The sequence below is a fragment of the Pristiophorus japonicus genome, chromosome 1 (genome assembly GCF_044704955.1).
Source record: "Pristiophorus japonicus isolate sPriJap1 chromosome 1, sPriJap1.hap1, whole genome shotgun sequence".
NCBI lineage: Eukaryota > Metazoa > Chordata > Chondrichthyes > Pristiophoridae > Pristiophorus > Pristiophorus japonicus.
Window position 1 is genome coordinate 372030922 of NC_091977.1, and position 487587 is coordinate 372518508.

The following is a 487587-nucleotide window of genomic DNA, read 5'->3' on the forward strand; positions in this document are numbered from 1 at the left end:
TGTAGTTCGGGACCTGAAATATTTAGGTCCTTCATTGAAACACCTATGAACTAATCCCTTTTCGGCGTGGAAGCAAGTCATCCTTGATACGAGGGATTGCCTAAGAAGAGAAGAAGAAGAAATGGGATAGATTCAGACAGATCTGGCAGCTCAAAACTTGGCATCCATGAGGTGCTGTGGGCCATCAGCAGCAGCAGAAGAATTGCATTCCACCGCAATATATAACCTCATGGCCTGGCATATCCCTCACTCTACCATTGCCACTGAGCCAGGAGACCAATCCTGGTTCAATGAAGAGTGTAGAAGAGCATACCAGGAGCAGCACCAGGCCTACCTAAAAATGAGGTGCCAACCTGGGGAAGCTACAGCATAGGACCTCATAAATGCTAAACAGCAGAAGCAGCACACAAGAGACAGAGCTTAGCAATAACACAACCAATGGATCAGATCAAAGCTCTGCAATCCTGCCACATCCAGTCGGGAATGGTGGTGGACAATTAAACAACTAATGGGAAGAGAAGGCTCCATGAACATCCCCATCTTCAATGATGGCAGAGCCCAGCATGTGAGTGCAAAAGACAAGGTTGAAGCGTTTACAACTATCTTCAGCCAGAAGTGCTGAGTGGATGATTTTTCTCATCCTCCTCCTGAGGTCCCCACCATTACAGAAGCCAGTCTTCAGCCAATTCGATTCAATCAACGTGATATCAAGAAATGGCTGAGTGCACTGGATACACCAAAGGCTATGGGCCCCGACAACATCTGCCTGTCATGCTGTAGACTTGTGCTCCAGAACTGCAGCGTCCCCAGCCATGACAGCTACAACACTGGCATTGACTCAACAATGTGAAAAATTGCCCAGGTATGCCCTGTCCCCAAAAAGCAAGACAAATCCAATCCAGCCAATTACCGCCTGCCCCATCAGTCTATTTTCAATCATCAGCAAAGTAATGGAAGGTATCATTGACAGTGCTATCAAGTGCACTTACTCACCAATAACCTGCTCACAGATGCTCAGTTTAGGTTCTCTCAGCTCCAGACTTCATGACAGCTTTGGTCCAAACATGGACAAAAGAGCTGAATTCCAGAGATGAGGTATGAGTGACTGCCTCTTGAAATCAGATAGCATTTGACTGAATGTGGCATCAATGAGCCCTAGTAAAATTGAAGCTAATGAGAATCAGGAGGAAAACTCTCCACTGACTCGTACTTGGCACAAAGGAAGGTGGTTGTGTTTGTTGGAGGTCAATCATCCCAGCCCCAGTTCCTCAAGGCAGTGTCCTAGGCCCAACCAATTCAGCTGCTTCATCAATGACCTTCCCTCCATCATAAGGTTAGAAGTTGGGATGTTCGCTGATGATTGCAGTGTTCAGTTCCATTAGCAACTCCACAGAGAATGAAGCAGTCATGCCCACATGTAGCAAGACCTGGATGACATTCAGGCTTGGGCTGATAAATGGCAAGTAACATTTGCACCACACAAGTGCCAAGCAATGATTATCTCCAACAAGAGAGAGTCTAACAACTGCCCCTTGACATTCAAAGACATTACCATCACTGAATACCCCACCATCAACATCCTGGGGGTCACCATTGACCAGAAATTTATCTGGAGCAGCCACATAAATACTGTGGCTACAAGAGCAGGTCAGAATCTGGTTATTCTGCAGTGAGTGATTCACCTCCTGACTCCCCAAAGCCCTCACCACCTACAAGGCACAAGTCAGATGTGTGCTGAAATACTCTCCACTTGCCTGGCTGAGTGCAGCTCCAACAACAGTCAAGCAGCTCAATACCATCCAAGGCAAAGCAGCCCTCTTGATTGGCACTCCATCCAACACCTTAAATATTTACTTCTTCCACTGTGACTGTAGTGTGTACCATCTACAAGATCCACTGCAGCAACTTGCCCAGGCTTGTTCGACAGCACCTTCCAAACCCGCGACCTCTACCACCTAGAAGGAAGAGGGCAGCAGGCGCATTGGACCACCATCACCTCCAAGTTCCGCTCCAAGTCACACACCATCCTGAATTGGAAATATATCACCATTCCTTCACAGCTGATGGGTCAAAGTCCTGGAACTCCCTCCTTAACAGCACTGTGGGGGTAGCTTCACCACATAGACTGCAGTGGTTTAAGAAGTGGCTCACCACCAGCTGCTCAGGGGCAATTAGGGATGGGCAATAAATGTAGGCCTTGCCAGTGATGCCCACATCTCATGAACGCATAAATAAAACTTACTCAAATGCATAGACTAAAATTGTACAGTTCCACTGCTAGGATCATTCCTGCATCCCTGTACAATTAATTTGAGAACACTTCTACGTACTTTTCCTAAATGTGTAGTTCTAAAAGGATAGGGAATAAAAGACAAAAGAAAGAAAGCCAAGAGAAGAAAGAGAGTGGATGAAGGTCAAATTCAATTCAATCAGAAGGCATAGGGCTAGACTTTCCATTATTGTGCAGATCGCCCAAAAATGGCCGTTATTTCCAGATCGCTGGATTATCGCCAATTTTCAAAACCCCTAATTTCCATTTTATAAAATGGGCATTAGCGGGAGTGATGTGAAATAGGCTTCAGCGGTAATTTTTTTTCTTCTGCCGTAAAATGTCGGTGTCCATAGCAATGCCATAGCAATGCCATAGGGGTCATCGATACATGCGCAGAAGAGGAGAGAGAGAGAGAGAGAGAGCAGAGAGGAACAGAAAGCGTGCATGGGTTTCTTGTCTGGTCCTTTGTTGTTTGTTTGGCTGTTGTGGGAGGTAGTAAAGATTTTTGTGAGGAGTAAAAAGAAATTAGAGCACTATTTAGTTAAGTGACACAGATGTATTGGCAAAAAAAATAATAACATGGAAGGCATGGAGGAGGCGAGACAGCACGATGTGCAGGGGGAGGAGACTGGTGAGAGCAGTGAAGTTGGAGAGGGAGTGGAGTTGGGAGGACGAAGACGAGCTAGGAGATTCTCTGACGAGGCAAATGCTGCCCTTCTGCAGGAGGTGGAGTCACGTTGGAGAAGATTTGGACCGAGATAGCTGAGGTGGCGCACGAGGTGCGTGAGGGCAACCAGTGCCGCAAGCACTGGAATGACCCTGTCGACTCCGGCAGAGTAAATATTAAATTTTTTTACATTTACTTATATATTTATATAATTGGAATTGTAAGTGTAATGAGTGAATAAATTCAGATCTAACATATTGCAAATAGACCAGGAATGTTTTACTCAAAGCCTATGTTTACGGTGTACGTCTTTAGGTTAATAATGATAATAATAATCATAATAATAATTAGAACATCTGTTGGTTATGTGCTGTATCAGTATCTGTGACAGTACCTAGCGCTGATCTTACGCAATGACCTTATGCCATGTTGTGCTGTTGTTACCTTTTGCAGAAGAAGCTTTCGAAAAATAGTGCCAAGCAGTGGCGCAGGGGTGGCAGCCCACCAGTGATGTGTGAGCTGACCGACCTCGAGGAGCGGGTGCTGGCAGTAGTGGGGATCCACCCCAGGTCGGCCATGCATGCAGCAGCAGAACCAGATGTGATGCCGCATAAGTAAAGTATACACCATTGCGTGATGTAAATGCAATAGATGCCACACCCACTCGTATCCGAACAATATATGATAGATGATTGATGAAAGTGTTATCTAATTAATGATGGGCTCATGAAAATCATTGAAATGCAGAATTTGGTTATGTTCATTAAATGTGATGTCTGTGATTATTTTGATTGCGGTAGTGCTGTTCTCGTGCATATGCTGTGTGTTGCGTTTGAATCACCCTGTGACCCTAGCACCCCCTTCTCCTCTAATAACCTCATTTATGTTTTGTAGCTCAGCCAAGAGCGCAGTCACAGGCAACACCACCGAGGCAAGGTGCGGATCCGGCATTGGCATCAGCGGGGGATCGTCATTCTGGTGGTGAGGAGCCCCGAATCTCACCCGTGAAGCTGCAGGGTGCCCTCTCCACTGACAACAGTGCGGAGTTTGAGGAGCCTGCAGCGACAAGCTCCATCATGTCAACAACACCGATGACATTTAATGCTCCTGCGGCCATGTCCTCCTCCACCGTGGAGGTAGCGAGCCCAAGCACTTTGCCGCAGGGCACCCCAAGAGTCTCCATGCCGATGTCGACCCCATGGAGGTTGGTTCGATGCAGCAGGACTGCTCCATGAGTGGCAGATCTAAGCGGGGACATAGTTCATTTGTCCAGGAGGAGCGTTGCCATAGGTCAGCAGATCCTCCAGACAATGGGGGGCATATCCCAACAGCTGGCCACCATATCCGTGACCATGACAGAGTACATGTCACGGGTAGTGGTGGCCCTGGAGGTGATAGCCAGGAACACTGGTGCCACAGGGCTACCAGTGTTCCCGGAACGCGGCACTGAACCCCAAGGTGCTGCACCCCTATTGCCAACCACACATGTGAGCTCTTGCTTCTGGCTCAGAGGACGTTCCCTCCCTGGAACCGTCCTCTCCAGCATCCAGCCAACCAGTGGATCTGCCGACATCCCCCCCAATGAAGCAGTGCCTGAGGAGCAATGCGGCAAGGTGGCTTGGAGTCGGGAGGGAAAGGGGTAGAGTTGGGGAGAAGCAGGGGGGGGAAAGGAAAGTGAGGTGCGTGGCCGTTGTGAGAGAATTGATGTTGTTGTTGGTATTGAATAAATGTTGGGAGGTTTGGGGGAAGGAGGGAGGGGGAGGGGGGTACCTTGTTTTTTTGCATTTGTGTTCTCTGTTTGAAGTCTTGTTGGAAAAGTTAAAAATGTAATAGATGATATAAATGTTCTAATTTTGTTGTAGGATGGGGTTGGAGTAGGGTTGGGTTGTTTTGTTCGGTTATCTGTATGATTTTGTACACATATTATCATTAAATTTATTTTCTTTAACATAATATTGTTGTGCATTTTCTCAGATAAGACTGCTTCTCCCTGTAAGTGCGTCGGGTGTAAGTTCTCGTCCTCCTCCTCCTCAGTCCGCCACCTCTTTGGGCACATAATGCTGTTGAATATACCTTCTGCCATCTCTAGTCTGCAGCATGTGTACAATCAAGACAGGCTGAGAAATTACAGGCCCCATTACAATAACTATCAGTATTCACAAACAATAAATTTACCTACTAAAACAAATAAAATAAATTCAAATCATCCACAGTATGATAAGATGTTTGTTCAGATGTTCAAATCACCTTATAATAACTCCAGATTACTTCAAAAGTCCCCTGAAGTTGAAGCAGCCTTTATATGAAAAGTCCTCCAATTTGCAACATGGTGTCCATACCGCTGGGTTAAGTTCAGGTGAGAGCAACTTTTTCTCAGCGTTTGTTTCGGTGAGCGACATTTTCGGCGCTATGTGTGCTAGATGCCGAAAGTAAGGCTCGGCCATATTATAGGCGTTAGTTTCGGCTATTCTGACCTATACGGCAAAAAAAAATGGCCGGCCGGTATTATTAATTCTCGGTGTTAACTAAAATGCCAAAATTAACGCTGGCCGATAAGTGAACGATAAATGGGCGTTCGTTTCCAATTTTTTGCGAAATGGGCGATATCTGGGCAGTATACTTCATCCCAGCGTTAAAATGGACGTTAAGTGGGCGGTAGCGATGCAAAATTAATGGAAAGTTTAGCCCATAATCACTGTTCTCCTCAGAACCAGTTTTTGATCTTCATACCTGACCACAAGAATCCAAAATGGATTTGCAATTCATGCAGTTCATCTTTTGTCTGTTAGAATAGTCTATTATACCACCCATGCTTATCTACTATAATGATAGTACTGCTGCTTAACTGTTTTTCAGTCCTTCTTAGAAAAGCAAGTTTTCATTATATCCCTCACTCTTTCCTCCCTTCTGTAATCTATGGGCTTTTAAAGCTCAAGGTTAGCATCACTTAACCACTACTTCTTGATTTATTTTTTATTCTCTTCTCTTTTCAACCTTGGCAATGTCCTACACATGAGCCTTGGTCCTTCGTGTAGGATTTGAAAACATTTTTAAAAATTCTAGCTTCCAGGACACAAATATTAAGGGCACAGGGAAGAGAGAGATCCTGACAGGAAAATAAACTAGGTAAATCAAGCAGCAATATCCAGCAGGTAATTATTGCAAAGGATGAAGATTTGTTTTTCAGCGCCACAGTATTGTGCATTTATGCAAAACATCCTGAATTGGTGGAAAATCTCTATGATTCTGCATGGGTCCTATGCCAACACTTATTGTATTATTGCTCTCTGGAGAGTTATCCCACTATTATTTTTAAAGTGAAGATCCATTGCACAAACAAGTCTGGCCTAAACTTCAATGCAGTACTGAGGAAATGCTGCATTGTCAGATGTACTGTTGTTCAGATGAGAGATTAAAATGAGAACCTATCTCAATTTAGTTCCTAATGGGCATGGATTTAATTCAAAATGCTCTAATTTAGTCAAACTGATAATCTTAAACAGAAATATCAGAGGATGGCTGGTATGAGGAAATATTATACCGTGCAGATGCTCTTCTGGGCCCCAAGTTTCGTCCCGTGGCGAAAATGGCGCACCTCCGAGCTGGGCGCTGTTTTTTGCACCGAAAACTGCGCTTAAAAAAAACTCCCATATTCTCGAGCTCCTTGGAGCTCGATGTCTGCTTGGCGCAGCGCGCTCTTCGCAGCAAGGGGCGGAGCCTAACACTCGCGCCGATTTTCTAAGTAGCGGGGGCGGGTACAATTTAAATTAGCCTTCGTGATGCCGGCAACCTTGCGCATGCGCGTTGGAGCGTGCGCGCATGCGCAGTCTCACACAAACATTGGCACTCGGCCATTTTTAAAAGGACTGCAGAAAAAGTGAAGATTTGTTTCTTGGACCCCTGCAAAGGCTTGTAATTTAATTTTTTTTATATTTCTGTGTGTGAGGGAGTGCTTTTAGCAGCACTGCTGAATAAATCACCTGCTGAAATCAGTGAGTTCAGTTTTTCACTGCTAAACTTGCAGAACCGGTGCTGCATTGGTGCATGCAAATTAAGTACGTTCTGTTGACAATGCAGGACCCATTCTGCAAATTTAAAGATAAAACTGTCGATGTGGCTGCCTCTCCCTGTCCAAATGGCCTCAGTCCCCCTCACAGCTCGAAGGCTGCTGCAGTATCTTCGGCTGCCGTCAAGCCATTGACGCCGCCCCTAAAGCGTGGCCGAATGGCCTCAAGCACCATAAAGAGCTGCGTGTGTCAGGTGTTGATTCTTCGGCTGCTGGCCAGCCACTGACGCCGCTGATATCCTATGGCCGAATGGCCTCACGTCCGTCCGCTGCTGATACTTTGGCTGCCGGCCAGCCACTGACGCGGCCTCTAAAGTGTGGCCGAATGGCCTCAAGAACCTTAATGAGCTGCGTGTGTCCTGCATTGATTCTTCGGCTGCTGGCCAGCCACTGACGCCGCTGCTATCTCATGGCCGAATGGCCTCACGTCGATCCGCTGCTGATTCTTCGGCTGCCGGCCAGCACTGACGCCGCTGATATCTCATGGCCGAATGGCCTCGGGTCCGTCCGGTGTTGCTTCTTCACGGCCAGCCACGAAGAGAATGAAGGCCTGCCTCAAGCACCGCAGCTCAGCTCGAAGCTTGCTGCCACTGCCGTCGAGACACTGACGCCACACCCCTGCCTGTCTCCAACATGAAAGGCCTGCCTGAAGCACAGCAGCTCGAAGGCTGATGCTATTTCACACAGGTAGGAACATGGTTTACTTTGCTTATAAATTTTTATTCAGGTTGGATTTATTTGTATAATATTTGTATAAGTATAACTAAGGATTGATTGTAGAATTTAATGACTTCCCACCCCCCCACCTCCCCCTCCCACCTCGTCCCCTACGTCTAATTTGTAACCTACGCCTGATTTTCTAAAGTGTAGACAAGGTTTTTTCGAGCGTACAAAAATCTTCACTTACTCCATTCTAAGTTAGTTTGGAGTAAGTTTCCACTGCCGAAACTTTGAAAACACGCGTAAGTGGCCGGATACGCCCCCTTTTGAAAAAAAAATTCTGTTCCAAAGTGAAACTGTTCTAACTGACTAGAACTGGAGCAAACTAAATGGCGAGAATTCCGATTTCTAAGATACTCCGTTCTACACCAGTTGCTCCTAAAAATCAGGAGCAAATCATGTCGAAACTTGGGGCCCTGAGGTTGGGACTGAAGCATGTCTTGGGGGCTAAGAAGAGCAAGCTAATTGTTCTGCATCTGACTGTGCTATACCTGACACGAGAGAGCTTGATGCTGACAGTGGTTGCTTGAAATGGGAGAAATATCATTCCCCAGCATTGATATCCCTCACCTTGATGAAAATTAAAATTGTAGGAAGTAAAGAAAAAGGAAAACTTTTTAAAAAATCCTATGGCATTATTTGAAGAAAATCAGGGAACTTTCCTCTTGTCTTGGTCAATCTTGTAACCTCAACCAGCACAACCAAAAATTCATTAATTATGTATCCATCTAATTGTGTTTTGAGGGATCTTGCTTTGCACAAAATGGCCACCATATTTACCCATATAACAATAGTCACTGTACTTCAAAAAGTCACGCATTGTATGTGATGCGCTTTGAGATGTTTCTAACAAATATAATAATGTGCTATGTAAACACCATTGTTTCATTAAGTTTCCTACCTTCCCACCAACAAAGAGGCATTTGGAGAGCAGTTATTTTGATTTACCAAAATATTTTTTTCTGTTAACATCTTATCAACACTGCCACAGAAGAATTATTACCCATAAATGAGTAGCACCATAGCAAATGAAGCCTGAAATGTAGAGCTAGGAAAGCACATACAGTATTCCAGCCCAGAGTGTGGTGAATTAATTATTATGCTGATCCAAGAGGAACAAGAAAGGAAGGAGGGAGAAAGGACTAATTGAACAGAATAATTCTCAATCCTTCCAAACCCAAAAAGGTCAGCATTTTGTTTTTTTGTTTCTAAACTATAGTTTAGGTGTAGATTCACAAACGTTAATAACAGGTGAAATATTAATTAACCAAAAGAAATAGTGAAAACAACTTTATTATAAATACCTATCAAATATTACAACTGGAAAATAAATGTTTTTACTTTTTTTTGTTTTGTTTAATTTATTTATCATTATGAAGAAAGGAACAGGACTTGACTTAGACCATTCTATCATCTTGGGGCAAGAGTGAGGGGCTAAAAAAATGAAGTTTGTAGTGGTTATGGTAAGAGCAACTTAAAGGTTTTGAGTTCAAATCCATGGCATGGTATAAAACAGCCAATAAATCTGATAATTTGTGGGATGGCACAGAAAAAAATGACTATGAAAGTTGCAGGTAATTGTAAAAACCCAATTGGTTCACTAATAGCCTCAGGAAAATAAACTTGCCACCTCAACAACAACAACAGCTCTCATTTATATAACACATTTCATAGAATAGAATCAGAGAAATATTACGAAACAGAAGGAGACCATTCGGCCCATCGTGTCTGTGCCGGTCAAAAAAGAGCTACCCAGCCTAATCCTACCTTCCAGCACTAGGTCCGTAGCCCTGTAGGTTACTGTTCTTTAAGTGCACATCCAAGTATTTTTTAAATGTGGTAAGGGTGTCTGCCTCTACCCCCTTTCACGCAGTGAGTTCCAGACCCTTACCATCTTCTGGGTGAAATATTTTTTCCTCTCTCCCCTCTAATCCTTCTACCAACTATGTCCCCGAGCTTTAGACCCCTCTGCTAATGGAAATAGGTCCTTCCTAGCCACTCTATCTAGGCACTTCAAAATTTTATACACTTCAATTAAATCTCCACTCAGCCTCCTCTGTTCCAAAGAAAACAAACCCAGCCTATCCAATCTTTCCTCATGGCTAACATTTTCCAGTCCTGGCAACATCCTCGTACCCTCTCTAATGCAATCACATCTTTCTTGTTATGTGGTGACCTGAACTATATACAGTACTCAAGCTGTGGCCTAACTAATGTTGTATACAGTTCTAGCATAACTTTCCTGCTCTTATATTCTATGCCTCGGCAAATAAAGGAAAGCATTCCATATGTCTTTTTAACTAACTTATTGACCTGTCCTGCTATCTTTAAGGATCTGTAGACATACACTCTGTTATGTCTGTAATGCACTTATGAATGACTCCACGAGGCAATGTGTTGTACTCAAACTGTAGTGACCTTGGTCCTTTATTCATAACTCCAGAGTGAGGCACAAGCATGGTGGGCAGCCTTTTATACTGGGCCCTGCACACCTATGCAGGTGACCCGCAGGTTTCCCACCGCAGTGCCCTCTGGTGGACAGGGGCAGGAAACCTCGGTCTCCACCAGTTGCACCCTCTAGTGGTGCCAGCATAGTATATACACAGTGTAAACCTTATTGATAGTACATCAGGTAACAAGTCTCCATCTTATGCAACTATACAGTGACTACACAGAGAGTATATCTATAGTCTGCATATATAACACACTCCAAGTTCCCTCTGTTCCTCCACACCTCTCAATATCCTCCCATTTATTGTGTATTCCCTTGTCTTGTTGCACCTCCCCAAATGCATTACCTCACACTTCTCCGGATTGAATTACATTTTCCACTTTTCTCCTCAACTGACTAGTCCATCGATAACTTCCTGCAGTCTAAAGCTTTCCTCCTCACTGTCAAACACACGGCCAATTTTTGTATCATCTGCAAATTTCTTTATCGTGCCCCCTACATTTAAGTCTAAATCATTAATATATATTACAAAAAGCAAGGGACCAAGCACTGAGCTCTGTGGAACCCAACTAGAAACAGACTTCCAGTCACAAAAACATCCGTCAACCATTACCCTTTGCTTCCTGCCACTGAGCCAATTTTGGATCCAATTTGGTACTCTCCCTTGGATCCCCTGGGCTTTTACTTTTTTGATCAGCCTGCCATGTGGGACCTAGTCAGAAGCTTTGCTGAAATCCATGTAGACTATATCAAACGCACTGCCCTCATCGACCTTCCTTGTTACCTCCTCAAAGAATTCAATCAAGTTAGTCAGGCACGACCTTCCCTTAACAAATCCATGCTAACTGTCCTTGATTAATCTATATCTTTCTAAATGAAGGTTTATAGGGCCCAAGTTTCCACATGATTTGCGCCTGATTTTTAGGAGCAACTGGTGGAGGACGGACTATCTTAGAAATCGCAATTCTCCACATTTTTTTTTCTGCAGTTCTAGTCAGGTAGAACAGTTTCACTTTGGAACAGAATTTTTTCTTCAAAAGGGGGCGTGTCCGGCCACTGACGCCTGATTTCAAAGTTTCCACAGTGAAAATGTACTCCAAACTAAAATAGAATGGAGCAAGTGAAGATTTTTGTAGAACTGAAAAAACCTGTTCTACACATTAAAAAATCAGGCGCAGGTTACAAATTAGGCGTCCAGTACGAGGTGGGGGGGGGAAGGGAAGTCATTAAATTCTATAATAAATCCTTATTTATACTTATACAAATATTATACAAATAAATCCAACCTGAATAAACATTTATAAGCAAAGAAAAGATTAAATAAACCATCTTCCTACCTGTGTGAAGGCTGAACTGGCCGGCCCGAGACTTCAGGCAGGGCCCGTCCCCAGCACCAGATTTACAGGTAGGTGGCGTTGGGTTGGGTCGGGTTGGGTCGGTTCGGTTCGGGGGGGGGGCGGGCGGGGAGAGGGAGAGGGAGAGGGAGAGAGAGAGAGGGAAGGAGAGAGAGAGATGGAGGGAGAGAGAGAGAGAGGGGGAGGGAGGGAGAGAGGGGGGGAGGGAGAGAGAGAGGGAGGGGGGGAGGGAGAGAGAGAGGGAGGGGGGGAGGGAGAAAGAGAGAGAGGGGGGGAGGGAGAGAGAGAGAGGGGGGGAGGTCAGGTCGGATCCAGTCCGGGAGCGGGAGTCGGGTCGGGTCCAGTGGGGGGGGGGTCGGGTCGGGGGGCGGGAGCGCGGGTCGGGTTGGGTCCAGTTGGGGGGGCGAGGAGCGGGAACAGGAGCGCGGGTCGGTCGGATCAGTCGGGGGGGGGGCGCGGGTGTCGGGTCTGGTCCGGAGGCAGGGGGGGGCGGGGAGCGGGTGTCGGGTCTGGTCCGGAGGCGGGGGGGGCGGGGAGCGGGTGTCGGGTCTGGTCCGGATGCAGGGGGGGAGCGGGTGTCGGGTCTGGTCCGGAGGCGGGGGGGGGGGGGCGGGGAGCGAATGTCGGGTCTGGTCGGGGGGGGGGAGCAGGAGCTGGCCGTGGGAGGAGCCTTATTCACGCAGCCCCAGTGAGGCCATTCAGCCAGGGCTAGGGGCTGCGTGCTTCGGGCCCCTCCCACACAGTTCGGCACCTGGAGCTACTGCACCTACTGCACCTGGCTCCGCCCCCCCACAGCTCGTGCTGGCTGCGCCGAGGGCCAGAGGACCTGCAAGTAGGTGAAGAATACCAAGGATTTTTTTAGGTGCACTTTGTGGCGCGAAAAACGGGCGCCCAGCTCGGAGGGGCGCCCGTTTTTTTTCTTGTGGAAACTTGGGCCCATACTGTCCCTCAGAATTGATTCCAATAATTTACCCACCATCGAGATTAAACTAACTGGCCTGTAATTACTCGGTTTATTCCGTCCTCTTTTTTAAACAATGCTACAACATTAGCAATTCTCCAATCCTCTGGCACCATTCTTGTAGCCAGGGAGGATTGGAACATGATGATTAGAACCTCTGCAATTTCCTCCCTTGCTTCTTTCAATAGCCTAGGATATAGTACATCCGGTCCTGGCGATTTAACTGCTTTCAAAGATGCTAAACCCCTTAATACTTCCTCTCTTACTATGTTTAACCCATTCAATATTTCACTCTCTTCCTCCTTAACTTCAACATCAGCATTGTGCCCCTCTTTTGTGAAGACAGCCGCAAAGTATTCATTAAGTACCTTACCCACATCCCAGCCTCTACACATAGGCTACCATTTTTGTCCAAATACGCCCTACTCTTTCCTTAGTTATACTCTTGCTCTTTATATAATTATAAAAGCTCTTTGTTTTTTTTAAATTTTACTTGCCAGTATTTTTTCATGCCCTCTTTTTGCTTTCCTAATTTCCTTTTTAATTTCACCCCTACAATTTCTATACTCTTATAGGCTTTCTGCAGTATTGAGCTCTCGATGATGTCTGATGTAAGCTTCCCTTTTTTGCCTTATCTTACCCTGTATGCATCTTGTCATCCACAGTGCTCTAAATTTGGCAGGTCTACCCTTATTCTTTGTGGGAACATGTTTACCCTGAACCCCTTGTATCTCCCTCTTGAATGCTTCCCACTGCACTGACACCGATTTACCTTCAAGTAGCTGTTTCCAGTTCACTTTTGCTAAATCACTTCTCAACCTAGTAACATTGACCTTCCCCCAATCTAGAACCTTTACTCCTGTTTTATCTTTGTCCTTATCCATAACTATGCTAAAACTAACGGAATTATGATCACTACTACAAAAATGCTCTCCCACTGATACTCCTTCCATCTGCCCAGCTTCATTCCCGAAAACTAAATCCAGAATTGCCCCCGCCCCCCTGCCCCCACTCTTGTTGGGCTTGCTATGTATTGGCTAAAAAAGTTCTCCTGAATGCAATTTAGGAATTCTGTGCCCTCTATACATTTTACCCTGATTGTATCCCAGTTAATATAAGGCTAATTTAAATTCCCCACTATTACTGCCCTATTGTCAGAAATTTGCCTAATGTAGTAAAATATCTCAAGGTGCTTAACCTAGGCCAGACCTCAATTTACTCTGGCTTACATGTGACTCTAGTCCACACTTAATGTGAATCTTAATGCCCTTTGAAGTGGCCTAGCAAGCCGCTTAGATGTACAAAAAAATTGCTACAATTAATCATCACAAGCGCAGCATCAGTTCAAGAAGACCATCACCACCTTTCAGGGTGACTAGGGATGGGCAATAAATGTAGCCTCACTAGCATCACCTATATCCCAAATGAAAAAATCCAATTTTTCATTATCTTTTAAATCATTTAATGCGAACTTACATAGAAAAGCACAATGGAGGAACTCATGATATGCTGTAGTTACTTTCTAATAAGTTATGTAGGCCTTGTCACTCATGAGATATTTTTAGTGCTTAACTACACAATCTCAATTATTTTGATATTTACTGTCAAAATAGCTGCAGGTGCAGCAAGTTTCTCTCTGCCAGGTATAAAATGACAAAATGATAAATGATAGTACATAAATATATGACCACTTTATCTTAATCTCTATTAAAAATGTATTTATCATTAAAATGCCATAGATAATAAGCATTCCACTTCACCTTCGTGACCTACCCTGCCTGTAAAATGGAATCACCTGAGAAGCAACTTTATCTTCAGTTATCAATGCAGCTCACCTTTTACTGCCTCCTGTGTGTAAATCATACTACAAATACTTACTATAAATGCTAATGTGCTGACATTTGAATTCAGTTCCATTGAAGAAATAACTATAATAAAAAAATTGGCTCTAAAGCTTAGAAGGCTAAACATAAATTGACACCAAAATACAAAAAGAAAATTGCTCAGGAATTAAATATTTTAGAATATGAACCTTTAAATTATTCACTTGTATAAGATCCTCAGATATCATTACCATATGACAAACACTTCTTTGAAAGGAGTGCAGGTTTTTTTAATGGTAATTCTCTCCGAGCATTTCAGCTTTCAAAGTATTCAAATAGATAAATGATCTAACCATGATTCTTGACTTGTGACAGGAAGGTGAGGTGACAATTGAAGAGAATAGTTTTTCAGAGGCTTTTGAAGGCAATGAGGGAAGTAGTATGGCAAAGTCATTTTGGGAGTGAGTTCCAGAGACCATGGGTATGGTCGCTGAAGGACAGACCTCCCATGGTAAGGCACAGGGAGCACTGAACAAGCAGTAATCTGGAATCAGAAGAGTAGAGGATTTTGGCAGAGACCAGAGGAAATTGGGTGCAGCAAGGCAATGGGGAAAACTGAAAATTAGGATGAAGATATTGAAGATGTTAATCAAGGCTAGGTAAGGGTTCAGGCAAGGATAGGGTTTGGTGACTATGTGCAGGAGCTGACACAGCTCGTGGAGCTGTGAAAGGTGACAGCAGGGAGACATTTGTGAAATTGATACTCAAAGTGATGAATGTGAGGATTAGGGTTTGGGCACAAGTGAAGGAGAGGTAGGGCATAAATTAATAACGTTCTGGAATGGAAAAGGTGGTCTTAGAATTTGCTCTGATATGGAGTAAAATTTTTTTTAGCTTGGGGCACACAGGATGGCAAGGTTATACCATCATAATTAGCCTGAGAGGGCAATCTGAGAGCTTGATGAATACAGGTCCAAAGATATGTATATGCCGATGGGAAATGAAGAGGGTAACTTTGGCTGTGCCATTGTTCAGGTTGAGGAAGTTTCATCTTCTCAGGATTCATGTTTTACATGCAGTCGTAATCTATAATGACAGCCTTGGAGTCAATAGAGAGATAGATTCTATATTGTCACCTACCTGTGGAAGTTGAGTCCATGCTGCGGAAAGATGTTGTCTAGGGTCAGCATGTAAATGATGAACAGGAAGAAGCCAAAGTTGTAGCCCTAGAGCACACTAATGGTGTTCATACTAGCATAGGAGGATATAAATAGATTGGTTAATAAGTATTTAGCAGAGAGGTTAAGGAGGATGAACAAGAATCTGTGGTCACAGTTGGACTTTGACCAGGGTAGTCTTGATGCTGGGGTTCAAAATCAGATTGTAGGGATAAAAATTGAATCACGAGATAGGTAAGTATGTATTTGGTTGGAAATAATATGTTCAAGCAACTTGAAGAGATACGGTAGTTCGGAAAAAGTGTTGTAGTTTGAAAAATAAAGGGGTTGGAATGGGCTTATTTAGAATTGGAAGTGCTGAGGGTAGTTTTAAAATGGGTGGGGATGATGCTAAAAGGTAACTAAATGGTGATACCATTAATAAGAAGGTGAAGTTGGGTAGTCAGGATCTCGGTCATTAGAGGGATCACGAGATCAGATGGTGTGTTTCATGAAAGAGATGAATTTGATGAGGGCTGGGGAAGGATGAGCTACAGAGTGTAAAGGAGAGGGAGCTGTGTTGAAATGAGGAGTGAAGTATGAGGGTGTGAGGGAGCTGAGGAGTTAGAAGATGGAGGTTGAAAGGGATGAAGGTTAGAGGAAACAGCTTGTGGTGGAAAACAGAAATTTGGGGTTGAACTTCCTCTCTAGCATGACTGCCGATTAATAGAAGGCTTTGGTCAGAGAAGAAAGCAATGGCGTAGTTTGAAGTTTGTCAAGAAATGTCTGGCAGTGGATGGCTAGTATAAGAATGAATAATGGAAGATGAGAGACCATCTAGGATCTGGTGCTTAAGGTGCTATTGGAACACTATGGTCTAAACAGATTCCCAAAGAGGGACTCTCAAATAGAGACATGCAACCTCCATGTGCCACTGTCCACAATTTGCTGTCCACTCTTTTTGTAGGCCACTTAGAAGCATATTCGGAAGATCGAGACCCATTTAGCTGTCCAGAAAAGATGTCTGACCTAACAACATATTGCAAAACCCCAAACATTTTATGTCTATAATACTGTCAGAGCTCCAAAGGTCAGGTCATTTATATTTGCGAGGTTCTTTGACAGTGAGAGAACAAAATGTCTGCTGTCGATAAAATTCCCTAAAGTTAAAAGTGCTTTCAAACCAAAAATAGCTGACAAAAGTCAGTGGTATGCAACAAAAACAGTGGGTCCGACAGCATAGTAGAACATTTTATTTGCCAAACTTAATACATGGAGAGGTATTGGAGATGGCTTGTAAAAAGCGTCAATAAGCAACTTGCTTCGTGCAAAAGAACCTATGTGTGTTAGAGTATTTTTGTTGGTCCATCAGGCCAATCATATTCCCACTCTTGCTGGTCTGCTGCCAAGTGAACTGGTCCCTGACTAGTGAACCACTGTTAATTTGAAACCTTGGAACATTCTGTTTGCTAATGAAGTGAGTGGGAGGAGAGACCTTGTGAATTGCACAGTTGTACCTTTCTTGTACAATAACATGTAACTTGAAAATAAAAATGTTAGTTATGCTGCCAGAACTAAACTAAATTGAGTGAGATAAATAGTTATCACTCTCCAGTATAATATTAAAAATTATCCTTATATCATGGGTGGAATAATTTGTCCTTCTCCAATTATTGCTGTAAATCTGCCATGTAAAACTGCGCTCAGTTTTGGCCACCTTATTTAAGGAGGGATATACTTGCAGTTCAGAGAAGGTTCACGAGGTTGATTCCTGAGATGAAGGGGTTATCATATGAAAAGAGGTTGAGCAAGTTGGGCCTATACTCTTTGGAGTTTAGAAGAAGGAGAGGTGATCTTATTGAAACATATAAGATTCTGAGGGGGCTTGAGAGGTTGGATGCAGAGAGGATGTTTTCCCTCGTGGAGGAATCCAGAACTAGGGGGCATATTTTAAGAATAAGGGGTCGCCCATTTAAAACAGAAATGAGGAGGAATTTCTTCTCTCAGAGTGTAGTGAATCTTTGAAATTCTAGCCCCAGAGAGCTGTGGAGACTGGGTCTTTGATTATATTTAACGTAGAGAAAAATAGATTTTTTAATAATAAGGGAAAGGTTATGGGGAGTGGGCAGGGAAGTGGAGTTGAGGTCAGGATCAGATCAGCCATGATCTTATTGAATGGCGGAGCAGGATCGAGGGGCCAAATGGCCTACTCCTGCTCCTATTTCTTATGTTCTTATGTTCTGGTGTTTTGCAATGATGCGACAATATGTTAAGGCCTGTTGTAAGAACTGATGTGGAAATAGTGACATTTTTGATTGGATAATTGTCGAAGGTAAATTTGGCTGCATTTTGCAACATTTTGAATCTGGATGGAGTGACAGAGCTAAATATTCACATCGTCGATAACTCACTTTTCAAAGCAGTAATAGTTGGTGCCAAGAAGACCCAATGCATTTAGTATTACATCCCAAAAATAGGTACTTACAAGCTAATCATCAGACCCATCCAGGAATAGAGAAAGAAGAGATATGTTTAAAAATCCATGTTAAACAAAGGAAAAACAAGTCTATGTGCACATTAATTATTGCAAACACATTTATCCCACACCTGGGAATCAGAGGATACCCAGTTTATTCTCCTCATTCGGTATAAAAATAGGAACAGGAGTAGGCCATACGGCCCCTTGAGCCTGCTCCACCATTCAATAAGATCATGGCTGATCTGATCATGGACTCAGCTCCACTTCCTCTCCTGCTCTCCATAACCCCTTACCCCCTTATCATTTAATAAATTGTCTATTTCTGTTTTAAATTTATTCAATGTCCCAGCTTCCACAGCTCTCTGAGGCAGTGAATGCCACAGATTTACAACCCTCTGAGAGAAGAAATTTCTCCTCATCTCTGTATTAAATGGGCGGCCCCTTATTCTAAGTTCATGCCCTCTAGTTCTATTCTCCTCCATCAGTGAAAACATCCTCTCTGCATCCACCTTGTCAAGCCCCCTCATAATTGTATATGTTTCGATAAGATCATCTCTCATTCTTCTGAATTCCAATAAGTAGAGGCCCAGTCTACTCAACCTTTCCTCATAAGTCAACCCCCTCATCTCCAGAATCAACCTAGTGAACCTTCTCTGAACTGCCTCCAAAGCAAGTATATCCTTTCATAAATATGGAAACCAAAACTGCACACAGTATTCCAGGTGTGGCCTCACCAATACCCTGTATAGCTGCAGCAAGACTTCCCTGATTTTATACTCCATCCCCTTTGCAATAAATGCCAAGATTCCATTGGCCTTCCTGATCACTTGCTGTACCTGCATACTATCCTTTTGTGTTTCATGCACAAGTACCCCCAGGTTCTGCTGTACTGCAGCACTTTGCAATCTTTCTCCATTTGAATAATAGCTTGCTCTTTGATTTTTTTTCTGCCAAAGTGCATGACCTCACACTTTCCAACATTATACTCCATCTGCCAAATTTTTGCCCACTCACTTAACCTGTCGATGTCCTTTTGCAGATTTTTTGATCATCCTCGCAACTTATCATTACTCATTAGTTCTTACGACTTTCTCATTCGTAAAGTAAACTATTGTGTTCCTAACACAGATGAGACTGCACACAGGGAGGTTAAAGTAACAGTGACCTCAGTTTTTATTAAGACACTCCAGAGTGAGGAACAGGCCTGAGGGGTCGGCTTATAAACAGTGCTCCACTTCAGGGGATGCACTCCCTGGTGGTGGAACATGGGAGTGCATGCTTTACAGATACACAACATCACTCCCCGCCAAAGTCAAAGTGAAAACTATTTACAAGGTGAGGCGGTCGGGAGCCTTTCTTTCCCTGGTGGACCGCCTCGGTACAAATGTCTGTTCTGGTGTGTTGACTGTGCCCTCGCTGGGCTGGCGTGTTGTTGGCCCTGCAGGGCTGCTGGGTGAGTCTGGCCTTGCTGGGCTGTTGGGCATGATGGGTTCGATTTCCTGGTCCGGCGTAGTGTCGTTGATCCTTTGGGTGTGTGTTGTGGGCTCGAAAAAGGTGGTGCCTGCTGTGGGTTGTTCAGGGCAGTCTGTGAATCGCAGCCTCGTTTGGTCCAGGTGCCAGGTGCTTTCTGCAAATTTGTCCATTGTCTAGTTTGACTACAAACACCATACTCCCTTTTTTAGCTATCACCGTGCCCGTGATCCACTTGGGACCATGTCCATAGTTTAGCACATACACAGGGTCATTCAGATCAATTTCCCGTGACACAGTGGCGCGACCATCGTTTACATTTTGTTGCTGCCGCCTGCTCTCTACCTGATCATGCAGGTTGGGGTGAACCAGCGAGAGTCTGGTTTTAAGTGTCCTTTTCATGAGTAGCTCAGCCGGGGGCACCCCTGTGAGCGAGTGAGGTCTTGTGCGGTAGCTGAGCAGAACTCAGGACAGGTGGGTTGAAGCTCTGTATGATTGTTTGCACTGCCCGCTCTGCCTGCCCATTGGAGGCTAGTTTAAACGGGGCCGAGGTGAACTGTTTGATCCCATTGCGGGTCATGAATTCTTTAAATTCGGCACTGGTGAAACATGGCCCGTTGTCACTGACCAGTATGTCAGGCAGGCCGTGGATGGCAAAAATGGCCCTCAGGCTTTCAATGGTGGCGGTGGCGGTGCTTCCCAACATTATTTCACATTCAATCCATTTTGAAAAAGCATCCACCACCAACAGGAACATTTTACCGAGAAACGGGCCCGCATAGTCGACATGGATCCTCGACCATGGTCTGGAGGGCCAGGACCACAAACTTAGTGGTGCCTCTCTGGGTGCATTGCTCAACTGAGCACACACGCTGCATTGCCGTACACAGCACTCGAAGTCAGAGTTGATACCGGGCCACCACACGTGGGATCTGGCTATCGCTTTCATCATTACTACACCTGTTGTGTGCTGTGGAGATCCGAGATGAACATCTCCCTGCCCTTTTTGGGTAGCACTACGCGGTTACCCGACAACAGGCAGTCTGCCTGAATGGACAGCTCGTCCTTTCGCCGCTGGAACGGCTTGATTAGCTCTTGCATTTCAACTGGAATGCTGGCCCAGATCCCATGCAGTACACAGTTTTTTACTAGGGACAGCAGAGGATCTTGGCTGGTCCAGTTCCTAATCTGGCGGGCCATGACAGGTGATTTATCATTTTCAAATGCTTCCATGACCATCAACAAGTCTACGGGCTGTGCCACCATCAACAAGTTTTCAGGCTGCACCATTTCCACCCCCGTGGTGGGCAATGGTAGCCGACTGAGAGCATCCGCACAGTTCTCGGTGCCTGGCCTGTGGCTGATGGTATAGTTATACGCTGATAGCGCGAGTGCCCACCTTTGTATGCGGGCTGAGGCATTAGTATTTATCCCCTTGTTTTCAGCGAACAGGGATATGAGGGGCTTGGGATCGGTTTCCAGCTCAAATTTGAGGCCAAACAAGTACTGATGCATTTTCTTTACCCCGAACACACACACGCTAATGTCTCTTTCTCAATCATGCTGTAGGCCCTCTCGGTCTCAGACAAGCCCCTGGAGGCATGGCCACAGGTTGCAACTTCCCCTCAATGTTAGCTTGTTGTAATACACACCCGACTCCGTACGACGATGCATCATATGCTAGCACAAGTCTTTTACATGGGTTATACAACACAAGCAGCTTGTTGGAGCATAAAATGTTTCTGGCTGTCTGAAAAGCAATTACTTGTTTTTTTCCCCATACCCAGTTTTCACCTTTATGCAATAACACATGTAGGGACTCTTAAGACGGTGTTTAACCCCAGTAAGAAGTTACCAAAATAGTTGAGGAGTCCCAGGAATGACCGCAGCTCCGTGACATTCTGTGGCTTGGGCGCATTCCTGATAGCCTTTCTCTTGGCGTCTGTGGGCCGAATGCCGTCCGCCACGATCTTTCTCCCCAAAAACTCCACTTCTGTTGCCATGAAGACGCATTTCGACCTCTTCAGCGCAGCCCTACGCGATCCAGTCGTTGGAGGACCTCCTCCAGGTTTTGTAGGTGCTCGATGGTGTCCCGACCTGTGACCAATATGTCGTCCTGAAAAACCACCGTGCATGGTACCGACTTGAGTAGGCTCTCCATGTTTCTCTGGAAGATCGCTGCAGCCGACCGAATTCCAAGCGGACATCCGTTGTAGATGAACAGTCCCTTGTGCGTGTTGATGCAGGTGAGGCCCTTCGAAGACTCCTCCAGCTCCAGGCTGAAGTCAGGTCGAGCTTGGTGAATGTCTTGCCTCCTGCCAGTGTCGCAAATCGGTCATCTGCCTTCGGTAGCGGGTATTGGTCCTGTTGCAAGAAACAATTAATAGTTACTTTATAATCGCCGCAAATCCTGACCGTGCCATCACTTTTGAGTACTGGAACAATCGGGCTGTTCCATTCGCTGAATTCCACTGGGGAGATGATGCCCTCGCATTGCAGCCTTTCCTGCTCAATTTGCACTCTCTCCCTCATCACGTGAGGTACCGCTTGCGCCTTGTGGTGAATGCGTCATAGAAACATAGAAACATAGAAAATAGGTGCAGGAGTAGGCCATTCGGCCCTTCGAGCCTGCACCACCATTCAATGAGTTCATGGCTGAACATGCAACTTCAGTACCCCATTCCTGCTTTCTCGCCATACCCCTTGATCCCCCCAGTAGTAAGGACTACATCTAACTCCTTTTTGAATATATTTAGTGAATTGGCCTCAACAACTTTCTGTGGTAGAGAATTCCACAGGTTCACCACTCTCTGGGTGAAGAAGTTTCTCCTCATCTCAGTCCTAAATGGCTTACCCCTTATCCTCAGACTGTGACCCCTGGTTCTGGACTTCCACAACATTGGGAACATTCTTTCTGCTTCTAAACTGTCTAAACCCGTCAGAATTTTAAACGTTTCTATGAGATCCCCTCTCATTCTTCTAACTCCAGTGAATACAAGCCCAGTTGATCCAGTCTTTCTTGATATGTCAGTCCCGCCATCCCAGGAATCAGTCTGGTGAACCTTCGCTGCACTCCCTCAATAGCATGAATGTCATTCCTCAAGTTAGGAGACCAAAACTGTACACAATACTCCAGGTGTGGCCTCACCAATGCCCTGTACAACTGTAGTAACACCTCCCTGCCCCTGTACTCAAATCACCTCGCTATGAAGGCCAACATGCCATTTGCTTTCTTAACCGCCTGCTGTACCTGCATGCCAACCTTCAATGACTGATGTACCATGACACCCAGGTCTCGTTGCACCTCCCCTTTTCCTAATCTGTCACCATTCAGATAATAGTCTGTCTCTCTGTTTTTACTACCAAAGTGGATAACCTCACATTTATCCACATTATACTTCATCTGCCATGCATTTGCCCTCTCACCTAACCTATCCAAGTCACTCTGCAGCCTCATAGCATCTTCCTCGCAGCTCACACTGCCACCCAACTTAGTGTCATCCGCAAATTTGGAGATACTACATTTAATCCCCTCGTCTAAATCATTAATGTACAATGTAAACAGCTGGGGCCCCAGCACAGAACCTTGTGGTACCCCACTAGTCACTACCTGCCATTCTGAAAAGTACCCATTTACTCCTACTCTTTGCTTCCTGTCTGACAACCAGTTCTCAATCCATGTCAGCACACTACCCCCAATCCCATGTGCTTTAACTTTGCACATTAATCTCTTGTGTGGCACATTGTCGAAAGCCTTCTGAAAGTCCAAATATACCACATCAACTGGTTCTCCCTTGTCCACTCTACTGGAAACATCCTCAAAAAATTCCAGAAGATTTGTCAAGCATGATTTCCCTTTCACAAATCCATGCTGACTTGGACCTATCATGTCACCTCTTTCCAAATGCGCTGCTATGAAATCCTTAATAATTGATTCCATCATTTTACCCATTATTGATGTCAGGCTGACCGGTCTATAATTCCCTGTTTTCTCTCTCCCTCCTTTTTTAAAAAGTGGGTTACATTGGCTCCCCTCCACTCCATAGGAACTGATCCAGAGTCTATGGAATGTTGGAAAATGACTGTCAATGCATCCGCTATTTCCAAGGCCACCTCCTTAAGTACTCTGGGATGCAGTCCATCAGGCCCTGGGGATTTATCGGCCTTCAATCCCATCAATTTCCCCAACACAATTTCCTGACTAATAAGGATTTCCCTCAGTTCCCCCTTCTTACTCGACCCTCTGACCCCTTTTATATCCGGAAGGTTGCTTGTGTCCTCCTTAGTGAATACCGAACCAAAGTACTTGTTCAATTGGTCTGCCATTTCTTTGTTCCCCGTTTTGACTTCCCCTGATTCTAACTGCAGGGGACCTACGTTTGTCTTTACTAACCTTTTTCTCTTTACATATCTATAGAAACTTTTGCAGTCCGTCTTAAGTTCCCTGCAAGCTTCCTCTCGTACTCTATTTTCCCTGCCCGAATCAAACCCTTTGTCCTCCTCTGCTGAGTTCTAAATTTCTCCCCGTCCCCAGGTTCACTGCTATTTCTGGCCAATTTGTATGCCATTTCCTTGGCTTTAATACTATCCCTGATTTCCCTTGATAGCCACGGTTGAGCCACCTTCCCTTTTTTAATTTTACGCCAGACAGGGATGTACAATTGTTGTAGTTCATCCATGCGGTCTCTAAATGTCTGCCATTGCCCATCCACTGTCAACCCCTTAAATATCATTCACCAATCTATCCTAGCCAATTCACGCCTCATACCTTCAAAGTTACCCTTCTTTAAGTTCTAGACCATGGTCTCTGAATTAACTGTTTCATTCTCCATCCTAATGCAGAATTCCACCATATTATGGTCACTCTTCCCCAAGGAGCCTCGCACAACGAGATTGCTAATTAATCCTCTCTCATTACACAACACCCAGTCTAAGATGGCCTCCCCCCTAGTTGGTTCCTCGACATATTGGTCTAGAAAACCATCCCTTATGCACTCCAGGAAATCCTCCTCCACCATATTTCTTCCAGTTTGGTTAGCCCAATCTATATGCATATTAAAGTCACCCATGATAACTGCTGCACCTTTATTGCATGCACCCCTAATTTCCTGTTTGATGCCCTCCCCAACATCACTACTACTGTTTGGAGGTCTGTACACAACTCCCACTAACGGTTTTTGCCCTTTGGTGTTCTGCAGCTCTACCCATATAGATTCCACATCATCCAAGCTAATGTCCTTCCTAACTATTGCATTAATCTCCTCTTTAACCAGCAATGCCTCCTTTTCCTTTTATTCTATCCTTCCTGAATGTTGAATACCCATGGATGTTGAGTTCCCAGCCCTGATCATCCTGGAGCCACATCTCTGTAATCCCAATCACATCATATCTGTTAACATCTATTTGCACAGTTAATTCATCCACCTTATTACGATACTCCTTGCATTAAGACACAAAGCCTTCAGGCTTGTTTTTTTAACACCCTTTGTCCTTTTAGAATTATGATGTAGTGTGGCCCTTTTTGTTTCTTGCCTTTGTTTACTCGACCTTCCACTATTGCTTTTTACCTTTTTACCATCTGTTTCAGACTCCATATTAATTCGCCCTATCTCGCTGCATAGGTTCCCATCTCCCTGCCATATTAGTTTAAACACTCCCGAACTGCATTAGCAAATGTTACCCCTAGGACATCAGTTCCTCTGGGACCAAGTGAATCCGCACCTTCACCCCAGAAAAGTTTCCAATGCCTGGCTCAAAAAGGAAGGAAATTTGTTAAGAACCTGGGTACATGAGGCCTCATCGACATGTGATTGTGCTCGGATGTCATCCCAGTTCCAGTGGATTTTGCCCACACAGCTCCTTCCAAGCAGTGTAGGGCCATCGCCCGGGACAATCCAGAGTGGCAGTTCATGCACCATGCCCTCATAGGTGAGCTTGACTATGGCGCTGCCCAGGACAGCGATAAGCTCTTTGGTGTACGTTCTCAGTTTCGTGTGGATGGGGCTCAGGGCTGGTCTGAGTGCCTTGTTGCACCACAGTCTCTCAAACATCTTTTTACTCATGATGGATTAGCTAGTGCCAGTGTCCAGTTCCATGGCTACGGGTAAGCCATTTAATTTTACATTTAGCATTATAGGTGGACATTTCATCGAACATGTGTGCACCCCGTGTACTTCAGCATCTGCCTCCTCTCTCTGAGGCTCGAAATTGCTTTGATCCATCATAGACCGATCTTCCTCTGCCACGTGGTAGTTAGCAGATTTTGCAGAGCTTGCAGCTCATCTGCAAGCTCATTGGAGGTTCCACAGCTCTTGCAAACATACCCTTTGAAGCAGCATGAATAGGCTGAATGGAAGCCTCCACAACGCCAACAAGATGTGAATTGCCTTGCATTCATCCTTTGTTGCGGACTCTGAGTCATCTGGGTCACCTGAGGCCTGCTGGCAGTTGCAGACTCGTGGTTTCTGCCTTGTACATTTCTGCTTGCAAACACAGTTCCATTTAATTTATGAACATTGCGAGCACTTGTGTGCTGAGAGATTTGTTTGGTGGACATAAACGCCTGTGCTATCGCAATGGCCTTACTGAGGGTCGGTGTCTCTGCAGTCAAAAGTTTTCGTAGTGGTCTTGTGGCCAATGCCCAGTACAAAAAAAGTCTCTGAGCTTTTGCTCCAGGTAGCCATCAAACTCACATTGTCCTGCAAGTCGCCTTAGCTCGCCGATGTAGCTCGCCACTTCCTGACCTTCAGATCGCTGGCACATGTAGAACCAATACCTCGCCATCAGCACGCTCTCCCTCGGGTTGAGATGCTCCCGAACCAGTTTACACAGCTCCTCATATGACTTATCTGTGGGTTTCACTGGAGCCAGAAGGTTCTTCATGAGGCTGTAGGTCGGTGCCCCGCAGACCGTGAGGAGGACCGCTCTCCTTTTTGCAGCACTTCCTTCTCCATCCAGCTCATTGGCTACTGGTTAAAGTATTGGTCTAGCCGTTCGACATAGGCTTCCCAGTCCTCACCCTCCGAGAACTTCTCCAGGATGCCCACAGTTTGCTGCATCTTTGCGTTGGATTCGTATCCTCGTCGCCAGTTATTGTGTTCCTAACACAGATGAGACTGCACACAGAGAGGTTAAAGTAGCAGTGACCTCAGTCTTTATTACTACACTCCAGAGTGAGTAACAGGCCTTAGGGGCTGGCTTATATACAGTGCTCCCAAGGGATGCTGGGATCCCTTGGGACTTCAGGGGATGCGCTCCCTGGTGGCGGAACATGGGAGTGCATGCTTTACAGATACACAACATAATCTGATATTTCTTCCTGCATTGATCAGCTGATGGTGGCACCATGGAGGTTGTAGTGAGGGTCTCTGCCACCTCCCTCCTCGACACTATGCTCATTTCCCAAGGATCCCTCGCCCACTCAGTTCCCAGCAGCCGCTCACATCTCTCCACTTTATCCAGGAGGGTCCTCCTCTCCAAACCTCTGTCGCCATTTCTTACTTTTGTGTGGAAAAGTGTATATGCAAAACTGTTAATTACTTTTTACTGCATTGCAAAAATGTTTTTAAAAGATTTTTTATATGTTATTATGAAGGAGATATGATATTGGGCACACTATTCATGAGGTCCAAGATGTGTCATTGGCATTGCTGTGCCATTATCAGAATGACGGTCCAGAAATTTACAGTGCAAATACAGTGTGATGTCAATAGTGAACAACAAAGTCCAATTAACCCGCCATTGCAGCAATTTCTGGCCCAATATTCAGCTGATCCCCACTTGGTATCCTGTACGGTGCACACTCCCTTTTTCCCTTGATGTAGCAGCAATATAGTTATTCTTCCATTCTATACTTTATTCCTTTCCTTTCTCAATATGGAGGTTTACAGCAGAGAAAAAAAACATTCCACACTTATTTGCTAGAACAATCTAAAACGAATTCCACTGCTGTGCTCCTGTACCTTTCTTTGCTTCAAATGCTTTTCTTCCCTTAGTGTGTGCAGTGGTCTCTGCCTCAACTAACCATGGTGGAGTCCTGCTCTAACAACATTCTGTGTAAAGTAATTTCACTTTGTCTTTCTTCTCACTCTCTTAGTCCTCCACAGCATACCCCGTGAAGGGGCAAATGCATGGCAGATGCGGTATAATGTGGATAAATGTGAGGTTATCCACTTTGGTGGCAAAAATAGGAAGGCAGATTATTATCTGAATGGTGACAGATTAGTAAAAGGGGAGGTGCAATGAGACCTGGGTGTCATGGTACATCAGTCATTGAAGGTAGGCATGCAGGTACAGCAGGCAGTAAAGAAAGCACGTGGCATGCTGGCCTTCATAGCGAGGGGATTTGAGTATAGGAGCAGGGAGGTCCTACTGCAGTTGTACAGGGCCTTGGTGAGATAACACCTTGCATATTGTGTACAGTTTTGATCTCCTAATCTGAGGAAGGACGTGCTTGCTATTGAGGGAGTGCAGCGAAGGTCTCCTGACTGATTCCTGGGATGGCAGGACTGACATATGAGCAAAGACTGGATCAGCTAGGCTTATACTCACTGGAATTTAGAAGAATGAGAGGGGATCTCATAGAAACATATAAAATTCTGACGGGACTGGATAGGTTAGATGCAGGAAGAATGTTCCCGATGTTGGGAAAGTCCAGAACCAGGGGACACAATCTAAGGATAAGGGGTAAGCCATATAGGACCGAGATGAGGAGAAACTTTTTCACCCAGAGAATTGTGCATCTGTGGAATTCTCTGCCACAGAAAGTTGTTGAGTCCAGTTCGTTGGACATATTCAAAAGGTAGTTAGATGTGGCCCTTACGGCTAAAGGGATCGGGGGTATGAAGAGAAGGCTTGGGTGGGATACTGAGGTTGAATGATCAGCCATGATCATATTGAATGGCGATGCAGGCTCAAAGGGCCTGCACCTATTTTCTATGTTTCTATGTTTCTATGTTTTCATGTCCGTTGTACCCCGTAGCAGATGGAATCCACATTTTGACTCCGGGAGGAGCTCCTCAGCCACAGAGTGAAGATGGTTGAGGAGGATTCTAGCAATGACTTTCCCAGTGGCCGACAACTACATGGCAAGTGAGCCCCAGGTCGGTCGAAGAAACATTTCAAGGACACTCTCAAAGCCTCGTTGATAAAGTGCAACGTGTCCACCGACACCTGGGAATTCCTGGCCCAAGACCACTCTAACTGGAGAAAGAGCATCCGGAGGACGTTGAGCACCTCAAGTCTCGTCACCGAGAGCATGCAGGAAGCAAGCGCAGCTAGCAGAAGGAGCGTGCGGCAAACCAAACTCCCCACCCACCCTTTCCTTCAACGACTATCTATCCCATCTGTTACAGAGACTGTAATTCCCATATTGGACTATACAGTCACCTGAGAGCTCACTTTTAAAATCTTCCTCGATTTCGAGGGACTGCCTATGCTGATGACACTGTTCTCATCCAGATTTAGGTAGTTACTTGCTCCGCAGGCCCTCAAAATAGTCTGCTATATTTATATAGTGCCTTTTATGATCTCAGAACATCCCAAAGTGCTTTACAGCCAATTATGTACTTTTTGAAGTGTAGTCACTGTTGTAATGTAAGAAATGTGGCAGCCAAACTGTACACAGCAAGCTCCCGCAAACAGCAATGTGATAATGACCAAATAAATTGTTTTTAGCGAGTTTGGTTGACGGATAAATATTGGCTAGAACTTGCCTACTCTTCTTCAAAATAGTGCCGTGGAATCTTTTACGTCCACCTGAGTAGACAGTTTAACGTCTCATCCGAAAGACAGCACCTCTAACAGTGCAACACACCCGAAAGATAAAAAGGCAAAACGCAAATGCTGGAAATCTTGAAATAAAAACACACAGCCGGTCTAGACCGTTAGCATTGCTTGAGCTCTCAATGGAAACTTAGTGATATTTTCATCGCATTGCTTAATTTTATTGTGGCAAAAAATGCTCATATCACATTTTTATATCTATATATATATTAAAAACTGGATAAATACTTGAAGGGGAGAAAATTGCAGAGCTATGGGGAAAGAGTAGAGGAGTAGGACTAATTGGATAGCTCTTTCAAAGCGTTGGCACAGGCATGATGGGACGTATGGTCTCCTTTTGTGCTCTATCATTCTATGATTCTATGAAATCTTTGCCAGTGATTGAACTGACATATCAAATGCACGTAAGATGCATAAAAGTTTTTTTTAATCACATTTTGTGAATATAAAATATGAAAAAAATACTTTTATGCATCAAATGTTGGCTAGTAGGGGCTCACAGAATATAATAATATTCTGTGAACCCCTAATTGGAAAGAAAATAAGTTGCATGGAACTACTAAAAGCTCTGGAGGTCCTGATTGAAAATATATTTAAGCTATCTCAACAATGTCCAGTGGGAGTGAATAAAGCAAATCACATGTTGGGATGTATTAAAACAACAACAATAACTTGCATTTATATAGCACCTTTAACATAGTAAAACATCACAAGGAGCTTCAAAGGTGCATAATCAGACAAAATTTGACATCGAGCCAAAGAATAAGACATTAGAACAGGTGACTAAAAGTTTGTTCTAAGAGAGGTTTTAAGAAACATCTTAAAAGAGGAGAGAGAGGTGGACAGATTTAGGGAGTGAATTCCAAAACTTCGGGCCTAGATGGCAGAAGGCACAGCCGCCACTAGTGGGGCAAAGGAAGTGTTGGGATGAGCAAGAGGCTAGAGTTGGAGTAACGCAGTGTTCACAGAGGGTTGTAAGGCTGGAGGAGATTACAGAGCTATGGAGTGGTGAAGCCATGAAGCAATTTGAACATGAGGAAAAATGTTGTAAATTTGAGGCCTTGATAGATCAGGCTTCAATATAGGTCAGCGAGTGCAACTGTGATGGGTAAATGGGATTGTTGCAAGTTTGAATACAGGCAGTAGAGTTTTGGATAGCTCAAATTTATGGCGTGTGGAGGATGGCTGGTGAAGAGAACATTCGAATAGTTGAGTCTGGAGGTAACAAAAGCATAGATGAGGGTTCAGCAGCAAATGGGCTGAAGGTCAATATTGAGTCAAAATAGTGAGGTTTATAAATCATTAGCGCGACCACACTGTTCTGGTTGCCACAGTTCTAAAAGGATATTGCAATTATTAAAAGGATATAGAAGTGAGCATCCAGAATGGTTGAGGAGATGGAGAGATTGGATTATGAGTAATTATGTAAATTGGGCAGGTTTTCAATGGAAAAGAGAAGGTTGAAAGGTACAGGCAGCGCCTGAAACAGCGTAAATTCAAAACTTATTTACAGGGACATTGGCCCCGATATTGAAGGTGAGGCGGCGGGGATGGGGGAGGGCAGTTTTGCAGTTGGGAAACCCAGAAGAACACATTTCCCTTCAGTCCTACCAAATTTAATGGTAGTGATCTGATTACCATTTTTGGACTCTGTTTCCTGGCCGCAGCCCACCAGATTGAGAGGCTGTCTGTCTGTCTGTCGGACAGGTAGGCCTGCGTCACCCAGGTCGCAGCCGGGGAGAAGAGAGGAGGGAGGGAGAGATAGGAAGGTGGGGGGGCGGGAGGGGGTGGGCATTATAGGGGGCTGGAGAGATTGGGGATTGTGCGGACATCATTGGGGGGGCTGGAGAGATCGGGCAGTCGGGTGATTATTGATGGAGGCTGGAGAGATCGGGGGTGAGGGAGACATTGATTGGGGGGCCTGAGAGATATGGGGAGATGGGGTGAAGATTACAGAGGTCAGGAGAGATTGGGAGCCCATGGAGAACATGGGGGGCCGTGGAGGACATGGAGGATGCAGGAGCAAATCGTGGGCCATGGAAGACATGGGGGGAATCCAATCACTAGGAGGTTTACAGGTTTGCTTGGGGGCCCTGGAGAAACACTCCTGCTCCTCTTGGCCAAGCAGCAGTACTGGAAAAACACTTACCTGTTCCATGCAGCAGTCCTCGCCTCCCTTCAGCTGTTGGGTTTCCTGAAGCCCGGGAAACCTGAATGGCCAGCATTAAAGCTGGAACAGAAAAAATCTGTTGCACACAGCCTCATCAAGATATTTAAATGAGGCTGTCGCCTCCTGAGAATGGGTTGGTCACCCGCCCCCAGTCCCAACTCCGTTAAAGCCAAAAGTGGGCGGAGTCAAGGCAGGCTGGATTCGGGCTTGAGATTTTTACATTTTTACTTCCCACCCAACCCAAAACCACCCGTTTTGGGGCAGTTAAGATTCCCCCCATTATGTCAGTGACTGAGTCGTCAATCTATGGAACAGGCTCTCTAGGGAAATGTTGGAAGCAGATAGTATTGATACATTCAAATGCAAATTAGATAGATTTTTTTCAGAAAATAACATTTTGGGATACAGTATATGAGTAATTTGAGACATGACATATGGTAAGTGTAACATGCTTGGGAGGAACAGGTGACTTTGGACCTATGGTTTGTAAAGCTCTCCACCACTGGGGTTTTCCTCCCATCACGTCTGGGTCTGTTGTACACTAATTGATAGAGACTGATTGCTAATGGTTAGTCAACAACTCCGTTATTGTTATATCATGCAGCTACCAGGATGGTAGAAGGCAAACAAGATGGACTTTGGTCTTTTTTCACCCAGCAGTTTCTATGTTCCTACAACAATGAAGGCTCTTGCACAATTTGTGTTGGAATAGGAACTCAGGGGCCAATTTTGATGAACTTACCTCCCACTGCCGCCGACTGCTGCCCACTGCCGCTGACATTCCTCTGATCGAACCGTCCAGTGCCACTTTCGACATGGCCTGGGGCAGGCGGGAGGGGAGAGCCGCCAGGAAGCGTCCGCTGACGTCAGCGGACAGCCGATGCACGTAAATAGACTCCCGCCTGCCGAAATGCCAGATTGGTGCGGGCAGGAGTCGGCAGGAGTCGGCGGGCAGGACAGCGGTGGACCGCTGCGTGGAGGCTGGGCTGTCCTGAATGGTGAGTGTCAAGATCCTGTAAGAAAGGTAAGTGGAATATTTTTAAAATATTTCTTTACAGGTACTTACCTGGATGAGGTCTCCTGAGGGTCCTCAGATGACTTTTTTTGATCGTGATGATTTTTATTTTTAGCTCTTCGACCCTCCATCCTCGGTGGCACTTGGGTGGCAAGCGCCTCTGCCATCGAGAATGAGACCACCCGTGTGCTGCCGCCCAGATTGACGGCTTACGGTGCCCGCTGACCTTCGAGGGACCTCGACGATGAAAACCTCGCAGAAGGTACCATGTGGTACCTCGGCAGCCATTGGCAGCACTTTGGGCGGCACTTGGGCGGGCAGAGACCTTGACCAAATTCGGCCCCTCAGTGTATATTAAAGCAAGAATGACTGCCAGATCTATGTTGCATAATCTGCTCCTTTACTGCAGCACAAAACATGCTGAAATGTTCATTATTAACATCAGTAAGTACTGGCCCAGAATTTGCGGTTGTAAAGATGGCGAAACTGTCAGCGTTCACCATCATTACTCTGTAAAACTGGCAGCGACTTCTGACATCCGCACATGCACACTTAAACGCGGAAATCAAGAAGTTGCTGTCAGTGATAAATTTTTATTTTATTTTTTTCAGTTTGTTTATAATATTTCAGCTTCTCCTTTAATCCCATGTGAATGTCCCAATCCTTATTTTGTTTTCTGTACAATGATTAAAATGTGAATTATATTCCGTGCGTTTTACTTCCTGCTTAGCTGTCTGTGAGAATTCTTAAATCTGATTGGCTGATCAGTCTGCCTGCAGCTTGCCCTATTGCTGGATGGTACATGTTATGTATGAATAAACAGTCTGACCAGATACTGCGAGCTCAAAGTAAAGTGTGACCGTAGTCTTTTATTGCAGGTCTCCAGAGTGCCTCTCCAGCCTGTGAGGCCTCCTTAAGTACAGGTGCTCCCAAGGGATTGTGGGATCCCTTGGGACTCCAGGAGATGAGCCCTCTGGTGATTATACAAAGTATTTACAGGTTTACATATATAACAACACACCTCCCCCACCCGCCCCCAAAGTCTTTCCCTGGTTGATCATCTCGGTGCAAATGCTGGTTTTGATGAATTGTTTGTTGGGCCCTCGCTGGGCTGCTGTGCAGCTGGCCTTGCTGGGCTGCCTGGTGTGGTGAGTCCTGCTGGGCTGCTGCGGGTGATGGGTTCTGCTTCCTGGTCAACCGCGGTGTCGGTTGCCACTGGTGTGTGTTTTGGGGGGTCAAAGAAGGTAGGGTCCAATGTGGGCTGTTCTGGATAGTCCATGAATCTGAGTTTGGTTTGGTCCAATTGTTTCCTGTAGATGAGTCCATTTGAAAGTTTGACCCGAAACACCCTACTCCCCTCTTTGGCCACAACAGTGCTGAGAAGCCACTTGGGATCTTGTCCATAGTTCAACATAAATACAGGATTATTGATTTCAATTTTGCGTGACACATTTGCGCTATCATGATATGTACTTTGTTGAAGCCGCCTGCTCTCTCCCTGTTCATGTAACTCAGGATGGACTAACAAGAGCCTTGTCTTAAGTGCCCTTTTCATGAGCAGCTCAGTGGGTGGAATCCCAGTGAGTGAATGGGGTCTCGTGCGGCAGCTAAGCAGGACTCGGGATAGGCGAGTCTGCAGTGAGCCTTCAGTTACCCTCTTCAAGCTCTGCTTGATAGTTTGCACTGCTCTCCCTGCCTGACCGTTCAATGCTGGTTTGAACAGGGCAGATGTAACATGTTTGATCCCATTACGGGTCATGAACTCTTTGAACTCGGCATTGATGAAACATGGCCTGTTGTCGCTCACAAGGACATCAGGTAGGTCGTGCGTGGCAAACATGGCCCGCAGACTTTCAGTGGTGGCAGTGGATGTGCTTGCCGACATTATCTCACATTCAATCCATTTGGAGTATGCATCTACAACCACTAGGAACATTTTACCCATAGTTGACATGGACCCTAGACCAAGATTTGGGGGGCTAAGACCATAAACTTAGTGGCGCCTCCCTGGGTGCATTGTTTAACTGTGAGCATGTGTTACATTTGTGCACGCAGGACTCTAAGTCCGCATCGATAACGGGCCACCACATGTGGGATCTGGCTATCGCTTTCATCATTACAATGTCTGGGTGAGTACTGTGGAGATCACTGATGAAAGTGTCCCTGCCCTTCTTGGGGACCACTACCCGACGTCCCCACAGAAGGCAGTCTGCCTGTATAGACATTTCATCTTTTCGCCGCTGGTACGGCTTTATCTCTTCCTGCATTTCCAATGAGACACTAGACCAGCTCTCGTGAAGCACACAATTTTTTTACTAAGGACAATAAGGGGTCCTGGCTCGTCCAGATTCTAATCTGTCGGACTGTGAGAGGTGATTGCTCACTCTCGAATGCTTCCATTACCATGACTAAATCTGCGGGCTGTGCCATTTCCACCCCCGTGGTGGGTAATGCAGCCTACTGAGAACATCGGCACAGTTTTCTGTGCCTGGCCTGTGGCGGATGGCGAAGTTGCATGCAGACAACGTGAGCGCCCGTCTCTGGATGTGGGCCGATGCATTCGTATTTATCCCCTTACTTTCGGAAAAGAGGGATATCAGTAGCTTATGGTCAGTTTCCAATTCAAATTTGAGCCCAAACAGGTATTGATGCATTTTCTTTACCCCATGAACATATGCTAATGCTTCTTTCTCAATCATGCTGTAGGCCCTCTCAGCATTAGACAGACTTGTGGATGCATAAGCAACTGATTGCAATTTCTCAGACGCTTACATGGATCATACAACACAAGCAATTTGTTTGAGCTTAACAGTTTTCTAGCTTTTACAACGGTTTTATTGGCTTTTACCCCATACCCATTCGTCTCCTTTACGCAGTGGTCCTAGCAGTGTGCTGAGACACGGTAAGAAGTTACGGTAAGAAGTTAGTTCAAGAGTCCTAAAAATGACCGCAGCTCCATCAAGTTCTGTGACCTCAGTGCGTTCTCGATTGCCTCCGTCTTCGAAATGGTGGACCCGATGCCATCTGCCGCGATTCTCCTCCCCTTCGAGCATTTTAACCTGAGCCCCACGCAGTTGAGTCGACTAAGAATCTCCTCTAGGTTCTGCAGATGCTCGACTGTGTCCCGACCTTTAACCAAGATGTCATCCTGGAAGACCACTGTCTGCAGGACCGACTTCAGTAAGTTTTCCATGTTTCTCTGGAATATTGCCGCGGTTGATCGAATCCCAAACGGGCATCTGTTGTAAATGAAGAGACCTTTGTGCGTGAAAATGCAGGTGAGGCCCTTCGATGATTCCTCCAGCTCCTGCACCATGTAGACTGAGGTCAATCCAGCTTCGTGAACATTCTTCCTCCCGCCAGCATCGCAAAAAGATCGTCTGTTTTTGGTAGTGGGTATTGATCCTGCAGGGAGAAACGATTGATAGTTACTTTCTAATTACCACAGATTCTGACGGTGCCGTCTCCCTTGAGGACTGGAACAATCGGACTGGCCCACTCGTTGAATTCAATCGGCGAAATGATGCCCCCTTGTTGCAGCCGCTCCAGCTCAATCTCCACCCTCTCTCTCATCATGTACGGTACTGCTCTCGCCTTGTGATGGATGAGCCGAATTCGGTGGATCTGTACTTTTGCTCCTTGGAATTTCCCGATGCCTATTTCGAACAGCGAGTGGTACTTGTTTAAGACCTGGGCACACGAAGTGTCATCTACGGATGAGAGCGCTCGGACGTCATCCCAGTTCCAGCGTATCTTTCCCAGCCAGCTCCTGCCGAGCAGCATGGAACCATCGCCCGGTACCACCCAGAGTGGTAGCTTGTGCACCGCTCCATCATAGCAGACCTTTACAGTAGCACTGCTGATTACGGGAATCAGTTCCTTTGTGTAAGTTCTCAGTTTAGTGCAAATGGGAGTCAGGACCGGCCTTGAGATCTTGCTGCACCACAGTTTATCGAAAGTCTTTTTGCTGATTATGGATTGGCTCGTGCCCGTGTCCAGCTCCATTGACACCGTGAGTCCATTTAATTCAACCTTCAGCATTATTGGGGGACACTTTGTGGTAAATGTGTGCACCCCATATACCTCTGCCTCCTCGGTCTGAGGCTCTGGTTCGTCGTGATCCACCGTGGTTCTGTCCTCCTCTGCAACCTGGTGGTTTGCAGGATTAACAGGGTTTGCAGCTCGCCTGCACATACATTGGAAGTGTCCCATTGTTCCACAGCCCTTGCAAACGTATCCTTTGAAGCGGCATAAATGGAAATGATGACCCTCAGTGCCAACAAGGTGTTAATGGCCTTGCATTCATCACCCTTGATGGTGGACTCTGAGACATCTGCGGATGTGCAGCTGCAGGCATGTGAAGTCTGCCTTGTACATTGCGATTTGAAAACAACATCTCTTTGTTCACAGTACATGTAGCAGCACTCGTGTGCTAAGAGATTTGCTTGATATTGTCAGTGGTGGCAATGAACGCCTGGGCTATCACTTTGGCTTTACTCAAGGTTGGGGTCTCTACAGTCAAAAGTTTGTGAAGTATCACTTCATGGCCAATGCCAAGTACAAAGAAGTCCCTGAGCATGTGCTCCAAATGTCCTTCAAATTCGCAATGTCCTGCAAGGCGTCTTAGCTCGGCGACATAGCTCGCCACTTCCTGGCCTTCAGCCTTTTTGTAGGTGTAGAACCGGTACCTCGCCATCAGAACACTTTCCTTCGGGTTTAGATGCTCCTGGACCAGTGTGCACAAATCATCGTATGATTCCTCTGTAGGTTTCACTGGAGCAAGCAGATTTTTCATGAGGCCATACATTGGTGCCCCGCAAACGGTGAGGAAAATCGCCCTTTGTTTGGCAGCGTTTGCTTCTACTTCCAGTTCATTGGCCATGAAGTATTGGTCGAGTCACTCCATGAAGATTTCCCAATCATCTCCCTCCGAAAACTTCTCCAGAATGCCCACTGTTCTCTGCATCATTGCGTTCGTCATCTGTATCTCGTCACCAGTTGTTATGTATGACTAAAGCATCTGACCAGATACCTTGAGCTCAAAGTAAAGTGTGACCGTAGTCTTTTATTGCAGGTCTCCAGAGTGCCTCTCCAGCCTGTGAGGCGTCCTTAAATACAGGTGCTCCCAAGGGAGTGTGGGATCCCTTGGGACTCCAGTAGATGAGCCCTCTGGTTGTTATACAAGGTATTTATAGGTTTACATACATAACAGTACAGATGCCCTTTAAATGGTGCCAAATTCAAAGTGACATCAGAATGGTGGAAATTGATGCTCTGGAGTCCGCTAAAGCTTTGTGGACAGCTTTTTTTGAGATCAGTAGTGAGTGCCATCTTTCGCCGCTGACTGCAAAATCCAGGCTATTATATTAAATTGTGCCAGTTCTACTCTTTGTAAGACTGCAGGTCTTTACCACACATTATTAACAACATTATTGGATTTTTTAAAAGCTGAATCGGTTGATAGCCCAATGATTAATCCAAAAATGAATCTTCCAATGCATTAGACATTTATTCCAGATAGATTTTGGGTCTTGTACTGTTAGCTGAGGAAGTATTTGGAGTCTAATCTCAAGCTTATCCAATGTTCATGCACATGCATTTTCCAGCAAGGGTCACTGGATAGTGACTAGCAGCTGGAAGGTTACTGAGGTCAATTGTCATACCCCTGCCATCAACAGGTGGTGGATGGAGAAAACACAGGAGATACAACAGCTGGCCGACAACCATGATGTACGAGGGTTCTTCATCGCAGTCAAGGCCACCTACGGGCCAAACTCCCAAGGCCCCATCCCACTGCTGGCCAAGAACGGGGAAACACTCATCAAGGACACCGAGGCAGTCAGGGCCCACTGAAAGGAGCACTTTGAAGATCTCCTCAATCAAGACTTTGCCTTTGATTCGAGTGTTCTCGACTCTATCCTGCAGCATGCTACCTGCCACCATCTCAGTGAGACCCCAACACTGCACGAGGTAGAAAAGGCCATAAGACAGCTTAAAAACAACAAGGCTATGGGTGCGGATGGAATCCCTGCTAAGACATTGAAGTATGGCGGAGAGGCACTGCTGGCGAGAATACACGACCTCATCTCTCTCATCTGGAGGGAGGAGAGCATGCCGAGGGATCTCAGAGATGCAGTAATCATGACCATCTTTAAAAAAGGGGACAAGTCTGACTGTGGCAACTACAGAGGAATCTCCCTGCTATCAGCCACAGGGAAAGTCATCGCTAGAGCCTTCTTCCCGTGGCCGAGGAGCTCCTCCCGGGGTCACAGTGCAGATTTCGTCCCCTACGGTGCACAACGGACATGATTTTTGCAGCGTGACAGCTACAGGAAAATGCAGGGAACAGCGGCAGCCCTTATACATGGCCTTCTTTGACCTTACAAAGGCCTTTGACACTGTCAACCGCGAGGGTCTATGGAGTGTCCTCCTCCATTTCGGATGCCACCAAAAGTTCGTCACCATCCTCCGCCTGCTCCATGACGACATGCAGGCCGTGATCCTTACCAACGGATCCAGCACAGACCCAATCCACGTCCGGACCAGGGTCAAACATGGCTGCGTCATCACCCCAACCCTCTTCTCAATCTTTCTCGCCGCCATGCTCTACCTCACAGTCAACAAGCTCCCCGCTGGGATGGAACTAAACTACAGAACCAGTGGAAACCTGTTCAACCTGCGTCGTCTCCAGGCCAGATCCAAGACCACCCCAATCGAGCTACAGTATGCGGATGAAGCCTGCATCTGCGCACATACAGAGGCTGCACTCCAGAACATAGCCAACGTATTTACTGAGGCATACGAAAGCATGGACCTTACACTAAACATCCGTAAGACAAAGGTCCTCCACCAGCTGGCCATCCTAGACTGGGTGATGTGTAATGAGAAAGGACTAATTAGCAATCTTGTTATGCGAGGCCCTTTGGGGAAGAGTGGCCAGAATATGGTCGACTTCTTTATTAGGATGGAGAGTGACACAGTTAATTCAGAGACTAGGGTCCTGAACTTAAGGAAAGGTAACTTCGATGGTATGAGACGTGAATTGGCTAGAATAAACTGCCGAATGATACTTAAAGGGTTGACGGTGGATAGGCAATGGCAAACATTTAAAGATCACATGGATGAACTTCAATAATTGTACATCCCTGTCTGGAGTAAAAATAAAACGGAGAAGGTGGCTAACAAGGGAAATTACGGACAGTGTTAAATCCAAGGAAGAGGCATATAAATTGGCCAGAAAAGGCAGCAAACACGAGGACTGGGAGAAATTTAGAATTCAGCAGAGGAGGACAAATGGTATAATTAGGAGGGGAAAATAGAGTATGAGAGGAAGCTTGCTGGGAACATAAAAACTGACTGCAAAAGCTTCTATAGATATGTGAAGATAAGAAGATTAGTGAAGACAAACGTAAGTCTCTTGCAGTCAGATTCAGGTGAATTTATAATGGAGAACAAAGAAATGGTGGACCAGTTAAACAAATACTTTGGTTCTGTCTTCACGAAGGAAGACACAAATAACCTTCCGGAAATACGAGGGGACCGAGGGGCTAGTGAGAAGGAGGAACTGAAGGATATCCTTATTAGTCGGGAAATTGTGTTAGGGAAATTGATGGGATTGAAGGCCGATAAATCCCCAGGGCCTGATAGTCTGCATCCCAGAGTACTTAAGGAAGTGGCCCTTGATATAGTAGATGCATTGGTGATCATTTTCTAACAGTCTATCGCCTCTGGATCAGTTCCTATGGACTGGAGGGTAGCTAATGTAACACCACTTTTTAAAAAAGGAGGGAGGGAGAAAACAGTTAATTATAGACCGGTTAACCTGACATCAGTAGTGGGGAAAATGTTGGAATCAATTATTAAGGTTGAAATAGCAACGCATTTGGAAAGCAGTGACAGGATCGGTCCAAGTCAGCATGGATTTATAAAGGGAAATCATGCTTGACAAATCTTCTAGAATTTTTTGAGGATGTAACTAGTAGAGTGGACAAGGGAGAACCAGTGGGTGTGGTATATTTGGACTTTCAAAAGTCTTTTGACAAGGTCCCACACAAGAGATTGGTGTGCAAAATTAAAGCACATGGCATTGGGGGAATGTATTGACGTGGATAGAGAACTGGTTGGCAGACAGGAAGCAGAGCGTCAGGATAAATGGGTCCTTTTCAGAATGGTAGGCAGTGACTAGTGGGGTGCCGCAGGGCTCAGTGCTGGGACCCCAGCTATTTACAACATACATAATTGATTTAGATGAAGGAATTGAGTGTAATATCTCCAAGTTTGCAGATGACACTAAGCTGGGTGGCGGTGTGAGCTGTGAGGAGGATGCTAAGAGGCTGCAGAGTGACTTGGACGAGTTAGGTGAGTGGGCAAATGCATGGCAGATGCAGTATAATGTGGATAAATGTGAGGTTATCCATTTTTTGTGGCAAAAACACGAAGGCAGAATATTATCTGAATGGCGGCAGATTAGGAAAAGGGGAGATGCAAAGAGACCTGGGTGTCATGGTGCATCAGTCATTGAAAGTTGGCATGCATGTACAGCAGGCAGTGAAGAAGGCCTTCATAGCTAGGGGATTTGAGTATAGGAGCAGGGAGGTCTTACTGCAGTTATACAGGACCTTGGTGAGGCCTCACTTGGAATATTGTGTTCAGTTTTGATCTCCTAATCTGAGGAAGGAATTCTTGCTATTGAGGGAGTGCAGCGAAGGTTCACCAGACTGATTCCCGGGATGGCAGGACTGACATATGAGGAGAGACTCGATCGACTGGGCCTGTATTCACTGGAGTTTAGAAGGATGAGAGGGGATCTCATAGAAACATACACAATTGTGACGGGATTGGACAGGTTAGATGCAGGAAGAATGTTCCCGATGTTGGGGAAGTCCAGAACCAGGGGACTAAGGATAAGGGGTAAGCCATTTAGGACTGAGATGAGGAGAAACTTCTTCATTCAGAGAGTTGTTAACCTGTGGAATTGTCTACCGCAGAGGGTTGTTGATGCCAGTTCATTGGATATATTCAAGAAAGATTAAGATATGGCCCTTATGGCTAAAGAGATCAAGGGGTATGGAGAGAAAGCAGGAAAGTAGTACTGAGGTGAATGATCAGCCACGATCTTATTGAATGGTGGTGCAGGCTTGAAGGGCCGAATGGCTACTCCTGCACCTATTTTCTATGTTTCTAACATCCTCAGCATTGAAGCACTGACCACACTCGATCAGCTCCGCTGGGCAGGCCACATAGTTCACATGCCAGACACGAGACTCCCAAAGCAAGTGCTCTACTCAGAGCTCCCTCACGGCAAACAAGCCAAAGGTGGGCCACGGAAACGCTACAAGGACACCCTCAAAGCCCCCCTGATAAAATGCGACATCCCCACTGACACCTGGGAATCCCTGGCCAAAGACCGCCCTAAGTGGAGGAAGTGCATCCGAGAGGGCGCTGAGCGCCTCGAGTCTCAATGCCGAGAGTATGCAGAAATCAAGCGCAGAGAGCGGAAAGAGCATGCGGCAAACCAGTCCCACCCACCCTTTCCCTCAACGACTATCTGTCCCACCTGTGACAGAGTCTGTGGCTCTTGTATTGGACTGTTCAGCCACCAAAGAACTCACTTCAGGAGTGGAAGCAAGTCTTCCTTGATTCTGAGGGACTGCCCATGATGATGATGATGGCCATCAATCTAGATCAAATCATCCAACTGCCTAGAAATTTAGGACCTTCTGATCTGTGTGTTTGAGCTCCACTCTGCCTTTATCAACTGAGCCATCAGAGGAGCTCCACTGTCCACTTTATGGGCCCAACATTGGCCAAGCTGTTTTTTCAGCACACTGATCTGATGCATGCCGACTTTGCGCGCTGGAAAAGGGGCCAGAAAAAAGGGGCCCCATCCTGGCCGCTCTTCGGAGTCCCCGGAGTCGTGGCGTGCATTCTGAAGGAGAGGAGGCGGAGCAACAAGCCTGCGCAGAAAGCACTGCTGGCACCTGCGCACATGCTCAGTGAGGGCTACGCGCATGCTCCTATCCTCCCAGCGTGTCCTGTGGGCTGTGAGCAGGACCCGATGCTTGCAGCCCCTATCCCCGTCCGAAGGGATGCCCAATCTCGCCGCACCCTATCCCCGGCCGAGTGGCCTCCCGCACCGGCCAGCTGGCCCGCTGAGTTGAGGTAGGACTTCGGTTCTATTTTTTATTTAGTGGTTGTGTGTGCTTGAGAGTTTTGATTGGGCGGTGGGGGGAGGGTGGAGGGTGGAGGAGGAGAGTTTTGGTGGGGGGAAAGAGGAGAGTTTGAGAGTGGGCAAGGAGGAGAGTTTTGGGGGGGAGAAAGAAAGAGTATATGGGGGGAGAGAAAGAGTGTATTGGGGGGCGAGGAGGAGAGTTTTTGGAGTGGGGGAGAAAGACTTTTTTGGGGGGGAGAGAAAGTGTGTTTTGTATACCAGCATCTCTCTTCTCTCTCTCTATGGCTACCCCACTCTCCCCCCGCACCCCCCCCACCCCTCCGTGACATTGCAGCCAGCAGCTCGCATTTCTCCAGTAGGATTTACGTCATTTTTATTAGTATTTTAATTGTTTGAGCTTTTCCTTGCAATGTTTGGTGCTTGGTTGTTGAGGTCCTCTCCAGTTCCCTTCCTCTCCTATCCATATCCTAATGTCTGCCGAATGTGCGCTGCTTTTTCTTCACTGTCCGCAAGATTTTTCAGAGCTGGCTACAAACGCTGACCTAAGTCGATTTTGAGTAAGTTTTTGCTGGCCAAAGTGGCATAAATGGCCGAAACTGGCATAAGTGTCTATGAAAACTGGTATAAGTGTCTTTTGAAAAAAAAACTGACCTAAAAAAAATCGTACCTAACTGACTTACTCTGGACAAATTTTGGGGGGAAAATGGCACTTTTAACTTATGCCAGAAAAAACAACTTACTCCAAAAAAATTGATGCAAGTCATGTCCAAAATTGGGCCCTAGAGTTCAGACTGGTGTTGTAAAAATTAGTTTTTCATTGTTTAAACACCTGGCTTAAAAAGAGCTTCTTCAGCAAATGAGGCCCAGAAGTGTAACGATTGACATGATCGTACCTGATCAACTTTTGTTATGACTTTTACTGAGCTGACATATCATCAGTGGCATTCGAAGGGTAACTAGCAGAGGGATTATGGATGTCACTTCTCTAAGATTGACAACTGATTATCCCACAGAGGCGACTGATTTATGAGTTTCTACAACAAGCTAAAGAATCTCAATCGTTATTCGTCCTTATTGCTCAATTATTCGGTTGGGAATTTTGTGTTTCCTGTTTATCATTAGCTAATTTGAAATTATTAACTTACTATTAATTAAATATGTTTAAATGCCCCTAATTCTGATCTTCCACTTCATGTTATATTAAAATTGTTCCTTGAAAGGAAAAAGATAATCTTATAATACATTAAAAGGTGTAGCCTCTTCAGAATGTATTTTACTGTGTTTAAACACATTACAGATTCTTGAACTAAAATGGTTGAAATTTATCCACAGTTTCCATTTGTGAAGACTGATGCAAAAAATTAATTTAAGGCCTCTGCCATTTTTTGATCTTCCGTACCAGTTTTGCCCAAACTATCCCTTAAAGTATATACCTGGCCAGTTATCTTCCATCTATGAACATAGATCAAAGCACTCTGGATACCTCTTGCTGCTATTCACAATCTGTCTTTTTATTGCCTTCTTCTAATGATTATTTTAGTTACCCTCAAGTGGCATTTGCATCATTCCAGTCTTCACAATGTTTTGTTCCATATATATATATTTTAAATATCTCAGCTTGGTCTTTAAGTTATTCTTGATCTCCTAATTCAGCTGCTATGTTCTTTGTCTGCTCTGTTTCTCAGCTCATAAGGTTATACTTTTGTTCTTTTATTATGCTACTTTATTTTTGTTAATTCTACTTCTCCCTGGAGCTCATCCCATTCATCCAAAGTTTGCTTTCCAAGTTTCCCACAGAGGTATTGTTATTTTTGACCTTACTTTAATTACAATATGAAGTGGAATTATACAGTGATTCATTGAAGCCATGTGTTAAGCTGCTTCCAGGTTACCAACCAGTTCTGGTGAATTATTAATCATTAAATCTAATGCAACATTCATCCTAGTTTTCTGCTTCTTGTGTGGTTCAGAACTCACTCCAACTCATTAGTGCCAATATTATAGAACTATGGAGTCATCTTTATTGGAACTGGATTGAGATTGCACCATCACATCTAACTTCTGATCCTTAACATAAAAAATGTTTTTTTTAAATACATTTTTTGTTTACAGACTCACTCACTCTGTCTCATTTGGAAAATTACTGTTGTGTCTTTGACAGAGACTACAATCTCCATGAAATTTCACCTCTTAGCTGGATCAACTGCTAACGAACAGAGTGACCTTGGTACTTGTTACATTGTAGATAACAAGCATGGAAAGTCGTCACTGAACATGCACGTGTGTGACCTTGTGATGCTTACAGTTTGCAGCTTGCTGCTGTGCAAAGTTCTGATATCACTATTAAATTGCAAACAAAAAGTACATTGGAACTTCACCTCTTTTATTAGAAGACCCAATTAAAATGACCAAATGATGAGAGAGCTATGTTTTAAACTTTAGAATAAAAACTTGGCATTCCAGGCTTCTTAGACTATTCCAATGAAGTTGTGTGACTGTGTGACCTCTTCATCCATAGGGATCATCAGCGTTTTATTCAGGTCAAAAGTCTCCTAATCCATAGTGCAACTTACTTAGTCATGCATTTAATACTATAGGCATTAGTAAATGGTCTCAGTCAAATTATTTTTAGTAAATCATTTTCTCCCGTCTGTTCTATTAATTTTATTTTCCCACCAATTTTATTCCCCTTCTCTTGGGCAGCAATGGCTCAATTTGGCATACACCCTCTGCATGTCTCTTCCATGTGGTCATTCTTCATGTGTAAGCAGTGCATGCAGGTTAATCAAACATGGGAAGCATCACAGCCAAGCCTGATCCTGCTGTGCCGCAATCAGGAGTGGGAATCCAGCTGTTATTTTCCCTTCCTTAGTTGGGGACACTGAGGCCAATTGATTTTCAATAGAAGATGACTCAGTAGTCGCACTCTCATCTCCGAACCAGGAAGTCATGGGGCCGAAATTGCCCCTCTCCTTAAGGCTTGTTACCACCGCAAATCGGCGGCAATGCTACTGAGTGGAGTGGCCTTCCAAGGTTTCCCGGCAGTGCCCCGATCCCCCCCCTACCGCTCCACTACTACCGATGCGTGTTAAGTGCGTCATCACCATGCGCACCGCCGATCTAACCCCCCAATGGCGACATTCCGCTCTGAAAATCTTCAGCCCGCCCGGCAGTGCCAAAACCTGTTTTTCCCGGTGATACAGTGAGGCTGTGGCCTTCTGCAACGGTGGTGCGGCTTCCCTTAAAGAGTAGGATGAACTGCCGCTGCCGTCATGTTTTTTTTTGTCGGCCCGACAGTTACATAAGAACATAAGAAATAGGAGCAGGAGTTGGTCATACGGCCCCTCAAGCCTGCTCTGCCATTCAATAAGATCATGGCTGAACCAATCATGGAATCAGCTCCACTTCCCTGCCCGCTCCCCATAACCCCTTATCCCCTTATCATTTAAGAAACTGTCTATCTCTGTCTTAAATTTATTCAATGTCCCAGCTTCCACAGCTCTCTGAGGCAGCGAATTCCACAGATTTACAACCCTCTGAGAGAAGAAATTTCACCTCATCTCAGTTTTAAATGGGCAGCCCCTTATTATTCTAAGATCATGCCCTCTCGTTCTAGTTGCCCCCATCAGTGGAAACATCCTCTCTGCATCCACCTTGTCAAGCCCCCTCATAATCTTATACATTTCGATAAGATCATCTCTCATTCTTCTGAATTCCAATGAATATAGGCCTAACCTACTCAACCTTTCCTCATAAGTCAACCCCCTCATCTCTGGAATCAACCTAGTGAATCTTCTCTGAACTGCCTCCAAAGCAAGTATATCCTTTCGTAAATATGGAAACCAAAACTGGACACCCCCGGGTTCGGCTGGGCTGCCAACAGGCAGGCTGGCACCCCCTCTTAGGTGCTAGGCCGCTGGCCTGGCCGAAACCCTCCCTGTTGGTCCAGTGGGCCAAAGTTTTAAAATCATGAAGGCTCTCCCCTTTAAGTGAAGGTGTTGCCACTGCTGAGTACCTGCCCCTCTCGTGTAGTCATCGCCCCCATTAAGAGCGACTTCTAGATCTGAATTTTTAAAAAAACAACAAAGAGCAGAATTTCGCTCAAGAGGCGACCTCAACCACAGCTGCGGTTAAAAACCATTGTGCGCCCCATTTTGGGCAGGGGCAATTTCTACCCCCATGTGTTCAAGCCCAGCTCCAGAGATTTGAGTACATAATGTAGGCGGATAGTCAGTGCATCGTCAAATGCATTATACAAGAAAAGGCTGTGTTCGGTAAGCTCTCTCCAACCTCTGGCTTTTATCAATATTACTATAATCGGTGCTCCTCTCTTGTTCCTTTTAAGTTCCAAAGGAATTGTCTTACACACTCTTCTTCCTCTGCACATCTTGTGTCAAGATTCAGCACACAGACTTCAGCTCATTCTTGCTCAGGGTCTCAACTCTGCAGAACTTCTTACCTCTGTCAGATTTCCATACTTCTGACAATCTTTAGTCTTTGCTTTGTATCACTTAATGACTATTTCCTGATTTACCTAATCTTCTCTTTTATTCTTTTCAACCTTCGTGGTGCCTTGCGATATGGGCTTTAGCTCTTTATTTTTCGTCATCAAATAAGGAAAAAAGAGCCCCCCACTGCCACCGCAGATGAGATCAGCTAACCCAGCGCACACGAAGAATCAAATCTGGGGCCTTCCTGGTTTGTATAACTTGGTGCTACATCAGGTGGTGTACAAAGCAAGGGATCCACAACAGTAATCAATGTTGAATGGATTGATAGGACATGGCATTCAATTCCTCCTAAACACGAGGTTCCTAGTAGCAGCCATATGTAACAGCAAGGCATCATGTCATCCAGATGTGTGCTCACATTACTAATTGTGACCAGATCCCTTGTTGGCTCAAGATTGGTGCTTGGCTCAGGAAAACTTAAAGGAAGATGCTTACAATGAGAAAGAAAATGAAAACTTCACTCAAACATCTCGTAATGTTGAATCCATCTAATAGACCATTGTGTTATTAGTTAATTTATTCAAACTATTGCCCGGTTCATTAAGTGCATTAACTGCAGCTATTTATTTTCTTAAAGTAAGGGACTGATCATGATCAGAATTAAATGCAATATACAATAAATTAGAAAATAACATGCCTTAATCTTTCCATGGATTTCAAAGATACAAACACTATTTACCCTTGTGCAAATAGCATTTGTGGCATTAGCACTAGTTCCAAATGCCCCATTTCAGTACTATAAAACTAGTGTGGCATAGTCTCAGAATAAGGAGTCGCCCATGTAAAATGGAAATGAGGTAGAATTTCTTCTCTCAAAGGATCATGAATCTTTGGAATTTTCTACCCCAGAGAGCTGTGGAGGCTGGGTCATTGAATAATTTTAAGATTGAGATAGATAGATTTTTGAAGGATAAGGGAGTCAAGGGTTATGGGGAGAGGGCAGGGAAGTGGAGTTGAGGCTAAGATCAGATCAGATCAGCCATGATCTTATTGAATGACGGAGCAGGCTCAAGGGACCAGATGGCCGACTCCTGCTCCTATTTCTTATGTTCTTATAGTCACAGCTAGAAAGAGAAGGCAGTCTGATTGTCAAAATCAAGTGTCACTTTTTGTGCCCAACAAGGTCATTTATATCTTTTGAATTTTCACAAATGTTTTTAAATGATATACATTCAAGCTCATCTCGTCACCGAGAGCATGCAGAAAGCAAGCGCAGGCAGCAGAAGGAGCGTGCAGCAAACCAGTCTTCCCACCCACCCTTTCCTTCAATGACTGTCTGTCCCACCAGAGACAGAGACTGTAATTCCTGTATTGGACTGTTCAGTCACCTAAGAACTCACTTTTAGAGTGAAAGCAAGTCTTCCTCGATTTCGAGGGATTGCCTATAATAATGACGAATTAACTATACTAAAAATGCCAATTAGGACAATTATTGGAAGGGGCAAATCCAATTAGTTAAATTAACACTGCCGATTTCAAGTTAAGACAATTCCAGAACTATAAGCCACATCTGGATCAGATTTATTAATGTCAGTCCAATAATTTTTATGGTTTTACCTAAACCTAACAAAAATTGTAATATAAATTGATGACATTACTACTAATGACTTTGTTTTCAATTCTACTATATTATCTAAGGGTATATTTACTAGTTTTGCATCAGTGTGAAGCATGTTCTGCTTCCAGTGTAAATTCAAAGTCTGATCTAAATCTGGAGTACAGTAGAGTGAGACTGCTTCAGTTTGGCAGCGCATGGTGAGTTGCCAGGACTGGAGAATTTTAACTCTGAGGAAAGATTGGATTGGCTGAGGTTGTTTTCTTTGGAACAGAGAAGACTTAATTGGGGTGTATAAAATTATGAGGGGCCTAGATAGAGTAGATAGAAAGCACCTATTTCTCTTAGCAGAGAGGTCAATACCAGGGGGCATAGATTTAAAGTAATTGGTAGAAGGATTAGAGCGGAATTGAGGAGAATTTGTTTCACCCAGAGGATGGTGGGGGTCTGGAACGCACTGCCTGAAAAAGTGGTAGAGGCAGAAACCCTTATCATATTTAAAAGGTACTTGGATATGCACTTGAAGAGTCATGACTTGCAAGGCCACGGACCAAGAGCTGGAAAGTGGGATTGGCTGGATAGCTCTTTTTCGATCGGCGCAGACACAATGGGCTGAATGGCTTCCTTCTGTTCTGTAAATTTCTATGATTTATTCAGTGCATTTTCAAATTTAGTTTACAATGAGTTCATATTTAAATTAAGGTAGGCTTACAAAATACTCACGAGGTCCAACTCTGTAAAAGTATTACTCTCAATGGAGAACCAGTAAAAGTTTTAAGTTGCAATAATTTTGCATAGCAGATCATATATATTTCTTAAATGGTTCAGTTGATATATGCACCATAAAGAGCAGGAGAGTCTAAGATTCAATCCCAGGTCCGTGCTGAGCTCTCTAATATCAAACAATGCAGCAATGGGGATAGTACAATTGACCTTATTTATATTGAAAACTTGATATAAATATATCATGTTGTAATTACATCCTCCCACCAGCGGTGGTGCTGGAGTAATAAAAAATAAAATACTGAAAATGCTGGAAATCTGAAATAAAAAGTAGTACCTCAGTTATTCCACCCACAGCTCCTCAGCATATACTGCAAAAACATTATTATGTTCCAAACAATTCTATTTCTTTGCTTTCCAAATTGCCATAAGCTTTACTATTTAATTATAAATAGCAATATAATAGTGTTACATAAACATAAGGACAGAATATATTTTAAAATAGGAACTGGATTATGTCGACATACAATGATAACTTGCATTTATGTAGTGGCTTTAATGTAGTAAAACACCCCAAATCGCATCACAGCAGCCTTATCAGACAAAATTAGGCACCTAGGAGACATGACCACACTCGATCAGCTCAACTGGGCAGGCCACATTGTTCGCTTGCCAGACACGAGACTCCCAAAGCAAGTGCTCTACTCAGAACTCCTTCACGCCAAACGAGCCAAAGATGGGCAGAGGAAACGTTACAAGGACACCCTCAAAGCCTCCCTGATGAAGTGCAACATCCCCACTGACACCTGGGAGTCCCTGGCCAAAGACCGCCCTAAATGTAGGAAGTGCATCCGGGAGGGCGCTGAGCACCTCGAGTCTCATTGCTGAGAGCATGCAGAAATCAACCACAGATAGCGGAAAGAGCGTGCAGCAAACAAGTCCCACCCACCCTTTCTCTCAACGACTATCTGTCCCACCTGTTTCAGGGACTATGGTTCTCATATTGGACTGTTCAGCCACCAAAGGACTCATTTTAAGATTGGAAGCAAGTCTTCCTTGATTCCAAGGGACTGCCCATCTTGATGATGATGACCCTCTAACTCCACTTCACCTGAAGAGTATTCCATGTGTCAATTTGCGAGAGATCGCCTAGTGCACTATAAAAATATATATTTTTTACATTATAGTTTTAAATAAGTTGACACAGTCGACCATACTATCCTCCTCCAATACCTCTCCTCATTTGCCTGCTGCTGAAACCCTCATCCATGCCTTTGTCACCTCCAGACTGGATTATTCCAATGCTCTTCTGGCCAGCCTCTCACCCTCCTGCCTTAAATTCATCCCATCATAGGCAGTCCCTCGGAATCGAGGAATACTTCCTTCCCTTCCTGAAGTGAGTTCTTTGGTGGCTGAACAGTCCAATACGAGAGGCACAGACTGTCACAAGTGGGGCAGACAGTCGCCGAGGGAAGGGGTGGGTGGGACTGGTTTGTCGCACGCTCCTTCCACTGCCTGCGCTTGACCTCTTCACACTCTCGGCATTGAGACTCGAAGAGCTCAACGTCCTCCCAGATGCACTGAGGGCGGTCTTTGGCCAGAGATTCCCAGGTGTCAATGGTGATGTCGCACTTTATCAGGGAGATTTTGAGGGTGTCCTTATATCATTTCTGCTGCCCAGCTTTGGCTCGTTTGCCGTGAAGGAGCTCCGCACAGAGCACTTGCTTTGGGAGTCTCGTGTCTGACATGTGAACTATGTGGCCTGCCCAGTGAAACTGATCGAGTGTGGTCAGTGCTTCAATGCTGGCGATGTTAGCCTGGACGAGGACACTGATGTTGGTGCACCTGTCCTCCCAGGGGATTTGCAGGATCTTACGGAGACATCGTTGGTGATATATCTCCAGCGACTTGAGGTGTCTTCTGTACATCGTCCATGCCTCTGAGCCATACAGGAGGGCGGGTATTACTACAGCCCTGTAGACCATGAGCTTGGTGGTAGATTTGAGGACTTTGTCTTCGAACACTCTTTTCCTCAGGCTGTCGAAGGCTGCACTGGCGCACTGGAGGCGATGCTGAATCTTCGCATCAATGTCTGCTTTTGTTGATAAGAGGCTCCCGAGGCCTGGGAATGGTCCACTTGGCGAGGGCCGCGCCGTGGATCTTGACTGAGGGACAGTGCTGTGCGGCGAGTACAGGCTGGTGGAGGACCTTTGTCTTACGGATGTTTAGCGTGAGGCCTATGCTTTCATATGCCTCAGTAAATACATCGACTATTTCCTGGAGTTCAGTCTCAGAATGTGCGCAGATGCAGGTGTTGTCCGTTTACTGTAGCTCAACGACAGAGGTTGGAGTGATCTTGAACCTGGCCTGGAGGCAGTGTAGGTTAAACAGGTTCCCACTGGTTCTGTAGTTTAGTTCCACTCCAGTGGGGAGCTTGTTGACTGCAAGGTGGAGCATGGCAGCGAGGAAGATTGAGAAGAGGGTTGAAGCGATGACGCAGCTCTGTTTGACCCCGGTCCGTACATGGATTGGGTCTGTAATGGATCCTGCCTCAAATCCATCCAAACTTCTGCTATCTGTATCCTATCCTGTACCAAATCTTGCTCACCCATCACCCCTGTGTTCGCTGACCTACATTGGCTCCCGGTTTCCCAATGCCTCCAATTTAAAATTGTCATCATGTTCAAATCCTTCATGGCCTCACGCCTCCCTATCTCTGTAATCTCCTCCAGCCATACAACTCTCCAAAACTCTGCATTCCTCCAACTCTGGCCTCTTATACATCCCCCATTCCCTCAACCCACAATAGGCAGTCATACTGTCAGGCCTGGGATTTCCTCCCTAAATCTCTCCACCTCTATCTCCTCCTTTAAGACCTTCCTTAAAACTAACCTATTTGTCCAAGCTTTTGCCATCGTTCCTAATATCTCATTCTTTGACTCGGTGTCAATATTTGTCTGATAAATCTGATGTATTGGAAGACTTGTCTCTCAAATTTTGTTTGATAATGCTCCTGTGAAGCAACTTGGGACATTTCACTATGTTAAAGGTGCTAGATAAATGCAAGTTGTTGTTGTTCTGTGAAACACCTTGGGATGTTTTTCTGTGTTAAAGGTGCAATATAAATGTAAGTTGTGTTGAAGAGAGAATAGGAGGGAAAAAAAGACAAAGAAAGAACTACAGTCTTTAAAATTATTTACTTATATTTATGTTTATGTTTGTTGTTGCAGCATATATTCGATTGTGATTACCTTAGGGTGACCATACGTCCCGGTTTTGTGTCCCCGGGCAAATAATGTCTGTGGTAGAGTCCCAGTTCACAAAACCCATCCCTGAATGCCCGAACTTTTAATTTCTCATGTTGGAATATGGCGTACAACACACATACACTGTACTGGTCACCTGAACTTAATTACACGCCCCCTGTCAATCACGTCCTCCATCACGTCAGGAGGCCAGCCTTGAGGTGGTCTTGGCGATGTAAGGAGCTGATCTATTGGTTAGTGTCCACATCAATCGAGGGGCCGGCACACGCCGCCAGCAAGTTCAGCTGCTCTCCTGACCCAGCCTTGCTCCACAAACAAAACTCCACTTTTATTCTCCCCCCTCATCCTTCGCTGCAGGATGTACCAGTGTGAATTTCAGGCGGTCGCGATCTGATTGGTCAGCGGGCTTCCAATTTCATCATCTCCTTTCCCACCACCCTCTCGCCACCTCCACAATTTGAAATTGTCAAAATTCAGAAGCCGATTGGTCAGTCAGTGACGGTTACGCCCAATGATTCTGTTAATAGATGACGTATTTATTTTTGAAAAAAACAGTCAATGATGCTTGAGCACAACAGAGACAAAAGGACAGGTTTTCTGCAGCACTGTCAACAGTGGGTACAAAAAACTGATGTTCCTGAACAGTGTTGTTGTATTATTTATAAACGGTGTCTGAATGCCCTTCAATAGTGTGACATCACATCTGCAGTCATTACATGCACATTTGTTTTGCATTTGTAGTGTATATGTGCAACTGTTAAATTATAAGATGCTAAAAGTTTATGCTTCGCCACGTTGCGCAACCTACATTTTCCATCCTGGCTAATTTGCTGTCTTCCCAGCCTGTGTGTCCCTGGATTCGGTTTAGAAAATATGGTCGTCCTAGATTACCTTTATTGTACAAGAATACAGCTACTTCTGACATCTCAGTATGACAGCTAACTCTCCAGATTTGTCCTGAATTCTCCAGGAATTAAAGATTAATCTCCTGGCCACTGCTGCCAGCAAAACAAAAGAAAAATTATCGGGAATTAAAAAATATTGCGAGCTTTTTAAAATTTTCTTTGAACAATTTCATTTATTAGTTAGAAAAATATTGCAAATGGGGGAAAAACTTTGTTTGACTGGGCGGGATGTTTGGAGGCAGGAGGGCATGAGATGAAACCTCCAGGAATATATGCAACAGAGTTGGCAATTCTACCTCTTAGTCACATATTATTCCATTTCAGAGGGAGCTAAATGACTTTTAAAAACCCCAACCCAAGCTGCTCAAAATTCCCTGGAATTGTTACCAGTCTCAAGAGTTAACATGGCATGTTTTCAGCACCATGCTTTATAAAGGTAGTTAAATCAAAACAGTTACTGACACTCAAGTGCAGTACTGAGGAAACACTGTGATACATTCATAATAAAGGATGAAACTGAGTACTGTGTACAATGAGCAAGTGTGACCTTAGCTCCTTTAATAAGGCTCCTGAGTGCAGGTACCTCGTGAGTGGCCTCTTTATATACCGTGCTCCCAAGGGATGCTGGGATCCCTTGGGACTCCAACAGGTAAGCCCTCTGGTGGTAGTGTAATACAGGTTGCAAGGGGTTAAATACATAACATCACTCCCTCGTAAAGTTAATAGTACACTTATTTACAAGGTGAGATGATCTGGGGCTTTTCGCTCCCTTGTCGATCGTCTCGGTACAAATTCAGGTGTGGGTGAGTTAGTTGGTTCTTCACTGGGCCTTGCCGGGCTGCTGCGGATGTTAAGTTCTGCTTCGTGGTCAACCATGATGTCAGTAGCCACTTGTATATGTGTTGGAGGGTCAAAGTTGGTGGTGTCTTCTTTGGGTTGTTCATAGCTGTTGGTGAACTGCAATTTGATTTGGTCCAAATGTTTTCTGCACGTTAGTCCATTGGCCAATTTGACCTGAAACACCCTACTCCCCTCTTTGGCTATGACCATGCCAACGAGCCATTTGGGACCATGTCCATAATTGAGTACAAACACAGGATCATTGACCTCAATATCACGTGACAAATTTGCGCGGTCATGGTACACACTTTGTTGATGCCGCCTGCTGTGATCATGGCGATCAGGGTGGACAAGAGAGAGCCTTGTTTTGAGCGCCCTTTTCATGAACAGCTCGGCTGGGGGAACCCCGGTGAGTGAGTGGGGTCTGGTGCGGTAGCTGAGCAGCATTCAGGACAGGCGGGTCTGCAGGGAATCTTCCGACACGCATTTCAAGCTTTGCTTGATGGTCTGAACTGCCCGTTCTGCCTGGCTGTTGGATACGGGCTTGAACGGGGCAGATGTGACGTGCTTGATCCCATTGCGGGTCATGAATTCCTGGAATTCAGCACTGGTGAAACACGGCCCATTGTCGCTGACTAGGACATCAGGCAGCTGTGCGTGGCTCGTAGGCTTTCAATGGTGGCCGTGGACGTGCTTACAGACATTATTGCACATTCAATCCATTTTGAGTAAGCATCCATGACAACCAAGAACATTTTGCCTAGAAATGGGCCCGCATAGTCCACGTGGATCCTTGACCATGGTTTGGAGGGCCACAACCACAAACTTAGCGGTGCCTCTCTGGGTGCATTGCTCAGTTGAGAGCAAGTGTTGCACTGGTGCACGCATGACTCTAAATCTGAGTCGATGCCGGGCCACCACACATGGGATCTGGCTATGGCTTTCATCATTACAATGCCTGGGTGGGTACTGTGCAGTTCACAAATGAACGTATCTCTGCCTTTCTTGGGCAAGACCACGCGATTACCCCACAACAGACAATCCACCTGCAGGGACATTTTGTCTTTGCGCCTGTGGAACGGCTTAATTGCCTCCTGCAACTTCACTGGGACGCTGGGGTCCTGATCTGGTGGGCCGTAACGGGTGACTTTTCATTTTTGAATGCATCCATTACCATGAGCAAGTCCGCAGGCTGTGCCATTTCCACCCCAGTGGTGGGCAGTGGTAGCCAATTGAGAGCATCAACGCAGTTCTCTGTACCCAGTCTGTGGTGGATTACATAGTTGTATGCCGACAGCGTGAGCGTCCATCTTTGGATCCCTTTGCTCTCAGAGAACAGCGATATGAGCGGCTTGTGGTCAGTTTCAAGTTGAAACTTGAGGCCAAACGAGTATTGGTGCATTTTCTTTACCCCATAAATGCATGCCAGAGCCAGAGCCTCTTTTTCAATCCTGCTGTAGGCCCTTTCGGCCTTGGACAAATTCCTAGATATATAAGCAAAATCCCCGATTCGTTAGCCTGCTGTAACACACACCCGACCCCGTATGACAAATCATCTCAAGCTAGCACGAATCATTTACAAGGGTTATACAGGACAAGCAGTTTGTTTGAACACAACAGATTTCAGGCTTTCTCAAAGGCAGCTTCTTGTGAATTCCCCCATACCCAGTTGTCTCCCTTGCGCAGTAGTGCAAGTAGGGGTTCGAGCAGGGAGCTTACCCCAGGTAGGAAATTACCGAAATAGTTAAGGAGTCCCAGGAACGACCGCAGCTCCGTCATGTTCTGTGGCCTCGGAGCGTTTTTGATGGCTTCCGTCTTGGCGTCGGTGGATCTGATGCCGTCTGCTGCGATTCTTCTTCCCAAGAACTTGACCTCCGGCGCTAGGAAAACAAACTTCGAGCATTTCAACCTGAGTCCCACGCGATCTAACTGACTAAGAACCTTTTCCAGATTCTTCAAGTGCTTAATGGTGTTCCGACCTGTAACCAGTATGTCGTCCTGGAAAACCACGGTGCGAGGAACCGACTTTAGCAGGCTCTGCATCTTCCGTTGGAAGATTGCCACGGCCGACCAAATCCCGAACGGGCATCTGTTATAGATGAACAGACCTTTGAGCGTGTTGATGCAGGTGAGGCCTTTCGAACACTCCTCCAGTTCCTGCGTCATGTCGGCCGAGGTCAGGTCTAACTTGGTGAACGAGTTCCCTCCAGCCAAGGTCGCAAATAGGTCATCTGCCTTGGGTAGCGGGTACCAATCCTGCAGCGAGAAATGGTTAATCGTTACTTTATAGTCCCCGCAAATTCTGACCGCGCCGTCCTCTTTAAGTACCGGGACAATCGGACTGGCCCACTCGTTGAATTCCACCGGCGCGATGATGCCTTCTCGCTGCAGCCTGTCCAGCTCAATTTCCACTTTCTCACACATCATAGAAACATAGAAACACAGAAAATAGGTGCAGGAGTAGGCCATTCAGCCCGTCGAGCCTGCATCACCATCAATAAGATCATTCACCTCAGTACCCCTTTCCTGCTTTCTCTCCATACCACTTAATCCCTTTAGCCGTAAGGGCCATATATAACTCCCTCTTGAATATATCCAATGAACTGGCATCAACAGCTCTCTACGGTACAGAATTCCACAGGTTAACAACTTTCTGAGTGAAGAGGTATCGCCTCATCTCAGTCCTAAATGGCTTACCCCTTATCCTTAGCCCTGGTTCTGGACTTCCCCAACATCGGGAACATTCGTCCTGCATCTAACCTGTCCAGTCTTGTCAGAATTTTATATGCTTCTATGAGATGCCCTCTCATCCTTCTAAACTACAGTGAATACAGGCCCAGTCGATCCAATCTCTCCTCATATGTCAGTCCTGCCATCCCGGGAATCAGTCTGGTGAACCTTCGCTGCATTCCCTCAATACCAAGAATGTCCTTCCTCAGATTAGGAGACCAAAACTGAACTAAGGCTCTGTACAACTGCAGTAAGACCTCCCTGATCCTATACTCAAATCCCCTAGTTATGAAGGCCAACATGCCATTTGCCTTCTTCATCACTTGCTGCACCTGCATGCTAACTTTCAATGACTCATGTACCATGACACCCAGGTCTCCTTGTATCTCCCCTTTTCCTAATCTGCCGCCATTCAGATAATATTCTGCCTTCCTGTTTTTGCCCCCAAAGTGGATAACCTCACATTTATCCACATCATACTGCATCGCCATGCATTTGCCCACTCACCTAACCTGTCCAAGTCACCCTGCAGCCTCTTAGCATCCTCCTCACAGCTCACACCGCCACCCAGCTTAGTTTCATCTGCAAACTTGGAGATATTACACTCAATTCCTTTATCCAAATCATTGATGTATATTGTAAATAGCTGGGGTCCAAGCACTGAGCCCTGCAGCACCCCACTAGTCATTGCTTGCCATTCTAAAAAGGACCAGTTTATCCCGACTCTGCCTGTCTGCCAACGAGTTCTCTATCCACATCAGTAAATTAACCCCAATACCATGTGCTTTAATTTTACACACTAATCTCTTGTGTGGAACCTTGTCAAAAGCCTTTTGAAAATCCAAATACACCATATCCACTGGTTCTCCCTTGTCCACTCTACTAGTTACATCCTCAAAAAATTCTAGAAGATTTGTCAAGCATGATTTCCCTTTCATAAATCCATGCTGACTTGGACCGATACTGTCACTGCTTTCCAAATGCGCTGCTATTTCATCTTTAATAATTGATTCCAACATTTTCCCCACTACTGATGTCAGGCTAACCTGTTTTCTCTCTCCCTCCTTTTTTAAAAAGTGGTGTTACATTAGCTACCCTCCAGTCCATAGGAACTGATCCAGAGTCGATAGACTGTTGGAAAATGATCACCAAAGTATCCATTATTTCTAGGGCCACTTCCTTAAGTATTATGGGATGCAGACTCTCAGGCCCTGGTGATTTATCAGTCTTCAATCCCATCAATTTCCCCAACTGAATTTCCAGTCTAATAAGGATTTCCTTCAGTTCCTCCTTCTCACTAGCCCCTCGGTCCCCTGGTACTTCCGGAAGGTTATTTGTGTTTTCCTTCGTGAAGACAGAACCAAAGTATTTGTTCAACTGGTCTGCCATTTCTTTGTTCCCCATTATAAATTCGCCTGAATCTGACTGCAAAGGACCTACGTTTGTCTTCACTAATCTTTTTCTCTTCACATATCTATAGAAGCTTTTGCAGTCAGTTTTTAAGTTCCCAGCAAGCTTCCTCTCATACTCTACTATCCCTCTCCTAATTAAACACTTTGTCCTCCTCTGCTGGATTCTAAATTTCTCCTAGTCCTCAGATTTGTTGCTTTTTCTGGCCAATTTATATGCCTCTTCCTTGGATTTAACACTATCCTTAATTTCCCTTGTTAGCCACGGTTGAGCCACCTTCCCTGTTTTATTTTTACTCCAGACAGGGATGTACAATTATTGAAGTTCATCCATGTGATCTTTAAATGTTTGCCATTGCCTATCCACCATCAACCCTTTAGGTATCATTCGCCACTCTATTCTAGCCAATTCACGTCTCATACCATCAAGTTCAGGACCCTAGTCTCTGAATTAACTGTGTCACTCTCCATCTTAATAAAGAATTCTACCATATTATGGTCACTCTTCCCCAAGAGGCCTCGCACAACAAGATTGCTAATTAGTCCTTTCTCATTACACATCACCCAGTCTAGGATGGCCAGCTCTCTAGTTGGTTCCTCGACATATTGGTCTAGAAAACCATCCCTAATACACTCCAGGAAATCCTCCTCTATCGCATTGCTACCAGTTTGGTTAGCCCAATCTATATGTAGATTAAAGTCGCCTATGATAACTGCTGTACCTTTATTGCACGCATCCCTAATTTCTTGTTTGATGCTGTCCCCAACCTCACTACTACTGTTTGGTGGTCTGTACACAACTCCCACTAGTGTTTTCTGCCCTTTGGTATTCCGCAGCTCCACCCATACACTTTCCACATCATCCAAGCTAATGAACTTCCTTACTATTGCATTAATTTCCTCTTTAATCAGCAACGCTACACCACCTCCTTTTCCTGTCTGTCTATCCTTCCTGAATGTTGAATACCCCTGGATGTTGAGTTCCCAGCCTTGGTCACCCTGGAGCCATGTCTCCGTGATGCCAATTATATCATATTCGTTAATTGCTGACTGTGCAGTTAATTCGTCCACTTTATTACGAACACTCCTTACATTGAGGCACAAAGCCTTCAGGCTTGTCTTTTTAACATACTTTGCCCCTTTAGAATTTTGCTGTAATCTGGCCCTTTTTGATTTTTGCCTTGGGTTTCTCTGCCCTCCACTTTTACTTTTCTTCTTTTTATCTTTTGCTTCTGCACCCATTCTACTTCCCTCTGTCTCCCTGCATAGGTTCCCATCTCCCTAACATATTTGTTTAACTCCTCCCCAACATCATAAATGGAACCGCCCATGCCTTGAGGTGGATGGGTCACGTACCGGGAATCAAATGGATCTGCACTTTCGTGCCCGAGAAGCTTCCAATGCCTGGCTCGAACAACGATGGAAATCTACTCCGAACCTGGGCACATGAGGCGCCGTCGACGGATGAAAGCGCTCGGATGTCGTCCCAGTTCCAACGGATTTTTCCCAGCCAGCTTCTGCCTAACAATGTCGGGCCATCCCCTGGCACAATGCACAGTGGGAGTTCGTGTACTGCTTCATCATAGAAGACTTTGCTTTCTGCACTGCCAATTACAGGGTTCCTTGGTGTAAGTCCTTAGTTTGGTGAGAATGGGGCTGAACTTGGGCCTGTGTGCCTTGTTGCCCCACAGCCTGTCGAAGGCCTTTTTACTCATTATGGACTGACTCGCACCCATGTCCAATTCCATAGATACTGGAATTTCGTTCAGTTCAACTTTCAACATTATTGGTGGACATTTCGTGGTGAATGTGTGTACCCCGTACACTTCTGCCTCCTCGGTACGAGTCTCCAATTCAGCCTGATCCAGAGTGGATCGATCTTCCTCTGCAATGTGGTGGTTTGCAGGGTTTGCAGCTAACCTGCACATTCGCTGGAGGTGTCCCATTGTTCTGCAGCCGTTGCACGCATAGTGCTTGAAGCAGCATTGATGGGCCCGATGATCACCTCCACAACGCCAACAAGGTGTTAACTGCCTCACATTAACGATTGATGACGGACTCTGGGTCATCTGAGGTCGTGCAACAGCAGCCGTCATGTACATTCTGCCATGTATATTCCTGCTCGAAAACGACATTTCTTTGTGCACAGTACTGGCCAAAACCTCTTTACCCTGCGAAATCTGCTTGGTGTTGTCGTTGGTGGACATAAATGCCTGGGCTATCGTTATGGCTTTGCTTAGATTCGGAGTTTCAACAGTCAACAATTTGTGAAGGATTACCTCATGGCCAATGCCCAGTACAAAAAAGTCTGTTAGCATTTGTTCTAGGAATCCTTCAAATTCGCAATGTCCTGCGAGGCGCCTTAGTTCGGCGACATAGCTCGCCACTTCCTGGCCCTCCGACCATTGACACATGTAGAACCGATATCTTGCGATCAAAACGCTTTCCTTATGATTAGGTGCTCCGGACCAGCGTACACAATTCTTCATAGGATTTAGTTGTTGGTTTTACCGGAGCTAGAAGATTCTTCATGAGGCCATAGGTTGTTGCCCCACAGACAGTAAGGAGGATCGCCCTTCGTTTGGCAGTGTTCTCGTCCCATTCCAGCTCGTTGGCCACAAAGTATGGTCGAGTATCTCCACGAAGGCCTCCCAATCATCCCCTTCTGAGAACTTCTCCAGAATACCAACTGTTCTTTGCATTTTCGTGCAGTTGTTCGTTACCTCGTCGCCAATTGATACACTCATAATAAAGGATGAAACTGAGTACTGTGAACAATGAGCAAGTGTGACCTTAGCTCCTTAAATAAGACTCCAGAGTGCAGGTACCTCGTGGGTGGCCTCTTTATATACAGTGTTCCCAAAGGATGCTGGGATCCCTTGGGACTCCAACAGATGGGCCCTCTGGTGGTAGTGTAATACAGGTTGCAAGGGGTTAAATACATAACACACTGCATGGTTGGAGGTGCTGTCCTTTCAATGAGACAAAGCTACTCATTCATAGTCAATAGACAAAAAAAATCTAGCATTAAACAGAGATCCTATTAGCTTCTGCGCTAATTTCTACTTGGCTCAGTGTCAAATCTCACAATACTCCTGTGAAGTGTCTTGGGACATTTCACTACATTAAAGACGCTATATAAATGCAAGTTGTTGTTGTAATTCACGCAGATGTTATAGATTCCATGGCACTACTTGAAGAGTAAGGACTTGTCTTGGTGCCCTGGCCAACATTACCACTTCAAGCAAAAGTATCAAAAAATAACTGAGTAAATTGTCATTCATCTCACTGATGGTTTTTTTTTATATTGCTGGTCCGGTATGCTGTATTTGTCCACATAACAATCAATCACTACACTTCAAAAGTAATTTACTTTCTGAAATCCTTTGAGATGTCTCAACATGATAATAAGCTATATAAATTCCAATATTTCCTTCTATATTGGTTACATTTCTTCATTTTCATTTATTTGAGATAATATTGCATGATTACTGCATGCAGAAGAATCTTAAGCCCTGTGTTAAAATATGAAGTGTGGATGTGGTGTGAATTCGAGTGAAACCGGCATTAGGCAGTGAGTCTGGTGTCCCACTTACAGAGTAATCTATTGCTTCGGCAGAAGCTTTCAGGCCAGTGTGACTCCGGAGACACAGAAGTGTAAACAATTTCTAGAGTCTGTCCCGAAAGACGTCGCCATTACTTGGCGACATAGAATGCTAACAAGGTGACATCAACTGTGCTTGATGTCATCCTGCTGGTGTCTGTCCATCACCACACTGTTATCAACAATCCAAGGTACCCTGGTGAGTCTGCAGTGTAAACAGGGCAAGATCTGTTAATTATCTCTGTGATACCTGAATTGAACTTTACCCGAGTCATTCCAAGTGCTGGTATAAATGTGTTTTAACATGCTGCCACTTCTAACAGATAGCAGGAGCCTGCTTTTTAAAATTTGTACATAAATTTATAGGCCAAGTATATGCATGTGGTTCACATATAGTTAATGCATATAAAATATAAGGTGATGCTGCGGCACCTTCGAAATGCCAACTATCCCAGTCCCATAAGCCTGTAACATGTCCATTGCTGAAAATGGAAAGGCGAAGTAGCCAGGAAAATTCACTGCTTGGAATAAAATATATCTACTGATTAATTAATGTCTGCTACTGTCTCTGTTCATATACAGGACAGAGCCAATAATGTTATTTGCTACTATGAGTTTGAAAAGTCATGAGCCAAAAGATATGGTGGGAAAAATGAGAGATAATGAAAATATGAAGGTTTTTCTTATTTTATTCAAGTTATATTGGGCTCAATTTTCCCCAATGATTTGCGCCTTTTTTTGGCATGCGCTTCTTTTTCTGTCCTAAATTTAAAAATCCAAGTTTCCCCAATCTTTGTGTGCCAGTGTAACTTAATTAGTTACGATTTTTTTAGATTCGTTTTTTATGCGTCATAGGGAGCGTAACCTGATGTCTACGCCAGTTTTTCACAATTATGGAAGTTTGGCCAATTTGAATTTCTCCGAGGTGGCATATGTGACCACTCCCGAAAAACCTTCTGAGCACTTAAGAGAAATCAGCGGACATTAAAACGTCGGCGCATTAAGATGCCATTGTTTTTATGCAAAGTTTTGGAGGGAGACAAGAACACATAAATATCCATAATCAAGCTTACATTTTTTAAACTTAAAACACAGGAAATGGAAGTTTAATGGAATTCTTTAAGTTTTCATTTTTTTTAAACTGACACGCCACCACTGAACGTCTCCAAACCGGGCTCGAGGGTCAGAGTGTCGGCCGGCAGAATCGGTCTCTCGCCCCAACACAGGGGCTCAGGGATCGGCATGAAAAGAAGCCCGGGTTGGAAGGGGAGAGGGTGGGGAGGCTGTGGAAGGTGAAAGGAAGGCATGAGAAGCCTACACCATGCATCAAATGAAGCCCGGGTTGTGGGGTGGGGGGGGGGGGGGGTTCCCGATCAGTGCGCCTGCTCAGACCTGGGTGTGGTCCATACTAGGGCGTCGACCTTGAGGACAGAGTACAAAGAACCTTGTCCTGCCTGCCGTTTTGAGCTTCTTACAAAGGTAGAAGTTAATCATGGGGGTAATACTGACAATGTCATACCTTGCGCAAGCCTTCTGCATGATGGTGCTGCGGAGGAGACAATTGATTCAAAGTCATCGCATGAGGACCCTCAGAGCACGTAGGGTGATGGGCAAGAGGCCTTACCCACGTCGGGTATATCGAGACAGGCGTTCGTACCTGCACCTGAGTGATGCAGACTGTGTCAGAAGGCTGCGTTTCTGCAAAGAAGTTGTAACTGACATCTGTCAGTTGGTAAAAGCAGACCTGCAACCTAGAAGCGTCAGGAGAACTGCTTTGTCAGTTGAAGTGAAGGTCACAGCTGCACTTTCATTCTATGCATCTGGATCGTTCCAGGCTACAACTAGGGATGTGTGCCATTTCTCAACATGCAACACATATCTGCATTTGGCAGGTGACTGCTGCACTATATGCCTGGAGAAATGACGAGATAAAGTTCCCCATGACCGCCCAGGCAATGCGTGAAAGGACTGTGGGCTTCTCCAGGATTGTTGGCTTCCCAAAGGTATAGGGCTGCATTGATTGTACCCATATGGCCTTGTGAGCACCTTTGGAGGATTCCAAGATGTACAGCAATAGAAAGGGCTTCCACTCCATTAATGTGCAGCTCGTGTGTGATGACATGCATCATATCATGTCAGTCGATGCAAGATATCCTGGGAGCACTGAGTGAACCTTCTCTGAACAGCCTCCAATGCAAGTATATCCTTCTTTAAATACGGAGACCAAAACTGTATGCAGTACTCTAGGTGTGGCCTTACCAATACCCTGTACAGTTGTAGCAGGACTTCTCTGCTTTTATACTCTATCCCCCTTGCAATAAAGGCCAACATTCCATTTGCCTTCCTGATTACTTGCTGTACCTTCATACTAACATTTTGTGTTTTATGCACAAGGACCCCCAGGTCCCTCTGTACTGCAGCACTTTGCAATTTTTCTCCATTTAAATTATAATTTGCTTTTCTATTATTTCTGCCAAAGTGGATAACCTCACATTTTCCCACATTATACTCCATCTGCCAGAATTTTGCTCACTCACTTAGCCTGTCTATATCCCTCTGCAGATTTTTTGTGTCCTCCTCACAGTTTGCTTTCCCACCCATTTTTGTATCACCAACAAACTTGGCTACATTACACTCGGTCCCTTCATCCAAGTCATTAATATAAATTGCAAATAGGTGGGGACCCAGCATCGATCCCTGCGACACCCAGGTAGTCACTGTTTGCCAACCGGAAAATGACCCATTTATCCCGACTCTCTGTTTTCTGTTAGTTAACCAATCCTCTATCCATGCTAATATATTACCCCCAACCCCATGAACTTTTATCTTGTGCAGTAACCTTTTATGTGGCATCTTATCGAATGCCTTCTGGAAATCCAAATACACCACATCCACTGGTTACCCCTTATCCACCCTACTCATTACATCCTCAAAGAACTTCAGCAAATTTGTCAATAGACCCCTGAGATTGTTGGTCAGTTCACTGTTGTGTGCTGCATGCTGCGTAACTTAGCCATCATGAGTCAGCAGCAGCTGCTGTAGAAGAGCAACCTGAGGTGAGAGTGACTGATGATGATGCAGAAGATGATGATGATGAGGAGGAAGAGGAGGACGAGGACGAGGAAGTCATGCAACTACCTGAACCTGGAGCATGATTGCGGAGGAGGGTGGGCCGTCGTGCCCCTTTAACGATTACTCGAGCCTTGCGCCAGTAGCTCATCCATGAACGCTTTGCTGCCTGAGGGCTCAGCGGCAACTATTCCACATGGACCATGTTTACTGTTTGCACCTGTTCCGTAATGTTGTGTTGTGTTAAAGGGACAAATGATGGAAATTATTCTTGTTTACTTCAAAAAGTTGAGTTAATAATGGAACAAATAATGGAAATGATTTAGTTATAATTTAAAATATGTTTTATTCAAAAGTTTAACAAACATTTGTTTGTACTTAACTTTAATAAAAATATTCTTGTATCAAACTTTAACGTTTTCAGTTAAGATCACTTACAAATTTTAAGATCACTTACAAACATTAAGATCACTTACAAACTTTAAGATCACTTAAAAAATTCTACACTTTTGTAAATTTACATAACTTACAAAAAACTTTTAATTTGAGAACAGTTACAACAATAATAACAACAACAACAGCAGCAAAGAAAGGCTGCACCCATCTCTCCTCCACCTTATTCTAAGACTACCCGCTGCGCTTGGTCTTGGTGACTCCAACCCTGCCCGCAGGCGGTGGCACAGCTTTTTGCAGGTTGGCACCAAGCTTATTCTTTCTAACATCTCGGGTAATGAGCACTCCTTGATGGCGGGCGGAGGGGGGAGGGGTGGAGGGGGGGGGGTGGTAATGTGGAGGGCCCGGCTTGGGCCTCTTCCGAGGCTGGTCTGGGGATTGGAGTGGTAGTGGCAGTTGATTCTGTCAATGGGCGCGGGGTCTGTGCATGTTCCCTTATTGCAGCAGCTAACTCAAAAATTCCCTCCCTCATGTGCCCTTAAAGTGTGTCAACTACCTGCAACATTCCCTCCCTCATGTTAGAAACGTAGAAAATAGGTGCAGGAGTAGGCCATTCGGCCCTTCGAGCCTGCACCACCATTCAATGAGTTCATGGCTGAACATTCAATGAGTTCACTGACAGTGTTTGAACTACCTACGACATTCCCTCTCTCATATTCCCGGACGGTGTTCCCATTTCACATGAGAGTGTTGTTACTTCTCCCAACAGTCTCGATACCTCATCACCCACCCCACTGATGGTGTTCAGGAGTGATCGGGTGAGGTCAAAGCTTGCCACACTCATTGCCATCATCTGAACCACATCTGCTGGATTTTGCACCTCAGGAGAGTGCTGTTCAGGTCTCCTTCCCTTCCTCACCCTGGGTGTGGCCCACTGGGACCTGCAGCCTCGCACAGTAGTGCCCTGGGTATATCTTGCTGCATCCTGCTAGGACCCACAGCCTGGGACATTGGGGTCCTGGATGTGCCTCGCTGCACCCCACTACTGGGACCCGCAACCTCAGACGGTGGGGCCCTGGGTGTGCCTCGCTGCACCCCACTGGAACCCCCAGCCTCGGACTGTGGGAAACCATGGAATGTCCCACCAACACTCAAACCACTCAGGGAAGGGGCTGGCACCTCAATGGGCAGCACCTGCATCTCCTCCAGAGTGAGTACAACAGTGTGGGCTTCATCCATCACCTCCCCCTTCCCTTCACCCCCATGCACTTGGTCTGGAAGGTGGGATTGGAAGATGTTCTCCTCTTCAGGCTCGTCCGTGTCTGAATCTTCATCTGCATCGTCAGGGTTGGCCTCAAGTTCTGCAAAATATAACAGAACAGACAAATGGTTAGCAGCAGAGGAGGGGGCAGGGTGGGTGGCATGAGTAGGCTCACACAGTGCAGGCAGCAGGCTGATTTGAAGGACTACGATGAATGATAGCACATTGCATCAACCAAAGCGTAGCTGACGGAGACATCCCCATGAACCGAAGCATGGCTAGCCCGCGCAGTACTTAAAATTTAGCAAAGCCAGGCTGTGGAATTTGCAGGACTTAACCCTCTCCCTTGCATGTGGGCCCAGCTTGTGCAGTGGTGGTTGCTTTTCTCTAGGCAGGACCCATCAAAGTAGCGACCCTCTCTTCCAAGTGTGTCAGTGGGTGCAGATTTGCCGTGCCTCCTCCTGTTTGAGATCTTTCTCGTTTGTTGTGTGCCACTTTCATCTGCAAAGATGAAAACATAACTTTTTAGAGAGGGTGTCTTTCTGCTGGGTGGGACATGTACAGATGGTCACATTTACACTTGCAATTCCATTGAATAAATGAAAATATTACTTACACTAACTACTTGACCAAGGTCCTGCCACTTCTTTTTGCACTGGTCTCCAGACCTCGGGGTGGTCACCATTGCACAGTAATCTTCTGCAAGTTGATGCCAGTGTTTCTTCATTTCTTTTGGTGGAACTTTTATGTGACCTCTGCTGGTGTCCAGCTCATGCCATCTGCCCTCAATCACAGTAACCAATGGCTGCACTTCATCCTGTAAGAAATTCTTGGTCCTTGCGCCGCATTGCATCTTGTATTGCAGCTCCGATTTTTCCAATGAGAATTAAAGTTCTCACACAGAAGTGGCTCTTTAAAAATGGCTGAATGCAGATCGGGAGCTGTACTGGGCATGCGCGCCCATAGCAATCGTGTCAAAAACTTCCTTTCTTTTCCGCGCATGCGCAGAAGGGGCAACATCGTATTTTCGGCGCAAACATTAGGCTCCACCCCCCCCCCCCCGAGGCTACAGGACAGGCGGTGTGCCGCCAATTTCAAAAAATAGAATGGGGAAACTTGCTACTTTTTTGTGGGGAGTAGTTGGGGACAACAAAAGCAGGAATAACTCGGCAAGCTCCTCAGCTTCCTATATTGGAAGCACCCTCCCTGGCTGAAGGAAACTCAACATCCCTCTGTTGTAGGGTTGCTCGCTCACCAAAACTTTCCCGGAGTCTCTGGAATTAAAGATTAATCTCCTAGATAAACCCTGGAGAAAAAAAATTGGTGCATTAAAAAATGTGGCTTCTTTGAACACTTTTGTTTATTAGTGTTATAAAAATATTGGAGATGGGGGGGCGGGGGTGGGGGGGGGCAGTTTGACTGAGCGGGGTGATTGGAGGTAGGAGGTCATGTGATGAAATCTCCAGGATTTCCTCCCCCAGAGTTAGCAACCCTGTTTGGTATATGTTGTTTATTTTTTTTTAATCCAATTTCTGAGCTCCATTTTACCTTGACGAGAAGGAAAAACTCAATTGAAGCAAATCATGGTGTTTTTAGAGTAATGTTATTGAAAAGACATTCAAGATAGGCTCTCCAAACAGCAGTTTATTTTTGACTTCTAAAATGGCCCATACACATGAGAAACATCAGTGACACTGGCCCCAAGTTTCCACATGATTTGCTCCTGATTTTTAGGAGCAACTGGTGTAGAACGGAGTATCTTAGAAATCGGAATTCTCGATATTTAGTTTGCTCCAGTTCTAGTCAGTTAGAACAGTTTCACTTTGGAACAGAATTTTTTTTTCAAAAGGGGGCGTGTCCGGCCACTTACGCCTGTTTTCAAAGTTTCGTCAGTGAAAACTTACACCAAACTAACTTAGAATGGAGTAAGTGAAGATTTTTGTATGCTCGAAAAAACCTTGTCTACACTTTAGAAAATCAGGCGTAGGTTACAAATTAGGCATAGATTACAAATTAGGCGTAGGGAACGAGGTGGGGGGGGGGGGGAGGGGGGGGAGGGGGGGGAAGGGAAGTCATTAAATTCTACAATCAATCCTTAGTTATACTTATACAAATATTATACAAATAAATCCAACCTGAATAAAAATTTATAAGCAAAGAAAAGATTAAATAAACCATGTTCCTACCTGTGTGAAATAGCATCAGCCTTCGAGCTGCTGTGCTTCAGGCAGGCCTTTCATGTTGGAGACAGGCAGGGGTGTGGCGTCAGTGTCTCGACGGCAGCGGCAGCAAGCTTCGAGCTGAGCTGCGGTGCTTGAGGCAGGCCTTCATTCTCTTCGTGGCTGGCCGCGAAGAAGCAATACCGGACGGACCCGAGGCCATTCGGCCATGAGTCATCAGCGGCGTCAGTGGCTGGCCGGCAGCCGAAGAATCAGCAGCAGACCGACGTGAGGCCATTCGGCCATGAGATAGCAGCGGCGTCAGTGGCTGGCCGGCAGCCGAAGAATGAACGCAGGACACACGCAGCTCATTAAGGTTCTTGAGGCCATTCGGCCACACTTTACGGGCGGCGTCAGTGGCTGGCCGGCAGCCAAAGAATCAGCAGCGGACGGATGTGAGGCCATTCGGCCATAGGATATCAGCGGCGTCAGTGGCTGGCCGGCAGCCAAAGAATCAACACCTGACACACGCAGCTCTTTATGGTACTTGAGGCCATTCGGCCACGCTTTAGTGGCGGCGTCAGTGACTCAACGGCAGCCGAAGATACAGCAGCAGCCTTCGAGCTGTGAGGGGGACTGAGGCCATTTGGACAGGGAGAGGCAGCCACATCGACAGTTTTATATTTAAATTTGCAGAATGGGTCCTGCATTGTCAACACACGTACTTAATTTGCATGCACCAATGCAGCACCGGTTCTGCAAGTTTAGCAGTGAAAAGCTGAACTCACTGATTTCAGCAGGTGATTTATTCAGCAGTGCTGCTAAAAGCATTCCCTCACACACAGAAATATAAAAAAAAATTAAATTACAAGCCTTTGCAGGGGTCCAAGAAACAAATCTTCACTTTTTCTGCAGTCCTTTTAAAAATGGCCGAGTGCCAATGTTTGTGTGAGACTGCGCATGCGTGCATGCTCCAACGCGCACGCGCAGGGTTGCCGGCACCACGAAGGCTAATTTAAATTGTACCCGCCCCCTGCTACTTAGAAAATCGGCGCGAGTGTTAGGCTCCGCCCCCTGCTGCGAAGAGCGCGCCGCGCCAAGCAGACATCGAGCTCCAAGGAGCTCGAGAATATCGGATTTTTTTTAGATGCAGTTTTCGGTGCGAAAAACAGGCGCCCAGCTCGGAGGTGCGCCGTTTTCGCCGCGGGATGAAACTTGGGGCCACAAAGTCTGATTCGCAGGGAGGCTAAATGTAGTTCAGTTCCTCCCCGTCAAACCAGTACACACTCTAAATGCTCTGTTATCCATTATCAGCAAACTCTGTGCAAACTGATTAAAAGAATCACAAGGGGAGGGTGAGATGGTTATGATTTCAATGGAAATTAAAATAGGGAGAGATGTACAAATGGTGGTCGATCCACTCTCACCCGTTTTACACTTTTGCCCCAGGTCAAAATTACCCCTAATGTCTCTAAAAACTAAAATCCACATATATAAGCTAATCATTAGGCATTAGGTCAGATAGCACCATGGTGTAACACATCCTTCTTCAGTATGTTGTACCACAGAGTGATGGAATATGTATCCATTATTCTGCAAGGTTACCAATCTTAACCTTGCTATCATAAGGAGGCACAGAGCAGAGGCCAAGGACTTCCATGCCAAAAGGTTAGAATACCCTGTAGAAGAATCATTCATGGACTGTTCTTGTGCCCAGGAACTTGTTTAAACTGTTACAAATGTTGCCAAAATTATAATTTTCACAAACCTGGAATTTGCACTGAAGCAAATGCAATGTATTTTATATCACATAATCCATACTGCAGACACAACTAAGAGGAAGAAGCACCACAAGGATCTATAATGTGAGCTTTTTGGAGGTGTGGCCCATCAGTAATTGTACCATTCAAGACTGACCCAACTATCCTGCTGTGTTCGGCATCAGAGAACTCTTAAAAAAAGGTCTGACTGCTGAAATCCCTCAGTTGTGTGAGAAAAGACACCAGTTACAGATTAGCATGGCCAGATAAATGATAGAGCCAACGTGTCCAGCAACTTGCTGTAGGTGCTGTGAGAAAAATGAAATGTTCTTATCTCGCCTTAGCTTTGTATCTTTCCCTTCAACTCAGTCACATAGTGTAAGGCCCCGGACAGCTGCAAGCTCAATCCACCAGCCACAGGCATAACTGTTCCTGTCCCCTCCGAATTGTCTGGATCAGGAGCATTGGCAGTAGTGACACAGCTGGGACACCGAGGGGGGAGGTAAGAGGAAACTCATGTGTAGGCAATGCACTGGGGAGGAGTACCTTTTGGCTCCTTCCCTCCCCAATGGTGTCCCTGATCTGCTTTTCAAAAAATCACAGATTTTCAGGTCAGGTAGTTTAAAAAAGAAACTGCAAGCCGAATAATATTTCCAGTATAACTCAGTACAAATGTTGCGAGTGTTTTTCAGGTATTCCCACAGAGCTATAGGCTTGAGGAACCAAGTCACATGCAAACAAATGCCTACTGCATGGTTTCCTCAGTTATCTGTATGACTGGCAGTTACTTTTCAATATAGCTAGGGTGATATATGTTTTCTTGTATTTACTCTGTACAGCCACCAGAGGGCTCAATCCCTGGAGTCCCAAGGGATCCCATAATCCCTTGGAAGCACAGGTATTTAAGGAGGTTTCACAGGTTGCAGAGGTACTCTGGAGACCTGCAATAAAAGACTAAGGTCACACTTTTCTTTGAGCTCACAGTGTTCAGTCTGACGCTTTCTCCATACACAACAACTGGTAACAAGATACAGATAAGCGAACCCAAAGATGCAGAGAACAGTGGGCATCCTGGAGAAATTCTCGGAGGGAGATGATTGGGAAACTTTTGTGGAGCGACTCGACCAATACTTCGTGGCCAATGAGCTAGATGGGGAAGAGAGCGCTGTCAAATGAAGGGCGATTCTCCTCACCGTCTGTGGGGCACCAATGTATGGCCTCATGAAGAATCTGCTCACTCCAGCGAAACCCACGAGAAATCGTACGACGATTTGTGCACACTGGTCTGAGAGCATTTGAACCTGAAAGAAAGCGTTCTGATGGCAAGTTACCGGTTCTACAACTACAAAAGGTCTGAAGGCCAGGAAATGGCGAGTTATGTCGCCGAGCTAAGACGCCTTGCAGGACTTGCAAATTTGAAGGAAATTTGGAGCACATGCTCAGAGACTTTTTCGTATTTGGCATTGGCCACGAAACCATACTTCGCAAACTTTTGACTGTAGAGAACCCAACCTTGAGTAAGGCCATAGCGATAGCCCAGGCGTTCATTGCCACCAGTGACAATACGAAGCAAATCTCTCAGCACACAAGTGCTGCTACAAGTACTGTGAACAAAGTGATGTTGTTTTCGAATCGTACCATTCAGGGCAGGTCACGCATACCTGCAGCTACATGTCCACAGATGTCTCAGAGTCCACCATCAAGGGTGATGAATGCAAGGCCATTAACACCTGTTGGCGCTGCGGGGGTGATCATCGTTTCCATTCATGCCGATTCAAAGAGTACGTTTGCAAGGGCTGTGGAACAATGGGACACCTCCAACGAGTGTGCAGGCGAGCTGCAAAGCCTGTTAAACTTGCAAGCCACCATGTTGCAGAGGAGGACAGATCCATGGAGGATCACTACGAACCAGAGCCTCAGATAGAGGAGGCAGAGGTACATGGGGTGCACACATTCACCACGAATTGTCCCCCGATAATGCTGAATGTTGAACTAAATGGACTCCCAGTATCAATGGAGCTGGACACGGGCGCAAGCCAATCCATCTTGGGCAAAAAGACTTTCGAAAGGTTGTGGTGCAACAAGGCCTCAAGGCCAGTCTTAACTCCAGTTCGCACAAAACTAAGAACTTACACAAAAGAACTGATTCCTGTAATCGGCACTGCTACCGTAAAGGTCTCCTACGATGGAGCGGTGCACAAGCTACCACTCTGGGTGATACCGGGCGATGGTCCCACGCTGCTCAGCAGGAGCTGGCTGGGAAAGATACGCTGGAATTGGGAAGACATCCAAGCGCTATCGCCCGCTGACGACACTTCGTATGCCCAGATCTTAAACAAATTTCCTTCGCTGTTTGAACCAGGCATCAGGAAATTCCAAGGAACAAAAGTGCAGATCCACCTAATTCCGGGGGCGCGACCCATCCATCACAAGGCGAGAGCAGTATCGTACATGATGAGAGAAAGGGTAGAGTTCGAGCTGCAAAGAGAGGGTATCATTTCCCCGATCGAGTTCAACAAGTGGGCCAGTCCTATCATCCCAGTCCTCAAGGGAGACGGCAACATCAGAATCTGTGGCGATTACAAAGTAACTATCAATCAATTCTCCCTGCAGGACCAATACCCACTACCAAAGGCCGACGGCCTCTTTGCAACGCTGGCAGGAGGAAAGTGCATTTTACTGGCACCTGAAGTAGAGTTCCTGCGAAGGAGGATTGCGGCGGACGGCATCAGGCTCACCAATGCGAAGAGGGAGGCAATCGAGAATGCACCGAGGCCACAGAACGTGACAGAGCTGCGATCATTTCTGGGACTCCTGAACTACTTTGGTAACTTCTTACTGGGTCTCAGCACACTGTTAGAACCCCTGCATGTCTTACTACAAAAAGGGGCCGAATGAGTTTGGGGCAAAAGCCAAGAAAATGCCTTTGTAAAAACGAGAAAATTGTTATGCTCAAACAAATTGCTTGTGTTGTATGATCCATGTAAGCGTTTGGTACTAGCATGTGATGCGTCATCATATGGCGTTGGGTGTGTATTGCAACAAGCTATTGATTTCAGGAAACTGCAGCCGGTTGCTTATGCATCCAAGAGTCTGTCTAAGGCTGAGAGAGCCTACAGCATGATTGAGAAAGAAGCGTTAGCGTGTACTATGGGGTAAAGAAAATGCATCAATACCTGTTTGGGCTAAAATTCGAATTGGAAACTGACCATAAGCCACTTATATCCCTGTTCTCTGAAAGTAAAGGGATAAATACCAACGCATCGGCCCACATCCAGAGATGGGCGCTCACGTTGTCCGCATACAACTACGCCATCCGCCACAGGCCAGGCACAGAAAACTGCGCCGATGCTCTCAGTAGGCTGCCATTGCCCATCATGGGGGTGGAAATGGCGCAGCCCACAGATCTAGCCATGGTTATGGAAGCATTTGAGAGTGAGCAATCACCCGTCACTGCCCGGCAGATTAAAACCTGGACAAGCCAGGACCCCTTATTATCTCTAGTCAAAAGCTGTGTGCTTCACGGGAGCTGGTCCAGTGTCCCAGTGGAAATGCAGGAAGAGATAAAGCCACTCCAGCGGCGCAAAGATGAAATGTCTATACAGGCCTTCTGTAGGGCAATAGAGTAGTGGTCCCCAAGAAGGGCAGGCATCGTAATGATGAAAGCGATAGCTAGATCCCACGTGTGGTGGCTCGGAATCAATGCGGACTTAGAGTCCTGCGTGCATGGCTGTAATACATGCTCGCAGTTAAGCAATGTACCCAGGGAGGCACCACTAAGTTTATGGTTTTGGCCCTCCAAACCGTGGTCGAGGTACACGTCGACTATGCAGGCCCGTTCTTGGGTAAAATGTTCCTTGTGGTTGTAGACGCGTACTCCAAGTGGACTGAATGTGAGATAATGTCGGCTAGCACGGCCACTGCCATTACTGAAAGCCTGCGGGCCATGTTTGCCACACATGGCCTACCCGATGTCTTGGTGAGCGACAATGGGCCATGTTTTACCAGTGCTGAGTTCAAAGAATTCATGACCCGTAACGGGATCAAACATGTCACATCTGCCCCGTTTAAACCAGCGTCCAATGGTCAGGCAGAGAGAGCAGTGCAAACCATCAAGCAATGCTTGAAGAGGGTAACTGAAGGCACACTGCAGACTCGCCTATCCTGAGTCCTGCTTAGCTACCACACAAGACCACACTCACTCACTGGGATCCCACCTCCTGAACTGTTCATGAAAAGAGTACTTAAGACAAGGTTCTCGTTAGTTCACCCTGATCTACATGAACAGGTCGAGAGCAGGCGGCTTCAACAAAGTGCATACCATGACAGCGCAAATGTGTCACGCGAGATTGAAATCAATGATCCTGTATTTGTATTAACTTATGGACAAGGTCCCAAGTGGCTTCCCGGCAGTGTCGTGGTCAAAGAGGGGAGCAGGGTGTTTCGGGTCAAACTTTCAAATGGACTCAATTCACTGGAAACACTTGGACCAAATCAAACTCAGATTCACGGACTATCCTGATCCCCCAACACACACCAGTGGCAACCGGCACCACGGTTGACCACGAAGCAGAACCCATCATCCACAGCAGCCCAGCAGGGCCCAACACTCCAGGCAGCCCAGCAAGGCCAGCTGCACAGCAGCCCAGCGAGGGCCCAACAAATGATTCAACAACACCAGCTTTCACACCGAGACGATCAACCAGGGCAAGAAGGGCCCCGGATCGACTCACATTGTAAATAGTTACACTATTGACTTTGCCGTGGGAGTGTTGTTATATATGTGGACTTGTATTTACTCTGGAGTGGGGAAAATGCTTGAAGCTATCATTAAGAAAGAAATAGCGGGACATCTAGATAGGAATAGTGCAATCAAGCAGACGCAACATGGATTCATGAAGGGGAAATCATGTTTAACTAATTTCTGGAATTCTTTGAGGATACAACGAGCATGGTGGATAGAGGTGTACCGATAGATGTGGTGTATTTAGATTTCCAAAAGGCATTCGATAAGGTGACACACAAAAGGTTACTGCAGAAGATAAAGGTATGCGGAGTCAGAGGAAATGTATTAGCATGGATCGAGAATTGGCTGGCTAACAGAAAGCAGAGAGTCGGGATAAATGGGTTCTTTTCGGGTTGGAAATCAGTGGTTAGTGGTGTGCCACAGGGATCGGTGCTGGGACCACAACTGTTTACAATATACATAGATGACCTGGAAGAGGGGACAGAGTGTAGTGTAACAAAATTTGCAGATGACACAAAGATTAGTGGGAAAGTGGGTTGTGTAGAGGACACAGAGAGGTTGCAAAGAGATTTAGATAGGTTAAGCGAATGGGCTAAGGTTTGGCAGATGGAATACAATGTTGGAAAGTGTGAGGTCATCTACCTTGGGGAAAAAAACAGTAAAAGGAAATATTATTTGAATGGGGAGAAATTACAACATGCTGCAGTGCAGAGGAACTTGTGCATGAATCCCTAAAAGTTAGTTTGCAGGTGCAGCAGGTAATCAGGAAGGCGAATGGAATGTTGGCCTTCATTGCGAGAGGGATGGAGTACAAAAGCAGGGAGGTCCTGCTGCAACTGTACAGGGTATTGGTGAGGCCGCACCTGGAGTACTGCGTGCAGTTTTGGTCACCTTACTTAAGGAAGGATATACTGGCTTTGGAGGGGGTACAGAGACGATTCACTAGACTGATTCCGGAGATGAGGGGGTTACCTTATGATGATAGATTGAGTAGACTGGGTCTTTACTCGTTGGAGTTCAGAAGGATGAGGGGTGATCTTATAGAAACATTTAAAATAATGAAAGGGAAAGACAAGATAGAGGCAGAGAGGTTGTTTCCACTGGTCGGGGAGACTAGAACTAGGGGGCACAGCCTCAAAATACGGGGGAGCCAATTTAAAACCGAGTTGAGAAGGAATTTCTTCTCCCAGAGGGTTGTGAATCTGTGGAATTCTCTGCCTAAGGAAGCAGTTGAGGCTAGCTCATTGAATGTATTCAAATCACAGATAGATAGATTTTTAACCAATAAGAGAATTAAGGGTTATGGGAGGGGGCGGGTAAGTGGAGCTGAGTCCACGGCCAGATCAGCCATGATCTTGTTGAATGGCGGAGCAGGCTCGAGGGGCTAGATGGCCTACTCCTGTTCCTAATTCTTATGTTCTAATGTACAGCCACCAGAGAGCTCATACCCTGGAGTCCCAAGGGATCCCATAATCCCTTGGGAGCACAGGTATTTAAGGAAGCTTCACAGGTTGGAGAGGCACTCTGGAGGCCTGCAATAAAAGACTACGGTCACACTTTACTTTGAGCTCACAGTGTTCAGTCTGACTCTTTCTCCATACACAACACTTATTCAAATCCAGAAAGCCCTGACATGTGTTTTCAGGAGTACTTAGTGAGCTGAAGCTGTTCAACAAGCTGAGTTGAATTGAGTCGGTTGTAACATTCAGAGAATGGTATGTTTGATTACCAGCCTGTTACCAGCTAAATTGCCTCAACACTTGCAGACAGCACAAACTCGACCCATGACTTTAATATTCTAAATTAACTCAAATTTGGGAATTTGTGAAATCACATTTTTCAATTGTTACAAATAAATTAAAAAATAGCAGCTTGAGCTATAATCTACTCTAGGATATGCTTGGCTTTTATTTGCACCATCTGCATTATTTTTAACGATTTCTTCCTTTCTGATGATGATTAATATTATTAGTAGTAGCACACGTGTTGATTTCCTGTTTTTCCCCTCATCTTTGGGTCCAAAGTTCTCAATGGGGAGAACAGACAGACAACCTGAAAACACTCTAACAGCTCTGTAAAAAAGCGTTTTTAACCTTTCTCTCACCCAACGAGGAGGCACATAGATGATCCAATCCATGTCCTCCACACTGTCGGCTAAGATCATTCATTCAACTTGGTGGCACCTTGGGCTACTTTTTCAACAGAAGTAAAACTGCACTTTAGCTCATAGGACCAGAATTAGACTGATGTCCTTTTTACATAGCAAATATTTTACTCTGTAAAAACTCAGTTATTGTTACTGCTGAAAAACCTTGGTGAAATATGAAATTATCCACTTTGGTAGGAAAATCATATAGACAAAGTATTATTTAAATGGTGATGGCTTGGGAAATGTTGATGTACAGAGGGACACCAGTCATTGAAAGCAAAATGCAGGTGCAGCAAGCAGTTAGGAAGGCAAATGGTATGTTGGCCCTCATTGCAAGAGGATTTGAGTACAGGAGCAAAGGCCTTGATGAGACCACACTTGGAGTATTGTGTGCAGTTTTGGTCTCCTTACCTAAGAAAGGATATACTTGCCTTAGAGGGAGTGCAGCGAAGGTTCACCAGACTGATTGCTAGGATTGCAGGACAATCGTACGAGGAGAGACTGAGACGACTAGGCTTGTATTCACTAGAGTTTAGAAGAATGAGTGGGGATCCCATTGAAACATATAAAATTCTGACTGGGTTAGATAGACTGGATGCGGGGAGGATGTTTCCCCTGGCTGGGAAGTCTAGAACAAGGGGTCACAGTCTCAGGATATGAGGTAGGAAATTAGGACCGAGATGAGGAAACATTTTTTCACTCAGAGGGTTGTGAACTTGTGGCATTCTCTACCACAGAAGGCTGTTGAGGCCAAGTCACTGAATATATTTAAGAAGGAGATCGATAGATTTCTAGACACAAAAGACATCAAGGAGTTTGGGGAAAAAGTGGGAATATGGTGTTAAAATAGAGGATCAGCCATGATCATGTTGAATGGCGGTGCAGGCTCAAAGGGCCAAATGGCCTACTACTGCTCCTATTTTCTATGTTTCTATGGTTCTATGTAAATTCTCTCAATATCAGAGAGTTCAAGCAGCAATTATTTTCTGGGTAGACCTTTACCAAGATTTTTAATTGTGCCCATATTTCACTAAAATGGACAGACTTTTTAATAACTTATTCAGTAAACAGACACTGAAATTGTTTTAAACAGGTCCTGGAATGAAGTTCCATTTAAGTAAAGTTCTTTTACTCAAGGATTTTAGTAAAATGATTGCTCTGCGAATAATTGTCTTGTAGATAATTTATATTGAGCCTACTGTGACAGTCTTTACAATTAGTTACTAGTTTCCCATCTGTTTACATGGATGCCAGTTATACTGCAGGTACTGATGTGCATTGATGTGGGTCCAGCTGCCAGCTCCATGACACTTTCTGCCCAGAGAATGTATTCTTGCACAAATTTCCCAAACTTTGCTCACTTGCATCCAAATCATGAACTGTTAGCAGAGAGCTGACTGTCCTGTGGACTGTCGGCTGGTGTAAAAAAAGATTGTGCATGAAACACAAAAGGTTAGTATGCAGGTACAGCAAGTGATCAGGAAGGCCAATGGAATCTTGGCCTTTATCGCAAATGGGATGGAGTATAAAAGCAGGGAAGTCTTACTACAGCTATATAAGGTATTGGTGAGGCCACACCTGGAATACTTCGTGCAATTTTGGTTTCCATATTTAAGAAACGAAATATTTGCTTTGGAGGCAGTTCAGAGAAGGTTCACAAGGTTGATTCCGGAAATGAGCGGGTTGACTTATGAAGAAAGGTTGAGTAGGTTGGACCTCTACTCATTGGAATTCAGAAGAATGAGAGGTGATCTTATCGAAACGTATAAGATTATGAGGGGGCTTGACAAGGTGGATGCAGAGAGGATGTTTCCACTGATAGGGGAGACTAGAACTAGAGGGCATAATCTTAGAATAAGGGGCCGCCCATTTAAAACTGAGATGAGGAGCAATTTCTTCTCTCAGAGGGTTGTGGATCTGTGGAATTCACTGCCTCAGAGAGCTGTGGAAGCTGGGACATTGAATACATTTAAGACAGAAATAGACAATTTCTTAACTGATAAGGGGATAAGGGGTTATGGAGAGCGGGCAGGGAAGTGGATCTGAGTCCATGATCGGATCAGCCATGATCGTATTGAATGGCGGAGCAGGCTCGAGGGCCGTATGGCCTACTCCTGCTCCTATTTCTTATGTTCTTATTAGAAATGAAGCTTAAAGAATTCCGAACCACTGGAAGGGATCATCTGTGAACTGTTTAGAATATGTTGCATTGCCTGGAGCAGAATTGATACGAAATCAGCGTGAGACTACCTCCTGGAGGTGCCGTCACACCTCGTGCCTAAATTTTATTTGGCTGACTTCACAACCGAATTACAGAGATGGTGTGGAGCTGAAAATGCTTCGCACTGACACAGACTTGTAATGTGTTAGACTGGCTCAGCTGGCAGTACTATTGCCTTTAGGTGAAAAAGTTGTGGATTTTTGTTGTAGAACAGGATTTGAGCTCATGGGGCTAGAAATCTACAGCCTTTACAGCACAATTCCTCCATAACTCCGGTGGTAATGCACCAGAAAGGCCAGAAATGAAGCCTCGGATACATCAGGTCCCAATCCAGCAGGGGGATTTCTGCAGGGCTTTGTATGGAGTAGAGTCTCTGCCTACCCCTTACTGGTCTAATGACAGAAGAAGAGGCAGGACCTGCAATGGGGAGGCAGATTTTTATTATTAAGGGGACTGCTGGGGGAAATCTATTAAACTTTCTGAGGGAGGGTGGGACTTCAAACCACCACCACCACCACCAACCACCACACCCCCACCCCACCACCCCTCCACTCCTCCAATAAATGTTGGATCCTGACCTAGTGGCAAATAGGTCCACATCAGAATGGTGTGTGACTTGGAGGAGAATTTGGAGATGATGTTGTTCCCGTAATATTGCTGTTATTGTCCCGTCTCAGTGGTAGGGGTCACGGGCCTAGGAGGTGCTATTGAAGTTACCTTGTGAGCTGCTGCGGTACATTCTCTAGACAGTACATACTGCAGTCACAGTGCACGAGTGGCGGAGGGGTGGATATTAAGCCCAGTGGCAGAAGCCCTGCTCAAGTAGACTGCTCTCTCCTGGATGATTTTGAGCTTCCTAAGGGTTGTTGCAACTGTATCAAATCAGGTGAATGGTGAGTATTCCATCAGATACCTAGCTTGAGCCTTGTAGGTGGTGCAGAGGCTTTGAAGGGTCAGGAGCGATGTTCCCTTTAAGCTGTGTGGCCACCCAGCTCTCTGGACCTCTCACGCAGTTGGATCTTCAATACGAAAAACTGCACATGTGCTTTATTTTGAATCAGCCGCACAGCCCCTTAAAGGGGCTGCTCATCCCCCCCAAAAAAATTAACGGGATCATTGGTCAGGAGGTGAGCCATTCAATCAAGTGTACCCAGCCTCCGTTCTGGTCTTGTAGCTCTGGTTTTAATATGGCTGATCCAGTTCAGCTTCTGACCCCCAAGAAGTTGATGATAAAGGACTTAGAGATGGTTGTGCTGATGAACATCAGGATGATATGATTGAGCTCTTTCTTGTTGGAGATGGTCATTGCTCGGGACTTGTATAGTATAGATGTTACCATGTACACATTGTTGATCAGTGGAACTGTTTTAGCCAATTAATTTTAGAGGACTAAGAGCAACAGGAAAGATTTTACATAACTTTCCTTATGATGAAAAAATGGGATCGAACTCAGAGTTTATCTAATGTTCCCTTTTACTTTCTTCAAGCTTGATGTTGTCCTGATCTAAGACAATTGGTCCTTCATCTAGGTGTCTTAGTAAGAATTATTGATACAGCAGAAATCCTTTTTTCCTGCAAAATATTCTAAAATGTCTTTCAGGCATGAGTTAAGTTAAATTCACCATCCTGCTGCAGTGCTGCGAGACACACCTCCAACCCAAAAATGGAAGGGAATAAGGCACAATCTTGTTGAATTATTTCATTTTCATTTAAATGAGGCTTTGAAGTTAGCTATTCTTTGAAGTGAATTGGTAGCTTAAGAATATATTTATATCAAAGACTCAACAGTATCTCACCAGCAGTTGTCACATTGTAGAAACACTCTTCAAAAAGTTAATAGTTTTACATATTATTCCTTCTGGTTCCTTTTTATAAACAATTAAAAAAATTAAAGCACCCTACTGTTTGTTTTGATTAACTACAATAGACTATGAAACAGGGTAACAGCCAGTCCTTTCTCAGTATGATTGTACAAGCTTGTTTGTTGTTCTTTGTCACAGCATTTTACATTGTGTATGTTATTCGCCTGAACTGTCTCCTTTGCAGTGGCATTCATGAGAAAAATATCGAAACATGCTGCAGTAAAGGAATTCTGTGAAAACTATCAGATCTATTTATGAGCCTGAAAATGTCACAATTTGGGGTATTTTTTTAATATAATGCTTTCAGTGAATTACAACAATTCTATTTTTGACCCTGCTGTTATGCATTGCAACTTGCGCCTATCCAATCCTATTCTAGCAAGGTGGGAAGTTTGTGAATAGGCTATAAATTCCTTTAAGGTTATGTCTGAACTAGGCTATTGTATAAAATGGGCTGGAAAATTGCCTTACTATTCTGCATGTTTCAGGAGACTCACAATGGCCTAGTCACTTTTTTCATAATTGGTGTGCCAATAGTGCAGAAGCCAGCAAGCTCTGTGTTTAAAATGGGAAATGGATAGAAGAACATTCGAAAATATGGATTAAGAAAAAGGCCATTTGGCCCAGCAAGCTCACTACTTCTACAGGTCATCCACAATCTATCCTGCTTATTTACTGAGCATAAATTGCTTTTGCTGAGAGTAAGCTCCACATAACCATCAACATATGAGCAAGAAAGTTCTACTAATCTGTAACCTTGTTTCAAGCTTGTTAATTCAAAACCAGTTCAGCACAAGAAGGTCAGGTTAAATAGCTTAATTACATCTATTTTCCCTATGCCTCCGAGCATTTTATCTGATCATGTCCTACCTCAACCTTCTTTTCTCCAATAAACTTAGTTCAGCTCTTTGCGTCTCCTCCTCAAAACATCCAAGAGTTTGCATTTATATAGCAGCTTTAACATAGAAAGGTGTCCCAAGACACTTCTCAGATGTTTAATCAGAAATAAATGGATGTTGAGCCGAAGAATGAGATAATCGAAGGGGTGACTAGAACATTGGTCAAAGAGATGGGTTTTAAGGAGGGTCTTAAATGAGGAGAGGTAGGAGGAGAGGCAGTGGGGTTGAAGGAGGAAATCTATAGCATGAGGCCGAGGCAGTTGAAGGCATGGATTCTAATGGTGGGGCGAGGGAAGGTTAGCACAAAAGCCCACAGTCAGAGAAATAGAGTGTTCGGGAGGGTTGTTGAGCTGGAGGAGGTTTTAGAGCTAGGGAGGGGTGAGGACATGAAGCGATTTAAACACTAAGTTGCAAATTTAAAGAAAGAAAGAAGAAAGAAAGACTTGCCCCAGGAGTCCTGGAACCTTAGTTGGGAAAATTCCAATGCACTCCTTTTGGGGGCGGTAACACTTGCGAGGCGCGTTAATTTGCACCAGGCGCAGAATGCATTAGGATAAAACTAGACAGACTAGAGAGTAGTGCACTTTTATTATCGATATGTTATTGTTAGCATGAACATTTCAATTGAACTTAATCTGAATGTCAAATCTTTTAAGACAATGAAGCTTTCAGCTTGAAAAGCTATGCTTGCTGCAATGGATACTCCAACTGTAGCATCGTAGCCCTACAACTGAAATCTATTTCCATAGTGAGATAAACCCAATACAACAAGTTACATTCTGCTAGAAGTTTGCACTGGTTTGCATGTTCCCTTTCTGGTTTAGAATGTTTTACTTTAAAACAATGAATATCGATTATATTAAGAAAGCTTGATTGGAGAGGGTACTGAGGTTGATAGAGAGAGACAGAGCAATCATTAATTCAGCGGTTTCAGCAATCTTATCATTTCAGTGGTATGGTGCAGAATTTCCTGGAACACCTCAATCGGCAGCATACACCATAGCTTACACCATTGTGTGCTCTAATCTTACCGTTGCAAATTTACCTAGAGAAGTAATTTGAATACGTTGCAATGAACATAGTGATAAATCAGGGACGTCAGAAGCAGCACAGCCAATGGCGGGCCCAAAATCCCTTGTAAAAGGTTTTATGATGATATTTGTCACAATTTGGGATATTTTTTTAATATAATGCTTTCAATGAATTTCAACAATTCTATTTTTGCCCCTGCTGTTATGCATTGCAAAATGCGCCTATCCAATCCTATTCTAGCAAGGTGAGAAGTTTGTGAATAGACTATAAATTCCTTCAAGGCTATGTCTGAACTAGGCTATTGTATAAAATGGGCTGGAAAATTGCCTTAATATTCTGCATGTTTCAGGAGACTCACAATGGCCTAATCACTTTTTTCATAATTGGTGTGCCAATAGTGCAGAAGCCAGCAAGCTCTGTGTTTAAAATGGGAAATGGATAGAAGAACATTCGAAAATATAGATTAAGAAAAAGGCCATTTGGCCCAGCAAGCTCACTACTTCTACAGGTCATCCACAATCTATCCGATCACAGATCCCATCCTGCTTATTTACTGAGCATAAATTGCTTTTGCTGAGAGTAAGCTCCATATAACCATCAACATACGAGCAAAAAAGTTCTACTAATCTGTAATCTTGTTTGAAGCTTGTTAATTCAAAACATGTGCCCTCCAGTGCAGCACAAGAAGGTCAGATTAAATAGCTTAATTACATCTACTTTACCTATGCCTCCGAGCATTTTATCTGATCATGTCCCATCTCAACATTCTTTTCTCCAATAAACATAACATAGAAACATAGAAACATAGAAAATAGGTGCAGGAGTAGGCCATTCAGCCCTTCAAGCCTGCACCACCATTCAATAAGATCATAGCTGATCATTCCCTCAGTACCCCTTTCCTGCTTTCTCTCCATACCCCTTGATCCCTTTAGCCGCAAGGGCCATATCTAACTCCCTCTTGAATACATCCAATGAACTGCCATCAACAACTCTCTGCGATAAGGAATTCCACAGGTTAACAACTCTCTGAGTGAAGACATTTCTCCTCATCTCAGTCCTAAATGGCCTAACCATTATCCTAAGACTGTGTGCCCTGGCTCTGGACTTCCCCATCATCGGGAACATTCGTCCCGCATCTAACCTGTCCAGTCCCGTCAGAATCTTGTAAGTTTCTATGAGATGCCCTCTCATCCTTCTAAACTCCAGTGTATAAAGGCTCAGTTGATCCAGTCTCTCCTCATATGTCAGTCCCGCCATCCCGGGAATCAGTCTGGTGAACCTTCCTTGCACTCCCTCAATAGCAAGAATGTTCTTCCTCAGATTAGGACACCAAAACTGAACACAATATTCCAGGTGAGGCCTCACCAAGGCCCTGTACAACTGCAGTAAGACCTCCCTGCTCCTATACTCAAAACCCCTAGCTATGAAGGCCAACATGCCATTTGTCGCCTTCACCACCTGCTGTATCTGCATGCCACCTTTCAATGACTGATGAACCATGACTCGCAGGTCTTGTTGCACCTCACCTTTTCCTAATCTGCCGCCATTCAGATAATATTCTGGCTTCATGTTTTTGCCCCCAAAGTGGATAACCTCACATTTATTCACATGATACTGACCCGCCATGCATTTGCCCACTCACCTAACCTGTCCAAGTCACCCTGCAGCCTTTTAGCATCCTCCTCATAGCTCACTCCACCACCTAGCTTAGTGTCATCTGCAAACTTGGAGATATTACACTCAATTCCTTCATCCAAATCATTCATGTATATTGTAAAGAGCTGGGGTCCCAGGACTGAGCCCTGCAGTACTCCACTAGTCACTGCCTGCCATTCTGAAAAGGACCCTTTTATCCTGACTCTCTGCTTCCTGTCTGCCAACCAGTTCTCTATCCACATCAGTACATTACCCCCAATACCATGTGCTTTGATTTTGCACACCAATCTCTTGTGTGGGACCTTGTCAAAAGCCTTTTGAAAGTCCAAATACACCACATCCACTGGTTACTAGTTACATCCTCAAAAAATTCCAGAAGAGTTGTCAAGCATGATTTCCCTTTCATAGATCCACGCTGACTTGGACCGATCCAGTAACTGCTTTCTAAATGCGCTGCTATTTCATCTTTAATAATTGATTCCAACATTTTCCCCACTATTGATGTCAGGCTAACTGGTCTATAATTACCCATTTTCTCTCTCCCTCCTTTTTTAAACAGTGGTGTTACATTAGCTACCCTCCAGTCCATAAGAACTGATCCAGAGTCGATAGACTATTGGAAAATGATCACCAATGCACCCACTATTTCTATGGCCACTTCCTTAAATACTCTGGGATGCAGATTGTCAGGCCCCGGGGATTTATCAGCCTTCAATCCCATCAATTTCCCTAACACAATTTCCCGCTTTATAAGGATATCCTTCAGTTCCTCCTTCTCACTAGACCCTCGGTCCCCTAGTACTTCCAGAAGGCTATTTGTGTCTACCTTTGTGAAAACAGAACCAAAGTATTTGTTTAACTGGTCCGCCATTTCTTTGTTCCCCATTATAAATTCACCTGAATCTGACTGCAACCTTTGTTTTCACTAATCTTTTTCTCTTCACATAGCTATAGAAGCTTTTGCAGTCAATTTTTATGTTCCCAGCAAGCTTTCTCTCATATTCTATTTTCCCCCTCCTAATGAAACCCTTTGTCCTCCTCTGCTATATTACAAAATTCTCCTAGTCCTCAGGTTTGCTGCTTTTTCTGGTCAATTTACATGCCTCTTCCTTGGATTGAATACTATCCTTAATTTCCTTTGTTAGCCATGGTTGAGCCACCTTCCCCGTTTTATTTTTAGTCCAGACAGGGATGTACAATTATTGAAGTTCATCCATGTGATCTTTAAATGTTTGCCGTTGCCTATCCACCATCAACCTTTTAAATATCATTCGTCAGTCTATTCTAGCCAAGTCACGTCTCATACCATCGAAGTTCCCTTTCCCCAAGTTCAGGACCCTAGTCTCTGAATTAACGATGTCACTCTCCATCTTAATAAAGAATTCTACCATATTATGGTCACTCTTCCCCAAAGGGCCTTGCACAACAAGATTATTAATTAGTCCTTTCTCATTACACATCACCCAGTCTAGGATGGCCAACCCTGTAGTTGGTTCCTCGACATATTGGTCAAGAAAACCATCCCTAACACAATCCAGGAAATCCTCCTCCACCGCATTGCTACCAGTTTGGTTAGCCCAGTCAATATGTAGATTAAAGTCGCCCATGATAACTGTTGTACCTTTATTGCACGCATCCCTAATTTCTTGTTTGATGCTATCCACCTCCTCATTACTACTGTTTGGTGGTCTGTACACAACTCCCACTAGCGTTTTCTGCCCTTTGGTGTTCCGTAGCTCCACCCATACCGATTCCACATCATCCAAGCTAATGTCCTTCCTTACAATTGCATTAATTTCCTCTTTAACCAGCAATGCCACCCTGCCTCCTTTTCCTTTCTGTCTATCTTTCCTAAATGTTGAATACCCCTGGATGTTGAATTCCCAGCCTTGGTCACCCTGGAGCCATGTCTCCATGATGCCAATGACATCATAACTGCTATCTGCGCAGTTAATTCATCCACGTTATTCCGAATACTCCTCGCATTGAGGCACAGAGCCTTCAGGCTTGTCTTTTTAACACCCTTTGCCCCTTTAGGATTTTGCTGTATGTGGCCCTTTTTGCTTTTTGCCTTGGGTTTCTCTGCCCTCCACTTTTACTTTTCTTCTTTCTATCTTTTGCTTCTGTCCCCATTCTACTTCCCTCTTTCTCCCTGCATAGGTTCCCATCCCCCTGCCATATTAGTTTAACCCCTCCCCAACAGCACTGGCAAACACTCCCCCTCGGACATTGGTTCCGCCCAGGTGCAGAATGTCCGGTTTGTACTGGTCCCACCTCCCCCAGAATTGGTTCCAATGTCCAATCCTGCGATTCCTACTCTGACTAGCACGTGGCACTGGTAGCAATCCTGAGATTACTGCCTTTGAGATCCTACTTTTTAATTTAGCTGCTAGCTCCCTAAATTCGTCTCGTAGGACCTCATCCCATTTTTTACCTATATCGTTGGTACCACGACAACTGGCTATTTACCCTCCCCTTCAAAATATCCTGCACCCGCTCCGAGACATCCTTGACCCTTGCACCAGGGAGGCAACATACCATCCTGGAGTCTTGGTTGCGGCCACAGAAACGTCTATCTATTCCCCTTACAATTGAATCCCCTAGCACTATAGCTCTCCCACTCTTTTTCCTGCCCTCCTGTGCAGCAGAGCCACCCACGGTGCCATGGACTTGGCTGCTGCTGCCCTCTCCTGATGAATCATCCCCCTCAACAGTACCCAAAGTGATGTATCTGTTTTGCAGGGGAATGACCGCAGGGGACACCTGCACTACCTTCCTTCCACTGCTCTTGCTGTTCGCCACCCATCCCCTTTCTGGCTGTGTAACCGTTACCTGTGCTAAGACCAATTCACTAAACGTGCTATTCACATCATTCTCAGCTTCGTGGATGCTCCAGAGTGAATCCACCCGCAGCTCCAGTGCCGCAATGTGGTCTGTCAGGAGCTGCAGCCGGATACACTTCCCACATATTTAGTCGTCAGGGACACTTCCAGTGTCCCTGACTTCCCACATAGTACAGGAGGAGCATAACACGTGTCTGAGCTCTCCTGCCATGACTTAACCCCTCGATTAACTTAATTTGGTAACAATAATGCTAAAGGTTACTTACTGATAAAGAAAATAAAAATAAAAAAACACTCACCAATCACCAGCCAATCACTTACCCCTTTGGCTGTGACATCACCTCTCTATTTCTTTCTACTTTTTTGCCTTCTCTCCCTGCTACAACTGCACCAGCTGGCCTTTATAGGCCGCTCCAACATCCCAAAACCTCTTGCTGTGACATCACACTTCGTTTTCTTTTCCTCCCAGGCCGGGGAGTCAGCACTGGTGGGGAAAACAAGACAAAGCAACACCTCCCGCTCCCACATGCCCGAACTCTCCCACTTACCAAACTCTTACCTTTGCACTCTGACCTGCCGCTGCACACCAAGCAAGACTGCACCAAGCACCCTCTTTTTATACTGTTCCTGGCTGACTCACTGGCCTATTTAGGGAACCAGTTTTTATTAGCTGCCCAATTAACTAAGCTGGCGTACTTGTTTGTCTCTGCTTAAACCTACAAGCATCCTATCTGTTTAATATTGCAGTTTTACTTAAATTTGTAATCTTATTTTACCTTTAGATGCGACGAGATATCGTCACTAGTAATTTACACCAACCTTGAAGTGGCTTAAAAGGGATTAACCCTTAAAGTTCTCCCACTTATCAAACTCTTACCTTTGCACTCTGACCTGCTGCTGCACTCCCTTAGTTCAGCTCTTTGTATCTCCTCCTCAAAACATCCAAGAGTTTGCATTTATATAGCAGCTTTAACATAGAAAGGTGCCCCAAGACACTTCTCAGATGTTTAATCAGAAATAAATGGATGTTGAGCCGAAGAATGAGATAATCGAAGGGGTGACTAGAACATTGGTCAAAGAGGTGGGTTTTAAGGAGGGTCTTAAATGAGGAGAGGTAGGAGGAGAGGCAGTGGGGTTGAAGGAGGAAATCTATAGCATGAGGCCGAGGCAGTTGAAGGCATGGATGCTAATGGTGGGGCGAGGGAAGGTTAGTACAAAAGCCCACAGTCAGAGAAATAGAGTGTTCAGGAGGGTTGTTGAGCTGGAGGAGGTTATAGAGCTAGGGAGGGGTGAGGACATGAAGCGATTTAAACACTAAGATGCAAATTTAAAGAAAGAAAGAAGAAAGAAAGACTTGCCCCAGGAGTCCTGGAACCTTAGTTGGGAAAATTCCGATGTACCCCGTTTGGGGGCGGTAACACTTGCGAGGCGCGATAATTTGCACCAGGTGCAGAAGTCTCACCTCTCGCGAGAAATTGGGGTTAACGCCCCCAAAAGGAACTGCAAAGTAAAGCACTCCACTTCCTTTCTGGGGCGCAAGCGGGGTGAATGTGTCAGGTGTGGGGTGCAGTGCCAAGCACAAGGCCGCGCAATGCTACTACGTAGGAGGGGCTCTTCCCTTAATTAAAGGGATGATCCCAAGCTGCAAACTCTGCACTATAAAAATGTTCCTACTTGGACCACCATGGAACGGACGGGCTGTGCCAACTGCCCGGTGCTCTAGCACAGTGCTGGGCTGAACGATTACGGCACGGACCCCGTATTCAAAGCGCCAACGGGGTGAAGCACAAATCAGCCTTTTTTTTTTAAAAAGCACTGCACTTCCGCTTTAATTTTGCCCCGCGAGCGGCCAGCCACCTGGTTCACGGCCCCTGAAACCTTCGCTGTCAACACATGGCACAGCTTCAGGGGGCAATACCCAATTTAGGGAGGGGCAATAATGGGGCGCTGCGCATGGTTATTGCTGCCGCTAAACACCCGCAGAATTTAATGGGAGTTATTAGCAATGCTGCGCCTAGGCGAAAAGTCATTTGCGCCCGGAGACACAAACGTCCCGAATTTCTAGGCCCTAGAACCTTAACATGGAGCTCCAAGTCCAGTGATCACCAGTATTACTCTTCTTAAATTCCCTCTCCAATTCATTAAAGTCCTTTGGAAAGTTTAGGTGCCTAAAATTGGACATCATTCCAAGTATGGCCTTAAACATGATACAGACAAGGTTATATCCATCAAACCTCCTTGAGATGTATTGTAGTATTTGTTTAGCTTTGTTGATAAAAGTTTCCTATTGACTGTAAACCCTCAGTGAATGTTTAATAATTATAGCCAAGTCTTTTTCAACATTTATTAATGAACAGCCCTTCGCCATGTATATATTTGCTGTTTCCTGGTCCTTTATGCAATACTTTATATCTATCTTCATTAAAATCCTTTGCAACTTCTGAGGCCATTTGTTTAATTACTCCTATTTTTTCTAAACTTTATTTATTTCTCTTTCTTAGCTAATTAACAATAAATGTTGTAATGTTGAAACAAATTCTCTCCTCCACATCAAATTAAAACATAAGTTCATGGCTTTGAAATTCTGTCGTTGTTCTGGTGGAGCCCCATTGTAAGTGTCATGTATTCAACTGTCATTGTAATCCATGTATAAACTGACCTAAGTTGTACACCTTGAGAACACTGACCATTAGGTGGTGAACTTGTGGGAGACACTCCTAACGTGGACTTTCAGGTATAAAAGGGGAAGCTCCACCCACCTTCATCACTTCAGCGCTGGAATAAAGGTTACTGGTCACAGGATGACCTTCTCTCAAGTATGGGTCTCGTGTGCATTTGTATTGTCTAGTAAGAACATATCATTGGCGACGAGAAACTGGGATTTAAACGGGACACGCGAGCATGGCCACTAGCAACACAGACGAGAGGTACTGTGTTAATGATGATTGGGACGATTTTATTGAGAGATTACAGCAAAGTTTCATCACTCAGGAATGGCTGGGACAGGATTGGGCCGACAAACGTAGGGCTCATCTCCTGACGGTTTGTGGATCCAGGACCTACTCCCTGATGAAGGACCTTCTAGCGCCAGAGAAGCTGGCGGACAATAATTTTGAAGAGCTCAGTAAGTTGATCATGGAACACTTTAAACCGGCGAGCAGCATGCACATGGCGAGACACCGGTTTTACACGCACCGGTGGCGAGAAGGGCAAAGCATTCCAGACATCGTGGCAGACCTCCGGCGACTGGCGAGCCAGATGCATGCAGAGCAGAGATGCTGTGAGACTTTTTTATTGAGGGCATCGGGCACGCTGGGGTTCTCAGGAAACTGATTGAGACCAAAGACTTGACCCTGGAAACGGCAGCTTTGATGGCCCAGACATTCATCTCAGGGGAGGAAGAGACCAGAATTATGTTTAACAAAAATCTTGGTTTAAATGCAGCAAATGGACAGGGAGTCAACATTGTTAACGCGGCACACAGTTCTCCAGGCAGACAGGGGGAATCGGACATGCCCGAGCATGTAGTCGTACCCAAAGGGGGAATTCAACAGAGACAATGGCTAGCTGAATGGCGATTCATGCTATCGCAAGGGTCAATGCGGCCAGTAATGGGGCCATCAACACCTGTCAATGGTGCGTTTAAGGACAGTTACAGAGACAGTCAGAGCCGATCGACTGGTAATGGACCTTTTGTTTCCAACAACGGCTCATGTTGGAGGTGTGGAGGCAAACACACAGCCAGAGCTTGCAGGTATCAGCAATATACCGGCAGATATTGCAACGTCAGCGGTCACTTGGCGCATATGTGCAGGAAGTTGCAACCAGGTTGATGTACGAGGAGGACAGGCCCGATGTAAGCCCTATGAGGCCAAATGGACACTGGGGGAAATCGCTGGAAGCTGAGGTTCAGCGAGTTCATGTGGAGCACATATACAGTTCATACACCAGGACGCCACCGATAATGATGAAAGAGCTCCTCAATGGCATCCCAGTATCAATGGAGCGAGACACGGGGGCCAGCTAGTCCCTGATGAGTATCAAACAGTTCGACAAGTTGTGGGCGTACAAGGCCAGGAGGCCAAAATTATTGCCGATTGACGCACAGCTACATAGAAACATAGAAAATAGGTGCAGGAGTAGGCCATTCAGCCCTTCGAGCCTGCACCGCCATTCAATGAGTTCATGGCTGAACATGCAAATTTAGTACCCCATTCCTGCTTTCTCGCCATACCCCTTGATCCCCCTAGTAGTAAGGACTACATCTAACTCCTTTTTGAATATATTTAGTGAATTGGCCTCATCAACTTTCTGTGGTAGAGAATTCCACAGGTTCACCACTCTCTGGGTGAAGAAGTTTCTCCTCATCTCGGTCCTAAATGGCTTACCCCTTATCCTTAGACTGTGACCCCTGGTTCTGGGCTTCACCAACATTGGGAACATTCTTCCTGCATCTAACCTGTCTAACCCCATCAGAATTTTAAACGTTTCTATGAGATCCCCCTTTATTCTTCTGAACTCCAGTGAATACAAGCCCAGTTGATCCAGTCTTTCTTGATATGTCAGTCCTGCCATCCCGGGAATCAGTCTGGTGAACCTTCGCTGCACTCCCTCAATAGCAAGAACGTCCTTCCTCAAGTTAGGAGACCAGAAATGTACACAATACTCCAGGTGTGGCCTCACCAAGGCCCTGTACAACTGTAGTAACACCTCCCTGCCCCTGTTCTCAAATCCCCTCGCTATGAAGGCCAACATGCCATTTGCTTTCTTAACCGCCTGCTGTACCTGCATGCCAACCTTCAATGACTGATGATCCATGACACCCAGGTCTCGTTGCACCTCCCCTTTTCCTAATCTGTCACCATTCAGATAATAGTCTGTCTCTCTGTTTTTAACCACCAAAGTGGATAACCTCACATTTATCCACATTATACTTCATTTGCCATGCTATTGTCCTCTCACCTAACCTATCCAAGTCACTCTGCAGCCTCATAGCATCCTCCTCGCAGCTCACACTGCCACCCAACTTAGTGTTATCTGCAAATTTGGAGATACTACATTTAATCCCCTCGTCTAAATCATTAATGTATAATGTAAACAGCTGGGGCCCCAGCACAGAACTTTGCGGTACCCCACTAGTCACTGCCTGCCATTCTGAAAAGTACACATTTACTCCTACTCTTTGCTTCCTGTCTGACAACCAGTTCTCAATCCACGTCAGCACACTACCCCCAATCCCATGTGTTTTAACTTTGCACACTAATCTCTTGTGTGGGACCTTGTCGAAAGCCTTCTGAAAGTCCAAATATACCATATCAACTGGTTCTCCCTTGTCCACTCTACTGGAAATATCCTCAAAAAATTCCAGAAGATTTGTCAAGCATGATTTCCCTTTCACAAATCCATGCTGACTTAGATCTATCATGTCACCTCTTTCCAAATGCGCTGCTATGATATCCTTATGAATTGATTCCATCAATTTCCCCATTGTTGATGTCAGGCTGACCGGTCTATAATTCCCTGTTTTCTCTCTCCCTCCTTTTTTAAAAAGTGGGGTTACATTGGCTCCCCTCCACTCTATAGGAACTGATCCAGAGTCTATGGAATGTTGGAAAATGATTGTCAATGCATCAGCTATTTCCAAGGCCACCTCCTTAAGTACTCTGGGATGCAGTCCATCAGGCCCTGGGGATTTATCGGCCTTCAATCCCATCAATTTCCCCAACACAATTTCCCGACTAATAAGGATTTCCCTCAGTTCCTCCTTCTTACGAGACCCTCTGACCCCTTTTATATCCGGAAGGTTGTTTGTGTCCTCCTTAGTGAATACCGAACCAAAGTACTTGTTCAATTGGTCTGCCATTTCTTTGTTCCCCGTTATGACTTCCCCTGATTCTGACTGCAGGGGACCTATGTTTGTCTTTACTAACCTTTTTCTCTTTACATATCTATAGAAACTTATGCAGTCCATTTTAATGTTCCCTGCAAGCTTCCTCTCGTGCTCTATTTTCCCTGCCCTAATCAAACCCTTTGTCCTCCTTTGCTGAGTTCTAAATTTCTCCCAGTCCCCGGGTTCGCTGCTATTTCTGGCCAATTTGTATGCCACTTCCTTGGCTTTAATACTATCCCTGATTTCCCTTGATAGCCACGGTTGAGCCACCTTCCCTTTTTTATTTTTACGCCAGACAGAGATGTACAATTGTTGTAGTTCATCCATGCGGTCTCTAAATGTCTGCCATTGCCCATCCACTGTCAACCCCTTAAGTATCATTCGCCAATCTATCCTAGCCAATTCACGCCTCCTACCTTCAAAGTTACCCTTCTTTAAGTTCTGGACCATGGTCTCTGAATTAATTGTTTCATTCTCCATCCTAATGTAGAATTCCACCATATTATGGTCACTCTTCCCCGATGGACATATACAAAGGAAATCATTCCGGTGCTCGGCAGCGCCACTGTAGTCATGACCCACAAAGATTCGGAGAACAAGGTGCCACTCTGGATTGTCCCAGGGGACGGTCCAGCACTGCTGGGGAGAAATTGGCTTGCTGTCATGAACTGGAAATGGGGCGATGTCAATGCAATTTCTTCTGTGGAGCGAATATCATGCTCACAGGTCCTGGACAAATTTGACTCACTATTTCAATCCGGCATTGGCACTTTCATGGGGACCAAGGTGGTGATTCACATAAACCCGGACGCCAGGCCAGTACACCACAAGGCCAGAGCGGTGCCGTACGTGATGCGGGAAAAGATAGGAGGCGAATTGGACCGCCTGCTGAGGGAAGGCATCATCTCGCCAGTCAAATTCAGTGACTGGGCGAGCCCGATTGTGCCGGTGCTCAAGGCGGATGGGTCGGTCAGGATATGTGGTGATTACAAGGCCACCATCAATCGGGTGTCACTACAAGACCAGTACCTGCTACCGAGAGCGGAGGACCTCTTTGCGACGCTATCCGGTGGCAAGCTTTTTCCGAAATTTTTCAAAACCTCAGCTTACATGACCCAGGAGCTGGCGAGTGAGTCAAAGAAGGTGACCACCATCACGACACACAAAGGGTTGTTTGAGTACAACAGATGTCCTATCAGGATTCGTTCGGCCGACGCGATCTTTCAACGAAACATGGAAAGTCTCCTCAAGTCGATTCCAAGGACAGTGGTTTTTCAAGACGACATCCTCATCACGGGTTGCGATACTAAAGAACACCTCCACAACCTGGAGGAGGTGCTACACAGACTGGACCGGGTAGGTCTGCGACTGAAAAAGGCGAAGTGCGTCTTCCTAGCTCCAGAGGTAGAATTCCTGGGGATGAGGGTAGCAGCAGACGGGATCAGACCTACTGCGTCCAAAACAGAAGTGATCCAGAGAGCACCCAGACACCGTAACACGACGGAGCCACGTTCGTTCCTGGGGCTCCTGAACTATTTTGCTAACTTTCTTCCCAAATTGAGCATGCTGTTAGAGCCGATACATGTGCTCCTACGCAAAGGTCGTCAATGGGTCTGGGGGGACAGCCAGGAAAGGGCTTTTGTTATAGCACACAATTTGTTATGCTCCAACAATCTTTTAACGCTATATGATCCATGTAAGAAACTTGTTTTAACGTGCGATGCGTCGTCCTATGGGGTCGGGTGTGTGTTGCAGCATGTTAATGCCAAGGGTCAGTTACAGCTGGTAGCTTATGCCTCCAGAAATCTGTCCCAGGCAGAAAGGGGCTACGGGATGGTAGAAAAGGAAGCGCTTGCATGTGTATATGCAGTAAAAAAAAATGCACCAGTACCTGTTTGGCAGAAAATTTGAGCTGGAGACAGATCACAAACCCCTAACGTCCCTTTTGGCCGACAACAAGGCCATAAATGCAAATGCGTCGGCCCGCATACAGAGGTGGGCACTCACGTTAGCCGCCTATGATTACACAATTCGGGCACTGAAAACTGCGCCGATGCATTCAGCATGCTCCCACTTACCACCACCAAGGGGCTACCGAGCATGCTGCTGAGATGGTCATGGCTGTTGAAGCTTTCGAAAGCGAAGGCTCACCTGTGACAGCCCGTCAGATCAAAGTCTGGACTAATAGAGACCCGCTACTGTCTTTAGTCAAGAAATGTGTCCTGAATGGGGACTGGGCAGCCACGTACGGGGCATGCCCTGAGGAATTTAAACCTTTTCACAGGCGCAAGAATGAACTCTTAATTCTGGCTGATTGCCTACTATGGGGGAACCGAATAGTCATGCCCCAGATGGGCAGAGAGGCGTTCATCTGAGAACTCCACAATGAGCACCTGGGCATTGTCATGATGAAGGCAATTGCCAGGTCACATGTTTAGTGGCCAGGGATAGATGCAGACCTGGAACCTTGTGTTCGCAGGTTCCACACGTGTGCCCGTCTGGGCAATGCGCCCAGGGAAGCCCCCCTTAGCCGCTGGTCCTGGCCCGTCAAGCCATGGTCACGCATCCATGTGGACTATGCAGGTCCCTCCATGGGAAAAATGTTTTTGGTTGTAGTGACGCCTACTCCAAATGGATCGAGTGTGACATTCTCAATTCAAGCACATCCTCTGTCATGGTAGAAAGTCCTCGGGCAATGTTCGCCGCCCATGGTCTACCAGACGTCTTGGTCAGCGACAATGGCCCATGCTTTACAAGCATTGAGTTCCAGGACTTCAGAGCAGGAAATGGTATCAACCATGTCAGAACGGCACCATTCAAGCCGGCCTCAAACAGCCAGGCGGAACGAGCAGTGCAGATAATCAAACAGGGGATGTTCAGAATCCAAGGGGGTTCCCTACAAAGCCGCTTATCACACCTCCTGTTGGCCAATAGATCCCAACCACACTCACTCACAGGGGTTCCACCCGCAGAGCTGCTAATGAAAAGGACACTCAAAACCAGGTTATTCCTTATAAACCCCACCATGAAAGAAATTGTTGAGAGCAGGCGCCAGTCACAATGTGACTACCATGACGGGAATGCGAGGGCGCGATGTATTGAAGTCAACGACCCTGTCTTTGTCCTCAACTACGCTGCAGGGCCCAACTGGCTTGCAGGTACTGTGATTGCCAAAGAGGGGAATAGGATTTTGGTAGTTAAACTTACCAATGGACAAATCTGCCGCAAACACGTGGATCAAACAAAAAGGAGGTTCAGCAACCCCATAGAAGAAGCAGAGGAAGAACACGATGTAGAAACATAGAACATAGAAAATTGCAGGTGTAGGCCATTCGGCCCTTCGAGCCTGCACCGCCATTCAATGAGTTCATGGCTGAACATGCAACTTCAGTACCCCATCCCTGCTTTCTCGCCATACCCCATAAGGACTACATCTAACTCCTTTTTGAATATATTTAGTGAATTGGCCACAACAACTTTCTGTGGAAGAGAATTCCACAGGTTCACCACTCTCTGGGTGAAGAAGTTTCTCCTCATCTCGATCCTAAATGGCTTACCCCTTATCTTTCGACTGTGACCCCTGGTTCTGGGCTTCCCCAACATTGGGAACATTCTTCCTGCAACTAACCTGTCTAAACCCGTCAGAATTTTAAACGTTTCTATGCGATCCCCTTTTATTCTTCTGAACTCCAGTGAATACAAGCCCAGTTGATCCGGTCTTTCTTGATATGTCAGCCCTGCCATCCCGGGAATCAGTCTGGTGAACCTTCGCTGCACTCCCTCAATAGCATGAATGTCATTCCTCAAGTTAGGAGACCAAAACTGTACACAATACTCCAGGTGTGGCCTCACCAAGGCCCTGTACAACTGTAGTAACACCTCCCTGCCCCTGTTCTCAAATCCCCTCGCTATGAAGGCCAACATGCCATTTGCTTTCTTAACCGCCTGCTGTACCTGCATGCCAACCTTCAATGACTGATGTACCATGACACCCAGGTCTCATTGCCCCTCCCCTTTTCCTAATCTGTCACCATTCAGATAATAGTCTGTCTCTCTGTTTTTACTACCAAAGTGGATAACCTCACATTTATCCACATTATACTTCATCTGCCATGCATTTGCCCTCTCACCTAACCTATCCAAGTCACTCTGCAGCTTCATAGCATCCTCCTCGCAGCTCACACTGCCACCCAACTTAGTGTCATCCCCAAATTTGGAAATACTACATTTAATCCCCTTGTCTAAATCATTAATGTACAATGTAAACAGCTGGGGCCCCAGCACAGAACCTTGCGGTACCCCACTATTCACTGCCTGCCATTCTGAAAAGTACCCATTTACTCCTACTCTTTGCTTCCTGTCTGCCAACCAGTTCTCAATCCACGTCAGCACGCTCCACCACAGGTGACCGAACACCGGAACCAAGTGGAGGAGAACCCAGTCACTGTGGGCACTCCGAATAGGCCTGAGGCACCGCAAACAGCAGACACTCAGGCCAGTGCCCAACAACCGGAGCCCCAACTCAGGCGCTCTACAAGGGAGCGTAAACCACCAGAGAGACTTAACCTGTGATCCCAATAAGACTTTGGGGGAGAGGTGATGTCATGTATTCGACTGTCATTGTAATCCATGTAAAAACTGACATAAGTTGTACACCGTGAGAACACTGACCACTAGGTGGTGAACTTGTGGGAGACACTCTGAACCTGGACTTTCAGGTATAAAAGGGGAAGCTCCACCCACCTTCATCACTTCAGCGCTGGAATAAAGGTTACTGGTCACAGGGTGACCTTCTCTCAAGTATGGGCCGCGTGTGCATTTGTACTGTGTAGTAAGGACATATCGGTAAGTCTAGCGGGAGTCTGTGGGAACAGCTGGAAACTCAGCAACACTGGGTTCTGGCCTTAAGTCAGATGACCCAGTAGGGTGACCCAGAAGGAGTGAAGCCTTTGTCCATCACAATAAGCACATCAACAACAGGGGAAGGGGCTGGGCGTGGAGACTCCAGAAGTCCAGAGTTCCTGTACCCAGAGCCCCAGACAGGACCTGGATTACTGTTGGCAGATGTATACCTAGTGACGTTCCCAAACCCTCGCAGAAGATTGAAAGGTGATGTGATTGCTGTTTCAAAAAGTTTTAAAGCGACTGGATAATGTAGATCATGCCAAGTGTTTCATCTTGCTCACAACAGTTGAACTAGGGGACATGGCTTGCGTTTGAAGGGGGTGTAAATTCAAAATTAATCTGCAGAAACATTGGGCTGGATTTTAATGTGCAGGAGCGGTGGGTTTGGGAGTGGGTGGGGGTTAAAACTGATTAAATTGACAGCACATCGGGAAGCTGGCTCCAACCCACCGACTTCTGGGTTTCCCAGCAGCATGTTAGGCTGCGTGCGAGCAAATCCTTCGGGAGGGGCATGTTGCATATGTTAATCATTCAATTAGAGCAATATTAACACAGATTTGTCACTTTAACTTTAGGTCCACACATTTCCCGGGCTTCCTGGAACTCGCCAGTGAAAGCAAGACGAGAACACAACAGCAATTGAGGGGACAGATGCAATCTCAGGGAAATATGGCAATACTCACTACCCGCATCTGCTTTCTTACCTACTTGCGGGAAAGGGTTTGTTCACAGGAATTTTGCTGAGAGGTTACTTCACACACTTTGGGCGTTTTTTCAACATTTTGAGGTTTGGAGGTCTGTCTGCACTTTGGAGATCTGATCTATCAGATCAGGATGGGTGCCGCTTAAGCTGCCTTAGATTTGACCTCAGATGAGGACCAAGATGACCTGCAACAGTACCCACAACAGCCTGCTTGTTACAGACCTGTAGCTCCACAAAAGAGAAAGGAGTATCAGAGAGGGCGTCAGCAGAGAGTGCCTACAGGCAGAGGATAAGCTACCTCAACATGTCTGAACACCAGTATCTCATTAGAAGAATGAATGAGAGGTGATCTTGTGACTGTGAGGTTATCTACTTTGGTAGGAAAAACATAAGGACAAAGTATTATTTAAATGGAGATGACTTGAGAAGTGTTGATGTACAGAGGGACCTGGGTGCCCTTGCACACCAGTCATTGAAAGCAAACATGCAGGTGCAGCAAGCAGTTAGGAAGGCAAATGGTATGTTGGCCTTCATTGCAAGAGGATTTGAGTACAGGAGCAAGGATGTCTTACTTCAGTTAGACAGAGCCTTGGAGACCACACCTGGAGTATTGTGTGCAGTTTTGGTCTCCTTACCTAAGAAAGGATATACTTGCCATAGAGGGAGTGCAGCGAAGGTTCACCAAACTGATTTCTGGGATGGCAGGACTGTCGTATGAGGAGAGATTGGGTTGACTAGGCCTGTATTCACTAGAGTTTAGAAGAATGAGAGGGGATCTCATTGAAACGTATAAAATTCTGACTGGGTTGGACAGATTGGATGTGGGGAGGATGTTTCCCCTGGCTGGGAAGTCTAGAACAAGGGGTCACAGTCTCAGGATACGGGATAGGAAATTTAGGACTGAGATGAGGAGACATTTTTTTCACTCAGAGGGTGGTGAACCTGTGGAATTCTGTACCACAGAAGGCTGTGGAGGCCAAGTCACTGAATATACTTAAGAGGGAGATAGATTAGATTTCTAGAAACAAAAAGTATCAAGGGATATGGGGAAAAAGCAGGAATATGGTGTTGAGATAGAGGATTAGCCATGATCATGTTGAATGGCGGTGCAGGCTCGAGGGGCTGAACGGCCTATTACTGTTCCTATTTTCTATGTTTCTATGTTTCTTATTGAAATGTATAGGATTCTCAGGGAGTTTGACAGGGTAGATGCAAAGAGGATGTTTCCCCTTGTGGGGGAATGTAGAACTAGGGGGCATAGTTTCAGAATAAGGGGCCACCCATTTAAAATGAGGAGGAATTTCTTCTCTCAGAGAGTTGTGAATCTTTGGAATTTTCTACCCCAGAGAGCTGTGGAGGCTGGGTCATTGAATATATTTAAGGTGGAGATAGACAGATTTTTGAATGATAAGGGAGTCAAGGGTTATGAAGAGCGGGCAGGGAAGTGGAGTTGAGGCCAAGATCAGATCAGCCATTATCTTATTGAATGGCGGAGCAGGCTCGAGCGGGGCAAATGGTCTACCCCTGCTCCGATTTCTTATGTTCTTATGTCAGAGTGTCATGTCAAAGTGATGGCAGACATTTGCAGCCTGCTGGAACAAGACTCGCTGCCAGCCGAACGTGGTGGCCATGCTTTACCAGTGGCTGTCAAAGTCACCACCGCCTTCAAATATTTTGCCTCTGACTCCTTCCAGAGCTCTGCTATAGATATTTGCAGGATTTCCCAGTCGGTGGCATACAAATGAAGAAGACAAGTGACTGATGGTTTGTTTGCCAGGGCTGGCAATTATGTCAACTTTGCCTGCAATGATGCCAGTTAGAATGAGTGTGCGCTTTGGTTTACTGCTATGGCTAGCTTCCCACAGGTGCAGGGCATCATTGACTACATGCATTTGGCAATTAAGGCAATTTAGGTACCCATAGCACACTCAGGAATGTTTGTCAACTGCAAGGGATTCCACTCCATCAATCTTCAAGTGGTGTGCAACAAGAAAGAGATATTTATGCAGGTATGCACAGCTGCTATGATGCTTTCATCCTGCAGCAGTGCATCTTCCCAATTGTCTTTGCACCTGGAAGCAGAGTTACTGATGGCTGCTCAGAGACAAGGGTACACACTTAAAATGTGATGAATGTCACCTCGCAGAAACCCACGGAATGAGGCCCACGACCAATACAATGAATGCCATATCACCAGTACATATGTCATTGAACACGCCATCGGTATGCTGAAGAGGCACTTCTGATGCCTGGACAGATCTGGAGGCGCCCTTCAGTACGCACCAGACAGGGTCTCCAGAATGGTCGTGGTATGCTGTACTCTTGAAAACATTGCGCAGCAGTGAGGTTTGAACCTGCAGAAGGACCAAAACGCAGACTGTAGAACCTCTTCAGAGGATTCTGAGGAGGAAGTTAGAGAAGACGGAAGGTGATGAGGCCAAAGCACTACTAATAATGCATATTCCCTGACTATTGAGAAGTTCGTTTAGGCTCCACCCATGCATCCATCTCACGACCTCATGCAAAAACCACTTTTTGCTCCTGCCATATTCTCTGATTCTGCTCAATGATTGTAGAAACATAGAAACATAGAAAATAGGTGCAGGAGTAGGCCATTCGGCCATTTGAGCCTGCACCGCCATTCAATGAATTCATGGCACAACATGCAACTTCAGTACCCCATTCTTGCTTTCTCGCCATACCCCTTGATCCCCCTAGTAGTAAGGACTACATCTAACTCCTTTTTGAATATATTTAGTGAATTGGCCTCAACAACTTTCTGTGGTAGAGAATTCCACAGGTTCACCACTCTCCAGGTGAAGAAGTTTCTCCTTATCTCGGTCCTAAATGGCTTACCCCTTATCCTTAGACTGTGACCCCTGGTTCTGGACTTCCCCAACATTGGGAACATTCTTCCTGCATCTAACACTAAGTTGGGTGGCAGTGTGAGCTGCGAGGAGGATGCTATGAGGCTGCAGAGTGACTTGGATAGGTTAGGTGAGTGGGCAAATGCATGGCAGATGAAGTATAATGTGGATAAATGTGAGGTTATCCACTTTGGTGGTAAAAACAGAGAGACAGACTATTATCTGAATGGTGACAGATTAGGAAAAGAGGAGGTGCAACGAGACCTGGGTGTCATGGTACATCAGTCATTGAAGGTTGGCATGCAGGTACAGCAGGCGGTTAAGAAAGCAAATGGCATGTTGGCCTTCATAGCGAGGGGATTTGAGTACGGGGCAGGGAGGTGTTACTACAGTTGTACAGGGCCTTGGTGAGGCCACACCTGGAGTATTGTGTACAGTTTTGGTCTCCTAACTTGAGGAAGGACATTCTTGCTATTGAGGGAGCGCAGCGAAGGTTCACCAGACTGATTCCCGGGATGGCGAAACTGACATATCAAGAAAGACTGGATCAACTGGGCTTGTATTCACTGGAGTTCAGAAGAATGAGAGGGGATCTCATAGAAACATTTAAAATTCTGATGGGTTTAGACAGGTTAGATGCAGGAAGAATGTTCCCAATGTTGGGGAAGCCCAGAACCAGGAATCACAATCTAAGGATAAGGGGTAAGCCATTTAGGACCGAGATGAGGAGAAACTTCTTCGCCCAGAGAGTGGTGAACCTGTGGAATTCTCTACCACAGAAAGTTGTTGAGGCCAATTCACTAAATATATTCAAAAAGGAGTTAGATGTAGTCCTTACTACTAGGGGGATCAAGGGGTATGGCGAGAAAGCAGGAATGGGGTACTGAAGTTGCATGTCCAGCCATGAACTCATTGAACGGTGGTGCAGGCTCGAAGGGCCAAATGGCCGACTCCTGCACCTATTTTCTATGTCTATGTCTATGTCTAATCTGTCTAAACCCATCAGAATTTTAAACGTTTCTATGAGATCCCCTCTCATTCTTCTGAACTCCAGTGAATACAAGCCTAGTTGATCCAATCTTCTTCATTGATGGTTCCCGGGATACAGCATCTGTGTTCAGCTGAGCAGAGCTCGGGGAGGCTTGTGCCCTCTGACACGGACTCTCCACTGCTGTCCCTGACTCCACCATCCGCTGTTGCTCACTTGTGAAGTGCGAGTCACCAGGTGAAAACCCAACTATTTCTCTTACTAGTCCCACCAAATGGCGAGTATCTCAGCTTCTGCATGGTCAGCGCCCAGTACCTCAACCACCTCCTGCTTGTCAGCGGAAGGCCCTGTGGGAGATAAATGACATGAATAAGTACTGGTAAGATAAGAATGTTGGAAGTTATCATTATGAACATGATCATATTTCATGACTGAGCATTGTATGCCATGTTGTTGGCTGATTTTTTAATTCTGTCATCAGGTAGCTGGCAGGCCCCCATTTCCCCCAGCCAGGCACACACCGAGACTCCGCTGATGTCCAGTACCACCTCCTCTGCAGTTGTTAATTGCGAGATGGCTGGAGGGCCACTTCAGGTTCTCTGCCTCTCCCTCATGTTATGTGCTCTTTTCTGCTGCAAAGAAGGAAAGAGGAGACCTATGACTGAGAGCAATGGCATATGTTCACTTAATGGATGGAGTGCAATTGTTGAGGGTGACAATGAGGGACAGGCGAGACATTACATAAGGATGAGGGCGAGAGTCAGTGGTGGCTGGATAGATGGGGATCTGAGGAAGTCCATACACAGAAGGGGATGGGTGCACCTGCAAGGTAAGTTGGTGTGAGGAGTGATGTGCTGGAGTAGGCTTGAGAAGGCAAAGTGAGGGGGTTGATACACATATCAGGATGTAGGTGAATGTGCCACTACTTTCACCTTTCTTGCCTCCCTGGTTAGGTAGGGTGACCATATTTTCTAAACCGAATCCGGGTGCATACAGGCTAGGACCACAGCAAAATAGTCAGGATGGAAAATGTAGGCTGCACAGCATAGCGAGGTAAAACTTTGTAGCAGGCCAATCGGGTCGCGACTGCCTGTGATTCAAACTGGTACATCCTGCAGTGAAGGAAGACTGGGAAAATAAATTGGCGTTTGGTAGTCGAGCGAGACTGGGTCGGCAGAGCAGCCGAACTCGCTGGCGGCGCGTGCCCACCCCTTTGCGCTCAATTGACGTGGACGCTAACCAATAGACCAGCTCCTCACATCGCTAAGACCACCTCAAGGCTGGCCTCCTAACCAGTCGGCACTCACGGTGAGCGTGATTGACAGTGGGTGCCCGGGAAGGAAACGTGTCATCAAGTTAGTGTATGTTTGTTATGTCATATTCCAACATGAGAAATTAAAAGTTAAGGTATTTGGGGACAGGTTTTGTGAACTGGGGATGCTATTAGGGACATTGTTTGCCCGGGGACACAGTACCTCATCTGGGGACAGTCCCTGGAAAACCCAGATGTCACTGGAATTTAGAAGAATGAGAGGGAATCTCATAGAAACATATAAAATTCTGACGGGTTTAGACAGGTTAGATGCAGGAAGAATGTTCCCGATGTTGGGGAAGTCCAGAACCAGGGATCACACTCTAAGGATAAGGGGTAAGCCATTTGGGACTGAGATAAGGAGAAACTTCTTCACTCAGAGAATTGTGAACCTGTGGAATTCTCTACCACAGAAAGTTATTGAGGCCAGTTCATTAGATATATTCAAAAGGGAGTTAGATGTGGCCTTTACGGCTAAAGGAGTCAAGGGGTATGGAGAGAAAGCAGGAATGGGGTACTGAAGTTACATGATCAGCCATGATCATATTGAATGGTAGTGCAGGCTCGAAGGGCCGAATGGCCTACTCCTGCACCTATTTTCTATGTTTCTATGTGTGCTCGCCCTGTTTTAAGTAAGTGCAGAGCCAGGGAAAGCAGTTAGGGAAAGTACAAATGGGAAAGATTTGTGATATAGTGAAGGGCAAGAATGCTTCAATGACCAAAGTGATGATGGTGCAAGGCAAATAAATAGATGTATTCACTCAGATGTTCCAGGCAATGATATCATAAAGTGCTTGCTCGAGGGGTACTGAGTGTTTGCAGGCAGGCAAGAAATGAGCCTCGTAGTTGAAGGGTAACTACTGGAACTCTATATTTGACCTGTAACAACATTTCTTTAACTGAAGTGAGAAAATGTCATTGAACTATTCTCAAATTTTGATCTAGAGACTTAAATAAAAACAAAAATTGCACAACAGGTCAATTAGCACATGTAAATTTAATTTTTCAGGTATAAGCTGAGTTCTGGTGAAAGGCTAACGTTTTTGATGCAACATTCATTGGAGCTTAATAAGTTTCATTGCTTTTGTAAGTTTAATTGCAAGTTTTCACTGAATAAAAATGCTATTGTTTATTACGTTATCTTGCCCCTCGATCTTTAATTTCACAGGATCAAGCCACAACATAATTATTTCAGACTTCCTCATGCTGCTTGATTTACTGGGTTTGACATCGGGGGAGGATGGGTGATGAGGGTTGGGGGTGATCACTGGCTGAACATCTGTACCATCATCTGCTCTCTGGCCGCCCTGATGGCTGTCGGGTGGATTCCTCCAAGGGACCACCACCTGTGAGCTCGGGAACATGCATGCCAGGTTCCTCCAGCTCCATGGGCATTTTGTCTGCCAAATCCAGGCTGAGGCCTTCCAACAGTGCAAAATTGTACAGTGTGCAGGACACCTCTACAATCTTTGCCACTTTATCGGAGTGGACTGCAGCATTGCTCCAACCCCGCAACCTGTCGAGGCATCTGAAGTGAGCTTTCAGCACCCTATGGTTCTCTCCATTACCTGCTTCTGTGTGCAATTGTACCTTTCCTGCGCTGTATTATTGGTAATGCAGAAAGGTGTCATCTGCCACAGCTTCAGGGGGTAGGGTAGGCCTTGTCCCTTCCTGCTGAATAATTCATAGATGGTGGAGTGGCAAAGGGGAAAGGCATTGCGAGAGCTGCTAGATTCTCAGAGTTGGCATGCAGGATCCTTTGTTGGGCATCGCAGACAATTTGCACATTAATGAGTAGTACCCCTTGTTTGGAGCCTTCAGTAACACATAGCTCCCATCGACAACCCCCTGCACCCTGGGAAAGCCAGAAAGTTTGTGGAAGTTGATGAGCTCTTATCTCCTTGCTCTGCAGGAAACATATTGAATTTGATGGAATTGAATGCCCTGCAGAAGAGTGCATCTCTCACTTGTCGATTGCAGACGAATACATGGCCGATGCTGCAGGAATCTCCAGTGGATGACTGGAAAGAACCAGAACCAAAACAACTGAGGACCGTGACCACCTTAATTTTGACTGATAAGGTCCTGCGGAAAGTAGACCTCAGCCTCAGGTCTTCCTGCAGCATTTCAGAGACACCAATTGCTTCTTTTTAAGTCAGGGTTTTGGCCAAAGTTTCACTGCAAAGGACCCAGGAAAATATGATGAGGCGGAGCATGGCGTGAATAGTGATGTAATTCACATACGCCATAATTTCCTTAGACTTTTTGCATTGGTAAATGAACCCTATGATGTAGATAGATCATTCCAGGAGGAAAATTTCGAGGAAATTTCCGCTCTATGCGTTTTCTCTGCCATTTCATACTCCTGACCTCAGTAATTTCTTCAAGCTAGTTTCCTTCACATTATTGATGCTTAAATAAAACTCTTCCAAAAAGCATGTTAATCCTATTTCTTTGTAAACTGGATCTTTCTAAAGGGATTCCATGATGGCATTCATTCTAAAGCCTATAACCATTAGTACATCGTTTATTTTTTTAAATTTAGTTCAAAGAATGTCATGGTACAAGGTCTCTTTCAGATTACTTATGGTACTATTTTGGTAGTTAAATTAGAGTCAAAACAGAGAACTGTATCGGGGTTAATGACTGTCCATCAGCTAATCAGATAACATAATTCTATGTTTGCATCTACTCTTATAAAGCATTGTTTTCTGAACGGGCAAAAAGTTAATAATTGAACATACGAAAAACACCACAGATAATAGGTTTTCGATCGGCCCAATCAGGACACCGTAGAATTGGGGTAGCACTTCTGCTCCTCCTGGCTCCTCAGCAATGTTATTTCAGTTCCTGCTCAACCCTGTGATATCCAATTTCCCAGGGGGGACAAAAACAGGCATTAGACCGTTCTTTTACATATTGACAGGTATAATGCCTATTTTAGGCGGCCGCCAGGGATACCTGAAAAAATGGTCCAACCCAATTTCTCCCTAAACCATACACAAGGTCAAATTCCTACCACATAGGTCTAATTTAAAATGTACTGAAAAAAAACAAATTCCTACCTGTTTAACATTTTTTTGATTGAAGACTTTCTCCTGTGCGAAAGTAAGTTCATGTACCCCAAGATGTGGTATTTAACCATACAAGATAATGATATCCTAGATTAGATTCCTGTTCTGAGTAGTCTAGTCTCAGCTGAGGTAGCACAGGGTACCACAACTGGTTTCAGTATCCTGATAGTAGGGACGGGGAAAATTGGCCCGAATTCTAGATCCTGATTACTATTTAGCAGCCCTTACTAGAAGGTGATCATGTGATGATATCAGATGCAGACAGGATCAGACTCAGCAGGGATAACCCCATCAAGAAATAGCCAACTGACACTCTGTCTAATTTTAAGCAAGAAAATGCTTACCTCTGAAGTACTGAAGGATGGACAGCACCTGTGGAGCTGCACCCAGCAGTAGAAAGGATTAAAATGCAGCAATCCATCGGGATCATTTTTGTAACTAGTAGATCTCCTTGGCATTCCTCATGGTGAGTCGGAGTATTCAGTGTTTTATAATAATAGGGGTGTTTATGCCATGGAGGTCATAACATCGGGGTCATTGAATTACAGTGATTGAAGCACTTCAATTATATTCTTTTTAAATTTATTATACAATTTTTCACTGGTCGTTATTTTACAATGCTGCCCATTGTTCTGTGAAAGCAGTAAATAAGTGGCCTTTAAATTTTACGTATATTCATTTACCTATATCTTTCATTTTTAGCTATCTGGACCGTGAATAGCTACAGGGGTTTTCCCAATCTCGTTCCCTCTTCAAAAACTTCAGCAGGAGATTGTCGGCCTCCAGATAAACAGCGCAAATGGCCATTTTCCAACATTTGCACCATTTCTTTAAGGGTTCTCCTGATCGCCCACTGAAGTTATGCTGGAAGATCGCGGCAACCCCTGCAGAAATTCAGGGACCTGGGACTAGAATCTCCACTTTTGAGTTTATCGGCCAAAAATGGGCGTTATTTCCAGCTTGGGCGGTAAAAAGGGTTTTCAGATCGCCGGCTTCTCACCCATTCTCAAAAAACACCTAGTTTACATTTTGAAAATGGGCATTACCATGAGCATCAAGGGTCATCATGACATGCGCAGAAGAGGAGACAGAGAGAGAGGGAGCTCAGAGGGACTGAAGACATGTCTGGGTATGGTGTGGTTGCTTTTGTCATGTATCTTACATTATTATATATAACTGTATCCTAACATGCTATACATGACTGTAATAAGATATGGCCTGTAACCACCAGCATACCTTACCACCAGGGGTGCACTTGCAAGAGACAGGTATATAAGGAGAGGTCTCAGGCAAGTGCAGCATTCCAGAGCTGTGAAATAAAGGTGCAGGTCCAGAGTGACCTTGACTTCACTACATGCCTCATGTGAATCGGTACTGAGGGGACAGGACTTTACAGTGGCGACGAGTTACGGGATTACAGAATCCACAGAATGGCGAACAACCGATCAGATGAAAAGTACAATGCGGGAGACAATTGGGAAGACTTTATAGAAAGGCTCCAGCAAAGCTTTGTAACCAAAGACTGGTTAGGCGACGATAAGGCAGACAAGAGAAGAGCCCATCTCTTGACCAGCTGTGGCTTGAAAACATATGCTTTAATGAAGGATCTGTTGGCACCTGAGAAACCAGCAAGCAAGTTGTTTGAAGAATTGAGCACACTGGTAAGAGACCACCTGAAGCCAGCGAGCAGCCGACACATGGCCAGACACAGGTTCTACAACTACAGACGCTGTGTGGGCCAGAGCATACCCGACTTCGTGGCAGAACTTCAGTGGTTGGCTAGTTTATGTGAGTTCTCCGATTTACTGAGGAGAGAAATGCTGAGGGACTTTTTCATTGAAGGAATAGGCCACGCAGGCATATTCCAAAAGCTCATAGAGACCAAGAACCTGACCTTCGAGGCAGCAGCACTGGTTGCACAGACATTCTTGGTAGTGGAAGAAGAAACGAGGTTGATTTATAATGCAGGTACGACAACTAACAAAATATCGGAACAAGAAGTTCACAGCCCTAAACAAGCTGCTACCCCCACACACAGACAAAACCGGGAGAACAGGCTCTCGACAGCAGGCAGAAGCCATCAAGGGCCACAGGAACGGCCGCTCACACCTCATCAACCCACAATGTGAGCAATCAACTACAAACTGAGAGAAGCTCAAGAGAGATCAGCCAGACGCAGCTCATTCTTTGGGAACACTTTGAACAATGGAACAGGTCTGTGCTGGAGGTGTGGGGGTGGGCACTCGTCAAGGGGATGTCGATTTCAGCAGGCTGTTTGCAGAAATTGTGAAAATACAGGGCAGTTGGCCCGCATGTGCAAAAAAACGGCAGCTCGGCTGGTATACGAATCGGATGGGTCGGAAAGCGGACCAGAAGATGGTGGGGACAGTACCCGGGACACCGATGTACAGCGGGTCAACACGATCAATGGCCGCTGCTCCTACAACAGGATGCCTCCTATAATGATGAGGGTCCTACTCAATGGGATATCTGTCAACATGGAGCTGGATACGGGAGCGAGTCAATCTCTCATGGGCGCTCAACAATTTGAACAACTGTGGCCGCATAAAAGAGACAGACCAAAACTCACAAGGGTCAACACCAAACTAAGGACCTATACCAAAGAAATTGTACCAGTCCTCGGCAGCGCCATGCTCTCTGTCACACACAAAGGGATAGTGAACCGACTTCCCCTGTGGATTGTCCCCGGAGACCCCCCAGCCCTGCTAGGGAGAAGCTGGCTGGCAAAACTAAACTGGAAATGGGATGATGTCCATGCCATGTCATTAGAGGAACGGACCTCCTGCTCAACAGTTATAAAGCGATTTGAACATCTCTTTCAGCCAGGTGTGGGCACTTTCAAAGGGGCCAAAGTCAAAATCTACATCACAAAGGATGCTAGACCAGTCCATCACAAGGCCAGAGCTGTACCCTATGTGATGAGGGAAAAGATTGAACACGAACGAGACAGGCTTCTGCGGGAAGGCATTATATCACCTGTGGAATTTAGCGACTGGGCAAGTCCCATTGTCCCAGTCATGAAGCCTGATGGATCCGTACGAATCTGTGGGGTCTACAAATCCACCATAAATAGAGTCTCCCTACAGGACCAGTATCCGCTGCCCAGAGCGGAGGACTTATTTGCCACATTGGCTGGAGGTAAACTTTTCTCAAAACTAGACCTCACATCTGCGTATATGACGTAAGAATTGACCGAGGAATCCAAGCTACTCACCACCATCAACACACATCGAGGCCTTTTCATGTACAATCGATGCCCATTCGGCATCAAGTCGGTAGCTGCCATATTCCAGCGCAACATGCAGAGTCTGCTCAAGTTCATCCCGGGGACGGTTGTATTTCAAGACGACATACTTATCACGGGCAGGGACACTGACTCCCATCTCCGTAATTTGGAGGAAGTACTAAAGCGGTTGGATCGGGTAGGCCTACGAGTCAAGAAATCCAAGTGCCTGTTTCTCGCACCAGAGGTTGAATTTTTGGGCAGAAGGATTGCCACTGATGGAATCCGCCCAACAGAATCCAAAACAGAAGCAATTCGCCTGGCACCCACGCCCCGGAATGTCTCAGAACTGCACGCCTTTCTCGGGCTACTCAATTACTTTGGGAATTTTATGCAGAACTTAAGCACACTGCTGGAGCCTCTCCACGTGCTACTCAGGAAGGGGTGCGATTGGTTTTGGGGGGGACGCCCAGGAACGCACCTTCAATAAGGCACGCAACCTTCTGTATTCCAACAGTGTTTTGACTTTCTTTGATCCAGGTAAAAAGTTAGTTCTCACATGCGATGCATCAGCGTATGGGGTCGGGTGCGTTTTGCAACATGTCAATAGTGCAGGCAAATTAAAACCCATAGCTTATGCCTCCAGGTCACTTTCGCGGGCGGAGCGCGGGTACGGAATGGTAGAGAAGGAGGCACTCGCGTGTGTGTACGGTGTCAAAAAGATGCACCAATATCTTTTCGGGGCCAAGTTGGCGTTAGAAACTGACCACAAGCCCCTCACATCCCTCCTATCCGAGAGCAAGGCAATAAACGCCAACGCCTCGGCGCGAATTCAACGGTGGGCACTCATGCTGGCGTCCTACGACTATACCATAAGGCACAGACCAGACACAGACAACTGTGCCGATGTGCTCAGCAGGCTACCCCTGGCGACCACGGAAGGGTCTGACGAACAGGACTGTAAGATAGTCATGGCAATCAAAGCCTTTCCTGAGTCCACAGGTTCGCCCATGACGGCTCGCCAAATCAGAGCCTGGACGGCCAGCGACCCCACGTTATCCTTAGTAAAAAGATGTGTCCTAACCGGTGACTGGGCAGAGGCTCGCAATGCCTGCCCCGAGGAATTAAAACCCTTTCACAGGTGCATGCATGAGCTATCACTACAAGCAGACTGCCTGATGTGGGGCAGCCGAGTAGTCATTCCTCTGCGAGGCAGAGAGGCATTTGTCCGGGAGCTCCACCGCGAGCACCCGGGGATTGTTCTCATGAAGGCCATAGCCACATCCCACGTCTGGTGGCCTGGTATTGACGCAGACTTGGAGCTCTGCGTCCGAAGGTGCACCATTTGTGCCCAACTCAGCAATGCCCCCAGGGAGGCTCCACTGAGCCCCTGGCCCTGGCCTACCAAACCGTGGTCGCGGGTGCACGTAGACTATGCGGGCCCATTCATGGGCAAAATGTTCCTCGTAGTTGTAGATGCATTTTCAAAGTGGATCGAATGCACCATTTTAAACTCGAGCACAACCTCCACCACTGTGGAGAGCCTCGCAACCATGTTTGCAACGCACGGAATCCCTGACATATTGGTCAGTGACAATGGTCCGTGCTTCACCAGCGCGGAATTCCAAGACTTTATAATTGACCACGGCATAAATCATGTCAAGACGGCACCGTTCAAGCCGGCCTCCAACGGCCAGGTGGAGAGAGCAGTACAAATCATTAAACAAGGCATGCTTAAAATCCAAGGTCCCTCGCTGCAGGGTCGCCTGTCGCGACTGCTGCTGGCATACAGATCTCGTCCGCACTCATTGACTGGGATCCCCCCCGCGCAACTGTTGATGAAAAGGACTTTAAAAACAAGGCTCTCATGAATCCTCCCAGACATGCACGAAATCGTTGAGGCAAAGCGCCGTAAGCTGACTGAGTACCATGACAGAAATTTGAGGGGGAGATGGAATGAGATAGGGGACAAAGTGTTTGTACTAAACTATGGCAGGGGTCCCAAATGGCTTGCAGGGACAGTAACGGGCAAGGAAGGAAATAGGCTACTGGTAGTACAAATGGACAATGGCAAAACCTGCCGGAGGCATGGAGACCAAGTCAAAAGCAAATTTACCAACAACACTGCGGAACCAGAGGCAGACTACAATATGGAACTCGCATCACACCTGGTGGACAGACAGAGGGAACGACCTGAGGAAAGGGCAATCCCAACAGACAGCCCAGGCGAGTCACACACCAATCGAAACAGACAGCCCAGGCGAGATACCAGCAACCACACCCAAAGAAAAACAGACACCAAGGCAAACAACCGAACCACAACTCAGACGCTCCACGCGAGAGCGTAGACCACCTGAGAGACTGAACCTATAAAGACAATAAGAACTCGGGGGCGTGTGATGTCATGTATCTTACATTATTATATATAACTGTATCCTAACATGCTATACATGACTGTAATAAGATATGACCTGTAACCACCAGCATATCTTACCACCAGGGGTGCACTTGCAAGAGAGAGGTATATAAGGAGAGGTCTCAGGCAAGTGCAGCATTCCAGAACTGTGAAATAAAGGTGCAGGTCCAGAGTGACCTTGACTTCACTACATGCCTCATGTGAATCTCTACTGAGGGGACAGGACTTTACAGCTTTGGGAGGAAAGAGGGAGACTTTAGAGCTTCACAGCAAGTGGACAAACAAAAAGTAGCTGTTAACAGCCATATATTTGACCGAATTTGCCCTATAACGGAGGGAGAGGAGGAGGCATCACAGCACGTTGTGGAGACGGACGCTGGAGAGAGCAGTGAGGTTGGAGAGGAGTACATTGGAGGCCGCAAAAGAGCCAGAAGGTTCTCGGACGAGGCAAATGTCTCCCTCCTGCAGGAGGTCGAGTCACACTGGGGTGATTTGACACAGAGAAGGTGTGGGAAGCCCACCCCAAAGGCCTACCAGAAGATATGGACCGAGATAGCAGAGGTGGTCTCATCGGCGTCCAACGAGGTGCGTGAGGACAACCAATGCCACAAACAATGGAACGACCTTGTGGGATCCACAAGAGTAAGTATTACATTTATTTACATATACTTATGTATTTATATAATTTGATTTGTAACAGTCATGAGTGACTTTCATCAGATTTGAGGTCTTTCACTTTTACCGGGAAAGTTTTACTCAAAGCCTGCGGTCACGGTGCACGTCTTTAGGTAAAGAATGATAATAATCATGATTACATCTGTCGGTTATCAGTGTCTGTGACAGTACCAAGCAATGCTATCACACAATGATTTCATGCATGTCATCCTGTCACCTTTTACAAAAGAAGCTATTGACGATGAGGTCCGTGCAGAGGCGAACGGGTGGGGGGCCACCAGTCCCCAGCGACATCACTGACATGGAGGAGCGAGTGCTAGCAGTCATGGGGAAACAGCCCCGGATAGCCACGGACGCATCTGCAGACCCTGAAATGATGCCACGTGAGTAAAGCTTAAACCATTGCGTAATGTAAAGTCAATAGATGCCACACCAACTCATATCCGATCAATCATATATGATAGATGATTTCTAAAAGTGTCATAGCAATAATGCAGGCCTAATGAAAATCATTGCAATCCACAATGTGTTGATGGTTTGATGGTCATGAAATGTGATGTCTGCGATGATTTTGAGAGCGGTGGTGCTTTTGTCGTGCATATGCTGTGGGTAGCGCTGGACTCAACTTGTCACCCTAGCACCCCCTTCTCCTCTAACAACCTCATTTGTGTCTTGCAGCTCAGCCAGCAGCACGGCCCCAGCAAGGCCATAGAGGTCAGAAGGTGGAGGCGCGGAGCAGGAGTCGGCAGACAATCCTACATCTGCTGCTGAGGAGCTCCGATTGTCGCCTGTCAATCCGCTGGGTCTGTTCTCGACGGAAGAGAGCGCGGACTTCGAAGAACCTGCATCGCCACACTCCAGAACCCATTCCACCCAAGGCTATCTATTGGTTCTCCACTCTGGAGGTGCCAGCCCTAAGCATCTCTCCACAGGGCACCCCATTTGTCCCCAGGACGGCGCGACCCCGCGGAGGCCTCGTGGATGCGGCAGGTCTGTCCACGAGCGTGACATGACAGTGGAGAGATGGTTCAGTTGTCCAGGAGGACTGTAGACATTGGTGACCAGCTCATCGAAGTTTTGGGGGGCATATCCCAACATCTGGCCACTGTGTCCGAGTACATTCTACGCATGGTGGAGTCCCTGGATGCAATAGCCAGGAACACTGCAGCCACAGCCCTCCCAGTGGTCCCAGAGCACGGTACTACACCCCAAGGTTCGGCACCACCACTGCGAATGACAGATGTGAGCAAGGACCAAAATCCTGCTTCTGCATCAGAGAATGTTGCCCCCTCAACACCCCCCTACCCCTGCACCCATCCAACCAACACATTGCCTTCATCCCCCCCCATGAGGCACCGCCTGAGGAGCTCCTCAGCCAGGTGCCGTGGAGCGAGGAGGGGAAGGGATAGCGGTGGGAAGAAGAAAGAGAGGTGAGAAGGAAATTGAGGTGCATGTGCGCAGGTGATGGTTGTGTTATATCTCCATCTGGGTGTATGCAATTTGTTGGGACTTCGAGCGGGGAGTTTGTGAGGCAGCCTATAAAAGGCCCGACATCAAGGAGGCAGCGGGACTTTGAGCAGGGAATTCGTGAGTCGGCCAATAAAAGGCCCGACATCGAGGAGGCAGCGGGACTTCAAGCGGGGAGTTCGTGAGGCGGCCTATAAAAGGCCCGACATTGAGGAGGCAGCGGGACTTCAAGCAGGGAGTTCGTGAGGCAGCCTATAAAAGGCCCAACATCGAGGAGACAGTGGAACTTCGAGTGGGGAGTTCGTGAGGTGGCCTATAAAAGACCAGAGATTGAGGAGGCCTACCGGTGCAGCTGCAGTGGCAGAAGGTAAACAAAGAAGTAGAAAGAAATCAAACGGTGATGTCACAGCCAAGGGGGTAGGTGATTGGCTGGTGATTAGTGAGTAGTTTTTCTTTTTCTTTTCCTTTATCAGTAAGTAACCTTTGTCATTGTTGTTGCCAATTAAGTTAATTTAAGGGTTAAGTCATGACAGGAGAGCTCGGACATGTGTTATGCTCCTCATGTACTATGTGGGAAGTCAGGGACGCTTCCAGTGTCCCTGACATACATGTGCGGGAAGTGTATCCGGCTGCAGCTCCTGACAGACCATGTTGTGGCACTGGAGCTGTGGGAGGATTCACTCTGGAGCATCCACGATGCTGAGAATGCCATGAATAGCACGTTTAGTGAGTTGGCCACACCGCAGGGAAAGGTTACACAGAAATGGGTGACCAACAGGAAGAGCAGTGGAAGGAAGGTAGTGCAGGGGTCCCCTGTGGTCATCTCCCTGCAAAACAGATACATGGCTTTGGGTACTGTTGAGGGGGATGACTCATCAGGGGAGGGCAGCAGCAGCCATGTTCATTGCACTGTGGGTGGCTCTGCTGCACAGGGGGGCAGGAAAAAGAGTGGGAGAGCTATAGTGATAGGGGATTCTATTGTAAGGGAATAGATAGGCGTTTCTGCGGCCGCAATCATGACTCCAGGATGGTATGTTGCCTCCCTGGTGCAAAGGTAAAGGATGTCTCGGAGCGGCTGCAGGGCATTTTGAAGGGGGTGGTTGAACAGCCAGTTGTCATGGTGCATATAGGTATCAACGATATAGGTAAAAAATGGGATGCGGTCCTACACGCAGAATTTAGGGAGCTAGGAGTTAAATTAAAATGTGGGACCTCAAAGATAGTAATCTCAGGATTGCTACCAGTGCCACGTGCTAGTCAGAGTAGGAATCGCAGGATTGCTCAGATGAATACGTGGCTTGAGGAGTGGTGCAGAAGGGAGGGATTCAAATTCCTAGAATATTGGAACCAATTCTGGGGGAGGTGGGACCAGTACAAACCAGACGGTCTGCACCTGGGAAGGACCGGTACCAATGTCCTAGGGGGAGCTAGTGCTGTTGGGGAGGGTTTAAACTAATATGGCAGGGGGATGGGAACCCATGCAGGGAGATAGAGGGAAGTAAAATGGGGGCAGAAGCAAAAGATAGAAAGAAGAAAAGTAACAGTGGAGGGCAGAGAAACCAAAGGCAAAAATCAAAAAGGTCCATATTATAGCAAAATTCTAAAAGGGCAAAGTGTGTTAAAAAGGCAAGCCTGAAGGATTTGTGCCTCAATGCGAGGAGTATTCATAATAAGGTGGATGAATTAATTGCACAGGCAGCAATTAATGAATATGATATAATTGGCATCACGGAGACATGGCTCCAGAGTAACCAAGGCTGGGAAGTCAACATTCAGGGGTATTCAGCATGCAGGAAGGATAGACAGGAATGAAAAGGAAGTGGGGTAGCATTGCTAGTTAAAGAGGAAATTAATGCAATAGTAATTAGCTTGGATGATGTGGAATCTGTATGGGTGGAGCTGCGGAATACCAAGGGGCAGAAAACGCTGGTGGGAGTTATGTACAGACCACCAAACAGTAGTAGTGAGGTTGGGGACAGCATCAAACAAGAAATTAGGGAGGTGTGCAATAAAGGTACAGCAGTTATCATGGACGACGTTAATCTACATATAGATTGGGCTAACAAAACTGGGAGCAATATGGTGGAGGAGGATTTCCTGGAGTGTATTAGAGATGGTTTTCTGGACCAATATGTTAAAGAACCAAATAGAGGGCTGGCCATCCTAGACTGGATGATGTGTAACGAGAAAGGACTAATTAGCAATCTTGTTGTGCAAGACCCCTTGGGAAGAGTGACCATAATATGGTAGAATTCTTTATTAAGATGGAGAGTGACACAGTTAATTCAGAGATTAGGGTTCTGAACTTGAGGAAAGGTAACTTAGATGTGAATTGGCTAGAATAGACTGGCAAATGATACTTAAAGGGTTGATGATGGATAGGCAATGGCAAACATTTAAGGATAACATGGATGAACTTCAACAATTGTATATCCCTGTTTGGAGTAAAAATAAAACGGGGAAGGTGGCTCAACCGTGGCTAACAAGGGAAATTAAGATTGTGTTAAATCCAAGGAAGAGGCATATAAATTGGCCAGAAAAAACAGGTAACCTGAGGACTGGGAAAAAATTTAGAATTCAGCAGAGGAGGACAAAGGGTTTAATTAGGAGCGGGGGGAAAAGAGTATGAGAGGAAGCTTGCCGGGAACATAAAAACTGATTGCAAAAGCGTCGATAGATATGTGAAGAGAAAAAGATTCAGGTGAATTTATAATGGGGAACAAAGAAATGGCAGACCAGTTGAACAAATACTTTGGTTCATGAAGGAAGACATAAATTGCCTTCCAGAAGTACTAGGGGACCGAGGGTCTAGTGAGAAGGAGGAACTGAAGGATATCCTTATTAGGTAGAAAATTGTGCTTGGAAATTGATGGGATTGAAGGCCGATAAATCCCCGGGGCCTGATAATCTGCATCCCAGAGTACTTAAGGAAATGGCCATAGAAATAGTGGATGCATTGGTGATCATTTTCCAATAGTCTATCGACTCCCTATGGACTGGAGGGTAGCTAATGTAACACCAATTTTAAAAAAAGGAGGGAGAGAGAAAATGGGTAATTATAGACCGGGTAGCCTGACATCAGTAGTAGGGAAAATGTTGGAGTCAATTATTAAAGATGAAATAGCAGCGCATTTGGAAAGCAGTGACAGGATCAGTCCAAATCAGCATGGATTTATGAAAGGGAAATCATGCTTGACAAATCTTCTGGAATTTTTTGAGGATGGAACTCGTAGAGTGGACAAGGGAGAACCAGTGGATGTGGTGTATTTGGACTTTCAAAAGGCTTTTGACAAGGTCCCACACAAAAGATTGGTTTGCAAAATTAAAGCACATGGTATTAGGAGTAATGTACTGATGTGGATAGAGAACTGGTTGGCAGACAGGAAGCAGAGAGTCGGGATAAACGGGTCACTTTCAGAATGGCAGGCAGTGACTAGTGGGCTGCTGCAGGGCTCAATGCTGGGACCCCAGCTATTTACAATATACATCAATGATTTAGATGAAGGAATTGAGTGTAATATCTCCAAATTTGCAGATGACACTAAACTGGGTGGCGGTGTGAGCTGTGAGGAGGACGCTAAGAGGCTGTAGTGTGACTTGGACAGGTTAGGTGAGTGGGCAAATGCATGGCAGATGCAGTATCATGTGGATAAATGTGAGGTTATCCACTTTGGGGGCAAAAACATGAAGCCAGAATATTATCTGAATGGTGACAGATTAGGAAAAGGGGAGGGGCAACGAGACCTGGGTGTCATGGTACTTCAGTCATTGAAAGTTGGCATGCAGGTACAGCAGGTGGTGAAGAAGGCAAATGGTATGTTGGCCTTCATAGCTAGGGGATTTGAGTATAGGAGCAAGGAGGTCTTACTGCAGTTGTACAGGGCCTTGGTGAGACCTCACCTGGAATAGAGAGTTCAGTTTTGGTCTCCTAATCTGAGGAATTACGTTCTTGCTATTGAGGGAGTGCAGCGAAGGTTCATCAGACTGATTCCCGGGATGGCAGGACTGACATATGAGGAGAGACTGGATCGACTGGGCCTGTATTCACTGGAGTTTAGAAGGATGAGAGAGGATCTCATAGAAACATATAAAATTCTGACGGGACTGGACAGGTTAGATGCAGGAAGAATGTTCCCGATGTTGGGGAAGTCCAGAACCAGGGGTCACAGTCTAAGGATAAGGGGTAAGCCATTTAGGACTGAGATAAGGAGAAACTTCTTCACTCAGAGAGTTGTTAACCTGTGGAATTCCCTACCGCAGAGAGTTGTTGATGCCAGTTCATTGGATACATTCAAAAGGGAGTTAGATATGGCCTTTACGGCTAAAGGGATCAGCGGTATGGAGAGAAAGCAGGAAAGGGGTACTGAGGTGAATGATCAGCCATGATCTTATTGAATGGTGGTACAGGCTCGAAGGACCAAATGGTCTACTTCTGCACCTATTTTCTATATTTCTATGTTGCAATGTATGGGGGCTGGGGACCACGTTCCTGCTTTGTCTTTGTATTCTGTGTTGCTGGACATGTTGACCATGGGATTTATGTCAATTGTGGAAAAAGTGGGATGTGGGCAGGGGTTGGGTGTTATTGGCTGTGTTACTTATGATTTCAGACCAATGTTGGTATTAAACTTTTGTTATTGAACATAACCTTGTTGCGCATTGTTTCAGATAGCTGGACCGTTACACACTGGTGATTCCTTATCGTGAAAGGGTTAAATACAACGTAACATCAATCAACGTAAACTTTAACTGGCACCAAGGTGATGGGCACCATTGATGTCTGAGCTGCACACACACAGTGTGTCAGCATTATCACTCACATCAGCGCTCTTTCAGACTGCCCCCCCACAGTCATCAAGATCCACAGTGCTGCCCTGGACACCGTGGACCATTTCCCATATCTCGGGAGCCTCCTATCAACAACAGCAGGCATCGACGACGAGATCCAACACCACCTGCAGTGCGCCAGTGCAACCATCGGCCACCTGAGGAAAAGAGTGTTTGAAGACCAGGCCCTCAAAGCTGTCACCAAGCTCATGGTCTACAGGGCTGTAGTAATACCTGCCCTCCTGTATGGCTCAGAGACATGGACCATCTACAGTAGACACCTCAAGTTGCTGGAGAAATATCACCAATGATGTCTCCGCAAGATCCTACAAATCCCCTGGGAGGACAGGCGCAACAACGTCAGCGTCCTCATTCAGGCTAATATCTCCAGCATTGAAGCACTGACCACACTCGATTCCGCTGGGCAGGCCATATTGTCCGCATGCCAGACACGAGATTCCCAAAAGCAAGTGCTCTACTCGGAGCTCCTTCGTGGCAAACGAGCCAAAGGTGGGCAGCAGAAATGCTACAAGGACACCCTCAAAGCCTCTCTAATAAAGTACAACATCCCCACTGACATCTGGGAGTCCCTGGCCCAAGACCGCCCTAAGTTGAGGAAATGCATCCGGGAGGGCGCAGAGCACCTCGAGCCTCAATGCCGAGAGCATGCAGAAATCAAGTGCAGGCAGTGGAAAGAGCATGCGGCAAACCAGTCCCACCCACCCCTCCCCTCAACGATTATCTGTCCCACCTGTGAAAGAGTCTGTGGCTCTTGTATTGGACTGTTCAGCCATCAAAGAACTCACTTCAGGAGTGGAAGCAAGTCTTCCTCGCTCCTGAGGGACTGCCTATGATGACGACTTTCAGGCAAATCTTTCCGATATCAGCTCCTCACGTAAGAGTGGGATTTAACAAATGCCAGTCACACCGCTGGCGTCCATCCCAGTTAGTTCCACTTTTTGTGGATGGTTTTTTGAGCGGGCGATATTCTGAGCAATATGTGTACATAAGAACATAAGAATTAGGAACAGGAGTAGACCATCGAGCCCCTCGAGCCTGCTCCGCCATTCAAAAAGATCATGGCTGATCTGGCCGTGGATTCAGCTCCACTTACCCGCCCGCTCCCCATAACCCTTAATTCCCTTATTGGTTAAAAATCTATCTATCTGTGATTTGAATACATTCAATGAGCTAGCCTCAACTGCTTCCCTGGGCAGAGAATTCCACAGATTCACAACCCTCTGGGAGAAGAAATTCCTTCTCAACTCGGTTTTAAATTGGCTCCCCTGTATTTTGAGGCTGTGCCCCCTAGTTCTAGTCCCCCCGACCAGTGGAAACAACACCTCTGCCTCTATCTTGTCTATCCCTTTCATTATTTTAAATGATTCTATAAGATCACCCCTCATCCTTCTGAACTCCAACGAGTAAAGACCCAGTCTACTCAATCTATCATCATAAGGTAACCCCCTCATCTCCAGAATCAGCCTAGTGAATCGTCTCTGTACCCCCTCCAAGGCTAGTATATCCTTCTTTAAGTAAGGTGACCAAAACTGCACGCAGTACTCCAGGTGCGGCCTCACGGTACGAGGTGGCGAAATTGATGGTGGGCAATCTCCATGGCCCCTAGTTTGGGTAAAAATGCTCTTTACAACCAAAAACAGCTGCTGGGCGTTATTATTGAATCTCGGCGTTAAGCCCGCGAGGGAAGTAACGCTGGGTGATAACATGGGCGTTGAAATCACCCATTCTGCTGATTCCACCCCATAAAAATGGGCGGGCGGTCATACGTTTTCTCGGCGTTAAGCACATAGGGAAAATAATGCTCGCCGATAAGTCTCCTACGAAAAAATCAGTTTCCATTTTGTGCCAAAATGGGTGAGATCTGGGCGTTATACGTCATTTCAGTGGTTAAATGGGCATTAAAAGGCAAAAAAGTGGAGGTTCTAGTCCCTGGTACTTAGTGAGACTTGGGCGGCGGGGTTGGTTTCAGCAGCACTTGTTCCAGTCCTGGTTTGGGTGTCAGTGTGGTTTGTGCTTGGGTTTGATAACACTGGGGAATTATCCTGATGTTTGGCAGAACTGGGCTGGGGTTCCAAGGGTTTGGCAAAATGGTGAATCCTTTGATCTGGCTTCACAGTGGAAGGTGAATCTACAGTTTGCAGAACTAGGAGTTAACTGTGATGTTTAGCTCACTGATGGATTCTTGAGGTGTGTCAGCAGGAAGAGGTGGGTCAGGGCATGAACCTGCCAACTTTGTTGTTTGGCAGTGGGGGGGGGGGGGGAAATTTAAGTGTGCAACACTGGTTTGTGACTTTCTATGGATCTCTGGAAACATTTAATTTGGTGTTTTGTGATTGGTTCCTGGATGTGGATCGGTGTCTTTCTCCATCTCTCTCTCTCTCTGCTTCTCTGCCTCTCTTTCACAGCTATATGAACTGTAAACATTTTAATTACTAACTATCTATAAAAGGTGGTAATTAAAGCTTTCAAAATTCAACTTTTTTTGAAAATGAACCCAATTTCAAGAAGGAAAACATTCTGGGGGTAAAAGTCTGAGCCCGCCCCACCCCCTCTCGATAGGCTCTCTCCCAAGGAGACGGACGATGTGTCGCCCCTCCACAACTGGCGAATTGCAACATGTTGGCTGAATTCAAATGAGGTTGAAAATGGTTCAGACCTCCCAATGCTGGCTTAGGGCAGACAGCACAGCCAATATCGCAACTTCATGCCCATTTTGGGTGTGTATTAAACATCGTCCTTGTGATGTCAAAACTGACTCAGCTGAAGTTGCCAAAATGAGACCTTGCTAGGATTAGAGCTCTCAAAATAGAGTGGGCTTCTGGCCCTGATGGTATTCATCTTCGAATACCTAATGAAATGGGGACTATATTATATCAGCTGCCGGCTCACATATTTATAGTTAATTGAAAACCAGGATTGTTCCCTTGGACTCGACTGAGGCCATTTGCTGCCAATATTTAAAAAGAGGGGTAAATCCGAGCCTAGGAATTATAAACCAGTTAGCTTGACATGATGTGCTTATGATCAGTTGGGAAGTGGTTATTAGGGAATCACAACATGGCTTTTGGAAATGGTGGTGCTGTCTCACTTACTTGGTTGAATTTTCTGATGAGGTCAAAAAGATGATCAGTGATGGGTACCCGGTGAATATTATGTATCTGATTTCCAAAAAGCTTTTAATAAAAAGCTGCACAAAACACTTAAGTAAGGTTGAGCCCCATGACAGTCAAGTTTTAAGCTGTCAGCCATGGTAGCACCCTCACCTCTGAGTCAGAAGGTTGTGGGTTCAAGTCCCACTCCAGAGACTTGAGCACAAAAATCTAGGCTGACACACCAGTGCAATACTGAGGGAGCGTTGCACTGTTGGAGGTGCTGATGGCACAAATGTGTATGCAGGAGTTGAAAATTTGGATGACATAAATAGAATGCAGACTGATCTAGATATTGGGGGAATGGACCCAGGTACGGCAGATGTCTTTCAATGTGGATAAATGCTGTGTGATGCACTTGGGTCACGATAATTCAAGGCATGTGTATATCATGCAGGGTTACCTTTTAAAGGTGATGAAATGAGAGAGACTTGGAGGCTATTGATCAAGAAATGCTGAAGTTCTATGAAGTTGCGAGGCACTACAGAAAGTGAATGGGGTGTTTATGATGTACAGCAAAGAGAGAGAAATATATCAGAAATATAACACTCACCGTTTGTAAGATACTGTATTGAGCCCATCTTGAGTACTGTGCCCAGTATTAATCCCTTTACATGGTGGAATTGTCAAGGCACTATAGAAGGTCCAAACCACCTGTTTGATACCAAGTCATAGGGCATTTTGTTATTATGAGAGGCTCAAGGAACTGCAGCTTTTTTCACTAGAGAAATATAGACTTTGGGGGAGTTATGACAGAATTAAAAAAAGATGAAGGGAATATATTCCTTTTTTGGTGGATAGGATATTTGAGTGAGATAGAGAGGGGAGGACCCGGGAGCATTGAGACAAAATAAGAAAACATGGAGTTAGGTTAGAGTCATCGAACAGATTGCCAGAACATGCTGCGAGTATGGATTCACCACAGACTTTCAAAATGGAGCTGGATGAGTTTCTGCAAGTAGAAGGGGTTAGTATGTGGGGTTAGTATGATTAGTGTATCAGTTGATTGTCTTTAGGGATCAGAGAGGAAATTCCCAGAGGTTTTTTCTGGTCTGTGTTTCATTTTTCTTGCCTATTCAAGGAGATTGGATGACTTAGGGTGGGTTGATGGTGAACATAGGCTGTACCATCTGGTTCAGACAGGTTGGATAGATCAGTCAGTGTTTTCTTGTCCCTCTATCATATGTTCATATATGTATATATTGCTCTTCTTGCAACCAACTTACCTTACAGCAGCTTCCTATCGCCATGATGATATGAAGGTTTGGAAGATGGGCACGTCCACTGTTGCTGAAAATGTCATTCTGTGATCAGCTAGATAATGATGTGATTCAACCAGAGAAAGTTGGATAAGAACTATCATCTCCCCCGACCCCCACCTCCCCAAGAGAAATGGCTTTCTACTTTGTCATGCTGTCTCGTATCCTGAGTGGAAACTGTCAAAATTCATCTCAAAATTAGATATGTGAGCTCAGGTGACAGGTAGCCCTGTGACAGCTATGACTCATTACCGTCTGGTTCAGAGACAAAATTCTCAAGCACTGCAGTCACTGGGCCCCCGACGTATTCTATTTAAAATGGGGATTAGTTGCCCCTGAAATATTATACACTGTACTTCAGTAGCTTTGAAACAGAGTTTATCAATCTTTTTTGAGAGATACTTTTCAGCTTTACTTCATATTTTTATGCACAAATCCAGCCTGAGTAAACCAAAGAAAGACCTTGTTTGTCCCCCAGTTTGTCTAATTTATCTCTGTCACAGCCCCCTGCTAGCTAGTTTGAATGACTCCAATTATATTCAAGTTGTTTAGATAAACTAAAGCACTATTGACAACTTGAGCACTCTTCTGCTTGCACTTGTGATATACTCATTTGCTAGGACAACATTCAGTACTAGGTTAATACAGAATATTGTAACCAAGCAGACAATGTCTTCAGATGTTTTAACAGTAGTCTCTGTACTCCTCTGTGTTTGTTCACACTGGTCAAGAGTAATCTACCCATGTATCTAATGGCAATGTCTTTGTAGTTCTGCAATTGTTTGGTTCATGACCTATGCATGATTTGTCCTTGACAAACACCTTCACTACTCAAGAAGCAGAAGAGGTCTCTCCTGTACCTTTACACCAACACCCCCCATCCCCTGCCTCTCCTCAGCTTTTGCCAGATGAGAACACACACATTCACCTCAGGATGACCTGCAGCTGACCTCAGCCTAAGGATAGCACATACCAGCCACTCTCATCATCAACTTTCTTTATCTTTGGACTGGATCTAAGGCCTCTGATTCCCTAAGCTTGCAGTTATATTTCCTAAAGTCAGCTCTTTGCAGTGCTAGTTACCAGCCAGTCTTCAGATGTAAACTGAGCAGATATTGACAACAGGATTACACATGGAACAGAAATTTGATGTAGGCTCCAGAAACGTACCGTGTGTCACTTAACTATTTCTACATGGCTTCCCCATACCTTAGAATAAATTACACGAGGAACTCGGTGCAGTCTTACTTTATTACAAACATAGAGTGAACAGCACTTCAAATTTTAACAGCTGATGTTTTTGACATTTATACTGCAATGTCAAAGTTTTACATAATTTTTAAACTACAGAGTGTAATCTCTACTAGAAAGCACAAAGGCCTAAACGCACAGGCATGGGGGGGAAGCATAGAGAGCAATCTCTGCACCCGAACGATGAGACCAATATTGGGCCTTAGCATTGAGCCGGCAAATCTGTGGATATGTATCAGGCAGCTAACTGGTGAAACGGCATTGACGAAAGCAGGCGAACGGGAAGCGGAGTGACCAGGAAGATGGGGCGATTGGATCAAGAAAGAAGCGATGAAGGTAGCAGTGGTCGGATGGGAGTAGAGGTGGCTGAGGTGGGGAGGATTGATGTGGCAGCATTGAGGAAGGGTAGTGGTGGTGATCAGTGGTGGTAGTAGTGGTGGTCGGGGAGGGCAGTGGCGGTGATAGCTGACACAGGAGAGGGGAAGAAAGAACAAAAGGGAAGATCTGTGATGGGGCGGAAGGCAGGAGAGATTAAATGATAAAAGCAATCGTGGTGCAAGGCAAAAGAGGATGGTAATAGGACAATTAAAGAAACAAAAGATGAGTCTGGAGGAGGTGTAAATGGCAGGTCGGGGCCATAAAAGGAGCAGCGTGGAGGCCCCGGCTAGCGTGAGAACACCAGTGGCAGGTCAGGGCCATAAAAGGCGCGGCAAGCGACCTCGGGAGCAGCATCGAGGGCCCGGGAGACTACTCAGGGAGCAGTGCGAGCTGGTGCAGGAGGGCAACCGCAGCAAAGAGTGACGTCATCATGGTCCAGGTCCATGATTGGAGTGTGGGCAGATACAGCAGGAGCTGCGAGGTCTGGGCGAAGGAGCGGCGAGAGATTGTGGAGGGATGTGATTGGGGCCAGGGGCCCAGGGGCAGCACGGGCCAGCCCACACTGCGATATGTGTGCACACTAGGTCCGTGCAGCAGAGCTGGTCTCCAGTCATCTTGGATAACCCTTGCCACTGGACCAAGACCTAGCTCTGTCAAGCCCGTGTGGTGACTGGTGTGCAACGGCCACCACACGTTAAAAAAATCCACGCACAGGCATTTTCCACCCTTCAGATGTAGTTCAGATCTTTCTTTGAAACACGTGTGAACTCATCCTTTTTTGGCGTTGAAGCAAGTCACCCTCATTTCGAGGGACCGCCTATGAGATGATGATGAGGCGGTGATCGGCGAGTGGGGAGGTAGGGTAAGTGATCAGGGGGGGTAGTGGCAGTGATCGGGGAGGGGGAGTGACCGTGTTTGGGGGAGTGGGGGAGAATAGTGGTGTTTGGGGGAGGGGGGAGTGGCAGTGTTTGGGGGAGGGGGGGGAGAGTGGTGTTGTTTGGGGGAGTGGGGAGTGGCAGTGATCGGGGAGGGGGAGTGGCGGTGTTTGGGGGAGGGGGGAGTGGCAGTGTTTGGGGGAGGGGGGAGTGGCGGTGTTTGGGGGAGTGGGGGAGAATAGTGGTGTTTGGGGGAGGGGGGAGTGGCAGTGTTTGGGGGAGGGGGGAGTGGCGGTGTTTGGGGGAGGGGGAGTGGCGGTGTTTGGGGGAGGGGGGAGTGGCAGTGTTTGGGGGAGTGGCAGTGATCGGGGAGGGGGAGTGACGATGTTTGGGGAAGGGGGGAGTGGCGGTGTTTGGGGGAGGGGGAGTGGCGGTGTTTGGGGGAGGGGGGAGTGGCGGTGTTTGGGGGAGGGGGAGTGACAATGTTTGGGGGAGGGGGATGGCATGGCGGTGTTTGGGGGAGGGTGGGGAGTGGCAGATCAGGGGAGGGCTAGCGGTGGTGATTGGCAGGGGAGGTAGTGGGGGTGATCAGAGGAGGGTAGTAGCGGTGATTGGGGGGTTGTGGCAGTGATGGGGGTGAGGGGGCGCGAGGTAGTAATGGTGATTGGGGTGAGGGAGTGGAAGTGATCGGGGTGGGGGGGGGATATTGGGGTGATCGGGGAGTGAGGAATCGCCGGTGATCGGGGGGAGTTAGTGGCGGCGATAGTACGGTGGTCGGCGGCGGGGGGGGGGTAGTGGGGGGGTTAGTGCTGGTGACCAGGGGGGTGGGGAACATAGTACGATGATCGGGGGGTAGTGGTGGTGATTGGGTGGATAGTGACAGTGATCATGGGGGAGCTGGTGCGGTGATCGGTGTGTGGGGTAGTGGCGATGATCGGTGTGTGGGGTAGTGGCGATGATCGGTGTGTGGGGTAGTGGCGATGATCGGTGTGTGGGGTAGTGGCGATGATCGGTGTATGGGGTAGTGGCGATGATCGGTGTGTGGGGTAGTGGCGGTGTTGTGGGTTGAGGGACGGTGATCAGGGGGAGCGGCGGTGATCATGGCGGGGGGTAGGTGGGGAGGATAACGCCGGTGATCGGGGAGGAGGCGGTGGCAGTGATTGATGGGGAAGGGGTGGTGGTCAGGATGGAGGAGGGGGAGGGGGTGGCAGTGATCAGAGGGTTAGTGGCGACGATCGGGGTGTGGGGTAGTGGCGATGATCAGTGTGGGGTAATGGCAATGATCGGTGTGGGGTAGTGATGATGATCGGGATGTGGGGTAGTGGCGATGATCGGGATGTGGATGGTAGCAAGGTATATCAGATAAACTGAGGCAGGGGTGAAGACGGGAGTTGTTACGGAGGTGGAAGTAGATAGTCTTTGTGATGAAGAGGATCGGGGGTCAGGAGCTCAGCTCAGGGTCAAATAGAATGCTGAGGTTGTGTGCTGTCTGATCCAACCTGAGACAGTGGCCAGGGAGAGGGATGAAATAATTTTGGTCTTGCCAATGTTTAATTGGAGGAAATTGCAGCTCATCCAGGACTGTATATCGGACAAGAAGTCTGATAATACAGAGGCAGTGGAGGGGTTGAGAGCGGTGGTGGTGAGGTAGAGCAGGGTGTCATCAGTTAACATGTGGATTTTGATGTCATGTATTTGGATGATGTCACAGAGGGGCAGCACTTAGATGTGAAATAGGAGGGGGCCATGAATAGATCCTTGGGAGACTCCAGGGGTAGCAGTGATGGGATGAAATGAGAAGCTATTGCAGGCAATTCTCTGGCTACAACTGGACAGTAATAGTAGAACATACAAAGTTGGGCAAGGATAGTGTACACATGGCCTCTGACTTACTCCCTGTTGGAAAGATATCTTGCTTCAGTTAATGCCTCCACTGTTCAGATTAAAAAGAGAAATTCATTTAGTGTGGAAATGCACAGGTGACTCCAACCCTCATTACAATAGTGACTGCACTCCAAAAAGTACTTCATTGGCTGTAAAGCGCTTTGAGACATTCGGTGGTCATGAAAGATGCTATATAAATCCAAGTCTTTCTGTGTGCTTTTCTATTCTACCTATCATAGCATAGACATTAGTACATTAACTTGCTACAGTGCTAGACCAGAGTGCAATGTGATTTGTATGACAAAGAACCTTCGAAGCAGTCTCAAAAGGGTAGAATCCTGCTTTCATTCTTGTGCTCATCGTGCAGACATTCACTGTAAAAGGCAGAATGGTGGCCCAGTGTGCTTCCTCCTAAAGGCATCTTAAAGCAGACGGAAAAATTAACACATTCCGTAAATCCAAATTCACAAAGCTGGGCAAAACAAACCACACAAATTCTGATTGACCACACAATCAGCCTGCAACAACTGGATAGTGATTGGGAGGACAGGGACTCCACGGACCGACTGCCAGAGGCCATAGTCAAAGCAGTAAACTGGAGTAAAACGTCTTGCTGCTTCTCCCATTTGCTCCGCAGTATCAGCTTGGTGGCTGGATGTGGAACGAGAGTTATCTGTGCCTCGCACATAGCCAGAGGGGCCAGGAGATTGAGAGGTGGTCAGCAGCCTTTCATCATGGTCAAAGTTCCCATTTTGCTTAGCCGCCCACCCAGGGTCCACACCTTCCCCTTCCACTCGCTGACACTCCACAAATCCCTCGTCCTCCGCTTCACCTATCGCACTCCATCTATAAAGCCTTCCCCAATGCCCTCTGCAGCCACAGACTCGCCGCACTGTTAGTCCCCTGTGTGCGAAGACAGCTCTACATCATGGGATGCCCCGACCTGTGTGAGAACACCGCAGGTCAGGGCTATAAATAGAGCTGGAGCGCCGGGCCCCGGAACATCGTGGGCGGAGGTGCGGCGAATGAGGGTACGGGGACCCAGAAGAGCCGAGGGCCCAGGGGCAGCACAGACCTGCCCTAACTGTGTGCGCACTAGGTCCGTGCAGCAGAGTAGGTCTCCAGTCATCCTGGTTAATCCTTGCCACTGGATGAAGGCCTAGCTCTGTCAAGCCCGTGTGGTGGTTGATGTACAACGGTCACCACACGTTAAAAAAATTCACGCACAGGCATCTTCCACCCCCTCAACTGGAGTTCAGAACTAGAACATTGAATCCTTCATTGAAACATCTGTGAACTCTCGTGGAAGCAAGTCATCCTTGTATGAGGGATCGGCTATGACTGACTGACTGATTCTGAGGCACTGTGCCACCGAGCAAACAGATGAAAGTTCACATTCAGAATTCCTTGCACAGTGTGTTCCAGAGTGGGATACAATTTGCAACAAAGTCTCTAGCTCACTCTTGTGTACTTCTTGGAAAAAGACTAAAAAAAGGATATGGGGAAATATATCCCATCACCATCACATTGTCCTGAAATCCCAGCTACGCCAGGTCCGTACGGAATACACACGGACCCGGCGAGGCTTCAATCCGCATGCATCGAAAACCGGCTTTTCCGATCTGTCAAAATATTTCTTGACAGATCTTCCGCATCCCCGCAGGAAGTACATTCACGCGGGAGAGATTGAGCTATTTGCCCATCTCTTGCCAAGCGAATGTCCTTCAAACTCTTGCGCCTGGTAAAAGCAGGGGCATAGCCTACTTTTACCAGCGTAAGAGTTTTAACACATATAAAAATAACATTTAAACACACATTTTTATAGTAAAAACCCTGTCCACTAAGGTAATTTTATTTTAAACATTAAAAAAATCCCTAAAACATTTTTTCTAAAACATTTGATTAACTTTAATTTCGATTAATATTAAATATGTGAGGTGTTTTTTTATTTTTTATGTTGTGTTTGTGTGTTTTAGGGGGTAGTCTCATTGATAGTAATAAGAACTCAGAGATACGGAGTTCCCATTATCAATGAGAATACTGTACTGTGTTTGGCTATCCAGGCCCACATGACCAGCTTGGACTTGTGTACCTCAAAGACAGATCCCCATGTGATGCGCAGAAAATGAAGGCCTCCGACCGGGATCCTACATTTCTCTGGGACCAACAGGTGGATTCGTAGATTTTTTTCGGGTCGGAGGCGTTCGTACGTCTGGAATTTTAGCCCCTATTACCTCGCTGTTGATACTCATAGGCAGTTCCTCGAAATCGAGGAAGACTTGCTTCCACTCTAAAACTGAGTTCTTAGATGACTGAACAGTCCAATACGGGAATTACAGTCTCTGTCACAGGTGGGACAGACAGTCGTTGAAGGAAAGGGTGGGTGGGTGGGTGGCACTGGTTTGCCTCATGCTCCTTCCGCTGCCTGAGCTTGATTTCTGCATGCTCTCGGTGATGAGACTCGAGGTGCTCAGCGCCCTCCCAGATGCACTTCCTCCACTTGGAGCGGTCTTTGGCCAGGGACTCCCAGGTGTCAGTGGGGATGTTGCATTTTATTAAGGAGGCTTTGAGGGTGTCTTTGTAATGTTTTCTCTGCCCAACTTGGGCTTACATGCCGTGTAGGAATTCTGAGCAGAGCGCTTGTTTTGGGAGTCTTGTGTCAGGCTAAAATTGATACTAATCTGTGTGGAGCAAACATTTGTGAATAGAAACTCTTTTCCATATAAAAATTATTGACATTCAAGCCATTTAATAACTTACAACGCTAATTTATTTTGTGACACTTATTTTTCGCCTCCATTTTTTTCAGGTAAAGCTGACCAAAGCCTATTTTGTATACACATTTAAAAGGTGATTTTTGAAGCTACTGCTTGTTTTTTATTTTCAATGCACTTTTGATTTATTATCGCAATTGCAGTCTACTCTTAGTTCAAAGTTACTTAACTTGAATGACCTGTTAATTTGAATTTTTTGCACTGAATTCACAATTCAATCTATTAGTTGCATTGTTTAATTTGAAAATGATTGGATAATACAAAAATTCTAGTGCAGAAACAACTTTGAATTATCAGTAGACTCTTATCTCTCACTGCCAGGCTCACTTCTTTACAAGAATCTAGGTACAGACAGGCTCAAAGACATCCACCAAAGGGGATCTAAAGCCAGCCACTGGGAGATGTGCAGGAACAGCCCAGGATAACTGTTCCTCCCAAGCTGACGTGACGTGCCTGGCCGCTGTGCACAGCTGACATTGTTAACTCACCATGTGCTCCAACATGCTGTGGCACCCCTACCCTTTTTATTTCTTGAGTTTTTAGTATGTACCTGAGAATGTGTTCAGATTAATCATTTCAAAATGCAACTGGCATAAATTGACACATGCGGTACTGCCACTTTAAGAAGCAATTGGTCCCACAGCTGAACACCTGGAATTACTCATTCCTAATAATTCTCACTCAACAAAATGGAATGTCTGGGAACATTTTACTGGCTGGCAACACCAAAGTTTAAATTTAGAAAACAATTAGGAGCTTGGGTGTAAAAGCCTTAAATAAACTTTGTTTTAGATACAGTGATTGCACCCTCCCCTCTTCAGACTAATTCATCACTGTCACCTTGTCAAAGCAATTGTGGTGACAGTCAGCATGATCATTAACTAATAATGATGATGTGCCAATCAAGCAAGCAGACCAAACAGCATAATCTTATGTAGCAAGACCAAATAGACTGAACGTTCACCCCACGCTAACCTAAGCTTTATAGGGAAGGATGGAGTGGCATAGTCAAGCTTGGCACTCATGACAATACTCACTGATGCTGCCATTTAGGAGGTGAGGCTGCTCGACTGTCTCAAGTCAAATGATTCACAACCTGCAGTACATCAGGGGGTTAGAGTGAAACATAGAAACATAGAAAATAGGTGTAAGAGTAGGCCATTCGTCCCTTTGAGCCTGCACCACATTCAATATGATCATGGCTGATCATGCAACTTCAGTACCCCACTCCTGCCTTCTCTCCATGCTCCCTGATCCCTTTAGCCGTAAGGGCCACATCTAACTCCCTTTTGAATATATCCAACGAACTGGACTCAACATCTTTCTGTGGTAGAGAATTCCACAGGTTCACCACTCTCTGGGTGAAAAAGTTTCTCCTCATCTCGGTCCTATATGGCTTACCCCTTATCCTTAGACTGTGACCCCTGGTTCTGGACTTCCCCAACACCGGGAACATTCTTCCTGCATCTAACCTGTCTAAACCCATCAGAATTTTAAACATTTCTAGGAGATCCCCTCTCATTCTTCTGAACTCCAGTGAATACAAGCCCAGTTGATCCAGTCTTTCTTGATATGTCAGCCCTGCCATCCTGGGAATCAGTCTGGTGAACCTTCGCTGCACTCCCTCAATAGCAAGAATGTCCTTCCTCAGATTAGGTGACCAAAACTGCACACAATGCTCAAGGTGTGGTCCTACCAAGGCCCTGTACAACTGCAGCAAGACCTCTCTGCTCCTATGCTCAAATCCTCTTGCTATGAAGGCCAACATGCCATTTGCTTTCTTTACTGCCTGCTGTACCTGCATGCCTACTTTCAATGACTGATGTACCATGACACCCAGGTCTCGTTGCACGTCCCCTTTTACTAATCTGTCACCATTCAGATAATAATCTGCCTTCCTGTTTTTGCCACCACATTTATTTACATTATACTGCATCTGCCATGCATTTGCCCGTTCACCTAATCTGTCCAAGTCACCCTGCAGCCTCTTAGCATCCTCCTCACAGCTCACACTACCACCCAGCTTAGTGTCATCTGCAAACTTGGAGATATTACATTCAATTCCTTCGTCTAAGACCAGGAGAGCTCAAATACTAAATTAATTTGATTTATTAGGCATAGTTGTATACCAAGAGATCGTCTGGGAAATTCCTTGGAGCTGCGTCCGCTCCGCCTCCACCAGCATCATTTCACCGCAAGAGCGACAGAAATCTCGTTCATGCATGTAAACAAGGTTTCCACTGCACTTCCGATGAAGTAACGCCGGCAAAGCGGAAGCAAGTCTGAGGAATTTGTTGGCCACAGTTTGCATAGCACACAACACAGAATGCGAGCAAGGCAGGCTCCAAATAACATTGAGCCATGGTTCTTTTTTTCACTCAAAAAAAAATCAATACTACATTTGCAATGAAATAATTTTCAGACTATTCACACTGCCATATGAGCATGACAATATATAAACGGGGACTTTTTACATTATTGTTATACATTTCAGCCAGAATTGTATGATTAGTGTTTCCTTCAGGAAGGAGTTATTTGAATGTGAAAATGGAGCCTCTTTTCTATTTGAAAAAGTGTCTCATTTTTCTCATCCTGTTTTAAATTTTATGCCTGCATATTTTGCTGAGATAATGAAAAGGTTGGTGGGAAGTTGCTATGAAACATTTTTAAGCAGGAGAAATGGCTTCAGGAGCACATCTCATCGCAGAGCCATTCTAAAGGCTACAACGTAAGGAATTGCAATCCAGCAAAAGAATGGTTGCTTGAAGGTTACATGTACTGTACTGAGATTGTGCTGATCAGTCACTTTTTATTTTGACTCAACTTTATCAGGGGAATTTTAACTGGCAACTGGTTCAAGGGACAGGGTGAGCATCAAACCTGCCATCAATTTAAGGCTCGAACTAATTTACATTTGGTGGGCTGCCCATGAGATTACGTCAGGAATGGGCAGCCCACCCATTTTCTATTCGGGATTTCTGGTCGACCTCCAGAATCCTATTTAAAGTGTGAATGTACCTGTTAAAGGGAGGGTGTATACACTGTTACCAGATTGGTCTTTAATACTGCTGCAAAGTGGAGATTCTCACCAATGAATCACCAGGCTCTCTCAAGGTCCTCTGATGTTTGGAAGTCTTTGTGGAAGAGGTGAGGGCATGGAAGGACATTCTGGTTCTTAGAAGTGGGAAGAAGATTGCCAAGACCTACAGAGGCCATGCATGAAGAGAGGTGATAGAGATGGTCAACTCCAGGAACATTACCCCAGGATCTGGATGAAATATAGGAAACTCTTCAATGTCCAGACAAGAGCTGTTATGTTGAGTACAGCTCGCTATATGTCTGTTTCTCTCAATAAAATCTGCCAACCGTCCTTTCCCTCCCCTGCATCACATCCTTCACAACCAATCACAAGGGCATATTATACCATGTCTCATTCGCATGCCAAACACACACTTACCTCTTGTTTGCAGCCTTCACAGCAACCATTAACGGCATTCTGTTCTTTCATGGTAGAAATTACAGATCCAGAAACTCCTGATGACTCCTTCCGCACTTCACATCGCAGCCGCTTACTTTCCATTCAATATTTCCCCATTCTACTTGCAACTTGCTTTTCCCCCTCTCAGCATATGTACTATGAGCCTTACACAAATGCACTCTTCTTTTTAGTATCCACTCACTAATTCTCACCCTCTCCTTCTACAGAAAAAAAAGAGGAGTAATACTGGGGGAGAACCATCGAGCATCGTGACCCTCACCGAGATGGAGCAGAATGCTCTGGAAATCAGAGGCCCTTTAAGAGCAATGCACATTTGAGATAGCGATCCTAACATTGAGCCAGCTTGACAACTTCAAGCTGCCATGTGAAGCCTGCCACCTCCGATTGCCCAGCCTGTCTTGCTAACTCTTTGCTCTTTCCTCTAGGTCCTTCTCAGCAACATGACCCTGAAGAGGAGTACATCATCATGCAGGGCTTAGTGCCCGAGATTGCAGTGATCAGCAACAACCTCCTCGCACACTGCTCCTCAGACAAATCCAGGAAACTCACTCTTGGCCTATAGACCATGTGAACTGCGTAAACCCATAAAGGCTTAACTTATGTAGTTAAGCAACCATGATCAACAAATGAGGTAAAAGATAGTATCAAGCTCAAAGAAAAGGCTTACATAAATGCAAAGAAAAGTGGAAAACCAGAAAACTGGGAGAGCTATAAAAAAAACAGAGGGATACAAAGAAAGTAATAAGAGGTGCAAAGGAAATATGAAAAAAACTTGAAAGGGATATCAAAGCTAACAGCAAAGGATTTTATAAATATATTAAGAAAAAGAGAGTGGTAAATGGAAATGTGGGCCCATTAAAGACAGATATAGGCGAGTGTACAATGGAGAATATGAAAATGGCAGATTTGTCAAATGAATACTTTGCATTCGTTTTCACAGTGGAGGAAGAGGACAAAATACCAGTGGTACACAGGAACCTAAAAATAAGTCTAGGGGAGGAATTTAGTGGATTTAATATAAATTAAAAAATGGTAATGGAGAAAATATTGAGACTTATGACAGATAAATCCAGGATCTTTTGGTTTCCACTCCAGGGTATTAAAAGAAATAGATGAGGAAATTGAAGATGCGTTAGTCACCAACCAGTGCTGACCCCCTTTCTGCTCCGTGTGGGAAATTGCCCCGGAGGAGCTGATTGGCCGCCGCTCGGTGTCCCCAATAGCTTTCCCTGGCGGGAAGCTTCTTGTGGCTGGGCAGCACATCCGCCCTTAAAGGGGAGGGCGCGCTGCCTCGGCCGCCATTTTATTTTATTTGTCGGCCGATTGCTAGGTCGGCCCGACAATGGTGGCCACGGGTTCGGCCGTCCGCCAACAGGCAGCCCAGCAACCCCTCTTGGGTACCAGGCCACTGAAACTCTCCCTGGTGGCCCAGTGTTTGCCACTAAAGTGGCTGCAGAGTTCGCAGCGGCCCTCCGTTTTAACTCAAGGGGAGGGATGTTGTGATGCATCAGTGTGACATGTCCGCATTGCGCTAATATCATCAGCAATGCGCTGACATCATCAGCGCGGCGCTGATGACTCGGAGCGACGGCTATTCCAACCCGCCCGCACATCTGCCCTGCTGATGACAGCAACACCGTTCCGACCAGAAAAAATCAACGAAGTCCTGAATTTCGCCGGATTCTCTGCCCAGTTTGGGACAAAGGACAATATCAGCTCCCAATTGTTTTAACCTACTCCTGCTTTACCAAACTATTGTGCTCTTATCTTTACTCCATCTGTTGCCCCATTGTTCAGTTTCTATCAACCTACATCTGTGACTCTGCTGATGCCCTTCGCCACTTTAACAACTGCAGATTCTGGTGCCCTTATCATATCCTTTTTACCCTCCTACATCCAGCTGAATTTGCTCTCAACTTGAGCAACTTTTCTTTGGACTCCACTCACTTCCTCCAAACAATAGGTGTTCCGATGGGAATCTGCATGAGCCCCAGTTATGTCTGCCTTTTTGTAGGATATGTGGAAGACTCTTTAGAGATAATTGCACAACACAATGGTCACTAGCAGGGAGCCAAACACAAAGCAAGTGTGGGTCAGAGAATCAGAGTTTCAGCATTGTAGCCCTATCTCTGTCCCATGGTCTCTGCAAGAAGTCAGAAGATTATGAAATTACCTCAACTTGGGTCCCCTCTCTGGCCTCTTCCTCCTCACAACCAGCAATCCCAATTGCCCCATCCTACTCTCTCGCTGACCTTCCCACACAGCACGCCCATTGGGTGCGAATATTGTCAACCTTCTTCTGTCCCATTCACCCCTCCCAGCGCTGACCCTGTGGACTCTGGCAGCAGATCAACAATTAACAACCTCTCCACATCTACCTCCAGAATGTCCGTTCACTTGTGAACAAGGCCCTTGCCTTCCATGAGCTTATTGTGGTGATTGCACTGACATCATGGCCTTGACAAAAACCTAGCTGAGGGGTGATGGCACCTTCCTCTTAATGATGCTAGTGGGAGTTATGTACAGACCACCAAACAGTAGTAGTGAGGTTGGGGATGGCATCAAACAGGAAATTAGAGATGTGTGCAATAAAGGTACAGCAGTTATCATGGGTGACTTTAATCTACATATAGATTGGGCTAACCAAACTGGTAGCAATACAGTGGAGGAGGATTTCCTGGAGTGTATAAGGGATGGTTTTCTAGACCAATATGTCGAGGAACCAACTAGAGAGCTGGCCATCCTAGACTGGGTGTTGTGAAATGAGAGAGGATTAATTAGCAATCTTGTTGTGCGAGGCCCCTTGGGGAAGAGTGATCATAATATTGTAGAATTCTTCATTAAGATGGAGGGTGACACAGTTAATTCAGAGACTAGGATCCTGAACTTAAAGGGCTCAAATTTCGGCCTGAGTTGTTCCTATTTATTTGGAGCAACTAGTTTAGAATGGAGCATCTTAGAAATTGCAATTCTCGGCACTTAGTTTGCTCCAGTTTTAGTGAGTTAGAATAGTTCCATTTTAGAACAGATTTTTTTCCAAAAGGGGGCGTGTCCAGCCACTTACGCCTGTTTTGCAAGTTTAGGCAGCGAAAACTTACTCCAAAATAACTTAGAATGGAGTAAGTGTAGATTTTTGTACACTCAGAAAAACCTTGCCTACACTTAGAAATCAGGCATAGGGATCGAGAGATGGGGGGAGGGGGGGAAGAGGGAAGTTTACAAACACTAAATACTTCACTTTTATAAATAAAGAGCCACCATCAATAATAAATGATAAATAAATCAATAAATCAATCAAAAAAAATTAAAAAATTAAAAATTAAAAAAGTCAATAAATCAAAAATTAAGTTTCTACTCACCAACTGCAGCACTGGGAGCCCTCCAACAGCCCCCCCCCCCCCCCCCAAGTGTCTCTCTCTCTCTCTCTCTCTCTGTCAGTGCCTCTCTCTCTCTCTGTGTTTCTGACAGCGAGGGGTGGGGGGAGGAAGGTGGGGGGGTGAGAGAGGAGGGGGGAAGAAGAGGAGGGCGGAAGAGGAGGAGGGGAAGAGGAGAAGGTGGAAGGGGAGGGAGGGGAAGAGGGGGGGAAGAGGGGGAAGGATGGGAGAGGAGGGCAGGGGGGAGGGGAGAGGAGGGAGGGGGAGAGGGTAGAGGAGGGAGGGGGAGAGGGGAGAGGAGAGAGGGGGAGAAGAGGAAGGGAGGGGGGAGAGGAGGGAGGGAGAGGAGGGAGGGAGAGGAGGGGGAAGAGGAGGGAGGGAGGGGGAAGAGGAGGGAGGGAGGGGGAAGAGGAGGGAGGGAGGGGGAAGAGGAGGGAGGGAGGGGGAAGAGGAGGGAGGGAGGGGGAAGAGGAGGGAGGGAGGGGGAGAGGAGGGAGGGAGGGGGGAAGAGAGGAGGGAGGGAAGGAGGGAGAGAAGGAGGGGGGGAGCTGGTGTGGGACTTGAACGGGGGGGGTGGGGGATCCAGAGCGGGACTTGAACGGGGGAAGGGGGGGAGCGGGAGCTGAAGCTGAAGAGAAGGGAGGCCCAAGTCCGATCTTCGTCACCCCGGTGAGCCCATGCGGTCAGGGCTAGGGGCGGCGTGCTTTGGGCCCCTCCCACACAGCCTCAGCGGCCTGGAGCTACAGCGCATGCGCGCACACTCTAGCGCGCATGTGCAGAGGTCCCAGCACTGATTTCAGTACCGGGATCTGGCTCCGCCCCCGGCCCCTTATGCTGCACCACGCCAAGCACGAAGACGTCCTGAAGAGCTCGCAGAATCACAAGGTAAGTTTTCAGCGCCCTTTTTCTTCCAGAAAGTCGGCTCACCTTATCGAGATGCGCCGTTTTTCCAGAGGGCAGAAACTTGGACCCAAAGAAAGGTAACTTCGATGGTATGAGACGTGAATTGGCTAGGATAGACTGGCAAATGATACTTAAAGGGTTGACGGTGGATAGGCAATGACAAACATTTAAAGATCACAAAGATGAACTTCAATAATTGTACATCCCTATCTGGAGTAAAAATAAAATGGGGAAGGTGGCTCAATCGTGGCTAAGAAGGGAAATTAGGGATAGTGTTAAATCCAAGGAAGAGGCATATAAATTTGCCAAGAAAAGCAGCTAACCTGAGGACTGGGAGAAATTTAGAATTCAGCAGAGGAGGACAAAGGGTTTAATTAGGAGGGGAAAATAGAGTATGAGAGGAAGCTTGCAGGGAACATAAAAACTGACTGCAAAAGCCTCTATAGATATGTGAAGAGAAAAAGATTAGTGAAGAGAAATGTAGGTCCCTTGCAGTCAGAATCAGGTGAATTTAGAAATGGCAGACCAATTGAACAAATACTTTGGTTCTGTCTTCACTAAGGAAGACACAAATAACCTTCCGGAAATACTAGGGGACCGAGGGTCTAGCGAGAAGGAGGAACTGAAGGAAATCCTTATTAGTCAGCAAATTGTGGTAGGGGAATTGATGGGATTGACGGTCAATAAATCCCCAGGGCCTGATAGTCTGCATCCCAGAGTACTTAAGGAAGTGGCTCCAGAAATAGTGGGTGCATTGGTGGTCATTTTCCAACATTCTATAGACTCTGGATCAGTTCCTATGGATTTGAGGGTAGCTAATGTAACCCCACTTTTTAAAAAAAGGAGGGAGAGAGAAAACAGGGATTTATAGACCGGTTAGCCTGACATCGGTGGTAGGGAAAATGTTGGAATCAATAATTAAAGATGTAATAGCAGCGCATTTGGAAAGCAGTGACAGGATTGGTTCAAGTCAGCATGGATTTATGAAAGGGAAAACATGCTTGACAAATTTTCTAGAATTTTTTGAGGATGTAACTAGTAGAGTGGACAAGGGAGAACCAATGGATGTGGTATATTTGGACTTTCAAAAGGCTTTTGACAAGGTCCCACACAAGATTAGTGTGCAAAATTCAAGCACATGGTATTGGGGGTTATGTATTGACGTGGATAGAGAACTGGTTGGCAGACAGGAAGCACCGAGTAGGAATAAACGGGTCCTTTTCAGAATGGCAAGCAGTGACTAGTGGGGTACCGCAAGGTTCAGTGCTGGGCCCCCAGCTATTTACAATATATATTAATAATTTGGATGAAGGAATTGAATGTAATATCTCCAAATTTGCAGATGACACTAAGCTGGGTGGCAGCGAGAGCTGTGAGGAGGATGCTAAGAGACTGCAGGGTGACTTGGATAGGTTAGGTGAATGGGCAAATGCATGGCAGATGCAGTATAATGTGGCTAAGTGTGAGGTTATCCACTTTGATGTCAAAAACAGGAAGGCAGATTATTATCTGAATGGTGACAGATTAGTAAAAGGGGAGGTGCAAAGAGACCTGGGTGTCATGGTACATCAGTCATAGAAAGTTGGCATGCAGGTACAGCAGGCGGTGAAGAAGGCAAATGGCATGTTGGCCTTCATAGCAAGAGGATTTGAGCATAGGAGCAGGGAGGTCTTACTGCAGTTCTACAGGACATTGGTGAGGCTACACCTTGAATATTGTGTACAGTTTTGGTCTCCTAATCTGAGGAAGGACATTCTTGCTATTGATGGAGTGCAGCGAAGGTTCACCAGACTGACTGGGATGGCAGGACTGACAATTTGAAGAAAGACTGGATCAACTAGGCTTATATTCACTGGAATATAGAAGACTGAGAGGGGATCTCATAGAAACATATAAAATTCTGAAGGGATTGGACAGGTTAGATGCAGGAAGAATGTTCCTGATGTTGGGGAAGTCCAGAACCAGGGGTCACAATCTAAGGATAAGGGATAAGCCATTTCGGACTGAGATGAGGAGAAACTTCTTCAGTCCGAGAGTTGTGAGCATGTGGAATTCTCTACCACAGAAAGTTGTTGAGGCCAGTTCGTTAGATATATTCAAAAGGGAGTTAGATGTGGCCCTTACGGCTAAAGGGATCAAGGGGTATGGAGAGAAAGCAGGAATGGGGTACATGATCAGCCATGATCATATTGAATGGTGGTGCAGGCTCGAAGGGCCGAATGGCCTACTCCTGCACCTATTTTCTATGTTTCTATTTTTCTCTGTCTCTTAATCTCTCCATCCATATAAACTCCCCTACTCATATTCACTGCCATGCCCTCGACTTTGCCATCTCACCTGGCCAAGCTATTCCGATTGGGTCAATCACAGATAAGACCATCTCTGATCACTTTCTTATATCCCTCTCAATCCACATCCACCTTCTCCCTCCCAATCCCCCTTCCTTCTATGTCTGTCCTTGGAAAAAAACTCTCATCCTAAGTCACTTACAACTGCACTTTCAAAATCTTAACTCTCTGATCTTTGGCCCACCATTCACCACAACATTTCTGCTGGTACCGATCTGCTCAAACACATATTCACCTCCACCTTTGATGCCCAAGTCCCCATTAAAACTATTACTCTCTCTCATCCTGCTCGTTCTCCCGGTATGGCCCTCATTTCCACTCCTTTAAATCCAAGGGATGCAGACTTGAACATTTGTCGTCCACCAGGCCTGGCTTCCTCTTAGGTTTCCCCCGCCCTAGCCCTGAACTCACATCTTTCTCTGGTTTCTCGCCTATCTCCCCTCATAGCCTCTCCGAGCTCATTTTATCCATGAGACCCACCCCCTGCTCCCTCGATTCTATTCCCACCAAACTGCTGACCATCCAGCTTCCCTTCCTGGCCCATGTTAGTTGATAGTGTTAATGGTTCTCTCTCATCAGGTACTGTCCCCTCCCCTTCAACTCTGCCACTATCACCCTTCTCAAAAAAACAACCCTTGGCCCTTCTGTCTTTCAAACTACCGCTTCATCTCCAACCTCCCTTTCCTCTCCAACATTTGGCCCGAGCTGAAGTATTGTGTCCAATTCTGGCGCTACACTTTAGAAAGGATGTGAAGGCTTTGGAGTGGGTACAGAAGAGATTTACTAGAATGGTTGCAGGGATGAGGGATTACAGTTACATGGCTAGACTAGAGAAGCTGGTGTTGTTCTCCTTGGAGCAGAGAGGTTATCCACTTTGGTGGTAAAAACAGAGAGACAGACTATTATCTGAATGGTGACAGATTAGGAAAAGGGAAGGTGCAACGAGACCTGGGTGTCATGGTACATCAGTCATTGAAGGTTGGCATGCAGGTACAGCAGGATGTTAAGAAAGCAAATGGCATGTTGGCCTTCATAGCGAGGGAATTTGAGTACAGGGGCAGGGAGGTGTTGCTACAGTTGTACAGGGCCTTGGTGAGGCCACACCTGGAGTATTGTGTACAGTTTTGGTCTCCTAACATGAGGAAGGACATTCTTGATATTGAGGGAGTGCAGCGAAGGTTCACCAGACTGATTCCCGGGATGGTGGGACTGACATATCAAGAAAGACTGGATCAACTGGGCTTGTATTCACTGGAGTTCAGAAGAATGAGAGGGGATCTCATAGAAACGTTTAAAATTCTGATGGGTTTAGACAGGATAGATGCAGGAAAAATGTTCCCAATGTTGGGGAAGTCCAGAGCCAGGAGTCACAGTCTAAGGATAAGGGGTAAGCCATTTAGGACCGAGATGAGGAGAAATTTCTTCATCCAGAGAGTGGTGTACCTGTGGAATTCTCTACCACAGAAAGTTGTTGAGGCCAATTCACTAAATATATTCAAAAAGGAGTTAGATGTAGTCCTTACTACTAGGGGGATCAAGGGGTATGGCAAGAAAGCAGGAATGGGGTACTAAAGTTGCATGTTCAGCCATGAACTCATTGAATGGTGGTGCAGGCTCGAAGGGCCGAATGGCCTACTCCTGCACCTATTTTCTATGTTTCTGAGGCTAAGAGGAGGTTGATAGAGGTGTTTAAAACATAATATAGAGTAATTAAAGAGAAACTGTTTCCAATGGCTGAAGGATCGAAAACCAGAGGCCATAGATTTAAGGTGATTGGCAAAAGAACCAGAGGCGACATGAGGGAAAAAAAATGATGCAATGAGTGGTTAGGATTTGGTATGTACTGCCTGATTGGGTGGTGGTTACAGATTCAATAGTAGACTTTAAAAGGGGATTGGATGAATATTTGAAGGAGAACAAATTGTAGGAATATGGGAAAAGAGCTGGAACGTGGGACAAACTGGATTGCTCTTCGAAAGAGCCGGCACAGACTCGATGGGCCCAATGGCCTCCTTCTGTGCTGTACTATTCTATAATTCTATGATTAGCTCCCTCACTGAGTATCTGCTGTTCCTATCCTCTTACCATTGTTCTATTACTCCAGTCTTAAATAATGAGCAAACATTTTAGTAAGTTTTCAGCTCTGCATCTTAAAGGTTAACCTGTCTTTTCTCATTACATCATCATCATCATCATCATAGGCAGTCCCTCGAAATCGAGGAAGACTTGCTTCCACTCTAAAAGTGAGTTATCAGGTGACTGAAACAGTCCAATATGGGAATTACAGTCTCTGTAGGACAGACAGTCGTTGGAGGAAAGGGGGGTGGGGAGTCTCGTTTGCCACTCACTCCTTCCGCTGCATGCTCTCAGCAACAAGACTCGAGGTGTTCAGCGCCCTCCCGGATGCTCTTCCTCCACTTGGGCCGGTCTTTGGTCAGAGACTCCCAGGTGTCGGTGGGGATGTAGCACTTTATCAAGGAGGCTTTGATGGTGTCCTTGAAACTTTTCCTCTGCGCACCTGGGGCTCGCTTGCCATGTAGGAGTTCCGAGTAGAGCGCTTGCTTTGGGAGTCTTGTGTTGGGCATGTGAACAATGTGGCCCGCCCAACAGAGCTGGTCGACTGTGGTCAGTGCTTCAATGCTGGGGATGTTGGCCTGATTGAGAACACTGCCGTTGATGTGTCTATCCTCCCATGGGATTTGCAGGATCTTGCGGAGACATCGTTGGTGGTATTTCTCCAGCGATCTGAGGTGTCTACTGTATATGGTCCACATCTCTGAGCCATACAGAAGGCCGGGCATCACTACAGCCCTGTAAACCAAAAGCTTGGTGTTATGTATATAATAACTCGATAGACTGAATACTGTAAACTAACAGAGGTACAAACCTGGCTCTGCTTTATTTGGGCACAAAATGATCACATTACATGATGACTTGCCTTTTATACCTGGGCCGCGCACACGTGCGTACAGCCAATGACCTCCGACAGTGGCGCCACCTGGTGGCTAATAACCCCAAGCATACATACATGACAATATTCCCCTGTTAAGATATTAGTAACAGTCTTTTTACAAATGGAGATGGTCCAGGGTTTTCCGCTCCCGAGGTGATCATCTCAGTTCAACTCCAGCCTTGGGCGAGCGTTCTGAGTCTGTTATGACTGGGGGCTGGGTATCCGATCTGATGGGGTTGGCAATGACCATGTCAGGGATTGAAAGTCCAGATTCATTGATGACAGCAGAGTCCTCTGATGACTGAGGGTAGGTTGGTTGGTCACTGATTGTGTCTTCCTCAGACTGTTCCGGTTCATCCGTGTGCCGCTGCTTTATCTGATCAACATGTTTCCTGCGTGTTTGCCCATTTTTGAGCTTGACAATAAACACTCTGTTACCCTCCTTGGCCGTAACAGTACTGGCGATCCACTTGGAACCTTGACCATAACTTAGCACATATACAGGATCATTAACAGAAATGTCACGTGACACAGCAGCGCGATCATGATACCACTGCTGACTTTGACGTCTGTATTCAACATGATCGTTCAAGTCAGGGTGGACAAGAGAGAGCTTGGTCTTGAAACCTCTCTTCATCAATAATTCAGCAGGGGGGACCCCGGTAAGCGTGTGGGGTCTTGTCCTGTAACTAAGCAATATGCATGACAAGCGAGTCTGCAGTGAACCTTGAGTTACATGTTTCATACTCTGCTTGATGGTTTGGACAGCACGCTCTGCTTGACCATTAGATGTGGGTTTGAATGGTGCTGACCTCACATGTTTGATACCATTGAGTTTCATGAACTCTTGAACTCCAGACTAGTGAAGCAAGATCCGTTGTCGCTTACAACGATGTCGGGCAGACCATGAGTGGCAAACGTGACACGAAGGCTCTCAATAGTAGCTGTGGATGTATTGAATGACATGATTATACACTCTATCTGTAGAGTTCTCAATTCTAGAACATATTCACATGAGGCATATACTGCTGACAAGGTCACTCATGACCTGCACCTTTATTCCCCGGACCAAGGAGTGCTGAGCCTGCATGGAACCTCCCTTTAAGTACCTGGCTGACCAGGTAAGGAGTGTCTCCCACAAGTTCACCCCCTGTGGTCAAGGTGTGTATTTCATAGTTGTATACAGTGTACAGTGTTGTTACATATTGGTTACAGTTATGTGAAGGTTAAAAACATGACATCACCTTCCCCCCAATGTCTTTGGTCAAAGATTGAGTCTTTCAGGCGGTCGACGCTCTCTCGTGGAGCACCGCAGTTGTGACTCTGATGGTTGAACCGTGGCATGCGTCTCTGTCGTCTGAGTTGGTTCCGGCCTGGCCACAGGGACTGTGCATACTGTTGACTGTCCTTGTTGCTCGTTCACTGGCAGTGGTGTGGTTGACATCCCATGGTCTATTTCAGGTTCCTCAGTGTCCATGCTGAACCTTTACTTTACCTGGTCCAGATGTTTGCGGCATATCTGCCCATTGTTTAGTCTGACCACTATGACCCTATTTCCCTCTTTACCAATTACGGTGCCTTCAAGCCACTTGGGTCCTAGTGCATGGTTAAGCACAAATACCGGATCATCCATTTCTATACACCTCCCCCTTGAGTTTCGATCATGGCACTCGGTTTGGGACTGCCGCTTGCCCTTAACAATGTCTGCCAGGCTTGGGTGAATGAGGGACAGCCGCGTTTTAACCGTGCGTTTCATGAGGAGTTCCGCTGGCGGGAGCAAGTGCGGGCGGGACCTATAGGCCAGCAGTAGGCGCGATAGGCGGTACTGAAGAGAGGGTGCCTGGATACGGACCATGCCTTGTTTTATGACTTGGACCGCACGTTCTGCCTGGCCATTGGAAGCCGGCTTGAACGGTGCCATCGGATGTGTTTAATGCCATTACCCGACATAAACTCCTGGAATTCATGGCTGGTGAAACACAGGCCATTGTCGCTGACCAGAATGTCCGGCAAGCCGTGGGTCACGAAAACCGTGCGCAGACTCTCCACGGTGATGGATGTCGTGCACGAGTTTAATATGATGCACTCGATCCATTTTGAGTATGCATTGACTACAATCAAGAACATTTTTCCCATGAACAGCCCCGCGTAGTCCACGTGGATGCGTGTCCATGGCCTGGGGGGCCAGGGCCACGGGCTGAGCGGGGCCTCCCTGGGGGCATTGCCCAGCTGGGCACATGTCGTTCACCTGCGAACCCAGTGTTCCAGGTCTGAGTCAATCCCCGGCCACCCATACATGTGACCGGGCAATGGCCTTCATTAGCACAATGCCAGGGTGCTCGCTGTGGAGTTCCCTGATGAATGCTTCCCTTCCTTTCTGGGGCATGACCACCCGGCTGCCCATAGTAGGCAGTCAGCTTGGATGGAGAGCTCATCCATCCGTCTCTGAAATGATCTGACCTCCTCGGGGCACGCCCCGTGTGTGGGCACCCAATCCCCAGTCAGGACACATTTCTTTATCATGGATAGGAGGGGGTCCCTGTTGGTCCAGAGTTTGATCTGGCAGGCTGTGATGGGGGAGCCTGCGGTGTCAAAAACCTCAACGGCCATGACCATCTCAGCACTTTGCTCCGCTGCCCCCTCGGTGGTGGCCAGCGGAAGCCTGCTGAACGCGTCAGCGCAATTGTCAGTGCCTGGCCGGTGCCGTATGGTGTAGTCATACGCAGCCAGCGTGAGAGCCCATCGCTGTATGCGAGCTGACGCATTGGCATTGACAGCCTTGCTGTTGGATATCAGGGATGTTAACAGCTTGTTATCCGTTTCTAACTCGAACAGTCTGCCAAAAAGATACTGGTGCATCTTTTTCACACCGTAAACGCAAGCGAGTGCTTCCTTTTTGACCATGTCGTACCCACGCTCTGCCTGGTTTGTAGACGGCCGTTGTCATTTCCCTGCTGCAACCCACACCCAACCCCGTATGATGATGCATCGCATGTTAAAACTAGTTTTTTTACAGGGGTCATACAAAGTCAACGGTTTGTTAGAACAAAGCAGGTTCCGCGCCCTGTTGAAAGCCCGTTCCTGACAGTACCCCCAGAACCAGTCACAACCCTTATGCAGGAGCACATGTAACGGCTCCAACAATGTGCTTAAGTTAGGCAGGAAGTTCCCGAAATAGTTCAAAAGTCCCAGGAACGACTGCAACTCCAATGTGTTGCCAGGCCGGAGTGCAAAACAGATCGCCTCCGTTTTGGATTCGGTAGGCCGGATCCTGTCTGCGGCAACCCTCCTGCCCAAAAACTCAACCTCTGGGGCCAAAAACACACAATTGGCCTTTTACAGCCGCAGGCCTACCCGGTCCAGTCGACGTAGCACCTCCTTCAGGTTGTGGAGGTGTTCCTCGGTGTCTCAACCCGTTATTAGGATGTCGTCTTGGAATACGATTGTGCCGGAAATGAATTTGAGCAAGCTTTCTATGTTCCTCTGGAAGATTGCGGCCGCTGAATGAATGCCGAACGGACATCTGTTGTAGATGAATAGTCCCTTGTGCGTCGTGATGGTGGTCAGAAGCTTGGATTCTTCAGCCAGATCCTGAGTCATGTAGGCCGAAGTGAGGTCCAACTTAGTGAACAGCTTGCCACCTGCCAAAGTGGCAAAAAAGGTCCTCCGCTCTCGGGAGCGGGTATTGGCCTTGCAGCGACACTCGGTTGATGGTGGCTTTGTAGTCGCCGCAGATCCTGACGGAGCCATCCGCTTTAAGGACAGGAACGATGGGACTTGCCCAGTCACTGAATTCAACGGGCGAAATTATGTCCTCTCTGAGCAGCCTGTCCAATTTACTCTCAATTTTCTCATGCATCACATACGGCACCGCTCTGGCTTTGTGGTGCACTGGTCTGGCATCCGGGGTGATGTGTATCACTACTTTGGTGTCCTTGAACGTTCCGACACCGGGTTGAAACAGTGACCCGAATTTTTGTAGGACCTGCGAGCATGAACTTCGTTCCACAAAATCGTCCCAGTCCTCACCCACACAGTAACGTTCCTCTGTGCTACCGGTGGCCATCCTTGTGGCTCAGTGATTCCCATTTCTTGTCGCCAGATGTAGAGTTCTCAATTCTAGAACATATTCACATGAGGCATATACTGCAGACAAGGTCACTCATGACCTGCACCTTTATTCCCCGGACCAAGGAGTGCTGAGCCTGCGTGGAACCTCCCTTTAAGTACCTGGCTGACCAGGTAAGGAGTGTCTCCCACAAATTCACCCCCTATGGTCAAGGTGTGTATTTCACAGTTGTATACAGTGTACAGTGTTGTTACATATTGGTTACAGTTATGCGAAGGTTACAAACATGACACTATACACTTGGAATATGCATCCACCACAACTAAAATCATCTTTCCCAGGAATGGACCTGCAAAGTCGACGTAGATCCTGGACCATGGTTTAGATGGCCACGACCACAGACTCAGCAGCGATTCCGCAGGTGCTTTACTTACCTGCATGCAAGTGTTGCACTGATGCACACATGATTCCAGATCAGAGTATTGAGACCTGGCAATGGCTTTCATCATGACAATACCGGAATGAGTGCTATGTAGATCATGTACAAATTTCTCTCTGCCTTTCTTAGGCTTAACAACACGATTACCCCACAGTAAACATTCTGACTGAATGGATAGTTTGTCTTTGCGACGGTTGTAAGGTTTGGTCTCATCACCCATTTGCTTGGGTATGGCAGACCAATCACCACTAAGGACACAACATTTCACAATTGATAATATCGGGTCCTGGCTGGTCCAAGTCTTAACTTGTTGAGCCGTGACAGGGGTTCCTTCACTTTCAAAAGCATCCATAACTAACAGTAGGTCTGCAGGTTGTGGCGTCTCCACCTCCGGTATGGGCAATGGCAGATGGCTCAGTGCATCGGCACAATTCTTGGTGCCAGGTCAATGACGAATGACAGAATCATAGGCAGATAATGTCAGCGTCCACTTCTGGATGCGGGACGATGCATTGATATTTATACCTTTGTTTTCCGAAAACAATGAAATGAGTGACTTGTGATCTGTTTCCAGTTCAAACCAAAGACCAAACAGGTACTCATGCATCTTTTCAACCCCATACACACAGGCCAATGCTTCTTTTTCTACCATGCTGTAGGCTCTTTCCGCCTTCGACAAACTTTTAGAAGCATACGCAACAGGTTGTAGTTTACCCGACCCATTAGCTTGTTGGAGCATGCAACCAACTCCATATGACGAAGCGTCACAGGCCAATACTAGACGCTTACGCGGACCATCATTTACCAGCAGCTTGTTAGAGCAAAGCAGATTAGTAGCTTTCTCAAAAGCTTCACATTGAGACGCACCCCAAACCCAGTTGTCGCCTTTTCTTAGCAGCATATGCAGTGGCTCTAATGAAGTGCTCAATCTAGGTAGGAAATTACCGAAGTAGTTGAGTAGACCAAGGAACGAATGCAGATCCGTCACATTCTGAGGCTTGGGTGCATTTTTGATGGCCTTGGTTTTCGAGTCCGTAGGGCTGATGCCGTCAGCAGCAATTTTCCTCCCCAGGAATTTGACTTCCGGTGCCATTAAGACGCACTTCGAACATTTCAGTCTGAGTCCCATTTTGTCCAGACGATGTAGAACCTCTTCCAGATTGTTCAGATGTTCGGCGGTGTCATGACCTGAGACCAGGCTGTCATCTTGGAACAAGACGGTTCTAGGGACAGATTTCAGTAGACTTTCCATGCTCCTCTGAAATATGGCTGCAGCCGAGCGAATTTCGAAAGGACACCTGTTGTAGATAAACAGTCCTTTATGAGTGTTGATGTACGTAAGTTTCTTCAACATCTCAACCAGCTCCTGTATCATGTAGGCCGATGTCAGATCCAGTTTAGTGAACAACTTCCCCCCCGGCTAGCGTTGCAAACAGGTCATCAGCTTTTGGTAAGGGTATTGATCCTGTTTCGAAACTCGGTTGATCATAACCTTGTAGTCTCCACAAATCCTGACAGTGCCATGACTCTTCAACACAGGAAAAAATGGGGCTGACCCATTTGTTAAATTTAACCAGTGATATGACCCCTTCACGCTGGAGTCTGTGCAGTTCGATTTCGACCTTCTCCCTCATCATGTACAGAACCACCCGAGCTTTATGATGGACGGGTCTTGCATCCGAGTCCACATGGATCTGCACCTTGGCTCCCGTGAAATTGCCGATGCCTGGTTCATAATGGGTGATTTCAACGCCCATGTTATCACCCAGCATTACTTCCCTTGCGGGCTTAACGCCAAGATTCAATAATAACGCCCAGCAGCTGTTTTTGGTTGTAAAGAGCATTTTTACCCAAACTAGGGGCTATGGAGATTGCCCACCATCAATTTCGCCACCTCGTACCGTGAGGCCGCACCTGGAGTACTGCGTGCAGTTTTGGTCACCTTACTTAAGGAAGGATATACTAGCCTTGGAGGGGGTACAGAGATGATTCACTAGGCTTATTCTGGAGATGAGAGGGTTACCTTATGATGATAGATTGAGTTGACTGGGTCTTGACTCGTTGGAGTTCAGAAGGATGAGGGGTGATCTTATAGAAACATTTAAAATAATGAAAGGGATAGACAAAATAGAGGCAGAGAGGTTGTTTCCACTGGTCGGGGAGACTAGAACTAGGAGGCACAGCCTCAAAATGCGGGGGAGCCAATTTAAAACCGAGTTGAGAAGGAATTTCTTCTCCCAGAGGGTTGTGAATATGTGGAATTCTCTGCCCAAGGAAGCAGTTGAGGCTAGCTCATTGAATGTATTCAAATCACAGATAGATAGATTTTTAACCAATAAGGAAATTAAGGGTTACAGGGAGCGGGTGGGTAAGTGGAGCTGAGTCCACGGCCAGATCAGCCATGATCTTGTTGAATGGTGGAGCAGGCTCGAGGGTCGAGATGGCCTACTCCTGTTCCTAATTCTTATGTTATGTTCTTATGTTATGTTCTTATGTTCTTATGACTCGCACCCGTGTCCAATTCCATCGGTACCGGCACACCGTTAAGTTTTACATTAATCATTATCGGTTGGCTGTTTGTTAGGAACGAATGCAGTCCATACACTTCTTCCTCTGGTATCTCGGATTGCATATCCAGATCCGCTCTATACAGGTCATCATCCTCCATGTGGTATGTTGCAGCACGCTTGCTCAGTTGCGGATACATGCACTGGAGATGCCCCAGTCGTGAACAGCCTTTTCATAAGTACTGTTTAAACTGACACTGATACATAGAAACATAGAAACATAGAAAATAGATACAGCGGTAGGCCATTTGGCCCTTTGAGCCTGCACCACCATTCAAATTGATCATGGCAGATCATGCAACTTCAGTACCCCATCCCTGTTTTCTCTCCATACCTCTTGATCCCTTTAACCATAAGGGCCACATCTAACTCCCTTTTGAATATATCTAATGAACTGGCCTCAAAACTTTCTGTGGTAGAGAATTCCACAGGTTCACAATTCTCTGAGTGAAGAAGTTTCTCCTCATCTCGGTCCTAAAAGGAATACCCCTTATCCTTAGACTGTGACCCCTGGTTCTGGACTTCCCCAACATCGGGAACATTCTTCCTGCATCTCACCTGTCCAATTCCTTCAGAGTTTTATATGTGATAGAGAATTCAAACAGGCTGCATACAGGCAGTCTGTGAGAAAGCACAGACCCCCCAGTTAGAGCTTCTACGTGCAACTCAGCACATTGCATTAAGTCATCAATCAACTTGACATTTCAGGACCTTTGGTAGCAAGCCAATTAAAGGTTAACAGCATATTAATTGAGCCAATAAGGTCAAAGAAGGCACGTTCTTTTCTGTAAATTGATCACGTATAAGAACAGCCATGTTTTGCCATGTGTTCTCAGAAAGACAAAGGACTGGCAATCAGCCAGAAGCTTATTGCTGCTGCCAGAATAAAAGTTATGTTAAAACTACAACCGGAGTTCGCATTTCATTGGAAATTAAGAGATCTAACAATTTTGGCGTCACGAACAGGATCGCTGAGGGAAGAAACTGAATTTTGGACATCGGACCTATACACTGAGGTAAGGACTCCTCTTTATAAAAGTCCTCGGTCAAAAGTCTAACTTCACCTCTCCTTCTACACGATCCGAAAGCCTCCGAATTGCGAACTCTCCGGTTGGTAGTCGGCTCGGGCTCCCATAGACGTCTAAACTTCGGCGGTGTGTTAGTTAATTAATCACCGACCCACTGATCGGCTAGAAAGCCTACGACTTGAGACCCCAGTAAAGAAATCAGTATTATAGCAGCAGGAGATAAGAGCAAAGAATTGCCTACAACTGTTAAAGGTGGGCAGGCACCACCGGAGGTTTCGATAGATGAAATCCTCGAACAGTTGAAAGTATACATAGAGCAACAATTCAACTTATCTAAAACCTGTATTAAGATCGAACAAAAATACGGAACCTCCAAAGGACAATGGTCATTGGTCAAGATCAAAAGGATCTGGGGAAAAACGACCCGTATGAAAAATAAAGAGTGAACCAGATGGTCCCTAGCCGTTATGGGACAGATCTGAAAGCGGAATGAGATTATAATGCGTTCCCAATATGATAGGGACCTGGCCAGTACAAAGGACCAATTGCAAGCGGTTTGTGAACAGCTGCGACAGAAAAAGCTTGAAAATGAAAAGTTGGAAGTGGAAGTTAAAGATCTTAAAGGTGAAATTAAAAAAATGGAAAAAATCATTAGGTCAAGAGACAGTAATAGGAAAAGGAAAATGTATCGGTCAATTCCCAGGGTACCCATGTTTGGATAAATTAAAAGCGCAAACCCGAAGACACGACCGAGGAATAGATACGGATTCTGAATCCTCCAACGATACAGGGTCAGAGGATGAAGAATTAGGGGTGCGCTTTGCCCCTTTTAAAAAAAGACGTGTTTTAGTCAAATCAGAAGAGACTGCAGATGAGGACAGAACCAAAACAACGAAGGACAGGATGTATGCAAAATATTTAGTTCATGATCCGGCAGACCCAGAGAAAATTGATAAATGGTCCAAGGAGTTGCCCAATCCAAAGAAAGGGGGAATGAAAATGTGGGACCAATTGGACCGCTTAAGAAATATATATCAACTTCATCCCTGGGACGGAGTGCAAATTTTGACCATAATGGTGCCAAAAACACAGGGAAGAAAATTGCACGACAAGGTAGAAGAATCTTTGGGGCAGGATGAGCAAGAATTAGACCCAGGGTGGGAGGCGATTAAACACTGGCTGCAAGCCTTCAGTCCAGCTAAGACAGACTGGGGAAAAATTGCAGCCTGCCAAAAGAAAGGAACAGAGGAGGTCCTGGAGTATGACGAGCGGTTTAGATGCATGTGGCTAGAACATTCGGGTATGAATAATACGGATGAGGAAATGGATGAACAAGCGTTTGGACCCCTGAAAGCAGCTTTCGTGGCAGGTCTAAAGCCAGAACTATCCTAAATGCTTAAAGTAGTGTTACCGGACTGGGAAGGTAGAGGAACTACCTTTGCAGCATTGGTGGATCGATGTAACCAATTAGATCGGGATATGGGAGCTAAAGTCCGAGCCCTGCAGGCTGTGGGATGAAAATCCCAGGATTCCAATAAACAGTTATTAGGAAAATTACCCGGAAAATGTCATTATTGTGGGAAAGAAGATCACTGGGCCAAGACGTGCAGGGCAAAACAGCAAGGTCGTGGCCGGGGAAGAGGACGCGGCCAGGGATACAATTCAGTCAACAAACCAGGCTTGTCACAAGATAATGACCTCATAGAAGCATTTAACAACAGAAGGAGTTACTTGGGATAGCAAAAAACGATTAGAGCCCGCCCTGGCCCCCCTTCTCGCACTAATACAAGAGAGGAGAGATGGGCTATATATAACTGTGAGGGTGGGCGATAAGGATGTGGACTGTCTTTTAGACACAGGGGCGGAATTAACATGCTTACCCCTACAATATGGAGACTCTTTGCCGTTGAGTGGTAGGGCACGTACAGCCTATGGAGTTGGGGGCCATAAAATGGAAATTAAAAGGACAACACCGGTACTTATAGGGCTGGGTCCACATGAACTAACCACGCCGGTCTGGATAGGCCCAGTAGATCAACCCCTTTTGGGAATGGACGTTCTAATCCAAGTAGATTCATCGTTGCATTTTGAGGATGGTCGGATGACATGGTCAATTAGAACTTTGAAGGAAGAAGAATTGAAGGAACACCCGATATGGGCTAAAGATAAGAACGATTGTGGCCTACTCCAGATGGAGCCTGCGTCATTTACCGGGACCAAGCCTCCACGCACTAAACAGTATCCCATCAGTCCAACTGCCATCGCGGGAATCTTACCGGATATTCAGCAATTGGAGAAACAAGGGATGCTTATTAAAACGCATAGCTCCTCCAATAGCCCCGTGTGGCCGGTACAGAAATCTAATGAGACTTGGCGTTTGACTGTCGATTATAGGAAAGCTAACCAGTGTATTGATCAAAAAGCTCCTTTGGTCGCAGATCCCTCCACCATTTTTAATGCCCTCAAACCGGAACATAAATATTTCTTGGTTATAGATATGGCCAACGGAGTTTGGTCGGTGCCTCTGGCACCGGAGGTTCGATAGTGGTTTGCTTTCACTGTCCAAGGGCAACAGTATAATTGGACCCGGTTACCGCAGGGTTTCCACAACAGCCCTATGGTATTCCACATGGCTTTACAAAGCCATTTGCGAGAATTACCTCCACAGTCATCCAATATGTAGACGATATCCTGCTAGATTCAAACACGGAAGAACAGCATGAACAAGATTTACGAGCTTTGCTGGACCATCTTTGGCTGAAAGGACATAAAGCCAGCATCGACAAAGCACAAATATCCCAAGAAGAGGTTATATACTTGGGACAAAAGATTTCACAAGGAAAGAGAGAACTTACCTAGGATAGAACTGCAGCCATTCGGGCTGCTAAAAAACCCACCTCTATTCAGGAACTAAAGTCTTTTTTGGGATTGTGTAACTTTAACAGAAATTAGATTGACTCCTTCACACAGCTTGCTCAGCTACAGAATGATATTTTAAAGGGGAAACGTGCCTCTAAAGAAGCCATCACCCTCACTAAGGAACAGCAAGAGGCCTTCCTGAGTTTGAAAAAGGCTTTGTGTTCGGCATCGGCTCTGGGAATCCCCAACAGTGGTAAGCCATTTACCCTGTTTGTCCATGAGAAAGAAGGATATATGACAGCTATACTGACACAAGAACATGGGGATCGGCAAAGACCTATTGGCTATTATTCGGCAAAACTGGATGCGGCAGCCCTCGGATGGGGAAGTTGCCTAGGGGCCATGGAAGCTACAAGTCGAGCGGTAATGATCACTGCGGGTCTAGTCCTCGACCAAAAGCTGATTGTCAAGTGTCCCCACACCGTACACACTTTGCTGTCTATGAATAGAATGTCTCAGGTGACGGCAGCTAGATGGACCCACTGGACAGCAGTTTTGGAAGCTCCTAATCTCCATATCGCCCGGGCCAGCTCGGTTAATCCTGCAACTATGCTCCCGATGTCAGAATCGAGGGAGCAAGAGGGGGCAGAATGTGAAGAGCATGACTGCATGGAGATTTTAAAAGAAACAGAAGAAGCAGCCTTAGCAGCAGAGGAGCCTCTACACAACCCAGACCTCATCCTGTTCACAGATGGTTCCTCCTTTGTTGATAATGTCACCAGAAAAGCAGGATGGGCAGTTACAACCTTATATGAGGTAATGGCAAAAGGATGTTTACCCTCAGGAACGTCAGCACAACAGGCCGAGTTACGGGCCCTGTCAGAAGCATGTTGAATAGCAGAAGGACAGACAGCTAATGTCTACACAGATTCGCGTTATGCTTTTGGAGTCGTTCACGACTTTGGTCTGTTATGGCGGAAAAGAGGATTCCTCACTGCTGCTGGTACACCTATCCGAAATGGAAAAGACGTCCGAGACTTACTGGAGGCCATACAATTACCTCAGGAAGTGTCCATCCTGAAGTGTAAGGCTCATACCAAGGAAAATACCACGGAAGCACAGGGAAATGCCCTAGCCGACCAGGCAACTAAAGATGCTGCCTCACAGGGTGCTCCCCCAGAAGAACCAACACAGATGTGCAGATTGAAAGCACTCAGGACTCTGACATGAGACCTTCAAACAATGCAAGGCGAATGCTCCTGAGAGGAAAAATGGACATGGATTGAGGCAGGAATTAAGCTATGCGAAGATGGTTGGTGTCTGGAGACAAAGAGTTACCGAAAAGCCAGTTGCGCCACAAGCGCTTATCCCTTGTTTAGCCCAACAGATCCACTCGTGGGGACACTTAGCCTCACAACAGATGACGGCACAGTTCCAGAAAAGCTGGTGGGGTCAGGGATTTAAAAAACATGCCCAGCTGGTAGCAGACCGCTGTGTGGTCTGTCAGAAAAATAATTCTGGACCCATCACGGTAATGCCCCAACTGAGGCCCCCTGCCCCTGTCGGACCATTCCAGCATCTGCAGGTTGATTATATATCTCTTCCTTCATGCCAAGGATACACTAACATTCTTGTCATGGTTGACAGATTCTCTAGATGGGTAGAAGCTGACCCAACTAAAAGAGCCACAGCCAATCACACTGCAAAGGTCTTGTGTAAGGATTACATTCCCCGATGGGGAGTCCCGAGTAGCATTGACTCAGATCAGGGAACACACTTCACAGGTGCTGTCTGCCAAGAAGTCTGTAGGTTACTGAACATTACGAGGGATTTGCACTGTCCTTATCATCCACAATCATCAGGACAAGTAGAGCGAATAAATCGAACTGTGAAACAACGGCTTGCCAAATATCACCAAGAAGGAACACCATGGCCCCAGGCACTACCAATAGGGCTATGCAGCATTAGGGCAACCCCAAACAGAACTACAGGTCTAAGCCCATTTGAAATTATAACAGGAAGACCCATGTCGCTGCCAGGAACTATCGATTTACGCAAAGTTGATGTTCACTTAATGAGTGACACTTTGTTATCATACTGTCAGAACCTAACCAATGCTATTAGTTCTGTTTCCTGACAGGTATCGGCAGCTTGGGGTAATCCACCCGAAGAAGGATACCGACATCATCCCGGGAATCTGGGTTTATGTGAAAAAGTTACATAAAGAACCTTTGGGTGCCAAGTGGGAGGGACCTTACCAAGTGTTATTGACCACCCAGGCAGCTGTTAAAGTCCAAGGAAAGAAAGCCTGGATCCACGCTTCACACGTTAAACGAGCACCCGTAACTGAAGCGGAAATCTGACAAGGACAATTACTTTTTGCCAAAATGTATAAATTTACTGTATTACTGACTGTAGGTATTCTAGGCATATGCCTACTTCTTACTAGCCGAACCTCTGCACCAAAGGGAAATAGTCGAGTACCAAGGGAATTACATGTAAATACCTTTTTATATATGTCATACATTTATGCCAAACAAGGTAACATTTCTAGTTGTTGGGTGTGTGCGCATATTCCTATTCACTCAAAGGGAGGGATTCCTTTGAAGCCAGTTCCCTTGAATATCTCGGAAATGGCTGAGTGGATAATTAATCAAAACAAAACAGGCAATGCGTTTCAGGGTACGGAAAACTGGGCATGTAAATGGAAGTCAGCAGGTTACAATCTGACTACCTTTGAAGGGGGATACCAACCATGCTACAATAATTCCAACGGCCCCATTTTTTGTTATCACTAATACAACGGGGATAGGAAGACCGGGGTAATCGGTCTGTCTGATTAGAAACATTAAAGGAGGCCAAAATATAGGGTAGAGTAACTGCTCCCGGAATTATAATGTAATCAAGCCACGGAACCGTCCAAACTGGGCCGATGTGGGAATTCTTAACGTAACAGGGATTCTGAATAAAACAGATGGAAAAGCCTGGATAGGCCTGGAGTGTTGCTGACAAAGAAACAGCTAACATTCATTGCCTATAATGGCACCTATTGGGTGTGTGGCCACAAGGCCTATCCTTGGTTGCCCCAGAATTGGACGGGATCCTGCTATTTAGCCTACATTGTGCCATATATGTATCATATAAAGTCACTGTCGGAACATTTACACAGTCCTAAGAGAGCTATCACAGAAACAGAGAGGTTCTTTGCCATTCTGATCCCCAGGTATGGGACCGCCAGACAGGCAAGGGAATCCTTTAACAGGGCATCCGTTGTGGAACGGGTTGCCAATGATACTTCAGAGGCCCTAGTTAAAATCAATGCAGAAATGGTAGCAATCCGCACACTAGCCCTACAGAATAGACTGGCCCTTGACTACATCCTGGCTGAAAAGGGAGGTACTTGCGCCCTACTCGGAACTGAGTGTTGCACATATATCCCAGATAGCTCCAAAGAAATTACCCACTTAGCGGAGCATATCCAAAAGGAGGTAGAAAAACTTAAGCAACCCCCATTCATTCACTTTGTGGAGCGGAGCCACTGAATGGCTAGGTTCAATAGGAACTTCATTGGTGGAAGGTTTAATTCTATTCATTGTAATTATTTTACTTTTATATTGTTTGTTTATGTTGATTAAATGTTGTTGCAACCAGACGGCTGTAGCTGCTGTCCCACAGGTGAGACACCTTGCAGGTCCCAGCAGACCGTCTGTACGTGGCACAGGGGTATGTTATGCCTAAGGGAAGGTTGTTTACTGGTTGAATTAAGATATTGGTTTGGATTAAATTGGAATAAGGTTAATTAACCTACTGAAACCAGACTTCCATTGTGGCCACGATGGAATTCAGGTTGGTGTAAATTTGTGTGGATATGAGGCGAAATACATCAACAAATTTTCGAAGGAAACTCTATTAACATGTATGAAATTATTTGTAGAATGTTTAACCAGTGATACCTGATGGTTTATGATTCAGTTTGTGAAACAATCAAAGGGGGATGATAGAGAATTCAAACAGGCTGCATACAGGCAGTCTGTGAGAAAGCACAGACCCCCCCAGTTAGAGCTTCTATGTGCAACTCAGCACATTGCATTAAGTCATCAATCAAATTGACATTTCAGGACCTTTGGTAGCGAGCCAATTAAAGGTTAACAGTATATTAATTGAGCCAATGTCAAAGAAGGCATGTTCTTTTATGTAAATTGATCAGGTATAAGAACAGCCATGTTTTGCCATGTGTTCTCAGAAAGACAAAGGACTGGCAATCAGCCAGAAGCTTGTTGCTGCTGCCAGAATAAAAGTTATGTTAAAACTACAACCGGAGTTCGCACTTCATTGGAAATTAAGAGATCTACAATATGCTTCAATGAGATCCCCTCTCATTCTTCTAAATTCCAGTGAAGATAAACCTAGTCGATCTAGTCTTCCTTCATATGTCAGTCCTGCCATCCCGGGAATCAGTCTGGTGAACCTTTGTGGCACTGCCTCAATAGCAAGAATGTCCTTCCTCAGATTAGGAGACCAAAACTGTACACAATATTCAATGTGTGGCCTCACCAGGGTCCTGTACAACTACAGCAAGACCTCCCTGCTCCTATGCTCAAATCCTCTTGCTATGAAGGCCAACATGCCATTTGCCTTCTTCACCGCCTGTTGTACATGCATGCCAACTTTCAATGACTGATGTATCATGACACCCAGGTCTCGTTGCACCTCCCCTTTTACTAATCTGTCACCATTCAGATAATATTCTGCCTCCCTGTTTTTGCCACCTCACATTTATCCACATTATACTGCATTTGCCCACTCACCTAACCTGTCCAAGTCACCCTGCAGCCTCTTAGCATCCTCCTCACAGTTCACACTGTCACCCAGCTTAGTGTCATCTGCAAACATGGAGATATTACATTCAATTCCTTTGTCCAAATCATTAATGTATATTGTAAATAGCTGGGGACCCAGCACTGAACCTTGCGGTACCCCACTAGTCACTGCCTGCCATTCTGAAAAGGACCCGTTTATTCCTACTCTTTGCTTCCTGTCTGCCAACCAGTTCTCTATCCATGTCAATACATTACCCCCAATACCATGTGCTTTAATTTTGCACACTAATCTCTTGTGTGGGACCTTATCAAAAGACCTTTGAAAGTTCAAATACACCACATCCACTGGTTCTCCCTTGTCCACTCTACAAGTTACATCCTCAAAAAATTCTAAAATATTTGTCAAGCATGATTTACCTTTCATAATTCCATGCTGACTTGGACCGATCCTGTCACTGCTTTCCAAATGCGCTGCAATTACGTCTTTAATTATTGATTCCAACATTTTCCCCATCACCGATGTCAGGCTAACCGGTCTATCATTCCCTGTTTTCCTTCTCCCTCCTTTTTTAAACAGTGGGGTTACATTAGCTAATCTCCAATCCATAGAAACTGATCGAGTCTATAGAATGTTGGAAAATGACCACCAATGCGTCCCTATTTCTAGGGCCACTTCCTTAAGTACTCTGGGATGCAGACTATTGGGCCCTGGGGATTTGTCGGCCTTCAATCCCATCAATTTCACTAACACAATTTGCTGACTAATAAGGATTTCCTTCAGTTCCTCCTTCTCGCTAGACCCTCGGTCCCCGAGTATTTCCGGAAGGTTATTTGTGTCTTCCTTAGTGAAGACAGAACCAAAGTATTTGTTCAATTGGTCTGCCATTTCTTAGTTCCCCATTATAAGTTCACCTGATTCTGACTGCAAGAGGCCTACATTTGTCTTCACTAATCGTTTTCTTTTCACATATCTATAGAAACTTTTGCAGTCAGTTTTTATGTTCCCTGCAAGCTTACTCTCATACTCTATTTTCCCCCTCCAAATTAAACCCTTTGTCCTCCTCTGCTGAATTCTAAATTTCTTCCAGTCCTCAGGTTTGCTACTTTTTCTGGTCAATTTCTATGCCTCTTCCTTGGATTTAGCACTATCCCTAATTTCCTTTGTTAGCCACGGTTGAGCCACCTTCCCCGTTTTATTTTTACGACAGACAGAGATGTACAATTGTTGAAGTTCATCCATGTGATCTTTAAATGTCTGCCATTGCCTATCCACCGTCAACCCTTTAAGTATCATTCGCCAGTCTATCCTAGCCAATTCACATCTCATACCATCGAAGTTACCTTTCGTTAATTTCAGGACCCTAGTCTCTGAATTAACTGTGTCCCTCTCCATCTTAATGAAGAATTCTACCATATTATGGTCACTCTCCCCAAGGGGCCTCGCACAACAAGATTGCCAATTAATCCTCTTTCATTACACAAGACCCAGTCTGGGATGGCCTGCTCTCTGGTTGGTTCATCGACACATTGGTCCAGAAAACCATTCCTTTTTCATTCCAGGAAATCTTCTTCCACCGTGTTGCTACCAGTTTGGTTAGCCCAATCTTTTTGTAGATTAAAGTCACCCATGATAACTGCTGTACCTTTGTTGCACGCATCCCTAATTTCCTGTTTGATGTCATCCCCAACCTCACTACCACTGTTTGGTGGTCTGTACACAACTCCCACTAGCATTTTCTGCCCTTTGGTGTTCCGCAGCTCTACCCATACAGATTCGCAGTAATCCAAGCTAATGTCCTTCCTTACTATTGCGTTAATCTCCTCTTTAACCAGCAACGCTACCCCACCTCCTTTTCCTTTCTGTCTATCCTTCCTGAATATTGAATACCCCTGGATATTGAGTTCCCAGCCTTGGTCACCCTGGAGCCATGTCTCCGTAATCCCAATTACATCATATCCGTTAACAGCTATCTGTGCAGTTAATTCATTCACTTTATTACGAATGTTCCTCGCATTGAGGCACAGAGCCTTCAGACTTGTTTTTTTAAACACTCTTTGTCCTTTTCGAATTATTTTGTAATGTGGCTCTTTTTGCTTTTTGCCTTTGATTTCTCTGCCTTTCACCTTTCCTTATCTCCTTTCTACCTTTTGCTTCTGCCCCCATTTTACTTCCATCTGTCTCCCTGCATCGATTCCCATCCCCCTGCCATATTAGTTTAATCCCTCCCCAACAGCACTAGCAAACACTCCCCCTAGGTCATTGGTTCTGGTCCTGCCAAGGTGCAGACTGTCCAGTTTGTACTGGTCCCACCTCCCCCAGAACCGGTTCCAATGTCCCAGGAATTTGAATCTCTCCCTCTTGCACCATTCCTCAAGCCACGTATTCATCTTAACTATCCTGCTATTTCTATTCTGACTAGCACGTGGCACTGGTAGCAATCCTGCGATTACTACCTTTGAGGTCCTACTTTTTAAATTTAACTGGTGAGGCTGATGATTGCCCCCACAACGCCAACATGGTGAAATTGGATTCATTCCCATTGCAAACTTTGGACAGCCACAGGTTTCGCATACGCAGTCGAGTAGGCCCTGCCATATGCAGCTCTGCCAAACGACGATATAATCTTGTTTACAGTACTTGCCAAGTTCCAATTTTTCGATGATATCTGCTTCAACTTTTTGTCCGTCGTCATGCATGCTTAGGCAATCGTGATGGCCTTGCTCAAATCCAGCATCTCTGCTGCCAGTAGCTTACACAGGATCACTTTGTGGTTGATGCCGATTACAAAGATGTCCCACAGCATGTCTCCCAACGCATTTTCGAACTTACACGGTCCAGCTAGACGTCTTAGGTCGGCAACAAATTCCGACACATCCTGGCCCTCAGAATGAACGTGCTTATAGAATCAATATTGTGAGATGATGATGCCTTCTTTTGGTTTGAGATGGTCACGTACCAGAGCACACAATTCCTCAAAGTCCTTGTCTGTTGGACTTGCAGGCGAGAGAATGACCTCTAACAGTGGCGCCACCTGGTGGCTAATAACCCCAAGCATATATACATGACACTTGGTGCCAGATTTGAGGGCCTGATCTTTCAATGCTCTCTTCCTCAGGTGTCCGAAGGTTGTGCTGGTGCATTGGAGGCGGGGTTGAACTTCGTCGTCGATGTCTGCCCTTGCTGATAAAAAGCTCCTGAGGTATGGAAAGTGGTCTGCATTGTCCAAGGCTACGCTGTAGATCTTGATGACTGGAGGGCCAGTGCTGTGTGTCAGGATCAGGTTGGTGGAGGACTTTTATCTTGGATTTAGCCTGGCGTTACAGATGCTGACTGACCTGTGTATTTCCAAAATGTTCTGTTTTTATTTTATAGCATAATTGAAATTCAGTTTCAGTTTTTATTGTTTGTTCCCATTTCCATAACACTTTAATAAAATGTTTTATTACTTGTCCCTGTTTCAATAAAGATTTTCATCATCGCTTCATTGCATTTTTTTATTATACTTTAATAGGACAGGTCAATAACTATTCTTAGACTGCCAAGATAGACAGTTTTTTTGACAGTCATCAGGCTGAAAAAGAAATCTAATGTTGTGATAGGTCACTATGTTGAACATGCTTTGTTTGTCGACTGTGCCATTGCCCTGACATTTTGTGTTAACACTTAACAAATCACGTGTAAGAACAGAGCACAAGAATAGCCACACCTACAAAGGCCTACTCTACCTGGCTCCAAGTCATAATTCTGAAAAATTGATTGTAAAAACATATTTACACAAAATGCTAATTGAACATTGTATAATTTAATTCTGGCTGCTGTCACAATCACATTTTTGTCTTTGAAAGCAAAGAAATACATTTCCCTTAAACACGAAAAGAGCTTAAATCTTTACATTCCCAGAATGCAATGCATAAATGAACTATTAACCTTGGCATGCCCGCTTTAAGGTTGACACATCATCATTAGAGTTTCAACAAAAAAAATCAATAATGCTGATTTAAGGATTTGTGGGAGCTTTTAACATAACCTATGAGAAACAAACAAATGACCTCCAGAAAAGTTAATAAGTAACACATTTATCAAATTTTATAGCCATGGGGTTGCACCCAAATCAATAGTGATTCTACAAATACCTGAGTGCTGTGGGTATCAAACTATGGAAGAGTCAGTAAAGCTGCTTTTCTAAAAGTAAGAAAATAAAACAGCACTGATTAGAATGTTTTATATTTAAGTTTGCACTTGCTGCATTGACTTTACTCATGTCCTTTATATTCTATTATGTTCTATATATTCTATTATATTCTTTAAAAAAAATTATATTATGTTCCACATTCTCATTTGTAAAACTGAGTCTTAAAAAATGGTCACTCATTGAGAGAAACAATAAGCTAAAAATACTGTTCAGGAAAAATGCAGTGTCAGCATTAAGATCGATGCAACCTGCTTTAACTTTTTGAAAGACCTTTTATGCACTCAATAGCTTCCACCCCCGAAGTTTATTCATTATTGTGAAAGTAAAACAAATGTATAAGGATTGGATCCAATGTTAAGAAGGGAAAGAATGTCAAAATTGTTCTGCTCTTCCCCCCCCCCCGTCCCCCATGAAAAAATATTTTCAGCACCTGTCATTAAATTCATTTAGGTGTACAATAATTCTACTCATTAATATTTAAATGAAGTAACAATGATAAGCGTGAAGATGTATATCTATTATGCCCATTATGTTGTGCAACGCAAACCCATACCTTGCCAACAGGAGATAATCTATTAGTTAATTAAGCCTCTGGTAATAAAGTTTTATGAAACTCTGCAGTATTTCCTACAGCAGTTGCCAACTGCTGCAAGGTTATAGATCCCACTGGGTTACGAAAATGGCCAAATATCTTGTCCTTCTGTTATACTGCCTGTGACTGTAAAATCAGGCAGACCTGGAGAAAGACAATTTGAAAATAGGATAAAAATTTAAAATGTTTTTGCTGTTTTGTACAAACTTCACAACCAAGACACGGCTGTAGTTGCTTCCCTCTGATGGTCGTTTCATATCTCCATGCATGTGATCCCTTCTATTCCTCACCCCCCACCCCCCAACCCCACCACTTTGGTCACTGTGCAATTGACGCTTGAAGTCACAATAAAAACATTTTAAACCAACAGTCACTACATATGAGTAATAACCCTTAGTTGGCTGCACACATGTGTAGACTACTCGGAATGCACACTATTTTTCATTCATTTTTTTTTAACTTCATAGATTTCGTCAGGCAAAAGCAATGGCCAATGGGAAAAACCTTACTGGACAGAAATATGAAATGGCCATAGGAAGCAACAAATGAGTTAGGGAAGTGACAGCATTTTCCCCACAAAGTTGTAAATGGGGCAGTTTTTGGATGCAGTCAGTATAAAGACATTGGAATCAAAAGTGAATCCTACATCTAGGTACATAGAGAGCATTGAAGGCCGGCAAGTTCATTACAGAAAAGCAGAATGCAAAATCTTATTATGTAGGTACAATAAAGATTAGACTGATTAAAAAAAACTTGTTAAATGATGCAGCGCAATAGTAAAATATCAAATGAACTCCGAATAACCATGTCTGCCTCAGTAAAAAATTGACCCTGCTTAACCCAGCACCCAGGCTGCCTTAATACAGTTACTCTTCCTGTCAATCACCTTTTGGCATCTTCTTAGCACCTCCTCCTGACGGTATACAGAGATCACAATTTCAATATGAGGAATCATGCACATCTCACCTGCGATTTGAGCATAGCATTAAACTGTCATTTATTTTTCTCTATGAATTTTTAGCTAGACCAAGGATTGAAAGGAACTTTGTCTTGAGGGTTGAATTTAAGCAGTGCACAATACTCTCTGGCTGTATTTATATTATTACCTATAAACAAAACTCAATTAGGTTTACGTTGTCTGGCTAATTCTTCAGGTTTGTGAAATGCTAATATGTGAAAGTTTGCCACTGCGAAGAAAAAAGCTGCTCACTATCACAAAAGCAAAATACTGCGGATGCTGGAAATGTGAAATATAAACAGAAAATGTTGGAAATACTCAGCAGGTTGGGCAGCATCTCGGACGATAGGTCATCGACCGGATACATTAACTCTTTTCCCCTCTCCACAGCTGTTGCCTGACCTGCTGAATATTTCCAGCATTTTCCGTTTTTATATTTAATATGATTGGCTGGCTGATTGGGCCCTGATCCCAAATCAGTAACCCTGGAAATATTAATGAGAAAGTAGATCAGTAACAACTTCTTATTAAAAGAATTGTTGAGTTTCCCCTGTCCCCCTACCCCTCCCCATCAGCTACAGATACCACCTTTGTTTGTATTATTGTTAATAACTAAAACCTAATCAAATTTAATTTGCCTGGCTCGTACCTCAGCTTTGTGAAATGATCATAGGTGGAAGTTTGGAGCTGTGAGGGAAAACACAGCTCAGTGTCTGTGATTGCAATCACTAATAGTGGATGTCACACCAGATGGAAGGTTTATAAGGCTGGAATCGGTCAGCACCTCTGTCTCCAGTACCTTGTCACAGTGGCTATTCTTTGTGTGTAAGTTTTGACAGTTAGTATCAGATCGTTATTCATTCATAGAAGGCATCACAGCCTGTTCTTATCCACCACCCAGCAACACAGGTTATTTTATAACAATCAGGAGCAGGAAACCTGGCTGACTAAGAAAAGTCACAGATTAGTGAGACATCAAGTTAGAAACATATTTTTCATTTTAATTGTTTAAATACACTGATTTCTGTTGTGTAAGAAAATCTGACAGGAATTAGGAATTCTCTCATTTGCATCCTCCAAGCCAGAGTTCTGCTCCAGCTAATGATGCCATGACTCACAGGACCAGGCACACATCGTGCCCTTCATCTCATATCTGTTTTAGTCACGAGAAAAAGCCTTTGTTGATAATTTTTTTAAAGTAGACTAAAAGAGATCAAACTTGAAATGTGTTGTTTAAATTGTTGCTGGAAACTGCCAATGTACAAAAAAATACTTATTCAGATCATTATCAGCCAGGTCGCTGGCAAACAAAGCTATTCCATAAAATAAAATGAAAATGATTATACAGTAGCACAAAATATAGGATTATAAATTCAAAAAGAACTTGGTTTACCTTTTAATTTTGCATGTGTACGAACCTCAGTAGAAAGGATTTTATAAAAACGTAAATTTTTCAATAAAAACATGAGAAGCTCAACAAAACAGAATTAGTTACAGTATCAAGTATAATAGAAGCCTTTCAACACAACCCAAATCTCTGCAGTTTGGGGGTAGTGGGATTTGAGTGAGGGACTTTGGCACAGTCACCATCACTGCTCATTCTATAATTAGTCATTAAGAGCTTCATACTCATAACATAGGAGCAAACACTGAACAGCACTTTATGCCCTTTCCTAAGGAGGAACATACTGGCATTGCAAAGTGCTCCATCTAGCAGTCATACTAAGAACTGGCAAAATTCACAGATGGATTGTAACCAGATTATATCAGTTAAGATCCCTTTGGATTCACAAGATCGTTATGCATGAGGAAGGCATTTATGCCCATCCATCCAGAAAAACCTTACAGCCCCCACACTGTACTAGCTCATTTTTTGGGAGTGACCCAAGAGTTTTTGCCTCCACTTCTCTATGTGAAAGTGGGAAGAGGAACTTCTTGATTTCAAGCTAAATTTGCCTTTTACTAGTTTAAATCTGTGTCTCCTTGTCCCACAATTTAATTTATAGTATTACAGATTTACTTTTCCCATTTCCTCGAATACCATAGATACCTCTAGAAGATAATCTCTTAAGACATAGAGTCATGGAAATTTACGGCACAGGAGGCCATTCGGCCCATCGTCTCGGTGCCGACCAAAAAAGAGCTATCCAGCCTAATCCTACTTTCCAGCTCTTGGTCTGTAGCCTTATAGGTTACAGCACTTCAAGTGCATATCCAAGTACTTTTTAAATGCAATGAGGGTTTTTGCCTCGACCATCCTTTCAGGTAATGAGTTCCAGACCCCCATCATGAAAAAAGTTCTCAACTCCCCTCTAATCGAACGTCTCCTTGCCAGGTTGAAAATTGGTTTCTTTAGTCTTTCCTCCTAACTCAAACCATTGACAGGGATCAGCCTTGTGGCTCTTCTCTTCACTGCTTCCAGTATCTGAATGTTTTTCTTGGTGACCAGAACTGGACATAATATTCAAGATGCAGTCTAACCAAAGCTCCGTACAGTTTGATCACTACTTCCCCCAACTTATATTCTATTATTTTAGCCATGTAGTTCAACATTATATTGGCCTTCTTGATTGTTGCTCTGCATTGGTTGAACATTAGCTACTTCAAAACCAAAGTACCTATGTCCCTCATTCATTTTATCATCCCTAAGCGCAGTATCATCTGACATTGTTCAGCTCGCATGCGTATTTCATCGAGCTCATTCTATAATTTCTGAGCAGCCTCTTCTGAGTCCACTGTCCCTCCTAGTTTGGTATCATCTGCTAATTTCTGAATCCAAATCATTAATCTAACTTAGAAACAGTAACGGTTCCAACACCGGGTCCTGGAGCACTCTACTCAGTACTTCCTTCTCCCCTCCCATTCCAACATAAATCCTCCCAACATGTACCTGCTGCTTTTGTTAACACATTAGCCAATTTCTTAACCATTGCCCCAAGATTTATCCCCAATTACTGCACTTGAAGGTAATTTGTTACATGTGAACCGCTTAGAGACATTTCTGAGAGATAGATAGGGGATAATATAATCTATCATTCTGTCCTTCAAGCTTTAGTGACAATCCTCTGAATGAAAGTTACTTGGCCCCCAAGATTCCGTGCAATGCAATAGTGATAAACGCATCATATTGAATTTTGTCAACATGATGTTAATGACATCCTCTGCTATAAAAACATATCTTAATATAACATACATGATTTTGGAAAACATTGGCCTTTAACTTTTGCTCAGTTGCATTGTATTTTTTCGGTGTAACAGGTGCAAAAGATCACGTATTTTTAAGCACAAATTACGTTCAGCACAAATCAAGTTTCCACAATCTTTTGCGCTAATTTAAAAAAAACACCTGCTAAAACCTAGCCCCACCCACAAACTGCATGCCTCCAGATCAAATTAATCACCATTGGGAGTTTCCGCTAATTGCGCTCATTGCCTTCGATGGAGGCTCTAATAATTAAGTTGGTTCTTTTCGGTGCAGAGTCATTAATAGATGTTTTAAAAGCTTTTGAATATAATTTTTTTTTAATTTACTAAGAAACTTACTACTATACACCAATTTAACTAGTAAATGGCTCTATACAGTTTTTAAAAAATCATTTTCAGATATTTAAAATCGGATTACTCACAGGTGCTGGACTCAACACTGATTAAAATGCTTACTTTTTGTGATAAACCTATTTGCAGCTGTATTAGTAAATCTGCACGAAGTTACCACTTCTAAATATATCAAGGAATATTTTTAAAGCAATTTAAAAAAAATTACATTATAAAATGCTGCCCGATTGCACTGGTTCATGGCAGATTTTGTCTTCCAAAGTCATGCATGTTACATTGAGATGTGTTTTTGTAGTGGGAAAGAGAACTGTTAACAATATCAGCTAAAATGGGGGCCAGGAAGGAAAGTTGGGTGGTCAGTAGTTTGGTGGAGTAGCGAGGCACATGAGATGGCAAGGTCAAGGGGGTGGCTGTGAATATGGGTAGGGGAGTTTATATGGTGGGAGAGATTAAGGGAGGAAAGGAGGGCAGTGAACTCAGAGGAGAGAGAACATGATGAGTTGAGATCAGTTTCACTGAGATGCAGGGAGGTGAGATTTAAGGCAGTTAATCCAGATACAGCCACCAACTGCAGAGTAGTTTTTCACATTTCCACTCAAACTTATTTGCATATCATTTTCAAATCTGCTGTCATCACCCCTCCCGTCAAAAAACCATAAGGCCATCTCTGATCACTTCCTTGTATCGCTCTCCACCCACATCCCCCTTCCCTCTTAATCTTACTTCCTTCTGTGCCCTCCCCTGGAAAATCTCTCTCCCAATTCACTTACAACTGCACATTCCAAACCCCACTCTGTAGCATTTGGCCCTCCATTTGCCACAACACCTGCAGCTACTGATCTGCTCAACCTCACCTCTATCTTTGATGCCCTAGTGCCCATTAAAACCATTACTCTCTCTCACCTTGGTACGGTCCTCATTTTCGCTCCCTTAAAGCCAAGGACGCAGACTTGAACATTTATGGTGCACAACTGGTTTAGCCATTTTTTGCCAGATCTGGCTGGATCACATAAAACACTATTGGGTTGTGCTCTCTTCTGCCAAAACTGTTCACTATTCCTGGATCATTCTTTTCTCTACAACAAACCATTTTCTTAAGCCCCTCTCCCCTTGCCTCCTCCATCTCACCTCCAACAAACATGAGGGGCTCATGGACTTTTGTCTCTAAGATTGAGACCATCCATTCAGCTGCCTCTGCCACTTCCCTCCCTTCCCCTAGCCCACCGGACCAAAATTCCTCTACGGTTCCCCCTGCCCTAGCCCCAAACTCACATATTTCTCTAGTTTCTCTCCTATCTCCCCTCAATCCCTCGCCAAGATCATCTTATCCAGGAGACACACCTCCTGCTCACTCGACCCTATTCCCACCAAACAGCTGAGCACCCAACTTTCCTTCCTGGCTCCCATTTTAGCTGATATTGTTAACAGTTCTCTTTCCTCAGGTACTGTCCCACTCACTTTCAAATCTGCCATCATCACCCCTCTCCTCAAAAAGCCAACTTTTGACCCCCACTGTCCTTCAATTTTTACTCACCTCCCAAGTCCATGCCCATCTTTCCCGGAACTCCAAATTTAAATCCCTCCAATCAGATTTCCGCCCTGCCACAATACTGAAACAGCTCTTATTAAAGTCACAAATTACATCCTATGTGACTGTGACCATGGTAACCTATCCCTCTTTGTTCTTCTCGACCTGCCTACAGCCTTTGACACGGTTGACCACACCATCCTCTTCCAATGCCTCTCTTCTGTCGTTAAGCTGGGTGCACCTGGTTTCATTTTCATCTTTCCAGAGCATCTCCTGCAATGGCTTCTCTTCCTACTCCTGCGCCGTTACCTCTGGTGTCCTCCAAGGATCTATCCTTGGCCCCTCCTAATTCTCATCTACATGTTACCCCTCGACGACATCCTCTGAAAACACAACATTGTGTTCCACAAATACGCTGATGACACCCAGCTCTACCTCACCATCAGCTCGCGACTTCTCCACTGTCTGTAAATTGTCAGACTGCATGTCCGACATCCAGTACTGGATGAGCAAAAATTTTCTCCAACTAAATATTGGGAAGACTAAAGCAACCTACTCCATCACTCTCCCTGACAACTGCCCGAGGCTGAACCAGACTGTTCGCAACCTATATATGGCCAGCCTTCCATATTCCACCCTCCATAAACTTGGTTATCCAAAATTCTGCTGCTCGTATCCTAACTCATCCTGTTCACCCATCACCCCTGTGCTCACATTGGTTCTAGGTTGAGCAATGACTCGATTTTAAAATTCTCATCCTGGATTTCAAATCCTTCCGTGGCCTCACATCTTCCCACCTCTATAACCTCCTCCAGCCCCACAACCCCTCCCAGCTATCTATGATCCTCCATTTCTGGTCTCTTGCGCATCCTCGATTTGAATTGCTCCACAATTGGCGACCGTGTCTTTAGTTGCTGAGGGCCTAACCTCTGGAATTCCCTCCCTAAACCTCCGTCTCTCTACCTCTCTTCCTTTAAGATGGTCCTTAAAACCTGCCTCTTTCTTCCTTAATTATACCATATGTGGGTCTTTTTTCTACATTAAAAGTATATAAAATGTAAGCTTTTGTTGTTACCGTTGATACGTCTAAGTGACACTTAAATCTGCTTGCATTTAGCTGGTATATCTGTAGAATCTAAACTTCTGAAACCTTTTTTGACAAATGCACTTTTTGATCTTTCAGATAAGTTTCTATATATACTTAAAGTGTTACTAAAAGAACTGGAACTAAACTAAGGGGTGAAGACTAAAATCTGAACTTTAGTGTCAAAAACACATTTTATTTGTATAAGCCTTCATGGTTAAATTAGCATTAACCGTTTTTGATAAGAATAACAATGTAACGTAATAATGGAATCACAAAGATGATCAATCAAGAAATCGTGCATTGGATGAAAGAAATATTTGGCAAGAGACTGACTGCCTGATCATATGCTGAAGAAGACACTGCAATCCCTGGAATTAGGTTAACCTAGGGTCCGAGATAAAAATTGCTCTCATTTCCTGGTACCAGAATTTCCCAAGCTATAACAAGAACAATCATGTCAAAGGAATACAAAAGGAATTGACAACTCTTGGGGTGGGGAGGGGAGGTGGGGGAAAGAGAAAAGATGTTCTCAGTATAAAAAATTTCAAATTGTTAGTCCTCGTGTCCCCGAGAAAGTGCAAGAGGTCTGACTGGGCTACGGGTCTCCTTTGTGCATGCTCCTCGCCGTATTTCAGGAAAGACGAACAGCAAGTCTGGAGGAACTGGTCGTGACGAGGACACAGGAAGCACACATTGTTTGCAGGAATCCTTATCTTGCCTGAATTTGTATTGAATAACTGGTAGTTAAAATGGGCACAATGAGTTATTTTACTTTAAGGATTAAATGTCAAAACAGAGACACTGAAGAGCTATCGTATGTGAGGAACATAGTAGGTGAAATTGGGTTCTTTTGCGCCTCCCATTAGCACCTCTGGGGGGGCGATAACTGGGTGCTAATAGTCTTGCGACCAGGCACAGCGAGATCAGCGACTCCCGCCATATTCAGCGGGAGTTTTGCAGTGGCACTACGGTGTTGTGCCCCGATCTCCTACGCCTGGAGAACATATCGCCTTGGTAGCGCCCTGGACCCGAAATTGTGTTCCGTCCCCTGCAGCATCACTGGGTGAAAACACAGACAGCTACAGGAGACGTGCATCAGCTGGCCGGCCGCTTCACTCTCTCGCAGCTTTTTTTGCAGGTTCCTGCTCATGATCGATCAGCCCGGCACGTTTCATCACGGCTGCTGTCGTTGGTTAAGGCAAGTTGTTTTTCCTTTGCAGAGCCTGCAGCAGTGGCCCTTCCCTTTAAGGGAGGGAAGGAACCTTTCAATGCGGCAGCGTTGCACGGCCAAATGTGCAGGGTTGCTGAACTCATCGCCCGCTAGCTGCCAATTGCACTCCAGGAAGGAAGTGAAGCGCTTGAATTAGCGCTCCACTTCCTTCTTGCAGTGCAACCGACAAATTTTTTTAAAGTTTGAAATGATTAGCGCCTGGTGCTAATTTTTCTAACTTTTTAAAGTTAATGCCCCAAATGGGGCGATACCCAATTTCACCCCCATAGTTTCGACCATTGCTGGCTGCTTACTATCGGTAGGAAATAACAGAGACCAGGTGACGTCATCTAGGACAAGTTACAACCTGACCAAAATAAGTTAAAAGGTTCCCCACTTAAATTAAATGTAACATTTATTGTGGAAATTCCATGATGTATTTTACATTTAAGAATACAGAAACGTACACAGTCTGAAAGACCCATTGAAGTCCTTCCTGTAAATAGGCACAATGAATCTTCCAGATACCCATTGCAACAGGAACATAAATTATTTAAATGGAGTCAATCTAACGCATACTGCAAACCTATGGAAAAACAATTAGAATAAAAATAAATCAGAGGCAGTAGGCATGAGGGTAAAGGCATTTGTAACAATGGAAGTCTCCCTCACTCACTATTGTGAGAATATCAGATTATGTGCTCAAATCCTAGATTAGGCCTTAAACTCAACATAGAATCATGGAAGTTTACAGCACGGAGGAGGCTATTTCAGCCCATTGTGCCCACGCCGGCCAATACGAGGATATCCAGCCTAATCCCACTTTCCAGCTCCAGGTCCGTAACCCTGCAGGTTACGGCACTTCAAGTGCACATCCAAGTACTTTTTAAATGTGGTGAGGGTTTCTGCCTCTACCACCCTTTCAGGTACTGAGTTCCAGACCCCCACAACCCTCGGTGTGCAGATATTTCCCTTCAAATCCCCTCTAAACTTTCTACCAATTACTTTACATTTATGCCCCTGGTTGTTGACCCCTCTGCAAAGGGAAATAGGCCCTTTCTATCCACTATTTCAAATATTTACAATCTATATTAATGACTTGAATGAAGGGACCGAGTGTAATGTAGCCAAGTTTGCTGACGATACAAAGATGGGTGGGAAAGCAAATTGTGAGGAGACACAAAAAATCTGCAAAGGGATATAGACAGGCTAAGTGAGTGGGCAAAAATTTGGCAGATGGAGTATAATGTGGGAAAATGTGAGGTTATCTACTTTGGCAGAAATAATAAAAAAGCAAATTATAATTTAAATGGAGAAAAATTGCAAAGTGCTGCAGTAGAGAGAGACCTGGGGGGTCCTTGTGCATGAAACACAAAAAGTTAGTATGCAGGTACAGCAAGTAATCAGGAAGGCAAATGGAATGTTGGTCTTTATTGCAAGGGGGATAGAGTAAAAAAGCAGTGAAGTTCTGCGACAACTCTTCAGGGTATTGGTGAGGCCACATCTGGAATACTGCGTACAGTTTTGGTCTCCGTATTTAAGGAAGGATATACTTGCACTGGAGGCTGTTCAGAAAAGGTTCACTAGGTTGATTCCAGAGATGAGGGGGTTGACTTATGAGAATAAGTTGAGTAGGTTGGGCCTATATACATTGAAGTTCAGAAGAATGAGAGGTGATCTTATTGAAACTTATGATAATGAGGGGGCTCGGCAAGGTGGATGCAGAGAGGATATTTCCTTTCATAGGGGAAACTAAAACTAGGGGACATAGTCTTAAAATAAGGGGACCGCCCATTTAAAACTGAGATGAGGAGAAATTTCTTCTCTGAGGGTTGTAAATCGATGGAATTCTCTGCCCCAGAGAGCTGTGGAAGCTGGGTCATTGAATATATTTAAGGCAGAGATAGACAGATTTTTGAGCGATAAGGGAGTAAAGGGTTATGGGGAGCGGGCAGGGAAGTGGAGCGGCGTCCATGATCAGATCAGCCATGATCTTATTGAATGGCGGAGTAGGCTCGAGGGGCCAAATGGCCTACTCCTGCTCCTATTTCTTATGTTCTTATATCTAGGCCCCTCATAATTTTATACACCTCAATGATTTTATACATTTATATTTATACAATTTTATACATCACACAACATCATCAGATGCAAGATTGTTACGAACAAGGTGTATTAATATGCTCTACTATGCTGGTACTCACATAGTATTATACTGTATTGTATCACACAGTATTTACAACACAGAAACGGGCTATTTGGCTCAACAGGTTAATGCCGGTGTTTATGCTCCACTCCTCGCATCCTTCCTCATCTAACCCCAACATATCCTCCTATTCCTTCCTCCCTCGTGTATTTATCTAGGTTCCCTTTAAATGCACATATACTCGTTACCTCAACTACTCCATGCACTAGCAAGTTTCACATTCTAACCACTCTTTAGATAAAGAAGATTCTCCTGAATTCCTTATTTGATTTATTATGACGATCTTATATTTATGGGCCCTAGTTCTGGTCTGCCCCCGTAAATGTAAAATCTTCTCTGCGTTTACTCTATCAAACCATTTCATAATCTTAAAGACCTCCATCAGATCACCCCTCAGGTTTTCTCTTTTCTAGAGAAAAGAGCCCCAGCCTGTTCAATCTTTCCTGACAGGTATAACCTCTCAGTTCTGGTGTCCGCTTTAATACTTGGTATGATTAAATAATGTACTGAAGCACTGAGAGTGTTTTGTTCTTAATTTGAACGGACTGTAGGTCTTACAGTGCACATCTGCTTTTGTGGACAATTTAGAAGTGTGCATGCATGGAAAATACACAATCTTGATCCAGGAGGTTAAGAATGGTGCTATCAGAAGGCTGGAAAGTGGGTGGAGTGTTATTGGGCTATTCCTATTGAATCAACCTAACTTCAATGCAACACATGCTCGCTGTGGAGTGCTATATATTTAATAACGTACCTATCTTGTACCACTGCAATTGTTTCAATAACCTATAGGGTTAAATTTATGATATTTAAGCAAAATATTTTGCTGCAGAATTAGTTTGTGGGTCGAAGTTCACCCTGTGAAAGAACACTTCTCACAAACCTCAGTAAGTTTTTTTATACACAGATTGCAACTTTGAATCTGTAAAAAATAGACTATTATTTCTTGAGTTATATGCAAGTTGCAAAGTATAGTACATGCTCAATCAATCTATGGGCAATATTTTACTACTATACCTCTCAACCACAACTAATATTTGGTATAAAATATAATGAGACCAAGAAAGAGCTGCATAAAAAAATCAAGACTCCATTGATCTTCACATCTGATAGACTGTTTTGATCAAATAATTGTAAATATTGTGGGCTGAGACAAATGATATTAAATGTATTTTGTTGCCAGTAGAGATACGCAAATGAGTTTGGATTAGACATAACCCCAATGAATTGAACTTCAAGAGAGACCAAAAAATAGCAAATGTGCAAAACTTAGCTCAACTTCAACCTCTTGGTTAGTTCAAGGATGGATTAAGAAATGAGGGGTTGGATTTGAGGGGTTTGCGACCAGTTTAGCGCCTGGGTGGGGGGGCGGGGCACAAAAACAATTTTTTCTGGCGTGAACGAGGCGCATAACATTTAGTGCCTGGGTGGAACATTCGGCAGTAGTTTTGCAGCGGCGCTAAAACTTAGCCCCTGCCCGATGTTTTCATCGTTTGGATGATGTCAATCGGTGTACAATGCTCCACTAGCACCCTGGGCGGAACTTTCGAGCATATCGCCTGATTTAGCCCGGGAATCTGCCAGCAAAAAGCAGTCACACCCAGGTCAGACTGGGACTGGGAGAAATTTAGAACTCAGCAGAGGAGGACAAAGGGTTTGATTAGGGCAGGGAAAATAGAGTACGAGAGGAAGCTTGCAGGGAACATTAAAATGGACTGCAAAAGCTTCTATAGATATGCAAAGAGAAAAAGGTTAGTAAAGACAAACGTAGGTCCCCTGCAGTCAGAATCAGGGGAAGTCATAACGGGGAACAAAGAAATGGCAGACCAATTGAACAAGTACTTTGGTTCGGTATTCACTAAGGAGGACACAAACAACCTTCTGGATATAAAAGGGGTCAGAGGGTCTAGTAAGGAGGAGGAACTGAGGGAAATCCTTATTAGTCGGGAAATTGTGTTGGGGAAATTGATGGGATTGAAGGCCGATAAATCCCCAGGGTCTGATGGACTGCATCCCAGAGTACTTAAGGAGGTGGCCTTGGAAATAGCTGATGCATTGACAGTCATTTTCCAACATTCCATAGACTCTGGATCAGTTCCTATGGAGTGGAGGGTAGCCAATGTAACCCCACTTTTTAAAAAAGGAGAGAGAGAGAAAACATGGAATTATAGACTGGTCAGCCTGACATCAGTAGTGGGTAAAATGATGGAATCAATTATTAAGGATGTCATGGCAGCGCATTTGGAAAGAGGTGACATGACAGGTCCAAGTCAGCATGGATTTGTGAAAGGGAAATCATGCTTGACAAATCTTCTGGAATTTTTTGAGGATGTTTCCAGTAGAGTGGACAAAAGGGCACCAGTTGATGTGGTATATTTGGACTTTCAGAAGGCTTTCGACAAAGTCCCACACAAGAGATTAGTGTGCAAAGTTAAAGCACATGGGATTGGGGGTAGTGTACTGACATGGATTGAGAACTGGTTGTCAGACAGGAAGCAAAGAGTAGGAGTAAACGGGTACTTTTCAGAATGGCAGGCAGTGACTAGTGGGGTACCGCAAGGTTCTGTGCTGGGGCCCCAGCTGTTTACATTGCACATTAATGATTTAGCCGAGGGGATTAAATGTAGTATCTCCAAATTTGCGGATGACACTAAGTTGGGTGGCAGTGTGAGCTTCGAGGAGGATGCTATGAGGCTGCAGAGTGACTTGGATAGGTTAGGTGAGTGGGCAAATGCATGGCAGATGAAGTATAATGTGGATAAATGTGAGGTTATCCACTTTGGTGGTAAAAACAGAGAGATGGACTATTATCTGAATGGTGACAGATTAGGAAAAGGGGAGGTGCAACGGGACCTGGGTGCCATGGTACATCAGTCATTGAAGGTTGGCATGCAGGTACAGCAGGCAGTTAAGAAAGCAAATGGCATGTTGGCCTTCATAGCGAGGGGCTTTGAGTACAGGGGCAGGGAGGTGTTACTACAGTTGTACAGGGCCTTGGTGAGGCCACACCTGGAGTATTGTGTACAGTTTTGGTCTCCTAACTTGAGGAAGAACTTTGCTATTGAGGGAGTGCAGCGAAGGTTCACCAGACTGATTCCCGGGATGGCGGAACTGACATATCAAGAAAGGTTGGATCAACTGGGCTTGTATTCACTGGAGTTCAGAAGAATGAGAGGGGATCTCATAGAAACGTTTAAAATTCTGACGAGTTTAGACAAGTTAGACGCAGGAAGAATGTTCCCAATGTTGGGGAAGTCCAGAACCAGGGGTCACAGTCTAAGGATAAGGGGTAAGCCATTTAGGACCGAGATGAGGAAAACTTCTTCAGCCAGAGAATGGTGAACCTGTGGAATTCTCTACCACAGGAAGTTGTTGAGGCCAAGTCACTAAATATATTCAAAAAGGAGTTAGATGTGGTCCTTACTACTAGGGGGATCAAGGGGTATGGCGAGAAAGCAGGAATGGGGTACTAAAGTTGCATGTTCAGCCATGAATTAATTGAATGGCCTACTCCTGCACCTATTTTCTATGTTTCTATAACCCAGGGTGCACCTAGCGCTAACTGCGCCATCTTGAAAACAAAGCAGGAGTGCAGAAAAGGTTTGGGAGAAGGCGGCTGCGTTTTTCATACTGAAGTCTTATTTGAGTTTATAGCTCGTTTAAAAGGACATTTTAAAAAGATGGGGACTATACTATGTCAGCCATTATTCCTGGCTGCTATATTTATACGGCATCGAGCTGCAAGAAGGCTTGTTGATGATCATTTTGAATATAATCAAAGAGGTCACAAACATATGGGGAGGAGGCCTTACCCCCAACGACTTTACAGGGAACAGCGCTCAGACCTGCAGCTCTCTGAGGCACAGTGCGTTAAAAGGCTGCGCTTTTTAGAGAAGTGCTGACAGAGATATGCCAGCTTCTACAGGCAGACCTACAGCCTACCAGTGGCAACAGGACTGCACTGCCCATTGAGGTGAAGGTGACTGCAGCACTTACCTTCTATGCCTCTGACTCCTTTCAGGCATCAGCAGGGGACATATCCTCCATCTCGCAGCACGTCTACACAATTGCAGCATTCGCCAGGTGACTACTGCACTGTACGCACGCAGGATGGACTTCACAAATTTCCCAAATTACCAAGGAGGCCCAGAATGAGAGAACGGTAGGTTTTGGATGATTTACTGGCTTCCCCAAGGTTCAGGGTGCCATTGACTGTACGCACATCACCCTGCGAGCAGCTTTACACAATCCAGAGATTTACCAAAACTGAAAGGGATTCCACTCCGTGAACATATAGATCGTCTGCGATCATACACAGCGCATCATGGCAGTAAATGCCCAATATCCAAGGAGCATCCATGATGCTTTCATCTTGCATGAGAACAGTGTCTCAGGCCTGCTTCAACATCAACTACAAGGCCAGAGCTGGATACTGGGGGACAAAGTTTACGGCCTCACCACCTGGTTCATGACACCCCTCTGGAACCCTCATACAGAAGCCAAGCATCCATACGCAACATTGTCGACAGACAATTGGAGTGCTCAAGCAGTGCTTCCGATGCCTGCCTGCAGGTCTCCGAGTTCAGTGTGCTGAGTTGCATGCTGCACAATTTCACCATTATAAGGTGACAGAACATAAGGACATAAGAAATAGGACCAGGAGTAGGCCACCTGGCCCCTCGAGCCTGCTCTGACAGTTAATAAGATCATGGCTGATCTGATCATGGACTCAGCTCCACTTCCCTGCCCGCTCTCCATAACCCTTTACTCCCTTATTGCTCAAAAATCTATCTATCTCCACCTTAAATATATTCAGTGACCCAGCCTCCACAGCTCTCTGGGGCAGAGAATTCCATAGATTTACAACTCAGAGAAGAAATTCCTCCTCATCTCAGTTTTAAATGGGCAGCCAGTTTGTAAGAATAAAAGTGTTTATTACTGATAAAATTGATCCTGTGTATATATAAATGTTAAAAGTGTAGTGTTATGTCTACAGTGTACTTATGAATGACTGCACGAGGCAATGTGTTGTACTTGAACTGTAGTGACCTTGGTCCTTTATTCTGAACTCCAGACTGCTCTGCAAGCATGGTGTGCAGCCTTTTATACAGGGCCCTGCCACCAGGGTAGGAAACTCCTGGTTCTCCACCAGTTGCACCCTCTAGTGGTACCAGCATGTATGTACACGGTGTGAACCTTATTGATAGTACATCCAGTAAACAAGTCTCCATCTTATACAATCTCACAGTGACTACTACACTGTTTGTAGATTGTCTTCTGGCTAGACAGAGCTTAAAAGGAACAAAGGTGTTCATTGGAAAGCCATTAACCTAGTCAAGGAGTGGTGCCATCCTCCAGACAGACACATGTGTGAGGAGAAGCCAATCAGGAACGGCCCTGAAACCAAGATCCAATCCTGGTGTTTCCTGAGAAACAATGGCTTTAGAGATATAAAAACTCAAGCCAAAGATTGCTCTCTCTCTTCTCCTTAGCACATGGCAAAAGCAGGACCTCCCTCTACAGACAAAGCAGCAGGTTGTGTGCTTTGCCAGAGGGAAGTAAAGTATACCATTTTTATTGTAACATCATTGTATCTGTTGTAACTAAGTCAATCCGTAGAATAGCTGACGACTGCTGACAGATGTGCATGTGTGTGTGTTTAATAAACTGTTCCAAATTGTTTTAAAAGAATCAGTCTTGCTGTCAATTTAATGCCAGAGATTTAGAAATGTTCTTATTATGTTCTTACAAATTGGGGGCTCGTCCGGGATCTGGCTAGACAGCTCTTGATGATTGTTTTGAACAATTGGAAATGTCGGGAGTTGCGATTTTAACCTAAGTTGCGAAGTATAAACTATAAATGGTTAAACGGATCGGGAGAGTTGCGTCTTAAGGAGCAGTCATCTCGATAGTTGGAGCTGTTTAAGTGGGGACCCACCAGTAGTTAAATTCAAAAGACACAGGACGAAGGGATCGGTCATGAACAGAAAGCCAACAAAAAGAAATGTTGAGATAGTTTATCAGGAGAAGTTGTCCAAAACGGTATCATTAGAAGAGTTACAGGCACAGGCACTGTACCTCCGTAAGGGCCAACATGTGTCCTTTGGGGAGCTTGTGGCATTTATCCAGGAGAAAGTAGATCATGGAGAACTAAGGCCAAAACGGGCATTCGATGCATTTTATTGTGCCCGGAGAGGTCAGGAGTTAATGAGGCATGACGCCAAAGTGATCCAAGATTTAAAAGAACTACAAGTAAGAGAGATTCAGAGTGTGAAAGAACAAAGGGCAAAAAAGATACAGGATTTAAAAGAATTGCAAGTAAAAGAGATTCAACGAAAAAAAGAGAGTGTCAAGGTATAAAACAACAAAAGGAAGAAGGCCTCCAACTTGTGAAGCAGTTAAAAGAAGGAGAAATACAGCATTTAAGATAAGAAATTGGTCAATTAAACCACAGTATTAGGCAATTAAAAAGAGGGGCCGAACAGGCAGCTTCGTTGCTACAACAACAAAGCCTCTCAAATTTAAATGCCACAGCAGCCGTCGTTGAAGCAAATGAAAACAAATTAGAGTTAAAAAAATATAAATTGGAAAACTTGGGGCTCCAGCAAGAGATAGAAGATGTGAGGGGGGAATTAAGGGAAGTAATTAAGAAGCCACATAGGGAGGCAGATCACACCCAGTGCCAACTAGAAATGGCGAGGCTAAAAAGTAAGTTAGGGGAGCAGAAGGCCCTGGTATCCGCAGTTAACACAGGGAGCCATAACAGAGACAGCAGAAGGGGACAAGGGAGAGACAGATTGGGAGGAGAAGGCAGTCAGTATAATCCCCAGGGTGGTGGTGTAGGATGGGATACCTTGGAGACACAAGAGCCAATCGTCGCAGTAGTAACCACTTCTTTATGATGTAATACACAGTCACATCACCAGTAACCATACCGATTCACGGCCCATAACTGGTGCTGACGCCATGGCGTGTAGCCATGAGTTGGGGCCCATTAATGATGGGGACGACGCACTGGAAGTTAATAGGAGGTGGGCAAATTTCAGGAGGGGTCACCTGAGTTGGAAGAGAGAGACTTAACATGAGTTCTCCTCTTGGCATGTTCCACTTCCCGAAAAGATAACCTGCCAGACGCAGTCCTCCAGCCTGGCACAGCAGCCAATGCACTCATGACCGAGATCCTAAACCATTCAGGGATCCAAAACTTGAACTTAGTGGCTCTGCTTAATCAGACCAATCAGCGTCCAGAAGAGACCCCTCGAGCCTTCAGTAATTGCCTGTACGATATCTATCAATGTACCCAGAACCAGGCACCGGCAAATGCTACAGTAGGAAAGAATCAGAAACAATTTAAATCAATGTTCCTGACCCAACTCCACTCTTTAGTTAAAACCACCTTGGGCATAGCCATGAGGCCCACCAATCAGTGGACAGATATAGAGACCAGCGCTCAAATAGCCTGGGAGATGATAAAAGACCAGTTAAAGGTGAAGTCACCACCCACTGCAAATAAACCAGTGTCAACAGTGGAGGGATCTCAAAACTACCCCTTTAAGAGACAGGGTTTTAATTGTAAGAAGGTAGGCCACCTCGCAAAAGATTGCAGCAGACCCAGACCGGCACCGAACAATATTGCAATGCATAGATACCTCCCGAGGGATGAACCCAAATCCTCTGGGATGGAACAACAATTGGCTCAGTTAGTAACTATTGTGTTCTTAACACAGATGAGACTGCACACAGGGAGGTTAAAGTAACAGTGACCTCAGTCTTTATTAAGACACTCCAGAGTGAGGAACCGACCTTAGGGGCCGGCTTATATACAGTGCTCCCAAGAGATGCTGGGATCTCTTGGGACTTCAGGGGATGCACTCCCTGGTGGCGGAACATGGGAGTGCATGCTTTACAGTTTCACAACATCACTCCCCGCCAAAGTCAAAGTGAAAACTATATACAAGGTGAGGCAGTCGGGAGCCTTTCTTTCCCTGGTGGACCGCCTCGGTACAAATGTCTGTTCTGGTGTGTTGGCTGTGCCCTCGCTGGGCTGGCGTGTTGTTGACCCTGCAGGGCTGCTGGGTGAGCCTGGCTTTGTTGGGCGTGATGGGTTCGATTTCCTGGTCCGGGGTGGTGTCGTTGATCCTTTGGGTGTGTGTTGTGGGCTCGATAAAAGTGGTGTCTGCTGTGGGTTGTTCAGGGCAGTCTGTGAACCACAACCTCGTTTGGTCCAGGTGCTTTCTGCAAATTTGTGCATTGTCTAGTTTGACTACAAACACGCTACTCCCTTCTTTAGCTATCACCGTGCCCGCAATCCACTTGGGACCATGTCCATGAGTGAGTGGGGTCTCTTGCAATAGCTGAGCAGTACTCGGGACAGGCGGGTTTGGAGTGAGCCTTCTGTGACTCGTTTAAGGCTCTGTTTGATTGTTTGTACTGCCCGCTCTGCCTGCCCATTGGAGGCTGGTTTAAACGGGGCCGAGGTGACATGTTTGATCCCATTGCGGGTCATGAATTCTTTAAATTCGGCACTGGTGAAACATGGCCCGTTGTCACTGACCAGTAAGTCAGGTAGGCCGTGGGTGGCAAACATGGCCCTCAGGCTTTCAATGGTGGTGGTGGCGGTGCTTCCTGACATTATTTCATATTCAATCCATTTTGAAAAAGCATTCACCACTAACAGGAACATTTTACCGAGAAACGGGCCCGCATTGTCGACATGGATCCTCGACCATGGTCTGGAGGGCCAGGACCACAAACTTAGTGGTGCCTCTCTAGGCGCGTTGCTCAACTGAGCACACACGTTGCATTGCCGTACACAGGACTCTAAGTCAGAGTCGATACCGGGCCACCACACATGGGATCTGGCTATTGCTTTCATCATTACTATACCCGGGTGTGTGCTGTGGAGATCCGAGATGAACGTCTCCCTGCCCTTTTGGGTAGCACTACGCGGTTACCCCACAACATGCAGTCTGCCTGAATGGACAGCTCATCCTTTCGCCGCTGGAACGGCTTGATTAGCTCTTGCACTTCAACGGGGATGCTGGCCCAGCTCCCAATCAGTACACCATTTTTTATTAGGGACAGCAGAGGATCTTGGCTGGTCCAAGTCCTAATCTGGCAGGCCGTGATGGGTGATTTATAATTTTCAAACACTTCCATGACCATCAACAAGTCTGCGGGCTGCGCCACCATCAACAAGTTTGCAGGCTGCGCCATTTCCACCCCCGTAGTGGGCAATGGTAGCCGACTGAGAGCATCCACACAGTTCTCAATGCCTGGCCTGTGGCGGATGGTATAATTATACGCTGATAGCGTGAGTGCCCACCTTTGTATATGGGCTGAGGCATTAATATTTATCCCCTTGTTTTCAGCGAACAGGGATATGAGGGGCTTGTGATTGGTTTCCAGCTCAAATTTGAGGCCAAACAGGTACTGATGCATTTTCTTTACCCCGAACACACACACTAATGCCTCTTTCTCAATCATGCTGCAGGCCCTCTCGACCTTAGACAACTCCTGGAGGCATAGGCGACAGGTTGCAACTTCCCCGCAACGTTAGCTTGTTGTAATACACACCCGACTCCGTACAACGACGCATCACATGCTAGCACAAGTCTATACACGGGTTGTACAATACAAGCAGCTTATTGGAGCATAAAATGTTTCTGGCTTTCTGAAAATCAATTACTTGTTTTTTTCCCCCATACCCACTCACCTTTACGCAATAACACATGTAGAGGCTCTAAGGTGGTGCTTAACCCGGTAGGAAGTTACCAGAATAGTTGAGGAGTCCCAAGACCGACCGCAGCTCCGTGACGTTCTGTGGCCTGGGCGCGTTCCTGATAGCCTCTGTCTTGGCCTCTGTGGGCCGAATGCCATCTGCCGAGATCTTTCTCCCCAAAAACTCCACTTCAGTTGCCATGAAGACGCATTTTGACGTCTTCAGCTGCAGCCCTACGCGATCCAGTCGCTGGAGGACCTCCTCCAGGTTTTGTAGGTGCTCGACGGTGTCCTGACCAGTGACCAATATGTCATCCTGAAAAACCACCGTGCGTGGTACCGACTTGAGTAGGCTCTCCATGTTTCTCTGGAAGATCGCTGCAGCCGACCGAATTCCAAACGGGCATCTGTTGTAGATGAACATTCCCTTGTGCGTGTTGATGCAGGTGAGGTCCTTCGAAGATTCCTCCAGCTCCTGCGTCATGTAGGCCGAAGTCAGGTTGAGCTTGGTGAACGTCTTGCCTTCTGCCAGCGTCGCAAATAGATCATCTGCCTTAGGTAGCGGGTATTGGTCCTGTAGCGAAAAACGATTAATAGTTACTTTATAATCGCCGCAAATCCTGACCGTGCCATCACTTTTGAGTACTGGAACAATTGGGCTGGCCCACTCGCTGAATTCCACTGGCGAGATGATGCCCTCGCGTTGCAGCCTGTCTCCAGCTCGATTTCCACTCTCTCCCTCATCATGTGAGGTACCGCTCGCGCCTTGTGGTGAATGGGTCGTGCCTTTGGGACCAAGTGGATCTGCACCTTCGCCCCGGAAAAGTTTCCACTGCCTGGCTCAAAAAGGGAAGGAAATTTGTTAAGAACCTGGGTACACGAGGCCTCATCGACATGTGATAGCGATCGGATGTCATCCCAGTTCCAGCGGATTTTGCCCAGCCAGCTCCTTCCAAGCAGTGTGGGGCCATCGCCCGGGACAATCCAGAGTGGCAGTTCATGCACCGTGCCCTCATAGGTGACCTTGACCATGGCGCTGCCCAGGACAGTTATACACTCTCAGTTTCATGTGGATGGGGCTCAGGGCTGGTCTGAGTGCCTTGTTGCACCACAGTCTCTCAAAAAACTTTTTACTCATGATGGATTTGGCTAGCGCCAGTGTCCAGTTCCATGGCTACAGATAAGCCATTCAATTTTACATTTAGCATTATAGGTGGACATTTCATCGAAAATGTGTGCATCCCGTGTACTTCAGCATCTGCCTCCTCTCTCTGAAGCTGGAAATTGCTTTGATCCACCATGGACCGATTTTCCTCTGCCACGTGGTGGTTAGCAGGTTTTGCAGAGCTTGCAGCTCATCTGCAAGCTCGTTGGAGATGCACCATTGTTCCACAGCTCTTGCAAACATACCCTTTGAAGCGGCATGAATAGGCTGAATGGAAGCCTCCACAACGCCAACAAGGTGTGAATTGCCTTGCATTCATCCTTTGTTGCGGACTCTGGGTCACCTGAGGCCTGCTGGCAGTTGCAGATTCGTGGGTTCTGCCCTGTACATTTTTGCTCGCAAACACAGTTCCAGTTAATTTATGAACATTGCTGAGAGATTTGTTTGGTGTTATCACTGGTGGACATAAACGCCTGTGCTATCGCAATGGTCTTACTGAGAGTCGGTGTCTCTACAGTCAAAAGTTTTCATAGGATGGTCTCGTGGCCAATGCTCTGTACAAAAGGTCTCTGAGCATTTGCTCCAGGTAGCCATCAAACTCACATTGTCCTGCAAGTCACCTTAGCTCGTCGATGTAGCTCGCCACTTCCTGACCTTCAGATCGCTGGCACATGTAGAACCGATACCTCGCCATCAGCACGCTCTCCCTTGGGTTAAGATGCTCCCAAACCAGTCTACACAGCTCCTCATACGACTCATCTGTGAGTTTCACCGGAGCCAGAAGATTCTTCATGAGACTGTAGGTCGGTGCTCCGCAGACTGTGAGGAGGATCGCTCTCCTTTTTGCAGCGCTTCCTTCTCCGTCCAGCTCGTTCGCTACAAAGTACTGGTCTAGCCATTCGACATAGGCTTCCCAGTCCTCACCCTCCCAGAACTTCTCCAGGATGCCCACAGTTTGCTGCATCTTTGCGTTGGATTCGTATACTCATCGCCAGTTATTGTGTTCCTAACACAGATGAGACTGGACACAGGGAGGTTAAAGTAACAGTGACCTCAGTCTTTATTAAGATACTCCAGAGTGAGGAACAGGCCTTATGGGCCGGCTTATATACAGTGCTCCTAAGGGATGCTGGGATCCCTTGGGACTTCAGGGGATGCACTCCCTGGTGGCGGAACATGGGAGTGCATGATTTACAGATACACAACAGTAACTGTTCTAAAGGAGGACGAATCCAAGCCCTCTGGGACAGACCAACGTTTGGACGAGTTGATAACCCTCACACAGACCTAAATTGCCACGTGGAGAATGCAAAATCATTTACCAGTGCACACAATCACCGATGCAGACTCATTAGAGAGACCCATTCGAGGATTGACCCTATGACAAGGTTCGGCCCCCGAAGATTTGTCGGAAGTGGGGTTCCGACGTGATGGTAGCGGGAGACCAGTAGTCGTTGTTGTTTTAAAAGGGGGCAGGCAGCAGATTATGCATATCGATACTGGCTCAGCCATTACCATCATCCACACCCCATACCTTGAACGCTATGCAGTGGCAGGCAAGGGTTGTATGACCCTTAAAGGGTTTAACAGTGATACAACTACCGCATGTACAGGGAAGGCCACTGAACTTCAGTTGGGAGGCCTCACCTGTAAGGTCCCCGCGCCAATGCTGATGACCACCCCCGATGGAAGGGGAATTGTAGGGACTGATGTGTTGGATCAGTATAGCGCAGTGATAGATTATAATCAGGACTGTGTTTGGATGGGATAGAGAGATTAGACAGGAGTGATCGAAATTTCAGATGCTCACTCGGTTTTTGCTATTATAAAGCCATCTGAGTATGGCCCTCCAGGGAGCGAAAATAAAGCTGTGGCAAAACTAATTCAGGAACACCTGGCGGTGTTTGCCACATGCAAGCATGACTGTGGAAAAATGGCAGGCAAAGAATCAATTGAGGGATACCCCGCACTCATTCACTAAACAGTACTCCATCCCAAGGGAGAGTCACCCTAAAATCCTTAGTCGAGCAGGGTGTTCTTAGGATAGGCACTTTCACAACCAATTGACCCACATGGCCGGTTAAAAAGCATGCTAGCAGCTGGCGACTGACTATTGATTGCAGAAAGTTAAATTCTGTAACACCAGCCTGCTCACCGGTAGTAAGAGAAACTCCCACCATATTATCTCAAATTCCTGCTGGTTCCAAGTATTCTCGACCCTCAACATCGCCAATGGATTCTGGAGTATCACATTTGAGGACCAGAGCTACACCTGTACATGCTTGCCTCAGGGGTTCCACAATGCCCCCACATTATTCCACAAAAGAATGGCTGCAATTTTAAAAGACTTTTCCCGCCCTACCTGCTTGCTGCAGTACGTAGATGACCTACTGCTGGCAACCGACAGCATGGAGGAGCATCTGTCCCTTTTGCACATTTTGCAAATTTTGACATTGTTGGCTCAGGTGGGACTAAAGGTGAATCCCCGTAAGGCTCAATTAGTAAAAGAACGGGTCACCTTTCTAGGAGTGTCCATTTCTCCAGAGGGATCATCCCCCGACTCTCACAAGGTCGAGATCAAACAGTGACTGCCATTACTCACTTCCAAAACAGCCCTACGATCATTCTTTGGTTTGCTAAGGTACCAATGGGACTTTATCCCAGGCTTTGTAGATTGTGCAAAGCCCCTGTATTATTTAATAAAACTGCAGGGTGATGACATACGCCCGGCATGGACTGATGTTCACACCCAGTCCGTGGCTAAATTAAAAACTGCAGTGATACAGGCCGAATGTCTGATGCCCCCTGATCCCATGCAGCCCTTCCATTTGGAAGTCGGGGCCACAGAACAAAGCCTCACTGCAGTTCTTTGCCAAACGTGAGCTGATCGATTACAGTCCATTGCATATACGTCTCGAATCCTGCAGGGGGCAGAAAAGACGTATACCACATGCGAGCGCCACCTACTAGCTGTCTTCTGGTCGGTACATCATTTTACCTTTATTACTGGGTTACAGGCTACAATCCTGCACAGCGGACACACAGCTCTGAAACTACTGATGAAACCTGGAGATTTGCTAGTTTCCTCACAGACATCAGCAAATGGACATTGGATTTATGGAAAGAGACATTGATACCATTTCCAAACCCACCACATTGCTGCCGCAATTTCTGATCTATGAGGGGGACCCGCATGAATGTCCGTTACCCCTGATTAACTTTGAGACTCATCCTGTGCAGGAAGAGCCCATACAGGGTGTCCTAGATGTCTATATCGATGGGTCCTCATATCACATTGAAAGATCCCCTCACACCGGGTATACTGTGGTATTGTCAGAAAGAACCATCCAGCGAAGATGCAACAGACAGTCTTCACAATATGCAGAAATCGCCGCACTTCTAACTGCTGTGAATGAAACCTCAGATAGACACGTGAATATTTGGTTCGATAGTGCCTATGCTATAAACACTATGCTCTCTTTGCCCCTATACCACAAAAATGACTATCGTACGATAGACGGTAAGGCCCTGGTTATGCCAGCTCTAGTCATACACCTTAAACAGCGATCCCAGCCCTGCTTCATAGGAAAGGAAACAGCCCATAGAAAAGGGGGTCCACATAGTGAGGGAAATTACAGAGCAGACAGAGCCACCAAAGACGCTGCGATTGATGGGGAGATAGAGGATATAGTTGTTGAGCCCTGAAATGCTGTTAACAAGGCCTCCCCAACAAATCACCTAGATTTAAAATCCCTGCAGCAGCAATACTGGTCATATAGCACGTTTAGTGTGTTGGTCACACCGCAGGTAAAGGTTACACAGGCAGGTAGGGAATGGGTGACCATCAAGCAGAGCAGTGGAAGGAAGGTAGTGCAGGGTTCCCCTGCGGTCATCTCCCTCAAAAACAGATATACCGTTTTGGGTACTGTTGGGGCAGATGGCTCATCAGGGGAAGGCAGCAGCAGCCAAGTTCATGGCACCATGGGTGGCTCAGCTGCACAGGAGGGCAAGAAACAGAGTGGGAGAGCTATAGTGGTAGGGGATTCTATTTTAAGGGGAATAGATAGGCGCTTCTGCGGCCGCAATCGAGACTCCAGGATAGTATGTTGCCTCACGGGTGCAAGGATCAAGGATGTCTCAGAGCGGCTGCAGGGCATTCTGGAGGGGGGGGGGGGGGGGGTGAACAGCCAGTTGTCGTGGTGCATATAGGTACCAACGATATAGGTAAAAAAAACAGGATGAGGTCCTACAAGCTGAATTTAGGGAATTAGGAGTTAAATTAAAAAGTAGGACCTCAAAGGTAGTAATCTCAGGATTGCCACCAGTGCCACATGCAAGTCAGAGTAGAAATAGCAGGATAGTTAAGATGAATACATGGCTTGAGGAATGGTGCAAGAGGAAGGGATTCAAATTCCTGAGACATTGAAACCTGTTCTGGGAGAGGTGGGGCCAGTACAAACCAGACAGTCTTGCTGTCAATTTAATGCCAGAGATTTAGACATCTTACACCTTATTCCAAGACTATGTCCCCTAGTTTTAGTTTCCCCTATGAGTGGAAATATCCTCTCTGCATATACCTTGTCGAGCCCCCTCATTATCATATATTTCGATAAGATCACCTCTCATTCCTCTGAGCTCCAATGAGTATAGGCCTAACCTATCTTCATAAGTCAACCCCCTCATCTCCGGAATCAGCCAAGTGAACATTCTCTGAAGGACTAGAGACCAAAACTGTACGCAGTACTCCAGGTGTGGCCTCATCAATACCCTGAACAGTTGTAGCAGGACTGCAGGACTTCTCTGTATTTATATTGTAATAAAGGCCAACATTCAATTTGCCTTCCTGATTACTTGCTGTAACTGCATATTAACTTTTTGTGTTTTGATATGTCCTTACTATACAGTATAAATGCACACGAGGCCCATACTTGAGAGAAGGTCACTCTGTGACCAGTTACCTTTATTACCAAGACCTCCAGAGAGACGGTGGGTGGAGCTTCCCCTTTTATACCTGAAAGTCCAGGTTAGGAGTGTCTCCCACAAGTTGACCCCTTGTGGTCAGTGTTCTCAAGGTGTACAACTTAGGTCAGCTTATACAAGGGTTACAATGACAGTTGAATACATGACATCACCTCCCCCCCAAAGTCTTATTGGGATCACAGGTTAAGTCTCTCTGGTGGTTTACGCTCCCTTGTAGAGCGCCTGAGTTGGGGCTCCGGTTGTTGGGCGTTGGCCTGAGTGTCTGCTGTTTGCGGTGCCTCAGGCCTGTCCGGACTGCCCAGAGTGACTGGGCTCCCCTCCACTTGGTTCCGGTGTTCGGTCACCTGTGGTGGAGTAAACTCTACTTCGTGTTCTTCCTCTGCTTCCTCTATGGGGTTGCTGAACCTCCTTTTAGTTTGATCCACGTGTTTGCGGCAGATTTGTCCATTGGTAAGTTTAACTACCAAAACCCTATTCCCCTCTTTAGCAATCACAGTGCCTGCAAGCCATTTGGGCCCTACAGCGTAATTAAGGACGAAAACAGGGTCATTGACATCAATACATCGCGCCCTCGCATTCCTGTCATGGTAGTCACATTGTGACTGATGCCTGCTCTCAACAATTTCTTTCATAGTAGGGTGTATAAGGGATAAACTGGTTTTGAGCGTCCTTTTCATTAGCAGCTCTGCGGGTGCAACCCTTGTGAGCGAGTGTGGTCGGGATCTATTGGCCAACAGGAGGCGTGATAAGCGGCTTTGTAGGGAACCCCCTTGGATTCTGAGCATCCCTGTTTGATTATCTGCACTGTTCGTTCCGCCTGGCTGTTTTAGGCCGGCTTGAATGGTGCTGTTCTGACATGGTTGATTCCATTGCCTGCCATGAAGTCCTGGAATTCAATGCTTGTGAAGCACAGGCCATTGTCGCTGAGCAAGATATCCGGTAGACCATGGGTGGCGAACATTGCCCGCAGACTTTCTACCGTGGCAGAGGATGTGCTTGAATTTAAAATGGCACACTCAATCCATTTGGAGTAGGCGTCTACTACAACCAAAAACATTTTTTCCATGAAAGGACCTGCGCAGTCCACATGGATGCATGACCATGGCTTGGCGGGCCAGGACCAGGGGCTAAGGGGAGCTTCCCTGGGTGCGTTGCCCAGCTGAGCACACGTGTTGCACCTGCGAACACTAAGTTCCAGGTCTACATCTATCCCTGGCCACCAAACGTGTGACCTGGCAATTGCCTTCATCATGACAATGCCCGGGTGCTCATTGTGAAGTTCTAAGATAAACACCTCTCTGCCCTTCTGGGGCATGACTACTCAGTTTCCCCACAGTAGGCAATCGATCCGAATCGAGAGTTCATCCTTGCACCTATGAAACGGTCTAAATTCCTCAGGGCATGCCCTGTACGTGGCTGCCCAGTCCCCATTCAGGACACATTTCTTAACTAAAGACAGTAGCGGGTCTTTATTTGTCCAGACTTTAATCTGACGGGCTGTCACAGGTGAGCCTTCGCTTTCGAAAGCTTCAACAGCCATGACCATCTCAGCGTCATGCTCAGCTGCCCCCTCAGTGGTGGCTAGTGGGAGCCTGCTGAGTGCATCAGCACAGTTTTCAGTGCCCGGTCTGTGCCGAATTGTGTAGTCATAGGTGGCTAACGTGAATGCCCACCTCTGTATGCGAGCCGATGCATTCGCATTTATGGCCTTGTTGTCGGCCAAAAGGGACGTTAGGGGTTTTTGATCCGTCTCCAGCTCAAATTTCGTGCCAAACAGGTACTGGTGCATTTATTTTTACTGCATATACACATGCTAGCACTTCCTTTTCTACCATCCCGTAGCCCCTTTCTGCCTGGGACAGACTTCTGGAAGCATAAGCTACCGGTTGTAACTGACCATTGGCATTCATATGCTGCAACACATACCTGACCCCCATAGGACGACGCATCGCATGTTAAAACTAGTTTCTTACACGGGTCATATAACATTAACAGTTTGTTGGAGCATAACAAATTGCGTGCTCTATCAAAAGCCCTTTCCTGGCTGTCCCCCAAACCCAATCATGACCTTTGCGTATGGACCACGTGTAGCGGCTCTAACAGTGTGCTCAATTTGGGAAAAAAGTTACCAAAATAGTTCAGGAGCCCCAGGAACGAATGCAGCTCCGTTGTGTTGCTGGGTCTGGGTGCTCTCTGGATCGCTTCTGTTTTGGACGCAGTAGGTCTGATCCCGTCTGCTGCTACCCTCCTCCCCAGAAATTCTACTTTTGGAGCTAAGAAGACGCACTTCGCCTTTTTCAGTCGCAGCCCTACCCGGTCCAGTCTGCGTAGCACCTCCTCCAGGTTGTGGAGATGTTCTTCAGTATCGTGTCCCGTGATGAGGATGTCATCTTGCAAAACCACCCTCCTTGGAATCGACTTCGCTGAAAGATCGTGGCGGTCGAACGAATCCCAAACAGGCATCTGTTATACTCAAACAACCCCTTGTGTGTCGTGATGGTGGTCAGCTTCTTTGACTTACTCAGCAGCTCCTGGGTCATGTAAGTTGAGGTCAGGTCCAATTTTGAAAAAGATTTGCCACCGGATAGCGTCGCAAAGAGGTCCTCTGCTCTCGGTAGCGGGTACTGGTCTTGGAGTGACACCCGATTGATGGTGGTCTTGTAATCGCCACATATCCTGACCGACCCATCCGCCTTGAGCACCGGCACGATCGAGCTCGCCCAGTCACTGAATTCAACTGGTGAGATGATGCCTTCCCTCAGCAGGCGGTCCAATTCGCATTCTATCTTTTCCTGCATCACGTACGGCACTGCTCTGGTCTTGTGGTGTACTGGCCTGGTGTCCAGGTTTATGTGAATCACTACCTTGGTCCCCATGAAAGTGCAGGTGCCGGGTTGAAATAATGAGTCAAATTTGTCCAGGACCTGTGAGCATGATACTCGCTCCACAGAAGAAATTGCATTGACATCGCCCCATTTCCAGTTTATGACAGCAAGCCAACTCCTCCCCAGTAGTGCGGGACCGTCCCCTAGGACAATCCATGGTGGCCACCTGTTCTCCGAATCTTTGTGGGTCACGACTACCATGGCGCTGCCTAGCACCGGAATGATCTCCTTTGTATATGTCCGTAGCAGTGCGTCAATCAGGAATAATTTTGGCCTCCTGGCCTTGGACACCCACAACCTTTTGAACTGTTTGATACTCATCAGGGACTGGCTGGTCCCCGTGTCCAGCTCCATTAATACTCGGATGCTACTGAGGAGCACTTTTATCATTGTCGGTGGCGTCCTGGTATATGAACTGCATATGTGCTCCACGTAAACTCGCTGAACTTCAGCTTCCAGCAATTTCACCCAGTATTCATTTGGCCTCATAGGGCTTACGTCGGGCCCGTCCTCCTCGTACATCAACCTGGCTGCAGGCTTCTTGCACATACACGCCAAGTGACCGCTGACGTTACAGTTTCTGCAGGTATATTGCTGATACCTACAAGCTCTGGCTGGGTGTTTGCCTCCACACCTCCAGCATGAGCTGAAGGCCCCATTGTTGCAAACAAAAGGTTCATTACCAGTCGATCGTCTCTGACTGTCTCTGTAACTGTCCTTAAGCACACCATTAACAGGTGTTGATGACCCCATTACTGGCCGCATTGTCCATTGCGATGGCATGAATCGCCGTTCAGCTAGCCATTGTCTCTGTTGAATTCCCCCTTTGGGTTCGACTACATGCTCAGGCATGTCCAATTGCCCTTGTCTGCCTAGAGAACTGTGCGCTGTGTTAACAATGTTGACTCCCTGGTCGTTAGCCGCATTTGAGCCAAGATTTTTGCCATAAATCATTCTGGTTTCTTCCTCCCCTGAGATAATTGTCTGGGCTATCAGAGCCGTCGCTTCCAAGGTCAAGTCTTTGGTCTCAATCAGTTTCCTGAAAACCCCAGCGTGCCCGATGCCCTCAATAAAAGTCTCGCAGCATCTCCGCTCTGCATGCATCTGGGAACTTACATAGGCTTGCCAGTTGCTGGAGATCTGCCACGAAGTGTGAAACGCTTTGCCCTTCTCGCCGCCGGTGCGTGTAAAACCGGTGTCTCGCCATGTACATGCTGCTCACTGGTTTAAGGTGTTCCCCGATCAACTTACTGAGCTCTTCGAACGTCTTGTCCGTCGGCTTCTCTGGCGCTAGAAGGTCCTTCATCAGGGAATACGTTCTGGATCCATAAATCGTCAGGAGATGAGCCCTGCGTTTGTCGGCCGAATCCTGTTCCAGCCATTCCTTAGTGATGAAACTTTGCTGTAGTCTCTCAATAAAGTCGTCCCAATCATCACCAACACAGTACCTCTCTTCTGTGCTGCTAGTGGCCATGCTCGCGTGGTTTAAATCCCAGTTTCTCTTCGCCAATGATATGTCCTTACTATACAGTATAAATGCACACGAGGACCATACTTGAGAGAAGGTCACTCTGTGACCAGTTACCTTTATTACCAAGACCTCCAGAGAGACGGTGGGTGGAGCTTCCCCTTTTATACCTGAAAGTTCAGATTAGGAGTATCTCCCACAAGTTCGCCCCCTGTGGTCAGTGTTCTCAAGGTGTACAACTTAGGTCAGCTTATACATGTGTTACAATGACAGTTGAATACATGACATGTTTCATGCACAAAGACCCCCAGGTCCCTCTGTGCTGGAGCACTTTGCAATTTCTTCAGAGTTAATGCATTTGGGTTATCATGCAGATAATTGCTTTCACCTGTAAAACCAAGTGGATTATATGTGTCTTTGACTCAGGTCAAAGTCACTTATCTATGCTTATTTTAAAATTGTATCTGTAATGGGTGTGGAATAACAAATTTACGCCTCACACCCTCCCCCCACCCCCGGACTCACTTATCAATAGTTAGCTGGTAAGTTGTTGGAGCCGATAGCAATTAGCTGTTTGGAACTCTGCCCTATGTAATAAATGCACAGGATCGTGGGAGCCTTAAAATGAAGCACAGGTGCCAACTGTCACAGGTTCAAAGTTCAATCGTGAAATCCAAACCTGCGTAAGCCAAATGTAGTTCAACTGAACACATTTTCAGATAACGATGATGCTTAAATCCTATCCAGGTCTTTATTATCACTTTAATCCTACCTCACATGCAACTGCTTGAAAGTTCCCAGTAAGATTAACTTTACTGCCACCATGTGGAAGCCACAAACAACCTGCATTAGAAATGTGTGTGAATCAAACATATGACAGCCACATGGCATTCAGTGCTGCAAGGCCAGCTATTTTTTTATTGAAGAGTGATTAATAAGTTTATCAAATCGTAATGAGTTATTGCTGAGACCGTTGTATTAGGAATAAAATCTCCTGAGAAAGGTTATGCTCAACACTTTCCCCCATTTATTGTAACAAATAAATGAGAAATAAATTTTAATCATTTTTTAAAATATTAAATGCTTTTTATTTAAATGCATCTATAATTGCATTATTAAGAGATGCTTTATAGACCGATACACATGCTTGGAGCCTTTTTATTGATTTTATTCTGGACTTGAAAGGATTTTCCATCTTTTTAGGCCAGCCCACTTGCTCTATGCACAATTTTGCAAGTAAAGAGGAAAGGCAGAGAAGCTGCTCGCACGCAGATCTCTGGTGATACAAATCTCTAAGTTGTCACGAGGATGTGTGACTGTGGCCAGGGATATCTCATGGATTTTCTCTTTCTGTTGTAAAACATCTCTTCTATTTTGTAGCTCTCCTAGAAACGCCAATCAAATATGGCAACACAAGTTTGCAAACTCGCACGAATCTGCATTTGTTGAAATCAGGCCTATAACTGGCGGCCTGAGATAAATTCCCTATTTGGGAAGTTGGCGTACTAAGTATAAATGCTGTGAGAAGAGAGGGGCTGTGGTAGTGGGTAAATGCCCCATGTGGTGAGACATTAGACCACATCGATCAGGAATGTGCCAGGTTCAAATTCTGTTCTGCCATTAGTCTGCCAACCTTAGCAAGGTTGGTGTTACAAATTCAAGCCTTCTATAGATACCATCTCAGATTCAGTGGCCTTAGTCACCCCTTTAAGTGGTCTGGCCATCTTACTTTTTGTGGCATTTGACTTACACTGTCTTATATGTGCTTGTATGACAATGTAACGAAGTGCAACACTAATTCGTCATGATCTGAATCATGTCTTTCAGATATATACTTTTTCGATCTATCCAAAAGTAGAAAGAGTTAACATTAGATGAGGCAAGGCTGGATATACATCCTTGAGCTGTTTTATTTCACAGTAACATGAACATACAGAGCAAGAGTTATAATCAGATTCACTAAATTCAATTAAACAACTTATTTTTGCATAATTATACAAAATAAAGAACACACATGCTTCCCCACATTATTGGGTAGGCCTACTTGAATTTAAAAGAGGTCTTCTTATTATCTTCCAGTGTTTTTCTTTTTCAACCTCACTGCTAACATTCCCTTCTTTATTCCCTTCTTTTCTATCCCTACAAGAAGTTGGAGTTTGATTTCTAACCTATCCCCCTGTCCAGGGTGGGCCAGAACCTGCTACCATACCCGAAACTGGCTTCATGCAAGGATCAACAGAAAGGGACATTCCATCCTTACCATTTGTTCCGAGCCTCTGGAGTGAGTTAAGAACTCCCTCATTGTTGCTGATTATATCAATGGTTGACTTCAATACACATTTAAGAACATAAGAACATAAGAAATAGGAGCAGAGTAGACAATACGACCCCTCAAGCCTGCTCGGCCATTCAATACAATCTTGGCTGATCCGATCATGGACTCAGGTCCACTTTCCTGCCCGTTCCCCATAACCCCTTATCGGTTAAGAAACTGTCTATTTGTATCTTAAATTTATTCAATATCCCAGCTTTCACAGCTCTCTGAGGCAATGAATTCCACAGATCCACAACCCTCCGAGAAAAGAAATTTCTCCTTACCTCAGTTTTAAATGGGCGGCCCCTTATTCTAAGATTATGCCCCCTAATTTTAGTCTCCCCATCAGTGGAAACATTCTCTCTGCATCTACCTTGTCAAGCCCCCTCATAATCTTATAAGTTTTGATAAGATCACCTCTCAATCTTCTGAATCCCAATGAGTAGAAGCTCAACATACTCAACCTTTCCTCATAGGTCAATCCCCTCATCTCCGGAATCAACCTTGTGAACCTTCTCTGAACTGCCTCCAAAGCAAGTATATCCTTTCGTAAATATGGAAACCAAAACTGCACGCAGTATTCCAGGTGTGGCCTCACCAATACCCTGTATAGTTGTAGCAAGTCTTCCCTGCTTTTAAACTCCATCCCCTTTGCAATAAATGCCAAGGTTCCATTGGCCTTCCTGATCACTTGCTGTACCTGCATACTAACCTTGTGTGTTTCATGCACAAGTACCCCCCAGGTCCTGCTGTACTGCAGCACTTTGCAATCTTTCTCCATTTAAATAATAACTTGCTCTTTGATTTTTTCTGCCAATGTCTCCAGCCTTCCTTTTTAAACATGGGCAACTATTATATTTTAAAACCCAATACTTAAAAGTAACTATTTTCCATTAAAAATGTCTGTGGAAAAATGGTTAAATAAATCCTGAAATGTGAGTTGACAATGCAGCAGTCCAACACAACTAAGTCTGATAAACTAATTGGTCATTCATTTTATTACTATTTTGGGGGATCTCGTCGTGTGAAAAATGGGCACCACAATTTTCGACATAACAATTGCCACCCGATTTCAAAATAGCTCATTGATTGTGAAGAGCTTGGAGTCATTTCTGAGAGGCCTGATAAGGCACTATTTAATCTAAGTCTTTCCGTTTTCCTTTTCTCAATCGGTGTCACTCCTCTTGCATTAGGGAGGAGAAAAATTTCCAAGGTTTCTACTGCTGGTTGCTAATCTAAAGTACAACTCCCTTTCCTGCAAGTCAGCATAAATCCTGTTTAAACTGTTACTTCTTTCTACAACATGTTGAGAATTTTGAACTCAAAAAAATTACCAAGAAGCTTCAGAAAAAAAAAATGAAGATGACAATATATTGAGATCAGAGAAGTTAAGTATTATTATTATTTTTTTTTTTTAAAGTGGAAGACACAAATATTGTTTATATAAATGCTGCACTTACCCTATAATACTACCACTAGAAGTAGTCCTAACTTCTGTCGTAATGTAAATGGCCATCTCAAAAGGTGGTTTGGCTTCACATGACACCATGAGCAGAATCAAAGCACCACCTGAGAAAGCTGTTGACACTGGTCACTATTTTTTACTGCTTGGAGTGGCTGTTGTGCTGTAAGGACCATTTTCCAACTGTTGGAGAAACTGTAGCTAGAAAATAGAAGTCATAGGTGTTTTTGGTATCTGCAATAAAAACAGAATTGCTGCTATTTGAATTGGTTATGTGTAATATAAACGTGCTATAAGGTTCTCAATGATCCCACCCACAGCTCTATCCCATCTGGTTTTGGATTCAGCCATAGTTTGAAACCTCAATTCATTATAGAGTATAAGAAGTTATAAATCTCTCTACAGTTGAACTGAATCCAAATGCATTAGGATTTCATTGACATGCCCAGTTACACTGCAGTTCGTAATCCATCTAACCCAGAGTCCATTCACCCTTGGAGTTATACACATTAGTACAGCGTAGTCACATTTAAAAAAAAACACCCAATCTGAAAAGGAATCAGCTCTTGCTTTCACAGTAAAATAAAAAGGAAAAGCTGTGAATGCTGCGAGTCTGATGAAGTTTATATACCCAAAATGTCTTAGCCTGTCTTTTCTCTTTACAGATGCTGTCTGACCCAGTTTATTTTCAGCATTTTCTGTTTTTATTTCTTGCTTTTACAGCTTAGTTTATATTAGTTTGCTTTTAATATTTATATGATGAAATATTAGTAATACAGTAATGGGACAGTGACAGATTATGCAAATTAACTCAAATTATGTATTAATTAGAAAGTATCGTTTTCTTACATCTCAAACACAAGTCCCACATGGTTATAATATAAATAATGGAAGCAATTTGGTGATCAAAATAAACCTTTACCTGAAGACTCAGAAACATTGCTACTTTTAGCAAGCATGGAGAATATAGGAAGAGCCACTGTTGATCCAAATTTACTTCCTATGGTATATTATAATATATCACATAAATCAAGTCTACACCTGTAATTCACTGAATTAAATAGCCTTTATGTATCATTCTGTCACAGAAATAATTCTGTTTAATACTGGTAACCTGTGCAGAGTACCACATTTCAAGAAAAACATCAAAAGTGGGTGATATGGCATTAACATTTTTACTGTTGGATCTCAGTTGTTGTTTCATTGGGCCTAAATTTCCCCATGAGTTGCACCGTTTCTTTTGGTGTAACTTGATTTTTCTGGTATATCTTTTAAGTTGCAAATATGACCATTTAATTTGCACCAGTGTAAGTGAGTTAGTTAGGTTTTTTGTTAGGTCAGTTTTTTTTTCCCAAAAGGGGGCGTTCCCAGCCACTTACACCATTTATGTAATTTGGCCAGAAAAAAAGTTGTACTAAACTAACTTAGGGCAGCGTATGTGTCCACTTTTGTCCGCACAGAAAGACCTTACTTATAGATAAGGAATCGGCGCAAGTAACTACATTTAAAGCACCACCAAGCAAAACACAAAAAATAAGAAGCAATTAATTATCAAATAAAATAGAAGCAACCCTGCACCTAATGCACCAAGACCAAAGGAATAAGCAATCAATAAATAAAAAGTAAAAAAATAGAAAGAACCCTGCACCGAAACAACATTTCAAGCACTACCAAGCACCAAACATAGAAACATAGAAACATAGAAAATCGGTGCAGGAGTAGGCCATTCGGCCCTTCGAGCCTGCACCACCATTCAATAAGATCATGGCTAATCACTCCCTCAGTACCCCTTTCCTGCTTTCTCTCCATACCCCTTGATCCCCTTAGCCATAAGGGCCATATCTAACTCCCTCTTGAATATATCCAATGAAGTGGCATCAACAACTGTCTGCGGCAGGGAATTCCACAGGTTAACAACTCACTGAGTGAAGAAGTTTCTCCTCATCTCAGTCCTAAATGGCCTACCCCTTATCCTAAGACTATGTCCCCTGGTTCTGGACTTCCCCAACATTGGGAACATTCTATCCGCATCTATCCTGTCCTGTCAGAATCTTTTATGTTTCTATGAGATCCCCTCTCATCCTTCTAAATTCCAATGTATAAAGGCCCAGGTGATTCAGTCTCTCCTCATATGTCAGTCATGCCATCCCGGCAATCAGTCTGGTGAATCTTCGCTGCACTCCCGCAATAGCAAGAACGTCCTTTCTCAGATTAGGAGACCAAAGCTGAACACAATATTCCAGGTGAGACCTCACCAAGGGCCTGTATAACTGCAGTAAGACCTCCCTGCTCCTATACTCAAATCCCCTAGCTATGAAGCCCAACATACCATTTGCCTTCTTCACCGCCTGCTGTACCTGCATGCCAACTTTCAATGTCTGATGAACCATGACACCCAGGTCTCGTTGAACCTCCCCTTTTCCTAATCTGCCACCATTCAAATAATATTCTGTCTTCGCGTCTTTGCCCCCAAAGTGGATAACCTCACATTTATCCACATTATACTGCATCTGCCATGCATTTACCCACTCACCTAACCTGTCCAAGTCAACCTGCAGTCTTTTAGCGGCCCCCTCACCGCTCACACTGCCACCCACTTTAGTGTCATCTGCAAACTTGGAGATATTACACTCAATTCCTTCATCCAAATCATTGATGTATATTGTAAAGAGCTTGTGTCCCAGCATTAAGCCCTGCGGCACTCCACTGGTCACTGCCTGCCATTTAGAAAAGGACCCATTTATCCCGACTCTCTGCTTCCTGTCTGCCAACCAGTTCTCTATCCACGTCAGTATATTACCCCCAATACTATGTGCTTTGATTTTGCACACCAATCTCTTGTGTGGGACCTTGTCAAAAGCCTTTTGAAAGTCCAAACACATGACTTCCATTGGTTCTCCCTTGTCCACTCTACTAGTTACATCCTCAAAAAATTGCAGAAGATTTTTCAAGCATGATTTCCCCTTCATAAATCCATGCTGACTTGGACCGATCCTGTCACTGCGTTCCAAATGCGCTGCTATTTCATCTTTAATAATTGATTCCAACAATTTCCCCACTACTGATGTCAGGCTAACCGGTCTATAATTACCCGCTTTCCCTCTCCCTCCCTTTTTAAAAAGTGGTGTTACATTAGCTACCCTCCAGTTCATAGGAACTGATCCAGAGTCGATAGACTGTTGGAAAATGATCACCAATGAATCTACTATTTCTAGGGCCACTTCCTTAAGTACTCTGGGTTGCAGACTATCAGGCCCCGGGGATTTATCGGACTTCAATCCCATCAATTTCCCTAACACAATGTCCAACCTAATATGGATATCCTTCAGTTCCTCCTTCTCACTAGGCACTCTGTCCCCTAGTACTTCCAGAAGGTTATTTGTGTCTTCCTTCGTGAAGACAGAACCAAAGTATTTGTTCAATTGGTCTGCCATTTCTTTGTTCCTCATTATAAATTCACCTGAATCCGACTGCAAGGGACCTACGTTTGTCTTCACTAATCTTTTTCTCTTCACATATCTATATAAGCTTTTGCAGTCAGTTTTTATGTTCCCGGCAAGCTTCTTCTCGTACTCAATTTTCCCCCCCCTTAATTATACCCTTTTCCTCCTCTGCTGAATTCTAAATTTCTCCCAGTCCTCAGGATTGCTGCTTTTTCTGGCCAATTTATAAGCCGCTTTCTTGAATTTAACACTATCCTTAATTTCCTTTTGTTAGCCACAAGCAGTAATAACCATTCAATAAAAACTAAAGAACTGAAGTAAATAATTAAATTAACAAAATTAATAAATAAAGAGCTGAAGTAAATCCTGGGATAGGGGAGGGAGAACGCGGCTGCTGCCCCACTGACTTTCAACCCTTTTTGGGCGGGAATTTTTTCCCTTTTTGCCCACTGACATTTTCAAAGAGCTTCACACATAAATCATTTGTAATACAACCGAACTGCATGTTGCTGGTTATTTATTGATACACAGGATGGAATGTAGGTTAAGCATATGTGCTTCTTTAACATGACAAGACCAGCACCCAACCAAACGAACGCAAAGCCAGCCCAGCATGGCAAGCGACGTCGCTACACAACAAGCTATCCTCGGTCCAAACCACTGGAATGCAGCCAAAGATGACCAACCACTCCCCCCTCTCTGGCTCCGATCAAAACTCAGTCGCACCAACCTGTTTCTTGCAGCCCTCAACGGCCGGCCTGTGTGGCAGGCCATTCGGCCTGGGATAGGGGCTGGACGCATTCTGCAGGCATCAGTATCATCACTGTCATGGGACGGAGCTACTGCGCATGCGCAACTGCTCTACTGCGCACATGCGCAGCTGCCGGCACTGTTTTCGGTGCAGGGCTCTAGCTCCGCCCCCCCCCACTCCACGAGGAGCACTGCGCCAGGACCCGGGACACAGCAGAGCGGCCAGAATCGTGAGTTAGTTTTTCGGCGCCATTTCCAGCGCGCAAAGTCGGCGCATCTCGGGAGAATGCACCGAAAAAAGGGGTTCGGGAAATTTGGGCCCACGATAAGGAGCCTTTAAAGCCACTTATTTCACATGAATTGTTATCCTGTACATAATTTGCAGCGTAATGCCACCCCTCCCTCATCAATTTATGCTTTAAAATATCTGTACCAGTAAGTGTGAGTAGCAGATGACCTAACTTGGACAGTATGAGTGGGTTGGATACATAGTTAAGCATTCCAGCTTAATGAAAGTATCTCTACTGATGTTGACTCAGCTTTCTCATATCATTTGGCTCTGAGGAGTTATTGAGCCTGAATTTTCACCAGTGATGTCATTATTCACTGCTTAAACAACAGAAATAGAAAAAACACACAAAATGTTATGATACAAGCAGCAATTTTTTTTTAAACGTAGCTTAGCTGTAGTTGAGATGAACTCTAACCAGAATGTGCTGCATTTCATTATTTAGGTATCCAGTAAATAAGGAAAACTAAACAAGAAACTTATGAAACCAACCTTGTCTCAACAGAGATTAACCCTTTAACACCTCGATTACCTTTTAAGATACCTAAATAGTAGCAAATTATACATTTCCAATGCTCCACTGGAGGCCAGTCAGAGTAAGACCGGGGATGGAGGGACTCAAATCAGAAACATAGAAAATAGGTGCAGTAGGCCATTCGAGCCTGCACCACCATTCAATATGATCATGGCTGATCATGCACTTCAGTACCTCATTCCTGCTTTCTCTCCATACCGCTTGATCTCTTTAGCCGTAAGGGCCACATCTAACTCCCTTTTGAATATATCCAACGAACTGGACTCAACAACTTTCTGTGGTAGAGAATTCCACATGTTCACAACTCTCGGAGTGAAGAAGTTTCTCCTCATCACAGTCCTAAATGGCTTACAACTTATCTTTAGACTGTGACCCTTGGTTCTGGATTTCCCCAACATCAGGATCATTCTTCCTGCATCTAACTTGTCCAATCCCGTCAGAATTTAATATGTTTCTATGAGATCCCCTTTCATTCTTCTAAATTCCAGTGACTAAAAGCCTAGTCGATCCAGTCTTTCTTCATATGTCAGTCCTGTCATCTCAGGAATCAGTCTGATGAACCTTCGCTGCACTCGCTCAATAGCAAGAATGTCCTTACGCAGATTAGGAGACGAAAACTGTACATCAAATTCAAGGTGTAGCCTCACCAAGGCCCTGTACAACTGTAGTAAGACCTCCCTGCTCCTATACTCAAATCTTCTCGCTTTGAAGGCCAACATGCCATTTGCCTTCTTCACCAGCTGCTGTACCTGTATGCCAACTTTCAATGACTGATGTACCATGACACCCAGGTCTCATTGCACCTCTCCTTTAAATAATCTGTCACCATTCAGATAATAATTTGCCTTCCTGTTTTTACCACCAAAGTGGATAACCTCACATTTATCCACATTATACCGCATCTGCCATATATTTGCCCTCTCACCTAACCTGTCCAAGTCACCCTGCAGCCTCTTAGCATCCTCCTCACAACTCACACTGCCACCCAGCTTAGTGTCATCTGCAAACTTGGAGATATTAGAAACATAGAAAATAGGTGCAGGAGTAGACCATTCGGCCCTTCGAGCCTGCACCGCCATTCAATGAGTTCATGGCTGAACATGCAACTTCAGTACCCCATTCCTGCTTTCTCACCATACCCCTTGATCCCCCTAGTAGTAAGGACTTCATCTAACTCCTTTTTGAATATATTTAGTGAATTGGCCTCAACAACTTTCTGTGGTAGAGAATTCCACAGGTTCACCACTCTCCGGGTGAAGAAATTACTCCTCATCTCGGTCCTAAATGGCTTACCCCTTATCCTTAGACTGTGTCCCCTGGTTCTGGACTTCCCCAACATTGGGAACATTCTTCCTGCATCTAACCTGTCTAAACCCGTCAGAATTTTAAACGTTTCTATGAGGTCCCCTCTCATTCTTCTGAACTCCAGTGAATACAAGCCCAGTTGATCCAGTCTTTCTTGATAGGTCAGTCCCGCCATCCCGGGAATCAGTCTGGTGAACCTTCGCTGCACTCCCTCAATAGCAAGAATGTCCTTCCTCAGGTTAGGAGACCAAAACTGTACACAATACTCCAGGTGTGGCCTCACCAAGGCCCTGTACAACTGTAGCAACACCTCGCTGCCCCTTTACTCAAAGCCCCTCGCTATGAAGGCCAACATGCCATTTGCTTTCTTAACCGCCTGCTGTACCTGCATGCCAACCTTCAATGACTGATGTACCATGACACCCAGGTCTCGTTGCACCTCCCCTTTTCCTAATCTGTCACCATTCAGATAATAGTCTGTCTCTCTGTTTTTAACCACCAAAGTGGATAACCTCACATTTATCCACATTATACTTCATCTGCCATGCATTTGCCCACTCACCTAACCTATCCAAGTCGCTCTGCAGCCTCATAGCATCCTCCTCGCAGCTCACACTGCCACCCAACTTAGTGTCATCCGCAAATTTGGAGATACTACATTCAATTCCTTCATCTAAATCATTAATATATATTGTAAATAGCTGGGGTCCCAGCACTGAACCTTGCGGTACCCCACTGGTCACTGCCTGCCATTCTGAAAAGGACCCGTTTATTCCTACTCTTTGCTTCCTGCCTGCCAACCAGTTCTCTATCCACGTCAGTACATTACTCCCAATACCATGTGCTTTAATTTTGCACACTAATCTTGTGTGGGACCTTGTCAAAAGCCTTTTGAAAGTCTAAATACACTACAACCACTGGCTCCCCCTTGTCCACTCTACTAGTTACATCCTCAAAAAATTCTAGAAGATTTGTCAAGCATGATTTCCCTTTCATAAATCTATGCTGACTTGGATCGATCCTGTCACTGCTTTCCAAATGCGCTGCTATTACATCTTTAATAATTGATTCCAACATTTTCCCCACCACCGATGTCAGGCTGACCGGTCTATAATTCCCTGTTTTCTCTCTCCCTCCTTTTTTAAAAGAGTGGGGTTACATTAGCTACCCTCTAGTCTAAAGGAACTGATCCAGAGTCTATAGAATGTTGGAAAATAACTACCAATGCATCCACTTCCTTAAGTACGCTGGGATGAAGACTATCAGGCCCTGGGGATTTATCGGCCTTCAATCCCATCAATTTCCCTAACACAATTTGCTGACTAGAAAGGATTTCCTTTAGTTCCTCCTTCTCGCTAGACCCTTGGTCCTTTAGTATTTCTGGAAGGTTATTTGTGTCTTCCTTAATAAAGACAGAACCAAAGTATTTGTTCAATTGTTCTGCCATTTCTTTGTTCCCCATTATAAATTCATCTCATTCTGATTGTAAGGGATCTACATTTGTCTTTACTAATCTTTTTGTCTTCATGTATCTGTAGAAACTTTTGCAGTCAGTTTTTATGTTCCCTGCAAGCTTCCTCTCATACTCTATTTTCCCCCTCCTAATTAAACCCTTTGTCCTCCTCTGCTGAATTCTAAATTTCTCCCAGTCCTCTGGTTTGCTGCTTTTTTTGGCCAATTTATATGCCTCTTCCTTGGATTTCACACTATCTCTAATTTCCCTTGCAAACCACGGTGAAGCCACCTTCCCCGTTATTGAAGTTCATCCATGTGATCTTTAAATGTCTGCCATTGCCTATCCACCGTCAACCCTTTGAGTATCATTCGCCAGTCTATCCTAGCCAATTCACGTCTCATACCGTCGAAGTTACCTTTCTTTAAGGTCAGGACTCTAGGCTCTGAATTAACTGTGTCACTCTCCATCTTAATGAAGAATTCTACCATATTATGGTCACTCTTCCCCAAGGGGCCTCGCACAACAGGATTGCTTATTAATCCTCTCTCATTACACAATACCAAGTCTAGGATGGCCAGCTCTCTAGTTGGTTCCTCGACATATTGTTCAAGAAAACCATCCCTTATACACCCCAGGAAATCCTCCTCTACCCTATTGCTACCAGTTTGTTTCGCCCAATCTATATGTAGAATAAAGTCACCCATGATAACTGCTGTACCTTTATTGCACGTATAGTGTATGTAGGCACCTTTTTGTAATGACTCCACGAGGCAGGGTATGGTATTTAAACTGTTAGACTGTAGTCCTTTATTTGCAGCTCGAGTGAGGACACCAAGTTGTGAGCTTCCATTTATACTGGGTTACCTGCAGTGTGCATGTAACCCTTAGGTCTCCAGTAGCAGCTCCCTCTAGTGTACAGGTAAGGTGTGTACAGTGTAAAAGGTACATTCAGTGTTATGGACATCAAGCAAAACATCACCCCTCTTTTGTGAAACAGACACAGTAAGAACCATACCCACATCTTCTGCCTCCACAACAGATTACCTTTATGATCTCTAACACTTTCTTTAATTATCCTCTTTTATATGTATTTATAAAACATCTTTGGGTTTCCCTTGATTTTACTTGCCAACATGTTTTCATGCTCTCTCTTTGCTTTCCTAATTTCCTTTTTAATTTCACCCCTGCACTTCATATAGTTTCTGTTGTATTGAGCCCTCGGTATCTGTCATAAGCCTCTCTTTTCTTCTTTATCCTTCCCTGTATGCCCCTTGACATCCAGGGGACTCTCGATTTGTTAGTCCCACCCTTTTTCTTTAAGGGAACATACTTGCTCTGAACTCTCCGGATCGCTTCATTGAATGCCTCCCACTGTTCTGACATTGATTCACCTTCAAGTAGCTGTTTCCAGTCCACTATGGCTAAATCACCTTTCAGTTTAGCAAAATTGGCTTTTTTCCAATTGAGAAATGTTATTCCTGGTCTGATTCCCGGGATGACAGGACTGACATATGAAGAAAGACTGGATCAACTAGGCTTATAGTCACTGGAATTTAGATGAATGAAAGGGGATCTCATAGAAACATATAAAATTCTGACGGGATTGGACAAGTTAGATGCAAGAAGAATGTTCGCGATGTTGGAGAAATCCAGAACCAAGGGTCACAGTCTAAGGATAAGTTGTAAGTCATTTAGGACCATGAGGAGAAACTTCTTCACTCAGAGTTCTCTACCACAGAAAGTTGTTGAGGCCAGTTCGTTAGATATATTCAAAAGGGAGTTAGATGTGACCCTTACGGCTAAAGGGATCAAGGGGTATGGAGAGAAAGCAGGAATGGGGTACTGAAATGCATGATCAGCCATGATCATATTGAATGGTGGTGCAGGCTCGAATGGCCTACTGCACCTATTTTCTATGTTTCTGATTTGAGCCCCTCCATCCACGGTCTTATTCTGACTAGCCTCCAGTGGAGCATTGGAAATGTGTAATTTGCTACTATTTAAGTATCTTAAAAGGCAGTCGAGGTGTTAAAGGGTTAATCTTCTCTGTTGAGACAAGATTGGTTTCATAGGTTCCATCAATTTCCCTGATACAATTTCCTGACTAATATGGATTTCCTTCAGTTCCTCCTTCTCGCTGGACCCTCGGTCCCCGAGTATTTCTGGAAGGTTATTTTTGTCTTCCTTAGTGAAGACAGAACCAAAGTATTTGTTCAATTGGTCTGCCATTTCTTTGTTCCCCATTATAAATTCACCTGATTCTGACTGCAAGGGACGTACATTTGTCTTCGCTAATCTTTTTCTCTTCACATATCTATAGAAGCTTTTGCAGTCAGTTTTTATGTTCCCTGCAAGCTTACTCTCATACTCTATTTTCCCCCTCCTAATTAAACCCTTTGTCCTCCTCTCGCTGCAGGCAGCTCCACTTCAACAGTTAACAGGGTAGCCTTACACTGCACACTTTAAGCCAGCTGTACCAGCATTGGTTGAGGAGTTACAAACATTGTCATCCAGACATCCCCTGATGAACAAAGTTGACTGAAGCCAGTGTCCACACAATCTCCTAGCCTGTCCAATGCAGAGATTGTAGAGCCCAGGGCTTTCATGGCAACAGTATGAGCATTCCTGAGAGATGCAATTACTGGTATTACAGACTGTGTCATGGGAGAGGAAGGGCTCTGCTGCAAATGGCGATGAAGTGACCATGTGCTCCATGGTGGACTGCAGAGCTTCACTCCATCAGGAAATCTGAGTGCACAGGTCTATGACACTGAATTTACAATGGCACACCCTACTTTGGTGCAACTACCTGAAAAATCATGACAAAATTCAGCTAGTGATATTTTTGTGCATAGGAGTAGGCCATTCAGCCCTTCAAGTCTGTTCTGCCATTCAATTAAATCATGGCTGATCTGTATCTTAACTCCATCTACCCACCTTAGTTCTGTAACCCTTAATAATACAAATATCTATCAATCTCAGGTTTGAAATTTCCAATTGACCTGGCCTCAATTTTTTTGAGGAAAAGACTTTCACATTTCCAATACCCTTTCCATGAAGTGATGCTTTCTGACATCACCCCTGAATGACCCAGCTCTAATTTTAAGGTTTTGCCCCCTTTTTCTGGACTTTTAACCCCGCCCCTACCAGAAGAAATAGTTTATCTCTATCTACCCCATCAAATACTTCAATCATCTTAAACACTTCAATTAAATCACCCCTTAATCTTCTATACGCAAGGAAATACAATCCTAGTCTGTGCAACCGGTCCTCATAATTTAACTCCTTTAGCCCCGGTATTATTCTGGTAAATCTGCACTGCAACCCCTCTAAGGCCAATATATCCTTCCTGAGGTGCAGTGCCCAGAACTGATGGGATCTAACCAGAGCTCTGTACACCTATAACATAACTTCTACCCCCTTTGTATTCCATTCCTCTGGAGATAAAGGCCAATGTTACATTAGCTTTTAAAATTATTTTTTATACCTGCCCACGAGCTTTCAGTGATTTCTATACCTGAACCCTTAAATCTCTGCTCATCCAGTTCCTTGCTTATTGTCATTTAGAAAATATTCTGATCTATGTTTCCTAGATGCAAAGTGGGTCACCTCACACTTCTTTACCCAAAGAGTGGTGAGAATGTGGAACTCGCTACCATCGGGAATGGTTGAAGCGAATAGTATTGATGGATTTAAGGGGAGGCTAGACAAGCATACGAGGGAGAAAGGAATAGAAGGTTATGCTGATTGATTTAGATGAGGAAAGGTGGGAGGAGGCTCGAGTGGAGCATAAATGCCAGCATGGACTGGTTGGGCAGAATGGCCTGTTTCTGTATCGTATATCCTATGTAATCCTATACTGCTTTTCAACATGGAAACAATATCAGTTTTTTTTTGCCCTGTAGCACAACCTATCAACAAACTTTAACAAACTTTATATGGCTGTGATGTAAAAGGAAAATGCTTGGAAGCAGCACTATTATAATGGAACCGTCTGAGCAGAATTAGACATCAGATGCATAGCTAAAACATAACGCAAATAAATAATTTCACTAGTTAATAATAGTTTACTTAACATTGTGACCAAAACAAAACAAAAACCTGTTTAGACTGGTAGATATTCTTGATTCTGTCTGCACAAATAGAATACATGCAAAAGTTGTAAGATTGATAAAATCAAGGTAAGAAATAAATGCATTTTCCTAATTTCTGAACTCAATGCAGCAAAATCACAGGTGCAGTGCAAAATTTCTGCTACACTACCCCAACATGTCTTAATATCAGCCTTTGAAGAGTGCCTCCTATTGTACCACTGAATTCTTGCAACTTCAGTCATCTTAAGCCATAGAGAGATTCTATCTTAGTATCAGCTTGTGCAGAATTATTGACCACTGCATTTAGATCCATGTCCATTCAGAAATGCCAAAGGTTATTTCATGTAAGATACTGAAGGTTGGGAGAGAGAAGGAACTTTCATCAATCAGTCTGGACAGGATTTGAACTTGGCTCCCAGAGGCAAAAAGAATTGAATCTATCAACTTTGTCATTCCTACGTTTTTATTTTTTTAAAGTTAACCCTTCAGTCTTTTTTAATACCATCATTTAAGTTAAACTATTTCATCTTTTACAATGAGAAAGGAAAAAAAATCATACACTATTCCATTTTCAACTGAATTATCTTTTTACTTATTCAATAGCATTACTTCCATCACGAAAGCATAAATGTTGTTTGTCTATGTTAAAGCAAACTCAGCACAAAAAATCAATTTCAGTTGTAATATTTAGTAAGATGCAGCCCATGTTGATCTTTTGAGCACTTGTGGGTGCATATTATTTTATGTAATGCAAATTAACCACTTATTCAAATAACTTTTTTTGGATCATCTACCCCATATATTTGTCCTCATTCTTTCATTCATCATCCATATTTAAATGATTAAGACATTCAAAAATTACAATATACTTGCTTTGAAATTGCTTCATCCTTGCAGTTGTCATAATCCAAGTGATCTCCTCCAGCCTACTATAAAAAGTGTCATTCTGGATTTTCACTATCTTTTTGATGGATGATGCAACAGCTACTGAGACCATTTTTTTCCTTCCTCCCCTCTTCAGAGGGCACTGACTTATTACTGGGATTAAGAGTACTGGTCATCCTCCCAATCCTTCAAAGTGACCATTTTTCTTGTGTGAAGAGGTAATGGATTAGATAGAAATCAGGAACAGAAACACTGGCTGATTTTACTTTGCATAATCCAAGGGTATTGAATCTGCATGGGCAGCATGACAATCGGGGAGCTGTAGAAATGAAGTTGCCCCCTTTTATAGCCCCGTTAGCGCCTCCGGGGGTGCAAGGCAGTTTTTGCCCGGGGGGGGGGGGGGGGGGGCGGTGGCGCTACCGCCTCCCAGGAAATTGCCTGAGTTTCGGAGGCAACGACCCGGCAATGCCATGCCCCCGCGGTTAGTGCGCCAGGCTGCCGTGCAACCGTTTGCTGTTATTATCCCTTTGAAACTGACCGTAACTTCAGGATGTAGTGCATGCACATCCTAACACGGAAATCTTGAAGTTGCAGTTATTTATTCACTGTTCTGACACTGGCTGCGCTGTGCCGACCCCATAGCAGGCAATCAGTGAAACTCAGAAAACTGGGGCTTTCCCCACATTAATACTGTTCAATGCCCCATTAAAAGTTAGGACTGCCTTGGTAGACCCATCATTTCAGCCCGTTCTTGTCCCACAGAATTGATTTCTTCCTATCTTGACTTATTTTTTTCTCCCCTTGTTCAGTATCTTCCCACATCCTCCACCACTTTAAGTTTCCTGATCCCAACAGTTCCTTTTTCACTATGGATGTCCAATCCCTCTACACCACTATACCCCACCAGGACAGCCTGAGGGCGCACCGCTTCTTCCTCGAACAGAGGCCCAACCAGTCCCCTCTGCCTGGCTGAACTTGTTCCCACATTGAACTTCTCCTTTGACTCCACTCACTTCCTCCAAATTAAAAGGTGTTTCCGAGAACCCTCATGGGTCCTTGGCTATGTTTTCCTTTTTGTGGGATACGTGGAACATTTTTTGCTGCAGTCCTACTCAGGTCCCCTCCCTCACCTCTTTTTCCAGTACATTGAGGACTGTATCGGCACTGTTTCCTGCTCTCGCCCTGAACTAGACAATTAAATTCACTTTGCTTCCAATTTCCCTTCTTCCCTCACCTTCACATGGTCCATCTTCCTTTCCCTTCCTCGACGTCTTAGTCACCATTTCTGAGGATAGGCTATCAACGAACATCCACTGTAAGCCCACTGACTCCCACAGCTACCTGGGCTACACTTTCACACACCCCACTTCCTGTCAGGACTATTCCATTCTCCCAGTTTCTCCACCTCCATCGCATTTGTTCTGACCATGTCACCTTCCATACGAGTGCTTCAAATGTGTTCCTTTTCCCTCAACCGAGGATTCCCCTCTAGGGTGGTTGACATGGCCCTCAACGGTGTCCATTCCATTTCCTACACTTCTGCTCTCACCCCTTCCCCTCCCTCCCAGAACCACTATAGGGTTCCCCTTGCCCTCACCGTTTACCCCACATCATCCTCTGCCATTTCTGCCACTTTCACCATGATCCCACAACCAAATATATCTTCCCCTTCCCTTTCAGCATTCCGAAGGGACCGATCCCTCCGACACACCCTGGTCCACTCCTCAATTACCCCCAACACCTTCCCCTTTGTAATTTCATCCCATCCCCCCTTTGCCTGCCATTGTACTTGCTTAAAATCTGTTACATCTCTAACTTTTTCCAGTTCCGACAAAAGGTCATCGATCTGAAACTCTTAACTCTGTTTCTCTCTCCATAGATGCTGCCTGACCTGCTGAGTATTTTCATAATTTTTTTTATTTCAGATTTCCAGCATCTACAGTATTTTGCTTTTGTAAAAGTTACGCCTTGTTAGATAAAGTGTAACTGGGGTTTTAGCAGCGTATTGACTGATAAACAAAGGTTATGGCCCTGAAAAATTAATTTTAATTCAGTAGAGTATCAAATTTCTCCATAACGACGAAAATTAACATTTTTATGTAGCTTTAAAAAAAATCAATATCCTGAATTATTTGTTGATCCCGTGTTTCTTGCAAGAAAGTATGCAATTGCTCACATAATTGTTTAATAAACCTCCTGACTCTATCCCTTGCCGGTCCTACATCCTCCCCTCCTGTCATCATTCCCTCCGGTAGTCTCATAGCTCTACCCGTCATCAATTAGAAGGGAGTCAATCCTGTCGTTCTATTCGGGGTGGACCTAAGTCTCATTAGAATACCGGGGAGCAGATCTGCCCATCCCTTCCCGGTCTCCTCTATAGCTTTAGCTAAGGACAATTTAAGAGTTCGGTTCATTCTCTCCACCATCCCTGAGCTTTGCGGGTGGTATGGGATGTGGAATCGTTGCTTAATCCCTAGCAAGGCGTGTGTACGTTGGATTGACTTCCAAATGAAGTGTGTCCCCTGATCCGAATCTAACTGGAGGGGAACACTCCAGCGAGGGATTGTTTCCTCTGCAAATATTCTTGCAGTGCAATCGCTTGTGGCAAACGCTTCCACCCATCGTGTAAATTGATCACTCACCACTAAACAATACATTTATCCATTAGAATTCGGGAGGGATCCAGTAAAATCTATCTAGGTTTTCCCACGGTCCTGTGGGCTTTAATTGGTGTCCCATTCCTACCTTTATGGGCTTCCTGATATTCACCTACTTAAAACAAAAGAAACAGAGAATCTCTGGTAATTCTCTTCAAATTAAGAAGATTTCTGATATTCAAAAAGGTATCACCCACTGAGTTAAAACAGAGTTCACAGCTGCCTGTGACAGTTAACTTCTTTAGTTTCGAAAGCTGACAAACACAGACACCATCAATCAATGTCAACTTCAGCCTACTGCCTTTTTCAGTTTAAATCTTCCAGTAAAAAATCTTACTTTTGTAAAGTCTCTGCATTTTTATTCTCAAAATAAACATTCAGAAAGCAACTTTGCACATAGTAGCAGAGAATTTTAAAACTTTGGCTTGTAATAGGTTAATTAACCTCAATAACTCCGATCTTAAATTACTCAATGCCACTTGGAAAAAGGAGAGGAGCCACAGCCAAAATTCTCCAGTCCAGGCCATACTCTAATAATAGTCTCCTTCCAACCTATCCAGTCCAAATTACGTCTTTCCTGCCTTGTGATGAACAGAATCGCACGTGAGTTGTGACCTTACTAGAGTTCTCTACAGTTCAAGCATGGCATCCCTGCTCCTGTATTCCATGCCTCAACTACTCAATGCAAGTATTCCACATGCCTTCGTAATCACCTTATCTAACTGGCCTGCTGCTTTCAGTGACCTGTGGACCTGCACTCCAAAGTCCTTTGTTCCTCTACACTTTTCAGTGTCGTACCATTTAATATTTGTTTCATAATCTGTTGCTTCCTGTAGCTTTTAACACTTTCCTCTGCCATATGCCTACAATTCATGGTTTGGATTCCCACTGGACATCTTTTTTTTCCCCTCCCTGCTTTTTTAAAACAGTCACCATAGCAACCAACTTCGACCCTTATTTTTTGTATTTCAAAGAGCAAACTTTCACACCATGTTTGTCGGAGTCTGTTGCAGTTTTAACAGGCTCAGGTGTCCTATCCTCCCCCGTGTTTCTAATTAATGGGGGCTGCTGGCAGTTGTTCCTTTCATGTGTCCTGCCTTTCTTTCTTGAAACTGGCTACCTCGTCTTTTAACCTTTTATTCTCCTCCTCCAGCTTTCTTTTCCGACTCCCACCATTTTCTTTGTTCAGCGGGTGGGTCGTCTGGTTTCCAATTAAGAACTTAAATTAATGATGTACTTCTGTAAAATTTCATGCAGCGATGCTAGAGTTGTTTGGTGAACTAAATAAAACAGCTGTCAGCGGAAAGGGTTAACTACTTTGCAGCTTTGTAAGAAGGCATGACGTCTATGTGACTTTGCGTAATTCTTTTTTTTTTTAAAAACCTTCCGATATGAGAGACATGTGCTCGCAATGTTTCTCATCAGAGAATATGGCATTTTAGATTGCCTCTAAACTTTCTAGCATTTTATAAAGATTTCCAAATTCGAAATTTAAATTTCTTTTACTGAACTAGAAATTTTCCCGTAATTTAAAATAAATTTCCCAAACAATCAAACGGCAACTTTATTTTTCCTAGCAAAAATGAACTATAAAAATACTGAATTCGTTTTTGTTCTTAACAAACTTCACACATTTTACAGAAAAGGGAAAAAAGAGGGCGGAGCTTCCCTTAGCTTGTAACTCCGAGAAATTTATGCAGGCTTTTTACAAAGGGACACTAAAGCAAATGGTACTTTTAAACATTCAAATTGATAAATTTGTACCTGCGCTTTTAACTTAAAATCCAGTTCAATTCCAAGTACACAATGAACATTTATTCACACTTTCCTATTTCCAGGACAATATTGCAAAGGGCTAAAAAGGCTTTCGGCTCCATATCTGAAAGGTGGGGTCTAAAAAAAACCAAAAGATTCTACTTTCTTTATTAAAGGACTGGCTTTCAGACAAATAAAAAACCCATTAACTTCCACCCCAAACATTCCAGTCAGGAAAACTTTCAACCAAACACACAACACACTTTCACATCTTTCTCTGTTTTTCCCCTCTCAGCTAAGAACTTAGTAATCGGCACCCCCCTCCCCCCAGGTCCCCAATCCAGAGTTGTTTCGGCCATCCCTTTTAAATCGTAAGCCTGGCAGGTTTTCTCCCGACCACTGTTTTTGGGTGGTTCTGCGCAACTTGCGTTTCTGCTCTTTAATAGATCCGACTCCCTAGTTCACTCCATAGACATGCAGCTTTACAAGTACTTTCCGACCCAATTTTAAATCGTAAGCCTAGCGGGTTTTCTCCCTACCACTGCTTTCGGGTAGCTCTGCGCATCTTGCGTTTCTGCTCTTTGATAGATCTGACTCTGTAGCTCACTCTATAGATATGCAGCTTTACAAGTACTTTCCGACACCGATCGCACCTTCTCCTGGGTCTGTCTCAAATTTGTTCGGATACCTCGGTCTTACTGGGTGACCAGCATTGGGTTGAACCCTAACTATTGGATGGTAACTTAAAAATACTCACCCCTTTTGGTTCGCCTTTGCTAGCAACACTTGGGTGCCGTAGATCCTGCAATGACTATGCCAAATGTTGAGGAGAAATCTCCCTTTCTCCCTAGCGGATCCACGGAAATAATGGATCGACGCTCTTGATATATGACAGACTCAAAGAGATAGGTTCGAAACAATTTATTCCAGCAAATGCAGGGGAAGGTCTGTTCTTGGTTGCCCAAGACAGACTCTTCAAAAACCCCAAAGTCTCACTGGCCTTAGAGATTTTAGTGGGCCAGTCTATAATAAATCTTTTGAAGTGACAGTGATCGAGAATGCTATCCGTGACAATAACACAGATGTCTCTACAATCTTTGAAATGACAATTTAACTGCCACAAATAACACAGATGTAAGGCAAAGGCGAATAGCGGAATTTGTTACCGCATTTAGCTCAGTCAAAAAGAACATTCAATTCACAAAGCACAGAAACATTTGTGAACATTAAAGACGGGAACTTTGTTCGATCTCAGCACAGCATTATTTGTTAACACATTTGTTAACATGAAAGACGGGAATTTAGTTCAGTTAAACATTGGTTTAACCCTTATCATACTGTGTGAGCTGGTTCCCCTCTTGACTTCTTTGAATGTGTTATCTCTATCTCTCGGAATTGGTTTGTCTCTACAGGTTTCATTTTATGGGCTCTTCTCAGTGTGCTCCACATTTTTTAAGAATTAAACAAATAAACTATTTTATATATTCTTTCAAAATCTAAGATTAATTTTCCTATCATAGTTTTGCATATAATTCCGATAATTCCTTAACCTACAACACAGCAGCTCACACTAGGAATTCCCCACTATTCTACACTGATCTGACTTGCGCACCGAGAAGGGCAAACTTCTCGCCAAAAAGATCGCAAGATCTTTGTGGGCATCTTTCTTTGGGACCAGCAGCAACACCTCCGCTTTGCTGCTGACCGCAAATTCCAGGACACTATTCTACTTTAAGCACTTTGTGTAACATCAAGTGCTCCCAGGTCAGGCAGAGCCATGTAACCTTGTGAAAACATAGCCTGTTGCACCAGTGTGATTTTTCCCTACATCATTCATCAATATGACCTTGCTAAGTAAAAATGATCATTTAGTTCTGAACTGTAGATAATTTTGTGCTGTGGAATTGTGCCCATAAGAACGGAGTTGACTGGTCAAACTCATTTCACATGAGACCTTTACAGCTGTCAAAGGGAAGAGATTTCATCCCAATAATGTGGTCAAAATACAAACAGTAATACTCATTTGCTATGCTACTCTGTAATGAACGAAGCACGTACTGAATTACACAAATTTTAAGCATGGCTCTAACTTATTAAAAGTACTTCAAAACCAAAACAATACGACTTACATCGAGGCAAGTATTCGGCTAATTCACTTAATATGCAAATAGTCAAACTAATATACAGAACATGAACAAAGGATAAGTTTAAAAGTGGGTAATTTTAGCCCTCAATTAATAAAGGCTGACTATAGTGGCAATCAGAAAAGTTAAGATATGTAAAACATCACTACCTTATATTAATTAGAGAAAAATTGATCTGTTTCCTTTTTTGACATGCTGTAATCTTCTAAAACAGCTTGCAATATCAAAGGTTTAAAACTGGGGCATTCACATTTGTTATATTAAAAAAATATGATTTAATGCGGTGTTCATAAGTGCAGATAGAATAAATTGCGGGGAGTCTCATACAAGAGGAAATGATTGTAATCATATAAAGTTGAAGTATGTTGCACTCCATCAAGTTTTTAAAAATCCTGTTCTGATACAAACATCCTTTCATTCAAATACACGTACATCCCATGTGAAGAGAAGCATCACTTGCCCTCAATGTCGCGCTCTTCAACACTGTTTGTATTCTTCCTGTAGGTTTAGCTGAATTTCAAAGCCACTTACAGATTCAGCACTGGTGATGATGTAGCAGTGTTGGGCATGCCTACATAACTTTGAAAGGGTTCCCTTGTTCGCTTAGATTTTAAATCATGTCAGGCAGGTTAACCAAGGCATATAAATGAATGTTTATTTCTAAAGCTTCGACTTAGTTGTGCAATTTTCATTGACAAAGCACAGTACTGCTGCATTCAGACACTATACAGCATAGCAAAAAGACGAGCAGACAGTTTGGTCAGAAATCACCCCCTATAATGGGCAGGTTTGCAGATTTCCCCCCCACGACTGTAAGAAGTACTAATAGTTAAAAGGGGACAATTTTCCTTTTTAAAACAAAGACAACAAAGGCAGCAAAACATTTATCTCAAAAGGGGGGGGGGGGGAAATTGAATTCAAAATGTCCACTTATCCATTAGTAACCAGCATTCGAATGACAAAATATGAAGTGATTTGATAAAACAAGAGTACTTTCAATTCAATTAGCATGAACATTACAAAAACTTCATTATATAACTATAAGTAACCCTACTTACTACAACAACACTATGATGAATAGCCAGTAAGTTAAGAATGACTTACCAACTTTACACACAGGTTCATTCTATCACAAGAGTAAAGTAATGTACGTTAATATTAGTGTAAGAAATTTATTGTTGGAGAATAAGCACCCAACAGAAAAAGATAGTACATCACTGCCTGTTAAAGCAAAATACTAAATAAATAAGATAAATACAAGGCAGCTAATCCTGTTCTACAGCCAGTTTCACTGTTGATGAATCATCTACACAAGAGGCAAAGCAAACTTGCAGTTACATCTAATACAGCTAAAGCTGCACAAAGCAAAGGCAAAATTAATGAAAAGCTTATAGTTTGTGCAATGTATCTCATCTCAATTTGAACCAATCATTTGATAGAATCTTATTGTAAGTAATAGAGCTAGAGTTAAAAACTGGGATTTCCCCCTTTACTTTGTCCTCTTCCTTTTCCCATCTCACTGCAGTCAGACCTTTAGACTCAATATATTGTCACAGATGATGGAATATTTTTCCCAATCCAACATTCACAGAAACCCCTCCAAATATTGTGGATAATGATTGAAATGTTGACAATCTTTCAATAATAAATGCAGAACTGTAATCAACCAGCAATAGGCATTCACCGACTATCAGAGACAATTAGAAAGTTGTGAGACTGCCTGGTCTTCAGGCTACCAAGTAGAGCCAAGAGTTTAGAATTGGCATCTGAAATCATTAATTTTAATTATGAAATGCAATTCGACAAGAAATGTTATTGTACAAATCCTCTTGTAACCACTAGCTTAACTTCCAACTAATATTTTAAATGCAAAAAATATTAGTATGATAAAACTAACTCCTAAAGTTTTGGTTAAAATTATTCAACCATTTTAATACTATAGTAAAACATTTAAGTTGCATTACAGTATAATCCTAAAAAAAAACTGATTTAGCCGTAAAATTAAAATGCGAGAAAAATCAGTATCATGCAAGTTGCTAAATTCTCTTACACCAAAGCAGTAAAAAGAATCAGCTTGAACATTAACAAGACACAAGAAAAAGACATATATCCAGACTAGCTGCAGTAAAATGGAAAAAGCTTCATCTTGCATATCAGATATCACAACACTGACAAGCTGTGAAATCTGCTGCTAGGCATTCCGTGACCATTTAGAATTATTGTGGCAGTTGGAGGAAGCTTTTGATTTCAAAATAAATTCAAGAAAATAAATTTAGCAATGCTATCAATGTGAGTCGTGTGTCATGATCGGCTAGAACCAAACTATGGAGGTTTGCACACTCCAGAGATTTCAAGGTTGAAATTCTTTAGCAATTTTATATATAAAATGACAGCTTATTTAATGGTAAATAGCTTTTAATTCTGTTTCAAATCCTTTTTCAGATTCACTTTCCTCAACTGTGCATTGCTTTCTCTGCCAGCAAATATAACCTGAAACTGCAAAACTGCTCCGTTCCATGTAAATGAAGCCTAGAAGCCCACTGTGTTGGATCTCCAAGATGCAATATTCTATTTCAGCAGAAAAGAGGTAATAACCAAGCTGTATGAATGTAATAGCAGCTTTTCGTGGCAGAAATCAAATTTAACACTGCATGTAAGACAATGGGTTGTTGGTGCAACAGTTCATTGTAGAAGGATAAACATCCAGTTGGTTTGGAGTCAAAATGTACAAATCGCATTAGGAAACCGTACAAAACATGCCAACAAACAAGTGTGGACATCAGCTATCCATCCCCAGATAAATTTCATACAATATATTCCTACATGTTTAAAAAAAATAATTTCTTCCCTAAAAGTCAGAGCCACAGTGAATTGACGGCAGAGATAAGATGGTTTGTAATTAAAGATCATTACTGCTTGAGCAGCCCAGTGGTGCAAATGGATTGGTGCATGAATGCATTATACCACTGATTGCTGGGATTTGGACTGCCAACTATAATTCTAGTGAGCTCCTGATTTTAGTCAGGTTATGTGCAGGTGCTGCTGAGCACAGACTAGGCACTTTCAGAGAGGAGGAAAGAAATCTGCTCTTGCATACCTGCATGTGCCCGAAGCCTGTAAAAACATCAAACATCAAAATGGCTCTATGATGATCAATGTATGCATGATTAGAATTCAAACTAGTGCACGTTAATGCATCAGAACATGCACAAATATATGGATAACTTGCCTCCAGAAATTATAATTTAGTATTTCCACTGGCTTATGGATTTCAAATTATTTCCTGTTGGTCCAGACCTCCTACACATATTAACTCTGGATCTTAGCATAGCAAAATTTTCAACCCCTTTCAACTTGCAATTACTATAAACCTCATGGATCTATTTTCTTACTTTTGCAGCACACAGTGTTGCATGCCCTCTTATACTGCATTTAAACTTAGTCTAAAGCACTACTATGTTAACATCTGTTCCAAATTTTGATAAATGTTAACTTACTAACCCAAGGAGCTACTAAAGCTAGGTATTCTAATGCAACCAATCATGTTCCTTTGGAAGATAGACTCTACAAAATGCATCAGAAACATAAAATAAAGACATTTTATGATGGATGCCAGTTTTATGTAGTAAAATTGACAAGAATATTCTGCAGTATTAAATTCTACAGCATATACAAAGTCCATTTTAACTGTTTAAAATTCCCCATACTATACAAGATAGCACAAAATTAATTTTCTGAGGTATTATTCAGGCTGGAACAACACACTTTAAACACCTGTCCGCAAGATAATAGAAAAATTAACTGAACCGGTGAATTCTAAATAGTAAAGCCAATTTAACTTCATATGCTTTTCACCTGGGCTGCTGAACTTTGCAGGAGTATCTGTTGCCTATGTGAATAAGTGATTAACTGCAGAAAATTAGTCTTAGCTGATGAGTTCTAAACTGTCGCATATAGGGACGTGTTCAGCTCAATAACTGCAGAAAAATAAGTGTGCAAGACTGGACAGAAACGTGTTTGAAAACTGAAGTAAATTTTCAGGAAGTTGTGCATACTTTTTGAAGTTGTTAAAATAGTAAGTTTAAAGGGCTAGCTTCTGTTGTATGTACTTTCTTAGCAGAAAAATACCTTTATTTGCTGCTTTCCTGTTGTAGCATACGGAGCCCTTTTATCCATTATAGGAATGCAATCAAGTGCATCATGAGCTAAGCTTAGAGCTATTAGAATTGCTCCAAACAGATCTCATCAATGAAGCATTTCGATAACTGCTAGCAAAGAACTAACCATATAAATGCAAGATCTTCCGTACTGTAACATTATAACATGGAAAAGGCTCTAGAGTTTATGATCCAAATGCCATAGCACATACAGAAAACTACCCAAAATAATTTATTTGCAAATATGATACAGGTGTAGTTGTTGTAGTGGTGTTTTGTATTCAGACAATACTCTCTCAGTTTAATACAGTAGAATCCTGCGTTCTATGGCTTTGCGACAGATAGGGCATTCACTCATTCGATCGCCACAAAGCTGACATGTCCCATGTCCGCAGAGGAAGATCATGTTCTTCAAGCGATCCAGGCACACAGGGCACATAGTCTGAAATAGAAAACACCACATCAATCACTAATGGCTATCTGTATTTCAGATCATCAAATACACTGAGCGCTTTAACATAATATTACTCTGACAGTCTGGTCTTGTACAAGGGGAACCAGTGGATGTGGTGTATTTGGACTTCCAGAAGGCATTTGACAGTGTGCCACATAAAAGGTTACTGCACAAGATAAAAATTCACGGGGTTGGGGGTAATATATTAGCCTGGATAGAGGATTGGCTAACTAACAGAAAACAGAGAGTCGGGATAAATGGTTCATTCTCGGGTTGGCAATCAGTAACCAGTGAGGTGCCGCAGGGATCAGTGCTGTGACCCCAACTATTTACAATCTATACTAACGATTTGGATGAAGGGACCAAGTGTAACGTATCCAAGTTTGCTGATGATACAAAGATGGAAGAAAAGCAATGCGTGAGGAAGACACAAAAAACCTGCAAAATGACAGACAGGTTAAGTGAGTGGGCAAAAATTTTGCAGATGGAATATAATGTGGAAAGTGTGAGGTTATGCACTTTGGCAGTAAAAATCGAAGAGCAAGTTATTATTTAAATGGAGAAAAATTGCAAAGTGCTGCAGTACAGAGGGACCTGTGGGTCCTGGTGCATGAAACACAAAAGGTTGGTATGCAGGTACAGCAAGTGGTCAGGCAGGCCAATGGAATCTTGGCTTTTATTGTAAAAGGGATGGAGTATAAAAGCAGGGATGTCTTGCTACAGTTATACATGGTATTGGTGAGGCCACAACTGGAATACTGCATACAGTTTTGGTTTCCATATTTAAGGAAAGATATACTTTCTTTTGAAGGGAGTTCAGAGAAGGTTCACTAGGTTGATTCTGGAGATGACTTATGAGGAAAGGTTGAGTAGGTTGGGCCTCTACTCGTTGGAATTCAAAAGCATGAGAGGTGATCTTATCGAAACGCGTAAGATTATGAGGGGGCTTGACAAGGTGGATGCAGAGAGGATGTTTCCACTGATGGGAGACTAGAACTAGGGGGCATAATCTTAGAATAAGGGGCTACCCATTTAAAACAGACGAAGAGGAATTTCTTCTCTGAGGGTTGTAAATCTGTGGAATTCGCTGCCTCAGAGGGCTGTGAAAGCTGGGTCATTGAATAAATTTAAAAACAGAGATAGACAGTTTCTTAACCGATGAGGGAATAAGGGGTTATGGGGAGCAAACAGGGAAGTGGATCAGAGTCCATAATCAGATCAGCCATGATCGTATTAAATGGCGGAGCAGGCTCGAGGGGCCGTATGGCCTTCTCATGCTCCTATTTCTTATGTTCTTGTGTTCTTACTCTTTTCTTAATGTTACATAAATTTAATAAATGTACCTGTTCATTGTGTCTGAACTGTATCAAAACAAAAAAAATATGCAACTTCACTGAGGCAATATGTTTTCAGTCAGCTAAACTAATCCCATGCAATCTGTAGCCAAAGCAGCAGAACCTGTCTGCCACAAACAATTGGGCAGAAATTACTCAATGATGGTATTGCAGTAAAAAGGGACAATACTACTTTATACTACAGCAGCTTAAAGACCCTGAATGGCCCATTGGACGAACATGTAGTAGTTACATCAGAGATGTACATTAAGAGAGGACTCCTGCATCGTTCTAGTCCCACATTTTCTCAGAGATGCATATCCCTATACCTGTACAAATTTTGGGGTGGGGGGGGGGTGGGTATTTACTTCATATTTGACATCAATATACATGATTGCAGTAGAAACATTCTTTGGAAATTGTTTAAATGCATTTAGCTACATAATTGGTGGTCATTTACTACTTATGAGGCCAATAAATGCTTCAATTTTACAATTCTGTAAGTTTTAATATCAAACCCGGCTATTCTTTTTGTCAACTAGGTGTTTTGACATGCGCAGATATCAGTTACCATGCTTGAGAATCTTCAAATTAAGTTATAGAAGAATCCGCACAGGTAAAGTTTCTGTTTGCCTGAATTGGAGTGCATACTCTTTCATTAGGGGCATACTCCATTTAGTTCCAGTTAGCGCATGTGCAAGATGGCAACAGCCATATTGCAAGGATTCCTCCTCAGTGTATACAGAGGTACCGTTAGAGTTTAAGAAGTTAATATGACACAGCTTACTATATAGCATTAGTAAGCTTCTTGCTGCTTATTCAGTTAAGACCAAGCTACCCATTGGGGCACTGGTTTGCAGGGTTATCAAGAGTTCACTGAGAATATTCCAGTCCCCGTTGACAAAACTACCCCATCCAGGTCCCACCATTAATGAGCTAGGCCTGGTGGATGAAACATCAAGTGTCCTGGAGCAATGCAGATTTTCCTGGATCAGTTACAGAATTACTGAGAATGCACAACAGGAGTACTTAGAACATAAGCCCCTCAAGCCTGCTTCGCCATTCAATAAGATCATGGCTGATCTTCTATCTCAACTCCACTTTCCTGCAATATCCCCATATCCCTTGATTCCCTTAATATTCAAAAATCTATCGATCTCCATCTTGAATATACTCAACGATTGAGCATCCACAGCTCTCTGGAGTAGAAAATTCCAAAATTTCACCTCCCTCTGAGTGAAGAAATTTTTCCTCATCAGTCGTAAATGGCCGAACCCTTATTCTGAGACTGTGATCCCTGGTTCTACATTCCACAGCCAGGGGAAACATCCTCCCTGCATCTACCTTGTCAAGCCCTGCAAGAATTTTGTACCTTTCAATGAGATGACCTCTCATTCTTCTAAACTCTAAGAAAAAGGCATAGTCTACTCAATCTCTCCTCATAGGGTGACTTGGACAGGTTAGGTGAGTGGGCAAATGCATGGCAGATGCAGTATAATGTGGATAAATGTGAGGTTATCCATTTTTGTGGCAAAAACAGGAAGACAGAATATTAACTGAATGGTGACGGATTAGGAAAAGGGAGGTGCAACGAGACCTGGGTATCATGGTTCATCAGTCATTGAAGTTTGGCATGCAGGTACAGCAGGCGGTGAAGGCGGCAAATGGTATGTTGGCCTTCATAGCTAGAAGATTTGAGTAGAGCAACAGGGAGGTCTTACTGCAGTTGTACAGAGCCTTGGTGAGGCCACACCTGGAATATTGTGTTCAGTTTTGGTCTCTTAATCTGAGGAAGGACTTTCTTGCTATTGAGCAAGTACAGCGAAGGTTCACCAGACTGATTCCAGGATGGCAGGACTGACATATGAGGAGAGATTGGATCAACTGGGCTTGTATCCACTGCAGTTTAGAAGAATGAGAGAGGATCACATAGAAACATATAAAATTCTGACGGGATTGGACAGGTTAGAGGTAGGAAGAATGTTCCCGTTGCTGGGGAGTTCCAGAACCAGGGGTCACAGTCTAAGAATAAGGGGTAAGCCATTTAGGACTGAGATGAAGAGAAACTTCTTCACTTAAAGAGTAGTTAACCCATGGAATTCTCTACCGCAGAAAATTGTTGAGGCCATATTCAAAAGGAGTTAGATATGGCCTTTACGGCCAAAGGGATCAAGGGGTATGGAGAGAAAGCAGGAAAGGGATACTGACGTTGAATGATCAGCCATGGTTTTATTGAATGGCGGTGCAGGCTCGAAGGGCTGAATGGCCTGCTCCTGTACCTTGTTTCTATATTTCATAGGACAATCCCCCCCATCCCACGAATCAGTCTGGTGAACCTTTGTTGCACTTCCTATATGGCAAGTATATCCTTCCTTCCAAAAATGTACACAATACTCCAGGTGTGGCCTCACCAGGGCCCCATAAAAATGCAGTAAGTCATCTTACTGACTCAGGTCTAATTTTCCATCGCCAGAAGTGTCACTTTGGAGATAACTAGACCCAAATTACTGTCCCCTCATCCATGTTGCAAGTCATTAGTTGGTTATTACACAACCAGTGAGCACAGGTTTGGGCCCTTGTGCTGGGCAGACAGCAGTAACAAAGAACTCCGCAGAGCTTCATACAAACTAGTACAGCTCACCAGAAAATGTATGATGTAATGCAATAATTTCCATGACCTCAAGATTAACATACTGAATGGTGTTTCCACCAGTTAGAAATGCAAATCTTCATCTAGTCATCTCTCTGCAATCCAATGTTGTTAAGAACCGAACTTTGGATATACAAACCCTTGTTTATGTCTATATAAAACATTTTCTCGAGTTAAATCCACAAGAGTTACACTCCAGATCACATTTTATAATGTAACGTAGACTTTACAGGCATATAGCTTTTAAGACAGTGACTACATTTTTGCAATGTAAATATATTTTTGACATTCAAGTTAGTTTCTCGATCTATTTTTTCCTAGCTCCTTACACCATTATCTAATCAAGATAATGGATAACCGACCTGCTCCCAGACCACTATAATGTTGCTTCTATACTCGTCATTAAGTTGTGAAAAAAGTGATCAAGAAGACACAATCTTCACTTTCCCCTCTTCACAGAAAAGCACATGACATTGATTTGACCCTTTTCTCTTCCATCTCCAGCAAAAGACCTAGCAAAGATTTGTTATATACCACATGAATAATTAGGTATAAACCAGTGCCCTACAATTCCATAGGTCATCAGTATACTCCAACAACACTTTAGTATTATAACCAGTTGGGCCGAATGGCTTGTTTCTGTGCTGTAAATTCTATGCAAATGAAAATACTGCGATGTTCCTTCAAGGCTATCAATTTAGAAAAAAGGCTAACCTGTAGAAATCCCCAAGAATTATTTTCAAATTAAATGAAGACCGAAGTTGAACTCAGGATAGATAGCTTGTAGTCTGTCAGAATCCCCTTTGACTGCACACTTCCTAATCCACTTTATTTATATATTTTACAAAATTATACACAAGTATAATAAAAGTACATTTTTAGTCTCACAGCAATGCTACTCTTACTGTTAGTTCTCATCTCCCTAAAATGTTTGGTTCCCTTGAGTTCTCAAAGCAGGAATTGCATCTAAATCATGGTTTCATTTTCTGTAGCATTTTACCTGTTCCTTGATATCCTGTAACTGTTGCTGGAGCTTCTGCACATCTGCATTGACGTTGGTATTGTCCTTGTCTCGCTGAAGAGGAGTAATATTTCCACTACCTGCAATACAAGTAAACTCCTAAGGACCCCATTTTGCTCAAAGATTTTCAATATGGATTTTCAATGGTTTAACACCTATAGACACATATACAATGATCAAATGCCGTATCATCTATAAAGAACATTACTTGGTAACAACAAAAATATTGAGATGAGATTTTTTTCACCTAGTTGCATAATGTTTCACAGTATTGATGAAGGACTTCATCCAACTGTGTTTATAAAGGTTTCTCTCATCTTCAGGAATATCCTGCTATTTATTTTCATCTTAGTGTTGTTAAAGAGGTCTCTTGTCATGGGTTCAAAGATCCTCATTACCTCCACTCATCTCTCAGTAAGAAAATGAAAGCTTAATTGAGGACAGTTTTGTGCAATGAGCCTGTACTGCACCCACTAGGAACTGGATGCATTTTGCAAACTAAGATACTTATAGCTGAGTAGAAATGAATCTGGACATATCAGGCACCAGAGATGAAAGCATCTGATATCCAGATCCCCAGACTATCATTTGAAAACAATAAATTAGCACTTTTGACAGGTAAAGTCTTTATAAATATAGCAAAATATCTGATGAAGTTATCCAAAATCAACTTAATGGAACAAGTAATCGAGTTATTTAAAACTTTTATGTGCCAAAACTATTCCCAAATGAAGTATATGTTAAAGCTATTTGTGATATGTTTTCTGCTATGAGAAAGCTGACTGGAAAACTCAAGTGATTAAGTTGTGAGCATGTCATACATAACTGGCGATTTTCCAACTGTTGGGCAAACAGATTTCTACTAAAAAAAAATGTTGGTTACTTATGAAAGACTCATTTATGCAAGAGATGGCGAGGACATTGATTTGATATATAGATGGTTATTCTAGTTCAGATGGATTGAAACATAAAAAAGAATCCTGCCATGACAGATGTGACAGCACATAACAAGGAGCCAACTCAGTGAGAGGAAGAAAACCTTAGTTCAGAATAGATAACTGTTCTGTGAGGTGTTTTACTATGTTAAGGGCACTATATAAATGCAATTTGTTGTTAGCGTTGTCGAATCAGAGGTGGCACTTGAGTGAAAAGATATCAGCAACTTGCATTTATATAGTGCCATTAATGTAGAAAGACTTCCCAAAGCACTCCACAGAAGCGCAATTGTATAATGATATGTGACCAATGAGTAGTTAAATGAAATGTATGGGGAATGAATACATTAACAGTGAAAATCCTACAACAACTTGTATTTTTGCAGCGAAATGGATGATTATATACACATACTGTATAGTACGTCATGCAATTCTTCGTAGAAATAGCACTGGTTTGTGATTTATGGCAAGAACAGTACTAAGGCCAGACTGGGCAATGTGGTCAAGAAGCCAAGCTAGGGTCTGCTGAAGGCGATGGAAGCAATTTATGAGGGACTAGGGAGATCAAGAGCACAATTTTTACAGGGCGCGCACATAAGAGAACAGCCCAGACTATGATGATGTTAAGCAATCAATATTATTGAACATGTATTTACCTTTTATCAGGCTATTTGACAGCTACCCATGTAGTAGAAAATGACCTTAAATTGTGAGCAGTACATTGGAGTATGTAGTTACAATCCCCTTTAATGTACAGGACCTATTATGATTCAATCCTTATTAATAGTGTAGACACTACAGATACATTTTAAAATATTGTACGACAGCATATTTCTAAACGATTAGTGGCATCTAGTGGTTGTGATAGGGTGCTTCAAAAACTCTCTCAAATTACTTATCCACTATTCTAGGTGCAGAGTAGCACACACCAGGAGTATATATATATATCAGAATATTTTGGTGTAAAGGATAGCACACGTTACACAGCCTGCCCCATTTCCATCCATTAAAGGGCATACTATTCTCACATCCCATATTCTGATGGGCACACCTGGCATGCTGCGCCATACCATGGGCACAAAAAACAAAAAATTACCCCTCATCTTTAATACTTCTAACAACATAAATATTAGCAAAGCTAGACCACATTTTGCTATTCATCATGAGTAGACTTAAGACTCAACATGCAGCTATAAAATTACAACACAGAATCAAGGCTAAAGGAAGAGCGGAAGAAAAATCAGGCCAGGTTCCCATTCTTGATAACCAACACCAGACCCCTATAGAACATATACATTTGTGGGTGATGGATGAGTACAGTTTAAGCTCACTACAACTGAATAACCCATTGACAGTCACTATTTAGGCTCAATCATGAGCATCAAAACTACAACCTTCAGGAAAGAAGGCAAAACAATTTGTATTGTTATCAGACTCACATGGCACCCTTATCAAACAGGCACAAATCTACAGAAAAACTTATTTTTTTAAAACTCTTTCACTTGACCATATTGTGTATGCAAACAAGCCAATTCCAGTCTTGTATTCTTGTTACAAAACATGTTAATTTTGCTTTTCTAAATTGGATTGATTTTTTCACCTTTTAATAAAACTGTAACCAAGTTGATGTCATATATACATCAATACAGGATGCCACACCAGTGAAAACTGGATTAATTGTACACATTAAGACCCATGTATACATTAGGCTGAAATAAACAAACTCTAGATTTAAATGCAATGAAAATCATAAGAAAATAAAAAATGAATTATGGTTAAGAAGTCACTCACTAAGGTCATCACTGGGATCGTCCGTACCTTTCCCACCACAACACATGATAAAAGGCACCCTTCGCTCCACCACAGCCCGGCACTGTACACACTTTTTCATTAGGCTGGCACAATCTGAGAATATTTTAAAATAGCCATTTAACTACATATACTTTTCAAAAGAATTCTCATTGCTTGTACTATTGAAATCAAGTTTAGTTTCACTTGGTAAAGTACAGGGCATTGATCACGGGGAAAGAAAATTGCATAAGGTTGATCAAAGGATCATATTTAAAATTGATCGACTACAAATAAATACATTTCATAACTTTGACATTTCTGTTTATGTATTAAATGCTGTCTGCGTTCCTTGGCCGACAATGAAACAATTTAAAATTTTAAGCTTACTGAATTCAAAGGCAGACTTGCATTTATATAGCGCCTTTTCATGACTACCAGACGTCCCAAAGTGCTTTACAGCCAATGAAGTACTTTTTTGAAGTGTAGTCACTATTGTAATGTAGGAAACATGGCAGTCAATCTGCACACAGCAAGTTCCCACAAACAGCAATGTGATAATGACTTGATAATCTGTATTAGTGATGTTGATTGAATTTACATTTGTATTGATTTCAGTTGAATTTTCAGTAATCCCAAATGTATTACATATTGTACTTGTGTTTCAAGAGCATTTTCTAAAATATATTTATATGCTTCTGTCAATAAATAATAATGGTCTGCTAAAGGATTTTTTAATCAATAATAAATGTTTGTTACATTGACAGGGTCCGGAAATATCACTATGTTGACACCTGATCATAATGGGACACCTGATCATAAAAAAAAACTATGTGCATAATTTAAACTTTTGGTTATCATAAGGAGAATGACCAAAAACTAGATTTCAATTTACACAAAGCTAGATTTATGCATGCATGTATTTGATCTGCATAATTTTCTATTTCTGTTTATAAACTAAATACAATACAAATCTAGCTTGATATTTACAGACTGATTTGCAGAGCACTGGGTAGCACTATTGGTTGGAACACTGTTCTTACAGCACTGGGTTCAAATCCAGCATTGAATATCTTTCTGTTGGCTGTTTAATTCAAAATGTTGAACCCCTTGTATATAGCAGATACATTCTTGTTAAAATTTGAATATAAAAACATTTTTTTTTATAAAGACGAAGGGATGGAAATTCGTCTGTCGACCTGGCACTATACAATTAGCAGGATCCCCAATCTGGAGGCAGACCCGAAATTGGGCACTGTGACTCATTACATTTTATGCAAAAACAATTTGCGTCCACCGCACATCTGCAGGTAGATTGCACATTGATGATGATGATTGGTGGGCCACTTGCCTCTTCGGGATGTTCTCGCTAAGGTGCACAGCAATCTGAAAGGTCCCACGCAGGTCACTCACCAGCTTTAACATTTTATATACCGCAATGCAGAAATTTAAAAGAACTGCGTATTTAATAAAAAACAGGTTGTGCATAACAAAACGCAGCTTACAGGGAACATTGGTAGCGACCCAAAGTGAAGTCCCAATAGTGGAGTTGAAGCAGGCAATGGGTGGGGAGGGTGGCGATCGCAATAACTGTGGAGCCTGTTCCTCCTGGTTCCACAGAAAGGTTTATTTTAAATGTTGTTCTTTTTTTAAAAAAAAAATAGGAATTTATGAAAATATCTAAACATAGGGACAAAACGTATGATTTTAAAGTGGGTACTGAATTATTCTGTGTTGTCGGGTTCACATATCCCCAACAGTTTTTCTTCACCTGAAAACTATACATGTTTTTGCACCCATGTGTACTGTCCTCCAACAATTTAGGTATCAGTATTACAATTCTCAAAAAACAAAAGCTTAAGAGTTTATCCTTCTTCTCGAGTTGGTTAGGTTAGGGAGTTTGGGCAGAAGGGTTGTTGTCCCCTCTTGTGTTCATTTTATCAGAAAGTGCTGGGATTTCTGTTGCACCACAGTATGCCAATTCCATTTGGTTCATGCTTTTAATTACGGCTTGTCCTGTTTTTCTTGCCAATATCTGGTTGTTTCTTTACCCCTGGCTTGGGTTATGGGTAGTGGAGTTGGTTCTGGCCCTGGGATTCACAATGGTTAGGGTCAGGATTAGGACGAGGACGTATTTTAGCATTAGAGTTTCGGGTTAGGGTTAGGGTTCAGGACATGGTCTGGGGTGGTTAGGATTGGAGTGTTTTAGGGGAGGGGTATTTTAGGGTTAGAGTCTGGGTCCAGGCTGAGGGTGGTTAGGATGAGGACAAAGATTACGGTTTATTTTGGGGTTTGGAGGGTATTTTAAGGTTATGGTTTCAGGTTAGGTTTAAGAATTGGGTATGCACTCATGGAATATTTGTTCTTACATCATTCTGCTGGATGGCACTGAAATAATTGCATAAACATCTGCACATAACAGCTCTTTTAGTTAGATTATCACATCACAAACAGGTATTTGGCGAGTTAAAACTTAGTGAAAAGACAGAATATTCCAGCTATTGCTTAGTTTACATTCACAAAAATATGTAAATATTGGAAAATGTCAATTCACAGCACTGTGAATTAAACCCATTACACTCACTCTCACAGGCGCACATGTGACCACAAGGCTGAAAAAGCACTGCTGCCTTCTTATCGGAACATACCACGCATTCCTCAATCTGTGGGTAATCGAACACACTTCATGTTAGTCTGGAAATTAAGATTTAACTGGCAATTCATCCGCTGTGAATTAGCTCAAACTTTTGTAGTATATAATCTGATTGAAAGTTACAAGATTTTAATAGGGTTAATGTTTACATCAGAAAAAGGGAGCAAAATATTACAGTTCTTAAATAACTCATGTAACAACCTCATCATCTACTTATGCGATAAAAAAATAAAAGCACAATTAGCCGCAAAAGTATATACCTGTATATCTACTTAATGTAAATCAGATTCAGTAACAACAGATAATTCAAGCTGTGTAGCATGCTAACCCGCCAAGATGTGGGATCATTCCTGTATCCTCAATACAGGTGCAACATCCCGAATCTGGAACTCGAAAATCGGAATTGTCCAAAAACGGGACATTTTGCGCATAGCTGATGGAATCGTCCAGAATCCGAATTATTGACCGAAAACTAGACATTTTTGAGGCAAAATCCGAAATCCGGCACGGATTCAGTCAAGGATTCCGGATTTCAGACATGAAAATCAAGACTGAAATCCGTAATCCTAGACCTAATTCTTGCCGGATTTTGGGTTTTAACAAATTTCAGATCTTGCAGCTCAAAACCCGGCACGGATTCAGTCGAGGATTCCAGATTTCAGACTATTGAGTTTCTTGTCTGAAATTCGGAAAAACCCAAAAACCAGAACGGACTAGGTCCCAAGGATTCCGGACGTTGTACCTGTACTACCAAAATTCAACTTGATTCACATCAAGGGAAAGAAAGTATGGAGTGGGGCTGCAGTAGAGGGAGTGTGAGGAGAGAAAAAAAATCAAGTGTACAGAAAATGATGGACAGATATCAATCCACCCCTATGTACTATCCCCTCACCCCTCCCGCCACTAAGGTTGATTTCAAAGTAGCACTGGTGGGACTTCGTCGTTCTTGCCCTCTCAAATGTAGATAATGCAAGGAGATCTAATTGAGAAAGGAGTGGCAAGAAAAAGGACACGACCCTCAAGAGCCAAATGAGGTGAGTTAGACATACAGGAAAGATGCACTCATTTCCTTTACCTTTGTTCGAGACTGAACCTGGTCTTTACAGATTAGGCATTTTTTAACACGTGGTGAACAGAGAGAGCAAGTAGAAATGTGCCCACAAGGTCCAAACAAAGTGTCGCGTTTCATATCCGAACAAACCATGCACTCTTCCAAAGTCTCTGTGTCATTGTTAATCATAGAAGGACTACGCGATCCCACCTGTCCACTGAAATAAGAAAAACATTTAACTAACATTCCGATTATAATCGTCAGTGTTCCCTGCTGAGATAAAATATTAAAATCAAATCCGCAAATTCAAGTTATATCAAGCAATCCTTCAAAGCTTGCTCCCCCCACCTTCCTTAGACAGGGTATGGGATTTTCAAGGCCATATTTGCCCTCGGGTACTTTGCCAAGCAGTTATTTATGCGTGAACCTTGACATGCACACTTCCAGCAGGATAGTAATCAGAACTGGAAATGCTAGCTAATGTTCCACTCTCTAACTGCGGGGCACTAAGGGCAACTGTCGCACTTCTATTGCCTGCTGAGATTAGCAAATTCAGCACAGATCACACAGAGCAAAGTTGGGACCTTCCAAGTCTGCACAGCTCAGCTAGTCACTGCATCAATTCATTTAGCCCACTCCTTTTTAAAAAAAAATGTACACAATCACTATTTTCTTCCCTTGGTCTCTCCAAACATGCGGTTGAGATACCAGGAATTGCTACTGGTGTTAGGAACTAAAAAGCATTTGAAATGCTATCTGCATCCTGTGCTGTTATGGCATGAGGCATTGGTGCTCTTTCACAACATTTAAAAGAAAAAAACCCCCTGCATATTCCAAAACAACGTAATCTTCCCCCACATAATCTGCACAAGATTGTGACTTCGCTGTGCAGAGAATCACAGGCACAAACCTCTATCCTACAGGTACATAAATTCTTTGCGCCAAGGAGACGCCTTTATAGGTTTCATTATATGCAATAAAATATGTCCACAAAACCCAACAAATAAAATTTTATTACTGTACAAGGGCAACAATCTTGCAACATTTGTTGGTACAATGACGTTGTTATCTTGATTACTGAGTACTTAACCGAGCACCACCCAATATTTTTAATGGTTAGTCTGGTTCTCTAAACATACTATAAGCTTACCAATAACAAAAATTATGAAAAGATTAATGTTAATTTTTTTTTAAAAAGCTAAGCTTCACAAACATTTAAAATTACTACATAGTGAGTTGTCAAAATTAATTTATTTTGTGACTGCTACTATGCCGAACTAATATTGGTATACAAACCTGACTTTCTCTTTATGACATTTTGCCAGGACCTTACAGAGGTTTGGATCTGGGCACAGGTCAAGTGGTGACTGCCCTTTCTTGTTGCGAATAGCAAGATCTGCTCCATTTGCGGCTAGGAAGCAAGCAATAGAAGCAGCACTCTTTTTATCTGCTCCTTGCGTCCCAAGGCCCATAAGCAACTGAAAGAGAAGGAAAAAATCACAAGTTTTGACAAACATACCAATGTAATAAAAATGCTAAATATTTGGAAATTTTATTAAAAAAAATGTCGACCAAAAAAATATTTCCACTTATAACTTGCAGGATTATTATTTTAGAGTAAATCACATATATCTATTTTGTCTTGCATTACACATAAATTACAATAATTTCCGATAGCTTTAATTATGAACTCAATATAACAATCATCCCATATTTGAACAGCTATACCCCACCAAGTTATCATTTGATTAGTTTATAGGCTGCTGTGAAAGGAAATCTCCTCAAATTAAAATATAAGATATGGCATAACCTCCCACTTAAGTTTAAAAAAATTCAGTTGTGCATATAAAAATTTGATGTGGGTCCACTGAGCTATTAATTAATTTCTGTCTGAAATAATATACATATATATTTAACAGTGAGGCTGTTTCACCACCCAAGTAATTGTAAACTAAGATTGTTCACTACTGAAAGCTGTTAGAATAGCATTTCAGTATGATCTGTATACCCAACTTGAATAAGAAAATCTGCAATATAAAGCTATTCATATTACTATTCCTATCTCTGTGGGGAAAATGTTTTAATATACTCTTAGGAACTTAAAATTGCCTTACAAAAACTTTGCAAATATCACCTCTGGTGAAGAGGAAGTACAAAGGCAGCTTGTCCACTGAGTAGACTATCAAAATTACATCCTTCATCGCGTTAGATAAAACAAGAGATTATTCCACCAAAATGTCTTTCATTCGAAAGAAAATACTGGGCTTTAATTGTTAATAAATAAGGTAACTTTAAAAGGCATACTATAGGAAGAATAGCAGAAACAAAAAAGGCCCCAAGTTTCCACACGCGGCGAAAAAGGCGCACCTCAGAGCTGGGTTCCAAAAGGGGGCGTTACCAGCCACTTACGCCTGTTTTGCAAGTTTAGGCAGCGAAAACTTACTCCAAACTAACTTAAAATGGAGCAAGTTTATATTTTTGTACGCTCAGAAAAGTCTTGCCTACACTTAGAAATCAGGCGTTGGGATCGAGAGATGGGGGGGGGGGTGGGGAGAAGGGAAGTTTACAAACACTAAATGCTTCACTTTTACAAATAAAAAACCATCATCAATAATAAATGATAAATAAATCAATAAATCAAAAAAATAAAAAATAAAAAAATAATAAAATCAATCAATAAATAAAAAATTACGTTTCTACTCACCTACTGCAGCACCGGGAGCCCTCCAAAAGCTGCTGTGGCGGGGTCCCCCCAGTGTCTCTGTCTCTGTCAGTGTCTATGTGTTTCTGACAGCGAGGCGTGGGGGGGGGGGGGGGGGGAGAGGGGAGGAGGTGGAGGGGGAGGAGGGGGGAGGGAAGAGGAGGAGGAAGGGCTGAATGGTAGGGGGGGGGCGGGGTGGGTGGGGGGTGGAGCTGAACGGGAGGGCTGAACGGGAGGGGGAGGTCGGGAGTTGAATGGGAGGGAAGCCTGAGTCCCGATCTTCAATGTCCGGGGAGCCCATTTGGCCAGGGTTAGGAGCGGCATGCTTTGGACCCCTCCCACGCAGCGTCGCAGAGATTTGGGCTGCGAGGAGCTACTGCACATGCATGTACACTCTAGCGCACATGTGCAGAGTTCTGGCACTGTTTTCAGCGCTGGGACCTGGCTCCGCCCCTGACCCCTTGTGCTGCGCCACGCCGAGGCTGAAGATGTCCCGAGAGCTCGGAGAATTACAAGGTAAGTTTTCGTTGTCCTTTTTATTCCAGTAAGTTGCCGCACCTTATGGAGGTGCGCTGTTTTTACAGAGGGCGGAAACTTGGGTCCCTTAAGTGCATATCCAAGTACTTTTTAAATGTGACGAGGGTTTCTGCCTCTATGTTTCAGTGCGTTCCAGACCCCCACCACCCTCTGGATCAAAAAATGACTCCTATACTCCCCTCTAATTCTTTATCAATTGCTTTAAATTTATGCCCCCTGGTTATTGACCCCTCTGCTGAGGGAAATAGGTCATTTCTGTCCACTCTATCTAGGCACCTCAATGTTATACACCTTAGTTAAATATACCCCAGCCTCCTCTGTTCCAAAGAAAATAACCCCAGCCGATTCAATCTTTCTTCTTAGCTAAAATTCTCCAGTCCTGACAACATCTTTGTAAATCTCCTCTGTACCCTCTCTAGTGCAATCACATCTTTCCTGTAATGGGGTGACCAGAACCATAGGCAGTATTCTAGTTGTGGCCTAACTAGTGTTTTATATAGTTCAAACATAACTTCCCTGCTCTTATATTCCATGACTCGGCTAATAAAGGAAAGTATCTCATGCCTTCTTAACTATCTTATCTACCAGTCCTGTTTCATTCAGGGATCGGTGGACATGCACTGCAAGGTCCCTCCATTCCTTTACACTTCTCAGTATCCTACCATTTATTGTTTATTCCCTTGCCTGGTTAGTCCACCCCAAATGCATTACCTCACACATCTCCGGATTGAATTCCATTTGCCACTTTTCTGCACACCTGAGCATTGAAATTTTCCTGCAGTCTGCAGCTTTCTTCCTCGCTATCAACCACAGGGCCAATTTTTGTATCATCTCCAAACTTCTTAATCATGCCCCCAATGTTTCCTCTAATATTTTTTTTGTGCGCGGTCCCTTTAACTGGCTGCACGGCCCATTCAAATTTTCCCACATGCACGGTTTCCTTCAGTAAAAAGCCAGTGAATGGCCTATGTGGAACCTCCAGACCACTGCACGGCCATGCAGCTTAGCGGGAACATTGCATGCCCCCTACATTGAAGTCTAAATCATTGATATATACCACAAAAAGCAAGGGACCTAGTACTGAGCCCAGCGGAACCTCACTGGAAACAGCCTTCCAATCATAAAAACACCCGACCATTACCCTTTGCTTTCTGCCACTGAGCCAATTATTTTACTTAGGATTACATAGGATATATGACACAAACAGGCCATTCGGCACAACCAGCCCATACCGGCATTTAGAAACATAGAAATGTACAGCGCAGAAGGAGGCCATTTCGATCCATCATGTCCGTGCCGACTGACAAAGAGCCACATGGCATCTCGGTCAGCAGCCGTGAAGGATATATATAAACCTATGAACAATGAACAATGAACAATGGCAGAAAGGTAAGGAGCACCCAGCCCAACCAGTCTGCCCCACACAACTGCGACACCCCTTACACCAAAACATTCTACGCTCAGGCCAATTGGGGAAAAAAAATCTGGGAAAATTCCTCTCCGGCCCATCCAGGCGATCGAAACTAGTCCAGATCACTCTGGCCTTATTCGATTCCCTGCAGTACTTACCATTGTATCTGCGCCAGCCAACAAGAGGTTATCCAGTCTAATCCCAGGTTACGGCACTTCAAGTGGCTGTATGGCTGTCATTATAGCGATGCTCAGCTTCTGTCTGAGGGTTCCGGAGGGGTTCATGAGCCAGGTGGCGAGGCCGTAACCTTTGTCTCCCAGCATCCAGCTCTGGCCTTGTGGCTATGCTCGAACAGGTATGAGACACTGCTCTCACGCAAGACGAAAGCATCATGGATGGTCCCTGGAGACTGGGCATTTACTGCCATGATGTGCTGAGTATGGTCGCAGACGATCTGTACGTTCAGGGAGTGGAATCCCTTTCGGTAAACCTCTGGATCCTCTAAAGGTGGTCGCAGGGCGATGTGCGTACAGTCAATGGCAGCCTGAACCTTGGGGAAGCCAGCATTTCGTCCAAAACCTATAGCCCTCTCATTCTGTGCCTCCTTGGTCATTGGGAACTTTATAAAGTCCATCCTGTGTGCGTACAGTGCAGTAGTCACCTGGCGAATGCAGTGAACTGCGAGATGGAGCAGATATCCCCTGCTGATGCCTGAAAGTAGCCGGAGGCATAGAAGGCAAGTGCTGCAGTTACCTTCACCTCAACGGGCAGTGCAGTCCTGTTGCCACTGATAAGCTGCAGGTCTGCCTTTAGGGGCTGGCATATCTCTGTGACAATCTCTTTTCGGAAGCGCAGCCTTCTAACGCACTGTGCCTCAGACAGCTGCAGGTATGAGCGCTGTTCCCTGTAAACTTGAGGGACAAGGCCTCCTCCCCATACATCTGCGAGTTCTTCGATTAAGCTCAAAATGCTCTTGAATAAGCCTTCTTCCAGCTTGACGCTGCATAGAAAAAGCAGCCAGGTATAATGGCAGAGATAGCATAGCCCCCATTCTTTTACATGTCCTTAAATATCCTTAAAAACAAACTATAAAATCACAAAGCTCACTGTGTGAAACATAGCCGTCCCTCCAAATCCTTTTATGCGTGTGCACCCTGGGTCCGACTTGATAAGACTTGATTTTTTTCAGGCGTGTTTTTGGACGGGCGGTAAAAATGGCGATATCAGTGAATTTTCCACCCCCGGCGATAGCACATTGACGCCGATTGACGTCATAAAAACGGCAACAAAAAAAAAAACAGGCAGGCGATAATTTTTAGCACCGTCGTAAATCCGCTGCCTAATTTTCCGTCCGGGCGCTAAATTTTGTGCGACTCGTTTAGCACCAAAAAAATTATTTTTCCACTTCGCCATGGTGAGAAAAACGGATGCAAACCGTCCAAATTCTTAGCCCCAATTCTTTTGTAATAAAGACTAACCTACCATTTGCTTTCCTAATTGCTTGCTGTACCTGCATGTTAACTTTCTGCGATTTGATACAAGGATACCCAGGTCTCCCTGAATACTAACATTCCCCAATCTCACCATGTAAAAAAAAAAAAAATCTGCTTTTCTATTTTTCCTACCAAAGTGGATAACTTCACATTATATTCCATCTGTCACGGTCTTGCCCACTCACTTAACCTGTATCACTTTGCAGCCTCCTCACAGTTTACTTTCCCACTTAGCTTTGTATAGTTAGCAAACTTAGATACATTACATTCATTGAAATCATTAACATAGATTGTAAACAGCTGAAGCCCAAGCCCACAATTCCAGTGTTAGCTACCCAAATGTGCAGTGAATTTCCAGCAAACGCTTCTGTTCTTTTCTTCACAGTCAACTCAAAAGTCCTTCAAGGAACTATCCATGGCTCTTATTCTCAGTTACTCGCAACTCCTTGATGAATCATCCACAGGCACATGGTCAACTTTCACATTTACACTGATGACACTGAGCTCCATCTCTCTCAACCCCATCTGACTCTGTTGTCAGACTGATTGTCCAACATTTATTCTCAATTAAGTCATTATGTCCTCTGGCTCAACATTGGAAAAATTGAAGCCATTATCTTTGGCCCCCGTCACAAACTCTACCCCTCTAAACTGGGCCAGTGTCAATGTTTGTGTTCTGCTTAACTCGGAGCTGAGTTCCAGACCTCAGTCCTTCCAATCAAAATGCCTGCTGATTTCCATCTCTGCAACTTTTGGCGACAAAACCCTTACATGCCTTTGTTAGCTCCAGATTCAACTACAACACTCTTTTTGCTGGCCTCCCATCCTCCATAACACTAACTTGTCCAATGTCACATGTATTCTTGTCCATGTGAAGTCCCGCTTGCCCATCACCCATACTCGCTGACCTGGGTCCCCAAACCCAGCCCATTAAATTTAAAATCCTCATTTAAATCTTTAAATCCCTACACTGCTTCACCCCTCCCCTATTTTTGCAATTTGATCAGCCACTTATATCTCTCTAAACACTCCATTCTTGTGACTCCAGCCTATTACGTATCACCCTCCCTTTGCCCACCATTGGTGGCAAAGCCTGGGTCCACCTTTGAAAATCTTCTCAAAACCTATCTCTGATTAAGTTTTTGATCACACCTCTTAGTTTCTGCCTTTTTCGCTTGGCAGCCATTTTCATTACATCTATCTGAAGTGCCTCAAGACCACTGTGTTATTGAAGCTGTATAAATGGAGGGTGCTGTTGTTTGCAGTGCAATAGGTGTTGCATTTGAATTCACCTACAAAATGCACACAGAACAGATGGCAATATGGTAGTGCCGCACCAGCTTGATGTCACCTGCCATTGAGTACAAGTAGAAGCAGCCTCCAACTGAAGTTTTTACACTTCAGAACCATTCCCGATTCTTTCTACTTGTGTTAGTCACAAAAGTTATCTTCCACAGGTGAGCTTGTTCTTCCCATAATCAGAAATCTGATGCAATATGTAAAGTAGCTAGGATGCAGTATGCACAGGACAACCAATCAACACTTTCATTGATGCTGGATAGGAGGCAGGAATTCCACCATGAAAGGTTAAATGGAAATAAATCAAATGAGCTTCTTTGAATGCTCCTCAGAACTTGAGAAAAGTACTTTTTCAAGAAAGGAAGTCACATAGTGCAAGAACAGCGTTGTCCAAGACATCAGCCACTAGCGGCTAATTGAGAATCCAAATGTGGCTAATTACATTTCTAATTAATAAATCGCAATAGCCACAATTGCAAAACACGCAAATGTGTGCTTCAAACTTTTTCTGCACTTGTCGGTAAAATTGCAAGATGAAAACCAGAGTGATTGTGTGTTTTTTGATTGTTGAGTGCTTTACTTAAAGAATGGTGGTAGATGTATGTTAAGTAAATATACACTTGAAGCACATTTATTGCAAGAGTGTAAGGAGTTTTCTACTAAAATGTGACTAATCAGCAAGTTCTATTGGACAGCACTAGCACTGTTCCCAGGCTTCACAGCAACACAAAAACGATTTGAAAAACAGATTCTGGCTTTGAAGGTTCTTCTGTGGGACAGAGGTATTCTGCCACACATTGCCCACCATGATATTCACAGCCTATAAGCACAAAGACCCAAGCATGGAAATATGTGATGTTTTATGAATATTATAAATGTACATTGTTTGTGTTTTAAGCCATTGTTGTATGCTGATGACAGCTGGTTTAAAACAAGCGGTAATTGCCTCTGTGGTACATTCACACATAACAACCTTGCAATCAAAATATTAATACACTGTTACCTTCAAAAGGTTAACTGCTGTGGTGCTAGTTGGGGGGAAAAAAATCAAGCATCTGACCTCACCTGACTGATTCATGGCGTGCTGAATGTTATGTGGATGATTTGTAGGCAAATAATGACCACAGCAACCAGCATGCATGCCTACATTTTAATATTTAAATACCAATGAAAAGGCTCCTGTGCCAAATTATGACTTCTGCCAAAATCTGCTTTAAAAAAATACTTGAGTCCTGGGAAATGGCTTCTTAAAACAAAGTAGGTTTTTGCGAATTAATTTGTGTTTCGTTTTGTTGGGTAGTCCTCCATTTTTGCACGTTGAGGAGCCTACAAGGGAACAGGCTATCCTAGATTGGGTATTGTACAATGGGAAGGGCTTAATTAACAGTCTTATTGTGCGGGGTCCTTTAGGGAAGAGTGACCATAACATGATCGAATTCTTTATTAAGTTTCCCTGTTGGATTTCTTCATTTTGGCGTAGCCTAACCCGGGGTGGAGCCTTGATTGGTGCCAAAAAGATCGGGCTGCCATGGTAACCAGGGACACACTGCCACCTGCATACAGCCACCTCCCAACACATTAAAAGAATTGAAAAAACAGTCTCTCTTTCTCTTTCTCTTTCTTGTCTGTCTCTCTCTCTTTCTCTTTTTCTCTTTCCCTCTCTCTTTCATGGGACCGGACCGGACTGTGTGTGTGAACCGGGGACACAGAATGGAACCGGACAGCCTTCCTGTGTGTATGGGGACCGGGACAGCCTTCGGGTGCTATTGGAGGTAAGTTGCTGCTATGTGTTTTTCAATTCTTTCAGTGTGTCCGGGCATCTGCTGCACCGCTTTCCTTACCTACACCGATTTCCTTAACTCTAGGGAAGGTTTTTCAGGACAGGCCACATACACTGGCCTAATCAAAACTGGAGTAACTCTCAGCTGGCCAAACTTCCCTAAATGGCCAGAAGTGGCGTAGGTGGCTGGTTACACCCACTTTGGTTGAAAAAAAAACTGACTTAAAAAATTCGTAACAAACTCAGTTACGCTGGTGCAAATTGATTGGGGAAACTGCAGATTTTTAAGTTAGGCCAGAAAAAGCAGCCTGCTCCAAAAAGAACGGCGCAAATACTGGAATAAATTTAGCCCATTCTTCTAAACTCTAGCGAATACAGGCCTAGTCGACCCAATCTCTCCTCATAAGACAGTCCTGCCATCCCAGGAATCAGTCTGGTCAACCTTTGCTGCACTCCCTCGATGGCAAGTATATCCTTTCTTAGGTAAGGAGTCCAAAACTGCACGCAATAATCCAGGTGTAGTCTCACAAAGGTCCTGTATAACTGTAGTACGATATCCTTGCTCTTGTACTTAAATCCTCTCGCAATGAAGGCCAACATACCATTTGCCTTCCTAACTGCTTGCTGCACCTGCATGTTTGCTTTCAATGACTGGTGTACACGGACATCCAGATCTCTTTGTACATTGATATTTCCCAAGCTATCACCATTTAAATAATACTCTGTCTTTATGTTTTTCCTACCAAAGTGGATACTGCATCTGTCATGTGTTTGCCCACTCACTCAACCTATTTAAATCGCCTTGCAGCGTCTTTGCATCCTCTTCATAACTCACAATCCCACCTAGTTTTGTGTCATCAGCAAACTTAGAAATGTTACATTTGGTTCTCTCATTCAAATCATTTATATATGCCCAAGCACTGATCCCTGTGGTACCTGACTAGTCACTGCCCGCCACCCTGGAATCGAACCTTTAATTCCTACTTTCTGTTTCCTGTCAGTTAACCAATTTTCAATCTATGCCAGTGTATTATCCTCAATCCTATGTGCTTTCATTTTGCACACTAACCTCTTATGTGGGACTTTATCAGAGGCCTTCTGAAAACCCAAATACATTACATCCACTGGTTCTTCCTTATCTATTCCATCAGTTACATCCTCAAAAAAACTACAGTAGGTTTGTCAAATACGATTTTCCTTTCATAAATCCATGTTGATTTTGTTTAATCCAGTTGATATTGTCCAAGTGTGCCGTTATCACATCCTTTGTAATAGACTCTTAGCATTTTCCCTGCTACTGATGTTAGGCTAACTGATCTGTAGTTCCATGTTTTCTCTCTCCCTCCTTTTTTAAATAGTGGGGTTACATTTACCATCCTCCAATCTGCAGGAGCTGTTCCATAATCTGTAGAATTTTGCAAGATGACAACCAATGCATCCACTATTTCTATGGCTACCTCTTTTAGTACTCTGGGATGCAGATTATCAGGCCCTGAGGATTTATCGGCTTTCAGTCCCATTAGTTTCTTCAGCACTATTTTCTTACTAATAATAATTTCCTTTAATTCCTCTTGCTCACTTGCCCCTTGGTTCCCTAGCATTTCTGGGACGTTATTTGTGTCCCCTTCCGTGAAGACAGAACTGAAGTATTTATTTAATTGTTCTGCCATTTCCTTGTTCCCCATTATAAATTCTCCCGTTTCTGACTGTAAAGGACCTACATTTGTCTTCACTAATCTTTTTCTTTTTACGTACTTGTAGAAACTTTTGCAGTCAGTTTTTATGTTCCTTGCAAGTTTACTCTCGTACTCTCTTTTTCCCCTCTTAATCAATCTCATGTCCTTTTTTGCTTAATTCTAAACTGCTCCCAATCCTCAGGCTTGCTACTTTTTCTGGCAACTTTGTATGACTCCTCTTTGGATCTAATATTATCCTTAATTTATTTTGTTAGCCATGGTTGGGCCTATTTTCCTTTTGTGTTTTTACACAGGAAAGGAATGTATAACTTGCAATTCATGCATTTGTTCCTTAAATGTTAGCCATGCCTATCCACCGTCATGCCTTTTAATGAATCTTCCCAATCTATCATAGCCAATTCATTCCTCAAACCTTCGTTGTTTCCTTTGTTTAGATTTAGGATCCTAGTTTTGGACACTAGTTTTATTATTTTTTTGGCGTACTTGGGCTGCAAAAAATAGGGCGTAACTCTTCAAGTATGCCAAAAAATGCTTCGCGGAAAATTGAGCCCAATGAAGGGATCTTATTGAAACGTATAAAATTCTGATGGGGTTGGACATACTGGATGCGGGGAGGAAGTTTCCCCTGGTTGGGAAGTCTCGAAAAAGAGGTCATAGTCTCAGGATTCGGGGTAGGAAATTTAGGATTGAGATGGAGAAATTTCTTCACTCAGAGGGTGATGAACCTGTGGAATTCTCTACCACAGAGGCTATGGAGGCCAAGTCACTGAATATATTTAAGGAGAGATAGATAGATTTCTAGACACAAAAGGCATCAAGGAGTATGCGGAGAAAGTGGGAATTTGGTGTTGAGATACAGAATCAGCCAGGATCATATTGAATGGCAGTGCAGGCTCGAAGGGCCGAATGGCCTACTACCGCTCCTATTTTCTATATGGTGGCTTTTAAAATGAGAATAACTTGCATTTATAGTGTCTTTAACGTCGTAAAACATCCCAAGGCACTTCACAGCAGCTTAAATCAGACAAATAAAAATTGACACCGAGCTAAAGGAGGAGACATTAGGACAGATGACCAAAACCTTGGTTGAAGAGGTAGGTTTTAAGTAGCATTTTGAAGAGAGGCAAGGAGGCGGACAGGTTTGTGGAGGGAACTCCAGAACTTGGGGCCTGTACAGCTGAAGGCATGACCACCAATGATGGGGCAAAGGAACTCAGGAACACATACTTTTCATTCTGTGTAATATCTTTTGCCTGATTACAACTAAAAGACAAAGCAAAAGAAGAAACCATTTTTTGTCACACAAATGGAGAAGAGAATTTCAAGACTAGGTTAAGTGTAGAGTTAAGCCTCCTGCATTTTCCTCAGGTTTTATTGAGAAATGTAATCCTTTTTTAGATTGACAAGAGGACAAAAATGTACTCTTGGCATAGAGTTTTGAAAGCGGGGAGTGTTCCAGTAGTGTCAAAAAAACAGCCCAATTGAAATGGGAACAAATTCTTTGCTCACTAATTAGGCAATTTAAAATTTCAGATAAATTCAGCTCATCCCTATCCTGCACTAAGTCCCACTCACCCATCACCAACTTCCGCCGCCGACCCCTCCACCCCACCCCCCCCAAACCCCTCCCCACAACCCAACCACCCCCCCAACCCCCCTCCCCACAACCCAACCCCCCCCACACCCCCCCAACCCAACCCCCCCCACCCCACAACCCAACCCCCCCCACAATACCCACCCCCCCACAACCCAACCCCCCCCAACAACCCAACCCCCCCCCACAAAACCCAACGCCCCCCACCCCAACCCAACCCCCCCCCCACCAACAACCAACCCCCCCCCAACAACCCAACCCCCCCCACAAAACCCAACGCCCCCTCCCCCACAAAACCCAATGCCCCCCGCACACAACCCAACGCCAACCCCGACAACACAACGCCCCCCCCACAAAACCCAACGCCCCCCCCCCCCACAAAACCCAACGCCCCCTCCCCACAACCCAACGCCGCCCACCCCCCCACAACCCAATCCCCGCCCCCCATGCTTGCTGGCATACACTGGCTCCCAGTCCCCAATGCCTCAAACTTAATATTCTCAGCCTGTCTTTAAATCCTTTCACGCCCTCATCCCTCCCTATCTCTGCAACCTGCTCTAGCCATGCAACCCTCCGAGATATCTTTGTTTCTTCAACTCTGGCCTCTTGTGGAGCCCAAAGTGTCTTCAGCTGTCTCGGCTTGAAACTCAAACTCCCTCCATAAACCTCCCCGATTTACCACCTTCCTCTCTTCCCTTAAAGCGTTCCTTAAAGCCCAAGTCTTTGACCGAGCTTTTAGTCACCCCTCTCCTTTTTTGGCTCAGTGTTGATGCTTGTCTGATTACACTTCTGTGAAGCACCTTGGAATGTTGTTCTACATTAAAGGTGCAATATAAATGCAAGTTGTTGATCCGTTAGTTATTTAAATCTGAATATTTTTTCTTCTTAAGATAACTGTTGATCTAACTTATTTTTAACGTTTGATGCAGCACTTACAATCTGTTGACGGAACAGTACGTTGTGGAACCAACCAGGGTGCAGGCTACCTTAGATCTGGTGAAGTGTAATGAGACAGGATTAATAAATTATCTCATAGTAAAGGATCTTCTAGGAAAGAGTGACCATAGCATGGTTAAATTTCAAATTCAGTTGGAGGGTGAGACATGTTTGACAAATTTGCTAGAGTTCTTTGAGGATGTAACGAGCAGGGTGGTTAAAGGTGAACCAGAAGATGTAATGTATTTAGATTTCCAGAATGCATTCGATAAGGTGCCACATAAAAGGTTATTGCACAAGACAAGAGCTCACGGGGTTGGGGGTAATATATTAGCATGGATAGATGATCAGCTAACTAACAGAACACAGAGAGTTGGGATAAATGGGTCATTTTCCAGCTGGCAAATGGTAACTAGTGGAGTGCCACAGGGATCGGTGCTGGGACCTCAAGTATTTATAATCTATATTAATGACTTAGATGAAGGACCGAGTGTAACGTAGCCACGTTTGCTGATGATACAAGGATTGGTGGAAAAGCAAGTTGTGAGAAGGACACAAATAATCTGCAAAGGAATATAGACAGGCTAAGTGAGTGGGCAAAAATTTGGCAGATGGAGTATAATGCGAGAAAGTGTGAGGTTATCTACTTTGGCAGGAAAAATAAAAAAGCAAATTACTATTTAACTGGAGAGATTACAAAATGCTGCAGTACAGAAGGACCTGGGGGTCCTTGTGCATGAAACAGATACACTGCTTTGAGTACTGTTGAGGGGGATGACTCATCAGGGGAGGGCAGCAGCAGCAGGGGCAGGGAGGTGTTGCTACAGTTGTACAGGGCATTGGTGAGGCCACACCTGGAGTATTGTGTACAGTTTTGGTCTCCTAACCTGAGGAAGGACATTCTTGCTATTGGGGGAGTGCAGCGAAGGTTCACCAGACTGATTCCCGGGATGGCGGGACTGACCTATCAAGAAAGACTGGATCGACTGGGCTTGTATTCACTGGAGTTCAGAAGAATGAGAGGGGACCTCATAGAAACATTTAAAATTCTGACGGGGTTAGACAGGTTAGATGCAGGAAGAATGTTCCCAATGTTGGGAAAGTCCAGAACCAGAGGTCACAGTCGAAGGATAAGGGGTAAGCCATTTAGGACCGAGATGCGGAGGGGAACTTCTTCACCCAGAGAGTGGTGAACCTGTGGAATTCTCTACCACAGAAAGTTGTTGAGGCTAATTCACTAAATATATTCAAAAAGGAGTTAGATGAGGTCCTTACTACTAGGGGGATCAAGGGGTATGGCGAGAAAGCAGGAATGGGGTACTGAAGTTGAATGTTCAGCCATGAACTCATTGAATGGCGGTGCAGGCTAGAAGGGCCGAATGGCCTACTCCTGCACCTATTTTCTATGTTTCTAAGTTCATGGCACAGTGGTGGGCTCTGTTGCACAGGAGGGCAGGAAAAAGAGTGGGAGAGCGATAGTGATAGGGGATTCAATTGTAAGGGGAATAGATAGGCGTTTCTGCGGCCGCAACAGAGACTCCAGGATGGTATGTTGCCTCCCTGGTGCAAGGGTCAAGGATGTCTCGGAGCGGGTGCAGGACATTCTAAAAAGGGAGGGAGAACAGCTAGTTGTCGTGGTGCACATTGGTACCAACGACATAGGTAAACAAAGGGATGAGGTCCTACGAGACGAATTTAAGGAGCTAGGAGCTAAATTAAAAAGTAGGAATCTCGGGATTGCTACCAGTGCCACGTGCTAGTCAGAGTAGGAATTGCAAGATAGCGCAGATGAATACGTGGCTTGAGCAGTGGTGCAGCAGGGAGGGATTCAAATTCCTGGGGCATTGGAACAGATTCTGAGGGAGGTGGGACCAGTACAGACCGGACGGTCTGCACCTGGGCAGGACCGGAACCAATGTCCTCGGGGGGAGTGTTTGCTAGTGCTGTTGGGGAGGAGTTAAACTAATATGGCAGGGGGATGGGAACCAATGCAGGGAGACAGAGGGAAACAAAAAGGAGACAAAAGCAAAAGATAGAAGGGAGATGAGTAAAAGTGGAGGGCAGAGAAACCCAAGGCAAAAAACAAAAAGGGCCACTGAATATAAAGGGGCTGCAGGAGGGGTCAAAACTAAAAGCCATGGTTTAAAAACTAGGATTAAAACACTCTACCTAAATGCACGCAGCATTCGAAATAAAGTAAATGAGTTGACGGCACAAATCATTACAAATGGGTATGATTTGGTGGCCATTACAGAAACGTGGTTGCAGGGTGGCCAAGACTGGGAATTAAACATATAGTGTATCTGACGATTCGGAAAGATAGACAAGAAGGGAAAGGAGGTGGGGTAGCTCTGTTAATAAAGGATGATAGCAGGGCAGTTGTGAGAGACGATATTGGCGCGAATGAATAAAATGTTGAATCGGTGTGGGTGAAGATTAGAGATAGTAAGGGGAAAAAGTCACTGGTGGGCGTAGTTTATAGGCCCCTAAATAATAACTTCACGGTGGGGCGGGCAATAATCAAGGGAATAATGGAGGCATGTGAAAAAGGAATGGCAGTAGTCATGGGGGATTTTAACCTACATATCGATTGGTCAACTCAAATCGCAAGGGGTAGCCTGGAGGAGGAATTCATAGAATGCATATGGGATTGTTTCTTAGAACAGTATGTAACAGAACCTACAAGGGCGCAAGCTAACTTAGATCTGGTCCTGTGTAATGAGACAGGAAAAATAAACGATCTCCTAGTAAAAGATCCTCTCGGAATGAGTGATCACAGTATGGTTGAATATGTAATACAGATTGAGGGTGAGGAAGTTGTGTCAGAAACGAGCGTACTATGCTTAAACAAAGGGGACTACAGTGGGATGAGGGCAGAGTTGTCTAAAGTAGACTGTAAACACAGACTAAACAGTGGCACAATTGAGGAACAGTGGAGGACTTTTAAGGAGCTCTTTCATAGCGCGCAAAAAAAACATATTCCAGTGAAAAAGAAGGGCGGTAAGAGAAGGGATAACCAGCCGTGGATAACCAAGGAAATAAAAGAGAATATCAAATCAAAGACCAATGCGTATAAGGTGGCCAAGGTTAGTGGGAAACTAGAGGATTGGGAAAATGTTAAACAACAGCAAAGAATGACTAAAAAAGCAATAAAGAAAGGAAAGATAGATTACGAAGGTAAACTTGCACAAAACATAAAAACAGACAGCAAAAGCTTTTACAGATATATAAAATGGAAAAGAGTGACTAAAGTAAATGTTGGTCCCTTTGAAGATGAGAAGGGGGATTTAATAATGGGAAATGTGGAAATGGCTGAGACCATAAACAATTATTTTGCTTCGGTCTTCACAGTGGAAGACACAAAAACCATGCCAAAAATTGCTGGTCACAGGAATGTAGGAAGGGAGGACCTGGAGACAATCACTATCACTAGGGGGTTAGTGCTGGACAGGCTAATGGGACTCAAGGTAGACAAGTTCCCTGGTCCTGATGAAATGCATCCCAGGGTATTAAAAGAGATGGCAGAAGTTATAGCAGATGCATTCGTTATAATCTACCAAATTTCTCTGGACTCTGGGGAGGTACCAGCGGATTGGAAAGCAGCTAATGTAACGCCTCTGTTTAAAAAAGGGGGCAGACAAAAGGCAGGTAACTATAGGCCGGTTAGTTTAACATCTGTAGTGGGGAAAATGCTTGAAACTATCATTATGGAAGAAATAGTGGGACATCTAGATAGGAATAGTGCAATCAAGCAGACGCAGCATGGATTCATGAAGGGGAAATCATGTTTAACTAATTTACTGCAATTCCTTGAGGATATAACGAGCATGGTGGATAGAGGTGTACCAATGGATGTGGTGTATTTAGTTTTCCAAAAGGCATTTGATAAAGTGCCACACAAAAGGTTACTGCAGAAGATAGAGGTACGCGGAGTCAGAGGAAATATATTAGCATGGATAGAGAAAGCAGAGAGTCGGGATAAATGGTTCCTTTTCGGGTTGGAAATCGGTGGTTAGTGGAGTGCCACAGGGATCGGTGCTTGGACCACAACTGTTTACAATATATATAGATGACCTGGAAGAGGGGACAGAGTGTAGTGTAACAAAATTTGCAGATGACACAAAGATTAGTGGGAAAGCGGGTTGTGTAGAGGACACAGAGAGGCTGCAAAGAGATTTGGATAGGTTAAGCGAATGGGCTAAGGTTTGGCAGATGGAATACAATGTCGGAAAGTGTGAGGTCATCCACCTTGGGGAAAAAAAAACAGTAAAAGGGAATATTATTTGAATGGGGAGAAATTACAACATGCTGAGGTGCAGAGGGACCTGGGGGTCCTTGTGCATGAAACTCTTTTTGGTCCTTGTGCATGAATCCCAAAAAGTTAGTTTGCAGGTGCAGCAGGTAATTAGGAAGGCGAATGGAATATTGGCCTTCATTGCGAGAGGGATGGAGTACAAAAGCAGGGAGGTCCTGCTGCAACTGTATAGGGTATTGGTAAGGCCGCACCTGGAGTACTGCGTGCAGTTTTGGTCACCTTACTTAAGGAAGGATATACTGGCTTTGGAGGGGGTACAGAGACGATTCACTCGGCTGATTCCGGAGATGAGGGGGGTTACCTTATGATGATAGATTGAGTAGACTGGGTCTTTACTCGTTGGAATTCAGAAGGATGAGGGGTGATCTTATAGAAACATTTAAAATAATGAAAGGGATAGACAAAATGGAGGCAGAGAGGTTGTTTCCACTGGTCGGGGAGACTAGAACTAGGGGGCACAGCCTCAAAATACGGGGGAGCCAATTTAAAACCGAGTTGAGAAGGAATTTCTTCTCCCAGAGAGTTGTGAATCTGTGAAATTCTCTGCCCAAGGAAGCAGTTGAGGCTAGCTCATTGAATGTATTCAAATCACAGATAGATAGATTTTTAACCAATAAGGGAATTAAGGGTTATGGGGAGCGGGCGGGTAAGTGGAGCTGAGTCCACGGCCATTTCAGCCATGATCTTGTTGAATGGCGGAGCAGGCTCGAGGGGCTAGATGGCCTACTCCTGTTCCTAATTCTTATGTAACACAAAACGTTAGTATGCAGGTACAGCAAGTAATCAGGAAGGCAAATAAAATGTTGGCCTTTATTGCAAGGGGGATAGAGTATAAAAGCAGGGAAGTTCTGCTACAACTGTTCAGGGTATTGGTGAGACCACACCTAGAGTATTACGTACAGTTTTAGTCTCCTTATTTAAGGAGGGATATACTTGCATTGGAGGCAGTTCAGAGAGGTTCACGAGGTTGATTCTGGAGATGAAGGGATTGACTTATGAAGGTTGAGCCTATACTCATTGGAGTTTAGAAGAATGAGAGGTGATCTTATTGACACATATATGATATTGAAGGGACTCGACAAGAGAGGATGTTTCCATTCGTGGGGGAATCTCGAATTAGGGGGCATAGTTAAAGACTAAGGGGTTGCCCATTTAGAACCGAGATGAGGAGAAATTTCTTCTCTCAGAGGATCTTAAATCTGTGGAATTCTCTACCCCACAGAGCTGCGGAGGCTGGGTCATTGAATATATTTAAGGTGGAGATATACACAGATTTTTGAACGATAAGGGAGTGAAGGGTTATGGGGAGCAGGCAGGGAAATGAAGCTGAGCGCAAGATCAGATCAGCCATGATCTTATTAAATGGCGGAGCAGGTTCGAGGGGCCAACTGGCCTACTCCTGCTCCTATTTCTTTTGTTCTTATGTTATGAATGTTTTGCGAGCTTCAGAGCTCTTGAAAAGTTAGTTCATTTTCAGTTGTTATAGATGCAAAAGAAATATCAGAGAAATTGAGACAGTGTTTCTTTAAGATGTCATAAGAAAAAAACCTGTAAACATAAAAAATCAAGAATAAAAATGTAAAGTTGCAATCTATATTAATGACTTGGATGAAGGGACTGAGTGTAATACAGCCAAGTTTGCTGATGATACAAAGATGGGTGGGAAAACCTTTTAAGTAATAACTGTCTGCAGAAAACTGAATTCAGTATTAAGATGTAAGATTTTCTTTAAACATATGTAATCTTGGCAACTGACTCCGAAGAATGCTTCTGCTAATGATGTAATAGGATAGAAAGTCGCTGACTTTGCGACCAGGTTTTTGGCGATACTTCACCATGTTTGGCGAAAACCCGGTCGATGGGAAATTTGGTGACATTTTGCAGTGACGCTTTCCACGTACCGTTGGAGAGAGGAGCGCCGCCGTGCAAGACCCAAAATAGCGCTTTTGCCCAAAATTTGGCTCTCTCTGCACCTGTATTCTGCAGCCTCAGAATACAGGCTGGGAAAAACCTGTCGTAGCAGCCTTACCAGCAGCAGTAAGTTTGAAGACCCGCAAAAAGCTAAGTTAAAGTTTTTAATTTTTTACTTATTTTTCAACGATTCAATAGATATGTGATTTTTTGTTTTTTGTTTTTAACAATTTATTTTTGTGTTTTTCTGCCCTCCCAAGGCCCAACTCGCAGCAGTATCAGCTTCGGACTAAAGTTGGCGAGGATTGCGATTTGCGCCGCGAATCCTCGGTGCAATGCCGATTTTTACCGCCATGCAAATTGAATTTCCGGCTTGATAGCGATGCGATAACGCTGATTTTGGTGAAAAAATTACCGTTTTCGCTGAGAACCGAATTTCTAGCCCAATGTGTTCACCAGTAAGTATATTGCACAGAGGAAATGTGCTTAGCAAAGCTTTTTTATTTTAGGCTTTTAAACATAATTCAGGAGACTCTATAAATCTACTTCTCTGGATCTGTTATTTTAGATCCATCATGGAGACTAAGCAGCTGTGTATTTTCTCACTCGCCAGCCTGACCCTACTTCCCTGTTGATGTCAATGACAACAGACTCACCATCACAAGTGAGATCTGACATGACACATTAACCTCACGATGAACCAAAACCATAATTTTCATGTGCATTACTTTTTAAAAAAATGTTAACAGAAAACCTGTCAGATAACATTTATAACGAGAGCCATTGAAAACTAAAAATGCATCATAATGCTCCTTTAGGATTAGACAACTGAGTGTTCTCGTCAACTTTGCTCAAACTCCGAAGTATTTAGTTTTATTTGTATCGGTTTGTTCCAAGACTGTTATAGAATATGAAATGGACCGTGACAAACAACAAACCTCTAGAGTTCTCTATACACAATTCAGCAATTACAACTTCAAGCGTTATTTTATGGTAAAATTCTGAATGGTGTCCTCCAAAGGAGCATGCAATTAGATTTTCACAATGCTTTTCCAGAGCAATAAAGTCACAAAGTCAGAACAATCTGAATAAAAATAAGTAAGATTCCCTCATTTTATCCCCAAGATTGCCAACAGATCTAGGGACATTCTCGCTTCCCTGGGTTAGACGACAACATTGTCGCAAGCACTAGAGACAGTAGAAGCATTAACCATAATTTGCCAAACTGGCAGGAACGATGCCAAAGGATAGGACACAAATACAGAAGCCATGCGGCTGCACGTCCTTTAATATCACGTGCCTCGATTCTCGAGTCTTTTTTAAAGCTCTTCATTAAATGCCTTCTGATAATCCATACAGAAAACATATAACATAAAAACATAAGAAATAGGAGCAGGAGTAGGCCATATGGTCCCTCGAGCCTGCTCTGCCATTTAATACGATCATGGCTAATACGATCATGGACTCAGGTCCACTTCCCTGCCCGCTCCCCATAACCCTTTATCGGTTAAGAAACTGTCTATCTGTCTTAAATTTATTCAATAACCCAGCTTCCACAGCTCTCTGAGGCAGTGAATTCCACAGATTTACAACCCTCTGAGAAGAAATTCCTCCTCATCTCTGTTTTAAATGGATGGCTCCTTATTCTAAGATTATGCCCCCTAGTTCTAGTCTCCCCTATCAGTGGAAACATCCCCTCTGCATCCACCTTGTCAAGCTCCCTCATAATCTTATATGTTTCGATAAGGTCACCTCTCGTTCTTCTGAACTCCAATGAGTAGAGGCCCGACCTACTCAATCTTTCCTCATAAGTCAACCCCCTCATCTCTGGAATCAACCTAGTGAACCTTCCTGAACTGCCTCCAAAGCAAGTATATCCTTTTTTAAATATGGAAACCAAAACTGTACGCAGTATTCCAGGTGTGGCCTCACCAATACCCTGTATAACTGTAGCAAGACTTCCCTGCTTTTATACTCTATCCCCTTTGCAATAAAGGCCAACATTCCATTGGCCTTCCTGATCACTTGCTGTACCTGCATACTAACCTTTTATGTTTCATGCACCAGGACCCCCAGGTCCCGCTGTACTGCAGCACTTTGCAATTTGTCTCCATTTAAATAATAACTTGCTCTCTGATTTTTTTTCTGCCAAAGTGCATAACCTCACACTTTCCAACATCATACTCCATCTGCTAAATTTTTGCCCACTCACTTAGCTAGTCTATGTCCTTTTGCAGGTTTTTTGTGTCCTTGCATACTCTTATAAAATCATAGAATCGTACAGCATGGAGCAGAAGAACATACGAATTAGGAGCAGGGGTAGGCCATTCAGTCCCTCGAGCCTGCTCCGCCATTCAATAAGATCATGGCTGATCTTCTACCTCTACTCCACTTTTCTGCACTATCCACAAATCCCTTGATTCCCTTAATAACCCCCAAATTTCCGTAACATCCAAAAACGAGGCCATTCGGCCCATTGTGTGCACGCTGGCTCTTTCGAAGAGCAGTTAGTCCCACTCCCTCGCTCTTTCCCCATATCCCTGCAACTTTTTCTCCTTAAAGGTATTTATCCAATTCCCTGTTGAAGGCCTGTTCAAGAGAGGAGAAAAGAGTAAGCCAAGAAATTCGAGGCCAATTAATTTTATCTCCGTTGTGGGTAAACTTCAAGAGCCCATAATGTGAGATGAAACAGGGCATGAACTAAAAAGGGATTCTAAGCAGGGATTTATAAAGGGCAGATTGTGCTCGAGTAAGTTAATTGAATTTTTTGAGGAAATCAGACTGCATAATAAAGGGATTTTTCAGAATGTATGATAAAACGGACAGTAGTGTCGCAACAACCAAATTAATCTGTTTATGAATCGCTCTGCACACCCACCTGATCATAAAATCATCAATAACATTTCCCTTTTCAATATTCAAATCTTACGACCAGTTTTATTAAATGTCTATCTAACCTATCTAAATTAATAAGTAGACCTTTGGTAGGAAGAACAGAAAAACAGAACACTTTTTAAATGGCGAGAAACTATTAAATCTTGGTATTCAGAGAGATTTAAGTGTCCCCGTACAGGAAACACAGACCTTAGCATTCAGGTACACCAAGCAATTAAGGTGGCAAATGGCACGTTAGGTGGTGCAATAAAGGTTCACTAAATTGATTCCTGGGATGAGAGGTTGTCATATGAGAAGGGATTGGGTAGACTAGGCGTATTGGGCTCAATTTTCCCCAAGCCGTTGTCTGGCGTATTGACAGAGTTACGCCCGTTTTTCGAGGCCAGAAATGCAGCAGAAATAATTTGCCAAAGTTTCCCCGATGTATAATTCGAATTTGGCATCGTGCAGCGTGTCGCCTCGGGGGGTGGAGTCTGCTGTCTGTGACGAAAACAATGCCACAACTTCTGTGCATGTGCGGGGAAAAAAAATTTAGTTTTTGTTGTCGTTGCAATGGATGCGCATGCTCAGTACAGCTCGGATTTGGCAATCGGCCATTTTTAAAGAGCCAGTTGTGTGTGTGAGAACATTGAGTGCTGTTTGAGAGCACTGGAAAAATCGCAGCTGCAGCAGTACAAGATGCAACGCGGTGCAAGGTCCAAGAATTTCTTACAGGAAGAAGTGGAAGCACTAGTTACTGTGATTGAGAACAGGTGGCAGGAGCTGGACACCAGCAGAGGTCACATAAAAGTTCCACCCAAAGAAAAGAAGAAACGCTGGAACCAAGTTGCAGAAGATTGCTGTGCAATGGTGGCCACCACGTGATCTGGAGGCCAGTGTAAAAAGTGGCAGGACCTTGGTCAAGTAGTTAGTGAAAGTAATATTTTCATTTATTCAATGCAATTGCAATTGTCAATGTGACCAGCTATATATATCCCACCCAGCAGAAATACACCCTCTCTAAAAAGTTAGGTTTTCATCTTTGCAGGGGAAGGTGGCACATAATAAAAGGGAAAGAACTCGAACAGGCCCGGCAAATCTGCACTCACTGACACCCTTGGAAGAGAAGGTCGCTGCTTTGATGGGTTCTGCCTAGAAAAAAGCAATCACCACAGAACAAGCTGGGCCAACACTCGAGGCAGAGGGTAAGTCCTGCAAATTCATCGTGGTCTTTCAAATCAGCCTGCTGCCTGGCCTGCGATGTGTGAGCCTACTCATGCCACCCACCCTGCCCCCTCCTCTACTGCTAACCATTTGACTGTTCTGTTATATTTTGCAGAACTTGAGGCCAACCCCAACAATGCAGAAGACGATTCAGGCGCAGACGAGCCTGAAGAGGAGAACATCTTGCAATCCAACCCTCCAGGGGATGAGGGGGAGGGGAGGGGGACGGAGCTGGATGAAGCTCCCACTGTTGTACTGACTTTGGAGTAGGTGCCAGTCATGGAGGTTGACAGCCCCTTCCATGACGAGTGGTTTGAGCGTTGGTGGCACATTCCATGGTTTCACACCTTCCTAGGTTGTGGGTCCCAGTGGTGTGGTGCAGCGAGGCACACCCAGGGCCCCACTTTCCAAGGTTGCGGGTCTCAGTGGTGTGGAACGATATCCAGGACCACCAGTGAGGGAATAGTGGCCATGAGGAAGGGAATGTCAGAGGTAGTGCAAACCACGTCCCTGACCACGAGGGAGGGAATGTTGCAGGTCGTTGAGACACTGTCTGGGCACATGAAGGCGGCATGTTGGAGTTAGCTGCTGCAAGAAGGGAACTCGCCCAGACCCTGCACCCATTGACAGAATCAACTGCCACTCCCACTCTAATCCCCACACCAGCCTCTGAAGAGCCCGAAGCCGGGCCCTCCAACTTGCCAATGCCACCCGTCCCTCCTCAAGAGGTGCGCAGTACCCGAAATCTTAGAAACAATAACCTTGGTACCAAGCCCAGAAACACTGCGCCACCGCCTACAGGCAGGGGCGGTGGGGAGTCCAAGACCAAGCGCAGCGGGCGGTCTTAGACTAAGGGGGAGGAGAGATGGGTGCAGCCTTTCTTTATTGCTGCTGTTGTTATTGTTATCAGTTGTTATTGTTGTAGCTGTTCTCAAATTAAAAGTTTTTTGTAAGTTATGTAAATTTATAAGTGATCTTAAAGTTTTTAAGTGATCTTAAAGAGTGATATTAAAGTAAAGTTTGATACAAGAATAATTTTATTAAAGTTAAGTTAAGTACATTGTAAACTTTTGAATAAAATATATTTTACATTAAAACTGAATCATATTCCATTAACACAACACAACATTACGGAACAGCTCCAAGCAGTAAACATGTCCATGTGGAATAGTTGTTGCTGAGCCCTCAGGCCTCAGTAAATGGATGAGCTGCTGGCACAAGGCTCGAGCAATCGTTAAAGAGGCACGATGGCCCGCCCTCCACCGCCATCGTGCTCCGGCCTCAGGCACTTGCATGGCTTCCTCATCCTCGTCATCACCCTCCTCCTGCTCGTCATTTGCATCTTCCACATCATTATCATCAGCCGCTCTCACCGCAGGTGGGTCTTCCACTACCAGGTTCTGTTGCCTCATGATGGCTAAGTTATGCAGCATGCAGCACACAACAGTGAACTGACCGACAATCTCAGGGGTGTACAGCAAGTAGCCTCCGGAATGGTCCGGGCATCGGAAACGCTGTTTCAAGATGCCAATGGTTTTCTCTATGATGCTGCACGTCGCAATGTGCAACATGTTGTGTTCACTGTCAGCTTCCATCTGGGTTACACGTAGGGACATCATGAACCAGGTGACAAAGCCGTACACTTTGTCTCCCAGTAGCCAGCTCTGCCCATCTGGCTGCTGCTGCTGAAACATGGCAGATATTACGCTGTCGTGTAGGATGAACGCATCATGGGTGCTCCCAGAGTATCTTGCATCGACTGACATGATATGATGTATGTCGTCACACACGAGTTGTATATTAATGGAGTGGAAGCCTTTTCTGTTCTTGTACATCTCGGAATCCTCCAAAGGTGCTTGCAAGGCGATGTGGAGACAGGTTGAGCGTCCGAAATCTGGAAACCTCGGGACCGAGGCCGTTCCGGATTCCAGGTATTTCTGGATTTTGGAACGTCTTTGCCTGGGCCGAGGTAGGTGGGGTTGGGCAGCCAAGATAGGGGGGCGAGGTCAGGCCACCGAGGGCTGGGGCGAAGTCGGGGCGGGCAAAGTCGCGGCGAAGTCGGGCCGGGGCGAGGTCAGATTTCGGAACATTTTCCTGTTTCCGGACGACCCTGCCACGGATTAGCCCGGTGTCTGGATTCCGGAACATTCTGAATTTTGGAACTCCGGATTTCGGATGCTCAACCTGTACAATCAATGCAGCCCTGTACCTTGGGGAAACCAGCTATCTTGGAGAGGCCCACAGCCCTGTCATGGATTGCTTGGCTGGTCATGGGGAACTTTATGAAGTCATTCCTACGTGCATACAGTGCAGCCGTCACCTGGTGAATGCAGACATGAGTTGCATGTTGAGAGGGTACACACATCCCCAGTTGTAGGTTGAAACGATCCAGACACACAGAATGAAAGCGCAGCTGTAACCTTCACTTCAACTGACAAAGTAGTCCTCCTAGGTTGGACCAATTCACAGATCTCACATAACTTCTTTGCGGAAACGCAGCCTTCTGACATAGTCTGCATCACTCAGATGCAGGTACGAACGCCTGTCTCGATATACCCGAGGTGGGTAAGGCCTCCTGTCCAGCACCCTACGGGCTCTAATGTTCCTGATGCGATGAAGTCGAATCAATTGTCTCCTACGTAGCACCATGATGCAGAAGGCTCGCACAAGATATGACATTGTCAGTATTGCCCCCATACTTAAATTTAACCTTTGAAAGAAGCACAAAATGGCAGGAAAGTAGGTAAGACAGGACAGGTTCACAGTTCTCTCTCTCTCCCCAAGGTCTGTATGGATGGACCACACCCAAAGGTCTTGTGACTTCTCTTTTTTTCCCCCGCCCTCTAACTAATTGGAGTCTTGTCTCTCTCTCTCCCCCCCCTCTCCTCCTCCCCCCTCCCCCCACCCCCCCCCCCCCCACCACATTGCAGAAGGTACCCTGCTCCCCGGGCTCGAAGCCTTCCGATCGGCACATTGCTCGCTCTCTCTCTTCTCCTCCTCCACAGCTTGTTTTGTAGCCGAACCCCGAGCCCGGGCGTGGGGCTGATTCTGCTGGCCAAAAGCTATGACCTTCCGGCCCTGCTTCAAGACTTTCGGTGGTGGTGTGTAAAAATATGAGAACACTTCTGAAATTCAACAAATTTACACTTCTACATTGACAGGTAAAAAAAAGTTGAACTTTATTATTGATTTTGACAGTGTTCTTGACTCCCTCCAAAATCTTCGATTTAAAAACAATGGCGTCTTTCAGCGCCGATTTGTCAATATGCACTGGTTTGCTTAAGTGCCTGGGTGGTTTTTCAGGAGTGGCCAGATATACCGACCTAGGAGGAAAAAATGTTGGCCGAACTGCGAAAAACTGGAAAAAACGGCGCAGACATGAGGGAACGCCCGTGCCCCCCATGACGTTAAAAAAAAAAAACTGGCCTAGAAAAATCGTAATTAAGTCAGTTACGCTGGCGCAGATGGCAGGGGGAAACTTGGAAAAAAATAAATACGCCAGAAAAAACGTCGCGTGGCAAAACAACAGCACAAATGACTGGGGAAAATTGAGCCCATACTCTCTGGCGTTTAGAAGAATGAGAGGTGATTTCATTGAAACATACAATATTCTGAGGGGGATTGACAGGATAGATGCTGAGAGGTTGTTTCCCTTGGCTGGAGAATCTAGAACTAGGGGACATAGTCCCAGGATAAGGGGTCAGCTACTGAAAACCGAGATGAAGAGGAATTTCTTCACTCAGGGGGCTGTGAATCTTTGGAATTCGTCACTCCAAAGGGTTATGGATGCTGAATCGTTGAGTATATTCAAAGCTGAGACAGATAAGATTTTTGGACTCGAGGGGAATCAAGTGATATGGAGATCGGGCAGGAAAGGGGAGTTGAGGGATCAGCCATCATCATCATCATCATAGGCAGTCCCTCGGAAATGATCTTATTGAATGGCAGAGCAGGCTCGAGGAGTTGTTTGGCCTACTTCTGCTTGTAATTCATGTATTATGTTCTTACTGGGCCTGTTTCACCATTGTTAGATCATGGCTGATCTGTACCTCGACTCCATTTACCGACCTTTGCTCCATATCCCTGGATACCCTTATCTAATAAAAATCGATCAGTCTTGGTCATAAATATTTCAATTGACACCCTTCTGGAGATGGCGTTCCCGATTTCCATTACCCTTTTTGCGAAAAAGTGCTTCCTGATTTCACTCCTAAATGACCATAGTCTCATTTTAAGATGTTGTGCCCTGGTTCTGGATTCCATCACCAGAAGAAATATTTTCTCTATGTACCCTATTGAGTCCCTTAATCATTTTAAATACCTTGATTCGATCACTGCTCAACCGTCCAAACTCAAGGGAATACAAACTAAGTTTATGTAACCTGCCCTCACAATTTTACACTTTAAGCCCTGGCATTGTTCTGGTAAATCGGCACTAAGTCCTCCAAGTTAATATACATTTCCTGTAGTTCGGTGACCAAACTTAATGAAGTACCAAGGCTCTGCATGACTGAAGCTCTTTCGCTCTAGTTAATCTAATTGCATGCCATTGTACAAGGCCCAAGCATGTTCACTTCATTTGCCTCCATAAAACAGTACTGTTCTCTTCTACCCTCACAATTAAGGGAATGTTCATGAGAAGTGGGTCTACCTTCTCTATAACTGTACTGATAACAGATTGGTTTCTAAGTATGTTAGCTGAATATTTATTTTGTCATCTATTCAACAGACAAATTTATTAGCACATTTTGGAGGAGTGGGGGAAATAAATTTGAAATATGAAGCAGGAGGAAACAGCTCCAGCCACTGCTTCCCCTCAGTAGTGTGGCTGAAATCAAGAACTTGGCACAAAGGAATTACAGGTAAAAAATGCCAGATTCAAATGCCATCACTCCATGAAATTCTTTAGTACAGCATTTCTAAAAGAAAGGTATAGGTAACCTGGACATCTTATTTTCATGAATATTAAACAATGGCCATGTCCTTTGTCATAATATTCAATTTGTTAAAACTTGTCTTAGTTTTAAAAAATGACTGTTAGAAACACATATACTCAAAAAGAGTAGATTATACACACACACACACATAAAATAGATATATGATTGAGATATAGCATTATTTAATGCAATTAAAATGAGGGAAGAAAATGTATTTACTGTGTTCTTGGAGGGCTCCCAGCCACTATCTACTTTGCCCACATCCTGCATATCCTGCAGTTGACGGAGCTGACACAAGGTATGGTGCCGCAGGGCTTCATGGAGAGGTGTATCTCCATCTTTATCCTGGATGTCCAATTTTGCACCAGCACGAACCAGTAGCTTAAAAAAAATAGATTTCAATAGTTATAACCTTTCCTCCTGAAGGCCAATGAATTCTTCTCAATTCTAAATTAGATGAATACTAGTTCTGATAATCAAAACTCATTTTAAGTTAATATTTTTAAACCCAGCTTTCAATCACATAATTGAATTAACAAATTGTTACAGGATATAAAGCAGTCATGTGAATGACAATTTCCTATAAATACATGCATAGTTCTGCTACACAGAGAGAAATTGAAGCAGTTATATGATAAGTAGTGGCATTTTGGTGAGATTTTACTTACATTGCCAACGACTACCACAAGCATTAAAACAACAAACCATCTGTGGTCAGTTGTTGCATCACAGTAGTTGCTGGCTGCAGGAATACAAAACAGTAGTGCAATGTGCCTTTGACACAAGTTTACATTTTTGTTGCTCATGGGTAGAAATTGCAAGCGTGTGTGGAAGGCTGGTAGTGCATCACAATCGCACCTTTAGAGTCCAAAGAATAGCAGCGAGGAGCACTGAGCTCTCAAAGTTGAAATTATATTACTTTTGAAAACACTGATCATTTTCCTAAGCAGACAATGTCCACTAACTCGCCATCTCTTACATTTCACACAGATTATCCTACCCGAACAATTTGAGTGTGCTGACGTTCAACAGCTAGATGCAATGCAGTTTGCTGGTTTACATTCTGGATATCCAGGTTTGCACTGCCCTGAAACAAAAATGCATCAAATAGTTAAACATTTGTGACCTGCTTGATAAATCATGCCCATTCTCTGATTATATAATTTTCCAGTTCTTTTTTTAAAATTATATCTAGGTAGCACAAGTAAATTATTACTTTGTGATAATCCCAATTTTTTTATTTAGTTGTAGCTAAGTAACCAAACATTACTTTTTACTGGAATAAATGCTTAAGGGTTTTACAAATTGTAGAATACCATAAGTTTCTAGTTTACCATCCATCTGAGTAGTCAGATATTTATCTGATTCATAATCAACCAATTAGAAAAGGGTGCACATCAGGTTAGAGATGTGCCCCCGGCAAAGCTGCTTATTGGTCAGTAAATGTGTGTGGCAGTCTATTTCAATAAGATTTTCCAATCGCCATATTTATAACCAGTACATCAAGTTCCCCATAGAGGCAGTCAGACAACATAGTAGAGTGGTGCGATTTACAGCAAATGCCAGGTTCCGACAAGTCCAGGCTGCTATTGACTGCACTCGTGGTGATTAAGGCACTGCCATACGAGCGAGCACTCTTGAACAGGAAAGGGTATCACTCCCTCAATGTGCAGCTGGTATGTGACCATCCTCTAATAATTATGCAAGTTGTGCGTGGCACCCTGGTAGTCGCCATGATGCGTTCATTCTGTGTCACTCCCAACATCCTTCAACTTTTTGCCAAAGACAGCAGATCCAACAATGGCTATTAGGGGACAGGGCCTTCCCGTTATTGCCACAGTTGATGACACCAATCCTGCACCCACAAATCCTAGCAGGAATGCAATACAATGATAACCATTGGAACACCAGGGCAGTAATAGAGCACGCCATTTGTGTTGCTGAAACAGTGTGGGGAATTTTAACCTCCAAAAAAAAGGGCGGATTTGGGTCGGATGGGAACTTAAATTGAAAAAAATTTAAAACCAAAGCTCAACCCGTCTCGTACCTGCCCACTTCTGGTTTTAACGGAGGTGGGAAGGGGCTGGACAACCAACCCGCTCTCAGGAGGTGCGTCTCTTATTTAAATATTTTAATGAGGCTGCGTGCCTAAGATTTTATCTGCGTTCCAGCTTTAACACTAGTCGGCAGAGTTTTCTGGGCTTTGGGATACCCAGCAGCTGAAGAGAACTAAAAACAGAAAATGCTGGAAATCTCAACAGGTCAGGCAGCATCCAGCTGAAGAGAACTGCTGGATGAATCAGTTCAATGTCTTTCTAGCACTGCTTGTGGGCCAGGAGGAGTGCTTTCCCTCAGCCCACCAAGCTACCTTATTAAACTGCCCCAGCAATTGGACACCCTCCGCTCTCCCTCCAATGTCCTCCGGCCGCCCCCAGGCCTGCAATCTTCTCCAGAGCCCCAGGAGCAGCTGAGGAAATCTTCATCGGAACAGCCCCAGGAACAAGTGGAGGCAGGAGAAGTTGCAACAAGGTCAGCACAGTATGCTGCCAGGGATAATAAGCAGCATCTCATGGACCAGCATTTCCTGCAAAAGATCTACACCAACACCTTTAAAGCATCCCTGGAGTAACAGTCCTTTAACATGAACCCATCTTCATCCTCCATATTGCAAGAAGCGTGCCCTCCATCCCCCCCTCCCACCTAGACTCTAACCAATATTTCCACAAATGCCATCTGCTACTAAACAGACAAACTTGCATTGTTCAGTCACTATAATTTTTAGTGCCTTAACAGATTAGCATTTTACCCTATGGTGATCCCATAGTGCATTGAAGTGTTTTCTTACCTAACCTACCTCTTCCATGATTTTAAAAACAACTATTAGTTAGCCTTTAGTTCTAGTAACAAATCACTATAGAAACATAGAAACATAGAAAATAGGTGCAGGAGCAGGCCATTCAGCCCTTCTAGCCTGCACCGCCATTCAATGAGTTCATGGCTGAACATGAAACTTCAGTACCCCCTACCTGCTTTCTCGCCATAACCCTTGATCCCCCGAGTAGTAAGGACTTCATCTAACTCCCTTTTGAATATATTTAGTGAATTGGCCTCAACTACTTTCTGTGGTAGAGAATTCCACAGGTTCACCACTCTCTGGGTGAAGAAGTTTCTCCTCATCTCGGTCCTAAATGGCTTACCCCTTATCCTCAGACTGTGACCCCTGGTTCTGGACTTCCCCAACATTGGGAACATTCTTTCTGCATCTAACCTGTCTAAACCCGTCAGAATTTTAAACGTTTCTATGAGGTCCCCTCTCATTCTTCTGAACTCCAGTGAATACAAGCCCAATTGATCCAATCTTTCTTGATAGGTCAGTCCCGCCATCCCGGGAATCAGTCTGGTGAACCTTCGCTGCACTCCCTCAATAGCAAGAATGTCCTTCCTCAAGTTAGGAGACCAAAACTGTACACAATACTCCAGGTGTGGCCTCACCAAGGCCCTGTACAACTGTAGCAACACCTCCCTGCCCCTGTATTCAAATCCCCTCGCTATGAAGGCCAACATGCCATTTGCTTTCTTAACCGCCTGCTGTACCTGCATGCCAACCTTCAATGAGTCTACAGTTAATACATTTATCCTCTTTAAATTGTAGCAGGTTTTTCCATCATAATGTAAATATTTTCTCCACAAACTCAAAGGCAAGTCCATACCTGATGCACCAATAATTCTGCCACTTCGACATGATTGTTAAGTGCTGCTAAATGCAGAGCAGTATACCCATCATCCTTTTTCTCATCCACAATCCATGGCCGTGGGAGTTTGGAAAGTAACACACGCATGGCACTAAAGTTAAAAAGAAAATTAAGTGAAGCATTCATTCCAGTTGTCCTTTTCTTCCCCTTGCATTCCATTTCAGTGTGGTTTCTAATGTACAGTTTTAACCACTCAACCATCTAACGTTTTCCAATTCATGAAAAAGGTAAAACTCAGGAAGCCCGAGTAAAAGTATCAACAAAGAATTATGTTCGATCTCACACTACACTCACTTGACAGTTCAATGAGTTTACCCAATTAGCAGTATATAGACCAGGAAAATTCTAGGTTATGATCTCTAGTCTGTACTGTTAGCTGATCTAAGCCAAGGGAACAGTTAGGGACCTACAATCGACATCAGCACTCATGGGTTTTAAAGACAAAAAAAAGATGGATTCCTGCTCCTGATTATTATCCAGAAAACTCTACAAGAGTAAAAAGGTAATGAGAAATTTTTGTAAGGCAACCGTTAAGAGTACTATTTGCAATTTGGGCATTGCATTATAAAATGAGCATTAACGCCATAGATTCACAAAGATGATGCCAGGGATGAGAAACTATAGTTATAAGGAAAGAGAGAGATACTGAGATTATTCTTCGGGAGCAGAGAACACTAAGAAGTGATTTGATAGAGATTTTTTAAATTAAGAGTTTTGATTGGGTGAATGAGGACATAGTTCCTTTGCTTGGAAAGTCTGTGATGAAGGGGCATCAATTTTAAATGATCACTAAGTGGGTGAGAAGTGAGGTTAGCAGAAGGATAGATATTTGAAGTAGACAAACGTACAGGTCTGCAGGAAGAAAGCAGAGCAGTGGGATTAGTTTTAGATAGCTGTAGCAAAGAGCTGACATAGACATGATGGGCCAAAAGGTTTCCTTTTGTGCTGTAAACTTCTATGGTTCTATAAACCTTCCTGGAATTGTATGTGTTAATGTGATGAGAACATGATTGGGCTTGGCTGTCACACCCCTCCATTGTTGAACAGCCTGTTGCCACTCACTGTCCAAGTTCATACATGAACAATGGTAACTTGGATAACAGCACCCATAGAAACGCCCCAACAAAGAATCAAGACCATCAGCAGAAGAGTGAAAGTTGGCAGAGAAAAAGTGGCAAAAATAATTGAAAAAAAAACACTCTCCAGACACTCCACAATCTAGCAATGTAGGGCTCAATTTTGGCCAGGAGTTGCTCCGTTTTGTTTGGAGTAATTTAAAAATCCCCATTTTCCCCAATCAATTTGCACCAGCGTAACTGAGTTAGTTACGATTTTTTTTAGGTTAGTTTGTTTTTCTCAAAAGGGGGCGTTACCAGCCACCTAAGCCATTTCTGGCCATTTAGGCAACTTTGGCCAGCGAATAGTTACTCCAGTTATACTTAGGCCAGTGAATGTGGTTACTTCAGAAAACCCTTGTGGAGAGTTAAAGAAATCAGCGCAGGTAGGTACATCGGAGGCCATTCGGCCTGGGATAGGGGAGGGAAGCGGAGAGGACCCGCACCTAAACCACCAAGCCTTACAAACCACCAAACCTTGCAAACAAAACCTCGAATGATAGGCTACGTAAAAATAAAAACTCGACACTGCAAAAAGCATTTGCCCAACCTGACGGTAGTAAGTTCCATAAAGGAAAAAGATATTCCATTTCTCAGCCTTTACCTTAATACACAAACAAATTCACCAAGATACTCTGTCATAAAACTATAGGGTAAACTCAGCAGTCCAACACTCTCAGCCATGCTCAAAGGGTTTCCTTTGGGTTTTCTTTGAGTACAGCCTGGAGGCCACTCGGCCAGGGCTAGGGGCGGGCAGGAGAACTGACGGCAGGCAGGAGCACCATCACTTCTCCTACCCGCCCCATGCCCAACAAAGGAGGCAGAATAAATGCAGAGAACTTTACCTGAAGGAGCCCATTGCCACGCTTTGAAAGAGAGAGAGACCTACTGTTGTTGCAGACCTGCAGCGCTACTGCTCATGCGCAGACATCACCGACGGACTCCACTGCGCATGTGCAGACGTCCCGGCAGTTTTCGGCGCAGAACGCTGGCTCCACTCCCGACTCGACTGGCCATGCTGCACGACTGCAGTGAAGAGGCCGGACAGCGGCCAAGGTGGCAACAAAATTTTTCGCTGCACCTCGGGACGCAGATAAGCGGCGCAACTCCGGTAAGTGCGCCGAAAAACAGGCTCGGCCAAGATTGAGGCCGTATATACTAGACCAATTTGTTTGTATCTCTTATCTTATCAGCCTTAAACACACCCTTCCTCAAAATCACAAAATCTCTTAGAACGGCTTCCAATCTACACTATTATAACTTCTGACCAACTTTGAAAGGAGATTAAATGTCACTAAAATGTACTTAACATAATTAAACCATTTATAAATTTTTTCATTTTCATAGAACTATCACTATTTTTCTTCTCCATTCCACAGCATACACAAGTAGAAGAGGGGATTTTTTTTTTCTTTATTCATTCACAGGATGTGGGCGTTGCTGGCAAGACTAGCATTTATTGCCCATCCCTAATATCCCTTAATTGAGTGGCTTGCTGGGCCATTTCAGAGGGCAGTTAAGAGTCAACCACATTGCTGTGGGTCTGGAGTCACATATAGGCTAGACCGGGTAAGGACGGCAGATTTCCTTCCCTAAAGGACATAAGTGAACCAGATATTTTTTTACGACAATCCGGTAGTTTCACGGTCACCATTACGGATACTAGCATTTTATTCCAGATTTATTTAATTAACTGAATTTAAATTCCCCAGCTGCCATGCTGGGATTTGAACTTATGTCTTCAGATCATGAGTTCAGGCGTTTGGATTTACCAGTTCAGTAACATAACCACTATGATGCTGTACCCTATATATAAATAGCACACAATACACTGCCAACTTATTCAGAATGTCATTAGTGTTTTGGTGGTAACACTGAGCTGATTTAAAAAGATTGTGGGTTATCATATTAAACTTTACAAAGCCCCAATTATTCAGGATGGCTCTTTATTTGTAGAAGTGAAACTGTTAAATGCTTGTAAAATTCAATTACTCCCCCCCACCCCCCCCTCATCTCTCGTTCCCTACGCCTAATTCCTAAAGTGCAGGCAAGGTTTTTCTGAGCGTACAAAAAACTACACTTACTCCATTCGGTTAGATTGGAGTAAGTTTTCACTGCCTAAACTTGCAAAACAGATTTAAGTGGCTGGACACGCCCCCTTTTGAAAAAAAAATCTGTTCAAAAATGAAACTGTTCTAACTGACTAGAACTGGAGCAAACTAAATGCCAAGAATTGCAATTTCTAAGATGCTCCATTCTAAACTAGTTGCTCCAAAAAAATAGGAGCAACTCAGGCCAAAACTTGAGCCCAATTATAACTGAAATTAAAATTAACACAGCACAATGCAGACAAGTTCATTCCTGCGGGTATACTTTTGCTCTATGCTTTGTGTATACTCATTCCTCAATAGCTCCTTCGACAGTGTGGCCATAGATTATATTAGTTTGTAATCTTTTGGATTTCAATTAGTTTACAAAGCCAACTCTCAGCTCTTGTTTTAAAAAACTGCTCCCACCTCCAAAGTGAAGTGAGTCAGAAAATAAAAGTTTGCTAAAAGAATTAAGGAATGGAAAATATATATTGGATTACAAAGAATTAAATTCAAAGTTTGAAAAAAAATTAAAGAATTAGACAGGTGAGAAAATAGACTAAAAGGGCAAGGCAGCAGAATTAAACTATTTTCAATTGAAGTGTTTTTAGGAGTAGGATTATTACAATGATAAAAATAAACTTATGAATGGGCACGATTACTATAATGTCATTTCATCGTTGCACAGCAGGAGCTGAAAATTAGCAAAATTGTCTGACCAAGATCATTGTTTTTCTGGACCGGTCAGCATCTATTAGTTAAGAACAGTTCAAACCATTATTTACTTTATATCATACAATCTAACACATATAATGAGCAGATGTACGCATACTTCATGTTAGTACAATATATTTTAAGTTACCTAAAGAGTATAACATTTTGATTGGGTCCACAGGCAGTTCCACGAGTAAATTGAAAATTAATTGAACAAAGCTTAGTAGGTGATTTAAACCCTCCCCTCCCCGCAGAAATCTGATGGATGGGCAGTTAAAATCAGCCAGGTTATTTAACTGCCTTGGTTAAAAAAAAAAACAGGAGATGACACTTCCTGATTTTAACCTGTTCTACTGAACAGGTGGCAATGACGTCTGGCCAAAACTGGTGGGGTCCTTTATTACACGTTTATATCAGTTCCCGATTGGGATCCCAACTCTCCCGGAATGACGGAAAGTTTCCCTCGGGGGTGCCTATCTTGAGTTCTGCATCCAGCAGTCCGAGAAATCAGCTATTTACGAGGTCACCAGCTTCAGTTAAAGCCTCAGGCTCAGTGGTGTCGCCCAACTACTGCTGCAGAGAGCAGCGGCTACATGGAGCATAGTTGGCAGTGGACTGAAGAGTCGAGGCGCTCAGGAATGGCAGGTGTCCATTCGGGAAGTCTCTGAATTCATGAGCGGTCTGAAATCGGGGGCTCGAGACTGGGGAATGGAGATCATCTCGAGGCTGGGGAACGGGGAAGAGCAGAGGCTGGGGAATGGGGGCTCGGGGAGAAGAGATGGAGACTTGGGAATGAGGGCTTGGGGGCAGGGGGGAAAGAGACGGAGACTGGGGAATGGGAGCTCTGGGGTAGAAGATGGAGATTGGGGGTCGGAGGAAGAGATGGAGAATTGGGGATGGGAGATTGTGGGAGAGAAGTGGTCGGGGTCCAAGTAAGTGGAGGACAGGGTGGGTGGTGGCAGGTGATGGGTTGGGGATGGGCGTGCGATCCAGCATTTCTCAGAGCCTGAAGCAGCAGCAGCAAGGTGGTGAGTGGGAGTGGCACAGAGGAACTGCCTGTAAAATTGTGTGAAACCCGGTGACTTTGCTGTGAGTAAATAGTGAAAGATTATTTCCATTGGTGAGCGAATGGGAACTAGGGAACGGAAGACCAGGATTCATAGAAACATAGAAAATAGGTGCAGGAGTAGGCCATTCAGCCCTTCCAGCCTGCACCGCCATTCAATGAGTTCATGGCTGAACATGAAACTTCAGTACCCCCTTCCTGCTTTCTCGCCATAACCCTTGATCCCCCGAGTAGTAAGGACTTCATCTAACTCCCTTTTGAATATATTTAGTGAATTGGCCTCAACTACTTTCTGTGGTAGAGAATTCCACAGGTTCACCACTCTCTGGGTGAAGAAGTTTCTCCTCATCTTGGTCCTAAATGGCTTACCCCTTATCCTCAGACTGTGACCCCTGGTTCTGGACTTCCCCAACATTGGGAACATTCTTCCTGCATCTAACCTGTCTAAACCCGTCAGAATTTTAAACGTTTCCATGAGGTCCCCTCTCATTCTTCTGAACTCCAGTGAATACAAGCCCAGTTGATCCAGTCTTTCTTGATAGGTCAGTCCCGCCATCCCGGGAATCAGTCTGGTGAATCTTCGCTGCACTCCCTCAATAGCAAGAATGTCCTTCCTCAAGTTAGGAGACCAAAACTGTACACAATACTCCAGGTGTGGCCTCACCAAGGCCCTGTACAACTGTAGTAACACCTCCCTGCCCCTGTATTCAAATCCCCTCGCTATGAAGGCCAACATGCCATTTGCTTTCTTAACCGCCTGCTGTACCTGCATGCTAACCTTCAATGACTGATGTACCATGACACCCAGGTCTCGTTGCACCTTCCCTTTTCCTAATCTGTTACCATTCAGATAATAGTCTGTCTCTCTGTTTTTACCACCAAAGTGGATAACCTCACATTTATCCACATTATACTTCATCTGCCATGCATTTGCCCACTCACCTAACCTATCCAAGTCACTCTGCAGCCTAATACCATCCTCCTCGCAGCTCACACTGCCACCCAACTTAGTGTCATCCGCAAATTTGGAGATACTGCATTTAATCCCCTCGTCTAAATCATTAATGTACAATGTAAACAGCTGGGGCCCCAGCACAGAACCTTGCGGCACCCCACTAGTCACTGCCTGCCATTCTGAAAAGTACCCGTTTACTCCTACTCTTTGCTTCCTGTCTAACAACCAGTTCTCAATCCACGTCAGCACACTACCCCCAATCCCATGTGCTTTAACTTTGCACATTAATCTCTTGTGTGGGACCTTGTCGAAAGCCTTCTGAAAGTCCAAATATACCACATCAACTGGGTCTCCTTTGTCCACTTTACTGGAAACATCCTCAAAAAATTCCAGAAGATTTGTCAAGCATGATTTCCCTTTCACAAATCCATGCCGACTTGGACCTATCATGTCACCATTTTCCAGATGCACTGCTATGACATCCTTAATAATTGATTCCATCATTTTACCCACTACTGAGGTCAGGCTGACCGGTCTATAATTCCCTGTTTTCTCTCTCCCTCCTTTTTTAAAAAGTGGGGTTACATTGGCTACCCTCCACTCCATAGGAACTGATCCAGAGTAAATGGAATGTTGGAAAATGACTGTCAATGCATCCGCTATTTCCAAGGCCACCTCCTTAAGTACTCTGGGATGCAGTCCATCAGGCCCTGGGGATTTATCGGCCTTCAATCCCATCAATTTCCCCAACACAATTTCCCGACTAATAAAGATTTCCCTCAGTTCCCCCTCCTTACTAGACCCTCTGACCCCTTTTATATCCGGAAGGTTGTTTGTATCCTCCTTAGTGAATACCGAACCAAAGTACTTGTTCAATTGGTCTGCCATTTCTTTGTTCCCCGTTATGACTTCACCTGATTCTGACTGCAGGGGACCTACGTTTGTCTTTACTAACCTTTTTCGCTTTACATACCTATAGAAACTTTTGCAATCTGCCTTAATGTTCCCTGCAAGCTTCTTCTCGTACTCCATTTTCCCTGCCCTAATCAAACCCTTTGTCCTCCTCTGCTGAGTTCTAAATTTCTCCCAGTCCCCAGGTTCGCTGCTATTTCTGGCCAATTTGTATGCCACTTCCTTGGCTTTAATACTATCCCTGATTTCCTTAGATAGCCACGGTTGAGCCACCTTCCCTTTTTTATTTTCTCACTGGAAGAAACAAGGGGGAAGGGAGGAAGGAAGATCTTGAACTGAAGGCTATTAGACCGTAGGATACTTCACTACATGTGTCGATTGAGGTACAGATTAAAACATTATTTGTTTGCTAGTGCTGTTGGGGAGGATTTAAACTAATATGGCAGGGGGATGGTAAGCTATGCAGGGAGACAGAGGGAAGTAAAATGGGGTCAGAAGCAAAAGGTATAAAGGAGAAAAGTAAAAGTAGAGGGCAGAAAAATCAAAAGGCAAAAATAAAAAAGGGCCACGTTACAATCTCAATGCGAGGAGCATTCATAATAAGGTGGATGAATTAACTGTGTAGATAGCTGTTAACGGATATGATGTAATTGGGATTACATGGCTCCAGGGTGACCAAGGCTGGGAACTCAACATCTAGGGGTATTCAATATTCAGGAAAGATAGACTGGAAGGAAAAGGAGGTGGGGTAGCATTGCTGGTTAAAGAGGAGATTAACGCAATACTAAGGAAGGACATTAGCGTGGATGAGGTGGAATCTGTATGGGTAGAGCTGTGGAACACCAAAGGGCAGAAAACGCTAGTGGGAGTTGTGTACAGACCACCAAACAGTCATAGTGAGGTTGGGGATGCACGAAACAGGAAATTAGGGATGCGTGCAATAAAGGTATAGCAGTCTTCATGGGTGACTTTAATCTACATATAGATTAGACTAAACAAACTAGTAGCAATACGGTGGAGGAGGATTTCCCGGAGTGTATAAGGGATGGTTTTCTAGACCAATATGTCGAGGAACCAACTAGAGAGCTGGCCATCCTAGACTGGGTGCTGTGTAATGAGAGAGGATTAATTAGCAATCTTGTTGTGCAAGGCCCCTTGGGGAAGTGTGACCATAATATGGTAGAATTCTTTATTAAGATGGAGAGTGACACAGTTAATTCAGAGACTAGAGTCCTGAACATAAAGAAAGGTAACTTCGATGGTATGAGACGTGATTTGGCTAGAATAGACTGGCGAATGGTACTTAAAGGGTTGACAGTGGAGAGGCAATGGCAGGCTTTTAAAGATCACATGGATCAACTTCAACAATTGTACATCCCTGTCTGGCGTAAAAATAAAATGGGGAAGGTGGCTCAACCGTGGTGTACAAGGGAAATTAGGGATAGTGTTAAATCCAAGGAAGAGGCATATAAATTGGCCAGAAAAAGCAGCAAATCTGAGGACTGGGAGAAATCTAGAATTCAGCAGAGGAGGACAAAGGGTGTAATTAGGAGGAAAATAGAATATGAGAGTAAGCTTGCAGGGAACATAAAAACTGACTGCAAAAGCTTCTACAGATACGTGAAGAGAAAAAGATTTGTGAAGACAATTGTAGGTCCCTTACAGTCAGAATCAGGTGAATTTATAATGGGGAACAAATTAATGGCACACCAATTGAACAAATACTTTCGTTCTGTCTTCACTAAAGACGACACAAATAACCTTCCGGAAATACTAGGGGTTCGAGGATCTAGCGAAAAAGGAGGATGTGAAGGAAATCCTTATTAGTCAGCCAATTGTGTTAGGAAAATTAATGGGATTGAAGGCCGATAAATCCCCGGGGCCTGATAGTCTGTATTCCAGAGTACTTAAGGAAGTGGCCCTAGAAATAATGAATGCATTGATGTCATTTTCCAACATTCTATAGACTCTGGATCAGTTCCTATGGACTGGAGGGTAGCTAATGTAACACCACTTTGAAAAAAAGGAGAGAGAAAACAGGGAATTATAGACCAGTCAGCCTGACATCGGTGGTGGGGAAAATGTTGGAATCAATTATTAAAGATGTAATAGCAGCGCATTTGGAAAGCAGTGACAGGATCGGTTCAAGTCAGCATGGATTTATGAAAGGGAAATCATGCTTGACAAATCTTCTAGAATTTTTTGAGGATGTAACTAGTAGAGTGGACAAGGGAGAACCAGTGGATGTGGTGTATTTAGACTTTCAAAAGGCTTTTGACAAGGTCCCACACAAGAGATTGGTGTGCAAAATTGAAGCACATGGTATTGGGAGTAATGTACTGACGTGGATAGAGAACTGGTTGGCAGACAGGAAGCAAAGAGTAGGAATAAACGGGTCCTTTTCAGAATGGCAGGCAGTGACTAGTGCGGTACCCCAAGGTTCAGTGCTGGGACCCCAGCTATTTACAATATACATTAATGATTTAGACGAAGGAATTGAATGTAATATCTCCAAGTTTGCAGATGACACTAAGCTGGGTGGCAGTGTGAACTGTGAGGAAGATGCTAAGAGGCTGCAGGGTGACTTGGATAGGTTAGGCGAGTGGGCAAATGCATGGCAGATGCAGTATAATGTAAATAAATGTGAGGTGGCAAAAACAGGAAGGCAGAGTATTATCTGAATGGTGACAGATTAGTAAAAGGGGAGGTGCAACGAGACCTGGGTGTCATGGTACATCAGTCATTGAAAGTTGGCATGCAGGTACAGCAGGTGGTGAAGGCGGCCAATGGCATGTTGGCCTTCATAGAGAGAGGATCTGAGTATAGGAGCAGGGAGGTCTTACTACAGTTGTACAGGGCCTTGGTGAGGCCACACCTTGAATACTGTGTACAGTTTTGGTCTCCTAATCTGAGGAAGGACATTCTTGCTATTGAGGGAGTGCAGCGAAGGTTCACCCCGACTGATTACCGGGATGGCAGGACTGACATATCAAGAAAAACTGGATCGACTAGGCTTATATTCAATGGAATTTAAAAGAATGAGAGGGGAATCGCATAGAAACATATAAAATACTGAAGGGATTGGACAGGTTAGATGCAGGAAGAATGTTCCCGATGTTGGGGAAGTCCAGAACCTGGGGTCACAGTCGAAGGATAAGGGGTAAGCCATTTAGGACTGACATGAGAAGATACTTCTTCACTCAGAGTTGTGAGCATGTGGAATTCTCTACCACAAAAAGTTGTTGAGGCCAGTTTGTTAGATGTATTCAAAAGGGAGTTAGATGTGGCCCTTACAGCTAAAGGATTCAAGGGGTATGGAGAGAAAGCATGAATGGGGTACTGAAGCGCATGATCAGCCATGATCAAATTGAATGGTGGTGCAGGCTTGAAGGGCCGAATGGCCTGCTTCTACACCTATTGTCTATGTTTCTACGTTTCTAATACTTCCTTCCACTCTTAAAATGAATTATTAGGTGGCTGAACACTGCAATACGAGAACCAGTCTCTGTCACAGGTGGGACAGATCGTTGTTGAGGGAAGGGGTGGGTGGAACTGGTTTGCCGCACACTCTTTCCGCTGCCTGTGCTTGATTTCTGCATGTTCTCGGCGATGAGACTCAAGGTGCTCAGCGCCCTTCCGAATGCACTTCCTCCACTTAGGGCAGTCTTTGGCCAGGGACTTCCAGGTGTCGGTGGGGATATTGCACTTTATCAGGGAGGCTTTGAGGGTGTCGTTGTAACGTTTCCTCTGCCCACCTTTGGCTCGTTTACCGTGAAGGAGTCCTGAATAGAGCGCTTGCTTTGGTAGTCTCATGTCTGGCATGCGAACAATGTGGCCTGCCCAGTAGAGCTGAGCAAGTGTGATCAGTGCTTCAATGCTGCAGTGGAACTAAACTACAGAACCAGTGAGAACTTGTTCAACCGTCGCTATCTCCAGGCCAGGTCCAAGACCACCCCAACCACTGTCGTCAAGCCTGCGTTTGTGCACGTACAGAGGCTGAACTCCGGGACATTGTCAACGTATTTACTGAGGCGTATGAAAGCATGGGCCTTACGCTAAACATCCGTAAGACAAAGGTCCTCCACCAGCCTGTCCTCTCTGCACAGCACTGCCCCCCAGTCATCAAGATCGACGGCGCGGCCCTGGACAATGTGGACCATTTCCCATACCTCAGGAGCCTCTTAGCAGGTTATAGGATTACTAATAGTATGATATTGGGGCATTACATCTACTACTACCAGTTACATATCGACCACCAGTGAGTTATTGTATTACTGGCCTTCCCCCCGCATCCCCACCCCCCCCCCCCGCCTCCTTCAGCAGCGACTGGACCTCTCCTTCTCCACTGATGACCTGGCCTCCTCTCCTTCTCCAGCACATGATGAGTAACATGGCTATGACCCCGCCCCCCCCCCCCCTGCCCTGCCACTTCTGAACCCCAGTGCGCCAGTGACCCTCCCAATGCCTGCGCCCAACCAAGCCTTGGACCACCTACCATTAAGGGCGCTACCCAGTGCCAAGCCTGCGGCCAACATCTCGTCATTGGCAACTAGGCCCATACAGCAGTGCCTGGTCTCCAATCATCTTGGACCCCCTTGCCACTGGACCAAGACCTTGCTCAGCTAAACCAGTGTGGTAGCCAGTGTGCAATGACCACCCCACGTTAAAAGAACTCACGCACAGGCATCTTCCACTCCTCTAACATGAAGTTCGGGACCTGGAACATCAGGACCCTCATGGACAACCCCTACACGACTATCTGTCCCACCTGTGACAGAGACTGTGGTTCTCGTATTGGACTGTACAGCCACCTAAGAACTCATGTTAAGAGTGGAAGCATGTCTTCCTCGATTCTGAGGGACTGCCTATGATGATGATGATAGTATTACTGTTTTTATGAAGGGAATCTGAGTGTTACGACTTTACTATTACTGTACCCATCAGTACAATTTCAGAGTTGCCATTAGATACTGGTGGAAACAAAGTTCCTTTCACATCTAGTTTCCCCTCTGTGAATCGATCCCCCACTCTTGGTTTCCCCTATTCACCTGCTCACTGGTTTATGGAACTTGTCGCAAAAAGGCAGCTACCGCGTAAACCACAAGCAAAAATACTCAACGATAGGAGACCCAACCTCTAAGGTAAATGCAATAACATTTGTAGAAGTCATGTGATCCGATTGTGTGTGATCGGGCATCACATGGTCAGATATCATGTGATCATAATGTCACGTGATCAAAACTCCAGGAATACCTCCAACTGGAGTTGACAACCCAAGGTCCCAATGATATAGTCGTGGCAAAATTGCAATTTTAACCTGTCTGCCCAAGTGGGAAGGCAGTGAGTTTTGCACAGGAGAAGACCTGAGGGTGGGGGTGGGGGGGAAGAAAGAGAAATAGAACTGTGGCCATAAGAGATCCCAAAAATTTAATTTACAAATAAAACTTCTGTGCAGCCCGGAGGAGCAGGAATTGCCGCTCCTTCTCCGGCAGCTGATACAGCCCACTTAACTACTGTCTTTAAAAAAAAATTGCTCATGGGATATGGGCATCCCAGCATTTATTGTTCTTCCTTAATTGCCCTTGAGAAGATGGTGGTGAGCTGCCTTCTTCAACCGCTGCAGTCCATATGGTGAAGGTACTCCCATAGTGCTGTTCGGGAGGGAGTTCCAAGATTTTGGCTCAGCGATGGAGGAACAGCGATATATTTCCAAGTCAGAATGGTCTGCGACTTGGAGGGGAGCTTGGACGTGATGGTGTTCCCATCCGCCTGCTGCCCTTGCCCTTCTAGGCGGTAAAGGTCACAGATTTGGGAGGTGCTGTCGAAGAAGCCTTGGCGAGTTGCTGTGGTACATCTTGTGGAGAGAGTGAATGTTGGTGGTGGATGGGGTGCCAATCAAGCAGGCTGCTTTGTCCTGGATGGTGTTGAGCCTCGTGAGTGTTGTTGGTGCTGCACTCATCCAGGCAAGTGGAGAGTACTCCATCACACTTGTGACTTGTGCCTTGTAGGTGGAAAGGCTATGGGGAGTCAGGAGGTGAGTCACTCGCCACAGAATACCCAGCCTCTGACCTTCTCTTGTAACCACAGTATTTATGTGGCTGGTTCAGTTAAGTTTCTGGTCAATGGTGAGGTGACCCCCAGGATGTGGATGGCAGAGGAATCAGTGATGGTAATCCCGTTGAATGTCAAGAGGCGGTGGTTAGACTCCCTCTCTTGTTGGAGATAGTCATTGCCTGGCAGTTGTGTGGCATGAATATTACTTGCCACTTATCATCCCAAGCCTGAATGTCGTCCAAGTCTTGCTGCATACGGGCACGGACTGCTTCATTATCTGACAAGTTGCGAATGGAACTGAACACTGTGCAATCAGTGAACATCCCCACTTCTGACTTTATGATAAAGGGAAGGGCATTTAAGCAGCTGAAGATGGTTGGGCATAGGATACTGCCCTCACGAACTCCTGCAGCGATGTCCTGGAGCTAAGATGATTGGCCTCCACCAACCACAACCATCTTCCTCTGTGCTCGCTATGACTCCAGCCAGTGAAGAGTTTTCCAGATTCTCATTGTCTTCAATTTTACTAGAGCTCCTTGATGTCAAGGGCAGTCATTCTCATCTCACCTCTGGAATTCAGCTCTTTTGTCCATGTTTGTACCAAGGCTGTAATGAGGCCGAGCGGTCCTGGCTGAATCCAAGTTGAGCATCGGTGAGCAGGTTATTGGTGAGCAAGTGCCATTTGATGGAAGGTGTTGTCGGCAACACCTTCCATCACTTTGCTGACGGTTGAGTAGACTTGTGGGGCGGTACTTGGCCGGATTGGATTTGCGCTGCTTTTTGTCAACAGGATATGCCTGGGCACTTTTCCACATTGTCGGGTAGATACCAGTGTTGTAACTCTACTGGAACAGCTTGGCTAGAGGCGCAGCAAGTACTGGAGCACTGGTCATCAGCACGACAGCCAGGATGTTGCTGGGGCCCATAGCCTTTACCGTATCCAGTGCGCTCAGCCATTTTTTGATATGATGTGGAGTGAATCAAACTGGCTGAAGACTGGCTTCTGTGATGGTGGGTCCTCAGGTGGAGGCCGAGGGGGTTCATCCAGTCGGCACTTCTGGCTGAAGATGGATGCAAACGCGTCAGCCTCGTCTTTTGCACTTGCATGCTGGGATCCACCATCATTGAGGATGCGGATGTTCATGGAGCCCCCTCCTCCCGTTAGTTGTTTAATTGTCCACTACCATTCACAACTGGATGTGGCAGGACTGCAGAGATTGGATCCGATACGTTAGTTGTGGGATCGCTTAGCTATATATAGCATGCTGCTTCTGCTGTTTAGTATGCATGTAGTTCTGTGTTGCATCTTCCCCAGGTTGGCACTTCAATTTTAGGTATGCCTAGTGCTGTTCCTGGCATGCTCTTCTACACTCCTCATTGAACCAGGGTTGGTCCCCTGGCTTGATGGTACTGGTTAAGTGAGGGATATGCCGGGCCATGAGGTTACAGATTGCGGTGGAATACAATTCTGCTGCTGCTGATGGACCACAGCATATCATGGATGCCCAGTTGAGCTGTTGGATCAATTCTGAATCTATCCAATTTAGCATGGTGGCAGTGCCACACAACACGATGGGGGGTTCCCTCAGCCTGAAGGTGGGACTCCTACCCATGTCATGGACAGATTTTTCTGCGACATGTAGATTGGTGAGGATAAGGTCAAGTTGTTTCTTTCCTCGTGTTGGTTCCCTCACCACCTGCCGCAGGGCCTGGTCAGTAATGGTACTACCAAGCCACTCTTGGTAATGGACATTGAAATTCTCCACCCAGAGTACTTCGTGTCCTTGCTACCCTCAGCACTTCTTCCAAGTGGTATTGAACATGGAGGAGTACTGATTCATCAGCTGAGGGAGGATGGTAGGTGGTAATCAGCAGATTTCCTTGCCCATGCTGGACCTGAAGCCAAGAGAACTCCCAGGGCCACTCCCTCTCAGCTGTATACCACTGTGACGATACCTCGAGTGGGTCTGTCCTGTCAGTGGGACAGGACGTACCCAAGGATGGTGATGGAGGTGCCTGGGATGTTGACTGAAAGGTATGATTTTGAGTATGACTAGGTCAGGCTGTTGCTGACATAGATGTTATGTCAGATGTTATTAGTGAGGAGGACTCTGCAAGGTCGACTGGGCTGCGGGAAGTTTTATTTTGCTGCTTCCTGCCGACTTGCCTGCTGGTGGGAAGACAGCTGGCAAGATTTAAATGAGGCCTGGCAGTTAAAATATCCCGGGCCTCATTTCTAGAGCAGCGGTTAAGTTTCCAACTCTCACTAGTATTTACCCATTGAAAATTGGGCCTCTAGTACTGCCAAACGTATTAAGACACTTTTGTCTTAAATGTAAACAGCATAGCAATATAAAGATTCCTTGATGGTAATCATTGTGTGTGTCACAAAATTCTGTTGCAACTACTTTGAACTGAAGTAGATATTGTTCACAGGTATCAATGATATACTTGTAATTATTGTGCTCATTAAATCCTAACCAGTACAGAGCATTCTCAGATTAGGCATACATAGAAACATAGAAAATAGGTGCAGGAGTAGGCCATTTGGCCCTTCGAGCCTGCACCGCCATTCAATGAGTTCATGGCTGAACATGCAACTTCAGTACCCCATTCCTGCTTTCTCGCCATACCCCTTGATCCCCCGAGTAGTAAGGACTACATCTAACTCCTTCTTGAATATATTTAGTGAATTGGCCTCAACAATTTTCTGTGGTAGAGAATTCCACAGGTTCACCACTCTCTGGGTGAAGAAGTTTCTCCTCATCTCAGTCCTAAATGGCTTACCCCTTATCCTTAGGCTGTGACCCCTGGTTCTGGACTTCCCCAACATTGGGAACATTCTTCCTGCATCTACCCTGTCTAATCCCGTCAGAATTTTAATCATTTCTATGAGATCCCCTCTCATTCGTCTGAACTCCAGTGAATACAAGCCCAGTTGTTCCAGTCTTTTTTGATAGGTCAGTCTCGCCATCCCAGGAATCAGTCTGGTGAATCTTCGCTGCACTCTCTCAGCAGCAAGAACATCCTTCCTCAAGTTAGGGGACCAGAACTGTACATAATACTCCAGGTGTGGCCTCACCAAGGCCCTGTACAACTGTAGTAACACCTCCCTGCCCCTGTACTCAAATCCCCTCGCTATGAAGGCCAACATGCCATTTGCTTTCTTAACCGCCTGCTGTACCTGCATGCCAACCTTCAATGACTGATGTACCATGAGACCCAGGTCTCGTTGCACCTCCTCTTTTCCTAATCTGTCACCATTCAGATAATAGTCTTTCTCTCTGTTTTTACCACTAAAGTGGATAACCTCACATTTATCCACACTATACTTCATCTGCCATGCATTTGCCCACTCACCTAACCTATCCAAGTCACTCTGCAGCCTCATAGCATCCTCCTCGCAGCTCACACCGCTACCCAACTTAGTGTCATCCGCAAATTTGGAGATATTACATTTAATCCTCTCGTCTAAATCATTAATGTACAATGTAAACAGCTGGGGCCCCAGCACAGAACCTTGCGGTACCCCACTAGTAACTGCCTGCCATTCTGAAAAGTACCCATTTACTCCTACTCTTTGCTTCCTGTCTGCCAACCAGTTCTCAATCCACGTCAGCACACTACCCCCAATCCCATGTGCTTTAACTTTGCACATTAATCTCGTGTGGGACCTTGTCGAAAGCCTTCTGAAAGTCCAAATACACCACATCAACTGGTTCTCCCTTGTCCACTCTACTGGAAACCATTACTAATTGCTCCCTCCATAACACCCCAACAAACTAGCAAACCGAACCAAACAGTTAAAAAAAATAATCTTAAGTAGACAAAGAAAAGCTGATAGTTCAGAAACAGCCCAAAAATCAAAGCCCAAGACATGTGAAAAAAAAGTGAATGCATTGAATGTGCTGTGTGCATGAGGAGGTAATTTTAAGCTGTGGATATACACAATATTCTTTCAGCGAGTTTATGAAAACCTGAAAAGAGATACAAATGTAGAAGGCAGAATTTTGTTTTACTGAGCGAAAGGGATTGGGAACACGCTTTTTGACTTCTCTCTGCCTCACCTCCTTCACATTGCTGTTCTGGCTACTCCAATCACCTCCCCATTATCTAAGTGGACTGCTGTTCTTGGCTTCTCTTCTGCTTCTAACCATCCTCGTCTCGCCCCCTTCCCTAGGCCCCCGTCCTCCTGCCCGGCGCTGCAATTCGCTTCTCCTCACAGGTCTTTGCTTCAATTCTTTCTTTCCACCCAAATGCTATTCCTAGCTTCATCTTTCTCTCCCCAAATGCTGCTGCCTTCTGCAACCAGAAGAACACTGTTAATGGTTTTCCTTAAAGAGTCCTTGACCTACTGGTGGAAGAAAATCAGATTCTGACTGGAGTCGAAAATCTATAATATATATGTGTTTTTATTTCTTGATTTTGCTTCCCAATTAAATTTGCCTGATACTGACTAGTCAAGAGCTCTAGAGATTGCTAGATTTTTATTACAGTCTCCAGGGAATAGTCTAGTTCATCGACCATCAGTCTGGTAAGCACTCCAATCGTGCTGGTCAGTAAAAATTTCAAACATTCGTCACAGTACAAACAGATCTCTGTATCCTTATTCCTTTTAATTAGGTGAGAAATAATGCAACTAAAGTAATGTATGCACTTTCAAGTAACTCCTTATTCATACGTAAAGATGCAGCCTCTCTTGTTGCTAAATACTAAATAAGAACACGAGAATGGTTAATAACTGGAAAAGATCTTTTGGCTCTTTTGGATTGATCGTAAATCAGCCTCCATGTCTGTTCATCATATCCCTCAATCTTCTCTCTCTCTAGAAACACTTTAATTGTCTCCTGAACCTATTGGTCCAGATTTTCCAAAGCCCATGATCGCATATGCACAGTGTACACGGTCGTAAGTTGAGTTTCTGCCTGAACGAAAACCTGAAAATTGCGATCTGTCAACAGATTGTATGAATCCGAAAGAAATGAACACAATCTGGCGCAGGCTATTTACCCCACTACTGCCCAGCGAATGCCCACAAAACTCTTACACCTGGTAAAAGTAGTGTATGGGTTTAAATAAATATTTTAAAAATGTTAAAAATCAGTTAAACATTAAAAACCTTTAAAATGACTTCAGGTTATTATTGGCCCCTTTAAAAATGTTTACAATTATTTTACAAAAAATTTAATTTCTTTTAAATGTTTAAAGAAATTGTATTTTAATTAATTTTAAACATGATGATTTATTTGTATTTAGGTTATGTGAAAATGCATTTTTTATGTGATTCCCATTATCCTTATGGGGATTCCGTACGTAAATGGAATATCCATAAGCATATGGGAATCCCCTTTTTGATTGGCTGGGCTGGGCCATGTGATCCCAGGGATGCTTGCAAGCCGCATGTGCTCCTGGGATACGCAGGCCTTTACACAGACGTACGCCTGCAGGACCAGGACCACAAGTCTTCGTAGGTCCTGGGCCATCAGATTGGTGCAGATTTTACTTGGCATTCGCCTGCGGGAAGCCTCCGACAACAATTTCAGGTCCATTGTATTCATTTGAATGCCCTTCCCCAGCAACCTATTCCACAAATCTATTACTCTTGGTGTAATATTTTTGTAGTGCAGTCTTTATTCCCAGATAATCCTTAGGAGTTTAAGGATATTCACTTGACACTGGCCTGCCTGGCCTAACTTTGAGTTAAAAAATGGTGCATAGTGGACTCAAGGAAGCATATGTTGGAAAAAGTTTAATATCAATACAAAATACTACAACTTACAAGTGTCAGCTTGGTGCAAAGGTAGCATTCTTACGCAAGTCAGAAGTAATTTGATGCAGTTAATCTACACTGACATTTTAATGGAGCAGTGAGACAGTACTGCATTGCTGCAGGTACCGCCTTTTGGGCGAGGCTCCAGCTGCCCTCTTAAGTGGATGTAAAAGATCTCATGGCACTAGTCAAAGAGGAGCACACAAGTTTTCCCAATGGACTGACCAACACATATCCCTCAACCAAAGAATAACTGGCCATTCTCATCTTTGGTGGTTGTGGAACTAACCTGTGCTCAAATTGGCTACCATGTTTATCGACATTAATCGCTGTAAAATGCCTTGGGATATCCTGAGGACACAAAAGGCACATATAAATCCAAGTTCTTTGTCAACTTTAGCTGGGGAAAAAAAATCTTTGAAGACAGTGTTAATCATAAAAGGAGTTAGATGTAGTCCTTACTACTAGGGGGATCAAGGGGTATGGTGAGAAAGCAGGAATGGGGTACTGAAGTTGCATGTTCAGCCATGAACTCATTGAATGGCGGTGCAGGCTCGGAGGGCCGAATGGCCTACTCCTGCACCTAGTTTCTATGTATCTATGTTACACCTTTCTTCACCCCCCCACCCCCCCACCCCCCCACCACCACTCCCCACCTTCCAATGTTCTCTTCCCTCCACCTCCAAATTAGCTTTTTTCAGGCAACATACCAATCCAAAGAGAAGTTCTGCAGGCTTCTGGTTCCCAAACAGCTCCAGTACAGTTCTGGTCTGTGGAAGGTGTAGCTCATGGCGCAATAAAGCACCAAGACTCTGGCCTGCGTCTTCTCTCCACCATGTTATGACCAAAATCAGAACTCCCTCTTCGGATTGGGCTCTCAGAAAGTACAACTACAATCATGGAATTGTTTCTTCAGTGGATATTTTATACTGCACAGCTTACAACCCTACTAAAATAATTTCCCCATTTTATGAGCCCTTGTCCAACACACCAAGGATAACAGATTGATACTGATTAAAATAGCTTAGTAAAAATACTGCCTTATAAAAAGGATAAAATGAATTATTGCTAACACACACAATATATACTTACAATTACCAGCACTTGAGCACATAACTTAGGCTAGCACTTCAGTGTATTATTGAAGGAGTGCTGTATTTTTAAGAGATTAGGTCCTCAATCCAACAATATTTATCTCATTACGGTTTGTGGGACCGACTGTGCACAAATGGCTGCCGTGCTTGCATACATAACAGTTACTGCACTTCAAAGTAATTTGCTGTATGGAGTTTTAGGGGCATTTGAAAGATATGGCAAGGCATATTATAAATTAAAGTTTTTTTTTCTTTCTATTAGTGTATATAATACTGTCGCTGCCTTAAAAACACATTACAATTTTGCAACTATTTCAGAAGAAATTTTAATGAAGGTGGCTGCATCTGTCAGTTCAAATCAACTTTCACTTTTGTATTACAATTTTCTACTGTATGCAGAAGATCTTGCTCATAAATGGTTAAGTGAATCTTAATCCTTTTGAAGACCTCAGTATTTCTCTGTACCTAATCAGTTGACAGAAAGATGATTTGTGGGGTGAGAAGACCAAATTGAGTGTTTTGGGATGATTTGGCATGTACCCTGTAAAAATAAAAGTGTTCAGTAATAAAACTGATTCTGTGTATGTATAAAAGTGTAGACTATACGAAAAGACAATTTTGAAAGATTCTAAATGGAAGCTCACAGACCTCCTGCATGGTGTTTGTGTATTGTGTTAATTGGAACGCCATTAACCTAATCAAGGAATGCCTCTAGACAGGCACATGGGTGAGGAGAGTCAATAAGGAACTGCCCTGGGACCAAGATCCAAACCTGGGGCTTTCTGAGGAACAATGGCTTTGAGAGGTATAAGAACTCAAGCCAAAAAACATTCTCTCTCTTCTCCTTCTCTCCTGAGCACCTGGCAGACCTCCTGAAGACCAGCCGAAACAGCAAGCCTTGTGCTCAGCCAACCAGCCAGAGGAAAGTGACGTATACTTTTTTATAAATCATTATTGTAACATTGTATCTGTTGTAACTAAGTCGATCCGTAGGGTAACTGACGACTGCTGATAGATGTACATGTGTGTGTGTTTAATAAACTATTCCAAATTGTTTTAAAAGAATCAGTCTCACTGTCAATTTAATGCCAGAGATTTAGAAATCTTGCAACCCCTTCCTGCTCAAATTGGTTAGTTAAACTGACTTAAGTCTGAGTAGATGCTTTGCTTACCATAGCAGCTGAGTAATCACGCATAACAAAATGAGAATGGTTAAATAAATAGAATCACTACTTTAAAATGAATGAGGTTATCCCATCTTAGAAAGCTAAATCATGTTGAGCACCAAATATTTATTTAAGTACACTGCAATGAGAAAACTTATGGAATGGATGGCCTAAATTTTCAAATACATCAATTATAGAAGAGTGTTTGCAATTTGTTTTGGTCGCCAGCAGTTTCAATGCTACAATAGTGCTCAGCTAAAAACTATCTGAATTCTAGTATAGGAGTCAAAACTTCTGCTGGTTCAAAGCCTAGATCATTTAGTCCTGAATGGAAGAAAATCTTCCGTGGAACAGGATGGCATGGATATCTCTCTTCATTACCTTATATTAGGATAAAATGAATAATTGCTAACACACACACCCATCCAGTTCTGGACACTGAACACTGCTGTACAGAAACTAGAGTTTATATTGGCCAGGAGTTGCTCCGTTTTTTTGGGAGTCATTTAAAAATCCCCATTTTGCACATTAAATTTGCATCAGTTTAAGTGAGTTAGTTATGATTTTTTTAAGTTTAGTTTTTTTTTCTCAAAAGGGGGCGTTACCAGCCACCTACGCCAGTTCTGCCCATTTAGGCAACTTTGGCCAGCTAATAGTTACTCCAAATCTACTTAGGCCAGCGTATGTGGCCACTTCAGAAAACCCTTGGAGAGTTAAGAAATCAGCGCAGGTAGGTACATCGGAGGCCATTCGGCCTGGGATAAGGATGGGTGGGCAGGAGAACTGATAGAAATCATCCAAACAGGAGCACTATCAGTTCGCCTGCCCACCCGCCTCAATCCCTGGCCGAGTGAGTTTCAAAAGACTAAAATTTAATTTGGTCACTAATAAAGAAACTTAATGACTAAAGAATGTGAATAGGATCAAACAGCTGTACAGGACATCTTATGACAAACTTTGCAAAGTTAATTTACTATACAACAGAAGCATTCATGGAAACTTAAACTACAAAAATAAAGGTAGTAAAAGATAGTTGAATTAAATTGCCCTAATCTCAGAACTAATTTAAACAACTATTTGTTTGCAATGGTTATACTGGATCGATCGCACCGGGAGGCTACTCAGCCAGGGCTAGGGGCGGGCGGGGAGGAGAACTGTTAGAAAGGAGCACTCTCAGTTCTCCTGCCCGCCCGCCCCTAGCCCTGGATGAGTGGCCTCCCGATGCAATCGATCCAGCATAATCATTGCAAACAAATAGTTGTTTAAATTAGTTGTGAGATATGGGCAATTTAATTCAACTATCTTTTACTTCTTTTATTTTTGTAGTTTAAGCTTCCATGAATCTCTTAGAAATCGCACCGGGAGGCCACTCGGCCAGGGCTAGGGGCGGGCAGGCAGGCAGAACTGATAGAAATCATCCAGGCAGGAGCACCATCATTTCTGCCTGCCTGCCCGCCCACCCCTAGCACTGGCCGAGTGGCCTCCCGATGCGATTTCTAGATGATTAAAGCTTCAAATCAACTACCCTACTCACAGCAACATTTGGCCAGCATCGGATCCCACACACAGCGGCTGCAGCAAGACATGGAGAGGCTGGGGACGAGGAGCTATTGCACATGCGCGGATACTCCACTGCGCATGTGCAGACTTCCTGGCCATTGTTTTCAGCGCAGGACGCTGGCTCCACCCCCGACGCGACTGGCCACGCTGCTTGACCACAGGGAGGAGGCCGGACAGCAGCCAAAGCGGGGAGGAATTTTTTTGGTGCACTTCTGAACAGAAAAAAGTGACGCATCTCCGGTAAGTGAACCGAAAAAAGGGGTGGGCCAAAAGTGAGCCCATAGAGTCTAATTGAGATTCCTCAGATAATGAAGCAGTCCATGCCTGCATGTAGCAAGACTGGACAACATCCAGGTTTGGGCCGATAAATGTTAATTATCATTAGAGCCACATAAGCGTCAGACAATGACCATTTCCAGGAAGAGAGAGCATAATCACCTCCCCTTGGGGTCACCGAATCCCCCACCATCAACATCCTGGCAGTCAGCATGAAATTGAACTGGACCAGCCACACAATTGCTATGGCTACTAGAGCAGGTCAGAGGTTGGTTATTCTGCAGTGAGTGGCTCACCTTGTGATTTCTAAAAGCCTCTTTACCACCTATAAGGCACAAAAGTTAGGAGTGCGATGGAATATTCTCCACAGCCTGGAAGGATCCAGTTCTAACAATACTCAAGAAGCTCGCTGCTACAGTCCCCATCACTTAAAGACAGCGTTTATTTGCAACACCAGTGGATTGGACCAGATTACTGATTGATCGCCTTGAAGGACAAGACACACCCCAACAGTTTGTCTGGAATGTGTAATTTGATCCTGCCTGCTGTAGAGCGGTCTGCAATGTGTAATTTGATTCGGTCTTGTCATGCAGCCTAGAGAAAAGAGAACTATAGTCAGATTTGTGAAGATCCTCTATTATCTCGTGTTTGCAATTGTAATTATAGTTGTCCTTAGCTGGTAAAATAAGAGAGTTTATACTCTAATTAGTTGGTTAGTTACTTCTTTGGAGTTTTATTTATTTTTTCCTTCTGGAAGTGATAAAAATTCTTTAATTCAGAAAGAAGAGACCATGCATGGGTGCAAGGTTTGTGCAGGGTGCATGTGTGTCTCCAACCTTCTGACGATGACTGAATTCACACTGGCGAGTTCCATGTGTGGGAAGGGGTTCACTAATTTATTTGGTTGTAAGAACATGATCCACTTCCAACGGCTGGGGGAGGAACGGACGGGGATGGACAACATCTGGATCACATTCTCGCTCTCATCCTCCCCCTCCTTTAGACCTGGATCATGTTCTTCCCCCATCCCCACTATACGCTTCTTGCTCGAACACTCCCCCCTCCCAGTTCCTGATCTTCTCTTTCTCCCCCGAACTCCTGACCTTCTCCCTTCTCTGTTCCCCCGCCACCCCCATCCCCTCTCCACAGGGAGCCGGAGAATGCGTGTGGTTGAGGCCACAGGCCTACATCGAGGCGCATGTGCGTTTGGAACCTCCAGTGCACATGCACAGCTGCGGCGTCAGGTGCGCATCCGCAGTTCCGGTCAGGGCGACACTGTGTTTAAACTCAGCCCATATACGGTGCGCATGCACAAAAGGACGCAGAAGACCCCGTGTAAATAATCACAGTGATGTTAAAACAGGTAGTCGCATACATCGGTGAAAAAGAGATAAACATTAACCGTTTGCATTAACATTAATTTCAAAGTAGCCAGTTAGTATTTGTAAGTGTTGCGTTTAATTCTGGTATAAACAGCTGTGCTCACTCACTAGTTTGCACCTCGTTAAGGTGCACCGAATGAAAAAAAACATAAGTTAAAAGCACCTCGTTAAAGTGCACTGAATGTAATAAAAGATCCTTACTGAAGCAGATTTCACTATCCTTCTTCCATTTCTTCTACAATTTGAAATGCAGGTTTAGTACATCTGAACACTGCCTCTGGAATTCTCATAAATTATATCCAAGTCATTTGAAAAATATTCAGATTCAAATTACTTTTGAATGTTGCGATTTTTAATTTCATTAACTCCACCACGTTATACCGCCCATTGTACATAGTGGGCACATTCTGTGCGTATACAAAGCCCACTATAGGCATTGGGGACTGTATCAGGACAAAGTAATCCATTTAATTGGCATCATGGCTGCACTGCGTACTATCTAGAGGATGCAGCAACTTACTAAGTCTTCGGCAGCACTACCCAAACCCGTGACTCCACCACCTAAAAAGACAAGGGAAGCAGATGCATCACCTGCAAATACCATCACCTCCAAGTCACACACCATCCTGATGTGGCCTTATATTGCCTCTAGGCCAAAATCTTGGAACTCTACCTGACAGCATTGTGGGAGTACCTTCACCAGTGACTGCAGTTCAAAAAGATGGCTTACCACCATCTTCTCAATGAAAACTAGGGGTAGGCAATACATGCTGACCATGCCAGAGACACCTACATCAAGGGAATGATTTTTTAAAAGTGTCATTTTGTGCAGTTTTCTAATAAGCCTAAGTTCAGTGCTAAACCATTACTTATCAGATAGTCATACTTTCGAGACACCAAAGGAGACAATTTGTAGTGCCATGAGAATTCTGTAAATGAACTTTAACATAGATAAATGCGAGGTGATGCACTTTGGTTGGAAAAACAGAAACATCACCTACATCTACGAAAATAAGAAACTGAATGGGGTAGAAGAGCAAAGGGATCTAGGGATACAGGTGAACAAATCATTAAAAGCAGCATTGCAGGTTAGCAACACAATTTAAAATGCGAACAAAGCACTGGGGTTCATTTCCGGGGTATAGAATTCAAAAGTAGTGAAATCTATGATTTTAAGTTATGTTAAACTTGTGTAGGACCCTGGTCAGGCCGCATTTAGTACAGTGCACAATTCTGGTCTCCATACTATAAAAAGAACATAGAAGGACTGGAGAAAGTATAAAAAAGATTCACAAGGATGGTACCAGAACTGAACGTTTACAGCTATTTGGAAAGATTAAATAGGTTGGTGCTTTTTTCTTTAGAAAAGGGAAGACTTAGAAGTGGCCTGACAGAGGTCTTTAAAGTTATGAATGGGTTGGACAAGGTAGATGTGGAGGGAATGTATCCACTTGTATTTATGACCCCTAAATTTGGCTTCTCCCACAAGATAGTTGCTAATAAATCCAATAGGGAAATAAAGAGAAATTTATTTGCTCAGAGTAGTTAGAATGTTGGAACTTGCTGCCACAGGATGTGGTTGAGGCAAATAGCTTGTATGCTTTCAAAAGGAAACTCGATGAGTACATGAGAAAAAGTGGAATATGCTGAGATGAAGAAAAAATGGTTGCTCTAGATTAAATTTTCACTAGAAATAATAAAATAATTTGCATACAATATAGATAACTGTTGTACACCACAGTTTAAATGAACATTACACTGCATTATGTACTAACATATCTCTAAATTATAACAGAACGCCAGCAAGACATGATTAAATATAATCCACCATTTAATTAATGTATGCATTGGCAGAAATGTGTGGGCATTTTTAGATAATTTCTCACATTTTCAGCTCACATTCAATTCTCAACACTGCGGCAGATTTATGATGGGAATACAATTTCCTTTATAAATTTGAAACATGGAAACCAATTTAAGATTTCAGTTAATAATAGTGGCAAAAATGGAATCCTTAGAAAACTATTAAATTGAACCAAAATCTTTGACTTACTCCTTTCCAACAAAAATAACCAATTAAAAACAAACCATTAAGAATCTGATCAAAAAAAACCTGTCAAACTTATAGTCAGGAGTCCGATTCTGAACAAATGGAAACCAATGTTCCTCAAATCAGTTGAAAATTCAAATCACAAAGGAGAGTATTCTGTAATAAACATTTCATATTTGAAGATTTTTGCAAAACGACGACTTTAGAAATTATAACACAAACAGACCGCTCAGCCCAGTGATGCTGGTTCTCCACATGTGCAATAATCCTAATCCCACGTTTCTGCCATGTTCATATAACCCTTTATTTCCTTTCCTTCACTCACATATCTAATCTATTTTTAAAGCCTGACATGTTATCTGTTTCAACCACTAACTCTGGTAGCAAATTCCACAGCCTTACAACCCTGTGTGTAAAACACATTTCTCCTCCTCTCTATCCTAAATCTTTTACATTTCATCTTATATATATGTCCTCATTTTCGAAACCCTTCAATCACTGGAAAAAGCAGCAGAAAACAACATATGTAAGGATCATATGCAAGTTGTTGATGATTTTGCCATCTCAATTTACACCCTATCTGGACTTATCTTTTGTTTCTTAACTTTTCCCATTACCATCCCCTTTGTCACTTAATCTCTTCTGTCTTTCACCCTATCACACACCTTCCCTTTTGTTCTTTCCTCCCCTCCACCATTTTCCCTGCCCCTACACTTGCTTAAGAACCTGTTACATCTCTAACTTTTTCCAGTTCTGACAAAGGGTCATCGACCTGAAACGTTAACTCTGTTTCTCTCTCCACAGATGGGTCTTTTCTGGACGGTAGGCATGAAGACCTGAAAGAAAAGGTAACTGAGATTTTTTTTTACTTCTTTTGCAGCGATTTGTGTTAAAGGGTCCTCTGAAGATTTTGAGAGTTTCTGTTTATTCTTTGAACATTTATTTTGTGCGTTGCCCTCCTCCCTCGGCCCGAACTCCAGCCTCGGCATAACTTTCCCCAGGATTCCATTTGCCGCCCAGAATCAGCGTGTAATGCCCATTTTGGCGGTGGGCACTTTTTTCTCTCCTTTTTTGACCAAAGTTCCGCCAAAAGTATCGTCAGGATCTTAATGGTCTTTGACAGTAAATGGGCGGAACTTGCCTTTGATCAATTTTGACCCCCTAGTCTCTCACCATTAAGAAAATATTCCAATTTGTCTTTCTCGGATTCAAAGTGGATGACCTCATACTTCCCCATATTGAACTCCATCTGCCACAGTTTTGCCCACGTACTCAGTCTGTCACTGTCCTTTTGTAACTTTCTCCTCCCATCCACACAACTTACCGTGCCTCCTAACTTAGTATCATCTACAACCTTGGAAATACAACACTCTATTCCTTCATCCAAGTCATTAATCTATATGGTGAAAAATTGAGACCCCAGTACAGATCCCTGGGAAACACCACTCATCACATCGTGTCAAGCAGAGAATGTTCCCATTATCCTTCCTGTGTCCCTTACCTCCCAACCAACAACTTGCATTTATATAGTGGCTTTAACATAGTAAAAACATCTCACGCCAGTTAAGCCAATTACCAACCCATGTCACAAGGTAACCTCTAGTTCTGTACACTTTCATTTTTTATGAATAATCTCCTATGCGGAACCTTAGCAGTGACTTCTGGAAATCCATGTAGACAACATCGATTGACACTCCCTTATTCACCGTGTTAATGACTGCTGCTTTAACACAGTAAGCTTCACAGAAGTATGGCCACGCCTATAGGAATAATAGGGCACTTGGGTAAGTTCCATCGTGTATGTGGAGTGGCTAGACATGTTTTTCACCGCGAATAGTATCATCGAAGTTCCTGATGAAAACCGTAACCGGGAGATTTTAGAAACCAAATGGGCTATTTTCTTGACAAGCAGGTCCCGAGGTGTATAGAATCATAGAAGTTTACAGCACGGAAGGAGGCCATTTCGGTCCATCATGCCTGCGCTGGCGAACAAGAAGCTATCCGGCACAATCCCACTTTCCAGCTCTAGGTCCGTAACCCTGCAGGTTACTGCACTTCAGGTGCACATCCAAGTACTTTTTAAATGTGGTGAGGGTTTCTGCCTCTACCACCCTTTCAGGCATTGAGTTCCAAACCCCCACAACCCTCTGCATGAAGAAATTTCCCCTCAAATCCCCTCTAAACCAACTACCAATTATTTTAAATTTATGCCCCCTGGTTGTTGATCCCTCTGCTAAGGGAAAAAGGCCCTTTCTATCCACTATATCTCGGCTCCTCATAATTTTATACACCTCAATGAGGTCTCCCCTCAGCCTCCTCTGTTTCAAGGAAAACAAACCCAGCCTAACCAATCTGTCCTCATAGCTAAGATTCTCCACTTCCGGCAACATCCTCGTAAACCACTTCTGTACCCTCTCCAGTGCAATCACATCCTTTCTGTAATGCTGTGACCAGAATTGCACGCAGTAGTCCAGCTGTGGCCTAACCAGTGTTTTATACAGTTCAAGCATAACCCCCCCCTGCTCTTATATTCTCTGCCTCGGCTAATAAAGGCAAGTATTCCATATGCCTTCTTAACCACCTTAACCACCTGGCCTGCTACCTTCAGGGATCTGTGGACATGCACTCCCAGGTCCCTTTGTTCCTCTACACTTCTCAGTATCCTACCATTTAATGTGTATTCCCTTTCCTTGTTAGCCCTCCCCAAATGCATTACCTCACACTTCTCTGGTTCAAATTCCATTTGCCACTGTTCTGCCCACCTGACCAGTTGATTGATATCTTCCTGCAGTTTGCAGCTTTCTTCTTCATTATCAACCACACAGCCTATTTTTGTGTCATCTGCAAACTTCTTAATCATACTTCCTATATTCAAGTCTCATCATTGGCAGTCCCTCAGAATCGAGGAAGACTTGCTTCCACTCTTAGCATGAGTTCTTAGGTGGCTGTACAGTCCAATACGAGAACCACTGTCTCTGTCACAGGTGGGACAGATAGTCGTAGAGGGAAAGGTTGATTTCAAGTCTAGATCATTGATGTATATCACAAAAAGCAAGGAACCTCGTACTTAGCCCTGCGGAACCCCACTGGAAACAGCCTTCCAGTCACAAAAACACCAATCAACCTCTACCCTTTGCTTCCTGCCCCTGAGCCAATTTTGGATCCAACTTGCCACTTTGCCCTGGATCCCATGGGCTTTTACTTTTGTGACCAGTCTGCCATCGAAAGCTTTGCTAAAATCCATAATCACTACATCATACACACTGCCCTCATCGACCCTCCTCGAAAAATTCAATCAAGTTAGTCAAATACGACCCTCCCTTAACAAATCCATTTTGACTGTCCTTGATTAATCAGTGTATTTCTAAATGTAGATTTATCCTGTCCTTGAGGACTTTTTCCAATAATTTTCTCACTACTGAGGTTAGGCTGACTGGCTTGTAATTACTCGGTCTATTCCTTTCTCCCTTCTTAAACAAAGGTACCACGTTAGCAGCCCTCCAGTCCTCTGGCACCACACCTGAAGCCAGAGAAGATTGGAAAATGATGGTCACAGCCTCTGCTATTTCCTTTTTTGCTTCGCTTAACAGCCTGGGATACATTTCATCCGAGCCTGGGGACTGATCCACTTTCAAAGCTGCTAAACCCCTTAATATCTCTTCTCTCACTATGTTTATTTCATCTAATATTTCACACTCCTCCTCCTCCTCCTCAATAGCAGTGTCTGCATCGCCCCTATTTTGTGAAAACAGACGCAAAGTATTCATTAAACCCTGAAAAATGTGCTTGCTCCTGCCAAGCCAAAGGATAGGCCATTGACCGAGATTATAGCCAAGTTAGAACAGCACTACCATCCTGAGCCCCTGGAAATAGCTAAAAGTTATTATTTTGGAATAAGAGATCAATTAATTGATGAGTATCAGTGAGTACATTGTAGCTTAAAAAAAAGTTATCTATTCACTGTCATTTCAGAAACTTTCAGGACCGAGCATTGCGTGACTGCTTCATTTTTCATCCTACAAACAAAGCGATCAGAAGGAAGTTGTTGACAATCCCAACTTGACTTTTGATTTAGCTTGTCAGACAGCTACATCGATGGATATGGCTGACCAATACTCCTGAGAATTTCGCACCATTTAAAGTCGTCAGATTGATTTGCCTGCAGGTTAAAAGTAAAAGGCAGTTGGGCCCAAAAGCCTCAGCAACTGGCCACGGTAACAATACTTTGGAATTCTCTACCCCAGAGAGCTGTGGAGGCCGGGTCATTGAATATATTTAAGGTGAAGATAGACAGATTTTTGAAAGATAAGGGAGTCAAGGGTTATGGGGTCAGGGCAGGGTAGTGGATTTGAGGCCAAAATCAGATCAGCCATGATCTTACTGAATGGCGGAGCAGGCTCGAGGGGCCAGATGGCCTACTCCTGCTCCTATTTCTTATGTTATGTTCTTCAATAAAGTCTGAGCTGCAGTACAATATAATCTGCCCAAATTTTAGATAGCTTTGGGAGAAATTTTATCTAGATTTTTTTTATCTGTTTTTATTTTATTTAAAACTGCATTTGGGCAGAATTTAGGATTGCTGATGAAAACAATAAAACAGCAAACTTTGGAGTCAAAAGATAGTCTGCAACATCCTAAAATATTTTTGCAGCAGAACATAAGCCCTTCACAGATATTGAGGTGGTCAGACACTCAGCATAACTAAGCTCCATAATGCATCACTACTCAAACGCTTCATAAAAGTGTCAAATACCATGTTGTTCATGGCTTGTACAAAACTTATACAAAAGAAACTAAATATTACAATACAATTAAACCTTCTTTCCAGTTTTATTAAAAGATAGTTTATGCATTTAACTGTTGCAAATTCACACCACAAAATGCCCTGCTTGGTAGTTTTGTCTGTTAAAATGGTTATGTAATGTTGTGACTGCATTGTGAAGATTTGCTTTGCATAAAAGGCTTTACCTGTTTGGCAACCCAGCTGCTCAGCATTAAATGTTCAGGTGGCCAAGTCTGATTTCCACCTGACATTCAAACTCAGTTGGTTCTCAGATAATCCACTAGATGGAGGCCTTTACTTCAGCAGAAATCTCAATTTAAGAGGCAAAAATGGTCAGCAGCAATCTGACCTTGGAGGTGCACACCACCTATTTGTCAATCATTGGAGTAACGTACATGGTTGTCACAGCTGCTTTCATGAAATACACACCAGTATTTCACTTGTGGTGGCAGATGATGAATTAACACTTAAATCTCCTTGATACTCCAGGAACCTTAAAAGTATACTAGCACAACTGAAAACACTGAAGGTACTTATTCTTGTTTAGGCTTTAGTTACATGGCATGCAAGAAATCTCCTGACAGCTGCCATGCATAATTAGCAAAATTTACCAAAAAGGAAATCAAGCCGACTGATCCTTGACTTCTGACTGACTCGCAAGTAAGCCATTATTAAGCCTAGTTAATGGCAGGGAAACTCAGCAAAAAAAAGAGAGCCCCAAAATGTAAAAAAGGTCTTGGTTGCACAAGATACTTTGGGATAATTGCGAGTGAAATTGCACAGGCTAGTCCCACTGAAGTGGACCACGCTGGAGAAGGGACGAGATAGTGGAGAGATTTAAAGACTAGGAGAGAAATGTGAAAATAATGTGCTGAGGAACAGGGAGCTAATGTATGTCGGCAAGGGTTACAGCAATAGGCAGATGGGATTTTGTGTGAGATCGGATGTGGACAACACAATTCTAGACGAGTTGGGAATTTATGCAAGGTGGAGCGCAGGAGATCAAAAGGTAGAGTCTAATGGTGACAAAGTAGTGGATGAGGGTTCAGTGGCAGCGGAGGTTGATGTAGGTATGGACACGGATGGTGTTTCAGAATAGCCAGTCTTGGTGATGAACCAAATGTGGAATTTGAAGTACAGCTCAGGGTGGCGCATAAAACCAAAGCTGCCTACAGTCGATTGAGTTTGAGCAGGCAGCCAGGAATGGGGATAGTATCAGGAGCTAGGTTTGTAGATAAAGATTCTCATTTTTTTTTTAAAGTGTTGTTTTTTCACACTATAAATGGATATCATCATAAATTCCAAGCAGATGTTGCATTTCAGAAGCTTTCAATTTAAATCATTCTTATCCACGTTTATAAAATTATTTTGCTCGTGTAGAGGATAAGCACCAAAGCAGATTGATTAGGTCAAATGGCCGGTTTCTGTGTTGACTTTTTCTATGCAATTGCATACTTTAAGAATATTTGCCGAGTCATAATTTTATGTTTGAGAAATCTGAACACCATCTGAACACAAGTTACCATTTCATTTGTATGCATTTATACAGGTGTATGAAATGAGAAATCAAGATTAACTGTTAGCATCTCTTCTATTGACAAATTTTAAGAGCAGACCACAGGGCAAAGATAATGAAAGTAACAAAGTTGTTTTTGCTTTAGAAGGCAGCAATTTGTGTTTATGCTACGCAAGAGACTTACAGGGCACCCTTATGTAGGATGTACATGTTCAGTGAAAGTCATGTTGTGGCAGAATGAGGATTGTGCTGTTAGAAGATTAGTGCAAAGTATGCAGTGTGCCTGAACACTTTTCATTTGCTCTTCCAAGAATCAAACCCCTAACAACTGCAGAGTAAAAAAATTACAGAAGCCCTACACTAGGATAAGATTATTGACACTGATCATCTTACAAATTGCAACTGCTGTCATTCCTGCCTGTACTGACTAGTTGCACAAGTTCAGCTGTTAGTTTAAGCTACATTTTTAATAAATTGACCCTGAAAGAAGCATCTTTCAAGACCTCAGAATGCTCCAAAGTGCTTTACAATCAATTAAGTACTTGCTTGAAGTATTGTCACTGTTGTAATGTAGGAAACGTAGCAGCTAATTTGTAAACAGCAAGGTCCACAAACAGCGAAGAGATTGACCAGGTAATCTGTTTTAGTGATGTTGGTCAAGAAATAAATATTGGCCAAGACACTGGGGGGGCGGAAGTCTCCTGCTCTTCTTCGAATAGTGCCATGGGATCTTTAGCGTCCACCTAAGAGGGTAGACGGGTCTTGGGTTAACATCTCATCCGAAAGACAGCACCTCCAACTAGTTCAGTATTGCGCTGAAGTGTCATCCAAGATTATTTGTTCAAGTCTCTGGAGTGGGACTTGAACCCACAATCTTCTGACTCAGAGGCAAGAGTGCCAAGGCTCATGCCTAAATTTGATCAGCCAAACTTCCTCATGCATGTTTCTGCTCCTTCAACACCAGCTTACTCTTCACTCCCCGCTCGATCTGTTCCATTAGTGCCAATGCCCTTCTCACTTTAAAAGCCTCTGAAAGCTCTTTTCACCTTGCTTTTGCACCATTAGCTCTCTCTTCCTTTTATCACTTATGGTCAGAGTACACCCGTTGCTCATCACCCTGTAAAGCATTCGAGATGTCGAAGCAAAGATCAGTATAGAAATACAGGTTGTTGATTTTACTTCAAGATGATATCTTTTGATTTTTTAATTCAGTTAAATCAGTAAAACTTTGAAGTGCATTTTCAATTTATAAAAGTTTGGTGCTTGCAACCCATAACTGAGACTGCCCTTCTGCTTATTACACAGTACAGGTTAAACCTCCCTTATCCGGAACACCCATCGTCCAGAACTATTCTCGGCCACTGGGTGGCGCATGCGCAGAACTCAGACATGAACTCGACTCCCACAATCGCTGGCCTGACCCCATGATCCACCGCCAACCCCCACCTCTCTCTGCAGCACTCCCAGCCCCGATATCTCCTTACTCAGTTCCTGTACCATCCAATTTAACTTAACCACTCCTGAAAATTCCAGATAAGGGAGGTTCAACCTATACTTCTTTAATAATGAAACTTGAACCAAGAAAAATACAATTCAAGATTAAATGCTGGAAATAAAAGCAAGAACTTGCATTATATAAACACCTTTCATGTCCTCAGGACGTTTTAAAGCAAATCATAGCCAGTGAATGATGGTTTAAGTGTAATCACTTATGTCGGTAGGTTCCCTCATTACAGCAGTGACTACACTCCAAAAAGTACTTCATTGGCTGTAAAGCGCTTTGAGACGTCCAGTGGTCATGAAAGACGCTATATAAATCCAAGGCTCTCTTTCTTTTAGGTAAACGAGACAGCTGAAGTGCACACAGCAAGATTCCACAAACAGCAAATGAGATGAATCAGTTAAAACTGGTTTCTGGTGGCGTTGATTGAGGAAGAATTTCTGCTCTTCTTCGAATAGTGCCATGGGATCTTTTACATCCACTTGAAGAGGTAGATGAGAGCTTGCTTTAATGTTTCATCTGGAAGACAGTACTCTTGACAATCCAGCCTCACTCTGTACTGCACTGAATTATCAACTTGTATTATGTTCTCTAGTCCTGGAGTAAGTCTTCAACCTACAACCTTCTCAGAGATTAGAAAGGTACCAACTGAGCCAAATTGACATTTTAATCTGACATTTTTGTTTTCACTCCAATTATATTTATTAATAGCACATAATGGAGGCAGCAGTAGGTGTAGTGCAACAAGCCAGTGTTCCTGGGCTAGTGAGGAGCCCTGTAACTATACAGCAAACTACAGCCGAGATTTTCCTGGGGACTAGTGCCATTAAAATGATGCATCCTACGTCATCGGGACCCTTGAGCAGTACAAAAGAGAAAATTATAGAATAAGTAACTGCCATTTTGGCGCTCCATACTTTCCATGGTCTTTTGTGCCACTTCACAGTTGTCTCTTGCCAAAAATAGTTGGAGCTAATTTTCATAACCCCAGCTCCCCTCTGAAAGCAATGATCGCAATGTTGCTGGATCTTCGTCAGTTAGACTTAAAATAATGGCACTGGCAGCCACGTCATTTACTGCCGATAATTGATTTAAAAAAAAAATAAAACATTGCTTGCACAATTAATCATTAGGCTAAAGAACAGGCGCTCTGAACTCAAATTTGTGACACTTTAACATGATCTAAACAGAACCAGGCCAACTGATTCCACCAAGGTGAGATTGGCCTGATGGAAGTAGTGCTTTTAGTGAGTGCTATACTTCGGCTTCGCATAAAAGCCGGTTTTAAGACTCTACCATCATCATCATCATCATAGGCAGTCCCTCAGAATCGAGGAAGACTTGCTTCCACTCCTGAAATTAGTTCTTTGGTGGCTGTACAGTCCAATGCGAGAGCCACAGACTCTGTCACAGGTGGGACAGATAGTCATTGAGGGAAGGGGTGGGTGGGACTGGTTTGCTGCATGCTCTTTCCGCTGCCTGCGCTTGATTTCTGCACGCTCTCGGCATTGAGACTCGAAGTGCTCAATGCCCTCCCGGATGCACTTCCTCCACTTAGGGCGGTCTTTGGCCAGGGACTCCCATGTGTCAGTGGACTCGCACTTTGTCAGGGAGGCTTTGAGGGTGTCCTTGAAATGTTTCCGCTGCCCACCTTTGGCTCGTTTGCCATGAAGGAGTTCCACATAGAGTACTTGCTTTGGGAGTCTCGTGTCTAGCATGCGAACTATGTGGCCTGCCCAACGAAGTTGATCGAGTGTGGTCAGTGCTTCAATGCTGGGGATGTTTGCCTGGACGAGGACACTGATGTTGGTGCGCCTGTCCTCCCAGGAGATTTGCAGGATCTTGTGGAGACATCGTTGGTGATCTATCTCCAGTGACTTGAGGTGCCTTCTGTACATCGTCCATTGCTCTGAGCCAATATGGAGGGCGGGTATTACTACAGCCCTGTAGATCATGAACCTGGTCTTCGAACACTTTTCCTCAGGCGGCCGAAGGCTGCACTGGCGCATTGGAGGCGGTGTTGAATCTCTGCATCATGCAGGCCTTGATCCTTACCAACACATCCATCACAGACCCAATCCACGCCTGGGCTGGGGTCAAATAGGGCTGCGTCATCGCTCCAACCCTCTTCTCAATCTTCCTCGCTGCCATGCTCCACCTCACAGTCAAGACTTTACATTGCCACACTGTTTACATATTTTTTGAATTGCTGGGAAATAATGACCGCACCACTTTTGATTCACAGCCATCATCACAATGGTACATTTGTGATATATTCACAGAGCACAGCACACACACAGCTTCTAACATGGCAGGCAGCTTTGTCGGAAGCCTCCGAAACATGCCTGGTTCTGTTTATTATTAACTCTGTAGTTGCAGTACACAATATGTACACATCCACAGTGTGGAGCTACAAACATTACAAGCTCACAGACATTACACTTGTCCCTCCTCAATGAAATCATTATATCATACATAACTTGCATGTTCATACATAACAAATTTAACTTAATCACTTGTTTTCTATTTCGAAGAGGATACCTTCGCTCTCAAACAGAACCTTCCAAACATGGTGTTGAATCTAAACTCCTTCGAGGCTCATCCTGAAGAACATTTTCCTCCACAGAATTTCCTTGATTTTCATTTGAACTCACTAACTTCAGGCTCTTTGTTTTCCTGACTCAGACTCAGACTTACATTCTGACTTTCTCTTGGATTTGTTTCCAGTATATTAGATGTAGGATATGCTACTAGTATATCAAAACTGTCTGATGAGTCAGAAATAATTGAATCATTCCCACCTTCAATTCCTTCCATGTCTGTAGGTAAAATATCAATATGAACAAACCTAACCTGTCCATTATCAAACATCTTTACCAAATATGTGCGACGACCACATATCTTCACCACTCTTCCGAGTAACGACTTTAACCATTTATGGTGATGGTTCTTCACTCTCTCCTTCTGGTTTAATTTCACACTTCTCTCTTTTACTCTACCTCTATCATGATTCTCTTTCTGTCTTAATTGTGTCTCTTCTACAGACTGTGCCAAATTTGGTTTTAACAAGAATCTGGTTCGTGGCTGTCGTTTGAGAAACAACTCTGCTGGTGTTCTACCAGTAGCTGTATGAGGAGTATTATGATACGCAATCAAAAAATTAGCCAATTTGTGATCCAATGGCAACTGTCGTTTCCTTGGATTTGGATCTAACATTTGTTTTATGAGGGCACATTTTAAAATTTGTACAGTGCGCTCTGCTGCACCATTCGAGGCAGGGTGGTTTGGTATGTTTCACACCATTTTTGCTTATGAACTGTGCAAATTCTTCGGAACGAAATTGTGGTCCATTATCTGAAACAATTTCTTCAGGGAGGCCAAATGAAGAAAATAATCTTCGGAAAATGTCCAATGTTTTGCTTGTTATTTTCCACATTGGGAACACCTCAACGCACTTCGAATGGCTATCAATCACAATGAACAATTGTTGTCCATCGAACTCAGCAAAATTAATATGTAGCCTTTGCCACACCCTGGGAGGCCATTTCCATGGCTGTAATGGTACTGATGGTGATTGCTTGTTTACCGATTGACATGTCGTACGCTGACTCACGATGTACTCTATATCTTTATCAAGACCTGGCCACCATAAATAACTGCGTGCAAAACTCTTGGTCAAGCACATTCCCAGGTGCTGGTCATGGAGGTCTCCTAATAATTTGGACCTAAATTTATTTTGTATAACCACTCTTGCACCCCACATGATACAATCTGTATCGACTGATAATTCATTCCTACGAATGAAGAATGGATGAATATCTTTGTCCGATACTGGTTTGGCCATCCATTTGCAATATAATCTTTGACATCACTGGGTCACATTTGGTTGCTCTACCAATCTCTTCAGCTGTGACTGGCAGTTCATCAATGTATGAAAAATAGAAAACTTCTTCCCTATCCGGTGTAACTTGTGATGGGGAAGGCAATCTCGATCATTCATCATGATCAGCTGATCATCTGTATTCAATATCATATGTATATGCTGACAAAATCAAAGCTCATCTCTGCATTCGGGCTGCAGCTAATGTTGGAACTGGGGACTTTGGATGGAGGATTGCTGTTAGGGGCTTATGGTCCGTAATGATAGTAAACTTACGACCATACAAGTATTTGTGAAACTTCTTGACCCCAAAAATTAATGCCAAAGCTTCCCTTTCAATTTGCGCATAATTACTCTCACTGGCACTGAGAGTGCGTGAAGCAAAAGCAATTGGATTCTCCTCCCCACTACGTGATACATGAGAGATCACTGCCCCAACTCCATACGGAGAGGCATCACATGCTAGCTTAATCTCCTTAGATGTGTCAGTGAACCAACATGGTGCTCTCTACCAATTTGCTTTTACACTCCTTGAATGCTGTATCGCATTCGTTTGACCACTTCCAATGGACCTGTTTTTTCAATAGGTCATTCAATGGATGTAATACTGTAGCCAAATTTGGTAGGAACTTCCCATAATAGTTCAAAAGACCCAAGAATGAACGAAGTGGGTGCATTTCTGATTGCATCCAGTTTTCCCATGGTTGGATGTAAATCATCTTTGTCTACTCTGTACCCTAAGTACTCGACCGAGTTTTTAAATAACTCACACTTACGAGCAGATACTCGTACTCTGTGCTTCTCTAGCCGTTTGAGGACTTCATTCAATGTTATTATGAATTTGCCTATTTGGTGCTGAAATTAATACGTTATCCAAATAACATACTACCCCCCTTCAATACCTTGCAAAATCTGGTTCATCACCCCTTGGAATATGGCAGGGGCGGAAGACACTCCAAACGGTAGCCTATTAACTTGATATAGGCCTAGATGAGTATTTATAATCAAACATGACTCGGACTCCTCATCTAGTTCAAGCTGTAAGTAGGCATTCGTAAGATCCAGTTTTGAGAAAATCTGACCTCCTGTCAGTGTTGTGAACAAATCTTCTATGCATTGGGGACTTTACCCTCTAGAACCTGTTTTATGGTTCCTTTATAATCACCACACAATCTTACCTTACCATCGGGCAATAACAATGTGTGTAGCCCAACTACATTGATCTATCTTACAAATAATGTTCTCAATCTCTTGTCTTTTGAGTTCTTGCTCAACTTTCTCCTTGAGTGCATATGGTATGGAATGTGGCTTGTAGTAAACCGATCTAGCATCCTTCTGTACCCTGACACTCGCCTTGAAGTCTTGGATCGCACTGCCCATTTCACAGAACACCTTTAGATACTTCTTGATAACATCTGTTGATGCAAATCTCGCTTCCACACGAAAAATCTCACTCCAATCCAGCTTCAGTGATCTCAACCAATTTCTTCCTAGTAAGGCAGGCTTGTCTCCTTTCACTACTATTAGAGGCAAGTTCTGAAATTGAGCCTGATATTTCACCGGTACGGAGATACGACCTCCCACAGGAATTTTCTCTCCTGAGTAGCCTCGCAGTTCCATCTTGGATTTCTCCAATGGGAAATCACGCAATTTGACGAGATACACTCACGGATGTACCCGTGTCAATTTCCATTGGTATCTTGAATCCCGCAACATCTATGTGGACTTTGATACTTTCCGAATCGCTGTCCGTTAACCTCGTGCTCCTGATGACGTGCAACTCGTAACATCTCCTCGTCCTGTTGTTGTTCTTCCATGCTATGTAGTCTCTGGGGATTTCTACTCATAGCTTTGAACGCTGGACTCCTAGCTTTAAAAGCTGGTTTAGCCTTCAGTCGGCATGCCTTCGCAAGATGCCCAGTCTTTCTGCAGAAGAAACACTCTGCCTTCACATATGGACAACTTTGAGCACTGTGTTGTCCCAGGCACCGATAGCACGACTTCGATGCTCTATTAGAATTTCCAGTTTCTGAGACTTTGGGCCCCCACCGACTTTTACTTTGAACCTGCAGGCGATTTACCTCGGTTGACTGATGACCGTAATTATTATGAAATTCTCAGGAATATTGTTCAGCCATGCCCATCGACCTCGCTGTCTGACAAGCAATCTCAAAAGTCAAGCCATCCGTCGTCAATAACTTCCTTCTGATCGCATCATTTTTCACCCCACAAACAAAACGATCCTGCAATGCTCGGTTTTGAAAGTTTCCGAAATTACAGTGAATAGATAGCTTTTTTAATGCTACAATATAATCACTGATACTTTCATCAGACTTTTGATTCCGTATCCCGAAACGATAGCTTTCAGCAATTTCTAACGGTTTGGGGTTATAGTGCTGCTCCAGCTTCGTTAAAATCTCTAAGCGTTGTGTCCTTTGGCTCAGCAGGCACAAGCAGATTTATCAGCGTTTCGTACAATGCGGGATCCGCCTCCGACGTTCCAATATCGCCCGATTCTGGACTGCATTCTCTGGAACTTCGATTATGCTATTTGCAGTGAAATACATGTCGAGCCGATCCACATATGCTTTAAAACATTCCCGGTCGCGTCTATATTCACCCAAATGTCCCAATACACCTGTGGGTGCTGTCATTTTAATTTCCAACTGTTCACACAGTGTGCTGTATTTTACCTCGGAATTTGTAGCTATTTCCAAAGACAGAAGCTTCCAAAGTCTCTCTGTCAGCTAGCTGAATCCTTCAACAAAATTTCAGCTTTACATCATCTGAAAAATCCCATCCTCGTCGCTAAATGTGATATATTCATAAAGCACAGCACACATCATCATCATCATCATCATAGGCAGTCCCTCGAAATCGAGGAGGACTTGCTTCCACGCCTAAAATGAGTTATTTGAAGGTTGATCAGTCCCGATACGAGAGCCACAGACCCTGTTACAGGTAGGACAGACATTCATCGAGGGAAGCTGTCAGTGGGGCTGGTTTGCTCTGCGCTCCTTCCGCTGCCTGTGTTTGGCTTCTTTGCGTTGAGACTGGATTTTCTCCACCTCGGGCGGTCTGCGGCCAGGGTCTCCCAGGTGTCAGGTGTGATGTTGCACTTTACCAGGGAAGTTCGGAGGGTGTCCTTATAATGTTTCCGCTGTCCTTCTTTGGCTCGTTTACCATGAAGGAGCTCCGCATAAAGCATTTGATTAGGGAGTCTCGTATCTGGCATGCGTACTATGTGGCCTGCCCAGCGAAGATGATTGAGTGTGGTCAGTGCTTCAATACTGGGGATGTTAGCCTGGTCGAGGACACTGATGTTGGTGCACCTGTCCTCCCAGAGGATTTGCAGGATCTTGCGGAGACATCATTGGTGATATATCTCCAGCGACTTGAGGTGCCTTCTATACATCGTCCATGCCTCAGATCCATATAGGAGGGCGGGTATTCCTACAGCCCTGTAGACCATGAGTTTGGTGTGAGATTTGAGGGCCTGGTCTTCAAACACTCTTTTCCTCAGACGGCCGAAGGCTGCGCTGGCGCACTGGAGGCGATACTGAATCTCCGCGTCAATGTCTGCCTTTGTTGTTGAGACTCCAGAGATACAGGAAATGGTCCACGTTGTCCAGGGCCGCGCCGGGGATCTTGATGATTGGAGAGCAGTGCTATGCGGTGGTGACAGGCTGGTGGAGGACCTTTGTCTTACGGATGGTAAGCATAAGACCTATGCTTTCATATACTTCAGTGAATACATTGACTATATCCTGGCGTTCATCCTCAATGTGCACAGATGCAGCCGTCGTCCGCACACTGCAGCTGAACGACAGAGGTTAGGGTGATCTTGGACCTGGTCTGGAGGCAGCGCAGGTTAAACAGCTTCCCACTGGTTCTATAGTTTAATTCCACTCCAGCGGGGAGCTCGTTGATTGTGAGGTGGAGCATGGCGGCGAGGAAGATTGAGAAGAGGGTTGGAGCAATAATGCAGCCATGTTTGACCCCGGTCCAGATGTGGATTGGGTCTGTAATGGATCCGTTGGTAAGGATCACAACACACACACTGCTTCTAACATTGCAGGCAGCTCTGTCAGAAGCCTCCGGAACATGCCTGGTTCTGTTTATTAACTCTGTAGTTGCAACACACAATACGTCCACATTCACAGTGTGGAGCTACAAATATTACAAGCTCACAGACATTACAACATTCTAATTAGAAATGCAAGAAAATACGGAGGAACGTAAGACAGCAAGATCAGCAGGATGGTTAAATTTACAGGGTACGTTGCCGATCTTGCTACAAAAGGAAAATTATTTAAGCAGAATGGGCTTATATTCTCTGGATTTCAGAAAAATAAGAGGTGATCTAATTGAAACAAGATTCTGAGAGGGCTCGACAGGGTAGATGCGGAGAGGTTGCTTCCACTGGTTGGACAGTCTATAAACTAGGGGTCAAAATCTCATGATCAGGAGTTGGCCATTTAGGACTGAGACGAGTAGAAATGTCTTTACTCAGAGGATTTTGAATTTTTGGAATTCTCTACCCCAGAGGGCTGTGGATGCTCAGTCAATGAGTATATTCAAGACTGAGATCAAATTGATTTTTGGGCACTAAGGGAATCAAGAGATATGGTGATAGGCCTGGAAAATGGAATTGATGTAGATGTCAACCATGATCTTATTGAACAGCAGAACCGGCTCAATGGGCCATATGGCCAACTCCTGCTCCTATTTCTGATATTTCTTATATTATGATGAATTGCGCACACATACAGATTTACAACCTTCGGAGAAGAAATTGCTCCTGATCTCAGTTCAAAATGGGCGACCCCTCATTCTTAAACTACGTCCCTAGATCAAGATTGCCCCACATGTGGAAACATCCTCTCTGCATCCACCTCAGTATCTTATATGTTTCAATAAGATTACCTCTCAATCTTCTAAACTCCAATGAGTATAGGCCCAACCTGCTCAACCTTTCTTCATTAGTCAACCCCTTCATCTCAGGAATCAACCTGGTGAACCTTCTCCGAACTGCCTCCAATGCATGTATATCCCTCCTTAAAGGAGACCAAAACAGTACTCCAGGTGCAGTCTCACCAACACCATGTACAGTTGTAGCAAGACTTCCCTGCTTTTACACTCCATCCCCCTTGCAATAAAAGCCAACATTCCATTTGCCTTCCTGATTACTTGCTGTACCTGCATACTAACTTTTTGTGTTTCATGCACAAGGATCCCCGGGTCCCTCTGTACTGCAGTATTTTGTAATACTCTTGATTTAAATAATAATTTGCTTTATTATTTTTCCTGCCACATTATACTCCATCTGCCAAATGTTTGCCCACTCACTTAGCTTGTCTAAATCCCTTTGCAGATTGTTTGTGTCCTCCTTACAACTTGCTTTCCTACCCATCTTTGTATCATCAGCAAACTTGGCTACATTACATTCGGTTCCTTTATCCAAGTCATTAATATATATTGTTGAGGCCCCAGCATCGATCCCTGTGGCACTCCACTAGTTACCGTTTTCCAAGCAGAAAATGACCCAACTCTCAGTTTTCTGTTAGTTAGCCAATCCTCTATCCATGCTAATATATCACCCTCAACCCCGTGCGCTCTTATCTTGTGCAATGACCTTCTGGAAATCCAAATAAACCATATCCACTGGTTCCCCCTTATCCATCCTGCTAGTTACATCCTCAAAGGATTCCAGAAAATTTGTCAAACATGATTTCCCTTTCATAAAGCCATGCTGACTCTGCTTGACTGTATTATGCTTTTCGAAATGTCCTGCAACTGCTTCCTTAATAATCGACTCCAGCATTTACCCAACGACAGATGTTCGGTTAACTGGTCTATAGTTTCCTGCTTTTTGTCTCCCTCCTTTTTTAAACAAGGGCGTTACATTTGCGGTTTTGAATCCGCTAGGACCTCTCCAGGGAATTTTGGTAGATTGCAACTAATGCATCCACAATCTCTGCAGCCACTTCCTTTAAAGACTCTAGGCCTATAAAAGGCTTCAGCACTTCCGAGATGGAAACTGGAATTGGACTCTGAGCTGGGAAGAAACATGGAAAGCTTGTCTGGGGATGTGTTTGTTAATGTTTTTTAAAAGGTGAAATCAGAAGTGTAAACGCAGAGAGGTCTATGGAAAGTGTTCCGGAGTAGAATTGAGGCAGTTGAAGAATCTGCCACCATCTGTAGGGTGAAGGGGTGGGAGGAGGGGGGGAAGCGGATGAATGATGATTTGATGGATGAATAGGAATCAAAAGATCGGACCAATTCAGAGGGAGCTAGAGGCATGGAAGAGCTTGCAGAAGTAGAGTGGGGCAAAGCAGTAAATTGATTTAGGACAAGAATGAGAATTAGACAGAGCCACGGCAACTGGATATTTTTTGTTAAATTACAGAGTAGAATTTGACTTAAAGATAGATAATTGGTCCAAAAACTAAGGTGATATTACTGACTATTTGTTTATTTACCAGATTTTGCTAAAATGTCACTTAACACAGTCATTGTAAGCAATAATTTACTTTATACTTCATCTTTGAAGACATCTTTAGGCCTTAATTCAAAAGGAAAACAAAAAACAAGGTTGCAATTACAGACTGGATGCTGTATAGTTACAACATGCCTTCACAGTTTAAATTAAAAAAAAGAGAGATTTCTAATAAGTCTCGGGTAGTTTATGTTGTCTTCAGCCTCTTCCCTCGCCTCCTCCATACATAGATCAAAATCCAGAAAAACTCGCATGCTATTTAGTAGTGTCCGTGTTAATTATTTGCTTCTGCTAGAATTTTTCTTCAATTCTTCCAAGTAGAATGGAAGAGGTTATCTTGGGCTGGTCATTATTAGTCCTACAGTATTTTCAATGTTTAAATATAGTCTGAAAGATCTTGTATAATATTGGGTTTGATTCATTCTACATCAGTCTCTACTAGATGGCAGCAAATAAATGGACATTCAATGTAAATTTGACCTTCAGCGCAGATTTTTATTTGCTGCTAAAGTGAAATTATTGCACATCTCTTCGGGAGCAATGCATCGCTAATAAAATCCACATCTGAACCAAAGTCATTCGACAAATAATTACGCCTATGTTTCAAAACCAAAATGTTGGACTTGATTTATAAAACATCAGCCTAGAAATTTGGGCATTTAATGTCGGCCGTTAAGAAGAACTAATGGCAGCCACCTCGCATCTGGCAGGCCATGCGGCAGCCGCCATTTTGGGCAGGTCGGCAGCACTGCTGTTGCCTGCGTTCGCTGCAGAAATCGAAATGAGGCAGATCGTTGTGTCAAATGAGTGTGCAATGCTCACTTGACACACGATCTGCCAGTTTTGCCGCTGCTGTTCCATTTACCACCCTCTCTTAATCACGACCAGCTGACCAAGCTTTTTGCAGCAGGAAGAAGCCGCCAGCAGCGATAGTTAAAGGGATCAAGTTTGCAGCTGACATGGTTTCTCAGTTTGAGTGGCTGTGTATCTTTCTGCAAGTCTTGCAGCTCTCTAAACTTGTTTAAAGTTCCCGAGTTCACAGGGAGTGTTGGTGCAAGTGGAGAACACCTCAATTCTCATTTAAAGGCTTCTGCTCAGTCATGGGGGCTCGACTGGCAATTCCCCTCGCGCTCAAGTATCTCCGGGAGAGGGAGCAGAGGCAGCAAAGAGAAGATGCATGCAGAGGGAGGAGGAGGAGGGCGGCTCTCAACAGAAGGCCTTACTCACCTAGGGTCATCCGAGAGCACTTCTACCTCCAGTTAAGCGAGGAGCAGTGTCTTGCGAGGCTATTCTTCACCAAGGAGGTGGTCACAGAACTCTGTCACCTCCTGCAAACTCAGAGCAGGTGACCACGGCTCTCAGTGGCCCTCAAGGCAGTGGCAGAATGGCAGTAGGAATGCTGTCATGCTGAGAAGACAGCAGGTTCTTCCTCCAGAGACCCAATGCCACTCTCTCAAGCGGTGCCTTAGCATTCCTCGCAATCTGTTGGCAGACAGATTGCTGACCTACTGAGACAACTTGCAAACCCCTTTCGACAATCGTAAACCCAGTGATAATGGCAGAAGTCTGAGCTTGCCTACCAGCAAACTGAGCCAACAGGTGACCAGTCTCCATCCGCCTGTGCTGGAATGGAAGCTGCAACATTGCCCATCACACATAGCATCTTGGCTGGGTCTATAAGGTCTCTCCTGGAGTTGTCCATCATTCCCATCCTGGAAATCATGGGCTCCAAGCTTTGCGCAAAGCCCGTCCAATGTTGAAGCCAGACTCCTCCATGCCCCTGGACTTTGACACAATGTTCTCTGGTAGGCTTGTCATTGCACCGAACATTTTGTGTGCAAACCCATCATCCGCCACATCAAGATCATTATCTGAGTCCTGTGGAGCAGAACTTGCATGCGAACTTGCCCTCTGGAGAGCTGACATTCAAGCTACCATTTCCACCTGGCCTTGCTGCAGCTCACTCGTGCCCAGTGCATCACCATGTGCAGATCCCGCCTCTACACTAGCCTCTAAATTCCACGCAGTGCCAATTTCTGAGCTGATGTCTGCGAGTGTCAGATAGTGACGCTGTCAACAGTCTACGACTCTGGATCAGTTTCTATGGACTGGAGGGTTGCTAATGTAACACCACTTTTAAAAAAGGGAGGGAGAGAGAAAGCGGGTAATTCTAGACCGGTTAGCCTGACATCAGCAGTGGGGAAAATGTTGGAATCAATTATTAAGGATGAAATAGCAGCGCATTTGGAAAACAGTGACAGGCTCGGTCCAAGTCAGCATGGATTTATGAAGGGAAATCATGCTCGACAAATCTTCTGGAATTTTTTGAGGATGTAACTAGTAGAGTGGACAAGGGAGAACCAGTGGATGTGGAGTATTTGGACTTTCAAAAGGCTTTTGACAAGGTCCCACACAAGAGATTGGTGTGCAAAATCAAACCACATGGTATTGGGGGTAATATACTGACGTGGATAGAGAACTGGTTGGCAGATAGGAAGCAGAGAGTCGGGATAAACAGGTCCTTTTCAGAATGGCAGACAGTGACCAGTGGAGTGCCGCGGGGCTCAGTGCTGGGACCCCAGCTCTTTACAGGTACAGCAGGCGGTGAAGAAGGCAAATGGTATGTTGGCCTTCATAGCGAGGGGATTTCAGTATAGGAGCAGGGAGGTCTTACTGCACTTGTACAGGGCCTTGGTGAGGCCTCACCTGGAATATTGTATTCAGTTTTGGTCTCCTAATCTGAGGAAGGACGTTCTTGCTATTGAGGGAGTGCAGCGAAGGTTCACCAGACTGATTCCCGGGATGGCTGGACTGACATATGAGGAGAGACTGGATCAACTGGGCCTTTATACACTGGAGTTTAGAAGGATGAGGGGATCTCATAGAAACTTATAAGATTCTGACGGGACGGGACAGGTTAGATGCGAGTAAAATGTTCCCGATGCTGGGGAAGTCCAGAACCAGGGGACACAGTCTTAGGATAATGGGTAGGCCATTTGGACTGAGATGAGGAGAAACTTCTTCACTAAGAGTTGTTAACCTGTGGTATTCCCTGCCGCAGAGAGTTGTTGATGCCAGTTCATTGGATGTATTCAAGTGGGAGTTAGATATGGCTCTTACGGCTAAGGGGATCAAGGGGTATGGAGAGAAAGTAGGAAAGGGGTACTGAGGGAATGATCAGCCATGATCTTATTGAATGGTGGTGCAGGTTCGAAGGGCCGAATGGCCTACTCCTGCACCTATTTTCTATGTTTCTCCTCCATTACTTTCTTCCACAACATCAGGGACAGGGCTGTGCTGGTGGCATTTCTTGGGTATCTGAAAGCAGAATGGCACAAGGGTCAGATTGCTGTGAGAAGAGGGGGGGGGGGGGGGGAAAGGAAGCAAGATATTCATGCGATACACCATCAGCAGCTTGTAAGTGAGAATAGATTGTAGGATGGGAAGGAAGTGGGATGGGAGAAAAACAGTAAGGTATGACCATAACAGCAACGGCTTTAAATTGTGCCGTTACCATGGCCTCCATCACTGCCCATCCAATTATGTCAAAGACGAATTCCTCCAGCTCAGTGAAGTTCTGTATTGCGTCCTGGCTGCCCCCCGTCTGCTGCTGCTCCCTCCTGTTCTGTCCTACCTTTGCCTACAAGAGAAAGGGAAGTGTCTAAGTGAGTGTAGTGTAATGTGTTTGGGTGATGTGCCTGCCATAGTTGAATAGCTGTCAGTGTGTGCAAGGTGTGAGATGTGGGTGTGAGTGTTGTAGCAGTGGTAATGTTGTGAGGGTGAAGAAACCATGAATGTGAGGTAGGAGTGGCAATAGGTAGAGATTGTTGCTGGGTGAGTGATGGAGGTGTGGTGTTGAGCAGTGTGTGAGGCTCGAGTTGCAGATGGCGAGATATGGTATTTGCTGAAGCATTCACTCACCTTGCCCCGACGTGTGAGGTCATTAAATGTTGCATCCACCTCCTTGGGACCACTGTTGGCCGTGATGGAGTGGCCATGGATGATTTCCTGCCACCATGCGAGAACAGGACAATTCGCCTTCTTTGAACGGTCACAATTAAGGCCTCCACGACAGCATCCGAGAACCTTCGTGCTCACTCCCTTAGTTGCTGAACCATGTCTTCAGCCAGACTAAATGAGGTGCTGCTGCAACAAAGCACCTCCACTTTAAATAGTACAGAGAGCCTAGCCCAAACATTACTGGCCATCAGACCGCACCTGATATTGGCTCCCCCGTTGAGCGCTTAGCCAATTAGCAGCGTACTTTGCGTGGAGGTCAGCGCTCCAATCATTATGATTAGGCAGCACGAATTTTGCGTACTGCCTGGACCACTTTCAATGGGCGCAGGCAAATAGCGCTGGCCCTTGACACTGCCTGTTTTCGGGCCTAATCCAATTTCTAGGCCTTCGTGTTTCTCTTAGTAGATTTTCATAGCAAACAAATTTTAAACAAGAAAGCTGCAAGAATTTTTCTAACAGCAATAATCCACCAACAAGCTTTATGTATGCTACAATGCTTACATTTCTTTTTTAAAGAATCTTGCTATGGCAAGCAAATGACTTAACATACATTTTCCAGGATCCCTGCAATAGTACCTCTACATAAGGCACATTTTTCACAGCTCTATTACTTTACAATGATAAGAAATCAAGATACACAATCTGTTCTCTTGGTGGCAGATTTTTTTTCACTACTTTCTCCCAGCTGACACTTTCCTTTGGTTCTAGCATTCATATCCTCTGCAGTGCTTCTAAGTATAGTGCGGATTGCATCAGACTCGACCATGTGCAGCATAGGAACACTGAAAACCCAGGAAACATTAGTAGAAACATGAGAGACTGCTTTATTTGGCTCAACTAAAAATAGAAGCCAAATGGCACAGCCTCGTCAGGGATCTGCAGGATAAGCAATCAATAGGCTGAGCACACGATAGAACTCCCCCAGCTCTTGGATCGACAATCGACAGCTGAAAGGCTATTTTTTGCTATGGTTGACTAAATATGGTCAGGGAGGGAGCGATACTGGAGAGCTTGGTTGCCTGGTAGTGCATGTTTCAAATGCTTAGCTGACTATAAAGCTAGAGCAGTTTGGTTTTTCTTTTCGAGTGTAAAATGTGTACAGCAGCTTTGCGTGTATGGAAGCCCTGACCTCAGCAGCAGACCTGACCTTTGAAGAAACATAGTAGTCTCTAACAGATGTTCAATCTATACGTAAAGCCAGAAGTGAGAAGTGACGCAGTGCAGCGTCGAAGCAGGCAGAAGATCCATCTTTCCAACTAAAGTGCCGAACCTTTCTCAGCATCTTTCTCTCTCCCTCTATCTCTATCTGCTTCTCAGCCTCTGCTAATCACCTGAACAACCACCCTGCAGTGTTCAACTTCTGGCAGGGCAAGCAAAAGGTATTTGTTTCCCAATAATGCAGGCAGAGCTGTATAGTTTTTTTTAAAAAAAAGGAAAGCTGTTAAGGCTTGTACAAATTGCCCATGTTAAAACATTTTATTTCAGTGCATTAATAATAGAACCATGCTGTAATTATTTTTTTACATCAGTGTCTAACTGATTTGTACCCTTCCCTAGCAAAAGATGGGTTGATTTAGCTACTACAGCAAATAGTTTTGGATGAATGATTGCATCCCTCCTGGTTGTCAATTTGTTTAACTGCAAATTGCTGCATGTTTCTAACAAACTTATTTTGCATTATATAGGGAGGCGGTTAATAGGGTGCTGCCAGTGCCAGCTGTTAGCTTTTTGCATGTGTCCTGCATAATGTCCTCCCTGTTCAAGTGCAAATGTAAAGTTGTAAATTCAATTGTGTAAGATTTGGGTTGCGCTTAAAACAATTTAAAAAATGAGTGTCGCAAAGTCAACAGTAATTGTAATCTTTTGACAGATCATCATAGGTTCATGCCTGTGTTTAGGTTTTGAGCAATCATTTGTTGTAGTTAGCTTAAAAAAACAATGAGTTTATATGCATGAAACTAGCAGATATGGCTGCGACAAGAACAACCTATTTTAAATACGCAGACTGCCTGCTGGATTTTTTTTATGCTGCAGTGCTTTGGCTGTCCTGCTATTGTACGAACTACAACTCGGATTTGTTCAGCCTCTGAACTTTTTAAAAAATAATGCGCTGCATGAATTTAGTTTCAATGCTTATCCTTTCTTTCAATAGTGCGTGAAATTTCCTGAATGTCATGCAATTGTCCAGAAGAACACAAGACATTTATGGAAATAATATAGCTGAAAGCACTGTGCTATATGCAAAGCACTCTTAACAGTTTAATGATTGATAAATTTCAAGTATGCCTGAATTACATATTTGAACACCAACTTTAATTTACATTTTTATGCTCCTCATATGATTATGTGAAAACAACGTTTTTGCCTGCAAGGCAGTATTTACTTGTGGAATCTGAGAAATGGAAAAGATATGTTAGCAGCAAGCAGTTCATTTCACATTTGTATGTATTGATGTGGAAAGCCTGGAATGGATTTGTGCCTCTTCCATCCCTTTCTCGCTCCCAAAGAAGCAAGTGGACAAGGAAAGTGCAATATGAAAGAAACATTTCCATGTGACATAGTTTGTTCGCAGCCATAATTCCATACATAATAGCTTCTTATTCTGTGTGATCATTTGAAGTATCACCAGCATTGAAACATTGGGAGGTGTTTGAAACACATGGGAAGCAGAAAGACAAATCAGAAAAGGACTAATTCTGTTACTCATATTAACACCAAAAGATCAAAGACAACACGGCTCTGAAGGACACCACTCCACAGACAAACTCTAAGGATAGAAGATGTTCTTTTAACTTTCTGCACAACAAAAATATGGTGACAACGGAGCCCATGAAGAAAAAACAAGGTTAAAATCCTTCTTTGCATAAACACAGGCCACATCATAAATGGAACTTAGAAATGCATTAAAAAGGAACAACCTAATTTCTGCAGCAAATGGCATTCAAAGTTTGGATAAATAGACAACAGAAAATGAAGTACGACTACTGACATTTGATTCTGGGTTGGCGAAATTTTAACTTCTACACCGGGCATTTTTCAGGTAATCGACAAAATTGCTATGGGGCAAGTTGCATTTTTTTGCCATATATAATGTAGTATCTCCATTCTGTAATACTTCCGCCACGATAAATGCAGCTTTTTATTCCTTGCAATATCAGTTAACAATAAAAGTGACATAAGATTCACCTGTTTGCTGAAGCACAATAATAACAAGATGCATTGTTTCTAAGCATTCATATTCAAGACAGATGATCTGCAAATGTCTCCCCTGCTTGGAACACATACTTCTTTATATGCCCATATGAACTTAAACAACTATGGAATGTAAAGAAGTATGTATTTCTGGTGGGCAATGAACAACCAAGAAGAACGCAAGGGCACATAAAGTGGACCAAAACATAGAATGGAAAACACACTGGGCCCTTGCACAGCTGTGTGTAAGCAAGATATACTCCAATGCTTTTTTCCCCTCTTACTGAATTCAAAACAATTTACAAGTAAACAATTGTAGATAACATTGATGACTTTATCAGTGCCGTTTCCTGCTCTAGAAAACGTCATTCACTTTGCTTCCAATTTCCACTCTTTCCTCACCTCCACAGAGTCCATCACCGAATTTTCCCTTCCCTTCCTCGACTTCTTTCTCCATTTCTGGGGATAGGCTATCGACAAACATCCACTATAAGTCCCCTGACTCACGCAGCTACCTGGACTACACATCCTCCCACCCCGCTTCATGTAAGGATTCTATTCCATTCTCCCATTTTCTCCGTCCTATCTGCTCAGACAATGCCACCTTACATACGAGTGCTTCCAATATGTCTTCTTTTATGTTCAACCAAGGATTCCCCTGTACCGTAATTAACATGGCCCTTGACCGTGTCCATTCTATTTCCCGCACTTCTGCTCTCACCGCTTCCCCTCCCTGCAAGAACCACGATCGGGTTCCCCTTGTCCTCCCCCTTTCACAACACCGGCCTCCACATTCAATGGATCATCCTCTGCCATTCCCACCAGTTCCAGCATGATCTCACCACCAAACACATCTTCCCCTCCCTCCCCTTTCAGCATTCCGAAGGGGCCGTCCCCTCTGCGACACCCTGGTCCACTCCTCAATCATCCCCAATCCTTCCCACGGCACCTTCCCATGTAAGCGCAGGTGATGCAACATCTGCCCTTTTACATCCTCCCTTCCCACTGTCCAGGGCCCCAAGCACTCCTTCCAGGTGAAACAGCAATTTATTTGTTGTACTTGTAATTTAGTATAATGTATTCGCTGCTCACAATGCAGTCTCCTCTACATTGGGGAGACCAAACGCAGATTGGGTGACCATTTTACGGAACACCTACATTCAATCCGTCGTGACCCCAAGCTTCCGGTCGTGTGTCACTTTAATTCTCCATTCCACTCTCACTCCAATTTCTCCGTCCTCTTACATTATTCCAACAAACCTCAACACAAGCTCGAGGAACAGCAGCTCATCTTTCAATTAAGGACTTTACAGCCTTCTGGACTCAACATCGAGGTCAACAATTTCAGACCATAACTTCTGCCATTTCCATTTACACCTCCTTTAGACTTATCTTTTGTTTCTTTACTTGTCCCATTACCATCTCCTTTTGCCTTGCACCATCATCCCTTTTATCTTTTAATCTCTCCTGTTCTCCACCCATCACAGATCTTTCCTTTTTTGTTCTTTCCTCCCCTCCGCCTTTTCCCTCCCTCGGCACTTGCTTAAAATCTGTTACATCTCTAACTTTTTCCAGTTGTGGCGAAAGATCAGCAACCTGCAACGTTAACTCTGTTTCTCTCTCCACAGATGCTGCCTGACCTGCTGACTATTCCCAGCATTTTCTGTTTTTATTTCAGATTTCCAGCATCCACAGTATTTTGCTTTTATGTTACAAGTAAACAAACTTGGTTGAAAGCCACGGACCAATAACTTCTACTTCACCCAATCCCATTAAAAAAAAGAACAGAAAAATGTGATCTAAGCATCACGCTTTAAACCAGCTGTCCATTGAGTACCCGGTACAATTTAAATATACAAATTGTGCAGGTAATTGAATACTGCAGCTAAAATTACTATAAGATACCTGTATACAAATTTATTTTAATTCTTAAAATCACACAACAGAAATATTAAAAAGTAAATGTATTCTAGCACAAATACCTAACCCTAAAATGTTACGTAAATAGAACAATGTGTAGTTTCTTTTAAACTTAATTTAGCAACTGTACATTCAATTCAAACAGTTAGTGGATTCTAAATTACAGCAAGTATTGGGCTACTGAGAACTCAGTATGCAATTTCAACACCATAACTCCAGAATTCCGTAGAACATTCAATACAGTGCGAGAGTGTAAAACAGAGCTTGTACTGCTAGTTCTATTAACAGTGACAAACAAACTATATATTGGATATTCACAGAAACTGAGTATTTTTAAAGGTATGAACACAGTGTTCCTTTCGTTCTTTAAGCTTCTCAAATTGTTTTCTTTCTTGTTTGTTCAATACAACCAAAGATTCCTTCCTTTCTTTTACACCCCCACACAAAAAACATGATTTGAAAAGACGCAGAACATAATTACAAAATGAAGGCCAGTAATTCTCTGAGTAAAATTAAATGATTTGCAAGTTAAATTAAAATCAGGGCCTATAATAATGGGTTTAACTATTTTAATTTACTTTTAATATACCATTACATGTCAAAAACTGTTATTCCATTAGTATGCATAATAAATCCTACAATGCTTGTGTTTAATTTAAAAATCATGAAAGATGGACAGAAACTGCAGTACAATGTTCCAAAAGTGTTATACGATTTTAAAATTAATTAAATGGGGAGTTTTTCAAATGTTAGCCACAGCATTTGCGTAGAGTTACAGCGCATTCAGCATGTTAACAGATTAAACAGCATCATTTATAGTTTTCCAGAGCTCATCAGTTTATTAAAAAAGGACAAGGCCAAAAACTTCCAAACTGCAAACAATACTTGCACTTGGAGGAAAGCCATAGGTGAAATAATTATGTTACTATATTTTAGAATACTGTACTCCTGTCTCAGCTTTTACACTGCATACGAGATTCAAGATATCTGCAAGCTTAATTTTTGAAGGTTCAACTAATGTTACAAAAGTTTAGCTAAGTGTATACGCAATCAGATTACAAAATATTTACCAAATGAACCTAAAGTCCCTGTACATTCTTCTGCGTGGAAATTAATTGTACAGTTTCTGCAAATTTGAAAACTTCCCATGAATGTAATCACTTTTTTTTTTAATGATGGAGTTAAAGAGTGAACCACAACCATTTGAAGGATTCAAAAATTTGTCCATTCCATAAGCTTCCAATCTATCCTTCTCTTTTCCTGAAGCTGAAAATGCAATTTTACATTTTCACAGAAAAGTTTAAAATTGTAAAATAAACTACAACTCTAAAATTAATTAGAAGCAGAAGCATTTGACATGGTCTTAAAATTAAATAGAGATCTAAAAATGATAAAATCTGCAATAAATCAAGTGCTATTTGCATTTTAATAGAAATTTGGTTCAGTGGCAGCAGGATAAGATTCTTTAAATGGTTTAAAACATGATATTGTTCCAATTCATGTTTTTCAAAGCTGTTGTTCACCAACATTCACTAATCCTTGCTGAATGTTTCAGTGATTAAGCTCGATTAACAAAAAAGAACTGCACATTTAGCTTTTTGTCCTCCCTCCCCCACCAACTTTTTTTGAACTGACAATGCAGACTTTTCCAGGCCATGTCTACCAGCCAACTGATTTTGATTGTTCATAGCTCCACAGATTAACAACCCAAAAAAAAGAACTTATACTGTGACAATTAAATTTCAGAACACCAAACTATGTTTATTAAAAACTGTTCAGTAGAACCAACTGTGAACAGAGACACAAAGCTGTTAACTTGGTAAATATTTGATAACTCAACTGCACACTCACTGAAGATATGCTCCTCAGTAACATCCACATAGAAGTATTGCTCTAAGTTTGTCATACTGACCTGCATAGCATAACACTACAGGAATGTGTCAAGAAACAGACAGAGCTGTTTGTCACAAGCCAACTTCTCTAAAAAGTGTGAAAACTTAAACACACTGGGTAGAGTGAAAAACAAGAGCATAATATTTCACATCTACCAAGTACTGTCGCAAAATGTCAGCAAAATTTAAAGTTTCTAAAAAGCAAATTCTAAGAACACAAACAAATCATTACTGTCTCTCAAGTTTCTATAACTGATGCTTGTGTGTGCAATATGTTATGCACACTCAATAAATATACATATAAATATAAAGCTAAATTATATTTTCACACAACAGTTCCAAAAAGTTATAAACAGTACTGAATTTTGTGCTGAGATATATTTATAATTTATATTTCTACAGCTGTGGCAATTTTGACAGTCTCAAGTTTCATAGATATAGCAAATAAAAGTATTAATTGTAGGAGCTTCTATCACTTATCAATGCAATACAACTAAGAATACTCTACTGCTATTCTGAAGTCATTAAAAATGTTATATTTAACAGAGGAACTAGCAGCAGGTTTTACATATCAAAAAAATCAATGCAAGATAAGGATTTTCTTTATTACAAGTGTACCAGAAATGGAGGTACTCAATTGCATTCAAGGAGTGTTTTACCACCTTAATTGAAAAATATTTTTAGAATCTGAAAAGTACGTTCTTGTGCTCAAAGTCATAAGCTCTGGATATATTAAAGTCAAAAATGGCTTATAAATCTTTTATGTAATGTATTTAATACTAAACACATTTGGAGAAAACTACAAAATAGAACTTTAATTAAAAACTGGATTAGAAATTTGCACATTGGGAATCAATGAATTTTGAATAACTACACACTTTTTTTTAATAAAAAAAGGGACAAATACTTCTTTAATGACATTGTTTCAATCAAGTATCCAAAATCTCTCATCTCTCAACCTGACTAGCTAATTCAACAGATAATAGAAGTCTGAACATTTGCTGACTCCATTGTTACGCAAAGATTTTCAGACATCTGATTGACACGGTGAACAGATGTTGGCATTATGAAGTATTACACTGCATGTGCCAATGTTTCTTCATGCCCGGATATGGTTATTGCATGAAAGTACACTGCTATTCAACCAGGCACCCACAGCAGCCTAAGCTGCCCAAGAACACTACCACAGTGGATATTAATAGCACCAATTTACAGCTGATTTTGTGTCTGCTGTTCCAGCTACATAGCACTTGTATCAACTCGCAATGAAAGTGTGCCAACAGACTCTGAATTTTTAAAAAATGTACACTTTACCAGGACAAGAAATTATTCCAAAAGATGTGATATCAGACATTATGATCCACACAGGATATGATATCTCTATTTATCCGTGGAAACATTTTCAACAAAGCAATCCTATCAAACAACTGCTAAAGTCCCCAAAAAACCAACAAGGATAAGACTGTTTACGCGAGGTTGAGTTAAAGGCTAAGGATATAGAGATGAACTGTGCAAACAGTTCCGCTAAAGGGGCTGGGTGAGGGAGAAGAGAACAGGAAACACCATTATAAAATGGAACATTCAGCTTTGTAACGCAGCATCAGTGTAAATTATACGGTAGTTATGAGATTTGCTCAATTTTGGACACTGAAATGGTATTGAAGAAGCCATTGGAAATGGAACCTCAACATAACTGCCACCTTTGCTCCAACATTGGAAGTGGATCTCTCAGGTACTGTGGCCCTTCCCGAAATCACTTTGTCTTGCTGCCTCCCTCTCTTCAAACACCTCTTAATATTTCCTCCTTTCACGGCTGGTTGTCCACTTTTTCATCTTGTGTTCCAAGACACTTAAACAAGGAATTCCATATAAATGCAAATTGTTGTTACTGCACCAGAAAATCTTAGAATGTCCAGGTTCTTGCATTGTAAAAGACTTCCTAATTTCTTCTGCCTACCCACCTTAAATTTAAAAAAAATAGGTAAATATGATTCTGAACATTGGATTGTAATAATCTCAAACTATTTCATATAGTTTCCTCAAACATGAATTTTGAATATAAGAATGATTAAAAATAGATCTAACAATGGAGCTCAATATTTTCTTCAGTGTAACTTTCATCACCAAAGTACACTTTGGAATAAAACATTTTAAAAATAAAGAAAAGTTCAAAAGTGACACTTGATGCTTTTACATCATCCAAAGTAGAATTACAAAACAAATAATACTCATTTTCAAAAGAAAAAATCAAGACTTTGAGGCAAAGTCAAAACTACTGATTGAGAACTAAGAGACAAAAACATTTAAAATGAACAAAATTAGAATATTCAGTATGCTGTGTTCATTATTAACCAAGCTGTCTTGAATACCATTTTACATTTTCATTGAAACATCAAGTAATTAAGAGTGAAAACAATTTCAAGGAAAATCAAATAGAAAAAAAGTTCAATGCATGTGCTGCCTCTCAAGAAGAGATGTTATGCTTTTTTGGGCCAACTTCTCAACAGCCAATGTTTTGCTAAAGCTGGTAAAATGGAACCAAATCAACTTTTCAATGGATTTGGTCCCCTTCAACCAGCTGTAGCTATGCATTGATCACAACCAGAAGGAGGAGTGAAAACAATATCCACTCACTGTCATTACCAGTGGTATGTCACCAATTCATCATCCGAGAGGCCTTGATTAGCTAATGCATTATAGAATGTAAATCATATTCAAAGATTTGATTTTTATATAAAGATCCAAATTATACAAGAGACAACTCCAAATCCAATGCTATCGCCTTTGCTTTCATTGCAATTGGTACTTGTCTGTATATTTGTTTATACTGAAAACACACTGTTATAGATGTACTGTATTTTAACTGAACTGGTGTCGTGAAATTCCAATGTGTGAACAATTCAACTATTTTTGTTGTATTCCATTAAAGAAAAAAGGACAAACTGAAATCTCTACTTTAAGTTTTTAAAATGCATGATTAAAAAGGTATTGGAATTTTTCATCACTGATGGCAAGCATTATATAAATCATGATACTGCCTCTGAAGCATTAAAACTAACAGAAAAAAAGCTACATTGGCTGCTCCACCTCGAGGGTGACTGAATGACACATTAACCCATATAGAGAGGGTGCTCAACACTTTTAATATTTGCAAACCAAAAACAAAAATCTTAGATATCAGACAAGTTAATGGAATACTACACAGGAGAGCTGAAACATGTTTTATGCAGTACACCAAATTTTAGATCACAAGCAAATTGCTGGATGGTACAATCTTAAAAGTCATTAACTTGAAAACAATATACTGGGATTATAATGTTTTGATTGATGCAATTAGCTGTACTGCCTTATGAACACAGCCACATATTTTGCAAAAACTCTCATCAGATTCAAGAAAAAAATCTGTCTATAACTTACATATTTGGTTCCAAGTATATTTTACTAACAGTACTAATTTAATACAGCATTCAGTACTAACTACACATTGATTTTGAAAATCTGCCTTTGATTTGGAAAATTATACATACACCTACATTATATCTACATATAAAAATTATATTGCTTTGAGATCAATTTGGAAATAATTGAATACTACAGTAATGGGGCAATCTTCCTATAATCCCCTCTCCCCAAAATGTATACACAGCATTAAATTTAAAATGCTGCTCTTTTCAAAAGATATCTTGAAACAGTGTATGCAGTCGGACTACATACACAAAGACAAAATGCATAGCTAGCATATCTAGAATCAGAGATAGTAACTCAAATGTATTCCGGCGAATTGGTTAGTAATTCTCCAGCAGTACCCTTGAACATCCTTTTGTCACCTTCATAGAGGTACTCTCAGACATCTGCAATGCAGACATAGCTACTGACTGACACAAGTTGAACAGTGTATTCATTACTAAGGATAGGAACTGAATAATGCACATCAGAGAATTAGATGAGTAGCGATTGTAAGTGGGTAGCAGAAAATAGTTGGTGAGAGATTTAATTTTTAACAGAATGCTACTAATTCAAGAAAAAGAAAAAATAACGACGAGTTCACGATGCACACCAATATTAATGCGCAAATTGTCCAGAAAGTTCAGGCTGAGAAGAGAATCGCCATAACTTGGTCAATTTAATCCACTCCGCCATGTACACTGAACAAAAACGAGCGAGTCCTCAAGCTCCCCATTAATTTTTTTTTTTTAAGAACTGGAAGGATTTGCCCATAAAACTCAAATTAAACTTGCCGCAAAAAGTTAGGGCTGGTACTTAATAGTGCAAGTACCCTTTTAATGACATGATAATTACTATAATGTAATGTCAAGCAACCTCTATGGTCCAGAAAGGGAACAATTCAAACTGTTGAGTTTCATTCCTACTTGTAGTAAATTCTTCGAGATTTTTCCAATCTTTCACTCTTTATTTCTCTTTCTGTTCCTGACTTCACTCTAATTCACCCACCAACTTCGGCATCCCTCGATTTCTTTTTCAATCCATAAATCTCGTTCATTAAGGTCCCAAATGCCCCATTGCCCTCACCAAGCCATTATCAGCTCGCATTACCCGCAAATTACAGAGCAAAAAAGTTTTGAGCTGAAGGGTGCAGGAAATAGCACCTCCCAAACCCGTGACCACTACCACCTGGAAAGACAAGCGTAGCAGGCGCATGGGAACACCATCACCTCCAAGTTCCCCAAGTCACATACCATCCTGACATGGAAATATACCACCATTCCTTCATCTCTGGGTCAAAACCCTGGAACTCCCTCCCAAACAGCACTGTGGGAGCATCTTCACATGGACTGCAGTGATTCAAAGCGGCAGCTAAGCACCATCTTCTCAAAGGCAGTTAGGGATGGGCAATAAATACTGGCCTTGCCAGCCATGCCCACATCTCAGGAACAAATAAAACAAAAGTCTAACTAATGGTGCATGCCACAAGGTTCCTTGCTCCAGCAAGATTTGACCGATTAAGGCAGCTGCACTAAGTTTATACAATTTTCAAACTTATATATGGTCAGGCTTAAATAGTGCTTATAAAGATTGCATGACCCATTCCAGTTACCATTAAATTGGATAACTGGTTCAATTAGTACATTCCACGTGTATATAATATACATGCAGTGGATCAAGTAGCAAACTAAACAGAGAATAGCAACTAAAAATAAAACATTGAACAATATAAAGAAGCTTCTATACAACCAAGTCCTATAAAATCAAGTTGATTAGAAGCATGATGGTAGTGTTAGATATTCAAAAGGAGGAAAGTACCAACTATAAACCCATTAGTCTTTGTTCAATCCCGTGTAAAATAATGGAATCAATTATCGGGTGTATACCTGAAGATCATCTCTACAATACTAACTTAATTAACAGCAAACAATATGGATTGATGCCTGGCCAATCACCTTAACTTCTTGAGGAAGTTTTATCCCAAGTGAACTGCAATAAGTGCTATTTATCAAGACATTCGGAAGGTATGTCACTGGTCCACAAAAGAGTTAAATCCCAAATTGTGGGTATTCAGGGTAAATAAGAAATTGGCATAAGGTAGAAAACAACAGGGGCTAGAAATTGATCAGCCTACCGCCGCGTTTCTCGGCGGTATTTCCTTGTTTTGGGCGGTCTTCCATTCGTTGGGAATTTCATCAGGGCCTCACGCCGACGGTTTCAAAATACCACTGGGGAGCGGACCGCCGGTGTGCAACACTGGGAAACCCACTCCGGCCCGCGATTAGTGGGAGCGGTGATCTGTACTTCTGCAAAACAAACGCCCAGTCGGAGCAGCCTTTCAATGGACAGTGGGTATGAAACACTGCAAAAAAGGTAAGTGACTTTTTTTTTTAATGAATTCTTCTGCAGCGATTCAGTTAAAAAGACTCCTTTGAATGTTTTCTGATGTTTTATTTGTTATTTTTTGAAAATATATTTTTTGTGTTTACCCCCTCCCTAGGCCGACTCTAGCCTCGGACTTAATTTGACCAGAACCGTCGAGAATCCATGTACAACGTCCATTTTTCCTGCCGGACGTTTTTTTTCCTCTATTTATTGATCAATTTTCTGCCAGCGTTAATTGCAGAATCATAGTGGTTTTCTGGGCAGTAAACGGGCATTTGATCAATTTCTAGCCCCAGGTACTTAAATAACTTACATCCAGGCATTGTGAATGCATTGGTTGTAATTTACCAAAAGTCCCTGGCTTCTGGGGAGGTCCCAGCAGATTGGAAAACTGCAAATGTAATGCCCCTATTTAAAAAAGGAGGCAGACAAAAAGCAGGAAACTATAGACCAGTGAGCCTAACATCTGTCGTTGGGAAAATGTTGGAATCTATTATTAAAAAAGCAGTAGCAGGACATTTGGAAAAGCAAAATTCGGTCAGGCAGAGTCAGCATGGGTTTATGAAGGGGAAGTCATGTTTGACAAATTTGCTGGAATTCTTTGAGGATGTAACCAACAGGGTGGATAAAGGGGAACCCGTGGACGTGGTATATTTGGACTTCCAGAAGGCATTTGACAAGGTGCCACATAAAAGGTTACTGCTCAAGATAAAAGTTCATGGGGTTGGGGGTAATATATTAGCATGAATAGAGGATTGGCTAACGAACAGAAAACAGAGAGTCGGGATAAATGGTTCATTCTCGGGTTGGCAATCAGTAACTAGTGGGGTGCCACAGGGATCAGTGCTGGGACCCCAACTATTTATAATCTATATTAATCGACTTGGAAGAAGGGACCGAGTGCAACATAGCCAAGTTTGCTGACGATACAAAGATGGGAGTAAAAGCAATGTGTGAGGAAGACACAAAACATCTGCAAAAAGACAGACAGACTAAGTGAGTGGGCAAAAATTTGGCAGATTGAGTATAATGTTGGAAAGTGTGAGGTCAGACTTTGGCAGAAAAAAAATCAAAGAGCAAATTATTATTTAAATGGAGAAAGATTGCAAAGTGCTGCAGTACAGCGGAACCTGGGGGGGTACTTGTGCATGAAACACAAAAGGATAGAATCTTGGCCTTTATTGCAAAGAGGATGGAGTATAAAAGCAGGGAAGTCTTGCTATAGTTATACAGGGTATTGGTGAGGCCACACCTGGAATACTGCATGCAGTTTTGGTTTCCATATTTATGAAAGGATATACTTGCTTTGGAGGCAGTTCAGAGAAGGTTCACTAGGTTGATTCCAGAGATGAGGGGGTTGACTTATGAGGAGAGGTTGAGTAGGTTGGGCCTCTACTCAGTGGAATTCAGAAGAATGAGAGGTGATCTTATCGAAACGTATAAGATTATGTGGGGGCTTGAAAAGGTGGGTGCAGAGAGGATGTTTCCACTGATAGGGGAGACTAGAACTAGAGGGCATAATCTTAGAACAAGGCTCTGCCAGTTTAAAACTGAGATGAGGAGAAATTTCTTCTTTGAGGGTTGTAAAATCTGTGGACTTCGCTGCCTCAGAGAGCTGTGGAAGCTGGGACATTGAATAAATTTAACACAGAAATAGATAGTTTCTTAAACGATAAGGAAATAAGGGGTTATGGGGAACGGGCAGGGAAATGGACCTGAGTCCATGATCGTATTAAATGGCAGAGCAGGTTCAAGGGGCCGTATAGCCTAGTCCTGCTCCTATTTCTTATGTTCTTGTTTGTTGGAGGAACGGAGTGGTCCAGGAATCAGTGTGGGAACACTGCTGTTTCTAATCTGCAAAAGTGAAAGCTAATGCAAATTGGTCAATTTTGCAGATGATACCAAAAAGAGGGCCAATGGAATTGGAAAGGCAGCTCAAAAATTACAGAATGAGCCAGTCGAAATAAAAGGAGAACAATGGCAAATGAGGTTTAATGCTGACAAATGTAAAGAACGACCCAAAGAAAAAAAGAAAGTTGCAGTATATATACACAGCACTTCTCACAACTTCAGGACGTCCAAAAGCAGTTCACAGCCAATTAAGTAATTTTGAAGTGCAGTCATTGTTCTAATGTAGGCAAACAAGCAATCAATTTGCACACAGATTTACGACCAAATACTGTGTCTCTGATTTTGGTCAAGAGATAAACATTGGCCAGGATACATGGAGAATTCCCTGCTCTTTTTCCAATAGTGCCATGCAATCTTTTGTCGGTCAACCCGATAAGGCAGATGGGGCCTCTATTTAGTAGCTCATCTTAAAGACTGCACTGAAGTATCAGCCTAGGTTGTGTGCGTCTGTGGAGTGGGGCTTAAACCCGACCTTCTAGCCAGAGAACTGTCACCCAGCCAAGGCTGACATCTATAAAAAGAGAACAGAATGTGGTATATACTGATGCGATGCAAGACACAGCACCTAAAAGCAATGAAAAAGTGATTTGGCTGTGACTGGATAGATCCTGATGGGACAAGGAATGACAAAAAAATGGCTAACATGTATTCTATGAATAGTGTTGAAGTAGCCAAGAGTAAAATTGGAAAAAGACCCAGGAGTTTTACTAGATTCAGGGCTCAACACGTCCAATCAATATAAAAGAGCGATCAAGAGAATATTGAACTACATTACCAAAAAGAATAGTACACAAATCAGGGATAAGACATCAGCTGGTGTGCCTAAAACTTTAAATTGCTAGCTACAATCCTGGATATTATAAGTTAGGAGATTAAACATAGGCAAAATAGCCTTTTCTCATTCTTAACTTTTCTTTTTGTTTTTTTAATTAAATCGGTTTACATAGTACAATTCTAGAGTCAAATATTGGAAATTACACAAATGTTAATCTCAATCCATTACTCCTATGATCACTCCTTAGAATACCAGTACCAACATTAGAGGGTGCAGGCAGCAACACCAATCCTGATGCTTTCGGTGTGAACCCTTCTATACCAGTATAAATACACTTTTCGACTCTGGCATCTGTTAGAAATGAGGGATACCTGAAAGGTATATGGTTATGCAAATGAAACTGTAACATGGATAATACTGTGTTTAAATGATTGTATTGGCGCTGGAGACAAGTATGGGGTTAATGTATAAGTTCCGTCTTACTGGAACTGTGTAAGTTTTGTTTTCCTGGAAAATGAGTATGAGAGACTGCAGCTTTGGGAGGACAGGGCCGAATGAGATAAGGAACAGTCCTTAACATGTTGTAAGGCCAAGTACAGAAAGCATGTATAATGACGAAAAGACCACCCCTGACAGGTGGGAGATAACAGCAGGGTTGACCCTTTTTCCATGGAGACAAAGAATTCGACATGCCATTGTTTTACGGGGAACCTCTATAGGTTAAAGGATCTTGTCCATTATTTTACCCCAGACCCACCCCTAAAAAGAGAATAAAAGCAAGACTCGAAAAGCACAGACCGTGAAGTAAGCACTCCCAAGGGTGGAGTTAACGCTGGCTTCAGTCTAACACTCTTGGGCAGCTCAAGAAGAGAGAGCATCAAGGAGAGCTGTTCATGCACGACAGCTGTCTGTGCGATCGGGTCCGGTATTAGCTACTTGTCACGGTGGTATGTTTTTGCTGTATAACTAGTGTGTTATGTTCCATCCTAAACTCCAATTAAATGAAATGTACCCACCATATTGGCTTGCACTCGATACTGATTGTTTCAAACATAAGCAAATCTCAACACTACCTGACAAAGTAGAAAATTTCCCAGGTATGTCTTGTCCATAAGCAGCAGGACAAATCCAATCCAGCCAATTACCGCCCCATCAGTCTACTCTCAATCAGCAGCAAACATAGAAACATAGAAAAGAGGTGCAGGAGTAGGCCATTCAGCCCTTCTAGCCTGCAACACCATTCAATATGATCATGGCTGATCATGCAACTTCAGTACCCCATTCCTGCTTTCTCTCCATACCCCTTGATCCCTCTAGCCGTAATGGCCATATCTAACTCCCTTTTGAATATATCAACGAACTGGCCTCAACAACTTTGTGGTAGAGAATTCCACAGGTTCACAATCCTGAATGAAGAAGTTTTCCCTCATCTCAGTCCTAAATAGCTTACCCCTTATCCTTAGACAATGACCCCTGGTTCTGGACTTCCCCAACATAGGGAACATTCTTCCTGCATCTAACGTGTCCAATCCCGCCAGAATTTTATATGTTTCTATGAGATCCCCTCTCATTCTTCTAAATTCCAGTGAATATAAGCCGAATCGATCCAATCTTTCTTCAAGTCAGTCCTGCCATCCCACGAATTCAGTCTGGTGAACTTTCGCTGCACTCCCTCAGATTAGGAGCCTCTTGGCATCCTCCTCAAAGCTTACACAGCCACCCAGCTTAGTGTCATCTGCAAACTTGGAGATATTACATTCAATTCCTTCATCTAAATCATTAATGTATATTGTAAATAGCTGGGGTCCCAGCACTGAACCTTGCAGTACCCCACTAGTCACTGCCTACCATTCTGAAAAGGACCCGTTTATTCTTACTCTTTGCTTCGTGTCTGCCAACCAGTTCTCTATCCTTTTCAGTACATTACCCCCAGTACCATGTGCTTTAATCTTGCATACCAATCTCTTGTGTGGGACCTTGTCAAAAGCCTTTTGAAAGTCCAAATACACCACATCCACTGGTTCTCCCTTGTCCACTCTACTAGTTACATCCTCAAAAAATTCTAGAAGATTTGTCAAGCATGATTTCCCTTTCATAAATCCATGCTGATTTGGACCGATCCTGTCATGATGGAAAGTTTTGTTGACAGTACTATCAAGCGGCACTTACTCACTTGTAACCAACTAATTGCTGCTCAGTTTGTGTTCCACCAGGATCACTCAGCTCCAGACCTCGTTACAGCCTTGGTCCAAACATAGACAAAAGAGCTGAATTCCAAAGGCTAGATGAGATTGACTGTTCTTGACATCAAGGAACCATTTGATCGAGTATGACATCAAGGAGCCTAGCACGTCAATGAGAATCAGGGGAAAACTATCCACTGGCTAGAGTCATACCTAGCACAAAGAAATATGTTTGTGGATGTTGGTGGCTAATCATCTCAGCCCCAGGACAGTGCTGCAGGAGTTTCTCAGGGCAGTGTCCTAGGCCCAACCATCTTCATTTATTTAATCAATGACCTTGTCTCCATCATAAGATCAGAAGTGGAGATAGTCGCTGATGATTGCAGTGTTCAGTTCCATTTGCAACTTCTCAGATAATGAAGTACTCCGAACCTGCATACAGTAATGCCACGACGACATTCAGGCTTGGGTTGATAAGTGGCAAGTAACATTTGCGCCACACAAGTGCCAAGCAATGGCCATCTCTAACAAGAGAAAGTCTAACCACCCCCCCCATGACAGTCAATGGCATTACCATTGTCTAATCCCCCATCATCCTAAGAGTCATCAGTGACCAGAAACATAACTGGACCAGTCACATAAATACAAGAGCAGGTCAAAGGCTGGGTATTCTGTGGCGAGTGACAAACCACCCGAATCCCCAAAGCAACCGGCTTGATTTGTCCCCCATCCACCATCAAACATTCACATCCTCCATCACTGGTGCACCATTGTGTACCATCTACAAGATCCACTGCAGCAACACTCCAAGGCTTCTTTGACAGCACCTCCTAAACCCACAACCTCTACCACCTAGAAGGATAAGGGCAGCATGCGCATGGGAACACCATCACCTCCAAGTTCCGCTCCAAGTCACACACCATCCCGACTTGGAAATATCTCACTGTTCCTTCATTGTTGCTGGGTGAAAATCCTAGAACTCCCTACCTCACAGCACTGTGGGAGTACCTTCACCACACAGACTACAGCGGTGGCTCACCACCACATTGTCAAAGGCAATTAGTGTTGAGCAATAAATGCTGACTTTGTCAGAGACATGTGAATAAGTTTTTAAAAAAGTCAGTGATATGTTCAGTATTAAAGTTTAATTGTAAGTAACAGAGTAAAGTGCAGGTCGTCTTGTCAGACCATGGTACAGAAAAACTGTACCATGGTTTAAGTTAGTAAAAGATAAATTATTTTAATTAAGTTGTGTGTGAATAAGGGAATCTCAGGTTTAAACTAGTAAAAGGTACATTTAGAATCAGTATCAAAAATAAATGATCAACACCACCTGGAATGTCCTCCCCTATAGAGTAAAGTTGGCGAAAGCAATTAAGAAACAATTGGATGGTGCAATGCAGAGACTTCAGGAATCTTCTCGATGGATAACCAGAGATGGGCTCAATGGCCGCTCACATACACAATTACGGGGTACAACAGACATGATTCTGACAGCACGACAGCTGCAAGAAACAGCACCAGCCCTTGTACGTGGCCTTCTTTGACCTGACAAACCGCGAGGGACTATGGAGCTACCTCCTCCATTTCGGCTACCCTCAAAAGTTCATCACCATCCTCCGCCTGCTCCACGACGACATGCAAGCCGTGATCCTTACCAACGGATCCATTACAGACCCAATCCACGTCCGGACCAGAGTCAAGCAGGGCTGCGTCATCGCCCCAACCATCTTCTCAATCTTCCTCGCTGCAATGCTCCACCTCACTCTCAACAAGCTCCCCGCTGGAGTGGAACTAAACTACAGAACCAGTAGGAACCTGTTCAACCATTGTCGTCTCCAGGCCAGATCCAAGATTGTCCCAACCTCTGTCGTCGAACTACAATACGCGGACGACGCTTACGTCTTCGCACATTCAGAGACTGAACTCCAAGTCATAGTCAATATCTTCACTGAGGCGTACGAAAGCATGTGCCTTACACTAAACATCCATAAGACAAAGGTCCTCCACCAACCTGACCCCGCCATACAGCACTGCCCCCCAGTCATCAAGATCCACGGCGCAGCCTTGGACAACGTAGACCACTTTCCATACTTCGGGAGCCTATTATCAACAAGAGCAGACATTGACGACGAGATTCAACACCGCCTCCAGTGGCCAGCTCCGTCTTCGGCTGATTGAGGAAAAGAGTGTTCGAAGATCAGGCCCTCAAATCTGCCACCATGCTCATGGTCTACAGGGCTGTAGTGATAACCACCCTCCTGTATGGCTCAGAGACGTGTACCATATACAGTAGACACCTCAAATCGCTGGAGAAATATCACTAACGATATCTCCGCAAGATCCTGCAAATCCCCTGGAAGGACAGACGCACTAACATTAGCGTCCTCGATCAGGCCAACATCCCCAGCATCGAAGCACTGACCACACTCGACCAGCTCTGCTGGACGGGCCACATTGTTCGCATGCCTGACAAGACTCCCAAAGCAAGCGCTCTACTTGGAACTCCAACACGCGAGCCCAAGGTGGGCAAAGGAAACATTTCATGGACACCATCAAAGCCTCCCTGATAAAATGCAACATCCCCACCAACACCTGGGAGTCCCTGGCCAAAAGCCGCCCTAAGTGGAGGAAGTGCATCCGGGAGGGTGCTGAGCACCTTGAGTCTCATCGCCGAGAGCACGCAGCAAAGCAACCCCACCCACCCTTTCCTTCAATAACTGTCTGTCCCACCTGTGACATAGACTTATTCCCATATTGGACTGCTCAGTCACCCAAGAACTCACATTTAGAGTGGAAGCAAGTCTTCCTCGATTTTGAGGGACTGCCTATGATGATGATGATATCTGATGCACTCAACAACACTGTACAGATGTAAAAACTGGACCCTGAACACTGAAGAAAAAAAATTGGAGTTATGCTGTTAGACACATACTGAAAATCAGTTGGACATTAATGACAACTAATGACGGTCCTTGAACTAGCACAAGAGGACAGAAGTGATGGAGATAGTTATGACATGAAAAATTACATACTTTATTCTGGAGTCAAAAGAAAAGTATTTGGTAATAGATCAAGAGGGAGGCAAAGAAAGGAGTTAGAATATGGGATGAAATGGGCTGAAGAAAAAGGATGCATTTTCTAGCGCCTTTCACGACCACCAGACATCCCAAAGCGCTTTACCTCCAATAATATTACAAGAGGGAGAGAAAGCGAGCGAATGTATAAATATATTGATCAACTCAACTGGTTAAATTACTAGTTAGTGGTGTGGGTTATCCATCCAAAATGTAAATTTAACATGGAATGTGAACTTTATTTTTATATATTAAAAACCACTTAATTTCATAGAATCACAGAATAACCACAGCACATTACAGTTGCGTAAAAAAAAGTTGTTCACGTCACCATTGGTTCTTCTGCCTTAAATCTGTGTCCTTTGGTTCTCGCAGCTTGCGACAATGGGAACAGTTTCTCTTTACTCTGTCTAGACCCCTCATGATTTTTAATATCTCTATCAAACGCCCTCTCAACCTTCTCTACTCCAAGGAGAACAGCCTCACCTTCTCCACTCTATCCATCATCATCATCATCATCATCATAGGCAGTCCCTCAGAATCGGGGAAGACTTGCTTCCATTCTAAAAGTGAGTCCTCAGGTGACTGAAAAGTCCAATACAAGAACCACAGTCCCAGTCATAGGTGGGACAGATAGTCGGTGAGGGAAAGGGTGGGTGGGACTGGTTTGCTGCACGCTCTTTCCGCTGCCTGCGCTTGACTTCTGCATGCTCTCGGCGATGAGATTCGAGGTGCCCTCCCGGATGCACTTCCTCCACTTAAGGCGGTCTTTGGCCAGGGACTCCCAGGTGTCAGTGCGGATGTTGCACTTTCAGGGAGGCTTTGAAGGTGTCCTTGTAACATTTCCTCTGCCCACCTTTGGCTCGTTTGCCGTGAAGGAGTTCAGAGTAGAGCGCTTGCTTTGGGAGAGTCGTGTCTGGCATGCGAACAATGTGGCCTGCCCAGCAGAGCTGATCAAGTGTGGTCAGTGCTTCAATACTGGGGATGTTGGCCTGGTCGAGGACGCTAACGTTGCTGCGTCTGTCCTCCCAGGGGATTTGCAGGATCTTGCGGAGACATCGTTAGTGGTATTTCTCCAGCGACTTGGTGTCGACTGTGCATGGTGTACGTCTCTCAGCCATACAGGAGGGCGGGTAGGGTATTACTGCAGCCCCGTAGACGAGCTTGGTGGCAGATTTGAGGGCCTGGTCTTCAAATACTCTATTTCTCAGGTGGCCGAATGCTGCACTGGCGCACTAGAGGCGGTGCTGAATCTCGTCATCAATGTCTGTTCTTGTTGATAAGAGGCTCCCGATGTATGGGAAATGGTCCACGTTGTCCAGTGCCACATCGGACAATGTACAAAAAAGATAAGTGACTCTTTTTTTCATTAATTCTTTTGCAGCGATTCAGTTAAAAAGGCTCCTTTGAATGTTTTCCAATGTTTTATTTGTTATTTTTTGAAAAAATATTTTTCGTGCTAACTCCCTCCCTAGGCCGACTCTAGCCTCGGACTTAATTTGACCAGAGCCGCCGAGAATCCATGTGCAATGCCTATTTTTCTCGCTGGGCGTTTTTTTCCCTCTATTTTTTGATCAATTTTCCGCCAGCGTTAATTGCAGAATCTTAGTGGTTTTCTGGGCAGTAAACGGGCATTTGGTCAATTTCTAGGCCCAGGTACTTAAAGAACTTACATCCAGGGATTGTGGATGCATTGGTTGTAATTTACCAAAAGTCCCTGGATTCTGCGGAGGTCCCAGCAGATTGGAAAACCGCAAATGTAAAGCCCCTATTTAAAAAAGGAGGCAGACAAAAACCAGGATACTATAGACCAGTTAGCCCAACATCTGTGGTTGGGAAAATGTTGGAGTCCAACATTTGGAAAAGCAAAATTCGGTCAGGCAGAGTCAGCATGGATTTATGAAGAGGAAGTCATGTTTGACAAATTTGCTGGAATTCTTTGAGGATGTAACGATCAGGGTGTATAAAGGGAAATCAGTGGATGTGGTGTATTTGGACTTCCAGAAGGCATTTGACAAGGTGCCACATAAAAGGTCACTGCACAAGATAAAAGTTCACAGGGTTAGGGGTAATATATTAGCATGGATAGAGGATTGGCTAACGAACAGAAAACAGAGTTGGGATAAATGGTTCATTCTCAGGTTGGCAATCAGTAACTATTGTGGTGCCACAGATCAGTGCTCGGACCCCAACTATTTACAATCGATATTAACGACTTGGAAGAAGGGACTGAGTGTAACGTAGCTAAGTTTGCTGATAATACAAAGATGGGAGTAAAAGCAATGTGTGAGGTGGGCACAAAAAATCTACAAAAAGACAATAACAGGCTAAGTGAGTGGGCAAAAATTTGGGAGATAGAGTATAATGTTGGAAAGTGTGACGACATGCACTTTGGCAGAAAAAAAATCAAAGTGCAAGTTATTATTTAAATGGAAAAAGATTGCAAAGTGCTGCTGTACAGCGAGACCTGGGGGTACTTGTGCATGAAACACAAAAGGATAGTATGCAGGTGCAGCAAGTGATCAGGAAAGGCAATGGAATCTTGGTGTTTATTGCAAAGGGGATGGAGTATAAAAGTAGGGAAGTCTTGCTACAGTTGTACAGGGTATTGGTGAGGCTACACCTGGAATACTGCGTGCAGTTTTGGTTTCCATATTTACGAAAGGATATACTTGCTTTGGAGGCAGTTCAGAGAAGGTTCACAAGATTGATTCCGGAGATGTGGGAGTTGACTTATGAGAAAAGATCGAGTAGGTTGGGCCTCTACTCATTGGAGAGGTGATCTTATCGAAACGTATAAGATTATGAGGAGGCTTGACAAGGTGGATGGAGAGAGGATGTTTCCACTGATAGGGGAGACTAGAACGAGAGGACAGAATCTTAGAACAAGGAGCTGCCAATTTAAAACTGAGATGAGGAGAAATTTCTTCTCTGAAGGTTGTGGATCTGTGGAATTCACTGCCTCAGAGAACAGTGGAAGCTGAGACATTGAATAAATTTAAGACAGAAAGAGACAGTTTCTTAAACGATAAGGGAATAAGGGGTTATGGAGAGCAGGCAGGAAAGTGGACCCGAGTCCATGATCGGATCAGCCATGATTGTATTAAATGGCGAAGCAGCCTCGAGGGGCCGTATGGCCTTCTCCTGCTCCTATTTCTTATGTTCTTATGCTCTTTTATTCTATGCCTTGACTAATAAAAGCAAGTATTCCGTATGCCTTCTTAACCACCTTATCTACCTGGCTTGCTATCTTCAGGGATCTGTGGACATGCACTCCAAGGTCCCTTTGTTCTTCTTCACTTCTCAGTATCCTACCATTTAATATGCATTCCTTTGCTTTGTTAGCCCCTCCCCAAATGCATTACCTCACACTTCTCTGGATTGAATTCCATTTGCCACTGTTCTGCCCGTCTGACTAGTTCATGGATATCTTCCTGCAGTCTACAGCTTTCTTCTTCATTATCAACCACACAGCCAATTTTAGCATCATCTGCATACTTCTTAATCATACCCCCGACATTCAAGTCGAAATCATTGAAATACACCACAAAAAGCAAGGGACCAAGTACTGAGCCCTGCAGAACCCCACTGGAAACAGCCTTCCAGTCACAAAAACAACCATTACCCTTTGCTTCCTGTCTCAGCCAATTTTGGAACAAACTTGCCACATTGCCCTGAAGCCTATGGGCTTTTACTTTCATGACCAGTCTGCTATGTGGGACCTTATCAAAAGCCTTGCTAAAATCCATATACACAACATCAAACACACTACTCTTTGACCATCCTTGTAAACTCCTCAAAAAATTCAATCAAGTTAGTCAGACACGACCTACCCTCAACAAATCTATGATGACTGTCCTTGATTAATCAATGACTTTCTAAATTAAGATTTATCCTGTCCCTCAGAATTTTTTCCAATAATTTTTCCACCACCAAGGCTGACTTGCCTGTAATTACTCTGTCTATCCCTTTCTCCCTTTTTAAACAAAGGTACCACATTTCACCCCCGAAACCATTCTTGTAAATCTTTTCTGCATCCTCTCTAAGGCCTTCATAGCCTTCCTAAAGTGCAGTGCCCAGAATTGGGCCGAACCAGTGTTTTGAAAAGGTTCATCATAACTTCCTTGCTTTTGTACTCTATGGGCTAGAAATTGGCCAAATAGCACAAGCAATGGTTTTTTGGGCGCTAATCGCGTTTACCGTTTTTTTTTTAAATACCAAAATAACGTCAAAAAATAAACGCACAAAAATGGCCAAATGCTTTTTGACGATCACTATAGTGGTAAAATTGCCTCGTTTTCAAAAACTTGTGCGTCTAAACTCAATTTTTTGTCGATAAAAAAAAAAACACCCTTTCTGAGCATGCTCAAAAAAACATTTTTGCCCGTTTTTCTTCCGATCCTTCTGGCACCTTTCAGGTCATGTGCAGGGTGCATGCGCAGTACACCCAGGGCTGAATCAGCTGATTCATCACAGATCATTAAAAATTAAACGTGCAGGGTCATTCAGCAAGGAAGAGGACAGGAAATTCACTCAAGATGCAAATGAGGCCCTCATCACTACTGTTGAAAGCAAATGGGGGGCAATCTCAAGAAAGGGTCGTGCTATAAAACTTGTGCAGCAAAGTGTGGCTGAGCAGGTTTCCTCAGTGGACTCTAGCCAGAGGGATCATGTCCAGTGCAGAAAGAGCTGAAATGACGATTACAGGGTCATCAGAGTAAGAAATATTTTTATTTATCTACTCCAATTACTTAAATTATAAATGTGACACCTGTTGGTATCGCTAGGTTTAGTGTTGCACCTTATTTGCCATGAATGAGCATCTCACATTATAAAGACTGCTTTTTGACACCAAACAGTAGTAGTGAGGTTGGGGACAGCATCAAACAAGAAATTGGGGATGCGTGCAATAAAGGTACAGCAGTTATCATGGGCGACTTTAATCTACATATAGATTAGGCTAACCAAACTGGTAGCAATACGGTGGAGGAGGATTTCCTGGAGTGTATTAGGGATGGTTTTCTCGACCAATATGTCGAGGAACCAACTAGAGGATTAGCCATCCTAGACTGGGTGATGTGTAATGAGAAAGGACTAATTAGCAATCTTGTTGTGTGAGGCCCCTTGGGGAAGAGTGACCATAAAATGGTAGAATTCTTTATTAAGATGGAGAGTGACACAGTTAATTCCGAGACTAGGGTCCTGAACTTAAGGAAAGGTAATTTCGATGGTATTAGATGTGAATTGGCTAGAATCGATGGCGAATGATACTTAAAGGGTTGACAGTGAATAGGCAATGGCAAACATTTAAAGATCACATGGATGAACTTCAACAATTGTACAATCCTGTCTGGAGTAAAAATAAAACGGGGAAGGTGGCTCAATCGTGGCTAACAAGGGAAATTAAGGATAGTGTTAAATCCAAGGAAGAGGCATAAATTGTCCAGAAAAAACAGCAAACCCGAGGACTGGGAGAAATTTAGAATTCAGCAGAGGAGGACAAAGGGTTTAATTAGGAGGAGGAAAATAGAGTATGAGGAAGCTTGCTGGGAACATAAAAAATGATTGCAAAAGCTTCTATAGATATGTGAAGAGAAAAAGATTAGTGAAAACTTGCAGTCAGAATCAGGTGAATTTATAATGGGGAACAAAGAAATGGCAGACCAGTTGAATAAATACTTTGGTTCTGTCTTCACGAAGGAAGACACAAATAACCTTCCGGAAATACTAGGGGACAGAGGGTCTAGTGAGGAGGAGGAACTGAAGGAAATCCTTATTAGTCGGGAATTTGTGCTAGGGAAATTGATGGAATTGAAGGCCGATAAGTCCCCAGGGCCAGATAGTCTGCATCCGAGCGTACTTAAGGAAGTGGCCCTAGAAATAGTGGATGCATTGGTGATCATTTTTAAATAGCTTATCGACTCTGGATCAGTTTCTATGGACTGGAGGATAGCTAATGTAACACGACTTTTTAAAAAAGGAGAGAGAGAAAACGGGTAATTCTAGACCAGTTAGCCTGACATCAGTAGTGGGGAAAATGTAAGAATCAATTATTGAAGATGAAATAGCAATTGGAAAGCAGTTACAGGATTGGTCCAAGTCAGCATGGATTTATGAAAGGGAAATCATGCTTGACAAATCTAGAATTTTTTGAGGATGTAACGAGTACAGTGGACAAGGGAGAATCAGTGGATGTGGTGAATTTGGACTTTCAAAAGGCTTTTGACAAGGTTCCACACAAGAGATTGGTGTGCAAAATCAAACCACATGGTATTGGGGGTAATGTACTGACGTGGATAGAGAACTGGTTGGCAGACAGGAAGCAGAGAGTCAGGATAAACGTGTTAATTAAAGGCACAGATCTGACCAGCACCGCCCACCCCCCCCCGCCCCCCAACTGCCCCTTCTCTAATTAATCGCCGGGCCCTGGAACATCATGGGCTGCCCCGACTTGTTTGAAACCACCGCAGGTCGGGGCTATAAATACAGCTGGAGTGCCGGGCCCTGGAACATCGTGACGGAGATGCGGCGAATGAGGGTACGGGGACCCAGAAGAGGCGAGGACCCAGGGCAGCACGGACCAGCCCACACTGCAATTTGTATGCGCGCACGAGGTCCGTGCAGCAGAGCAGGTCTCCAGTCGTCCTGGTTCAATCCTTGCCACTGGATAAAGGCCTAGCTCTGTCAAGCCCATGTGGTGGCTGATGTACAACGGCCACCACAAGTTAAAAAAATCCACGCACAGGCATCTTTCACCCCCTCAATTGGAGTTCAGAACTAGAACATCGAGTCCTTCATCGAAACATCTGCGAACTCTTATGGAAGCAAGTCATCCTCGTTCGAGGGACCGCCTGTGATGACGATGAAAGTTTATATTTCAAAAGTTTTAACATTCAAAAATGTTATTGAAGATACTAAATTAATGTTTACAAAGTTTCATTAATGTACAACTATACAAATGTTTAATAAATTTAAATGCATTTTTTCACCTAAACTGAACTTGTGCAGTGTCTCATTTGCAGAATAACAGGGGGAATAGTGAACGGTGGGATAGAGTGGGCAGTCAATGATGAAACGTGTCGTTCAGCCTTCATGCAAAGCGTTCAATTATCAGCTGCTGACGTGAGGCTTTTGCAGTGGGGAAAGTTCCACGAGGCTTCCTCCCCAGTCATCATGGGAGTGGTGGTGGCATGGATTCTTCGTCCTTCTCCCCACCCTCTCTCCCGAGGTGGTTCTGCAATCCCCAGTGGCAAATCCTGTTCCCTCATGATGACTAAGTTGTGTAGCATGCAGTACACCACAATGAACTCAGTAACCTGCTGAGGGTAGTATTGCAGGGAGCCTCCAGAGTGGTCCAGGCATTGGAAGCGCTGCTTCAGCACTCCAATTGTCTTTGACGATGTTGCATGTGGTTATATGGCTGTTACTGTAGTGATGCTCGGCCTCTTTGAGTGTTGCGGAGGAACGCATGAGCCAGCTGGCGAGCCCGTCCGTAACCTTTGTCCCCCAGCATCCAGCTCTGGCCTTCTGGCTGATGCTCGAACAGCTATGAGACAGTACTCTCACGCAAAGTGAAAGCATCATGAATGCTCCCTAGAAATAGTGCATTTTACTGCCATGATGCACTGAGTATGGTCGCAGACAATCTGTACATTCAAGCGAGTGGAATCCCTTTCAGTTTCGGTAAACCTCTGGATCCTCAAAAGGTGCTCATAGGGCGATGTGCGTACAGTCAATGACAGCCTGGACCTTCAGGAAGCCAGCAATTTGTGCAAAGCCTAAAGCCCTCTCATTCTATGTCTCCATGGTCATTGGTAAGCTCATTGAGTCCTTCCTGCATGCATACAGTGCAGTAGTCACCTGACGAATGCAATGAAGTGCGAGATGGAGCATGTATCACCTGCTGATGCCTGAAAGAAGCCGGTCACTTTTCGAAAGTACAACTTTCTAACGCACTGTGCCTCAGATATGTGCAGCTATGAGCGCTGTTCCCTGAAAACTCGTGGGGGGTAAGGCCACCTCCCCATAAGTCTGTGAGCTCTTTGATTACGCTGATAATGCTCTTGAATAAGCCTTCTTCCAGGTCTCTGCTCCATAGAAAAAGCAGCCAGCAATAATGGCAGAGATAGCATAGGCCCCATTCTTTTTAATGTCAAATGTCCTTAAGTTTTCTTAAAAAGTAAGTATAAACTCACAAAACGCTCAAAGTATAAAACGCAGCCTTCCCTCCAATTGCTTTCATTCACTGAACTGCAGCTCTGTTTTTCAAGATGGCACCTTTCACGCCGGTTTTGTCGTAAACCCGACCTGGTAAGACTTGCATTCTTTGGGTGTTTTTTTTGTGGACTTTAAAAATGACGGTATTGGCCAATTTTTCAAAAACGGCAATAGCAGAGCGTTACGGCGCCGAGTGACGTCACAAAAACGGTCCAAAAAAATGACGGTCGGTATTTTTTACCGCCGGCATTAAACTGCTGGCTAATATTGCAAAACGACAGGAAAAGATTTTAGCGCCAAAAAACATACTTTTACCACGAAAAAATGGCGGTAAAACGGGCACAACCCTGGCCAATTTCTAGCCAAGGATCCCGTATGCATTTTTAACCGCATTCTCAACCTGCTCTGTTACCTTCAACTATTTGTGCACATATCCCCAGGTCTTTGTGTTCCTGCACCCTCTTTAGAATTGTATTATTTAGTTTATATTGCCCCTCCTCATTCTCCCTACTAAAATTTGCACTTTTCTGAGTTGAATTTCATCTGCCATGTGTCAGCCTATTCCACCAGCCTGCCTATGTCCTCCTCTTACATAAGAACATAAGAAATAGCAGGAGTAGGCCATTTGGACCCTCGAACCTGCTCCGCCATTCAATAAGATCATGGTTGATCTGATCTTGGCCTCAACTCCACTTCCCTGCCCACTCCCCATAACCCTCGACTCCCTTATCGTTCAAAAATCTGTCTATCTCCACCTTAAGTACAGCTCTCTGGGGTAGAGAATTTCAGAGAAGAAATTCCTCCTCATCTCCGTTTTAAATGGGCGACCCCTTATTCTGAGACTATGCCCCCTAGTTCTAGATTCCCTCACGAGGGGAAACATTCTCTCTGCATCTACCCTGTCAAACCCCCTCAGAATCTTATACGTTTCAATAAGATCACCTCTCATTCTTCTAAACTCCAATGAGTATAGGCCCAACCTGCTCAGCCTTTCTTCATAAGACTACCCCTTCATCTCAGGAATCAACCTAGTGAACCTTCTCTGAACTGCCTCCAATGCAATTTTATCCCTCCTTAAATAAGGAGACCAAAACTGTACGCAGTACTCCAGGTGTGGTCTCACCAACGTAGAGTTTGTAGCAAGACTTCTCTACTTTTATACTCCATCTCCCTTGTAATGTCAACATTCCATTTGCCTTCCTAATTAATTGCTGTGCCTGCATGCTAACTTCTTGTCTTTCATGTACAAGGATCCCCAGATCCTTCTGTACCACACCATTTTGTAATCTCTGTCTATTTAAATATTAATTGTTTTTTTTAATTTTTCTTACCAAAATGGATAACCTTACATTTTTTCACATTATACTCCATCAGCCAAATTTTTGCCCACTCACTTGGCCTATCTATATCCCTTTGTAGATTCTTTGCATCCTCCTCACAACTTGCTTTCCCACCTATCTTTGTATCATCAGCAAATCTGGCTACATTACACTCGGTCCCTTCATCCAAGTCATTAATATAGATTATAAATACTTGAGGCCCCAGCACTGATCCCTGTGGCATCCGACTAGTTACAGTTTACCAACCAGAAATTGACCCATTTATCCCAACTCTCTGTTTTCTATTAGTTAGCCAATCCTCTATCCATGCTATTATATTTCCTCCAACTCAGTGAGCTCTTATCTTGTGCAATAACCTTTTATATGGCACTTTATCGAATGCATTCTGGAAATCCAAATACACTGCATCTACTGGTGCACCTTTATCCACCCTGCTCGTTACAACCTCAAAGAACTCTAGCAAATTTGTCAAACATGATTTCTCTTTCATAAAACCATGCTGACTCTGCTTGACTGTATTATGATTTTCTAAATTCCTGCTACTACTTCCTTAATAATGGACTCCAGCATTTTCCCCAATGACAGATGTTAGGCAAATTGGTCTACAGTTTCCTGCTCCCTCGTTTCTTAAATAGGGGCATTACATTTGCGGTTTTCCAATCTGCTGGGACCTCTCCAGAATCCAGGGAATTTTGGTAGGTTACAACCAATGCATTGACTATCTCTGCAACCACTTCTTTTAAGACCCCAGGATGCAGGCCATCAGGTTCAGGGTACTTGTCCACCTTTAGTCCCATTAGTTTGCCTAGTACTTTTTCTCTAGTGATAGTGATTGTTTTAAGTTTCCCCCCTCCCTATAGCCCCTTGATTATCTATTATTTGGATGCTTTTCGTGTCTTCTACCGAGAAGGCCAGTACAAAACTATTTGTTCATAGTCTCTGCCATTTCCCTGTTTCCCATTATTAATTCCCCAGTCTCATCCTCTCAGGGATCAATGTTTACTTTAGCTACTCTCTTACTTTTTATGTATCTGTAGAAGCTCTTACCGTCTTGTTTTTATATTTCTTGCTAGTTTACTCTAAATCTATCTTCTCTCTTATTTTTTACGTCTTCCTTCGTGGTTTCTAAAAATTTCCCAATCCTCTGGCCTGCCACTAATCTTCGCAACATTGTATGCCTTTGTTTTCAATTTGATACCATCCTTAACTTTCTTAGTTAGCCACAGATGGTTCACCCTCAGAGTCTTTCTTTCTCATTGGAATATATTTTTTGCTGAGCATTATGAAATATCCCCTTAAATGTCTGTCACTGCTTATCTGCCGTCTTACCTTTAATCTATTTTACCAGTCCACTTTAGCCAACTCCGTCTTCATATCTTTGTAACTGCCTTTATTTAAGTTCAGGACAGGAGTAAGAGACCCAAGTTTCTCACCCTTAAATTGAATTTGAAATTCTAATATGCTATGATCACTCTTCCCTAGAGGATCCTTTACTATGAGATAATTAATTAATCCTATCTCATTACACATTACCAGATCTAAAATAGCCTGCTCCCTGGTTGGTTCCACAACGTATTGTTCCAAGAAACTATCCTGCATACACTCTAGGAACTCCTCCTCAAGGCCACCTTTGCCAATTTGATTTGTCCAAACCATTAAAATCACCCATGATTATTGCAGTACCTTTCTTACAAGCCTCCATTAATCTTGATTTATACTCTGTCCTACAGTGTAGCTGTTAGGGGGCCTACAGGCTACTCCCACCAGTGATTTCTTTCCCTTATTATTTATTATCTCCACCCAAACTGATTCTACATCTTGATATTCTGAGCCGATATCATTTCTCATTACTGCACTGATCTCATCCTTCATTAACAGAGCTAACCCATCTCCTTTTCCTTTCGGTCTATCTGTTCGAAATGTCAAATACCCTTGAATATTTAGTTCCCAGCCTTGGTCACCTTGCAACCTCATCTCTGTAATGGTTATCAGATCATACCCATTTATTTCTATTTGTGCCGTTAACTCATCTATCTTGTTACGAATGCTGCGTGCATTCAGATAAAGAGCTTTTCATTTTGTTTTTTTACCATTTTACCCTATACTGACCCCACTTTCTGATGCACTTTTATGTTTATATGCTCTGTCCCTTCCTGTCACACCATGGTTATCATTACCCCCCATCACTACCCTGCACTATTGCCTTCTCCTTTCTCTTTGACTTTTTTAATTTCCGTTCACCCGCCCCACTATCGACAGCCCTAGTTATTCGATTCGCAAGGACACTAGTCCCAGCGTGGTTCAAGTGAAGCCCGTTCCAACTGAACAGCTCCCTCTTACCCCAGTATTGGTGCCAGTGCCCCATGAATCGAAACCCATTTCTCCCACACTAATCTTTGAGCCACGCGTTCATCTCTCTGATCTTATTTACCCTATGCAAATTCGCTTGTGGCTCAGGTAGTAATCCAGAGATTATTACTTTTGTGGTTCTGCTTTTTAATTTAGCCCCTAGTTGAACCTCTTTCTTTGTCTTTCTTAGTCTACCACTATCCTGCTCACTTCAATATACTTCCAAGTTTTGTGTCATCTACAAATTTTAAAATTGTGCTCTGTACACCCAAGTCATTAATATATATTAAGAAAAGCAGTGGTCCTACTACCAACCCCTAGAGAACATCACTGTATACATTCCTGCAGTCCGCAAATTTCATAAGCAATTTGCTGTGTATTTGGAACTATTATAGAACCATAAAAAATTGGAGTATTGCCAGCAGTCACAGTTCATAAAAAAACCAACCATGACAAGTCAGTATATTCTAAAAACATAAACCGAGTATATTAATTGAATGCACTCGTTATGCATCATGAATTACAATGGCTGAAAACCAGTTTTACTGCAAAAACCGCAGCTGGTATGGATGCACAGGGAACACAATTTGATTCAACTTTGCTTTAAAATCTTCCTTACATGTTGCATCAATGTTTTTTTTTTTAAAAACAGCTCAAGGAAAAGCAATGAAATAAACAAAGCATGAACATGAAGGTGGAATGGATTTTCTGCTACAAATAGGGTCAATGGCTGTGGATTAGTCATCAAATTTAAATGCTGTACAAATCATGACCAGCCATTGGCCTTTCCCACTATTAACACATTTTATTCCAACTTAAGTCACTTTTACTGTAAAGAATCTTCACTAAAATGTCATTAATAAAATTGAGCAGTGATGGTGTCATGTTGTGATAGTTCCTGTGTAAAAAACATGGGATCAAAGGCTTCTCCAAATTCTCAGTTGATTACGGCAGTGAGTAGTAGAGCTACACAGACCAGAAAAGTTCCAGTTATGAACCTTTTGTGTGTGCTGAGTTATCACTTGGAGCAGAAGTAGCACTGCTACAAATGGTCTCTGTCCTCCTGAGTTTGAGGCAAAAATTAGCCACTGTTCTCATCCTATTGCTATCCAGTGGTCCCTCATTATCATAGGCTTGCCCTATGTTAAATCTAGAGGCTAAACTTTCCTTTCATTTTCAGCGGGTTTTCGGTGATCTTCTCAACGGTACAGCTGTTTTTCCTCCCGGTGAAAGTTTCCCCCTTAGTATTTCAATGGTATCACACAGACCTTAAAACGCCCACCAGGACCAAACCGCCAATGTGCACCGCCGAGAAAATCGCTAGGGCGTAAGTTTGGCCTCAACAGAAGCCCGTCCAGATCGCCAAGGTTAACTACCCTGTAAAAGCTGCTTAAACAGGGTGGTAGGTGACTACTCTGCAAAGAATGGTAAGTTAAAGGTTCGTTTTTTTTTTAATTGTAAAATGGCCATTAGGTGTAAAAGTGTTCTTTTAACTTTTTTTTTGTGAATTTAAAAAAAAAAGTTTCCCCTCCTCCCTAGGCCCAACCGCAGCCCTTTTTACTTAGGTTTCTTCTTAACCGCCGAAAATAATGGTTCAAGCTCCATTTTTTACATAAAAGTGGAAATTTTTGCCAGCGTTACTTACAAAATGTTAGCAGTTTTTCTGGGCGGGCAATCGGGCTGATTTGACGTACCACCTAACATTTTCAACCTTGCCCCTCTATTCAACACCCTCTCTTAAACACACACAGCTGAATATGCATTCAGCTGCACAAGGGACCCCCCCCCCTCACCAACACTACTAAAAGGGATATGTTAATTGCTTATTGCTATGTACTGGCTCTTGCAGAGTTTGTAGGAGTTTTGGATTGCTGGAAGAGATTTGAAAAGTTGGTAAAATGTGCAGGAAGTGGTGCTGGATTTTGGAAAGGCGTTGGTTGCTACTGGAAGACCACTTGCTCCTAGTCACGGGGGCTCTAGTCGCAGTCTCCCTTGGGCATGACCGGGAGGTAGAGTAGTTGAGGCAGCAAAGAAGACAAGCTGCTCACAGAGGGAGGAGGAGGGCTCGCAGCAGGAGGCCTTGCCCACCTAGGATCTTCAGTGACCACTTCTCCTATCTGCACTTAAACCAGGAGCAGTGTGTTTGGAGGTTCCACTTCATCATGGAGGTGGTCACAGAACTGTGCCATCTCTTGGAAGCAGACCTGCAGCCTCAGTGCAAGGCAACGACAGCACTGCCAGTGGCCCTCCAGGTGACCGTGGTCTTGAATTTTTTCACCAGCAGATCCTTCCAGGGTGGAACAGGCGACATAGCAAACATCCTGCTGTTTGCTGTCCATTGCAGCATCTGGGAGGTCACAGAGGCTCTACGCTAGGAGTGGACTTCATTATTTTCTCTCTAATCCAAGAGAAGCAGGAGGATTGTGCATGTGGCTTTGCCAAGATAGCAGGCTTCCAATGGTGCAGTGTGCAATTGACTGTAAACACGTGGCTTTGCGGGCACCGCATCTCAATGGTGAGATGTACTGTCACCGCTAGGGTACGACTGACTTAATGTGCAGTAGGTGTGCGACCACACCCAGCAAATTATACTGGTGAATTCCTGCTATCCTGGCAGAATTTATGATGAGTTCATCCTGTGCCAGTCTGCTGTGCCAGCAATCTTCCTGACACGACACTGAACCGGAGGGTGGCTGCTTGCCGACAAGAACTATCCGCTCTGCACCTGGCTGTGACTCTCTGCATCCCCACCACTTGTGGCCACCACTCATATAATGAGAGCCACACTGCAATCGAGCAGACCATCAGAGTGCTGAAGCAACAGTCCTGCTGCCTTGACCACTTGGGAGGAGCCCTCCAGTACTCGCTGGAGCGGGTGTCCCAATTCGTTGTGGTTTGCTGTATCCTCTGGAACTTGGCCATCAAGAGGGCGCAGCCTTTGCCGCCACGGGTTCCACAACCACCTCAAAAAAGGAAGAGGAAGGGAGGAGGCAGATTGCACATCAACATTCCGGACGGGCAGTCCGTGAGCGCATCAGAATCCAGTTTCCCCTGAATGAAATCCCAGATCTCCATTGCTCTATACTTCCCCACCTTACCATCCCTTTGTCAAAGAACATCACAGCTTCCTCTTAACCACAATGCTGAAATGAAAGGAACCACAAAACAAACATTCCAAACTGAATTTATAAATCAATCAATCCAGTATTACATAACAAAGTCAGCTAGTCGCCCTTGTGATTCCCCTTTGTGCCTGTCTTCCGTGTGCCTTAACACTGCTCTGAAGTCATCATCATCATCATAGGCAGTCCCTCGAAATCGAGGATGACTTGCTTCCACTCTACAAATGAGTTCTTGGGTAACTGAACAGTCCAACACAGGAATTACAGTCTCTGTCACAGGTGGGATAGACAGTCGTTGAAGGAAAGGGTGGGTGGGTGGGACTGGTTTGCCGCACGCTCCTTCCGCTGCCTGCACTTGGTTCCTGCATGCTCTTGCCGATGAGACTCTGGGTGCTCAGCGCCTTCCCGAATGCACTTCCTCTACTTAAGGCAGTCTTTGGCCAGGAACTCCCAAGTGTCGGTGGGGATGTTGCATTTTATCAAGGAGGCTTTGAGGGTGTCCTTGAAATGTTTCCTCTGCCCACCTTGGGCTTGCTTGCCGAGTAGGAGTTCCAAGTAGAGCACTTGCTTTTGGAGTTTTGTGTCAGGCACGTGAACAATGTGGCCCGCCCAGCGGAGCTGTTAAGAGTGTGGTCAGTGCTTCAATGCTGGGGATGTTGGCCCGGTCGAGGAAGCTAACGTTGGTCCTAGGGGATTTGCAGGATTTCGCGGAGACATCGTTGGTGGTATTTCTCCAGCGATTTGAAGTATCGACTGCATATGGTCCACGTCTCAGCCATACAGGAGGACAGGTATCACTACAGCCCTGTAGACCACGAGCTTGGTGGCAGAATTGAAGTACTGATCTTTGAACACTCTTTTCCTCAGGCTGCCGAAGGCTGCGCTGGCGCACTGGAGGCGGTGTTGAATCTCGTCGTCGATGTCTGCCCTTGTTGATAATAGGCTCCCGAGGTATCGAAAGTGGTCCCTAATGAAGTGTGGACATGTGTATTACGTTTCACTTTGATGCTCTATTTGATTGAATAGCCTGCTAAAATATATTGTTTCTACTCAAAAGTACCTGGTGCCTGTGAAGTCATGCCCACACAGAGGATTCAATGATTTCAGGTCAAGAGGAAAAGGGGAGATAAAATTGGTGGTCGGGGGGTGGGGGAAAAATATTATCTTGAATTCTGATCAAGTAGGTAAGCGTGTCCGCGGGCAGCGAGGCCGGGCGGCTCACTGTGCTCAGCCTGCCTGAAAGCTGCTCAGTGCAGGCCCCACTCGCTTTAAAGTGACTGCTATTGGAAACACGTTAATTATTCAAATGTTCTGTCCTCCTCAGTAGAGTTACAATTGAAATAACTTGAAAAGATGACTAATTGTTGCAGTAAATACTATTGGACTAGCTACAGTTGTGTGGCTGAGTAATTATTGACATTGAATTGACTGCTACTGAAAATGAATACTAGAATCACTTCATTGTCTGGAAACAGGTGGATTAAAAAAACTTAACTTGGTTATTGAAATTGATTTGTTGAAGTAACCTCGATATATGTTAATATTTTGCAAATTAACACGACAAGCCTTTTCTGTTCTGCTAATTGCAGTTTTGTGCACCCCCCTCTTCCTGTTCACTCTGCTTTAATAACTTTGAAGGTGTAGTTTCAAAGCTTTCATGAAATGTTTTTTTGTTTTGTGTTGGTTGGGGCATGGATTCGTTCAGTTGTGTAAAAACACGATGTGGCTGATGCTAACCATCTGATGTAAACAGAGCTGTTTCAAAATTTCAAAACAATCTTTTTTTTGGGTTCAAAAGTGTAGGTTTTGACTTTCTTCCCTTCCCCTCACCTACCATTGCTACAGTTTTATGATCTTTTGAATGTCGGGAATGCAAGATTTGTGTATCTTGCGCATGATTTAAACTGTCATTTAGTTTTTTGGAATCAGCATCAATTACTTTTCATTGAGGCAGATTAAGTTTTAATGAAATCTTACCGTTATTACACTTCACTTCATAAATTACTTATGCACCCTCAATTTTGAATTGTCTGTAGGGCTTTTTGTGATCTGTGGAATTTTTTTTGTGAATGGATGAGCAATGGTGAGGCGAGTGACCTTCCTCATCTGTACCTGTCTCGTGATCCCATAGCATTGCTAGGTTACCCTGGATCGGGTGTGATGACTGTCAGAGTAAATGGTCACTTGCAGAGTGTAGTTGGTGAATCATAGTTGGCATATATGCAAATGATAGGTCTTGCAAATCCAGAAAATATTGATTTTTAAAAAAATCTATAGTTGTTAGATGTTACTAGTAGAATCCGATCTTGTAGAAATCTATGCAACTAACTCATGGCCTTGAGTATGATTTCTGCTGTAATGCATTTGAAATAACACCAGCTAGCTCATAAAACGTATTCTGTCCATGAGCATATTTCTGCTGGCAGACTTTGTGAATTAATACCTCATTATTGGATAATGATTATGACATCCCATTTCTCCGTGGTGGCATCTGTGTATGTCACCCTGTTCCTTTGGTTTCTGTCAGTCTGAATTAAAGCTTGAAACAACATAAATATACTTTTAAACTATGGATTATTAAAATATTAACACCTAAATAGATACTTGTTTGATCCTCAGTTTATATTTTTTTCTGTAATGAGTAATGTTCCAGGATTACACAATGTTTTAAACTATGTGGAATAGGGGCATTGTGCATTGATTTGCTAAGAAAATGTACTAATGTCATCAGAAACCTAGCTACCAATCTCCTGTATAAACTAGAATTTAGTTTTTAATGAAAGCTTGAGAGATTCATGTTTGAGTGGGTTTAATTGATTAATTAGATGAATAAACACAACTGGAGGGTTTCTAAGATAGAATTCTCTGAGAACTCAGCTAATATCATAATTCATGAATGTATTGTTCAGGGAGTGATGTCATCTGAACATTTGATATTAAGTTCGACTTTAAACTACTGTCTGTGTACCACAGAGTTGCTTCTAATGACAGCAATAGTATTTGGAACCTTAGCTGCCAGTCTGCCCCTGAAGTATAGCAGTGCACTTCCAACATTGTTAGCTTGAATGGACTTTCTGCTGAAATTGAAGAAGCCATTGTCAAACTGTTAAAGCCACATTTGTGACTTAAGAAATTGCACATGTCTGAGATGCATGCTTGCATGCATAGTTTTTTACTGTTTGCATTTAGCTTCGCCTGTCTGTCCATGGACCTTCTCCAGTGTTATGATTGATGAATCCACCCTGCATTATAAATAGGACAGAATGAGCACAACACAGATAGCATTCAACCAAGGAACGCAAGGGCCAGGCAATGACTACTTTGAACAAAAAGAAAGCCCAGCCATCTCCACCTCGCTTTCAACAGCACCACAATCGACAAGTTCCTCCCACTATCAACAGCTAAAAGGTCACCATTGACTAGAAGGTTAAATGGACCAACCATATCAACACTGTGGCTGCAAGAGCAGAGGACAGGCTGGGTTTTCTACGATGAGTGGCTCACCATTCATGAAGCTCAAGTCAGGAGCGTGATGGAATACTTGTCACTTGCACGGATAGGTGCAGCTGCAACTGCAATAACACTCGAATTTCAACAGCATCCATAATAAAGCCGTTTGCTTGATTGCCACTCCTGTCATTGGACTCTATCCTCCATCGCTGATGCATGGTGGGAGCAGTATATACAATCTACAAGATGCATTGCAGTAGTTCACCGAGGTTTCTGTAACAGCACTTTCCTCTCTTGCAACCCTTACCACTGACTAGAACAAGAACAGCAATATTATGGCAACACCATTGGCTCCAAGTCGCTTATTGTCCTGACTTGGAAAATATGACTCCATTGTCACTGGTTCCATATCTTGAAATTCCCTACAAGAAATGCGAGGGTATACATAGCGAGAAAGGATGAACAGGCTGGATCTTTTTAATCTTTTGGGGGGGGGGCGGGGGGGGAGAAAAAAACGCCTGAGGTCTTTAAAATTATAAAAGGTTTTGATGGAGTGGATACAGAGAATGTTTCCACTTGTGGAGAAGAGCATAACTGGAGGCCATCAAAAAAGATAGTTACCAGGAAATCCAATAGGGAATTCAGAAGAAACTTCTTTACCCAAAGAGTGGTGAGAATGTGGAACTTGCTACCACAGGGAGTGGTTGAAGTGAATAGTATAGATACATTTAAGGGGAAGTGAGACTAGCGCATGAGGGAGAAGGGAATAGAGAGCTATGCTGCTAGATTTAGATGAGGAAAGATGGGAAGAGGTTCGAGTGGAGCATAAATGCCGGCATGGACTGGTTGGGCTGAATGGCCTGTTTCTGTGCTATAATGTATGTATTATAAGCTGTGAGGTGCAGAAACATTTGCCTATCATTACCAGTGCAAATTTAAGGGCATTATTACCATCACCAAATCCCCCACCAACATCCTGGAAGTCACCATTGATTAGAAACTTAACTGAACCAGCTATATAAATACCGTGGCTACAAGAGCAAAAGAAAGAAAGACTTATATAGTGCTTTTTCACGACCATCGGACGTCTCAAAGCACTTTACAGCCAATTAAGTATTTTTTGAAGTGTTGTCACTGTTGTTATGTAGCAGAGGCTAGATATTCTGTGATGAGTGACTCACCCCCTGACTCCCCAAAGCTTTTCCACCATCTACAAAGAACAAGTCAGGAGAGGTAATTAAATACTCTCTACTTGCCTGGATGAGTGCAGCTCCAACAACACTCAAAGCTCGACACCATCTAGGACAAAGCAGTCCACTTGATTGGCACCCCATCCACCATCTTAAACATTCACTCCCTCAACCACCGGCGCACCGAAGCTGCAGTGTGTACCATCTACAAAATGCACTACAGCAATTCGCAAAGGCTTCTTTGATAGTACCTCCCAAACCCACGACTTCCACTGCCTGGAAGGACAAGGGCAGCAGGCACATGGAAACACCATCCCCTCCAAGTCACACACCATCCTGACATGGAAATATATCACCATTGCAAAAGCATCTTAGCAATACCATCAAGGGCAATTAGGGATGGGTAATAAATGCTAGCCTTGCCAGTGACACCCACATACCATGAAAAAATTAATATATATGCATCTTTGTCCTGTACTTAAAAACAATCCATTAAATACATTAACTCCAGGAAGGATTGCAACTTACTATAAATGCATACATTCTCAACATCAATGAGATTTCCTTAAAATATAAAAAAGCATAAACTATTTCACTACCTTGGTATATCTTGGTCTGATTCAGTTGAGGTAACTGAATCATAGAATTTAAAGTACAAAAGGAGACCAGCTCATCCATTTAGCTATGCCAATGCTCTTCAGTTGGATGTATTTGAAACTCTTGATATTAATTGTAAAGCAAGGGGAGAGCGCAAAAACGATCTACTCTAATCACAGGTGCCTGCCTTTTTCCAGTCTTCCCTTTCAAATACCTATCCAATTCCTTTTTTTTTAAAAAAAGGTTAGTGTCTCTGCTTTCATAGTCTTTCAAATGACTGAATCAGAAAGACCACACCATGTTTGAATTTCTCCAATCAGTTTCCTGCCCCTGCCACAGCAGTGAAACTGCCCAAATCAAAATCATAAATGACATCCTCTGTGACTATGGCGTATTAACATAGAAACATAGAAAGTAGGTGCAAGAGTCGGCCAATCGGCCCTTCGAGCCTGCACCACCATTCAATAGCAAGACTGATCATGCAACTTCAGTACCCCATTACCCCTCGATCTCATGCAGCCTCTGACACACTTGACCACAATATCCTTGTCCAGCGTCTCTGTTCCTTTGTAAAGCTGAGTGCTGCCCTCAGCTTTACAGTGCGTCAGCTGTGACTCAGTTGGTAGCACTCGCGCCTCAGAGTCAGAAGGTTGTGGGTTCAAGTTCCAATCCAGACACTTGAGCACAAAATCTAGGTTGACACCCAAGTGAGTTCTGGAGCTGCTGTCTTTCAGATGAGATGTTAAACTGAGGTCCCATCTGCTCGCTCGGGTGAATGTAAATGATCCCATGGCACTATTTCAGAGAAGAGTAGGGGAGTTATCCTGGTGTCCTGGCCAATATTTACCCCTCAATCAACATCATTAAAACAGATTATATGGTCATTATCACATTGGTATTTGTGGGAGCATGCTGTTGGCTGCCACATTTCCTACACTGGAACAGTGACTACACTTCAAAAAGTACTTAATTGGCTGTAAAGCGCTTTGGGACATCCGGTGGTCGTGAAAAGTGCTAATTAAATCCAAATCTTTCTTTTACTTGACTCCACACTTACCTATTCTGTAGCAGCCACAGCATCTTCAGCAATGACTTCTCCTTCCCCCACACATTACCTCTGGAGACCCCCCAAGGATCAATCCATGTCCATCTCCTATTCCTCACGTACTTGCTGCCCCTCGGTGGTGTCATTCTTCTGGTGATAATACTAATGATCTTGATATTAATTTGCCAACAATTATATAATCTTTCATTATTTACCCCTTTCAAAATTTTTCATAATTCTGAAAGATTCTTGTAGACCCTCTCTTTACCCTCAGTTCCAATTAAAAGACTTTACATGGTACCTTATCAAGCACCTTCTGAAAATACATATATACACAACATTCCCTGAACCTTCACACAGATTTCCTCAACAAATTCAGTAACATGCCTTTGACAAATCCATGCTTACCATTCTTAATTAGCCATGCAGTTCTAACTGTTCACTAACTTCATCTCGTATTATAGAATCAAAGTTTAACCACTATAAAGCAGGAGTAATGATTATAATTTCCTGACTTATTCTTTGCCATTTAAAAAAAAAGGTAACTTTCAACATCCTGGTACAATTCCCATTTCCAAGGATTTGTGAAAAATCGTGGTTAAAACCCAACTTCATCAGTATTCTGAAATGCATATCATCTGACCCTTGTGATGTGTCTATTTTTAGTCCCATTAACTTTAGGATGTGGAAAAGACAGAAAATATTCCACTCAGTTACTCCTGCAATCCGACTTTCACAACCTTCTTTAAAAACTGATAAAAGTATTAAGTATCTCAATTATTTCCTCACTCAAGTACAGGATGCTCCTCTTTGTCTTAAAAGGGCTCGTCCCTTTATTGGCAATCTTCTACTTATGCTTCCTTTCTTCTGTATTATTTGTGCTATAATTTTCATATGGTTCTTTTAACAATCTAATTTTTGTTCTAACCTCTTTTTTTAAATTGGAACCCCTACCTTTGATGTACCCTCTCTACTGCTGGTTGGAATGCATTTAATCTGTATCTTATCCATGTCACATTTAAAATACATTCCACTGCTAGTCAGTTGTTTGATTTGCCATTTTTTTCCCAATCAATTAATATGGGGTAGATGCAAATTCCAGTCATTTTGAACTCCCCTTTTTCTACATCAGTTTTCACTGTATGGTCACTATTTCTCAAGTATTCTCTTATCTTCATGTCACTTATTTGGCTATTTCTTCATTACTTAAAACCAAATCTAGCACTGCATCCTTCCTTGTAGCAATACAACATACTGATTCAAAGCTCCCTAGATTCAGGAATTGTGCCTATGGATTGGAAAATTGCAAATGTCACTTCATTATTGAAGAAAGGAGGGAAATAAACCAGATAACTATAGACCCATCCATTTAACATCAGTTGTGGGGAAGTTACTGCAATATATCAGAGATAAAGCACTGAGAACTTAGGCAAGTATGAGATGATCAAAGATTCAGGAGATCATAAAAACTTAAATCAGGACAAAGAGCTGAGAATGAGAATAGAACACATGGGCTGGATTTTCCATTTAAATCGCCCCCGCCTGCTCTTTAGCGGTGTTCCAGCGGTTGCGTTTTTTTCAGCCGCCGATGAACACTCCCGTGGTTTTCGAGTGCTCCATGTCGGCGGCGGCGGCGCAAAGTGGAACGGGCGGAGTGCAGAGGAGACCTATCGACTCGGGAATCTTCGGCTCCCAAGTTGTGCATACACGCATGCAGCTGTCGAGCTCTGCCCCCACCGCCACGAGGCCAGAGACTGCCGGCCTGAGATCGCTGTGGTGGAGGGGAGAGAAGAGATCGCTGTGGTGGTGGGGTGTGGAAGAGAGAGAGAGAAAAATGGAGAGAGAGAGAGAGAGAGAGAGAGAGAGAGAGAGAGAGAGAGAGACACTGCTGTTGGGGGTGGGGGGGGCGGGAGAGTGTGAGATCGCTGAGAGTGCTCAGCGCCCTCCTAGATGCACTTCCTCTACTTAAGGTGGTCTTTGGCCAGGGACTCCCAGTTATCAGTGAGGATGTTGCACTTTATCAGGGAGGCTTTGAGGGTGTCCTTGAAACATTTCCTCTGCCCACCTTTGGCTCATTTGCCGTGAAGGAGTTCAGAGTAGAGCGCTTGCTTTGGGAGTCTCATGTCAGGCATACGGACAATGTGGCCTGCCCAACGGAGCTGATCAAGTGTGGTCAGTGCTTCAATCCACCCAGGGATTTGTAGGATCTTGCGGAGACATCATTGGTGGTATTTCTCCAACGACTTGAGGTGTCTACTGTACATGGTCCACGTCTGAGCCATACAGGCTACTACAGCCCTGTAGACCATGAGCTTGGTGGCAGGTTTGAGGGCCTGGCACATAAGGAGATATTAGGACAAGTGACCAAAAGCTTGTACAAAGACATAGATTTTAAGGAGCATCTTAAAAAGGGAGAGAGGGGGAAAGAGGCAGAGAGGTTTAGGGAGGGAATTCCAGAACTTTGGGCCAAGGCAGCTGGAGGCGCAGCTGCCAATAGCGGAGCGATTAAAATCGATGTGTGCAAAAAGTGAGAATTGGAGGAGCACAGTTATCGTGAAGGGTTGTAGGGGTGGAGGAGGTTAGCGAGATAGGGAAGGTGAGGCCAGAGAGAGATTTGAAGACAAGAATGAGATAAAATAGGTTAAATACTAAATATTGTAAAAGCATTCAAGAAGCTTAAAGCTTATTTCCATGAATCATAACTGATTTTTGTTTAAATCACAAAAAATGAAAGCTAGTAATTTCCTGCTGATTCCAATCATCTTGCGATAAGCTGGTTTCATCCCAAGGAGAGCAGCCAAGCAGCTGCCAATCTAGGAAAATAAAGTTTTAAAGCCTCCAATTTATCTCAAAATGTACCTATACAGACACATTTTCCATAGCAAGCACCAAAGCAGTGGCCTTAAAAGGGACGGGTTGGGGTATAAAGTAAAAGTCAAAATTCTGTTCCTGACCTAAACTACCCTAGGCTTGAGCAAGAACGATCATCTGATGCATATCCAAAATTATTGTATGCAGCTTGTGTCTATCACACTTCAGTGTCAAAGGTACAATAACTTGCATTTATATTGCAACTTCAAATTGGCAAAATGTCTCAAGGTGCTTCACAGGAGCATAATCAGACTAAAAAATTGACATGAAGCCAAAGAGTAACACTAGGACAGGTGACCAAAAGCTTGGTCAAAGAGGTTTGTTTCAAGGAGTGTCTTGGAGGAGGAGAGAAGTGGCGAGGTTGAGGAAGGGAACTCCACAGCTTAGGGCCTAGACATCTGAAGGAACGGCCACCAATGGTGGCGCGAAGGAAGTTGGGGATGCACAAGAGGCCAGAATTGGAGGAACGCAGAGTTCTCGGAGGGTTGTAGGTCTGGCAGAGGTTACAGAGATGAGGAGCGAGGCGATAGAGGGATTTGAACACAAGAATGAGAATTTTTGAAATGAAGGCAATCAAGGACTGGGAGCCAATGTATGTCAGCGAGCATATGGGTGAAGGATGAACAGGACAAGTTGGAATACAGGTAGCAGAGCTTTGGATGAGCTCAAGTTTAAGATACATTTTTTTTTTAAGAAATAAGGCAGATATTTCTCACCGTTTTCCTTGAACCGTGAAACTTAAATTTTCCAATAAAGATAGCTCAACCTGAGCACAGCTTTAACTTTACAGCACAATAGTACTTAGTCGGTTACATATTTAACACTCCTGTTTTTATGAAACATATCATCAAATGACTGTGAGCAACACCATGGAACATCCCTGAGAGAATGTGAAATAATTTACATCTTCAGTTGTAGTCCTGGGACTAAAAGTCACTGTGTGCAGCTGTGAAATAACTTAGAGCTTTACTTGTAATCCTGGGACTGAACATCAGTGTGTTCAGCTCCAGGTGTAATACTTCACTGGTCAACTGTAAATCACAACTTTCTGGCAAAAAGACTTAGGGCTCGACTTTCCACTTAGATCTCGACTTTCCACTTAGATCGCTAGGGCCCAAACAATGCACGATGTTCCAGCTCTCAGGATCGCTGGAAGAGCGCCCATTTTTCTGAACACTACTTTCAGCTTTTTTGGGGGCGATGTGAAAGGCAAGGCGTCCCTAGCAACGACCTTTCTGTGCATGCGTTTTTTGTCCAAAGAAGGTTTCCTGCGATTTGGGAGGTCAGGGGTCATCTGGGCGTGCACAGAAGGCAGAGAGAGAGAGAGAGACGAGGGAGGGGTAGAGAGCGGGGGGGGGGGGGGGGGGGGGGGGAGGGGTAGAGAGAGAGAGAGAGAGAACACAGACAGGAGAGAGAGAGAGAGAGAGAGAGAGAGAGAGAGAGAGAGAGAGAGAGAGAGAGAGAGAGAGAGAGAGAGACTATAAGAGTGAGAGATTTTGATGTGTCAAACTTGGAAAAGTCGGAGAGTGGCCATGATGTTGAGGGGAGGAGCAGGGTCAAAACCTTCTCCGACGAGGCCCTCGTCCAGGGGGTACACTCATGGTGGGCCCAATTAACCCGGGGTGGGTGTGGGAAACCTCCAGCCCTGGCCTATGGGAAGATTTGGGGTGAGATCGCCTACGTGGTCTCGTCGGCGTCCCACGAGGTGAGGGAATCGGACCAGTGCCACAAGCACTGGAACAGCCTGGATGCTTCAGCAAGTGTAAGTATTAAATAGATTTTAAATTGTAATGATCCACATAATATGTAAATCTCCCAGAATGATAAGCTTGTTATTCTTGCATATATTCCCTTCCAAGATCTGGACAGGACTCAGAACCTATGCTCTTAAGTCTAATTTTGGCACAGTCTCCTTTTGGGTGACGTTGGTGGATGGGGCACAAGTAAGCAATGAGGGGTCCAGTCACCTTTACCCAAACTGTCTCTCTGGCTGCTGTCATTTACACAGTAAGCCAGCCTGGACTGGGGGAGAGCTGCCCTGGCTCACTGTCTGCCCTGGGACACTTTCGGACATTAGATCCTGTCATTGTCGAGGTCACCAGTGGTCCTGATTATCTCCCCACACCCCCCTGGGGACCCTCATGAAGATCAAGTCATCCAATAGTATCCACGCCGACCCCACGGAGGTTCAGTCAGCGAGGTCGGCACGCGCTGCAACGGGCATGACCGAACGAGGGCATGGTTGCACTGTGCAGGGAGAGCGTCGACCCAAGTCAAGACCTCCTCCAGGCGTTTGGTGGGTTGACCGAGAACATTGGTAGAATGTCCGCTCACATATCGGAGGGTATTGGAGCGCATGATTATGGCAATGGGCATGATTGAGGCATGTGATAGTGTCGGGAGACGGCACTGCACTCCAAGGTGCCGTCCCACCAAACGCCAGCACAGATGCGAGTCAGGAGGAAGAACTTCTTTCTGACTCGGAAGACGTTCTTCCGAAATGTCTTCTCCTCCTCCACCCAGAGAGGATTCTACCACCACCCCCACAGCAACAGGCCTTGAGGTCGCCTGCTGCAATTCATCCTGGTCCCATTACCCGATTACAACAGGGAGGGGGGGTGCTATATTAGGATCTGGAGGGAAGCGTGGCCGCAGGTAGGGAGGGGCTGTTATTGTTATTGTATTTTAAATTTATTGTTGGGTGGCTGTTAAGAGTGGGGTGGGGGGGGGGGGTATTATTCTTAGTTTAAAAAAAATTAAATTGTTAAAATTATTAACATTTTTTATTGCATTTTACAATTGTTGTGCAGTGTCTTACAATAACGTGCGATAAGATAAAACATGAATACAATTGTTGGAAAACAATGGCCAGGCAAGGATGAAAGTAATGCAACTGCAACTGTTGTCTTTCCGTAACTGTCACCAATGTAAGTTCATGCAAAGCGCTCATTTATGAGCTGCTGGCGCAAGAGTTTTTTAGCTGCATAACTACCACGGAGCTTTTCCAGTCTTGCAGAGGGGTGCGAGGGCATGGGTTCACCGCCAGGCTGATTGTCCTCCCCTCGATCCTCGTCATGCTCCTTCTCCTCGTCTTCCTCTTGCCCTCTCTCCTGAGGTTGACCTGTAGCCTCATCTGGCAATTGTTGTCCTCTCCTTATAGCTAGATTATGCAACATGCAGCACACCACAATAAACTCAGCGACCTCTCCAATTGTCTTTGATGATATTGCGTGTAGCTATATGTCTTTCATTGTAGCGCTTCTCGGCTTCCATCTGGGAATTACGCAGGGGGGTCATGAGCCAGCTGGCAAGACCATATCCTTTATCCTCTTGCATCCAATCGTGATTTTGTGGCAAGATGTGCGTATCATGGATGCTGCCTGGAAAATTAGCATTTACTGCCATGATTATTTGGTTGTGGTCGACAACGAGCTGCACATTCAGGGAGTGGAATCCCTTTTGGTTACGAAACACCTCCACATCCTGTAAAGGTTCTCTCAGGGCGATGTGCATAGTCTATTGCTCCCTGCACCTTGGGGAAGTTTGATATTCACGAGAAACCCAAAGCCCTCTTGGTCTGTGCCTCCCTGGTCATAGGGAAGATTATAAAGTCCATCCTGCAAGCATAAAGGGCTTTCGTCATCTGTCGAATGGAGCAATGTATGGCGTGCTGAAAAATACCACAAATGTCGCCAGCTGAGGCCTGAAACGAGCCTGATGCCTGAAACGAGCCTGATGCGTAGAAGGAACGTGCCGCAGTAACCTTTACCTCAACGGTGAGTGTGGTCCTGATAGGCTGAAGATCTCCTTGATGAGCTGGCATATCTCAACGATGACCTCCTTTCAGAAGCGCAGCCTCCTAAGGCATGTGTTATCGGACAAGTTTAGGTATGATTGATTTTCTCTATAAGTGCGTCGGGTCTAAGGTCTTCTCCTCCGCAGCAGTCTGCCATTTCTTTGATTGGGAACATCGGGCTCTTCAATATACCTTCTCCCATCTTCAGTCTGCAGCATGTGATTATTGACCAATACTGGTAGAGAAATTACAGACCACATCACTATAAATCGCTCGAAATGCCCTTAGATTTGTCCTCAACACTTAAATGTGACTAGAAGATTGCCGAGAGTCAATAATCCTTAAAATCGCTCACAAATTATCTCCTCATAAGCTCCACGTTCAAACAGCCTTTTCAGTCTCTCCGATGTTGAAAATGGCGTCCGTAGTGCCAAGTTCTACCAATTAGTGTCAGTGGGCACCAGCTTTTCTCCGGTGATCTTCTCGGCGAGCAATCAGCCCGGCGATGTGGTGAAAGTTGCGGTGTGCGGTCACCTCAGCGATGTCAAAATGATGTACGCCGAAAGTTGGGCCAACGATCATTGGGCGATGTTCCGGCCCAACTTTCCACTTTTAAGGTAAAATGAGCGATAGCCTACCTATTTGGGCGATAGATGGGCGATAGCCCAGCGATCATCAGGGGAAGTCTAGCCCAATGTATCAGACAGAGGCGGCAAAATTTTAGTTTGGAGGCGGATAGGGAGCGGGGAAGGAAGGGGGTTGGGGGCACGCTGGATTGCGGTTCTCGCAGGCCCCGATTAGCATTTTACATCTGCGTCCCGCCCGCATCTGGAGAAGCTGGCTGGCGGGCGGGTAGGTCTGCGGGAACAGACGGAGGAGGATTGGAGCTGGGGGGGGGGGGAAAGAGAGAGAGCGAGCGCGTGAGAGCGCGAGACAGCGAGACAGCGAGACAGCGAGAGAGAGAGACAGCGAGAGAGAGAGACAGCGAGAGAGAGAGACAGCGAGAGAGAGAGACAGCGAGAGAGAGAGACAGCGAGAGAGAGAGACAGCGAGAGAGCGAGACAGCGAGAGAGCGAGACAGCGAGAGAGCGAGACAGCGAGACAGCGAGACAGCGAGACAGCGAGAGAGAGAGACAGCGAGAGAGAGAGACAGCGAGAGAGAGAGACAGCGAGAGAGAGAGACAGCGAGAGAGAGAGACAGCGAGAGAGAGAGACAGCGAGAGAGAGAGACAGCGAGAGAGAGAGACAGCGAGAGAGAGAGACAGCGAGAGAGAGAGACAGCGAGAGAGAGAGACAGCGAGAGAGAGAGACAGCGAGAGAGAGAGACAGCGAAAGAGAGAGACAGCGAAAGAGAGAGACAGCGAAAGAGAGCGAGCGAAAGAGAGAGACAGCGAGAGAGAGAGACAGCGAGAGAGCGAGACAGCGAGAGAGAGAGACAGCGAGAGAGAGAGAGATCGAGAGAGAGAGAGAGAGAGAGAGCGAGAGCAAGCGAGAGCGAGAGAGACAGCGAGAGCGAGAGACAGCGAGAGCGAGAGACAGCGAGAGCGAGAGACAGCGAGAGAGAGAGACAGCGAGAGAGAGAGCGAGACAGACAGCGAGAGAGAGAGCGAGAGAGAGAGCGAGACAGCGAGAGAGAGACAGCGAGAGAGAGACAGCGAGAGAGAGACAGCGAGAGAGACAGCGAGAGAGAGAGAGACAGCGAGAGAGAGAGAGAGACAGCGAGAGAGACAGCGAGAGAGAGAGAGACAGCGAGAGAGACAGCGAGAGAGAGAGAGACAGCGAGAGAGAGACAGCGAGAGAGAGACAGCGAGAGAGAGACAGCGAGAGAGAGACAGCGAGAGAGAGACAGCGAGAGAGAGACAGCGAGAGAGAGACAGCGAGAGAGAGACAGCGAGAGAGACAGCGAGAGAGACAGCGAGAGAGACAGCGAGAGAGACAGCGAGAGAGACAGCGAGAGAGACAGCGAGAGAGAGAGAGAGAGAGCGAGAGAGAGAGCGAGAGAGAGACAGCGAGAGAAAGACAGCGAGAGAGAGACAGCGAGAGAGAGACAGCGAGAGAGAGACAGCGAGAGAGAGACAGCGAGAGAGAGCGAGAGCGAGAGCAAGCGAGAGCCAGAGAGAGACAGAGAGAGACAGAGAGAGACAGAGAGAGACAGCGAGAGAGAGAGACAGCGAGAGAGAGAGAGACAGGAAAGGTTGGGAGAGGGTTTGATTGCGGGGGGTTGACGAGGCAGGGGAGTACCTTCCCCACTGCAATCTCTGTGGTGAAGGTACTCCCACTGTGCCGTTAGGGAAGGAGTTCCAGGATTTTGACCAGTGGCAATGAAGGAATCACAATATATTTCCAAGTCAGGATGGTGTGTAACCTGGAGGGAAACTTGCAGCGGGGAAGGAAGGGAGGGTGGGGGGGGGGCTAGGATGTGGTACGGAAACCCAAGAGAATGTGTTTCCCGCAGGCCCGATTAGCATTTTACATCTGCTTCCCGCCCGCCATGCACCTGCTGCCGATGTCCTTTGAGATGGTCGAAGTTGCTGGATCCACCAGCTAAGTGGAAGGGCACTTGTCACCTGGATCCAGCAGTCCTTGCCTCCCTTTAGCTGGCAGTTTCCCAGAAACCCTGCCATCCAGAGTTAAAATTGAAATTATTTTTTATTCGCCATGGGATGTGGACATCACAGGCAAGGCCAGCATGTATTGCCCAATTGTTCTTGAGTTGGTGGTGGTGAGCCACCTCCTTGAACCATCACTGCAATCCCTGTGGTGAAGGTACTCCCACAGTGCCATTAGGGAAGGAGTTCCAGGATTTTGACCCAGTTGCAATGAAGGAATCACAATATATTTCCAAGTCAGGATGGTGTGTAACTTGGAGGGAAACTTGCAGCGGGGAAGGAAGTGGGGGGGGGGGGGGGGGTGCTAGGATGTGGTACGGAAACCCAAGAGAATATGTTTCCCACAGGCCCGATTAGCATTTTACATTTGCATCCCGCCCGCCATGCACCTGCTGCCGATGTCCTTTGAGATGGTCGAAGTTGCTGGTTTGGGAGGTGCTACCGAAGAAGCCTTGCTGCAGAACATCTTGTAGATGGTACACACTGCGGCCACTGTGTGCTGGTGGTAGAGGGAGTGAATGTTTAAGGTGTTGGATGGGGTGCCAATCAAGCGGGCTGCTTTATCCTGGATGATGTCAAGCTTCTCGAGTGTTGTTGGAGCTGCACTTATCCAAGTAAATGGAGAGCATTCCATCACACTCCTGACTTGTGCCCTGCAGATGGTGGAAAGGCTTAGCGGAGTAAGGAGGTGAGACACTCGCCACAGAATACCCAGCCTCTGACCTACTCTTGTTGCCACGGTATTTATGTGGCTGGTCCAGTTAAGTTTCTGAGCAATGATTACCCTCAGGATGTTGATGGTGGGGGATTCGGCGATGGTAATGCCATTGAATGTTAAGTGGCGGTGGTTAGACTCTCGCTTCTTGGAGATAGTCATTGTCTGGCACTTGTGTGGCGCGAATGTTACTTTCCACTTATCAGCCCAGGTCTCAATGTCGTCCAGGTCTTGCTGCATGCAGGCATGGACTGCTTCATTATCTGAGGAGTTGCAAATGGAACTGAACACTGTGCAGTCATCAGCGAACATCCCCACTTCTGACCTTCTGATGGAGCAGCTGAAGATGGCTGGGCCGAGGACATCGCCCTGAGGAACTCCTGCAGTGATGTCCTGAGGCAGAGATGATTGACCTCCAACAACCACAACCATCTTTCTTTGTGCTACGTATGACTCCAGCCAGTAGAGTTTTCCCCTTAATTCCCATTGACTTCAATTTTACTAGGGCTCTTTGAGCCACTTGATCAAATGCTGCCTTGATGTCAAAGGCTGTCACTCTCACCTCACCTCTGGCATTCAGTTCTTTTATTCATGTTTGGACCAAGGCTATAATGAGGTCTGGAGACGAGTCGTCCTGGTAGAACCCAAACTGAGCATCGGTAAGAAGGTTGTTGGTGAGCAAGTGCTGTTTGATAGCACTGTTGACAATACCTTCCATCACTCCGCTGATGATTGAGAGTAGACTGCCGGGACAGTAATTGGTCAGATTGGATTTGTCCTGCTTTTTGTGGAAAGGACATACCTGGGCAGTTTTCTACATTGTCGGGTAGATGCCAGTGTTGTAGCTGTACTGGAACAGCTTGGCTAGAGGCGTGGCTAGTTCTGGAACACAAGTCTTCAGCACGATAGCTGGGATGCTGTCAGTGCACATAGCTTTTGCTGTATCCAGTGCACTCAGCCGTTTCTTGATATCACGTGGAGTGAATCAAATTGGCTGAAGACTGGCTTCTGTGATAGTGGGGACCTCAGGAGGAAACCGATATGGATCATCCACTCGGCCCTTCTGGCTGAAGATGGCTGCAAATGCTTCAGCCTTGTCTTTTGCACTCGCTTGTGGACTCCGCCATCATTGAGGATGGGGATATTCATGGAGCCTCCTCTTCCCGTTAGTTGTTTAATTGTCCACCACCATTGAATATGGCAGGACTGCAGAGCTTTGATCTGATCTGTTGATTGTGGGATCGCTTAGCCCTGTCTATAGCATGCTGCTTCTGCTGTTTAGCATGCATGTAAGTCCTGTGTTGTAATTTCCCCAGGTTGGCACCTCATTTTTAGGTATCCCTGGTTCTGCTCCTGGCATGCTCTTCTGCACTCCTCATTGAACCAGGGTTGGTCCCCTGGCTTGATGGTAATGGTAGAGTGAGGGATATGTCAGGTCATGAGGTTACAGATTGTGGTGGAATATAATTCTGCTGCTGCTGAAGGCCCACAGCACCTCATGGATGGCCAGTTTTGAGCTGCTGTATCCGTTCTGAATCTATCCCATTCAGCACGGTGGTGGTGCCACACAAAACAATGGAGGGTGTCTTCAGTTTGAAGACGGCACTTCATCTCCATAAAGGACTGTGCGGTGGTCACAGCTACCAATGCTGTCATGGGTATATGTATCTGGGACAGGTAGACTGATGAGGACGAGGTCAAGTATGTTTCTCCCTCATGCTGGTGTTCTCACCACCTGCAGCAGGCCCAGTCTGACAGCTATGTCCTTCAGGACTCAGCCAACTCGGTCAGTAGAGGTGCTATCGCATCACTCTTGGTGATGGACCTTGAAGACCCCACCCAGAGTATATTTTGTGCTCTTGCCACCCTCAGTGCTTCTTCCAAGTGGTGTTCAACATGGATGAGTACGGATTCATCAGCTGAGGGAGGGCGGTAGGTAGTACTCAGCAGGATTGACTTGAAGCCACGAGACGACACAGGGGTCTAGAGTCAATGTTGAGGACTCCCAGGGCCAATCCCACACACTGTATACTACTGTGCCGCCACCTCTGGTGGGTTTGTCTTGCCGGTTGAACAGGACATACAGGAATGGTGATGGAAGAGTCTAGGACAGTGGCTGAAAGGTATGATTCGGTGAGTATGACTATGTCAGGCTGTTGCTTGACTAGTCTGTGGGACAGCTCTCCCAATTTTGGCACAAGTCAAAACATCTTTTGGCTTTCCTTGCCAATATTTTTTCATGCCCTCTCTTTGCTTTCCTAATTTTCTTTTTAATTTCACCCTGCACTTTCTACATTCCTCTAGGCTTTCTGCAGTATTGAGCTCTCAGTATCTTACACAAGCTTCCCTTTTCTGCCTTATCCTACCCTGTACGCTGCTCGGCATCCAGGGGGCTCTAGATTTCTAAGTCCCACCCTTTTTCTTTCTGGGAACATATTTGCACTGAACCCTCACTATCGCCTCCTTGAATGCCTGCCATTGCTCGCATACTGATTTACCTTCAAGTAGCTGTTTTCAATCCACTTTCGCTAAATCACATCTCAGCTTAGTAAAATTGGCCTTTCCACAATTGAGAACTTTTACTCCTGATCTACCTTTGTTCTTTTCCATAACTACACTAAATCTAACTGAATTATGATCACCAACACCAAAACGCTCTCCCACTGATACCCCTTCCACCTGCCCAGTTTCATTCCCTAAAACTAAGTCTAGAACTGCCCCTTCTTGTTGAGCTCGCTACATACTGACTAAAAAAGTTCTCCAAAATGCATTTTAAAATTTCAGTGCCCTCTATACTTTTCCCACTGATTTTATCCAAATTAATATTTGGGTAGTTGAAATCCTGTACTATTTCTGCCATATTCTTTTTGCACTTCTCAGAATTGTGCCTACATATTTACTCTTCTCTCCCCCTTTGACTGTTTTGGGGTCTATCGTACACTCCCAGCAGTGTGATTGCCCCTTTTTTGTTCTTCAGTTCAATCCATATGTCCCCATTTGATGATCCTTATAACGTATCATCCCTCCTTGCAGCTGTAATTGTTTCTTTAACCAGTGCTGTGACCCCGCCTCCTTTTTTATCCCCCTCTCTCATCTTAAAACCTTGTAATCAGGAATGTTGAGGGCTATTCCTGTCCTTCTTTAAGCCATATTTCAGTAATATCTATATATCATACTTCCACGTGTCTATCTGTGCTCTCAGTTTCACTACTCATTGCACTAAAGTAAATACCATTAAGCATGGCCAAATTCCCTTGTCAATTTTTAGCCTTTGTTTCCCTTACCTTCCAAACACGCTTACTAATTTTCTGCCTTCCATTTCCAGCTTTGCTTCTTTCCCTTCTGCATGTTTTCAGGTTTCCATTTCCCCTTCCAAGCTAGTTTAAAACCTCTACAACAGCACTAGCAAACCTCCCCACGACGATATTGGTCCCAGCTCTGTTGCGGTGCAACCAGTTAGGCTTGTACGGGTCCCATGTCCCCCAGAACCTGTCTCAATGCCCCACAAATCTAAAGCCCTCTCTCCTGTTTGGGTCATAGTGCAGGATTTGAACCCACACCGAGTGCTGCCAACTTAGCCAGTTGACAGTTGACCCTGATGCTTTGCAAAATTTTTAACAAACAGTGTAATCTTTATATGCAATCTGACAAATTCATAGCAAGATTCAAATATATGCAAATCGTCGTAGAGACGTTGAAAGATATTGCTGAAAAGACATATGCAATTCTAGTTATATGCAATAAGTTTGTTCAACCAGATATACAAAAGAATATAACAGAATTGAACAAAAATATCTATAATCCTCATTGATTTTAAAACTTTACTGAATCACCACAGCACAAAAACCTATGATAGAATTAAAATTCTCAGGTCATAAAAAGTCATGATCACCAATTATGATATACACATAGAATATCCACAATTACCGATAATCAAGAATAGACGTACCTGGGGTTTCCTCGCAGTGCAGCATGATGAAGAGCATTGAAACCATTGTTGTTAGTAATTGTTACATCCGCACCAGATTCAAGCAGTACTGAGAGCATATCGTCACGTTTTTTGCTTATCGCATCATGAAGAGGTGTGTCACCTTCAGAGTCCTGCAGAAATAACAAAATAGAAGTTTGTGCTTAGAGAATGGCACAGGTGTTCTGGTGACTTAGCAGCTACATGCTTGTAGAAAATTATTAAAATAAGCCTTGTTCTCAATAAAGATTTAAATTCCTTGACAAAGAATACTTTGCCAAGTTATAGTGATCTAGATTGAGTTAACACTCTAGTCCTCATATCACAACATAGATTTAACAAAAATGTATTCAGTAATTACTTTCAAAAAAATACTACTTGACTAAAAGCTCGACAAAACAGAACTGTTGTAAATTAATCCCTTAATGTTTATGGCATTTTGCATTGGAGCAGAATATAAGCAACAAGTGTTTATTTTGATCTGGAGAATATAGTGAACATAATCATGTTCTATGATTTGTTACTTCCAAATTATATTATTATTCATAGTTGACTGCTATGAATAATAAATAATGTAATTTAGAATTAGCAAATCACAGATTTCTTAGAGAACATTATGAGGAGCATTCAGTGCTCAAAAAATAGACTCACTAATTCCAAAGGTTTGTTTTAATAAGAACATAATAAATAGGAATAAAAGTAGGCCATATGGCCCCTCGAGCCTGCTCCACCATTTAATACAATCATGGCTGATCCGATTATGGACTCCGGTCCACTTCCCAACACGCTCCCCATAACCCCTTTTCGTTTAAGAAACTGTCTATTTCTGTCTTAAATTTATTCAATGTCCCAGCTTCCACAGCTCTCTGAGGCAGTGAATTCCACAGGTCCACAACCCTCTGAGAAGAAATTTCTCCTCATCTCAGTTTTAAATGGGCGGCCCCTTATTCTAAGATTATGCCCTCTAGTTCTAGTCTCCCCTATCAGTGGAAACATCCTCTCTGCATCCACCTTGTCAAGCCCCCTCTTAATCTGATACGTTTCGATAAGATCACCTCTCATTCTACTGAATTCCAATGAGTAGAGGCCCAACCTACTCAACCTTTCCTCATAAGTCAACCCCCTCATCTCCGGAATCAACCTCGTGAAACTTCTCTGAACTGCCTCCAAAGCAAGTATATCCATTTGTAAATATGGAAACCAAAACTGCATGCAGTATTCCACGTGATCACCAATACCCTTTGTAACTGTAGCAAGACTTCCCTGCTTTTATACTCCATCTTCTTTGCAATAAAGGCCAAGATTCCATTGGCCTTCCTGATCATTTGCTGTACCTGCATACTATCCTTTTGTGTTTCATGCACAAGTACCCCCAGGTCCCGCTGTACTGCGGCACTTTGCAATCTTTCTCCATTTAAATAATAACTTGCTCTTTGATTTTTTTCTGCCAAACACTTTCCAACATTATACTCCATCTGCAAAATTTTTGCCCACTCACTTAGCCTGTCTATGTCCTTTTGCAGATTTTTTTGTGTCCTCCTCACACAATCCTTTTTCCCCCATCTTTGTATCGTCAGCAAATTTGGCTACATTACACTCGATCCCTTCAGCCAAGTCGTTAATATAAATTAATATAGTTGGGGTCCCACCACTGATCCCTGCGGCACCCCACTGGGTACTGATTGCCAACCCGAGAATGAACCATTTATCCTGACTTTGTTTTCTGTCAGTTAGCCAATCCTCTATCCATGCTAATATATTACCCCCAACCCCGTGAACTTTTATCTTGTGCAGTTTAAAAAGAATGTTCCCAAAACTGGCTGAGATTTTCTACATTTTTCATTTATGCTGAGACTACTAAAGTGAAAAATGGAGCAATGGAAAATAAAAATATACTGTTAAATATTGTTGGTGTGTGTGTAAATTGTAAAAGATCGTAAATTTAATAGACCTGCAATTGTTCTTGTATAAAACGATGGGATAAATCAAAGTGCCGAAATGAGGATTAAAAAAATGTTTGTATGAAATTTCCTTTATTCTTGAGTTTCCTTCCTCTCTCCCTGCAGATATTATCCTTGGGTAACACACCACTAAAGCTTCCTTTTATGTTCTTAAACCAGCTACCATGAACTGAGATATTTAGCACTGTTCAAAAAAATTACCTAAAAATGAATTTTATTTGCAGTTCTATTAGTTCAAAAATGTGTTAATTTTTAATGTATGAAAAATTGAATTTGATTGTTTAACATTAAATGCCAAGAGGTGTACAAAATGGTAAATTAGTGAACTCTAATCTTTCACACTTCAATTTGAATATCCAGGTTACACAATCCATTTCTTACCTGGAGACTGGGATGGCATCCAAGATCTAGCAAAGTCTTAACAACTTGCAAATGACCTTTGTTTACAGCAATGTGCAATGGAGTCTGCCTTCGCTTATTCCGAGCATTTAGATCTGCTCCTCCTCGGTGTAAAACATCAATAACAGCGCCTTCATCCCCAAACGATGCATGGTGAACAGCTCGGTCCCCATCTTTATCCTTTAAATGGAAAAAAAACCCAGTAACATAAGCATGGTAAGAAGCTCTGTACTATACTGCAAAAAAAAAGCCTTGTAACACTGGCACATGGTACTTTACCTGTTTCAACCTGTTGAAAACCATTTAGGATAAAATGTGCATCTCTTCTGTGATATATCAACATTTGCAACATAAGCCATCTAGTAATTCCCACTGCACTGACCAAAATGAAAATTTACTCAAGATTTTCCTGAACAAATTCAAATGTAATCAATGGAAGTTATGTGAAACAACAAAAACAACTTTTATTTATATAGTGTCTTTAACGTAGTAAAACGTCCCAAGGCGTTTCACAGTAGTGTTATAAGACAACACAGATAAATTTGACACCAAGCTACATAAGAAATTACGGCAGATAACCAAAAGCTTGGATAAACAGGTAGGTTTTAACGAGCATCTTAAAGGAGGAAAGAGAGGTAGAACAGCGGAGAGGTTTAGGGAGAGTGTTCCAGAGCTTAGGGCCCAAGCAGCTGAAGGCACGGCCACCGATGGTTGAGCAGTTATAATCAGGGATGCTTAAGAGGGCAGAATTTGAGGAGCGCAGGCATCTCGTGGAGTTGTGAGGCTGAAAGAGATTATAGATATAGGGACATGGAGGGATTTGTAAACAACAATGAGAATTTTGAAATTGAGGCGTTGCTTAACCGGGAGCCACGCAGGTCAGCGAGCATAGGGGTGATTGGGACTTGATGCAAGTTAGGACACGGGCTGCCGAGTTTAGGATGAGATCAAGTTTGCATAATGTAGAATGTGGGAGGCCAGCCAGGAGTGCGTGGGCGCAGTCAAATCTAGAGACAACAAAGGAATGGATGAGGGTTTCAGCAGCAGAAGAGCTGAGGCAGGGGCGGAGGCGGGCAATGTTACAGAGCTGGAAATAGATGGTTTTAGTTATGTTGTGGATGTGTGGCCGGAAGCTCATTTCAGAGTCAAACACTAAAAACATACATCTCGATTTCTTCCACACACTCCAATTAGTTCAGCACAACCAATGCAGTCATACAAACAGAAACAACTAATGCAATCATGTAAACAGATCAATTACATTTTAAAAACAAAACCAATAGTCTTTGAGTTGAGGCAAGGATGGAAAAATATGCAACAACACAATGTCCTTTAAAAAACTGTCAAATTGTTTGAAAGTTCAGTAAAGTATGTAGAAATAATTGGGTAATTAAAGTCCCTATTACCATCTCCATAAGATAGATGGGGAGCACATCTGGCAGGGACTTAAATGCAAGGGTTTTATAGAAAGCATTCAAGAATTTTTTCTCAATCAATACCTAACAGAAAGAATGTAATACTTGACTTGGTCTGGGTAATGAACTGTAACATATCAGCAACATGAAATTTGATTAAAAAAATAGGGTTAAGCAATCACAATATTATCCTCAATGTTAAATGAGAGAAAGGAAAATAGAAAAGGGAAAATAGTTGATTGAAAAGAGTAAACTAAAGAATGAAAGATGACAACCTAAATAAATTGGAGAAAAGAGTTAACAGAGTGAGATTGTAGAGCACCTTCTACAAACAATTTAATGAGAAAAACAAATCTCCAAGGTTATAGTTCCAAGGATAAACAATCTGATTAGAATGGAACCATTACACTAGACACAGCTCCCAGGTGGGCAGATAAATTAAAATCTGAGTGAGCAAAGTAAATGGGTTAAAAAGAAAAGCAAAGTGGTCACGATGACACTACAAAATGATCGTTGGGTCACATCTGGAACACTGCACAGTTCTGAGTTCCTCACAATAGGGGGGATTGTAACAGTCCTGGAAAAAGAGACAACTCAGACTTTCCAGCATAATAGTCAGGTTGAGGAGTCTTAAAATATGAGCAAAGGCAAATAAGGGCACATTTTCACAACTGCAGATTTGGGGGAATTTGATATGGTGTTTTAAATGGTATAAAAGGAGCGGACAAGAAATAGATCGATCTTTTCCCCTGATAGTTGAAATGAAAAACAAAAGGCCATGATATTAAGAGAAGCACAAAGTAAATAAGAGGGGAAGACCAGAAGATAATTTTTCACAGTCATCATCATAAGCAGTCCCTCGAGTCGAGGATGACTTGCTTCCACGCCAAAAAGTTCACAGGTGTTCAATGAAGGACCTAATATTCCAGGTCCCAAACTAAATCTTGAAGGGTTCCACGTAGTTTTTGGTATATGGAATGCTTTGCCACAAGTAATGATCAATAATCAATCGAATGCAGTATTCAAACAGGAACTTGATAATTAAATATAAAATGGTATTGAGAAAACAGGAAAGCAGCACTGCAGAAAATCAAATCACGTAAAAGGTCCTGAATTCAGCACAGGAAAGAAGGGTCAAATGTCCTCTTCTTGCGCTAAACGATCATGTTTTTAATGAGTGGTAGTGCAAAGTATGGCTTAAACAGTGTGATTATTTGCAACACATTTTGACACTCTCCATGCATGCACGCCCATACAAATGATCTGATCATGCATAAAGCAGTACAAACGGTGCGGCAGCTGGAGCCTGCACTGCCACACTTTCCTCGGCTCCGTGCAGAGATGATCAATGGATCAGTTGGTGGTGGGGGGGGAAGGAGGAGATCGAGGTGGCTGGGGGGAATCGGCGTGACTCGGGGGGGGGGGGGGGGGGCAGCATGGCTGGAGGGGGAGGGCATCGGGGTGGCTGGAGGGGAGCAGAGTGGGGATGTAGGAAGAACGTGATTCAGGTCTAAATGGCAGGGGGTTGGAGGGGGGGGGGAAATGAGAGAGTGAACATGATCCAGATGGGAACACAGATCCAGAACTTGTTTTTTTTGGGGTGGGGGGAGGAGGGGACGGGGGTAAGAGAATGCCCTAACTCGCGTTGGTGAGCCCCGTCTGTTCACTGAAAGAAGTACTGTGAGCCGTAGTCTGGTACCTGGCAGTCCGAATAAGTGGCTCAAAATTACAGATTGCAAACTACTTGATTACTCAGGCAGGCAGGATCTCGTTACACATTCCAGACAAACCGCTGGGTATGTCTTATCCTCCAAGGGGACGAATCAGATATCTGGTCTCGTCATCAAGAGGGACCAATTAGATCCTTGGTGTTGCTAATACACACAACCGAAATTAAACTCTCAAATACTGTTGAACCTCAATATACTTTCATCATGTTACTAGGACTGCTTTAACTGGGGGAAAAAATAACTCATCTCTTGAGCATATTTCTCTCACTTAGCTGGAAGAACAATTTAAACTGCAAACTTTTTCAAGTTGTACTGCAGCTCAACATTTGTTGGCAGGAGGCATATTTAACAGGGCAGGATAGGGGTCTCAACTTTTAATTCCTAAAAATGAAGTACTCTGCCATCAAGAGGCACTCCTTCAAGCTAGATTATGAAAGAAATATCATATGGCATGATCTCATTCATTGATTTCATAGCATTTTCCTACATTATAATACAAGTACAACGTCTGAAATCCAGAATCCTTGGGACCTAATCCGTTCCGGTATTTGGCTTTTTCCAGATTTCAGACAAGAAAATCAATCGTCTGAAATCCGGAATCCTTGACCAAATTTGTGCCGGGTTTTGAGTGGCGAGGTCCGAAATCCGGCATGGATTCAGTCAAGGATTCCGGATTTCAGACTTGATTTTCTTGTCTGAAATCCGGAATCTTCAACCAACACTACCGGATTTTGGGTTTTTGCCTTAAAAATGTCCGGTTTTCAGACAATGACTCCATCAGCTATGTGCAAAAGGTCCGGTTTTCGGCCACCCGACCTCTCCCGTCTTCGGCCCGAACTCCCCCGGCTTCCGGCCACCCAACCTTCCCCAGCTTCCGACCGCCCGACCTCCTCCAGCCTGATCAACCTCCCCCAACCTTCGGCGGCCCACCCCCTCCCTCTCCCCCCACCCCCTCCCCCGACCTCTGGCGGCCCGACTGCCTCCCCCGACCTCTGACGGCCCGACCAACACCACCCACCCACCCACCCTACCTACCTTGACCCTGGCAAAGACGTTCCGAATTCCGAAAATATCCGGAATCTGGAACGGTCTCGGGTCCCGAGGTTTCCAGAGTCACAGCTGTACTGCTGCTTCTTTTCTTGCACCTTGCGTGTGCAGTGTTTCCTCACATAGGAACAGGACTAGACCATTCAGTCCCTCAAGCCTGTTGCATCATTCAATGAGATCGTAGATATCAACTGTATCCGAACTATTTACCCGCCATGGCTCCATATTCCTTAATACCAAAATACGTGATATCAAGAAACGGCCGAGCACACTGGATACAGCAAAGGCTAGGGGCCCCGACAACATCCCTGAAGACGTGCTAGATACTTGTGCTCCAGAAGCAGCAGTACCTCTAGGCAAGCTGTTCCAGTACAGCTACAACATTGGCATCTATCCGACAATGTGGAAAATTGCTCATGTATGTCCTGTCCACAAAAAGCAGGACAAATCCAATCCGGCCAATTAACACCCCATCAATTTACTCTCAATCATCAGCAAAGTCATGGAAGGTGTCGTCAACAGTGCTATCAAGCAGCACTTACTCACCACTAACCTGGTCACCGATGTGCAGTTTGGTTCCACCAGGACCACTCGGCTCCAGTCTTCATTACAGCCTTGGTCCAAACATGGACAAAAGAGCTAAATTTCCAGATGAGGTGAAGGGAGAGTGACTGCCCTTGACATCAAGGCAGCATTCGACCGAGTGTGGCATCAAGGAACCCGAGTAAAACTGAAGACAATGGGAATTAGGGGGGGGGAAATTCACCACTGGCTGAAGTCATACACAAAGGAAGATGGTTGTGATCGTTGGAGGTCGATCATCACAGCCCCAGGACATCTCTGCAGGAATTCCTCAGAGCAGTGTCCTATGCCTAACCATCTTCAGCTGCTCCATCAATGACCTACCCTCCATCATAAGATCAGAAGTGGGGATGTTTGCTGATTATTGCACAGTGTTCAGTTCCATTCGCATCTCCTCAGATAATGGAGCAGTCCATTACCTCATGCAGCAAGACCTGGACCACATTCAGGCTTGGGCTGATGTGGCAAATAACATTCACGCCACACAAGTGCCAGGCAATGACCACCTCCAACAAGCAAGAGTCTAACCACAGCCCCTTGACAATCAACGGCATTACCATTGCCGAATCTCCCACCACCAACATCCTGGGTCACCATTGACCAGAAATTTAACTGGACCAGTCACAAATACTGTGGTAACAAGAGCAGGTCAGAGGCTGGGTATTCTGCTGCGAGTTTCTCATTTCCTGACTCCCCAAAGCCTTTGCACCATCTACAAGGCATGAGTCAGGAGTGTGATGGAATATTCTACATTTGCCTGGATGAGTGCAGCTCCAACAACACATGAAGCTCGAAATCATCCAGGATAAAGCAGCCTGCTTGATTGGCACCCACCAACCACCTTGAACATTCACTCCCTCCATTACTGACATATCGTGGCTGCAGTGTGTACCATCTACAAGATGCATTGCAGCAACTCGCCAAGGTTTCTTCAGCAAAAACTCCCAAACCCGCAACCGCTACCACCTTGAAGGACAAGGGCAGCAGGTGCAAGGGAACACCACCACCTCCATGTTCCGCTCCAAGTCACACACCATCCTGACTTGGAAGTATATCGCCGTTCCTTCGTCGTCGCTGGGTCAAAATTCTGGAATTCCCACCCTAACAGCACTGCGGGAGTACCTTTATCATACGGACTGCAGCGGTTCAAGGCGGCAGCTCACCACCATCTTCTCAAGGGCAATTAGAGATGGGCAATAAATGCTGGTCTAGCCAGCGATGTTCACATCCCATGAATGAATAAAAAAAATATATAGATCTAATAATTTGGCCTAGTCCCACAGACTATCCATCTCGAGCCTGAAATTGGGCTAAGGGAAGACATCTTCTATTTTACGTCTTTATTTCAAAACTCTACGGCATAAAATGCAGTACTAGCTCTTGACACAATTAATGAATCAACTTTTCATTGTTCTAGAATGAAACAAAATATGGCAGAGATAATATGCTGACTTGAAGGTCTGAACAGCGACAGTTGACGAGGAAATTCACCGAAGATATACTACTGAAGTTCTGTGCCAAAGAATTTTAGATTGCTTGACTCTATGGCCATCGAAGGAAAGAACCAGGTCTTGAACTACTGTTAAAGGCACAAAGTAACGTGATACAAACCAAAAATACCCAAATTAGAAAAATAGTTATCTAAATCAAGCCAAACTGCAATATTTTCTGACATATTCCTATTAATCCAGCCTTACTATCACATTACTTCATGCTGCTCTCATCCACATTCAATCAGTCCAAAATCTCCACTCAGTAGTAACCACTTTTCGATTCCTGTTGACTTTAGACTTGTACAGCCAACCACTATTCTTTTACGCTCATGTCTAATTTTTAAACCAAAGAGTCAGTGATCACAGTATCATAAGGTTTAATCTAGCAACAGAAAAAGACGGATTAATCTAGAGTAAAAATACTCAATTGGAAGAAAGCCAATTTAACTGGGTTGAGAATGGATCTGGCCTGGGTAAATTGGAATCAAAGATTGGCAGGCATACCTGTGATCGAACAATAGGCTGCCTTTAAAGAGGAGATGGTTCGGGTACAGTCAAGGTACATTCCCACGAGGGGAAAGGTAGGGCAACCAAACCCAGAGCTCCCTGGATGATGAAAGCGATAGAGAGTAAGATGAAGCAGAAAAAGGGGACATATGACAGATAGCAGGTTGAGAATACAAGTTAGAACCGGGCTGAATACAGAAAGTTCAGAGGGGAAGTGAAAAAGGAAATAAGAGGGGCAAAGAGAGATATCGAGAATAGATTGGCAGCTAACATAAAAGGGAAACCAAAAGTCTTCTGCAGGCATATAAATAGTAAACGGGTAGTAAGCGGAGGGGTGGGGCTGCTTAGAGACCAAAAAGACCTGGGCATGTAGGCAGAGGTACTAAATGAGTACTTTGCATATGTCTTTATCAAGGAAGATGCTGCTGCCAGTCATAGTGAAAGAGGAGGTAGTTGAGATACTGGACGGGATAAAAATTGATAAGGAGGAGGTACTAGAAAGGTTGCCTGTACTTAAAGTAGATAAGAAACCAGGAACGAATGGGATGCATCCTAGGATGCTAAGGGAAGTACAGGTGGAAATTGCAGAGGTACTGGCCATAATCTTTCAATCTTTCTTAGATACAGGGGTGGTGCCAGAGGACTGGAGAATTTCAAATATTATACCCTTGTTCAAAAAAGGGTGTGAGGATAAACCCAACAACTATAGGGCGGTCAGTTCAACCTCAGTAGTGGGGAAACTTTTAGAAACGATAATCTGGGACAAAATTATCACTTGGACAAGTGCCAATTAATTAAGGAAAGCCAGCACATATTTGTTAAAGGTAAATCGTGTTTAATTAACTTGACTATGTTTTTTTGATGAGGTAGCAGAGAGGGTTGATGAGCTCCAAGTCAGCATGGATTTGTGAAAGGGAAATCATGCTCGACAAATCTTCTGGAATTTTTTGAGGATGTTTCCAGTAAAGTGGACAAAGGAGAACCAGTTGATGTGGTATATTTGGACTTTCAGAAGGCTTTCGACAAGGTCCCACACAAGAGATTAATGTGCAAAGTTAAAGCACATGGGATTGGGGGTAGTGTGCTGACGTGAATTGAGAACTGGTTGTCAGACAGGAAGCAAAGAGTAGGAGTAAACGGGTACTTTTCAGAATGGCAGGCAGTGACTAGTGGAGTGCCGCAAGGTTCTGTGCTGGGGCCCCAGCTGTTTACATTGTACATTAATGATTTAGACGAGGGGATTAAATGCAGTATCTCCAAATTTGCGGATGATACTAAGTTGGGTGGCAGTGTGAGCTGCGAGGAGGATGCTATTAGGCTGCAGAGTGACTTGGATAGGTTAGGTGAGTGGGCAAATGCATGGCAGATGAAGTATAATGTGGATAAATGTGAGGTTATCCACTTTGGTGGTAAAAACAGAGAGACAGACTATTATCTGAATGGTGACAGATTAGGAAAAGGGAAGGTGCAACGAGACCTGGGTGTCATGGTACATCAGTCATTGAAGGTGAGCATGCAGGTACAGCAGGCGGTTAAGAAAGCAAATGGCATGTTGGCCTTCATAGCGAGGGGATTTGAATACAGGGGCAGGGAGGTGTTGCTACAGTTGTACAGGACCTTGGTGAGGCCACACCTGGAGTATTGTGTACAGTTTTGGTCTCCTAACTTGAGGAAGGACATTCTTGCTATTGAGGGAGTGCAGCGAAGGTTCACCAGACTGATTCCCGGGATGGCGGGACTGACCTATCAAGAAAGATTGGATCAACTGGGCTTGTATTCACTGGAGTTCAGAAGAATGAGAGGGGACCTCATAGAAACGTTTAAAATTCTGACGGGTTTAGACAGGTTAGATGCAGAAAGAATGTTCCCAATGTTGGGGAAGTCCAGAACCAGGGGTCACAGTCTGAGGATAAGGGGTAAGCCATTTAGGACCGAGATGAGGAGAAACTTCTTCACCCAGAGAGTGGTGAACCTGTGGAATTCTCTACCACAGAAAGTAGTTGAGGCCAATTCACTAAATATATTCAAAAGGGAGTTAGATGAAGTCCTTACTACTCGGGGGATCAAGGGTTATGGCGAGAAAGCAGGAAGGGGGTACTGAAGTTTCATGTTCAGCCATGAACTCATTGAATGGCGGTGCAGGCTAGAAGGGCTGAATGGCCTGCTCCTGCACCTATTTTCTATGTTTCTATGATGTGGTGTACATGGACTTCCAAAAGGCGTTTGATAAGAGCCACATAATAGGCTTACCAGCAAGGCTGAAGCCCACGGGATAAAAGGGACAGTGGCTGCATGGATACAAAATTGGCTAAGTGACAGGAAACAGAGAGTAGTGGTGAACGGTTGTTTTTCAGACTGGAGGAAGGTATACAGTGGTGTTCCCCAGGGATCGGTACTAGTACCACTGCTTTTCTTGATATATATTAATGTTTTAGACTTAGGTGTACAAGGCACAATTTCAAAATTTGCAGATGACACAAAACTTGGTAGTACAATGAATAGTGAGGAGGATATTGGTAGACTTCAAGACGATACAGCTGGTGCAATGGGTGAACACGTGGCAGATGAAATTTAATGCAGAAAAGTGCGAAATTATGCATTTCAACGGGAAGAACGGGGAGAGGCAAATGAACAAAAGGGTACAATTCTAAAGGGGGTGCATAAACAAACAGAAACCTGGGGGTATATGTGCACAAATCGTTCAAGGTGGCAGGGCAGGTTGAGAAAGCGGTTAAAAAAGCATACGGGATCCTGGGTTTCAAAAATAGAGGCATAGAGTACAAAAGCAAGGAAGTTATGACGAACCTTTATAAAATACTGGTTCGGCCTCAACTGGAATATTGTGCCCAATTCTGGGCACCGTACTTTAGGAAGGATGTGAAGGCCTTAGAGAGGGTGCAAAAAAGATTCACGGGAATGACTCCAAAGATGAGGGACTTCAGTTACGTGGATAGGCTGAAGTTGCTGGGATTGTTCTCCTCAGAGCAGGGAAGGTTGAGAAGAGATTTGATAGAGTGGTTCAAAATCATGAGGGGTCTAGACAGAGTAGATAGATAGAAACTGTTCCCATTGGCAGAAGTGTCGAGAACCAAAGGACACAGATTCAAGGTGACTGGAAGAACCAAAGGCGACATGAGGAAAAGTTTTTTTACGCAGCAAGTGGTTAGGATCTGGAATTCACTGCCTGAAAGGGTGGTGGAGGCAGATTCAACTGTGGCTTTTAAAAGGGAATTGGCTATGAGCTGAATGGCCTCCTTCTGTGCTGTAACCATTCTGTGCTTCAATTATTCCTTCCTCTAGCACCATGTGCAGATGTGCCATCCAGTAATTCAATGTGGCAGCTAATAAGTTTAGGGCGGATGTCAGAATACAACACAATACGAACAAATCATTTTGTATATATGCCAACAATTTAAAGATTCCAAAGAACCTACCTCAGCTTCTAAGTCAACACTGTGTTTGAGAAGAAGCTTCAGAACATCGACGTGTCCATTCTGGCTGGCTGCCTGCATTGCAGTGTGTCCTGCACACTGACCATTCACCTGCAAGTTTAACACAATAAAAAAAAATTCTGTCATTTAAGTTCATAAACACTGTTCTGTCCCAACTCTAAAATAACATCTCCAACTTAAAAGAAACTTTAAGACAAATTCCATTTTGAAAAATGATGTTCTATATGGAACAGTAAACAAACTATTGAGAAATAATAGCTCTATTAAATCTACTTTTGGAGAGTCATATTTGGCTACCTTAAAATCAATACGCTGTAAAATAAACACTTGAAAGCAGTTGCTGGAAATACTCAGCAGGTCAGGCAGCATCTTTGGATAGAGAAACCGAGTTAATGTTTCAGGTCAATGACCTTTCATCAGAACTCACAAAGTTCTGAGGATAGGTCACCGACCTGAAACGTTAACTGTTTCTCTCTCCACAGATGCTGTCTGACCTGCTGAGTATTTCCAGCATTTTCTGTTTTTATTTCAGATTTCCAGCATCTGCAGTATTTTATTTTTATACTTGAAAGCAGTTCCCATAATTAATTACTTTTGATGTACAGTAACTGTTAAATAGCCAAATGCAATAGTTATTCTGTGCCGTGCCAGGAACATCTCCAAAGAGCAATAAGACAAATAACCAGTTAACTTTTTTTTGTGGTCGTGCTTGACAGTGAGATTTGTCAGGATATGGGGAGAACTTCTGTTCTCTCGAATAATGCCAAGGGATCTTCAACATCCGCTGGGTGGTGGGATTTTGGTTAAATGTCTCACCCAAAGTATTGCAACCTCGACAATGCAGATGGCATCTCTTCTTCATTCGAGATTATGAAGTCAAACTTTGATAAGAGCCACTGAAACCCACAAGTTTCTGAGACAGAGGGGTTACCAATTGAGCCAAGCTGGCATCAATGGAAAAGGTGTTCAGGGTCACCTCCACTAATAAATCCCAAATAAAAACGAGAGATGAAAATTTGATTTTCAACAAAAATTCTCAAATTCACGAACTGAAAAGATCCAACACAGTATTTTAACACAAATTCTCATCGAAATTTACAGGCTAAAAATTGGACTGGACACAAAAACAGGTGCGAGGAACATGATGCAGGATCAGCCCATGCCCATTGAAAGGAATGCAGGCAGCACGCAGACTAATTGCAATGATTGCAGCATTCAACCCAACACTGAACGCACTGCTGAACACTGAACTCTCAGCAGGGGCCCAAGTTTGTGTGAGGCGAGCTCCAATTAAAGCGAGCTTCCAATTCTTAAAAGTCAGTCTGCACCTCTTAAAGGGGAAGTGCATTCTGTCTGCAACAGCTGCTGGAATTAGCTGTGGAGGCAAGTCTGACTGAATATTGGCTTAAAAGGCCAGAGAAGGGGCTCTAAGGTTCTCGGACGTCGCACTAGACGGAGGTCCTCTATCTACTAGGGGCCAGGAAGCCCTCCAGCCATACTGCAAAGGCAGTAGAAGCAGATAGCCGACGTGGTCAATGTCAGCAGTGTTGCCCCGAGGACCAGGATGCAATGCCGAAAGAAGTTTAATGACCTCACACGAGTGGTCAGGGTCAGTGAATGCATCTTCAAATGCTGTCTCCCACCAACTACACCTTTAGCCTCACACACTGCTCAATGCACCACTCATCACTCACCTACCAACAAGCTCCATCAATCACAACTCATGCCTCACATTCACCTCACCCTCACACACTAAGCACTGCTCCAAGCCTCATACCACCCACATCTTGCACACACTGCCAGCTACTCAAACATGACATGCACATTACACCACACTCAGACACATTTCCCTCTCTCTTGCAGGGCAACATTGCTCATGACCGCAGGTAGCTGCAGCTAACCAGCAGGGGACGGGCACACCTGCACATCCTTACCCAGGTGGAGGAACCATTATTGGAGGCTGTCACTGAGGCCATGGCGAGCCTGACACCATTGAAGATGACGGTATGCTCACACCTCATCCTCCTTCTCACATCCTACAATCTTTTCTCACTTACAAGCTGCTGATGATGCAAGCATGTATATCTTGCTTTCTCCACCCGCCTCTCACCACAACCCTATCATTATGCCTTTCTCCTTTCAGATACCCAAGAACGCCAGCCAGTGCAGGAACAGGAAAGAAAGTGATGGAGAAGAGACCATCACTCCATCTCAAACTCGCAGGCACCAGCTCAGATACTGACATTGACACTCTGTACTTTAGAAGGTAGTACAGAGGCAGGATGTGGTGAGTCAGTGGGCATGAGTGGCTTGCAGCCAAGGCGGGGGGGGGACAGGGAAGGGTAGTGCAGATGCCAGCTCCCCAGATGAGGACTTTGATGGTGCAGCCTAAAGAAGGCGGCTGATGGGCATGCACACAGAAATGCTTGGTGCAAAGGCAAGTTTGCCAGAGAGACTATTATCACAGTCAAGGAGCATGGAGGAAACCAGCACCAACTTTGCAGAGAGCTTGGAGCCCATGATTTCCAGGATGGAAGTGATGCGCAACTCCATTAGCACACTTGTGGACCTAACTATGATGCAGGGTCTGATTGCCGAAGTCTCAGCTTTCATTGTAGTACAACCAGAGCAACCAAACGTCCGAATGCCATCACGCAGGCTCAGCTTACTGTCACACAAGCTCAGACTGCTGCCATCATGGCTGGGTTTACCGGTGTGGAAAGGGGCTTGCAGGATGCCACAGCAGTCCAGCAATCTGTCATCCTACAAAGTACTAGGATTGCTGAGGCGCCGACAGAGAGAAGTGGCAGTGGCCCCATAGAACACAAACCTGCTGTCCTCGCTCAGGATAACAGCATTCGCCCTCCGACCACTGTCCTCTCTGTTACCCATCAGCTAGCCAGCCCAGACTGCTGTCACCCATGCCAAGGTGGTACAGTCCACAGATGGGGCTTCTGGGGCCAGAGGTGCTCGAAGTCATCCTTCAATGCCATCTGCTGTCTCGCCCACAAAGTCAGCAACCTTCCACCAGCCATGCTGCAGCCATTGGGGTAGCACAGGCCTGTAGTGATACCCACCCTCCTGTGTGGCTCAGAGACGTGGACCATATACAGTAGACACCTTAAATCGCTGGAGAAATACCACCAACGATGTCTCCGCAAGATCCTGCAAAACCCCTGGGAGGACAGACGCACCAACGTTAGCGTCCTCGACCAGGCCAACATCCCCAGCATCGAAACACTGACCACACACTTGACCAGCTCTGCTGGGCGGGCCACATTGTTCGCATACTTGACACAAGACTCCCAAAGCAAGCGCTCTACTCGGAACTCCTGCACGGCTAGTGAGCCCAAAGTGGGCAGAGGAAACGTTTCAAGGACACCCTCAAAGCTTCCTTGATAAAATGCAACATCCCCACCAACACCTGGGAGTCCCTGGCCAAAGACTGCCTTAAGTAGAGGAAGTGCATCCGGGAGGGCGCTGAGCACCTCGAGTCTCATCGCTGAGAGCATGCAGAAACAAAGCGCAGACAACGGCAGGAGTATGCGGCAAACCAGTCCCACCCACCCTTTCCTTCAACGACTGTCTATCCCACCTGTGACAGAGACTGTAATTCTCGTATTGGACTGTTCAGTTACCCAAGAACTCATTTTTAGAGTGGAAGCAAGTCTTCCTCGATTTCGAGGGACTGTCTATGATGATGATGATGATGACGTCAGAGAAGCGTTAAGGCACACGGAAGACAGGCACTAAGGGGAATCACAAGGGCGATTAGCTGACTTTGTTATGTAATATTGGATTGATTGATTTATAAATTCAGTTTGGAATGTTTGTTTTGTGGTTCCTTTCATTTCAGCATTGTGGTTAAGAGGAAGCTGTGATGTTCTTTGACAAAGGGATGGTAAGGTGGGGAAGTATAGAGCAATGGAGATCTGGGATTTCATTCAGGGGAAACTGGATTCTGATGCGCTCACGGACTGCCCGTCCGGAATGTTGATGTGCAATCTGCCTCCTCCCTTCCTCTTCCTTTTTTGAGGTGGTTGTGGAACCCGTGGCGGCAAAGGCTGCGCCCTCTTGATGGCCAAGTTCCAGAGGATACAGCAAACCACAACGAATTAGGACACCCGCTCCAGCGAATACTGGAGGGCTCCTCCCAAGTGGTCAAGGCAGCAGGACTGTTGCTTCAGCACTCTGATGGTCTGCTCGATTGCAGTGTGGCTCTCATTATATGAGTGGTGGCCACAAGTGGTGGGGATGCAGAGAGTCACAGCCAGGTGCAGAGCGAATAGTTCTTGTCGGCAAGCAGCCACCCTCCGGTTCAGTGTCGTGGCAGGAAGAGGACTGGGAGAAATTTAGAATTCAGCAGAGGAGGACTAAGGGTTTAATTAGGAGGGGGAAAATAGAAGATGAGAGTAAGCTTGCAGAGAACATAAAAACTGACTGCAAAAGCTACTACAGATATGTGAAGAGAAAAAGATTAGTGATGGCTAATGTAGGTCCCTTGCTGTCAGAATCAGGTGAATTCATAATGGGGAACAAGGAAATGGCAGACCAATTGAACAAATACTTTGGTTCTGTCTTCACTAAGGAAGACACGAATAACCTCCCGAAAATACTAGGGGACCGAGGGTCGAGCGAGAAGGGGGAACTGAGGGAAATCCTTATTAGTTACAAAATGGTGTTAGGGAAATTGAAGGGACTGAAGACTGATAAATCCCCAGGGCCTGATAGTCTGCATCCCAGAGTACTTAAGGAAGTGGCCCTCAAAATAGTAGATACATTGGTGGTCATTTTCCAACATTCCATGGACTCTGGATCAGTTCCTATGGATTGGAGGGTAGTTAATGTAACCCCGCTTTTTAAAAAAGGAGGGAGAGAGAAAACAGGGAATTATAGACCGGTTTGCCTGACATCGGTGGTGGGGAAAATGCTGGAGTCATTATTAAAGATGTAATAGCAGCGCATTTGGAAAGCAGTGACAGGATCGATCCAAATCAGCATGGATTTATGAAAGGGAAATCATGCTCGACAAATCTTCTAGAATTTTTTGAGGATGTAACTAGTAGAGTGGATGTGGTATATTTGAACTTTCAAAAGGCTTTTGGCAAGGTCCCATACAAGAGATTAATGTGCAAAATTAAGGCACATGGGATTGGGGGTAATGTATTGACATGGATAGAGAATTGGTTGGCAGACAGGAAGCAAAGAGTGGGAACAAAAGGGTCCTTTTCAGAATGACAGGCAGTGACTAGTGGGATACCGCAAGGTTCAGTGCTGGGACCCCAGTTATTTACAATATATATTAATGATTTAGACGAAGGAATTGAATGTAATATCTCCAAGTTTGCAGATGACACTAAGCTGGGTGGCAGTGTGGACTGTGAGGAGGATGCTAAGAGGCTTCAGGGTGACTTGGACAGGTAAGGTGAGTGGACAAATGCATGGCAGATGTAGTATAATGTGGATAATTGTGAGGTTATCCACTTTAGTGGCAAAAACAGGAAGGCAGATTATCTGAATGGTGACAGATTCGTAAAAAGGGAGGTACAACGAGACCTGGGTGTCATGGTACATCAGTCATTGAAAGTAGGCATGTAGGTACAGCAGGCAGTAAAGAAAGCAAATGGCATGTTGGCCTTCATAGCAAGAAGATTTGTGTATAGGAGCAGGGAGGTCTTGCTTCAGTTGTACAGGGCCTTTGTGAGACCACACCTTGAGTAGTGTGTGCAGTTTTGGTCTCCTAATCTGAGGAGGGACATTCTTGCTATTTGAGGGAGTGCAGCGAAGGTTCACCAGACTGATTCCTGGGATAGCAGGACTGACATATGAAGAAAGACTGGATCGACTAGGCTTATATTCACTGGAATTTAGAAGAATGAGGGGGATCTCATAGAAGTATATAAAATTCTGACGGGATTGGACAAGTTAGATGCAAGAGGAATGTTCCCGATGTTGGGGAAGTCCAGAACCAGGGGTCACAGTCTAAGGATAAGGGGCAAGCCATAATAGGACCGAGATGAGGAGAAACTTTTTCACCCAGAGAATTGTGAACCTGTGGAATTCTCTACCACAGAAAGTTGTTGAGTCCAGTTCGTTGGATATATTCAAAACGGAGTTAGATGTGGCCCTTACTGCTAAAGGGTTCAGAGGGTATGGAGAGAAGGCAGGAGTGGGGCACTGAAGTTGCATGATCAACCATGATCATATTAAATGGTGGTGCAGGCTCGAAGGGCCAAATGGCCTGCTCCTACACCTATTTTCTATGTTTCTATCATAAATTCTGCCAGGATAGCAGGAATTCACCAGTATAATTTGCTGGGCGTGGTCACACACCAACTGCACATTAAGTCAGTAGTACCCTAGCGGTGACAGTACATCTCACCATTGAGATGCGGTGCCCGCAAAGCCACGTGTTTACAGTCAATTGCACACTGCACCATAGGAAGCCTGCTATCCTGGCAAAGCCACATGCACAATCCTCCTGCTTCTCTTGGATTAGAGAGAAAATAATGAAGTCCACTCTCCTAGCGTAGAGCCTCTGTGACTTCCCAGATGCAGCGATGGACAGCAAACAGCAGGATGTTTGCTATGTCGCCTGTTCCACCCTGGAAAGATCTGCTGGTGAAAAAATTCAAGACCACGGTCACCTGTCGTTGCCCTGCACTGAGGCTGCAGGTCTGGTTCCAAGAGATGGCACAGTTCTGTGACCACCTCCATGGTGAAGTGGAACCTCCAAACACACTGCTCCTGGTTTAAGTGCAGATAGGAGAAGTGGTCACTGAAGATCCTAGGTGGGCAAGGCCTCCTGCTGCGAGCCCTCCTCCTTCCTCTGTGAGCAGCTTGTCTTTTTTGCTGCCTCAACTACTCTACCTCCCGGTCATGCCCAAGGGAGACTGCAACTAGAGCCCCCGTGACTAGGAGCAAGTGATCTTCCAGTAACAACCAACGCCTTTCCAACATCCAGCACCACTTCCTGCACATTTTACCAACTTTTCAAATCTCTTCCAGCAATCCAAAACTCCTACAAACTCTGCAAGAGCCAGTACATAGCAATAAGCAACTAACTTTTAGTTTTGTAGTGTTGGTGGGGAGGGGGGTCCCTTGTGCAGCTGAATGCACATTCAGCTCTGTGTGTTTAAGAGAGGGCATTGAATAGAGGGGCAAGGTTGAAAATGGCAGGTGGTACGTCAAATCAGCGTTACACGCTGACTGATGTCACTGTCTGCCTACGTATGTACCGCCCGCACTGTCGCCCTCATCAAAATGACTTTCAGCACAGGCCATGCCGGAAGTGGGTGAAAATGAGGCAGGTACCATTTTTTTCTTCAAAACTACCAGATTTTGCAGTCTATGTATTGGTCAAACTTCTGCATCACAAAAAAAAAATATGTTGTTTGTTACTATAACCCTAATACAAGAATCGTACTATACCCAATTATGTACATGTGGTTTTTCATTGTATCGTTACTTACATTGGAATTATTTGATATGCAACAGGTTAATGTAGCACCACTTTGGACGTTAAAATTTGTCATACAATTTAATCTTCAGAAAAAGTTAGCAGTCAAGAAATAGCTACACATGAAACACTCATGGGGGTCAACTTAATCGATTCACCAACATTCAATACAGCACCATGCAATGATAAGGCACTGATTACCTAAGAACTCAATGTATGGGGAACTACTTTAGGTGATGCCACTTTAGATTTTCTCAAACATATAGGGCTAGACTTTCCCGAGAGCCCCTCAACGCCTGATTGCCCGCCCAGAAAAACCGCTAACGTTTTGTAAGTAATGCTGGCGAAAATTTCCACTTTTAAGTTAAAAAATAATCGCCTGGCGAGAAAATGGATCTTGCACCATTATTTTCGGCGGTTATGGGGAAACTAAGTAGAACGATCAGTTTAAAAAAAATTTTAGTCAGAGGCTGCAGTTGGGTCTAGGGAGGAGGGAAAACTTTTTAAAAAAATTTCACAAAAAAAAATAAAAAGTTAAAAAACATTCCCAAGACACTTTTACACCTAATCGCCATTTTACAATTAAAAAAAAAATGAACCTTTAACTTGCCATTCTTTGCAGAGTAGTCATCTACCGCCCTGTTTAAGCAGCTTTTACAGGGCAGTTCCCTCGGCGATCTGGACGGGCTTCCGTTGAGGCCAAACTTACACCCTGGCGATTTTCTCGGCGGTGCATGTCGGTGGTTTGGTCCCAGTGGGCGTTTTGAGATTTGGGCGATACCATTGAAAAACTAAGGGGGAAACTCGCCGGGCGGAAAAACAGATGTACCGTTGAGAAAATCGCCAAAAACCCGCCGAAAATGAAAGGAAAGTTTAGCCCATAGATTTAACATAGGGCAAGCCAAATGTCATGTGTCTTACATCATTATATATAACTGTATCCTAACATGCTATACATGTATCCTAACATGACTGTAATAAGATATGACCTGTAACCACCAGCATACCTTACCACCAGGGGTGCACTTGCAAGAGATAGGTATATAAGGACAGGTCTCAGGCAAGTGCAGCATTCCAGAGCTGTGAGATAAAGGTGCAGGTCTAGCGTGATCTTGACTTCACTATATGCCTCGTGTGAATCTGTACTCAGGGGACAGGACTTTACAATGGCGACGAGTTACGGGATTACAGAATCCACAGAATGGCGAACAACCGATCAGATGAAAAGTACAATGCTGGAAACAACTGGGAGGACTTTATAGAAAGGCTCCAGCAAAGCTTTGTAACCAAAGACTGGTTAGGAGACGACAAAGCAGACAAAAGAAGAGCCCATCTCTTGACCAGCTGTGGCTCGAAAACATATGCTTTAATGAAGGATCTGCTGGCACCCGAGAAATCAGCAAGCAAGTCGTTGAAGAATTGAGCACACTGATAAGAGACCACCTGAAGCCAGCGAGCAGCCTACACATGGCCAGACACAGGTTCTACAACTACAGACGCTGTGTGGGCCAGAGCATACCCGACTTCGTGGCGAAACTTCGGAGGTTGGCTAGTTTATGTGAGTTCTCCGATGAACTGAGGAGAGAAATGCTGAGAGACTTTTTCATTGAAGGAGTAGGCCATGCAGGCATATTCCGAAAGCTCATAGAGACCAAGAACCTGACCTTAGAGGCAGCAGCACTGGTTGCACAGACATTCTTGGTAGGGGAAGAAGAAACGAGGTTGATTTACAATGCAGGTGCGACAACTAACGAAATATCGTAACAAGAAGTTCACAGCATTAAACAAGCTGCTACCCCCACACACAGACACAACCGGGAGAACAGGCTCTCGACAGCAGGCAGTGGCACCAGAAGCCATCAAGGGCCACAGGAACGGCCGTTCACACCTCATCAACCCACAATGCGAGCAATCAACTACAAACTGAGAGAAGCTCAAGAGAGATCAGCCAGACGCAGCTCATTCTTTGGGAACAATGGAAGCAGTCTGTGCTGGAGGTGTGGGGGTGGGCACTCGTCAAGGGGATGTCGATTTCAGCAGGCTGTTTGCAGGAACTGTGAATATACAGGGCATTTGGCCCACATGTGCAAAAAAAAAACGGCAGCTCGGCTGGTATACGAATCGGATGGGTCGGAAAGCGAACCAGAAGATGGTGGGGACAGTACCCGGGACACCGATGTACAGCGGGTCAACACGATCAATGGCCACTGCTCCTACAACAGGACGCCTCCTATAATGATGAGGGTCCTACTCAACAGGATACCTGTCAACATGGTGAGAGGGGAGCGACCTATCAAAAGCCCAGCGGGAGATCGAGAGCCAGCGGCAATTGGTGAGAGGGGAGCGACCTATCAAAAGCCCAGCGGGAGATCGAGAGCCAGCGGCAGTTGGTGAGAGGGGAGCGACCTATCAAAAGCCCAGCGGGAGATCGAGAGCCAGCGGCAGTTGGTGAGAGGGGAGCGACCTATCAAAAGCGTACCGGTGCAGCTACAGCGGGAGAGAAAGCAAAATAGAAGTAGAAAGGAATCAAAAAGTGACGTCACAGCCAATGGGGTAAGTGATTGGCTGGTGATTGGTGAGTAGCTTTTCTTTTTATTTTTTATATCAGTAAGTGAACTTTAGCATTGTTACTACCAATTTAAGGGTATCTAAGGGTTAAGACATGGCAGGAGAGCTCGGTCACGTGATATGCTCCTCCTGTACCATGTGGGAACTCGGGGACACTTCCGGTGTCCCTGGGCGCTACGTGTGTGGGAAGTGTATCCGCCTCGAGCTCTTGATGGTCCGCGTTGTGGAATTGGAGCTGAGGGTGGATTCACTCTGGAGCATCCACGATGCTGAGAATGACGTGAGTATCACATGTAGTGAGTTGGTCTTACCGCAGGAGAAGGGTCCACAGCCAGATAGGGAATGGAAGACCAGCAGGAAGAGCAGTACAAGAAAGATAGTGCAGGGGTTTGTGGTCATCCCCCTGCAAAACAGATACACTGCTTTGAGTACTGTTGGGGGGGATGACTCATCAGGGGAGGGCAGCAGCAGCCAAGTTCATGGCACCGTGGCTGGCTCTGCTGCACAGGAGGGCAGGAATAAGATTGGGAGCGCGATAGTGATAGGGGATTCGATGGTGAGGGGAATAGATAGGCGTTTCTGCGGCCACAACCGAGACTCCAGGATGGTATGTTGCCTCCCTGGTACAAGGGTCAAGGATGTCTCGGAGCGGGTGCAGGACATTCTGAAATGGGAGGGAGAACAGCCAGTTGTCGTGGTGCACATTGGTACCAACGACATAGGTAAAAAAAGGGATGAGGTCCTACGCAAAGAATTGAAGGAGCTAGGAGCTAAATTAAAAAGTAGGACCTCAAAATTAGTAATCTCGGGATTGCTACCAGTGCCACGTGCTAGTCGGAGTAGGAATCGCAGGATAGCGCAGATGAATACGGGGCTTGAGCAGTGGTGCAGCAGGGAGGGATTCAAATTCCTGGGGCATTGGAACCGGTTCTGGGGGAGGTGGGACCAGTACAGACCGGACGGTCTGCACCTGGGCAGGACCGGAACCAATGTCCTAGGGGGAGTGTTTGTTAGTGCTGTTGGGGAGGAGTTAAACTAATATTGCAGGGGGATGGGAACCTATGCAGGGAGACAGAGGGAGACAAAAATGAGGCAAAAGCAAAAGACAGAAAGCAGCTGAGGAAAAGTGGAGGGCAGAGAAACACAAGGCAAAGAACAAAAAGGGCCACTGTACAGCAAAATTCTAAAAGGACAAAGGGTGTTAAAAAAGCAAGCCTGAAGGCTTTGTGTCTTAATGCAAGGAGTATCCGCAATAAGGTGGACGAATTAACTGTGCAAATAGATGTTAACAAATATGATGTGATTGGGATTACGGAGACGTGGCTCCAGGATGATCAGGGCTGGGAACTCAACATCCAGGGGTATTCAACATTCAGGAAGGATAGAATAAAAGGAAAAGGAGGTGGGGTAGCATTGCTGGTTAAAGAGGAGATTAATGCAATAGTTAGGAAAGACATTAGCTTGGTTGATGTGGAATCTATATGGGTAGAGCTGCAGAACACTAAAGGGCAAAAAACGTTAGTGGGAGTTGTGTACAGACCTCCAAACAGTAGTAGTGATGTTGGGGAGGGCATCAAACAGGGAATTAGGAGTGCATGCAATAAAGGTGCAGCAGTTATAATGGGTGACTTTAATATGCACATAGATTGGGCTAACCAAACTGGAAGCAATACGGTGGAGGAGGATTTCCTGGAGTGCATAAGGGATGGTTTTCTAGACCAATATGTCGAGGAACCAACTAGGGGGGAGGCCATCTTAGACTGGGTGTTGTGTAATGAGAGAGGATTAATTAACAATCTCATTGTGCGAGGCCCCTTGGGGAAGAGTGACCATAATATGGTGGAATTCTGCATTAGGATGGAGAATGAAACAGTTAATTCAGAGACCATGGTCCAGAACTTAAAGAAGGGTAACTTTGAAGGTATGAGGCGTGAATTGGCTAAGATAGATTGGCGAATGATACTTAAGGGGTTGACTGTGGATGGGCAATGGCAGACATTTAGAGACCGCATGGATGAATTACAACAATTGTACATTCCTGTATGGCGTAAAAATAAAAAAGGGAAGGTGGCTCAACCGTGGCTATCTAGGGAAATCAGGGATAGTATTAAAGCCAAGGAAGTGGCATACAAATTGGCCAGAAATAGCAGCGAACCTGGGGACTGGGAGAAATTTAGAACTCAGCAGAGGAGGACAAAGGGTTTGATTAGGGCAGGGAAAATGGAGTACGAGAAGAAGCTTGCAGGGAACATTAAGGCGGATTGCAAAAGTTTCTATAGGTATGTAAAGAGAAAAAGGTTAGTAAAGACAAACGTAGGTCCCCTGCAGTCAGAATCAGGGGAAGTCATAACGGGCAACAAAGAAATGGCAGACCAAATGAACAAGTACTTTGGTTCAGTATTCACTAAGGAGGACACAAACAACCTTCCGGATATAAAAGGGGTCAGAGGGTCTAGTAAGGAGGAGGAACTGAGGGAAATCTTTATTAGTCGGGAAATTGTGTTGGGGAAATTGATGGGATTGAAGGCCGATAAATCCCCAGGGCCTGATGGACTGCATCCCAGAGTACTTAAGGAGGTGGCCTTGGAAATAGCTGATGCATTGACAGTCATTTTCCAACATTCCATTGACTCTGGATCAGTTCCTATCGAGTGGAGGGTAGTCAATGTAACCCCACTTTTTAAAAAAAGGAAGGAGAGAGAAAGGGAATTATAGACCGGTCAGCCTGACCTCAGTAGTGGGTAAAATGATGGAATCAATTATTAAGGATGTCATAGCAGCGCATTTGGAAAATGGTGACATGATAGGTCCAAGTCAGCATGGATTTGTGAAAGGGAGATCATGCTTGACAAATCTTCTGGAATTTTTTGAGGATGTTTCCAGTAAAGTGGACAAAGGAGAACCAGTAGATGTGGTATATTTGGACTTTCAAAAGGCTTTCGACAAGGAGATTAATGTGCAAAGTTAAAGCACATGGGATTGGGGGTAGTGTGCTGACGTGGATTGAGAACTGGTTGTCAGACAGGAAGCAAAGAGTAGGAGTAAATGGGTACTTTTCAGAATGGCAGGCAGTGACTAGTGGGGTACTGCAAGGTTCTGTGCTGGGGCCCCAGCTGTTTACATTGTACATTAATGATTTAGACGAGGGGATTAAATGTAGTATCTCCAAATTTGCGGATGACACTAAATTGGGTGGCAGTGTGAGCTGCGAGGAGGATGCTTTAAGGCTGCAGAGTGACTTGGATAGGTTAGGTGAGTGGGCAAATGCGTGGCAGATGAAGTATAATGTGGATAAATGTGAGGTTATCCACTTTGGTGGTAAAAACAGAGAGACAGACTATTATCTGAATGGTGACAGATTAGGAAAAGGGAAGGTGCAAAGAGACCTGGGTGTCATGGTACATCAGTCATTGAAGGTTGGCATGCAGATACAGCAGGCGGTTAAGAAAGCAAATGGCATGTTGGCCTCCATAGCGAGGGGATTTGAGTACAGGGGCAGGGAGGTGTTGCTACAGTTGTACAGGGCCTTGGTGAGGCCACACCTGGAGTATTGTATACAGTTTTTGGTCTCCTAACTTGAGGAAGGACATTCTTGCTATTGAGGGAGTGCAGCGAAGATTCACCAGACTGATTCCCGGGATGGTGGGACTGACCTATCAAGAAATACTGGATCAACTGGGCTTGTATTCACTGGAGTTCAGAAGAGTGAGAGGGGACCTCATAGAAACGTTTTAAATTCTGACAGGTTTGGACAGGTTGGATACAGGAAGAATGTTCCCAATGTTGGGGAAGTCCAGAACCAGGGGTCACAGTCTGAGGATAAGGGGTAAGCCATTTAGGACCGAGATGAGGAGAAACTTCTTCACCCAGAGAGTGGTGAACCTGTGGAATTCTCTACCACAGAATGTAGTTGAGGCCAATTCACTAAATATATTCAAAAGGGAGTTAGATGAAGTCCTTACTACTCAGGGGATCAAGGGGTATGGTGTGAAAGCAGGAATGGGGTACTGAAGTTTCATGTTCAGCCATGAACTCATTCAATGGCGGTGCAGGCTAGAAGGGCTGAATGGCCTACTCCTGCACCTATTTTCTATGTTTCTATGTTTCTAACATGGAGCTGGATACGGGAGCGAGTCAATCTCTCATGGGCGCTCAACAATTTAAACAGCTGTGGCCGCATAAAAGAGACAGGCCAAAACTCAAGGGTTGACACCAAACTAAGGACCTACACCAAAGAAATCGTACTAGTCCTCGGCAGCGCCATGCTCTCTGTCACACACAAAGGGACAGTGAACCGACTTCCCCTGTGGATTGTCCCCGGAGATCCCCCGGCACTGCTGGGGAGAAGCTGGCTGGCAAAACTAAACTGGAAATGAGATGATGTCCATGCCATGTCATTAGAGGAATGGACCTCCTGCTCAACAGTTATAAAGCGATTTGAACATCTCTTTCAGCCAGGTGTGGGCACTTTCAAAGGGGCCAAAGTCAAAATCTATATCGCACAGGATGCTAGACCAGTCCATCACAAGGCCAGAGCTGTACCCTATGTGATGAGGGAATAGATTGAACACGAACGAGACAGGCTTCTGCGGGAAGGCATTATATCACCTGTGGAATTTAGCCACTGGGCAAGTCCCATCGTCCCAGTCATGAAGCCTGATGGATCCGTACAAATCTGTGGGGTCTACAAATCCACCATAAACAGAGTCTCCCTACAGGACCATTACCCGCTGCCCAGAGCGGAGGACTTATTTGCCACATTGGCTGGAAGTAAACTTTTCTCAAAACTACACCTCACATCTGCGTATATGATGCAAGAATTGACCAAGGAATCCAAGCTACTCACCACCATCAACACACATTGAGGCCTTTTCATGTACAATCGATGCCCATTCGGCATCAGGTCGTCAGCTGCCATATTCCAGCGCAACATGGAGAGTCTGCTCAAGTCCATCCCAGGGACGGTTGTATTTCAAGACGACATACTTATCACGGGCAGGGACACCGACTCCCATCTCTGTAATTTGGAGGAAGTACTAAAGCGGTTGGATCGGGTAGGCCTACGAGTAAAGAAATCCAAGTGCCTGTTTCTTGCACCCGAGGTTGAATTTTTGGGCAGAAGGATTGCCGCTGATGGAATCAGCCCAACAGAGTCCAAAACAGAAGCAATTCGCCTGGCACCCAGGCTCGGAATGTCTCAGAACTGCGCGCCTTTCTCGGGCTACTCAACTACTTTGGGAACTTTATGCAGAACTTAAGCACGCTGCTGGAGCCTCTCCACGTGCTAGTCAGGAAGGGGTGCGATTGGTTTTGGGGGGACGCCCAGGGACGCGCCTTCAATAAGGCACGCAACCTTCTGTGTTCCAACAGTGTTTTGACTTTCTTTGATCCAGGTAAAAAGCTAGTTCTCACATGTGATGCGTCAGCGTATGGGGTCGGGTGTGTTTTGCAACATGCCAATAGCGCGGGCAAATTACAACCCATAGTTTATGCCTCCAGGTCACTTTCGCGGACGGAGCGCGGGTATGGAATGGTAGAGGAGGCGCTCGCGTGCGTGTACGGTGTCAAAAAGATGCACAAATACCTTTTCGGGGCCAAGTTCGCGTTAGAAACCGACCACAAGCCCCTCACGTCCCTCCTATCCGAGAGCAAGGCAATAAACGCCAACGCCTCGGCGCAAATTCAACGGTAGGCACTTATGCTACGTCCTTCGACTATACCATAAAACACAGACCAGGCACAGACAACTGTGCCGACGCGCTCAGCAGGCTACCCCTGGCGACCACGGAAGGGTCTGACGAACAGGACTGTGAGATAGTCATGGCAATCAAAGCCTTTCCTGAGTCCACAGGTTCGCCCATGACGGCTCGCCAAATCAGAGCCTGGATGGCCAGCGACCCCACGTTATCCTCAGTAAAAAGATGTGTCCTAACCGGTGACTGGGCAGAGGCTCGCGATGCCTGCCCCGAGGAATTAAAACCCTTTCACAGGCACATGCATGAGCTATCACTACAAGCAGACTGCCTGATGTGGGGCAGCGAGGCAGAGAGGCATTTGTCCGGGAGCTCCACCGCGAGCACCCGGGGATCGTTCTCATGAAGGCCATAGCCAGATCCCACGTCTGGTGGCCTGGTATTGACGCGGACTTGGAGCTCTGCGTCCGAAGGTGCACCATTTGTGCCCAACTCAGCAATGCCCCCAGGGAGGCTCCACTGAGCCCCTGGCCCACCAAACCGTGGTCGTGGGTACACGTAGACTATGCGGGCCCATTCATGGGCAAAATGTTCCTCGTCGTTGGAGATGCATTTTCAAAGTGGATCGAATGCACCATTTTAAACTCGAGCACAACCTCCACCACTGTGGAGAACCTCGCAACCATGTTTGCGACGCACGGAATCCCTGACATATTGGTCAGTGACAATGGTCCGTGCTTCACCAGCGCAGAATTCCAAGATTTTATAATTGACCACTGCATAAGACGGCGCCGTTCAAGCCGGCCTCCAATGACCAGGCGGAGAAAGCAGTGCAAATCATTAAACAAGGCATGCTTAAAATCCAAGGTCCCACGCTGCAGGGTCGCCTGTCGCGACTGCTGCTGGCATACAGATCTCGTCCGCACTCATTGACTGGGATCCCCCCCGCGCAACTGTTGATGAAAAGGACTTTAAAAACAAGGCTCTCATTAATCCTCCCTGACATGCACGAAATTGTTGAGGCAAAGCGCCGTAAGCTGACTGAGTACCATGACAGAAATTCGAGGGGGAGATGGAATGAGATAGGGGACAAAGTGTTTGTACTAATCTATGGCAGGGGTCCCAAATGGCTTGCAGGGACAGTAACGGGCAAGAAAGGAAACAGGCTACTGGTAGTACAAATGGACAATGGCAAAACCTGCCGGAGGCATGTAGACCAAGTCAAAAGCAGATTTACCAACACTGCGGAACCAGAGGCAGACTACAATGTGGAACTTGCACCACAACTGGTGGATAGACAGAGGGAACAACCTGAGGAAAGGGCAATCCCAACAGACAGCCCAGGCGAGTCAACAACAATCACACCAATCGAAACAGACAGCCCAGGCGAGATACCAGCAACCACACCCAAAGAAAAACAGACACCAAGGCAAACAACTGAACCACAACTCAGACGCTCCACGCGAGAGCGTAGACCACCTGAGAGACTGAAACTATAAAGACAATAAGATCTTGGGGGAGGGTGATGTCATGTATCTTACATTATTATATATAACTGTATCCTAACATGCTATACATGACTGTAATAAGATATGACCTTACCACCAGGGGTGCACTTGCAAGAGACAGGTATATAAGGACAGGTCTCAGGCAAGTGCAGCATTCCAGAGCTGTGAAATAAAGGTGCAGGTCCAGAGTGACCTTGACTTCACTACCTGCCTCGTGTGAATCTGTACTGAGGGGACAGGACTTTACACCAACCAAAGCAGCTCCTGCGCAAATTCTAGGGGCTGGAAATTCAGTCCTCAGCGATAGCAGTATTTTTTCACCAAAATTATCGTTATCGCTTCGCTATCGGGCCTGATATACAGGCCTTAATTTGCGCAGTGGCAAAAATCGGCATTGCACGAGGATTCGTGGCGCAAACCGCGATCCTCGCCTACTTTAGTCCGAGGCCGATGCCATTGCGAGTTGGACCTTGGGAGGGCGGAAAAACACCTAAGAATTGGGGGGAAAAAAATTCACAAAACATTTTCAAGCGTCGCTGCAAAAGAATCAAAAAATAAAAACTTCAACTTACCTTTTTTGCAGGTATTCATACTTAGCACTGCTCCAAGGATTGCAATGCAGCTTTTTACGTCGGTATTTTTTGCGCAGAGGCAAATTATTGGCAAAAACGCTATTTCTGGTCTTGCACGGCGGCGGTCCTCTCTGCAGTGGTATGTGAAAACCACCGCCGCAAAACGTCACCAAATTTTCCGCCGACTGGGTTTTCGCCAAAAAAGGAGAATTACCACCAAAACCTGGTCGCAAAATCACCGAAATTCAAGCCCTAGCGGTTAGGCATACAGCAAAATTGGTTTAGCTATCAAAACAGGTAGATAGATATTCTGCAAGGTAGCCAATAGTGTGCATTAGGAATCTAAAACAAGCAAAGGAAACTTTAAAAAGGAGATAGGAAAGATTTGTGGGTATAATCAAAGTGAAAGTCTATTTGGTCTGTCGGCTGTAAGGACCCTGCATGAAACCGGTTTGAGCCGTCTCAATCTATTACCTGGGTGTGGGCCCACATTGTAGATTGCACAAATGTAGGATTCATTGTAGGACTCAGAAGCCACAAGGCGACTGATCTGGGAAATGGAAAACTGGCATAATGGTGCTGCTGGGGATACACTAAGCAATGCGGTTAGGGCAGATTAGGGGCAGTCTTATTTTGCACCTAATTATGCTACACCCAGCCTGAGGGAAACGCAACATCCTGACACTCAAATGAAAAAGGTCTATTCTTTGCAAATAATGTCCCTTTCCTGGAATATTAAAAAAATGCACAATTCTATAGAATGATTATAAATTTAGTTTGAAATTGTCACACTGATGTTCATCATATTCTTGCACAACTCAACCAAAAACAACTTTTTAAGTGTAATATTCTAGATGAGTTAAGTAACAAAACAAGAAAAATTAGTAATCATTTTATACTTCAGTATTAAACCAAAGTTGGTTTAATCTGGAACCATCTTGATACAGCACTGAATTCAAAGTAGATTTTTATTTCTTTTTTTTAATTATCCAATAATTCAAAGCAATTTAAAATAAAACAGCACAAGAGTCATTTGCTCCTTGAAAAAAATTTGAATGAACAGAATTGTGTGTTAAGTAACCTCAAATTATAATTAGTAGACTGCAATGTCATGTGAGTAAATCAGTGATACAATGGTACAACCGAATTCTCCACTGAGACCATGCAAGTGTTTATGCAAAGCTACTTCAGAACTATTTAAAGCAAAATGATAGCTAGGAGTTGAATAAATACAATGTCCTAAAAATTGGATGTGGCCCGAAAACAGGCAGTTACATGATTATAGTGTTGATCTCAACGCTAAAACTGCTGCTCATTGGCTTACTGTTCAACAGGTGGGCAAATATCAGGTGCAATCTAATTCCAAGTCATGTTTGGCCTAGGCTTTATCCACTAGTTAAAAGGGATGTTCTTTGATGCAACAGCATTTCATTATCATTCCATTTGGACCGCCACTTTGAAGCAGAACTGACGATGAAGAGATGGCTAATCATAGAATAGCATAGAAATTTACAGCACGGAAGGAGGCCATTTCGACCCATCGTGTCCGCGCCGGCCGACAAAGAGCTATTCAGCCTAATCCCACTTTCCAGCTCTTCGTCCGCAGCCCTATCAAGTGGATAACCAAGTACTTTTCAAATGTGGTGAGGGTTTCTGTCTCTCCCACTCTTTCAGGTAGCGAGTTCCAGACCCCCACCACCCTCTGGGTGAAAACATTTCCCCTCAAAACCTACCAATTACTTTAAATCGATGCTCCCTGGTTGTTGGCCCCTCAGTTAAGGGAAATAGATCCTTCCGATCCACTCTATCTAGGTCCCTCATAATTTTATACACCTCAATAAAGGTCTTCCCTCAGCCTCCTCCTAAGCGGGAGAGCAACACAGGTCTCAGATGTGGCTCTGGAGGTGATCATGGGGAGGAGGTGGACTGTCCTCTTCTCACAAACCAGGAGGAAGTAATCGGCCCATACGTGTACAAGGCAATGGCAGGAGATATCTGATTATTTGTGGGCCAACGGTGTAGTCCCCAGGTCATTCATCCAATGCCGCAAGAAGTTTAATGACTTCCACGCCAGGTCAAGGTGAGTGAAGGCTTCAACAATGCCATATCCCACCTTCTGCACCACAAGCCTCACACACTGCTCAATGCACCACACCCCCATCACTCACCTACCAACAATCTCTACCTATCACCACTCATACCTCAATCATAGCTTCACTTCACCCTCACAATCATACCACTGCTACAGCATAACTCACACCTTGCACAAACTGACAGCGATTCAGCTATGGCAAGCACATCATCCAAGTACATTACACCACACTCACTCACACACACATTTTCCTTTCTCTTGCAGGCCAAGGTCAAGCCCAATTGTCTAAGCTACGAGGACAGATTAGATAGGCTGTTTTCATTGGAACAGAGGCTGAGGGAAGATCTCATTGAGGTGTATAAAATTATGAAGGGCCTAGATATAGTGGATAGAAAGGGTCTAGTTCCCGTAGGGGGAACTAGAGGGGTCAACAACCAGGGTGCATAAATTTGAAGTAATTGGTAGGTTTAGAGGGGATTTGAGAGGAAATTTCTTTACTCAGAGGGTTGTGGGGGTCTAGAACACACTGCCTGAAAAGGGTGGTAAAGGCAGAAACCCTCACCACATTTAAAAAGTACTTGGATGTGCACCTGAAATGCAGTAACCTGCAGGGTTACGGACCTAGAGCTGGAAAATGGGATTAGGCTGGATAGCCTCTTGTGCACAGAGGGAGGAGGAATATCATCTCTTCTTCCTCGCTGCCACCTCTCCGCCTCCCGAAGATACTCGTGTGCAAAGGGGACTGCCAGTAGAGCCCCCATGGCTGTGAGCAAGTGTTGCGAGCAGAAGCCTTTAAATATGAAGGTGTTCCCAACACTCCCTGTCACCTCAAGACCTTAAAAGAAGTTGAAAAGCTGCTAGAGTTGCAGCAAGCCAGTCAAACTGAACAAACATGTCAACTGCAAGTTGTTGCTGATGATCCCTTTAAATAGCGCTGCTGGAGCCTCCTGCCTGCTCGTCAATGTTTAGTCAGCTGGTCGCAAATAAGACAGGCCGATAAGTGGAGCGGCGCACTCAAAAATGGCGGATCGGGGGTCAAGTAAGCGCTGCACACTCTGACATAACGATCTGCATAATCTCCATAATGATAGGCAAGTGCACACATCAGCAGCAATGCCGTCCAGCCGAAAAAATGGCAGCCATCGCAGGACCCGCCAGCAGCGGGCGGATGTACAGCGGCCGGCATTTTTCTTCCCCCAATCAGGCTTTAAAGGCCGGGGCTAAACACCCAGATTTCTAGGCAAATAATTCTGCAGTTGTAATAGTGGAGATTTGCCACAAGGTGACAGAATTGTACCCAGGTCCAATTGGAAACTCTGAAGTCAATTTCAATAAATATGTTTTATTGAAGCTGATTATTTTCTGTACCTGCCCATGACATTTTAATGATCTATGTACATAGACCCCCAAGTTTCTTTGGACCCTCACTGTTTCTAACTTTTCAACATTTAGAAAGTACTCTTCTATCCTTTTTAGGTCCAAAATGGATGACTTCACATTTGCCTACAGTGAAATCCACATGCCACAGTTTTACCCACTCAATTAATCTATTAATATCTCTATGTCTTCTGTTGGCTTTCTCAAAGTGGCCCTGCAAAGGAAAGTTAGGTTATCCAGCCTAATGATCACAAGCAGTACATCACTTATGGAAACTGGAAGGAAACCATTGAGGGGCAAGTACAAATTCAAAACACCATGTCAATTTTTTGGACAGTTTTGACTTGCATTTTAAAAGTTATATTATTGGCAGAAATTCCAGCCTCACCGGGTCCGTACGGAATACGTACGGGCCCAGCGAGGCCTTGCAAAAGCCGTTTTTTGGCACGCAATGCACATGCACCGAAAACCGTTTTTGCTGATCTGTCAAGATATCTCTTGACAGATCCTCCGCATCCCCGGGAGAAGGACATCTGCGCGGGCGAGATTGGGCTATTTGTCCAACTCTTGCCCAGCGAATGTCCTTCAAATTCTTGCACCTGGTAAAAGCACGTGCAGAGTTTACTTTTACCAGTGTAAAAGTTAAAAAAAATATAAAAATAAAATTTAAATACACATTTTTATAATAAAAACCTTGTCCACTAAGGCAAGTTTATTTTAAACCCTATTAAAACACACAAAAAAAAATACCCCAAATATATATTTTTTCTAAAACATTTAACTTTAAATTCAATTAATTTTAAATGTGTGGTGTTTTTATTTATTTATTATGTTGTGTTTGGGTGTTTTCGGGGGTTATTTTCATTGATAGCAATGGGAACTCGTAAAATCGGAGTTCCCTTTACTATCAATGAGAATACTGTACAGTGATTGGTGGTCCAGGTCCACGTGACTCCTCCAGCTTCTCCGTCCGTATCTGGAAGACGTGGAAGTGCTGCAAAGTGCGTGGAAAGAAGGTCTCTGACCAGAATCCAAGGCGTCTCCGGGACCACCGGGTACATTCGTAGAGAAATTTCGGGTCAGAGGCATTCGTCTGACAGAAGTCTCCGACCGGAATTTCAGGGCCAATATCTGGCTCAGACTTTATATCTGTCCCAATTTCCACAAAAGAAATATATTAGTAGCTTTGCGCAAAGGAGTAATATGCGTATTGAAAAGACTCACATCAACATCTGGTCGTGCCATTATTTCTTCCACTTTCGCAACATCGCCATTAGCTGCAGCTTTAACAAGTTCTTCATTGATGTCTCCAGATTCTTGCGTTTCAAATAGTTTTTTCAACAGTTGGGATAGACGCTCTGACGGAACAAAAAACGTCAAACAGAATACAATAAAATATAGCGTTAAGACTGCAATCCAACAAATCATAAAAGTTGTTTTGTTATTTTTTTCATTTCCCCATGAAGACAAGCATAGGATGGGAAGAGAGTAGCAAGTAAATTATAACATTCCATCATCTTGGAGCCCTGGGAATCGAGAAGGGCAGCAAGTAGTACTGGAAGTCTTAGGGTTTGAAACATAGAAAAATAGAAAATAGGTGCAGGAGTAGGCCATTCGGCCCTTCGAGCCTGCACCGCCATTCAATATGATCATGGCTGATCATGCTACTTCAGTACCCCATTCCTGCTTTCGCTCCATACCCCTTGATCCCTTTAGCCGCAAGGGCCACATCTAACTCCCTTTTGAATATATCTAACGAACTAGCCTCAACAACTTTCTGTGGTAGAGAATTCCACAGGTTCACCACTCTCTGGGTGAAGAAGTTTCTCATCATCTCGGTCCAAAATGGCTTACCCCTTATCCTTAAGACTGTGACCCCTGGTTCTAGACTTCCCCAACATCTGGAACATTCTTCCTGCATCTAACCTATCCAATCCCGTCAGAATTTTATATGTTTCGATGGGATCCCCTCTCATTCTTCTAAATTCCAGTGAATATAAGCCTAGTCGATCCAGTCTTTCCTCATATGTCAGTCCTGTCATACCAGGAATCAGTCTGGTGAACCTTCGCTGCACTCCCTCAATAGCAAGTATATCCTTACACAGATTAGGAGACCAAAACTGTACACAATATTCAAGGTGTGGCCTCACCAAGGCCCTGTACAACTGCAGTAAGACCTCCCTGCTCCTCTACTCAAATTCTCTCGCTATGAAGGCCAACATGCCATTTGCCTTCTTCATCGCCTGCTGTACCTGTATACCAACTTTCAATGACTGATGTACCATGACACCCAGTCTCGTCGCATCTCCCCTTTTACTAATCTGTCACCAGATAATAATCTGCCTTCCTGTTTTTACCACCAAAGTGGATAACCTTTCATTTAACTACATACCGTATCTGCCATGTATTTGTCTACTCACCTAACCTGTCCAAGTCATCCTGCAGCATCTTAGCATCCTTCTCACAACTCACACTGCCACCCAGCTTAGTGTCATCTGTAAACTTGGAAATATTACATTCAATTCCTTTGTCTAAATCATGTGTATTGTAAATAGCTAGGGTCCCAGCACTGAACCTTGTGGTACCCAATTAGTCATTGCCTGCCATTCTGAAAAGGACCCGTTTATTCCCACTCTTTACTTCCTGTCTGCCAACCAGTTCTCTATCCACGTCAGTAAATTACCCCCAATACCATGTACTTTAATTTTGCACACTAATCTCTTGTGTGGGACCTTGTCAAAAGCCTTTTGAAAGTCTAAATACACCACATCCACTGGCTCCCCCTCGTCCACTTTACTAGTTACATCCTCAAAACATTCTAGAAGATTTGTCAAGCATGATTTCCCTTTCATAAATCCATGCTGACTTGGACCGATCCTGTCACTGCTTTCCAAATGCGCTGCTATTACATCTTTAATAATTGATTCCAACATTTTCTCCACCACCGATGACAGGCTGACCGGTCTATAATTCCGTGTATTCTCTCTCCCTCCTTTTTTAAAAAATGTGGGGTTACATTAGCTACCCTCCAGTCCACAGGAACTGATCCAGAGTCTATAGAATGTTGGAAAATGACCACCAATGCATCCACTATTTCTCGGACCACTTCCTTAAGTACTCTGGGATGCAGACAATCAGGCCCTGGGGATTTATCAGCCTTCAATCTCATCAATTTTCCTAACACAATTTTTTGACGAATAAGGATTTCCTTTAGTTCCTCATTCTCGCTAGACCCTCGGTCCCCTAGTATTTCCGGAAGGTTATTTGTGTTTTCCTTAGTGAAGACAGAACCAAAGTATTTGTTCAATTGGTCTGCCATTTCTTTGCTCCCCATTATAAATTCGCCTGATTCTGACTGTAAGGGACCCACATTTGTCTTCGCTAATCTTTTTCTCTTCACATATCTGTAGAAGCTTTTGCGGTCAGTTTTTATGTTCCCTGCAAGCTTACTCTCATTCTATTTTCCCCCTCCTAATTAAACCCTTTGTCCTGTTCTGCTGAATTCTAAATTTCTCCCTGTCCTCAGGTTTGGAACATTGGCATGTGTTGAGAGATAAATTATGACTTCCTGCTGGTTTTCGGGGTGTGTGCAGATTAAAGCACCAATCTGTAATGCTGGCTGAAAGGTCATTCAAATTTCTATTTTGCCTAGTTACTGATCAATTCATTGCCTTTGCTGTGGAAAACAACCTTTAAGGAAAGCTCAATTTCTATCGCCTATTATGTGACTGATTCAATGTTTCTACTGTGAAAAGGTATCAATTACAAAACTGATACATAAGCTGAACACTGGACAAAGACTCTATGTATGCACGCCAATCACATTATGGAGAGAACCCTTAATTTAAGTATTTTACAGAGGCTTAATGATCTTTGTATTCAACTTATGTGCATTCTACCAGCATCTTCCATGCCCAGTTATCTAAGAAGCAAGAATCCAATGCAAGTCTGTTCTCAAGTCACACCTGGCAATTTTTTTAGCATCTTTCTAACACTTTGCTTCATTCAGGCTCCTCTCACCCTTTCTCTGCTCTTCCCTGCCTTCACTGGTCGGCTGCTCGGCAGCCAGTGCTCGGCACTTTGACTTTTGGCCGCTTCGATCACTTCCATTCTCAACTTCCCACCCGATGTGCCGGCCACTTACTAGCCCATTCTTGGCTATCAGCCTGCTCCACACAGTCCAGTGACATTTCAGGCCTGGACCTCCCAATTTTGCTGTGCCACTATTTTCTCCTTACATCCAAGGCCTGCATTTCACAGTCTGAGGGGTCACTTTCACTTTTTAGTAACAGTGCTATATGCACTAAAATGTAAATATAATGAAGGGAAAGAGGTCGTCAGTGGGCTGGGGACATTAAGGGGCAGAGTGAAATGTTAAATAGGCTAAAGGCACAAGGCTATTTAAAAAGGGGCACAGCCAAATGTTAGGGAAGTGCAGGAATAAAGAGGGATTTTAGGGGCAATACACAAAGTTCATCATCATCATCATCATCAGCAGTTCCTCAGAATCGAAGAAGACTCGCGTCCACTCTTAAAATGAGTCCTTAGGTGACTGAACAGTCCAATACGAGAACCACAGTCCCTGTCACAGGTGGAACAGACAGTCGTTGAGGGAAAGGGTAGGTAGGACTGGTTTGCTGCACGCTCTTTCCGCTGCCTGTGCTTGGCAATGAGACTCGAGGTGTTCAGCGCCCTCCCAGACACACTTCCTCCACTTAGGGCGGTCTTTGGCCAGGGACTTACAGGTGTCTACCTTCCGAGTAGAGTGCTTGCTTTGGGAGTCTTGTGTCAGGCATGTGGACAATGTGGCCTGCCCAGCAGAGCTGATCAAGTGTGGTCAGTGCTTCAATGCTTCAATGCTGGGGATGTTGGTCTGGTCGAGGACGCTAGCGTTGGTGCATCTGTCCTTCCAGGGGATTTGCAGGATCTTGGAGACATCGTTGATGGTATTTCTCCAGCGATTTGAGGTGTCTACTGTATATGGTCCATGTCTCTGAGCCATACAGGAGGGCGGGTATTACTACAACCCAGTAGACCATGAGTTTGGTGGCAGATTTGAGGGCCTGATCTTCATCAGGCAGCCAAAGACTGCACTGAAGGCAGTGTTGAATCTCGTCGTCAATGTCTGCCTTGTTGATAAGAGGCTCCCAAGGTATGGGAAATGGTCCATGTTGTCCAGGGCCACCGTGGATCTTGGTGACTGGGGAGGCAGTGCTGTGCGGCGGCGACAGGTTGGTGGAGGATCTTTGTCTTACGGATGTTTAGTGTAAGGCCCATGCTTTCGTACGCCTCAGTGAAGGTGTTGACAATGACTTGGAGTTCAGCCTCTGAATGTGCGTAGACACGGGCGTCGTCCACGTACTGTAGTTCGACGACAGAGATTGGGATGGTCTTGGATCTGGCCTGGAGACGATGAAGATTGAACAGGTTCCCACTGGTTCTGTAGTTTAGTTCCACTCCAGCATGGAGTTTGTTGACGGAGGTGGAGCATGGCAGCGAGGAAGATTGAGAAGAGGGTTGGCGCGATGACGCAGTCCTGTTTGACCGTGGTCCAGATGTGGATTGGGTCTGTGATGGAATCCGTTGGTAAGGATCACGGCCTGCATGTCGTCGTGGAGCAGGTGGAAGATGATGATGAACTTTTGGGGGCAGCCGAAACGGAGGAGGATGCTCCATAGACCCCTGCGGTTGACAGTGTCAAAGGCCTTTGTAAGGTTGAAGGCGGCCATGTATAAGGGCCCTGCATTTCCCTGCAGTTGTCACGCTGTAAAAATCATGTCCGTTATACCCCGTAGGGGACGAAATCCTCACTGTGACTCCGGGAGGAGCTCCTCAGCCACAGGGAGAAGACGGTCAAGGAAGATTCTAGCGACGACTTTCCCAGTGACTGATAACAGGGAGATTCCTCTGTAGTTGCCGCAGTCGGATTGTCCCCTTTTTTTAAAGATGGTCACAATCACTGCATCTCTGAGACCTCCTAGCATGCTCTCCTCCCTCCAGATAAGAGAGAGGTCATGCATTCACGCCAACAGTGCTTCTCCGCCATACTTCAGTTGCTGCAGGAGGAGAAGAGGCTCAGATGCCAAAGGAGGGAAGAGGCCGAGTCGCCGCTGGAGAAGAGGTCCGGTCGCTCGGACGCTGCAGGAGGGAAGATGCTCAGTCGCCACTGGTTGGAGGGTCGTCCGGTCGTCGCCGACAGGTGGAGGCTCGGAGGGAAAGCTCGCGCCTGAGGTAGGCCCAAATTTGTGGGATTTGTGTTTTAGGGCAAGAAATGCACCCCCTATTAGGGCCGATTAAGACCAGGGGAAGCTTAAACAATGGAAGGGAGGGTGGGGGGGGGGGGAAGATTGGGGGTGAAAAGATGTTAGATGGCAAAAGATGGTTGTTTGACAGGGGAGCTGCCACCCCGACGGCCATCTTGCTAGTTATGTTGCACCAATATTTTGAGTTACATGAATTATGAGCTGCAATTACAATACACACATTGCTGTGGAGCAGAGGTAGGGTGAGCTCTACATGTGCATAATGAAATGCACTGTTTACAAACATTCAACTATTGGTGACATTTTCAGTGACTACAACAAAATTAATTTAAAAAAACATTTCTTGGAAGTGTTCTGACTTTCACCGATGCTGAACTTCAGGGACAGCAATAAACTGCCTTTTCAATACCAAGTATATAAAAAAAGAAAAACTTGGATTCTTATGACTCCTTTCACAACCACTGGACGCCTCAAAGCGCTTTACAGACAATGAAGTACTTTTGGAGTATAGTCACTGTTGTCATGTAGTAAATGCGGTGGCCAATTTGTGCACAAGCAAGCTCCCACAAACAGCAATGTGATAATGACCAAATAATCTGTTTTTTTTGTTATGTTGATTGAAGAATAAGTATTGGCCAGGACACCGGGGATAATTCCCCTGCTCCTCTTCGAAATAGTGCCATGGGATCTTTTATGTCCACTTGAGAGAGCAGGCAGGGGGGGGCCGCCGTTTAACGTCTCATCCAAAAGACGGCACCTCAGACAGTGCAGTGCTCCCTCAGCACCGCACTGGAGTGGATTCTTTTGTGCTCAAATATAACTGCGGTATAAAATAAGCAAACAAATAGAAATGGAAACAACACTTGTACAGAAGATGATATGTACCACCAGATGCATTGCTCACTGCAGATCCAGCTGATGCCACCTTAGTAACAGCTGCAGGGTTGTATGTCCACGATGTCCCACAAACTTCTACTTTCAAGTCACTGTCAGAGTAAATCTGCTGGACACGTCCCACTTTCCCCAAAGTCTGTATTAAAACAAAAAAGTTTTAACAGTTTAGACAATATGCTAGTGCTCTCAGTGCTGGTGGTGAAAAGAATTCACTATTTTCAATACAGTACTTAATTTGCACCTGTACTCGATAGTAGCTGAATCTGGTAATGGAGCATTTTACTTTCAAAGCATCCTGATCATATTGGTGTATTCCTGATTCTGATATCCAAACTCTCCAATCGTGACAAAATTTCAAAACTACCGCCGTTTTAGGCTGTTAAAAGGTCATATACGACATCACTATTTCTGTGCGGTATATTTTCTAAAAGATTCTGAACACTGAACAGAGGAACATAAGCAAAATACTGAGGATGATGGAAATCGGAAATAAAAATATTGGAAATCATCAACAGGTCGAGCAGTATCTGTGAAGAGAGAAACAGAGCTAACGTTTCAGGTCGATGAACTTTCATCTGAACTGGAAGAGGTTAAGAGATTTAACTGTTAAATAGCTAATTTTTTCCAGTTCTGATGACAGCAGCGTCCTTTGGCCAGTATTTACGGTGGGTATGACGGCATCCTTACATGATGGGGATCCTCCTTTGCGAACTGCTCTTTGATGCTACGTACTCTATGGCAGTGTAATGGCACAGATGATCCGCACCATCTTGGAAATCCCAATTGCTGGCACAGTGCCAACTGCCCAGCAATTACATATGAAAAATTTATAGCTGATGCAAATAGTTGCAGGGCCTGTTTGCATCAGCATAAGCGGATTTGATAGAGACAGTTACGCATTCTATTAGCTCCGGAATGTGATGGAATGAATTGTGAAACTGTCCAAAACACCTCCAATGATTAATGTACACATTTTTTAGATCCAGGCTACTAACGCCATCATATTACTATACCAGCGCAGATTATATCTGCGCAGAACACTTTAAATCACTGTTTCTGTGCTTTTACAATAACTAATCCTACATCTTCAAATCTTTGTTTGGGTTCTGTTGCATTTGTTTGTATCACCTAACCATGTTAACATCGTCAGATATTTACACTTCTTATAGATGTATTTTTATACGAAATTTCACAGAGCTTGAACAATTTATCAGAACTCTAATTCTTAAATGGGGGAGGGGGGGGCGCGGCAAGGTGCTTGCATGCAACCTGTTCTTCAATTACAAAAAATGTAGTAGGAAACTCTGGGGAGTGCAGCCAGAGCCAAGACCCCGGCACCACAGGTGGCTCAGCTGCACAGGGAGGGGTGGAAGGATGGAAGAGCTATAGTAGTAGGGGATTCAATAGTCAGGGGAGCAGACAGGTGTTTCTGCGGCCACAGACGTGACTCCAGGATGCTATGTTGCCTCCCTGGTGCCAGGGTCAAGGATGTCACCGAGCGGCTGCAGGACATTCTGGGGACCAATGACATCGGTAGAAAGAGGGATGAGGTTCTGCAGGCAGAGTTTAGGGAGCTAGGAGAGAGATTAAAAAGCAGGACCTCAAAAAGGAAGCAATCTCTGGATTACGCCTGGTGCCACGAGCTAGTGAGTACAGAAATAAAAGGATAGAGCAGATGATAACAATATCCCGACAGTGGATAGTCTTGGAGCTATGGGCCCAAATTTCCCCAGCCGCCGAGAGCAGCGTAGTTAGGGGTAGCACGCCGACTTCGAGAGTCAAAAAAAGCGCCAAAAATTTACCGATTAATTTGGCCGCTCCCTCGTCGTCCGGATCCATTGGCGTGGCGCTGCAGAGTATGGCGGGGGGGGGCGGTGGGGGGAGATCCGCGGCGGGGGGGCGGGGCTTGGGCCCAGCGTTGTGTGGAGTGCCGACAGGGAGACCCATGTCCGTTTGAGCGTGCGCGCATGTGCAATGGGTGGTTCAGCGTGCACGCATGCGCAGTGCAACAGGAAGCTTGGAAATCATCCAATTAATGGGAGAGCGTCCTCAGTATCATTGGTCATGGAGCATATATAAAGGTACGGTTTAAGTATTGATTTTTGGGTGGCTGAGGGAGTGGAAAGGAGTGCTGGATAGGTTGAAGAAAGTTGAGTAGTGTGATTTTTGAACATTACCTGAGTGAGAGTCCAATAGACGAATGGCGCAAGAGCGTGCAAGACGAACAAAGAATTTCCTCCATGAGGAAGTGGAGAAACAAGTGACTGTAATTGAGGAGCAATGGCTGGAGCTGGATATCAGCAAGAGTGGTCCATCAAAAGTCTCGCCCAAGGAAACGAGAAAAAGAGGGAACCTAGTTGCAGAAGAATACTCCGCAGGGGGTTCAATATCGCAAGATCTGGAAGCCAGTGCAAGAAGAAATGGCAGGACATTGGTCAAGTAGTGAGTGTAAGTAATATCTTCATTTTTAAATTGAATTGCAATGGAAAATGTGAGCATCTGTATGTGTCCCACCCATCAGAAGCGCACCATGTCTGAAAATTAATATTTTCAGCTTTGCGGAAGAAATTGGCCCACAACAAAAGGGAAAGACTTAGAACAGAACAACCCCCTGGAAGAGAGGATTACTGCCTTGCTGAGTCGCACCGGCAGAAAAAGAATCAGCTCTGCACAAGCTGGACCCACATGCGAGGGTGAGGGTGAGGGTGAGTCATTAAAATGCATGGTCGCCCTTCAAATCAACCTGCTGACTGGCCTGCTACACGTCAGACTACTCATGGCACCCATCCTTCCCCCTCCTGTGCTGCTAACCATTTGACTGTTCTGCTGTATTTTGCAGAAGACGAGGACACTCCTCAATATCCTGAAGATCCACCAGAGGATCCAGATGTGCGCGCTCCAGACTAAGGCAGGTGGGGGGAGGAGGGGTCCATGGAAATGTGTGCACGGGAGAATGCTGACCGCGATATGGATCAGACCATAGTACAGGGCATCACACTGCCAGAAACCTCTATGAGCTCCTCGGCAACATTCCATGGGTTCACACCTTCCGAGGTTGCGGGTCCCAGTGGTGGTCGTGAAATGCAACTTGGGACACCCAGTCCCAGCCAGCGCCTCACACTGGAGGGGTGCCACTCGGCAGACACACGGCGAGGGGAAGGAAAAGTCGACCAGTCTCTCCTGAGATGCAGCCCTTAGCAGAGATTAATCAGGTTCTGTCATTGGGTGAGGTCAATGGTCTCAAGATCACTTGTGGCGGCCGTCAGTGGGGTGCGTGATGAGGTAGCGACACTGTCTGGTGAAATCTCTGCACTGGGATGGGAACTGAGGGCGGGCATTTCAAAGGGTGTGCAAACGATGGCAGATGCCATGAGGGAGCTAGCTTCTGCAATAAGGGCACAAAGGCCGGATACTCAAATGCCACTCCCACTTCAATCCAAGCACCAGCCACCGGTCAGACCCAAGCCGGGCCCCCAACCCCACCACCATCACTGACCCTATGAGGAAGTGCACTTCCCCCGAGATGTGGGTGAGGGATAGGTACAGCCTTTCTTTGTTGTTGTTGTTGTTGAAGTGCACTGTAAAATAGCCAATAAAAGATATTTTGCATTAAAACTGAATCATGCTCCATTAGGACCAGGCAGCATTTAGGGACAACTGTAAAAAGTAAAAATCACTCACCCCTACAGTCATGCGTACCTGCCGCCCCTAGCCCTGGCGGGAGGGCTAGCCGGTGCGTTCTGCAGTCGGCAAAGTAGGACTGCTCTATTTTCAGTAGCTGATTTATCGTTCATTTATTTTTGATGATGTTGTGCAGCTGTTGTGCTGAAGATGTTGTGATGTTGTGAAGGTGTTTAGTGCTTTAGAATCCTCTAACTCACCTCGCACCCCCCACCCCAACCCTCTCTGGCTACCTGCGCTGATTTCTTAAATATAGGTAAGGTTTTTCTGTGCCTACAAAAGTGGCCATATACACTGCCCTAAGTTAAGTTTGGAGTGACTTTTAGCTGCCCAAATTTGATTCTATGGCCAGAAGAGGTGTAAGTGGCTTGTCACGCCCCCTTTTGGAGAGAACAAACTAAACTACAAAAAATCCTAACTAACTGACTTACACTGGAGCAAGTTAAATGGGGAAATTTGCGATTTTTAATTTACTCCAAAAAAAGTTACTTACTCCAAAAATAACGGGCAACTCTTGGGGAAATTTGAGTCCTTAAGGGTGGGGGGGGGGGGGGAGGAACTTAACACAATCACAAAGGAAGTGGTACTCAGTAAGATAATGGGATTAAAGTCAGATAAATCCCCTGGACCTGATGGCTTGCATCCTAGGGTCTTAAGAGAAGTAGCGGCAGGGATTGTGGGTGAATTGGTTGTAATTTACCAAAATTCCTGGATTCTGGGGAGGTCCCAGCAGATTGGAAAACTGCAAATGTAACGCCCCTATTTAAAAAAGGAGGCATTCAAAAAGCAGGAAACTATAGACCAGTTAGCCTAGTGTGGTTGGGAAAATGTTGGAGTCCATTATTAAAGCAGCAGTAGCTGGACATTTGGAAAAGCAAAATTCGGTCAGGCAGAGTCAGCATGGATTTATGAAGGGAAAGTCATGTTTGACAAATTTGCTGGAGTTCTTTGAGGATGTAATGAACAGAGTGGATAACGGGGAATCAGTGGATGTGGTGTATTTGGACTTCCAGAAGACATTTGACAAGGTGCCACATAAAAGGTTACTGTACAAGATAAAAGTTCACAGAGTTGGGGGTAATATATTAGCATGGATAGAGGATTGGCTAACTAACAGAGAACAGTGAGTCGGGATAAATGGTTCATTCACTGGTTGGCAACCAGTAACTAGTGGGGTGCCGCAGGGATCAGTGCTGGGACCCCAACTATTTACAATCTATATTAACGACTTGGAAGAAGGGACGGAGTGTAACATAGCCAAGTTTGCTAATGATACAAAGATGGGAGGAAAAGCTATGAGTGAGGAGGACACAAAAAGTCTGCAAAAGGACATGGACAGGCTAAGTGAGTGGGCAAAAATTTGGCAGATGTAGTATAATGTTGGAAAGTGTGAGGTAATGCATTTTGGCAGAAAAAAAATCAAAGAGCAAGTTATTATTTAAATGGAGAAAGATTGCAAAGTGCCGCAGTACAGCAGGACCTGGGGGTACTTGTGCATGAAACACAAAAGGATAGTATGCAGGTACAGCAAGTGATCAGGAAGGCCAATGGTATCTTGGCCTTTATTGCAAAGGGGATGGAGTATAAAAGCAGGGAAGTCTTACTACAACTGTACAGGGTATTGGTGAGGCCACACCTGGAGTACTGCGTACAGTTTTGGTCTCCGTATTTAAGGAAGGATATACTTGCATTGGAGGCTGTTAGGAGAAGGTTCACTAGGTTGATTCCGGAGATGAGGGGGTTGACTTGAGGATAGTTTGAGCCAATACACTTTGGAGTTCAGAAGAATGAGAGGTTATCTTATTGAAACATATAAGATAATGAGGGGGCTCGACAAGGTGGATGCGGCGAGGATATTTCCACTCACAGGGGAAACTAAAACTAGGGGACATAGTCTTAGAATAAGGAACCGCCCATTTAAAACTGAGATGAGGAGAAAGTTCTTCCCTGAGGGTTGTAAATCTATGGAATTCTCTTCTCCAGAGAGCTGTGGAGGCTGGCTCATTGATTATATTTGGCAGAGAGAGACAGATTTTTGAGCGATAAGGGAGTAAAGGGTTATGGGGAGCGCAAGTGGAGCCGAGTCCATGTTCAGATCAGCCATGATCTTAGTGAACGGCAGAGCAGGCTCGAGGGACTAAATGGCCTTATCCTGCTCCTATTTCTTATGTTATGAAACGCGGCGCTTCCACTGATTGGAGCACCAGGCCCATGTGATCCTAGGTACGCTTCCGCACACGCTGCATCTTTGGGCCATTACGCTGCCCTCGAATACGCAGCATTGAAGAGCAAGTTCACGAAGGAGAGTCACCATCAGGCAAGTTCGTATTCTATTCAGATGTCGGCAACGGACTCCATAGGTATGTTCACAACCACAAAATCTGCCTCCTTATAACATTGATAGTTTTCAAAAGCCCAACTGAAACTCAACTTTTTCTGTTGCAGCCACACATTACTCAGGAAATAACAGAGCATTGTCCTGGAAACAGCAAACTGAGCTCTGAGTGTAAATAACAAAAACAGAGGAGGGAGAAAGGAGACGAAACTGAAAGGAATAAAAAGAGCAGCTGAGGAGCAGACTCGATTCGCAATTCAGAGGGCAGCTGTCCTCTATCATTTGACAACAAACTGAATTTATACTCCATGCGGTATCAAACTGAAGCAGTGGAAGTCTACTCCTTCTAAAGAGTCTCTTTCATTTTTATTCCAGATTCAGGTCGAGCCTTTACTCTGCGTTCACACTGCCAGTTTAGCATCTTGCTCCAACACCAACACTAAAATGGCAGAGTAAACGCACTCTAAATGTAGCTAAGAAAATTAATTTCTACTTACAGGGAGCATAGCTTCAGCCCATTCTCCATGACCTCGCTGAAGAAGCTTGATTCTCTCCAAGTCATAACAGATTTGAACTAGGTCGCCAACATTAAACTGTGAAGATCCACCTTCTGCTCCCTGAACTCCATCTCCACTTCTAACCGCATTAGCCTTAGTAAGAACTGCAGGATTGAATGTCCACCTATGGACATAAAAATAAATTTAGAAGCTTGACTTCAAGAACTGAAGTGCCATAAGCTTAGGTCTTGTTTCTGACATCTCTCAATACTGTGCAGTTTTCTCCTCCATACCTGTTGCCACTTGGATACTGTACTACAATGTCATGATCTTCATCAATGCCACAGACTGTGCCAGTGGTGGTTAATGTCTCGAACATACCATCGGTCCAACCACCGTGCCCATGTTGCAACGACTGGACAATTTCTAGATCCAGATCAATATTTACAAGATCGCCAATCTGTAGACCACCAGGGTTCCGACTGCCATTTTGTTCACCTAGTGACATCATTTATTATAAAAAGAAAAATAAATTATAAAGGATGAGTACATACCAATACGTTGAAAAAAAGATATACACAAAACAATGTTTCAAAATAAAAAACTCAATCTTGTAATGTGTGATAGAAAATTGTCTCAACAAAGAAGTGTGCATCAATGCTGACACCTAGTGGTCAAAATTAATGAAATATTTTCATTTCACCCCAGGCATACCACTGATCAAAGTACTGTATTGCCAGAAGAATTTATTGTACAAACTGGTGTTGAATACAATTGTATATAAGTGCATGCGCTTAAGAAAAATACTGCTCAACCTACAGAGCTAGTGTATCTACAGCACTAAATTAATCAGGCACTAGGAAAACTGCAAGAGGAGCAAAATGGTTTAGCAGTTTTTTAGCCACTGTTTTTGCTCTATTTGTGAAACTACCTCATACTATTAGCAGGGTTATTTCAACATCAATCTCTAGATTCAGATCAATACTTACAACTGAACTGGATAACTAAATGAACTGAAATTATGACTAAAAGATCAGTAACTCAAACACATTTTAGATTGCTTTCTTTTTGCCATGTATCTAATAATAGGGTTTAAACAGAAGGAAAAAACTGCAGTCTGGCTGTTTGTCACGACACTGTTATGCAATGCATCATGGTACATCAGTCATTGATGGTAGGCATGCAGGTACAGCAGGCAGTAAAGAAAGCAAATGGCATGCTGGCCTTCATAGCGAGGGGATTTGAGTATAGGAGCAGGGAGGTCTTGCTACAGTTGTACAGGGCCTTGGTGAGACCACACCTTAAGTATTGTGTGCAGTTTTGGTCTCCTAATCCGAGGAAGGATGTGCTTGCTATTGAGGGAGCGAGGGTTCACCAGACTGATTCCCAGGATGGCAGGACTGACATAAGAGGAAAGACTGAATTGGCTAGGCTTATACTCACTGGAATTTAGAAGAATGAGAGGAGATCTCATAGAAACGCATAAAATTCTGACGGGACTGGACAGGTTAGATGCAGGAAGAATGCTTCCGATGTTAAGGAAGTCCAGAACCAGGGGACACAGTCGAAGGATAAGGGATAAGCCATATAGGATCAAGATAAGGAGAAACTTTTTCACCCAGAGTTGTGAACCTGTGGAATTCTCTGCCATAGAAAGTTGTTGAGTCCAATTTGTTGGACATATTCAAAAGGGAGTTAGATGTGGCCCTTACAGCTAAAGGGATCGGGGGTATGGAGAGAAGGCTGGGATGGGGTAGAGGTTGAATGATCAGCCATGATCATATTGAATGGCGGTGCAAGCTCGAAGGGCCGAATGGCCTGCTCCTGCACCCTATTTTCTATGTTTCTAAGTTTCTCTTTTCTAAAGAGTTTAACCTTTTAATGATTTGTTCACCTGTATCCCTAGATCGCTTTGCTATTCTACCCCATTCAACTTCTATGGTACAGGTGATGTTTCTATTTGTCCTACCAAAGAGCATCACCTCACATTTGTCTATGTTAAAGTTCATTTGGCACTTAGTAATATGCTACTTTTTGCAGAATTCTCATGGCACCACCATTCATACATGCCAATCATCTCTTTATGGTGTCTCAAAGGTATAGCTACCTGATAAGTAATGGTTTCATACTGAACTTATGCTCATTAGGAAACTACAAAATTGTCATTTAAAAAAAAATCATTCTCTGAATGTGGGCGACTTTTGGCAAGGCCAACATTTACTGCCCTAGTTGCCCTTGAGAAGGGGGTGGCAAGTCATCTTTTTGAACTACTGCAGTCAATGTGAAGGTACTTTCACAATTTCTGATCATGGTTACTGCCAGGATGTTGATGGTTTGGGATTCAGTGATGCCAAGGGGAAGTGGTTATGTTCTCTCTTGCTGGAGATGGGTTATTGCCTCACACCTGTGTGGCTTTAATGTTATCTACCACTTATCAACCCAAGCCTGGATGTTGTCCAGGTCTTGCAACATCATCATCATAGGCTGTCCCTCGAACGAGGATGACTTGCTTCCACGAGTTCACAGGTGTTTCGATAAAGGACCCGATGTTCCAGTCCTGAACTCCAATTGAGGGGGTGGAAGATGCCTGTGCGTGACTGGAGACCTGCTCTGCTGCACGGACCAAGCACGCACACATATCGCAGTGTGGGCTGGCCCGTGCTGCCCCTGGGCCCTCAGCTCTTCTGGGCCCCGTACCCTCATCTGTCGCTCATCCGCCCCGACCTTCCCACGCCTCTGTACACCTGGGCTCTGCTGATGTTCCTGCCCACGCTCCAAAACGGCGACCAGGGTTTCGATGACGTCACCCATTTGCCCATCTCAAAATCCTTGGAGCAGCTCGCGCTGGAGGTTGAAGTGGTACGCCGCTCCAGCTCTTCTATAGCCCGACCTGCGGAGCTGTTCTCTTGCAGGTCAGAGGGCCACGATCTTGCTACATGCAGCAAATGACTGTTTCATTATCTGAAGAATTGCAAATGGAGCTGAACACTGTGCAATCACATCAATGAGAAGCCCAATTTATGACATTGTGATTGAGGAAGGCTATTGATGACAGTGGAACCTAGACACTGCCCTGCAGAACTTCTGCTGCCATGACTTGGGGTCGAGCTAATTGGCCTCCAGTGGCCATAACCACCTTCCTTTATGTCAGACATGACTCTAGCCACTGGGGAGTTTTCCCTGCAATCCCCATTGACTTGAATTTTACTAGGACACTTTGGTGCCACACTCAGTCAAATGCTGGATTGGGCAGTCACTTTTGCTTCACTTCTAGAATTCAATTTGCCTCCATGTTTGGACCAAGGCTGCAATGAGATGTGGAGCAAAGTGGTTTTGGCGGAATACAAACTGAGCATTGTTCACAATTCCTTCCATCACTTTGCTGATGATTCAGAGTAGGCTGATGGGATGGTAATTGGCTGGGTTGGATTTTACCTGCTTTTTGCGGACGGGTAAATTCTAATGTTGTAGTTGTACTGAACAGCTTACCTAAGGTACAGCTAGTTCTAGAGCACAATTTGTCAGCACAATAGCCGAGATATTGTCAGGGCCTATAGCCTTTGCAGTGTCCAATGCTGTCAATTGTTTCTTGATGTCACATGAGTGAATCAAATTGCCTGAAGACTGGCATCAGTGATGGTGGGGATCTCAGGAGGAAGCCAAAAAGGATCATCCTCTCAGTACTTCTAGCTGAAGATGGTTGTGAACACTTCAGACTTGTCTTCTGCACTCACATCGCGGAGGAAAGGGGTTTTCATGGAGCTGCCTCCCAATATTTGTTCGTCGACCACATTCGCGACTGGATATGGCAGCTTTGACCAGATCTGTTGGTCAAGGGATTGCTTAGCTTTGTCGATAGCATGCGGTTTCCATTGTTTAGCATGTATGTAGTCTTGTGATATAGTTTCACATGGGTGGCACCTCATTTTCAGGTATGCCTGGTGCAGCTCCTGGAATGTTCCACACTCCTCATTTAATCTGTGTTGGTCATCTGGTTCAATGATGACGTTGTAGTGAGGGATTTGCCAGGCTATGGTGTTACAGATTGCGACGGCATACAATTCTGCTGCTGACGACAACTCACAGGGCCTCATGAATGCCTAGTTATGAGCTGCAAGATCTGTTCTTTATATGTTCTGACAAAATGTCATCAACCTGAAACATTAGCTCAATTTCTCGATTGGGAAGTGTTGGTGTTCAGAGAACAGAACAAAAGAAATAGGAGGAGTGAACCACCTGGCCCCTCGAGCCTCCTACGCCATTTAATATCATGGCTGATTTGATCTTGGACTCCGCTCCACTTCCCTGCCCACTCCCTATATAGCCCTTTATTCCTATATCGCTCAAAAATCTGACTATCTCCACCTTAAATATATTCAATGACCTAGCCTCCACAGCTCTCTGGGGCAGAGAATTCCATAGCTTTACAACTCTCTGAAGAAATTCCTCATCTCAGTTTTAAATGGGCGACCTCTTATTCTGAGACTATGTCCCCTAGTTTTAGTTTCCCCTATGAGTGGAAATATCCTCTCTGCATCCATCTTGTCGAGCCCCCTCATTATTTTATATGTTTCGATAAGATCACCTCTCATTCTTCTTAATTCCAGTGCGTATAGGCCCAACCTACCTTCATAAGTCAACCCCCTCATCTCCGGAATCAACCTCATGAACATTCTCTGAACAACCTCCAATGCAAGTATATCCTTTCTTAAATACGGAGACCAAAACTGTACGCAGTATTGCAGGGATGGCCTCACCAATACCCTGTACAGTTGTAGCAGGACTTCTCTGCTTTTATACTCCATCCCTCTTGCAATAAAGGCCAATATTCCCCTGGACCTGATGCCTTACATCCTAGGGTCTTAAAAGAAGTAGCTGCAAAGATAGTGGATGCATTGCTTGTAATCTGCCAAAATTCCCTGGATTCTGCGGCGGTCCCAGCAGATTGGAAAATCGCAAATGTAACGCCCCTATTTAAAAAAGGAGGCAGTCAAAAAGCAGGAACTATAGACCAATTAGCCTAACATCGGTCGTTGGGAAAATGCTGGAGTCCGTCTTCTCAGTGTGGCTGAGGAGCTCCTCCCGGAGTCACAGTGCGGATTTCGTCCCCTACAGGGCACAACGGACATGATTTTTGCAGCGCGACAGCTGCAGAAAAAATGCAAGGAACAGCACCAGCCCTTATATATGGCCTTCTTCGACCTTGCAAAGGCCTTTGACACTGTCAACCACGAGGGTCTATGGAGCGTCGTCCTCCGTTTTGGATGCCCCTAAAACTTCGTCATCATCCTCCACGATGACATGCAGGTCGTGATCCTTACCAACGGATCCATTACAGACCCAATCCACATCCGGACCGGGGTCAAACAGGGCTGCGTCAACGTGCCAACCCTCTTCGCTGCCATATGCTCCACCTCACAGTCAACAAGCTCCCCGCTGGAGTGCAACTAAACTACAGAACCAGTGGGATCCTGTTCAACCTTCATCGTCCCCAGGCCAGGTTCAAGACCACCCCAACCTCTGACGTCGAGCTAAGTACACGGACGACGCCTGCGTCTATGCACATAGAGGCTGAACTCCAGGACGTAGTCGACATATTTACTGAGGAGTACAAAAGCATGGGTTTACGCTGAACATCCGTAAGACAACGGTCCTCCACCAGCCTGTCCTCGCCACACAGCACTGCCCCACAGTCATCAAGATCCACATCGCGGCCCTGGACAACGTGGACCATTTCCCATACCTCAGGAGCCTCTCATCAACAAGAGCAGACATTGATGATGAGATTCAACACCGCCTCCAGTGCGCCAGTTCAGCCTTCGGCCGCATGAGGAAAGAGTGTTTGAAGACCAAGCCTTCAAATCTACCACCAAGCTCATGGTCTACAGGGCTGTAGTAATACCCGCCCCTCCTGTATGGCTCAGAGACCTGGACCATGGTACAGTAGACACCTCACGTCACTGGAGAAATACCACCAACAATGTCTCCGCAAACTCCTACAAATCCCCTGGGAGGACAGACGCACCAATGTTAGCGTCCTTGACCAGGCCAACATCCCCAGCATTGAAGCAATGAGCACACTTGATCAGCTCCGCTGGGCAAGCCACATTGTTCACATACCAGACACGAAGCTCCCAAAGCAAGCGCTCTACTCGGAACTCCTTCATGGCAAACAAGCCAAAGGTGGGCAGAGGAAACGTTACAAGGACACCCTCAAAGCCTCCTTGATAAAATGCAACATCCCCTCCGACACCTGGGAGTCCCTGGCCAAAGACTGCCCGAAGTGGCGGAAGTGCATCCGGGAGGCACTGAGCACCTCGAGTCTCATTGCCGAGACCATGCAGAAATCAAGCGCAAGACAGCGGAAAGAGCGTGCGGCAAACCTGTCCCACCCACCCTGTCCCACCTGTGACGGGGACTGTGGTTCTCGTATTGGACTGTTCAGCCACCTAAGGACTAATTTTTAGAGTGGAAGCAAGTCTTCCTCGATTCTGAGCAACTGCCTAGGATGATGATGATGCTGGAGTCCATTATTAAGGAAGCAGTAGCGGGACATTTGGTAAAGTATGATTCAATCAGAGTCAGCATGGTTTTATGAAAGGGAAATCATGTTTGACAAATTTGCTGGAGTTCTTTGAGGATGTAACGAGCAGGGTATGTTTGGATTTCCAGAAGGCATTCGATAAAGTGCCACATAAAAGGTTACTGCACAAGATAAGAGCTCACAGGGTTGGGGGTAATACATTAGCATGGATAGAGGATTGGCTAACTAACATAAAACAGAGAGTCGGGATGAATGGATCATTTTCCGGTTGGCAAACAGTGGGGTGCTGCAGAGATCGATGCTGGGTCCTCAACTATTTACAATCTATATTAATGACTTGGATGAAGGGATAGAGTGTAATGTAGCCAAGTTTACTGATGATACAAAGATGGGTGGGAAAGCAAATTGTGAAGACACAAAAAATCTGCAAAGGGATATAGACAGGCTAAGTGAGTGGGCAAAAAATTGGCAGATAGATTATAATGTGGGAAAATGTAAAATTAACCACTTTGGCAGAAATAATAGAAAAGCAAATTATAATTTAAATGGAGAAAAATTGCAAAGCGCTGCAGTACAGAGAGACCTGGGTGTCCTTGTGCATGAAACACAAAACATTAAGTGTGCAGGTACAGGAAGTAATCAGGGAGACAAATGGAATGTTGGCTTTTATTGCAAGGGGGATAAAATATAAAAGCAGAGGAGTCCTGCTACAACTGTACAGGGTATTGGTGAGGCCACACCTGCAGTACTGCGTAGTTTTGGTCTCCATATTTAAGGAAGGATATACTTGCATTGGAGGCTGTTCAGAGAAGGTTCACTAGATTGATTCCGAAGATGAGGGAGTTGACTTATGAGGATAGGTTGAGTAGATTGGGGCTAGACACATTCGAGTTCAGAAGAATGTGAGGTGATCTTATTGAAACTTATAAGATAATGAGGGGGCTCAACAAGGTGGATGCAGAGAGGATATTTCCACTCATAGGGGAAACTAAAACTAGGGGGCATAGTCTTAAAATAAGTGGCCGCCCATTTAAAACTGAGATGAGGGGAAATTTCTTCTCTCAGAGGGTTGTAAATTGATGGAATTCTCTGCCCCAGAGAGCTGTGGAGGCTGGCTTATTGAATATATTTAAGGCGGAGAGAGACAGATTTTTGAGCGATAAGGGAGTAAAGGGTAATGGGAGCGGGCAGGGAAGTGGAGCTGAGTCCATGATCAGATCAGCCATGATCTTATTTAATGGCAGAGAAGGCTCGAGGGGTCAAATGGCCTACGCCTGCTCCAATTTCTTTTGTTCTTATGTTCTAACATTCCATTTGCCTCCCTGATCACTTGCTGTACCTGCATACTCACGTTTTGTGTTTCATGCACAAGGACCCCCAGGTCCCTCTGTGCTGCAGCACTTTGCAATTTTTTCCATTTCAATTATAATTTGCTTCTCTATTTTTTCTGCCAAAGTGGATAACCTCACATTTTCCCACATTATACCCCATCTGCCAAATTTTTACCTGCTCACTTAGCCTGTCTATATCCCTTTGCAGATTTTGTGTGTCCTCCTCACAATTTGCTTTCCCACCCATCTTTGTATCATCAGCAAACTTGGCTACATTACACTCGGTCCCTTCATCCAAGTCATTAATATCCCTGCGGCACCCGACTAGTTGCTGTTTGCCAACCGGAAAATGACCCATTTATCCCGATACACTGTTTTCTGTTAGTTAGCCAATCCTCTATCCATGCTAATGTATTACCCCCAACCCCGGGAACTTTTATCTTGTGCAGTAACCTTTTATGTGGCACATTTGCGGTTTTCCAATCCGCTGAGACCGCCCCAGAATCCAGGGAATTTTGGTAGATTACAACCAATGCATCCACTATCTCTGCAGCCGCTTCTTTTAAGACCCTAAGATGTAAGCCATCAGGTCCAGGAGACTTGTTCGCCTTTAGTCCCATTTTTTTAACCGAGTACTACTTCTTTAGTAATAGTGATTGTATTAAGTTCGTTCCCCTCCTATCGCCCCTTGATTATCCACTATTGGAATGTTTTTAGTGTCTTCTACCATGCAGACTGATACAAAATATTTGTTCAATTTCTGCCATTTCCCTGTTCTCCATTATTAATTCCCAGTCTCATCCTCTAGGAGACCAACATTTACTTTAGCCACTCTTTTCCTTTTTATGTACCTATAGAAACTCTTACTATCTGTTTTTATATTCCGTGCTACTTTACTTTCATAATCTATCTTCTCTCTCTATAATTTTTAGTCGTTCTTTGCTGGCTTTTAAAAGTTTCCCAATCCTCTGGCCTCCCACCATCTTGGCCACATTGTATGCCCTTGTTTTCAATTTGATACCATCCCTCATTTCCTTAGTTAGCCTCGGAGGGTTATCCCTTCTCTTACAGTCTTTCCTCCTCATTCGGATATATTTTTGTTGCAAGTTATGAAATATCTCCTTAAATGTCTGCCACTGCTCATCAACCATCCCATACTTTAATCTATTTTCCCAGTCCACTCTGCCTTCATACCTTAGTAGTCTCCTTTATTTAAGTTTGAGACACTGGTTAGAGATCCAACTTTCTCACCCTCCAACTGAATTTGAAATTCAACCATGTCATGCTCATTCATTCCTGGAGGATCCTTCACTGGGAGATCATTTATTAATCCTGTCTCATTACACAGTACCAGATCTAAAATAGCCTGCTCCCTGGCTGGTTCCGCAACGTACTGTTCAAGGAAACTATGCTGAATACACTCTATGAACTCTTCCTCAAGGCGACTCTGGCCAATTTGCTTTGTCCAATCATTATGAAGGTTAAGATCGCTCATGATTATTGCCATTGCTTTTTTACAAGCCTCTATTATTTCTTGATTTATACACCGTCCAACAGTGTAGCTACTGTTAGAGGACCTATAGACTACACCCACCAGCGATTTTTTTTTCCTTTATTCATTATCTCCACCCAAACTGATTCAACATCTTCTGAGCCAATATCGTTTCTCACTCATGCATTGATCTTATCCTTTATTAATAGTGCTATCCCACCTCCTTTTCCTTTCTGTCTGTCCTTCCAAATTGTCAAATACCCCTGAATATTTAGTTCCCAGTCCTGGTCACCTTGCAACCACGTCTCTGTAATGGCTATCAGATCATACCCATTTGGATCTACTTGTGCTGTCAAATCATCTATTTTGTTGTGAATGCTATGTGCATTCAGATAAAGAGCTTTTAAATTTGTTTTTTTTTAAACCATTTTTTCCTGTTTTGACCCCACTTTCTGATTCACCATTATGTTTATACATTCTGGCCCTTCTTGGTTTTCATTTCCCCCGGTGCTACCCTGCTCTTTTGCCTTCTCCTTATTCTCTGACTTTTAAAATTTTCGCTTGCCTGAATCCTCCCCCCCACTAATTAGTTTCAAGCCCTCTTTGGATGTCCTTGTACACGAATCACTGAAAGTTAACATGCAGGTACAGCAAGCAATTAAGAAAGAAAATTGTATGTTGACCTTTATTGCAAAAGGATTTGAGAGAAGAGTAAAGAAGTCTTAATACAATTATATAGGACCCTGGTGGGACCGCACCTGACTATTGTGTAGAGTTTTGGTCTCCTTACCTGAGGAAGAATATAATTGTGCAATGAAGGTTCACCACACTGATTCCTGGGATGGGGGGTGGGGGGGGGATTGTCCTATGAGGAGAGATTGAGTGGACTTGGCCTATATTCTCTCGAGTTCAGAAGGATGAGAGGTGATCTCATTGAAACATACAAAATTCTTAAGGGCTTGACAAGGTAGATGCAGGGAGGATGTTTCCATTGGCTGAGGAGTCTAGAGCTAGGGGGTCACAGTCTCTGAATAAGGGTCGGCCATTTAGGACTGAGACTTCTTCACTCCGAGGGTGGTGAATCCTTGGAATTCTCTACCCCAGAGGGCTATGGAGGCTCCGTCTTTGAGTATAAGACAGAGATCGATTGATTTTTGGATATTAAGGGAATCAAGGGATAAGGGGAAAGTGGAGTTGAGATAGAAGATCGGCCATGATCTCACTGAATGGCAGAGCAGGCTCGAGGGACTGAATGGCCTACTCCTGCTCTTAATTCTTATGTTATGTTATGTTCTCACTGCATAGATGCTGCCTGATCCTGCTGAGTATTTCCAGCATTTTCTGTTTTCATTTCAGATTTCCAATATCCACAGTATTTTGCTTCTGTTCTTTATTTATGCAACATAGCTTGGTGGTAGTGACATGACATGATGGAGGGTGTGTTTAGGCAGGAGATGCTCTCCCCAAGAGCTGTACGGTAGTCACTCCTACCAATGGTGTTACAGACAGATGTATCTGCAACAGATAGTTTGGTGAGGATGAGGTCAAGTGGGACAATTGTCATTCAAACGTTTTCAGCCAATTCATCTGCACTGAATATAAACCCATTGGAACTTTCTTCAGGTGGCACAATTACTTAACCGCCACCCGGCACTGACCAGCCCCAGGTTGTAGTCATAGAAAAGCAAAATACTACAAGAGCAGGAACTTTGCAATAAAAACAGAAAATGCTGGAAATACTCAAGATGATCAGGCAGCATGTGGAGAGAGAGAAAGAGAGTTAACGTTTCAGGTCGATGACCTTTCATCAGGGATGCTGCCTGACCTGAGTATTTCCAATATTTTCTGGTTTTATTCCAGGTAGTGCAGTCTACTGTTGTTATAATAGCAGATTTTAACACCCAACATCCAACTGCCAATGGCTCCAGGCAGATGAGCACCTGGAAGAGTATGCTGAAACCCTTGTTGGAAGATATCAAAAGGCAAACACCCACAACCTGTAAGCCATGATGCAGCTGCAGTAACATAACGTCAATGAAAGAGCAACATGGGCAGTCTGAAACAACAGCAGGGTTCATCCCTCTGACTCAAGAGTTACCATCATGCATGACGAAGAGAGGAGTGGAGCGGAGCAGTCATTGGAGTTCAGACGATTATCGGCCGATGATGATGGATATAAATCCAGATCCCAGGAGTAAAAAGTCAGTGTGCTAAACCGCTATCTATGTATTCATCTAATTTGCTTGAGTTGTGAGTCCTTCTTATGAAAACATTCTGTAGTTACATACCTAGCACAGGACAGTGATCTCTGTAAAAAGAACCTCCTTTTGCATCCTGGACACATTTCAAGTCAGACTGGTTAAAAGAAGGAAAGAAAATCATATTAATGTTCTTACATAGACACACAAAACACAGGTTAAATAGGAAGGTTTTACTCTCCCACTCTAGTTAATGGTAAAATAGAAAGCAGAACTTCCCTGATGGTTCAGGGCCTTCATCTGTGTGTGGCAGGTCCAATTACTGTTCAATGCTGACTAATCTCAAGCACTGTAGCAGTAGGAGTAGTACAATTGGACTCATCCAGGTTTGGGAAAGGAGGGAAGAGCTGAAAAACAGAGCTATTGTTTTCACTCTTATTATCCAATGAATCAGCTTGAATTGCATGAATGTGGATGCTGGAATAGGGCTTGATCTGGTTTGGCTCTGATACCCGACACAGTCAAATAGCGGGAGTTCGAGGAGGCGGAGCGGCAGCTTGGGGAGGCCTACAAAAGGCCAGCTGGTGCAGCTGCAGGGAGGGAAAGCAAAGAAGTAGAAAGAAATCGAAGGGCGACATCGCAGCCAAGGGGTAAGTGATTGGTGAGTAGTTTTCTTTTTCTTTATCAGTAGGTAACCTTTAGCATTGTTGTTGCCAAATTAAGTTAATCTAAGGGTTAAGTCATGGCAGGAGAGCCCAGGCCCGTGTCATGCTCCTCCTGTGCTATGTGGGAATTCAGGGACGCTTCCAGTATCCCTGATGACTCCATGTTCGGGAAGTGTATCCGGCTGCAGCACCTGACAGACCGCATTGAGGCACTGGAACTGCGTGTGGATTTACTCTGAAGCATCTGCGATGCTGAGGATAGCACGTTTAGTGAGTTGGCCACACCGCAGGTAAAGGGTACACTGCCAGATAGGGGATGGGTGACCAACTGAAAGAGCAGTGGAAGGAAGGTAGTGCAGGGGTCCCCTGCGGTCATCCCCCTGCAAAACAGATACACTGCTTTCGGTACTGTTGAGGGGGATGACTCATCAGGGGAAGGCAGCAGCAGCCAAGTTCATGGCACTGTGGGTGGCTCTGCTGCACAGAAGGGCAGGAAAAAGACTGGGAGTGCTATAGTGATAGGGGATTCTATTGTAAGGGGAATAGACAGGTGTTTCTGTAGCCGCAATCGAGACTCCAGGATGGTATGTTGCCTCCCTGGAGCAAGGGTCAAGGATGTCTCGGAGCGGGACATTTTAAAGGGGGAGGGTGAACAGCCAGTTGTCGTGGTGTATATAGGTACTAACGATATCGGTAAAAAACAGGATGAGGTCCTACAAGACGAACTTAGGGAGCTGGGAGCTAAATTAAAAAGTAAGACCTCAAAAGTAGTAATCTCAGGATTGCTACGAGTGTTACATGCTAGTCAGAGTAGGAATCGCAGGATAGCTCAGATGAATAGATGGCTTGAGGAGTGGTGCAGAAGGGAGGAATTCAAATTCCTGGGACATTGGAACCGGTTCTGGGGGAGGTGGTACCAGTACAAACCGGACGGTCTGCACTTGGGCAGGACCGGAACCAATGTCCGAGGGGGAGTGTTTGCTAGTGCTGTGGGAGAGTGGTTAAACTAATATGGCAGGGGGATGGGAACCTATGCAGGGAGACAGAGGGAAGTAGAAAAGGGGCAGAAGCAATAGAAAGAAGAAAAGTAAAAGTGGAGGGCAGAGAAACCCAAGGCAAAAAGCAAAAAGGGCCACATTACAGCAAAATTCTAAAGGGGCAAAGTGTGTTAAAAAGACAAGCCTGAAGGCTGTGTGCCTCAATGTGAGAAGCATTCGTAATAAGGTGGACGAATTAACTGCGCAGATAGCTGTTAACGGATATGATGTAATTGGCGTCATGGAGACATGACTCCAGGGTGACCAAGGTTGGAAACTCAACATCCAGGGGTATTCAACATTCAGGAAGGATGGACAGAAAGGAAAAGGAGGTGGGGTGGCGTTGCTGGTTAAAGAGGAAATTAACGCAATTGTAAGGAAGGACATTAGCTTGGATGATGTGGAATCGGTATGGGTGGAGCTATGGAATACCAAAGGGCAGAAAGCACTAGTGGGAGTTGTGTACAGACCACCAAACAGTAGTAGTAAGGTTGGGGACAGCATCAAACAAGAAATTAGGGATGCATGCATTAAAGATACAGCAATTATCATGGGCGATTTTAATCTACACATTGATTGGGCTAACCAAACTAGTAGCAATGCGGTGGAGGAGGATTTCCTGGAGTGTATCAGGGATGGTTTTCTAGACCAATATGTCCAGGAACCAACTAGAGGGCTGGCCATCCTAGGCTGGGTGATGTGTAATGAGAAAGGACTAATTAACAATCTTGTTGTGCGAGGCCCCTTGGGGAAGAGTGAACACAATATGGTAGAATTCTTTAAGACGCAGAGTGACACAGTTAATTCAGAGACTAGGGTCCTGAACTTGAGGAAAGGTCACTTCGATGGTATGAGACGTGAATTGGCTAGAATAGACTGGTGAGTGATACTTCAAGGGTTGATGGTGGATAGGCAATGGCAAACATTTAAAGATCACATGGGTGAACTTCAACAATTGTACATCCCTGTCTGGAGTAAAAATAAAACGGGGAAGGTGGCTCAACTGTGGCGAACAAGGGACATGAAGGATAATGTTAAATCCAAGAAAGAGTATATAAATTGGCCAGAAGCAGCAGCAAACCTGAGGACTGGGAGAATTTTATAATTCAGCAGAGGAGGACAAAGGGTTTAATTCAGAGGGAGAAAAGAGTATGAGAGGAAACTTGCTGGGAACATAAAAACTGACTGCAAAAGCTTCAATAGATATCTAAAAAGAGAAAAAGATTAGTGAAGACAAACATAGGTCCCTTGCAGTCAGATTCAGGTGAATTTATAATGGGGAACAAAGAAATGGCGGACCAGTTAAACAAATACTTTGGTTCTGTCTTCACGAAGGAAGACACAAATAACCTTCCGGAAATACGAGGGGACCGAGGGTCTAGTGAGAAAGAGGAACTGAAGGAAATCCTTATTAGGTGGGAAATTGTGTTGGGGAAATTGATGGGATTGAAGGCCGATAAATCCTCGGGGCCTGATAGACTGCATCCAGGAGTATTTAAGGAAGTGGCCCCAGAAATAGTGGATGCAATGGTGATCATTTTCCAACAGTCTATTGACTCTGGATCAGTAACTATGGACTGGAGGGTAGCTAATGTAAAACCACTTTTTAAGAAAGGAGGGAGAGAAAACAGGTAATTATAGACCGGTTAGCCTGACATCAGTAGTGGGGAAAATGTTGGAATCAATTATTAAAGATGAAATAGCAGCGCATTTGGAAAGCAGTGACAGAATCGGTCCAAATCAGCATGGATTTATGAAAGGGAAATCATGCTTGACAAATCTTCTGGAATTTTTTGAGGATGGAACTAGTAGAGTGGACAAGGGAGAACCAGTGGATGGGGTTTATTTGGACTTTCAAAAGGCTTTTGACAAGGTCCCACACAAGAGATTGGTGTGCAAAATTAAAGCACATGGTATTGAGGGTAATGTACTGACGTGGATAGAGAACTGGTTGGCAGACAGGAAGCAGAGAGTCGGGATAAATGGATCCTTTTCAGAATGGCAGGCAGTGTGACTAGTGGGGTGCCGCAGGGCTCAGTGCTAGGATCCCAGCTATTTACAATATACATTAATGATTTAGATGAAGGAATTGAGTGTAATATCTCCAAGTTTGCAGTCGACACTAAGCTGGATGGCAGTGTGAGCTGTGAGGAGGATGCTAAGAGGCTGCAGGGTGACTTGGACAGGTTAGGTGAGTGGGCAAACGCATGGCAGATGCAGTATAATGTGGATAAATGTGAGGTTATCCACTTTGATGGCAAAAACAGGAAGACAGAATATTATCTGAATGGCGGCAGATTAGGAAAAGGGGAGGTGCAACGAGACCTGGGTGTCATGGTTCATCAGTCATTGAAAATTGGCATGCAGGTACAGCAGGCGGTGAAGGCGGCAAATGGTATGTTGGCCTTCATAGCTCAGGGATTTGAGTATAGGAGCAGGGAGGTCTTACTGCAGTTGTACCGGGCCTTGGTGAGGCCTCACCTGGAATATTGTGTTGAGTTTTGATGATCTAATCTGAGGAAGGACGTTCTTGCTACTGAGGTTCACCAGATTGATTCCCGAGATGGCAGGTCTGACATATGAGGAGAGACTGGATCGACTGGGCCTGTATTCACTGAAGTTTAGAAGGATGAGAGGAGATCTCATAGGAACATATAAAATTCTGACGCGACTGGACAAGTTAGATGCAGGAAGAATGTTCCCGATGTTGCGGAAGCCCAGAACCAGGGGACATAGTCTAAGGATAAGGGGTAAGCTATTTAGGACTGAGATGAGGAGAAACTTCTTCACTCAGAGAGTTGTTAACCTGTGGAATTCCCTACCGCAGAGAGTTGTTGATGCCAGTTCATTGGATATATTCAAGGAGAAGTTGGATATGGCCCTTATGGTTAAAGGGATCAAGGGGTATGGAGAGAAAGCAGAAAAGAGGTACTGAGGTGAATGATCAGCCATGATCTTATTGAATGGCGGTGCAGGCTCGAAGGGTCGAATGGCCTGCTCCTGCACCTAATTTCTATGTTTCTATGCTTTTATTTTACTCTCAGGTAAACACTTAAACCAGTTTACTGACTCCGTTTACACCACAATGAGATAATTTAGCACAGAATATTGCAACATTTACATTGGCCAGGATCTTGTGTTGCCATTCACCTTGCTGACAGCTGCCCAAAATGTTTTTGTGGGCTTTAGAGCACAGAGTTGCACTAATTTGACGTCTGTTTTAAGGCCAAGAAGGTTGTTCAGCAGTAATTATTATTTAACACGCCATTAAAACTCACTTACTCCTGAATGCACCAGCCCAAACTTTTTCAGCCATTTTTAGTGCAGAACGAGTGGGAAAGCAGCCAAGTTCCCGCCGTTGCAGTCATTTCAGTATAAAATCTATAGGTGAGGACTGCGACAGCGCATCCAGTGGAGGAGCAGGGTACCGCTGACAAACATCTGGATTTCCGCGGTTAACACATGTGCGCACTCCAGACGTTGCTGTCAGATTTTCTCCGTTATAACGGGGAGCGCTGTTAGCCCCAACGTTATTCTTATTGCAAAATCCGGCCCATTGTTTTACACTGCACATTTTATACCACATCCACACTTCAAACATGAACTATTTCATAAAGTAAAAGATTCTGAAGATTCTTTAACTTCCTCCATTAAATGTTTAGATTCTATTTGTAGTTCCCAAAATGTAATGTTTAGGTTACATTTTAACCTACATTACATCACTTATTGAACAAGAAAGTTGAATACTATTGGGTAATAAACTTATTTCACTCAATGGCAAGTTGGCCTGTTTGCTTGGTGCATGTAAAGCTCAAATATGCAAGCAAGATGTGGAACGTTTTACTCTAAGTTACAACTTAAGTGGAGTATAAAAACGGACTTCATTAGTGATCTTTACAAAGATCAATTTTTGTTTTGATTAATATGCATGACCTCTCATTAATGAAGATTACTACTTTAGTGCAGTTCCTTTCTAAGTGTCACATCACAATCAACACTCTATAGCACACGCTTCGAACACCCAAACTCTTCACTCAGATAATGCAGAATTGCATTGCTGATCCTACTTACCATGCCTTCAAATCCCACTCTGTATAAATTCTTGGCTCCATTATCCCACAAAACATATGCTGCACTATGAGGGCTAGAGGCACTCCAATCTTGGATTTCAGTGACCTAGAAAAGAAGACATTCACATCACTGTAGTACTACTAAAAAAAACATCTAGCAGAGTTTTAATGTATAACTCAGGATACATTCGAGGTCTAAAATAGGGGGAAGGATAAAAGGGGTGTAAAAGACTGGAAAACTATCTCAGGCAGCGAGGAAAAAAACATAAGACATCAATAGGGGAAAGCCGGGTTGGGGGGCAGAGATCACCTTGGGAGATGCAAGGTGCACGCAATATTTACCTAAAAATCAATTAACATACCCTTGTATCCAAAGGAAAATTGAGGCCAAATTTGAATGTGTTAACATGTTACAATTTAATCAAGTGATTCAGGCTCATTTGCTTCCAATAGCTCTATTAGCAGAAGATTCCCACCCGAGGACATTTACTCTTGACTCAACAGGTAACTGTTGTCCAGTCTTGGGTGAGCTGCTAGAAGATGTGCTTACAGTAGAATCAACCGAGTTCTGCAGAAACACATCTATCTGCTGTTGAAGGCTTTACAAGGCATGAATAAAATGTCAGACAAGACGACTTTAACTGAAGATAGCAGGATAGAGCAGAAGGAGTTTAAAATGTACGTGTACTTGCCAAAATTCTATGGCACTTTTCAATTTGAAATGTACAGGTATGCTAAATTTGTGATTAGATATCCATGAACAGCTAAGCTATTGATTAAGATTCTCTTCTAGGTTATATCAAACAAGGCTCGTAATTATCTCTATTGCACAACCCAAGCAAACCTCCTCGCAGAGTGGCATTAAGGGATGTGGAAGGGTCTGCAATTTTATATTCAAACATCATTATCTTTTTACCAGAAAAGCACAAAATTATTCTGTTTACTGAGCAAGTTTTTCTTGGAATTGTGCTGGAGAACGTAAAGCAGTTTGAAAACGTCAGACAGAAAACAACCTGATATATAATAGCAGCCAAAGCATTTTTGTTTGTGAAATTACAGAACCCTCATTTCTTAATCCATCCTTGAACTAACCAAGAGGTTGAAGCTGAGCTTAGTTTTGCATATTTGCTATTTTTTTGGTCTGTCTTGAAATTCAATCCATTGGGGTTTATGTCTAATCAAACCTCAGTTGCATATCTCTTCTAGCTCTCATTATATTTTATACCAAATATTAGTTGTGGTTGAGGGGTATACTAGTAAAATGTTGTCCATAGACTACTTGAGCATGTACTATGCTTTGCAACTTGCATATAACGAGAGGAATAATGGTCTATTATTTACAGATCCAAAGTTACAATGGGTTTGTATTATTATATCCCTTGAGTTTTTGGATAATAGAAAAGTCCCTCTGCCAACAGATAAAACTGTCGCATTCAATGTCAATAGATTGGACAAACAGTGCATAAGAAAACTTACTAAGCTATAAGAGAAGTGTTCTTTCGCAGGGTGAAATTCGAAGCAAAAAAAACCTAATTCTGCAGCAAAATGTTAAATATCACAAATAGGTCATGGAAACAACTGCAATAGTACAGTACAAGATAGGTACGTTATTAAATATATAGCACTCCGCAGCATAGCATGTGTTGCAAGGAAGCTAGGTTGATTCAATAGGTATAGGCCAGAAACACTCCACCCACTTTCCAGTCTGCTGATAAAACCATTCTTAACCCCCTGGGTCAATACTGTGTATTTTCCATGCATGCACACTTCTAAATTTTCCACAGAAGCAGATGTGCACTGTAAGACCTACAGTTTGTTTGAAGTAAGAACAAAACACTCTCAGTGCTTCAGTATATTATTTAAGCGGATACCAGAACTGAGAGGTTATACCTGGCAGGAAAGATTGAACAGGCTGGGGCTCCTTTCTCTAGAAAAGAGAAGGCTGAGGGATGACCTGATAGAGGTCTCTCAGATTATGAAAGGGCTTGATGGGTAGAAGTAGAGAAGATGCTTCCACTTGTCGGAGAGACCAAAACTAGGGGCAGTAAATACAAGATAGTTACTAATAAATCCAATAAGGAATTCCGGAGAAACGTCTTTATCCAAAGAGTGATTAGAATGTGGAACTTGCTACCACAAGTAGTTGAGACAACTAGCATAGATGTATTTAAGGGAAGCTAGGTAAGCACATGAGGGAGAAAGGAATAGAAGGATATGTTGATGGGGTTAGATGAGGAAAGGAGGGAGGAGGCTCATGTGGAGCATGATTGCTTGTTATGGCTTGGGAAATTCTGGTACCAGGAAACGAGAGCAATTTTTATCTCAGACCCGAGGTGAACCAAATTCCAGGGATCGCAGTGGCTTCTTCAGCATATGATCAGGCAGTCAGTCTCTGGCCAAAGATTTCTTTCATCCAATGCACGATTTCTTGATTGATCATCTTTGTGAATCAATTATTATGTTACATTGTTATTCTTATCAAAAACAGTTAATGCTAATTTAACCATGAAGGCTTAAACAAGCAGATAAGTGTGTCACTTAGATGTATCAACAACTACTTGCATTTATATAGCAAGTTTAACATTGCAAAATGTTCCAGGGCGCTTCATAGGAGCATAATCAAACAAAATTTGACACCGAGCCACATAAGCTGATGTTAGGACAGCTTGGTCAAAGAGGTAGGTTTTAAGGAGTGTCCGAAAGGAGAGAGAGAGATAGAGCGGCAGAGAGCTTAGGGCTGAAGGAAGAGATGCCAAGGGTGGAACAATTAAAATCAGAGGCGCGCAAGAGGCCAGAATTGGAAGAGTGCAGATATCGGAGGATGGTAGTGCTGGAGGATGTTACAGGGATGGGAGGGGCGAGGCCATGAAGGGATTTGAAAACAAGGACGAGAATTTTCAAAATTGAGGTGTTGCTCAACCTGGAGCCAGTGTAAGTCAGCGAGCTGGGTGAACGAGACTTGGTCCGAGTTAGAACACAGGCAGAGATTTGGAAAAGCTTAAACTTACGGAAGGTGGAAGATTGGAGGCCAGTCAGACAGAGTGTGTTGTAATAGCCAAGTCTAGATGGTAACAGAAGCATGGATAAGGTTTTCAGCCGCAGATGAGCTGAGGTAGGGAGAGAGTCGGGCGGAACGGGATGGTGTCAATTTTTGTGACAAAGTCGTCCATAAGCTTGTTGCACTTTTCTTTGAGTGGAGGGGGCGGGGAGGAGTTTAAGGAGACAGTTGGAAGTTGAGATAATCGGATTACTTATCTTCCATCTAGTCCTAGGACAAAGGGAATCAAATACATATTTTTGCAAACTTGCACAAGTTGTTCCAGCTTCCAGATATTAAAATACATAATCTTTGCTGCCTAGGGATTCATACCTCCTGCTACATCAACTGATTAAATTTGAGTGCTTTGGCTCTTTATTGGGATCAGATTAATTTGCTCCTCCTGAACATGCTGAGACACACTATCTACTCTACTGAAAAACTTACTTGATTACTTTTCAGAACAGATCAAGCAACTGTATTAAGTGATTTATTTATTCATCCTTGACAAGTTTTCCCTCAAAATATTTTAACAGGAGCAATAATCTCAGTTCCATGATTATTTTGGCATATTCAGCTAGTATTCAACTCGGCAGCCCGTGTCCTAACTCGCATCAAGTCCCGATCCCTCATCACCCCTGTGCTTGCTGACCTACATTGGCTCCCAGTTAAACAACGTCTCGACTTCAAAATTCTCCATCCTTGTTTAGAAATCCCTCCGTGGCCTTGCCCCTCCCTATTTCTAATCTATTTTAGCCTCACAACCCCGCAAGATGGCTGCGCTCCTCAAATTCTGCTCTCTTGAGCACCCCTCATTATAGCTGCTCAACCATCGGTGGCCATGCCTTCAGCTGTTTGGGCCCGAAGCTCTGGAAATCCCTCCCTAAACCTCTCCGCCTCCCTACCTCGCTTTCCTCCTTTAAGACGCTCCTTAAAATCTACCTCTTTAACCAAGCTTTTGGTCATCTGCCATAATTTCTTCTTATGTGTCTTGATGTCAAATTTATCTGTTTTTGTCTTGTAACACTGCTATTTGTTGGAAAAAGACTTCACCAGAACACTAAGCATCATCCCTGGACAAGTGATCAACCTGCTCCCAAGTCTCTGCCAATGCCATTCTGTAACCAATATCAAATGCTACTCAGTCTTTCATGAGAAAAAGGGAATTACTTAGTTATCATTCCTCCTTACAAGGACACACATGAAATCAGTGAGATTTACAACTCTGCATTACTCGAGTATATTGATGTTTCAATGCACTGAGCCACCAACAGTCAATTTAGAAGTACATGTTTAGAAATATACATAATCAACAAACCAAAGCACAAAACTTGCCTGTTCAAATCTCCACCAAATTTGTTTTTTATTTCAGAGAATTGCAGTACTACTGCATGTATAATTGTTCAGATTATTAGCCTATAGGAAAAGCTTTTACCCCAAAGAATAGTGTAAATTGCCATATTTCATCCCAAATGTTCTTGATAATGGAAACTATCTCTTTTGTTATTTGTATCAGAAATCTGGATAGTCTGTATTTAATAACAGTAGGTAGCTAAACTGTAAAATGGTTTTATGTGGAAAATACAAAAGCAGCTGTTGGACGCTCAGATTTTCCACGGATAAAACGGCACTTAACAAGGAAGGATTTTTTTGTGAAGCTCCTACTGTTCCAAAGCCCTTTCATTGCATGCATTTTAAATGCATGTAAACTTCTGATTTATAAACATGCAAATTCTCTTCTGTAAATTACATAAAAGTAGAAATTAAGCCAAACTCAAACATTCCCAGAAAGTAATTCAAGTAAACTGAAGTAGTTCAATTTGAAGAGATATGTTCATAAAACAAAATGGATGAACAAGCAGCTATCACATGTTTTCCAAAATATCTCAAGAGTAACTATATGGGCTTAAGTTTTGGCTTGAGTTGCCCCTATTTTTTTTTGGAGCAACTAATTTAGTATGGAGGATTTTAGAAATTGCAATTCTCGGCATTTAGTTTGCTCCAATTCTAGTTAGTTAGAATAGTTTTGTTTTAGAACAGTTTCCCCCCCGCCAAAAGGGGGCGTTACCAGCCACTTACACCTGTTTTGCAAGTTTAGGCAGCGAAAACTTACTTCAAACTAACTTAGAATGGAGTAAGTGTAGATTTTTGTACGTCAGAAAAACTTTGCCTACATTTTAGGAATTAGGCGCAGGGAGCGAGAGATTGGGGGGTGGGGGGGGGGGGGGGGGGGGAGGCGGCGGGGAAAGGAAGTTAGAGGGAAGTTAGGGCATTTTACAAGCATTAAACACTTCACTTTTACCAATAAAGAGCCATTATCAATAATAATAATAAATGATCAATAAATCAATAAAACCAATAAATCAATCAAAAAAAAATAATAAAAATAAATAAAACATTATTTTTATTCACCTACAGCAGCACCGGCAGCCCTCCAACAATCTGCTGAAGAGCTGCTCGGGCGGGGCCCGCCCCAGAGGAGATGCCGGTCGGGCGGGCCCCGCCACCGACGAGGACTGCGGGGGGGGCCACCAGCGATGAGATGCCGGGCAGGCGGGCCCCGCTATCGACGAGGACTTCAGGCGGGGCCCCTCCCCAGCGAGATGCCAGGTGGGCAGGCCCGCCGCCAACGAGGAGTTCGGGCGGGTCCCGTCCCCAGGAGATGCCAGTCAGGCAGGTCCCGCCGCCGCCGAGGACTTCGGGCAGGGCCTGTTCCCAGGAGATGCCGGGCAGGTCCGCCGTGGTAAGGGCAGTCAGGCACTCGGCCTGGGATAGGGGCGATGTCCCTTCGGCCTGGGATAGGGTCGTCGCCCGGAGACAGGACGCGCTGGGAGGGCCCAGAGCTACTGCCCTCTTTTTGGCGCAGGGCTGTAGCTCCGCCCCCAGCAGCTCCTGCTGCGCTGCACTGAGCTGGAAACAGGCCGACATATAACCGAGAATCGCGAGGTAAGTATTCGGCGCAATTTCTGTTCCACAATTTCTGTTCCGATGTGCGCCGTTCTAACGGGAGTCCGAAACTTGAGCCCTATATTACTGTAGGCACAAGTCAGTGTTCCAACACATACATGTACGACATCATAGTCATCATCGGCAGTCCCTCGGAATCGAGGAAGACTTACTTCCACTCTTAAAAATGAGTCCTTAGGTGGCTGAACAGTCCAATATGAGAACCACAGTCCATGGGACAGATAGACGTTTAGGGAAAGGGTGAGTGGGACAGGTTTGCCGCACGCTCTTTCCGCTGCCTGCGCTTGATTTCTGCATGCTCTCGACGATGAGACTCGAGGTGCTCTGCGCCCTCCCGGATGCACTTCCTCCACTTAGGGCGATCTTTGGCCAGGGACTCCCGGGTGTCTGTGGGGATGTTGCACTTTTTCAGGGAAGCTTTCAGGGTGTCCCTGTAACGTTTCCTCTACCCACCTTTGGCTCATTTGCCGTGAAGAAGCTCCAAGTAGAGTGCTTGCTTTGGGAGTCTCGTGTCTGGCATGCAAACAATGTGGCCTGCCCAGCGGAGCTGATCAAATGTGGTCAGTGCTTCAATGCTGGGGACGTTGGCCTGGTCGAGGATGCTAATGTCAGTGTGTCTGTTCTCCATGGGGATTTGTAGGATCTTGCGGAGGCATCGTTGGTGGTATTTCTCCAGCGACTTGGTGTCTACTGTACATGGTCCATGTCTCAGAGCCATACAGGAGGGCGGATATTACTACAGCCCTGTGGACCATGAGCTTGGTGGCAGTTTTGAGAGCCTGGTCTTCAAATACTCTTTTCCTCAGGCGGCCGAAGGCTGCACTGACGCACTGGAAGCGGTGTTGAATCTCGTCGTCAATGTCTGCTCTTGTTGATAAGAGGCTCCCGAGGTATGGGAAATGGTCCACATTGTCCAGGGCCGTGCCATGGATCTTGATGACTGAGGGGTAGTGCTGTATGGCGAGGACAGGCTGGTGGAAGACCTTTGTCTTACGGATGTTTAGCGTAAGGCCCATGCTTTTGTATGCCGCAGTAAATACGTCGACTATGTCCTGGAGTTCAGCCACTATATGTGCACAGACGCAGGCGTCGTCCGCATACTGTACCTCGACGACAGAGGTTGGGGTGGTCTTGGACCTGGCCTGGAGACGGCGAAGGTTGAACAGGTTCCCACTGGTTCTGTAGTTTAGTTCCACTCCAGTGGGGAGTACAGTATGACAGTACAATTGCTAACCATGCTAAGAACAGATATCTCATATGCTGCTGCTAAGGCCGCCAAATAGACAAATCCACTGGCATTGCAACAGCACTGACTGTTTAAACTCCTGGTTCCCTGCTGATTAACTCCTGTTCAGCATGGAACAAAATGGAGCAGGAGATTTGCAAATTGGAACTGGAGTCAAGAGTACTGTAGGAAGACAAAAGCTTGATGTCAGGCTAGGTTCAGGAATACAAGTACTGTATCCATAGAATATTTAGGAAGTTTGAGAGCAAGAGACTGGTGCTGAGGAGCCCCAGACAGCACAACTGGACCAGGAGCATAAGTCTCTATATTTTGACAACTTACTAAGTCAAGATTTTTCCCAATTCAGAGAGATTTTAATATATTTCGACTGCATTTTATAATGTACATTTGATAGCAGGCCCAGTTTTCAATTTTATGATGTGCACAAAAATCACCAAGAGCTGTTTTGTAAGGAATTGTAAGCACTCACTATTTCTAACCCATTTTCCAGCATAAGAAGTCATATACAAAACCTAATCAGTAAATTCGGTAAAAACCAGGCGTTAAATTTAACCTCATGTTCAACTAGATAGTTATCACAGTTAAGACACTAAAGATCATAAATAAAGTGGCAGTTTCACTTGTTGCCATTTTTTTTTAACTAAAGCATAGAATTTTACAGCACAGAACACTGACATTTGGCCCATCTCATCTGCTCTTCGAATGAGCCATCCATCCGCTTCCCCCTTTCCATACCCGTTAAAATTATTTTTCTTAATTTATCCACTTCTCTTAATACTTATGTATTCTGCTTCCACCAACATTTCTAATAGGGTATTTCATGCCCTAATAACCCACTTCACAAAAAAATTCAACCTCTCCCTTTAATATCTTAAATTCATGCCCTCTAATTACCAGTAAAAACAGTACAATTTCAGCTTAATATTAACTCACCTAAATTCCAATTTTTTTCAATAGAATCCCCATTCGTTTCTGAAGCAACATTCCAGAATAAGATTCCACAACAACTTTACTATAAATATCGAGGATAACTATCAATTCCATTAGAAATTTAAAGTTTTTTTTGTGAACTTGTTCCACATCAAAGTTTCTCCCCTCCTATTTTTCCTCAGGTGAAGTTGTTGACTTCTTGCTGGTGTAGTGTAGACAGTCACCCTTTGGAAATATATCCAACTGTCCATTATTCATGCATGAGCATCAAATTATTCAACTGCAAAATAGAGTTCATCACAGGCAACCTTGGTCATGACCTCACCCAATATTCACATACGCACTTCCAGCAGAAGCTACTAAATAGCAATCAAAAGTAGGAAGCCTGAAATTGCCTCCAATCTCGCACATTGATGCTGAAGCCAATTGTAAATCTCCCACTGCTGAGCAAAACCCAGCCAAAACCAGAGATGATAGCTGCTTCATTAATCAGGTCTACTTTATTATTTTCAATTTTAAAAGAATAACCAATGGGAAACAGTAGAGCATTATCCCAATGAACACTTGAGGCCATATTATGGACTATTCCTTCAATCTAAAAATTTTATCTGTGTCAATTCTCTAGCTATTGTGATTTTAATTTATTCATGTACACATGGTTCCTTTGTCACTTCAACTGGTTGTCAAATGACACAAGATGAAAACGAATTTTGAACAATTTATCATGGATATTGTTTATTATATAATAAGCATGTTTTATTTTCTTTATCCACATCACGTTAAATTTTGACAGCTCTACTTACAATGGATTCTAAGTTTTATCTTAAAAGGAACTATGCCCCCAAATGCAGCATTTCTTTTCACCCATATTGGGGTCAAGTTTCGGCCGCCCGCTAGAATGGCACACATCGCAGAGGCCCGCCTAATTTATAGAACAAATATTGTGCCGAATACTTACCTCGCGATTCTCAGATAGCTGTAGGCCCAATTCCACCTCTGCGCGGTGCAGCAGGAGTTGCTGGGGGCGGAGCTACAGCCCTGCTCTGAAAACAGTGCCGGCAGTAGCTGCCGGCATCCTGTCTCCAGGGCGACGACCCTATACCAGGTTAAAAGAGACGTCGCCCCATCCCTGGCCGAGTGGCTTGCGCATCTTACCTCGGTGGCGGGCCCCGCCCGAAGAGTCGACGCCGTCGGCAGCTCAGCAACGGTTGCGTGCGGGCCCCGCCCAAAGTCCTTGGTGGGGCTCGGCTTCTTCAGCGGCGGCGGCGGCGGGGCCCACCCTGCATCTCGCTGGGGTGTGCCCCGCCCAAAAAGTCGATGACGGCGGCAGCAGCCCTGCATCGGCTGCGTGCGGGGCTTCTTCATCGTCTTCTCTCTTCCCCCCCCATCTCTTCCCCCCATCATCTTCTCTTCCCCCCCCCTCCCCCCATCATCTTCTCTTCCCCCCTCCCCCTCATCTTCTCCCTGGTGCTGCAGTAGGCGAGTAGAAATAATGTTTTATTTATTGAGTGATTTTTAATTTTTTTTTAATTTGTAATTTTTTAAATTTATTTGGATTGATTTATTGGTTTATTTATTGATTTATTTATCATTTATTATTGATGATGGCTCTTCATTTGTAAAAGTGAAGTGTTTAATCTTTGTAAACCCCCCTCCCCCCCAAAGCCTGATTTGTAACCTACGCCTGATTTCTAAGTGTAGGCAAGGTTTTTCTGAGCGTACAAAAATCTACACTTACTCCATTCTAAGTTAGTTTGGAGTAAGTTTTTGCTGCCTAAACTTGCAAAACAGGTGTAAGTGGCCGGACACGCCCCCTTTTGAAAAAGAAAAATCTGTTCTAAAATGAAACTGTTCTAACTCACGAGAGCTGGAGCAAACTAAAGGCCGAGAATTGCAATTAAAACATATCATGTGGTTAGGATCTGGAATGCACTGCCTGGTGGAGGCAGACTCAATCACTGCTTTCAAAAGGGAGTTGGATAAGTACCTGAAAGAAAAAAAATTGTAGGACTACAGGGAAAATGCGGGGGAGTGGGACTAGCTGAGGTGCTCTTGCAGAGAGCTGGTACAGAATCGTGGGGCCGAATGACCTTCTTCCATGCTGTAATCATTCTACGGGCCCAAATTTCCCCAGGAGTTGCTCCGTTTTTTTTGGAGCAACTTGATTTTTCTCGAGTATTCTGCACATTTAATTTGCGCCAGTGTGAGTTAGTTAGGATTTTTTTTGGTTTCGTTTTTTTTTCCCCAAAAGGGAGCGTTACCAGTCACCTACACCTGTTTTGGCCATTTAAGCCAATTTGGACAGCTAATAGTTGGTCCAAACTAACTTAGGCCAGCATATGTGGCCACTTGTGGCTGCACAGAAAGCCCTTGCAGAGAGTTAAGAAATCTGCGCAGGTAGCCTCCAAATGACAGTGTTATGATAGGAATGCTAATTTTTTTTTTAAATCCCAAGCGAGACGAGACAGGGTGTAAGTGCTATCAGCCTGATTAAACTGAGTATGGGGTTTTTACAAGATTAAAAATGATCTTATAATGAAGGCTGAAGTATAGGGGCCACTTAAGCAAGGGGAGGGTTTTCTTTGTAAATAATAGATCAAGAGCACTAACGCTCTCGCCTCATGGATTCGTGTGCGGCATCACACCACATTGGATTTTGACTTCTGCAGCACCAAAGAATTGCCCTGACTAGGTTTAGAAATTTAAAACGTTAGACTTAACAAAAAAAGCATGTCAAAATGTAAACTTAAATTTTGGTGTTCAGCATTGCATAGTGTGACTGTGATAATTAGTAATATTTTAGAATTCTATGCAGTAGTGGGTGAGCTGTAAGATACTGTAGATAGGGAATTTTTAGTAAGGATAGCTAGATATTCAAGTACTGGAAAATTTTTGAAGATTCTTTCTCCCCTCGCCCCCCCACCCCCAAATCAAAACTCTCTCCCCTCCCTTATCCATTCTATTTAGGCCCCTCACAATTTTACACACTTCAATTAAGTCTTCTTTCAGCCTCCTCTGTTGCAAAGAAAACAACTGCAGCCAATCCAATCTTTCATCACAGCTAAAATTCGCCGGGCCTGCAACATCATCATAAATATCCTCTGTAGCCTCTCTCGTGTAATCACATCCCTTCCTGCAATGTGATGACCAGAACTGTACGCAGTACTCCAGCTGTGGCTTAACGAGTGTTTCATACTCCCTGCTCTTATATTCTATGTTTCGGTTAAAAAAGGAAGATATTCTCCCCGTATGCCTTCTTAACGACCTTATCGACCTGTCCAGCGACCTTCAGGGATCTGTGGACATGCACTCCAAGGTCCCGCTGTTCCTCTGCACTGCTCAGTATCCTATCATTTAATGTATATTCCTTTGCCTTGTTCGCCCTCCCCAAATGCATTACCTCACACTAGTCTGGATTGAATTCCATTTGTCACCTTTCTGCCCAAATGGCCAGTCCATTGCTATCTTCCTGCAGTCTATGACTTTCTTCCTCACTGTCAACCACACAGCCAATTTTTGTATCATCTGCAAACTTCTTAATGAGGCCCTCTGCATTGAAGTCTAAATCATTGATATATACCATAAAAAGCAAGTGACCTAGTCCTGCGGAACCCCACTAGAAACAGTCTTCCAGTCACAAAAATACCTGACCATTATCCTTTGCGTCCTGCCATTGAGCCAATTGTGGATTCAACTTGCCACTTTCCCTTGGATTCAATGCGCTTTTACTTTTCTGACCAGTCTACCATATGGACCTTGTCAAATGCCTTGCTAAAATTCATGTAGACTATAGTAAATGCGCTACCCTCATCGACCCTCCTTGTTACCTCCTCAAAGAATTCAATCACATTAATCAGACACGACCTTCCCTTAATAAATCCATGCTGACTGTCCTTGATTAATCTGTGCCTTTCTAACTGACAATGAATACTGTCGCTCAGAATTTTTAAAAATAATTTGCCTACCACCCAGGTTAGGCTGACTGGCCTGTAATTACTCTCCCTTTTTAAAGAACAATACTTCCTCAGGTTTCACTGCTCCTAATTTGAGCAGTTTGCATTGAGTTTCTAAATCCAAGATTTGAAGGGTTTGTTAGAATCACATCTCTGAATTGCAATTATATATCTTTGCTGCCTTTTTGAATGCCACGCAAATTAAATAAGAATTTGACAGGTGGCGTGATGGTGCAGCATTTAGTGCAGAAACATATTGCAGTTGTGCGTTTGTTTGCACGTTCAATGGTTGACCCAATAACAACTTCTTTAGTTGCCAACAGAGGTCACCAAGTGAAGTTTAGGTACTTCCAAGAGAGTAAGTAAAAACAGCTATGAGACAAGTCGCCCTAGGCTACCTTCATGCATGTTGCATTGATTGGTTAGATTGGTCATTTGCCTGCACACTAAGCAAGGGAAGAAAAAGAAAATACAATTTATATAACCTTCACCGACTAAAACATTTCCGCTTAATCACTTTATAGACCTATGCATTGGTAGTAACACGGTAATTTGCCTGCTCACATCAACTCTGGTATATCAGAAGACGATACAGTCCCCACCACTTAAAACGTCCACACTTAAAACATGCAGTTGCCAATGTTTTCTTTAAGCTGTGCGGCCGGGCAGCGCTTTGGATCTCCCGTGCAGCTGGCTCACCAGCTTTTAAATGCAAAAACCGCGTATGTGCAGATTTTTGAATGGGGTGTGTAGTCCGTTAAAGGGGCCGCATGGCCCCCCAAAAAATTGGAGGGAACATTGACAGTCGCTTGTATTGGCCAAAAAAAAGTAACCATTAGCCATCTGCATCAATTTTAAGATGCTGGTTATAGCACCTTAAGTGCTCTGTTTATTTCAGATAAGAAACAGCTGTGTTTCCTGTGACATTATACGGTTGAAGTATACGTGAAAATATATCAATTTATTATTTTTAATCTTTATGTATAAATAAAACAGAGAGCTACACAGAAAGTAAATACTATACTCCTTTCGCAGCACCTTTCTGTAATACGATGATTAAATAGTGCAACAAAAAAACTAGTATCTACTGAAACTCTGTTTTGCAAGCTCGATGATGCAATTCAGTTCCTCCACCCAGGTGAAGGATCTCCCTGCCACTATTCAGATTATAAAGTATCGCTGTTTAGTATTCGTAGCTGCTTAATGTTGAGCTATGCTTCCCAAGTGAGATAACAAAAGGATAGTGAACAGGCAGCATTGGTCCAATTTTATTTGGGGCAATTACAGAAACAGGTACTTGGGGAACGACAACGCCAGAGGAGAAGGGGAAAAGCTGGAAGGGCTGAAATGAGCAAGTCCTTGGTCAGGTCTAATGTCCGGCAGTGAAGAGGTTTGTTCAGGTCGCGGTTCAGAGAGTTGCGGATGCTTATGAGCAAGGACAATATATATATGGTATCACATTATATTGGCCTTTGTGTTAACGAACAAACCTAATTCGCACAAACACGCTGACTATAAAATATTTTATTGTGCTGGAAGTACCTAGCACTTTTTGGTAAAATAAAAATAATTTTTTAATAGATATTAATGGCAATCCTTGGTACTCCATGTATTAAAACATGCCACTTCAGGATGTCCAGTATGCAGAGAAGCTGAAAACATTATATCACATTGTACTTTAAAAAAAAAAGCCAAGCTACATGGATAGCTCATTGAGTTTATCTATGTAGTAACTGAGCCACTCTTCATGAAGGTCCTAGGTACACACCTTGAGCAATACTGACTTAATGGATTTCATCCAGTAGAGACACCTCTGGATATTTACTGGAAATCATCAACTGGAGGAGGGAAATCAGTTGGGTTTCCCGATATCAATATATGGTAATTCCTTCGAGAAAATGTACTTGTATATATGTCCCGTGAGAAAAAGATCAAGCTCAGCAGTGAGGCCCCCCACATTTGAATGCCCTGCGAACAATAAATGTCTATTTTCACACACAAAGGGCTTAAATTTCCCCAGGAGTTGCCCCGTTTTTTTTTGAAGTAGCTCTTTTTGGAGTAACTTAAAAATTGCAAATTTCCCCATTTAACTTGCTCCAATGTAAGTCAGCTAGTTAGGTTTTTTTCCAGTTTAGTTTTTCTCTCTAAAAGGGGGCGTGACCAGCCACTTATGCCTCTTTTGGCCATAGAAGCAAATTTGGCCAACTAAAAGTTACTCCAAACTAACTTAGGCCAATGTATGTGGCCACTTTTGTAGGCACAGAAAAACCTTACCTACATTTAAGAAATCAGCGCAGGTAGCCAGAGATATGGGCGGGGAAGGTGAGTTCGAGGATTCTAAAGCACTAAACACCTTCACAACATCAGCACAACATCTTCAGCACAACAGCTGTATAACATCAAAAGTAAAAGAAAGATAAATCCGCTACTGAAAATAGAGCAGTCCCACCTTGCCGACTGCAGAATGCACCGGCTAGCCCACCCGCCAGGGCTAGGGGCGGCAGGCACGCATGACTGTAGGGGTGAGGGATTTTTACAGTTGTCCCTAAATGTTGTGTGGTCCCTATGGAACATGTTTCAGTCTTAATGCAAAATTTATTTTATTGGATATTTTACAATGTACTTCAGCAACAGCAACAAAGAAAGGCTACACCCATCCCTCACCCACATCTCGGGGAAAATGCACTTCCTCATAGGGTCGGTGATGGCAGTGGGGGGGGGTTGGGGGCCCAGCCTGAGTCTCGCCGGTGGCTGGTGCTTGGATTGAAGTGGCATTTGAGTATCCGGCCTTTGTGCCCTTATTGCAGCAGCTAGCTCCCTCATGGCATCTGCCATCATTTGCACACCCTCTGAAATGCCCGCCCTCAGTTCCCGTCTCAGTGCTGATACTTCTCCCAACAGTGTCGCTACCTCATCACGCACCCCACTGACGGTTGCCACGAGTGATCTTGTAAGGGCATTGGTCTCCTCACCCAATGACATAACCTGATTAACATCTGCTGAAGGCTGCATCTCAGGAGAGACTGGTCGGCTTCTCCTTCCCCTCGCCGTGGGTCTGCCTAGTGGCACCCCTCCAGTGCAAGGCGCAGGCTGGGACGGTGGAGCACTGGGTGTCCCAACATACATTTCACCACCGCCACTGAGACCGGCAACCTTGGAAGGTGTGAAACCATGGAATGTTGCCGAGGAGCTCATGGAGGTTTCTGGCAGTGAGATGCCCTGTACTATGGACTGATTCATATCGCGATCAGTATTCTCCCATGCACACATTTCCATGGACCCCTCCTCCCCCCACGCATCTGGATCCTCTGGATGTTGACGAGTGTCTTCTTCTTCTGCAAAATACAACAGAACAATCAAATGGTTAGCAGCACAGGGGGGGACAGGATGGGTGGCATGAGTAGTCTGACATGTAGCAGACCAGTCAGCAGGTTGACTTGAAGGGAGTCGATGCATTTTAATGACTCACCCTCACCCTCGCGTGTGGATCCAGTTTGTGCAGAGCTGATTCTTTTTCTGCAAGGCAGCAACCCTCTGTTCCAGGGGTGATAGTTGATGCAGATTTGGCGGCGCTCCTCCTGTTCTAAGTCTTTCCCTTTTGTTGTGGGCCAATTTCTTCTGCAAAGATGAAAATATTAATTTTCACACATGGTGCGTTTCTGATGGGTGGAACATATATAGATGGTCACATTTTCAATTGCAATTCCACTTAAAAAAGATATTACTTACACTCACTACTTGACCAACGTCCTGCCATTTCTTTTTGCACTGGCTTCCAGATCTTGCGGTATTCACCCCTGCGGAGTATTCTTCTGCAACTAGGTTCCATCTTCTTCTCATTTCCTTAGGTGAAACTTTTGTGGGACCACTCTTACTGATATCCAGCTCCAGCCATTTCTCCTCAATGACAGTGACTAGTTTCTCCACTTCGTCATGGAAGAAATTCTTTGTTCTTGTTGCACGCTCTTGCATCATTCGTGTATTGGACTTACACTCAGGTAATGTTCAAAAATCACAGTTCTCACCTTTCTTCCACCTATCCAGCACTCCTTTCCACTCCCTCAGCCACCCAAAAATCACTATTCACACCGTACCTTTATATATGGTCCATTGCCAATGATGAGGAGGCACTGAGGACGCTCTCCCTTTAATTGGCCAATTGCCGAGCTTCCTGCTCCATTGCGCATCCGCGCACTCTCAACAGACATGCGTCCCCCTGCTGGCACTCCACGAGACGCTGGGCCCAAGTCCCAAAGTCCCGCCCCCCGCCGGCTGCGCTGAGCAAGCGCGGCCGAAGCTCCGCCCTCCGCAGCGCCACGCCACTGGAACCGGACGACGAGAGAGCGGCCAAAGTGGAAGGTAAATTTTCGGCACTTTTTTTGGCTCACAAAGTCGGCGTGCCAACCCTAACTACGCCGCTCTAGGCGGCTGGGGAAATTTAGGCTCAAAGAATGGCTACTCGAGGGTGGTAATAATAGGTACTGGCACCTGTGCAACCATATACAGCAATAGTAGACACTTTCTGAAGCATTTTCTACAGAGAATAAATATGCATTACTTTGTTTAGTGCACAGACTTCCTTTAATTTGGAACAGAGTTTAAACTTCAAAGCCATTGATTATATACATCACAAGCCAGAAATTTCAGTCTTTATACCAAACCAACAACAAAATCTTGATTCCTTAAAGCATTTATATCACTTGTAATAACTACACTACATTTGGATATTCTACATCATATAAAAACTATACAAGAACAACTGGATTCAGATCTGACTAGATTATCGATTTCAGTATTCCTTAATGTCCCTCTCCCACTAGCCCCGCCACTGAACATGCCATTCAATTCTGGCACCCATGTGTTATCTGATAATGCACACCTTTTGCTCCATTAGTGCCTCCTCTACACCACCTCCCCTCCCCCCACATCTAAAGCAAGTAACGAATATTCTTTTTTTTTAAAGTTACTCCTCTGGAGTTGTTATTTTTTTCACATGTACGTATTAGTGGAACAACCCATTTTTAAATAGTTTAGTATTAAAATACAAACTGATAATTCAGTTATTTTTAACATTCATTCTTTGCAACCACTATTTAACATTATCCACATCAATGGTCACTGTGCAAGCTTTGGTCACCAAGTGGTGCTGTGGAGCAAGTTTCTGAACTCTTCCTACAAACACTATTTTGCCTACTTTGTAATGAGTTATTTTTTTTAATCTTTAAATATATATTTTAAATTTTACATAGTTATTTTAATCAATTATTCAGTCCCTTATCTACTCTCTTCCTTGTTCAATTTTTCTCTGTTTAGCACCCAACTACCTGGTGTGCCAGCCACACTCAGCCCAACCACAAATACTTCCAGATCCACCATTATGTCAGCTTTGCTCAGCCTTTGCCCACTCTGAATTTCAAACAGTTCTTTTGGCCTTTTGTGGGTTGGAGGGTAGGCCTTTAAATTGGCTCACCATCACCTTCTCATGAGCATCAGGGATGGACAATAAATGCTGACCTCGTCAGCGACACCAAATTCCGTGAATGAATTTTTAAAAATTAGAAACCAAAATAAAGTTTTAAATAGTATACATTTCACAGTAACATGATTACATTTACCAATTGAACCATCTTGTGTCTTACTATATTTATTAAAGATTTTATTTCAAGGCCTCAGCTCATCTCAAAAGCCTGGGCTTCTACTGATTATTTCCCCGCACCCCAATAATTAACTAGAGCTTCCAATCGCATCTGAATATTCTCATGTATTTCCCAGCATGCAATCGGTACATCAATTTGAGTTAATGTCTTCCATTTTGTGAGGATTTGACAGCTTATTCGATCTTTCCATAAGACTTTCAAATAAAAGGGAGATTTAATTCTCAAATCTTTATTTTGAGCAAACGATTGCATTTGTTAACAATCGCTACAAGCTCCTCACAAATTGATAGAAACTGCACTAAAAGTTAAATTTCCTGCTCCGAGCACACCTCAGGAGTGCGCATCAGACAACTGTGTCCCAAGCGCATGGTTTCAATCCACTGAGTGCAATCTCCTTTTTGGCGGTGCCAGAAACGCGGCTGCAGAACATTTACCCTTAAATGCTTTAAGGCAGGAACATAAACACTGCTGATGATGGGAAATGGTGGTGGAGAGTACCCGAGCTAAAAGGATCACATAAAAGGGTCTATGAGCTTGTCGGAGGACGATGTTGATGGCAGGAACACAGTATTAGGTTAATGGTCCAAAACATGCCATAGTTCCAGCCCCGTTTTTATCCTACTCCCTTCCACAAGGCTACGAGTCACTGCTCCACTCCGATACTGTCATATTCCAGCAACTCCCAATACTGCCCCTGGCCCCAATTTCTGACATCAAAGTAAGGTTTAAACAGAAGAACTCTGAAGATCTTGGGATTTGGTACCCCTTAGGAAGAAAGATTCTGCGGTCTGGTAATAGAGGGGTCCAGGTTCTGGGAGTATTTTGAAGGGGCTGGGCAGGGGGGAATCTGTGTATTCAAAGTTCGAGGAGAATTAGTAAAGGACTTGGAAGGAAATTCAGCCACATATTTCAAACGGCAGTAACTACCACAGTAACAGACCAATGCACTCAAGCTAAAACTGATACAATTATTTGCGGGTTGAGGGATACTCAAAAGCAGTGAAATGCTGCAAGGTATATACGTTACTGTAAAACAAAGATAGAATCAATCCACTGGGGTCAAAATACTCTAAATTTATTCCTTAAACATGACTTTTGAATGTTATTCGTAGACCTTCTCAAGTACAACCAGCAAGTACAATAGAAGAGCCAAATAGTGCAACACCTGATAAGTAAAGTGTAGATTGAGAAGGATCTCATGAAATAGCTCTAAGTGAGCTGGGCCTACAATCACTTGAGTTGAGCCAAGAAGCAGTCAAGGCAGATAAGGTGAGCTGTCAGGGGAAACATATAGGCCAAACAAGTGAGATGGACCAAGCAGTACTTGGGTGGAACAAGCCGAAGGGTTGCGAAGACCTTAGGCCAAGTGAGCAAACAGACAGGGCAATAGTCACTCAATCCACACAGGCGAAGAAACACTTAACCAGTTGAACCTAGCACTTGAAGGGCAAGAGAATGGACAAGCAGGAAACCACTTGGACTAAGTGGGTAGTCAAACAGGTGAGCCACAAAGCACTTGCACTTATTGTGCCTGGCGAATCAGCAGATTGGGAAAACACTCAGGTTGGGAGAATGGGCGCCGGGCCAGAAGATATTGACAATGCCACACCCAGATTCATTCCAACCATCTTGCAACTGGCTCCCTCCAAGTTCTTCTTTACCTGCAATTTTCTCATCAGCTGTTGCACATTTCTGCTTTGCAATTATTAATCAGCAAATATAGTAGATGTTCTGTACTCTGCTACCATTGATGAGAAAACCACAAGTGAGTAAGATTCAGCAAGGAGCTCAGCACAGGTTAGTAACCATGGTTGGGCTATATTCCAAAGAACTCCAAAACAGTTGAGGTCAAGCGTACAGGGATCAATCAAGTCAGGTCACTCAGCAGAGGTGATGAGTGCAGCCAAAATAAATAGTGGATGGGTGTGTCTTAATAGTGGAAAACCAGGGCATTTGCAGGAAAGAAAAGGGCAGCAGAGCCCAATCAGTAGGAAAAGCTCCCAGCTAAGTACTCCAGATTGAGATCCAGGCTCCTGAGGCCTCTGACAAAATATTTTTAGCAATTTACAACACAGTATAGACATCTAGGAGTAAGAGTAAGCCTTCTTACAATTTGCTTAATGGGATTCTTATATTATAAATGTGACTTTTACCAGTAAAGTTTCAGCTGGGTGGAAATTCAAACCAACTTCAAATATTGTCAGTAATTTGATTAGTGCCTTCATGCTCCATGCCAGATTGTGACCAGTAACTTAAAAAAAAAACCTGAGCAATTTGACTGTTCCATTTTCGACTGCTTATTCGTTCTTACCATCTTAAGGACAGCTTTTGATTTGCTCATATTTTAATTAAGTGGATATACCTTACTTTAACAGTAAACATTTCAGCTCTAAACATGCAACATCCTGAGATGTGATACTTTCAACTACTCCCTTTCACAGGCATGCATCTGGTATATTTTAGAAAAATTTCAGGAAGATTATTTCTTTTAAAATGTGATGACAATTTTCCAAGTATAAACAACTCTAATGCAACACTACAAGGACTATTGATCACCATCTCCAACCTCCCTGAAATCAAACCATAAAGGAACACAGCAAACCATGAAATACATCTTTTTAACTTCTGTTCTATTTTTAATGAATAGTACAAGCAGAATGCATTCCAAAGAATGGAATTTACTTATCACTTGCGGTGCCAACCAGAATTCAATCTCAACCGCCTTTCATCAGTTACATTGCAGCAGATTGCAAAGTGTACTAAATATATATATATATAAACATCAAGCACACACATGCATTTTATCCACCATCATTCTGCTCCCACTCAGTGCTATCTTTGCAAAAGAATGACATCAGTTTTAGCTCACCTCTTCTACAATACTGTGAAATAAGCAACAATACTTTGAATACTGAACAAATCCCAATCGCTGTTGAACCAGACTGCTCACCTTTCCCCTACGTCCATTGCCTCCATCTTGGTCCTCCCACTGCCAATCGACTCCACGTACTACTCGTGCACCTGCAAAAATCCCTCTTGCAGTTATCTTCTTTGACTTCCGTCGAGACTCCAGCAAAACTCTAAAAAAACAAAAATGTAATTCTTAGAATAAAAAAGAAAATCTGGAATTAATTTAGATTTCCCTACAACCCAAAGAGACAATAATTGGGTCTCTCTGCGTCGGGAATATCCAAACTTTGGGAGCAATGAGCCACTGGATTATGTAAAGTTAAATCGCTTTTCAGTCAGGCAGATTCAAGATTAAACATCCTGTCAGCTATGGCTCAGTGGGAAGCATTCTCGCCTCTGATTCAGAAAGTAGTGGGTTCAAGTCACAAAAATCAAGGTTGACACTCCAGTGCAGCACTAAGGGATTGCTGCACTGTCGGAAGTGCCGTCTTTCGGATAAGATATTAAACCGAGGCACCGTCTGCTCTCGGGTGGACGTAAAATATCTCATGGCACTATTTCGAACAAGAGAAGGGGAGTTATCCTTGGTGTCCTGGCCAATATTTATCCCATTAATATTTATCAACATTAAAAAAAATTATCCGGTCATTATCACATTGCTGTTTGTGGGAGCTTGCTGTGCGCAAAATGGCAGCCGCATTTCCTACATTACACCAGTGACTACACGCCAAAAAGTATTTCATTGGCTGTAAGGCGCTTTGAGACATCCGGTGATTGTGAAAGGTACTATATAAATATGCAAGTCTTTCTTTCACAACTTTTGGTTTTCTTTGCGTATTGAGCCATGCCATTTTCACACAACAAATGACCAGAAGTAGGATATTCTGGACATTAAGGTAGAAATGCCACTCTCTTTTGACAATGCTGTCTGATTTGCTGTGACCCAGCCACTCAAAATCTATTCATTGAAAGGGTAAAAAAATCAGATGCCACTGTCACCTTCAGATCCTAGGTTCTCTGGAATATATTATAAGATCTCTCCACAGTCAGCAGATGGTTCAAAAATACTAAATTTATAGGAACAGAAGGCCACTTAGCCCCTCGAGCCTGTTCTGCCATTCAATGAGATCACAGCTGATTTGTGACCTAACTCTATATACCCATCATTGTCCCATATCCTTCAATACCTGAGGTTGACAAAAATCTATCAATCACAGATTTAAAATTAACTAACCTAGCATCAATCGCTGTTTGTAGAAGAGAGTTCCTAACGTAACCACCCTTTGCATGTAGAAACATAGAAAATAGGTGCAGGAGTAGGCCATTCGGCCCTTCGAGCCTGCACCACCATGCAATATGATCATGGCTGATCATGCAACTTCAGTACCCCATTCCTGCTTTCTCTCCATACCCCTTGATCCCTTTAGCCACAAGGGCCACATCTAACTCCCTTTTGAATATATCCAGCCCATTATTTTTCTCCAGATGACATGATTTATTGGGAAAAAATCAGTTTCTGCACAATCGAGCAGCTCTGACAAGTTGCACACACAACTTTACTCTCTAGATGTCACCGGACCTGCTGGGGTACAGTTCCACAGGTATTAAAGTGGACATTATCTACATGCAAGCATCATTAAATGAAATGAGTACTGGCAGATTATCTGACCAGAAATGGAAGACCGTATCACAGCTAATCCCAATACTGTCCTCACCCGACATCTATACATTATGAATAGAGTGGCTAAATAGTGACCAGGAGCAGAAATATTTGGTCGATTTTCCTCTCCTCAACCAAGACTAGGACCAATAGTAGTGGCCCTACCACCAACGTAGCGGAGGTCAGCTAACTCAGCAAGCTGAAGAATCAAACCCAGGACCCTGGTAGTCTATACAGCTCAGCTACTCACTGGATAAATTCATCAAGCCATTGGGAAGTTATTTCCACCCATTTTAATAGCGAAGATAACTGACCAATTAAAGCATTCGAGAATGCTGAAATTTTGCATGACAGGATAAAGATCAAAGTAAACAAGATGATCAAATAAGACTTACACTAACCCACAATTCTTCTGTACACTTACCTCTCACTTCCAGGAATGGTGATTCTATAGAACCTGTGCCTCAGATGGTGCTTATCGCCATGGTAGCAAACTGTGCAAAGGTCGTAATTAGTACACTCTGCACACTTCCAGCGAATGCCAATAATCGGCTGCTGACGGCATGTATCACACATTGTTCCATCATGCTTGATCCCTTTAAGAGACGTTTAATAAACAAAAAGTTAGCCCAAGTTCCTCTTTAGGTTGAAAATTAAGACAGCTTTGATTTGACATTTGCACAGAAATCTAGACTTATTTGGTAGCCCTGATGATGCTCTCGATAAATAGGAATATTGGAACAGGAGTAGGCCATTCCGCCCCTCAATCCTGTTCTGCCCTTCAATTAGATCATGGCTGATCTGTATCTTAACTCCATTTACCTGCCTTGATTCCGTAACCCTTAATACCCTTGCCAAACAAAATTTATCGTTTAGTTTTGACATTTTTAATTGACCTAGTCTCAACAGCTTTTTGGGGAAGAGTGTTCCACATTTTCATTATCCTGTGTGTGATAGAGGTACTTCCTGATATTACACCTCAACGGCCTAGCTCTAGTTTCTTCTGGACTTCCCATACCAGAGGAAATAGTTTCTCTCCAGCTACTAGATCAAATCCTTTAATCATCTTAAACACTTGAATTACATCACCCCATAATCTCCAACACACAAGAAGCTCAACACCATCCACGTCAAAGCAGCCCATCCACAACCTTAAACATTCACACCTCCACCTTCTGCACTGCAGCAACTCACCAAGGCTTCCTTGAAAGACCTCCCAAACCCGTGACCTCTACCACCTAGAAGGATAAGGACATCAGGCGCATGGGAACACCAGCACCTCCAAGTTCACCACCAGCTCACATACCATCCTGACATGGAACTCCATCGCTGTTCCTTCAACTTCGCTGGATCAAACTCCTGGAACTCCCTAACAGCATGGTGAATCTGCGCTGCACCACCTCCAAGGCTAATATATCCTTTCTGAGATGCGGTGCCCAGAACTGAGTGCAGTACTCCAGATGGGTTCGAACCCGAGCTTTGTACAGCTGTAACACAACTTCCACCCCTTTGGAGATAGAGGCCAACATTCAATTAAGCTTTTGAATTATTTTTTGTATCTGCCCGTTAGCGTTTAGTGATTTTATGTCCTTGGACCCCTAAATCTCTCTCCATTTAGAAAATAGATCTATCTTTCTTCGGTCCAAAGTGGATGACCTCACACTTTACCAAATTGAACTCGATCTGCCACAGCTTTGCCCACTCACTTAATATATCAATGTCCTTTTGCAACTTTCTGCTGTTTCCTACACAAATTAATATGCCATTTAACTTCAAGTTGTCAATAAACTTAGATTTATGGATCATTATTCAGTCATTCCAAGTCATTTATATAGTGAAAAGCTGTGGGCCCCAGTACAGGGGGGGGGGGGGGGGGGAGCGGTGGGTCACCACTAGACATACCTTGTCAATGTTAGTAAAGAAATAAGAGCAGGAGTAGGCTATTTGGCCCCTCGAGCCTGCTCTGCCATTTAATAGGATCATGGCTGATCTGATCTTGGGCTCAGCTCCACTTCCCTGTCGGCTCCCCATAACCCTTCACTCCCTTATCGATCAAAAACTTGTCTATCTCCACCTTAAATATGTTCAATGACCAGACCTCCACAGCTCTCTGGGGCAAAGAATTCCACAGATTTACAACTCTCAGAAGAAATTCCTCCTCATATCAGTTCTAAATGGGCGACCCCTTATTCTGAGACTACGCCCCCTAGTTCTAGATTCCCCCACAAGTAGAAACATCCTCTCTGCATCTACCTTGTTGAGCCCCCTCAGTATCTTCTATGTTTCAACAAGATCACCTTTCATTCTTCTAACCTCCAATGAGTATAGGCCCAACCTGCTTATCCTTTCTTCATAAGTCAACCCCTTCATCTCCGGAATCAAGCTAGTGAACCTTCTCTGAACAGCCTCCAATGCAAGTATATTCTTCCTTAAATACGGAAATCAAAACTGTACGCAGTACTGCAGGTGTGGCCTCTCCAATACCCTGTACAGTTGTAGCAGGACTTCCTTGCTTTTATACTCCACCCACCCTTGCAATAAAGACCAACATTCCATTTGCCTTCCTGAATACTTGCTGTACCTGCATAAGCATAGTAACTTATTGTGTTTCATGCACAACGACCCCTAGGTCCCTCTGTACTGCAGCATTTTGTATTTTCTCTCCATTTTAATAATGATTTGCTTTTTTATTTTTCCTGACAAAATGGATAACCTCACATTTTCCCACATTATACTCCATCTGCCAAATGTTTGCCCACTCACTTAACCTGTCTCTATCCCTTTGCAGATTTTTTGCATCCTCCTCACAAATTGCTTGCCCCCTCATCTTTGTATCATCAAACGTGGCTACATTACACTCGGTCCCTTCATCCAAGTCATTAATATAGATTGTAAATATACAGCACCGATCTCTGTGCCACCCCACTGGTTACCTTTTGCAACCAGAAAATGACCCATTTATCCCTACTCTCTAGTTAGCCAATCCGCTATCGATGCGAATATATTACCCCCAACCCCGTGAACTTTTATCTTGTGCAGTAACCTTTTATGTGGCACCTTATCAAATGCCTTCTGGAAATCCAAATACACCACGTCCATTACTCCCCCTTATCCATCCTGCTCGTTACATCCTCAAAAAACTTCAGCAAATTTGTCAAACATGATTTCCCCTTCATAAAGCCATGCTGACTCTGCTTGACTGTATTATGCTTTTCCAAATGTCCTACTACTGCTTCCTTAATAATGGATTCCAGCAATTTACCAACAGATGTTAAGCTAACTGGTCTATTGGGCCCAAGTTTGCCCCCAGGGTTAGAACGGCGCATCTCCGTGTGGTGCGCCGACTTTTTAAGAACAGAAACGGTGCCTATTATTTACCTTGGTATTCTCCCCTCCGTCCAGTTGATCCAGGCCCTTGGCACAGCGCAACAGAACGCGTGGGGGGGCGGAGCCAGGTTCCAGCGCTGAAATCAGTGCCGGGGCCTCTGCACATGCGCGTTAGAGTGTGCGCGCATGTGCAGTAGCTCCAGGCCCCCCGAGGTTGCGTGGGAGGGGCCCGAAGCACACCGCCCCTAGACCTGGCCGAATGGGCTGCCAGGGCGAAGATCGGACTCGGGCCTCCTTCCTCCTTCCCTCCCTCCCGTTTAGCTCCACTTCCCCTCCCCCCCCCGTTTAGCTCCCCACTCCCCCACCACCCCCCCGCTCCTCCTCTCTCTTCTCCCCTTCCCCCACCATGTTGGCGGCGGCAGGACCCGCCCACCCGGCATCTTGCTGGGGGCGGGTTCCGCCCGAAGTCTTCGGCGGCCCGGCATCTGCGTCGTCCACGGGGCCCGCCCGCCCAAAGTCTTCAGCACAGCCCATTCAGCCTCCCTCTCTCTTCCCCCCCACCGCCTTCCTCCTCTTCCCCCCTCTCCTCCTCCCCTCTTCTCCTCTCCCTCCCTCCCCGCTGTCAGAAACACAGACACTGACAGAGGGAGAGAGAGAGACACTGGGGGGGCCCCGTCGCAGCACGCTGTTGGAGGGTTCCCGGTGCTGCAGTCAGTGAGTAGAAACTTAATTTATTTATTTATTGATTGATGTTTGTATTTTTTTATTTTTTTTTGTTTTATTGGTTGATTTATTTATCATTTATTATTGATGATGGCGCTTTATTTGTAAAAAAGTGTGAAGTGTTTAATGTTTGTAAGCCCCCACTTCCACCCCCCATCTCTCAGTCTCTACGCCTGATTTCTAAGTGTAGGCAAGGTTTTTCTGAGCGTACAAACATCTACACTTACTCCATTCTAAGTTAGTTTGGACTAAGTTTTCGCTGCCTAAACTTGCGAAACAGGCGTAAGTGGTTGGACACGCCTCCTTTTGAAAAAAAAAAATCTGTTCTACAATGAAACTATTCTAACTCTCTAGAACTGGAGCAAACTAAATGCCGAGAATTGCAATTTCTAAGATGCTCCATTCTAAACTAGTTGCTCCAAAAAATTAGGAACAACTCAGGCCGAAACTTGAGCCCATAGTTTCCTGCTTTCTTTCTTAAATAGGGGCGTTACATTTGCGGTTTTCCAGTCCACTGGAACCTCTCCAGAATCCAGATAATTTTGATAGATTACAACCAATGCACCCACTATCTCTGCAACCACTTATTTTAAGACCATAGGATGCAGGCCATCAGGTTCAAGGGACTTGTCCACCTTTAGTCCCATTATTTTACTGAGTACTTTTTCTTCAGTGTTAGTTATTGTTTTAGGTTCCTCCCTCCCTATAACCCCTTATCTATTATTGGGATGTTTTAGTGTCTTCTACCGTGAAGACCGATACAAAATATTTGTTCAAAGTATCCGCCGTTTCCCTGTTCCCCATTATTAATTCCCCAGTCTCATCTTCTAGGGGACCAACGTTTATTTTAGCTACTCTCTTCCTTTTTATATACCTGTAAAAGCTCTTACTATTTGTTTTTATATTTCTTGCTAGTTTACTCTCATAATCTATCTTCCCTCTATTTATAATTTTTTTTAGTCGTCCTTTGCGGATTTAAAAAAAAATATCCCAATCCTCTGGCCTCCCACTAATCTTGGCAACTTTGTATGCCATTGTTTTCAATTTGATACCATCCTTTACTTCCTTAGTTAACCACAGATGGTTCTCCCTTCTCTTAAAGTCTTTCCTTCTCTTTGGAATATATTTGTGTTGAGAGTTATGAAATATCTCCTTAAATGTCTTACACTGTAATCTATTTTCCCAGTCCACTTTAGCCAACTCTGCCTACAGACCTTTGTAATCGCCTTCATGCAAGATCAGGACACTGGTTTGAGATCCAACTTTCTCACCCTCCAAATGAATTTGAAATTCAACTACGACATGGTCACTCTTTCTTAGAGGATCCTTTACTCTGAGATCATTTATTAATCCTGTCTCATTACACATTACCAGATCCAAGATAACCTGCTCCCTAGTTGGTTCTGCAACGTACTGTTCAAGGAAACAATCCTGGATACACTCTATGAACTCTTCCGCATGTTGGCCTTCATAGCGAGGGGATTTGAGTACAGGGGCAGGGAGGTGTTGCTACAGTTGTACAGGGCATTGGTGAGGCCACACCTGGAGTATTGTGTACAGTTTTGGTCTCCTAACCTGAGGAAGGACATTCTTGCTATTGAGGGAATGAAGTGAAGGTTCACCAGACTGATTCCCGGGATGGCGGGACTGACCTATCAAGAAAGACTGGATCAACTGGGCTTGTATTCACTGGAGTTCAGAAGAATGAGAGGGGACCTCATAGAAACGTTTAAAATTCTGATGGGGTTAGACAGGTTAGATGCAGGAAGAATGTTCCCAATGTTGGGGAAGTCCAGAACCAGGGGACACAGTCTAAGGATAAGGGGTAAGCCATTTAGGACCGAGATGAGGAGGAATTTCTTCACCCAGAGAGTGGTGAACCTGTGGAATTCTCTACCACAGAAAGTTGTTGAGGCCAGTTCACTGAATATGTTCAAAAAGGAGTTAGATGAAGTCCTTACTACTCGGGGAATCAAGGGGTATGGTGAGAAAGCAGGAATGGGGTACTGAAGTTGCATGTTCAGCCATGAACTCATTGAATGGCGGTGCAGGCTAGAAAGGCCGAATGGCCGACTCCTGCACCTATTTTCTATGTTTCTATGTTTCTATGCTACCTTGGCCAATTTGATTTGTCTAATCAATAAGATGATTAAAATTGCCCATAATTATTGTTGTACCTTTCTTGCATGCCTCCATAATTTCTTTATTTATACTTCATCTAACAGTGTAGCTACTGTTAGGGGGCCTATAGATTACGCCCACCAGTGACTTCTTCATCTTATTATTTCTCATCTCCACCCAAACTGATTCGACATCTTGATCTTCTGAGGCCAATATCATTCCTCACATTTCTCATTTCGCACTGATCTCATTCTTTAGCTACCCCACCTCCTTTTCCTTTCTGTCTATCCTTCTGATTTGTCAAATACCCCTGAATATTCAGTTCCCAGCCTTGGTCAACTCTGTAATGGCTATCAGATCATACCCATTTATATCTATTTGTGCCATCAACTCATCTATCTTGTTACGAATGCTGCGTGCATTCCCATTATCCCTACTCCCTGTCTCTTGTCTCCTAGCCAATTCCCTAGCCAAGGCAATAGACTGCCTCCAATTCCATATGCTCTTATTTTTGTTAACAGTCTCCTACGTTGAACCTTGTTGAATGCCTTCCGGACATCCATATAAATAACATCCATAGACAGCTTATCTACCATGTTAGTTGAATTTTTTTGAGGGGGTAACTAATTTGTTACACACGACTTACCCTTTACAAATCCATGCCAACTTTCTTTGATCAGCTCATATTTGTCCAAAATGCTCAGCCACTCTGTCCTTAATAACAGATTCTGGTAACTTCCCCACAACTGACATTAGACTAATAGGCTTATAATTTCCTAGTTGATCTCTTACCCTTTTTAAATAGTGGTGCCTGTACTGAAATAATGGATCTCTGTCATGTATTTGTACTTTAGTGTTCAGAGTTTGAGAAGGGGGTGAAGATTAAACAGAAATAATAAATGGGGAAATCAGCCAGGATTCCCACTCCCCGATGCTATTCAGTCCCCTCCACTGGCAAGTGTGCATATGTAGAGCTTGAATGATGAGCTATGCTGGCCAGTACTTGTTTGGTCCAGGGTATCCTACCCACAACAGAGACTCAACACAGACAAAAAAAAATTGAAAGTAGAAAAAACACAGATGTCTGATGGACATCTTTTTAAGCCAAATCACGTTTGCCATGCCACTATACGAGGTATCAGCCAATTGAGCTCAGTCCAACAAAACTTTTAAAAGTGGCAAACTGGGCTGGTTTTCACTGCACAAAAGTGGTCTAATTCTTTCAAACGTCAGATACAGAAAGTGGTCCAGAACTTTAAAACATCACACATAAATGAAAAATGAAATAACTAATTTAAACTAAATGATAATCACAGTTAAAAACAAAAAATGCTGGAAATATTCAGGTCAGTTCATCGAGTTTAACAATTTCAAACCATAACCTCTGGCCCTATCTTTTTTTTCCCTCATTCCCACAGCAGCTGTTGATGATTGTCATCTCCATTTACACCCTCTCTTGACTCCTCGTTTGTTTCTTAACTTGTTCCATTACCATCTCTTCTTGCCTTGCACCATCACCCCTTTTGTCTCTTAATCTCTTCTACCTTCCATCCCATCACAGACCTTCCCTTTTGTGCTTTCCTCCCCTCCCCCTACACTTGCTTAAAATCTATTACATCCCTAACTTTTTCCAGTTCTGTTGAAGGGTCACTGACCTGAAACGCTAACTCTGTTTCTCTCTCCACAGATGCTGCCTGACCTGCTGAGTATTTCCAGCATTTTCTGTTTTTATTTCAGATTGCAGCATCCGCAGTATTTTGCTTTTGTGGTAATCTTAGAACTAGAGATTGGGTACAAATTGAATAACCCTTACAAGAAACTTTGGGAGGATTGGAGAAGAAACAAGTTACTACTTTTGAATCGATTAAATTTATTTTGCATAATAAAAGACTCCTCACTAAAAAGAAATGCTTACCTTTTTTCTGGACTCATAGGTACCTCTCTAGCCGACTGCCACTTAACTGTGAGATTAGCAGGTTTCTTGCTCCTGAATACTGATCCTAGCCCTCAAGCACATGACAAAGGGTCAGTACCAGCTGATGTGCAGTGTGATTGGCATTCCGAGCAAAAAGGATGCTAAACCATCTCACTTCAATGGTGGCCAACTAGGCAGTACGCCAATGGAGCCATCATCAGAGTAGACTGTTGCAGCTCAGGCACTATATCGCAAGTCTCAAAATTGCTGACACATGAAATGTAAATATCTGCCACCAAAAATGAGTGGAGAACGATGCATAAAACAGTTTTGCAGAAAGGAGTACTTTGCATTGATGTCCCCAGTAATGTTATGTCAATGAACTACTTTACAAAGACCCTTGATGAGTAGCTAGAGAATTGAAAGTTGTAATGGGTAAATACAGAAAATAATGGTACCAGTCCTGTTAGAACTGTGGGAAAACGTATCGTGTTAAGATGGAGTAATGGAGAATGTAAATGTTAGATCGATATACTGGACTTTTCACTTAATTACCTGTGGGGATGGAAGGGGGAGAGAAATGTATCTTACATATTTAATCTGTGGTGACCTTGCTCAAGAAATCAATCAATGCTATATGACAATGCAAACTAGACATATTTGTTGGAAGGAGGAGGCTTGATTATGCTACCTGGCCTGATCTCATTCAGTGCTTACCTTCCAGTTCCACTACAGATAAGTCAATTGAAACTCCTGCACTAATTGAAAGGCTCAAGTCAAAGAATTAACTAATGTCTCCATTTCTTCAGATCATGAGTCAGACTTGAAACTGAACGCATACTCTGCAAAAAAGTGATCCAGATATCCTAGGGAAGGAAAAAAGATTGCTATACCATGACCACTGTTGAAAATCAGATTCCATGCCATGTCCTCCACAGCTGAATAGCCCATGGAAACTCGCTGTCAGGGCCATTGGCAACCGCTGAACCATGTTGCAGCACAAGTTACCTCATTACAAGAGGGATGACAGATCTTAGGACTGTACAAGAGCAAAGAAACCACTGCAATCCATCTAACCAGTCACAAAATGTATAAATAGTGAAGAAAAATTCTTTCGATGTACCTAAACTAGATTTTAAATCATTTGTGGCCTGTCTTCTATTTTGATTCCCCCACTCTCCCCCAAATATCTCATTTGATAGAGAAGGTTAAAACTGGGGAATATTGTCTGAGAGCAATTACTGAGTTCAAATACTACAGAATGCTAGAATCTTGCTGGAGCTTGTACAAATGCAAACCTGAAAAAATGTATTTCAAACTTGGAGTGACATGTATAAAGGGTGTAACAAGATGGTTTACAAAAAAAATTCTAAAGCACCTGATCAGGGTTTGCCACTAATGTTTGTTCTAATTAAACTACAGAACAGTTTACAAGGATGGTACAAAACATAAAACTCCTGCACTGATTGAAAGGCTCAAGTCAAAGAACTAACTACAGTCTCCAATTCTTCAAATCGTGAGCCAGACTTGAAACTGAATGCATATTCCAAAAAAGTGATCCAAATTTCCTAGGGAAGGAAAAATGCTCTCAGATCAGCCACGATCTTATTGAATGGCGGAGCAGGCTCGAGGAGCCAGATAGCCTACTCCTGCTCCTATTTCTAATGTTCTTATGTGAAGGGTTTCACAGCCATGTAACAGCTCGTTCAAATCTTTAACCATTGGTACACAAAAATTTATTCTATGAAGTTAATCTTTAGGCTCACTTACTTGGCAGGATTAACAAGTACTGAAAATTACTTTTTATTTGATTAGCTAGGTGTCTGGTAGGTGGAAAAATACACCATGTAAGCAGTTTCTGTTTGCTCGAGTGTAAATGCGCTCAATCAAGGGAGATACCCCACTGGCATAACCAGAGAGCTTGGGTTTAGAGGATTCGTCCTCCCTCACCCCGAAAAAAAGTGTTTACATAGGGATATTGCTGGAGCTTAACTATGCAGACTGCCAGCACTGAGCACCTGTAACCTTCCTGCTGCTTCCATACCAGCCACATTAATATTCGACTTGGATATCTGGAACATCAATCACCAACTCCTTGCTCTTTTAATCCTCATACAAAGTAATATGACAAAGACATATAGCCCGCTTGAGGTCAGCACGCCCTCTAGCATCGTGGGCAACAGATCAGTATAGGTGGGAGCTATCTTCCCAGCCAATTCCCTTTTTTACCATAAGTTCATCACAAAGATTAACCCCAGATCTAACACATTGACCAAAGGAAGCCCCTCCACAACATGGCTAGCAATTCTAAAGCCTCAAGCTTAACATGCATTAGGACATTAGAAAAAGTAATCAAAAAGGCTAAAGGAATGTTGGCCTTTATCTCAAAAGGGTTGAACTACAATGGGGGAGGAAGTTATGCTTCTGTTGTAGAGCCTTAGACAGACCCCATCTAAAGTATTGCATTCAGTTGTGGGCACCCCACCGCACGAAAGATATATTGGCCTTGGAGGGTTTCACCAGAATGAAACCAAGGCTTAAAGGATTAAAGTATGAGGATAGATTGTATAAACATGTATTTCATCACGTTTCGAAGATGGAGGGGTGATCTACTTCAGATGTTTAATACAATAAAATGATTTGATACAGTCGGTACAAAGAAGCTATTTTCTCTAGCATGCCAATCCAGAACAAGGGCACACAATTTTATTAGAGCTAGGTCATTCAGGAGTGAAATCAGGAAGCACATTTTCACACAAAGGGTAGTGGAAATGTAAAAGTCTCTGCCCCAAAAGGCTGTGGATGCTGGGTAAATTGAAATTTACGGAGATTGACAGATTTGACAGCTATATGGGGCTCAATTTTCCCCAGTGATTTGCGCCGTTTGTTTCGCGCGTGCCGCTTTTTTGGTCTAAATTTAAAAATCCAAGTTTTCCCAAAGATTGTGCGCCAAAGTAACTCAGTTAGTTACGATTTTTTTAGGTTCGTTTTTTTTTTGCGTCATAGATTGCGGAGCCTGATGTCTGCGCCAGTTTTTCACAATTATGCAAGTTTGGCCAACGTAGATTTCTCCTAGGACGACATATGTGACCACTTCCAAAAAACCTTCTGTGTAAGAAAAAAACAGCGCACGTTAAAACATTGGCGCAGAAAGGCACCATTGTTTTTAGGCAAAGTTTTGGAGGGAGTCAAGAACACAAATATGCATCATCAAGCTTAAATTTTTCCAATTGAAAACGCAGAAAATGGAAGTCGAATGCAATTCTATAAGTTTGGATTTTTAAAAATAAAAGTGCCACACCACCACCGAACGTCTCCAAACCGGGCTCGAGGGTCGATGCGTCAGCCAGCAAAATCGGTCCCTCGCCCGGACACAGGGGCTCGGGGCTCGAATTCAAAAGAAGTCTGGGGAGTGAGGTGTGGGAGCCGAACTGAAGGGATGAGAACCCTTACACTATGCATCAAATGAAGCCCGGGGGGGAAGCCAAACTAAAGGGATTAGAACCCATACACTATGCATCAAATGAAGCCCGGGGGGGGGGGGCGGGTGTGTCCCCGATCTAAGTAAGCCTATTGCTCATGCGCAGACCTGGGTGTGGTCCATACTAGGGTGTTGTCCATACTAGGGCGTCGACCTTGGGGGGGAAGACAACAAAGAAGATTGTCCTGCCTGCCGTTTTGAGCTTCTTGCAAAAAATACAATTTAATCATGGGAGCAATACAAACAATGCCATTCTATGTGCAAGCCTTCTGCATGATGGTGCTGCGGAAGAGACAAATGATTCGACGTCATTGCATGAGGAACCTCAAAGCACATAGGATGATGGGCAGGAGGCCTTACCACATCAGGTATATCGAGACAGGCATTCATAGCTGCACCTGAGTGATGCAGACTGTGTCAGAAGACTGCGTTTCCGCAAAGAAATTGTAACTGAGATGTGAGAGTTAGGAAAAGCAGACCTGCAACCTAGAAGCGTCAGGGGCACTGCTTTGTGAGTTGAAGTGAAGGTTACAGCTGCACTGTCATTCTATGGATGTTCCAGGCCACAACTGGGGATGTCTGCTCCATTACTCAACATGCAACACATATCTGCATTCGGCAGTTGACTGCTGCACTATATGCCCGGAGGAATGACTAAATAAAGTTCCCCATGACCGCCCAAGCAATGCGTGAAAAGGCTGTGGGCTTCTCAAGGGTACAGGGCTGCATTGAGTGTACCCACATGACCTTGCGAACACCTTTGGAAATTGTGCAAATAGATGTTAACAAATATGATGTGATTGGGATTACGGAGACGTGGCTCCAGGATGATCAGGGCTGGGAACTCAACATCCAGGGGTATTCAACATTCAGGAAGGATAGAATAAAAGGAAAAGGAGGTGGGGTAGCACTGCTGGTTAAGGAGGAGATTAAGGCAATAGTTAGGAAGGACATTAGCTTGGATGATGTGGAATCTATATGGGTAGAGCTGCAGAACACCAAAGGGCAAAAAACATTAGTGGGAGTTGTGTACAGACCTCCAAACAGTAGTAGTGATGTTGGGGAGGGCATCAAACAGGAAATTAGGGGTGCATGCAATAAAGGTGCAGCAGTTATAATGGGTGACTTTAATATGCACATAGATTGGGCTAACCAAACTGGAAGCAATACGGTGGAGGAGGATTTCCTGGAGTGCATAAGGGATGGTTTTTTAGACCAATATGTCGAGGAACCAACTAGGGGGGAGGGCATTTTAGACTGGGTGTTGTGTAATGAGAGAGGATTAATTAGCAATCTCATTGTGCGAGGCCCCTTGGGGAAGAGTGACCATAATATGGTAGAATTCTGCATTAGGATGGAGAATGAAACAGTTAATTCAGAGACCATGGTCCAGAACTTAAAGAAGGCTAACTTTGAAGGTATGAGGCGTGAATTGGCTAGGATAGATTGGCGAATGATACTTAAGGGGTTGACTGTGGATGGGCAATGGCAGACATTTAGCGACCGCATGGATGAACTACAACAATTGTACATTCCTGTCTGGCATAAAAATAAAAAAGGGAAGGTGGCTCAACCGTGGCTATCAAGGGAAATCAGGGATAGTATTAAAGCCAAGGAAGTGGCATACAAATTGGCCAGAAATAGCAGCGAACCCGGGGACTGGGAGAAATTTAGAACTCAGCAGAGGAGGATAAAGGGTTTGATTAGGGCAGAGAAAATGGAGTACGAGAAGAAACTTGCAGGGAACATTAAGACGGATTGCAAAAGTTTCTATAGATATGTAAAGAAAAAAGGTTAGTAAAGACAAACGTCGGTCCCCTGCAGTCAGAATCAGGGGAAGTCATAACGGGGAACAAAGAAATGGCGGAACAATTGAACAAGTACTTTGGTTCGGTATTCACTAAGGAGGACACAAACAATCTTCCGGATATAAAAGGGGTCGGAGGGTCTAGTAAGGAGGAGGAACTGAGGGAAATCCTTATTAGTCGGGAAATTGTGTTGGGGAAATTGATGGGATTGAAGGCCGATAAATCCCCAGGGCCTGATGGTCTGCATCCCAGAGTACTTAAGGAGGTGGCCTTGGAAATAGTGGATGCATTGACAGTCATTTTCCAACATTCCATTGACTCTGGATCAGTTCCTATCGAGTGGAGGGTAGCCAATGTAACCCCACTTTTTAAAAAAGGAGGGAGAGATATAACAGGGAATTATAGACCGGTCAGCCTGACATCGGTAGTGGGTTAAATGATGGAATCAATTATTAAGGATGTCATAGCAGTGCATTTGGAAAGAGGTGACATGATAGGTCCAAGTCAGCATGGATTTGTGAAAGGGAAATCATGCTTGACAAATCTTCTGGAATTTTTTGAGGATGTTTCCAGTAGAGTGGACAAGGGAGAACCAGTTGATGTGGTATATTTGGACTTTCAGAAGGCTTTCGACAAGGTCCCACACAAGAGATTAATGTGCAAAGTTAAAGCACATGGGATTGGGGGTAGTGTGCTGACATGAATTGAGAACTGGTTGTCAGACAGGAAGCAAAGAGTAGGAGTAAATGGGGACTTTTCAGAATGGCAGGCAGTGACAAGTGGGGTACCGCAAGGTTCTGTGCTGGGGCCCCAGCTGTTTAGACTGTACATTAATGATTTAGACGAGGGGATTAAATGTAGTATCTCCAAATTTGCGGATGACACTAAGTTGGGTGGCAGTGTGAGCTGCGAGGAGGATGCTATGAGGCTGCAGAGTGACTTGGATAGGTTAGGTGAGTGGGCAAATGCATGGCAGATGAAGTATAATGTGGATAAATGTGAGGTTATTCACCTTGGTGGTAAAAACAGAGACACAGACTATTATCTGAATGGTGACAGATTAGGAAAAGGGGAGGTGAAAAGAGACCTGGGTGTCATGGTACATCAGTTATTGAAGGTTGGCATGCAGGTACAGCAGGCGGTTAAGAAAGCAAATGGCATGTTGGCCTTCACAGCGAGGGGATTTGAGTACAGGGGCAGGTAGTTGTACAGGGCCTTGGTGAGGCCACACCTGGAGTATTGTGTACAGTTTTGGTCTTCTAATCTGAGGAAGGACATTCTTGCTATTGAGGGAGTGCAGCGAAGGTTCACCAGGCTGATTCCCGGGATGGCGGGACTGACCTATCAAGAAAGACTGGATCAACTGGGCTTGTATTCACTGGAGTTCAGAAGAATGAGAGGGGACCTCATAGAAATGTTTAAAATTCTGACAGGGTTAGACAGGTTAGATGCAGGAAGAATGTTCCCAATGTTGGGGAGGTCCAGAACCAGGGGACACAGTCTAAGGATAAGGCGTAAGCCATTTAGGACCGAGATGAGGAGGAACTTCTTCACCCAGAGAGTGGTGAACCTGTGGAATTCTCTACCACAGAAAGTAGTTGAGGCCAATTCACTAAATATATTCAAAAAGGAGTTAGATGAAGTCCTTACTACTAGGGGGATCAAGGGGTATGGTGAGAAAGCAGGAATGGGGTACTGAAGTTGCATGTTCAGCCATGAACTCATTGAATGGCGGTGCAGGCTAGAAGGGCTGAATGGCCTACTCCTGCACCTATTTTCTATGTTTCTATGTTTCTGTTTCTATTCCGAGATGAACAGAAAAGGCTTCCACTTCGTTAATGTGCAGCACGTGTGTGACGACACGCATCGCATCCTGCCAGTTGATGCAAGATACCCTGACAGCACCCATGATGCGTTTATCCTGCTCAAGAGCGCTATATCTGCCATGTTTCAACAGCAGCCAGAAGGGCAGAGCTTGCTACTGGGAGACAAAGGGTACAGCCTCACCATCTGGCTCATGATGCCCCTACGCGTAACCCGGACGGAAACTAACCAGGAATACAACATGTCGCACATTGTGACGCGCAGCATAATAGAGAGGACCATTGGCATCTTGAAACAGCGTTTCCAGTGCCTGGACCGTTCCGGAGGCTAATTTTAAGCACCTTTGCAATACTCCCCTGAGATTGTCAGTTAGTTCACTATTGTGTGCTGAATAACTTAGCCATCATTAGGCAGCGGCAACTGGTAGTAGAAGGCCCACCTAAGGTGAGAGTGGCTGATGAGGGGGAGGAAGATGCAGATGACGAGGAGGACAAGGACGAGGACGAGGACGCCATGCAACTACCTGAACCCGGAGCACGAAGGCAGAGGGTGGGCAGACTTTTGTGCCCCTTTAACGATTGGCGATCCTTGCGCCAGCAGCTCATCCATGAATCCTTTGCTGCCTGAAGGCTTAGCGGCAACTATTCCAAATGGACCATGTTTACTGTTTGGACCTGTTCCGTAATATTGTGTTGTATTAATGGAACAAATAATGGAAATGATTCTTGTTTATTTCAAAAGGTTATGTTAATATTGGAACAAATAATGGAAATGATTCAGTTATAATTTAAAATATATTTTATTCAGAAGTTTAACATTTGTTTGTACTTAACTTAAATAAAAATATTCTTGTATCAATAAAGTTTTCAGTTAAGATCACTTACAAACTTTTAAACTTGTAAATTTACATAACTTACAAAAAACTTTTAATTTGAGAACAGTTATAACAGTAACAATAACAGCAGAGAAAGGCTGCACCCATCTCTCCTCCACCTTATTCTAAGACCGCCCGCTGCGCTTGGACTTGTTGACACCACATCTGCCCGCAGGCGATGGCGCAGCATTACTCGGGTGGTACCAAGCTTATTCTTTCGAACATTTCGGGTAATGCGCACTTCTTGATTGGGGGGGGGGGGGGGTGGGGGCAGGCAGTAATTTGGAAGACCCGGCTTGGGCCCATCAGAGGCTTGTCTGGGGATTGAAGTGGGAGTGGCAGTTGATTCTATCAATGCAGCAGCTAACTCTGACATTCCCTCCCTCATGTGAGCAACAGTATGTCAACCACCTGCAACATCCCCTCTCGCCTGTTCACTGACAGCGCATCAGCTACCTGTGACCATTCCCTCCCTCATGTGCACCGACATTGTATCCGCTGCCTGAGACATTCCCTCCCTCATGTACCCGGACAATGTTCCCATTTCTCATGAGCGCATTGTTACTTCTCCCGACAGTCCCGATATCTCATCACCCACCCCACTGATGGTGTCCAGTAGCGATTGTGTAAGGTCAATGCTCTCCGCACTCACTGCCATCATCTGAACCACATCTGTTAGATCCTGCACCTCAGCTCTCCTTATCCTCTTCATCCTGGGTGTGGCTCGCTGCATCCCACTGGGACCCGCAGCCTCAGACGGTGGGGCCCTGGGTATGCCTCGCTGCACCCCACTGGAATCCCCAGTCTCGATGGTGGGAAACCATGGAATGTCCCAGCAACACTCATACCACGCAGGAAAGGGGCTGGCACCTCAATGGGCAGTACCTGAACCTCCTCCAAAGTGAGTATTACAGTGGGGACTTCATCCATCACCTCCCCCTCACCCCCATGCTCTTGGTCTGGAAGGTGGGATTGGAAGATACTCTCCTCTTCAGGCTCGCTCGTGTCTGAATCTTCTGCATCGTCAGGGTTGTCTTCAAGTTCTGCAAAATATAACAGAACAGATAAATGGTTAGCAGCAGAGAAGGGGGCAGGGTAGAATGAGTAGGCACACACTGCGCAGGCAGCAGACTCATTTGAAGGACCACGATGAATGATAGCACATTGCATCGACCGAAGCGTAGCTGACGGAGACATCCCCATGAACCGAAGAATGGCTAGCCCGCGCAGTACTTAACATTTAGCAAAGCCAGACTCTGGAATTTGCCGGACTTACCCTCTCCCTCGAGTATGGGCCCAGCTTGGGCAGTGGTGGTTGCTTTTCTCCAGGCAGGACCCATCAAAGCAGCGACCCTGTCTTCCAAGTGTGTCAGTGGGTGCAGATTTGCCGGGCCTCTTCCTGTTCGAGTTCTTTTCCTTTTGTTATGTGCCACCTTCCTCTGCAAAGATGAAAATTTAACTTTTTATAGAGAGGGTGTCTTTCTGCTGGGTGGGACATACAGATGGTCACAATTGCAATTGCATTGAATAAATGAAAATATTACTTACACTAACTACTTGACCAAGGTCCTGCCACTTCTTTTTGCACTGGCCTCCAGACGTCAGCTCAGTAATCTTCTGCAAGTTGGTTCCAGCGACTCTTCATTTCTTTTGGTGAAACTTGTGTGTGACCTCTGCTGGTGTCTAGCTCATGCCATCTGGCCTCAATTACAGTAACCAGTGCCTCCACTTCATCTTGTAAGAAATTCTTTGCCCTTGAGCTGCATTGCATTCTGTATTGCAGCTCCGATTTTTCCAATGAGAATTAAAGTTTTCACAAACTGCCTCTTTAAAAATGGTCGATTACAGACCAGGAGCTGTACTGGGCATGCACGATGCACGCTCATCGCAATCACGTCAAAAACGCCTTTTTTTTTCACGCATACATAAAGGGGGGGGGGGGCATTGTTTTTTCAGTGCAGACATTAGGCTCCACCCCCAAAGCTACAGGACAGGCTGCGCGGCACCAATTTCAAAAAAAATAGAACGGGAAGACTTACTACTTATTTTCTTTGGAGTGGTTGGGGGCCAAAAAAAAGGGGCATACTCTGGCAATACGCCAAAAAACGGTATTGGGGAAAATTGAGCCCATGGAGTTGAGGTATAAGATCAGCCATGATCTAGCGGAATGGGCTGGAGGGGGTCATGGAAACAGGTGTAGGCCAACCAGCTACAATCAAAAATACACTGTGTGGGCAATTGTGGACATAAATCCATATTAACCAGACTACAATGAAGCATCAAAAACTGGGCCTTTCAATTCACTGCTCCCCAGCTGGTTTATTGCCAAAACTAATGTTTTGAAGTTACAGTATTTCAATAGATCCTCTAGTACCACAGTGGTTAACTGCACTCCCTGTTGGTGTGAGTTACACAGAGCAGGGAGGTCCAAGATTCATTCCCTATTGTGTGCTAAGTTAACTGCTCTTAGCAGGAAAAGCAGTACCGCTACAATTGGCCTCAGTGTCACTGGGTTGGTGGGAGTGGGGGGGGGGGGGGAAGGAGGAAGAATTTTTTTTTTAAATCAGCCATGACTCATAACTCTACTAGAAAGTCGAGTCTGATGAGCACAGAACTGGGATGCCTGACAACATTCACTGTCTAGATCTACACGACAAGAACACTCACTTAGGCAAGCTAGTAGGGGACAATTGGTCTCTATGGAACTAGAAGCCAGCATGGCTCAGGGCTTCAGAAGGAAGGAAAGTAGATTGGAGGGCAAAAATGTTTTATTTCTGAACACCTTCAGCATCTGTGGCTCCATCAGTGTACTTGAACTCAAGAAAAATATAACTCAAGATGAAATGCTAGAAATATAAGAACTTGCATTATATAAACACCTTTCATAAATCACAGCCAGTGAATGATGGTTTAAGTGTAATCACTTATGTCGGTAGGTTCCCACATTACAACAATGACTACACTCCAAAAAGTACTTCATTGGCTGTAAAGCAGTTTGAGAAGTCCAGTGGTTGTTAAAGTGATGGTGAGTAACTTTATTGGCAAATAGCACTGGAGAAATTAATGAGACTAAAAGCTGATAAATCTCTTGGCCCTGATGACTACATCCTAGGGTTTTAAAAAAGGTGGTAACAGAGATGGTGGATGCGTTGGTTTTGCTATTCCAAAATTCCTTCGATTCTAGAACAGTCCTCGTGGATTGGAAGATAGCAAATGTAACCCCGCTATTCAAGAAAGGAGGCAAAAAGAAAAAAGGGAACTACAGGCCAGTTAGCCTGACATCAGTAGTAGGGAAAATGCTAGAATCTATTAGGGACATGATGAGAGCACTGAGAAAATCATAATTGGCAGAGTCAACATGGATTTATGAAAGTAACAAATCTATGTTTTTTTGAGGTTGTAACTAACAGGGTAGATAAGGGGGAACCAGTGTATAAGGCGCCAGAAAAGGTTATTGCACAAAATTAGGGATCATGGAATTGGGGGTAATATATTAGCATGGACTGAAGATTTGGTAAACTGACAAAATTAACAGAAAGTAGGAATAAATGGGTCATTTGCGAGTTGGCAGGCTGTATAACTAGTGGGGTACCACAAGGATCAGTGCGTGGGCCAAAACTATTTACAATCTATGCTATCATAGGCAGTCCCTCGGAATCGAGGAAGACTTGCTTTCAATCTAAATATGCGTCCTTAGGTGGCTGAACAGTCCAATACGAGAACCACAGTCCCAGTCACAGGTGGGACAGATAGTCGTTGAGGGTAAGGGAGGGTGGAACAGGGTTACCGCATGCGCTTTCCGCTGCCTACGCTAGATTTCTGCATTCTCTCGGCAATGAGACTCGAGGTGCTCAGCGCCCTCCCGGATGCACTTCCTCCACTTAGGGTGGTCTTTCGCTAGGGACTCCCAGGTGTCAGTGGGGATGTTGCACTTTATCCAGGAGGCTTTGAGGATGTCCTTGTAACTTTTCGTCTGCCCACCTTTGGCTCATTTGCCGTGAAGAAGTTCCGAGTAGAGCGCTTGTTTTGGGAGTCTCGTGTCTGGCATGCGAACAATGTGGCCTGCCCAGCGGAGCTGATCAAGTGTGGTCAGTGGTTCGATGCTGGGGATGTTGGCCTGGTCAAGGACGCCAACTTTGGTGCGTCTGTCCTCCCAGGGGATTTGCAGGATCTTGCGGAGACATCGTTGGTAGTATTTCTCCAGCGACTTGGTGTCGACTGTACATGGTCCATGTCTCTGAGCTGTACAGGAGGGCAGGTATTACTACAGCCCTGTAGACCATGAGCTTTGTGGCAGATTTGAGGGCCTGGTCTTCAAACACTCTTTTCCTCAGGCGGCCAAAGACTGCACTGGCGCACTGGAGACAGTGTTGAATCTCGTTATCAATGTCCGCTCTTGTTGATAAGAGGCTCCCAAGGTATGGAACGTGATCCACGTTGTCCAGGGTCGAGTCGTGGATCTTGATGACTGGGGAGCAGTGCTGTGCGGTGGGGACAGGTTGTTGAAGGACCTTTGTCTTACGGATGTTTAGCGTAAGTCCCATGCTTTCGTACGCCTCAGTAAAGACGTTGACTATGACTTGGGCGTTCGGTAATCTATGCTAATGACTTAGATAAAAGGGACTGAGTGTAATGTATCCAAGTTTGCTGACGATACAAAGTTAGGTGGGAAAGCAAGTTGTGAGGAGGACGCAAAGAGGCAGGCAACATCCCGATACCGGAACTCTGAAAACCAGAACTGTCCGAAAACCGGACATTTCGGCGAGCAGCGGAGGATTGGCAGGCAGCGAGGTGCGAAATCCAACAAAACCCAAAATCCAGCATGGATTTGGTCCCAAGGATTCCGGATTTCAGACGATTTATTTTCTTGTCTGAAATCCTGAAAAGCCCAAAAACCAGCACAGACTCGGTCCCGAGGATTCCCGACGTTGTACCTGTACAGACAGGTTATGTGAGTAGGCAAGAATGTGGAAGATGGAATATAATGTGGAGAAATGTGAAGTTATCCAATTTGGTAGGAAAAATATAAAAGCTGAATACTTTTTAAAATGGTGAGACTGGAAAATGTTGGTATTCAGAGGAACCTGGATGGCCTTGTACACGAATCACAGAAAGTTAACATGCAAGTACAGCAAGCAATTAGGAAAGCAAAAGGTATGTTAGCCTTTATTACAAAAAAGATTGGAGTACAAGAGCAAAGAAGTCTTACTGCAATTATATAGAGCTCTGGTGATACTACACCTGGAATACAGTGTACAGTTTTGGTCTCCTCGCCCAAAGATACTTGCCTTAGAGGGAGTGCAACAAAGGTTCACTAAACTAATTCCTAGGATGGGGGGGGGTGGCTAAAAATTGTCTTACGAGGAGTGTTTATGGAGATTAGGCCTATTTTCCCTAGAGTTTAAAAAAATCAGAGGTGATATCATTGAAACATAAAATTCTTAAATGGCCTGAGGGTAGATGCTGGGCAGATGTTTCCCCTGCCTGGGAGTCTAGAACTGGGGGGGGGGGGGGGGGGGAGAAGAGTCAAGAACCAGGAGTTAAAGTCTCAGAATAAGGGGTTGGCCATTTAGGACTGAGATGAGGATTAATTTCTTCACTCAAAGGGTTATGAATCTTAGGAATTCTCTACCCCAGAGGGCTGTGGATACTCAGTCGTTGGGTATATTTAAGACAGAGGTAAATAGATTTTTGGATACTAAGGGAATGAAGGGATATGGGGAGAGTGCAGGAAAGTGGAGTTGAGGCCAAAGATCAGCCATGATATTGAATGGCGGAGCAGACTCGAAGGGCCTAGCCCTGTTCTCATTTCTCATGTTCAAACAGAAAATTTTACTCTTTCAAAATGGCATAAATGATATTAATTTTAGGAATCTCAATTGTTGAGTTCTGTAGCAAAACTGATGGTGTTTATTGATTGCAGGCAAATGGAGCAGCCAATTTACAGATAGCAACGTCTCACAAATAGTAAATGAGATAAATAGTCAGCTAAACTATTTTTGATGGCATTGGTTAAATATTGAAAAATTGATGAATATTGGCCAGAACACCAGGACAACACAACACCTCTTCCAATAGCATCATGGGAACTTCTTCAAAGATCCTATTACAGACAGGGCCTTACTTCAACATCTCATCTGAAAGATGCCTCTGACCATGCAGCACTGTCTCAGCACTGCACTGAAATATTAGCATAGATTAGGTGCTGAAGTCATGGAGCAGAACTTGAGTTCACAAACTGCTGACTAAATTATACCAACTGAGCCAAACTGAGAGTTTGGAAGGGAGAAAGGCTAGCTTAGAAAGCATGGCAAGAAGGAAAGCAGTATGAGGATGTAAGAAACATTGACACAGTAAGACTTGATCTGAAAAAAAAATACCCTCTGGCCTTGCTTGAATTATTTATTGTGTGATGTCTGCATATCACTCATATTTTCCATCAATTGCACAATATCACTGAAATCCAGAGTAATGCAATATCATTTCTAATGTTACAATGAGGACACCTTATATGAACTGGAGGAATTGTCTCCATTGTCACTGTCCACCATAACAAGAACTTCCCCACCAACTCCACAATGCTTAAAATATTTCTTCCAGGAATATGGGTGATGCTGGGAAAGCTTAATTTACTCCCTATCCCAAATTGCTCTGGTGATGGGCCTTCTTGAACCACTACACTCCGTGTGTCGATGCTACTCTCAATGATATTACATAGGATTACATACATTACAGCACAGAAACAGGCCATTCAGCCCAACCAGTCCATGTCGGCATTTGTGCTCCACTCGAAGCTCTTCCCGTCTTTCCTCATCTAAATCTAGCAGCATAGCTCTCTATTCCCTTCTCCCTCATGCGCTTGTCTCACTTCCCCTTAAATGTATCTATACTATTCACTTCAACCACTCCCTGTGGTAGCAAGTTCCACATTCTCACCACTCTTTGGGTAAAGAAGTTTCTTCTGAATTCCCTATTGGATTTCTTGGTGACTATCTTTTTTGATGGCCTCCAGTTATGCTCTTCCCCACAAGTGGAAACATTCTCTGTATCCACTCCATCAAAACCTTTTATAATTTTAAAGACCTCTATTAGGTCATCCCTCAGGTGTTGTTTCTCCCCCCCCAAAGATTAAAAAGATCCAGCCTGTTCATCCTTTCTCGATATGTATACCCTCGCATTTCTTGTAGGGAATTTCAAGATATGGAACCAGTGACAACGGAGTCATATTTTCCAAGTCAGGACAATAAGCGACTTGGAGCCAATGGTGTTGCCATAATATTGCTGTTCTTGTTCTAGTCAGTGGTAAGGGTTGCAAGAGAGGAAAGTGCTGTTACAGAAACCTCGGTGAACTACTGCAATGCATCTTGTAGATTGTATATACTGCTCCCACCATGCATCAGCGATGGAGGATAGAGTCCAATGACAGGAGTGGCAATCAAGCAAACGGCTTTATTATGGATGCTGTTGAAATTCGAGTGTTGTTGCAGCTGCGCCTATCCGTGCAAGTGACAAGTATTCCATCACGCTCCCGACTTGAGCTTCATGAATGGTGAGCCACTTATCGCAGAAAACCCAGCCTGTCCTCTGCTCTTGCAGCCACAATGTTGATATGGTTGGTCCATTTAACCTTCTAGTCAATGGTGACCTTTTAGCTGTTGATAGTGGGAGGAACTTGTCGATTGTGGTGCTGTTGAAGGCGAGGTGGAGATGGCTGGGCTTTCTTTTTGTTCAAAGTAGTCATTGCCTGGCCCTTGCGTTCCTTGGTTGAATGCTATCTGTGTTGTGCTCATTCTGTCCTATTTATAATGCAGGGTGGATTCATCAATCATAACACTGGAGAAGGTCCATGGACAGACAGGCGAAGCTAAATGCAAACAGTAAAAAACTATGCATGCAAGCATGCATCTCAGACATGTGCAATTTCTTAAGTCACAAATGTGGCTTTAACAGTTTGACAATGGCTTCTTCAATTTCAGCAGAAAGTCCATTCAAGCTAACAATGTTGGAAGTGCACTGCTATACTTCAGGGGCAGACTGGCAGCTTAGGTTCCAAATACTATTGCTGTCATTAGAAGCAACTCTGTGATACACAGACAGTAGTTTAAAGTCGAACTTAATATCAAATGTTCAGATGACATCACTCCCTGAACAATACATTCATGAATTATGATATTAGCTGAGTTCTCAGAGAATTCTATCTTAGAAACCCTCCAGTTGTGTTTATTCATCTAATGAATCAATCAATCAAACCCACTCAAACATGAATCTCTCCAGCTTTCATTAAAAACTAAATTCTAGTTTATACAGGAGATTGGTAGCTAGGTTTATGATGACATTAGTACATTTTCTTAGCAAATCAATGCACAATGTTAAAACATGGTGTAATCCTAGAACATTACTCATTACAGAAAAAATATAAACTGAGGATCAAACAAGTATCTATTTAGGTGTTAATATTTTAAAAATCCATAGTTTCAAGCTTTAATTCAGACTGACAGAAACCAAAAGGAACAGGGTGACATACACAGATGCCACCACGGAGAAATGGGATGTCATAATCATTACCCAATAATGAGGTATTAATTTACAAAGTCTGCCAGCAGAAATATGCTCATGGATAGCAATCATACTCAAAGCCATGAGTTAGTTGCAGATTTCTACTAGATCGGATTCTACTAGTAACATCCAACAACTATCGATTTTTTTTTAATCAATATTTTCTGGATTTGCAAGACCTATCATTTGCATATATGCCAACTATGATTCACCAACTACACTCTGCAAGTGACCATTTACTCTGACAGTCATCACACCCGATCCAGGGTAACCTAGCAATGCTATGGGATCACGAGACAGGTACAGATGAGGAAGGTCACTCGCCTCACCATTGCTCATCCATTCACAAAAAAAATTCCACAGATCACAAAAAGCCCTGCAGACAATTCAAAATTGAGGGTGCATAAGTAATTTATGAAGTGAAGTGTAATAACGGTAAGATTTCATTAAAACTTAATCTGCCTTAATGAAAAGGAATGCTGATTCCAAAAAACTAAATGAGTTTAAATCATGCGCAAGATACACAAATCTTGCATTCCCGACATTCAAAAGATCATAAAACTGTAGCAATGGTAGGTGAGGGGAAGGGAAGAAAATCAAAACCTACACTTTTGAACCCAAAAAATAAGATTGTTTTTAAATTTTGAAACAGCTCTGTTTACATCAGATGGTTAGCATCAGCCACATCGTGTTTTACACAACTGAACGAATCCACGCCCCAACCAACACAAAACAAAAAAACATTTCATGAAAGCTTTGAAACTACACCTTCAGTTATTAAAGCAGAATGAACAGGAAGAGGGGGGTGCACAAAACTGCAATTAGCAGAACAGAAAAGGCTTGTCGTGTTAATTTGCAAAATATTAACGTATATCGAGGTTACTTCAACAAATCAATTTCAATAACCAAGTTGCGTTTTTTTAATCCACCTGTTTCCAGACAATGAAGTGATTCTAGTATTCATTTTCAGTAGCAGTCAATTCAATGTCAATAATTACTCAGCCACACAACTGTAGCTAGTCCAATAGTATTTACTGCAACAATTAGTCATCTTTTCAAGTTATTTCAATTGTAACTCTACTGAGGAGGACAGAGCATTTGAATAATTAACGTGTTTCCAATAGCAGTCACTTTAAAGCGAGTGGGGCCTGCACTAAGCAGCTTTCAGGCAGGCTGAGCAGTGAGCCGCCCGGCCTCGCTGCCCGCGGACACGCTTACCTGTCGGCGCGCTGTCCAGTATGCGCAGGTCGTAGGCCCCGGAACAACGGTAGTTGGCGGCCGTCCCGTTATCCCACACCACCACCACCTCCTCGGGGCTCTCGAAGCTCCTGACGGTGCCCACATGCCCCTCTCCACCGTCCTGTTTGCCCCATTTCCAGTCGGGGCCCCGCACCACTCGGGCCCCGACTCCCTCCATCATCACCCGGTTATTCCTTGAGCCGCTCATTGTCGGATCCGCGGGCGGCTGCAGCCCCGAGTGCCGCGCGGGTTCACAGGGCCCGCGGCCGCGCGCGCCAGCCGCCGCTCCGATTTGGCAAACCGTTTTTTTGTTGTTGGGAAATCCGGGAACTCGATGGAAAGAAAGGTGGGGGAGGGGAGCGCACAGCGCATGTGCACTGACAGCTCGTTCCCCGAGGACGTCGCCGCCATCTTTCATATGGGCAAACGCCGCTCGTCATTTGGTCATTTAACAACTGGCATTTACCTGCCGCCTTGAACCTAGAAAAGCGGCGGCACAAAGCGCCTCACAGTCGTGAAATTAGACAACCCAAGTCAAAGACTTTCGGAGGGGTAACCGGTGGGTCTTAAAGAAGGAGAGGAAGATGAAGACATTTAAAGCAACTACTTGTAGCGCCTTTAACCTAGTAAAACGTCCTAAGGCGCTTTACAGGAGCAGAAGCAAACATAATTTGACACAGAGCCACACAGGGAGATATTAGGGCATATGACCGAAAAGCTTGGTCAAAGAGGTAGGTTATAAGGAGCGTCTTAAAGGGGAATAGAGAGGCGGAAAGGAGTTCCAGTATTTGGGACCTAGACAGCTGTAGTGGAGCGATTAAAATTGGAGGTATGTAGGAGTCGAGATTTGGAAAAGCGCAGATATCTTTTTGGGCGGGGTTGTAGGGAGGGGCGAGGCCACGGAGAGATTTGAAAACCAGGATAATGTTGTGCCCTTCAATGCTCTAACAATGACTCCACGAGGCAGTGTGTTGTACTTGAACTTTTTTTAATTTCAAAATATACTTTATTCATAAAAAAATCTGCACAGTACATTCAAAGGCATTTCAATACATTTAGCTGTGGTCAGCAATCCCATACACTATATTTGGGTTCTGACGACAGTTCCGTTCGTTACATTTCCTTGTTTTCCAGTTCAAGTGCAATTCGGTCTAATACGGGATACATTGTAATACATTCAAACAAATTACATTTCATGTGTCACGATACAGTACACGGAATGGGTGACAGTACATTTACATTTTTCTTTTCAACATGCATTTCGCAACAGACCTTGTACTTGAACTGTAGTGACCTTAGTCTTTTATTAGTTAACTCCAGAGTGAGAATCACACCTGGTGGCCTGCCTTTTATACTAGGCCAGGCACACCTGCACAGGTAACCTATGAGTCTCCCACTGCTGTGCCCTCTGGTGGCACACCTTGATATAGTACCAACAGTGGCCATGCAAGATACATGACAGATAAAAATGTAAAAGTCGCAGTATTACCGGACCAGGAGCCGCAGGGGTGCTGGGTGAGCAGGACTTGGTGCGAGTTAGGATACAGGCGGCAGCGTTTTGGATGAGCTCAAGTTTACAGAGGGTGCAAGGTGGGAGGCTGGCCACAAGAGCATTGGAATAGTCAAGTCTAGAGGTAAAAGAAGCACGGTTGAGGGTTTCAGCAGCAGATGAACTGAGGCGGAGTGGAGACAGGCGATATTATGAAGATGGAAGTAGGTGGTCTTGATAATGGAAAGTTGTGGGTCAGGGGTCAGAAGCTCAGTTCAGGGTCAACTAGGATGTCAAGGTTGCAAATGGTCTGGTTCAGCCTCAGGTAGCTGCCGGGGAGAGGGATGGAGTCAGTAGCTCAGGAATGGATCTTGTGACTGGGATCGAAGACTATGGTTTTGGTCATCCCAATATTTAGTAGGAGGAAATTTCTGCTCATCTAATA

General features: G+C 44.3%; 1 protein-coding gene across 1 annotated transcript; it reads right to left on the reverse strand.

The window, feature by feature from the left end:
- Window positions 1-220247: 220247 nt before the first annotated feature.
- mib1 (MIB E3 ubiquitin protein ligase 1) lies at window positions 220248-486017 on the reverse strand. The gene is made up of 21 exons (XM_070890910.1): window positions 485633-486017; window positions 460210-460381; window positions 458166-458295; window positions 437427-437531; window positions 431744-431810; window positions 420382-420586; window positions 420089-420272; window positions 413567-413711; window positions 407643-407776; window positions 385132-385239; window positions 374906-375103; window positions 372546-372697; window positions 268072-268204; window positions 265362-265448; window positions 264581-264742; window positions 236949-237130; window positions 235677-235869; window positions 234533-234611; window positions 231952-232065; window positions 229205-229305; window positions 220248-224208 (listed from the first exon to the last, which is right to left on the reverse strand). Exons 1-21 carry the CDS (start codon window positions 485859-485861, stop codon window positions 224068-224070), a joined length of 3021 nt encoding a protein of 1006 aa, XP_070747011.1. The 5' UTR covers window positions 485862-486017; the 3' UTR covers window positions 220248-224067.
- Between the last annotated feature and the right edge of the window lie 1570 nt (window positions 486018-487587).

Bases quoted from the DNA above. Each gene is read 5' to 3' on its own strand.
- mib1 (XM_070890910.1), bottom strand. From the start codon at position 485,861: ATGAGCGGCTCAAGGAATAACCGGGTGATGATGGAGGGAGTCGGGGCC. The intron at 437,532-458,165 runs GTGAGCAGTCTG...CTTCTTTTCTAG, and splicing joins GCAATGGACGTAGGGGAAAG to GTCACTGAAATCCAAGATTG. The intron at 385,240-407,642 runs GTGAGTCTTTTC...TTAAACTTGCAG, and splicing joins TGGCACGACCAGATGTTGAT to GTGAATGGTCAGTGTGCAGG.